At 45.1% G+C, this 576,716-nt stretch overlaps 7 protein-coding genes, 1 non-coding gene and 1 pseudogene across 38 annotated transcripts; 7 read left to right on the forward strand and 2 right to left on the reverse strand.

Annotated features, from left to right (window-relative positions):
* Window positions 1–65,180: 65,180 nt before the first annotated feature.
* Window positions 65,181–261,336, forward strand: PKNOX2 (PBX/knotted 1 homeobox 2; the record flags this gene model as incomplete). Its single annotated transcript, NM_001134095.1, is given in 12 exon segments — window positions 65,181–65,254; window positions 160,236–160,343; window positions 179,697–179,805; window positions 196,250–196,389; window positions 214,096–214,267; window positions 226,437–226,625; window positions 238,813–238,942; window positions 239,398–239,495; window positions 240,380–240,499; window positions 257,207–257,283; window positions 258,157–258,335; window positions 259,337–261,336. Coding segments are annotated over 10 exon segments (1,419 nt in total). The 3' UTR covers window positions 259,564–261,336.
* On the forward strand, window positions 107,572–107,673 carry LOC112135581 (U6 spliceosomal RNA). Its single transcript, XR_002916846.1, has one exon. It is a non-coding gene; the product is annotated as a U6 spliceosomal RNA (small nuclear RNA).
* Window positions 261,337–273,928: 12,592 nt separating the features above from the next.
* On the reverse strand, window positions 273,929–414,029 carry FEZ1 (fasciculation and elongation protein zeta 1). 12 transcript variants are annotated; one of them, XM_063728261.1, is made up of 13 exons: window positions 413,854–413,991; window positions 394,991–395,110; window positions 379,266–379,434; window positions 378,704–378,827; window positions 317,472–317,827; window positions 309,783–309,882; window positions 291,595–291,681; window positions 288,648–288,816; window positions 284,021–284,292; window positions 282,330–282,410; window positions 280,538–280,613; window positions 276,695–276,760; window positions 273,929–274,289 (listed from the first exon to the last, which is right to left on the reverse strand). In XM_063728261.1, the coding sequence occupies exons 5-13, from the start codon at window positions 317,780–317,782 to the stop codon at window positions 274,273–274,275; spliced, it is 1,179 nt and encodes a 392-aa protein (XP_063584331.1). In that variant the 5' UTR covers window positions 317,783–317,827; window positions 378,704–378,827; window positions 379,266–379,434; window positions 394,991–395,110; window positions 413,854–413,991; the 3' UTR covers window positions 273,929–274,272. The 12 variants fall into 12 exon arrangements, with proteins under 12 accessions (XP_063584331.1, XP_063584332.1, XP_054381331.1 ...); XM_063728262.1 differs by lacking the exon at window positions 379,266–379,434 and having other exon boundaries at window positions 413,854–414,029; XM_054525356.2 differs by lacking the exons at window positions 378,704–378,827; window positions 379,266–379,434 and adding an exon at window positions 275,880–276,009 and having other exon boundaries at window positions 413,854–414,009.
* LOC100432666 (putative uncharacterized protein MGC39545) lies at window positions 323,151–326,851 on the forward strand. Its single transcript, XM_003777917.4, is given in 3 exon segments — window positions 323,151–323,437; window positions 324,311–324,540; window positions 324,543–326,851. Coding segments are annotated over 3 exon segments (588 nt in total). The 3' UTR covers window positions 324,614–326,851.
* On the forward strand, window positions 390,965–406,162 carry EI24 (EI24 autophagy associated transmembrane protein). Of its 4 annotated transcripts, XM_024255375.3 has the most exons (12): window positions 390,990–391,124; window positions 391,639–391,725; window positions 393,986–394,097; window positions 396,796–396,941; window positions 397,816–397,876; window positions 399,070–399,136; window positions 399,698–399,822; window positions 400,505–400,624; window positions 401,633–401,744; window positions 402,733–402,844; window positions 403,849–403,923; window positions 405,019–406,162. In XM_024255375.3, exons 3-12 carry the CDS (start codon window positions 394,056–394,058, stop codon window positions 405,179–405,181), a joined length of 1,023 nt encoding a protein of 340 aa, XP_024111143.1. In that variant the 5' UTR covers window positions 390,990–391,124; window positions 391,639–391,725; window positions 393,986–394,055; the 3' UTR covers window positions 405,182–406,162. The 4 variants fall into 4 exon arrangements, with proteins under 4 accessions (XP_003777963.1, XP_054381336.1, XP_024111143.1 ...); XM_003777915.5 differs by lacking the exon at window positions 391,639–391,725 and having other exon boundaries at window positions 390,965–391,124; XM_054525362.2 differs by lacking the exon at window positions 402,733–402,844 and having other exon boundaries at window positions 390,991–391,124.
* LOC112135586 (U6 spliceosomal RNA) lies at window positions 396,251–396,350 on the forward strand (annotated as a pseudogene).
* Window positions 414,030–414,275: 246 nt separating the features above from the next.
* On the forward strand, window positions 414,276–442,752 carry STT3A (STT3 oligosaccharyltransferase complex catalytic subunit A). Of its 3 annotated transcripts, none has more exons than XM_063727987.1 (18): window positions 414,276–414,393; window positions 417,305–417,427; window positions 418,486–418,546; window positions 423,432–423,553; window positions 423,936–424,081; window positions 425,288–425,378; window positions 426,777–426,883; window positions 427,446–427,610; window positions 429,627–429,807; window positions 430,913–431,068; window positions 432,875–432,966; window positions 434,021–434,176; window positions 434,425–434,613; window positions 435,516–435,632; window positions 435,750–435,852; window positions 439,801–439,989; window positions 441,430–441,545; window positions 442,192–442,752. In XM_063727987.1, the coding sequence occupies exons 2-18, from the start codon at window positions 417,340–417,342 to the stop codon at window positions 442,228–442,230; spliced, it is 2,118 nt and encodes a 705-aa protein (XP_063584057.1). In that variant the 5' UTR covers window positions 414,276–414,393; window positions 417,305–417,339; the 3' UTR covers window positions 442,231–442,752.
* A 5,780-nt stretch (window positions 442,753–448,532) lies between these two features.
* On the forward strand, window positions 448,533–497,740 carry CHEK1 (checkpoint kinase 1). Of its 4 annotated transcripts, XM_054525365.2 has the most exons (14): window positions 449,305–449,445; window positions 450,207–450,290; window positions 451,064–451,287; window positions 452,665–452,729; window positions 452,824–452,893; window positions 456,573–456,761; window positions 458,845–458,949; window positions 460,876–460,971; window positions 467,142–467,250; window positions 467,444–467,621; window positions 467,865–467,996; window positions 477,243–477,344; window positions 478,728–478,850; window positions 497,410–497,740. In XM_054525365.2, exons 2-13 carry the CDS (start codon window positions 450,226–450,228, stop codon window positions 478,821–478,823), a joined length of 1,431 nt encoding a protein of 476 aa, XP_054381340.1. In that variant the 5' UTR covers window positions 449,305–449,445; window positions 450,207–450,225; the 3' UTR covers window positions 478,824–478,850; window positions 497,410–497,740. The 4 variants fall into 4 exon arrangements, with proteins under 4 accessions (XP_054381338.1, XP_024111144.1, XP_054381340.1 ...); XM_054525363.1 differs by lacking the exon at window positions 451,064–451,287 and having other exon boundaries at window positions 448,533–449,445; XM_024255377.3 differs by lacking the exon at window positions 497,410–497,740 and having other exon boundaries at window positions 478,728–480,640.
* Window positions 493,712–503,078, reverse strand: ACRV1 (acrosomal vesicle protein 1). Of its 12 annotated transcripts, none has more exons than XM_054525374.2 (5): window positions 502,268–502,593; window positions 499,722–499,790; window positions 499,260–499,511; window positions 497,844–497,963; window positions 493,712–494,096 (listed from the first exon to the last, which is right to left on the reverse strand). In XM_054525374.2, exons 1-5 carry the CDS (start codon window positions 502,317–502,319, stop codon window positions 493,972–493,974), a joined length of 618 nt encoding a protein of 205 aa, XP_054381349.1. In that variant the 5' UTR covers window positions 502,320–502,593; the 3' UTR covers window positions 493,712–493,971. The 12 variants fall into 12 exon arrangements, with proteins under 12 accessions (XP_054381349.1, XP_054381347.1, XP_054381345.1 ...); XM_054525372.1 differs by having other exon boundaries at window positions 499,260–499,556; window positions 502,268–502,440; XM_054525370.2 differs by having other exon boundaries at window positions 493,712–494,138; window positions 499,260–499,556; window positions 502,268–502,435.
* Window positions 503,079–576,716: the final 73,638 nt, after the last annotated feature.

The following is a 576,716-nucleotide window of genomic DNA, read 5'->3' on the forward strand; positions in this document are numbered from 1 at the left end:
TATTGCCTGGGCTGCATGACTCCGGTGGGTCATCTAGCTTCTGGGCCTTGGTTTCTTCATCTGTAAAGTGAAATGTATCACACACAGTTCTCACTAGGGTGAGAGGATGGGTTTGGATCAAGAACAGGCTGCGCTCTGAGTAAAGAAAATGGGAGATAGAGGCTTCTCAGCAGCAAAGTCACATTCTTTGGTGTGTTTTCTTTCCTCGCCTGGCTCCAGGGCCTTCCCCACAACTCTCAGGAGTTCTTAGGCTATAGTAAAGGGGCTGAATTCCTGCCTTGCATTATATCCTAGAATTTGAAAGGCCTGCTGTGATTCCAAAAACCATCTACACTTTACCAAGAGGGGCAATTTTGGCTGAGTTGGGGGATCCAGCCCGCTTCTTCCGAATGGTGTTACCTGGAATAGCTTTCCTGCATCAGACGAATGCAGAATCTGACTTATCAGAAATGCAGCCCCTTCTCTTTATTCCACTGGGAAGGCAAGGCCTGAGCCCTGACTGGTGTGTGTGACATCTGGTCGGCTGCGGGGGTTGGGTGCTGGTCTGGAGCTAGCCATGGCCTGAACCCCTCTTAGCAGTCTCTGCTGGCAGATCAAAGCAGATTCTGGGCCAGAAAGCCCAAGAAGTTACACCCGGCACTTACACAAAACTGTGTGCGCACTGGTAGACTCCTTCTGTTCCGGTGTCTGATTTGTAAAAGCTAGCTCTGATCCTGGAGACGTGGCTCCGGTGGAATGCTTGTCTTTAATACTCCCTAGTCTTTGGGGATTCCTTGGGGTAATTTTTCCTCCTCATTTCCTTCTCAGCCAATCACAGGCAACATCTTAGTCTCCATTTTGATTGGGGGTGGGAGATAGGGCTGGGGGTTGAGGGAGAAACAGTTGGAGGGCACAGTCTTTCTACCTGAACTCCAGCTTTTCCTCCCGTCCAGAACCCCCAGGAGAGAGGGAGAAGCAAGCCCGGGACAGCTCAGTTCATCTCACGTGGTCAAGCAGAGCTTGAGAAGAGCTTGCTGCAAATGCGTTGTCTTCAAGAGGATCTGCTGTTTGGCTTGGATGCCTCACTGCAGGCCCAGCCTGCCTGGGTTTCTAATTACAAGAAGGACGTTTCTGCTAAGACCTATCTCACTAAAAACACATCCCTGTGTGTAATAAGAAACCCTAAACCAGGCAGGATATTTTAAAACTGAAGCAATGAAGATTAGATTAAGTTTCCACCAAACAGCTTCATTCTTGTATTATTTTTGGCTGGAATGTGGAGAAAAGCAGCTGGCCCTGGGGCCCAGAGCAGACTCTGGAGAGTTCGGATAGGGCCGGGGTGGGTGGCGTAACTGTTAGTTCTCTGCTTAGTAGGAAAGTGGCCAATTTGAGTACGGCTCAGTCAAGGCAGTGGGGGTGACCAGTGGGGGAGGGGGGAGGCTGGGGTGGAGGAGGGGCCAGATCCAGATGGGCCAGAAAGCGGCCACAGAAGCAGCAGGTCACAGGGCACTGAGGCTTGTAAATCCTCCACCTCATTAGGACGTAGTCTTTTGTGTTCAACTTACATCTCTACTCACACCGCCATCCCAAACCTAGTAGAGAGGGAACAAATAGTTGTTGAGGATTCTTGGAAATAGAACCCAGTAATCTGGCATCACGGGCAGGTGTCCTGCCTTGCTGGGGAGGGGCAGCATGGCATTCACCCATTCCCTTTGTTCTTCCATTCAGCAAATATTTATAGAGCGTCTTCTATGTCCCCGGCACAGTCCTAGGCATTGAGGAGACAGCAGCAAAAACAAAGCCAAGACATTGCCATGAAGCCTGTCCTCAAGGAGCTTGCTTGCGGTGGGGGCAGTGTTGAGTATGGGCTTTACTTAGCATCAGGCAAAACTTCGTTTAGAGCCTAGCCCTGCTCTTTACCTGTCATATGGATCTAGACAAGTTGCTTAACATCTTCGATCCAGTTACCCCATTTGTAAATTGGGAAGTAAAAGCACATAGCTCATAGGACTGTTGAGGGGCATCTGTTAAGTCCCTAGCATGCTGTCTGGCACAGAGGAGAGGCTCAATCATGGTTGACTCTCCTCTGTCATGTTATGTTGGAGCTGATGATCCAGTTGGAGGATTACCCCTTTCCCTTTCCTTTTGCTTCCCCAGAACCTGGCTTGGGCCCTTTCCCAGGTCACTGGTGCCTTCAACCAGCATTGCACAAATAGCCAGTCAATGCTGTGGCCTGGTGCTGCCCGCTGTGCACAGCCCTGGCAGAGGCTGCAGTAGAAAACAGGTACACAGACCCTGAGGACACTTTGGGGATAAGGGGTGTCTGGGGTTAACGGTAGAGGGGGCACATACAACACACAGACATGAGAGATGATGGACAGAGAGATGACGTGGAAAAAGCCACCAACCAGGTGTTAACCACAGGAGGCAACAGTGGGGCAGGATGTGGAGTGACCAGGACAGAGTGGAGTCACAGGGCAGACTTCTGGGAGGAAGGGAGCCTCTGCAGAGTGTTAGAGGAGGACTGGCTGAGCGGCTGGCCAGCAGGGGAGTGCAACTTGAGCCTCCTAGGTCATGGTGCTCTGTGCTGTCCTGGGGACTGCAAGGGAGCAGCCTGGACTAGAAGAAGGAGCTCAGCCCCCTCTGCCTATCCCAGGTGGCCAGAAGTGGGCTGTCCCTGCCCCAGGAGCACCAGGTAAGGCCTCGTTGTTGGGGTCCAGTTTCCCTTACGCACTGAAGGATTTCCGAACAGACCTTTCCATGTTGGCTTCTCAATGGGTAGAACTTAGACCAATGAGTTGGTGCATGAGGCAAACAAACTCACTTCACTCCTGGTTGCAACAGGGCTTTCTTACCTAAGATCCCCTTTTTCCCTAAGCAGAGAAAGCAGAGACTATAGGCCCACATCCAGCCCTCTTCCATCTCAGGAACCATGAAGTGGTTTGATATCAGGGTGATCGGGATGGTGGAGAGAATGGGGTCGGGACTGATAGTCTGAGGATGGTGGATTCCACTGTGGCTCAGCCACTGACTGACTGTGTGACCTTCAACAAGGGACTTACCTTCTCTGGATGTCAGCGTCCTCACTTACCCAATGAGGAGCTTGAACTTGCTCTCAGAGGTCCCCTTCTACTCAAAGTTCCATGATTCTGTGTTTTCTCCCAATTGGATTGCTTCGTGGCTAGGCAATCATTAAAACCACCGCCACCGCCACAAATCCAAGCAAAGAATCATGACGACAACAGACTGCAGGGGCTTGGCCCCTGTGGTATAGAGTCTTAAGGACAGTGGGGGGCTTGGGGTTGGTTCTGACCCTTCTGATGGCCTGCCTGGGACAAATGGATGTGTCCTAGCAATAGGGGATGGCTCCATGAGGCAGCAGTTTCAATCTGAAGACTCACTGGCTTCTTCATAAAAAGCAACGTTTACTTTTCTTGTTGAGACAGCGTGGGGCTAGAGGAAGGAACACAGGCTTTGGAGTCAGATTCTGGGTTCTGACCCTGGTTCTACTACAGCTAAGCAGTGTGCACATCACTTAACCTCTCTGAGCCTCCGTTTTCTTGGCTTTATAGGTGAGGATAATAATACTACCAAGCATATTTAAGACTGCTGTGAAAACTCTGGAAGAAAACATCTGTAAGTGGTTGGCACATGGCAAGCTCATGGTGAATAAATATTAGTCTTCTCTCCTCATAAACCTCATTCTCACATGCCCTTGTGTGATCCTCTTAGCCTTGTGAAGCAGGTAAAATGGGCATTGTATCATTTTATAGGTAAGAGAAACTGGGGCTCAGAGAGTGGCTAAAGTGGCAGGTCCAGGAAGTGGGTGCAGATGTGTCTGTGTGTAACAATGGAGCACATTATTTAGGGTAGCCCAGGACTATCTTCTACGATGATGGTTCTTCCTTTAGCCTTCTGGAGACAACACAAGCCACTCCTGAGCTCTACCGATTCCTCTCCCGAGATCTTTCATAAAAGAACCAGCTAAACTCATCTCCTCCATTACTCAAATCTTTGGCAAATGCTGGGAAGAGCTACTGTTGTGAAAACCAAAGTCTAGGAGATCTGTTTTTTACTTCCACAAAGTCTTCAGTCTCAGGTGGGGCTGGGAGGGCCCGCACTAAGAGGTAGAGGTAGATTTAGGAGCAGTGGGTATCTCATGGCTATGAGTGGGGGCAGCAAAGCTGCAGTGTAGCCTTGGTCTGCCAGCCCAGGTGTAAGCTCGTCCCCTGGGTGGAAAGAATTCCCTCGGGGGCTCATGCCCGTGGTTATCAGCTCACAATCCAGACAGATGTCAAGCCCGACAGACACCAACGGGAGTTTAGCCCGTTAGTGGTAGCATCTGTCTAATTCCTATTAGGTAAGGGGAGGGCACAGTCTCTCTGGGTTCCAGCGTAGCACAGTGGGTCTGTGCTGGAGTAGTGGTGAGTGAGCCCTACCCCAGAGCTTCCCCTCACAGTCCTCAGTCCACAGTGCATTGTTAAGGAATGGACGCTCCTCTGTTCCAAGTCCTGTGCTAGGTCTGAATGTGATGTGACCCCTCCTTCTGAGGAGCTGTCCTGCCTTCCTCCCAGGAGACCTTCCTCTGTGGAGATTGTCAGTTCTATCTGCAGGTCCAGGGCAGGGAGACAGATGCCCAGAGTCGAGTGTATGCCCCGGGCCCAGGGGCGACAGGTGCTTGTTCTCATTCTCATTTCCTCCCTAAGAATCCACCTGTCAACAGGTGTGGCCTGAGCCCACTATTTAATTAGTGCCCATTAGCATGCTGTGGGGAACACTCAGTGGCCTCATCCTGTAGGAGCTACATATTTTTGATGAGGATACCAAACAAAACACACGTGAAATTGAGAACAAGCTATGTGACCTTTACTCGTCTCTGAGCTTCCCTGGATTTCAGAACTGTCATTTTATACAAGGAGCAGGTTATCCTTCACTCTCTTCAAGGCCCCTTTCGAGTCTATTCTTTGACTATATGGGCTGTACATGCGAGGTCCATCAGGCATCATGAGTTTGTAGAAGGCGATAGGACACCAGAAAACACCTAGCCCAGCAGTGGGAAGGCCTGTCTACCTCCAGGCAGGTGAGCGGGTGGGAAGATATATTGCAGAGGTAGCTGGCCTCATTTATTTGTCTGCAGGGGCTGGGAGAGTGCTTGTTGAGGGGGACCCTGCAGAGTCCCCCAGCTTCCAGGAGGGTCATGGGGACAGAAATCAGGCAGGAGAGCCTGGCAGAGTGGGAACTCAAGACCGCTGCTCCCCTGTGGCCCACATAGCGGTGGTGGAAGGAGCCCCTCTCCTGGCCCCTCTCCCACTCTGCCCCCCACCCACCGGCTCTGGGAGGAGACAACCGGTTTCATAGTAGGGCAGTGGTCTCCTGGGGCCCTCTTGACTTGTGAGACAGATTCTGGAGGAAAGCCAAGGAGATCGAAAGGATTCCTCCAGCCTTCCCTGAAGCCTGTTTCCAAGGAACCTGACTTAGTCTCCGGCACTGGCATAGCACCCCTTGAGAAGTCACCTCCATTCATGAGAGCCTCTTAGTGGCAGCAAGATGGGGGAATGCTGACTCCTGCTGACTCCTGCTGACTCCTGTTGACTCCTGCTAACTCCTGCTGACTTCTAGATTGTAGGGGGAGCCTCTTTCCAAGCTGGACATCTGGTCTCCTGGAATACTTTTCAAAGTCATTTCCACTGGGTTTGAGGAGAAGGAAGGAAGGAAAGAAGGAAGGAAGGAAGGAAAGAAGGAAGGAAGGAAGGAAGGAAAGAAGGAAGGAAAGAAGGAAAGAAGGAAGGAAGGAAGGAAGGAAGGAGAGCTTCAATGCCCAGGCAGTCCTCTACGGAGCACCACTGACTGCTGGCAGGGGTGATGGGAACTTGCCAGCATTTCTGCTGCACAGAGTCCTGGTTCTGGTGGCCCTGGCCTGGCCGTGGTGGAACTGGGCTCTGGGGAGACAGGCTGCCACAGCTAGCTTGCAGTTAAAGGCAGGAGAAGGATGTTCCCTGAGCTCTGTGATTTCTGGGTAGCTGTGCAAGACCTCCAGCATGAAGGCCACAGACGAGCGGAGGCTCCTTTGCTATGTGGTAGGCTCTGTGCTGGGCCCTGTGCTGGGGGCTGTCACCACTATTTTGTTGAGTCATTGATGTAGACCCAAGAAGAAAAGTGAGGCTCAGAGAGGGTAAGAGAATTTGCCCAAGGTCACCCAGCTATGAGTGAGGCAGGCCAGTGTAGAACAAGCAACAGGTATGGGTGTGGGCCTTGGTAGAGCCCTCTGCTCACTGTGGGACCGTCAGAGCTGGCCTCCCATCAGTCAACTGGTGGCAATAACACCTACTGTCAGGGCTATGGGGAAGATCAAGTGAGTTAATGTATGTGGATGTGTTATACATGTTGTATAAACATAAATGACAGCGCCTACACAGTGCCTTGCATGTAACATGTGGGGGAGAAAATTGGTTGGCACAGACCGTATATTTCTTATTAGTTTAAAATAGAGTATACCCACAAATTCACACGCCTTCTTGTACTCACTCACAGCGTGATGACAACCATGTTTAGGTGATTCAAAGCTGGCAGGGTGGCTTTCCGTGACTTCCTTGTGGCTGGGGCAGGCATGAGTCCCTCTGGGATTCCTGAGCACCTGGTGGTTTTGCCAATTCAAACTCGGAGTCAGCCCACCGGAATTGGGGCCTCCAAAGTGCTCGTGGTTTTTCTCAAGTAGGTTTTCCCATCTAATCCATTGTGGGAGGCTGTCAGGGGCCTGGGGTGAGAAGGGGGTTGGCCTCTGCCAGGTCCTGTTGGCTTGAAGCTGGCCTTGGCTCCCTCCTTGCTAGTCACATTCACTAGATAGATTTTTACTGAGTGTCTTCTATGTGTCAGACCCTGCGGAGGCGCTAGGGATATGACCGTGAACTAGACAGATGGGTTCCTGCCGGGAGGGCTCACAGATCATGGGAGAGGAAGACGTTCAAGTTCCGTGGGTAATTAGTTAAACCACAAGAGCCATCCACAAGTCCAGGAAGCCATGAGGGCCTCAACAGGGAGCATGACCTACTGTGGGGGTCTGGGAGGATCTTGGAGGACATCCTGGAGGAAGTGAGCTTTAAGCTAAGGCATGAAGGGAGACTTGCCATGAACTAGGTAAGAGTAGGCGCGTGAACTCTAGTCACCTTGGGCTAGCCTGGCCTGACCTCATGCTGAGTTTTGTCCCTCCTGTGGGGCCCTTCCTGGGGAGAGAGTTGACCAACCCCTTCTTCCCCAGCATCTTCTTTTCCATCCCAGGCAAGGGCAGAACAAGGTGAGAGGAAGACAGCCGGGCACCAGGAGAATGCTGCCAGGGATTCTGCTCTCATCCGAGCTTCCCTGTCGGCTGCATCACAGAGCAGGATGCAATTCCCACATCCCCTGTCCCCCTCCTCTGCCATCCTATGCTCCTTGAGGACAGGTTTTCAGGGGAGCCTTTAGAAAATGCAGGCATCCCTTCCTCATTCTTCCTACAGCCCCAGTTAGGGCCCTGGTGATACCTTAGGGCTTCCTTGCAATGTTCATGTTCACGTCTTACCCGAGTCTGATTTCTGGAAAGCCCTCATGGGCAGCAGCTGTGACAGGGGTAGAAATGATTCAGCCCATTTTGCTCAGCACCAGCCACAGAGGGACTATATTTATTACAAAAAGTCTTTGACAGATCTGGCCTCTTCCCCTACGTGGGAGAGAGTCAACTTGACAATGTCTTTTGAGGACTTGGCGCCATGACCAGGGCAGTATCTTCCCTTTGGAAAGACTGAGGAAAATTTGTGAATATTTTGCAGTCTTGTAATTTGGAGGGGGGCAACGAGGAGAGGCAGCAGGGGGAGGTTAGAGAGAGACTGATGGGCTTAAGTGACAAGGGCTATAAATCCACGGTTACATGGATGTGAAAAGGAAAGCCAGTGGCCTCCTGCCTAGGGTTTGGGCATCCTCAGAGTTAGCAAAAGTTACCTGCTTTGGGGTCAAGCAGGCAGGGGTTAAAGCCCAGCTTCTGCTGCTTGCTGGCTATGTGATCTTGGGCAACTTCTTAACCTGTCTGAGCCTTAGTTTCTTCCCTTTTGTGAAATGAGAGTAACAATGTCCCTGTGCAGGGGATTCAGTAAGGTAACAGCAAAGATCCTGCTCCAGTCCTGGCCTCAGAAGGTTCTCATATGTGTGAGTTCCTTTCCCGTCACTTCCTTCTCTCTCCCCATAGTGCTGCACGGGACCCAGGTACCCCTTCAGAGGCAGGAGGCAGGAGGCAGGAGGGAGTGCAAGCAGGAAGGCTGTGGGCTGTGGGCCTCTCTGGGGAGCACAGCTAGAACGGCTGACTAAGGATCCTGAGCTGGCTGGGACAGCAATGTCAGAGCCTGGGGAGGCTTCGCAGAAGCAGGGGAAGCAGTGCTCTGGGTGTCTTGGAAGAACCAGACAGCATAGGTGGCCTCAAGTAGGGCTGTGAAGCAGAGAATCTTTGTAATAGGAGTAGGAAGGAAGGGAGGGAGAGAGGGAGGAAATGAACATTTATGAATTGTCTACTGTGTTTTGACATTGAGTGAGGTACTTTAATGCTCATTTTTTGATTTTATAAATTTAGAAGCATAGAATCTTCAAGTCAGAACATCTCAGAACTAGAAAGGACACATGAAACAATCCATCCATCCATCCATCCATCCATCCATCCCAACCACTGTATTTTATATATGAGGAAACTGAAGCTCAGAGAAGGACAGTAATTTACCTAAGGTCACAGAGGAAATCAGTGGCAGAGGGTTAGAAACTGCCCAGGGAACGTGGTGGCTTACGCCTGTAATCCCAGCACTTTGGGAGGCCGAGGTGGGCAGATCATCTCAGGTTGGGAGATCGAGACCAGCCTGACCAACATGGAGAAATCCTGTCTCTACTAAAAATAAAAAATTAGCCAAGCATTGTGGCGCATGCCTGTAATCCCAGCTACTCGGGAGGCTGAGGCAGGAGAATCGCTTGAACCCGAGAGGTGGAGGTTGCGGTGAGCCGAGATCATGCTGTTACACTCCAGCCTGGGCAACAGAGCAAAACTGTGTCTCAAAAAAAAAAGAAGAAAGAAAGAGAGAGAGAGAAAGAAAGAGAGAGAAAGAAGGAAGGGAGGAAGGGAGGAAGGGAGGGAGGGAGGGAGGAAGGAAGGAAGGAAGAAAGGAAAGAAAGAAAGAAAGAAAGGAAAGAAAAGAAAGAAAGAAAGAAAGAAAGAAAGAGAGAAAGAGAAAGAAAGAAACTGCCCAGGGCAGGGCAGTTGGGGCAGAGCAGAAAGAGCGTAGACCTTAGAATCAAAGACTGGGCTTAACTATAGAAACACTTGCGATATGACCCAGGAAAACTTACCTCCTGAGCCTCAGTTCTCTTATCTGTAAGTTGGTACAGTAATTCTCAACTCAGGTGGCAGCCGGGACAATGAAAGGAGATAGCCCGTGTAAAGTGCACGGTGTGCTGTCGGGCTCGGATGGCGCAGGTCCTTCCCCTTCAAGCCTTGCCCTCTTCCATGTGTTCCATGGCTCTGGCCACACCCATAGAACCAACCAATGAACCCTGTGTTTGTCCCACTGTGTGTCCCCCGGGCTCAATGAACAGAAGGCCTGAGGATTTATTCATTCTTTCATTCACTTATTCTTCAAGTATTTATTAGGTATCCTGAGCATGTGCCCAGCATTATCTTGGTGTCAGGGATAGAAAGGTGAGCAAACTCAGGTGGCTTCTATCCTGGTAGGGTTCACAGTTAGATGGCGAACAGAGACGTTACTTTTAAAAATCACACGAATAAATGTGAGAATATGAGTGACATACGAGCTTTGAGGAGAAGAGCCTAACACTGTGGGAGCATTCTTCAACAGGAAGATTTTATCCGGAGAGAGCAGGGCAGGGCCTCCCTGGGGAGTGATGTTTGAGCTGAGCCTAAAGGGAGATAAGGCAAAACTGAGAAAACACGGAAGAAAAATCGCGTCCCAGGCACGGGGAACATAGAGTTGAAGGCCCCTGGCAGGGAGGAAGGGCTGTGCCTGAAAGGGCTGACGGCAGCTGGGGTGCTGGGGCAGAGTGGCAGGTCAGGCACGAGTCACTGAGCTGTGCCTCAGAGGAGCTTGCGAGAGAAGCCCTGGAGTCTGACTCTGAAGCAGGGCTGCACCTGTGGGAAGAGGTGGGTAAACCGAGTCTGAGATTCTGAAATGGAGACCAGGCCAACATTTGGCTATAGTTCTGGACAGAGAGACAGATGTTTCCAAGCCTCAGTTTTTCTGCCCCAAAATGAACATAATGACTTGCAGATCCATGATGGTGAGGGTGGAGGTAAAAATGAACACATACATTAGGTATTTTGCCCTCAGCATATATGTGAATGACATCAAATTCATTGACGTTAAAGCTTAGATGATCTGGGTTTGTAATTGAATAAAAGCCAAAGTCCTCCCCATGGCTGAATCTCCACCTCCCCAATTCATGTCCTGTCACTGTCCTGCTCACTCCAGGTACACAGGCCTTCTAGACGCCCCTGTTGTAACTGAAACAGCCATGCACGCTCCCGCCTGAGGGCCCCTGCGTGTACTGGTCCTTCTGCCGGGAACACTCTTTCCCTGGATATCTGCGTGGCTTGCTAGCTTGCTTGCTTTTTCAGGTTTTCCCTCCAATATCATCATCTCAATGAGGCTTTCCTCATTTCCCATCTAAAATGAAATCCCTTTTGTCCCCTCCCTGGCTCTCCCTTTCCATCTTTATTTTTCTTTAGAGCGATTGTTGGATTCTGTCTCTTTTTTTCCCCCTCTGCTCTAATCCGGAATAGTACTTGGCTATAGTAAAAGCCCAGGCAATGTTTGTGGAATGAATGAATGAGTGAATGAATGGGGGGAGCTGTTTCTTCGTGAAATGATGTGTCAGGTTCATTCAAAGATGCTTTTTCCCTTACTCTGAAATTGACTCATGGAATGTCAGAATTGGAAGGAACTAAGTCATTGGTCTTTGAGCAACTCTCTCATTTAACAACTGAGTAAACAGAGGCCCAGAGAGGTACTTCAGGGGCTTGTGAAAGGTCACAGAGCTTGCAGCCAGAATGAGAACCAAAGCCTCTGGGATTTACTCCAGGACTCTTCACGAAGCTTTGGCTTTTCTGCATGACACAGCTCCTGGGGAAAAAGGGGGTTTGCTCTGTGGTCTCCGGCTTCCTGGTGTTCTGCTCCTGGGGCCACATGACCTGAGGGGCTGTAATTTCACTCCAAGATCTCTGGTGCTGCTCCTTGGGCCACCTTGTGGGATGTTGGTAAAGGCAGCTATTGGCAACTGACAGGCAGACACACTTCTCTCCCAGGAGGTAAAATGAATGTTTTCTGTCAAGGTCAATCCACAGGAAACGATTATTTAGCTCTGACTTGGTGGAGTCTGCCTAAGGTGGAAAATGCAAGAAGTATCAGATTCCAGTCCTGCACTTCAGGAACTTCCAGTTTAGCTAGGGAGACAATGCTTACTAACATCGATATTAACATTAAAATAATGCTAGCAAACACTAACTGGTGCTTACCACATACCAGGCACTGTTATGAAAACTTTATGCCTATTAACTTATTCAGTTCTCACTATGACTCTATGGGGATGTTGCCATACCTCTTTCACATTTAAGTAACCTGAGGCACAGAGAGGTTTAGCAACTTGTTCAAAGCCACACGGCTAGTAAGAGGAGAAGTCAGGATTTGAACCCAGGTGGTCTCTCACCAGCACTCATCCTCTTATACATTAAGTTAAATAATAGCACAAGACAAGAATGTGAGATGCATTACAAGGCAGTAGTGTGCGGTCAAGGGAGGAGGTTACACTGCAGGCTGGAGTAGTCTGGGATGGCTTCCTGGAGGAGGTGCTGCCTGAAGGAAGCAGAATGTTTGGATAGCAGGAGAGAGGCTTTGCCCTCTTGGTTTTCCATCCTCAGGTGGAAGGGAACAGTGGTTAGGAGTGTCTGATGAGGGACTTTTGGTAGGGAGGAGTCTCCTCCCTTAATACATACATTTGGGAGCAACAGACCTGAAGAAGGTCGTTTACCAGCTGCCCAGTGAGGGCTGGGAGCAGGACTTGGCACTGGCCTGGCCTCTCTCTCCCATGGAAATAATTCCCCACAGGCTTGTGTCATGGGGGCTTTGCCTAGTTTGGGAGAGGAGTCTCTTGGTGAGCCCCTCAGGATCTAGCCTTCTTAAATGTTTGGGAGATTCAGAGAAGATCCTCTAAATGGTCTCGAAGATGCCAAGATGGCTGCTCCATCTGTAAAATGGGCCAGTAACCCCATGCTCTGGAGGTGCAATCAGCATTTCATGACTCAATGTTTTTAAGGAATCTGGTCCATTTGGCTTCAGTTACAGACGACTTTCTTTCTCTGTCCACCTCCCGCAATCCCCAGTTCAACCCAGACTGGCTACCCTCAGTCTTAGCTTAAAGCTGGGACACAGAGAGGTTTCTTTGATTGTGTGACCTGGCTCTTTGGGGCTGCGCTAGGGGACAGGCCTAAAGCTGCTCTCCTCAGCGGAGTTACTGATAATGTCCCTCAATTATGTTTGCATTCTAAAAATACATTTGCTTTCTTTTGGAGCCATAAAGCACAAAGAAGTCTCAGTTGGAGGTTGTCTAACCACCCCAGTTTGCCCAGGATTGTAACGGCTTTCACACTGAAAGTCTGTTTCTGGGGTCCCCCCAGTCCCAGGTAACCTGGGCAGGCAGTTGATTGCCCTATGAGTCGGGAGAGAGGGAGAGAATGTTGTGGAACTGAAGGCTCATGCACCCACTAAAGGCTATCCCATTGCTCCTTCTATGTGGCTGAATCCCCCAGAGATAGGCAGATAGATGTCTATGGAAGATCTACCTGAAAGGTAAAGGGTTTTGGCTTTTGACAGACCAGGGTTCAAATCTTCCATTGGCTGTGTACTATCACCTTGACTTTGGCCAAATGTCTTAACTTGAGCCTCAGTGTCCTCATTTGTAAATGTGAGGACTGTAATAACTATGTCATGGTGCTGTTTTGGGACTCGAATGGCCCAAGGCAAATAAAGTACCTGGCATATTACAGATGTTACATACAACAGGCTAAGCCATCTGAGCCATTACATTTGTTCCCAGTGTTGGGTTTGGATGGAAAGAAATAGCCTCTTTCTCCTAGGAAAGCTGGGTTGTGAAACTGGCCTCCCCAGCTCCTCCAAATTCATGGCACCTGGCCCATTTCATAGCACTGTCCTGGCCTGCCAGCAGCTACAGAGAAGGGCCTGGTGAAGGACCCTTGGATTTTTTATGGGGAGAGAGGTAAAGATAGGAGAACTGCTGTTGTCCCTGCCTTCAAGGCTGGGCTGAGGGCCAGAATCCTGGGGCTTTAAGTGTGTCTTTTTCCCCTTTCCCTGGCTTATTTGACTTTCTGGAAAATAGAAAGGCTCATTACTATTTGGAACCAATGAAACTTGCAAGAGGAACCGTGGAAAGCCTCTGGTTTAATTTGGCCTTCTCTGATATGAGGACCTTGACGCCCAGGGAGGTGGTAACTCATCCGAAGCTCCACTGCTGATCAGCACCCAGGCTTTCCCAGCCCCAAGCCCAGGGGACATCCTGGTTCAATAGGCTGGGGAAGTCCTTTAAGCTCCGAGGGACAAGGCACATGGTGGCTGTAGCATGCAATGAATCCTTCTTCTGACAGTAGCTTGCCTGCTTTGTGGATTGTTGGTGACACATATTAAATCCCTGGCCAGCTACCCTCTGCCACTTTAGCACACTCTCTGAGCCACCTCTCTCTAATGGAGGGTGAGCTATGCTCATAAGACACTGACTCTTTTTTTATTAACTTTTTTTTACATTGAGTCTTTTAAATGGTCACACTAAACTAAGAAGATAAACACCATTTCTAAAGACATTCTAAAATTCACAAAAAGAGGTGATGTTTTTCAGAGAGAATATTTTTCTGGATTAGCCACTACAGTTGACCTTACTGAGTGGAGGGCATCAGCAGATTTCACGTGCTCAATGAATGGAGTGTTCATTCAGTGCCAGTGTGGGCAGGGAACGGTTACATCCAGAGTGGAGAACATGAATGGGCTATTACTCTGAGCAAATGTGATCTGTTTCCTGTGAGGTTTCTTCTGTTGCCTGTGGACCCTCCATTTGCCTCAAATACATTTTCAATTTATTTAGCACCCACTGTGTTCTAGCCACCATGGAGGGAGATAAAAGATGACAAGATTTGGTCTCTACATGAAGGAGCAGACAGTTTGAGTGGGGAGAGAAGCATGGAAACCATGGAAAGTTTAATGATATTGAAGGAGTTAACGTCACAATACCTGAGGATGGGTCATCACAAGAGATGTTACAGGACAGAGAAGACTCATTGCCAAAACAAATGAACAACACTAATAAGAGTGATGCTTTCAGAGGAAGGACAGACTGAGTGGACTGCAAGGATAGAGGATACCTCTAGAAGAGGTAGATGGTGTGGCAGACCCTTGATACTCATTCCCCTTCAGCAGGCTTGGAATGTGGGGATGACTATCCCCATTTTCACATATGGCAAAGGCCCAAGCCACACAGCTGGTAAGTTGAGATTTGGAATCCGGACCCATCTGCATCCAAACTTTTTCCATTAGAAACCCTGTCTCCCATGAGCCAGGCTTTGAAGGTTGGGTGGGATTGAATAGATAGAGAGAGGGGAGCCGTAAACGAGAGTGTGTGTGAGGAAGATAATGAGCAAAGACCCTACTGCATGGTGTGGCATTGAGCCCACCAATGTGGAAAGAAGAAAGCAGCGTGCTCTAGGGGAGCATAGCCCGCAGCGCTGGGCTCCTTGCTGGGTAGAGGCTGGAGCCTCTGGAACCTGCCTGTGCTGACAGTCATTCCCTGCCCTCTCCTCAGAACCTCTTCTCACACCCAGGAGCCTCTGATTGCTTTCCTGGCCTTGCATCGGAGGCTGGCTAGGCTGGCATCTGTCTCCCAAGAAGACCTAGTAAATCCGTAGCGATGATAGGAATGACAGCAACACCATCCTGCATCTGTAGAATACTTTTCCATCTACACAGTCTTTACGCTTGAAACCAGAAACAAACCATGAAGAAAGACATCATGAAGGGTAGGCAAGGTCCAGGGCTCAAGGGACTTCTGCTCAACCCTCAGAGGACAGGCCAAGTACCCCAGGCAGGTTACTCACTGTTTACCATTTTGTGTATGGTACCTGGCACATAATAGGTTCTCAATAAGTAGGCATTGAGTCCCACCCTGTTCGCAGGTACCCGATTCCAGCACCTCTGCAGAAAGCAAGCAGCATCCCTGACCGTTGCCTCCTGGCATTTCTTCATTGTCCTCAGCCCTGCAGTTCTGTGCCCAGTGGCTCCGTGCCTCAGCCCGAGTAGAGGCTGTTGCAAAACCTGTGTACATTTACAATTACTGAGTTTGAGCTTGAAAGAAGTCTGGTTTCATTTGTTTGGTTGGGATCTCTGAGTTCAATTCATTTTACATAAGAAATTACATAATTAATTACACTCTACATTTTCTATTGTCCTTTTCTTGGTGGTAAAACATGCGTAACATAAAATTTGCCATTTTAACCATTTTCAAGTGTGCAATTCAGTGGCATTACATTCACACAGTTGTGCAAACTTCACCATATGTATTTCCAAAACATTTTATCACTTCAGACAGAAACTCTGTACCTATTAAGCAATAACTCTGCATTCTGCCCTGGTAACCTCTCATCCACTTTCTATCTCTATGAATTTGACTGTGTTATATATGTTTCATATAAGCAGAATCATAATTTATTTGTCCTTTTGTGTATGGTTGTTTCACTTAGCATAATGTTTTTAAGATTCATCTGTGCCATTAACATGTATCAGAATTTCATTCCTCTTTATAGATGAATAATATTTCATTGAATGTAGATCCACATTTTGTTCATCCATTCACCTGTTAATAGACATGTGGGTTGTTTCCACTTTCTGGCTATTGTGAGTAACGCTGCAACTATTGCATATCAATACTTACATTGATACGCAAGTATCATTTGAGTCCCTGTTTTCAGTTCTTTTGGACGTATACCTAGTAGAGGAATTGCTGGGTCATATTCTAAGTAATTCTATGTTTAACTTTTTGAGGAACCACCAAACTGTTTTCCACAAGAGCTGCACCATTTTACATTCCCACCAGCAATGCACAAGAATCTCAATTTTTTCACATGCTGACCAACATTTGTTATTTTCTGTTTTTTTTTTAATTGTAGCCATTATAGTATCTCATTGTGAAGATAGAATGTGAAGTGGTATCTCGTTATGGTTTTGATTTTCATTTTCCTAATGTCGAATGATGTTGAATGTCTTTTCATTATTGGACATTTGTATATCTTTTTAGGAGAAACAGCTAGTCAAATTCTATGCCCATTTTAAAATTGTGTTGTTTATGTTTTTGTTGTTGAATTGTAGGCCTTCTTTATATATTCTGGATATTAAACCCTTATCAGGGAAAATATGCAAATATTTTCTCCCATTCTGGAGGTTTCTTTTTTACTTCATGATAATGTCCTTTGGGACAGGCACAGTGGCTCATGCCTGTAATCCCAGAACTTTGAGAGGCTGAGGCGGGCAGATCACTTGAGCCCAGGAGTTTGAGACCAGTCTGGGCAACATGGTGAGACTCTGTCTCTACCAAAAAATAAAAAATTAGCTGGGCACAGTGGCATGTGCCTGTAGTCCCAGCTACTCAGGAGGTTGAGGTGGGAGGATAGATTGAGCCCAGGAGTTTAAGGCTACAATGAGCTGTGATTGCACCACTGAACTCCAGCCTGAGTGGCAGAAAGAGACCTGGTCTCAAAAAACAAACAAACAAAAACAAATAGATAATTGTTCTTTGATGCACAAAAGTTTTTAATTTTGATGAAGTCTAATTTATATATTTTTCTTTTGTTGCTTATGCTTTTGGTGACATAACTAAGAATCACTGTCAAATCCAAGGTCATGAAGATTTATCACTTTTATTTTCTCCTAAGAGTATTATAGCTTTAACTCTTATATTTAGGTTGTTGATCCATTTTGAATTATTTTTGCATGGGGTGTGGGGTAGGGGTCCAATTTTATTCTTTTGCATATGGAAATCAGTTTTCTCAGCACCATTTATTGAAGAGCTTGTTCTTTCCTCATTGAACGGACTTGCCACCCTTGCCGAAGATCAATGTGGCCATAGCTGTTTGGCTTTATTTCTGGACTCTTTACTCAATACCACCAGTCTAAATGTCCATCCCCATACCAGTATCATGTTGTTTTGATTACTGTAGATTTACAGTAAAATTTAAAGTTGGGAAGTATGAGATTTCCAACTTTGTTCCTCTTTTTCAAGATTATTTTGGCTATTCAGGGCCCCTTGCAATTCCATTCAAAGCTGAGATTAACTTTTCCATTTTTTTCAAGAGACTGTGGAATTCTGATAGGGATTTCTTTGAATCTGCATATTGTTTGTTAGATGTATTGACATCTCCATTTAAGCAATATTAAGTCTTTCTATCCATGAACGTGGTATGTCTTTTCATTTCTTTAAATCTAATTTCAGCAATGTTTTGTAGTTTTCAGTATACAAGTCTTTCATCTCCTTGGTTAAATTTATTTCTAGATTTTAAAAAATATGCTATTTTAAATAGAATTGTATTTTTAATTTTCTCTTCAGCTTGTTCATTGCTGATATATAGAAATACAAACTGTATGCTTTGCTGAATGCTTATTAGTTCTAGTAACTTTCTTGTGGATTCTTTTGGATTTTCTATATACAGGGTCATGTCATCTATGAGTAGAAACAGTTTTACTTTTTCCTTTTCAATTTGGATGCCTTTTATTTCTTTTTTTTTTTTTTTCCTAATTACTCTGGCTAGAACTTCCAGCCAATATTGAATAGCAGGTGAAAGAGGCATCCTGTCTTATTCCTGATCTTAGGAGGAAAGCTTTCTGTCTCAACACTGAGTATGATGTTAGCTGTCTACCGCCGTTTTGATGATGGGTCACTCTTAGCAGCCTGGCCAGGTGGGAATGGGGGCACCCATCTGATTTATTACCCAACAAATGGGTTTCTCCTGATGGAGAATCATATTTGGAGTCTTTCTCAGAGCAAATACCCACTAATCAGAAAATACCAATTTCATGGGAGCACTAATCACACTGTTAAAATGTCAGCTGAACTGAAACCCAAACATTTATTAAGCTCCTACTATGTTGCAGGCACTTTTATTACCTCATTTGATTCTAAAACAGCCCTTGGAGACAAGCTTTTTATTATTACCACCCCCATTTTAGAGGGGAGGAAATGAATGCTAAGAGAGTGAGGTGATTCATACAGCTGGTAAGTGTTCATAGGAAGTTAGGTGTATGTGGTAAGTTTTCTGATTTGTAAGTGGACTTGTTTTCTATCCAGTCATTCTCAAGGGGAGAAAGGACTGCACTCCTTTGTGGAGTGAGTCAGAACCTCCCTGGGGGTGGGTTGGAGGACTGGGGAAGGCTTTCTCAAAGGTACTGCACCTCTCAGCCTGTTCTGATAGATCATGTCTTCTGGAGTCTTTCACCCCATTAGAAATTCATTGCTGCAAGGATTCACTGTGACTGACAAGAGCTTGCTGAAACCTTCACAAGAGTGCCATGGTAAAAAGGTTGTGAGCCACTGCAAACGATAGCATCTTCTTTCTTTTGTGATGTTGGTGTTAACAGATGAGTCTGAGAGACAAGTAGAGTCGATTCTATCAGAAGGTTCCAAGAGGTAACTCTTTCTGAGGATTGGGAGCAAATTGTTTGCAGCTCAAGGAGAGCTTCTGGCCCAGCAACTTTTGTCCTATCCCAAACCCCTGTGCTGTTAAGAGTGGTAATCAACACTCTCAGGGAGATTAGCTTTATCAAGTAACTGCAGCCACAGGTACTTGGATAATTCATAGCCAATGGTTAGTTTCTGCCTCAAATTTCTGGGTCACTGGAGCTGTGTAAGATCCTATTCTGGACAGTGATATGAGACCCAGCTAGTGGCCTGTACATTCCTCCTCATGCGCCCACCCCTTTTTTTTTTAAAGTGTGAGCATGAGCCCGGAACAGAGTCCCCATGAAAGGACGTGGCACCCTGCAGAAAAGTCCTGAGGTTTTCTGAGTCCTGTGCTGGTGCTAATTCCCAGTGTGGACAGGACACAGCAGGAGTTGCTGCTGATGGTCTGATTGGAAGACACCTAAGCACAAAAGTCCCAATCAACTTAGGGCAAGGGAAGGCTGCGTTTTTGCTCTCTTGATATTTTGGGGTTGACTTTCCTCTTTCCTTTGTTCTCATCTGCTGCACTATGGTCAGAAAGAGAGGTATAGGTGAATTAAGTTCCCTGCTTCTTCCATCCGCTTGGAGCAGGGTTCACTGAGTTTCCTCTGCCAGTCTGGCCATTTGGTGTCACATTTATGTTTTCAGCCCACATTGGAGTTATTGGTTCATGATGAGACTTTCTGGGCTACAGATGGCCCAGGGGATAGGAACAAGCCCACCAAGAGATACTTCTATTGAAATTCTAAGTATGTGTGTATATATATATATATAACAAAACCGAGGAGAAAGGGGTAGCCCTGCCCCATCACCTTAACAATCAGTCCTCTTTAGATTAAACTCAGAAGGTCTTTGTCGTCTCAATTCAATTTAACAAATATCTGTGTAATAATTTAGATAAGATGCAGGTCTTCTCTTCAATGAAATAAACATCTGCTTGGCCACACAACTGGAGCAAACTCCTTTCGTCCTTCTTTCTCTGCACTCTATGCCACTTTCTTCCACCATCCTCCCACCTGTCCCTGTCAACTCCAAAATTTTTTCGGTCTTCTAGGCTTGAAATCTTGCAGTCCGTCTTTCCCCTCCCTCTCCTTCCTTCCCTGGTCTGTATAATAACCATACATCCCTGCTTTCCCTGGATGGTTCTGGTTTAAATCTGTTGTCCTAGTATAACTGTTAATAGCTCTCTTTTCATTCTCTTTTTTTTTGTTTTGTTTTTGAGACGGAGTCTTGCTCCGTTGCCAGGCTGGAATGCAGTGGTGTGACCTTGGCTTGCTGCAACCTCCGCCTCCTGGGTTCAAGCGATTCTCCTGCCTCAGCCTCCCAAGCAGCTGGGACTACAGATGCATGCCACCATGCCCAGCTAATTTTTTTATTTTTAGTAGAGATGGGGTTTCACCATGTTGCCCGGTATGGTCTCGATCTCTTGACCTCGTGATTGGCCCACCTCGGTTTCCCAAAGTGCTGGGATTACAAGCATGAGCCACTGCGCCTGGCCTTCTCTTTTCATTCTCAAAAGTGTCTCAATTTGGGTAATAAATAAATAAAATCTATCAGAGGCTGAGGCTGTCCTCCTATCCGTGCCCAGCATGTCACCGCCTTCCCAGTGCCACCAGCCTAGCGAGATGCTGTCACCTCTTGCTGGCTCACTGAGAGTGCCTTTTCTCTGACGTCCATACTTGTGCCACTTACCTCCGATTCATTCTGCAGATCATGGCCTGATTAATTCTCTCAAAATATGGTACTCCGCTGCTCACCCTCTTGGTTCCTTATTTATGGGATACAAATCAAACATCTTAGTCTGGCACTTAAAACCCTTTACAGCCCAGCTTCTGCTTTGGTCTCCCTCTTTTGGTTTCTCAGCATGAAGTCTCATTTCCACTCTAATTGGTTGATACTCTGTCCCCTGACCCGGCCCTGTGATGGCCACCTGTGAACATTTGCTCTCGAAGGTCCACTTACCTGGGCTCTCACTCTGGCCGTTCCCACAGATGCAAATCCATGCCTGCATCCTTCAAGCCCAGCAGGGATTCCCGTCTTTTAAATACAGCGCTCTGTGACCAGCCCATCCCTCAGCACTCCCTCCTCCTCTGAACTCCTTGGCCTAGAGCAATTATTGTCTGCACAATTCATTTGGCATCTAATCATGTACTGCCTCGTGACTTTTCGTATATTGTTTCTTGAACTAGGGCTGGAATTATTTGCTGCAATTTCACTTTTTGTTCTCATATGCCTGTCTCCACAGTGAAATTGCAGGTTCCTTGAGGACAGGAGCTGCATCTTTTTCATCTTTTCATTCTTTATGGCACCAAGTGCCTAGTAGGTATAACATAAATACTTTCCAGAAAATCTTAAGAGGTATTCATTTAGGAATCTTGGGACTGGAAAGATCCTTATAATAACATAGCTTATACTCTTATTTTGTAGATAAACAACAACAAAAAAATGAAGAGACAAGAAGTCAAGAGACTTGCCCAAAGAGACCCAGCTAATGCAGATGGCAGAGGCAGGATTCAAGCACAGATCTTGTCATTCTAAGTCCAGGACACTCTCCAGTCACCACAGGCTACTGCCTGTGTGTTGATTTTATTTTGTGAGTGGGTTGTATTCATTTTCAAGGGTGTGTAGGAATTTAGAAAGCAGAAGAAACCAAAGCGAGCAAGCCAGGAGTGTGGCACAGCCTCAGCAACGTCCAAGAGGTGCAAACTTGTGTGGCATAACTCTGGTGCTACAGCAATTAGGCCACCATGATTTCAATCTAAGAAAGTGGTGGGGGTGGCGGATCAGGGAAGACCATAGTCCCATGATTTGGGGATTGAGCAGTAGACGTCATAGTGCAGTCACCTGCCAGTGCCTCCAGCGAGCATCTCATCACTAGATTCCAGTGTTGGGAAGTTGTGGTGGGGCGTGTGTTTGGGGTGGGGTGTCTGTGTTGGGTGGGGTGTGGAGTGGAGGTGGCCAGCTCAGGAGGGCTGGACGAGGACATAGGAAATGCCTTCTCAGAGGTGGCTGGTACGTACTTGCTTTGGGTTGTGATGAAACCTGACTGCACTGGCGTTGAAAAGCGTCATGGTAATGCTGTTATATATCCCTTTCAACTTTAATAAGGTGTTGCAAAGACTACAAAAATACATATAACTAAAACCACGTTTCACCGGAAGCTTGATCTCGAATCCCTTTCTACTGCTCCAGTGTGGTGCTTCGCGCTGTCAATAGAGCTGTTAAAACACAATGGAAAGTGGGTAATTGTGCATTATATGGCTTTTGTTTTCCATGATGAAATATCAACATCTGAGCAGAGAGAGGGATTACTGTGGCACAGGGCACTGTGAAGAGACGTGAGGGGCAGGCGGGCGGAGGGCTGAGGGCAGAGTTAGAGGGAGCAGGAATCTGGCTTCTATTCCAGCAGGTCTGTCTGAGTCTCGCTTTTTATCACCATCAACGTGGGGAAATTCATACATCTCACTTATGTGAAGAGGCTCTGAGCTGGTCACCAGGGTTGGCAGAAGGCTCCGGGGTCCCGGCAGAGCCGTGCAAAGCCAGGGCAGAGCTGTGCGCTCATTCACAGGTGCTGCAGCTAAAGAATGTGTCTGAAGGCAGCTTGGGAAGATAAGGGCAAATTAAGTCAGGAAACAGGCACTGTAAATTGTTTTCTGGGGAAAGCTGGGCCAGCGTCCATCCTGTGTCCTGCTGGCGGGAATTCATAAATGATGTCCTTTAACCTGACGCTGGGGGAGCCTGACAGGAGCTGGGTCTGGTAAAGGTGGAGACCTGCAAAAGTGCCTTCTGCTTAGAGCACACTTGTTCCTCCAACAAGTGATAACAACAATGAAATAGGAACAGCCACCCTTTATCGAGTGTGGGGTAGCAGGTGCTTACATACATTTTCTTAACTCTTTCAGCAGCCCTGGAAGGGAGGTATTCGCCCATTTTCTGGATGGGGAACCCAGGCCAGGTGGCAGGACTGTCTGCCTTGTCCCCCAAGTCTCAGCCTCCGTGTTTCAGAGGCCACAGGGAGGAAAGGACATCTGGGTGGCACACAGAAAATCACTGCCAGCCAGTTTGAGGGGGCTTGGTTTTGCTTTTTTGAGGGAAAGAAATCAAAAGAAGCTGGCAGGGAAACCAGCTGTGAGCTCTCAGTGAGCGAGGGGCTGTTTGCGTGCAGGGCACACTGCCCTGAGGTGACCTGAAGGCAGTCCTGGGGTCATCTGGGACAGTCCCTCGCCTCCACACAGTTGAACCACTTGCCGGGTGGGACCCTCAGGGTCACTTCTGTCAGCTGTGCAGCATTGTGGGCTCTGCCATTGAGTTTGAGGGACGACCTGTCTCTCTAGATAGATTACATTTGGTTTGCTCAGAAGGCATTTATAGCTTTATAAAGCTCTTAAATTGGCTCTTTTCCCCCCTCAAAACATTTCTCCAAGCTTACAAGGCCAGTTTTAGAATAGCAATTACCAGCTCCAATATCCCCCAGCAAACTCATGCTGTGCTGTTGTATATAAACTGCTTGGGACATTTGTAATGCTGCCACACAGCATATCTGCGTGGCAGAAAGCCCCCTCTCTACAGAGGAATGCTGCAGAGGCCCTTTCTCGGCTCTAATTTATGGGCCACATAAAACTCTGTGAAGTTGCCCTGCATCTTTCTGAGGCAAAGTTGAGGTTTTTTACTGTTTCAAGCTGCTAATTTTTTCCATTTAAAGCGAGCCTTCTGTCCGTGCCAGTGTGCATGTGTGCATACAAGTTGGCCACTTTAATTTATGTGCCTCTTTCTCTCTGTGTAAGGCTTATAACTTACAAATGTCTGCATGAAATACAGAGCCACTCTTCCTATTACAAGAGGCATGGATGCTTTGTCCCATGCGCTGGATAACCTGGACCCCACCCTGCCTCAAACCCAGGGACAAAGTAGCCTCAGTGTAGAGAGGGGCATTGACCTAGGAACAGGAGTTGATGGGACTCACCATGTGAACCAAGGCCCAGTGTCCTCACCAGTAAGACGTGGGGCTTGATGAGAGGCAGCACGGTGGGGTGCAGGCATAGGAGGTTCAGAGCAGGGGACGAGGATTTAAGGATGGAATGGAGCACATTCCAGAAGTGCTGCCTTGGGCAAGCCATGTAAGCTTTCCAAGCCTCAGTTTCCCCATTTTCAGGATGGGGGTAGGGTTACAAATTTCTCATCACAGTGTTGTGAGTACCAAGTGTGCTAATGACTGCAGAGGCCCTTCCTCAGCTAAGACAATATCGAAGGGCTGGTTGGGAGCTATTCCAAGCTCTGAGCTGCTGGCAGGGCCCCATAGGAGGGGAATGACCAAGAGCAATGTGGTGTCTCTGGGCTTTCCAAAGTCAAACCTAGATAGCTTTGTGCAAGCCCTTCCTCCCTGGTCTCTGCTGAGCCCTGTGTGGAGAGCGGTTGCGTAGCACAGGGCAGGAGAGCTCTGCACATGCTCCTCCTTTTCCAGTAGGGCCCTCTGGGCTGGAAAGAGCTCTCGTCCCTTGCTAAGAGCAGTTGGCATCCCCTTCCCCACCCCAGGCCGGCTCCCACTGCAGCCTTTCTTGAGAGCAATAACCCTCTCCTGGTCTTTGCTGATGCTTCTCATCAGAAGATAACACAGCGAGTCTTTTCAGGGTCTCCTGAGAACCTAGAAGATATTGAGCAGGTGCTGGGGGATTCGCAGGCAAGGACGTTTGTAGCTCCCAGTTCCCCCACCCCTACCCTGCTTCACAGGAGGGTCCTCACCCTGTGTCCTCACAGCAGGACCCTTACAGCTGGGGAACTTGGCCCTCCCGCTCCCGAGTTGGGATCACACTGACTGACAGAGAGGGGCACTCAGCCTCTCCTGGGGTTTTGGTGAGACCCTCACTGCAGAGGACCCCAGAGTCCCACTCTTGCTTCAATGTCCCCTGGGCCTCATCCCTCCTCTTAAATTGCTTGCTGCTGCAGTGCTCCCACTTGGATATTTTGCCACGAATGTAAAATGCCACGAGTTAAAACAGACTCATTCAACACATTTTTAGTGATGGGAAAGATGCTGCCGTCCATTGAGCACCTACTATATGCCAGGCTGCGGGCAAGGTGCTGTGTATGCTCCAGCTAATTTAATTCTCACCACAAACCTTCCAGATAATAATAACTAACCTGTATGCAGCACTTCCAACACGCCAGTCACGACTTTGAGCTCTTTACGTAGGTCCTACCTTCCTGATGCTCTTAGGAGGCAGGCTCTATTGTTATCCTCTTTTGTATTATAGACAGGAAAACGGAGGCATGGAACACTTAAGGAACCCACCCACATCACACAACCAGGAGTTTGGGAAGATGGGATTAGCACCCAGGGAGTCTGTTTCCGTGTCTGAACTCTTAACCACCCCACAAGAAACATGGCTTCTTCAAGGAGGGCATTCATTATTACCGTGTTTTAATTGTACCCCACCTAAACTTACCTTTAGATATAAACACTGATTCTCAGCCTAGAAAGAAGCTGAGCCAGAATTTGAACCCAGGCTGGTCTGCTCCAAAGCATCTGGTCTTTCTGTTGTGCCTTTATCCTCTTGCTTACTCATTCAAGACATGTGCTTTTCCTACCCTCAGTTCATAATCTTTTAAGTAAGTAGGTGATATTATAAAACAAAGTTTTTATGAACATGAGGATAGCTCGGAGCTGGGAGGCCTGGGAAGCAGGAGGAGGGGTGAAGACTTTCAGCAGTCGGCAGTGAGTGGGGAGGCGGGGAGGTCCTGGGGACGGTCGAGGGTCCTGGTTTGGGTCGAGGCCAAAAGAGGAGAGGTTTGAGAGCTGTTCTGAAGAACCAAAAGAACCCGGTGATGGAGTAGGTATTGGAAATCTGGTTTAGGGGGAAATCTACACCCTGAAGACTCGATGAGCTGACATACTACTCATGAAAATGAGAGTGAAGTTCTCGTGGGGCAAGGGTCTCCTTTTTACAACACTGAGTTTGAGATGCCAGGGAAATGGCCAGCGGGGGAGTCCTGTCAGCAGATGGCAATGCCTGATAATTTCTCCAACTCCAACACTGGTTTTGAATGTCAGGGTTCTTCAAGTGTTTGTGCCATGGCCTCCTTGAGGATCTGATGAAATGATGAATTCTCTCCCAAGGAATACGTACACACACACACACACACACACACACACACACAATTCATTGACAATATCCCAGACACAGAAACTCCAGATTAAGGATGCTGGGTTTACAGCCTCAGGCCGGCCCCCTCCCCCACCACTTAGGTGGCCTCTGGGTCTGCCTGGGAAGGTGGGGAACCAGCATTCTGCACGGCTTGGCTCTGTCTTTAGGCACTGGGCATGGGTATCTCTGCCAAGATCCTTAAAGGGGCAACTTTTGCACACAAAGCATGGAGCTGGCAACAGTACAGGTGGGATTTCCTCTCGGATCCGGAGCCTGCAGGAGTGTCAGCATGGTCATTTTCCCAGAGCTTGTGTATTCCCATGGCACCCGAGAAGGGGCTGTGAGGTCTGTGCATCTTTTCTCTCAGTCACTGACTCTTGTGCATGCTGATTGTGTCTGGGGCTGGGCTGCTCATTTTGCTGGTTTCTCTAAGGCTCCCTGAGGCCTATAGCTTAGGATAGGGCCTGAAACAAGGCCTGAGCCTGGGACACTGTCTTCTGTTGAGCCCACTTTCTGTCCCCATACACCAGATCCCAAGTGGTCGGAAGCCTTTCCATCATGGGGGCTCCCAACATCCTCACCGAGAAGCTTCATGCTGTGTGTTGCTAACCAGGCTTTTATGGGATAAGGGTGGAAGGGCCACTGTCACAGAGAGTGATGGTATTCAGAGGCAGTGCAGGGGAGGAGGATCTGAGAGCCGTGAAGCCAAACCTGGGTCAAACTCTGCTCCAATTTCACCTGTGACCTTGGGCAAGCTGCCTCACCTCTCTGGGCCTGAATTTCCTCATCATTAGAACAAAGGCATTGGATTCAATCATGTCCAAGGTCTCATCCTTGTTAATTTTCCATGATTCTAAGTATTGTAGAGAACCACAGCTTTCTTGTAGTGGCTACAGGGAATGAAACATCCATGATGATTAGTGAAGATAAAAGGGTCCTCTCCTCCTGAGCAGAGGCCCTGGTGCTTTATACTTTGAGGAGAGGCCTTTGTAGTAGTGCCTGGTATGCAGTTATGAAGAAGGTACTTCCCTGGGATCACTGGATTTTACCCTATTGGGTAAAGCCATAAATGATGTGGCTACTTAAATTTAAATGCATTAAATGAACTCACATCAGAAAGTCAGCTCCTCAGTCTCACTAGCCACATTTCACAGGGTCAGCATCACTGCAGAGAGTGCTGCTGTCGGAGTTGGCCCCAGCTGGGACCCCTGCTTCTCTGAGGGGACAGAGATCTTGCTTAGTTGAGGTAGGTTGGTGTTTGGAGTAGTTGAGTGATGACTCTCATGGATACCTTGGTCCTGTGTAATTCATTGCATCTGAGATGGGAGGGAGCTGACATTTCTTAATGAATTCAGCCACTGTGACCCTCAGAGTCATTTAATTACTGCCCAGGCTTAGGGGGTGGCTGAGCAGTGAACCCAGAGGCTGCTGCTTGTGCCCCGGGACTGCCCACCCAGGTCCTCTCAGCCTCCCCACGAGGTCTTTGAAGCCAAGGATCAGGCCACCCCTACCCTGAGTGGGGATCTCTCTTTCTGAACTCCCACTTGCCTGGGGACCCACAGAAACCTATTATTCAGCCCAATAGCTGCCTAAGAGAGGCTCTGCCCCGGTCTTCGGTAGGAATCCTCAGCTGCCTGTCAAGGCTCTCCTGGGGCCTTAGCTGGGAGGGTCCCATTCTGGGGACCCCATAACAACACAGCTCTGCCTCAGACCCCTTCCCTGTCCCAAAGCAGAGGCAAAAAAAAAAAAAAAAAAAAAAAAACAAAAAAACCACAGCTGAGGTTCTGCCAGGGCTGCCGTAGAAGTTAGCTGGAGAGTCCCCAAGGGGAAGACACACATTCCCCAGGGTCCTGGGTACGGCTGCCGGTGCAGAGCTGGTGGGACTCCTGGAATGGCGTCCTGGTGATCTCAGGGGGGGTCATATCGGTATCTTCTCCACTCTGCCCTTCACACAGACGTGCTGCAGCCACCTCTTTGGGCCACAACTGCAGCCAGGGGTTGCAGATTAGAGGCCCTAGGGAAGCTAATGGTCACTCCCTGCAAACCACGGTAGCAGCATAATCCTTGTCCTTGCAGGACCAATGCAGGGAAGCAGCTGGGCTTTCAGGCAGCCCTCAGAGGCAAGGCCTTTGGTGGACAGAAGCTTGAAAAGGGCTGATGGTCCCTCGTCTGTGTTTCCCAGCACCACAGTCTGGGGTGGGCCTGGTAGCCCATCCTCTTGGGACTTGTTGGGGCTCTCACATCTACTGACCAGAAAAGGGAGCAGCAGAGGGATGAGTTGTGTCAGGAGCCCAGCATGGAATCCTCACATGGAGGAAGTCAAATGTTCCACCATCATTTCTATAGCTGATTTTTCTCCCCCGAAGAAGACAAGGAATTCTGTGTCTAGAAGGGTTGCTCCCATCAGCTTTTTGGATAGAAAGGCCAGAAGGCGAAGGTGGGGGTAGAGGGCGATACGACACCACACCCCTTCAATCAGTTTCAGCCGTGGATCCCCTCTTTACCTGAGGGTAAGAAGGACGGCTCTTGGGGACAATTTCTCCCTTTGAAACTTGCTTTCAGGTTCTCCTTCGATATCTTCATTCCCCTCCATGGTACTGAGGTAATTTGAGTGTCTCACTATATTTTCCTTCAGTACAAGTGAATTTGGAAGACAGGCTTTTCACAGGGTAGTAAAATAATCAGTGCAGGCTCATTCTTACGTACACTTCCTCGAGTTTCCGACCTGTGATAACAGGGGCCTGCTCTAAGACGATCGGTGGTCTCAACGCTATAGATCTGACCTATGGGCCCCTCAGACATGGATGCCCTCCTTTATTGCCACCAAGTCCTCCTCTGATTTTTTGTTCTTTTGCAGATTCTACTCCCTCGCCTGTCTCCTCATCCCCCTCCTCCTCCTCTTCCTTCTTCTTCTTCTTTTTTTTTTTTTTTTCTGAGACAGAGTATCACTCTTGTTTCCTAGGCTGAAGTGCAGTGGCACGATCTTGGCTCACTGCAACCTCCACCTCCCGGGTTTAAGCTATTCTCCTGTCTCAGCCTCCTGTGTAGCTGGGGTTACAGGTACCCACCACTATACCTGGCTAATTTTTGCATTTTTAGTGGAGACAGGGTTTCGTCATGTTGGCCAGGCTGGTCTCAAACTTCTAGCCTCAAGTGATCTGCCCTCCTTGGCCTCCCAAAGTGATGGGATTCCTGGCTTGAGCCCCCACGCCCAGCCTTCTTCCCTTTTTTTCTCCTCTTTGGTAGTTGATCTCACCTGTTGCCCCAGCCCAGCCCCAGGTGGCATGTTATTGCCCTTGTGCTCTGCTGACCAGCCCCAGTCCCTCTGAGAGCTCCCCAAGCTCCTAGACTGCTCTGAGGAGGTCAAAGAACTTCAGTGAGGGGGGAGAACGGCTGCTCCCACCATTGCCCAGGTACCCCCTTCTCGTGGCAAAACATTCCTCGGTTCTCATCTTCACTGAGGTCCAGATGCTCCTGCCAGCCCTGCACACGCATTCAGTGCTAATTAAATATATTATCCATCTGACAAAAACCAACTCAGGAAGTTAAATCAGTTATTGCAAAAGAAAACAGTGTGGCATATTTTACTCTCCCAGGTCAGCAATGTGGGCTCCTGGGCTGCTTAAGATTTCCTGGGTTGGCCAGGTGCCGTGGCTCACACCTGTAATCCCAGTATTTTAGGAGGCCAAGGCCAGTGGATCACTTGAGGTCAGGAGATCGAGACCAGCCTGGCCAACATGGTGAAACCCCGTCTCTACTAAAAATACAAGAAAATTCGCCAGATGTGGTGGCGGGTGCCTGTAATCCCAGCTACTCAGGAGGCTGAGGCAGGAGAATCGCTTGAACCCAGGAGGTGGAGGTTGCAGTGAGCTGAGATTGCGCCATTGCATGCCAGCCTGGGTGACAGAGCAAGACTCTGTCTCAAAAAAACAAAACAAACAAACAACAAAACAAAACAAAACTTACTGGGTCTCTCCTTGCTATGCGTATGGACTGGACAAGACAGAAGCAACATCCACTCATTGGATGAAACCTGGTCTTGGAGCCAGACCACCTCAGTCCATCATCCATGGCTGAGAAGCTTGGGCAGGTGTCTCCTCTCCTCTGTGATTCCACTTTCCCATCTATAGACAGTGACACCAGTGGCCTCTTAGGGCTGTCTGTGCTAAGAGCACCTTGTCTTGCCTTCAGTGTACAACGTCAGAGCCTGGCCGCTGGCCTTTCCCCCAGGTGGTAACCAGAGCAGGGACCAGAGGGCCCCACTGCCAAAGCATTTTGTTCTCCATGGTCACAGCCATTAGTCCCATGAAGAAATAAGGCAAAGGAATGAGCAGAGAGTCCCTCCCGAGGGTTAGAGGCAGGGGAGGGAGTAGAAAGGACCAGGCCAGCTTGATCTCCTCCCCCTACACCTTAACTTGTGCCTCCCCAACCTGCCCAATCTCACCGAATAGCAGCAGAATTCACCAAGTTTCTGCAGTCAAAGGCCTGTGCACTGGCCTTGACTTTGACCCTTCCCTTGTTTCCTCATAGCCCAGTGATAGGTTCTGTGAATTCCACCTGTCATGTAAGGTGTGAATCTTGGCCCGACCATGGCTCTCCATGCCCCGTGCCACCCCCTGAGCCCAAGTCTCTGCCACCGCTTGCCTGGCTCATTGCAGTGCCTCCTGCCGGTTCCCAACCTCCCCCTGGCCCTCCGTCTGTTCTCTACGCTGAAGCCACAGCCATCACCCATGCCCATGTTTCTCCTTCACCAAGGCCACCACAGTCTGCAGTCACATATTTATTTATGTGATGTGGAGTTTATTGTCTGACCCATGAGACATGCTCCAGGGGGTCAAGGGCAGGGCCTGGGTTGACCGTCACTGCATCGCCAGTGCCCTTGATGAGGAACGGTTGAGCAACTGAGTGAATGACCCAGGCAGGGCCCTTGTTTCCTCGCTGTCTCTTGCCTCTCTTCCAAAGGGACTCCCCCTCTAGACTGTGTGATCCTCATGGGCAGGGAGTCTCTGCCTTTTGTACACTGCACATCGAGGCACTTAGTAAAGCTTTGGTGAATGAATCGTAAGTCTCTGAAGTAGAGAACTTGATGGGGATCCCTTAATGCAGACCACTGTCCTCAGATTCAGCCTGAGGCCACCTTCTCTGTGCCATCATTGCTCATTTTAGCTCCTTCTCACTGGTCTCCCAGGACCTTGGTTTCCATGAACGCTTTCTGACCTGAGAGCTTAGGCTGGGGTTGAACCCAGATTGCTGTTGGTTATGGCCATTCTACCCCCAGGAGGAAGCGGGGTCTTCCTTTCCACTTTCCAGTGGGGTTTGGGAGCTAGAGGAGACATGCAGGAGCTCTGAGTGAAGCCCCCTCACTGCTGATGCCTACAGCCTTTGGCCTGATGAGCTCTTCAGAACCTCTGTGTCCTCTGGAACTGTGTCCTTCCCAGATATTGCTTTCTTCCTTGGTAGAAAAAAAAAGCAGCCTCCTTCCAAAGTTCTGGGGACTCCCAGACGATATGGAAAATGTCCACAAGGAATGGCCACAGAAGAGCAGGCAAAGCCCTGGAGAGAGAGTCAAGGCTGGCTAGAGAAGGTGCCTGGCGCTGTGTGATTTGCTGCCTGTGTCCCTCTCCAAGCTAGAGTTTCCACCTGTGAAAGGGAGATTGCGCTACCTGTGCGGCTGCCAAGCTAAGGAGTATCTGACAGATTCACTGGAAGCAGGAAGTGTGCCAGCTGGAAAATGGTGATTTTTCATCCGACACCATCAGGAAAGCCCCAGACTTCACCCCCTCCCTCTCTCCTGTTATTAATGGCCATGTGGACCGAATTCCTCAGCCTCACTTCCTTCAAGGTTTTCTTCCAGAGCCTTATCTCAGGCACTCCTGACTCCTTTTAGTTTCTTTCCTGCTGGGTAGGCATTTCCCCCAAGAGCCCAGTGAGTTTAGCATCAGCCCAGGTTGGGGAAGAATGTGGGCTCGGCTGGGAGGCTGGGGGTCGCGAGCTGCCTTGTGGCTGCTCCTTGGGGTCTGGCGGAGCCCCAGCCTCTGGCTGTGACATACAGCCCCCTTCATGAAGCCAGACAGAATTAAGCCTTTTGTTTCCTGTTTGCTAGGCCGGCTTAAAGAAAACACAGAGGGTCCGTGCGGCTGGGGCTCCCAACAAGACGGCCTTTGTATTCATTTAATTAATCAGTTAGCTGAGGGGAAGGAAAGGGGGAAAGTTCATGTTATAAATACATGTTTTTCTTTGGCTTCCCCTCCTGCAAAAGAGACGGCCTGAATGGCATCCCCAAGAGAGCCCCCCATCTCGCTGTAGACATGCTGGGATCCAGGGGCCAGCCAGGCTGCAGCTGGGACCCTCCTTGCCCCTTTGCTTGCCCTGACCCCTGCACCCCTCACCAAGGGGCCTTATCCCTGATGGCTGTGGGTCCTGGGGGAATGTTAATGCTGATGGGGTGGGCAAGGAGTGGTGACCACTGGTTTCTAGAGCCCATCCTTCCTCTTTACCTCTCCCCTCAGACCCCACAACCTCCAGGAATGAGGTGGCTGCACTGCCATGTGGGTGAAGTGTCTGTCCCCAAAGAGGTCTGGGCAGTTGGCAGGTGCACCGTGGAGAAGTCCAGGCACACAGAAGGGCTGAAACTGGCACCAAGGTGTTCAGGCCAACAGAGCGCTGAGCACTGAGCACTTGCAGGGGACACCGAGGGACATCCGGCATCCTCCATCCCACCTTCCATTGGAGCCTTCTGGAGTGCAGGGCGAGGAGCTGTGGAACGTGCTCTTAGGGCTCTGGGGAGGCTGTGGGTGGGGAGGGAGGGGTGAGTGCTCTGGGACAGATAATTTCATCACTGCTTCAGTCTCCACAGAGCATTTTTAAAGCTTTGTTTGATTATATTATTCAAACAATTATTTTCTTTCTTTGTAAAGATGGGCAAATTAACTCACTATTCTCCCACCTTTCCTCTCTACCCCCAGCTGCTAGGTATTTTTAGAGTTTAAAAACCCTTTCATTATGAGGTAAAATATTTGCAGTCCCTGAATATATGGCTCTCGGAATAGAATTTCACCGTGGTAAATTTTTCCTTATGTGCTCTTCATTTTAATTCTTATTGGAATCTCTGGTATCTGGGGACCATGGTGTTAGGCCTTCTGACTATGCTGCTCAGAAAATCCCCAGATCTAACCAAGAGGTACAGAGTTCAGGCTAGGACCTCACCTCTGGCCTCTAAATATTTATTTACATGAGACAGGGCGGAGTGCAGTGAGGTGATCATGGCTCACTGCAGCCTCAACCAGCTGGGTCCAAGCAATCCTCCCACCTCAGACTCCCGAGCAGCTGAGACCACAAGTGCACTAATTTAAATTTTTTTGGTAGAGACAAGGTCTCGCTATGTTGGCCAGGCTGGTCTTGAACTCCTGGGCTCAAGCGATCCTCCTGCCTAGCCTCCCAAGTACAGGGATTATAGGCATGAGCCACCACGCCTGACTTTGAATATTTACTTAACTTGCCTTGTCTGGACATCAGGACAATTACAAGTAGCCCCGCTTCCTTCCTGTAGCTCTCCCTTCCTTGGCCCTTCAGGGAAGGCAGCAGAGAGGGCGATGGGCAGAGCTGTGCAGTGTTCTTTGGGGACAGGACTGCAAGGCCTCAGTTTTTTCTCTCCCTCCTTGGAGGACATTCTTCCCCTCTCAACTACAGAAAGAGGTTCACAGTTTCAAACCACAAACCCAAATGCCCTCTCTCTAGGGGCTTTTGAGAGCAGAGTCAAGCCAGGCCGAGCCCTGGATAGGGTGGTATTCCACTAGCCAACCAGCAAAATGCCTGGAGTCATGGGTGCCTTGGGTCAGCAAACTGTTCAATTTAATTCACTGCATGGTGCCTGGAGAGTGTGTCCGTGTGTGCCCATGTCCCCTGAAGCAATGGGTAAAACTCAGAGCTCCAGAATCTCTGTGTCATCTCTGGGAGGGTCTTGTATTAGCTCATTCTTCCCAAGCTTCATTTCCCCAAACCATGCTTCACTTTCGCCATCTGAGTAGAGAGAAGTACAACCCTCTGTGTTCCTCTGCTCAGAGGGTGGGGCATGGTGCCCTTTGTTTGGAACTCCTGGAATTGCCTTTCCCAGAGATATGTGGAGAGGGGGGAAGGCAGGGAGAGAGGTTCGACCTAGAGAGCAAATTTCCTTCTCAGAGCTGTTTGAATCCCAGAGACACCACAGCTGGAAAGAATCCCAGTGACCAGGTGAACACGGTGAGAAGCAAAGGCGTCCTCCTTTTGGAAGAGGAAGTGTAGTTCATGGCCTGGTGGCAAGTTGGGTAGCAGGGCCTTGGTTTTGGAGTTAAGTCTCCGGGGAGAAGGGGTGATTAAAGCTGTGTTTCTCAAACGTTAAAGTACAATACAAAGGAGCCACCTGGGCACTGTGTTAAGATGCAGATTCTGAATCAGCAGGTCTGTGTGGGGCTGAGATTCTGTGTTGAACAGGCTCCTGGTGACATCGATGCTGCTGGTCCTTGGCCACACTGTGAGTGGCACATGGCTAGTGGATTTAGCAGTGCTGTGCTCGCTCAGTAAAAAGTCATCGATGGCCTGTGGCTCAAGCTCCCAGTTTAATCCCATTGTCACAGGTTGAACGACGCATCCCAGTTTGCCTGGGACTCTCCTGGTTTTATCTATGTGAGTTCTGGGGAAGTCGATGGCTCTAATTCTAGACCTCTCTTCCAAGCCTACCTGCCTTAAAGGAGCTCGCCTATCTTGTCATGGGTCCTTCCCCTGTCACATCGCTGCTATTTCAATTGTGAATTGGCCACATTCCCGGTCAGAGACAGCTCTTTGCAACATTCTAAGGTTTGCCTTCTATTGTCCTTCTCCTCCCTCTGCTGACTCCTTTTCTCCCGCTGAGATCCTCTCTCCCTCTCCTCCAGGCCCAGCTGAATCTACCCTTCCTTACCCTGCTCTGAGCTCCTGGGGTATACCTGTTCTTGGTGCTTAGCAGAGACTGTCTGGTGTGATTGGCTCTCAGAGAACACTCTACACATCTTACAAAACTAGACTGTACACTCCCAGGACGAGCGCCACATCTGATCTTTCCTTGTATCCCCGTGGTGCCTTGCGCACAGTGGTTGTTGACCCTTGGAAGGTAGGGACTCTTGCTGTTGCTACTGTAGTCCCAGAACTCAGCATCGTGTTGAGCACAGGGCTTGTGTCTCTTACATATTCATTACATGTTACTCCTAGAAAGGAGTGAGTTAGAAGATGCTTCATACATATTTTAATCATGGATCCTTTTTGAGGTCTGAGTTCTTGGCGTTTATTTCGTATCCATTCTGTGTCTATTTTGCTTATGTGTGTGGTACATAGCGGGGCTGGACATTCTTTTTAATGAAAATGTATTGTTGGGTGTGGAGTTCCTTCCGGGGAGGACGGTGGGGAGCGGGGGAGAGCTGGTGAAAGGCCAAGTCTGAACCCAGGCCCAGGTGGGCTCTTTCCCCACAACCACGTTCTTCACACAGCACATTCCTCAGTGTCTAGCAGGCCAGGCAGGCAGCTTCTTGATCATAGAGGGCAGAGGTACTTTTGGCATTTATGCATACTTTGTGACCTCTGTTTCTGAATTCATAATTGTAACTCTATATTTTATTACATCCAAGTAAAAATTGATTTCAAAGCCATCAGGTTACTCTCTTCCTGGGGTGGAGCTAGGATAAGCAGAGACTGGGTTATAACCCTTTCAGCCCAAATATTCTATCTAAGTAGCCCCTGTTTTAAAATGTGTTTCCTCCCTTCTCTCTCATGCCACGCCCTGCTGCAAACATATACTGCAGCCCAATCTCGACTTCCCCAGACTGTGTTAAATTAAATCACTGCACATTTATTGGGCACTTAAGATCTACAAGATACTTAAAAAGATGAAAATACACATGTAACGTAACCCCTAACTTCCATCTTCAAGGACTTTACCCTCTAAATGGAAAGGCAATTTATGAAAAGAAAAGTAACAATAAAAGTTAAATAATAATGAAGATTACAATGCAGGAGACATCACCTGATAGAACAGGATTAATTAATCACTGAATGAGTGGCACAGATTCTATGTGCTGAGGGAATTCCAGGAAGAGATGGCTGTGCACTGGGGCGATCTGGGATCTGAAATGACCAGGGTCTTGGTTGGGGTGGGATGGAGCTCAGCTCAGTGCATATTTATGGGGCACTCACTGTGTTCCAGGCACTGTGTCATACTCTGCAGGCACAAAGACAAAGGAGACAGAGTCTCCACCCTAGAGGAGCCTACTCTCTAGTGGGCGGGTGGGGGGGACCGAGAAGGAAACTTCAAGGGCAAGGACTGTGGGCACACAGGAGAGGGATAGTCGGCTTGGGCTGATGCTGTTCGGGAGGTTGGCAGGAACCAGCTCTGGTGCCGTCTAACCTGATTTGAGCAGAGAGTAGTTAGGTCAAAATGTAGAGGAGGGGGTGTTAAGCAGACAGATTACTCTGCACAAACGCGTGGAGGCATGAACCAGTGTGGTGTGTGTGCAAAAAGTAAGCAAGTCCGGATTCTGGTCCAAGGAGTGGCAAGAGATGAGCAGGAAAGCAGGCAGGGCCAGGTCACAGAGAGCCTCGAATGCCTTGCTAAGGAGTGTAGAGTTCTTATCTAGCCAGTGGTGTCCCCTGAAGAGGCAGCATGACATAGCGGCTGAGACGCAGCCAGGTGCCCTGCTTTGCTACTTGCGAGCTGGTGATCTTGAGCGAAAAACGTCATCTCTTGATGCCTCAATTTCCTAATCTGTTAGAAGGGCGAAATCATAGTACTTACCTCATTGAGGTGTTGTGAGGACTGAGTGAGCTAATCAGCATAACAAGCTAACAGCCGTCTTGGAGCAAAGACAGCGCTCAGTAAACTGCAGCCAGCATTTAGCATGAAGGGATTTCAGGTGAGTGACTTAGACAGGTTGTGTTTTCGAAGGATCACGTTGGCAGTATAAGAAGGCTGGATGAACATGGGCAAGACCAGGAAGCCAGTTAGAGACCTACTGCAGTACTGCAGGCAAGTGAGCCTGAGGGCCTGGGCTGAGGGGTGGTGCTGTGAGAGAGGGAGGGGCTGGGTTCCAGAACTAGGTAGAAGGAAAAATCTTCAGGTGGCGTGGGTGAGGGGGTGGGGGACTGATCTGTATGTGGGAGAGTAAGAGAAAGGAGGGACTCCAGGGAGACTTCCAAGTTTTGACCTCATTCTAGGGGGGTGGTGGTTCAACAACTGCCACAGGAAACGTAAGAGGAAAAGTAGGTCTTCTGGAAGATAGATTCTTCTTCTCTCTCTCTTTCCCTTCCACCCTTCCACCCTCCCTCCTCCCTTCCTTTCCTCCCTTGTTTTTCCTTTTTTCTTTTTCTGTCTTCTTTTCATATTGAGTTCCAACATCTATGGAACATATAGCTGGAGACGTCTAGCAGGAAATTGAATACACACATTCAAGAATATGGCTGGAGACGGAAATGTGAGCGCCATTAGCTCATGACGGGTGCATAAGCTCTCCCAGGGAGCATGTGCAGAGCGGGAGAAGCAGTGGGCAAAAGCAGAATCCAGAAGAACACAGGGTTTAAAACATGATGCGAGAGAAACCACAAGAGACACAGACAGGGTAGAAGAGTTAGGAGGAGAATCAGGAAAGGGTGGCATTACTGAACCAAAGGAGTAGAAAGCTTGGTGATGAGAATGAGAGCCAGCTGAAACAAGGACCAAAATATCCAGTAAGGGAAAGAGTAAGAGAGTATTCCTTTGCTTGTCAGCATGAAAGCTACTGGCACCTGGGGAGAGAGGTTTTAGTGGCAAGTCAGGGTGGAAGAGATTGGAGACGGGTATGGGTGGTTGGGAGGTGAGGAAGAGGTGGGAATAAGTGTGTCGGGGGCATGGCTGGCTGTGGACCTGGCTGTGCCAAATGACTCTTGAATGGAGGAGGAGTCCTCTGGTTGTCAGCCTTCAGTAAGCAAAGCTTACATGTGGTCTTTGGATTGAAAACTGCCAGGGAGACTTAATTTAGTCATCCATTTTTTTAATTCAACAAAGATTGATTGCATAACTACTATGGATTTTAAAATGCACTGAATGGAATTCTGTAATGAATGTGTCTAATAGAGGAGATAGGACAAATGTAAGTAGCTGTAATACAAAGATGAAAGGTATCTTAGGCAACATGCTATGAGTTTGGGTGAGGAAACATTACTTCTCCGTGGGGTGACCAGGGAATGATTCATGGATGAGAATCACTTTTGAGCTGGGTTTGAAGGAGGAGTAGAGTTCTAATAGGCATCAGTGGAAAACAGGCATTCCAGCAGATAGAAGGGATATGCAAAGGCCCTGAGGCAGGTAAATTTGGAGCATAGTCATGGGACCTGAAATACACTAATTTACTGGGAGTGTGGCCACAGCACAGAGGTAGATTGTAAGTTGAGCCTGGAAAGTTAGATTGGGACCATGTCTTGGGAGATTTTCTACACCAGGTGTAGGAATTTGCACTTTATTCTATAGCCCACAAGGAGCCATTGCAAGTTTTTGATATAAGGAGTAACAAGAGAAGACTTTGCACTAGAAAAAATCTTGCTGACACTAATGTGTAAGGCAGATCAGAGCAGAGAGGAGTGAGTTAGGAGACTAATGTGATGGTCTGGGAGTGAGAAGTAATGAAGGATTTAGCAAGCATGTTGGTAATGGGACAGGAGAAAGTGAATATTGAGAGACATATGTGGAAATTGGGCCAGTTAGGGCTTAAAATGTGCCTGTGTGGGAATGTGTGGGGTCTGGGTTGTTTGCAGTTTAAGGTGAGAGGTAGAAGAGAGTTTGAATGGTCATGAGGGATAAATCAATAAGAATCCCAAGATTCGTACAGCTTGGGTGGTTGGAAGAAAAGGGTACCATTAACAGAAATAGTAAAGACTCAAAGATGAGCAGGTTCAGGGAGCGAGAGGGGATGTGTGCTGCTTTCTGTGGACGTGTTGAGTGAAGGAGGGCTGTGACTGAGAAATGGCCACTTCTTGGGTGGATGGGAGTACTCGGCCACCTCAATGGCAGCCGCACTGGAGTTGTGAGGCCAGTATCCGGGTTTCAGGGTCTCAGGAGAGAACAGGCAGTGAGGAAGTGGCAGCTGTGAGCGCAAATCGCTTTTTCACAAGTTTGGTGGTGAAAGGGAAGGGAGAGATGGGAGGAATATAATTCCAGAGGGCTAAGAAAATATTTTAAAATTACATAATTCTTTAAATCCATCTTATGAATTACAAAGCACTTCAAATCTTTTGTCTTACCTAGTCCTCACGACACTTAAGGGAGTCAGGGTGGGGAGGCTTTAAATCCACTTTACAGGTGAAGAAGCCAAGTCTCTGAAATAGGCAGGGCCAAGAGGTGTCACAGGTGAGATCCTGCATGCTGGGCTAGTGTTCTTTCCACTTCAGTGTAATGCCTATGGGTCTGGGTAGACTTTGTATGTTTGTAGGTCAAGGCTGGTAGCCCAAGTAGGAGATTGAAGGTACACACACATACACATGTGTGCACACACACACTCACAATTGATGGGCATCACTATGGGATGGAGGGTCAGAGACCAGGTGGGGTCAGCTTGGGAAGGAGAAGGAGGGTTCTGCTTTTGGGGTAGTAGGAAAGAAGAGGGAAGTTAAAGATATAGCGTGCTGAGGAAGAAGGAAAGAAAATTAGGAAAACTCAGAAGGCACAGAACCAATGGCTACAGAAAACACAAATGAAAAAGTTGAACATTCATAAAGCAACATGCTAACACACAGTAATAGATGGGGCAGGCTGGAGGGGGAGGAGGATGACGACAAGGGAGGGCTGCAAGATATAGATCAGAGCCATCTTTGTTGTGGAAAAACAAAGAGGCAAAAGGGCGCCTCTCCCAAGGCCCTGAAAATAGAAACCTCAAAAGCAGGAGGGAGTCGTGTCCTGTGCAACCCTTATATCCACCCTGGTGTCATTGTTCACCCCCACCCTCAACTCCACCTGGTCTCTGCTGCAATTCTGGGCTGGTATTGCTCTTGTTTTATCGCTGGTTCCAGAAGAAAGACCAGATCAGCACATGCTCGAGGTCAGAGGTGGCCCAGGATGCATGCTGACCATCACTGGAGGTGAAGCAAGGTAGTGGTGGTGTGGGGGACTGAGCGCTGGACAGGTCATCTCTCTGGCAGCAGGAGAATGAAGCTATGCAGTAAAGGTTCTGCCAACCTCTGGCTGGAGAATAGAAGGACAGCTTCTTGTGCAGAAAGAGGATCCCACAGAGGTGACCTTTCCCTCTGAATCCTTTGATCTGGGAGTCCTGGAGAGTCCATCCCATGGGCCAGTGGTTCTTAGGAACTTATTGGCAGTCCTGAATTTTGCTCTTTGTGTTGGAGGGAGTCTGGCTAAAACCAAAGCCTCACTGACTGGAATTCCAGGAATCTGCCCTTCTCTCTTTGGGGATGTCATCTTGCCCTTTGGGGAAGGAGCCCATGCTTTTCTTGTTCTGAAGGCCAAAGCCTGCATTCAGGGCACAGGAAGGCAATGATGCCTTGAAGGTTCCTGCTCTTCCCTTTGCTGTGAGCACAAATGTGGATGCAGGTGCCGTGTTGGATGATGTGTGCACGGGGTGCAGCACAGTGAGGCCCTCCCTTCACTGCCTGTGGGAAGATGTGAAGAATGTGCTCCCTCTGAGAAAACCCCGTGGTCTTTGGTTCAGAGTTTTCAGGGTCTCTGGCTATGGCTGCATTCACTTAGGGAGGTCAACTGTTTCTGTTTGCCTGGGACTGAGGGGTTTCCTGGAACACAGGAATTTAGTGCTAAAACCTGGAAAGTTTCAGACACACCAAGACGAGTTGTCACCCTCACTGTCCCGCCTCCTACTTCTGGGAAAGTGCAGAGTTCAGGATCTTCAGATTCCACTGGGCAGAGTCTGAATTTTCTTCTGGAGTGATGTGTCCTTTACAGGGGTAAAATGGTAAACTGCACTGGGGCGTCCTGTTGTGTAGAAGTGGCTTCAGGTTCTGGGTCGAAACCTCCTTTCTATATGTGCAAGTTTGAGTGAGTTACTTTATACTTCTGGGCCTCAGTGTCCTTATCTGTAAAGTGTGAATAATAATGTTAATCTTGAAGGAAGGTTGTGTATAGAATGAATGAGACGATGCTTGTCGGTCAGGTGCCCAGCACAGTGCACAGCACGTGGAGAAGACAGTGAACATCAGTTCCCCTGATTCCTCCCTCTCCTTCCTTGCACTGGAGTGATTCTGCAGATGGAGAGGGTGAGGCTGGTGAGCAGGGATAGTTTCCTCTGGGTCAAAATGACAGTCAGAAGCAGAGACCCCTAACAGACTTCTCACTCCCAACTGCGGCTTCCTACTTTGGAGTAGGCAAGGGTTTCTCAATCTGGAACATTACCTGAAGAGAGAGAAGGATGTATTTTTATGTATTCCTTTATTTGTACAGTCATTCATTCATTCTACAAATATTTACTGAGTACCTACTATGTATCAGACGCTGTTCTGGGTGCTGGGAATACAACTGTTGACAACACATGTAAATATTCTGCCCTCATAAATTTTAGATACTGGTTGGAGACGTATAATAAACATCTATATAATATAACATAAACTAGTAATAATTACTTTGAAGGGAAAACAAAGCAGGTCTCTGGCAGAGAGCGACTGGGGCCTGTGCATTATTCTATTGGGGTGGTCAGGGAAGGCCTCTCTGAGCTGAGCCCTGGAAGAATTCGGCCTGGGTCTTCTGGGCCTGCCCTCCTGGCCCCTGCAGCTTCCAGCTCAGGCCCAGCTGCCCGGGGTGGAGCCGGCTGCTCGGGAGAGAGCTGGTGCCTGCTTTGGGCTGCAGGGGGAGGTGGGAATGCAGCTGTTTTTATCAGTTGTCCTTCCTTGGTGCTGACTCCTCTGCTGATCTGAGCTTTGGGAATGGGGGAGGAAGCCAGGCTGGAGAATCAGTATTGAGGGTCAGATTGCAGATGACAATGATATAAACAGGCTGCCCTGCCCTACTTGGAGACACACTACATGTGGGGACAAGTCACGATGTATTTGGTTTCCTATATGGCTCTATTTCTTTGGCATTGCCTTTTCCTTTAAGAAAAAAAAATACACCTCTGTTTGGATTGTATGCTAAATGATTTATGAACATTATTCTTCTCCGTTAGTTCTACCTGTAAGAGCTCCAGCCCTCGCAATCCTTTTCATGTTGATTAAGTACATTTGAAAGCAAGAGGAGACTGTCTGAAATTGCTTCACAATATAGACTCACGGCTTCTCTGGACCCAGGAGGGATTCCTCATCTTCCCTTTGAAAGCGTTCCTTTGCAGCTGGTTAAGCAGGAGATCAGTCTAGAAACATGTAACCAGTCTTATGTGTGCTGAACGAGGTAGAGGGGGAGCATTCTTTCTGGAGCTGGTAATGGTGGATTTGAGATCCTGGAAATCTCCGGGCAGGAGTGTCCTCCAGGACTAATCCTTCTGGTCCTCTCGTCCCTACCCAGGTGTGGTTGTACCTGACGTTGTACCTGATGTGGCCCTGACAGGTCAACACTGGACAGGAGAATAGGAGGGGATTCATTTTTTTTTTTTTTGAGACGGAGTCTTGCTCTGTCACCCAGGGTGGAGTGCAGTGGTACGATCATGGCTCACTGCAACCTCCACCTCCCGGGTTCAAGCGATGCTAGGAGGGGATTCTTTAAGAGCCTGTCAGAGCTCAGTGTTGCCAGGGGACTACACTGAACAGGGAGGGAAGAGAGGAGAGGGAAAAGGAACTTCACAGCTGGGCTTTTTATATCCCTGGGCTGGTAGGTGGTTCCTGTGGAGAGGAGGCAGGATCCATGATCCATAGAGCCAGCCCCCAAGCTGGAGGTTCTCTTGGCTGGTTCTACAGTTAGGATCAATGGCCTTCCCTAGTTGCTCCCACATCCTTTATTTATTTGTTTGGTGGAGATCTTGTAGGTAGATGGCAATTAAGGGTCTAGGCTCAGAACTCACTTTGACTTGGCCCAGGTCAACCTGGGAAGTAAGACTTCAACGGATTCCATGTCTACCCCATATGTAGCCTCTTGCACCACCATCTGACCCAGGGCTCTCTTCCGCAGATCTTTGGGTCAGAGATGAAATAGGACAATTTTCCCTGAACTCCTAGCCTCACCACTGAAGTTGTGTGAAGTTGTCCTCTCTCTTGGCCTCCTTGGCCCACAGGCACTCCTCTGAGATGCCTTCAGTCCCCTGTCTTTTAAATCCAGGTTCTAAAATTTTATTCTCCCCCATCTTCAAAATGCTGTCATCCTTTGTGGCGTCCCTTTGTGTCTAAGCCCCAAGTTTCTTCAAATCTGTCACCTCTCCCTGCCCTTTGTAGAGAGTGTGGAGCTCACGTCTGCATCAGACATTAGACAAACCTTGGCTCTCATCTTACCTTTGTTGTTTACCTATGGGATGGCTTTAGATCCCTGACTCTCAGTTCCCTCATCTGTTAAATGGGAATAAGACCATTTGAGGAACAAATAAGATGCTGGTTTTGAAAAATGCTTTGTAAACTGTCAGTGCTCATTGTCTCCTCAGGACAAAAGATTTTGTTGTTGTTAAATTTGAGACAGGATCTCTCACTCTGTCACCCAGACTGGAGTACAGTGCACAATCAGGGCTCACTGAAGCCTCTGCCCCCTAGGCTCAAGTGATCCTCCCACCTCAGCCTCCTGAGTAGCTGGGACTACAGGCATATGCCACCATGCCCAGCTAGTTTTTGTAATTTTTGTAGAGACAAGGCCTCCCTATGTTGCCCAGGCTAGTCTTGAACTCTTGGCCTCAAGTGATCTGCCCGCCACGGCCTCCCAAAATGCTGGGATTACAGGTGTGAGCCACTGTGCCTGGCCCAAAAGTTAAAAAAAAAAAACACTTAAAATGTGAACATTTCAAATTCTACCGCAATTCTGGCTACATGTGATCTGGGAGGGGAGTGAGATGGTGCACACAGAGGAAAAAAGCCCCAAACCACGTGTGTGGAAAGTAAAGACAAGGACTGCCTGTGCCACCCCGACCTCAGTCCTCGCAGAAGGAGGGCCAGGGAGGGGTTTCCAGCACCTACTGCATGCCAGCTGCCCGGCTTGGCCTTTTGGCTTGGCTATCTCACTTCCTCACAAAAACCTGGAGATGATGTTATCTCCATGTGGGCAAATGATAGGAATGAGACCCAAAGAGGTTATGTCACTTGCCCAAGATCACAAAGTTAGCAAATTGTATCATGGGGAATCAAACCCAGTTCTGCCTGGCCCTAATGTCCATGCTGTGCCATCCCATGTCAGGACCCGCCTCTTGGAGGGTGGCTTGGAAGAGAGCTAGGCTGTCATCTGAGTGGGCTCCATGAGCGGCCACCTCCCAGCCCCACCTACCCTTGAACCTGAAATTCTACCATTCCCAGTTTGTTCCTCTGAGCCTGCATTTCCTCTTCTGATTCACTCTTGCTCTCCCTCTTACTCCCTTTCTGTCCCCCTCTTTTGAATGCCCTACTCGGGAGAGATTGCTCTGGAGCATGGATTAGTGTTGTCAGCCCCTTTTCTTCCTGGCTAAGAGTGACAGCCAGAGTAAGAGGTCTAAATCATGTACCTGGAAGGACAGCTGATCCTGAAAAGGGAAAAAAGGAAAGGCTCCTCCACCTAAGACAAATCTTATCCCCTTCTGAGTTTTGCCTGGGCTGGCCCTACCTGGGTGCAAGTTGAGCCATACCCTGGGGCCAGCCTCTGAGGTCTGCGTCCTGCTGTCAGCACCTCCTAGTTAACATCCGCACCATCAATCGGGCAACACAGCCCCTGCCAGAGGGGTGGAGGGGATGGGGTACAGCCTCTCCATCTCCATGCCAACCCTTAGACACAGAGTCCTTCCCTCTCCACCCTCCTCTTTTTCTCTCTCTTCTCTCCCCTCCCCACCTTGATGTGGACAGCTCAGCCCCTCCAAGGCTTCTGTCCACTCCGAGAACCCCTCTCTATCCACAGTGGCTCAAAGGGCTTTTTGAGTGGGGAAGCAGGCAGCCTGTGGGCCTGGGAGGAGAGATAAAGGCGTGAGATCCCCCAAGGGCCTGTGGGGTCAGGGGCTGTGTATCTGGTGACTTCTGAATGCAAGCTCCAACAAAGAGAAATCTGTGGTGGGAGAGCCTCCGCGAAGGAAATAAAATCTCCATGAAAACAAACTTTTGTTGGAAGCTTTCTCCTCTTGTTTTGGCAGCGTTGCTAGGTCCTGGGAAGGGAAGGCCGTGTCTTCCGGAGCAGTTGGGAGGCTCTCGGATTGTCCAAATATCAGCTTGCTGCAAGAAGGCTGTTCTTCCCCCACCAGGAAGACGGGGCTTAGGAGTTAGTGCAGTAATCATTGGTTTTCTAATCAAGGCTAGAATGGCTGAAAGAAAGGCTGGGGGCCATGGAGAGGGCTCAGGACTGTGAGTTAGGAGAATCAGCACTGTGTGTGTCACAGTTCCGTGACTCAGGCCAACCTGAGATCCCTTCGTGCCTTACTTTTCTCGCCTGAAAACCAGCATAACTTGCCCAAGGTCATTCAGCTAGAAAAGCAGGAGCAGGTCCAGGACATAAACTGCTATTTCCATGCTGGGGGAGGTGGCTCATGCCTGTAATCCCAGCACTTTGGGAGGCTGAAGCGGGTGAATCACCTGAGGTCAGGAGTTCAAGACCAGCCTGACCAACACGGCGAAACCCCATCTCTACTAAAAATACAAAAATTCGCCAGGCGTAGTGGTGTGCACCAGTAATCCCAGTGACTCGGGAAGCTGAGGCAGGAGAATCACTTGAACCTGGGAGGCAGAGGTTGCAGTGAGCCAAGATCGTGCCATTGCACTCCAACCTGGGCAGCAGAGCGAGGCTCTGTCTCAAAATAAATTAACTAACTAACTATTTCCCATTACCCTCATAAGTGAAAAGCAGAGGCTGGAAGTGAAAGGGTCTTTGAAGACATCATAAGGCCCCAGGAGGACTGGATGATTATGTCTTCTTCAGGGCTAGGTGGTCACTTACAGCGCTCAGTCATTTATTCTCTGCATCTGGTTTTGCCAACATCAGAGAAGCCAGGGAATGGTTAAAGAAGGGCCTTGCAGTCCATGCTTGCTGCTGACTTGAATTGCTCAACTTCATTGCTTCTCTAGATTGATTTCAGAACACTAGGTCCTCAAAAGCTTGAAAGAATGCAGAAAATGAGGCTTACCCCAGCTGCAGAGATGTTTTTACATTAAACAACGATATCTATTTTTTACCTTGGGTCAGGTCCCATGAGATTGTCTCTTTTTGTCCTGCTCAAGGAGAAAATCCCTAGCTACAGCTGTTGTATACCAGGGCTCAGAGGATCAGAGCCATGAGTAGCCAGAGGACTAAGGCAGGGAGGGATCCGAGCTGTGGTTTCGAGTCTGTCTGCTCCTGACAGGCCACGGTATGACCCTGGGTCCCTCTCTGGGCCCCGTTTTCCTTCCTATAGACAGTGTCAGATGGGGTAAGTTGCTCTTGCTTCCACCCAGCAGGAAGAGGACAGATAAACTCAGGGCAGTCCTGGTAGAGGGGCGAGTCCTGGCAGGTGCTGAGGGGGCCTGAGAAACCCGCCTAGGAAGGCAGTGAGGCTGAGAACCCAGCCTGCCCCTTCTCCCCTCTTTCCCTTCCCACCCCTTTCCCTCTTCTTCAAAAGGGTTGCTCCTATGAGAAGGGGTATGTGTTTTCCCCTGTGCTCTGGACGTCTGTGAAAACTGAGAGACACCCGGGCAGAGGGGCCTTTCTCAGAGTTCTCTCTGCCCCAGCGCCAGGGTTTGGGAAGGCCTGTCCAGGGAAGCCCACTGCATTTCCGAAGGTACTTCCTCCCTCCTCCCTCCCTCCTCCCTCCCTCCTCCCTCCCTCCTCCCTCCCTCCTCCCTCCCTCCTCCCTCCCTCCTCCCTCCCTCCTCCCTCCCTCCTCCCTCCTCCCCTCCACCGTCCCTTCAGCAGTCTGGGCAGGTCAGTCAGGGGCTAGTAACAGAGCTGGTACCACTGAGGTCACATGGCTGGCCTGAACAGCCTGCAATGGGGAGCCTTGTTAAAGGCGTATTAATAGGTGAAGACTCCCACTGTTGACCACATGTGGAGTTCACATGGGGCATGTTCAGGCTCGGTGTGGCCAGGATGTGCATGTGAGTGAAAGTAGGCAGGAGGCCAGGCTGTGAAAGTTTCCCCATCCCCTCAAAACACACACACACACACACACACACACACAGTGTCTCTCTCTCACACACACACAAAGTCACACCCAGTCATACACACAGAGTCACACTCACACACATGCATGAACACCCACCCATGGAGTCACACACACAGGCATGTGCACACACGACCCTCCAGACAACAGCACGCTGGTGATATGAGAGAAGCCTTTTCTAGGAGCTTCTCTCTCCACTCTTCCATCCCCTCCTTTCCGACTCCTGGATCTCTCTCCCTCCACACTCTTCTCTGGACACCTTATTAGGCTTAATCAGCAGGGATCACAAGTCCTAGATTTGCCAGACCAGCTCTCACTCCATGTAGTTTGCAGGCAACACAAGACAAGGAAAAGAACTCAGGTGGGAGCCCAGTGGGGCTGGGTTCAGATCTTCACACTTCCACGTAGCCAGGATCATGGCCATGGACATTCACACTAGGCAGTTCTTAACTCCTGTAAGCCTCACTGCAAGGCCAGCTACAAATACTTCCTTGCAGAGTTGTTGTGGGGAATGTGCATGGAAACAGGTAGAAGCCACCTAGCACAGGCGGGCTAAATAGGAAGTGTCAATGCACATCGGCTCTCTCCTCTGCGTGATTGCCCCATGAATATGTTTTTGCTGTGTGGTCCCCATACTGCTGTTTGAGCTGGAAAAGAGACCCACCCTAGGGAAGTGTTTGGGGTCTACTTTGCATGGACTTTTCCTCATTTACCTAGGGGGTGGTTTTGAGCCTAGGAGGGGGAATATTACAGCTATCATTTACTGAGGAATTTCTACGTGAGATAATTATGCTCATTTCATCTTCACAATGGCCTCCTGATCCCTCCATCACAAATAAGGAAACCGAATTGCAGAGGGGTTAAGTAATTTGTCTGAATTCATGAGCTAATAAGTGGCTAGGAACCCAGCTCCTAACCTCAACTTTCTGTTGCACTAGATGATTTGCTGTAGCACTGGGGACCCTGGCATGAGCCCATGCAGAGACAGACGGCCCTGTTTGATCTGGTGATTCAACAGGTCATCTGCTTCTCCTCTTAGAGCAGGCAGATTTGGATAGTGCCTTTCTTCTAGCTGCTCTTTAAAGTGATGTGGACTTGGGTGGGAAGGCTTTGGTTCTGAGGAGCTGGATGCAGGAGGCCTGAGGGGGCATCTGTGGGAACAAACAGGATGAAAGGGAAGAGCTCCATTCAGGTTTGCAAATGCCAAGAATACCACCTCACGCTGGCCCCTGAGCTAGGTACTGGGGATGCAGAAGTGAAGAAGACCTTGTCCCTGCCTTCAAGGAACTCATGGGGAAGTGAGTGGGGTGGGGGCTCGGCCATGTGAAAACATGCATGGACACTGGGATTTGTGCAGCCATAGAGAAGACCCTGGGTGCTGCATGGCAGTGATGGGGCAGGGACAGGAACTTGTTCCAAAATTTGCTGGTAGGAGGTGGTGCCAGAATAGACTGTCCTGGGAATTAGACAGCAGAAGGAAGAAAAGGGAGCTCAGGGCAGGAGGGATAGGCTGAGCAAAAGCACGGAGGTGTGAGCAAGGCTGAGAGGTGTAGACAGGGACAGGGTGAGAGCTAAGGCACTTGGATGGTATCTTGCAGGAGATGGGGAGCTAGTGCATGTATTTAGATGGGGAGTGGCACTGTTAGGTTTATCTTTTAGAGCATTGGCCTGAGCAGCAGGGTGCATGGATTAGAGGGGACCAGACCTTTGTAAGAAGAGCAGTCAAGATGTGTATCAGTTAGAAAGCCTTAGACTGTAAGTAGCAGCAAATCCAACCCCAAAAACTTAAAGAGTGAGGCATTTAGTTTCTTATGTGTTATGAAGTTCAGTACTAGGACTGCTCTAGGGTTGGAGAAATTCAGGGGCTCCATGACATCCACAAGCACTCAGGTTCTTTCTCTGTCATCCTCTGGATCTTAGCTCTGTTTTCCAACTGGCTTTCCTCCGGGTCACAAGATGGTCGTGGCAGTTCCAGGCATCACACCCATGTCCAGGCTGTCAATCAAAAAGGGTAAAGCACGTCAACTGCAAAATTATAGGGAGCAGTGTGGGCTGCAGCCAGTGGGAGGGTGTTGGCTCTCAACCTGTTGGCATTCAAACTAAAAATTTTTAAACTACCATCAAAAATTATAAGCAGCCCGGGCATGGTGGCTCTCGCCTATAATCCCAGCACTTAGGGAGGCCAAGGCAGGCAGATCACCTGAGGTTAGGAGTTCGAGACCAGCCTGGATAACATGGTGAAACCCTGTCTTTACTAATAATACAAAAAAATTAGCTGGAGGTGGTGGCGCACACCTGTAATCTCAGCTACTTTGTAGGCTGAGGCAGGAGAATCTCTTGAACCTGGTAGGCAGAGGTTGCAGTGAGCCAAGATCACGCCATTGCATTCCAGCCTGGGCAACTCTATCTCAAAAAAAAGAGTGAAACTCTATCTCAAAAAAAAATAAAAATAAAAAATAAAATAAATAAATATATATATATATATATATATGTATATATATGCAAAGCTAAGAGAAAATGACAACCTGTGGAAAAATTTTTACAACTCATATCACAGGGCTATCCTCCCTAATATATGAAGAGCTCCTAAAAATTAACAACAACAAAAACACAACCCAATAGAAAAAATAATGGTCAAAGAATATGAATAGACTCTTCACAGAAAAGAAAATACAAATAGCTTTTAACATATGAGAGAATGTTCAACCTTGCACATAGTAAGAGAAATGCAAATTAAAACTATCCTGGGATACCATTATTCATTTATCTTTTAAATGGGCAAAAAGCCAAAAAATTTGATATTGCATTCTATTAGCAAGGCCCTGGGGAAACAGACTGTCTTACGGTGTAAATCTGCACAACTCCTTTGAAGGGCCATTTCAAATATCATCAAAATGATAAATCATATGCCTTTGACCCAACAATTTCATGTTGGGGAAATGATCCTAAAGACACTCTTGTACCTATAGGAAATGACATATGTCTAAGTACCTTCTTTGTAACATTATTTGTAATAGCAAAAGATTGGAAAGAACCCAAATATCCATCAATTGAAGACCAATTTATTAAATTATGGAATTTCCTGACAATGGAATACTATTCATTTAAAAAGAGAAATGAGAAAGTTTTCTTTGTACTGATAAAGATCTCCAAAATATGTGTAAAAAGGAAAAAAAAAATAACCCACCAAGTTTCAAAAAAAGTGTGTATATAAAGGGAAAAACAAGAATCTATATTTGTATTTGCTTGGACAGGTTGGAGACAGGAATGGGAGGGAAACATTGCAGTGTTTACCTTTCTACACTTTTTGATTTTTGAGCCATTTCCATATTACCTTTTTAAAAGCAAAACAAAACACAATACAAAACACTGTGCAAATCCCACAAAATGTCTGCGGCTGTGTTCTGCCAAGAGTGGCTGATTTCCAACCCCTGAGCTCCGAATTATAGAGTGGCAGTGGAGACAGAAGGGATAGATTTGAGAAGTCTTTTTTAGGCATGGAATCCCCAAGGTTGGGTGTGGGATTGAGGGAGAATGCAGAGGCAGCGTCAGAGATGGCTCCAGACATGGGTACCTGGTGGAAGATGGCACCATTGTGAGATGGGAAGGCCAGAGAAGCATGTTGGGGGAAAAGGAAACAATGGCAGGTCTCTGGGGCAATCGGCCCTGGGGAATCATTTCACCTCTTGAACTCAGTCTCTGCAATTCTCCTGTCACACCTTGCCTAGGATCCGACCTTGTTCTATTTCCCCATCCATCCATCCATCCATCCACCCACCGAAGCAGTATTTCTGACTACAAAAGCAGAGGGGCTGTTCCTCCAAAGTTTCAAAGGCCAGCATCTGTAGCACTAGGGACAGGGCGGAGGCCCAACCAGTAGACACAACAGCAAAATCCTACATTCGCCACTGGGTCAGTGCGTCCCAGAGAGAGGGCAGGACTTTGTGTTCTGCTCCCATTTCTGTTCTAATTCTAATCCCAGCACTTTGAGAGGCCGAGGCGGGCAAATCACAGCCTGGCCCACATGGTGAAACCCCGACTCTACTAGAAATACAAAAAATTAGCTGGATGTAGTGGCGGGTACCTGTAATCCCAGCTACTTGGGAGGCAGAGGCAGGAGAATTGCTTGAACCTGGGAGGTGGACGTTGCAGTGAGCTGAGATCGCGCCACTGCACTCCAGCCTGGGTGACAGAGTGAGACTCTGTCTAAAAAAAAAAAAAAACAAAAATTCTCACCATCTAATTGGCTCTGCAACTGCTGCAGGAGTGGACTCTGGGGCTGTGAGCCTGGCACTGGGGCATCCCAGGAGATAATGGACTAGTGTCCACCCAGGGGCACCTTGGTACTGGTGGCAGTGGGAGAGGTGGATGGGAAAGGGAAGCCAGGTGAGGGGAACTCTACGCAAAATAAGCATGAAGTGTGTGGCATCCATGTGATAAGTGCAGTGTGTTTGGGGCACATCTACCCCCTTTGGTGAGAACAGCAGTCTGCTAAGCAGCCCACCCTGCTCCAGGCTCGTCTGCAGAGTTGGGGGCCAGAATGAAAAATGGACCTGAGAGCTAACTGCAGCCACGCTGTTTAGTGTTGGAGGCGTGTAAGTCAGTATGTGAGATACAGCCACACTCTTGGTTTTAGTTGTAGCTGGAAAGGATTAGAAGACGATTAATAAGTCATATAGTGCCCTGAGTTTAAGTAACTTGTTATTATGGGCTGCATATATTTATTATGCTTCACTGAGCAACATTGGCACATTTCCTTCGACCGTCACACAATTGTATGCAATTTCTTTCAGTAGGTTTTTTTTTGTGTAAATGCACATATAAATTATTAACCTGCATTCTTCAGGGCAGATTGCTGGAATCCCTCCTCCTCCCCGACTACCCCCTGTGAGTCTCATAAAAACTTCCTGTCCCCAAAATGACAGTAGTGCCATGACCTACAGCCCACTGCCCGCCCGGGCTGTAGAAGAATCACTTGCTGTCGCCTGGTTGGGTACCTAAGGCAGAGACCTAACACAGTTAGGAAGAAATCAAATGCGCATTTTGGGGTGATTGGCTGGTGCCTGGAGAGGAACTGTTGATGAGAATCATGCCTTTCAAAGCTTCAGTGAAAATAAATCAGGGGGACAAGGAGAATTGGACCTTGAACAAAGCTGGGAACTTGTTGACCTGGAAGCCAGAAGCACTTCAGACACTGATGGCCCCAGACTGTTCCTTGTCTGAATGAGGAAGCTGAGCCCACAGAGGGGTGACAACTGTCTTGGAGCCACGGTGATGGGTCCTTCCTCATCCTGAGCCACCCCCCTTGCTCTCTTCCAGTTGGGATTTTTCTCTGGGGCTGACACGGATGCCTTTCCTTCAACCTTTCTCTGAGGTGCACTGTGGGGGATCTTCTCCACATGTTTTTTTCAGGGTTGAGGCTATGTTGTCTTTTTGTTTTTCTTGGTGGAGCAGTTTGATGTTTTTCATAATGTGATATTTTTAGTTGAACCCTGAATGATTATAGCCCCTTCTTACAAAAATTCTCACCTAAGTACCTAGGGACTGGGTTAAAGAACAGTCTGACTGGCTTGCCTCTGCTCTTTCCAGATGCCTTTTCTAACATCTGTACAATGTGTATCTGTCAAGCACCTAATGTGTAATAGGTGCTCCTGGTGTGTGTGTATGTGTGTGTGTCTGTGTGTGTTTGTGTATGTGTGTGTACGTGTGTGTATATGTATGTGTGTGTGTACGTGTGTGTATGTGTATGTACGTGTGTGTATGTGTAAGTGTGTATGTGCGTGTACGTGTGTGTAGGTGTGTGTACATGTGTGTACATGTGTGTATGTGTGTACGTGTGTGCGTGTGTGTGTATGTGTGTGTATGTTGCATCAAAAGGTGTCTCTGCTTTCATCTTGCTTTCTGCATTGTTGGGGTGACCCAGGAACTGGAGGAGTCCATGAATGTTGAGTGAATGAATGAGCCTAGTTAGGAGTCAATGCAAGCAGCTTCTGAACACACCAGACAACCTATAGGAAGAGCCCGGCAGCCTGGAAACACCACGAAGGATTCTCATCTGGGATTTTCTAGATGGCTAACGGTTTACTTCTTCAAGTACCCTGAGGATGTTGTAAATATTACAAGTGGACATCCTCCCTGTCTTCTTGAGTAAATTATCCAGAACATGATTGAGCCTCATTTAATGACACATTGGCTTGCCCTTTAGCTCTCTCCTCGGCCAACCCTCCATGCCTTGGGTTACCTTCTGGGGAAGCCCACACCCTTCCTCTTTTAGTCCTTTTTTTTTTTTTTTGAGGCTGAGTCTCACTCTGTCATCTAGGCTGGAATGCAATGGCGCAATCTTGGCTCATTGCAACCTCCGCCTCCCTGGTTTAAGTGATTCTCCTGCCTCAGCGTCCTGAGCAGCTGGGATTACAGGCACCTGCCACCACACCCAGCTAACTTTTTCTATTTTTAGTAAAGATGAGTTTTGCCATGTTGGCCAGGCTGGTGTCAAACTCCTGGACTCAAGTGATTCACCTGCCTCAGCCTCCCAAAGTGTTGGGATTACAGGCGTGAGCCACCACGCCCAGCCCTCTTTTAATACTTCTAATCAGCTGAGGCTCAAGGTACCAGGTAACTTAGTCTGTTAGTAATATATGTAAAACCAGAGTAATGAAGCCGTCAGTAAGGGCCTGAGAGTTTTCCTTTTGAACAAGGTTCATAAACTTTAATGCAAAGATTTCGTGGCATGTACTTTGACTTCCAGAAGATTAAAAAACAAAAAGCAACTGTCCTCTTTCCTCCAGTATTTTTATACTACGTTGGATCTATGAAGCTATTGAATAGCTAAATCACATGCTGGTGAGGAAGGCATTTTTGGCTTAGAAACGATGACATTGCTGCTGGGAGGCTGTGAGTGAAGGCCATAAGGGTTGGTAAAGGCATGATATCTCCTAGTTGGCTTTCAAGAGGGTCACACTGAAAGTTCTCTGATTCAGTTATTTTAAGCCACAAGAAGGCAATTTAGCGACAAGAAGGGCCTCTTGTTACTGGCGATCTTGCACATGAGTCTAGAGAAGGCAGCGGCTGCTGTGGCCTTGCTCGCACAGCTTTTCCCCTTTGCCCCTGGACGCTGCTAGCTCTTCAGTCCTCCAGAAACACAGCTGCCTTTGTGTCTTCTACTGATGGATGTGTCGGGCCGACCTCCCTGCAGCCCAACAGGGGGCTCTTCCAGCAAGTCCTGCCTCAACAGGGCCTTCCCTGGCCTCTCTGTGCCTCGGGAGTCGCCCGGGCCAGCCCATCCAGCCGGTGCTACCTGCAAGCTCTGTGGCTGGCAGGTGCCAGGTGGAGACTGTCAGCTGCTCAGGAGAGAGATTGTTCAGGGTAGTTACTGCTAGCAAGGGATCCCATTTTATCTACCTGCCATTAGAGTAATCTGTCCTCTGCTGGAGCCCCTCGGAGGAGCCACGTGCACGTGAGGCAGGCAGATGGCCGTGCAGTCAGGGCGACACTGACTCCGGGTAGGAGATCGAAGCTGCCGGCCTTGCCTGCCTGGGAGGCCGAGGCCTGTGCTGTGAACTCAGGAAATCTCCCGCCCCTCGCCTGTTTATGGTGAAATCAGGCCTCCCTCAGAAAGGCAGTTTTCCTACTCCGTTTGTTCTCAGATTGGTGTTATACCCTGGAGCCAAATTAGTGGCTAAGAACAATTGGAAACAAATGCTCTTTCAGCATCCTGCTGTGATCCCAGATCCAGGTGGGGACACCAGCCATGGCTGTCTTCTCCACTGAGCCACCCCTCCACAGAGAATCAGCATCCCAGAACCATTCAGCACAGCCAAACTCCCTCATAATCAGCCAGCCCGTACACATCTGCCTAACCTCAGTGAAACAAGCTGGAGCCTTGTTAAGTTATTTATGAAACAATATTCAGGACCGCCCCCCGGAGGCGAGTTAGGGAATAATGAATGGGAAGTGCCGTGGTGCCCTTTGGAGAGGTCTGTGGCAGGCCTGCTGGAGTGGGGACCCTCTCCCTCCCCCAGGGGCTGGGTGCTCCCTCCAATGGCCTTCGGATGGCTGCCTGGATGGCACCTTTTCTGAGATGCCAGTGACTGTTAGCTTGGCTTGGATTTGATAGTGAAATTCTTTCTACTCCCTCCAGCACTGGTCTGAGAAAGCGTGGCCTACCCCCGAAATGCCCCTGTCTGGATGTACCTGCCCCAAAGGGGAGTTAATAGAAGGTTCTGAAATGCCTGGTGGGGAGAACCCGCCCTGCAGGACCTATATATCTGCTGGATCATACTTAACTCCCTAGTCAACTGGTTGTCTGTGCCCTCATTAGACTGTGGGCTCCTTGAGGGCAGGGAACTGGAATTGTTGTTCATCATTGATCCCCAGCCTAGTGAAGGGTCTGATGCTCAGAAAACATTTTGTAAATGAATGAAGGGAATTACTGGCATGGCTTCCAATCCTGGCCTTCTCTAAATAAGTCTCCACCGCTCTCTGAACTGTTTCTTCAAATGTGAAACAAGGAGGTCAAGATAGATGATCTCTAAGAGTCTGCCCAGGTCCATCCATCTCACTTCTAGCACTGACTTCTGCACTGAGCTGCCCCAGACTCCAGCTCCCCCACCCACTGCCTCTGGGCTGGCTTACTCCTGGAGGGCACAGCCCACTTTAGCAATGTCCCCTCTGGCCTGGCGACCCTGGCTTAGTCATTATGCAGGGTTTCCAGTCTGGGGCTGGCTCTCTGGTGCCAAATACTGTCCTCTGCCTGTGCTGTTTTCCTCTGATGCATCTTCAGTCTGTCACTTTTCTCAGTCACACAGTTGAAAATTTCCTCCAAAGTAAAGTCGGATGCAAAATGAGGACTTGTTAGCACAAAGAGATGCGTGTGTTCTGCCCTGGGGTGCACCTCCTGGGTAGGCTGTGTTTCTTTTTTTCTCTGAGCTAGACCCTTCTCCACAAGGGGAATTAAAGGCCTTTTCGTTTCCAACCAAATGAGGAAAGCCCAGGGATCAACCTGTGGCCCAACCACATCCCTTCATCACACTGCCTTTGTTCAGGAAAGCAGAGGTGTGGCGTCTTGCCTCCTCCTTTCTGCCTGCTGCAGAATTTCTCTTGCTTCCTGTGAACCAACAACAGCAATATTTACTTGCACAAGACACATAATATTAACTTTTCAAAGTATGTAATTATTTCATTTCATTTTTACAATATGTCTGCGTTGCAGGCAAGGCAGGAATAGACATCTGGATTTATTTGACCCCTCCAAAGATTTATTGGTGTCTGGTCCAAGATTTCTTGAAATTTTAAGACTTTCTGGCTGAATGTGAACCTAGTGAGTGTCTTCTCCACTGATTTTTAACCTCTCAGGGGATGTGGACAGCCTTGAAATCTTGGTAAAATCTGTAAACCTCTCCCCAGAAAAACTTACACACAAATACTATTCTGGATAAAATTTCCGGGGATTTGTGGACCGCTACCACCTTAAGGTTCTTCTTGCTCTGATACAGCCACTGGGTTGAATAGATGAGGAAGTTGAGGCCCAGAGAGTTAGGGCAATGTGAACAGAGTCATAACACTATGAGGACAAGGGCTGTCTCCTAGGTCCTGTCTACACCCTTCCAACACGCCAAACCATTACTGCTGCATCACATTAGGTGCCCAAATCCTCTCATCTGTTTCTCTTCCTCATATTCCCCTCTTCTTTTAGATTTCCTGCTTATCGTTTTATTGCTGTGGATATACTCCTAGACGGTACAACTAGGAGTGTAGATACTCTCCTACACTCCTAATTGGCCCCCTCGCTTACCCTCACGAGGCCTTTTTTTTCTTTTTTTTTTTTTTTTTTTGTAAATCCTAAATCATTGTTCATTTTTCCAACATCAGCCTTCTGGAGTTGCCTTCCCTGTTGGAGGCTGGCCCAGCCGTCCCATCCTCAGGAACGTAGTCCCTCCTCCCTGGCAGCCTCTCCCCTGACTTCTCCCCGCTGGGGCTGGGAGGCTCTGGGTTCCTTGCTCTCTCTGTCAGGCCTTGGCTCCCTTATCCTCTCCTTGGACTGATGAGCTGCTCCTTCCCCTACTCCTAAAGATCTCAGGCTCTTTATTTTTTTGTTATTTTTGATAGAAATTGGGAGACATTAGTGGTGGCATATATACATATTTTTAAATTGTGGTAAAACATACATCACATAAAATTTGCCATCTTAAGCATTTTTAAGCACCCCTGATAGCTCTCAATGACACCCTGCGCTGGCTGTCCTGCAGTCACCTGGGGGAGGGAGGGAAGGGGTTGCTAGATGGTGCATGTCAGTAATTTGCCTTAGTGTTTGATGACATTAAGTATATTCGCATTGTTGTGCAACCATCACTGCCATCCATTCACAGAACGCCTTTCCTCTTGCAAAACTGAAACTCCGTACTCAGTAAGCAACAACTCCCCAGTCCCTCATCCTCCACCTCAGCCTCTGGAAATCACTAGTCTACTTTCTATCTCTGTGAGTTTGACACTCTCAGTACCTTGTACAGGTAGAACCATACAGTATTTGTCTTTTTGTGACTGGCTTATGTCACCTAGAATAGTGTCCTCGAGGTTCATCCGTGTTGTAGCATGTGTGAGAATTTCCTTGCTTCTTAAGGCTGAATCATATTCCATTGGATGTAGATGCATGCATGCCACATTGTGTCTGTCCACTCATCTGTTGATGGACACTGGGTTGCTCCCGCTTTTGGCTGCTGTGAATAAAGCTGCTATGAACACAAGTGTACAAGTATCTGCTTCAGTCACCACTTTTGCTTCCTTTGGGTATATAGTATGTAAAAAGTGGAGGCACGTTTTTAAGGTGTCTTAATTATTTTCTGCTGTCCCTGAAGTCAATATTCATTTTCTTCATTAACGCCGTTTGAGCAACTACTGACCTCACTGGGTCTGTGGCACCTGCCACAAGAGGCACTTTCTCAGAGAGCCCTAGAGGAGCCACAGAGAACAGAAGAGACTTTCTACCAGCCTTGAAAAGCTCAGGAGGCCCCCTGCTGCCTCCACTGCTGGTCCTGGCTGGAGCAAGTCTAGGTTAGACAAGGGTTAGAACCCAGCTCAGCCGTGTATCAGTGGCATGGCATGACCTTGGGTAGCATACTGCACCTCTCCCCTCCTTTACTTAAAAATCAGTTAAACAAAAAAGATACCATAGCCTTAACATTCTAGAGCAACTCAGTCCTGCACAACCTTCCACGATGACAGAAATGTGCTCTGTCTGAGCCATCCAGTATGACAGCCACTAGCTACATGTGCTGTTGAGCACTTGAAATGTGGTGAGTGAGAATGAGGACAGAATTTTACATTTCATTTCATTTTAATTAATTAGAATTTGAATTTTAAAAGTCACACGTGGCCATCGGCTACCTTATTGCACCATGCAGCTATAGAGGATGAAAACGGGTGGCAGTCATGTAGTCCATAGAAGCGGCTCAGCAAGCCCAGTGTCTGGCACATAGTAAGCACTCAATAAATGTTTGCTATTATTAGGTCTTATGTGTCTTGCTTTCCAGCCCACCACACCTGATGGCTCTCAATGACACCCCACACTGGCTGTCCCGGAGTCACCTGGGGGAGAGAGGGAAGGGGTTGCTACATGGTGCATGTCAGTAATGAGCCTTGCACTGAATGTTTCTGGTCTGCTACTTTCCCTGGAGGGTCATGTGAGCTGGAGTGGTATGTGGCCTGCTTTGCAAGTGATTAACATGGTGTAAGCAATCTGCATAGAGAGAAAAAACCCTCGGTTGGTATTCCATTATTCTATTAGAGTTTCAGAGCCAGGATTAAGTGGACATGATTTCTTCCTATGGGCCATTAATTTTGTTTTATTGCTGGTCTGATGGCCATTACCCTTTTTTGCCAATGCATTCCCCCATTAGGTTTGTACAATTAACAAAATATGTGCTGTTAGGGCTTTGATAGGAGGAATGGAATGGAAATAAAGGGAGGGGGTGCAACCGCTACATAATTGGGGGTGGGGAAATTGTCCACAATGAAGGGAAGCCTTCAGCACCTGCCTTCTGGCCACTGGCATTCCTGGGAAACTGCAGTAAGACCTTTCCCCAACTCTTTCCCAACTAGGAGTGGAGGAGTTGCCCAGGTGAGAGGGAGGGACACTTGGTGGGTCCATGGGGGAGTGGTGCTGGCATTTCCTGGTCCTCCTCCTCCAGCCTGTAGCTGAGTACAGCACAGCTGAGAACATAATGCGACACCCCCACCACCCCCACACTATCACCTTGAATCTGATACTGCTCAGCAGGCAGCATGAGTCAGCCTCTAGGTGTCTGGCCCCGTGACGGGAGAGACTTCTGGGGCAATACCTGCCTTCTCTCTATGGGGCAAACAAGAGGACATGTGCCCAGTTAAAAGGAGGCGGCTGATACTCCACATCATCCAGTGATCGACACGTGGAAATGCAGAATTGGCATGTTTAGGTCATACAATTTCTGGAGAAAAGTTAGGAATCCAGATTTCTAAATGTGAAATTTTGCAAGGTTTAGATGTTGGCAGATACAAAAACACTGAACAGGCAAGAGTCAACCTTGGGGCTGCTAGTTGGCAGCCTCTGCCAGTCAAAGGAGTTGTGGAAGGGTACTAAAGGAGACATGGACAGATGGAAGTTGTGTTTTAGGAAGATTCCCAGGGCAGGGTTGGTAGGGTGGATGCGCAAAAACAGGGTGAGGCTGGAGACGAGGAGAGTTGGGTTAATGACAATGGGATGGGTAGAAGAGCAGCGATGCTTGTGAGGGAGAATTAGTGAGTCTTGGGTCTTGGTGTTTTAGCACTACAGAGGATGTCCTTGGGGCCAGGGAGGCTTGCCTGTGAGCAGGCCCACCCTCATGCTCAAGGGTTTACCTCTGATGAGACCAAGCCACTCTGTGAGCCCACACCACCCAGTGTATGTGAGTCTTCCCATCCCAGGCTTGGAGGGTAAATTGCTTGCTTCTGCCTGATGTAGAAAGGTCATAAGTATGTCCAGTTCTTTCTCCCATATGGGATAAATATTAGGGTTAACCCACCAGTGCCAACATTCCTAAGATAACTTCATATTCATACCTATACTGACAGGTCCAGGCCCAAGAGTCGAGGCTTGGCCTGGGCAGGGCCTGAGGAGTGTCACAGAGGAACCCTTTCCAGGTCTTTGCAACTGGGTGCCCAGCACTGCCTGTGGCCCAGGAGGCTGAGGACTAGTGTGGAATTAGCATTCAGGCCCACTGGGCTTTGAGGAAAGCTGTGCAGTACCCTCAGTGCTGGATGCATAAGAGTCTCAGAGCCAACAAGTTAGCACTAGGTAATTATATCTATTTAATTACACAGCTATTGTGTCATTTAGAGCCTGCTGGTCAGGGGCCTCAGTGCCTGACTGACAACCTCATGGAACAAGTGTAAGCAACTGCAAAACATTATCAGGTGATGAGGGTGCACGGGTGGAACAGAGCAGGGACTCAGTGAGATATGGTGGGAGCTGCGGATATGCTGTTGGAGGGACGAGTGGTCCATCAGGTGTTTGCTCCTGGAATGGCCTATTTCAATCAGATTTTTCCACCAAAGTTTTGTTTCTCTTCTGAAAGCTTGGCTTATAGGCCTACAGAGGGCTTTGCAGAGGACAGGAGCATCCAGAGAGACTCTTGGTGTTCAAGAAGGAGTTGTCACAATTTGGTCCTCATCCCCAAAGTCTGGCTTGGGCAAGAATAGGAAAACTTGTCATGGGCAGCAGGATGAATGCAGAAGTCCTCAGTCTTCTGGATTTGCCTCTCTTTTTCCTATTCAGTTGCAGCCATTTTTTAATTAAGTTATTAATATGTCCTAGGCATTGCACAAATGAGATGGTACATGCACCATCTCATTTAAAGGTGCTACTGTTAGCACGCTTTTAAAGATGAGAAAATTGAGGTTCATAGAAGCTAAGTTTAGGTAAATGATGGGCCCTGGCTTAAACCTGAAACTCTTTGACTCCAGCATCTTTACTCTTAACCTCAATGATACACCGTGCTAGCAAGAGACTTAGCGCCCTCCCTGGAGGATTGGTTTGGGCAGTCTCAGAGATTGTCAGAAGGAGTTTTATTTTAAAGATCTAGTAGTTTAACTCTATCACTTTGCAGATGAGGAAACTGAGGCATACAGTGATTAAAGTTCCTTGTCCAGATCAAACAGTAAGTTAATAACAGAGTCAGGGCATGAACCCATGTCTGGCTGACCCCCCGGTCTGGTGCTCTCTGTGTCAGACCTATGGCTTTGCTAAACCCCCAGCTCATCTTCCTCTTTACCTGGGTATGTTTCATAGATGCCTGCACAGCTATCCTTGAGGATGCAGAGACAAGTTCTGTCACGCTACCTCTTATGGGAAGCTTTCTTCTATCCCTCTCCCCGCATCTTTTCCAAATAAGCATGACCATTCAACTCCCTCCTCATTTACCATTTTATAAATTCCCTCATATCTATAAATGTGAATCGCTAATCTCATTTATGATTCCATTTTATTTTCACGATGAATAAGACAAGCCTGAGTTCAAATTCTGGTTCCATTATTGCACGGCTGAAAGCCTTTGCCATGCTTATTTGCCTGCGAGGATCACAGACAGCTGGCTTTGGAAGACCCTAAAACATCAGGCACATGGATGATTCCCCAACAGGCATCCATGGGGTAGTGCCAGTCCAGGAAGACTTTCAGTTGTGCATACTGATGAGTGAAACATAAGTACAGTGTGTAGAGACTGCATGTGCATACACACACAGGTGTGTGTGTCGGGGGGTGTGTGTGTGTGTGGAGAGAGAGAGAAAATGATGCTCTGTTTCTCAAAGGATGGCTCTTTATTGTGAGATTTTTGCACCCTTTATTTTGGGGGAGATGAATTATTTCATGAAATGATGGTGAGAGAAGACACTATTAATGTTTTATCAAAATAGAAGTTTGTCAACACTATCAGCCTTCGAATGCTGTTCAACACTTTACTGATGGCTGAAACCCAAATCGGGGAAACATGCTTTGAGCAGCTTCTCACCCAGTGCAGGATTCTCCTCTCAGTGTTGGGAGTTCACTACCTTCCAAGGAAGCCTCGCTCATTTCTGGATGGTTCTCATTGCCAGAGAATTCTTTCTTATGTTGAACTGCAGATTGGCTTCCGCTAACATCTAAAGTTAGTCCTAATCCTATCCCCTAGAGCAACACAGTCCCCGTCTCACATAGTTTCTTCAAATATTTGGAGGACTACCATGTGGGAGAAGGACTGTATTGCTTTAGTCACTAGAGCAAGGACCAGTGGATAATTTTAGAAAGGGACAAGGAAGATACATCTCTAGTTTTTTCTACCATATCTTCTGCCTCATGGCCTCCTAATAATACTGAAAACAGCCACAACAGCAAAGATAGCTAACATTCAGCGAGTGCTTATTTTGTGTAAGGCAGTGTTCTAAGAACCTTTCAGTATATTAAGTCATTCATCCTCACCACCACTCTCAGAGGAGGAGTTAGCATTAGCCCTATTTCATAGATGAAAAACAGGCACGGGGGCATTAAGTAACTTGGCCATAGTCAAGCCAGAAGCGAAACCTATCCAGTGTGATTCCAGAGCCTACCCTTTGAACCACTAGATTTCTAACCTACAATTTAACCACTAGACATCTTCTCTCTCCTCTCTTTTCTATTCATCATTGTCAAAGTTCCTAAAGTATGATGCTAAAGCTACATATAGAACTAATACAAACTGGTAAGTTCAGAATGGAGGAGATCATTCAATTCTCAGTTGGATACCATATGGCTATTACTGCAACCTATGATCACATTTAGTGAGTTTGGCAACAATATCATACCCTGGGCTCATTTTGAGCTTGGATTTAAATCAAATAATCCAAGTCTTTTGTTTTTTTTTCAAACTGGGTCATCCCATTCTGTTTTTATTTTTTTTTTCAATACTTTTTTTTAATGTAAGAATGGGATTTGGTATATATATTCCTGTCAAATCTTTTCTACAAGAGTCTGTGAAAAAAAAGTGGGTTTGCATGTGGATGTAGGATATACTAATTTGACGGTTTAAAGTAATGAGATTGTGGGCATTTTTTCTTTATTTTCAAAATTATTTCATTTGCAGTTGTCATGATGTTATTGGGTAAGAAATGAAAACTGGTAAAGGAAAAATGAACTTTTAACTTTTGGCCTGTTCTTTCAGCTTGCTAAAACTTTTATAACAATCTTGAAGCTATCCCTCCAGCACAGTAGCTGCTTTTCTCAGCTTTGCATCATGTGCACCTGGAAAGTCCGCCATATCTTCTTTCAAGTCACAGGTGTCTCAGACAGACAGTCCCAGAGGGCAGGGATAGAGCATACAGCTCCATGTAATTTAATCTAGAGACTTCATGTGCCAAGTTCATATCATGCTCAGTAGTAATATGTAAGTAGTTTAGAATAATACAAGTTGGAACCCATTGCCAGCCAAGGGTTGGTTCTGAGGTGCTGGGTGTGGACTCTGGTTGGAATGATGAGAGTCCACCATTCAACACTTCAGCAGATATTTACTGAGAACCCAGCACAGGCTGGGCACTCTGCTAGGTTCTGGGGATATAAAGATGCAGAAGACATGGTCTTTTTCCTCAATGGTTTGTAGTCCAGTGGTCTGGTTCCGCCTCTGAGGCACCTCCATGAGCCATGAGCCTTGATCATGCAGGTGTAAGGAGACAGCCCCTGAGGAAATGCCTTTGCCTCGAGGAAGTCATCATGAACAAGAGAGAAAATTTGATTTCCTCAGCACATCTCACTATACCCCATGCCTGAATCTTCTAACTGAAATTCCACCTTCTTCCAAAAAAGGCTTGCTTGTCTTAATTAAAAGGAAAGTACTAAAGACAGCAGGGACATGTGAGGGTTTATATTATGTCAAGTCCTTGTTGAACAACCTTCAGTGTCTCTGTGATCCCACAGGCTAGCCTGCCCTCTATTGCCTGACACCGAAATCCCTGGATGCTCTGGCCCTACCTTGCTGAGCTGGCACTAGTCTCTCCTCTAGTGTCTTTCAGGCAGACCAGTCTCTGGGTCATCCCAGGACCCTCCATGCTCTTCTGCCTCTTGGCCCTTGCTCAGATAGCCCCCTTCTTTGGAATGCCCTCTCCCTCCCTCCCACCAGCCAATTCTTGTCTGTCCAGTCCGCCAAGATCCCATTCAAATTCCGCCTCCTCATGAAAACTCCCTTGAGTGCTGCAACTCTTGCAGACTTTGTGTCTCTGTGGAGAGAGAATAGGCATTGCTTCTGTACACTTTAGCACAACTTCATATACAGTCTGGCCTTATTGGGAGTTCTTGTATATGCGTGATCTCCCTTCCCCAGCAATGTGGAGGCAGTGCTTTTATAACAGGACAGCATATGTAGATCACAGAGCAGACAACTGATAAATATGTGTTGACTGTTTTTATTTTTACAAAATTGTTTTATCCCAGAAAGAGAATTAAAAGCAGGCAGATTTTTTTTATCTTTCCAGTCCTGCCCCATCATTCTTCTCTATGCACATTTTTCTTCCTGCCCAATTGGACTCTTCACCTTTACTTGCAAGTTCTCATCTGCAGCAAGACTTTCATATTCCTGCGGTAGACAACAGGGTCAGCGTTGTTGTTTGCTTGCCTTTTGCACCCTTCCCTGTCTAGATTGCAAAGTTGCATAGGGGCCCTTCTGCTCTGTTCCCCTGCATGGGGTCTTCCAATAGGTAGGAGGCACCAGTAAATGATTATTACCTTGGTCAGCTCAGGGCACTTGACAACCATGAGTCTTTTTTCTCCTCTGGTAGTCCTATAGGGAAGGGGAATACAAGTCCTATGAAATGGAGGCATCAAGCAGGTAGAGGAGGGCATGAACCTCTCGCTCTGCCCTGATTAGGTCTCTAAACAATAATGGTTTTGTACGAGGAGTCTCTTGCTAGGAAGCTTTCTCACTCAGCACTGCAGGCACATGGCTGCCAGCCCTGGCCTTTTTCCTGAGCCAAACCCACCTCTGGGTTTACCCCCTTCCCCACCCTGGCTTTCACTTCTGCAGCATCTTACACAGTCTATAAACATGTTTTCTTTCATTGGCAGGTGAAGTCTGGAGCAGGACTTCTGAAGCTTTCTATCCTCCATGCTGCTCACTAGAAAAGGGGCTGTGAACTGTAAGTAACTTTGATTGGCGTTTTCCATGCTGACTCAATAAGGTTAGAGGTTAAAGACCAGCTCTGAACCTGATCTTTAACAGCCATGCATTGTGCAAGAGAAACACTCAACAAAGAGCTAGTCAGAATGTAAAATACAGTGGAGCTCTAATTAGATTATGTCTGAATGTGACAAAGAGGCCCTGTAATATGACATCCTCTTTAATTAGACTATATTGATTGTTCATTAAGGTGGACTTGATGTGTTACATGTGTCATGAGTGCCGGAGAAGGAAGCCCTTGAGTCTGCAAGGCCGACCTAGACCCCAGCCACTATCGCCTGTGGGCTAAGCCTGGGAGGCAGCGAGAGGAGGAAGTGGCAACATCAGTCCTCAAACTGGGCCAAGTTTATAGCCTGCACTTGCTTTTACATCTGGTTATTTCTGGGGAGGCATGAGGGAGGAAAAAGGAAATGCTGCTGACCGCTTCCCTTCCATCAGCCCAGTAATAGCTTGACCTCTTAGGCTTATTTGCTCATATTGGTTCTCCCCACTTGGCAAAAGTCTACCAACCTGTGGGACCCGGCCTAAGTCCAGTCTCCTCCGTGGAGTCTTCCTTGGTAACGCCAGCTGGAAGCGATCTCTTCCCCTTCTGAAATTCCGCAGCATTCACACACGCTGCCCCTGCCTGTGTCCCCTGCGTCTGTCCCCACCTCTGGCTGTCACATAACCATGCCCTCTCCAGCAAGGCCGTGAGCTCCTGGGGGGTAAAGTCTGGGATTCCTACTTCTTAGTCTGCCCACTGCACACTCAGCCTAGTCGCTCTTTAGTAAGTGTCACCTGGATGACTGAGTTGCCCTGGGCAGGCATAGTTTCCCCGCGCTGCTTATGGGGCTACCTGAGGCTGAGCTGTTGCTGCCACGACTTTGATAGTACATTGGCTTCCAACCAGTCCATGGAATTATAAATGATTAACCGTTATCAGCGCACATCTTCACCTCTGTGTAAAAATAGATTGACTGTAATGAGTATTTGAATAAATCATAAGAATGGCCGCCCTGCGATCGGCTAACATCCTGCCGATGGCTGCCCGGTGAGTGAGCAGGGCGCCGGCCCTCCCGCCTAATGGCCTGCGATTCAGCGCCGGTCGCCTCTGTGATTGACGGGCCTGGGCTCCCAGGGCACCTCCTCTGCAGCCCTGCTCAGGAGCAGTCGGATCTCCAGGCTGGGGGGTTGGGGGAAGGGTACTTCCCTCCATCCTGTTCCAGGAAAGCCTGCCTAGGAGGTGGGGCGGGGGTGGGCAGAGGGGCAGACTAGAAGATAATGACCTTTGTGAGAATCGATGTCTCCTCCCATCGGAGGTTAGAGGGACCTCATAAGTCAAGTATGAGGAGCAAGCTGAGCGTGAACTTTAATGAGAGCTGAGATCGTGGGGGGAAATAGGCCTGCGCATCCCCCTGATCCCTGAGGGCAGCCAGGCACCTGGCTCTGGCCACCACACCCAGGAAAGCTCCCTGGCAGGGACACAGCATTGGGCCTACAGACAGGAAGCAGGAAATACAGATTTCTTCAGGTCCCAGGCCTCAGAAATGGAAAGATTCAAATGACCTTTCAGGGAGTGGTTTACGAGGGTGGCCTCAGGCATGGGGATCCTGCCTTTTGGAGGGAAAGGAAGAAGAGGAGAGGGGGAGGCAAGCTCAGGGTGATAGGGCCCAGTTGAGGAGGGAAGGGTCTAAAAGTCTGAAGTTTCAGAGACAAGGCCAGTGAGGGCTGGATTTGAGAGGGAAACAGCAAATATTCCAAGTTAATTCCAGTGGTGTCCCATTTCTAGGCTATGTAAAAAATCACACATAACAGAATGGCTTAACATCATTTATTCTTCAGGTCAGGAATTCAGAAAGGGCATGGTGGGGCAGCTTGTCTCTGTGCCACCAGGTGCCACCATGGAATCTTAGTGGGGGCAGCTCAAAAGCTGGATGCTGGAATCATCCAAAGGCTTGCTCCCTCATCGTTCTGGGCTTTGATGCTAGCTGTTGGCTGAGAGGTTGGCTGGACTGTCTTGGCCAGATCCATGTGACAGCTCCATGTAGCCCAAGCTTCCTCACAATATGGCGGCTTGATTCCAAGGGTGAGCATCTAAGAGACAGCAAAAGCCAAGTGGAAGCTATGTTGCCTTTTATTACCTGCCCTTCAAAGGCAAGCAGCATCATGGCCACTGCATTCTCTCAATGCAACTGGGGCAGTTGCAAAGGTCCACCTAGGTTTAAGAGAAGGGAACATAAATACCCCCGTTCTCCATCTCTCCAAGGAGTATCAACATCACATTGAAAGAACAGGATGAGGAATAGGGATGTATCTTGTTGCAGTTGTCTTTAGAGAATACAGTCTACCACAATCGGTACTCATCAAGTTAGTGGTCTGGCACAGCACAGCCTCGTCTATTTCCCAGAAAGAATAAGAGGAACCCTTCTTTGGGGGTGATTTGTTCTCCCTAGAAAGACAGGCTAAAGAACCCCCTGCCTTAGATAAATTAAACTGTCCCTTAATTCACAGAATGTTTGAGTCGAAAGGGCCCTCGGAGGCCAGGCAAGGATTCCTTCCTGGGCAGGCCATGCTGGTGTTAGTAGGTCCTGCAGCTAGCAGAAACTTCGACCTCAGAGTCCATCTCAGCAAGAGTGAGTTGAGTCTATAACCCACAGCTTCAGGTGTCAGGTCTGGAGGAGTCCTAGACTGTGAGCCAGGACTCCACAAGCCTTGAGCCCTTCATTTACATCCAGGTCTCCCTGGACCTCCATCCCCATGGACTTCTAAGCTGGGGTAGGTTTCACACAAAGATTAGGACTTAAGATGCTACAAGGGGCTGTGCTGTAGCTAGGGAATTCTGGGCAGCCCTTCCTCCCTGACCTCACGTCCCCTGCTCTCCTTCCTTCCCCTCTGCCACATAATATGTCCTGAGTGTCCTGGGTGCCTTGTTGTGACTTAAGGGGATAGAAAAAAAGCCCAAGCAACCAAAGAGTAGAAACAACCAGCCTGTATCCCCAAAGGGCTGAGAGCTGAGAATGGCTAACACCAAAGGGGAGGGGGCAGGGACAAGAGGGGTGAGTGGACTTGGTCTTGATAAAAGAGTGCTAGAGTTTGGAGGGAGAGTCTTGGATTCTTCCACTTATTGGGCACTTACCACATGCTAGGAATCATGCTAAGCACTTAGGGTGCGTTTTCTCACTGAACCCTCACACTATGTTATGGGATGCTGTTATTATCTCTATTACAGAAGAGGAGAGGAGGCTTAGAGAGCAAGAGGAATACCCTAGGAAGTAACAGAATTGAAATTCAACTGAGGACTCTCTATTCTTGAGACTTACACTATTTTCTTGTATGACACTCAGTTGACTCCTCTGTAAATGGAAATGTCTGATGGCATCATCCCCAATGCTACCATCATTTCTAAGATTCTAAATGTGCAGATAAGATTTTGGGAACTTGCTTAGATATATCTAAGTGGGCCTACTTCATGGAGTTGAGTCTAGGTGAAAGTATGGAATGATTTCCTGTTCTGTCCCCTTTTGTGAAACTTAGGTCAGGAAACTAACATTTAATTTGGGCACATGAAGGAAACAGATGGATACAAACATAAAGGTCATTTAGATTTTCAAGGCTCCAGCTTGGGAGAAGAATGTTAGATTTGAAGTACAAAGATCAGATTTGAAGCCCAGCCTTAGCACCCCTGTGATTCTGGGCACATGTCTTTGGCCTTTGGCTTCCTCATCTCTGGAATGGAAGTGGGGTTGTATATACTTCCCAGGACTGCTGTGAGGACTCACTGCGATCCAGCATGTGCAGGTACCTACAGCCATTCTTGGCACACAATAGGCACTCACTGAGGCTCCAGCCATTCACTTGACCAGTAAATAAATAAAAAGTGGAGTTGGAAAGAAAGGCTCTTCCTTTCCATCGCTTCTGACAAAGACGGTCAAGAATCTTGCCTTTAACTGTACTTCCCATAAAAGTTCACTCATAAACTATTGATATTTTAATAATACACATTAGCGTCTTGCCCTTTGACAAATGAATATTGAATGAGCAATAAAGAGGCAAAACACTAGCCAGGTATACTGCTGCAGAGAAGCTAGGATCCTGGCTGGCTGTCCAAGGGAATGCCCGCTTTCCAGAGACCTTGTAACTCACCCCTCACCCCAGTGACCCCTAAGGAAACAGCTCTCAAAAACAGCTCAGAATCCAGCCAGCCCAGCCTGGCCTGAGTAGGGTTTGTCCTCATTTTTTTATTTCAGTTGGCTGGAGGGGACTTGAAAGGGGAGAGAAAAAGTCATTAAAGAACCACTAAAAGTGTGGATGTTTTACCCCCTGTGAAACACTTTGGATCTTCCCATTACCTTTGCGAAAGGTGGAGGTTTCTTCTTCACATATTCTTTCCTCCGTAGATTGCATCTACAGACAGTCAGACAGTGTGCCCACAAGAAATCAGGCAATGAGCGTAAAAACAACAGACTCGATCCACCCCGCTTGACCGGATCTTGATGGGAACCTATGCTCGAAGGGCGTGTGCTAAGGTTTATAAGACAGAATTTCCTGCCTCTTCCAGCTTTGTAGCCAGCTCCGTGGCCCCAACCTCCAGGTTCTCATGGCCTCCATCTAGGCTGGTAGTCCTTGAGTGTGCAGAGAGCAGTGACAGGGGCTTTTCGTTGGTCCAGCTTAATTGGTGTGATTTAATGGCGTTTCTGGAGGATTCAGATTCAGGCTTTCCGAGCTGCAAATCTGCTTTCTAAATGTAGAATTTTTGTGGAGTGGTAAAAAATAATGGCTGTTCTGTGATTCCTGCCTCCTGAGCTAGGAGATTGCAATTTACATTATGCAAATAGACATTATGCAATCAAGGCACTTTAGCAGGAATCTGGTGGCAGAGAGGCCGATTGATGAGATGCCGAGGTCTGCAGCCCCAACTGGAGGCGCCCCGGAAGAGTGAGATGGAGTGGGGAGGGGGTGGACCGGGCAGGGGAGGAGGCAAAGAGTCTGTTCCCCTGGCCCAAGGAGGCCAAGTGGAGCCGGCCCAGAGATGAACGCATCGGGGAGCTGCCAAGGCGACTCTCTCAATTAATGGCTTTGTTTAATCATACCCCCTGTCCAGAAGAGTATTGTCTTACGGATAATTTCGTTTGCCTAACGAGATTTTGCTAATTAAATCTCCTTTCAGTTGGTGTGACTATGCCTGCAGGAGAGGGGGCTATTTGGAATCTTCTCCATAAACCTTTCTGGAGAGGAGCTGGGAAGGAGGGATGGGAGGGAGGAGAGAGAAGAGGTGGAAAGGGAGAGAGACCCTTTCCCGCTGCAAGCCGGGCAAGAGGCTTTGAGCAGAGTTTGGAAGCTGCAAGGTGGCTGCCACCACCCAAATAGCCTTTCTTCATCCACTGAAATGCAGTTCTAAATCCTTGTCCAGCCTGAAAGGATTTCCCTCTTTTTTCTTTCTCTGTGGTGCCTGTCACTTCCACCATTACCCATTCTCAGGTCCTTCTCAAATCCTCAGAGGGAGAGCCGGGAGGCTTATAAGGAGGTTCTGAAGGGTTTCCAAGCGCTGCTCCCAGTATCCCTGGCTGTGGGGGAGCTAGTGATGGTGTAGGATCCCCTCCTCTTGCCTTTGCAGTTAGCCAGCCAAGCTGGCTCTTCAGAGAGGAAAAATTGCTTCAAAGCTAGCCATTTCTCCAGGGATAGTTGCATGAATCAAAGAGGAAAATACCTCGTTAGACCCATTTATCATCAGAGCTAGCCAAGGAGATCCTCCTGCATCTGGAGGAGGCTAGCGCTGTGCTTGCGATAGCTGGAGCCTAATTAACGTTGCTGTGATATGCGTCCATGCCATCCCCATGCTGGACTACCTCCAGTGGTTCTTTGCTATCCACAGGTTGAAGTTCAGCTTTCTTGGCCTGGCTGACCATGGGCTTCACAGTTCAACCCCGGTCTACTTTTCTAACTTCATCTCTCACCCTGCAGCTGCTCCCCATCCCTGTAAATACAGACACTCAGATGCACAGGCACACTCCTACAGCTGATACCCCAAGTATGCCGGATCGCTCAATCTCCCCCGACAAATACTCTGTGTACTTTTATGCCTCGGTGCCTTTGCACATGCTGCTTATCTGGACTATCTTCAGCCTGGGTGGCTGTTGCTCATTTATCTCCTCTGTGACTTCCTCCTTACAGGCCTTCCCAGCCTCCTCCATCCCTATGCTGCTGCGTTCCTTTGCCTGTAGACCATCACAAGACTCAAACACAATTATTAGTCTATCTATCCATGTAAACCATTGAACCCCATTCTTCTTTCAATCCCAATACCTTGAATCGTTCCTGGTCATAACAGGCACCCTGCAAGACTGATTAAGAGAAAGGAGGGGCCTGGCGTGGTGGCTCATGCCTGTAATCCTAGCACTTTGGGAGGGCAAGGCGGGCAGATCACGAGGTCAGGAGTTCGAGACCAGACTGACCAACATGGTGAAACCCCGTCTCTACTAAAAATACGAAAATTAGCCAGGCGTGGTGGCGCATGCCTGTAATCCCAGTTACTCAGGAGGCTGAGGCAGGAGAATCGCTTGAACCCGGGAGGTGGAGGTTGCAGTGAGCTGAGATCGTGCCACTGCACTCCAGCCTGGGTGACAGAGCAAGACTTCATCAAAAAACAACAACAAAAGAAACAAACAAAAAAGAGAGAGAGAGAGAGAGAGAAAGGATGAAGGATGAATGTATGATTCAAGGTGAAGAGGGTGGAGTGATGGAGAGGCATTCTCCAGTTAAACCCCCAAGCTCCAGGATGGATGATGAAGGGTGGGGGGGATGGCGGGGGGGGAGTAGAAGACTGATTTCTCCTGACACCATGCAGAGGTAGCTGCCTATCCATTCATCACCTTCATTTCACAAGATGAGGAGGGGCACTTCATCTGTGGTTCCCCGTCTATGTGGGGGCCCTGTGCTGGGTGTGTCACGTCTCATTTCGTAGATGCTCACATGTGAGGTGGGTACTATTTTTGCAGAGGGAACTGAGGCTCGCCTGTTGTCATCGGAGGACAAGGCAGTGTTGGTCTGTAACTAGGCCCACTGGGGAACCCCAGGAGCATCTACCTGTAGGGAGATAAAAGCTCCTATACTTCCCAGTCTCCCCTCTTCCTACCCCCACCCGCCCATCCACCCAACCATCCTTACTGGAAGCTAAGCCGCTCTGGGAGTTTGCCCTACTCTCTCTCCCCACGACGCCAGGGTTCACACATGTTCTAGGATGCCTGCGTGTACCTGCCTGTGTGTGTCTGCATGTGCTGGGGGCCTGAGTGGTGCACAGGCCCTGCAGGGTGGCCTCTGGTTACTGGCTCTGGACTGCTGCCCAGCTGGTGGCGGGATATCAGGGGTGGAGGAGTGTGCATTCCATGCTGGGGATGGAGCAGCCCAGGGGAAATGGCTCAGGTCTTCCTGTGTAATGTGGAGCAGGGATGAGGGGAGGGCGGGTTGTTTGTGAGTGTGTGAGCGAGGCAGTCTTTCAGGAGAGTGGCTTTGTGTCCTTCTTGACTCCTGAGTTTTAGTGCCCTGCTTGTTCTTTGTCGGGGCACGTCTGTCCATGGCCTATCTCTTCATCTAGGCTTGCAATCATCCTAACGTCCCCATCATACTCTGCTGAGCCTGTAGTGTTTCTAGGTACACAGTAGGTGCTCAACAAATGCTCAGCGAATGCAATGCGTAAGTGAAGGATTGAACAAGTGTGCATTTTGGTGTCAGACAGACTTGGGTTCTGTTATTTACTTAGCTGGGAACTTGGGATTTAATTTTCTTATCTAGAAAGCAAGAATAATAATATTTCCTATTTTTTCTTGAAGGGCTGTTGGTGGAGGATTAAAAAAGATATGTGAATGTGTTTTATAAACTATAAAGCACTGCACAAATATAAAAGGTTATTACTATAATGGTTATCACACTTGAAGTGGTCACTGTTTTTGAAAATTAGGGATTCTGTTTTCAGGAATGTAAAATCATCTAGGCCTGATTTGAACTCTGGGACTTGTAGAGCAATGGTTATAGGAACTGATTCTAGATTCGGCCAACAGTGGGAGCTTTCAGGGCCTGGAGGCTCAGCCCAGAGGCCCTTGCCCTCTCCCCTTCCTGGTGGACTGTCCCTGGGGTGGGAAGATGAGTCTGAGAAAGTGGGCCATCTTCAGTTAAGCCACCTGTCCCCAAAGTGGGCCCATGGAAATGGTCTTCTTGAGTCTCTGCCATTGTCTGGACTTCATGTCTCCTTATCTTCGCATATGCTGTTCCCTCTGCCAAAGACGCTTTTCGTCTTTTTCTCCACTGGTCTTTTCACCTCTTGTGCCATAGTTGCTGCACTGTTTCCGCACCCAGGTTACCAAGTTTACTGCCATGAGGGAATCTATCACAGTGTACCTGGGACTTTCTTTTTTTTTTTTGAGATGGAGTCTTGCTCTGTCGCCCAGGCTGGAGTGCAGTGGTGTGATCTCAGCTCACTGCAAGCTGCGCCTCTTTGGTTCATGCCGTTCTCCTGCCTCAGCCTCCCGAGTAGCTGGGACTACAGGTGCCTGCCACCACGCCCGGCTAATTTTTTGCATTTTTAGTAGAGACGGGGTTTCACTGTGTTAGACAGGATGGTCTCGATCTCCTGACCTCGTGATCTGCCCGCCTCGGCCTCCCAAAGTGCTGGGATTACAGGCGTGAGCCACCATGCCCGGCCTGTACCTGGGACCCTTAATGCCTGCCTCCCTTACCAGTGTGCACTGCCAGGGGAGGTACTGGGCTTCACTCATCGCTGGAGCCCCAGAGCCAAGTGGATGAATGGATGGAAGGATGAAAGATGAAGGGAAGGGTTGGAGCTTGGTAAATGCACAAGATTGGAGCTTCTAAAGCACCCTGAGCTACAGGGGAAGGCAAGGAAGAAGAAGCTGCAGAGAGATCAGTACTGCCTTGCAAATCACACCCACATTTCTGAGATATTTCCCAGCCAACCTCATGCTCCAAATGTCAGCAAGGCTGATCTTCCTTGGGGTCACAGGGTCTGGGGACCCCAGTCCCCTGTAGGTGGGTGCCTGGCCCTCAGCCAGCTGGGCAGTGAGGCCTGCATGCTGGAGCTGCATCCTGAGGATGGAGAGGCATCTGCCTGTTGCCGACCTCTAGTGGTGAGCAGTTCTCCACCTGGGGATGCAGACGCTGCCTCCCCTTATCCCCAACACTTCCAGATCTGTCTCTTGGTGGGGTTGGCCCCAGCTGGCAAAGAATCTGCTATAAACCCTCCCTGGGACCTGGCTCCCTCGCCTTCCCCCTGAGTTGGAGGCATCTTGTGTCTTGCCTGCTCTGGGCCTCTCCCCACATTGCCCTCCCACTCCCAGCCCCAGGCAGCCTCAGCAAAGTGCCAGGGGGCTGGGAGGCTTTTCATTACCAAATGCACTGAACCTATTTGTGAGTGTTTTGCAACGTGTTTAATCCAAGGTGTTCCCTCAATTAAATTAGTGCAAACATCTGTGTCCCACATGCACCTCCATTTGCATTCTGTGCCATTTATTACAGCGGGAAATTGGAAGGCACCTTAGGAATACTTAGGACTGAATAAAGCTAGGTTGGGGTGGGCATCTGGGGGAGGGCAGGGTGCTTGTGAGACTGGTCTAGAAAGTGGATCCTTTTCCAGGCTGGGACTTATAAGGACCCATTTCCTGGTGCAGGAGACCACGCGGTGGGTGGTGTCTGGGCTTGAGACCACCTGGTCTCATGGGGGAGACTGGGTGAATTTAATTAATGCCGCCACTCCCCACCTGGGACCACGTACCTGCAGAGGCAGGAGAAGTTCACTGTTGCTGTTTTATATCTTTAAACCCTATTTTTAAAAAAGGGTATCAAGTGACCCATCTGGGACTCTCTCTGGGGGAGCCCTTCCATGCTGGAAGGTGTGTGTTTTATCCTGAAACTACTCAGCCTTGGTGGCTGGCTGAGCATGGCTGGCAGCTTCTCTTCCCTTATGCCATGTGATCCCCATGACTGTGAAGTGTTATACTTTAGGAGTCCTACTAATATACCAGTCTAGGAGGCATCAGAGAATAGTTTCTGCTGTGTGACAGGCCTGTGCCAAGTGCTTCACATGCACTATCTGTGGTCACCCTCCACCAGCCCTCTGAGTCAGGACGAACCAGGGACTGGAGCTCAGAAAGGCCAAGCAACACATTCATGGTTCCACTGCTAAAAAGCAGAGCCACTGGGATTCAGACCTGGGTCTGCATGACGCCAAAGACTATGTGCTTTCCACTGTACTTGGAGGTCTCTCTCAAATGAAGCAATTGGACTTGGCTTTGAATCAGGAATGGTGCTGCCTCCCCAAATCATCTGACCAGCATGCCTTGGCCCGGTTGTACAGAGGCCCTGGTCCTAGCCTGCCCCCATTAGGATGGCTTATCCTGGGACTTCTGGGGACCTATGATGGGTAAGCTCAGGCTGCTGCTGACTCACCAGGAGAAGGGGAACCCCGGCTTCTGAGGGATGGGGCAGGGAGCAAAAGGAAAAGAAGTTTGAGGAGTGAAGGAGAGGCTCATAGGTTGCTGAAGGGACCTTAATGATTACTGAGTTTCTCAGTACTGAGTGAGGAAACTGAAATTCAGGCTGGAATGGAACCTTAGGACTCCCAACTACTGGGAAAGAAGTGATGCCAAGGCCTGGGAAAGTCCCGGGGTTTTGTTTTGTTTTGTTTTTAAGGGTGAGTGCTATCTTTCTAGATGCAAAATGTAAAATAAGATTGGAGCAAGAAACCAGGGTGGAAAGGGGATAGGAGGCTACTGTGGACCCCAGACCTCAGGAAGAAGCACCTCATCAATTCCTGGGGTTCTACCTAGAGATATCCAGGGAACAGGAAGAATAGCCAGGAGGTGTCTTCACCTGTTTTGTGCTACTGTAACAGAATACCTGAGATGGGATAATTTATAGTGAACAGGAATTTATTTCTCACAGTTCTGCAGGCTGGGAAGTCCAGGATTAAGGTGCTGGCATCTGGCAGGGGACTTCTTGCTGTGTCATAACATGGCAGGAGGCATCACATGGCAGAAGGACAAAAGAAAGGGCCAGAGAGAGAGAGCAAGAGGGACTGGGACACACTCCTGCAATAACAAACCCACTCCCGTGATAAAGGTGGCACACTCATGGCCTAAACACCTCTTAAAAGCCCTGCCTTCCAATATAGTCATAATGGCAATTAAATTTCAACATGAGTTTTGGAAGAGACAGATGTTCAAACCATAGCAGGAATATTCCTGGGACACCCTACTGGTGCTCATCTCTGCCTTCCCCTTCCCCAGTTTGCCCTGTGGTCTGGGCAGGACCACAGCATCTGGAGGAAGATGGTACAATGGAGGGACATTGAATTTGAGCTCAAATGTCTGCTCTCCCACTTCCTCCCTATGACCATGTCTTAGCCTTAGTTTCTCCATCTATTAAAGAATAATAATGATCTCATCCCACAGGATTGTTGGGAATATTAAGGGAAATGTTAGGCATGCTTGACCCTAGATGGGGACTCAAGACATCACTGTGCATTTTGCTTTTTCTTCCACAGCTCCTCTCTACTTTTCCCTCTTAGGCCCTGTGCTTTGATCCTGGACATTAGGGAGGCTGTGGAGATGAGGATGGGCAATGCCTGCTTTGGCTCACCCTCCTCACTTTCCCATTCTCTCTCCTCCCTCTCTCATCAAAAGACTTTAATAAATGCATCTCAGCATGTGGCACTGCCTGGGGCTTTACAAGAATAAATTGCTTATCCCAGCCCTTACTTCCTAGAAATGACAATCTACAATAAAAACGCATTTATTAAGCACTGGCTGTGTGTAGTACCCAGTGCTAGGCACAGCAGGGTCAGCCTGAAAACGACCCCCAGGGCCTCTTGTCTCCTCCCAGACCCCAACAGTTTCTGCTTTCTTTGGAATTGGCAGATCCCAGAACCATCTGCCTTTCCCGGCAGGATTTTGGGCTTCTGTACCCCTTTGTTCCTCTCTGCTTATCCACATGAGGTCCTCTTTGCCTAGAATGCCCTCTACACCCCATATTTACCTGGTTGGAACCCAGTTTCTTGATAAGGAGTGCCTCTGTGACAACATCTGTGCTGGGCTCATCTTCCTTGAGCTCACAGTGCCCACTGAGCATCCTCCTGGGACTCTTCCTCACCCTGGGTTTCTATACTGTCTCTACCAGAGGTGCCTAGCTCTAGTGAAGGGCACTAGAGGCCAAAGTATGATGTCCTAGAGCCAGCACAGGCCCTGGGGTCATATTTTCTGCCTTGCCTGCAGGGCAGGTTATGCCCAGTCCCTGCACAGCAGAAGAGAATGCTGGGTTATTGGAATGCCTTCCCCTCTAGTTAGCCTTTTGCACTCAATAAATGCTTGTTTTGCTGGAAAACTTCAGCAGCCTCCTTCACTAGCATGCTTGAAGAGAGGTTGTCAGAGCAGCAGCCTCCCTCTCTAGTTTCCAGGGTGTTCAGTCTGAGAGCCCTTCCATGTCTCTGTTACTTGCAATTCTAGTAAGGATTTGCTCTCTCCCCACCCAGCCTCAAGATATGGAATCTCCAGAGGTGCGCAGGATAGGCAGAGAAGAATGACCCTTAATGTATTGCCCCTGTATCTTTGCCAAAGACATTTCCTTTTCCCAAAGTCTTTTTTTGCTCTCCACATGGCCAAATTCTTCCCATCCCCCTAGCTCCTATCCACCTCTTCCACAAAGTCTTCTTAAGAAGATCCTTCGGGGGAACGCAATTTTTTCCTCCCAGAGCCTCTGGCCTGAACCTCCTGCCACTGACCATCCCAGGTATGTCTGTGTCTGTCGTTTTCCCCTGTGCCATGTCAGTCCTGGGTCCGTGGCTGATGCTTCTGTAGCCCTCGCTCCGCCTGGCCTGGCTCTTGGCAAGTGCTGAATTTGCAATAGATGTTTCCCAAATGAACAAATGAACAGGACTATTTCTTGTTTGTCTCAGAGGGAGGTGTCTGGGTTTTTCTCTCATCCACTGCTTGGAGTTTTCTGCTCCAGGGTTCTAATGAACCTGAAGGCAATTTCTCACTAGTTACTGGAAACTAGATGTTATGGCCAGCAAAAGAAAAACAGGTGTTAATTTCTGCTTGGTATACTGAGCAGACTGGAATTACTTTTGCACAGCAGCTCTGTTGGGTCCCAGGACACTGATACTCTACAGGCAAAGCCTCCAAAACAGAGTAAGCAAGATGGGCCATTGGAATAAGAAAAGAAAATCTTGCGACTTTACTTATTTGTATTTTAAAAAAATCTTATTTTACTTAGATTTCTATTTTTGAAATGTGTTTTATAAGACACATCATATACTGGTAGAGTAGTGTGGCTTATATACAATGTATATACTGTAACATATAGATGTATTATATATAAGATATATATGCCATATATACAACACATACATATATGATATGTGTTATATATAATACATAGATGTATTATATGTGTTATATATAATACATAGATGTATTATATGTGTTATATATAATACATGTTATATATAACATGTTATATATACTACATGTTATATATAACATGTTATATATACACAGTATATATAACACATTTATATTACATGTTATAATATATACATTTTATACAAGCCACACTACTGTACCAGTATATGGTGTGTCCTATATGATGGGTCTCACTATGTTGCCCAGGGTGGACTTGAATTGTCCTCAAATGATCCTCCGTCCATATGACATATATAATATATATATAACGTATATTATATAACATATATAATATACGTTATATAACATATATACATGTATATATACATATGTATATATAACATACATATTATATATAACATACATAATATATATAACATATAATATATAACATACATAATATATATAACATATAATATATAACATACATAATATATAACATATATAATATATGTATATATAACCTATATATTATATATAATATATATAACACATATATACACACACACATGTTTATATGTGTGCATCTTGAGGGTGATTATAAATTTTTACTGGTAGAGTTTTGTAAACATCTGGGGATCCTATTCCCCTGGGAATCTCTGGGTCCTAGGACATGGCAAGCACTTGCAAATATGTGTGGCTGGACTCATACTGATTTAAATGGATACTATTGGATACAATGGATACTATTGGAGAATCTTTTAAAGTTTTAAAATTTGACTTTGATTTGGTCCTCAATGATTTACTTCTAAATAGTATACCTAGAGAACCATGGTGCAGCAAATAAACAAGAATAGTGAGCCCTCTGTATCCATAGGTTCCACATCCACGAATTCAATCAACAGCAGATGAAAAATATTTGGAGAAAAGGAAAATGGATGGCTGCATCTGCACTGAGCATGTGCAGACTTTTTTCTTGTCATTATTTCCTAAACAATATAGTATTACAACTATTTACACAGCATTTGCATTGTATCAGGTATTATGGGTAATCTGGAGATGATTTAAAGTATACGGGAGAATATGTGTAGGTTATATGCAAATACAACACCATTTCATATCACAGATTCGAGTGTCCATGGATTTTGGTATCCAAGTGGGATCCTGGAACAAATCCCACACAGATACCAAAAAACAACTGTATGTGCCTACTGTGTACCAGATTCTAAGATAGGAACTGGAGTGACAAAATTAAAATAAAAAATTTTTGGCTGGGCACAGTGGCTCACGCCTGTAATCCCAGCACTTTAGGAGGCCAAGGTGGGTGGATCACCTCAGGTTGGGAATTCAAGACCAGCTTGATCAACATGGTGAAACCCCCATCTCTACTAAAAATATTACCCAGGCGTGGTGGCGCATGCCTGCAAACCCAGCTACTCGGGAGGCTGAGGCAAGAGAATCGCTTGTACCTGGGAGGCAGAGGTTGCGGTGAGCAGAGATCGCACCGTTGCATTCCAGCCTGGGCAACAAGAGCAAAACTCTGTCTCAAAAAAAAAAAAAAAAAATTAGCCATGGGAGTCTCACTATGTTGCCCAGGCTAGACTTGAACTCCTAGCCTCAAATGACCCTCCCACCTCAGCCTCCTGAGTAGCTGGGACTACAGGTGCATGGCACCATGCCCAGCTTGGGGTGATAAATTTGAGGTCCTTCACCTCAAGTTATGTATATTTCTTTTTTTCAAAAACAAACAAAAATAACTAAACAAGAAATTTTTGTAATGTAAATTTTCAAACAGATTTCAAAAAAGAGAACAAGCAGTAGATCACGAACTCTATGTACTCATTACCCAGCTTCAGCAACTATCAGCCCTCCCTCTTCGGTGGGGTTCTTTGGAAACAAGTTCCAGGCCTCGTATCATCTCCTCTGCAAGAGCTCCGGTGCGCATAGCCTTTTAGAGAGAGGCAGACTTCTCAACAAATGCTGTTGTGTTGCAGGAGCTGTGACAGACCCCACTGGCAAGACCTGGGCCTAGCACTAGTCTGGAGGGATCACTACTCCCTGGGGAAAGCAGAGAGCGGTCAGGAATGATTTTTATATCAAGGGTGTCTAGGCTGAGTCACTAGGCTTAACTTCTAGGCTCCTGTGTTGAAATTTCAGAACAACAGAGGTGACCTACCAGGTAAGGACTGAATATGAGAGGAAGACACACCTATCGGAGGAGACTGCAGGCTTTCACACAACATAGATGGAGCACTTACAGCTCTCACAGTCCGCCTCCCTTATCCCACAATGGGGAAACTTAGGCTCAGAAACTGAGGCCTCCTCCCCACAGCTGCACAACTGGAGATCGGCAGAGCAGAATGGGGCTGGGCCCAGGTTCCTCCCTCTGCCTCCCCTCAGCATATGGGGGACCCCTGGCCGTGCCAGGCTGGGCTTGCCTTTTTCACACACCCAGGTTTCTGTGGCCGGGAACAGCGTAACGCTGATCGCCCAACAGGCTCTGGGCTGCGCGCGCCCCTCCGCCCCCCGGCAGCTTCTGGAGGGGGCCAGTGGCCTGTAGCCCCTGAGTCATCACGGGAGGCATGTGACTTCTTTCTTCCTGTACAAGTTGAGCACTTGCCACCCTGCTGTCTGTTTTTCCTTGCTAAGGTTCAGTTCTAATTATGTTGATTTTCTTCATCCCACCCCCTCCTGGAAGCTTATTAGGTTGAATATTTTTATTTATTATCATTTCGCCCAACTCCTGCCAGCATTTCCAATTACTCTCCCCGCTTCCTTGTAATTGTCTTTCCGTAATGGCTCTGAAACAATTGCGCTAAATGAGGTGTCTCCTGGAAGATGAGAGTCTCACTTCATTAAAGGCTAATGTATTCTCAGCTCCAGCTCTGTGGGGCTAGCTTGGAAGGAAGACATTTAAACAGCTTCTTTTATTTTATAGGGAACAACTTTTCAGCGACAAAGATGTCTGTGGGGTATATGTGTATGTGTGTGCGTTGCCTGGATTTTAATTTAAAGAAAGTTTATGAAATAGTGTAAGTCCCTTTATTGATGAGACTCTGTTCTCAGGGAGCTGAGATCTACACAGATGGGGTGCAGGGGAGCAGGAGGGGAAGGGGCAGTTGATTCTGAGGTCCGCCTGCCTTTCTGCTGGTTCCCAACCCATCCTCTCTTCCTCCATTCCTACTGGCTCAACCCCCAAATGGATTCATGCCTCCATCCTGTGTCTCTACCTCCTCATTATATGCTCAGATTCCACTGTGGTGATCGCCTCAGTGATGTTATTTTGTATCAATCAAGTTTTTTTTTTAGTTCATATATCCTGTCTCTTCATTGTTCATTCATTTGTTCTATTGTCATTCATTCAACACCTGTCCATTGCCCACTCTGTTCAGGCCTTATTCAGGTTAGAGATATGCCTTTTGGAGCTTATAGAACAGTAGCAAAGAGAGACAGCCGACAAGTAAGCAGGCACCTCTAGCACAATATGTTAAGTGTCTCCATCAGGCAAGGCCACAGCACTCGTCAAGCGGCGAGGAAGGCACCTCGTGAAACCTTGTGGGATCAGGGCTGATACCTGAAGTGGCCAGGGATTGAGTGGAAGTACTCCAGGCAGAGGGAGCTTGGTGAACCACATCCTGGTAGCCAGAGAGGGCTTGGCTGATGAGGTGAAATGCAAAATTTCCCACCTGTCAGGAGCATCATGTGGGACCAAGGCTGTGGGGAAAGCCGGGGCTAGAGACTCTGGAGAGTCTTGAAGGACTTGGAAGAATTTTAAGCAGGAGATTGATTTGGCCAGATCTGTGTTTTGGAAAGGTGGCCCCTGCTTCAATATGTGGAATAGATTGGAGGAAGGCAAAAAAAGAAAACAAGGCAAGGAGACCTTGCAGGAAGCTGTTGCCAGAGATTATGATGATCTGCCTGAAGCCAGAGGCAGTGGAGAGAGAGACCTGTGTACCTTTATGAGGTGTTTCAGATGGAGAAATGGCAGGCTCAGAAGGGGGAGTGGTGGAAGGTAGAGGAGACACCAAGGATAGGCTCTAGGTTTCTGGCTTGGGCAACTGGTGAATGTTGAGTGGTGGGGTCCTGAAAACGAGGACGAGGCATGGTACCCAATGAGAGGTCCATGTAGCTCCCCCGGGCTGCGGGATGACCAGGCACAAATCCCAGCAGACGCTGGCCACCTTGGTCACTGTCACCACAGGACCTCTACCAACCCGGCCTTTGGGTTGGAGGTGGCATCAGGGTTGCAGGTGGCATCAGCTCACTCCTTCAGGGGGTCATAGACAGCTGCATCTGTCGAGTTCTTAAAAGCACCTGGATGCTGTGAGCTGTCAGCTGAGCAGGTCACCGATTGGCTCCAACTTCTGTCCCAGGCAACAAAACTCATACCAAGGCCTTTGGCTGTTCACCAGCAGCTCCCAGGGTCAAAGGTTACCTCTTCTAAGGGAGTTGTCATTGTACAGTCAAGAATGAGTAGGAAGGCCCTTCCTGATATGTTTGGGTTGGAAGTGAAGAATTTAAGTACAACCAAAAATATCTTTATGCTTCTGAGGTATTTGCTTAGGGTCCCTGGAAGCTTGCCCGCAACACTTGTGGTGATAGCAATAAAAATCGTAATAAAACTTTTTCACATTTATCAGGGCCTACTCTTGTGCCAGATACTCTCTGAAGCACTTGCATGATAGCCTCTCAGTCCTATCATGTAGATATTATCATTTTTTCTGTCATAAAGAGGAGGAAACAGAGGCACAGGGAGAAGTACGCAGGCTACTGGGCCTCCCCTGTGGCAGTTTCCTTCTCAGAATGAAAGAAGGAAGGAGAGAGTCCTGCTGGCCAGAGCCTGTTTGGGTGTGAGTGAGGAGGAGAGGAGGGTGGCTCAGCCCTGCCCTCCGCTTGCTGTTATGCTGCTCCTCATGTGCACGTGTCCTTCAGGGTCCCGTGCAAATGCCACTGATGGTCCCAGGCAGAGCTAGGACTCCCTCCCTGGTTCCCAGACTTCATACATTTCTCAGTGATAGCACCGCTGATTTGTCATGATTCCTTGGCATGGCTGTCACCTCATTTCTACCTTGGGTTTTCCCAAGGAAGGATCCTGGCTCACTCCTCTCTATCACTGGCACCCAGCACAGAGCCTGGCACCTAGTAGGCTTTCTATGAATAAATAAAGCTATTAGGGAGGCCAGGATGCTCAGGAGGGACCCTGGAGGTCGGAGTCAAAGAGGACCCCCTGGTTCCCTTCATCACAGGAGCAGCAAGGCGTCTAGATATGCCCCAGATTGGACTCAGCTCTTCCCAGGGACCCACTTGGTAAGAAGGGGGCGGTTGTCAGGAACACAAATCTCTCTGCACTCTGGGGAAATGTGGGGGTTGGGATAAGTGCTCCTGCTGGGTGGCAGCATCGAAGGAAGCCGCGTCTGGCTGGATGTTTATCCTGATGAGGTGCTTATGTAACACCAGGCTTCCTCCAGCTCCCAGGGACTGAAGAGCGCGCACACCAAGAAACAAACAAATGGATACGTGAACCACTTGTGCCATTAGACAACTGAAGGGAAGAGGTGTACACATCTGACGTCCTCAGCAAAAATTTAGCACCAGGGCAATTTCCAAACCGCTTTTTACAAAGAAAAAAATGTCTCTTTATATATTCCAAGTGTAAAAACTCACCAATGGCTTCCATCTCCCTGAATCTCAGATGGTGCACTGATGGCCATTTGCCAGGGCTGCAAAGGGGCGATAGGGGTCCTGGAGGTTCTGCCCACCCCACCTCCCTGCCACGGGGCTGGTGCCACCTCCTCAGCAGCTCCCTCCTCACCCAGTGGGATCCGCCTGAGGGCAGCAAGGGGAGAAAAAAAGGGAACGCAGTCCCAGGTCTGAGCCAGGAGTCCTGGTCTCGAGGCCTGATCACTAAATGGCTGTGTGACCTTGGGCAAGTGGCTTACCCATTCTGAGCCTCAGTTTCACATCTGTACAATGAAGAGAACAATCAGTTCTGACCCGCCTAACTCACTGGCTTGTTTTGAATAACTGTACCCTGCACAGGTTGTGTAGGGGATCACAACTGTATTGTGACATTGCCTGTCATCCAAGCTGGGTCAAAGCTGAGCCCCAGGTGCAGGTGAGTAACATGGCGTCCCCTGCCTGCTCTAGCTAACCTTCTTTTCCTCCTGCTCCAGAGCTGAGCCCTGTTCCCGCCTCACCTTCTGTAACATTGATGACAATGTCCAGGTGAATTCTAAGTCTGAGGTCCCATGGGGCTCTTGGAAACAGCAGATGGGGATGGAAAGTGGCCTGCACACTGCCGAACAGTGGATGGTTTAGGGTAAAAAGAATCCTGGAATGGAGCTAAATGGAAAATCACTTTACGCACTTCCTAAACATGTATTAAAGATTTACCATACACCTGGCATTGTGCTAGATATTGAGGATGCAACAGTGAATGATACACAGTCCCTGTCCTTTCAGAGTTTGCTGTCTAGCAAGTATTCCAGATTAATGCCCATTTACCACCATTTTATAGATGAAAAAATAAGGCTGCCCAGGAGGGAAAGTGACTATCCTGGCCATATAGCTGGTTAGTGCCCTTAGCAGGATCAAAAATCTGCATTGTGAAGATGAAACGAGCGAATGCATACCCAGGACTCAGAGCCGTGCCTGGAACCACCCAGTGAGTGTTCTCTACGTGTCTCCATGACATCTCCAGACTCCGGGAGCATTTCTGTGATGCCTCAAGACCCCTCATTGCCCTGAGCTCTAGCCTCGCTCATATCATGAGGCTGGGCATTTAAAATGAGCCCAGCCCACGCCTGGGATGAGACTGACAAAGGCAGGACATGGATGACAGTGGGTCCTGAGGCCATTGACCCTGGCTCTTATGGGAGCAACCTGGGCATTTTGTTCTTTCATTCAACCAATGCTTATGGAGAGCTTGCCCCGTGCCAGGCACTGGGGCTACATTGCTGAATGGCACCAACAAGGCCCCAGCCCTCAAGGAATTTCTGTGTTAGTGGGGAAGGGGATTGGACAATCAACTATAAATAAACAAACTAGATATTTTCAGAATGAGACAAGAGCTGTCCAAGTCACATGCGGGGTGACGTACTAGAGAGTAACAGGGTGGTTGTTTGAAGGTGGGGGGCAAGGTGGGGGACGGGCTTTGTTCACTTCTGGAAGTCGCCCTTCCAAATGAGCAGGGTTCTGGAAAGACTCTGCCCAGCACCAACACACCAGAGTCTCCCAAGCTCAGCATTCCAAACAAAAGTAATCAATACTGAGATGGTCTCTACCCTTCCCAGCCCCTCACCCACAGCTAGAAGTCATGCATCTAGTATAGGTTACCTCAGTTTTCACCAATATCCCCTTGGAGGGCTCCGTGACCTCCCTTCATCAAAATCTGGAATCAGGAGTAAAAGAAATACAGAAAGACCAGGACTGTTCCTCTGATGCTCCTCGGGCCTGAGTTCTCCAATCTCAGGAAATGAGGGAACTTAGCCTGCTGGGCAGACGGTGGGGATGGACTCCAGGCTGAAATGTCAGGGTGAAACTTCCAGAACTGAGAAGCCACAGAAAATATTTTATTCCAGGGCAGTGGCAGGGCCTCCCCATTCCATGAACAGGGGAAGATCCAAGACAGTTTCCAAGGCACTTCAGGGCCCAACTAAACAAAGCCAGGAGCCTTCCTAGGGCATCAGACAAGCAGAGATAAAAAGGGCTTCAGGGACTGGGTTTCTGTATGTGGGTGCCCACTGAGTCTGTCTCTTCAGAAGTCTTCAGAATCAAGTGTCTTCCTTCCTCTAGGGCTGTTCCCCACCACCCTAAACCCTGGGCAGGCACCTCAGGTGAAAACCAGGAAGAAGGGAGGTTTTCCTGACCAGGTAGTACCCACTGTGTGCGTTTGGGGCTGGGGGAGGGCACCCAGACTCCATCCAGTGAGTACCTGGTGCCGCCAAGCCAGTGCTGGGGTTGCCAGGCCCCAGGTTCCCACTTATCTCTGGGGATTGGTGGTCAGCAGTGCCTCCCCCTGCCAGTCCTCATCCTTGAGCCCCTGATCCTCAGAGCTCTGTTTTTGTTCACCAACCCCCTGACTTGGCAGCCCCCTGAGAGATACTTTTTTTCCAGATAGCCACTTCCTGGTTTCTCAACAGATCAATCCTGCTGCTCTTCTCTGGCTCAGCTGCTGTAGTGGCTGCAGATTTCTTAGTAATGATCTTCCTCCAGGAGCAGGGCAGAGAGTGGCTTCTGCTTCCGCTGCAGCCGCCTCTGTCTCGGCTGCCAACATCAAAGCTTTCCTTGTGGCTTTGGTAGAATGTTGAGAATTGCGAGATAATTAAGTTGCATTTCTGTGCATTGTTTACTGTTGCTCTCAACCAATCACTATTCCATAGGGGCTACTCTGTGTAGGGTTTTTTTTTCCCTTCTTCTTTGCAGTGCTTGTTTGTACCACATTCTTCATTATGCTTCAGTTACAATTTTAATTTTACTATTATTAAATCTTCCCCAAAGCTGTATTATTCTGTGCCTCTGAGCTGGAATTCCTGATTTGGGGACTGTTTGCATCTGGGCCTGTTCACAAATGATTGTTCTTGTTTACAAAAGAACATACATTAAAACTCAGCACTAGAGGAATCCCTGCTCCTTTTCCTCCTCGCTGTCCCCGGCTGGCTTACCTGCTCGTCGGAGGTAGGGGAGAGGGGAGAGGGGAAGCAGGAGCCATCTGGTACTTTCTGAGATTGTGCTGTTGAAAGAACATCTTCATGGCCTCCAGTGGTCAAACCCGTCCCCAGTGGCCAAAGAAGCCGAGTGCAGGGGCCGGCTGGTGAGCTGGAAGCTGTTTTCAAGGCCTGCAGGATCCCAATAGGATACCTCCATGTTTATTCCGGCAATGGTTAGGAGTATGGGCTTCGGAATCGAACAAATCTGGATTTCAAATCCAACTTCTTCATTTACTAAGAATCTGACATTGGGCAGTTAGTAACTTTTCTCAGCCTCAGTTTCCCTGCTGTAAAAATGAAGAAGCAGCAGCTGACGATCCTGCCCACAGGTAAGGATGAAAAGGGATGACGTTTTAGAACAGTGCCTACCCCATGGCAAGGACTTAGTGAAGGGTAGGTAGGGTAGGTAAATTTAGGTTGCCGTTTTCATCGTCATTGTCACTCTACCATTCTGTCTCCTGTCTGTTTTGTTTGCATTTTGCTGCCCCTCTGAAGCTTGTCTGCTCACTTAGACTTCGCATGAGAGCTCAGAGGCTCAGGCCTGCCTCTGGCCTCATCACTAAGCCAGTGGCGTGGAGTAGGAAGCACTTTCCCTATGGCCTTAGTGACTGTTAATGGCAGGAATTTGTTAACCTGCCTTCCCAAGAAGGAAAAGTGGCAGGCTTCAGGGCACCTGAGCTTGCAGAAAGAATTCAGCCCTGCCCCAGTTGAAGATGGCCTTCCCTGGGGTTTTAGGACCCCAGAGCCAGCTGCCAGCCCCCTACTGCCTTATTGTCAGGCCCCAACCCTGGCAGAACCAGTGCAGCCATTCACCAAAGGTTTCTCCCGCCACACCCACCCCAGCACCCCTGCAACCTCAGCTTCCTCATAGACTTTCCTTAGCTTCTTTCTTCCTGTCACCCTGTCCCTTCAAGCACCATGCACACACTAAAACCATAACTTTTTCCCTCTCTTTCCCATTATCTCTAACCCATATACTCCGGGAAGTTTAATTTGTTCTCGGTAGTAATCACCATTAACTAGAAATTGTCTTTCTCTGTGTAAACACGTCATTAGTGAAGCTGGTTTTCTGCAGGGTCCAGATTTCATTTTTATTAAAATGAAACACTTTCAGGCACCTCACTGTGTCCAAGGAAAGAGAGTATAATTTTAACCCATTGGGTTGGCCACAGATAATTGGGCTGGCATTTGATTGGACGATTAGGGAAATATCTTCTTTGCATGCAGTATAATTTGCATTTTTTCCCACTTATATGAAGCTAAGTCATGCTTTCGTACACAGGCAGTTTTAATGAGCATTATAAATCCTAATGAATATATTTTCATGTTCATTTTATTGGCTTGTTTTTATTACTAGAGGTCTGAAAAACAGGGCCAGAGAGGGAGCTGCAGAGGAAATGGCAGGGGAGAGAAGCACTGTGGCAGCCTCCTGCCCCTTCCCCTGCTGCCGCCCTGGCTGCCAGAGGGTGGATGACTGGCAGGGTGGGGTCACCCAAGTCCTCTTTAACCCAAACCAGAAGTTGCTTTGGGTCCCCTGGGGATGCAGAGAACATGTCTCTTGCCTTGGGGCCAGAGGAGCTCCTGCTGCAGCCTCAGCCTCAGCCTCAGCTCCAACAGTGACAGAAGCCGTGAAAACAGCAAACCCTAGTTCATCATGGTCTGCCGTGGAAGAGGGAGTGAAGTATTTCTGCATAGTGTCAGACACATACTAGGATCTCAATGCAGGTTAATCACATGGAATCTGGTGGAATTCCTCTTCACAAGGAGCCAGCCACCACATCCAGAGTATTCATTCTCGGTCATGACACTGAAAGGCAATTAACAAGTGTACAGAGCTTGAATTTTTCCTGGATGATTCAGGAGGTTCTTCAAAATCCTAGGGTCTTTGCACATCATCGTGAGTATCAATTCTCGGTCCCAGAGTTTTGCTTATCTCTAAAATGAGAGGATACATTCATTCATGCATTCATTCATTCACTCATTTAAGACGCATGTTGGACACCCACTATGTTCTAGACACTGAGCCAGGACATATATAAGGTAATCCCTAAGATTCCTGCCAGCTCTGACAATTTTTTTTTACTGTGTAATAAGTGACCAATAAAGTGAGATTTTTGTTTCAGCTTGTGGCTTTGGTTCTAAAATCACTCCCCGAGTGATTTTAGAGTTGGGTCTCTTTTCATTAGGCACCCTAAGTACCTCTCTTGTACCCTGGCCCCCTTGCATATCAGCAGTACCAGGCATCCACACCAGTGAGGCCTTTTATCCCTGCTCCCCACACTGAGGCTGACCTGTGGACTTCTGCATGGCCCTTTACCTTTGCCTCCAGCTGAAGGGCATCCTTGGCATGTCTTCCTTTGGGATCCTGGGGATGGCCCACCTGCCTTGGCTTTGAAGGCCTGGTCCACACTGGGCCATGGACTCTGCTATGGGCAGGCTGGCTGGGAGTCTGCTATGGCTTCACACGTTGTCTACTTACTGACCTACTGCGTCTCACCACACAGCCTGCTTTCGGTTGACTGTCCCAACCCTTTCCTAACTCTCCCATCCCACCCCCATTCTTTTTTTTTTTTTTTTTTTTAAAGTGACAGGGCCTTGCTCTGTTGCCCAATCTGGAGTGCAGTGGCACAATCACAGCTCATTGTACCCTCCAGCTCCTGGGCTCAAGCAATCCTCCTGCCTCACCCTCCCCGACAAGGACTACAAGAACATCACCATGCCCAGCTATTTTTTGTTTGTTTGTTTTTTGTAGAGATGGGGTCTTGCTATGTTGCTCAGGCTGGTTTTGAATTCCTGGCCTCAAGTGATCCTCCCGCCTCAGCCTCCCAAAGTGCTGGGATTATAGGTGTGAGCCATGAGGCCTGGCCCAATTTTTGTTTTATGGTTTGTTTGTTTGCTTGTTTTGTGAGACGAAGTCTCGCCTGTCACCTAGGCTGGAGTGTAGTGGCATGATCTCAGCTCACTGCAATCTCCACCTCCAGGGTTCAAGCGATTCTCCTGCCTCAGCCTCCTGAGTAGCTGGGACTACAGGCACGTGCCACCATATCCAGCTAATTTTTGTATTTTCAGTAGAGATGGGGTTTTACCATGTTGGCCAGGATGGTCTCGATCTCCTGACCTCTTGATCCACCCACCTCGGCCTCCCAAAGTGCTGGGATTACAGGTGTGAGCCACCATGCCCAGCCTGTTTTATGTTTTTTTTTAAATCAGAAAGGTGTTTGATGCTCACATAGTTTGGGAGTTTTGAGGATGTTTCAGAAGTTAATTCAAGTAAAGGTGAGTTCAGTTGCCTTTGCCACCATCTCTTCAAAATGGCAGGTCAGTGCTTGGGGGTGACGTCTCCCCAGTAGCTGCAGGCTTTCATGAGTTGCATGTGGTAGGTCAGCCCTGTTTTCCTTTAAGACTACATCTTCTGCCACCCCCACCTCTCCATGCACACACACGGCTGAGGACATCTCGCCGTGGCCTTGAGGACAACTTGATGTTTTCCTGCTATACGAGAGATGTTTACTGAACAAACACCACATGCTAGATTCTGTGAGAAACAGGAGAAACTAGCAAAGAGGCCTTGTGGAGAAGTGGGAAGGAAGCTGGCCCACAGTGGAAGGCCTTGTGAATTTCTGACTTTGCTACTTTCTGCTCTGTGGCCTCGGGTAAGCATCTCACCTTCCTGGGCCACTTTTTCCCCATCTATAAAATGATAATAATAATTACCTATGGCACAGTAGGTGACAGGGGTTTAAATGAGATACTGATTGTGGTAATGACCTGGAAACTGTAAATGCTGGTCATTTTTTAGGTGGAATGTGACAAAGTTCCAAAGCGATTTCGATCATGGGTCCTGGGTTATAGCCTATTTCTTGTCTTGGAAGGGCTGGTGAGGGGGAAAAGGGATGTTTGCTGTCAGGATGGGATGTTGCTGCCTCCTGGAGTCAGATATTTATGTTATCTGTCTTTTCCAAAGAGGAGAAACAGAGAAAGGGCTCTGGCTGGAGTTCACCATTGGGATGGTTTCATAGATCTGGTTTCAACCTCACCACCACAGAAGACCATGATTGCCAAGCGAGTGCCTGCACTTTGCCTTAAGAAATGAGCTCAAGTTGAGGCAATGTGCAATTCAGGGTGCCCTGAAGCTAAGCACTGATTTGTGTCTGCTGCATGTGGTAGATCAGCCCTGTCTTCCTTTAAGACTGCAAACTTCTGGACAGGGGTCCTTGTGGAGACTTCTTCCACATGCTCCCTCCTCACCACCAAACTCACAGTGGTAGGCTCAGGGTTGGTCGTTTGTTCAAGAACTGCCTTTCAGTGACCTCACTGGCCAGAAGCAGGAGCACCAGTGATACTCTCAGCAGGGCATCTCACCCCCAAGTCAAGGCTAAGTGTCTGCAACTGACCAGCTGGTCTTGCTCAAAAGGGAGAACATGGCCAGAGGGAGCAGAGCATCAGCTCCAATGCCACTCTTTCCAATCTGCAAATACAATAGAATTAACTGGCCTGAGACACCAAATTTTTGTGAAAAAGGTGGTGTAAGTGCAAAAGCAATCTGCTGGCCCATTGCAGAGCCAGGTCTTAAATTACAGAGTGTAATGGTGTTGGCACATTCCGAACTGTTCCCTGAGTCCCTTGGCGTCTCTGGAGCCAAGGCTTCACAGACAGAGCAACTTCCCAACAGCCTAGGAGGGTGCGGGGATGCACAGCAGCCCTCCAGCCCCCTGCAACCAACTATTTTAGGGCAGCTGGAGGGGAAGAGCACTAAGAAGGGTGTTAATTCATTATGAGCCGTGTTGGGGCACTGGAGGGGAGAAGTGGGCCCACCTGCTGACAAGACGCCTTTGGTGTCAGATCCAGCTCTAGATGAGGAAGGGCTGAAGAGTAGGGGCCAGACAGTGAGACAGTGGAGGCGGTGGGGGGTTCAGCTGCATTTCCCCGTGGGCCGGAAGGAGTGATGACTCTGGAGAGGTGGGGACGAAGGTCAGAACAGACCATGAGGAATGAAAGGACGCTTGTGTTCTGGCAGCCACGCATGAGGATGGAGGACTGGTCAGGCACTCGGGGAGGGAGCGCTATCTCACCTCTCTGGCTGAGGGGGTGTTTGCTTAGCGTCCCATCACAGATTAGCCCACTTGAGTCTAGAAGTGCCACATCACGGTGGGAGGCAGGCTGGTGTGTTTGTGCTAGGCCACTCAGGGAGCTTGAGGCATTGTGGGATGGCAGGAGATGCCTCCCAGAAACCGATTTTAATGCCCGCTCCATCTTTGCCCTGCTCCCCAAGCAGCCCTCCCACCCTTCCTCCCTCCCTCTCCTTTCTGATGCAATCCTCTCTCTACCCCACAGGCTTTGTCTGTGCTGGGAGGGGCTCAGACCTAGCTGGGGGAGGGAGGTGATCTTGTCCTTTCTTTCCACTCATTCTGGGCACCTCGTCACCTCTCTCTTTTCTTTCTCTAACTTTCTCTGCCTCTCCTTACCTCTGTTTCCCTCTCCCATGCGTTCCCTCCTGCTCCCTGACTCACATTCCCTCCTTTTGCTCTCTGTGTCCCTCTTTCTATTTCTATGATCTGTTTCCTGGTGCTCCTTTTATTCAGTCATCGGCACCCCCAGCCCTCCCCGAGGTTGTGTCGGGAGTAATGCTGGTTAAATGCTGCTGTCTGCACGGGCGGGCTCTGTAGTGTGTGCTGAATTGCTGCAGGGAGGGCCAAGAGCACAGCACAGAGGGCCAGAGCCAGTGGTGTGGTTCTTCCAGACTCAGCTGGGTGCCAGCCCCAGCTCTAGCATGCTCTGGTTGTGTGACTGGGGACCAATTCCTGTTTTTCCTTGGGCCTCAGTTTCCCCAGAAATGCAATGGGGAGGACATTGCCCTACCCTTCAAGGACATGCTTTGTTTCATAAAGGAGACTTCCTCTCTCTAGAGCCAAGCTCCCCCACCCCACCCCCATCCCGCCAGGGCAGGCTCAGCCGCTCCCTTCCCCTCCGTAGCAGTGGGGGAGGCCGTATGAGGAGGAGCGGGGTGGGAGCAAATGGAGGGGATCTGTTGGCGGGCCTAGTTTAGGCAAACAGCAGGGACTGCTGGCGACGGCTCCAGCCCCCACTCCCGCGGTAACAGCTGCAGTCCAGCTGCTGGCATCCCTGCTGGGGGAGCGTGCTAAACCTCTCCGGGGTCAGCACTGTGGTATGTCGGTTTCCATAGCAACCAGCCAACGGGCCACTTTCTCAGAACAATTCCCCTACTCAGCCGGGTTCTGGACTTAGCTCAGCCCAAGGGCATGTGGCTGAGGAGCAGCGCGGGAGGGGGAGAGCTGCCGAGGGCCAGACTGGGCCCCACAGAACGTGGCTATCTCAGTCCGGTCTTCGCACGGAGGGCGTGGAGCCGAGGATGAGCCATGCAGACTCTTCCGGCGCTGGCTCTCCCTGGCCTCTGTCTGTGCCACGCCGCCCCCACCACCCGTCTACAGACTGCCCAGCTCGGCCCGGTTGGAAGAAGTGTCAGGTCTTTGTCTGAATCTGGAGAACAGCTGCCTTGGCTGGGTTCAGAGCTGGGAGGACAAAGTCCTGGAATGGCATATAAGGGGGTGCGGTGAGGGGGCTTTTCCTGGCTTCCTTCTCTGCACTCTTCCATCCAGCTCTTGCAGGACCATGGGAATCCCAGTGACGTCAGGGGATGGGGGCTAATCAGTCCTCCCCCACATTTAGAGGGTGGGAGAGGATCACCTTTCTCAAGCCCCTACAGGAGTTAACTCCCTGTATCTGAGCAAGTTGGTGCCATCCCTGACACTGTTAGGAAAAGGGAATCCTTAGAGGTGAAGATCCATTATGGGAGCTACAAAGGACCTCGATCCATTTTCTGGATAAGGAACCGGGACCAGTGGAAAATGGATTGCCTGGGGGCCAGGATGGGTAGCGGGCAGAGGGCAGCTGCTTCCCAACCCCTCTCCTCTCCTGGGCTGAGCTCACCGTATGTCCCCAGGAAACTGGATGGTGCTAGAGCTCCTTCCCCAGATCCCTTGGAATGCAGCTCAGGCTATGGTGGGCCTGGGGTCCTGGGGAGTTTGTCACTGGAAGGGATTTCATTTTCAGAAAGGAGCCATTTGCAAATTGGGAAACTGAGGTCAGGGATAGTGTCTCTTTAGGCCTAATAACTGCAGGATTGGACGTTAGGGCTGGGACTTGGCTTCCTGAGAGGTCACCTGGGTGGTCCCTGCTAAGACCTGGGAGGCACAGAGCGTTCTTGGGTGGGGTGGCGGTGTCGGGGGGCTGCCCAGCTGTCTTGATCTTCTACTCCGTGAAATTATTCCTCACTTTCAAGGGGCCTAGTTCTCCCTTCCCCACCCCCCATCCCCTGAAAAGGAGGAGACAGATGTCCTTTCTTCCACACATCACAGCTGCAGCCAGACACAATTTCTCTAAGCCCTGGGAACAGGTGTGAGGTAGTTCCAAGCCCCCTAGGGATGTGGGGGACTCGAGAAGGGGGCCAGTTTTAGAAGCTGCAGGGGTTTCCACCCTCCCCTGGCCCCATCTGTGGAATGGGAGGACTGCTCTAGGTAAGCACTTCCCAGAGTGGGCTCTGGGGGCGTAAAGAAAGTTCCAAAGCTAAGCCAGCTTGGGAAAGCCTGTGTGAACACCTTGTCTTAAAAACAGTTACAGGGCTTATGGCCGGGCACGGTGGCTCAAGAGTGTAATCCCAGCACTCTGGGAGGCCAAGGCGGGCAGATCACGAGGTCAGAAGATCGAGACCATCCTGGCTAACATGGTGAAACCCCATCTCTACTAAAAATACAAAAATTAGCCAGGCATGGTGGTGGGCACCTGTAGTCCCAGCTACTCAGGAGGCTGAGGTGGGAGTTTGCGGGGAACCCAGGAGGTGGAGCTTGCAGTGGGCCAAGATCGCACCACTGCACTCCACCCTGAGCAACAGAGCGAGACTCTCCGTCTCAAAAAAAAAAAAAAAAAAGTTACAGGGGTCATTACAAGTTTAAAGACTTTAACCTAGGGCTTCCTAAGCATGTATGACCAAGGCATGCTGATTTCCGATTCTATGAACAAACTTCCCTGGCAAACACCGGCCTCCGCAAGAGGTTCCAAGGCCTTTCCCTCTCCAAGGTTCCTCTTCAGCACCCAGGATGCTCACGCCAATTCCTGCCACACGCCTGACCCACTCCTCCTTCGGTGGACGCATCCCTGACACTGTTCTCTGCCCCATGGCCTCCGCTGCCACCTCTGCCTGCTGGCTGCTCAGTTGTGCTTTGGTCTTCTCCATCCCAGACCTTCAGAGAGCCCGAACAGAGGCAGGGGCAGTGCTGGGCTGTCACCCGGGTTTCTGAGGGGTCTAAGCCCCTCAGCTCAGCCCCCACCCCAATGGTCCCCAGAGGGTTGCGGGTCATCTGTGGCTTTTCTGCTTCACAGGGTTGGGTAATGGCTCTAGAGCAAGGAGAGAAGAAAATTCTGGCCACCAAGGATCTCATCAGGAGGATCCTGAAGGGGGAAGCTTAAAGAGGAATAGGCGTTCCTCTCCTTACCGTCTAAACTCTCAGAGTAGTCACACCTCACATTCTGCAACCCTCAAACTTCCCAAAGGCCCTGAGTGTGCATTATGCCCGCCCATCAGGAGACAGCTGTGGTGTGGTGGAAAGCATGTCAGCCATGGAGGAAACCTGGGCCCCCAGCTCCATAACTGGCCAGGTCTCTGCCCCGAGGCAGGTCACTTCACCCCTGTGCACTTACCAAATTTCTCAAAGAAAGGAATAGTTCCTTTCTCACTGGGTTCTCATCAGAGTTGAATGATATGACAAATGTGACAACGGCTGGCATGGAAGAGTAGCTCAGAAAGCATGAGCAGAGAGGAATTCACCACCCCCTCCCCCATCAGAGGTAAGGTTTCTCTGATTTTAGGAGAGACAAAACTGAGGCTCAGACAAGTTAAGTCACTTGCCCAAGGTCACACAGCCGGTCACCCCCAGTCATTTGCCTTCCCGCTTTGCTTCTTTTCCAGGAAGATGCCTCTGAGATGGGAGATGTTACACTGACTTTTGGGGGCATTTAGCAAGTGTGATGTCCTTGATTCTTGAACCTTTCATCCTCCCCACTAGTAAAACGCCTGCGAGACAGAGGCTGGAAGACAGCCCTGCTTTTTTGAAGGGGTGGGGTTATGGATGTGTGGAGGCAGGAAGGGGGTATTAATTCTTGTGAAAATAGCTTTTTAAAAATAAAAGTAGTCTTCTGCACTAAGACAATCTCATTTCAGTTTGCAAAGAGCTCTTCCCAGTAAGAAGGGAGAACGTTTTCTCCTTACCTCCTCGTTCCTGGCCACGCAGACCCTTGATAGGCCCTGCCACCAGGTCCCTCTCACTCTGCGTGTGTAGCCACAGGATGCTGAGCTGCTGTCCTTGAGCCCTTTCCTTATGGCAGCAAAACCAATCCACATGCAAGGTCTGGAGGTCAGAACAGGACTTACGGCTTCCTCCCTACTTCCCACCCAAGTTCTAAAGTCATTTTATTTAGCACAAGGAAATGAGGAAAGAACAGGGGGAAATGAGGAGAAAGAACAAGCATGCCTGTCATATGCTCCACGTTGTGCTAGGGCCTTAGGCGAGCACTGTATCTCCCTTTTGATTTTTCTGTGGGTGAGACAGGCTGTTTAGAGGCCATGGGAGGGAGGGGTTTTGTCCTTGCTATGATTGTCTGTTTCTGTCACCAGCCAAAGCATGGACCCTGATCCGTATCTCCATCTGGCTAACTCACCTTCTCTTCTGCTATCTCCTTTCCTCCCTCCATCATTTGAAAATTTCACGACCTATGAGGTTGGGAAGCATAGGTAGATGTTTGGTCAAGCTGGAACAACACTTCTACCAAACTCCTCCCCTTGTGCTCATGTGTGTATTCCCGTACTCACGTGGATCTAAGTCCTGTCCCAGGATAGTGCTCGTATCTGGAGTGAATGGAAGGGTCAGGAAAGATGTGCTTGTCCTGGCGGGTTGTAGAGAGAGGAGCTATCATTGCAGCTGCTCCTCCTGAGCTCATTCAGGTGTTCCCTCTGCCTGGCTGGGCCATCTCTTTCCTTGCCCTTTCAGTAAGAGGCTGTGGAATTATGTGAGGGAGAGGAAGAAGCTATTGCTTAGAGGGATTCTGCTCTCCAGGCCCTAAGCTGGAGTGCTTTCTAGCTCCGCTTTTCTCATTTAAAGGGATGGCCTGACTCCAGCAGGTATCTGGAAGTAAAAACAACAAACAACCCCAAACATCTCCCAGCGCCAGACTGATAGCTCAGATTTCTACCACAGGCGAGATTTCCTGCTCAGCTTTCTGATGGAGAAAGCCTGTGTGTGTGTGTATGCATGTGTGTGTGCACATGTTGTGCATGTGTGCGTGTGAGTGTGTGCCTGTGTGTGTGTGTTTTCTCCGCTGATTTACAGGCACTTTTTGGGTTGATAGATCCGTGAGGAAGAGTAGGACTGGAGTCAGGGAATTGTCTTCGATCAGAGGCCTGATGAGAACAAGGCGCTCATCAACACTATTTAGGAAGGTGTTTTGTGCAGGAATTTGTGGCAAGTGACGGGAGGATGGTAGGGTGTGAGAAGAAGGGGGAAAATGCCACAGTATCTGACAACTTAAAACTCAGGGAGTCACAGAAATGGTGGGGCTTTGAGAAAACTTTGCCAGCAACTCTCCTCTGAGGGTTTCTGGCCTGAGGTCACTGAGAATCTCAGGGAAAACAGGAGCAAGGACACAGCGGGCCCTCGTGGGAGCAGATGCAGTCCTTTGGCCCACCTGCCCCTCCCTGCTCTCATCTCGGAAAACGTCGGCCCCCAGTGCAGACAGGCCACTTGGAAACCAGGGAGTGGGGTTAAAAGCATCTCTCAACCCAATGTTCTCTTCTCCTTTCACATGCAGTATTTTGGGAACCGCGTGCTGTAGAAGCTGCATTATAACAGTGGAAACATTTTAATTAAATGGGGAGACCTTAGGTCTGTCACATGACCTGGGTGTTCTCCTGTATAAAATGAAGGCTGATAACAGCTCCTTGACCACTTCACAGGACGCTGGGGTCAAATGTGGCATGGGAAAGTGCTTTGTAAGGGAATTCAGATGTATAAGCTGTTCTTAGTAGGAGAGCAGTTTGCTCACCTGCTTAATGCTGGGGTTGGGGCAGGGCTGAAGCTGGGAGCTGGTGTTGGTGACTTCGGGAAGTTAGTTCTCCCTTGCTTCCAAGTCAATCAGTGCTGGCTTTCAGTGATATTATTGAAAGCATATAAAGCTGGTCTGGTTGGCCTTAGAATAAAAGCTTCTGAAGGGCAGGGGGGCCTGGGGCTGTGTGTGACAGAAGTCTTCTGTTTCAAGGAGACATCAGTTCAGTGGTGGTATTCTGCCTGTCCCTGTGAGATCTGGGGTCGGACAAGCACTTTAAACCCACAAGTTGGCTGCATCATCTCTGAGAATTCCGTGACCCTTTCTGGGGTGGGGGCTGAGGAGGCCAGGAAATGGCTTTGGTCCCATTAGTCATTCTGGCGCCAGCAGCCCGACAGCAATGGCTTCTCATAGGGGAGTTGGGGGAGATGCCCATGGTGGGAGGGTGCCATGGGGGTGGGGTGGAGGGTACGGAGGCTGCTGTTCTCATGCCCCTTTTTACCTAGATGCTGCCAAAGGTGGTCCCTGGAACAGTGACCACAAAGTGTCTCATGGGAGGAAGAAGGATGAAAGAGATGGGAATTCTTGTAAATTTTTAATCTGAAAAATAGAGAAAGTGTGAATTAGAATTAATGCAGGTATTAAATATTTAAACTTTCTGTACTCACTTTCATTTTTAACATATTCCTTCCTCAAAAAACCTCAATAACGCTTGTCAGATTTGTTCTCAAGATGCCCCCCTCTCTCCACCTCCCCCCAGGCCCAGCCCCAAAGTGAGACCGCAGGTATTCATCATCCTGATGGAAATGCTCATTTTATTTCTCCTACAGGAACCGTCTGATCTCTCTCTTTATATTTATGCTTTCTCTCTATGGCAGTGTAAATAATTAATGCTGTTATAAACACATCCTATGCAAAATATATATTAGAAAAAATAACTCTTTAATTTGGCATGTCATTTAATTCCATTTTGTAATCATAGCACATGGGCTACAATTAATGCCAGGGCTGAGGAATCCAGCCTGACTGCTGACACTGGCAGAGGCACGACCAAGTCTCCCAGACTGAGGCCCTCTTGGACCCTCAGCTGTTTCTTCTTTGTGTGCTTTTGGTTGATGGATGGAGATGGTGCCCACTGTCCAGGGCGAGGCTGAGAGTGAGTCTGGAAATAAAACAGGAAACTCACTTCTATCTTCAATAGAATGGGGCTAGGGTGGTCCAGGTCTCTTCAAGTGCACTTGGTAGCATTCATCCAAAAGGCTGCTGGGACATTTAGATGTAGGACATTTGGTACATCTTCATGGGGTGGGGGGTGGTTGTCCTTGGACTTTTGGGGAGTTCTCACAAGGATTGGCTTGGGGCACAGTAGCAAAGAGTTTCCTGGGAGTTGGGTTTTATGCATGCATTAATTTAACAAATATTTATTGAGTGCTTCATATGTGTCAGGCATTGTTGTGGGCACTGGAGATACAACAGTGACTAAGACAAGAAATGAACATGAGAATATCCAGTTTCTGAATATTCCACCATCGCCTCTGCTCATTGCTTTTTCCATTCAGTGGTCTTTCTGGCTATCTTAAGGAATCCATCTATCAGAGCCACTGCCCCCTCAGGTTTTAAGAACTCTTGGCTAGTATTTGAATAACTCATGTTCCTGGATTTACCAATTCCTGTGAGTTTAGCACAACCTCGCAAATAAGATTGCAACTACCACCAGCCCTCTCTCCCCTGGGAGGAATCCTGCAAACCGAATGACTGGCATTGGCATTCCTTTCTCCTGGACTCCAGGTGTGGTCTTCCCTCTGCAGGTGGGTGAATGGCTTTTTTGGGAGACTGCAGGTCCTGCCATGACATGGTGTCTTGCACTGCTGATCCTGCCTCTGTGTGTCATCTCAAGGGCCCAGAGACTTGGGGCTGAAGCCTTGGAGGTTTGAATTTCAGCTTTCATGTGGCATTTGTCAGCCTTTCCCCCTATTGAATATCTTCCGTAATTGTCCCACGCCTGGCGCCATTCAGTGTGTGTTCCCAAGCTAAAAAGCCCTCATTCACTTGTGGCTCAGGCTCTCATTAATTCCTTCATGGGGTGGAGAATAATGAGGGGACAGCTAATGCACTCGAAAAAAAATTGATTTTGTAGTTAGCAATTTGCCACTCTTTGTTTGGAAAGCCAGTGTGGACTCCTCAGCCTGTAATTCCACTGAGGAGAAAATTTAAACAATTGGCACCCAGGCCCCAGCCCACCTTCCCAGAGAGGCTCTGATGCACTCTGCATTTCATGTTTTCCAGGATAGGATGGCGGGAGGAAACTTGGAAATCATCACCAGCACCCTGCTCTTCTCCCCTGACTCAAAGCTCTTGGACCAGGGCCTGTATCAGGCATGGGCTGATTCAGGAGGTGGAGATCTGTCTGACTTGAAAGGCCTATGGGAGGAGTTTCCAGGCATCTCAGAGGCTCTTGATGGGCTGGGACCAAAGATGCTGAACCTTAGCTGCCTTGGGGGGTGACACAAGAAGTTCTGCAGGACTAAACCCTGTGACTCGACTTCTGTGTCTTTCATGGGGGCTGATGATCCTGTCTGTGGATTTGGAGGGAAGATGTTTGAATGATTTCACAGTTCCCTGCCCCACCATCCCGTCCTCTCCACTGGGATAACCATGGGACTGAATTCTACCCAGACTCTAGTATATACTCTGGCCTTCCTTCTTAGGAAGGATTTAAGGAGCTCTGAGTTAGTTTTCAAACTTTGCTACAAGTCCAGCTTGGCCATTTTGCTCTGCTTTTAGAAAATGGGCTTTCATCTTAGTAATACCAAATTTCCATGTGTACACCGTGTCAATCTGACAAGACACTCATAATCTCTTTCTGGACATCTCCATTGCTGAATGCTCCCTGAATACAGTGTTCCATGCTCTCCTTTCTTGAATACACCTTCTCCCATAATTTGCACCGGGGTTTCTTCCCTACCTCCTTCCTAAGGCAGAGTGCATATTTGGGTCAGCTCTCAGCCCCACTCCTATCTTCATTTGTTCATTCAGTATTTGCCATGCTGGCACTGTATCTCAGAGCACTCTGCTCACTTGGTTTTCAGAGGAGTCTCAGTTCCTGTGTTCCAGAAGACACTGATTTCAGTTCTGTCTAGACCTTCAATGTGTGTCCTGTCATGAAAATAGCAGAGTTGAGGGAAGGAGAGCAGCAAATTGATGACTTTGTCAAGAAAAAAAAAAAGTCCCCCAAGGTCCATAAGGAGCACCTCCTCCTTGGGCCTTGCTCCAGCTCATAGCCCAGATGTTTTTCCTGGCTCTGCTCAGCCCATGGTACCCAGAAATGATGTGACTCCATTTGGAGCCATTGATGAGCCAGACATACTGATGGGGAAGCCGCCTTTGCCTACCCCCCGTGACAGATGCATCATCGAGTCCCTTGGCTCTGTTAATAAAACCTGCCCTTGCTTTCCTAATGCCCTGTGCTTGCAGTGGCAGGGCCATAGACCTCTCAACGCTATAGTGACAAATCACAGAACACTATAAGCCCAGAGCCCCTCGGTGCCTTTTATTAAACCTGACAAACATCCAATAACCCTGGCCTCATGCCTACTCTCCTACATCATTTGATACAAATTGCATGGAGGCTTGGAGGGAAGAGTGTTTCAAATGGGAACTAGAGCTGGCGATGACAGTGTTCCTGGCTGTGGAGGGCAGTGGGGGTGTGAGGAAAGCTCTCCAGGTGTTTTTCCGTAAGTCTGTCTCAGCATGACTGATCCTGGATCCTTAGGTAATTGATTCACTGGTGGAATGTCTGGCTCTCAACGAATCGTGATAAATGGCATTTGTGAAGCCCTTTACCAATTGCTAAGCACAGGCACACATATTATCTCATTTAATGCTCACATCGACCCTGAGATGAATGCTCTTGTCCCAGTTTTACAATTGAGAGGACAGAGATGCAGAAGGTTTGACTTGTTAAGGTCACATGATTAATATGGGACAACTGGGGCCCAAGCTCAGATCTTGATTTTGTATCCCGTGTTCCTTTGACTTTCCGTTTCCTTCCGTGCTCCTCTCTCCCCTTCTCCCTACATAACATGGAGGATTTGGGCCTTGTTCTACCCAGGACCTGGAGTAAGGATTAAAGAGATGTTCTTTACGCTTTGATCGTCTTGAGTAAAGAGGGCACAGGGACAGCTCTCCCACTTCCTCCAAGAGGAACAGCCTCCTTCTTTGTGGGGTTTCCCCTTCTTTATTTTTCCCACAGACTCCCAGTGCCTTCAGCGCAGGTCCTGGTGTGAACAGGAGAGGAGCAGCAATGAATCAATGCTTTTTTGAAGCCGTTTTCCAGAAGTGAGAGAATTGACTTCTCCGCCTGCCTCACCACACCTTGTTTCAGGTAGTGACAGAAGCAGCGTTGAGCACTGACTGTTGGGTCTGGCCGAAGCGCAGGGAGAACGGCCTGCAAAGGGAGGCAGCCGAAGCCCCTACTGTCACTGCCCATCACTCAAGAGCTTAAGCAGCCAGCTTCCTGCACCAGTCTTGGGTTGAAGAAAACTTGCAGTCTGCCTGCCTAAAAGCTCGCCCAGTCTAGGGTGAGAGGCCACTTGTCAGGCCCGGAGAGACTGACTGTGCTGGTCAGGAAGGCAGCCTGTGAATGAGCACACTCCCTAGGTAGGCTCAGAGTTCAGGGATGGGTGTTTACCTTTGCAGCTCACTGTGCTTCTCGCCACTTGAAATTCTCCTAAGAACCCAGAGGAGCAGCTGAAAATATCCCAGGTTATATGAAAATGAATGAAGGCTCAGCAAACAGAGCCCAGCTTCTGAGCAAACAGCTGAAAAGGCAGGCGGCAAAACAAGAAAAGGGGAGAATGCAAAAGGAGCATGGGCAGATAGGAGAAGAGGGAAGGTGGACCGAGGGGCAGGAGGAGGCGGGTCAGAGCGAGGGCTCTGGCTTGTCTTCTGTCCTGGAGATGCCTCTGCCACCCACCTCCCTATGGGGTGAGGAAAGCAGTGCCAAGAAAAAGGTTCTCAACTTTGGGCTGGATGGAGAGACTTTTTGGGGGAAAATGCCTTGTAGTCTTGTGAGTTCTGTGGTATTTTTCTACAGTGAAGGGAAGTTGGAAGCGAAGGTAGGTCTGGGCACTTTGCCTTCCTAGGAGTTAGGAGGCCTGAGTTCCAGACCCAGCTGTCATGGTGTGACTGGGCAACACCCCATGTTTGTGAGTACAGTTTCCTTATTGGCAAAATGAGAAAGTTTGACTAGATCACGTCAGGGGGATCCTTTTAGCTCTAACATTCTATAGTTTTTGTTTTGTTTTGTTTTGTGTTTTGCTTTTACCATAACTGACAAAGACTTGGATACATATTTGACTACTGTTGAGCTGTGCTAACCACCTTTGGAAGCTTATCTTCCGAGGCACATGGACACAGATGGTCATGTGAGCAGGAACCAGCAGAATAAGAATCTTCTTGGATATTGTGAGTGAGGCCAGGCTGGGGCCAAAGACGTAGCTTCCTGCCAACAGTGGTGAAGGTAGCATCACACTGGCTCTGGAACCACAGGTTAGAGTTGGAGGACCTCATATTGATTACTTAGTGTGTATTCTGTGTCTAAAGCTGTGCTAAGTACTTTGCATTTATTCTCTCATTTACTTTTATACCAATGCTTTGAGCTAAGACTTATTATTATCCTACTTTTATGCCTGAGAGCAATAGAGTAACTTGCCCATGGTCACATAACCTAGATGTCATCCAGGCCTGAAGGATGCAGGAGGTCCACACTCCTAACCACTGCACCACACATACTTTCAGAACCTTATGGTCTCAGGGAAAGATATGATGAGCCTGAAGGGTAAGGGATGTCGAGCCCCACATCCCAGCTCCCTGAGGGGTTGTGTTCCCTCTGCAGAGCACAGAACAGAGTCCCTATATATGAATCCATTGCCTCTGCGGTGCCAGCCCTGTGCAGAGGAGCCCTGCCAGCTCATATCAGACAGCAACTCATGAAACCATGGCCTTTTGTTTGTTTTGTTTTTCACCTTTTATAAACTAGAGAACAAACTGTGCAGCAGCCATAGTGCCAAGAAGGCAGGCAAAGATGCGCGAACAAGGAACATATGGGGATGGAACATGTCGGCTGCAGCTAGGAGGACTTGACCTGAGCCTGGGGGCTGGAGCAGGCCCAGGGCAGGACGCTGGGCCATGGCCTTTGTCTACTCTCTTAGTTGCTAAGCTTCCTCATAAAATATTCTAGGACCTTGGAAGGCTGAATGACCACCTGTGAGGAATGTTGGAATAAATGGGAACTCTTGCTGTAGGTGGAAAGTCAGATCAGGGGCGGTAGGATAACACCCAATTCCAAGATGCTGCACATCCATGTGCATCTATTATGTGCTGATTATGAGCCTGGTGTGGCAGCAGGCCCAGTCCCGGGGTGCAGAGACAAGTAAGACAGCACATCTAGCCATAAATTGCTTCCTTCGGGCAGGCAGTCAACAAATGCTGGATGCCTACTGTGTGCAAGGCTTTATTGTAGGTTCAGAGAATAGTGCTGAACAAGACAAGGGTCCCTGCCATCAAGGATTTCATATTCTAAGTAGGGAGGAGGAGAATGAATAAACAAGGAAGCAACCATGGAAATAAGAAAATGTTAGGTCCTGACGAATGCTGGGAAGAAAGTAAAGCAGGCTCTGGTGGGAGAACGTCTGGGCTGGGTGTTGGGGAAGGCTCTCTAAGGATGGGGATATTTGTACTGAACCTGATGGTTGAGAAAGTGACAGCCATGGGTAGATGGGAGGGAGAGCATCTCAAGCAGAAGGAAAAGCAAAAGCCAAGTCTCTGGGGTGGACCTGAGCCAGTGTGCCTGGGGAATGAGTAGACAAGAGGGAGGATGAAGAGAAAGGAGGTCAGGGAGGCAGAGAGGGTCTTAGGAGGCCACACAAAGCCATTTGGGTCTTACCTGTCTTGGATAAGCCATGAGGACTGCAACGGGGAGAGTGAGGAGAGCTGAGTGTGCTTTAGAAAGACCACTCTGGCTGCTGAGGGAGTAAAGGGGGCTGGTGGAGGCTTTGTTGGCTTAGTCTTGGCCATAGCAGTGGAGATGGAGCAGAGTTGTGGGAGTCAGTTGTGGGAGTCAGGTTTATTGAGGACTTCTTGATGGATTGAATGTAGTTGAGGAAAGGAAGGAACCAAGACTGATTTCTAGATTTTTGGCACCTGAATGGAGAGTTTTACTTAGATGGAGGAGGCTTGGCAGAAGGGGGTGTAGGATCTAAGGGGAGAAATTAAGAGATCTGTTTTGAATATGCCAAGCTCAGGATGCCTTTGAGACACTGAAGTAGAGGTGTTGAGTAGACAGTTGAATGCAGATGTCTGGGTGTCTGAAAAGAGGTTCAGCTGGAGATGGGGATGTGAGAGACCTGCGTGTGTAAGAAGGTCCTTAAAGCAATGGGAAAAGATCACATAGGGAGAGAGAAAGGATGCAGAAAGGGAGAGTGAAGGGGATGCTCCAGTATTTTTAGGAAATGCCAACAGAAGAGGCTGAGAAGGAGTGCTTGCGAAGTATGGGAAAAACCAGAGGAGCGAAGTGTCAGGGCCTGGAGGAGAAAGGTTTTTGAGATCAGCAATTGACCTGCTGTGCCAAATGCTGCTGAGAAGTCAAAATGAGGACAAAGAATTGACCATTTACTTTGGCAAGATATGGTCCTCAGTAATCTTCGTAATTAGTCATCAGTGGAGCGGTGGGTAATAAAGCCTGACTGGGGCGGGTTGAGGAGAGAATGGAAGATGGGAAAGGAGAGACAGTGAGTACAGATGACTCCCTTGAATAGATTTACTGTGAAGGGGAGCTCCAAAAGAGGTGGAAAGTGGAGGAGGGACTTGGGTCAAGGGAGAGTTTATTTAAAGGAGGCTGATATGGAGGTATGTTTATATGCCGGTGGAAGTGACCCAGTTAAAGAGGGAGAAGAGTCCTTGAAATGGCACGGGAGAATGGGTTCAGAGCCCAGTGAAGGTATTGACCTTGGATGGGAGCCAGGACTCTTTTTCTATGGTAATTGCAGGATGGCATGGCCTGAGTATTTTAGTTCTGAGACAGACACAATAAAGGGCTTGTTGATGGGAAGATGGGGTAGTTCTCATCTTATAGAAATCTGTTTTCTGTATGAAATATACTGCAAGGTCATCAACTGAGAATGGGGTGGGGAGGGAGTGTTGGAGACCTGGGGAGAGAAGGAAGTATGAGGTTTCCCCAGAGACTGGGAAATTGAATTTTCTAGGGAAATGTGGTAGTTTTTTCTGACAGTGTTGAGTGAGATTTGTGGTCATGTTTGAAGTGAGTCTAGTCAGAAAATTTGTATCATTTTTCTCCAGTAATGTTCAGCTGCTCTGGTACAGGCCCTGAATAAGTGGGTAGGATACCAGGGCAGGAGTTCTCCTAGACTAAGACAATGCAAGGAGAGCTGCTTCAAGAAACCCAGGTGATCAGCATGGCAGTAGCTGAAGTGTTGGATGGTGGAATCAGAGCTGGGTGAAGAGGGAAGTGAACACATGCAGGGAGAGATGGAAACGGATCATAAAAAAATGTTTTTAACGAAGTAGGATTGCAGAATTGCTGGAGTAAGTAGGGGTGTCAGAGTAAGCTAGGGTGGCAATGGTCCGAAAGTGGGAAGCTGGCAATGTACATTTCGTGGGTGATTCAGTTAGTGGTGTGCCAAAGTCTAGGAAACGGCCACGTAAGTGGGGCAAAAGCTCATGGGATGCCAATCACAGCGGGAAGAAGAAACAATAATAAAGGCTCATTGAAGCTAGGAAGGACAGCCAGCTAGAGGCCAGAGTATCAGACAGGTCATCTTCATGGATTTTGGAGTCTCCAATGATGCTGGCAGAAATAATAATGGAGAAGGAGTCAGCGACCTGAGTGCTAAAGTCATCCATGAATGAGGGGGAATGTCCAGGAGGTTGGTAGACTGACAGCATTTCATACGTAGGAGGGGGCATGAGGTCTGATGACAGGTGCTTCAAGTAAGTGAGCTTGGGTTTTTGAAAGAAGAAAGAGAGATGGTTTAGAAGCTGCAGTGGGGTGCTCGCTTCAGCAGCAAAGAGACCAAAATGGATGTGACACAGAGAAAATTAGCATGGCCCTGCACAAGGATGACACACAAATTCATGAAGCATTCCATATTTTGTATAAAAATACACTTAGATAGAAGGAATAAGTTCTAGTGTTTGATAGTACAGTAGGAAAATTATAGTTAACAATAAATTATTGTATATTTCAAAATAGCTAGGAGAGAAGAATTATAGCGTTCCCAACAGAAAGGAAAGATAAATGTTTGAGGTGATGGGTATCCCAATTTTACACTGATTTGATCATTTCACATTGTGTATAGATATCAAAATCTTACACGTACCCCCCAAATATACAGCTAGTATGTATCAATGCAATTTTTTTTTAAAGAAACTAGCTGGATGTAGTTGTTCATGCCTATAATTGCAACACTTTGGGAGGCTGAGGCAGGAGGATCGCTTGAACTCAGAAATTTGAGACCAGCCTGGGCAACGTGGCAAACCCCATCTCTACAAAAATACAAAAAAAATTAGCCAGGTGTGGTGGCCCATGCCTATAGTCTCAGCTACTCAGGAGGCTGAGGTGGAAGGATCACTTGAGTCCAGGAGGTGGAGGCTGCAGTGAGTTGTGATTGCACCACTGCATGCCCACTTGGGCGACAGAGTGAGACCCTGTCTTAAAAAAAAAAAAAAAAAAACTATAGTGGGAAGCAGGGAAGACACACCCAACTCCCACTTCTGAAGTATATGAGACATAAGAGACAAAACTGTCCCCAACAGAAAGGGCTTCTGAGGAAACAGGTCCTCGCAGGGAAGTCTGGGTTTCCCTTAAAGCAAGAAAGTGAAGGAGCCAGTCAGAGAGACCAGGATCCCCAGAGGGCATGGCCAAAGGCAGTGGGAGCAGCCTGGCGCTGAGTGTCTACCCAGCAGTGCATCAGCTAGGACCCTCAGACTCCCGATGACGGCTCTGGCGAACAGGAAGTCTGATGAGCGTGGTCCTGGAGGGCACAGCAGTCTGGGACTGAGGACCTTGGGATGGCCAGGTCTTGGCTTGCGACGGAGATGCGGTGCCTTCAGTTGAAGACTGAGGGTGGGGGCCGACTTGCTGGATTAGTACAATTGATGAGTAAATATTGGGGTGGTGGACACAGACCACCCTGGAGGTGTTTGGCTGTTGGCATCCAGTAATGGCAGGTGAGAATCATATCACAGGGCATGTCAAAGTAAGAAGGGCATTTAGATATCCCTCGCCAGCTCTTATTTTTCAGATGAAGAAACTGAGGCCCAGAGAGGTGACATAACTTGTCCAAGGTCATCACGCCAATGAGTGGGATTAGAATTTATTCCGAACAGATGCAGGCATAGAGTTTGTGGATGCTGCCGGCCTAAGGCTGGGTGGAGGCACAGGAGGCTGGCGGATGTCTGTTTTCCCAGCCTGGCTGAGCCGGGAGACCACTATGGTCTAGCTGTACCTATTCTCTCCTCGTGGTCACCATGTTTGCCCCCAACAGGGGCATGTGCCTGGCTTGGTGGGACTATTGGAAACCAGAGAGCTTAGATTCCATCCCTGTCATCCCTGCGGCACCTTGGTCAAGTGCCCTGGCTCGTCTGGTTTTCACATCTCCTCTGTGCTTGTGGGCACGCCTGTGTGGCAACATGTAGGTGCCATGGCCTGTGAACTGCAGTGAGCAAGGTTGTGCCAGGACCTCTCAGAACTGGGCCGTGGTATCTCCTGGAGGGGGCTTCTGTCTGACCGAATGATTGAATCATTTACCGTGTATCTACCCTGCACTCAGCCCTGCTTCCATGAAGCTCAAAACCTAGCGGGGAACATCAGACTGGATCTGGAGACTCACAAGCTGATAAAGGAGACCCGAGAAGTATTTTAATTCACCGGCCTCACATGTCAGATGAGGAAAATGAGGCTATGGCAGCACCAGAGTGAGAGCTTTACCCCGGCTGTGAACTCTCGGTCTGAAGCCGTGTGGCTGGTATGCCTCACCTTGCCATTCAACTTGCAGTGTCTGCCCCGTGGCCCCAGCATCTGAGGGGCATCTGGTGGGCCCTGCCAGTCTTCTTCCTACAGAGCACCTCAGAAGTGGAACGCAGGGGAGTCCTGGCCCCAACTCCTAGGCCAACAGCCAGGCACCCAGTCTATGGTGGTATCTGGGGGCCCCTTTTGCCACCCAGAATAGGATGCCAGTGAACGTGGCCCCAATGAGCTGGCTCCTGCCTTTCAGCCCTTCTCTCCTTTCAGCCTGCGCAAGTGTTAAATACAGCATCAAATTAAGCAAAATTAAATACATTTCCATGCAGCATTTTTCTCTTGACTAAATCAAACAATGCAGTTGCCATAGCAACAGCCTCTTCTGAAAAGGTCACCTGCAAGAAACTGTGTTTTAGGTACAACTCAAGGAGATTATGGGGGATTAACTCATTTTATACATATATATTAAATATATATTTTTTTCCTTTAAAGGAACTGTTATGAAGAAATAATATCCAACTGAGCTGGAAGATACCCACAGAAAAAAATTTAAGTCCCCGATAAAGGATTTTTTTTCCTTTTTTTTTTTTTTAACCAGCATGCAGTGGGGTGATATCTGAAATGGCGACTCTGTTTTTACTTGGCTTTAATTAAACCTCAGTCGGGGCTGAGAAATGTGGTGAAGCGAGATAATTGCACTATTCCCAGTACAGTTTTTAAACTCCAGCTTTGATATGCACCTCGTGACAGCCTGAACCTGCACCCAGACTCCTGGGGCTTCTTGAAGCTCAGCTTATAACCACCCTTCTCAACCTGTGTGCATCTAGGGAACAGTGTTGGGGACCTTGAATGGGAAGTGTAGGCTGGGGGAGATGGGAGCCCTGCTCATCTGCCCAGGGGCAAGGAGAGGCTGCACCTTCCCTAAAAATTTCATCTCTGGCACTCAGGGGTTCTCCACTGGACTTGAGAATCCAAACCGTCAGGGAAGGATGAACACAGCCAGTCTACTCAGAAAGAGAATGGGGAGGTCTTCTCTAGCTTTTCCTGTAATTGTGAGAGGAAATGGAATATCTCCAGGAAACCCTTACTGGATTTGAGTGAAAGCGGGCAGCCTGGCGTGGGTTCCTTTGTGAGTGTCACAGGCAGGCTGAAGGGCAATGCATGTTACTGTTCCGTGCTCTCCATCAAGAACCGGTGTGGAGTTCCCCCAAGAAGGAGGCTGTAGTTTCATACATTCACAGGGCCCTACACAGTTTGTCCAGCCTGCCCAGCAATGGCACAGGTGTGGCAGGGCTCTGGCTGTCACGGTGCCAGGGTGAAGGACATCTGTGGCTGAGGTATATAAGGAGTATGTCTGCCCCCTTCCCACTCACCCCCTAGTTCTGCCTGCTTTCCAGGAGGCCAAGAGTCTGAGGGTGTCTGGGTGGAGGGTTCAGATATATGGGGAAACAGGAAACTGGTGACCTGAGTGACCGTCCTGGCTTCCCAGGCACCAGATGAACAGCTTCTCTGGAACCAAAGGTGGATCACACCCAAAGACAATCCAGAATTTGCTGGGCAGGGCTGACAGCTCTCATGTCAGGGTTTCATGAGGCTCAGCTTTGTCTGGAGCTCAGGCCACTTGCTAGGGTCATGCCTCCCCTCTGGGCCTGCAAGAGCTGGTGGCCAGCACCAGCTTAGAGCCACCTCAGGAGGAAAGAGATTGGACTCCCGGAACGTATATGCGTGATATGGCCGTGTGTAGAGCAGGCCCAGCTAACACAAATACTCTTAGAAATGTTCCTTCAGTGCTTTCCTGGTGGCTGACCTGCCATCACGTGAAATGTCTTTCCCTTTCTGTCCTCAGATCCCCAGACTCCAGGCTCTTCTCTTAATTTATCCCAGTGCTAGACAAGGTGGGCTTGTGTGGTGCAGCAAAGAGGGAGGAACTTGCATGATAGGCAGGCCTGGATTTGAATTCTGGCTGCCACTTACCCATTGATTGCCTCTCTTTCCTTATTTATCAAATGGGGATAATAATAGCTACTGTCTTAAATAAGAGGTCTTCACAGGGTTCTTCTGAAGATTGAATGAAATGACCTGAGAGAATGTAGCCGGATAACATAGGTGCTCAATGGATGTTTGCTGAATACTGTATTTCAGGAACATGACTTTTGTACAAAACAAACCATGTGTTTCCTGTAAAATCCTGCTTGCCAGCCGGGGGACAACCACAGAGCTTAAAGAAGGAACAGCAATTTCTAGCTCTAATCCCCTAATACAATCACTGGAGGTTTTCTTGAACTCTTAAGAAAAGCAAATCTACCATTATCCAGGGAAGAATTTTATTTTTAGATCAACTCAGCCCTCTGAACTCACATGAACCCTTAAAAGAAGATCCCCAAGTGCCTAGCCAAACTGGAAAGACCTAGGAAAAGACCATCGTTCCAAGTGGAGAGGGCTGACATTCGAGTTACTCAAATCCGGCTTATTTCCCTTTTAGGACAAGGTGCAGCTGCTGCTGCCATGCCAGTGCTGTTGTGGTGTCTGTCACTGAGCAGGGCTTTAGCCATGCCGCTTTTCTTCTCTGGGGTGCCACTGCTCAGCTTGTCAGATAAGATCTCCCAAGTACCCTCAGAAGACACTTGGCAAAGAAAAGCTGTCTGTCAGCTCCAAGCCAGGGAGCGTTAGTGCATAAGCTTTGGAGTCAAACAAAATTGGGTTTGAAACTGACCTCTGCCAATTTTTAGCTGCATGGCCTTGGGCTGGTTACTTCCTACTAAGAATCTTAGTTCCTGGCTGTAAAATGTGAATATTCTGTTTATCTCACAGTGTCGTTGACAGGTTTAAATGAGATAATACTCATAAAGTGTTCACCACCAGGACTGGCACGTCCCAGTCTCTCAATCTGTGGTGTCATGATTATATCGAGACCAGTGGGTGGCAGGCATCTGAGTCACCTGGAGGGCTTGTTAAAGCACAGATTGCTGGGCCCTCCCTCTGGGGTTACTGATTCAATAGGTCTGAAATGGAGCCTTGGAATTTCCATTTCAAACATGTTCCCAGGTGATGCTGCTGGTACAGGGACCACACGTTGAAAAGCATTGGTCTCTGTCATCCAATGAGGGAAATATTTGACCAAGATCCATGACATTTGAGCTTTAATAGGTATCCGGCTTTGTTTACCAAAGCTTCCAAGTGGGTGTAGAGGACCAAATTTAGACTAGTGCTGTCCGGTAAAACGTTTTGCAATGATGGAATTGTTCTATGTCTGCGCTGGCCAATTTGGTAGTCACTATTCACATGTAGCAATTGAATACTTAAAATGCATACAGCCGAAGGAATGAATTTTACATTTAAATTTCACATAGCCAGCCGGGCACGCTGGCTCATGCCTGTAATCCCAGCACTTTGGGGTGCTGAGGCGGGTGGATCGCTTGAGGTCAGGAGTTCGAGACCAGCCAGGGCAACATGGCAAAACCCCATCTCTACTAAAAATACAAAAATTAGCCGGGTGTGGTGGCATGTGCCTATAATCCCAGCTACTTGGGAGGCTGGGGCAGGAGAATTGCTTGAGCCTGGGAGGCTGAGGTTGCCATGAACTGAAATCACACCACTGTACTCCAGCCTGGGCCACAGAAGGAGACTCCTTCTCAAAAAATATATAAATAAAAAAATAAAAATAAAATAAATAAATAAATTCCATATAGCCACATGCAGCTAATGCCTACCATCAGATAGCACAGACAAGATTCTCACAGATAGGGCTTAGTGAAGGCATAACTATTAACCAGGGAAATGAATGGGTAAGCGGCTGACACCTCAAGAATGGAGATTGGGGTCAAGACAAACATTGCAGCCACCTGCCCCTTCAGTGTGTTCCCTCTACCTGAGACCTTCTCTGGAGAATTTAGGAGACAATTTGAAGCTTCCTCCTTTTCTCCTGTACTTCAATATCTAGGTATACTGCTCTCTGGAAGAGGCAGAAACAATTGAAATATATGACGCATAGGGCTTGAACATCCAAGTGGAATAAACAGTGATGGACCTCTTAGGGACAGTGGCAGGGTGAAGATGTGTCAGAGCCACGGCCTGTGTGTTTTCAGGATACAATAAAGTAAAGATGTTTGGAAGGAAGTAGAAATCAGAGAGCAGCGTGATTTGTTCTGGGTTGGAAGAGGGAAGAACAGAAGTGTCAGTTAAAAAGAAAACTTTTGACCCAAGACAAGACTAGGGACAATTTGAAAGAGGGGAACTCATTCCTCCAGGTGGTGGGGAGTGGGGAAGAAGGGAATCATGTTTGTGTCCAGGATAGAAAGGTGCTTGCTAATTCGAGGCATTTCTGAAGGTGGGAAATGAGTCAAGTATTATAATACTATTCAACAGTCACCCTGACAGTGTTTGCTCTAAAATGTCTCAACTCACACCAGTCCTACTTTGCTTGGGAAAGTGATATAACATGGCAGTTAAGATCATTGGTTCTGAGAGTCACTAAGATGTGGCTCAAAATTAGCTGTGCCACTCACAAGCTGTAGGACCTCAGGCAAATGATGTAACCTCTCTAGCCTTGGTCTCTCCATCTGTAGATGGAAATAGTAACCGAACACACCTAAAGGGTTGTTTTGAGAATTAATGAGATAGTGGATCTCAAGTGCTTCATGTAATGCCTGGCACATGGCAAGAGCTTTGTAGCAGCCATCATCTCTTATTACGATGCATACACCACTGACTTCCCTCCTAGTCTCTGCAGCAAGTACCCCCATGGGCTGTCCCATTAGGGCAGTAGGAGGGCTCTGCCTCTGGGAGCCCTTCCCTGAGAGTCTGAGAGTGTCTTATCCTGGACCCTTTGCCAAGGTAGAGGTGACCTCTCAGCCCGCTGCTCCTCAGGGGTGCGCCTTTACTTCACAACAACAACCAGGATAGATTGTGGTGCGTGTTAGTGCCAAGACACAAGAAATAGCATCGCCAGAGAACCAACTTAAGCCTGGCCTGATTTAGTACAGAGAAAATGACAGCTGCTGTGCTCGGCTGGCTTCCACCCAGCAGAAGGCTATTTTTTGCAAATAAAATGGTAAGTTGCTAATCAGAAAGATAAATTAAGAAGCATTAAGATAATGATGGTCTAATCACCGTCCACACAGAGAATTGCTAGAGTGAATATCCAGGCTACCGAGTGCTTGAGCGCATTTGGTGATTATTTGTATTATGAAGGGAATGATGAATTCCAGGCCTGGAATCAATTTAGCTTAGGAAACCCACAAGACCAGCCTCCTCAGAGAGAGGACACTAGGGACTTCTGGAGGTCATTGGGCCCCCCTGCTGTCTTCCACCCCCAGCTCTGAGCAGCCTTTCCCAAACCATTCTTGATTTCTGGCTGTTTCCCTACTGAGGTTCCCTGGCTTCTATGGGGGCACCTCTTGGTCCACCTTTTTGGGTACCTAATAAGCTTCTGCTTGCTTGGGGACTGATTGGGTGGGAGGCTTTGTTCTACCTTGAGAGCAGCAGAAAGAGCCCCATCTGGGAGCAAGTTGCCACATAGCAGAGAAGGGGATCCGGGCTTCCCTGGCCCTTTCTGTGGGCCACTGGGGAGAAATGCTGTCCCATAGCATCGTGGCGCCTAAAGCAATCAAGCCATGGAGACTTGCTCTTCTTATCCTTTAGCTGAGAACTCAAGGCTAGGGGGGTGATTTGTCCAATATCGCAGAGACAGAGCCTGAACCAGGACTCAGGCTGGTGCTCCTACGCACGGTCTGCTGCTTTGAAAAGGGCTCTGGTGCTAAACTGAGAAGGAACGTTGAGAAAACACACCCCAGATTCCCAGTTCTCTGCTGAAGCTTCATTGAGAATAAGGATATTGAAGGGTATTAGACATGAACTAGAATAAACAGAGAAGGCCCAGTTCATAGAGTCTTGACAGTTAGGTTAAAGAGTTTAGATTTGATCTAATGTCGGGATATACATCATTTAACTTCTCTTAAGCTTCAGGGTAGCCTCAGCTGTATCTTCATCTGTAAAATGGGGATAATAAATGGCCTAACCTCTAGATTTGCTATGAGGCTTAACTGAAAGCTGCATTTAAAATGCTGAGCTTCCTATCATTCCTATTACTGTGAATAAATTCAGTAACGACAGTAGTAGAGGTGACTGCAGCTAGATTCTAGGCAGTGGTGTGCTGGAGCCAGCTGGTGCCAGCTTGCAAGAGCTGATTGTTAAATTTTCAGAAATTTTGCAAGCCAATGGTTAAACACAGCCATTATTAACATTAAATTACAAAAATTTGCATTAAATAAATTCTATTAAAAACACAGGTAATAAATACTCCAAGCTCACGGCTTCCTAAGCACTTCACTACCATCCATGCCCTTGAGGCTCTTTCCATCATCTCTGTAGGGTGGAAATCCTGGGTGATGGTGTGCTGCTTTGCATCTCTTCCCTCTTCACATTCAGCAACTTCACATTGGTAGCTTGAAACTGGCCATGGTGGGAATATTATTCCAGAAAGCCAGCTGTTAAATATTTACCAGCATACTACTGGTCCTGGTGTGTAGAGCATAAGTGAGAGATAGGGCAGCGTGAAGCTGCATGAAGGACTGTAAGAAAGGCCCCAGCTCAGGGCGGAACACAGAGTGCACACTCCGTTCATGACGGAGGTACTTGTAGATGCACAGGAAGAAAGGAATTGGAAAAAAAAAAAAAAATACAGATCTGGGGCCAGGGGATGGAGGCTCACAGGTAGCCTAAAAACAGCACAGTTGTAACTAAAGGAAATAAGAGGGCTTCACAAATTTGAATTCCTGAAAACTTGCATGTCAACAAAGGTTTAAAAAATCAAATCTTATCCTAAAGGTATTAGGAAGCTCTCACTGAAAAATCCCACGGTAAATAATATTGTAGAGAAAAGAATCCTTTTGGAACATAAACACTTCCTCTCCAACAAAGTGAATTTGGGGTAAAAATGGATTTTTGCCCAATTTCTTCAAAGTAAGTTTTGCTAGCCTACCTAAGCCTATTGTGCCTGATGTGGGCACAGAGCAACCTCTGTCCACCCCCTTGGCTCTATGCCACCCCTTCGCCACCCAGTGAGGTTGCAGGGAGAAGGGGTGATGAGCCCTTCTCCCCACTGCCAGGCCTGATGTCACCTGCCGGGCCCTGCTGGCCCCCAGCTGTGTAGCGTGCTGGGCTGGGCGGAGCAATGGCCAGAGCAGTGCTTTGCAGCCTGTTCTTCCTCCCTTGCCCCAAAGTTCCTTGTGAATCTGGGCTTGGGTTCTGACTGGGAGGGACATCTGCAGCCGTAGATCTTGGCCTCTTTTTGTTTCAGGGCCTGGCATTGCCGTTTGGCCAGAGTCTCCCAGTCCTGACTTGGTCAGAATGTGCAGGGAAGAACAGCGTATGTTGTGAGTGTGCAGGCAGTGTATGGCCTTAGGTTCTTCTTGGCCTTCTAAAGAGAGAAAGCGTTGCTGATCCTTTCACCCAGGAAAACATGTGCTGCACGTGGGATCCTGCAGCTCACTTGATCCTCCAGCTTCTGAGGTCTCTGATGCCTGTGAATTTGCCGGCTGAGGAGGCCCTCTTTGTCTCTGACCTTTCTCTTCCTCAGGCATTTGCTGTTGACAGTCTGACGACATTAATCCTCATCAGGTACATATTTTATTATCCCCATTTTGTAGATGAGGCAACTGAGGCACAAAGAGGTTCCTCAGCTTGCTTAGGGTTGTGTAGCTGGTAAGTGGTAGAACTGAGGCTCAGCTCTAGAGCTGTCTGACCCCAGAGCTCGGGCTGAACCACAACACAGTGCTGTTTAGAAGGTAGCCATTGGAAAGAAAAGTAGCAACCCTTCAGGGGAGGATTCAGGTGAACCCCAGCTCCACTAGCCTGACTTAGCAACTCTGGGAAACTCATAGCAAAGACCAAGCCCCTTCACAGAGCCACAGTGGCTGCAACCTGGGGAAAGGGTGTGCTAGCAGCCAAATGCTCCAAGGCCCTTATGGAAACAGAGCCTGACTCCTCTGTCCCATGTGGCGGGGAGGAAGGGGTGTCTAGGGCCTCACCATTTCCTCTTCCGTCTTTAGCTGGGGCAGTCACTCCCTCCCAGCTCCTTCCAAAGCTTAGTCTACAGGCAGACCCTGGAGCAACACGTGGTGTTGGGCTAGTTCCCGGCTGAGTGGGTGGGGGAGGAAAGGGGCTGGAAATTCCTGAAGACTCAGTCTTCTGGGGAACAAATGAATCTTCCTCCCAGGTCTCCTCGGCAGCTGCTGAGCTGCAGAATTTATGGAAGCCCTTCACGCTTTGTGACAGACTGCTAATGAAAGAGAGGCCAGGCTTCTGCGTCTGCCTTCTTTGGTTTCTAATTTGTCCAGGGATTCTATCCCCAAGTGGGGGCAAGCGACTTGGAAGCCAGGGGGGCCGCACAGAGCCCTGCAGCCTGTCAGCAGGGCTTGGCTTGAAAGGCCCCTGCTGAGGGCCACCCAGGGGGCAGAGGGTTGCTCCCAGCTCCAAGTACCTGCCAGGGATGTGAAACATGCTCTGGGATTAATGGGAACCAGATGGGCAGGACAGCCCCTCCACCTGGCCTCCACCGGAGAAATGCTCAGCTTTCTGGCATTGTGCTGAAGCTTTTCTTAGGAGTTCTCTGAGACTGTTTTTTTTTTTTTTTTTTTTTTTTGCTCCAGGCCACATGCCCGGGAACAGAAGCCGGGAGTCCTGGACCTTTCTGTCCAAATGAAAAGATGAGGAAATTAGGAGGGGCCTTAGAGCTTGCACCATGTGAGGCTTCTCAACCCAGGCTGCGCATGAGAATCACTGGGGAGCTTTTGAAAACTGCCTGAGCCTACCCGAAATCACTACATAAAAATCACTTGGGAAGTGGTCCAGGCGTTTTCTTTTAAAAGCCTCCCAGATGTTCTGATGTGCTGCCCAGGTTGAGAACCACTGAACTCTTCTCCATCACAAACACTTCCTGATTGAGGCCGTGGTGAGCCCGAGGTCACACAGTCAGAACTGAAGACCCTGTCTCCAGCTCCCTGTGACAGCTTGTTCTCCCACACGTTCTTTCGAGTCCTCATGGCCCATCGGCCCTGCAAAGTGCCAATTAAAGATCATAGTCACCCTTTTATGTCTGCCTTTCCAATTTTCCTTGCCAATTTGAGGCCTTCCCCTCCTTGGAACCGGCAGAGGCACGTCTCCTGTAGGAAGCACTGCTGACCACCGCAGCGACTCTGGCTTCTCACGTTGTGCACCATCCCCAGCCTTGCTACTCCAAGTGTGGCCTGAGGACCAGTGGGACCCGCATCATCGGAAAGATTGTGAGAAATGCCTTAGCATGTGTCCACTCAACCCAGACCCCCTGAATCTGAATCTGCATTTTAGTGAGATCTGCAGGTGCTTTGTATGTATTGCATAGATGGAGAAGCACTGATATTTGTTGAGAAACACACACGCTCTATCAGATTCATTTGTGTAGATTCTGTCTCCACGGTAAAATTGCCTTCTTCTTGAGAAGGAGGACCATGAGTTACGTGTCTTGCACATAACATATAACAATATAGCACAGTGCAAAGCACATAGCAGGTGCCTTTTTCCATTTCATTGGCCTGAGACAGTCTCTCCCAGCTGCTGTGGTGTAGAGATCTCCAGAGGATGGGCAGTGGCAGGAAATCCTCATCCTTCAAGTGGAACCCATAGCAGACTGGGGCCCTGTTGACCAGGGGAAATCTCTTAGCTCCCAGGTGGCAGACTCAACAGTGGAATGAGACCCAAAATGGGGAGGAGATGAGCCTCCCCTCGTGACTGACTCCATGCCACGTGCTATAGTGGGATACTGCTCTCTTCCCACCTCCACCAGTGATCTAGGCAGACAATGCAACATTGTCCTTCAGTTTTCTCCAAAATGGGAATGACAGTGTCTACTCCACAAATCTTCTGAGGTCACTTTGAATTTTGGACATCTAGAAGGTATTCAGTAAATGCTTTGAATGAGGATCAAGCGAGATCACGGATGCACTTTGCTACCTCTAGCCTTATCTATATATCAGGTCATTTTCTTATTCTTCCCTTTCCAGTTTTTTGGGTAAGCAGAGACTTCACTCTCATCCCTGAGCTTTCAGGCTCTGGGTCAGATTTGACCAAACAATTGCTCCTGGAGTTGCAGCTGTAGTCTCCATGGAGGAAGAGATTGCTACTAAAAACAAACAAACAAAAAACCAAATGTTACCCAGGCCAGAGCAGGGGTATAGTCCAGCCAGGACCGATGGAAAAGGAGATAAAGGTGGGACAGAAGACTAGAGCCTTAAATCACTGTTCTAAAAAAAAATTGCTGCTCACCACTGGCATGTCACTCGGTGCTCATTAACTGTGTAAGCACCTTCACCAGAGGCCCGTGCAGCCTGGAGGCTTCATCCTTTGCCCAATAACTGTTAATCAGCCCACAGCAGCAGCATCAGCCCTGGAGGGCTGGGTCTTTCCTGGCAACCACAATCGGTTTCTATTTCATCTAAAAAAAATAAAATGGATAGGATGTTGTATTCACTCGCACCCCCAGCATGAAAGAATGGAGGATCAGAGCTCCTTCTCAGCCCCACCCCCACCTCCTGATGAAAAATTAACCAGCTGCGCTGAGTGAATGAATCCCTAAAGGGGAATGAGGTCTCTGATGTGAGCTGAACTGGGTTCTGGGAGCTCCAAAATCCTCCTGGTTGTTAATTCTCCAGCCCCTGGATCCTTGGAGCAGCTGCGGACAGGTGTCGCAGCATGCTAATTGGCCACCCCTCCCAAAGCCAGCTCTGCCCAGCTACTGCTGGAGCGGAGCCGGCCTTGGTCAGGTTTTTGATGTGATGCAAGTTCTGTATGCTTTTGGGGAAATGGAGTGGCTTGAAGCACATTTTTTGTTTACTTCTGTCTCCCTCTACTCTTCTGTGGGCTTCCTGAAGACAGAGACTGAGGGTTTTTTGCATCTGAATCAGAGTACCTTCTAGATCAGACACAGTAGTGACTATAATAAAGGAATGAATAAATGGGTGAGTGAGTCAGGGCTTGACCGTGATCCAAGAGTCTACTCCACAAGCTCGATTCAGGCCATGGGACACCATTCATTTGTTCATTCAGTCAGTCAATAAACATTCATTACGCAGCATGGTAATGAGGAGCGTGCCGTTCATTCATTTTTTAGTCTCAGTCATACATTCATTCAACAAACACTAGGTCCTGGGCCTTGTCCTAGTGTCAGGAATACAGATAAAATGCTCATTCTCTGCCCTCAGGATGCTCACAGTGTGGTGGAGAAATGGGTCAGTAACTTGAACATAACAAGATGCCTGTGATAACAGCCTTGAGAGTGGATGCCTGAGGTTCTGTGGGAGCCAGGGGAGGGCGCCCAGCTCTGCTAAGGAGACAGAGCAGGGTGTCATATGGGGGATGCAGATATGACACCTGAGCTGACCCTAGAAGGATGAGTAGGGGTTAACCAGGAGAAGCTGATGGGAGAAGGGTGTTTCTGGCAGAAGGAGCCGAGACAGATGCAAGACTACACCCCGATACCATGTCATGCCAATGGCAGAGGCAGAGCACAAAGGGGGTCTCTTCCCACTTCTTGCCCTGAGCTGCCTCATTTTTCCCAGACCCAGCTCTGGCAGGCTGGTCCTGTAGAAAGAATAGGGGACAGGGTCACAAGACTTCAATCAATTGTCATCGCTCTCTGGGCCTCACTTTCCTCGCATGTAAAGTTGGAGGCAGATGAGTAGACCCTAAGAATCAGTGCTCCCCATGCTGCAGGTATACAACGGTCCTTCTCCCAGCAGCTGGCTGGGTGCCATGGGGAGTGGTATGGAGAGCCAGTCCCACTAGACTTTATTCTAATACTCCTCAGCTTGGACTCATCCCCTTCTTTCCAGTCCAGGCCGGGCAGGCAGGCTCGAGTGTGCTATGTGAGCTCCCAGGACCAAGGTGCACAGAACTCTGTCTCCTAGAGCACAGACTGAGTCATCTTCTTAAATCTTAGGCTAGCCACTGTGCAAAACAGCTTAGTGGTTCCTCCAAATTGAAACATAGAATTACCATTTGAGCCAGCAATTTCACTCCTACATATAATTCCCAAAGAACAAAAACTAGGGACACAAACAGATATTTGTACACCCATATTCATAGCATCATTATTCATGGTAGCCAAAAGGCAAAAACACCTCAAGTACTCATCAACTGATGAATGGGTAAAGGAAATGAGGTATATCCATACAGTGGAATATTACTCAACCATCAAAAGGAATAGAGTTTTGAAATATGCTACAGCATGGATGAACCTTAAAAACATACGTTAAGTGAAAGAGAACAGACAAAAAAGGACAAATATTGTATGATTCCACTTACATGAAATATCTAGAATAGACAAATTCATAGAGAAGAAAGTAGATTAAGGTTACTAAGGGCTTGGAGGAGGTAGAGATGGGGAATTATTGATTTAAAGGGTGCAGAGTTTCTGTTTGGGATGATAGAAAGGTTTTGAGAAGAGATAGTGGTGATGATTGCATGATAGTCTGATTGTAATTATGGCACTAAATTGTACATTTAATGGTTAAAATGGCATATTTTATGTCATGGACATGTTACCACAATTTTTAAAAATCCTAGGTTAGCTTGTGCAGAAGACTCACCAATCATACTTCATCTAATAACCCCTCTCCAGTCCGCCTCCCCAGCAGGCCTTTCTCCCCGGCTTAGGTCGTCTCTCAGCATTGAGTTCTGCCAGACTGGTGTGTTTCATTTTTGTTTTTATTTCCTACATCTGCATCTGCTACCATCTGCTCTCTGGGGCTTGTGCCCCTGACAGCGATTATTTGTACACGTAAATCAGAAAGTCAGCGACAAAGCTTTAATGACAGTCTTTTTGGAGTGGCAGTGGCAGCAGCAGGAGACAAGCCAGTGCCAGCCCTCACTGGGTTCCCTCTGATGTGATGCTGGGTGGGGTGGGAGTGAGGGGGCTGACCCTATCTGGTCCAGGTTCGGGGAATTCTTTCTGGAATTAATGTTGATTCTGGGTTCTGGGGGCGCTGCCTCTGTTTCCTTCAAAGGCAATATCCATTTGTGTATCCTTGGCTCTTGCTACAAAGCTGGGTTCCTAGTGGGTGCTGCATTGAAGACTGAGGGAACGGAGCATGTCTAGCCATGTGTGGGAAGGCAGCTTTCACTCAGGAGGCTGGCCGCAGCCACCCCTTCCTTTCTCTCTTCCCTTTGCTGTTTATCGGGAACGTTGTAGTCCTAGAGAGAAGGCTGAGGTTTCGCTCAGACCATGTCCACATTGCCGTATACCTGAGAAGTGCTTGCCCTAAAAGAGAGGAAGTACCACCTTTCAAGACCGGAGGTATTCATCCGCTCTTGATGTGCATGTACGGTGTGGAAGTGGGGGTCTCGGAGAACCAGAACCCACAAAGTGGGAGACTGTGCGTGTTATTTGGCTTGGTGTTTTGCGGGGAGCGTTGCATTCAGCCTGGACCACCTAATCTTGTTCACAGGCCAACCCCGAAGGGAAAAAGCAAGATGCCGGACAGCGTGGTAGAGTGTGCTGCCATTTATGTCAAAACCACACATGCTTGTATATGCATAGAATCTCCCTGGGAGGCAGACATAAAATTATAACAGTAATTGCCTCTGGGGGTGGGGTGGACGAATGGGGGATTCAGGGTCAGAAGTAGAAATATTTACACACACACACATAAATGTACACACACACACAAATATATACATATATAATCCATACTGCTTAAATTCTGTACCATATGCTTTTAATTACTTAATCACAGAACAAATTGTAATTTTTTTAGGCAAACCCACTTATGTGGGCGGGTGGATGACTAATGGGGCAAGCGGGTGAAATGTAGCTCTCCCTACCTCTGATTTCTTTTAGTGTTTTTCAGAAGGAGTTTGGAGAAGCAGAGAGTGGCTCTCCTGTCCCTGGGGAGCTCACCACAGTGTTAGATGTTACTTGAATTTCTTTCTTGGGAAGAGATCTTCCTTTTTCAACAGTCTGTTTCCTTGTTCTTTGTCTGGCTTGACAGACACCCCAGGTCTTGCATCTGGCAGCCTTGCCATCTAACCCTCTGGGCATCTAAGTTGTTATTACTTGAGACTTTCTAGAAGATATCCCTGTTTGTTTTTTGCAAATCTTGTCTCTTTAAACTCAGGGAAGAATCAGGCCGCGTTGATGATCAGCCTCATGTGAAGTTCCTTTTTTTTGGAGTAGTTGACACACACACACTCACACACACCCACACCCACACTCACGTACTCACACACAGACACGCTCATACACACACGCTCACACACACTCACTCACACTCACACACACACTTTATCCCTGGAGAAATGGAACATCTCCCATCTCCCTCTTACTGCTTACTCAAATGTCTTCAAAATGGCTGTAGATATTACCTTTAATCTTATTTCTCCCAACATTGATTGAAGGAGGAAAAAAATCCAGAATGCTTTGGAACAATTTTGAGCAATGAAAAACTGTGTTAGGAAGGAAGTCTCAACTGAACTCTGTTGTAGACTGCCACTAATGTTATAATAATATTTTACTCAAATAACAAAACTTCCTAACATCACTATTCTATTTAACTTGTCATTTCGGACTATTATTTCCATGTTAACTACAGGAAATTAACACATTAAGCAGAAACACAAATGATTCCTGCTTGAAGTTGTTTTTGATATTCCTGTTAAGGAAGCCGTTGTTATTGTGTTTTCATTTCCACAAGTATTTAGGGGGTATCTCCTTTGGGACACCTAAAAGCCTGAGGTAAGCCCCCCATCTTATGGAGCTTGGCGAAAAGGCATGAACCAGAGCTGGAGAAGACATTCCATAGCTAGGTGGCCAGAAGAGAGGTACAGAGAGGAACCCAATTCAGCATGAAAAGAAAGGAGAAGTCAGTACTGAGTAGAGAAGGTGGGAGAAGTCGGGCTTGGAGGAGAAAGGAGACCTTGGAATTGGGTTGTAGAGCATTTAGGGAGGCGGAGGTTAGGGGACAGGGTTGGGTGGAGAGGCAGCATGGCAGAGCATTGCCAGTGAGTAGAAAACATGAGTCAGCCCTCCACAGTGGAAAGATTAGTGTGCATAGGGACACTGTGGTGAGATGGAAAAGATGTGGGCTTGGAAGTAAGAAAGGCCTGAACATCAGCCCCCAGTCTGCTCCTCACTAGCTCCACAACCTCCAGTAGTCAGGCTTATGAAGAGTCCACTTCTTCATCTGCAATAGGAACAGGTTAATATTTACTGTGCAAGGCTGTTGTGCAGATTACATGAGATGAAAAACAGCACAAACTAGACGCCAACAATTGCTAGATCCCTTCACCACCTGCCTTGCGTGGAGTATTGGGGCTTTCTGAGAGTGAAGGGTGAGGCATGACTGTGGAGAGGAGTAAACACCAGACGGAGGAACTGGAACTCTTCCTTGTTAGACATGAGTACCCACTTGGAGTTTTTGAACAGGAAAGTGAACTAGTCAGGGTCATGCTTTAGCTGGGTCAGTTTGGTGGTGGCCTTCTGGAGGGCTGGCCAGACAGTGAAGCTAGAGGCGGGTCCACAGTGTGGTGCTGCAGACATTCAGCCATGGGGCATAAAGGAACATTTCATATATACACACACATCTATGAGAGGAGGAATGAACCAAAGATGAATCTAGGGCTTGGAACCAGAGTGCTAGGACAACCGTGATGCCCCTGACGACAATGAACAAGGTAGCATGAAAAGTTGAAGGAGGGGGAAGGTATTGGCACAGCTTGAACACGAGATGACAGCTGGACGTCCAAAGAAAATGTCCAGTTGAGATCAAAGTCCTTGGGAGAGTGGTCAGCTCTAGGGATATAGATTTGAAAGTCAAGCATTCATGTGGATCAAATCCATGTATGTGCACACGTGTGTGTGTGTATGTGTCCATACACGTGTATGCCTGTGTGTTCCTGTGCATGTGTGTGTGTTCCTGTGCATATGCACCGCTCTCAGAGCCAGAGAGCAGAGTGAGGGCTCAGGAGCAGCCTTTGCTGGATTCCTGTGGTTGAAGGATGAGGGCACAGTGAACTGGAGGAAACAGTGGGAGAGGAGGGAAGCAGCAAGGAAGCTTGGGGATGTCACCAGGATAGGGTAGACCCTAGTGTCAGATGTGATCTTCAGTGAAAGAACAAGGAGGCCTGAGACAGGGTCACTGGATTTGGCAAGGAGGTGGCCTTCAAGAGGGCAGTTTCAGAACTGGGGCTCGCGTGGACTGCCCCCATCCTGACCACTCATAGCCTTTCTCATCTGTATCGTTTTGTCATCTGCTGATTTATTCCTTCATAGACGGCTATCTTCTGTCTTCCCTCCTTCTGTACCGCTGGTAGCTCACCCCCGTTCAATATGTTAAAAGCTCTTCAAGAATGTTCTTCTGTTCTCTCTGCCCCACAGCAAGTGGAAGGCAGCCTTTCCATCTCAGTAAAGGGCAAATCCATACTTCCAGTTGTTCCGGTTAAATAAGGTGGGGTCCCCCTGACTCCTCTCTTTCTCTCACACTCTCCACCCATGGTGTCTTCAGAAACCTCGCCAGACCCAGCTTATTTCCTCTTCAGTGTTTCCACCCTGGCCCCAGTCCCACTGTCTCCTGCCTGGATTATTGCAAGAGGCTCCCGGCTTCTTCCCTTCTTCCCACCCTTTTTTTTTTTCCAGTCTGTGCTCAACCCAGCAGCCAGTTTCCATTTAAAATGAAAATCAGATCATGCCACTTCTGTGCTCAAAAGCCGCCAGTGTCTTTCCCTGTCATTCAGAATGAACACTCAAAGTCTACTCCATGGTCTGCCGGCTCTACCCAATCCAGATCCCTGCCAGTTCAGCCACGTCTTCTGCTCACTCTGTTCCAGCTGCACTGGTCTCCTTGCTGTGCACTCAACACATGATCCCGCCTGGGACACTCTTCCTCCATGTGCCCACACTGGTCACCTCAAGTATCTGTTCAACTGTCATCTCATCATCAAGGTCACCTGACGACTACCTTACACAAAAGAGCGAGCCCCTCTCCCTCCCTGACTCCTGGTGCTCTTGATACTTTTAATTCTGGCTTATTGTTCTCCACGCGTGTCATCTCCATCCAGCATGCTATACATGTACTTATTTATTTATTTTTATTTTTTGAGACAGAGTCTCGCTCTGTTGCCAGGCTGGAGTGCAATGGCGCAATCTTGCCTCACTGCAACCTCCGTCTCCCGGGTTCAAGCGATTCTCTTGCCTCAGCCTCCCAAGTAGTTGGGACTACAGGCTTGCGCAACCAAGCCCAGATAATTTTTGTATTTTTAGTAGAGACGAGGTTTCACCATGTTAACCAGAATGGTCTCGATCTCTTGACCATGTGATCCACCCGCCTCGGCCTCCCAAAGTGCTGGGATTACAGGGGCGAGCCATGGCGCCCAGCCGTTTATTTATTATCTATCTCGCCCAATGAGAAGTTGTCATTGGGAATTTGTTTTGTCACAGAGAATTTGTTTTGTTCACTGCTTTAAACCCAGTGCCTACAACAATGCCTGGCATGTAGCAGGTGATGAATAAATATGAGTTAATTGAAAGAGAAAAGAAACTAACATTTACAGGACACTTACATGCTAAGTTGTGCCGTAGCATCTGCACTTATGTCATTTACTTTTCACGACAATCCATGGAGTATTATTCTTTCCATTAGACAGATGAGGAAACTAATAAATAGAGATATAAATCAATAGTTACGTATTTAAACTGAGAGTTCAGAATGGAGGCAGATAGCAGGGAGTGAGTAGATCATTTGACCTCAATTTTTTCTCATTCACTGATCCATAAAATATTTATTAACCACCTGAGTATGCCAGGCCTTCTGCTAATTTCTGGGGATCTACAATTGAATAGAAAATAATTCTTGGTCACCAGTCTAGTGGTGGCAACAGCAATTTAAACAGAAGCTTAGAGCCATGTGCTGTATACTAGAAGTAGGAACTCATTAGTCTGAGAGCATGAGTAGGAAAGTGCTTCATTCTGGAGAAGTCAGAGAAGGCTTCCTGGAGGAGGTGACATTTGAGATGACTCTTTGCAAATGAGTGCTGTGCATTTAAGGAAATTGGCTGTTCCTGGAAGGATGAAGACTAAGCTCTTGTGCTTGGTGTATGGGCCCTCCACCTTCCTCACCAGCCTCATCTATGGCCAGCCCTTCGTCATAAACACAGACTTCTCGTTACATCCTGCATGCATTATGCTATTTCCCGCCCTTGCGAATGCTGTTTCCTCTGTCTGGAACACAGTCTCTCTCCCCGCACACTATTTTTATTCCTTGAGGCTCAGCTCAGTGTCATCTCCTCCCCAGGATGAGCCTGGTGCCCATCTTTGAGCCCCACATCACCCTTCCCATAGGTAAGCTCATTGTCACATTTCCATAACTCCCTGCAAACCATAACCCTTCTGAGGATAGTCTTAATCACCTTTGTTCTTGCTGATGGGTGACATCATGAGACCTGTCATATAATGAACAAAGAACATACAACTGATGGCCCAAAGTGAGCCTGTGTTAGAGAGGAAAAGAGGACTTTCAGAGCTTGGGAAGACACAGGCACAGTGAGGGCACTGGGCAAGCAGTCAGTTGAGTAGGCCAGGCTGAATAAGCTGGAGTGAGAGCTCTGGGTCCCTCAGAAGGTGTCGTTAAGGAAACAGGCAGAGGCTGTTGGTTACCCCTGGGGCTGTGGAGGTTCAGACAGGGGTAGATGAAGGGCCTTGCATAGGATGCTCTTAAAGCTGAGCATTGGGAGACCTGGAAAAGTCAAGCGTCCCACTGAGTGACAACCTTTGTGGACCACCTTGTGTATGCATCACCAGAGATAGAGGCCCACACAGGGTACCATGGAAGTGGCACGTTTGTCACAGGTTTGCAGGAGCCTTACCTGCTCCCTCCCTGCACACCTGGGCTGGCTCACCCCTCAGCCTGGCCACCAGAGTGGAGGGCTTTCTAAAACTGGACTGAGCTCCAAAGCAACAGCCCTGACTCTGGGGTGGGTGAAGTAGGACCTCAGCCTCCCTCTGTGTTCCCTCAGCTCCCCAGGAGCATTTATTTAGCCTGAGCTGTGCACAGACAGGCCTCCAGGCCCCCAGTTCTGAGCAGGTGAAAGGCCAGCCCTTAGCACAGTACCAGGGACCAGACAAATACTTGGGATGAATTAATGAATGAATTGATGGGTGGATGAATGAATGAATGAATGAATGAATGAATGAAGCCTACACTGCAAGGCTGTAAGAAGAAGCCAAACAGTGGCCTCAGACTTTGGCTCCTGACCTCAATGTATTCCCAGGGTCTCCACAACCCATGTGGCACATTTGTAGGGCAGGCCTTCTTCGTCCCTTTCTTGTTCTTACGTGACCATTGGTTATCATGTCAGGAGTCCAAGAGATACCTGTCACCTTTCTCCAGATCATGCCCTGTGTTAGGCTATTCTTGCATTGCTATCAAGAAGTACCTAAGGCTGGGTAATTTATAAAGAAAGAAGTGTATTTGGCTCACAGTTCTGCAGGCTGTACAGGCATGGTGCCAGCATCTGCTCGGGTTTGGGGGAGGCCTCCGGGAGCTTTTACTCTTGGTGGAAGGCAAAGGGGGAGCAGGCATGTCACCTGGAAAGAGCAGGAGCAAGAGAGATCAGGGAGGTGCCACACACTTTTACACAAGAAGCTCTTGAGTGAACTACCAGAGCAAGAAACTCACTCATTCCCACGGGGAGAGCACCAAGACGTTCATGAGGAATCCACCTCCACAACCTGAACACCTCCCGCCTGGCCCCACCTCCAACACTGGGGTTACATTTCAACATGAGATTTGGAGGGGACAAACATCCAAACTAGGTCACACTCTAAACCCAGCTGTGGTCTGAGTGTGTAACTCTGGTTGCCTGCCTCCCCTCCCTGGGCACAAGACAAGGAGCCAGCTGCATGAGCCTCTCAGCTGCCTCGGTGGAGAAATGGAGAGCTGACTGAGGCCAGGGAAGGGCGGGGTGGCAGAGGAAGCTGTGTTCTGCTGGGCATCAGGAGAGGTGGGTTTGGGCACTGGCAGCACCACTACTCCTGACCTTAGACAAGCCATTAGCATCTCTGAGCCTCAACATACTTGTTGGTTAAATGGGGTTAATTATATCTGCCATGTTGGTCTCAAAGATTGTTGGGAAAAATTAAAGGATGTGTAAGTGTTTCACAAACCATGCTGGTAGATGCCTGAAGTTGTTTTCCTGGGGTCCTCCTTCTTACCCGATTTGAAGAGGGTGAGGGTTGGGGATAGGGCTGGATCCCCTCGCATCCCCCCACCGGGCTGCTGTGCTTTCCTGGGCCTTGGTTCTGGGCCAGAAGCGACCGTGGGGCTTCTCAAAAGCTGTGGAACAAACCAAAAGCAGCCTGGTATCTTCCCCATCTCGCCGTCTGTTTCTGAGACACCCTGTCTGCTGCCCCTCACAGCAGGGCTGTGCTTGATAGAAGGTGAGCCTTGGGCCTGTGGGCAGATGACTCTCCTTCTCCACAGATGGTTGGCACATGGTTAGCCCTGGCTGGTTGTCCAGGGGTGGAGTCACTGGCCTGTCAATCAGCATCCTGCACCTGTCTGGCCTTTGGGACCATGCGAGCGGTGGGAGAGGGGACCAAGGAGCTGAAATGAGGGCTCCCATCCTGATTTTGGAGTGGCATCTTTGGAGAGTCTGCTTTTGAAAGAGCAAAGGTGGCCGAACCTAAGGCTGGAGACTTCTCTTTTTCTACCTTCTTTATCTCTCTTTTGACCCCTCCCTACCAGGCAATGACCACTACTACTAATAATAATAGCAATAGCAGCTGGCAGTTTTTGAATACTATGTGCTTGGCACTGTGCTAAACACATTACATGTATTATTCTATTTAATCCTCTCTGGGGATATCATTATCCCCATTTTACAGATGAGGCCGTTGAGGCAGAGAGAGGTTAAGCAGCTTGCCACAGTTCTCCAGCTGGCAAGCAATAGAATCAAGATTTAAGCCCTGGCATTTTGGTTCCCAAGCCCAGACTCTTAATCACCATTATATGAAAAGGAGGAAAGGTGTGTGCATGCACAGAGAGAGAGAAAAAGAGAGAAAGACAGAGAGACAGAGACAGAGAGAGAAAGAGAGACAGAGACAGAGAAACAGAGAGAGACAGACAGAGAGAAAGAGAGAGAGTCGGGTGCAGGAGAGGGGAGGGAGGGAAAGTTGAAAATACCTGCTTCTGAAACTACGTATTGTTTATCCCAATAAACTCTCCCCAGATCCCAACAGGCAGGGCCCTGCATTTTTTCCTCTATAGGGAAACCTGAAAGCTAAGCTCCCAGACTCAGGAAATGCTACTTGGAGCCAGAACACACTACTTGGCATGTTGCAGGCATTTAATATTTTTTAGATGACTCAGAGGATGGATGGACAAATGAATACACTTCTGACCTAGGTGTCAGGAGAGGAGGTCTTAAGCTCTAGCGAGATTGCAGTGTGTGGCCCTGGGCAAGTCTTGTGCTCTATCCTCCATCCCCTCCTCCAGGAAATGAAAGTGCTGATAATAGGTGCTTATCTCAGCCCTAGGCCAAAATGTGCTGTACAAGTTGAGAATCTGAGATTGAAGGTGTCACTGGCTCTGCTAACTTCCAGGGCTCTGAGCTGGCTCTGGTTCAGGGAGCACTGTTTGGAGCTCAGACCAGATGCTGCCAATCCACTGCTGGGACTGCCTAGGAAAGGACTCCAGGCAGTAGGGACAGAAGGACAGACAGAAACTGTCTGGGCCCACTCTGGACACCTCAGGTGTTCGAGATCCTCCAGCCCATATGCCCCAGGGGCAACTAAAGCCAGGCTGTCCTTTGCCTTGGATAGAACTCTACCTAAAGACTCTTGGGTAGAGAAAGGCCTCCCAAGCAGGGTAGACTTCTGCTTGCAAGAAAGAGTGTAGTATCTGATTTCACTTCCCACAGCTGGCAGCATCAAATCGATATTTTTCCATGGTACAGACAGAGTAAAGAGAGAATAAAGTGTTGAATTGTTTGGCATTATCAAGGATTTCAGCTCCCCAGGACTCCTGCATAAAGAGATGGAAATTTTAGCTGCCAGAGCCAAGAAACACACACAAGTATATGAATTTGTTACATTATATCTTTCCTTCTTCCAAACAGCCCTGGAAATGTCAAAAGATCATCTATTGTTTCATTAAAAATAAAAAATAAAAAAGAACAGTTTGGGCTTGGTGGACTCAGCTTGGGCACAAGGCAGGTGGTGCCAGGCCAGTGGAGAGGAGACAGAAGTGATTTTCCAGGACAACCTTCCAGAGGCAAAGCTATCTTTCTAATTCTCCCTTTCTGGGTGTTGATTTCACAGATGTAATTTAAGCCAGGAAAAGCGTGCTCTGACACATTTGCCCAGACTCAGTCATTTTGGCCAACATTTACTAGGCACCTACTGTGTGCAAAGTTCGGGGCATGGTCCCTCTGGAGATCCCAGTGTCTGTTAGCGTGTTAGTGAGAGCATCGCTACAAGGAGTTCAGGGCCAGCGCTTGTCTGACTGGGGCTAAGAGTGGCCATGGCATCTCAGACGCAGTTCTCCAGCTGCCTGGAGAATCCAGAGCCCAGGGAGGCGCTATGCTGCCTGGAGGAGGTCCAGAGAGGCCTCACAGAGAAGGGGACATCTGGGTGGGGCCTGGAAGGATGAGGGGACTCCCACAGAGGAGGGGAGCTGCAGCATCGCAGGCAAAGAGAAGAACAGCGTGGGTGATGTAAATTGAAAGGCCACATTCAGCCTGGACCTAGAAGTTGGGCCTGGAGAGGTGGAGAGGACAGGAGCTTCCTCTCCGGCCATGCACTGACCAGCCATGATCTGACCAGCCCCTGACAAACAAGTGAGTGACTGAGGACACGTCTAGTCCACGATCTGCTATGCACACTCTCCTCTGATGCTGATGGGTACAATTTCCCACCTTCAGGCTGCACACTACCCCTCACTGCCTTTAGCCAGCTGGCCCAGCTCACCTGCTGCTGGGCTCACAGGCTTCTAGAGAGGAAGCCGGCCTCTGGCTGTCGGGAAGCTCTTGGCCAGCCCCATGTACTTGTGGGGCCATGCAGCCAAGGGGATTGAGTCAGGCCCTCCAGAGTATTGGGGGTGTTTAAAACAAGTCTGTCCCCAATTCCACCCCATTACCAGGAGTCATCAGCCCCATGTGCATCCCATACCTAACAGGGAAGCAGAGAGTAGGCCCTGCTGCCAGCCCTGAGCACCCAGTTTTGCCTCTTCTGGCTGGACACCCCTCAAAGGGAGGCGCTGTGTTCCCTCCTCCATGCCTCCTCCACCTCTTTTCCCACTACAGCCTCATAGGGCAGAGAAAAGTCAGGGAATACCTGAGCTGAGAGAATCCTTGGAGGCGGCAGAACCATCCAGTGCAGTGGTGTGCAGCTCCACCCTAGCTCACTGCTCCACATGGTGGACCATCTCATGGCTAGTCTGTTCTTCCTTTTGCTTTCTGAGAGCTTAGGGTCCCAGCAGCCCCAGCCCTCTAGAAGGCCAGAAGCCACAGTGCCTCTATTCTTCCATGTCCCCAGGAGCTCTTCTTGCTGCTCCCATGCTGGGTGCTGACAGCCAGGTGGGAAAATTCCCATCACACAGACAACTGTGTCTCCGCACCCTCCAAAACCTGACCCGCAGCTGGGACCCCAGGCCACAGAAATAAACATAACCTAAATCTCGTACTTTTGAATTTTGCTTTTCAATTTTCATAGCCTTTTCACATTTATTTTTCTTATGGCCTCCAACCACCATGAAGGGATGCAGGCAAGTGTTATGTCACCCTCACTTTTACAGATGAACAAATGGGGGTACAGGCTGAGGAATGTGCCTGGGGCCACACAGCTAATTGATGGCAGAGCCAGCACTGGGGCCAGTCTCCAAGCTTCTGGTCACAGCCCCAGCCCCCCTGCCACATTCCCAGGCAGGCCCCAGGCTTGGGAAAGGATGTGGGGTGCAGGATGGGTCTGGATATGTGGCTGGTGACCTCTCCGGTGCTGCCTGGGCCTCTCCCCCTGTGGATCAGGGAGTTCAGACTCATGGCCTTGGAGATTCCTGTCAACCCCAATGTTCCCCGGCTCCGTGACTCCATCACACTTGCCCTCCTCCTTATCAGGAAACCCACCCTTCAACATTTCTCTTTCCACTTTTGGGAAATGCTGGCAGAAATGGAGGACAAAGCTGTATCAGCATTGTAGAACTGGAGAAGGAACTGGGCTTACACAGAGGGACAGGCACTAGAAAGTGACATAAAAGAAGAGGGCACTCCCCCTTACCAATGAAGGATGTGTCGTCTAAGGGGAGAGACAGGCTGCCAGGCAGTCCTATGTAGGCTAAGAAAATAGAGGAAGGCTTATGTTTCCATGTCCATTGCAAAACCACCTCCTTCCATCAGCAAACATTCTCTTCTCTGCTTCCCCCAGCTAGATGCATGGCCGGCCTGAGCTAGGAGGCAGTTACTAGGGCTTCCTCTAGGCCAACCTCAAAAGGCTTCTTTAGGAATGCAGGGATGTTGTTGGGATCTGGATGCCACAAGGGACGTGGTTGGCAGGGACCCTCTGATACCTGCAGGGAGCTTGGCCTGATGGATCCAGGAAACACCTCAGGGCCTCCGTAGGATAGGCTGTTGGTGGGGAGGGGGCTGCTTGGAAATGGATCCACTTGGGTAGACACCAAGAAGAGATGATGTCCTGAGCTGCAGCCCCAGCCCCAGGGGCCCATCTCGCCCAGCTCTGGCCCTGAAAAGACTTTCCATTCCCCTTCCCTGGAAACCCCCTCACTTACGGGAAGCTGGGTGTTATCTTAAGGTCTATAAACGGCCTGCCTGCTTTTCCAGCTGGAGCTGTTCATTCAGAACAATTAGCATGCAGTTTGGAGCTGGATGGAACATATGGCAGAGGGGGTCCCCAGGAGCCAGCGTGTGGCAGCCTGAGAAGGAGGGGAGCAGCCTGAGAGGCACGGGAAGGGGCACGTGGGAAGGGGAGGGCTCCCAGCTTGCTGCCTGGTCCAGGTACACCTGCTTTTAATCCTGGAGGGAACAGAACCAAGGGCTGGTGTGAATTCCTTATGCATCTCAGGTCACAGATGCATTAAACGTCCCCTAAATCAGCATTTTATATCAAGAGACTTGAAAAGCCCATAAGCCCTGAGCAATGTCCTTCTCTGGAGAGCTTCAGGGCAAATACCCAGGGGTCTGCACAGGATGCGAGTGGAGGTACTGAGGAACTAATGTCTCCCTAGACACTCTTGGGCATCCATTTATTCACTAAATATTGACTGAGGGCCTACTATGTGCCAATTACTGTCCTGGGTATTAGAGATACATCTGTGAAGAAAACAAACCAAGATCCCTGCCCACGTGGAGCGTCAGACAATAAACATAATACATAAATAAACTGTTGAGTGTGTTAGCAGGAGTTAGCCTCGTGAAGTCAGCCTATGAGGTAGTATTGTGATTTCGTCCGTACACGCAAGGAAATGAAAACCAAGAGTATCTAAAAAGCACGTTCAAGCTCTCTGAGCTAGTAAGTGGTGGGATCTGGATTCGAACCATCTGGCCCAATGCCACGCACTCACCTTGTCTTGAAGATGGACAAGACACCCACCTGAGCAAGCTCCAGTTTACCACTCCAGATGATCTGGGTGGGCAGTAGAATCAGAGGCCCCAGAGCAGAAAGAGCTCTTAAGAGATTGCCACTCTGGCTTCAGCCTTTTACAGTGGAGTCACAACCTCTGGAGTTGTGTCTAGTGACGTGTGTAAGGTCACACAGCCAGGCAAACTATTATAGAACTGACACGTGGAGGCCTGACTTGCAGGCAAGGGTCCTTTCTACCCAACCACACTGACCTGCTTAGGGCTCTCAGCAAGACCACAAGTGGCTCTCTCAAAAGATCCAGCCTGCTGCAAACTCCCTGAACCCCTTCATGCTTCAGAGCATGCATACACCCTCCAGCACCCTCTACCTGCCCCAGGTCAGAGGCACTTGCAGTCTAGACAGTGGCTGGTTCTTGGGCACCCCCACCCCAGGCAGTGATCCGGCATAGCTGGAGGGGAGCCACTCAGTGCACGGCACCCACTCCAGCTCACATTTTAATGTGCTCAAAGAAATGGCTGTAAACAGGTGTCAGGTGTCTTGCAGGGTCAGGAGCTAACCAGCGCCCTGTCTGGAAGAAAAATTGCAGTAACAGCATCGAGAACGACTGCAAAGGTGGAAGGGAGGGGAGAGAAGAGGCAAACCGACCGAAGTGTGGTGGTTATGACACTTAAATTGGATCCCAGGGCAGGTAAAGAACAGAGCTATAAATCCAGCCTCCTGAAAGAATATTCCAGGGGCAGGAGACACAGGCTCACTTAAAATATGTCTGAGATGAGAACCAAAGATCGTTATTTTTGAGCAAGGATATAAAATGCTAAACACTGCCTTTATTAGTCCTTTTTAAAAGCCAGGTGTAAAACACTGCCATTCCCAAGATTGTGTTTTTCCTTTTTTTTTTTTCTTTAATGGCAGAAATTAAAATCTCCTTAAGCCATTAGCCATCCCTCCCCAAGGTGAGCCCCAAAAGCGGCTCTACCAGGGGCCTCTCCCCTCACCCAGGAGGCATGGTGGCCGTTCACCAAGTCTCTCACACCCCTTCCCCCCCTCCCTCCCCGCCACTGGCACTGAATACCCGCCCGGCGGCAGGTGGCTGAAAAGGCTGGGAAGTTTTATGGGTCTGCCCCAGTAGGCCCTGTCTCCCACCAGTTGCCAATTTGGTCAGTTGCTCCCCACTTGCAAATACCTAACGCCAAAGATATTCCACCCACTGGAGCGCCGCCAGGGCAGCCCCCCACCCCCCAGGGTGCTCACTGATGCAGGTTTAGGTGCCATTGAAGGCCATGTCTACTCCCAGGCCCGCTTCTCCTGGGCTGGCTTTTCTGTCTGCCTTCCCACTCTGTCGTTTCTTTCTTTTTTTCTTTTCTTTCCATCAAAGGCTGGTGCTACCAGAGAAAAAGTTCATAAAAATGTTATGTCCACCATAAAACCCCTAATGTGACATTCTGCATGATCCATGCATTAACATTAACATTTCCCAGACAGTTATTGTGAGATAATGGTCCCAGCTATAATTCAGCGGTAACGTTCCTTCAAGCAAATGTTATGGAGGAATAAATGACTTGCTGAGTGTGCTGCGGCAGTGGGGGTGGAGGAGAGGTGAACAGCTTGAAAATGCAGACTCCGGACCCTAGAGACCCCGGCACAGCTGTGGAGGGGTCTGGGACTCATTCTAGGTTGGACCATGGGCTCTCTGGGGACTGAGAAACCAGGCCCCACTACCCCCTCCCCCATTTTCGTTTCACACAAATTGCATCTTTCTTCCCAGGGTTGCATTTGGAGAATTTGCTGAGAGAATGGATTCAAGGCCACAGGGTTCCCGGTAGGGTTGAGAGGGTGAAGAGGAGCTTTGGCATCTTAACCAGCCTCTTCCTCCCCATTTCTCCTTCTCTGTGGGCCCAGCACATTTTACACTCACCTCTGCTACAGCACTTCTCACCTTGTCTTTTTACTATTTGTTTTTCATTTCTGTGTCCCTTGACGTACCTGTGCCCTCCTTAAGAGCAGTTTGTACGTCGTCGTCTTCTTGGTGATCTAGCACAAAGCAGATATCCATTTGTTGGAAATAAGGATGGACGAATGGACAGATGGACGGATGGACAGTTGTCTGAGTGACAACAGCAGAAAAAGTTACAGAAAGGCAAGCAGACCAGAAGATGGACAGGACTTGACATTAACAATAAAGGGAGGCCGGGTGCGGTGGCTCACACCCATAATCCCAGCACCTTGGGAGGCAGAGGCGGGTGGATCACCAGCCTGGCCAACATGGTGAAACCCTGTGTCTACTAAAAATACAAAATTAGCCAGGCGTGGTGGTGCACACCTGTAATCCCAGCTACTCAGGAGGCTGAGGCAGGAGAATTGCTTTAACCTGGGAGGTAGAGGTTGCAGTGAGCCGAGATTTCACCATTGCACTCCAGCCTGGGCAAAAAGAGTGAAACTCTGTCTCAAAAAAAACAAACTATAACAACAGCAACAAAAAAACAATAAAGGGGGACATACCCTGAAACATTTATGGAGTGAAATCATAAGTGTTCGATATGTCCCTTAGGGATCTGCCACCATATTCACTTTACTCTTTAGGAAAAAGAGGCCTAGAGACGTTGGTGAACAGGCCAGGACTAGAACTCTGGGCCACCAGTTTAATGCTCTACCAGCTGCCATCTTGCCACTAATATGCAAAGCTAATCATATATATGCAAAGAAACCCTTTTTGCCCTCAAGGAGTTTGCTCCCTAGTGGAGGAAACACATCAGCACAAATGCAACTCACCATAGGCAAGGCAGATTACAATGAGTGCTGCCATGGGAAATGTCTTCAATTTGGAAACACAAAAAGTACTGCCAAGGCTAGGGGCCTTGGAGGATGAGCAAGATCCAAAAAGGCAAACTTTGAGGGGAGGGGAGGGAAAACATTGGAGACAGAGAAGGCAGTATGGGCAAAGGCACAGAGATGACCGGAGATGAGAATTTCGCACAGATATTTAATTTGTGCAGTATCAGCTGGTGTTGAGCGTATGGTCCCGGGAGACCCTTCGCCACTGGGATGACCTTCCTTAGAATGTGCCCTATTACTGCTTCTTGCTGCCCCTTCCTGACGAGTTTCAGCTTGTGGATCATGCCCTTGGCTTATGTGTGGGCTGGGCCTGGCCAGCCTCAGCACTGCCCAGCCAGCTGCCTTGGAGCTCAGGAGGAACCACCCCCAAGAATGGCAGCACCCCCAACCCTAGGGCTTTCCTTTCCCACCTCTGCTCAGTCCTGCTCATGCTCTGGGGAAGACTCAGTGGGAGCTGCATTCCTCCAGACATGTTAGGAGAAGCACAAGAGAAGATGCTGGCTCTTTTCCAAATGCCACATGTCATGGCCACCATGATCTCCCCCAAGAGCAGCTCCCCGGAATGCAGGGCCAGATTTACTACACCAGCAAAGGAGATGGCGACCTCCACAATGTGTTCACAGGACTCGGGGGAGGCTTTGCCCCAATCAGAAGTATCTTCCCCACTCAGGAGTTTCATAATAATCTAGAGCTGGACGGGGCCGTGGAGGTCACCTGGTTTAACCTGCCATGCTGTGATGGCATCTCTGATTAGAGAGGCTTTTCTTCTCTCCTAACAACTCCTGGTGATGGCAGCTCTCCCATTCTGGGTCGGTTCTCACTAGTAGGACTCCCTCACATAAAGGGGAAATTGGTCTCTCTGTCCCTTCCACCCTCTGTCCTAGTTCAGCGCTCTCGCCTGCACAGTGTAAGACCAACCCTTTTCTGCATGGTAGTTCTTTAAATATTGAAGGGTAACAGTCATGCCCTCCAAGATCTTCTGTTCTGGAAGTATGTACCTTTCTTCAGCATCCTAGCCTTCCTCCACAGATGCACTCCATATTACCAACGTTCCTCTTATGGAGTAAACACACTCCTCCTGTGTGGTCTGAACCATTGACTCCCTCATCTGGACACCAGTCTGCAGTCATCTTGTAGTCATTCAGCCTGAGATCACAATTACCTCTTTCTTTCTTTTCTTTCTTTCTTTCTTTCTTTCTTTCTTTCTTTCTTTCTTTCTTTCTTTCTTTCTTTCTTTTCTTTCTTCTTTCTTTTTATTTCTTTCCTTCCTTCCTTCCTTCCTTCTTTCCTTCCTTCCTTCCTTCTTTCCTTCCTTCCTTCCTTCTTTCCTTCCTTCCTTCCTTCCTTCCTTCCTTCCTTCCTTCCTTCCTTCCCTCCTTCCCTCCTTCCCTCCTTCCTTCCTTCCTTGCACATCACAACACTGGTACCTACTGAATTTTCATTGCAACATTCCTTTATTTTTTTTCCCACATGACATGTTTTCAAATTCCATCTCCCTCACCCATACAGTTTGCATTTTACTCTAAGAGTACCAATTTTTTTTTTTTTTTTTTTTTTTTTTTTAGAGAAGTCTCATTCTTGTCCCCCATGCTTAAGTGCAATGGCTCGATCTCAGCTCACTGCAAACTCCACCTCCCGGGTTCAAACGATTCTCCCGCCTCTGCCTCCTAAGTAGCTGGGATTAAGGCGCCTGCCACCACGCCTGGCTAATTTTTGCATTTTTTAGTAGAGACAGGGTTTCACCATGTTGGCCAGGCTGGTATTGAACTTCTGACCTCAGGTGATCCGCCCGCCTTGGCCTCCCAAAGTGCTGAGATTACAGGCATGAGCCAGTGCGCCCGGCCTCTAACAGTACCAATTTATATTTCTCTCTACTCAACATCATCTTCTTGCTTTCAGCCTGTAATTTCTGCCTCATGAGCTCTTTCTCAATCTTAATTCTCTCTGTAAACACATTAACTATTTCTTTCAGTGTGTGGAATGATCAGCACACCTTCTATAGTGTCATGCAAATCTTTGGCAAAAATTCTCAACAGTATAAAGCTGGTTGCTTCAGCATGAAACAGCTCCTTCCAGACTGAATTCTACTAACCAACATTGATTGGAGACAATCACTCACCTAGCTAAAACCTCCTCCGGTTCTCCCATTCAAGTTACTCTTCTTCATCCTACCCAGAAGGATATCATGGAAGACTTGGTCATACTGCTTACTGAAATCAAGATATTTTTCAGAATTTTCCTTATGCCAGCCTAGGAATTCTATGTGTGTGTGTTTTTAAAGGGCAATAAAGTTAGTTTGACATGACTGTTCTTCAGTGAAGCCATTCTGGTTCTTGGTCATCTCTTCTTTCTTTCATAAATAATCCTATTAGGCCAGGCGCGGTGGCTCACACCTGTAATCCCAGCACTTTGGGAGGCTGAGGAGGGCGGATGACAAGGTCAGGAGTTCGAGACCAGCCTGACCAACATGGTGAAACCACGTCTCTACTAAAAATACAAAAATTAACCAGACATGGTGGCGTGTGCCGGTAATCCCAGCTACTCAGGAGGCTGAGGCAGGAGAATTGCTTGAACCCAGGAGGCAGAGGTTGCAGTGAGCCGAGTTCCTACCACTGCACTCCAGCCTGTGAGATAGAGCGAGACTCTGTCCCAAATAATAATAATAATATATAAATGAATAATCCTATTTAGAATTTTTCATTAACAAGTAATGCCAAACTTACTGTTACATAGCTTCCAGAACCCTGATGCTTGCCACTTTTTGAAAAGCGGGACAACTTTTGCCTATTTCCATCTCTAAAAGCTATTTGTTTTCATCAGTTCACAAACAGCTAACAGCGGTTTTGCAATCCTGTTCTTTCCATACTCCAAGATATAATTTGCCATTGTCCACAGACTTGAGTTTATTTAAAGCTATGAGATGCTAGTTTACCATCTCCTCACCTATCTCAAACTTGAACCCTTTTAAAATCATCTTTCTGGTTTGATGATTGTTGTCCTTGGAAAAAAACAAAGCCGAGTGGGAGTTCAATCGTTTGCTTTCCTTCTGTCATCCGGTAACCTCCTATGTCTGCCCCGGGATATAGCTGCCTCAATCCCTTATTTTTTTTCTTTCCATTTTGTTTCAAGTATTGCTTTTTAAGAGAACAGGGAGAGAATGTGTGTGGTATGGGGAAGTCTGGTGGGGGAAGGTGTTTTTAGACTCCAGTTCACTCTGGTCTTTGGCCTTCCTAGCACACTTCTAACAGGCCCAGCCTACTCTTTTGTGTTGCTTTTTACTCATCCATGCCTTGTTCCATCTTTTGTACATGTACTTTTAAATCATCACAGAACTCAGATTTGAAAATTCGGGCTAAGATGTGATGTCCATTATATTTCACATTCCCCATTAGAAAGACATGGGTTAGACCTTGCCCTCTTTTGCCAACACTCCTTAGAAATAGCATTAGCAAGGAAATCCAACCCCACCAATATTTTTTTGATCACCTCTTATGCCCAAGGCACAGTACTAGATACTGCGAGTGATACAAAAGGGAACAATAATTGTCCCCGCCTTAGACACCATGGAGGAGGCAGACACACAAGTTGCTATAGCCCTGGGTAGAAGGGACAAGGGTTAGAATTCTGGTGTATGCAAAGTGCTGTGAAAGCCCCCCAGAAGGAGAGCCCATGTCTGCCTGGGAAGATGCAAGAAAGAGACATGAAGGGGGGTGACATTTTAAGCAGTTGTGCGTCAGAGATGCAGAGAAGGCTATAAATTCCTTATGGAGGACACAAAGGTAAAGATGCAAGATGTGTTTGGGGAACAGCAGACAGCTTTGTATGGTGATTGTACGGTGGACTGGGGTAGAACATAGCCTCGAACACTCATGTCAAGCTTTCTATTCTACCCAGCGTCCTATCAAAGCCTTGAGCACAATGCCCTCAAATAAACTCATCAGCACCTCCTCCAAGCCTATTCTTCCTCTGTGATCCTTAAAAAAACATTTTTTTAAAATTTTTGACATCACTGTCCTCCCAGTGAATTGAATACTGAGCTTAGAATCAAAACATCTGAATTTGCTCTTGAACCCGGGAGGTGGAGGTTACAGTGAGCGAGATCACACCACTGCACTCCAGCTTGGGTGACAGAGTGAGACTCTGTCTCAAAAAAAAAAAAAAATCTGAATTTGGACCTCAGATCCAGCACTTTAGATTGGGCAAGTCCTTTAGGTTCTCTGAGCCTCTATTTTTTCATCTGTAAAATGGGAAAAACAGTGCCTAACTTTCCTCCTACAAGGGGGAGTTACAATGATTAAATGAGAGCTAGACGAGGGCACTGCTTTGTAAGGGGTGGAGTGCTGTGTGGGGATAAGAAGGATGTTCAGTATGATCGGGTCCCCAGATCTGTGCAACACACAGTAAAAAATTCTTTTGGATGAAACTGAAGTTTCCTGAAGCTCACTATCAAAAAAATGCCTGGTGGAGGGGAGGACCAGGAAGGCAAGAGGCAAAAGGAGAGTGTGGAGGCCACAGATCCAAGCCCATCTCGGTTGCGGCTGAAGCTGGCTGATTTTGAGACTCTCTTCAAAGCCATCTGAGTTCACGCTGAGCACGAGGTTCTGTGGGAAGTCACCCTGCTGTGCCCCAGGAGAGCAGGCAGGCTGTGAGGTGAATCAGGAATATTCCATAAGGTGGTGTGTGGTGTGTTGAGGCAGGAGGGCCAGGGCAGCGGGTGCTGTGGCTCTGTGGATGACTGCAGGTGCAGACCCCCCGTACCCTGCCTGCCGCCCCCCGAGTGTCACGCACGGCAGGCACTCTGAGCACAGAGACAAAACCACCCACCTCAAGGAGCTCCATGGAATGGAGGAGACGCACGTGCCCATAATGCCAATTCAGCAGGCTCAGCAGCACCATACAGGTGTGCTCAGGTGATGGGAGCACAGAGGCAGAAATTATTGTCCGCCAGAGGGGCCAGGATGCTCAAACAAGGTTTCCTAGGGAAGATACCCTGAGTTGAGCCTTAGGAATATGCCATGGCCCAAGTAGGTAAGGTAGGAAAGGGCGTTTTGAACAGATAAAACAGCATTTGCAGATGAACAGAGACATAAAGAAGGCCTTCGCTCATGTGCAGTGTGAGAGGCAGGGGGGTGGCTGTGGAGGAGGCCAAGCCCACTGGAGGCCCATGTCATGCTATCGCCTTCCACTGAGGGCAACAGGGAGCTTAGACAGCAGGGATGGGAAGCAGAGAGTATTTATGGTGCACTTAAGAAGAACTATCCGTATGTCTTTGAAAGTAGAAGGTGAAAGAAGGGAGAAAGGGGAAAGAGAAGTCGAGGGCACCCCCAGGTTTGTTTCTTGAATGTCTGCAATGGCAGTGCCATTCATCCAAACTGAGGAACGTGGAAGAAAGGAGCAGATGGAGGGTGGGCAGGAGGGAGCTGCTGGAGTCCCTCACGGGGCCTGGTGAGTTTGGGGAGGTTGCTGTGGGATATCCAGGTGACATCCTACCTCATTCAGTTCTGCATCTGAACTCTCCGGTCCCAAGTAGAATTTTCTCTTTCAACTGAATTGGGAGCACCTTGAGGGCAGAAACTAGGTCTGACTCATCTTTGTTCCCCTCAAGGAGTTCCTGGAATCCTCACAGAGCTCCTGCTGACTGTGAGCACTGCATGGACTTGCTAATGCGACTGCACTTCTTTACCCTGGTTTCCTTTTGCACTTGAAGATAAAGCTTCAAAGGACAGCATCCTGGAAAAGCACATGTACCCAGGAGGCAGACAACTCTGGCTTGAGTCCTGTCCATGCCCTTTCCTAGCTGTGATATTGAGCACATCGCAGGGCCTCCTCAAATCTATGCTGTCTAACGTGGCAGCTGGTAGCCACAAGCCATGTGTGTCTATTCAAATAAAAATAAAAATGAAATGAAATTAAACATTCAGTGACTGAGTCACACCAGGTTTGAGTCAAGTGCTCAATAGCCACATAGTGTCCATGGTGTTGGAAAATACAGACAGAGAGCATTTCCATCACCACAGAGAGTTCTATTGGAAAGCGCCGGGCTAAGATGCAACTGGATGTTAGTACTTACCACACAGGATGGAGTGCGGGCCTGTGAGTTCTGTGTGTAAAGCACTGGGCACAATGCCAGGCACACAAGAGACCCCCAGTAAGCACTGGCCATTATTATACTGAATGAATTAGAGGAAATAGCTGAGGCCCTGGGCTGCCGTAGCAGCATCCAAGACTCTCCTTGAGGATGCAGGGCTGTGGAGCCCTGTGGGTGTGCGAAGGAGATCGGCCCTGACTCTGGGGACAGTTGATGAAGGGGCTTCACCTTGCAGTTGGAGAATTTGGGGTTGGTGTCATGGCCAGCTCGTCGTCAATCACCAGAGAGAGGCACCTGGGGGATTTCAGTATCTCGGAGCACCTGCAGTGGGGTGCGACATCACTTGCTCACAATGTCACCATGGCCAGTTTGGATCTGCTCTGGGTCCTGGGCGGCAGCAGATGGGTTGGGAGCCAGGGTGGGTCAGGCAGGGGAGCCCTTGCTCAGAAGTCCATCTGCATCTTAATGTTGGGGAAGACTCAGAGCTCGCGTCCAGATGGCCTGGCAGTTTCTCTTCCTGGGAGTATGCTGCTTCCCCGCATGCTTTTGCTCCTCTGGTGTGCTCTGCATGTCAGGGGCCAAATGGGCAGGATCCATCACTGACCTGCAGTCAGTGGTGGAGGGGACAAGGCTTCGTGCTTCAGCTCCCCCAGAGCCAGGCTAGATGCCCACAGCTAGGAGCAGAGGAGGCAGTGCAGCCCCCAGCTCTGGCTGTGCTGCAGAGAGGCTTCCCCTTGACAGGGGCCATCCCAGAAACTCTCACCTCGCCTACTGCCTCCCCAGCCTTGCCCTGCCCTGCCCTGCCCCCGAGAGGACAACAAGCCTGGCAGAGATGTTCAGATGAGGATGCTCCTTGGACCCAGCCCCGGGGCAGTCCTGGCTGGACACTGGATTACCCCTGAGCAGCAGCCTCCTTAAGGGAAAAGGAGAATATTCACTTTGGGTCAGGAAAGAGAGTTGGGGAAGGGAATTTTCATGCAGCAGAAGCCCCAGGTAGGCTGGGTTCTGGCCAGAGGCTCTCACTGCTCCCCTGTGTGGCCAGCGAGTCACGCCCCTCTGGTCTTCCCAACCAGGAGCCGGACAGGTTCATCTCTAAGGCCCTCTCCTGCCCTTGGTTCTACTACAGCATGGGCTGCAGTTACCCTCTGGCTGAAGCCTGCTGGGAGGGAGACAGGAGGTTCACATGGGCCCACCCCTGCTCTCCACAGCATCCCCCTCTCCCCACCTCCTTCCTTTTCTCTTCCCTAGTAGGATAGATGGAGGCAGTGTGGAGAAATCCGAATAACTAATCAGAGTCCTCATTAACCCCCTGCCAGGATGCTCAAACATTCACTTTGCTGTTTGTGAAGCAGAAAAAAAAAACAAAAAACAAAAAAAAAAACCACCTCTCTCTGCATTAAAATTGATGCGTTATTAATCCTTGTGCTCCCAAACTGGTGGGCGGCTCTGCCTCCTGCCCGAGGCCCAGCCCATTGGGTCTGCTACCTTGGACTGCTTGGACTTTCTATTATTTATTGGCCCAGTGCAGAGAGGCCTTCTCACAGGGAGTGGGCTTGGTGCCAGCACAGAGGCAGCTGTTTTGTTTTCTCCCTGGCCTGGCCAGTGGGAGGCCTTTGCTCAACCCCACCCCAGGGTGCAGCTGCCAGGCTGCCTTGCAGGGCTGGGAGGGCTGAGTGCATGGCAGCTAATGATGTGTCTCTCACCAGATCTGAGGGCGTAGTGACCCGCTCCATGCTTCAGATGAGCCAGTCTGGGAGTGGGCAGCTTCTCAGTCCAGTGGTGGCTGAGCTAGAAAAGCCTTAGAGTTTGGCTCAAGTGCTGACTCTTTCTGCACACCCGAGACCACAGTGCCCCCATGGCTTCCCCATCGCCACCCCCTACCCAGGGCTTCAAGCTGTTCTCTGGCTCTACACTACAAGCAGGTACCCTCACATTTACACCCCCTGTGTAAGAGCAGGAATCCACAAATATTTATCTTGAGCCTGACCTTGTACCAGGAGCTGTGAGGATTCAAGGACATGTAAGGCGCGGTCTCTGTCCTCCAGGAGGCTGCACTGGAGTAGAGGCAAAGATGTCCATACATAAGAGGACACCATGACAACAGCAAGGGAAGGACGGAGGACGGACCCGGGGAGTGCAAAAGGCTCCTTTGGGGTCTCATGGAGCCCACGATGGTGTGCGAAGGACGCATGGAGGGAATGAGACCCACTGTGAACCCCTCATTCCCAGCCAATTGGTACTGACTCACCCCTCTTTAGTGGTCATCCATCCACCTGCCCCAATATGGATTTATCCGCATCTGTTGCCTGTCTTGACCTGAGAACCCCCATGGAGTGCCAGGGCCTGTGTGAACTCTCGTATGTGGCCTTCTATGCACTGGGCCCCTAAAGACAGCTTTGCATGGAGAAGAAGCTGAAAGTGCAGGGTAAGAAGAAAGAGGAATTTAATCCCTAGCTTCATCTTCAATCACCTTCACTTACTGCATTGAGAAATGATCAGAGGTAGCCTTCCCAATCTTTGACTCAGTTCCTGAGGATGATCATTCCATTACAGGCATAACCTGGGAGACGTCACAGGTTGGATTCCAGACCACCACAATAAAGACAATACGGCAGTAAAGCAAGTCACATGAATCTTTTGGTTTCCCAGGGCATGTAAAAGTTATGTTTACACTATACTGCAGTCTATTAAGTGTGGAATAGCGTTATGCCTTAAAAAACAACATACATACCTTAATTTAAAAATACTTTATTGATTAAAAAATGCTTATGATAATCCGAGCCTTCAGCGAGTCATAATTTTTTTGCTGCTGGAGGGTTTTGCCTCAGTGTTGATGACTGCTGGCTGATTAGGAGGGTAGTTGCTGAAGGCTGGGGTGGCTGTGGCAATTTCTTAAAATAAGACCACAATGAAGTTTGCTGTATTGACAGACTCATCCTCTCACAAAAGATTTCTCTGTAGCATGTGATGTTGTTTGGTAGCATTTTACCCACAGTAGAACTTTTTTCAAACTTGGAATCAATTCTCTCTAACTTTGCTGCTGCTTAATCAACCTAGTGTATGTGATATTCTGAATCCCTTGTTGTCAACAATGTGCACAGCATTTTCACCAGGAGGAGATTCCATCTCAGAAAACTGAATTCTTTGTTCATCCATAAGAAGCAATTTCTCATTCATTCAAGTTTGACCATGAGATTGCAGCAGTTCAGTCACATCTTCAGGCTCCACTTCTCATTCTAGTTCTCTTGCTATTTCCACCACACCTGCAGCTATTCCTCCCACTGAAATCTTGAACCTCTCAAAGTCATCTATGAGGCTTGAAATCGACTTCTTCTAAATCCCTGTTAATGTTGATATTTTGACCTCCTCCCATGAATCATGAATGCTCTTAGTGGCACTAGAATGGTGAATCCTTTCCAGAAAGTTTTTAATTTTCTTTTCTCAGATCCACCAGAGGAATTGCTATCTATGGCAGCAAGAGCCTTAACAAAATGTACTCTTAAATAATAAGACATGAAAGTCAAAAGTACTCCTTGATCTGCGGGCTGCAGAATGGATGTTGTGTTAGCAGGCACAAAAACTACATTAATCTTCTTGTACATCTCCATCAGAGCTCTTGGGTAATCACGTGCATTGTCAATGACTGGTAACATTTTGAAAGGAATCTTTGTTTCTGAGCAGTAGGTCTCAACATTGGGCTTAAAATATTCAGTAAACCATGCTGTAAACAGATGAGCTGTCACCGAGGCTTCGTTGTTCCATTTATAGAGTGCAGGCAGAGCAGATTTAGCATCATTCTTAAGGGTCCTAGGAGTTTTGGAATGGTAAATGAGCCCTGGCTTCAACTTAAAGTCACCAGCTGCATTGGCCAGTAATAAAAAAGTCAACCTGTCTTTTTGTGGATTTGAAGCCAGACATTCACTTCTCCTTTCTAGCTATGAAAGTCCTGGATGTCATATTCTTTCAACATAAGGCTATTTTGTCTACATTGAAAAAATGTGTTGTTTACTGTAGCCTTCATCAGTGATCTTAGCTAGGTCTTCTGGATAACTTGATGCAGCTTCATCAATGATCTTAGCTAGGTCTTCTGGATAACTTGATGCAGCTTCTATAATACATCAGCACTTGCTGCTTCACCTTGCACTTTTATGTTATAGTTTCTTTCTTTAAACCTCATAAACCAACCTCTGCTATCTTCCAACTTTTATTTTTTTATTTTTTTGGAGACAGAGTCTTGCTCTGTCACCCAGGCTGGAATACAATGGTGCAATCTCGGCTCACTGCAACTTCTGCCCCCTGGGTTCAAGCGATTATCCTGCCTCAGCCTCCTCAGTAGCTGGGAGTACAGGCACCTGCCATCATGCCTGGCTAATTTTTTTTTTTTTTTTTTTTTGTATTTTTAGTAGAGACGAGGTTTTACCATGTTGCCCAGGTTGGTCTCAAACTCCTGACCTCAGGTGATCCACCCACCTTGGCCTCCAAAAGTGCCGGGATTAGAGGTGTGAGCCACCGTGCCCTGCCCCAACTTTTCTTCTGCAGCTTTCTCACCTCTCTCAGCCTTCATAGAATTAAAGAGAGTTATGGCCTTGCTCTGGATTAGGCTTTGGCTTTAGAGAATGTTGTGTTTGGTTTGATCTTCTATCCAGACCATTCAAACTTTTTCCATGTCAGCAATAAGACTGTCTCACTCACTTCTCTATCACATGTTCACTGGAGTAGCACTTTAAACTTCTCTCAAGAACTTTTCCTTTGAATTCACAACTTGGCTGTTTGACACAAAGGCCTAACTTTTGCCCTATCTCAATGATATGGTTCGGCTCTTTGTCCCTACCCAAATCTCATTTCAAATTGTAATCCCTGCCTGTTGAGGGAGGGACCTGGTGGAGGCGATTGGATCATAGATGAGTTTCCCCCATGCTGTTCTTGTGAAAGTGAGTGAGTTTTCATGAGATCTGTTGGTTTATAAGTGTCTGGCGGTTCCCCTTACCCTTTTCTCCTGCTGTTATGTAAGACGTGCCTTGCTTCCCCTTCCCCTTCCACCATGATTGTAAGTTTCCTGAGGCCTCCCCAGTCATGCTGAATTGTGAGTTGGTTAAACCTCTTTTGTTCATAAATTACCCCGTCTCAGCCACACAACCTGCTTTGCCTGGCATGGTCTCAGTTGCAACCTGTAGTTGCTGTGTAATTAGTCATTGTGCTCTCTTTCACTCTCAAAATTACTCCAGTTTGGATGATATATTGTGGGGTCATCCTAACAATGTGCCATGGCTGTAAAGAGCTATGAGCAATTCTTTGTAGCAATTCAGGAGGCATCACAGAATAAATAATATTTGAGCTGAGTCCTTGAGGAAGAACTGTATTTCAACTATTAGAGTATGGAAAGAGGGCACCCCAGTCTTGGAAGAAGCAAAGGCCTGGAGGTATCTAAAAGTGGAATCTGTATAGGAGAGGGTGAGTATAGTTTAACTGTTACCCAGAGCAGAGATCAGAAAACTTTTTCTGTAAAATTTTGAACAGTAAATAGTTCAGGTCTTATGTTGCAACTGCAATCATCCCTCGGTACCTGTGGGGGACAGATTTCAAGACCACCCATGGATACCAAAATTCGCAGATGCTCAAGTCCCTTATATAAAATGGTGTAGTATTTGCATATAACCTACTCACATACTCCTGTATACTTTAAATCTCTAGATTACTTATAATACCTAATACAATGTAAATGCTATGTAAATAGTTGTCCTACTGTATTGTTTAGGGAATAATGACAAGAAAAATGTCTGCACATGTTCAGTACAGATTAAATTTTTTTCCCAAATATTTTCTATCCGCAGTTGGGATGTGGAACCCACAGATATGGAGGGCTGACCATGTTCAACGCTGTCATCACAGTGGGAAACAGCCATAGACAATAGTAAACAAATGGGCGTGGCTGTGTTCCAATAAAACTTTAATTACAAAAACAGGCAGCCTCAGTATTTGGCTTATGAGTTTATGTGAGTTTATGTCTTAGTCCTTTTGGGCTACTATCACAAAATACCTTAGACTGGGTAATGTATATAACACTGGAATTTATTTCCCACAGTTCTGGAGATTTGAACTCTAAGATCAAGGCATCAGCAGATTCAGTGTTTAGTGACGGCTCCTTTCTCATAGATGGGACCTTCTATGTGTCCTCACACAGAGGGCGGGCAAAAGGAGCTCACTCGAGCTTTTTTTATAAGGGCACTAATCCCATTGATGAGGGCAGAGCCCTCATAAATTAATCACTTCCCAAAAGGCCCCATCTCTTAATAGCACCACAATGGGGATCAGGTTTCCATGCAAATTTTGGAGAGGCACATTCAGACCATAGGGTTTGGTTTGCCAGCCCCTGACCTAGTGTCCCTGAAGGAGAGTCATAGGCTGGAAGTTAGGTAGGAGCCACATCATGAAAGGTCTCGAATACCTGCACTAAAGATGTGTCTTATTAAAAAAAAAAAAAAAAAAAAAAAATATATATATATATATATATATATATATATGTTTTTGAGCATAGGAATGGGTGATCTGAGGTCCTAGGGTTTATTGTCAGAGTTTAGAGGGTACTGGAGAAAAATGGGGAACAGCAGTGCAGAAAAAGGCCGAGTTTTGGGAAGCATATCCAAGTGCCGGTAGCCATCCCTCCAGACTCTCCCCTTTTGTTCTACAGCCCCCTCCACTCCCTGTCCTCTTCATCATTATGAGAGTGCTGAGGGGCCTTGTCCTCTCTTATGCAGACACAGTCACAAGGTGCTGTCCTCTGCATCTTCCATGGAGTGAAGCCCATTAATGACCACCTTCCCCGCCCCACCCAGGATGGCGCTGCTGTCGTGGGGGTTTAATCCTGATGAGCCCATTGGCTCCTGGGCAGCATCATGCCCAGAACTCCCCATAGATGATGACACCCTCACTGCTGAATCACTGTGGCAGATGCTTGGCTGCAGAGCTGGAAGGGGGAGCAGTTAGTCATCTGCCATCACCCCTGTGTCCCCCAGATCCCCCAGAGTGTGCAGGTCACCTTTCCTTTGAATATCCCAATAAATCAACTTGAGATTTCAATATTGATTATTTTTGTGACCTTAGCCGAGACAGTTAAGTCTCAGTTTTGCTTATTCTGTCTGTAAAATGGGTATATTGATACCAGCACTACCAACCTCACAAAGTTACAGTGAAGCATAAACAAAAAGTTAATGGATGGGATTGGACATGTTTTGGGTTGTATACATCATCTTGCAGATAACCCCAGTACATAAAGTCTTATTAACACTGGACCAAGGCAGAGCAAGCAGTCCCCTGATGCAGACCATGGTGGAAGGGACCATCTGGTCCTAACCTCACTTTGCAGATGGAGAATCTGAGGCCCAGAGCAGTGACGTGCTGATGCAGGAGAGTTATGGATAGAGGCCAGGTATCTTGGCTCCCAGTGCGTTTCCAGCATCCGTGAGTTTCTCGGTGCCAATTTTGTAAGTACAGGGATCCTGGGCTCTGCTTTGAGCCCAGGTCAAAATCACCATGGCTGGAAGGGAAGTCCTAAGTTTCAGATGTCCTTTCAAATCCCAACTCTTCACAAACAGCCTAGGGAGAAAGGCATTTTAAATAAAATGCTTTTTACCATCCCTTCCACTTCTGAAATTCATTTCTCAGCAGTATCTGAATAAGAATTTTACAGACATTTCATTTCCCTTCCTTGTTGCCTTCCTTTGCTGTCCTCCAGGAGCTGGTTATGACTGAAACCTCTGCAAGGCACAAGGTGTAAATCTTCCCTGAGTGGGAGCTGTGCCCCGGGGTGCAGGTCATTGGATTGGCACCATCTCCATAAGCGGTGTGGTCATCACTGGAGGAAATAGAGCCCTGAGAAGGGCAGGGAGGCACAGAGAGATTAATTTCTTCAATGTCATGCTTCCTCTGTGTTCCTTAATAACGAAAATTTACATGTGTGGGGAAAATCACAATTTCTCCTGGAAGGCATGGAAGGGAAAGTCAGAGAGAGCCTTCCGACTGTTTTGCAAGTGGGTGTGAGCCTAGGGCTCTGTATCCATCTGACTTGGAATCTTCTGGCTGCTTACTGTGTGTGGCATGACCCTGAACTGGAATCTGTGCCTTTGTTTGTCTGTGACAGTGTTTCTGGGGTTGTGTGCGTGTGTGTCTGTGTGTGTTGTCACTGCTGTCTTTGTGACTGTGTAGATCAATGTGTGTTTCTTTAAAAAAATATATATCTCATTTCCTGCATAAATTACTCCATGTAAAAGGCCATCCGGAGCTCAGTTCCTAGCATCCTTTTTCAATAAAGCAATATTATCAGAGCCTGGTCCCAAAACTAGTCCCAAGAGAGGCTTTTCCTAGATTCTTTGTCAAATGAAATGTCACCGACTCACCAAATGATGAGAAGAAGAATTCGTCTTGTTTATTTCCCAAGAGAGGCAGAACAGAAGCAGCTCACCCTCTTTATAGCTTTTCCTGGACTAGATGGGCAGGTGGACTCCACCCTTTCCCTTCACTCCTTAACCAGTTTTCTTTGGGCCAGTCACTTAACTTTCTAACCTCAGTTTTCCCTTTTTAAAAATAGGACTAATAATAACTACTTTCCAAAGTTGCTGCAAGGCTTAAATAATAAATTGGATAATATAGTTCTTCGTAAAGGAGATCAGCATGTGGTGTGTTATACACTTCACATGTCCTCTGCTGAATATATACACGTATTTACTCCTTTATCCAGCAAATACGCTGAACACCTTATATGTACAAAATACATCTTAGGCTCTGGGGAGCTCTATAGGCTTGAGATTCCATTTAGGATTATATAATCGAGTGGGGTGCCAGAGTGGTACCCAGACGATCACAATGTGGCTGGCTAAGTGTGAAGAGAACTGTGCATACGATGCTGTAAGTGGCTGGAATGGTCCTCGTGCAGCCTGTGGAGGATGCAGCAGCCCCCAGAGAGATGGATCAGGAGGGAATTGCTGAGCTGAGATGTGGCCGTGGAGATGGAAAGGAAGAAAATGTAGCTCACTCTATCTGGTGGCAGAGGCAAAAACAAACAGATTGTACCAAAATGCACTTACCTTCACCTGCTTCTGGAGAGAGCCATTGGAGCTGGGGAGCCTGCCTTGGAACCCAGAGTCATCAAGCAGGCTGGCTTGGGGAGAGAGCAAGGACTCAGAGGCTGAGGGTCTGACCACTGGGGAAAGGGATGGGAGGGGAGGAGTGAGAGAAGGAGGCTAGGCTGAGTTTGGTAAGGAAAGTAGAGACAGGCAGGGCCTTGAAGAGGTGTCCAATGCCAAAGTCTTCTGATGGGGCTGAAGGTTCCCCAAATAAGAAAATCCTGCTGGGCAAGTGAAAGGCTTTTTCTAAAGTCCCTTTCAAGTGGGCTGGTCTTAGCTGAATTAAAGCAGACATTTACTTTTCATGATGCATTCCCAATTACCAATCTCTCCCCCAGGCCCCTTTCTCCAGAAAGAAAATTTGTAACTGGCCAAACTCTGCCCAGGTCTCTTGACTGCTTCTGGCATTCCTGCTTATCCATTCTTTCCCTCATTTAATAGATGCACGTTGAGCCTGATGGTAGTGCACCTGATGGTAGTGAACCTGATGGTAGTGCTGGAAGTGCACGGTGAGGAATACAGAGTCCCTGCTCTCTGGAAACTCAGAGCTTATTGGGAGGGACACACCTAGGAACAGATAATTCAGTGACACAGCCTGGAGTTCATGGCTAAGGACTTTGGACTTTGTCTTGGAGATACGGTCCCAGGTATTAGGGGAGCAGAAAGGAAGGAATAACAGACACCCTGTATGGGGCTCAGTGGCCTGAGAGAAAATCTAACAGAGTTGAGTCTCAGAGGATGAGTAAGATTCTGCTAGATGAGATCTAAAAAAGTTATTATTGCTATCATTGTCACTAATGACAATAGTCATCATTTATGAAAGGCTTAGTCTATGTCATTGCCAAGCCCTTTGTTATCTGCTAAGCATATCACACGTCTAATGTAACACCATCAAATCCCAGGAAGCATCCTGTGAATTGGGTATTATTGTAACCATTTTACAGAAGTAGGAAAACCGTGACTTATACAGCTAGGAAAACGGAAACCTAGGATCGGAATTCAAGGTTGTCTGACTTCACCTTTCCACCCATTGTATTCTCTCTCCCACATTCACTTAGTATTACTGCAGGAAGCATGCAAAATAATACATAGTTTAGTCAACAGCTCTCAATTCAAGAACACATTGAAAATATAAAGAAATGTAATACCTTTGGCAATGAATAATAATAACTAGGTAAGCAAATCATCAACTGAGCTCGTTCAGCATTGATCTGATTTAATATTTTCTAGTAGCAGCTCCTCTTCATGTGACAGGAACAATACTTTCCATGATCTCCATGAGCACAGTACTCACCTAGGTATGTATGGAAGGAATAAGAGAAATATGAAAGTCTCACAATCAAAAGCTTATGATGACATTGAGGGGAGATTAAGATTCACGCACAAAGCAGGGGCTCACAAAATTGAGTAAGATCAAGGGTCAGTAATAGGGTGAGGAGGGCAAGAGTCTGAGTTCATTCGGCTGCAGAAAGGCAGGACTTGAGCTGGTCTTTGCAGGTTGGATGGGACCTGGACAACAGGAAAGGGAAGCGTGGCAGGTGGGCCAGGAGGGCCAGGGAGCTCACACAGGGGGTGTGCTTGGCTGTGAGGCAGTGGCAGCCTGGCCTGGCTGGAGAAAAGGTTCAGATTTGAAAGTAGTGGGGGATTAGGTAAGATTGGTAGGGTCAGGCTGATTATGAAGGGGAAGAATGGAAGCTAAGAAATCTCAATTTTGTCTTTCAGGCCCTGGCAAGCCATTATAGACTTTTGAGCAGAGGAGAAACACCATAAACAAGTCAATGAATTATTTTAGCTTCCAAAGAACCCCTCTCTTTCTAGAGGATTGGCATTGGTCTCTTTGAGATCAGCCTCAATGCTTTGGTGAAATTTGAGGCTTTCCCTGGGATGACAGTTGAGTTTAACAGCTGATCAAGCGTCATCAGAGAATGAGATCAGAGAATGTCACACTGTCAGGTCCAGCCCCTTGTTTATAGATGGCAATGATGAAAACCAATAATGATGAGGAGGAAACAGAATTCAAACCGGTGGCATATTTCATCCAACATCACAGAGCAAACGTGTGGCGAAGCTGGTGCTGGCTGCCATGCCTCCATAGCTCACCCCCACCAGCAGGGAGGTGAAGCCTGAGGATTCACAAACATCAGCTATTAGGGATTGCTGGGGTGTCCGCATAGGCAAACCACACTTTCATCACTGCACTCATGGAAGAAGAGGTCCTCGGTGGGCTCCAGAGTGAGAACAGATGATTTCTTAGGCTCTTGGGCCAACTGGGACAAAAACCTTGGTGTTTTATGCTCCTGACATAGATACCAGAGTGGGGTAACCTTCCTAGAGTGGAGAGGGGACAAGCCTTTGGTTTGGGTCTCTGACCACAGGTTCCAGAGGCTCGGTCTTCACCTATCCAACTCATCTGCAAAAAGCCTAAGCACAAGTTGGCAAAACAGGCAAAGGTGATCTGTGGGGAAGCCAGCCCATGTCCGTAGATGGGTCCAGTAGAATGAACTTGGATAGGCAGAGAGAGGCCTGTGGGAGCTACAGTGCTGGAGGTGGGGAGGTCATGAGGACAGAGGAACTTTATCTTCAATATGAAGCTCTTGCGTCCTTTCTTGTCCCCCGAACCATCCGGGCCATTGGGTCACACAGCCCCGTGTCTTCCCATCCCTCCATGTCTCTCTGACTTTCTGTCTGCATCTGTGGCTTGGCCCTGCCTGTTGTGCTGCTTATTAGCTTTCAGAGAGGAAGAGCTCTGCATGGTGACAAAAAGGAGATCGTTGGGTCCCTCTGCCTGCAATCTAGAAAGGGGCACACAGCTTGAGTGTGGAGGGCAAGAGGCGGGTTGGAGGCTGGGAGGATGGCCGCGGCCATCAGGGGTCTCCTCCTCCCTGCCATCCTGGCTCTCTGTCATGTGAGTGGTCCTCCTTGTGCTTGGTGGAATTGCTGGCAGTGACAGGAAGGAGATTACAGACTGTATTTTATGCCTTGTAGCTTTCTGTAGGCTGTTGGGAAACAAATGGAACTCGGCAGTTGTCAGTTCTGCAAAGGAGAATTCCAAGTGTATTGTAGCCCTGAAGCAGTGCCCTGTGTGGGGGCATGCTGGTGTCACCTCTGATCGTCCTTCCTCTCTCAAATGTGTGTTTTATTCCCTGAGTAGAGAACAGGGTCAGCTTCTTTCCCTAATATTGGAGTGATTCCTCTCTGAGTTGTAGCTCCTCTGTGTCATCTTGGGGTGGGGCAGCAGAGGCTCAGCTAGAGCAGAAAGACAAGGAACACGTGGCTATGGCAGGATGTTGGAGGGAGCCCTGGAACCCCAGTGCCAGGAGAGACACAATGAAAGAGACAGAAGCTGGAGGCCACACCAGGCAGGCAGGGCTTCCTCCCCTCTCCAGCCCTGACCCTGGCCCTGAGCCCTGCTCTGGCCATTGTGGGATCCGGAGGCTGACAGTCAGAAGCAGCATCACACACACATTGTAGGTGACAATTATTTCTTTACCTTCTGTTTTGCCCACTAGACTGTAAGCACCTAGAAGACAGGAAGAGAGCGGGGGAGAGAGAGAGAAAGAGAGAGAGTGAGTGAGAAAGAGAGACAGAGACAGATTGTGTGTTGTATCTTTGATGCCCAGGCCCCAGCACAAGGTAGATTCTTAATATATGGGGACTAAATTGAAGCAATTTGTACCTTCCCAGAACAGGGCAGGAGGGAGTAGTAAAAAGCTACCGAAGAACAGATCTGTCATTTGCCAAGTCAGCCTCAGACACCTGGAAAAGGCTGATGTTAGCAAAGCTTCCAGGATTGGCCCACCCCACCACTCAGGGCACAGCCGCCTCTGCCTCTCTTTCCGGGAGTGCAACATTAATTTAGCACTTACTACTGCAAGCACTCTCTTTGGATTGGTAAGAAATAGAAGGGCAAAGAGAAGCAGAGAGCTTGGGAGAACAAAATGTCTGGAGTCAGAAGACACACCACTTGCTGGCTGTTTTCTTAGGCAAGCCCTGTGCTTGACTTTCCTAAGCCTCATTTTCCACATCTACAAAATAAGAGCAACTACCTGGCAAGGGAAAGGCATCTGTCATAGGCTGCTGATAGGATGTAAATGGGTGTGACCTTCCTGCAAGTAATTTGTAAAAATTCCTTAAGATGAACACACCTTTGGACTTGGCAATTCCACATCCAAAAACTTATCCTAAGAAAATGATCAAGTCTGGAGCAAGAGTCCACTGCAAGAATAGTCATTATATGTTTGTAATAGCAAAAACTGGAAATAATCTAAACAACAAATGTGAAGAATCTGTCTGAGTAATTATAGTATACCCATAAATGGAATGCCATAATCGTTAAAATTATAATATATTTTCCTCCTACATGAAAAGGTGTTTATGATATGTTGTTAAATATAAAAGGCTATTTAGTGAACAGTATGAAAATATGATACTGCTTTTTAAAAAGAAGCATTTTACTCCAAATATTAACTGTAGCTTATATTTGTATTGTAGGATTGCTACTATCTTAACATTTTTCCTCTTATTTATCTATTTTTTACAAGAAGCATTTGCTATTTTTTAAAGGTAACAAAATCATCATATTAAAATATCTACTTTTAAAGGTTGCTTTAAGAGTTAAAGAAGATATTACACATGCAAGTACTTTGCGAACTGAAAAAGTCATACAGATTTAAGATAGGACTTCTGCCCATGAGAAGCTTATAGTTTGGAAGGAGATGAAAGATATCTAAGATAACCATAGCATGAGACAGGATGTGACTAGAGCTTTCAGAGAATGACAAGCAGCATGTTATTTGGAAGCACAGAGGAGGAAAAATTACTTCTGGCTGTGGAGACAGCAGCCAGAATGTTTGCGTGAACACTGAAGAATGGTTCAGGTAGAAATATCTGATCAGATAGAAATATAGAATCGGGCATTGAGGGGAGTGGGAAGTTGTGGACAGGTTTGGAGAATGGCAAGTGTTGTGAGTGGTTGGAGAGTAGAGAGCCACTGGTGCAGGGTGGAAGATGAGTCTAGAAAGGCAGTCGGGGCCAGCTGCTTTCTAGACAATGAGCAGATGTGTGTTGAAGGCCTTCTCTGAGCAGGAAGTCATTGTACTTCTGGAGGAGGTGGTGCCACAGCTGTAAGCCCATCACAGGTGTGAGGCACTCACGGCTGTGTCGGTAGTGCCTGGCATGGACGACACCTTGAAGAGCATAAATGAAGTCACCTGTCCTGGTAGCTCTGCCTGGAAGCAGCAGTGCAGGGGTGCGCTGTGGGGCCGAAGGTGGGAAGGAGGAGCCAATGGTGGGAAGAAGGCCAATGGCGGGGAGAAGGGCCCTTTGTAGCTTGTGCAGCTGGGGATGGAAAGTAGGGAAGATATCTTCAGCCCTGACTGGAAGAGGATGAGAAGTGGGATAGTGATGGAGGAGTGAAAAGGAGATGAGGCTTGGAGGAGGGAGGAATCAGGCATATCTCCCAGGTTTGCTGCTGGGGTGGCCACAGAACTGGGACTCGGTCACAGAGTTCACAGACAAGGTCACATGGAGGAGAAGCCTGGTGCAGGGAACAAGCTAGGAGTAACTGGACCATGATGATGCCTGTGAGCTGGTCCCCGGTCTCTTGAGCTCTTCCCAGGAGCTGCCCAGGGCAGGCAATGGCTGGTATCTCTTATTTCCTCTTGGGAGGAGCCTGGGGTACAAAGAAGGGAGGGGTTTTGTTTTAATCCAGAGAGCTTTTGTTAATGGAAATTCACAAACCACCCTGCTTATCCTTGCTTCCTTCAGCTCATCCCACCTCCCAGCACCCTTGGCTTCCTCTCTTCTGCCACCAGGAATTCAAACCTCCCTCAGGATCCTGGATGCTGTCTCTCTGCCACCCTCACCTCCCAGCAGTGCACACACACAAACACACACACACATACACACACACACCAGAAGGGAGGTGAGAAAGTATCATTGTTCAGGCAAATGTCTAAATTTCCACCACCCCACCACCACCACCCCTTGCAGCTCCCGGCCTGGGCCACGGTTTAGCTCCTCCTGTTGTCATGTCACCAGTTAATTACAGTCTTTACTGAGGTGTTTTTACAGGGAGAGTAAGATGGTGTTAACTAGGAAGGAACTGTTGATGTTAAAGATGCATTTACCTCTGGTGTAGGGCAGGCCCTCCTGGCCAGCGGTTCTCCCGATGCTGCTCTGAAAGTGCCGCCCAGGCCTCGGAGCAGCCCCCTCCCCCGACCCTGCCATCCTGGCTCCAAGCACAGCCTCACTGAAGTCCAATTAGCAACTCATCCACAAGGAGAAATTGATGGGACTGTTTGAGGAGTGTCCGGCCAGACATTATGGCCGTGCTGACCACCCAGCCCCCATTTGCCAACACCACAGTCCATTTCAAATATTGAGAAACAAAATTAATTCACTTTAATCTAAAAATAAAGATAAGTCATGCAGCCAAAGCCAGCTTGAGGCCACAGGTTGTCCTTTACTGCTAAGTGCTGCTTTAGGTCCATTCCCCTCCGACTCTTCCTCCCTGCTGCCCTGGACACCTCTCCACCCACCCTAACCCCTCAGTGTCTCTCCAGACCCCAGTCGAAGCCCACTATCATTTGGATCTGCAACTTATCCGCACGCCTGACAAATCTACCACTGTTCCCCCTTCCTCTGAGTTTCCCCACAGCCTTAATACAAGATGTCAGCTGTGGTCTTCCCAGCACTGCAGAAATCACTCACAGGCACCTGTTCACACTTGGGGGCGAGGGCCACAGGCACTCCTGGTGTCAGGAAGCCAGATGGGCAACAATAGGGCATATTCAACAGTGATCAGGGTGTGTTCAACAGGGACCAAGGCATGGCTACAGTGGCTCCATGGGCCTCAGTGACCACATTGAGAGACAGTTGAACGGCAAATACAGGAGAAATGGCTGCAAGGGAAATTACAGAATAGAGGACATCCTGGAGAGGTCTGGAGAGGGGAGAACAGAGCTCAGAAGCGCCTCTTCTCTGACTGTCCCTGCACTTCTTGCCTTCCCTGCTGAGAGCTGCTCTATGCTTTTTTGCAGGTGCTTTGGCTCTAGCAGACAGGAAGAAATTCTGGCCCAGCTGGAAGTAGAAAGAGGGGAGTGAGTCTCCTGAGGACCATCTCAGAGGCCCCCGGGATCACCCGAACAGTAAGAAATGCTCTTCTGTCCTTTAACATATAGTTACACCCCCCAAGCACGTTATCTTTTCTTCTGAAGGCCTCTAGAATGAGCTCAGAACATGAGCTGACAATTAACATGAACAACCTTCAAAGCCAATCATTGCATGATTATTCTCATGTCTTTATGTCACCTCCTTAGCTCCTTGAGGAGGAGTGCTGGGCCTTATTCCTGTCTCTTTTCATCTATTCTGTGAGCAATAAATGGTTGTTGATACTGATGGGTGGGGCCTTGCTTAGTATGATGATGATCACATTTGTACCACCCTCTGGAGCAAACATTATCACCCATGAATGACCTGGTGGTGGCAGGGCGGGGGTGTTCCTTAAAAATGCAGTTCCAGGACCCCAAAGCCAAAGCTTCTGATGCTTTGAGTCAGGATTAGGACTCAGGAACCTGCACCCCAAATCTTTTTGATGTATGGAAACTGCATTCCAGGTGTTTCTGATGAACTCTGAGAAACGGTTCTTTTGAATGTATAAAGCATTTTGAATAGAGAATCTCATTTAATCCTCTTATCAGATAGGGATTTTTAAATCCCCTTAAGTAACTTCATGATCCCACAGACGTAAGTATCAATATAGTCAGGGATTTAGAAATCCAGTTATCCAAAACAACCCTTTTCTCTTTCCAGTATGCCATGATAAGGGCTGGATCTGTTATGGTGAGATTGGGCCCCAACTCCAAAGGACCTTGCCCAGGATTGTGTAAGTTTCCCTGATGTCTTAGGGCCACCATGATCTTACAGTTCATCAGTCTCCATTTTGGCAGCAGAAATCATTGCCGAATTCCTCACAAAGCTGGTTTCCCTGGAGAGAGGGAACGAGGGAGAGTTAATCGCAAAGATGAATGTCCCTTTGCCCAGCTCCCCAAGCAGCTAGTTAGTCTATTCAGAGGACCATGTGTCTGAGGACAGACTGGCAACAATGCTCATCCTTATTCCTGTCTGGGGAGCTCTGTGTTCTAGGTACAACGAGGGGTGGGTGGCATGGGAGAGCTGTGGCTCCTCGCAGTGGAAGCTGAGGGGAGGGTATCTATGCAGGTCAAGTCTTCGCTGAGTGTGGGTTGGGCGAGGCCCGTTTCAGGGTCAAGTTGAGCCTTTTCAACATTTGGAGTCTGTGTGCAGAGTGATGTCACAAGGAGTTCACTGTAGACAGCAGCTGTGGGCAGGGCTTGAAGAAGATGGGAAGAAGGTACAAAAAGGGACAAGGGTTCTACACCTGGTGAATCCGTGTGAAGCGTGCTGATGCCCAAGTTCAGTGGCTTTCTCTGGGACTGAGAATAGAACTGAGGCTCTTCCTGCAGAACTCTCCTGTAGAGTCCTATTTCTCTGCAGGCTGAGGCTGCGGGTGCTGGAGTCCAAACAAGCCAGTCTGAGCCTGGGAGAGTGGAGGTGTTCCTGCCATCCCCTGCATGGTGGAATATGGGTAACAGGGTTGATGGACTGCTAATCCTGCTGTGAATTATGTCTTCCTGTAGAATGGAAGGCTTCCACAGATGGGGTAGAGGCAACCTCAAATATCACCCCTGACCTTTGCCCTCTCACTCCCGAGACACACACACACACACACACACTAACCACTGAACCATCTTGCCAAGTGAGTGGCAGTATGGTCTGTTCTAGGGACTAAATACAGTTGACACTATTGCTTGGATGGGTGCAACTGGCAAGGACAATTTTTGCAGCTAATGCTGGAAGTGTGGCAATCAGAGAAGCTGCCAGCTGTCTCACTTAAATTCTTAGCTCTCTCGCTCTCTTTTTTTAAAATCGTTTTGCTTACATAATCCACCCCCTTTTTATTTTCTAATTCTCTCCTTGCAAAGCTGGCACCAGAGGGGAAGGGCTGGGGTGGAGGGGGTAGCAATTACACATCGGTTTGGGGAGCATTTACATTTTGCAATTACAATTTAAAAATAAGCCTCGTTAATGATCTCCACGTGTAAACGACAAACCCTAACTGACATATATACTCTCCTGGGCCTGCCTGCCTCCCCCAGAGTCGGGGCTCAGTGGAGGCAGAGGTGCCTAGGAAGACATAGGAGGAGGCTGGGGGCCAGTGTCTGAGGGGTGGCAAGAGCAGGTCATATGCCTTTGAGGTTGGTACAGGACAGATTCGGGAGTGAAAACTTGGAAATCAAGAGTTCTGGACTCCAGCTCCTTCTCCTCCCTGCACTCACGGCTAAGTCCTAGCCCATCTTCTTCTGAGCCTGGCACTGTAGGAACTCTGCTAGGGAGAAAGGGAGCCCCAAATGCTGATATCCTCTGAGGTGGGGATTTTCAAAGTCCTGTTGGGCAAACATAAACCTTAGTTCTCAAGAGCCAGCCAGTGTACCTGGATAGTCATGGATTGGGTAAAGGAGCTGATTCCATACTCAGGGTTCAGGAAGGGAACAGCATTTGTTGTATCCCCATTTAGGAGAGATATATCTCCTCTTCTCAGTTGGTGCACACATGGTTATTGGAGTCCTCTGGTTCCTTGAGGAAACTTAGGCTTTGGAACCAGACCAACCTAGACTCCAATTCTAGCTCTGCCATTTGCTGCCTGTGAGATTTGGGGCAAGTTACGTAACTTAAGTTTTCTTTTTTTATTTTATTTTCTTTTTTTTTTTTTGAGACAGGGTCTCACTCTGTCACCCAGGCTGGAGTGCAGTGGCACAGTCTCAGCTCACTGCAACCTCTGCCTCCCAGGCCCAAGTGATCCTCCTGCCTCAGTCTCCTGAGTAGCTGGGGCAACAGGTGCACACCTCCACGCTGGACTGATTTTTGTATTTTTTTTTTTTTAAAGAGATGGTGTTTTCTCATGTTCTCCAGCCTGGTCTCTCACTCCTGAGTCCAAGTAATCTGCCTGCCTCGGCCTCCCAAAGTGCTGTGATTACAGGCATGAGCCACTGCGCCCGGACACTTAAGTTTTCTTACCATCATTGTCTTTCTGTAATTTTGGTAATCATATTTATCTCATGGGGCTTCTGTGCAGATTAAATGAGAGAATGCACAAGAATGCACCTCACACAATGTCTGGTGTATCAGAAATGCTCAGAAAATGCCAGTTCCTGTGCAAGCCCCTCCCCTTGAGCCCCAAAGCGCCGCCTTCTACTAATATTAAAACTGCTTCTTTCCCACTACCACGGACACTAGGGAAGGGCGATGTGGTCTGATTTGTGCAGGCCTCTGCTCAAAGTCAAGCCATCTGCATTCTGAGCAGCTTCTGAACGGGCCCCCTCTGAACTCCCTGTAGGATTCTCTGCAGGCCATGGTTTCAGGCTCCCAGGTCAGCCTTCAGCTTGTCTGCTGTTTCCTGACTCTGGCTGTTCACAAAGCCCAGTTCTGTCTTTTCTGGACATCATAATCCAACCGCATGACCTTTTATTGGCCACTGCCCCCTCTGGGCCCCACATGTGTTCCTTCTCTGTGAACGAGGGAGGAGGACTAGAGGCTCTCTGAGGAGTCTTTCAGGCCTGACATCCTGTAGTCCTTGGATTCTCACTCCCCTCTCTGCTTCCCTCCACGAGATATTTGTGTAGAAAGCTGTTCATCTCTTGTGCAGCTTCATCCAGGCCAGTCTTTGGACTGAGCACTTATAGTCAAGAACTTAGAGTTGTTACTTGAAATATGCACAAAATAGTTCTTATCTACTGCAAAAAGAAGTATTAATTTTAAAAAATTAGCCAGGCATGGTGATGCACACCTGTAGTTCCAGCTACTCAGGAGGCTGAGGAGGGAGGATTGCTTGAGGCCAGTAGGTCGAGGCTGCAGTGAGCTATGATTGCTCCACTGTACTCCAGCCTGGGTGACAGAGGGAGGCCTCTGTCTCTAAAAAACAAACAAGCAAGCAAATAAGAGGCACGCATCTTGTAAAGGGAAGAGGTCCCAAGCAGGCCAGATGGCCCAGGGCAGAGGACATGGAAGCGGGTGCGTGGTCAGAAAGCTCCTTGAAGGTAGGGACTACATGTTATCAGTTTCGCTGTTTATTATAACACAGTTAAATGTTATGTTTTAAATATTGTTCTAAAAACTTGCTTTTTAAACATAGGTTATATGATTGATAGCTTTCTGGGTCAAAACAAATAGATCTACTCCATTACTTTTAACTGCTGCCCAGTTTTCTACTATATAGATGTATAATTATTTATTTATTGTAGTTATTTTTTAAATTAGAAGTATGTGTGAGAGGAAAAAGCAAGCAGTGTAAAAGATACAAAATAAAAACTCTCCCTCCCTACCCTCACCTCTCCCCACAAGGCTCATGATCCAAAGTCAACCACAACAGCTTCTGGCTTTAGTTATTTCATGGCCAACATTTATCATATTAGATGATATGCTTAAGTCCTTTTTTCTCAGTTTATCTATTTATCCGTTAACTGTCTGCTATGAAAGTTGAGGAAATTAGCACACATCCTCCCCCTCCAATTTGTATTAGTTTGATAAGTTTTTATCAAATTACATTCGATATTATCTATTTTTAGTTCATAGCATTATATATACTGTATAACGTATATATACCATATATAATATATACTATATATTAATATAAGTATAAATCTTTTAAATCTTAATAATGTAAAATGATAGTCATATACTAAATAACACATACCATATAGCATTATATATACTAAAGAGATTATGAATTATGTAGTGTAGCACTACGTATTATATATAATACTAAATAATATATAATATATACTCTGTAGTATATTCTCTATATAATATAGTATATAGCATTATATATCATACATAATACTGTATACTACATGATATATAATATATAATACATGATATATAATATATAATACTATACACTATATAATATAATATATGCAGTATTTTAAAATCACATATAATAAATAGTACCTTATAATATACATTATATAATATGTAATATTATATGTTAGTATATATAATCATATGAGGTATATTATGTGCTATGTACTATAATACATATGTATGCTATGTACTATAATATATAATTATATATGATATAATATATAGGATCTATAGTATGCCATATACTTTTATACTGTATATAACATACTATATATAGTACTACATATTATATTTTGCATAATAATAAGTTATCTATGATTTTTACATTGTTAAGATTTAGAGGATTTATACTGTTATATTGCTGTAGTTTACCTCTGCATTCTATAGGTGATTATAAGATGGAAATCTGTTTAAAAGCATTAAAACCACTGTAGGCATGGCAATATTATTCATCCGCAGAACTAAGCAGTGTGAGTGGCTCGTGGAAGGGTCATTATAACGTGGCTGCTGTGGAAGAACCTTCTGAGCCCTGCGGTGCCATGACTGGTGCCCTGAGCAGCCACTCCTTCTTGTTCAGTGTCCTCCGCCTCTTCAGATTTCTTCGTTTGCTGGGCTACAACCTCTAGTTATTTTTTATATCAACGAGTGGGAAATAAACTCCTGGTTCTCATATGTCCAACACTGGCTTTGTCTTCACACTTGACTGATAATCGGACTGCGCTCAGAATCCCAGGTTCAAAACCTTTTTCTCCTAGAACTTGCTGACATGGCTGCACCATCTCCTTGTTTCCGATCTTGCAATGAGGATCTGTGGGAACGTGTGGTTCTCTCTTCTTTTCCCATTAAAGTTCTGATTTCACCACCATGTGTTGGGGCTTGAAGTTTGCTTTATGTTCTCCTTTCTTAGCACTGTGATCTTTTAAGTCTGAAGTCACCTGTCTGCTTCAGCACAGGGAAATCTCCACTTTTCTACGTCTTCATTTCTTTTCCTTTGTCGTCTGTTTTCTCCTTCTGGGACGTCCATTGCCCCACACAGTGCCCGACACAGAATAGGTGCTAAGTAAATGAGGCCTGGATTTGCTACTTGGGACCTGGGTTCTAATTAGGGCCCTATCTCCAACTTGCTGCATGGACTTGGGCAAGTTTCCTTATTTGTCTCAGGAAGAAGTCAGACCTCATGACGACTCAGGACCCTTCCACCTCTGTTGGTCGTCTGACAGTCTGCCCTAGTGTCTGGAGTTCCCACTGCTTCCAGAATTGGAGAAGAAGCGTTTATTTCCTGAGGAGTGAAGAAAAGGCTGAGATGGGTTTCACGGCAGCCGCAGCACCTGGCTTCTCACAGTGGACAGCTCCTTTGGACCCTCCATCTCCCCAGCATCCACTCTCTGTCCCCCTTGGGGGGCTCTCTGCCTGACATTCCCCATCATTCTGAAATGGGCTTCCTCACCTTCCTGTCTCCCTCTGCCCATCTCCCCTACTCCCCACACTTCCCCAGCTCACATGCACACAGCTTCTGCTAGTGAAATCATCCCTGACCATGGCAAGTGCCTCATTAAGTGAGCTCTTTTTCTCACGTTTATGAACTGCAGGACAAAGAGACGGCAGACGGCTCTTCCCAGTGCCACAAAGCACAGACTCTTACGGGAGACAGCCAGGCCCTAAACAGAGAAGAAAGCTCTGAGGGGGCTGAAGACAGCAAGGATTGTCCCCAGCCCCAGGCACACTTGTGCCCTTGGGGAGTCATCTTAGAAGAGTAGCCCCGTTTACTTCTCCTTCCCATCCCAGAGCCTGGCTCTGGGAGCAGACATCTCACATGCAGCACCCTGCCTGCTCCGATCAACCTGCTCTGGACAGAACCTCCTGATCTGGAAGTAGAGACACTTTGTTCCTTTTCCCTGGACAGGCTTGACCCTGGAAGACCCAGACTAACAAATGCTCAGATCCCAGGGGATTAGTAACTGTTCTAAGCATCCTAATTGGTCCCTGAGGGCCAGAGTCCACTGTGCAAAATTGCCTTCTTCTCCTCCTCTTCTTCCACTCCCTGGTCCTTGCCCTAGCATGAGAGATGGTGTCCATCTCACTGGAGAAAGAAGAGGGCAAAGTGAAGGCATGATCTTGAACATCGAGACTACAAAGATTCTGTGCTAAAGGCAGGACTCTTCCTCTCCACCCAGACCATAATGATAGGAAATGGGTTGCGTTGTGAAAGTCAGAATTAAGCTTCACGGCGAGTTATAGTTTTCAGACCCATTCCTAGTATTCAAAGACTCTGCTGCTAATATGAAACACTCCTCCTCTGTGTCTGAGAGCAGCTGAAAGGGCCAGCACATGACTAAAGTTTTCCCTCTTAGGAGCCAGAGAACCACAGCCCCTTTCCAAGGCTGGAGGTTGAAGAGGACGGGACCTGGCAGAGAACAGCCCCAGCCAGTGGGAGGTAGAACACAGCTCCGTCCTTGCACTTCTGTTTAATAGCTGCCTGCCTCAGAGGATGTGGGTAATAACCCTGCTGCTGGCTCACTGGCTGCCCATTCAGACTGCTGCCTGGAATCTCTCTGGGCTGAGAGAGGAAGAGAAGACTCTGAAGTGAACAGGAAGGGGCTTCTTTGGCAAGATGATAAATCTTGGACTCAGGGAGATATGACAAGAGAGGGGATGCTCCCTAACGATGGGGTCCCCTGGCTTGAAAACACTAATACTGCTCCACTGGACACGCTTTCCCAAGATACAGCCAGCTGCCTCTTAGCCTGTGCGTCATGGACAGATTTCATTCCAGAACAGGGACTTCTTTACAGCTGTGGGTGGTCCCTGGAAAGCCAAGGGTGTGTGGGGAAAGGCCAAGTGGAGACTGTCACAGAGAGCAGGCTGACTGCATGCCCCCTTCTACCCTACTTCACTCCTCCTGGGACCCAGCAGGGCCCCTCAGTCCAGTATGACAAAACAGAGACACTGACAGAATCCCAGTCAATGTGATTCAGAGCCCTGGCCCGAAAGCCGCCAAGAGCAGGGTGAGGCACAGGCAACCTGGCTTTCGTACGCGCCCCATGCGTTCCTGGAGCTCTGCTCCCAGACAGCTATGACACATTATCAGATTCCAATTATACATCGCCTTTGAGATGCAGTCTTCAGCCATATATTTCCATCATTTTGTGTTCTTTAATTTTGTTCCTTCTCCTCCTAATTGAACACACAGTCCAATGAGTCCACGATGAAGACTCAAGATTTGCCGCTTTCAGCTCGCTTAACGTTTTCCATCTTCGTCTCAGTCGTATTATGTTTATGAGACCCCTACTTCTTATCGCTGGGATCAGCACTTTCATTTTCCCATCTCCCGCTCATTTTTATAAAATAATAAGAGCAAAATGCAATGAAATATTTAACAAAATGTGTACACACACTGCTGTAGCAGGATGACAGGGCTGATGGAAGGAACTTCCCCACCATGGGAAGGCACAGAGTGTGTGTCCATTAACTGATGTACAGAAGCCCAGGCTCGGCAACACAGAAGACATTTAGTGGTGTCAGTATAATATGATGCTTGGAAAATCAGGGCATAGGAAAGTCAAAGGACAGCCAGTATTCGAGGGCCCAACTCTAAACTGGCAGCTTGGTTTTATAATCAGCCTCACCTTTTCTGCACTTCTCCAGTTTCTAGGAGTCTCAGTCCTTCCCTGCTATTTCCTGCCCTCACCCTGAGACTTCCAATTAACCCTGCAGACTCTGGGATCAGACTGTGTGTAACATCTGGAAACTTCCTCAAAGCCCCAGTTTGCTCACCCATGAATGGGAACAACCGTAATGCCGACACCATCTGGTTGTTAAGAGAAAGAGACCAGGTGATCTGTATCTGCTGTTAGTGTCATGCCTGGGGCACAGGGAGGGCTCAGTAAGTGGCAGTTGTTATTAATTCTATATTTTCATCTCACTCATATCCAAATTGGCTCCAGGAACTAACAAACTTATTCTCACTGTTGTGTAAATGGCTGCTGGGACTCAAAGGGTTATGCTTCTTGGATTGGCTTGTTTTACATTTTAAGAGCAAGCCAGGCCAGGCACGGTGGCTCATGCCTGTAATCCCAGCACTTTGGGTGGCCGAGGTGGGTGGATCACAAGGCCAGGAGTTTGAGACCAGCCTGGCCAATATGGTGAAACCCCATCTCTACTAAAAATACAAAAATTAGCCAGGCTTGGTGGCGGGCACCTGTAGTCCCAGCTACTCGGGAGACTGACGCAGGAGAATCGCTTGAACCTGGGAGGCAGAGGTTGCAGTGAGCCAAGATCATGCCACTGCACTCCAGCCTGGGTGACAGAGCAAGACTCCATCTCAAAAAAAAAAAAAAAAAGTAAGCCGGCCAGGCACAGTGACTAATGTCTGTAATCCCAGAACTTTGGGAGGCCGAGGCAGGCGGATCACATCAAGAGACCGAGACCAGCCTGGCCAACATGGTGAAACCCCATCTCTACTAAAAATACAAAAATTAGCTGAGTGTGGTGGTGCATGCCTGTAGTCCCAGCTACTTGGGAGGCTGGGGCAGGAGAATCACTTGAACCCAGGAGGCAGAGGTTGCAGTGAAACGAGATCGTGCCACTGCACTCCAGCTTGGTGACAGAGCAAGATTCCATCTCAAAAAAAAAAAAAGAAGGAAAAAAAGGAGTTAAGCCAAAGAAATTAAACTATAACCATGTGTATATATTGAGGCTCCATAAGGAGGTAGACTTTGTGGAGTCATATTGCATAGGCTGCCCCTTCTGCCCCAGTGAACATGCAAGGCAGAGCCATGATCTTGTCTGCTGGGGGAACAGGGGCCAGTGGGCAAGATGGGACATGCAGGCGAGGGGCAGATTTTCCATAACATGGAAACATGCATGATGATTGTTCCCGCCATGATTTCCCACGTGTAGTCCTGGAGTGGAAACGGAAGGAAGGCTTCATGGAACAGTAGGCTTTGGAGCCAAGTGTTGATGAAGGGAAGGGCATGGCTGTGAAACACAGAACACCTTGCTGGCAGGCAAGAAACACAGCAAAAGGCATGAGAGCATCTTAGGTTGGGCGATGGATGGAGTATATGCTGGGGTGTGAGTCTGGGTGGCCACGCCACGTCCTCTCGCATCATGGCTGTCATCTTCCCTTCCCCAGGGCTGGCTTTCCTGCAGCTCAGGAACACAAAGCCAGTGTACCCGCCCTCCTTCCAAGGGGGTGGTGAGGACCAAGGGTGGGGCAGCCTGGCTGGGCAGCCTTTCCTCCTCTGGCCGATCCCGTTGCCGCGGGCTCTATTTAGAGCTCTTGTTTCTTGTGAGCTCTGCCTGGGCCAACACGAAGGCGCAGGAAGGGCATCTCAGGAATTAGTGGCTTTCCAATGATAAATTGAGTGCACAGAGCCACTTACTTCCACAACCCTGACTCTTGACTTTTTTTTTTTTTTTTCCTAAAGGCAAGTTTTAAAAATTGGAACCAGGTATCATCTAGCCAGAGGATACAGTACAGTCCTCAGAGAGAAAAGGGGCCTGGCTGACCCTTTTAGCTCCCCTGGCCCCAGGAGAATCTGAGGTTGCACCAGGGGTGGAATGCATAGGCTTCAGGGTCCCTCGCCTCCATGCCCTCCTTCCCCCACCAGCCCCCGCTCCGGCCACCCTGCCCACACCTTACATGGTCCCCATGCCTGCTTTCCTCCTCCCCCCAGCTCCCAGGGAGCGTCAGGGCCCTCCTGACTGCCTCAGAGAAGAGAGACTTACGAAAGGGAGGGAGCCCGAGAGGGCTGCCGGAGGTGGCTGTGCGCTTTTCCACCTGGGATCCCAGCGCTGGAGCTGTTTGTCTGTCTCTGTTGAGTTGTGGGTCTCAGGGGCCCGGCCTGTGTTGTTTTCTCAGCTCGGTGCCTGAGCAGCGGCTGCTGTCAGCTCTTGACAAATAATAATAAACCTGGGAATCAGGTTTGTCGAGGGGGACTTCAGTCCCAGGTTCATTTTTAGATATGTTTCTCTGTGAGTGTGTGCAGACGAGAGCGCACATGATAGAGTCTCCAGGGGAGGGGCGGGCCGGGGCTCCCAGGTGCCCTGACACTCCACCCTAGCCACCACTGTGGAGGAGCTGGAGGGCTCTCCACTGTCCCAATCCCTGGAGCTGCTTGCGTGTTGAAAAAAAAAGGAAAATAATTGAATAAAAGGCCTCAAGCTCTCTCCTTTGCCTGGGCCTCCCCACCTCTCCAGCTCTTGTTGTTTGGCTAGAGATGGAGCGGACTGGAGAGGAAAACAAAAGGGCAGGATCCGCTCTCTAGGTTAGAAGGTTCCAAGGGGGCCACAGTCTGGGGGATGGAGTTGGCTCAGAGCACCCCAGGGCAGCAGCTGTGGCCTCCCTCCCACCTCCATTCCTGGGGGTGAACAATAGGGGGAGGGGCTCCTGGAATGGGAGAGGTACCCTAAGTAGAGCATCACTGGCAAAAGCAGGACCCAGGTGTGGTGAGTGTGAATTTTGGGGACACAGTTGTTATGGCCCTCTGGGGCAGAGCAGCACCCACTTTCCAGCAGACAAGACCTACCAGAGGTCATTGCAGCCACCCCCCTGCCTCCAGGTAGGAAAAGGCACACACCACTTCCATGAGCAGAATGCAAGGGCTGTGCTCCCTCTTCCAGCCGGCACGCTTTTTTTCTGTTTTTTGTTTTATTTTGTTTAAAGGAACCAAAGGGGGAAAAATTGCCAAGTTGTAAAGTGCTTAAAGAGGAGATGAGAATCTTCATCAAAATGCTAAAAGCTGGAGGGGAGAGTAATGTGAGAACTCTTGCCTGCTATTTATGGGATTGATTCTCAGATCAAGAAGAAGCAAGCAGTTGGATGAAAGGAATTATTGTTAAGCTCCTCGGTAGGAAGATCTAATGGACAATTGCCGCTATCAGGGGGAATTAAATTGCTGTTTCAGTTTGTAAAATATATCAGCGGCTTTCTGAAGCCAGGAAAGGTGTGACAGCGAGGCAGGGAGGGCGGTGGGGCTCCAGCACTCTCGTTCCTGGTGTGGAGAGGCGGGAGCAAGACCAGGAAGAGGGCGCAGAAGCAGGGCGGGTGTTGCTCCTCTGACTCTCCTGCTCCGTGTTGTGAAGCCCAGTTAAAAAAATAGCTGAACTGGGGACTCAAGGAGGAGAGGCTGCAGGCCTGGAACTCTGGCTTCTGTGTGAGTCAGAGCGGCATGGCCATCAGCAAAGGGCAGGACGGTGGGGCTCCTCTCTGGGAAACCTGGTCGGGCTGGAGTTCAAGGAAGGCAGGTCCTGTCCATGGAGGAGGGAGCGGCCGAGGAGGGTGATGGACCCAGTGCTGGGGCCTGTCCCCAAACACTGCTTTGTCATGCTGCTTGTGTGCCCACTAATCCTCCCCATAGTGAACCGTGGACACAGAGGGACCTGGCACCCTCTCCTCCAGGGTGGGTCTCTAATGAGGGTGGGTCTCTAATGTAAGCTTCTGCTCATCTCTAGGCTGGGGTCAGTGAGTGCATAAGTGATCTGTTGGCCTGACCACACTGGGGACATATTGTTACTCCAAATAAAGAACGAACAGTAAAATGGTCTTGGGAGTGGAAACCAGAGAGGAGGTTGAGGCCCTCGGAAGTAGGACCACAGGCCATTAGGGGGAGGCCACACTCCTTGGGATGGAAACTGGGGGTTGGGTGGGAAGGGTCTCTGGATTTTCTGGTCTCACAGAAGGCTCTTACCTTTTCCAAACCATTCACTCCATGCGGCATTTAAGGTCTGAAGGAGGATTGAGGGAGAGAGATTTGCACATCTCTTAGGGAGTCAGAAGCAGGCAGTCCTAGCCAAAGCTCATGCTGGCTTCTGCTCTGTCCCCACTCTGTTCTCTGGACACCAGCATCGTGATATTAGGGCATGACCTGGCACCACCTCCCAAGTTGGCTTCCCAGAAGGGTGGCAAATGACAATTAGTACGGAGAGCTATGGGTGGCCAAAGTGTCTGCTTGTCTTGGTTGTCATCTTTGCCTCCCCACTGAGTATTCCAAGGAGGACCTGGAAGGGCAGTAGGGAAGCAGGTGTTCTGGCTGTGACATTCTGCAAGGACTTGGGCTCTGTGCCGGGTGCAGTGTGCCCTGGGACCTGGGTCATTGTGGAGTCACGGCTTATTTTTGACCTCTTAGCTGGCCTTCAGGACACAGAGTGAACAAGGATGTGAGACCTGAGTGCAAATCCCACTCAGTTCCTCTGCACCTGTCCCTCCTTCAGTAACATAGATATGTACAACCTCCCTCCCTGGCTCCCAGGCCCCACTCCGAGCCTGACCTCATCAGACTGGAGGATCTCCATTTCCCCCCATCAGCCCAGGATCAGAAAGACAGGCAGAAAGCAGCACCCACTCAGCCCCACATTCCTGCTGCCTGAATCCTCAGGGTCCCCAGCTTCCTCTCAGCGCCCACAGCCCCTGGGGTGAAGAGGCAAGCAAGGGTGTTTGCTGTGCTATAAGGTGGGGCAGGCTCTGGGGAGCTTGCCCCTCTTCCCAAATTCCTTAGTCCTCCCCTCCAGGAGCCTCCACTTCTCCCTCTTTTTGAAACATTTCAACACGACAACTGATTTGGAGGTGACAAACCCCTGCTCACATGGTCAAGCTTCCCAGCCCACGGTGCATCCTCTCTCTCCATTCTGTCCTCCTCTGCCACCACAAATTGACCTCACCCTTGTCACTGCTCAGTTCTCGGTGCCGACTCCATCCACCAAGCCTCAGGGACCACCGAGCTCTGGCAGACACCCCTCCTCCAGCTTGTCACTTCTAGCCCTTACTGGGTTTTGCAGAGAGACCTGGTGCGTGTGTGTGTTTCTATGTGTGTGTGCTCGCATGCACCCACAAGCCTTTGCTTCTTTAGATAAATCCACAGAGTCACATGAAATCAGTGACAGGTTGACACCGTTATTTCAAGATTCATCGCTATGAGTTGCCAGCAGAGGAGACCTAGCCAACTCCGTTCTACCAGCAACACTTTTTTTTTCCAGGCATAATTTATAGCACTGGGGTGAATTTGTTTCCAAAAGATGAATATCACACTATCAGCAACAGCTGCCTCTCATTTTTATTTGTTTTTAAATTTGACTCAAAGTCCAATTCTCCATACACATCCCAAGCTGCAAATCCTAAGGCGACTGATTACATGATTTAGTAAACAGGTTATATTATGTAATGCAATTAAAGTGGGCCCTGCGACGCCACCTACAGGCCACTTCTGGGAAGGGAGCTGGGCCAGAGAAGATCATTTTGGATGCGGTGTTGGGGCTGAGGGAAAAAGAGACGGATTGCGCCAGGGTTGAGGAGGCTGCCCCAGAGGGAGATGTTGAAGCCAGCCAGGTTACTAATGCAGCTTTTCAGTCCCTCCTGCTGAGTTCACTGTGTTATTTCAGCCTCCTGCAAATCTGTCTAGACGTCAGAACCCAGGCCTGGGCAGCTGCTCACAGGGGACAGCTTGGGGGTGGGGGTGGAGGGGTAACCTGGGGGCGTCTGGGCTGAAGGGATTGACGGCTCCTGGCTTGCTGACCTCAGGGGCCTCCTTCCCACTCTCCAACTAGATGGGAGGAAGAGAAGTCGGGTGCTGGCTGGCCTTTAGAAAGAAGCTACAATCCAACCCTTTCCGTTCCATTCAACAAGCATGTGTGCAGTGCAGATCCTGGGCAAAGGCTTCCTGAATGTTCTGGGGAAATCCCTTCATTTTGCAGTCCGAGAGGGAAAGTGACTTGTACAGGCTACAGAATAAGTGGTAGATTCTACTGGATGTGGAATCCAGACTTTTTTTTTTACCCCAAGGCCGGGCTTAGATCATGGGAACTGAGAACTGAGGGGTGGCCCTGTGAATTCCCTCATCCAATCCCAAAGTTTACAGATGGGGAAATTGAGACCCAGACAGAGGATGGGACTTCCACAGCCCCTACTTGTCTCAAGGGAAGGGAAATCATGAACATGCTGCTTGTGTGTGTTGGAGGACAGACAAGAAGCATTCCTAGGGGCCCTCATGAGTGCCTCTTAGCTGCTATGGAAGGAAGGGAGGAAGGAAGGAAGGGAGGAAGGAAGAAAGGAAGGAGGGAGGGAAGAAGGGAGGGAGGGAAGAAGGCAGGGAGGGAAGAAGGGACAGGAAGGGAGGAAGGAAAGGAGGATGGAAGGGGGGAAGGAAGGGAGGAAGGAGGGGAGGAGGTCCAGGGCCAGAAGGCAGGCAGACCCAGGGCCACCCTCCCCTCCATCCCTCTCTCTGAACTCCAGCACTCTTCAGATGAATGGGGCTCTGGACCTGCAGGATTCTAGCTTCTCCAAAGAGTTCTTCTAAGGGGGTAACATCACTGAAAAGCAATTCCTGGAGAGAAGGGACTCACTTCCCCGGGGCTGAGAAAGAAACTTGACCAGAGGGAGTGGGGGGAAGGGCGTGAAGGAAGAAAACAGGACTGTCCGAGTCCAGGAGAGTGGGAGTGTCCCCTCCCGCTTGTCCTTGTGCCAGCCATGGGCCCTGTCTCCAGTTTGGGGCAGGTGGGTGGGACAGTGAGGGGCCAAGCAAGCTGGCCCTACTTTCCCTATCCCCCATCAATTTGTCTCAGCTAGGGTCAGGGGCCAGGAACAAATGCTGCCAGGCCAGCTGGCCAGAGAGTTCCCAATTAGACTTTGTGTCTCATCCTTAAGGCCCTGAGCCCCCAACCCCGGCACCCTGGCCCAATTACTGCCCAGCAGCATTAACCCCTTGGTGCCCCAGGCCGTTAATGGAATGTTAATTGGTCTAATGGGTTTCATGTCAACAAGTCCTAATGAGCTCCTTCCTAATGAGCCTGGTATTTTTTTTCTGAGCCTGTTTGTCAACACACTGGATTTGGGGCTCCAGACTGCCGACCTGGTGGTGCAGGGCTGTGGGGGGGCGTGGGTTGAGGAGGCTGAGGGAGGTGAGTGCCCAGGACTGCCCATCCCATTTCCTAAAGGGGTGTGATTTTATGACTTTGCATCCACTGACCCTGCCTCGCTGACTCCTGGGCTCTCTAAAATGGCATTTTAGTTTCTTCTGATGATATCAGAGACACAAATGATTTCTTCTTGGATATCATTGTGGGGTCGAGTGTTGCATTAGAATTTTTCCCTCCTAGATGTCATATCGTAAAGGTTTTCAGCATTGAACAAAACAAAACAAAACAAATCAAAAAGCAACCTCTTCCTGTGAGCTGTTCGCGATGGGAAATCTCTCCATGGGAGATGCTCCTCATCTGTCCTCCACTTGCAATCTTGACTGTGCCCCCTTGAATGCCCAGGTGTCTGGTGACAGAGCACTGGGGCCTCTGGACAGGGCCAAGCAGCCTCTCAGAATCCGTGACAAAATCTCCGAAGCCCGGGGCTGGGTTTGCAGGGGCTCAGGCCTGCTGCTCCCCTCCCTCTCCCAAAGAAAATGCAAAAAGGGCAGGCTTCCCCCAAAGGGCCGGGACCCCTGCTGTGGCTCAAGGAGTTCCCCCACACCCCACTGCAAAGTCCCAGCCAAGTCACTGATAAGGCGAGTCAGATCCCCAAATTCCTCTCCAGGATGGTTGCACGTGGCCCCTCAGGAATCGGGGAAGTGCATGTGTGGGTGGAGAGGTGTGAGGAAAAGAGCCAGCTTCCGGACATGGGTGCAGGGTCTCCAGCAGCTGAGCTCCCGGAGTGTCAAGTTGCCGGAGGCTTCTGTGCCTGAGCAAGCAGAGAAGGAAACTTAAGCCTCTGATGAAAAGGCCTCCTGTTCTCTTGCAGGAGGAGCCCCCAGAGGGTAATGGGGCAGTGGCCTAGTGGCCTGTGGTGACCCCAAGGAGGGGGAGGGGCCAGGGCCATCTGGGTCCTCAGAATATTGTTCCTGTGTCTTCTTTCGAGGCGGGTCTGGCCCTGCTCTGCAGCCTGGTGGGCTCAGGACTGAACAGTCTCCTCTCAGCCTCATGGGTGGTTGTCTCTGGGCACAGACTACTCTTAACCACCCCTCCTTACCCCCAGACAGGGCAGCCCTCCTGCTGCTACAAATATTTCCAGGGACAGCGCCTCTAAAATGACCCTGCCTTCCATTCACTGGACAGTGAACAAAAGAATGTGAATGAAAGGCGCCTCTCTGTAGCCTATGCCCTCCTCGTTGAGCTTCCTTTGTTTTGCCTTCATTATGACTTTCTAATCCATGGAATGAGGTTACCAAAAGACCCAAGCCCGAGGTCAAAGAGAACTAGTTGCCCCTAAGAGGGGGAGAAAGCCCTCCTTCCTGAGGCGGCTCCCACCCTGACTCTGCCCCCAGGCTCCCTCTTCTGGAGGCTGCAGGCACTACAGTGCTATGGCCCTTCACCTTCTTCCCAGCGGATGAGCATCTGTGATCACTGCTCCTGGGAAGAGATCCCACCATCCTGGCCCTTGGGCCCCATCCAAAGTTGCCTTCTCTGCCAGAGTTCCAGGGAAGGCTATGTTTAATAGGCCCCTGAAACATTCCTATTTCTTTTATTTTTGTCAGGGTCCAAAAAAGAGAAATTCCACCCACTTTAATATCTCAAAAGTCTTAATTCTGGAAGTTCCTTCTGATGTCTCAAAGATACTATATCTCCCCCCCACCTTTTTCCCTCTGCAACCCTCACTCTGCTCTTGGCTCTCTGGGATGCTGACCACCACCCAGACAAAGATCCAGCTGTGAACAGAGGCCTTGGTTCCCCTGCCTGAAGAGAAAGCCTCCCCCAAAGCCCCTTCCTGTGTCCCTTTGCAAAAGGAAATTGGATCTCAGGGACCAGCGGTGTGTGAGATGGGCGAGGCCCTGCCTGCTGTTGTGAAGATATCCTGGTGGTCCGTCTTCTGAAGGAGGCCAGGCGGGGGCGAGTGACAGACAGTGAGGCCGACGGAACTGGCCTGAAGTCGGCATTTTTAGCACCAGAGGAGACATCCCTCCCTGTGCATTCTCCACCCACCTCCACCTCTCTTCCTTCCTTTAGGACCATGACCTCCCTCTCCTAGCCATGCCTCATTCCTGTCCCATCACACTCCTTACACTGTTCTCTGCACAGAGTTGGTAGTTGGTAGACATCTATTGAGTGAAACAGGCCTTTCCAGTGCTTTTTGCAGAAGGTCAAAGCATACTTGGTACCTTGGAGACTCAGGTCAAGTCAGAGTAGATCTTACTTCCACTTCCTGAAAAAGAACCAAAAGAATCACACACACACACATACACACACACACACACACGGCCCTGGAGGCCAGCCCCTTTAGTTGACAGCAGCTCCAAAGCACTCTCAAATTCCCACAGAATTCAGGTCTGTGAACATTTTGGAAGACCCTGGGAAGGGCCAGACTGGAAGAGGATGAAGCCCTAGGTGCCTGAGGGAGAGGGGACAGAGGGTGTGAGTGCTGTGCTCACAGAGATTTCTAGACCAACAGTGCCCTCCACCCAGGAGAAGGACACGTCCTGCACTCCACAGAGGCTCTTAACAACCTCCTACCCTACAGTGGACAGCCCTGTATCAGGCAACTAGCCTGTGGCTTCTAGATCTAAATATTTCAGAGCATCTACTGTAGCACAACAGCTCTCTGGGCATTCTGTTTCCTTGGGTGGCACAGCCGGGCTGTCTCCACTTATAGCACCACATCCTAGTTCAAGAGGAAATCTTGAGGCTTCATGGGGGCAGCTCGCCTGCTTACTGGTGATGGGGAAAGGATGGGGGCAACAGTGGAGCAGACCCAGAGCTGGGAATCTGGAGGTGCTGCTTCCATCCCAGCTTCACCAACAAGTCCCACAACCCCTGCCCTCCCATACACAAGTCACCCTTGGCCTCTGTCTTCTACCAGCCAAAGAGGCAGATAGCCCATTTGGCTCTAATAGCTCTTCTGGCACCCCCACATTCCAGTGACCGTACTGAACCAAGACTGAGGAAAGTCCTCCTTAATAGGATATGCAGGCACATCTGTGGACACGCCTGTAGTCACAAGCCCGAGCCTGGGAACGTACAGAAGTAGACCGGCATTCCCTGCCTCTTTCCGTTCCCCAAGGCCTCCAGGCAGCCACCCTGGGGCTACAGTCTGAGGACGGGTCCAGGCCCCGTGTGGTGAGCCCTGGGGAGGGGCGAGCTTGGCACTTGGGAACCCTGGAGTCCCGTAGCTGGCCTGAGGCCCTCCTGCCCCTGTGCGCGCTGTGGCTGCTCCAGAAAGCCTGGGAAACAGCGGGGCCAGGAGCACCCTTATCAGGCTGGAACTCAGGGTCCTCCTGGGGAAGGAGGGGTATCCAAATGGCCTCCAGTCCCCCGGTGCTGCTACCAGGCAGGCCCCTTCCCTCTTCATGCCCCCTCCCCACACGCACAACGGGCCGGAGCTGATGCCGAACAAAGCGCCGCTGCAGGGGTACCAGTTGTTTTACATATGATTTGAATATTGTTTCTTTCAAGTCAAAATAGCACAGCAAGCCCCTCCCCACCCAGGCCTCTTCCTTAGCTCTCATTTGTTGCCCTGAAGGGCGTGCAACCCTTGCTGCATCCAGCCGGCCCAGGTGGCCCAGCGGGGGACACAGGGAGCTGCTGGGTGCCCAGGGCGGGCCTGCTCAGCAGTGTTAACGGTGCGGCCCCCTTTCTCCTGCCCACAGGTCCTCCATGTGAATCAATCCCATGATGCAACATGCCTCCCCAGCCCCCGCTCTGACGATGATGGCCACGCAGAATGTCCCGCCCCCACCCTACCAGGACAGCCCACAGGTGAGTGCGCAGGGGCCGCTGCCTCCCACCACGGGGGAGGGCGTGTGGTGGCCTTAGAGCCCCAGCTGCAGGCTGGGATACTCCAGGGGCCGACGGGCTGAGCCAGGCCTCCCGCAATCACGTCCTGGCGGCACTCCGGGCTCTTTCCCGTCAGCCTGGGGAGCGAGAGCCCTGCAAACACAGACCCCGAGGGCCGTCACCAGGTTCAGACCCCAGGACTGGAAGCTAGATTAGTGGTCACAGTCCTGTCCCCCCACCCCATCCTTCAGACAGCAGACAAGTGCAGCCAAACCCCTTTGTTGTGACTGGGGCAAAATCCACATTTGGGGAGACCCAGGTACCAGATGTGAGCGGAACCGCCCTCTGGGTGTTTGAGAAACTTCACACTCAGAGGCTTCTGAGTGCCAGGCCCCCCATTCTCGGGTCACTTGGGCCCTTTTGTCCTCCTCTGCCTGCCTATTGGGAGAATCTCTGTTCTCTTCAGAACTCTTCTGGGCTTCTACTTTTAAAAAGCCAAGATTCTTTCTGTATCCCCGCAACCCTTTCCTTCTGGTCCCCAGCTTCCATCCCTCAGCTCAGACACAGCCGCCCCTCAAGATCTTCTGCACTTCCCACCCCGATTGCCACTCCTGCAACAGGCCCCTCCTCAGCAGTGCCTTCTCGCTGTCTTCATGCTGTCTGCCCTTCTCCTCCTGGAAGCCTGCCCAGCTTGTGGGGGCTGCCCTCCTACATCCTTTAGACCAGCCGCTTTTCCTTTTTGCTTCCCCCAGGTGCTCCTCTTGTCCACCCTTGGTTCTTTGGAAACTTTGAGTTTTTTGTCTGTGCTTTCACAGAAGCCTTCATTCTCTGACCCTTCCCTTCACACTCTCCTGTCAATATAAATTCAAGAATTATTTATTGGGCACCTGTGATGTGAAATGCACCCAGCTAGAATGTCCATCCACACATTCACCCATGTGCAGCAGGTGCCCGCCAGGTGCTGTGGGCAGGCTACCATCTGCACTCCTCCAGCAGCGACTCTCTGCCCTCCTCTGCCATCCCTCATTGGCATTTTCAAACACAGTGGTTCTCGTGGGCCACACGGAAGATTTGTGCAGCATGAAAAGGGTCTTAAGATGCAGATGCCAGGCTTGTGTCCACTATGGCCCTGATGCCCCCAGCCTAGTGGGAGCATATAGTAGCTGCTTTATACATCATTGTCATCCTCCGGGAGATTACCAGATGCTGTGGGGCCTCTTTCTAGCGTACCCAGCATATGGAACACCTTTGCTCTGCCCTTGAAGGTCCAAAAGCCCTGGTCCTTCTCCAATCTCTGAGTACATGTCTACGGCCCCACTCCCACATATCAAATCATATTACTTCCCCAGCTCTCCCAGCCTAACCCCATCCTCAGCGAGCCCTCTGCTCATGCCAGTAGCTTCCATGAATAAGCCACAGGGTTGAACTTGGCCTTTACATGGCTCCTGTATTTGAAAGCTTCCAGGCATCCAACACTATGTCAAGTCCCTTCCCTCTGTAGTTTCAGCTCCCGAGACAAAGTTCAGAAGGAGACCTCAACTGATGGGAACCTTTTGCCTCCCAAGAAAGAAGTGAGAGAAGGAGAAGCTAGGGGCCAGAATAGGGGCAAGATTATCCTTCTTCAATAGCAGCAGACCCATTCCCACTCCACTCAGCCAGCACACATCGACACCCACGTATCGATTAAGTGGTGGGAACGTGGGCTCCACTTGTTTTGTGACTGGATTCTCTCTCCAGTCAGAATGGGAAACAGAGATGGAGACCCTTCCTGTATTTAGCAGGTGGTAGCTGCCAAGGCCCATACCTCCATACCCAAGACTCAAAGATAGACCAGGGCAGGGCTGAGAGGTCAGAGAACACTGTGTTGGCATGACTGATGGTGGCCGCTTCCCTCTCACCCACCCCTCCGTGTTTTGACTGCCTGGGGAGCTGGGAGAAGTTTTGTTTGGCAGGGATTAGCAGGAGAGCTGCAGCAAGGGCCTGTGTTGAATGCCAATCCAGAAGCCTAATTTAATGATCAGCATACAGCTGGATTAATAAATCCCAGCTATCAAGGGATGGATGGAGGTGGGCTGCAGCCCTAAGGTGCTCAGCCCCCCAGAAGTCACCAGTGAGCTGCTCTAGCCTTTGTGAGGAAGAAAGGAGTCTCCACTTCCATATCTAAGGTCTGAGACAGAAGCCAGACACAGGCACTGCCCGAAGGCTCTCCTCTCTGAGGATCCGCCAGAATGTCACCATTTAAAATCTTCACATTTAGAGCAAAGGAATAATTTTCCCTGGGGAAGCTGCCATCTATTTGTAACCCTGGCAATCCATGAGTGAAATATCTGATGAGAAGCATCAGTGTCCATGGTGAACTGACCAGGTCAAGGTGTCAGGGTCTTTATGGCCTTGATAAAGCCACTAGGCTATGCCCAGATTGCCATTAGCCTTCCCCAAGCTGAGCTGGTTCCCAAGGAAACTGAGCAGGATGTGGGGCTAAGGGAGAGGAGCTAGGGCAGGGGTGGAGTGGGAGGGATGGGGGAGCTGGGGGATGCCCCCAGAACAAAGGCTTCTGACTCTAGGGGGAAAGGCTGTTCTCTCCAGAGAGTGCTGGTATTTGAGGGCCTTATACCCACTCTTTCAGACTTCTAGGAGGGGCTCCCTTGTAGGAACAGCTCTTCCATGCATGCCTGGCTGCTGGCACTTTCTACAAACTTGCATTGAACCCCTAACTTCTTCCCTTTATCTTTTTGAGATATGGACCCCAGCTTCCTAGGGGGAGACTGCTGCATTTCCCTTCAGAATGCTCATATCCCCAAGAACCAGCCGCTCTCTGAGACTCCACATCTTCAGGGAAGCAGGGCCTGATGGGAACATGGGTCAGGCACACCAAGGAATCCTGTCCAAAGCAGAGCTCTCAGGAAACAAGGCCCACTCCCTCCTCATTCCTTTAGGTCTAATCTCATTACTTTTGGACCACGTATGACTTGTTTCCTCACAACCTGGGCAGCTGAGCACACCTCTCCATCACCTCTTCAGAAACCCAGTTTCTTCCACAGGCAACAAATGGACAGTCTCTGATATGAAGTCCCCCAAATGGAAAAGGAAGTGAGACGCAGAGCCCTTCCTCTGAGACCCATGCGATCATTTTAATAATGTTCCCGTTGTGCTAAGGGCTAGCAATACCGAGCATAATCTATTCAAATGCACAGGAGAATCTCACTTTGGAAAATTAGGAATCTGCATTAAAAAATTCCCAAGCCCCGGACCTTCTTTATAATAAATTAGAATTTTTTTTCAAGGCAAGTTCTTAACTTGGCAATTTCATTTTTGAAGTTTGGGGAATAAAGTTATTAAAAATGAGGGAGGCTTTTTTTTTCTTCCCATTTTAGAAGAGAAGCATTCACTGTTATGGCCTCGTGCTATTTGGGCACAAGCCAAGTGATACGATGGCTAAGTGGCTTCTAGCCCCTCAGTTCTGTTGCAGTCCATCCTGGAGAAACTTTGTGATTGCTTGTAAGGCCGCCACTCTCTGTTGATTGTGCACTGAAGGATGACTGTATGTTTAGAAAGTGCAAAAGCGGGCTGGGCACGGTGGTTCATGCCTGTAATACCAGCACTTTGGGAGGCTGAGGTGGGCAGATTGCCTGAGGTCAGGAGTTCGAGACCAGCTTGGCCAACACGGTCAAACTCTCTGTCTCTACTAAAAATACAAAAAGTAGCCAGACATGGTGACACATGCCTGTAGTACCAGCTACTTGGGAGGCTGAGGCAAGAGAATGGCTTGAACCTGGGAGGCGGAGTTTGCAGTGAGCCAAGATTGCGCCACTGCACTCCAGCCTGGGTGACAGAGTGAGACTCTATCTCAAAAAAAAAAAAAAAAGAAAGAAAGAAAGAAAGAAAGTGCAAAAGCAACAACCCAGTGGAACCCTCCCTGTGACCTACTTCCTCTTCCTGCTAAATTCTGCCAGAGTAGCAGCGCCCTCTACTGTCTTAACTACAGGACCCCAATTCCAGCATGCTGTAATTGGGTTCTTGATGCAGACCCTCACTTTATGCCCTGAAGAGGTAGGGATAAGTCATGGGGGTAGTGGAACTCTACAATGATTGCCTAATGACCACACTGTCTCTAGAGAGACCTGGATGTGAACTAGGTGTGTGATCCTCAGTTCAGTGCGTTGTGTTGATTCCAACATCACCCTGCTTCTGTTCTGTATCTCTGCCATAGTGGGCCTGGCTGTCAGCTGGACTTTCACAGCCCCCTCCTCCCACTGCCCCAGCATCCCCACTGACCCTTCCATTTGCTACTATTTCTCTCCTCTCCTGCCTTGCTTAGAATCCCAGCAAGTGTCACTCCAGCCTCTGTCCCAGAATTTTCTTGGGAACACACAACCATCCTGTCACTCCTTCTAGGCAAATACCTCTCATTCGTGTACTCTCAGAAATGTCACTCGAGACCTTCCTGTAACACCCATATGCAATATCACCCACCAAGCGAAGTTCTCACTTTTATAGCTCCATCAGCCACTCCGGGGAGCCATCCAGGTTCACTAGCAAAGGCAACCACTTCACTCCCTTCACCTTCCCACACAAAATACACTCTCACTCTCAGCACCCTCCCCACCCCGACAACTTTTCCTCAAACACAGACACATACCTACCGTTCCACAAATATCTTTGCCCTTGGCTTATTAGCAAGACAAATATTGTATCTGGTCTATTTGAGTATGTATTCAATGTTTAGTATGCTTCAGTCTGCGTGTGCCTGGCATGTCAGCTGCATGAGCATTGGACTAGAAAGCAGAAATCCTGGTAGATCCTAGTCTGACCCACTAGGCACAGCCCCTGTCGATGTGGAACTAAACTCAATGGATAGTTTAGGAACAAACTGATGGGTAGGTAGCTAGGGGCTTACGTAGCATGACTTGATGATGAGTGGCATTGAAAGGGTTTGGGAAGTTCACCAAGGATGCAGCCTCATTTTTGAACAGAGGGAGAAAAGACAGGCAGTTAGAACTCATAGTCGAGGTCCAGTTTGTGAGGCTCACTTCGGCAGGAAGTCAAGTGTTTGCTTGAGGCCCCTTTGCAAAAGCTGCGTCCCTCCTATTCCCCTCACCCCAATCCTCCAGCATCCCTCAGACTGGGGAGAATGGTGTCTGGGACTCCAGGACACGGCACTCAGAGATCTGGGGTCAAGACAACATTGTCTCACTTACCCTGCAAGAGGAAGGCTAAGGCTGGGCCAGCCACACTGAGGAAGCCGGACCTGTCTCTCTGGGCACCTTCTTTCCCTCCCTGTCCTAGCACCATCCCCACTCCAGGTGGAGCCAGGGGAAGCAGATATCCTGGGGAAGCTGGATGGGCTTTGATCAGTCATTAGGATCCCCATGCTGGTTTAATTAACTGGAGGCAAAAGGGGGTGGCTGGGGCCCCTGGCTGTGAATGGCCTCCATCCAGGCCACGCAGCTGTGACAGGCAGAAGCGGGTTCAGATGTTTTCACACTCGCTTTACATTCCTCTCATCTCTTTAAGGGCTGGAGCCCCCCGCCTTGCAGGGCCCTCTGCTCAGCTGCCTGTGAAACACATTTGCTTTGCAGCAATAGAGTTAATTCAGCAGCTTTGAAAGTTCCCCTAAGCCTTTTCTGTGATGGTGATTGATAGCTCCCTCTGCCCCTGGGGGCAACACCCCAGGGACCATATGAGGACCCACCTTCCCTTGCTTCGACTCACCAAAACAGACTCTTCTCTTTCTTTTTTCTTTTCTGCTGGGCCTTTCTTCTCTTTGTGCGCAGTGACCTCTCTCTCTGCCTGCTTGGCACACCCATGTCTTTAAGCTGAACATATCCCTGAACTCCAACTCACTCAAGACCTGGACTCTTCATTGTGTAAAAGGCAAAAACAACCTCCAGGTCCAACTGTGGGGCCTTTATGCCCATGCAGGAGATGGTGGGCTGTCAGCATGGCTTTAAAGCTTAGGAAGAAACACTCTACTGGCCTGGTCTAGGTATTTTATTTGATGAACTTACTATATTCTGATATTTACCAAAAACAGAGATTTTATTGTCTACTCCCTTGTCCCCAGGCAGAATAAACGAATGCCCTAAACAGCTACAAAAATAGTTAATGGCCCTGGGATACAAAGCCTAAAATAAATCAGGGGACAGGTGATCCAAGTCAGCAGCGGGTCTGGGGAGGACCTTACATGCTCCGCCTCCCTTTCTCGCGCCTTTGGTCTTAGTTGGTCTTCGGAAAGCTTTGGTGTCTGTGCGGCCTGGCAGGAGGCAGGTGGGTGAGTTAGGTCCCCAGGATACTTGCTGTTCTTGAAGTCTGTGATCTGAAGAGGAGGGTGGAATGACTCAACCTTGTAGAAATTCAGGAATCAGGACTCGTAATAAGAATTTGTGTAATTTATCAGCTCCACTGCTGATGAATTATACAAATTTAGGCAAGTAATTTCAGAGCTGTTTCTTTCATCCACTCATCCATTCGATAAACATTGAGTGTGACCTGTGGGCCACGCGGACATTGTGCTGTGTACTGGGGTGCAAAATCAATGGAGTTCCTGTCCTCTTGGAGCTTAGAGTCCATGTGGGGCCTTAGTTTCTGCATTCATAAAATGAGAATAACTCTGCCCTCCCTGCCTCACTAGACTGTTGAGAGTGTGGGAACAAAAAGTACAGTGGTGTTCCTCAGCCCCTTTTCACCCACACCCCAACTTCATTCTTCACTCGATCACCTGCACATTTCCAGCAGCCCAGATGGGATTGAACCTTAATTACTTTTTATTAAGAACATAATAGGCATGTCAAATAGGTTTTACCAGATATGAACACCCCCTTACACACACGCACACACAGAGATGTGCACACACAGGGATTCTGGTGTGCCCTCTGAAGGACCTGTTGGAAATCACTGGTTTGGGACTATTACAAAAGGGAAGGATCTTCCAGAGGGAAGCGATGGGATGGGCAGGGGGCCATCAGTTCCCAGGAAAATGCACAAAGCTGGGAAGTGGAGTCCACAGCTTTCCTCTTCTTAGCCTGCTGTCAGTGACAGCCCAGGAAATGCAGTTAGGGGCAGTGAATGTTCCATGAGTCACATTGTGTGAACCACCACTTACAAACCCTTTTAAAATTAATTAACTAACTGAAACCCCCATTGTACACCACTGAGTAACTCTTCTGTGGTCTGTTCTGTCCACTTGGCCTGGGATCAGAATGGAGGTGACCGAGGCCTGCTGTTCTGAGAGCCTCTTTGAGCTACATTGGACTGTCCGGCTCTGATGCCGGCCCTTCCTCTCCCTGGGCTAATTGGTTTGGGGAATATTTTGAGGGGCCTTCTTTGGCCTCTCCCAGGCTTTGGGATCCCTGAGGCCTTTAACGCATCACTCAGTCATTGCCTCCTTCGGGTCATCCTTCAGTCATTTAACACGTGGGAGTACACCGCGGGCAGGCATGGGAGCTGGGAGACCAGCCCGCTGATGAGACAGGCAAAGGGCCTGGTGTTGCCGGTGTTGGGGTCTGTTCAGATGAGGCAGGAGTCCAGTATTCCGGGGCCTGGGGAGGGAGGAGAAGCAGGAAAGGCTTCTTGGAAGAGTTGAAGCTGCAGCTGGGTGGAAGGCAGGCTGTGGGAGACATAAGGACAGTCCCCGCTGAGGCAACTGTGGGAGCAAAGGCAGGAAGGTGGACACCATCGGAAAGGCAGGAAGGTGGACACCATCGGGTGCGCTCAGGCAACCAAGGGTAGGTATGAGGCGATAGGGTAAGGGGAGGAGGGCTGTGCAGGTGACAAGGCTGCAGATCCGTGGGCAGCTTTCAGTTCCCCTAAGCTTTTTCTGTGACTGTAAGCGAAGGGTCCCTCTGCTCCAGGGGCAACACCCCAGGGACCATATTGGGACCCATCTTCCCTTGCTTTGACTCATCAAAACAGACTCTTCTTTTTTGTTTTCTTCTGGGCCTTTCTTCTCTTTGTGCACAGTGACCTCTCTCTCTGCCTGCTTGAGCCACCCATGTCTTTAAACTGGACATATCCCTGTACTCCAACAAGCCTGAGCAGGCCTAGGTCTGGAGCGCCCTGGACTCTGTGCCCCCCAGCATTGTTCATGTCCCCTGTTGCCTCCTACCTGTTACGGCCAAACTTGATGTTTACCAAGTGACCTCAAGCCCTGACCTCTTCCCAGGTCCTTGGCTTCTCTCCTGGTTGTGAGGAAACTGATCCCATACCCGGCTTGCCCCAAACTGGAGGGAGTGCCAGCCCTGCTGGGCCCGCCTGAAGCCTCAGCGGCCCCTTGAGGGCTAGGCCTGGGCAGCCCCAGGGGGCCAGAACACAAGGTTTTGGCAGCCCAAGGGGGCCCTCCTGGGGCTGGCTGGCACCTACTCTGCCATGTCAGGTGGAGGGCTCAGAAGAGGGATGTCCTCTTAGAAGGAGTGTCTGTGCTTTTTAAATATTTTTAGTAGTGATAGAGTTTCTCCGTGTTGGTCAGGCTGGTCTCGAACTCCTGACCTCAGGTGATCTGCCCGCCTCGGCCTCCCAAAGTGCTGGGATTACAGGCATGAGCCACCATGCCCGGTGTAATCCTAGCTATTCAGGAGGCTGAAGCAGGAAAATCGCTTGAATCCGGGAGGGGGAGGTTACGGTGAGCCGAGATGGTGCCATTGCACTCCAGCCTGGGCAACAAGAGCGAAACTCCATCTCAAAAAAAAAAAAGAAAAAGGAAAAAAAGGAGTGTCTGTGCTGAGAAGGTGAAGGCTTGGGTGTTCAGCGTTTTCAGAAAGAGGCCCTGTGGGAGGTGTGTGGGGGTTTAATAGTCATAACAAGCAAGACTGTATGCAGAGGAGGTGGGGTGGGGGGCATAGGAGGTGTCGGGGCACTGGGGCCGGATCTGAACAGGGGGTGAAATTTGGATTTGATTCAGAGGAGAAATCTAGCAAAAGGAAGCATTAGAATTGCTTAGAAACCAAGGTTTGCGGGGCATCTGCTGCTTGCAATGCACCCTCACATATGGTCTCACAGTAGCCCTGGGAAGAGATATTAATAGCTCCATTTTTACCTGATGGGGAAACTGAGGCTCAGAGGAACTGAGTCCTTGCCTTGGGCATGCCACTCAATTCCAAGCTGGTAACACATAATGTAACCTTCTGTGACACCAGGGGCCCCCTGTTCCTGCACTTGAATTCACACTTGCCTACCTCCCAGGGAGCTTATGCAGAATGGGTTTCTTCAGCAGGGGTGGCACCCATACTGGTAGGACCCCCAGGGCAGCCCACATGAGAGAAACAACAGCAGCCAGCTCTCAGGGTGTGGGCTGTAGGGTGTGTGGATTATATTAACAATAACTGCCATATGCTGAATAGCTACTGAGTGCCAGCTACTTTGCATATAATTGTCTCATTTAATTCTGAACACCCTGTACCTTGAGTATAATTATTCCCATTTTATAGATGAGGACCCTGGTTGAAAAAGGTTGAGTAACTTGCCCAAATCACACAGGCAGGAGAGAGCCAAATACAAAGAAGGGATTCATCCCAGCACATCGTGCTCTGTCCCATTGTCTCCAGCTCTGGGCTGGACACCAAATTCCCCCCAGTCAGTTATGTGGTCAGGAACTGTAGACTTCTCTTTTGTGGCCTGAGGATTCAGGGTCAAGGAGGTAAATCTGCAGCTAAAATGGTAGCATTCAATCGGACCTGCCCACTCCATACCAGTCATTCCTGATTCAACAGATATTTCAGATACTCTCTCTACCAGACACTGAGGCTACGACAGTAAACAGAAAAGCCCTGGTCCTGCCCTCAAGGATCCTACAGTCTAGTGAGGGAGGGAGGCGAGTGAGCAGACAGGTCACAGCGGCATGCTGAGGGCCACGCAGGCCTGGGGTAGAGGAGCCTGGCCCGGTTCCGGTTGCTCTGCCATCATCCACTGGAGGAGACAGCCATCCCCATCATGGCGGTGGGAGGTAGGAAGCACCTCGCCTATTTTTCAGATGAGGAACCTGAAACCCCAGAAGGTAAAGTTCCATCTTTAAGGCTGTAAGTGGTAAGAGTGGGATTCAAAACTAGTTCTATCTGAAACCCACGCTTCTGCTCTCCCCAACGCCAACCATCTTCTTTTTTTTTTTTTTATTTTTTTGACTTTATTTATTTATTTCTTTCATTATACTTTAAGTTCTAGGGTACATGTGCACAACGTGCAGGTTTGTTACATATGTATACATGTGCCATGTTGGTGTGCTGCACCCATTAACTCATCATTTACATTAGGTATATCTCCTAATGCTATCCCACCCCACTTCCCCCACCCCATCTTCTATGGATGCTGGAAAGACCTTGGTGTCAGCCCCACTTCTAAACCATCTGCTCCCACTTCCCATGAGCAAGAGAAGAAGTCTGAAGGGAAGTTGGCAGGAGGCAGCAGCTGAACGCATTTTGGGCCTCCGGGCTCCAGAATTCTGGCTTGAAGCCCCTGCAGGCAGGTTTCCTCTAGGCTCTTGGCCTCCAGGCTCCTCATAGCCTCGGAGAAAAGTTGACCCAGCAGTGAGCCACCTTCGATTAATAAACCAGCTGTGCCTTCCTACGTGGGTTCCACATGGGAGAACTGTTTCTGGCACGATCATTGTTGGGAGAATGATTTGAACTCGTAGGGGAGAGGTTTGTTGAGGGAGAGGAACAAACTGGGACCAGCAGTGAGGATGGGGTGGACTAGATGGAGACTTAGAACACGTGCAGAGGGGGAGTGAAGTGCATTCTAATTTGAGCCCCCTACACCTCCTGCCTCTTTTTTCACAGAGGGGGGAAAATCTTCCCATTCTCCTCTTCAAAGAAAAGTAATTAAATGCTCCAATTCATGTAGTGGGATTAGTCAGAAGGCCCTCTGTGGGCTTCTGTTTTCTCATCTGTGAAATGGAGATGACGATAACCTACTGCACAGGATTATTGTGAAACATGAAAGCCCACATGGTTTTTTTCTTTTTCTTTTTTTGTTTTTTAGAGACAGGGTCTCACTCTGTCTCCCAGGCTGGAGCACAGTGGTACGACCGTAGTTCACTGCAGCCTCGACTTTCTGGACTCAAGCAATCCTCCTGCCTCAGCCTCTAGAGTAGCTGAGACTACAGGCACACACCACCGCATCCAGCCTATTTATTTTACTTTTTGCAGAGATGGGTTCTTGTTTTGTTGTCCAGGCTGGTCTTGAACTCCTGGCTTCAAACAATCCTCCCACTTCAGCCTCCCAGAGCACTGAGATTATAGGCATAAGCCACTGCACCCAGCCCAGAAATATTTTATTAGCTTATTAGAACAAAACATGTCACTCTTCCCCTACAATTGGAAAAAGATGGTGCTTAACAGAAAAGAAGCATCTGTGGGGGCTTTGGGTGTCAGTGAGGGCAAGTAAGATGCTTCCCAGCACCCCTTGAAACACGCCAGGGAGCATCTCCTACTCATTTTCATGAGTAGAAGGCCAGACTGCCATCGTGGCTGGATCTCTCAGCCCCACCCGGATTTCACACACCTGCATATACATTTGACAACCCCCGACTCTTCCCACTCCTTTTTAGAATGGGAAAAGAAGGAACCTTCAAACCAACAATCTGGGCAGGGTTTCCTTAGCTGCAAGCTTAAGGCAGAACTGGTTCTGGCTAGATGGCAGAGAGAAGTCCAGTGGTTATAGCATCTATAGGAGGGAAATGCATGGAGGTGATGGCCCCAGGGTCTTATGCCCCAAGAAAGAACCCTAGGCCAAGAGAGGACATGGGAAGCACAGAACCCACTTCAGCCTCCCAAAGCACTGGGATTACAGGCGTGAACCACTGCACCCACCCCAGAAATATTTTATTAGCACATGTGTAGGTGCTGGCACAGTGTCACGTCTCATAGGGGCCTCCCCAGGGAATGCTGCCTCCTGCCCCATCAGTAGCCATTGTCTGGTTCTCTTGATTAATCTGCACAACCTGCAGATTGAGTATTATCTCCTGCATTTTACACATTAGGGAACCAAAGAGATCAGGAAACTTGTCCCAAAACACGTAGCTAATAATTGGCAGAAGAGCATCAAATCCAGGGCCGGATCCTCTGCTCTTTCCATTCTCTGAGGCTTTTCTGATCTCCCAGGCAGTTCTCAGGACATTGTTCAACCTTGCCTCTCCTCTGTGCCTTAGCTTCCCCTGGTTGAAAAGGGACAGTCCTCTATGCCTACACTGATGGCCTACCTGTCCCTGTCCCTAGCGGGCTGCCAAGGCAGGGTCTCCAGAGTGCTCTGAGGGCTCCTTGGAGAAAAGCTCCAAATCTGGAGTGGCCAGTTCTGAGACCAGCTGTGAATGCACCAAGTGGCCTCCTGGAGTGGGTAAGACAAGTTTCTTCCCGTGCCAGACCAAAAAGAATGGAAGAGAGCTACTTGGGGAAAAACTGAAATTAGAGGTGTGCTAGTAAATATTTAACAACTTGCTCTCTGGGAGTGGGGGTGGGGAGGGCAGGGGCAAGCCCTGATTTGCAGCATTTGCCAATTTCCGTGGTGTAAATACCCCCACCATGGCCAGTTTTAAGCTCTCAATGTGATGTCAGCCAATTTGCAAAATTTCTGAAAATTTAACAGTTGGCTTTCACAGGCCAGAACAAGGCAGTTTTTCAGCCCACTGCTTAATAGCCACGCCCTGCCCCTGGTTCACACCTGAGCCTACTCTTTAGGCTGTGCTGCCCAGTAACTTCCCCCCAAAAAACTTACTTCAAGCTATCCCCATCCTCCTGGCCCCCAAGCCCTGTGGACAGCTTCAGGTCCTCTCCCTTTGAGCTCTAGTTCTTGGGAAGTGGATGTCTCTGGCTAGAAAAAGAAACCTATTTGGAGATAAACACTCATTCTCCAAACCTGCAGGAAATGCAGAGTTTGCTGACTTGGCCCCCATGAGCTATATAAATTTGAGTCATCGTCCTCCTCAGACCAGCTCTGCTGTCTTCTTTCCACACTTCCGCTAGTCACAGCCTCTCAGCTGGGGCCTCTTGGAACACTGGCAAGTGACCACTTTTGATTTACATTTTATTCTGAGCTTCCCTCCAGGGCCTTCGCCCCACACCTTTCCCTGAAGTCCTGCCTAGGAGGGGGACTTCATCCTCCTTCATCCTTCTTCATCCCAAGAGCTCAGCTAACAGAAGCCGCTTGTGGATTCCTTCAAGGACACGAGGAAACTCACTCCTAGTGGGCAGAGCAGAGCACACTGTTCCCCCTACATGTCACCCTCAGACGAGCTGTGCAGATGTAGCTATGCCTTGCTTTATGGCAGAAGTACATTCCGGAAATCTCGTGTTTAATAATAACAACCTCTCCTCCATCTGTGAAGCGCTCTAGAGTTTCCAAAGCACTTTTACATACTACACATCGTCAAATCTGAGCCTCACACCAGCGCTGTGTGGTGGGTGGTGATTATTAAAACACCCTCATGGTGTCTGAGCCTGTCAGAGTTGGAAGGGCTTCAGATATCATGTAACCCAGCCACCCAGCTGAAGCTCCCGTCTTCTGCACGGTGGCCCAGCTGGTCAGTCCGACTCTGCTTGGCCTCCGTGGTGGCAGGAAATTCACCTGGAAAGGGAGGCAGCCCATTCCAGCCTTAAAGAGTTGGGGGATTGGAAAGGTATTATTTAGGTTGTCTCCTTGTTATAGATCAAATGCATTGCTTGTAGTTTGGCCCTTCGAGTCGTACAGAACCGATATAATCAAATCTCCTCATTCGGATATTCAAAGGGGGCTCTCATGTTTCCCCTTCTCCCCCACCCCCCAAATCTTGCCTATATATCCCACGTTCCTTCAAATATTCCTCATACAACGAAGTACCGAACCCTTTTACCATCCTGGCCGACCCTGCTTTGAATGTACTTTCATGTACTTGTTTAATCAGAGTGGTGCAAGACCAGAAGTTTCTGCGTGCTGTGAGCAATGCCTCTGTTAACGCATCCTCGGCTAGCATTAGTTTAGGTTGGATTTTTTTTTTGACAGACACTTTTGATATATTGAGCCAGCTGTCAACTAAAACACGGCTACTAAGCCATGTCTCTCCTTCCCTGCACTTCAATATTGATTTTTCTTGGCCCAAATATTAGAAGTGTTAAATTTTAACTTATTAGATGAAGAGTAATCTTATCAGATTTAGCCCCTTGCCAAAATCTGTAAAGATCTTTAGGATCCCAGTTTCACAGCATTCATAAATTTGTTGAGCATTTTTTAAGACGTTCTCTAAATCACTGATTAAAGTGCTGAATAAGAGGATAAGGAGGAAGCATGTGACACTCTTTTGGAAACCTGCCCCAAACTGACATTTATCCTTTAATTGTCATCCCTTGGGTGTAGTTTTCTAATCCATGCAATTGTCCACCAGGCTGCATCTCTCCACATTTTCTGCCAGGCTATCATGGGAAATACCTTGCTGAGGTCACTTACACCATGTTTTCCTGATCTGCAAGCTTAATGGTTATGTCAGATCCATGAACTGAGCTTTCTGATAGCAATCTCTCATCTTTGTGACTCCAGTGCCCAGCACAGTGCCTGGTACATGGCAGGGACTCAGGAAGCATCTGAAGAAATGATCAGTTGCATTAGTGAATGAAGGAATGAATCTGGCCCAGATAAGTGTGAAGATTACTGGGTTTTAGTTTTTTTCAGAATTCACTTTATTTCTCTATTTTGAAAATTGGAACAGCATTTGCTTCTACTTTCTTTCTTATGGCACCTCCTTAATACTCATGAATTTCAAAAGGTCACCAATTTGCTTACTGATGAGAAAACAGGAGCTTAGGAAAGTTAAAGAATTTGCCCAAGGTCAAAGGCTAATAGGGGAAAACGGTAGGACTCAAGCAATTGTCTTCTGGCTTCCAGGCACTATGATGCTATGTCCAGCCTTTTACCCACTGAGATTGGAAAGGCTCCCCCAGATCAGCTAACAGTGGCAAGGGTATTTCTGCCTAATAAACGACACAATCTAGGAAAGCAGGTACATTTCTTTTATAGTCTCAACCTCATTCACCACCCATCATTCATCTATACATTGATTCAACAAATATTTATTGAACACCTACTAGTGCCAGGCTATTCTGGGCCCTAGGAATACAACTGTTATAATCACTCCATGAGCTTACGTTTTAGCTGAGAGTGAAGAGAAAATCAATAAGCACATAAATACAGAATATAATCATGGTAAGGGCTATGAAGGAAAATAAAGCAAAAGGCAGAGGGGCTGTATGGTATTCCAAAGAGGTGGCATCTGAGCGGAGATCTAAATGAAGAGAAGATCTAAATGAAGACATGCAAATGTCTTAGGGATATAAGCACCAGCAATGCTTGTATTCACAGAAGTATAATACTTTTTCTTCCAGAAAGCAGGGACCTAGATTCATATGATGAACTTTACAACTATAAAATATCTGATTCTTTCAAGGCATATTCATTATTTATTCACTCACTCATTTTCTTCGCAAGTATTTTTATTAAGCGTCAAACCTTTTTACTAAGTATGTGCTAGTTGGAAGCTGGTGATGAGGGAGTGACCAAGGCCTCAGAGGAGAAGACAGATAAGTACATGAAGCCCAACACCGCATGTGGGGAGAGCTACCATCGTGCTATGGACAGGGTGATGTAAGAGAACAGTTGAGGCTTATCATCATTCACACTTTTAGAGATTTCTTTGACTGAAGGAAATAAAAAAGCATGAAATTCCATAACGATGGTTTTAAAAAAAATTTAAACCATTGAACCATTTCTTTAAACAAAACCTTAGATAGAAAATCTAATAGATAATATTAAAAGGAGTTGCTCTGGTTGGTACAAAATTGCCGGCCTCGGGACACCTTCAAAAACATGTCACAGTTTATGAAAACCCCTGCCCTAAATATTTGTTATGGCCAAGAACAAGAATCTGTTCATTGCCCACTAAAGCCGCTTATCTTGAAGTGGCCAGGTAAACCAAATTTGGAGAGCCATTCAGTCATCCGTCAAAACCACTGGGACCATTGGCTGTGGCTTGCATTAAAGGGAATAAATAAACCTGTGTCCAAACGACAGCTGATTCAGCTCCTGTTTTCCTGCTTTTCAAAGTCATCAAATCAACTGTATGATGGTCCAAATGACTCATAAGCACAATTTAAAGGGTTCATCCTATTGTTTTTTCTACTTCTGGGCAAGGGTTACCCTATTTGCACTAAGAGTCATCTCTTTTCAGAGTGTGCTGGGCATCTCCTGGTTTTGGATGGCCTGAAATTGTTTTCTAGAACATGCTCATTTGAAGAAAGCCTGCTTTTCTTCCCACTGTAGCGCACGTACGAATGGATGCTCCTTGTGTGCTCACAGTTCTCTTGGCCACATGCTCTCCTCCGGGCACAGCACATGCCAAGGCGGACCTCACACTACAGCCTGGAGACCAGCACCCTGGCCATACTAAACTACCACCTCCGCTTTCTTCTCTCTGCAGATGACGGCAACCACCCAGCCACCCTCCAAGGCCCAGGCTGTCCACATCTCTGCCCCCTCAGCTGCTGCCAGCACACCTGTGCCCAGTGCCCCCATCGACCCCCAGGCCCAGCTGGAGGCTGACAAGCGAGCTGTATACAGGTAGGAGACACTTCAGCTGTGTCTACAGCCCTCAACCAGCTTCAGGCCCAGCTCAGCTGTGAGGGATGCGAATGCAGGCCAAAGGGTGGGCTCAACAGAGATGACGGCCAATAGCTATTCTCCCTTGGCATCCTTCTCTCTCTACTCAATCCAGAAACCCCTCAGCTGGCCACAGTGACTCTAGCTTTCTGGAAATGTCTAGGGAGGGATATGGAGGCCTAGGCAGCACTTCCTATCTCAACCAGGGAGATGACCCCTAATGGGTACCAGAAACCCTCTGCTCAGCCAAACAGGCAGCTGCCTCAGGACCCTCTCCTCACCCTGTGCCCTGTTGTTGCTTTCCTTCCATCAAGCCCACCAGAGCACTGGACCTCTGACCGCACCCTCTAGGACTTGGCAGTCCACAAACTTTAGGAGGCATGAAAATCACAGGGAGAGCTTGTTAAAACACATGGTTTTGGGCTTCATCTTCAAAGAGGACAAATCAGTAGATCAAGCTATAGGAAGAGGGACATGCATTTTTTAAAGCATTCCAGGTGAATCTGATGCAGCTGGTTATTGGACCACACTTGGATTCATGGTAGTCTTTGTTTTTAAACAATAGGTATTGCGTGTGACTGTAGGTGCTGGTACTTTTCCCCAAGAAGGGAAGTTTGCTGAGGGCAGGCAGCTTGTTTCTTCTTATTCTGCATCTGCCCCACGCATCCAGGGCTGAGTCTTGAATGTTGCAGAGGGTGGGATGGGGCTCAGAGAAATGCCTGTCTCCTTGATGAACTCCCATTCTTGTACATAGTTGGGGAGGAAGATGCTGTCACCTGAGAACAGGCCTGAATGAGGCTCCTACAGGGACTTTAGTTATCATTAACCACTAAGAAGAGGTGCCCAAGTCCGCAGTCAGTATTGAGGCTGGACCCTTGCTCACATTCCCTTGTGGGAGCTGATATGTTCACATGCATCAGCAAGTGTGGCTCGCCTCTGGCTGGGCACACACTGCAGCAGGTGCGAATGCCAGTAACACGTGGAATGATTCACCCAAGACTAATGAATAGGAAGATTGATTTCTTTCTGAATTCTCCCCCACCACCCCAGTGACAGTGCCTTTATGGTAATGGTGGTAATTAGGACTGTTATTCTTATTCTCATCGGCATTATTTTTAGTTCCTCAGATAAGCCGAATGCCTCTAATACCAACAGTTGGGAGTCCAGAGCAGTGGCCTCTGATCACGGATCCTGGCACGAGGGGCCTCCCAGGCCCAGGAGAGGGACAAAACACAGCACCTGTGCCCTGCCCTGTGAAACACATAGGCCAGGCCCAGCTGCCTGCTGGTGGAGAGCTCTGGCTTGGGCCCCAAGGAACTCCAGGACCTGGTCACAGTACCTGTCAGGGAGACTCTAAGAAAGGTCAAGCTAGCCACCCCAGTGTGGGATGGGCCTCCTTCCGTCCGCCCTTCCCTCTTTACGGTCTCTTATTGAATCCTTACTATTCCTATGTGGGGGCTGTGCCAGACTCCAGCGGAAGGAGGGTCAATGTATAGGCTCTTCCCTCTGTCTCTCGAGGCACCGATAGATGTGCAAACAAGAAACCAGAGCTACGTGGTCAGAGCAACAGGGAAGGCTTCACAGAAGAGGCAATATTTGAGTTTGGTCCTAAAGGCTGAGTAAGAGACCCCACTAGGTGGAGAAATGGGGTAGGAGAGGACCTTCCAGGACCAGCCAGTGGCCAGAGAAGCTGGGAATAGGGAGATGAGGCTGCACAGCCACCTGTAATTAACCTGGGCAAGGTACAGTGGGCTTGTGCTTTTGTGGGGAGCATAAGGAGGGAAGGGAGTAATGTGGCCTCTGAAAACTGCCCGACAGCCTGATGACATATGCTTGTCATACTCTATTTGGAGCATTGGTACTCAAAATGTGGCCTGTGGACTGGCAGCATCGTATCACCTGGGAGCAGATTAGAAATGCAGGCTCTCGAGGCTCACTCAGGCCTAAGGACTCACAGTCTGCATTTTCACAAGATCCCAGGGGATTCCTATGCATACTGAAGACTCACCTCGCAGCTGCTCAGACCCCTGGGGCAGGGGCCTGTGGTGAGCAGAGACCGTGGTCTAGAAAGACCCCCAGATGAGTTGTGTAATGAACAGTTTTTGGAAACCTAGGTTTGAGTCCCACCTCCACTGTGTCCTAGCCTCTCTGAGTTTTCATGTCCCAATGGAACCTAAGCAGCAGACTTGATAAGAATCAATGAGACGGCCCATAGAGGCACCTGGCCCTGCGTCTGGCACCAAACAGAGGGTTTACTCAGTCCCACCAATGGGAACCATGGGTTCCAAAGCCCTTCTCACAATCCCAGACTCGTACCCTACCCAGGCCAACCTGCATGAGAGGTGGGTCACAGTCCCCATGGGAACCACCACATGGATGTCACTTGAAGTATGGCCTAGACCTTTCTGCAATTAACACTTCTTCCTACTCCCCTTCCCTCCTGGGCTTTATCTTCTCCCTCCGGGCTGACCATCCGCAACCCTTGGTGTTTGCCCAAAGTATGTCTGCAGCTGTCTGACCTGGAAGAGGGAATCCCAGGCAAACGCGGCTGCCCCAGCACCTCAGGACACCAAGAGGACAGCAGCACCATGCTGGCTTCCCATCTCTCCAGTCCTGCTGCTGCCTCCTGGCCCGGCAGCCCCTGGGTTGTCTCCTACAACCACACCTCACCCATTAGTACCAGCCGCCCTCTCTGCAGCCATTGCCCCGGGATGACCGGGGAGGGAGCTCAGCCTCCTGTAGGGTCGGATAATTTTAATTAGATTTGCCTGCCTGGGGCAGGCTGGCTGCTCCAAAGCACATCAGGGAGTCGGCATTTCATGTCAATAAATGTAACCAGAACCTTTCCATTCAGAGGAGTGCCCCACACCGGCTTTTGGGAGCCCCCATCATGGCCCCTGCTAGAACCACAGATGAAGGAAGGGTGGGTGTGGCCCCTCCCTGCCTAGGACCCTGCTGGGTGGCAGAGGGGCAGTGTGACAAAGGGGAGGGAGCCTGCCAGTGCCCGGGAGGTTTCATTTGTGTATGAGGATGTGTTAATGAAATGTACTGGTTCCCTTCTGATGTGGAAACTGTGGGGTGGGGGGCAGAGGGCAGCGTCTGTCTCTAATTGGATCATACCAGAGCATCATCTGGACTAATCAGCAAAGCAACCAGGGGCTCCGGCTCAGATTAATGATTGCAGTCTAATCCGAGCAGATCCCATGATTGGATGCACATCGCGGGTAATTGTGTTTGTGGCCCAGGAGCAGCACTGAGAGGGGTCCAAAGAGGGGAGGCCGGTGGAGTGAGGGACCACAGGTTTGGACCCAGCTCAGTTCTCTCCTCCCCCAGCCCCCACCTCAACCCTGGGGTTTTCTCGGTTGAACCACAACACCCACCCGCCCATGCTGGTGATGGGTCCGATGTTAGGGGCTGCCTAAATTGGGGGATTAGGTTGCCAGCGGCGCAGAGGCAGGGCCAAGAGGGTGAGGTTAATCCAGCTTTCCCTCCCCCTCCTCCCCTCCAGTCTCCTTCGTTCCCCTTTGAAGTGAGTGGGTTCCCATGGAAACCATGGTGTCCTGAGGAGCGGAAGAGGGGCAGGAGCTAGGCCTGGCCAGGTGCTGGTGGGGGAGGAGGTTGGCTTTGCGAAGACTGCTCTGCTAAGGTGTTGGCTCACTTCCCTAAGGCTGAAATCCTCTCTGAGAACCAGGGACGTGGAGGTGCTAAAGTTGTTGCCCATTATCGATAAGGAAAAGCTGGGCTGGAGGCATGAGCAGTGAGAAGACAGTGAGGGCAGTGGTGCTTTGCCTTTCCATTAAGAACCCAGAGAGTGGAGCTGCGGGTCAGGGATAGAGGGTGAGGTAGCTTGTGGACCCTGCCTGTCTCCTTTGTGGCATGACTCACAATTGAATTAACTGTGTTAGCATTTGTGTCAACCTTATTTCTGTTTCCGCCGCTATACTGTTAACTCCAGAGGACAGGGTCTGCGTCTGTCTTGCTCATTGCTTTATCCCCAGCACCTTACATGATACCTTAGAGTCAGCAGCTTAGATGAAGTAGCTACTGCATCAAAGCTTGTTGGACGGCTTCATTAATTGGTTAGGGAGCACCCCATAAATATACCATAGTTCTAGGTTGATGTGCCAGCAAATGTCTTTCGAGGCGGGGAAGGGGAGCAGCTCCGATTTGTAGCATTTGCTGATCCCTGTGATGTAAATACTCATACCATGGCCCATCTCACACCGCCCACCTGACGGCACCGAGCAGTAGGAAAGACATGAGCAGGGCGGGCTCTCGCTGGCCTCAAAGCCCAAACCCCACCTAGGGAGCCAGATTCCAGGTGCACAATCTCTAGATTTACATGCATAAGCCCATCTTACAGGCCAGTTCTTTAAAATGGTGTTGCTGATACTTCTAGCTGCACTCCTACATTCTTGGTCCTCACTGTCCTGTCTGGTCCACTCCTGGGTTCTAAATTTGAAATGTTCTCTCTTAATCAATGAACTCTTGGAACAGCACCTGGTGTGGATAGGTGTTTTATAAGTGTCTGCAGAGATGATTTTCCACCTGAATGCCAAGGCAGTCTGTCTCTTTCCATCTGCTTCAGCAGAGCCCCACCTTCACTCCAAACTTCTCCATCTTTTCCAAGTGGCTTCCAAGCCTTTCCTGGTCTATCAGCGAATGATCTCCTTCCTCGCAGCTCCAGAAACCCTGCCTCAAACCATTCTTCTGCCTCCTCTTTAGTTTCTTAGCTCTGAGAATCTTGCACTTTCCACACCATGTGTCTAGTTCTTTCTGTCAGTCTCATCTCCCACACATCACAAGCTCAGAACTTCTACCCACATGGGACCACCAGAGAGCTCATGCTCAAGTCCAGCTCTAGTTCAATAAAAGCAATGTGAGCCCTGTTTATAATGCACTTGTTTCTATCTCATGCAGACTGGATGGCAGAATCCACACTTGTGTGGGGAAGGAACAGAGCAGGACAGTAGGCAGTGTTCAGACCACTCCCTTGAGACTATCCTAAAGGTCACAGAAGTTTCCGGCATGATCCTGACAGCCCTATAGCTAGAGGTGCAAATGCAGCCAAGGCCCTGTGTTGGGCAGTGGGAAATAGAATCATGCTCTAGAAATAGACTTGGTGAGAACTAGCTTTGTCACCGTGGGCTAGCTCATCTCTCTGGGGCTCTGTTTTCTTAACTGTCAAAAAGAAAAATGATAATAGCTAGAATACAATAAGATAATAAATGGCATACAGATCAGTGTTCGGTAGACTGGGGTATTTTAAACAGAGGAGCCAGCATATGTTGCTTTGGTCCATTCAGGATGTGAAGTCTGGTACATTCGCGGGGGGCAGGATCAGGGTTACGAGCACATTCTGGTTCACACTCTGGCTCCATCACTGGACACTAAAACTTTCTGTGCCTCAGTTTCCTTATCTGTAAAATGGGGCTAAAAATAGTACCATCTCCTCATCTAGATTGTCATGAGGTTTAAATGAGATAACGCAGGTAATGTGCTTGGTAAAGAACCTGGCAGGTGGTCCACATTCTGTGCGTGTCAGCCACTGTTGGATGTATTGGTGTCAGGCAGGAGCTTGTGAGCCAGGAGGTAAATGCTGAGAGGCGGCGCAGCAAGAGGCAGGGCTGCCAAAGGTTTCCAGTCAAGTGATCTTCACTCTACAATTCAATTAATTATTAACTGAGCTCCAGCATGCGTAAGGCATTGTGGTAAATTCGGAAATGGGCCCTGTGCAGGGACAGAGGGAAAGATAGGCGTAGAAAGTAGCTGTGACATAAACTTGGCACACAGTATGGGCTCAAAAAAGTGTTTGTGGATTTGACCGCAGAGCTTCAGGCCCGCAGCGTAGCGTGGGAGAGTTGCACTGCTTTTCCCAAGGGAGGTGAGCCCCAAGAGAATGACAGCCACACTACCAATCCTGGGGCTGGGCTGGTGGATGGGGCAGGAGGAATCTCTCCAGGTTTGAGGCTAGACAGATAGGCTGGATCCTGTGTGACTGTCCTCTGTAGCAACTGCCTGGTCGGGACCCTGGGAACTGGAACTTCCTAATGAAGTGTCTTTGAGAGAACTCTTCCACCCTGTGACCAAATAGTGTTCTGGCTCCAGTGAAGCTGACCCTGGGGCTTAACCCTCTGCCTTCCCTGGCACTGGGCTTGGTCATTTCTGGAATGTGCTGGGTGAGGTGGCCTGAGAATGGTGTGGGAGACATGCAGCCATTCCAAGCAGAGAAGTTAGGACCGGATGCTTCATGCCAGGGCCTCTGGACCACTAGGTGCTGTGGGAAGATGTTCCAGGCTGTGTCCTTGGCTGGGCTTTGTGGGATGGGGGTTCTAGCAGATAGTCCCTGCTTTTTGAAGCAGCTGGGTTCACTGGCACCTGAGGTAACATCTCAGCTGCTGACTATAGTCAGGGGGGTGATCCTGTTGGAGCTATAATCTGAAAAGTGAAACCATGCTCAGATTTCCTCTGTACCAGGCAAAGCCCATTCCCTGCCCTTTCTACGGCATCATAAGGCCTCCCGCGCCAAGCCCAGCCTTGCAACTGATGCTGACAGGCCCAGAGGCTGCAGCTGTCTTGCTCAGGGAGCAGGTGTGCTCAGGAGTGGTGGATCCTGCTGCTTCCACGGCTAACCGGCCTGACCTAGGTAGAGCTCCATCATCCAGGGTCCCCGCCAAGACCAGAGATCCAGGAGTCCTGAAATCTGATGACTTTTATCCTCACAAGGTTATGTTAGGATTCAATGAGATAACCAATGCTAACAGCTGGCAGTGCTTGGCACACAGAAGGCCCTTGGTGAATGGTAGCTACATTCATGAAGAAGAACTACACCGGGTCTGTCCCCCTTACAAGAGGGAAGACAACCAGCAATTGGGCCTCCTGCTAGTGCAAATGACGTGGGGTGGGGTGGGGTGGGGTGGGAGGAGAACAGAAAGCTGGGGCCATGAAGGTTCATATGGCCAGTGGCTTCTCACCAGGCCTGAGCTAAGCCAGCTTGCCTGTCTTTTAACCATAGTGCCACTTTCTGCTTTTCCCGGGCACTGATCCATTTCACAGTTGAGTGGAAAGAACCTGAACTGAAAATTTAGTCTGCATTCTGACTCTACCATCAGGCAAATCTTTAACTTCTTTAGATAAGCTTTCCTACCCCACAGGGTAGGCATCAAACGAGGAAAGCAGAGATCTGTAAAAATGTTAAGGCCTCTCCAAACACACGCAAGTATTATTACAAGAGGAGGTTCTTTTGGAAACTCACCGGATAAAGCAGAGATTCTCTCATACAGCAACAGTCTCATGGCTCCCAGGGTAATCCTGGCAGCTCAGTTCTTGGACCCTAGGATGTGTATGACTCAAGAATAGTAGAGAAAAGGGGGAAGGCAGATGAAGTGAGTCCAGTCACTGCTCACAAGTAGTACATGGGAGAGAGGGGAGAGCACACGATTTGGAGTTTGAATACCCGGATTTTAAATCTCAACTCAGTTACTGCATAGCCTGATGCAATCATTTAACCACACAGCACATCCGTTTGCTAATGAGTGAAATGGGAATGGGAAGCCCGTTGGGGTACCAAAATGTAATAAGCACATATAAGAGCACTTTACAAAGTGCCACCCAGTGTGTGTGGGTGCGTGTTTAGTCCTTGACTATGACCAAGACAACATGGTTAGGGCTCACCTCCTCACAGCATCTCTTCCCCTTGAAGTTCTTTCTCTAGGGCGACTGGCTGAATTTCTGGTGACTTGGATGGAATCTCTGACCGCCTTTCACTAGCTGCCTAATTTCAGGAAAGACACTTGTCTTTTCTCTTTTGTTTATAACTTTTATTTTAGGTTCAGGGTGCAGGTGCAGGTTTGTTATATAGGTAAACTCGCATCACAGGGGCTGTTGCACTTCTCTTTTCACTGCCAGAGTCACCTCACCTTGTTCTGAAGGGGCTGGACGCGACATCCCCACCAGGTCTCATATATCAGGCTCTTTGTATTTTTGCCCTCGCAGAGCAGTTTTAACTTTCACTGTGTGGAGATTTCACATAGATGTGTTTAATGTGCCGGGAGGAGTGTGTGCATGCATGTGTCTGAAGGGAGGAGGGCTGAGCAGACTGCGACCTGCCTTGGGCCCCACACTTGCTGGGAATGGACCTGTCCACCCACCTGGGGGAGGAGAGCTGGGCTGGAGCCCAGGAGCCCTGACAGATGCAGTTCCAATTTAGCAACTCGAAGAAGTCCTCTCCAAGGCAACCCAGGCGAACACACCGCCCACTGGGCAGGACTAAAAATACACCCGCATGGTTTCAACGTCACACCTGAAGTAAAAATACATCCAACCAGGGGCCGCTGGCTCGCTCCCACCCCGCTCTGTTGTCTCCATCTGGTGCTTTCAAGGGGAGGAGAAGCAGAGGGCTGGACAAGCACCTTCCTCCCTTCTCCCTCCCCTCCCTCTAAGACCTCACCACCCTCTCCGCAGGCAGCCCCCAGCAGAGCCCCAAAGAAGGCAGGTCCTTTCGTAGCAACTGTGGCTAGAAGCTGCCAGATGGCAAAATCTGTTCCAAGTTCCCCTAGTATGGATGGATTCTGAGCCTGAAAGAACTTGAGGATTGTGTCTCAGAACCTTCATTCCAATAGTCATTGTTTACTCCACTCATTCATTCACTCATTCCCATTCACTGATTCGTCAAAAACGTATTGATCCTCTGCTGTGTGCCATACACTGTGCCTAACCCTTGGGAGTTCAGAGAGAGAGAAAATTCGGTCACCGACTGGAGGAGCCCACCATGCCGTGAGGAAGACAGACCTGTGCACAAACGACTGTGTTTAGTAGAGTTTAAGAAGTGTCATAAAATAAATAAAAATAAATTTCTATTGGCAGTACTTTTTCGGTTAAAAGAAAATGAGGTTCGAAGTTCTGATAAATTGTAAGATGTCTCTCCCCCTCCTCTTTCTGGGCCTCTATTTGAATTGGCATGTGGGTTTGTTTTCCCAGCCAAATGAGTCAGTGGAGATGGGAATATAAATTTATTGGAGTGGATGGTGTCAATGTTGCCCTGAATTTAAAAAGTGCCCACGCACCATTCCAAGGAAATGGAGCACGCATTAATTGATAGTTTACTAAGTGCCAGACACTCTCCATGTTTCTTCATTTAATTCTTACAGGAACCTGCATGGGAGGTGTTATCCTTGATGAAAGAGGACACTGAGGCTCCAAAAATTCAGTAACTTACCCAAAGTGTAGCTTATTTGAGACCACCCAGCTTCCCACCCTAAATTGTGAGTGAGGTCAAAGAAGAAACCCCTAGCATTTGCTGTGAGGGCTCAGAGGAGGCGATGGTTTCTCTTGCTGGAGAGACCCATGAGGGGAGCCTGCACAGAAGGCATGTTGGCCGGGATGCTGAGGTTGTTGGAGGGGACATGAAGAGACACAGGAGCAGGGAATTCAGGTGGAAGGAGCAGCGGGAAGAAAGTCATGGGCACACAAAAGCAAAGGGCAAAGATGGGCACAGGAAGGCACAGAAGTTTGCTTTCCATGGGCTGCTGAAGGAGAGTAGTGACCATTCCAGGGACCAGGGTCCGTCTGCCCTCTCCTTCCAGCCACCATCTTTCTCTGCTGAGTCCTTCTACAGGGATGTCCAATCTTTTGGCTTCTTTGGGCCACATTGGAAGAAGAATTGTCTTGAGCCACACATAAAATACGCTAATACTAACAATAGCTGATGAGCAAAAACAAACAAAACAACAACAAAATCGCAAAAGAAAAAATCTCATAATGTTTTAAGAAAGTTTACGAATTTGCGTTGGGCCACATTTAAAGCCGTTCTAGGCTCCATGCCACCCATGGGCTGCGGGCTGGACAAGCTTGGTCTAGGAGAGATACTGATGCCACCCATGGGCCGCGGGCTGGACAAGCTTGGTCTAGGAGAGATACTGATGCCACATATGGGCCGCGGGCTGGACAAGCTTGGTCTAGGAGAGATACTGATGCCACCCATGGGCCGTGGGCTGGACAAGCTTGGTCTAGGAGAGATACTGAAAAGAGGCTGAGGCCACATGATGAAGAGCCTGGAGCACCCATCTGCAAGCGCTGGCTTAATTTCACCGGCATCCAGGAGAAAATTTACTGCCCTCCCCTGAAAGGGCACTTGTTGTGGACTGTCTGCGGTGAACAGATGCCCCAGGAAGGGGTTAGGGGTCTGTTCGGGGAAGTGGTATCTAGGATATTCTCTGGTTCTGAGATCCCAGTGGTCTCTGGTCTGGGCACTAAGAAATAAAGGCTCAAAACGCCAGTCCTCAAGCAGAGTTTCTGGAAAGGTGAGCTTTTGGCAACCTGACAGCCACTGTGTGTCGGCAGGGTGTAGGTTGGTAGCCGGAGTACCACCGATCCCTGCGTGCCCCACCTCACCCCACCCCACCAACCAACAGCCTTGTGTCCTCTGAGCAGTGGGACCCTGACCAGGCCTCTGGTCCTGCTGGCCCATGCCTGAAGATATCCACCAAAAAATCTTGTTCTCCCATGCATTCCACCTCTGGATCATCCATCCTTGGCCCAACAGGAAGAGACAGAGGCTCTGTCTCCCCTGTCCCTATTGCAAGAAGCAGCGGGGGTTCAGGGATGGGGTGGGCAGTGACCCTGAGCTTCCCTCTTCCCACCCCCAAGAGGGTGAGAATGGCTGTAAGGAAGGTGTGGAGGGAGCTGGGGGGCTCCAAGGTCAGTCACAGGAAAGGAGGTGGATGGCCCAGGCAGGCAGTCACACACTTGGCTGGACCCATAATTGAGGTCTGCAGTCCTGACCAAGGTCACAAGGGAAGGGATGGCTGAGAGGCTTAGAAGGGACAGAGTGGCATGACTGTGAATCACAAAGTTTATCACCCAGAAAGAGAACTCAGCATTCACGTCGCCCCTTGCCAGTGACCACCCTCGCCCCAGCTCATGGCTGGTGCTGTTTCTGTCTGCATATCCACTCTCTGGCTCCCTTGTGTTTTGCATCTTCGCCTCTCCGAAGCTCTGTATTTTTGCATTCTTTCTAACTTCTTTTCTGTCTCTGCTTCTGTTTCCACTCCTCCCCTAAGAAGGAAGAAATGTTTTATTTTTTTAAAAAAACCCAGGTGGTCCAAAAAGAAAGAAAGACAAACGAAAAAGGACCCAACTACCTTTTTTTTTTTTTTAATCTTTTTCTTTCTTTTTTTTTTTTTTTTTTTTTTGAGACAGAGTCTCAATCTGTCGCCAAGGCTGGAGTTCAGTGGCGCAATCTCGGTTCACTGCGACCTCCACCTCCAGGGTTCAAGCAATTCTCCTGCCTCAGCCTCCCGAGTAGCTGGGATTAAAGGCACATGCCACCATGCCTGGCTAATTTTTTGTATTTTTAGTAGAGACAGGGTTTCACCATGTTGACCAGGCTGGTCTCAAAATCCTGACCTAAGGTAATCCACCCACCTCAGCCTCCCAAAGCACTGGGATTACAGGCGTGAGCCACCATGCCCAGCCAAGGACCCAGCTATCTTTTTTTGAGTCCTTTTAATAAAAAGAAATTAGCCACAGCCACATAGGGGAACTTTAAGTTATATATGAACATAAGAGTTACCAAGGAAGTTGCGGGGTCCATTCCTGAAGGCCTTTAAAAATGTTAGGGCAATCTGTCAGCCCAATTTATGTTAAGACTATCTGTCTTGAGGTGGGGAGAAATACGTGGGCTTTGTTGAATCTTACCTGCCCCATGATGCTCCCCGAAGCTTTGGTGTTGATTGAGGGGTCTCAGCCTCTCTGCTGCTAAGAGAGAGGGTGGTGCTAACCTCTGCACAGGGCTGCAGCCAACATACTGCCCTGTCTCTAATCGCCTCTCCTGGGGACAGCTGCACACACCTTGGGCCTCAAACTGGGCATTCCAGACCAGCAAATGTGGGTGATGTAAAAAACACGAAGGCAGAAATGTCAGAAGTAATTAAACCAAACGATGGCTTAAACCCCTGTAGAAATCAACACATCCGGTTTAATCACCTTCTTAAGCTAGCACAAGACTGCAATTCTGTGGAGAGGGGTTCTTTATTTCTTTGGATCGTTAACAAGAACTGCATATCTTGAGTTTGATTTTAGTTCAGATGCTCCTGGGGAGAGGTGATGAGGGTAGGGGGTGGGGGGTGGGATGGGGGACTCAGAAAAGAGAAAAGAAATAATAAAATGTTATTCGCGATCATCTCTTCTTCCCCTCTCCCTGAGCTGAGCTGTGTCTCCCTCCTGCCTGCCTCTGTCCGCACTCCTGGTGAAGGCGCCCGCCCTCCCAGCACCCAGGCGGAGGCGCAGTGCTGAATGTGCTAAATTAGGCCATTAGAGAAATTCATTTCTCTTTATTAGTCTGTGTCAAATCCTTTTTATTAGTGGCTGGAAACGACCTCTCTTCTGCAGTAAAATGTCATGCCAGTTCACTCCTTTTATTTGTTCTGCACTGACGAGGCTCAAACTCTCACTGAATTAGTGCAGAGAGATTTATTTCCTCCAAATTTTGAACGGCTTAAGAGAGATTGGGGTGGAGGGGGCGTCGGGAGGGAGGCGACATGGGGGGAGAAGAGCGAAGAAGGGTTCTGGGAGGGAGAAGGTGAGCTCTTATGGAGGTCACATGTCCTCAGCTCTTTGGATATAAAGTCTAATGACCATTCCTCACATCCCACTCATCGTCATCGACACTCGGCACTGGAGACCAAGTGTCCACATCTCTGCTTCTAGCCCATGGAGGATATGGACCCACAGTGGAAGATATCTGGACAGCGGGAAGAAGCACTCCTGAAAAACCATTTTGTAGTGGGACAAACTGAGGCTCAGGGAAGGCCAAAGTCTCTCCTCTAACTGGGAATCCTTCTCCCCACCCATCCCTGGCGAACACAGGGCCATTTGTATTGCAGGTGGCTTTGATGGCAGCTCTCATGGGCCCTGCCCTCAGGGTCGACCCTCAAGCCTGCAGCTGAGACTGCTGGGAAGAACTTTTCCAAAGTGGCTGCCAGCCTCCTCTCATGCTTTAGGGGGTGATGTTGGAGGGTAGCTTAGAAAATATAGGTCAGCTTTTAGGCAGGTACAGGCTGGGCACCTGGGGAAGGGGAGGTGACTCTCCCATAACTGTGTTGGGAACAGCTTGCGAGAAGCCCAGGACCACGCTGCAGCCACAAAACCCACAGAGTCGCTGGGAAACGGAGCCTGTCTCTCAGTGGGCAGTGCAGTGTCTCAGGGATCCCCACGCATGAGGTAGAAGGTAGTGTCTGGGTTTATCAAGTGAGCCAGGCGGATGGAGCATGGGAGCCACAGGCGCCCCACTGACCATGACCATGGATCACAGGAAAAGCCGTGGGTGATCTCAGATGCCATCTGAGCTCTGAGAGAGCACAGGGCTCTGGGATGGGGTGGGAGGAGCCAGACACTGGAGCATGGGGAGGCTGGGGTAGGAGAAGAGAGGATCTGGGGGCTGACAGTACCCTGCCCTCCAACCCTGACTGCTCAGTCCTCAGGTTGCAGAGCAGCTGGAGAGAGGATGCCAGGCCAGTACCTGTGAAGTCTGCCCTATGCTCCATGGACTCTTAGTTAACTTGGAGGGAAGGGTGGGCAGCATGTTCCTTTCTTCTGCGACAGCAGGAGCCACAGAAGACACCCCCAGATATGCCCCCACATACATACACATAGCCATTCTGGGGAGATCTGACACCTGGAAGTGAAGGAGGTTTAGAAGGCAGACCCTGGCTGTGGTTCTGCAGAGGAGGTGCATGTTCCCTGCTGTATGTAACAATGCCTCCCATCCCATCCCTGCAAGCCCAGCTCTGTCACGAGGCACCTCGTGATCTGACTCCTGCTGCCTTTTCAACTTCATCTTCCTCCACTCCCCACCTGCCTACCTGGCTCCAGACACACTCGGCTACATTTTGTTCCAGAAACATGCAAGCTCATTCCTGTCTCAAATGCTTTGCTTTTTCTCCTGCTGGAACGCCAATCCCTTAGCTCTTTGCGTGACTACGTCTCATCATCTGAGGCTTAACTTAAATGTCACCTCCACAGAGAGGCCCTCCCTGACCACTCTAAGAAAAGCTGCTCCTCCCTGCAGAAGCAAGGACAGAAGCAGAGGAGATCACCCTCCTCTCCCTACCCAAAGCCTAGTGCTAGTAGCTGGGGGACACAGTCGTGGCAGATCTCTCTTCCTTACCCCACATGTCACTCACACTGTGTACACAGAACACACCATCCCTGTACGCATACACACGTATTGCATACAAACAGCACAGAGAACATGCACACTGTGCTCACAGGACACAAAATCAGCACCCCAGTTACATACACTACCCATCTGTGCATATATACAGCATTAGCACAATACTGTGTGTGCACACAGTGAAAACACACAGGACCCCACACAACACTTGTTCTCATTGACAGCCTGCATACAACCTTGGTGCACACACATACATATGCACATACACACACACACACACACACACACACACTTTGTCCCCTCCCTCCAACTAACCAGTGAGAAAGGAATGTGCAGTGACCGCAGCTGCCACGGGGTTGGGGCGGGGGCTGCACCCCCACCACCTGGCACGATGCTGCGGATTATTAGTTCCTGGTAATTTAGTGCCCTTGTACAGAGTCGATTTGTGCCTTTCATTCCTAATTGATCTAGTGGCTGTTTAAATGGCAGCAGGCATCTGTTGAGAGTAGGGAGGTTCATAAGGCGCAATAATTCATAACACCGTCTGGAATTTGCCTTTCATGTCCCTCAGCTAAACCACTGCAGGGCTCTGCTTAAATTACAGCCACTGAGGCTTTCTTTGGTATTCCACTCAGGGCCAGGAGAATCTTGCATTAAACTGGGATCAGGTTAGATTAGACTATAATATGCTGCAGTATTAGTGGCTGCAAATGAAGACTTATACTGGAGTTTAACCCCTTCACCTGGTTTTCTCTTTGTCTTCAGCCGAATGGCTAAGCTAACGCATTGTTTTCCCTACCAGCTTCCTAGTAGATCTTTCTCAATGGATCTCCTGGCAATTTGGGGCAGCAAATAGGCCACCCTTAAATACTGACCCTTTTTTTCTGCAGACTGCACACCCAGTCTGCAGCCCTGGGGCCCAGCAGTTGGGGCATTGGCTTCCAAAACCAGGGTCGGGGAGAGAGTGTGCAGGAACAGGCTCTGCCAAGCCCAGCAGCTCCTCTGGAGCAGGAACTTCCCTCTTCCTCCCCCACCACCCCTGAGTCTGAGTAGAAAGACCCATAAAATGCGAGTGAGTGTGGATGGGGGTACGCACTTTCTGTCTTTTTGTCCAAAATTGTTAGAATTCCAAGATGGACAGGCTCCTAGGGGTTCCCCCACCCACTTACAAATACCGTATAAGCTAGATATTCAGTCCTTCTCTGTGTGCTCAGTCACGGTGCGCTGGAGGGGAGACCATGGTCTGTCTGCCTTACTTATCGTGTTCTCGGTAGGACGTGGCGGCTCACACCTGTAAACCCAGCACTTTGGGAGGCCAAGGCAGGCAGATCACTTGAGGTCACAAGTTTAGACCAGCCTGGCTAAAGTGGTGAAATCCCCTCTCTGCTAAAAAAAAAAAAAAAAAAAAGTCGGGCATGATGGCAGGCACCTGTAATCCCAGCTACTTGGGAGGCTGAGGCAAGAGGATCACTTGAACCCTGGAGGCAGAGGTTGCAGTGAGCCAAGATCATGCTACTGCACTCTGGCCTGGGTGACAAAGCAAGACTCTGCCAAAAACAAAAAAACAAAAAAAAAAGACTTACTGTTTCAGTATGGTAGCCACTAGCCACATGTAACCTCTTAAATTTAAAGTAACTAAAATTAAGTAAAATTAAAAGTTCAGAGTCCTAGTTACAGTAGCCATATTTCAAGTATCCATTGGCCTCATGGGGTTAGTGGCTGCCATATGGGGCAGTGGAGATTGCAGAGCATTCCCACCGTTGCAGAAAGTTCTGTTGCACAGCACTGGCTAGACCATCCCCTTGGGCAGAGGCATGGGGGCCAGGTCCAGGTCCAGATCCAACACACATTCCTCCTCCTTGCCCAGCAAATGGGACTACGTCAAAAACAAAAAACAAAAAACAAAAAAAAACCCTACATTGCATATTCCCAGGAGTCTGGGGAGACAGACCAGAGAGGGCTGTGCAGATGCATTTTTGGAACTGCAGTGGAAGGGAATGGGACTCTCTGGAGTCCAGTGTCAACAACCCATGCACTCACATGCATACATGCTGCAGAAATAAAGGTGCTGTGGACTTACACATGCAAATACGCCTACACACATATAACATATATATTTACCAAATACTTTTTGACATCCACATACATCTGACTAGACTTTAGACATATAGTGATAAATAAGGTGAGCTAGATTCCTGCCCTCATGTAGCTCACAGTCTAGTGAGGCAGGAAGACAATAAAACAAACAACTCGGACTATCAGTGCAGGTTTGGCAGTGGGGGAATGGGGGTCAGGAGTCAGAAAAGCTTTCAAGAGTTGCTCATCTCCAAGATAAAATCCATAGAGCCAGGCCGGGCGGTGGCTCACGCCTGTAATCCCAGCACTTTGGGAGGCCGAGACGGGCGGATCACGAGGTCAGGAGATCGAGACCATCCTGGCTAACACAGTGAAACCCCGTCTCTACTAAAAATACAAAAATTAGCCAGGCTTGGTGGCGGGTGTCTGTAGTCCCAGCTACTCAGGAGGCTCAGACAGGAGAATGGCATGAACCCAGGGAGGCAGAGCTTGCAGTGAGCTGAGTTTGCGCCACTGCACTTCAGCCTGGGCGACAGAGCGAGACTCCATCTCAAAAAAAACAAAAAGATCCATAGAGCCATTTAGATAAACACTATGGCTCACATCTAGATGTCATAGAACCCCCTGCCCCGACCACCACACATACGCTCTTCACTTATTGATTCCTTCATTCACCGAATATTTATTAAGTGTCTGCTATGAACATGCGTGCCAAGGTCTTAGGGATATCAGGATCACTAGGTCAGGTAGAGTCTTGGAGGAAAACAGTGAGCAAATGATTTGCATCACGTAGTGATGTAAATAATCGTTGCATCATTGTGTGATGACCTAACGCACTGGGCTATCTGACCTAAACTGAGTCTACCAAGACTCAGGACAGGTGGACACATCTGCCCACCACGTGTGGATGAGTCTTCAGGCTCACGTATGTCTCCTGCATTCACTTGCAAGCACACAAGTGTTTGTGCACATCTGCCACCCTTAGCTGGCTCCAGAAAGCCAAGAATGGATCTGTGACCTACCACAAATGTTCACATCCAGGACTTCTCTGGACACTCCCCACGTTTCCTTCCTAGGTTGACTCTGAGCCAGAAATGGACACCTACTTCTTGGAGGGTTTATAATCCATCATCCCTCCCCAAATATTCATGCAGTTTATCTGACCAAAGAGAAAAGGTAGGCTACCAGTGGGTAGGGACAGGAGTCTCTTAAGCCCAGAAGCTGGAAGAGTGGACCCTCCTTGCCAAGGCACAAAGTGCTGCCATCTAGATTGACCATAGGGACTGGGGATGTTATCAAGGAGTGGGACCTTGGGAGAAGTGACGGGAACGTGGGCAGGGAAGCCTGGTGGCTTCTGAGCACAGGTAGCAGCACGGTCTCTGTGTGTGCGCATGTATGAGCTCTTGATGTCCCCGCAGGCACCCTCTTTTCCCGCTCCTGACGCTGCTGTTTGAGAAATGTGAACAGGCCACCCAGGGCTCTGAGTGCATCACCTCCGCCAGCTTTGATGTGGACATCGAGAACTTTGTCCACCAACAGGAACAGGAGCACAAACCCTTCTTCAGCGATGACCCAGAACTGGACAATCTGGTAAAGACCCTCCACCCTCTACCCTGGCTAGAGTCTTCCTACCCTCTGACCCCTTTCAAAATGCCCTAGAAATGATCCTTTCATTAATTTACCAACAAAAGGTTTTGAGCGCCCACCATGAGTCATGCACTAGATGCACCAGTCTTGCAGCCAAGAACCATTTCTAAATGCCTTAAACCAAGAGTTCCATGCACAGGCTTTGCTGCCAAAGTTCTGCCCATCTATGCCCAGAGTGGCACTAGCATCTTAGCATCCACCCTTTTACAGTGCAGACAGGAGGAAAGAAGGGTCGTAGCAGCCAGAATATCAGGGGTAGCTGTTCTGAGTCCCGAAGTCCTGGCATGTTAGCAAATCTGTCTTGGGCTGTCCAGTGAGGAGCTAATAGTTGATGTGCTACTGTATGAAGGATGAAGGTAACTGATGTTGGAGCACATTAATTGAGAGAAAGACCTGGCATTGATGTGCTGAGGAGACCAGTGGAGGACCCATTCATTCTGGGGACAAGGTAGATCAGGTTCCCAAACCTAATTTGTCAACTAGAGCACAACTACAGTTTTATAAAAATACATATTTCTAGGCCACACCGCCTGGGAATTGTGATTCAGTGACTTTGGTGGGAGCCTGTGAATCTACATTTTAAAAAGTTTCCTGGGCAATTGCAATTGTCATTAGGTTTGGTAACCACTGAGCTGGGTGACATCTGAATTCTCATCTAGTTCTGGGAATTCTGCAGAGAGAGCAGTAGAGAGGTTGCTCTGTTTGTCCATTACTCTAACTAGTCATCTTGGAATTATTAACCACAATTCTTTATTTTTGTGGGTGGATTACCCAGGTTATGCACAGTGAATTTGGAAACTCTGGAAAACTCTCCCCCACAAATTGATTAATGATAGTGCTGTCCTCTTGCATTTAGAGTTTAACTGGTACCTACTTCCAAAAGGGAAACAGAATTAGAGAAGCAAATGTGGTTCCAGAAAGGAAGAAAAAGAACCTACACACACACACACACACACACACACACACTGCATCTGCAGAACAGGTGTAACTGGCTTTGGTATTCTGTGCTGTGAATTATCCACACCACTGCTTCTCTCAAGAGCTGAATATGTGACTGTATGGAGTCCAGAAGAGTTGCCAGGAGAGCCCACCCTGGCCTGAAGCTTTGTGAAGTGTCTTGATGGGTGGAGTGTTGGAAGAGCAGAGGAGGCCCTGCAGGAGGATAAGGGCTCGCTTGCTGTCGGGAGGGTCAGTGAAGGCATCTGAGATCCCCAAAGCCACCTTTTCTCATCCTGGGGCATCCCTTTCCCTGGCTGGGATTGGCAGCCCCCTTCCCAGGAGGCAGGCTGTTGTCTCTCAGGTCCCATGGGAAAGCTGCCCTGTGCAGGTGCTCCAGTTGCAGGCTGGTTTTGCGCTGCCCTGTGCTCTGGCTGATCAGAACCATCGACTGCAGTTGGGGAGCAGATCCTCACAGCCTAGACCCATGGCAGCCAGGGGGCCAGGAGGTGCGGCAGCCAGGGGGCCAGGAGGTGCCGCAGCCATTTCTGTAGGAGCTGGGATGGACCTAGGGGGTGGGGCCCACTCCCCTCATTTGGCACAAAAAGAAACCGAGGCCTAAGTTGGTAAGTAAATATCGAAAAGTAAACTGGGTAGCTAATGTGAGATAACTTATACCTTCTTAAGAGGGAGGAGTTCTGGGGGAACAAATTTCTCATGCCCTGCCCACCACCACCTGCCAGGTGAGCTCTGGAAGACCCACCAAGGACAGCCTCCCATCCTAGCTCAGCCTGGAAAACGCCCAGGTGGCCACCTCCATGCTCTCTCCTGGCCAACATGACGTAGGTTCCCCAGGGTTCTGTTCACTCAAAGAATCATATTTAGAATCAATCTAACAGAACTTGATTGAGTGTCTGCCCCGTGCCAGGCCTGACCCAGGGACGTGGATGCTGTGGAAGCTGCCCTGGTGGCCCCATACTGCCAGCATTCTCTGGTCTTCCATCTCAGGCACTGGGCTGGGAGTGTCCAGCCAGTGGAGCAATCCTTGGACATTCCATCTACTTGGGTGCACCTGATTTATCTAGTTGAGTTAGCCATGGTCAATGACTGGTTGATTGACTGGCTGATTATGTAAATGGAGATATTTGAAAGAGCGCTATCTGAGCCTCACCACTACTGTCTGTGTGATTTGGATGACTTAACTCCTTTGAAGCTCGGTTTCCTCATCTGTAGATCTAACACCTATCTCGTGTGATGGTAATACAAAATTAATGAGATGGCGCTGGGAAATGGCCTTTAAAAATGCCTGGCATCTGGAAGGTTAATCTCAAGTGCAGGGCCCCTCCGACAAGGTGCTCCAGTTCCTCAACCTCATATCCTGGCCACCAAAGAGACCGCGAGGCCGGGACCCTGAAACTTGATGTGGGGAGTCAAGCAGTGCCCCTTGCCACCCCCACCCCTGGTCCCGTGTCAGGAAGTGGGAGGTAAAGAGGCCAACCACCGGAGCCGTCATTAGAACAAGAATCATGTAGCCAGCACAGCCGAGATGCACATAATTAGAAATTAGAAAAAGGTCAGATCACGTCATTATCAGCTCAATCAGCTGCCGAGTGCCACAGCCAGTTAATTTGGCATCTGTATTTTTTACAACCCCGCACACGTAGCCCAACGGACTGTAACTCTTTATCCGGACAGATATACTGTGCAGCCGAGCAGGGACATAAAATGAGAGACCCCAAGCAAATGAGCTGAGATAATTGAGAGATTTATTTTTTATATATATGTGTGTCAGGGCGGCTTTCCTTTGCCCTTGAATATTGACTTTCATAGGGATCGTCAGGAGGGCACTTGGGTCCCCAAAAACTTTGTCCCTTGGAAGTTCCTCTCTCCCCCAGTGTCCTCAAGCCCCAGCTGGGCCCTGCTTTCTCCCAGGCCCTGTAAGCCTGTGGTCTCCAGCCCCACCAAGCCCCCCATTTGAACTCAAATCCTCCCCATCCCCAGCTGGCCGCCCCCCTGTCCCCCAAGCAAGTTGCCCTGTACCACACTCCCCTGTGTCCCACAGTCACCCAGGGCTGCCCCGAAGATCAGAGAGGTTCCAGATTGTAGATTTCAGCGGGAACCTCCCTCCCTGCATTAGCCACCTGCTCCCACAGCACCCCTACCAGAGAAGAAACAGATTCATGAACCATTAGAGGGAAAAGCCCTAGGGAGGGCCGGGAACCGTGGCTCATGCCCATAATCTCATCACTTTGGGAGGCCAAGGCGGGCAGATCACATGAGGCTAGGAGTTCGAGACCAGCCTGGCCAACGTGGCGAAACCTCGTCTCTACTAAAGATACAAAAATTAGCCAGGTGTGGTGGTACATGTCTGTAGTCACAGCTCCTCGGGAGGCTGAGGCATGAGAATTGCTTAAGCCCAGGAGGCAGAGGTTGCAGTGAGCCGAGATCATGCCACTGCACTCCAGCCTGGGCAACAAAGTGAGACTCCATCTCAAAGACAAACAAACAAACAAACAAAAAACCCTAGGGAGAAGCACGCCCTACCTCCTTTTATAGCCTGGGATATAAGTTCACAGAAGGAAGAGACTTGCCAGGACCAGAACCCAGGTCAGCTGACTCTTGATCCTCCGCTCTGCCCACAACATCACACCACCACTCCTCCTTCACTTGCAAATAAAAGTGCCCCCAACATCTCTTTCCGTGCACCCACACTCTACCTCCCCATTTCCAGAGGACGCGGGTGGCTTTCCACCCTCATAGTGGTCAAGCTGCAATGCCCCTGTCTAGCTCCCCTGGGAAAGGCCGGCTTCATCCTTCACTCCCTCCACTCCAATTCCCACAGCCGCAGGGGCTCACCAGGACGATTCCTAAGCTGGGCCCACAGATCCCCTCCTTGGGCCCACCAGCCTCTGACTGGCAGTTGGTAAAGTTTGTAAAATTTGCAAGTTTCCCAAAACCCTTTGAAAGGTAAAAGCTTTTTGTTTTATAAAATCTGATTTACGGGCCCCCGGTGCAGGGCCAAGGTTTTATATATTATGCAAGATTTCAAACCGTGGCTGTAAAACGTACGGTTTCAGTTTCATGCATGGAATTTTTTTATGTGTAAATTTTTTAACATTTATGGGGCACATTTTAATGAGACTCTGGTGTGGCTCGAGGGACAGATTACGGCTGCCTGACCGCAAAGCCAGCTCTAAAATGGGGCCCCCCAGGCCCCTGGGCCCACTCTGAAGAGGCAGGGCCAGAGGCCGGAGGCTGTGAATAGGGAGGCACGTGAAGGAATCAGGCCAGAGCTCTGGGCCCAGAGGCCTCAGGCCAGCGGCATTCAGAGACTTAGCCACTTTGGCCTTCAGTCCAGGCTCTCTTTGCCTAGACAGGAGCAGAAAACCCCACAGACACCAGGAAAGGGAAAGGAAATGGGAATCATCAACGCTAGTAATAATGAACATTTATAGAGCACTTACCAGGTGCCGGGGTACCGTTCCAACTGTTTTACATATATTATCTTATTTAATCCTCTTTCTAAACCCACAAGGCACGTGTTACTATTATCCCCATTTTAAGAGGAGGCAATTGAGGCAAGAGATGCAGTCACCATCATGCAGCTGGTCCATGGCCCAGGCAGGAATCAAATACAGTGCAAGACTCGCGCTCCAGTGACCACACCCGAAGCAGCTCAGGAGCTAATATCTTCTTCCATCTTTCTCTGGGCCAGGTCTTGTTTTTCATTTTCTTTTAGCCACATCTCATTTACCCCACAGTGCAACTCTGAGGAGTCACTATTATTATCTTATTTTCCAGGTGAGGAAACTACAGCTTAGAGATTATGTAAATTGTTCAGGGTCTCACCATAGATGGAAGACCCAAGACACCCAAGACCTAAAGCCCTGAGTGTCTTCTTTGCTGTTTAATTCTCACAAGAGCCCTATGAAGTAGTTGTTATTATCCCCATTTGACAGAGGAAGAAATCAAGGACTAAGAACCCTATAGTCAATAAATTACATAGCTGGGATTTGAACCAAGTGGCTCTAACTCTCGAAGCCCACCCTCCTTCCTCGGTACCACTTCTTTCCCAAATTCTGAGGCCATCAGGAGAGTGCCAGGTTATTGACTCCAGAATGATTTAACTTGTCTTGCATGATGGTTTCCACAAAATATTTGTTTTGTCCCCGAATCATCAGGCAGTTCTCCAATCACTGGTATTCACCTTTTTTTCATGTCCCATTTTTTGTTCTAGTGACCCCACACTTCCAAATGGTCAGGCCAGGCTGGCCTGGTCTGGAAAAATTCCTGATTAGATTTGAGCGTTGGCAGGCACAGTGACCCACAGGAAATATCATAGCACGTTAAGGAATGTGTGTTTATAAATTCCTTCTTCTGTCCGTGAGGGAGAATAGTTCCAGCTTCCCAATTTGCAAAAAGGAAGGAGAGGGTGAAAGGAATGTGCCTGCAAAACAAAGATGCCTCCCTAATTCCTGCATGGAGCTGAATGGGTTCCGTAATCTCTGAGCCTCAATTTCCTTATCTCTAGGAGAGATAATATTGCCTGTGTCCCTGTGGTGATGAGACTCAAATGAGGTAATGGAGAGAAAGCATTTTGTAAATTGTAAAGTGCTGTGTATACAAATGTTTTGAAAGGCAAGAAATTATTATTATCAAGTGGAAAGGCCACTATCCTACAAGAGAGGCAACACTGAGAGACGCATTTGATGATGGAGGGAGGACCACATTGGTATGAGCAATTGACATTTCTTGAATGGCTGCTATATGCCCAGCACATTTCCATACATGATCTTATTCAGTTTTCACAACAACTCTGAAGTGTAGGTATTATTATCATCCTAAATTTTGCAGATAAAGTTTAAACTACTTGTTCAAAATACCCAGGCAGAAAATAATCAGTGTGGGACATCAGATCACATGGCTTTATAGAAAATAAGAAACCCCATTTTTGTGTACTTTCCTGGGACTGTGAGACTTGTGTACAGTGGTAGGAGACTAAAATGTGAGGTTGCGTTTGTTTTGCTTTTTTGATGCAGACTTCTTAGCAAAAAAGGGCTGAATCATTATTTTGAAAGAGAAGGGAGGAAAAGAAGCTGAAAGATGGAGCAACACCTGGGGAGAGGAATTAAGGATGCATTCACCGCATTTGGCGGTGATGTTAAATTAAGTGGCATTGTTATTGCTCTAGAAGATTTGGAATAAATTTTCACATGACCCCGATCATTTAGAAAAATAGTTTAATAAATCAGAATTTTCTAACTTGAGACAAAAATCCAAAATTGTAAACACAGGATAGAGGATGATTTACTAAACATAAATATGGGAGCAGAAAAGACCCTGGGAGTTACTATTTTTTCACTGGCTGGACATAGAATAGCAGTAGAAAAGCCAATGGGATATCAGACATTATTAGAAGAGATTATTTTTACAACTTGCATGCATTTGGTTTACTGTGGTTTATAAAGCATGTTTACATCATTATCTCCTTTAGCCCCTTTCAAATCTTGTGAGTTAGAGATGAACATTATCCCCATTTTACACGTAAAGAGACTGACGCTCAGAGAAATCATGGAATTTGCCCAACGACACCCAATTAACAGAGAGCGGGCTCGGACTCAAATCCAGGCTGCCTGACAATGAACCCACAGTGTTCCTGCCCTGCCAGGCAGCCCCCCAACATTGATGGTGTTGCCTAATTTTCTAATATTGAACAGGTCCTACATATTCATTGCCTCAGAATACCATTATGATTTACTCTACCTCCTTAAATCTTTAAACCAATTCCATTAGCCCATAAAAAAGTAATCCTTCAGCTGCACTTTGTTAGACCAAAGGATAGGTCCACTTTTGGTCACTATGCACCAGACCTGGTTTAAACATGCTATGCGTGTATTTTATTTGAGCAAAGCTCTTCTGAGTATATTTTACTTTTGTTTTACTTACCTGTATTTTCTGATTTTATAAAGTAAGTATAAATTGGTTATATATTTAAAATAAATGAATAGATATGTGCACTTTGTGTATGTGTGAATATATGTATGTGTGTGAGAAAGAAGGAAAAAAGAAAAGGAAAGAAAGGAGGGAGGAAAGAAGGAAGGGGGGAAGGGAAAGAGAAGAAAGGTTTAAGGAATGACGATCGTTTTTGTCTAGAAAAGAGAAAGTTAGGCCGGGCACAGTGGCTCACGCCTGTAATCCCAGCACTTTGGGAGGCCAAGGCAGGCGGATCATGAGGTCAGGAGATGGAGACTATCCTGGCAAACACGGTGAAACCCCGTCTCTACTAAAAATACAAAAAAAAAAAATTAGCCGGGCATGGTGGCGGACCTGGTCCCAGCTACTTGGGAGGCTGAGGCAGGAGAATGGCGTGAACCAGGAGGTGGAGCTTGCAGTGAGTTGAGATCGCGCCACTGCACTCCAGCCTGGGTGACAGAGCAAGACTCCGTCTCAAAAAAAAAAGAGAGAGAGAAGAGAAAGTTAATTGAACAACTTGGTCAAGTCAGATGCCGGGTCCAATATGTGGCATATAGTAAGACTCAATACTTGTTGAATGAGTAAAATTAAATTAAAAAGAAGTTGTGTTGATAGAGGTCCTAGAAGTTCCTTGATGTTCTTGGTGCCTACAGAAGGCACTTTACATTAAGGCGGGAGAGATTTTGATTAAATATAAGGAAAAGCTTCTTAATCAGCAGACTGAGAGAATATGGAGATGGTCCGAGGCAATAAGGTCATCGCCCAGTGACCAGGAGAGGCTGGAGGAGAAGATGCAGCCTGTGTCCTGATGAGTTTGGACTGTGTAGCCACCTAGAGGCTGGTCCAGGTCATCGTGTGGGGTTCATTCTAACACCGTCAGGTGTGAATTGAGGGCAGAAGTCCTGGTAATGTTCAGAGAGTCAGAAAACGTAAGGGACCTGACAGTCCAGCCCTCTCCGTGTGCACATGGAGAAGCAGGCACCTGTGTGAGTGAGGTGTTCGGACCCCGGGGGGGCTGTGCCAGGAGTGAGAGATGGGAGATCAGAGCAGCTGAGGAAAGGCACATTACCAGGAAGGGTTCTGGAAATCCTAAACTGTGATGTCTTAAAAGCTATTTGGCTTCCTAGAACCCTGTATGTGCTGTCACTGAGCCACTTTCTCCCAAACCATGCACCCTTTATACTACCACTTCCTCTACCTACATAATCCTGGGAGTCCATATTGAAAGACAAGGCACACAGGTCGGGGGTGGGGCAACCTGGCTTCATATCGCTCACCAGTTGTGTGACTCTAAGCAAGGAAACGTAATATTTTTGGATTTTATTTTCTTCAAATGCAAAATATGAGCAATAATGGTACCTACTTAATGAGATGGTTGTGTGGAATAAATAAGGCCTGGAATGGGCTTAACACAGTGCCTGAGACGCAGTCTAAATAAGAAATGTTTGGGTATTATTAACAATCCCGCAACACATATGTGTTAAGTACCTTATCCTGTGCTCATTACACTGAGAGACATAGACCAAGATGTTCGTGGCCAAAGTCAAGTAGAACATTAGGCAAGAATAAATCTTTATTAAGTACTTGACTCCACTTTGGGGTCCAAATGATCCATTCTGAAGTCACCATTTTTCCTCTTTGCTTAGGATGGCTCAGTCTCCCTCAGTCTCAGCCCCACGGAGGTGGCATTTCTTAGGAGGAGACCTTGTGACTGAGCCCTGCATGATGACACACAATCGCTGCTCTCTGTCTTTGAGTGACACTTGGTCTAATTTAGTACTCCAAAAACCCTTAATTAGTTGAGCACAATCCCTGCTCATCAGACAAGCCACAAGCCCAGCCCAGGGAATGTGGGCTCCCCACTTGAAATGCCAATGAGGCTCAGAGAAGGGTGTAATGCTGGCTTCAAGCCACACTGCTCTACACACACCTCACAGTCACAATTCTCTGGGAGAGATTTCCTTCCTTGTTTCCATCCCTTTTTATATTGTCCAAACTCTCCTCTAGGCATCCAGGAGCTAGCCAAAAGCTAGGAGGGTGGGATTAAATAGAGATCCCATATATTGCTTGCGTCAACATAAATGGATCTGGAAAAGCAATAAGCATCACCCACTCCTAGCATTTTTTTCTTTTAATTTTGATATAAATGTAGATTCACATGCAGTTATAAGAACTCATACAGAGAGCTCCTGATTCACATCTTGTATAACCATAGCACAATTTCACAGCCAGGAACAATTCACCAACTGTACTCGGATTTCACCAGTTTTACATGCCCTCGTGTGTGTGTGTGTGTGTGTGTGTGTACATGTAATTAGTTCTGTGCAATTTTATCATATACTTAGATCCACATAAACATTGTTATAGCAAGGTACAGCACAGTTCCTCCCTCCCTCCTCCTCTCTACCGCTGTCAATCACTAATCTGTCTTTCTGTCTTCCATCTCTATAATTTTGTCATTTCAAAAATGTTATGTAAATGGCATTATATAGTATATAATCCTTTGAGACTGGCTTTTGTCTCTCAGGAAAATTCCCTTGCAATCTATCCACATTGTTGGGCATATCAATAGCTCATTCTTTTTTATTGCTGACTTATATTCCATGATATGGATGAATTACAGTTTCTTTATCCATTCACCCATTGAAGTACATTTGGGTTGTTTCCAATTTTTGACTATTATAAGTAAAGCTGCTTTGAACAATTTGTATACAGGTTTTTGTAAGAACACATGTTTTTATTTCTCTGGGATAAATGCCCAAGAGTACAATTGCTGGGTCATATGGTACGCTCATATTTGGTTTTGTAAGAAATTGTTATACTGTTTTCCAGAGTGGCTGTACCATTTTACACTCTTAACAGCAATGTCTGAGTGTTCTAGTCTCCAGTTCCTCACCAGCATTTGGTGTTGTCATATTTATTTCTTTTATTTTAACCATACCAATATGTGTGTAGTGATATCTCATTGTGGTTTTAATTTGCATTTCCCTAGTGACTAATGACATTGAATATCTTTTCATGTGCTTATTTGCCATCTGTATATCCTCTTCAGTGAAATGTCTAATCATGTCTTATGACCATGTTCTAATTGGGTTGCTTGTTATTTTACTGTTTTGTTTTGAGAGTTCTTTATATATCCTAGATACAAGTTCTTTGTCAGGTATTTGGTTTGCAAATATTCTCCTCCAGTATGTAGTCTTTTCCTCTTCTTCACAGGGTCTTTTGAAGAGTAAACATTTTTAATTTTGACAGGGTCCAGTTCCTCACTGGATCATCTTTTTTTTTTTTTTTTTTTTTTTTGAGACGGAGTTGCGCTCTGTCGCCCAAGCTGGAGTGCAGTGGCTCGATCTCAGCTCACTGTAAAGTCCACCTCCTGGGTTCAAGCGATTCTCCTGCCTCAGCCTCCCAAGTAGCTGGGACTTCAGGCATGCACAACCACCACTGGCTAATTTTTGTATTTTTAGTAGATATGGGGTTTCGCCATGTTGGCCAGGCTGGTCTCAAACTCCTGACCTCAAGTGATCCTCCTGTCTCAATGTCCCAAAGTGCTGGGATTACAGGCGTGAGCCACTGTGCCCAGCCTGGATCATGCTTTTGTTGTCAACTCTAAGATCTCTTTGCCTCACCCTAGATCCTGAAGATTTTTTCCTGGTTTTCTTTAAGAGGTTTATAGTTTTCTGTCTTATATTTATGTCTCTGATCCATTTTGAGTTAATCTCATCTAAGGTATGAGGTTTAAATCAAGATTCAGTGTTTTTGCATATGGATGTCTAATTGTTCTAGCACCATTTGAACAACCCCCTGTTGAAAAGCAATTTGGCAATATTTATCATAATCCACAAGAACGTTCATAGCTTTTTTTCCTGTCACTTCTGGGAATTCATCCTAAAGAAATAATGCAGAAACATTTTTTTTTGTAAGAAAACTATAAGCTTAAAAAATATTCACTGTAACATTTTTTATAAAATTGAAAAATTGGAAGTAATCTAAATACCTAACAATAGGGGACTGGTTAAGTGTGGCACACACATGAAATAATATGCAACATTTAAAAATATGTTTACTCAATAACTTTCACCCATTCAGCAAATGTTTACTCCGTATCCATATGTGTTGGTGCTGAAGATAACATGGTGAGCAAATTAGACATCATCCCTACCTTCTCAAAGCTCATAGTCTAGAAGAGAGGATAGAGAAAACAATTCTGGCACTTAGAAAAATAGATTTGCTAAACTAGAGGGAAAAAAACAGAAAATAAATTGCATGCACAAGGTTATTGAAACTATGTTAAAATATATGGGTGTGGGAAAAAATCATCATTCTTTAGGGTGATTGGATCAAAGACAGGTTTTTTTCACCCTGCTTTCCACACCTTCCATAGTCTTTTCTTTTTATGATAATAACAGCAGTAAAGAGCAAAGCTTCAATTGCAAAATAGTTTCTTCCCATGAAAAGGTTAGGAATGTCCATTTGAAGAGGCAGCAGGCTCCCGTACAGCAATCCAAAGGGCATGGAAAAGGCCACAGCAGACAGTGAGGTAGCTGGTGCCCAGCTAAGTCATGCTGGATTATTCAGTCCGTCAGCGAGTATCCACAGAGCGTCCACAAGGTAACCGGTATCCCATGAGGCACTCAGAATGCTTGTTTAAGAATAGACAGTCCCTGAGCTCTAGAGGCACTTATAATAAATTCTGATCTCCGTCTTCCCCATGCTTCCCTGGTCCTTCATACCTCACAGTGTGCTACCACGTATATGCCCTCATACAACACTCGCAACAACCCTACAAAGTTGTCAGGGAGAATCTAATTATCCCCATTTGTTAGCCACTAAGGCACAGAGAGCTTGAGCAACTTGCCCAAGCTCACACAGATACTAAATGACAGGCCGGGGGCTTGGACCTGGCCTTCCATCGCTAAGACCAGTGCTGTTCTCAGAATACCACAACTGCCTCAAGAACAGCTGTGATAACAGAGGGCTCAGAGCAAAGGAATAATTAGCAGAGAGCCATCATTAGAACTGAAGTCATGGGGATGAGAAGGCACCGCCTACCACTTCTGGGCCTTTTGGCCAAGATCAAATGTAGGAAGCATGAGCTAGGGCAGGGGGTGGGCTTCCCTCCCCTGGGGTGGTGGGGGCTGGGGGTCCAGGCAGTGAGGGGAATGGGGTGCAAACACCTGGGCTCACCTCTCCTCCCTCTCCGCAGATGGTGAAGGCAATCCAGGTCCTGAGAATCCACCTGCTGGAGCTGGAGAAAGTCAATGAACTCTGCAAGGACTTTTGTAACCGTTACATCACCTGCCTCAAAACCAAGATGCACAGCGATAACCTGCTCAGGAATGATCTAGGGGGGCCCTACTCCCCCAACCAGCCCTCCATCAACCTTCACTCACAGGTAACACACAGAGCTGGATCCCATCTCTTAAGCCAGGCTCCTAAGCCCAGCTCTGGAGCCAGGCGTGGAGGAAGGTCCCCTGGTGACCTTCATTGGGTTAGACCCACTGGGTTCCTTTGCCACGAGGGCCCTCCTCTGATGCACTCCTCTTCATATCCATCAGGCCACCCCATCCATTTTTTACACACACTCTGCCCTGCCAGGGCATTAGTATTCCCTTGAAAATGACCAGATCAGAGAGGGACAATGTCCAAAATCATTCCTGGCTTACTGGCCCAAGGTATCCCCCAGAGTGAGCACCAGGGCTAAGGAGATGGAAGGCTCTCCTGGAGGATGAGCTGGGACTGGGCTCAGACATCCCAGCCCCACAGGCTTCTTAAGAGGCTGTGGCTCACTGAGCCATCTGCATTTCTGGGAAAGGGCACTTGGGGAAAGCAGTCATTCCCTGAATCCTGCTCACCTAATGGGTGAAGCCAGCTTCCCATGGGCCTGCTGCTCCCTAATCATTCTCCAGGCACTCACACTACTCTGGCATCTCTGTCCCCCTAAGGTTCAGGGCCATGGTCAATGTCACCTCAAGCCACCCTGTTCCCAGGTTCCCCTGCCACCTCCTTCCTGAGACCTGGGAAATGCAGAAATGTTGACTACACGCTTTGGGCAAGAATGGGGTTTCCCCTCCAGGGCAGGATATTTTCCCCAAACCTACAAACCCAGAAAGCTGCCTGGCAATACCTTCCCACCCAACTCACAGGCATCTGCATAAGCCACAGGCTTGAGACTTTGTTCCCCTTCCACTGAGCCCCTGAGTCCTGGAAGACACCCGGAGGGTCCCCAAGGAGTCCTCCATAGCCTCTTCTCATTAAACAATCAGGCATGTGGATGCAGGTAAACTTTCTAGGAGTGAGTGCCGAGAGGTGCTGGAAGTAGTACCAAAGAAAGGCTGTGCCATTTTTGTCCCTAGACCCATAAGGAACCACCCATGTACTCTGTCTCCCCAGATTGGTGGAGTCAGGGGAGGGGACAGGCTGACTTCTAGAAGGCCAGCCTCGCTTTGCATATCTTGACAACAAGCACAAAAGATACACTTGGTATCACATCCAACCCACCCCAGTGGGCTCTTTGTGAGACTCGGAGTGAGTACTGCCCAGGACATAGGGCAAGAAGTTTACTTCCTCTTCCTCTCGCTTGAAATCACCAAGTCACTTTATTACAGATCTAAAAACACCCGCCCGGGCTTCTGCCTGCTAATATTCTCTTGAAATAGACTCATTCCTTCAGAGTCTTATTGTACTTTCCCTTATGATCAAAATTAGCAAGAAACTTGCATAAAAGAGGACAATAATTGCTCAACGAGCATCTCGTTTGTAATTTATTAGTTTCTATTATTGTGGGTTACCATGGTGATGCTGCGCAGTCCCGGTGATGGGAGAGATGCAAGATAGGAGCTGAGGAGGCTGTGAGGCCTCGCCAAATGGAGATGCACATTTTTATCAGTAATTTTCATGAAAATAATAAGTGAGGAGTTAATGAGATGGAAAGCCATCCTGTGGCTATTGTGAATTTTTTTTAAGTGTTGATCTAATTAGAATGCATCGGTCAGGAAAAGTAATGAGGATTTAGTGCCTCACAGAGATGTGAGGATCATATCAGAAAATTAGCACAAGTCTTTGGAAATAATCAGGTCCTTGGAGAGGCACTGGATTTCCCCTCCTGGGCCCTCCAACTCCACCTCGAGCTCTGGAGCTGGAGGTGCACAAGGGTAGTGGGGGAAGGAAGGAGGGGCAGAGGGCTTAGCAGCCACCTCAGCCCTCGCAGGGTTGGAGGTCTGAGACTGACAAGTCGGTTTGTAGAAACCAGTTGGTCACTGGAGAAGTGGGGTTTGCAGAAAAGGATAATGTGGGCTCTGGATGGTTAAGGTCTCAGAGATGCTGCCACCTGCAAAAATCAGTCCCCCTGGAGAATCCCAGCACTCAGCCTTCTGAGCTTTGAGGAAAGAGGGAAGAATTTTGATTCCTATCACTGGAAGCATCAGATCTCTGCCTGGAAGTGAAGCTGGCCCTGGGGTAGCCACTGCAGAAAGGCCATTGATCAGCTGGGAAAGAGGAATCAGACAATTGGATGGTGGGTGTGGGGGAGGGGGGGATGCAAGTGAGGCACTGAGAAAGAGAAAAGACACTAGTCAGGTATTCCTACTTGGTATTACTCAAACTTGTCCCTGCATTTTCTCCGACTGCCACCACCTGCTTTGTTCTGGCTTTGGGGGTAAATACGGTGATTACACATAGGCTGCGGCAGGAGCTTCCTAACCTGCTCTCCTGGCCATCCCCCAGCCCACCTGCACACCCACGCATCTCTTAAGCTTCTGCTGCTGGATTCATCTTTCTAGCTTTGCTCATGTCATTCGCCTGCTCAGAAACCCTGCTTGCCATGCCCCTGGGGGTGGAAGGGAGGGCTTTCACATCTGTTCACCTGACATTCAAGGCCCTCCTAGGTCTGGCTTCAGCCTTCCTGGCTGGGCCAATCTGACTGTTCGGGGTGCTGTAACCATCATTCCATGCCTGTCTGTTCGGGTGACAACTCCCCACAACCCCATCATCTCTGCACAACCAAACCCAGCTTCTTCCCCAAGGGTAGGAACAAGGCTGCTCACCCAGGAGGACTCCCTGATGCCCCATCCAGAATGGACGCTTCCTGCACTCCACTAACTGCTGGAGCTTGCTTAGCCATCGATATGGCAAAAGTCACTGTGACTTTATATTATAGATGCTTGTGTTCATCTAATTTTCCTACCCTAGATAACACTTTTTGAGCAGAGACAGTATTTTACATGTTTGAAATCACCGAATCACCTTATTATAGACCAAAAACAGCCATTCCCAGCCTCTGCCTACTGATAGTCTCTGTAAATAGACTCATCCCTTCAGAGTCCTAGTGTACTCTCCCTGTGACCCCAGCAGTGGCTACCACAAGGTCTTGTGCAAGATAGATGGCCGGGAAGTATTTATTGAAAGAAATAATGGAATTAGGGAAAGAAAGTTAGGGGGGCAGGGGCAAGGGGAAGCCAAAGGAGGAAAGGAGAAATAGGAAGAAAAATAAAGGGAAAGAAAGCCAAATATGCAGGGTCAACATTCAGGAGGGAGGCAGAGACAGGCTGAAGAATTGGAGGAAAAGAGCAACAGAGAGAGACAGGGAGGCACACAAACCCAGGAAAAGGGAGACGATACTGAGAATGACGGGGCAGAAGGACAGATGGAGAGAGGAATGGCAGCAAGAGTGAAAGCAAGTGAAAGGACAATGTATGTGGCTCAGTGCACAGCCAGGGTACGAGGAGGCGGGAAAGTCAGGAGGATGTGCTATGTGCTGCTCCTGTTGTATTACTCAAACTTGCCCCTGCATTTTCTCTGACTGCCACTGCCCGCTTTGCTCAGGCTTCAGGGGTAAATACGGTAATTACACATAGGCTATGGCAGGAGCTTCCTAACCTGCTCTCCTGCCTTCTCTGGCCATCCCTCGGCCCACCTGCACACTCACACATCTCTTAAGCCTTCCCAGGACAGGCCCCTGTTACTGTTGCACTAAGGTAGGGGCGGGGCTTCCACGGGCTCTCCCAGGAAGGAGAGGCCCAGGGCTGCTAAGAATCGGGGACCAGAGACTTTCAGTGCAGGAGGCAGGTCTTGGGTTCAAGACACAGGAGCCTGTATGGGAGAGGAGAGAGAAAAGGAGCTTGTGAGTGTGTGTGTGTGTGTGTGTGTATGTGTGTGCACACATGGGTACATGCATTCATCATGGTTCACCCTTAATCCCCCCAGCCTAAAATAGCCTCACTGAGCACCAGCCTGGCCTGGGGAGGGGTGTCTCCCCTCTGGAACATGATCCTCTGGATCAACATTCCAGCCGCCTGCCAGCTTTGTTGCAAACTGCTGGCTCATGGTTTTCCCTGTGTGCTAATCATCCAGCCTTGTGTTGCAAAGCGGGAGACATTTTTTTTTCAACTTGGTACCCCCACTCCCAGATGCTATGCCGTGTCCTCCATCCAGATCGATGGGTTGAGTGTTTTCCTGCTCGGCCTTCGATTTCTCTGTGTGAGTCTTCTCTGCTGGGCAGAGTGGAGATGGGAAGTAAGGGAGACTGTTCTACCAAGCAGGGGACTAAAGCAGACTTTCAAAGACCTGGGCCACAGCTAGATTTTCCCCCTCCCTAGGAACCCATCCTGTGCTGCAGGCACCCAATGACATCCAGGCTTCCTACTCCTCAGAGCCCGGGCTTCTTGTGGGGGCAGCATCCTCTGTAAGGAGACTGGTTCTAGACCCGACTCTGGGTTCTCCTGTCCTTCCTAGAGGGCGCAAATGGAACCATTCCACTAGAGAGACCTTAACTCCCACCTCACTCAAGTATTAGTTTGACCTGAAATTCATCCTTTTTTCTCTGTGGAGATTTAAGCCTCAACTCTATTCCAGGCAAAGTGGATTGAATCATGGTTCTCATTCAATTGCCAAGCGTTTGGGGGGCACTCACTCTATGTTCTGTGCTAGTTACTGTGAGAACAGACACAAGCCATTGTCCAAGAGGAGCTCCCAGTCTCAGGGAGAGAGAGCCATGAGTCGCAATGAGGATCTAGATAAATGATATCAGCCATGAAATGCTCAGGGTCAAGAGTACAGAGGAAAGGAGCAGCCAAAGAGATGGGGAGAGGAGCTGCAGGCAGGGATTCTGGATTGGGTGATCCACATGTGTGGCTTGAGGTTGCCCCAGTCTCTACTCAGCATCCTTCATCCTTCCTCAGAGAGGGGCCAAGTCCCAGACCCAGCCCTCACACCTTCATGGCCAGTTTGTTCCTGCTCCACAATAGGATAAACAAACCTCAGTACAGAGTGGAGAGGCCAACAGGAGGATTTTGCCCGTTGTGATTGGAGAAGTTACAGATTCATTGGCCTTGGGAGGGCTTCCTGGGGGAGGTGGCATTTCAGGCAGGCTTGGTGAGAGTTGGTAGCCTATTTGGCAACCTTTATAAAGATGAGTGTTTCCAATGTAGCGAGAAGTCTGGAAGAAGGTGAGAAACAGAGAGAGCCAATCAGAATCCCTAGAGAGGAGATGGGGTGAAGGGGGCGCATTCATTCACGCATCCTGCATCCAGTCAGGCACCTCTGGAGCCTACTGAGTTCTGGGGATATAAAAAATGGATGCGACACAGTCCCAGGTCTCAAGTGTAATGATGGAGTACCTTGAAGCCAAATGTGTGGGAGTTCTGTTTTGGGGCTGATAGTGGTGGCCGACTGCTAAAGATTTTAAAGGTAGTGGAGAACGTAGGCAACAGGGTCAGGGCTGGAGACACGCTGGAGACAAATCAATTGAGTAGTCACATCTTGTATTGGTCCAAGAAGAGCTGGCAGAAGGAGGGGAGACGGTGAACATTTATTAAGCTCCTCTCTGTCTCAAACATGGTGTGTACTAGGTGCTTTCCACAGATTATCTAATTTACTCTTCACGACAGGCTGCAAGGTACACATGATTTTCTCCATTTTACATCCAAGAAAAGAGAAGCTGAGAGAAGTGAAGACCCTGGCTCAAAGTCACACACCTAGCAAGTGCTAGAGTCCAGGATGGGCTACTCCAGAGCCCATGTTCTTCTTGCTACATGGGGATACGTTTTTGTGACACGTGGGGAGAAGAATCGGGGTCCTGGGACCTGAGTGGGGCGGGATGACCCTACCTAGCTATTGGTCAGGGGGTTAGGGACTACAGAGGAGGAAGCCAATTGCTATGAAGCAAGAATTTGGATTTGCTAGTAGACTGGAAGTAGGGAAATGAGAGGTACAAAGTTGAGGACATTCTGAGATGCTAGGCCCAGCTGCCAGATGCGACTCTGCAGCTCTGCGCCTCCCCAGCAGAATAGGAAGGGGGCTAATCAATACATCCCTACCTGGGAAGGGTGGCACTTGCCTATTGACCTCTAAGGAATTTTGGATTTTCCAGATTGGCAGGGGGCCGAAGGGGTAGGGGGCCATCACCTCAGCCAGGACCCTAGAGGTTCTGCCCAGTGGCTAAGCATCCTGAGGACAGGACCAGGGAGAAAACTGGATGGGACTAGGGTAGGGGGGCGATCTGCCCTGGAAGGATCACTACTTACATGGACAGGGGGCATCCCTAGACTGAAGTGGAATAAAATGAGCCACACTGCCTGTCACAGGCATTAAAGCTGTCTCTTCTGCCGGTTCCTCACCCCCAGCCCTGCAGCCGTGGAGCCCGGAGACCAGAGGGTGGCCTTTGCCGCCAGGCTAGTGAAACCTGAGTGCTTCTCCCGCCTGAGAAGGAATGTTCCTTAAGAGCAGCAGCTGCTGCTTGTCCCCACAGGCCAGAACTGCCTTTCCCTTGAGACCAAGGCCCCCAACAGGAGTGGAACAAGAACAGGATTAGGTGGCTTGTTTACATGTGCTTGGCTTTCCCGAGTTTGGGAATCTGGCTTTTCTTGGTCTAAGACAGGGCTCTGGCTCTGCCAGAACTGAGGGATGCTGCCGGGAAGGGGTGTCTGGGGACAGGGACAACCTCTCCACCCTCCTAAGGCACATTTGCACAGGGGCACACACACACACAACACACACACACACACACACCACACACCACGCACAGGAATACACCCACAGCCTTAGGCCAAAGTCAGACCACACATGTGTCTAGCATGACCACGCACTTAACATTGTGCTAAGCAGTTTCGGGGAATTCAGAGAAAGACCCCTCTTTCCCTCAAAAAGCCTGCTACCAAGCTGGGGAAAGAGGACGCCTGCATAAGAGAGAACCATTCTGTTGTGTCCAGTATGTAAGGCAGATGGGAGGCTTTGAAGAGTCCAGAGGACGGGCCGTGGCTGTGCCCTGGGGAGGTCAGGACAAGCTTTCCAGCAAAAAGGAGACATTCAGAACCGACCCCCACCCGCCCCCAGCCCAGGCAGGGGAGCCGCCAGCGCGGGCCTTCTGGGAGGCTTTGGTGAGTGTGGTCTGAGCCAGTGGATCAGCAGAGACCTCTAGTGGCCAGGGGGAGGATGGTAGGTGGCTGGGGCTGGCTTCACACTGCACCCCACTCTGGCCACCGACTGACTCACCGTCACTCACCCTCCCACACAATCCTTAGGAAATGGCATTGGCTCTTTTACAATCCTCAGCTGGAAGGATCTTTGCCAGGCCATCCCGTTCATTCCCCTGTTTCACAGACATCCAAGTAAGATAAAAATTCCATCTATTTCAAAACAGCTTAAACAGAAACTTTTCTGTCATTTATTGCCTTCACTCCTTCATGTCTTTGTCCCGTTCTGGTTTCTTCTAGGAATTCCTTCCTTGAGTGGAAATGAAGTCTTCCTTGAGTCTCCCAGGGAAGCTCAAGCCCTTTCCCTATTAACAACGAAGCACAGTGGCTCACAGGGACAGACAGCTCTTCCTGGGCTGACGTCAGGCCACTGTCCATTCATGTGGGCCCCTGCACTCCTCACTTCCAAAAGTCATTCCACAGCTTCTCATCATTTCTTAGTAAGGCCTTCCTTTGGAACAAGTCATCTTTCTGCTGTTCCAAATGCAATATGGAGTAAAACTCCCTGGTGATCACTGAGGTCTGTGAAGAATGAGTGGCAGCCGCAGTTCCAGGGTGTTGGAGCTGGCCCAGAGGATGGTGCTCGGGAAGCACCAGTTCTCTGCCATTCCAAACCCAAAGCCCTGCCTTGCTCTGCCCCTCCTGAGAGGCTGTTTGCTTCTGAGTCTCAATCAACAGCACACAAGGAACAGGAGTGGGGCCGCTTCCGGGGGTGCCCGTGGAGCCCAGCGTGGGTGTTGGTTTTCATCTGATTCCCAGGCTTCAGGCAGTTTCCAGAGGCTTGGGGACACCACAGCTGTGTTCCTAGTGAAACAAAACCAACAGAATTCTTGGGCTGGATAACCAGCTCTCATCCCCAGGTTCCTGGATAATTCCAGCAGGGATGTGAGGCTCTGGGTGCTGAAAAACGTAACTAGAACTGTACCAAACACTCTTCTCACCTCCATCTGGGTGCTAAGGAGCCTATAGGGGAGCAACTCTGTTTGTGTCTAGACACAGTGGCATCTACCTGGGTTTGGAGTCTGATAAGCCCTGAGGGGAAGCTGTCAAAAAGCTAATAATACTGTGTGCTTAGCCAACATGTGCTCCCCACGGGGTTTCCACTGCTGCTCTGGAAGTTCCTTCCTCAGAAAAGAGAGTCAGAGCCCCCTTGTCTCCATTCTACGGCTCTAGCGACTAAGCCTCGACTGGAAATCGCAGTCAAGTGGGGTTGTGGGGCTAGTCAGAGACGATGCTTGGGATCCTGGGACTCAACCATTGCCTGGGAACATCTCAGACAGGGAGACATGTAGCAAGGTTCGCACAACTCTGCCTGCATGGGCAACCCCAGCTGAACCCCTTCTGTTGCTAAGTAAAGAATTCAAGTGGCTTGAGGGCTTCTAGGACAGGTTTTTAAATCCCAACTGTGCGACTCACTAGTTGAGTGACCTTAGCCAAGGAAAGTGGGAAATAAATTATTGGATGGCTAAATGTGCCAGGCACTGTGCTTGCATTGGAGCCTGTCTGACCCCGAAGCACATATCCTCTCTCTGTGAGCACTCATCCTACACTCAGAGCCAGAGGCCTTAGGCTGGAGGCACAGTTATTTGACTCTGGGAAGTCACTTCCATCCTCTCTGGACCTCAATCTCTCTTCAGGCAAATAGGACAGTCTGTCCTGCTGACCCCATGGGGTGATGGTGACATTAAAATGGAATAGTGCGGTGAAAGAATGCTCTCTAATACTCAGTGTGTATGGTAAGTGGGTCGTTTTCAGACCCATCTGATCTTTGGGACCATCACAAGGAGGTTTTTAAAAATATAGATTGCTAGATGATGGGTGAGGGTCTTGATCCAGTGGCCCTGAGAATCTATGTCTATAAAAAAAAAAAGCACACTCAAGGCAGGTTTGTGAAGCAGCTCATGTTTACAGATGTAAGGGATGAATATCATTTCCCCAGACCTCCGGGAGGCCAAAATTTTGCTTCCTCTTCCCTGCCCCACCTAAAACATTGCCAGTCCCAGCCCTGCCCTTGGACTGTATCTCTGAAGGCTTTTATTTTATTCCTTCACTGATAGAATCTGGCTGCCTCTCAGCACCTTCCAGCCAAAGACCCAGGGGAGGGAGAGAAGGGTAGGAAAGAGAAGGCTCTGATCCAATGCATAAATTGCCCTTAGTTACCCAAACTGGGTAAATTGGCATGGAGGGTATCCAAGCCACAAGGTGGAGAAGCAGCCAGGGTCTGAGTAAGCAGACGAAGCATCCAGGTGGTGGCTCACCCTCTGCCTTTGGCTAGGAAACAGTGTATGTTGGTTGAATCCCAAGGGACACATCTTGTATTTATTTTACTGACTTTGCTTGTATTTTTCTAACCTTGTTGGGTACTTTTTTGGGGGTGAAGAAAGTCTGAGACAACCTTCTATGTTTGAAATTCTCAAATATCCCTACCAGAAGAGGCACAAGCTAGCAGTGATGATTCCAAACAAGGCATTGAGAAGTCACTTCCACTGGTTTTAAGGTGAATGGCATGGAGGTACCCACTCCCCCAGTAAATTTACCTTCAAGCCTGGTGTGGTGGCTCACGCCTGTAATCCCATGACTCAGGAGGCTCAGGTGGGAGGATTACATGACCCCAGAAGTTTGAGACAAGCCTGGGCAACAGAGCAAGACTCTCTACCCTGTCTCAAAAAACAAAAAAAAAGTAAATTTACCTTCCGAGTTTGCTTCAGCTTCAAATATAATATCAGCACAGTTTACATACCATGAGAATGGTAGGCTAGGATGTCGGAACAAGGAGAACTCAAACTCAGAGCAGTCTCATCGCTGAAAACTCAGGCGTTGAGGGTCCTGGTGTCACATGCACTGTATACATAAGGAGATGAGGCCCACAGAAGGATGGTGACGTGATTGCCTTTCCTCCAGTGCCCACGCTGCTTCTGGACTTCTGAGTTTTAGTTGTTTTTATCTGTTCACCTTGCCTGCAATGGCGACTGGTTGACCCACAGGATTCAAGGAGCATTTGCAGCCCAGAACCTGTGTAGGGGGCATTTGTGGGTGAAGGAGATCTGTGTTCTAGTCCTCTGGCTGCTAACCGGCTGTGTGGCCTTGGGAAGTCCCGGGCATCTCTAAACCTCAGTGCCTTATTTGTACTCCAGGGAGGGGAAGTGTGTGGCTTCCAGGGGCTCTTGCAGTTTCTAGGCTTCTGCATGGCAGACTCCATTTTAGACTGCGACTGCAGGAACAGGAAGGCCAAGAGCTCTGCTCAAAGTATAAACTTCACGGGCTAGGCGGCTCCCACGGGGCCCCAGGAAGGGGAAGCCAAGGCAAGAGCTGCCCCCTCTGTTCCCCAAGGTCACAGCTGCAGAGGTAAGCTCAGAATAGAAGCAAGGCCTCCATCGCCCCACCCACCCGGAGGAGCCAGACCAGGAGGCCCGTGCAGCAGGTGGGTAGGAGGAGGGCGTGCTTGGCTCCTCTCCTCCTGGCGCTGCTTATTTATAGGCAATACTCCTCCAGCTCTTGGGCCAGAGACAACCCAGGAGAGTAAAAAAGGCAGCTCTGGAGGAGACGCCAAGGGGGATTTAATCAGCTGAATCGAGTGAGATGTATAAATCAGTGCCGACTTCCACTTCCTGACAGGCTCTGCCAGTTTCTGTGTTGTCAGGGTCTGGGAGGAGATTCGCCATGGCCCTCCCCCGGGCTCTAACACTTTCCCTTTGTCTGTTGCTACAGGTAGGCAGTCACTGGCTCGAGGTTTCCTCCAAACACAGATTTCTGGGCTCAAAACCCTAGACTTGCCCTGGAGGCTGAAGACCCAAGCTTCTTCAAGTCCTAAAACAAAAACTGGGAAGCTGGGGCCTTCTTTCTTCCCCCATTTTGTCTATTTCCTTGACCATTTACCTGTCTCTAAATCCTTGCAGTTCGCGCCTTACGATTCCAGCATTTGAGCATGGGAATGTCGCCTAAATGGCCATTGGACCTGTTAACTGGTTCAAGCCCCATCTTCAGATGAGGAACCGTGGCTAGGAGGAGCTAAGAGACCCAGGCCGGCCACCTGAGGCTCCCAGGCTTCACTTGCTGCCTTTTTTGTCTTTTCCAAACCTAGAGACCCTAACCTCTCCCACATCCTATTCCTTCCTCACAAATTCTCTCCAAGCACCCAGCCTCCCAGTGCAGGCTCCCCAGAAAGCAGGGAGGGCTCCACAGCAAGTCCAAGGACTTCTTTACCCAGCTGTTAACTGGGAATGGTGAGAGGAGCAGAGGGCCAGGAAAACATGTCTTACCTGCCTGGGCTAATGCAAAGAAAAGCGGCAAAGGTTCCGTGCTGGTCGGCAGTGTGGGGAGAGGAGAGTCTGTTTCCAGTGGAATCCTGTGGGGAGCCTGAGGAAGAGAACAGAATCGATGCCATGAAGCTGAGGCTCATATGAGACACCCTTAGAAGAAAAGTTATGGGAAGGCTAGGGCGGCTTTCATTTGCTTATTTAACATGTATTTTAGTATCCTGAGCTAGGTGCTAAGGATACAAAGGTGAGAACTGGAGGCTGCTCTCTGTGTGCAGCCTAGCGTGACAGGCCTGTGATGGAGGCGTGTGGAGAGGAGCCGGGGGACGGGAAAGCATCAGGAGACAAGCGTGGCTGAAGGATGAGCAGGTGCCGACCAGGTGAAGCCAGTTTCTCAGACCCAGCTGACAGTGGAATCACCTGGGGAGCTTTTACTAACCCAGAGCCCATTGAATATGATGGATCTGATCAAGAAAAAATCCAGAGCCCAGGACACACTCCTGACCAATTAAACAAGACTCTCTGAGATTGGAACCCAAGATCATTACTGGAGATTTCAAAGTATAGCCACGGAGGAGACCATGGGGCTATCAGATAATTTGTGCCTTAGGTTTTCAGGGCAATGGAATGGTTAAATGGGTGACTCTTTTGTTTTTGTTTTTGTTTTTTTAATTGAGCCCTCTTATTCACTCTTTCTAGGAAACCAAGAGAATTGCCTTCTGGACCTGGGTCTGGGGAGGAGCTAGAAGGAGGGAGGGGGGCAGGCAGGAAGGGGAAAGGACAGAAGAGGACTCTGGGGCTGTAGGGTCTAAGCTCTCAGTGTCATTGTCACAAACCACGCCTCCCTCACTGCCAGGACCTCCTGCAGAATTCCCCCAATTCCATGTCTGGAGTCTCCAATAACCCCCAGGGGATTGTGGTCCCAGCCTCAGCGCTCCAGCAGGGCAACATCGCCATGACAACCGTCAACTCACAAGTCGTGTCAGGTCGGTGCAAAGACCGGGAAGGGGGATTGTGGGAATTCCCTGGGAGGAGAAAGGGTGGCCCCAAGGTGGTTCCAGGGGTGGGGGTTGTCCTCCACCGAGGGAGGGGCTCCCAGCTCAGTTTCTTGACTAAAGTTTTCTGTAAGTTTATAGATGGTTAGCACCAAGACCCAATTGTGATGGTTTAGAACAAATTTGGGTCAAAATCTCATGAGCCCCTGAGAGGACCAAGTAAGGCTGTTGTCCCTTCCCCGAAGCACCTCCCACCAGAGGCTCTGCCCTAGGCTCTAGACACCATCCCCCACCCACCCATAAAGCAGAAGAGCCATAGCTCGCTACCCAAGGGCTCCAAAGTAGAGGGTCTTTACACGTGAGTGCCAAATGAACTGGGAACCCTGCTTGCCCTCGCTCCTACCCACTCCCATGGCAGGGGACCCCAAAACTGGTTGTCTCCTCAGGTGGAGCCTTATACCAACCGGTTACCATGGTAACCTCCCAGGGTCAGGTGGTCACCCAAGCAATCCCCCAGGGAGCCATCCAGATCCAGAACACACAGGTGAGTGTGTGTAGGTGTGTGCACATGTGCATGGTGTGGGCTAGGGCACCTGTAATCGCTTCTTATCTGCCAGGCACTTTACACGAGTGACTCATTGAATCCTCATCATCCTCTAAGAGGTATCATTACCCTACTTTGCAGATAAGAAGCTGGGTCTTGGAAAGGTTTTATCAACTCCTGGGATTTTGCTGCCTCCCTCCTGGGGTTACATCAAAGGATCCTGCACTTCCTATTCCTGTCTGCAGACTGAGCTGCTGTGTCCCTCAGTGGTAGAGAGTGCACACACAAAGGAGGAGTAGAAAGATCGGAAGTCAGAGTCTGGGATCTGACATTAACTGTGGGATCTCGAATAAGTCACCTAACCTCTCTGAGCCTCAGACTTCTTATTGATAAAAGGGGGATTAATAGCAACTGCACACAGCCTAGCCAACCTACAGGGCTGCTGTGAGAATGAACCATGGCGATGGATAGGAAAGTGCTTTGCAAACTGTAAAGTACCACAGAAATGCTGATAACTACTTGACAGCTTATGGCAAATTCATATCTTCTACTGTTCTCTCTGCATGGCCCTGTTTCCTCTTTCTCTCTTTCTCTCTCTCTCTCTCTCCCTCCCTCCCTCTCCCTCCCTCTCCCTCCCTCTCCCTCCCTCTCCCCCTTCCCCATCTCTTCCTCCTTGTCCTTCTTCCCTTCTCCCATCACCCAAGCCTCACCTCCACTCTCTGAGGGGCTGGCATGGGCTGAGAGGGAAAGATGACCTCCCCAGGGCCCTAGGAATAAGCCGGGAAAGGGGCTGGCAGCCAAGCCTGCCGTCGCTATGGCAACAGGTCCCCAGCCGCTGGCCTCACAGGCTGCTGATGCTGATTTTCTCTCCACGTGCCCTGAAGGTTAACCTTGACCTCACCTCCCTCCTGGACAATGAGGATAAGAAGTCCAAGAACAAACGAGGAGTCTTGCCCAAGCATGCCACCAATATAATGCGTTCTTGGCTCTTCCAGCATCTCATGGTGAGTGTGTGTGTCTTGGGGGTGTGGAGTCACGGCATGGGGTTTGAATAACCCACCGTGTGGGTACCAGACTCTGCTGTCGGCTCCAAACCCACAGACAGAGGGCGCGGCTTCGGGGAGAGCTCTCTAATAGGAATGACATCTGGACGCCAGGCCAGGGGGGCTCAGGTGGGGCCTAAAGCTGGAGACCTTCTCTAGTACCTGCTGCTGTTGCTACTTGGAAAAAATGTGGCAACACATGGGGTAATGGGGACAAGCGAATGCTCAAGAGTCAAGTACTGGGCAGGTGTGTCACACTGTTTCATGAACAGAGAGACGGTCACTGCGGGGAGTGGGTGGTTTCTGGTCCAGAGCCCTCCCTCTGCTGCAGCCACGCTCACCATGCCCCTCTCCCATGGAAGAACGTGTTTACTCTGCCAGGACTCCTGAGTCCTCCCCACTGGGTGAGCCAAGTGCTGTGTGGTGGAGATGGGCGCCAAGGCTGGAATCCTGGCTCCTCATGTCACAGCTCAGCTCCAGGACACAGCACTATTTCTTTCATAAGATGCAGCAGCTCCTTTTATAAAATGGCACACTACCTTGGGTTACAGTGGAGTGTTAATAAAGTGCATACTGTGTGATGGTTGCTGTGTGTTTGTGTGCAGCATTAGTTGCAAAAGACAAGCCTTTGGTGGAATGTCAGGAAAGACTTCAAAATTGCAATCTCCTAACACCACTTTCAAGGGCTGTGGCAGTAAATAAAGGCCAGTGACTGTGCTGAGTGTGTATGCGCTGGTGTGTGTGTGTTCTGGGGTGGGGAGGTAGATGCTGTGACCACAGGCGGGCTTCCATTAGTCTGCAAGCTCCTGCCCTGGCATATCAGGACAGACAGACACAGATACAAGACAAATTCCAAGGGACTGAGGATCCATTGGCTGGAGAACTGTGGGAAGAACCAGGAGGAAGAGGAAATCCTTCTCCAGGGAGGAGAAAAATCAAATGAGCCATGGAAACTAATTAGTCCATCAACAGCCCTTTATCTGAAATGGGAGAGCCTTCAGAAGCCATGGAGACCAGGCCTCGGTGGTTCTCAGACTTTAGTGGCAGCAGAAGACTGACTGGGTCTTGGGGGCTCTGATTTGGAAGTGCTGGACCTTCCTGTGCACCCAAGAGACTGGAAGGATTACCTCCTAGCGAGAGATGAGAGCCGGAGCTTGGCATCTCCCCAAAAGTGTTCCCTCGCCTCTGGGGGCGTGGGGCTGCCCCGGTGGTTTGCTGAGTGAGTACATTTTGAAAGCACTGACTAGTCTGAACACCTACAGTTTCCAGATGAGAAAGCTAATTTGGAGAGGAGGGGCTGGAATGCTGGAGTTAAGGTGAGGAGAGGAGGCTGGGGGGACCCCTGTGCCTAGGTGATGAGGCCAGAGGCCCCGCAGCAGGTCCAGCCTCAGGCATCTAAGGAGCAGCTCTGATTCAGTGGCTGGAGTGCACAGGGGGAATGCTCAGGTCTCCTGCCTTTCTGGTTTTCCAAATTGCCTGAGAGCCAGGGGGCTCAGATGGACTCAGTGATGTGTGGGTCCAGTGTCCATGCCACAGCGCCCAGCCTACCTGTGGGAGGAGGGGCTCCCTAGGGAAGGACGCATCTTCTGTGCACTGACCTGGCACAACAGAAATGAAAGCACCACCCTCTCCCAACTGCTAGAGGAGCTAAATCTGGCTCCACTCATTGTGGTGGGTGACATACGATGCAGGGTCACAGGTGTGCTAGAAAGCTCATGGGCTTTTGAGGCAGCTGAACCTGGGTTCAAATCTCAGTGTTACCTTTTACCCTGCAACTTGGTCACACTAGCCTCTTAGGAAGACTGTGATGAAGTAATGAAAGATTGCCAGGACTCTGGCACACTGAATTGCTTAATTAAATGCTCCCTTTCCTTCCCCACCTCCCACTCCCATGCATTTTTGAAGACTGTTGTGAACGTACCTACAACCTCACTTCTGAAGGGGGAGAAAGGCAAGAGGAGAGAGAGGAAGCTGCAAGGCAGATTGCCCTGCCCAGGAGCCCAGGTGTCCAGGCCAGCACCTGCTCACTGACTCCCATCACCCTATCTGTAGCCTTCCCCTTCACTACTTTCCACTCCCCACCTGTAACTTACCCCTGGGAGTCGTTAGCCTGAGACTGGAGGGTCACCCATCTCTGTCCCTCCTGGTCGTGCCTGGCCTCTCACCTGGGACCTCAGTTCATGCCCCGCCCTCTCATCTCCTTCCTTGTAAGCCTCCTTGCAGAGCTCAGGATCCTGTCTTTCCACTCCACGGTCACTTCCACCCAGACTTGGGAAAGCAGAGGAAGGGGAGGTGGAGAAGAGAGGAGGTAGTAGCTGAGCACAGAGTGAGGCAGGACACAGGCTGGCATCTACAGAAAGCACCAGGGATGGGGTAGAGGACTTGCTGAAACGCATGAGGAGGGGCTTTCTGCCCACACTTTCCCACCCACCCCTGTTGCCGTCTCCAGCCTGGCAGTGTGCACAGGTGCAGGTGCCATTCATGAAGCGCTTAACATTGGCAGAGTCCTCCCTCCCACCCGTTCATCGCAGTGGCCTCTAGAGAGGCAAGGGGAGTGGCCACTGGGCCTCTAAAGTCAGAGCTCAGAACTTTGGGACTGAGGGGAAGGAAGAGAATGGGAAGTCCAGGTTGATCTAGGGAAACAAGCAGACCCAGCTGTCCTTGGCAGGCCACACCTGGGCCACACAGCCATGCACATGTGGACACACCTTCCCCAAACCTCAGCTGCTTCAGGAAAGAGGCTGTCAAGGCTCTTCATAACTAGGCACAGTAGAAAGAAGACAGGATTTGAAGCTAGACAGATTGAGGCATGAATTGAGGCTCTCCCACTAGCAGTGTGATTACCCTGATTCTATTTCTTTGAAAAAAAAAAAAAAAAAAAAAGAAGCTAATACTTATTTCCCATGGTTGTGAAAATTCAATGAGAAAACGTATATAAAGAGCCAGGCCTAGCACATAGCACTTAAGAAATAAGTTCCCTTTGAATTTTTTAAAACAATGGACCAAGAGCCAGTTTTGGAGGCTGAAGACCCAAAATTTGTGAATATTAATCAGAGGTAGATAGCTGATTTGTTGTTTTCATCTATAACACCTACTGATTTTACTATCATTTGACCCTAAGAGTAATGGACAATACTGTGACTTACCCGTTCTTTGGGTAGGTGTGTGTGCCTCTCTTGCATCTCTAACTCTGTTGTAAATTTCTCACAAATAAGGATCATACATTATATTCCTCTAGGAATTAATTCCCAAGCTTTACAGGATTCATGTATTATTATGTATTAATTATGGAGCTTTACAGGATTTATGAGGTCTTGCACCCCAAAAGAGGTTCCATGGTGACATAAGTTTGGGCCAATCTGAGTTATACAAAGTTTAGCTTTTTTTTTTTTTTTTTTTTTTGGTGGTGGGGTACAGAGTCTCACTCTGTTGCCCAGGCTGGAATGCAGTGGCACGATCTTGGCTCACTGCAACCCCCACCTCCCAGGTTCAAGTTCAAGCAATTCTCCTGCCTCAGCTTCCCGTGTAGCTGGGATTACAGGCGTCTATCACCACGCTTGGCTAAATTTTATATTTTTAATAGAGGTGGGGTGTTACCATGTTGGCCAGTCTGGTCTCAAACTCAACCTCAAGTGATCTGCCCGCCTTGGCCTGCCATAGTGTATTTTTTTTATTCCTACAGGATGAAGGGGCATGGTGAATTTGCAAGAGGGGTAAGGTTTGAAGCTTCTCCCAAACTTATGTGAACACTTTTTGTCCCCCTTGGTGTTTTCACTGTTGCTCTGAGGAACAACTCTGAGACTGTAATTCTTGAAAAACACAACTCTAGAGAGACACTGTGTCAGGCCGATAGGAGCTGCTCAGCTTTAGGAAAGAAGAGAGGAAAGGGTATGAAGTAAGGACAGACCTAAATATGCCATCGATGTTCTCACATCCAGCGCAGTTGGGACAATTAATTTGTTGTTGATTGAAAAAATTAGTTTAAAGAAGAAACAACCATTCAAAAGAGATACTATAATTTAAAAGATGGACATACCGTATACATTCATTTGCTAATCTTTTGATACAGGACTAAGGTCTTTTTCTGATTGTTAGTCATCTTCCTTGCATAAGCCTCTCCTATACTGTAACATCTATAAATTCCACCTCAATAGAAAGTGGAATTACAAATTTGACGTTTGGGAACTAATCTGTCCACGAGATCTTTCCAGATTTTTATTATGTATTCCAATCCTTTATGTTTGTCTCATCTGATCCTAACTATTCAGCATTTGTAAGCAAATTTGGGCCTCAAGACTTTTGAAAGCTTTCTACTTATCAACAGCGACTCTTTTTGCACTCATATTTCATTGGTTTACAGAAGAGTTTGTTAAATTACAGAAATTTACATACTTTATTAATAATACATAGAATTGGCATAAACCAGTCTGCATATGAGCACTGCTGACTTTCAGATAAGCAGATAGTGTGGCTAACAGACATTCTACAAAACAGCCTACTCATCTCAAGCATTCGGAGTGCTGCGGACAACAGTTCTAATGATTTACAGAAGTGGAGACAGCATTGATTAATCCACGAACTTTCCTAAATAGGAATTGGTTGTGAGAACGTCTGTAGTAAATACTGGTTGTTCCTGTTGTCTTCTTTCCCTGGGGTATAAGTTTGTATTCTTTGGTTCCCTTTGTCCTGTGTCTGGGGCTTCTTGTCATTTCTACTGTTCTGCAGCACTGGCAGCCACAGAAAAGTATTCAGATGATAGAAGCCTCCTGAGATGGAGGTGAAATCCCAGAGCCTTTTTGCTGTTAGGCTGTGGTGAGATTGCGATGGTTTCATCCATTAGCTGCTCGCCTCTGAGTCCCTGAAGAATCCAGTGACATTTTCTTGCTCTTGCATTTGGCTGAAAGAGGCCACACTCCTGCTGGAAGCAATCATCCCATAGCAGACTCAGGTCGGCCGAGAGCCCATGGCAGACAGTCCTCCTCTTGGAGGGCGGAGAGGTAGGCACTGTTCCCCGTCCCCAGCTTCTACTCCATCCCTTCTGCTCCAGATCCTGGAGTCTTCCTGACCTGCCACGTGATTCTGCTCCTTTCCATCCCAAAATATGACATCTGTCTGTGCTGCTGCCAGCCAAGCACGTGAGCAGCTTTTCAGAATATGCTCTGTGTGCGGGGAGATCCTGGAGACCAGGCCCCAGCAGGCCCTGCCATCCACCAGAGGAGCTGCTTCTGCATTAACTGCTGCAGCGTGCCGGGTTCTGCACTAAACACTTTAACGCATCATCTCATTTAACCCACACAACCACCCTAGGAGGAGGGGATACGATTCGCCTCATTTTACCAGTGACAAAACTGACACTCAAAGAAGGCAACACATTTCTCAAGGTCACATGGATGACAGGTGGCACAGAATTTGAACCTGGACCTATGCAACTGTAGGCTCTAATCTCTTACCCACCACTTTGACCCAAGAAACCACAGACATCTCTTGGCTCCCATGCAAAGTCTAGGTAAAGCAAAGGGGAACCCCAATGCTCAGCGAAGGCATGGAGCCCCATCCTGGGAGAGGTGTAGGGATTTTACATGTCCAGTCCCAGTCTTCAGACCTCACAGCGATGCTGCTTTTGACCTCTCCCCCACCCCCTTCATCACATTCAGAAGCCTGGCGTGGCATCCAGCTGCACTCTGCCATCCACCACCCCATCTTCCATTCAGCCACAAGGAGCTGAGGGCTCACTCCAGGGCCCTCCTGTGAACTTTGCTGTGGTCACAAAAGCTGAGTGCACAAAAAACACCCAGGGCCTTCTCTGTGTGACTTTTCAAATAGAAACATAATTCACGTACCATAAAATGTACCCTTTTAAACTGTGGAATTCAGTGGCTTTTAGTATCTTTAGAGAGTTGTGCAATCATCACTACCATCTAATTGCAGAATATTTTCATCACCCCAAAAAGAAAGGCTGTACCCATTAGCCATCACTCTCCAGTCCCTGGCAACCAAGAATTCACTTTCTGCCTCTATGCGTTGGCCTATTCTGGACATTTTGCATAAATGGAATTGTGGGATTCTCATGTCTAGCTTCTTTTACTTAGGACAATGTATCAGTACTCCATTCCATGTTGTGGTTGAAGAATATTCCATGGTACAGATGTACCACATTTTGTTTATTCATTTATCAGTTGATGGACTTTGGGACTGCTTTCACTTCTTGGCTCATAAGTCCTGCTGCCATGACAGGTATACTCTGCATGATTCTGTGCCTGTTGTTCTCTTAGACCCTGTCAGATGCCCAGCTATCCTTCCCCCAACCTGAGAACCTCACATGCCTGGCTCATTCTGGCTGGGGGGAGGCAGAGCGGCTGCACCCCAGCAACAGCGTGTGCACTGCACAGAGCTCCTGGACAAGGAAGGCATGCAGAGGTGAAGCCCAGCCAGTTGCCTCTGTGCCTCGGCGTTGCCTTTGGTCACTCCACATTCTTTGCATGCCTCACTACCTCCCCTGTGCAGAGCATTGTGTTAAGTCTTGAAGGGATTACGGTCAGCCCTCTGTGTCTATGGGTTCTGGATCCCTGGATTCAACCAACCTTGGATTGAAAATATATTTTTAAGTGGATGGTTGCATCTGTCCTGAACATGTATTGCCTTTTTTCTTGTCATTATTCCCTAAACAACACAGTATAATAATTATTTATGTAGCATTTACATTGTATTCGTTATTGTGAGAAATCTGGAAATGTTTTTAAATATACGGGAGGATGTTTGTAGGTTATATGCAAATACTATACCATGTTATATCAGGGACTTGAGCATCCATGAATTTTGGTGTTCACCAGGGGTCCTGGAAACAGTCCCCCACGGATACTGGAGGTTGACTGTATCTAGCTGTATCTCTGTCAAAGGCCCACCTACGGGACCATCCACACGCCTGACATAGGAATGGCAATGTTTCTTAGAAACCACGTAGCCTATGGAAAGGACATGGTTCCTGGGGCAGGACCTGGGTTGAGTTTTCACCACCCCCTCTATCTAGCTTGGCAAGCTTGGGTGATTGTTTGACCTTGTGAAGCCTCCGTTTCCCCTGCTGTAAAACAGGAGCCACAATATCCAGCTCATAGGTTGTTGTGAGAATAGAATAAGCAGATGGGCAAGAAGGTTCTTTGTCCCGATACAGGCACCGCTACTGCTACAGATGCCTCCAGTCTCACCTTGGGAGTTCCCATAATTGGCCTTGCCTTGGAAAATGCTGAGAGAAACCACAAAACTTTTGGGGAAGCTGTGGAGGAAAGCAAGAACCCCTGAAAAAAAAACAAACAAACAAGAAAATGGCTTAGGGAGACTGGCCCATTTTTGTTCCAGAATATCTTGTCTGCTGCCTTTTCCTTTAACTTCCTCATACTGTCTGAAATTCCTCTTGCATACATATTAAGGATTAACTTTTTAAGGAAATTCCACTATTAGAGACCCATTTTAAACTATCCAATCCCTGTAAAAAGCAATGACTATGAAAGGCTGTGAGGCCATCCTTTACTCACAGCTTAGTATGAATTATTTTCAAAAGCTAACTTTACTATTCCTACTCAGCTAAGATCAGCTTCATGGGAAGAATGGGGCCAGGCACAGTGGTAATCCCAGCACTTTAGGAGGCCAAGGCGGGAGGATTGCTTGAGCCTGAGAGTTCGAGACCAGCCTGAGCAACATAGCAAGACCTCATCTGTTTAAAAAAGAAAAAATTTTTTAAAAAAGGCTGGGTGCAGTGGCTCACACCTGTAATCACGCCAGCACTTTGGGAGGCTGAGGTGGGTGGATAGCCTGAGTCTAAGAGTTCAAGACCAGCCTTGGCAACATGGCAAAACCCCATCTCTACTAAAAATACAAAAAAATAGCCAGGCATGGTGGTGGGCACCTGTAGTCCCAGCTATTTGTGGGCCTGAGGTAGGAGGATCATTTGAGCCCAGGAGGTCAAGGCTGCAGTGAGCCCTGATTGTGCCACTGCACTCCAGCCTGGACAACAGAGTAAGACCCTGTTCCCCCCGCTCCCCCCCCACATTTCCCCCAAAAAAGCTGAGTTTTTTATTTAAAAAAAAAAAAAAAAAAAAGAATGGGGGCCAAGTGTGGTGGCTCACGCCTTTAATCTCAGCACTTTGGGAGGCCGAGGTGGGTGGATCATGAGGTCAGGAGATCGAGACTATCCTGGCTAACACGGTGAAACCCCACTCTACTAAAAATACAAAAAATTAGCCAGGCATGGTGGCGGGCACCTGTAGTCCCAGCTACTCGGGAGGCTGAGGCAGGAGAATGGCGTGAACCTGGGAAGTGGAGCTTGCAGTGAGCTGAGATTGCGCCACTGCACTCCAGCCTGGGTGACAGAGCAAGACTCCCATCTAAGAAAAAAAAAAAAAAAAAAGAAAAGAAAAAAAATGGGAAGAATGAAGGTTAAAACACTTTCTAACAGCATTTTGAGGAGCCAAGCCAGAATGGGGTGCCAGAGGAGAAGTTTCTAGCAATTGCTCTCAACCTCTCTAAGCCTCTCTATCTTTTGAGAATCTGATGAAAGCTTATTTAGATCATCGTGAACATAGTTTCAGGGCATTTGACCCTGAAGTCGGGGGGGGGCCAGAGGTCTGAGATTCAGCATGCTGACTGTAGGGTGACACAGAACCCAGGGGCTTGTGAGAAAAGGAACTGGGGCATCATGTCAATAGGGCACAAAAAGGAGACGCTGAAGGTTCACATGCATCAATCATGGAGTCTTCCCCAGTCTAGTTCTGACCCTGAAAGCAGAGAGCAGTCTCTTGCCTGTCCTTCCTGAAGCCCATGGACCCCTCCCCACTTGAACACATATCTTTAACCAAAGTGGCTTTTAGTACTAGCCAGGAAAACTGCCTGTTTTTAGAATAACTTCTGTCTATGAAAAGAAAACATGATCTAAGTTCCAAATAACATATCTCTTCACGAACACCCAAATTTCAGGTATGAGATGTGATTTCAGTACTAAGGGGGTTGATCGTGTAATTGGGGAAATAAATGATAGACATAAGCCAGGAGAGGTCAACCCATGATGTAATCAAGTGCTATTATACAAGCACAGACACTCAAGCGGCTCAAGAGCCAGAAGAGTGTGTCCAGGCCCTAGAATCAGGTTGCAAAAGGTTCTTTGACAATCATCTTCAGAGGGGGCAGGCAGGATGGAGAGATGTTTGTTCCAGTGACTCTAACATGAAGCATGTCATGTGAGTAGCGGCTGAGGGGTCTGGGGATATTTTGTCTGCAGAAAAGAAGACTCGGGCAGCCTGTTCCTTTATGGCAGCATGGTGTAGTGCAAGGAGCAAGGGCTTTGGAGGCAAATAGGCCTGAAGTTGGTCCAAGCTCTAATTTTACTTACTGTGTGATCTGGAACAGGTTAATGAACTTCTCTGATATTGCTTTCCTCTTTATAAAATGGAGATAGAAATGCTACCTATGATGAATAGGATTGATAATATGTTAGAAAACACAGTGCCTGGTGGGTGGCCACGTGTTCATCAGAAAAGCCTTCCTACCCATCAGAGCAAAGGGCTATGCACTGAGCGATGGTGGCTTTGCAGGCCAGCATCTCACATTTTTTATGTCAGCACGCATAGAAAATGATAGCAAACCCACTAGGCTGCTTACGCCCGGAGACCAGCTGGGGAGCCCTTGCTGCTCCAGACTCTGCAAACCACACCCGGGGCTGAGGACATTGCTGTCTGCACACTTATACCTTACTGGGGTATGCTGGCTGAAAAGGGCTGGTGTAAAGGGCTCCTGCCCTGTGGGAGAAGCTAGACACAGAGATCCTGAGAGCTCTGTGTAATCTTGAGATGTTGGTTAACAGGGTTTGGTTGGAGAAGCTGGCATTTGGGCTGGGCCTTATGAAGGATGGCTAGGCTTTAGAATTGGGTAGCAAGAGAAAAAGGAGGGGTCATTTTGGATGACAATTATCTCTTAGATAATCATCAATGCCACTATGATTCGTACTGGCCACAGGGAGTGACCCCTCGCTCCAAGTTGCTGTGGTCATCAAATCCTCTTCACCCCTTATTCTCACTCTTGAAGCCTGGAAATACTGTGGCCCCTTACCCCAGCCATGACTGTCTTCATTCTAGATGCTGTTCAGGCATCTGTGTCTGAAGGCCTTTAGTGTAAGGCTACCAGGAGGAAGGAGGTCAGGCCAGCTGGGTTCTTGGTTACATTTCTCTCTTTGTCCCAGAGAAATCTTAGACCTCAGACTCCTGCCTGTGGGGTGAGGGTGTTTTCTCCACCCATCCTTCACTGTAGGGATCTAGAGAGAAGCTGCCCTCCAACTCCCCAGGAGTGATGTCTGACTGTCGGAGGCATCCCCTGGTGTAGCGCTGTCCCAGGGTGTGTGCCCCGCTGGCAGTGAGTCCCCAGGGAAGGAAGAATTGGATTGATGCTTCTCCATCCAAGACTGAGCCTTGTCGACAACAGGCAAGTCAGCTGCAGGGCTGCATGGAGGAGCTGAAAAGGGAAGGTGTGCAGGAGACCCCTGGGTTGCACTGAGCCCCAGGACGCCCCAGAGGGCTGCAGCTCTAAGAGAGTCTACCTGAAAAATGGCTGCAGGAGATTTACAACCTCACAGCATTCCCCAAGAAGCTTAAGACCCAGGTTAGGATAAAATGTCCCCATCATAGTACACAGGGGCTGGGGCATGCGGCAAATAAAACCCGTTAGAAAAAATGAGCGTATTTGTACGCTCACAGAAGGGGCTGCTGGGAGGCTCCTGCCATCTGCCAGGAAACAACCTGTGGCTTCTTCAGAGACACAGCCACATGCGTCAGGCCACAGATTTATTTTATTTGTTATTTATTTAACAAACACTCACAGAGTACACTAAGCACGTTCTAAATAGCTTTCATATATTAACTCATTTACTGGTACTGATCAGTTTAGCTACACACACTCACATATATATATATACAGATACGTATATACGTATGTATATACACATATATACATATATACTCATTTAATTCTTATAGCAACCTTGAAGCAGGTGGAATTATCTCTCCCATTTTACAGAAGAAGAAACTAAGTAATTTGCCCAAGGTCTCACGCTGGTTAGAGACAAGACAAGGATTCAAACCTGGGCAGTCTGACTCTAGAGTCCGTGTTCTCACCTACTTCCAACAGTACTGCCTCCAAGTCTTCTTTAGAGAGGTGATCAGTGTGCCTTAATGGACTCTTAAGTACCCTCTTTTTCTCTTCCACATCCTCCCTGAATATACGTTCAACAATAATTGAAAAAGCAGCATTATTAGTGAGTAGAGCAACCTGCCTCTGGGTGGAGCTCCTGAGGGGTCCGATCACTGATGCTTTCCCCACTCACCTTTAACCTGCAGATGCCCACAGGAAATGGTGAGAAGTACCAGTTACTCCGAAGGCCCCATGTTCGTTCATTCAACAGATGCGTACTGAACACTTACTACATGCCACACATTTTTCCTTGGTGCTAGTGAGGTAGGGTTGAAAAGAAAGACATGGTCCCTTTTCTCAAAACACTTGCAGCCTGCCCCTTGGGGCGACAGGTAACTACACAGATCCAAAGCCCTTGTAGTAGGAAGAATCCTAGATAGGGCAAGCGCTCAGAGCTCATAGAAGGGGCATCCGAGAGGGCTTCACTTATCAGGGATGGGGATGGGGAGGAGGTTAAGAAGGACCCATCTTGCTGGCATTGTGAAGGATAGATTGACACAGAAACCAGAGGGAAAGAGAATAGTTTTGAGATTGCAGGAAGGTAAAGAATGGGACAGCAGTGTGTCTTCACAGTGGAAAACTACACAGTGATTAAAATGAACAGTTACAGTTAAAAAGAACCAGTGTGGATGAATGATTCCATTTACATCAGGTTCAAAAACCTGATGTCAACCAGGCCATCATGTTTAGGATGTAACACAGATAGCAAAGCTATAAAGAAAAGCAAGAAAGTGGTTACTGTAAAAGTCAAGAGATCTTTGGAGAGGTGTTTGGGGGGACAGAAGGGGGTTTGTGGGGTGCTGGTAGTATCCTATTTTTTTGACCTGGGGATGGTTACATGGGTGTTTGCTTTTCTTCATCCTTTTCTGAGTGTTCACAGTTTTAAGGGGAGCAGAGATAAAAATGAGAGCAAAAATAAAAGAACGGAAAGCCTTAGCAAGGGTAATGACTACAGAAAGAGAAGTTTCTTGGGTGACTTATTGTGCTTCTCTTTATTCTAAAAGGCTTTTTTGTTTTTCCATTTTAACATCTCTGAAATTGGGTACATCCCACCATCAGTGATCTCTTAGATGTGATGGAATGTGGTCGTTTTGGGGCCCCCACCATCCTGGCTGCCTTCCTCTGGGTCTCTGGCCCTCCTAGAGTGGAACCACCCCAGAGTGGTGGCTGGCAGCAGCCCATGGCCCCACAGCTGTCAAGAGGGAGAGGAAGGGGGAAAGCGTGTGGTGGACTCCGGTGCAGCGCTGCTGATGGCAGGAAACCTAATGGAAGCTCGCTGATACGAATCAGGCTCCATTCCCCCCTCCACCAGCACCTCAGTGTCTATTGACACTGACAGGCTGCGGCTTCCCATCTGCTGTGTCCCTTGGTGACCTGGCTCACCTCGTGGTGAGATCTACATGGCTAGGAGGTGGAAGGACAATTGCCAACGGGCTGTGCGTGAAATAAATGTCCAGGGACCTGTGAACCAGAACTGGCTTAGCTTCCTCCTGAACCAGCCCCTGGGCAGAACTCACTCTTTCAATTGAAAGATGCTTTTAGCATCAGTTTAGTCCAGAGGAGGGTTGTGTTATGGGGCTATAAAAGGAGGTATCAGAGAGATGGGAAAGAGTTGAGGTCAGATTTCAGCGGAACTTCCTGGTGGCAACTACAGTGCCATGAGACACCTACTTGGTGTAAATACCATAATTCCCTTCTCTAGAGTCCTTGAGTATTCAACTAGATGATGCCAGGAGGCTTCAGTGCATCGCGCAGAGCGAGTCAATGGAGCACACAGGCTTACCCTGCACTATCTCATTAAATCATCCCCATGGCCAAGAGGTAGTCACTGTTTTGCTATTTCCTTCTAAGGATGGAAGACATAAAACAAACAAAGGTCACTTGCGTGTGCCAAGGTCACACAGTGTTAAGGGGTGGGTCAGGACTTGATCCCATCTCTGAAGGTCCTTTACTCTCTGGCAGCACTGCCCAGTCGTGTGAGGCTCCAGCTGTCCCTGAGAAGGCTCTGTCATCTTCTAGTCTGTTCTGTACCTCTTTTTCTTTTTCTTTTTTTTTCCTTGCTTTTCATGAGCTGTGTATACTTCTTTTTCAAGGAAAGATTGTCTACTTCCAGAGAGCTACTGTTTGGGCCCTTCTCTTCCAACTCCAGGGAGTTCCCTCCAATAATGATCAGAGAGCAGCCACTGTGGCTTGATGGTTTGCCGTAATCTCATTTGATTCTTCTTCCCATCCTTGGCCCCAAGCCTGGCCAGTTGTGCTAAAAGTAGCGCTGACCCAATCGTGGTCTGTCCAGAGGCCAGGACTATTTTGACTCTGTCCTCAGGAATCATGTGGTCTGAGGAATGTACAAGCTGGACTGCTCCCATGATCACTCATGTGGTGCCAGGAATGTTCTGGCTGACACACCTGTCCCCAAAGCTGCTAAACGCTGCTACTTACCCCACAGTCCCCACAGCGTGCGTCCTGAGATACTGGTTCCAGGAGGGATAGGTGGTGAGGACTTGCACCAGGGGGTGGTTAGGGGCTTTCTATCCTCATTCATAAGAGAGCAACCAGCCAGTTTTGGGTGGCATTGCCTCTCATAGCTCCCCACTGGACTGGAGCATGTTAATCTGTGTATTTGTGACATTCACTCAGAATGGGGGCCCGACAACAGAAGCCTCCTTAGAGAGAGCAAACATTATTCTTCCAAGGAAGGCTGGAGGATTTCCTTCTCTGGAGGCCGTTAACAGTAGAAGAACTTTTCCTCCTACTGGCTTAAATATAAGTCCTAGTGCAAGGCTCCTGCCTGGAACATCATCCTCTCCTCTACTAGAATGGCTTTGCCATTCTTCAAAGTCCAACTGAAATCCCCTTCCCTAAGGACTTCCTTCTTTTGTCACCAGAGGGTTACTTAGCACAGACTTCCCATTAATAGAGAGGCTTTTTCCTCCTATTTTTCTTTCCATCTAGTCTGTGAGTTCTTAACTTCAGATACCTTTTGCTTGCCAGCACCCAGGATGCGGCAGATGCCCAACAGTTGTGGGCTGGTGAACCGGCACAGCCAGCACGGCCACTAGCTCTGCTCAAGAAACAAGTCTGCATCTCCTTATTGTGCTAGTTAATTCCTCAGTTCCCTACACAATCCTTCAACATTGGCCTCTTTGCCTGTCTGCACACTGTGCCTGGTCTGCACACCGGAAATAAACAATGTCTAATAAGATGGGGTCCCTGCCTTAGAGAAGCTCATGGCCTAGCTGGGGACACATATCTTGCCATCTAGTGGGCAAAAAGCAATCATTCAGAGGCCACAGTGACCAACATTGCCTCAGGGAGTCGGGAAGGGCCTTGCAGAGGCTGTGATCTGTGGCAGGCCCTCACAGAAGCTCAGAAAGGCACGCGAGAACAGGCAGGAGGAAGCGTGCTCCAGAGGAGGGCCAGCACGTGCGAAGGCATGGAGGCATGAAAGGCCCTTGCACCCGGGAAGCCCAAAAAATCACCATATTTTTGCTGCATTTTGTCTACAGACCGGCTGGCTATGGACAGGGAGGCTGCTTGGCTCTTCCCCACAAATAGGGAGGTTGGAGCCAGGCACTAGGGCTTAACCCCAGAAGGTGTCAGAGCTCCCACAGTCCCTGCCCCTCTGCCCCCTGGGGCCGTCTGCACTCTCTCCTCCCATCCTCCCTCCACTCCTTCCCAATTAGAATGAAGATTGGCTCCTGTAATGCTGATGTGCCTTCTTTCTTGTTAGAATCTTAATCTTGTATTAATCACAAGTCCCAGCTGCCTTGGCATGGTGGTCAAGATCAGAGGTTTGAATTAAAGCAACACGTGGTCCTGATCGCTTCGTATGGGGGATGCTGAGGCAGAGGAGAGGCTGCTCCTCCTTTTCCACTGATAATGCGAGTACCACCAAGGCTGCTGATCACAACCTTTTCCCTCAGAAAGTTTTAAGCACCTTGTAACACCCCCTGATAATAATAGTATTGGTACCTTTTATTGAGCATTTTACAAGTATAATTTCATTTATTTGTTAGATGACTTGATGATGTGTAGTTAAGTGACGTGCCTGAGATTTCACAGCTAGTCGTAATAGAGACAGATTTTGAGACCTCCCATCTCGGGGACCTTAGACAGCTCAAGCACCACTTTCTAATACCACTTCAATCAAAAGGAATGATTTTAGCCTGAGGATGCTGGATGGCTTGATCTTCTGCCATAAGAGCCCCCAAACCTCCTCTAGCTTCCAGGACAAAACTCTGACTTATTCAGACGTTCGCCACACCTTAATTGCATGCCTCCTGGGTGCCAGGCACTGGGCTGTTTCCTGAACAAGTCCTAGGGATGCATAGACTCAGCCATCATGTGGCCTCCCTCCCAGTGGGGTCAGGACTCTCTTCCCACTGCCACCCAGAGCCTTCTCATTCTTTAATGTGACATGTTCAGTCTTCCCCACCACTCTGGCCAGCACCTATTTCTCTCCTACTTCTTAGCCTCTACAGTGCTCATCACCCAAACCACAGCATCCAGTGCTGTGCTTTTGCTTTCCTTCACTCAGCAGGCATTTGTATGTCATTTGTATGTGGAAGGCACTGGGGATACATTCAGTATCCCGGTGCCGTCATGAAGCACAGTCTGAGAGAGGGAGACAGATACGTAGTCAGTGCATGGGCTGCAGCATGCGGGGGACTTGAGAGAGACACCTGCCCTGCTCTCTTTCTCACCTCCACTCAGTCCTGTAAAGTGGCATTGTGAAGCAATGGAAGAAAGACTGGACCCAAATCGGAAGACCTGAGCTGGTGCTACCATCTGAGGGACGCTGGAGGAGTCATTCCGTCTCTTCATCTGCAAAGTGGGAATAACAATACCTAACCTGCCTGCCTTTCAGAGTTTTAATGATGTGCTTTATTAAATAAAATGATGATTTTTTAATGAATAAAATGCATGAAAGCATTTTACAGGTTATAAAGCACTATACAAGTAGTACTCTTCTGTCTCCTAGCCATGCCTAGCATAAATCTGGGCACATAGTAGATATTCAGTAAATAGCAGTTAACTGAAATTGATCCATTCACCCCGCTTACCACTTTCTACGGGCGTTTGAGGCAATGCCTGCCCCTGCCTGCTGGGGGCAGCAGTGAGGATCAAGTGAGAAGGACGTGCCTTGGAAGCTGTCTGTACTGAACCATCTTGGTCTTGGGAAACCTCCCTGGGTCCCCATTGTGGGGGCTCAGCTGAGGGCTGGACAGCCCGGGATGTGGAGTCTCGGGCATGGAGCAGCCTTCCTCCAAGCCCTAGGTCCATTCTCTGTGGGGAGCAAACATGACACTTCCCCAGTTTTGGTTCCCAAACCACTCGGGCCGCCTGGCTCAGGATAGTGCCGATGGCGTGGGCACAGTCTCTCGGCGGGGCCAGATCAGCATGTGCCCAGCCCTCATTAGCCTCCACCTCTCGTTTCAGCACCCCTACCCCACGGAGGATGAGAAGAGGCAGATCGCAGCCCAGACCAACCTCACCCTCCTGCAAGTAAACAACTGGTGAGTTTGCATCACCTGCACGCCGGCTCCCAGATCCAGGGGCCACCTTCTGGGCAGGGGAATGCATAGCAGGGAAAAGAGACTCGAATGCCAGGATCTGCCTCAATCTCAGCCCAGCTACCATGCCAGTCCCCCCATTTAGGCTAGAAGCAGAAAGCAAGAATCAACACTGGCACCTGTGGCTTCATCTGCAGCTTCTCAGCGCCCTCTGCTGGGACATTGTGTCAGGCACATCCCTGGAAGCTTCTTGAGGAATAGCAAACCCACACCCACCTGAGCACCCAGCCCACCTGCACTTCAGAGAGCGACAGGATTGCCCGCATCTGTGCACTGGAGGCCAGTGGTCATCTGGTCTACCCCACCCCCATGTGAACTGAGACTAAAACTTGTTGCAAAGCTGGGAGTTGGGAGAGGGAGGAGGAGTAGCCATTCTGACCCCACAGGGATCTCGGCTTTCCCAGTCTCTGTGCCTGGCTGGGCTGTCAGGGGAGCTCAGAGAGCAAGGTCTGGCTGGATGGAAGTAGACCCCAGAGTTGAGGGCCATGATCCGAGACCTTGGCTCTCTGGAGAGAAGTCAGAGGTTAGTGCCTGTAACTACCAGGCTCTCCTCCTCTGTTCAACCTGGAAGGTCTTGAGCAGGGATTTCTGACCCCCGTGCATTCTTCCCGTAAGACTTTGCAGTTACCAAGCCCCAGGAAATTTCATGAACTTCTCAGTACCCAGGGCCCTTCTCCCTGCCGGGCTTTTACATCCGGGATGGGAACCCCGGTCTGCTCTGTGTAATGGAGTCTGAAGGCAGCTTCACCCTCCCTGCCCCCACCCCAAGGCCATGCAGGTGATGACTAACCAGGTCTCCACTTTACCTCTGGGCAGGTTCATCAATGCCCGGAGGCGCATCCTGCAGCCCATGCTTGATGCCAGCAACCCAGATCCTGCCCCCAAAGCCAAGAAGATCAAGTCCCAGCACCGGCCCACCCAAAGATTCTGGCCCAACTCCATCGCTGCGGGGGTGCTGCAGCAGCAGGGTGGTGCCCCAGGGACAAACCCCGATGGTAAGAACTGGGGCTGAGTGCACCCTAGACAAGGGCTGGGGGTGCTCCTGGAGCTTCTTCAGGTCAAGCTGTGCAAAGATTCAAGGGCTATCTCCTTACCTGGGCTCCCATCGCTGCTCTGCCACAGTGATTATCTCTCCCCAAAGCCCTAAAGAAGGGGATGTTTTTGTACATAATTTAACAGACCAGATGCACTCTCATAAAGAAAAGCGGGAGTTGGTGGTCTCGCAAGTCAGTAACTGCTCAGCAGAGCCCCCCATGTCCGCACCCATCTGAGTTCCTTAGCACCAGTCAGTATCTGCACAGCTCTTCAGGAGCCAAGGCCATCTATAAATATCAAGGCAGGCAGCTGGCTCGTGAAGAGGCCAGGAAGAGCTCTGTTTTCCCAGCCTCTCCATCACACCCTCCATATACACTTTTCTAATTGCCAGTCGCCTAGTGTACAATGAATAATTCAATGAGCCAGGCATTTTATAGCTTGGCACATGAAGACAGCTCTGTATGGGGAGTGGAGCGTAGGTGCACACGTGTATGTGTATGGTTGCACACAGGTTCCTTTGTGATGAGCCATCATCTTATGGGTTATGATGGGGAAAAAAAAAAAACAGATTTAGGGGGCTAGACCAACCTGGGAGAAAATTCCAACTCTGTCATCACTGACAATGTCATCTTGAGCTAATGACTTAACTGTCTGAGACAGAATGGGGATAATAATACCTGCCTTACAGAATTGTTAGAAAGTCAAAAGTGGCCAACACATAAAGAAAATGCGCAGTGAATGGTGGCTGGGAGTGCTGCTTCCTGAGATGGGGCAGGGAGTAGCTAACTAGTGAATGGATGGGAGACTTCATACCAGGGCATTGTCCAGCTCAGGCTTGGACAGCTCTAAAAACAAGGAGTTCACTGCTCTATGAGCCAGTCCATTAAACCCTGTCCAACACAGAGGTGCTGGCCCTGACCAGCAGCCCCTGCCTCGTCCTGACCCTTAATTTCTCTCGCAGGTTCCATCAACTTAGACAACCTGCAGTCCCTGTCCTCAGACAATGCCACCATGGCCATGCAGCAGGCTATGATGGCTGCACACGATGACTCATTGGATGGGACAGAAGAAGAGGATGAGGATGAGATGGAAGAGGAGGAGGAGGAGGAGCTGGAGGAGGAGGTCGATGAGCTGCAGACGACGAATGTCAGCGACCTGGGCTTGGAACACAGTGACTCCCTGGAGTAGTCGGGCAGCCCAGATGGCACTGATCACCGAGCAGGAGAGGAGTGTCGCCGGGAGGCCTTCAGGGTGGGGGGGAAGGGGACATGGGCAGGAAGCACTGAGGGAGTTGGGCCCTAGCTTCCCCAAATCAGTAGCTTGAAGAAAGGCAGAGGAGACACCTGTTCCTTCCCAACCACCGAGCTTCAATGAGGACCCCAGCCCCACTTCCCTGGAACTGCCGAGGACTCTGTTTGGCGGGGCCAGTCGAGCAGCCTGTATGGAAAGACAGGACTGAGATCTGGACTCACCAAATCCCTGAGGACAGATGGCACCCATGGCCCCCACCCACGGAAGGACTTGAGTTGTTTACAAGCCCTGCACTGTGAGGCAGATTGGTGCTGTTCGCAGAGTAGGCCTTTGCCCGGGGGCAGACTTAGAAGGAAGGGGAGAGACAAAGGGGGACTGAGTTTCATCCCCAGAAGGTTCTCAGCTCCTTTGACAGACATTCAAGGGCAGGAGGGAGCCCCAAAGCATAACCAGTGGCCAGAGGAGTGGGAGGGCCTGAGGCATCACATCTTGCAGATCAGAATGGGATGGAATCCACCGGGCTCCAGCTCATCCCTCCAAGGCCCTGTCTCTGCGCACAGCAACCATGGACATGGGAGAGAGGGATGGGAGCCACAGTGCCCTTCACTCTCTCCTGGAAACAAATTGTAAGCTGGTGGGCTCAACCTGTGGGAGGTTAAGAGGAGTCCCTTCTGGGTTGACTCCAGGAGCCAAGGAGATGGCAGACCCTGGGCTAGGAGCCATATCGAGGTGACTTTGAGGCCACAGCTGTCCCTAGGTGGTCACAGAACTTAGCTCCTGTAACAACAGGACAATGGTGTTTTACCCTAGATGTTCCCACCCTCAGCACTCCACGCCCTCCATAGACCTTCAGAGAAGGCGAAACCAGGTTATCTGGGAATCTTTCCACCCCGCAGGTCGCCACGGCCGTCCCTCTGCTCCCAGGCTGGCTCCATCCGCCTCCAGCTTCCTTTCTTCATTCTGTCCTTCAGGGAAGGCAGAAGAAACATTGGAAAGCATCTAGTCCAGTGGGAAGCCAGGGGTTGGAGAAGGTGCTACATCCCTCTTCCCATCAATATCCCAAATGTGGGGGAGGTCCCAGAGAATGGCACCCAAGAGCCTGTGGGAATGCCCACCCCACCCACCCCATCCACCCTGCTGTTCTAACCCTGCTGTCCACAGCCCTGGAGGAACTGGGGCTCCTGGAAAGAGGAGGAGGCTCTCCACTGTCCACCCTAACACATACCCTCCCACCCACCTTCCATACCCCCTTGGTTGGCACGCTCTCCTCTCGTTCTGTCTCACCCCATGGCTGTGAATGACAGGACAGGTCACACGTGTGTTTTCCATTGGGTTTAATTTAATGGACGTGCAGTTTCATTTGTAAATTGTGCATTAGCCATCTCCTTCAGTGGCAGGATGTGAGTGGCTACCTGGCTCAACTGGAGGGGACCCTCGGGGCCCTCTGGGGCTTCCCCTCCCCCACCTGGTTGGGGTAGAGCAAAAGGATGGTCACTCTTCCAAGGTCTCCCTGAAATGAATGTATTTCTCCCCCCAAAAGAGCTGATATTTAATGTTTTAATAGGGATTTTTGAGAAACAAATAACCTTATTTATAATCTGGGTGATCCAATCATTTTTTACTCCCTTTTGATGCCATACATAGAGGAAAGTCTAGCTTTTTTGGCGTGAGACTTTTGGAATGTGCAGTGGGATAAAATGCGTTTCCTTTTCTGGTTCGTTTTTCTTGTTAACACGCGCACAGACACACACACACACACACACACACACACACACACACACACACACACACACACCACACACACACACCCACTGTTCCACTCACCACCTGGACAGGCGTCCCCCAGCACGGACACACTGGCACACAGGTGCCCACATCTCTTCCTCTCATCCCCTCCACCTGCCTAATGTTATGCAACCTCCTTCTGATGTATCCACCAAACCAGTACTGAATGTGGCCGAGACGTTTTCAGTAAATCTGATTACCTACCGTCTGTGGTTGCTGTGGCAATCCTTTGCTCTTTTCGTGGGACCCGAGGCCAGACAAAATTTGGAGGCCTCCGTATACATACCTGACTACCCAGGGAAGGGGACAAGGTAGATGTGCGTCCTGCGTAAGCTCAGCAGCCCGGTCTGGGGAGGAAGAGCCGATTTCAGCACACTCAACTTGTGTGCGGCCAGTTGTAAGGCAGAGGTAGGGAGAGAAGGCAAGGAAGCTCTGCACTGCCCTCTCCTGACAGCTTCCCCCACTACAGCGGAAGCCATGAATCTGGTCCCTTTTGTCCACCATACTCCACCTCCCTCAAAGCCTTCTGCTTTCCCGTCTCCATTCTCGGCCTTGAATCCCAGGGGTCAGCACCATAATCCCCCAGGCAAGAAGAAACTCGGGCAGCTGATCTCCCCACAGAAGTGAGAGGCAGGCCTTCTTGTCACCTCCAGACGAGAGGGTACCTTCCTTAGCCACACTTGCTGAGAGGTCTGGGGCATCTGTTTAGAAGCAGGAGGGGAGTGCCTTGTTCACGTTCAGGAATGCTAGAGAGTTTGCACGTACTGACAGTCACCCCATGGCCAGCTGGAAGACAGGGAAGCCAGTGGTTGGTTACACAGGCAAAGTGGGCTCTGACCAGCTCTGGTAGAGTTCCCTGCATCACTGCCCTCAGGGAGCCCAACCTCCCTCCCGCTCCTCACACCTGGAGAGAGTTCTGCAAACTCAACAGAAACCCCGCCTCTCTGGGTAGAGGAAGAAAATCTTAAGAACTGCAAGATGATTGGAACCTCACCTCCAGAGCTGGGAAGACAACAGTCCTTTAAGACAGTGGTTTCTAAGGAACACACTGTTGAAAGATATGCTACCAAAAAAAAAAAAAAAAAAAAAAAATCCATGCCCAAATTAGCCTAAGATTAACGGCATATTCTATTTTGTTAGTAGAGTTTCATCATGCACATTATTATACTAAAGGCTCTGAAAAGTCCTACAGGAAAGAAACCTGTTTAACTTTGTTTCAATTGTTCCCAGATTTGCTTCACCTCCCTTTTTTCAAGTAATAGCTATTCAAGTTATACCAATATTCCACCAAACACTTTAGGGAACACTATTCTAGAGAAATTGCAGAGTAGCCTGTTCTACACTCTCCCCGCTAAGTTTTTCTATCAAGTTTTGCCAGCCAGCTTTTCAACCATGATGCCAACTGAAAGTGGGTTTCTTTTTTTTTTTTTTTTTGAGATGGCGTTTCGCTCTTGTTGCCCAGGCTGGAGTGCAATGGCACAATCTCGGCTCAATGGCACGATCTCAGCTCACCGCAACCTCTGCCTCCCGGGTTCAAGCGATTCTCCTGCCTCAGCCTTCCAAGTAGCTGGGATTACAGGCATGAATCAACACACCCTGCTAATTTTGTATTTTTAGTAGAGATGGGGGTTTCTCCATGTTGGTCAAGCTGGTCTCGAACTCCGGACCTCAGGTGATCCACCTGCCTCGGCCTCCGAAAGTGCTGGGATTACAGGCGTGAGCCACTGCACCCGGCCTTTTAAAATTATTATTATTTATTTATTTATATATTTATTTTTGAGACAGGGTTTCACTCCCATCACCCAGGCTGGAGTACCACGGCACAATTTCGGCTCACTGCAACCTCCGCCTCCCAGGCTCAAGTGATTATCCTGCCTTGGCCTCCTGAGTAGCTGGGACTAGTGACATGCACCACAAGGCCCAGCTAATTTTTTGTTTTGTTTTGTTTTTGCAGAGATGGGGTTTTGTCAAGTTGCCCAGGCTGGTCTCCAACTCCTGAGCTCAAGGGATCTGCCTGCCTCAACAGCCCAAAGTGCTGAGGTTACAGGTGTGAGCCACCACTTCCGGCTGAAAAGGGGTTTCTGAAATCACTTGAGATGTAGGTAGCTGTGTTTTTAGGAGCCAACAACCTCTCTCTGTGCATGACTCAAATGCTACCTAACCCAAGGAAAAGACACGCCATAATCCCTGTGGAAATACAAGAGATGGATGACAGGGTGAGGAGCAGGGGAAGGTTTCCTTTACCCCAAAACAGAACTCTGATATCAGGGCTCTGGCAACTCTCAGACTGACTTCTCCCCCACCCCCCGACCCATCAGGAAAGACCTTTCAAGTTCAGAGATCCTGCCCATGGGAGTTGGTGGCCAGAGCTCAACTTCCTTGACAAAGGATCCCCTCTCCTGCCTTGCATGGGGCCCCAGGAGGGCAATGACCACCACACTGCAGCCTGCTCAATTCATTCCTGATGAGTCATTCATTATCTCAGCATGCATTTATCGAGCCCCGACTCTGTCCCAGGCACTGTTTTACAAGGATACACCTGTGGCTAACAAGGACCGAGTTCCTTACTTCAGGGAGTTTACATTCTACTAGAAACAACTGAGACTGGGCCAGGTGCGGTGGCTCACACCTGTAATCCCAACACTTTGGTTGTCCAAGGTGGAAGGATCACTGAGCCCAGGATTTTAAGACCAGTCTGGGAAACATAGTGAGACCCCCTACCTGCCCGCATCTCTACTATTTTAAAATGAATACACATGAGAAAAAAGAAAAAGATTGAGACTGAAAGAGTGCTCGTAGCATCCTTGTAATGGCTATAACTATGATCTCATCCTTAACACAGAGATCTCAAACTTCTTCATTCAGAGTTGCAAAGCAGGAAGATTTCGGCTCCACTGTGAGGTTCAGGTTAAGCTCAATTTTCAGACCTGTTTTGAGCCATATATTGTTTTTTTAAAAATTGTGTGCCAACATTTAAAAGTTAGAAGGTTACACATTAAAAAATCAGATTCCTGGCTTCTCCTGAAAAATCGGGCAATCAGGCGACTTGGGACCTATATAATCCCACTTGGCCATGATTGAGTGTAGTTGAATTAACTGCTGCCCCCTAAGACACATTCTCTGTGTCATCAGGACATTTGCAGCCCTGTGGTCTCCCCAACACTGAGGCTGAGGGTTCATTGCCCATTTACTATTGGCTGTCACTATTTGGGTGGCTGGTGGCTTAGTTAAGCTTCCCCCATGCCCTTTTTTTTAACCTCCTTTCGCTGCGATATCTAAGTGGTTGTTTTTAAGAAGGGAAATATTTATCTCTACTCATTAATCCATCAAGAGTAAGAAGGGCTGGGCGCAGTGGCTCACGCCTGTAATTCCAGCACTTTGGGAGGCCAAGGTGGGTGGATCATAAGGTCAGGAGTTCGAGACCAGCCTGGCCAACATGGTGAAACCCCGTCTCTACTAAAAATACAAAAATTAGCCGGGCATAGAGGCACGCACCTGTAATCCCAGCTACTCGGGAGGCTGAGGCAGGAGAATCGCTTGAACCCGGGAGATGGAGGTTGCAGTGAGCCGAGATCATGCCATTGCACTCCAGCCTGGGTGACAGGGCAAGACTCTATCTCAAAAAAAAAAAAAAAAAAAAAAAGAGTAAGAAAACAAGATAGTCCAAGAGGGAGGGCCCTGCCTTTGGTACAAAATATTGAAGAGAATGTATTTGTTTGTGGGCATAAAGGTACTCTTACCTTTCATTGCAAAGTATACCTGTGTCTCGTATCCAGATATCTTCACTCATACATTTTCTGCCTATCTCGCCTCCCCAGGCAACAATGAGGCTAGAGGCATAAAAATCACCAGGGTTGCTTGTTATAGATACAACGTAGGTTCCACAACCGGTGTTTGCCCCAGATAGCTAGGCAAGATGCCCAAAGACTTGGAGGAGCATTGCTCTCAGAAAATAGTTTTCAATTGTCAGCCGCGCACGGTGGCTCATGCCCAGCACTTTGGGAGGCTGAGGCAGGCAGATCACTTGAGGTCAGGAGTTTGAGACCAGCCTGGCCAACATGGTGAAACCCTGTCTCTACTATAAATACAAAAATTACTCAAATGTGGTGGCACGCACCTGTAGTCCTAGCTACTCGGGAGGCTGGGGCATGAGAATCGCTTGAACTTGGGAGGCGGAGGTTGCAGTGAGCCAAGATAGCGCCACTGCACTCCAGCCTGGGCAACAGAGTGAGACTCTGTCTCAGAAATAAAAACTAAAAAAAAAAAAGAAAATAATTGTTAATTGTCTTTTGAAGCTCCTTGCTTTATAGCTGCTCCTTTAACTTCCTTTAGCCAGATACACTACCACCCTCAAGCCAGTGATTCATTCAATACAAATTCCCGGGTGCCCACTATGTGCCTGGTAACCTATGAGGGACAAAGGATGATGAATTTTGCAGAGCATCCCAGACCAAGGGACCGAGCACCGAGGACTGACAGAATGGTGATCACCTCACATGCTCCATTTCCACTTTGGCACCTTATTTCCATCCCACAGATGAGGCAGGTTTTATTATACCACTTTCCAGCGTATCTTATACTTTTTATTTCTCAGCCTCTCTCTGGGCCGATCTCATTTAGCCCCTTTGCAAATTAAATGCATCTCATTAAATCGAACCCATTTAGGACAATGCCCTTCAGGTGTGTGCATCTTAGTACATCTTTCATTTTAAGACAAGTGTTTGATTTATTTTTCATCTCATTACGCTCTTTAAAATTATGTGCATCTCATTATACTCAACGCACTGAGACAACTTATTTCTGGTATAGACATTACACCCAGTATTATCAGGCAAGAATATGATTTTTTTCATTTCATTACAAGCCTTACAATTTATGTACATCTCATTACAATCAGCCATTTAAGACAATTCCCTTCAGTTATGTGTATCTCATTATACCTTTTCATTTTCACATTTTTCTCATCTTATTATTCAAAGAATCTACTACAGGTGTGTATACCTCACATCCACCTGTTATTCCTGTGAATTTCTAGGTTCTAGAAATTCTAGGTGTTTCCACTGATGTATTGCAAAATTTTTCTTCTACCAAATTCATTTAAGGCCATCTCTGCCCATCTGTGGACCTCCCCGACCCCTTTGCACAGGAAAGAACACTGGGCTCCCCGGGATGTAGTTGAGATTCTGCCCATAACTTTCCCTTACACACAGGGACCATCTGAAACAACTTCCCTCATGTGCATATTGAGAGGATTAGAGGAGACAGCACTAGGAGCCCTTTCGGTTGATAGTCCATGAAACTAGTCTTGTGGATGACAGCTTAGCAGCTTCTCAGCCTCTCCTGGGAATGCAGCTGCTCTCCTTGGAAGCCACCCACCCTATTGGAGAAGCTGACATTGACATCATTGCCCAGCTTCCAACAGCCAGACAGCTTCACACGTCTTGCTTCCTTTTCGACTGGAGAACACTGTGACTCGTGTGGGGACACATTTTGGAAGGAGGTGAAATATTAAATAACTGCTCTGTTATGATGGAATCTTCCCCACCTCCCAACCCAATGGTGTCTTCATCTCTCCTCCAGCCCCTAACCCAGGGCTTCTCAGCTGCAGTGCACTTTAGAATTGCTAAGCAAGCTTCAGTTACAGGCGCCCAAGTTCTATTCTCCATCTACTGAATCAGAAACTCACAGGGTGGGGCACAGGTAGGTGCATTTTTAATAGCACCCCAGAGATTCTCAACCGGATTCCACAAAAGGACCGGCAGTGAGTCGCTCTGAGTGGAAAATACCTGATGCTGTCAGTATTGCTCGTCTCAGCTGAATTTGTGTCTTAACAAGAATCCAAGTCTAGAGTTTAAAAAAAAAAAAAATCATTTCTCAGCCCTGAAAAGGGTACTGTGGGCCAGTAATCCTAACTCACCCATGCCATATAGGAACCCTGCCCACGGAATACTAAATTGTCATCTCCTGGCCAGGCACAGTGGGTCACACCTGTAATCCCAGCACTTTGGGAAGCCGAGGCAGGAGGACTGCTTGAGCCCAGGAGTTTGAGACCAGCCTAGGCAACATAGTGAGACCCCCCCCCCACCATATCTACAAAAATAAAAATAAATATATATGTAGCCAGACATGGTTGCCCATGCCTGTAGTCCCAGCTACGCAGGAGGCTGAGGTGAGAGGACTGCTTGAGCCCGGGAGGCTGAGGCTGCAGTGAGCCATGATCATGCCACTGCACTCCAGCCTGGATGACAGAGAGCAAAACCCTGTCTCAAAAAAAAAAAAAAAGTCATTTCTCTTTACCTTACACTGCCCACTACCTCCCAGGGCAAAGAAGGCGAAATTGTTACACAGAGCCAACTGATCCCTCCAACTTCCACTCAGTGATCTGAGCTCTGCCTTCTGCAGACAGAGGGAATATGTAGGAACCCTCCAGACTGCATACTTGTGGTCTTCAGGGCTTACGTAATTTGTAGGAGCAGCATTTCAGGAGATCTACAGGACCTTTCTCCAACCTCTTCAACTAATCCTCATGTTCCCACCTGTCTTGCCTATCCATAAAGCACAGGAGGCTTCCCTGAGCATGTCTGCAGTGGTCTGCGTGTTTTTCTTCTGTGAACCCACCCATCTCTTTGCCAGTGGAAATAGAGTCTGTTCTCTAAGCTCAAAAATAAATGTGACTTTTCACTATCCCTCCTCCACCCCTTCCCTTGAATGAACCTGCTGAGAAGCCAGAATACACTCCCACTCTTGCCTCTTCACTTTGTCTTCTTGTCCAGATGTACCTGCAGGCCGCTAGTTCCAGAATCCGCAAGTACCAGGGCTCCCTGGGCTACCACTAAGCAGGATTTAATGAGCATAAAGGGTAGGTATAAAGCTGGTTTTAGGCCGGGCATGGTGGCTCATGCCTGTAATCCCAGCACTTTGGGAGGCCAAGGCTGGTGGATCACTTGAGGTCAGGAGTTCGAAACCAGCCTGGCCAACATGATGAAACCCCGTCTCTACTTAAAATATTTTAAAAATTAGCAGGACGTGGTAGCGAGCAGCTGTAATCCCACTTACTCAAGAGGCTGAGGCAGGAGAATCACTTGAACCCTGGAGGCGGAGGTTGCAGTGAGCCGAGATCACACCATTGCACTCCAGCCTGGGTGACAAGCGAAACTACAAAACCCCATCTCAGAAAACAGACCAAAAAAAGCTCGTTTTAGGGCAACAGGCTGTACTTGTCTTGTTTTGATTTTGTTTTCGGGTTTTTTGTGCCTGTTGAATTGAAAAACGGTCACATCCCCAAGGCTAAAGAGGCAACAGAACCAGCAGTTTCTCTATGGCTTTCAAAGTTTACTAGGAAAAAATAAAAGTCACACTTCATTGAGCACTTAGCATATATGCTAGACACTAAAGATTATTTAAAACAACTGTGGGAGAATTACTAGTATTATTAATATTAGTATTCCCATTTTTTAAATGAGGAAACCAAGGCTCAGAGGAATTAATTTTCTAAAAAATTATTTAGCTTAATATGTATCTAGAGCTGGATTTGAACTCAAGGCACAAAGCCCATGATCCTTTTAGGAGATAAGCTGCCTCCCCAATCGTTGGCTGACCCAGGCTGGCCTTTGGAGTCAAGGAGAGAGGCCCCCTCTGTCTTCAAATCCCAAGAAGTGCTTGTATCCCTGCACCTGCCTATGCCTTTCTCCTCCAAGGTCCCGGATGAAACAGCATCCAAGGATGTGGGCTTCAAACCCCAGCCTGCTTCTCCCATAGCAGAGCACCTACTCTGTCCTCCACCAGCTCCTGACTTGACCATCTGCATTTCGGGGAGAAGGAGCAGGACTCATGTCATCTGAACTTAAGAAAATCCTCTTCATACTATTCAAGTAGCTCTGCTATGGGAGGGAGTCAGGAAGCAAGTCATGAAGGAGACACTGCTGCTGGGATAAAGGAGGGGGCAGTAGCACCGCCGTTGGCACTGTTGGCGATGGTTGTGCAGATGTGTTTTGGAAATTGGTGTGTGTCAGGAAATGTTGAGTCCCAGTGACCTATCGGTGATGACAGCTGATATCCAAACCTTCTCTCCTGATCTGTGCAGCTGATTCCTTTCCTTTCTTGCTTGGAAAGCAAGGCGAGGTTCTTAGGTTCTTAGCCTTGACTGCTGAGAGTAAGGGCAAAACAGGTTGGAAGATGGAAGAAGAAAGACAAAGGGAAGGAAGTTAATCCCTGAGACACAGGCGTAGAATGGGTCCCCAGGCAAGAGTCGGGGGAGTCAACGGAGAGCACAGGACAAGCCGGAAGCCTTGGGATGTTGTCAGATCAGGCAACACTTTGGTAGGAAAAAATAAAACGACTCTGTTGAAGGAGGAGAGAGGAGGGGCAGAAGTGGAATACGCTGGACTGGAATAGAGACACCGGGCTCCTCCATAACTTGCTTCTTTGGTTCTGTGATTCATTTTCCTGTTCTCTGGGAGGCTGGGAATGGAAGAGAGTGAGAAGCAGGACACAGGGGTAGAGAAAAGAGAAAGGGAGAAAGAGAGAAACTAGATGTGCATGTGTCTCTGGGGTTTTTCAGACAAAGCTATTATCAAAATGCCAACCAGCTCCTGCCTGGCTAATTTGCATATTCCATGCTGTGCTCTTTGAAGCAGGATGAATATGCATGAGGGCTTGGGCGGGGTGCAGAGCTGCTGGGCTGTGGGCTAAGGTGGCTTATTGTTCTTTTAGAAGAAAGGCATTAGTAAGAAACCAAAGCACTTTCCCAGTGAGCAGAGTAGCCTCGGCTTCCCTTCCCCGATGAAGGGAAGAGAGCAAACCTCAGGCTCAGACAGAAACCCTAATGACCATTCTCTCATCCTCTCAAGGAAATAAATAATCAGGTGCCATCAAGAACACAAGTATCTCTTCTCCAAGAGTAGCATTTAATTACTTTCCTCTCCACGCATACTAATTACGGAGGCTGACTGGGTGATGAGAGTCACCTCTCCTGGCTTCCCTGGAAACGAGGCTGCCACTCCCCATTTCTTGCTTCTGCTGCAAAGAAAGCTGGGTGTCCTGGGGTGCTTTTTGCCTTTGACCTCTGATGAGACCCCTAAACCTCTCAGTGACCGGGCTGTGGTGGGAGCGCCTGGGACATAGTGGGTGCTCAAAAGAGGCTTGGGCATGGACTCGGTGAAGTCCATTAAGACTTGGGTTATAATTAACCCTAAGACACCTGGAGGACCAGGTCTTCTCATTAACGGTTTCCATCCCTTCTTCCCTGACCACCCGTGGAAGATAGTCATTCTCCAGACATTAGTCCAGCAAGTATGAAAAGGGTTTATTTAACTTTAAAAATCCAATTTGTCCCACAAACTTAGGGTCACAAAATGCTCCCTTTGGGTTTTCTTTCTGAAGTATCATATTGGTCTCCTGAAGTAGAGATGAAAGGATAGAGACTGTTGGAATATTCCATTTGAAAAATAGTTTTTCCCGCATGATCATTTGTTTCAATTACTCATAAATAAAGGCTGGCCTCTGATGCCATGGTGTTTTTTTGTTTTTTTTTTTTTTTTTTTTGAGATAAAGTCTTGCTCTGTCACCCACGCTGGAGTGCAGTGGCACAATCTCAGCTCATTGCAACCTCCGCCTCCTGGGTTCAAGCGATTCTCCTGCCTCAGCCTCACAAGTAGCTGGGACTACAGGCGTGCACCACTACAGCTGGTTAATTTTTGTATTTTTAGTAGAGAGGGGGTTTCACCATGTTGGCCAGGCTGGTCTCAAACTCCTGACCTCAAGTGATCTGCCCGCCTCGGCCTCCCAAAGTGCTGGGATTACAGGCCTGAGCCACCACGCCCGGCCCTATGGTGGAGTTTTCTTACCAGAACTTGACCAGACTAGGCCTAGCAAAATCCTTTAATTGATGGGAACATACCTCATTTATAGGCTGTATTTGCCAGACAGACCTCTGACCTACCTAGGAGGACTCCCTGCAGACCGTGGCTCTGATACACTTTGCGGAGTGCGGACATCCTAGACGGGACTTGAGTTTTGCAATCAAGATTGACTCGAGCCTGAAAATCAGTTAATTCTTGGGACTCTTCCCTGAGGTTTCTACAATCCAGAAAGACCAGAAGAGGGAAAAGCTGAGGGAAGACAATTGGGTTCACCTGATAATCACACTATTCACAAATTCCCTAGGTTCAGCATTGAAGAGTCAAGGATTCAGCAACTCTGAAAACCAAGCGCAGAGCTTCTCCAATCCTTGATGCAAATACAAGTTGCAGGGAGATTTAGCTTAATATGTAGTACAGCTGCATTTGAACTCAAGGCACAAAACCCAGGCTCCTTTTAAGAGAAGAGCTGCCTCCCTTTTAAAGGGAGACCTTGTTAAAATGCAAATTCTGACTCAGTAGGCCTGATGTGGGGCCTGAGATTTTGCATTTCTAACAAGCTTCTAAGTGCGGTCAGTGCTGCTGGCCTGGAAAGCACACTTTGAGTAGGAAGAACACAGGGAAGGGCAGTGCAAAACCATGAGGAATTGATTTCATATTCCCCTTAAACTCCAGATAGATGGACAAACAAGAGAGAAAGGAGGAGCCACTGTTTTCAGCCTGCCCTCCTAGCCAGAGCGTATCCCTGACACTCGAGATTTATTTTTAACTGCCAGCAGCTTTGATTAGCTTGTCTCTGCCGCTTCAGACACCTGCTGGCAGGATAAATTGGGGGAAAGGAGTGGCTGACCCAGATCTGACAAATCCAAGGCAGGAAGAAAAGCTCTCAGGAATTCGCTGCTTCCCCTTTGCTGAGGCTGGTGAAAAACCCCATCACCGGCAGAGTGCTAAACTTGCTAATGACCTCACACCACTAATGACCCTGGGCATGTTCAGCCTTAGCACCAGTGAACTGCAGAACTGAATCCATGCCCTTTTGTCACAGGACTAGTTGCCATTTCCATGCTCCTGTGGCAGCCAGGGCTCTATCTATGGAGAAGCTCTGCTCTGGGCAGATGCCTGGACTAGAGCTTTAGGCATTGCAGCAGTTTTCCTGGTGGGATAAGTCTCCGTCACCCCAAGCTAAGATTGCTAGTGTTCTGCTTCTGGAAAAGCAGAGGCCCAGCTAGGCGCGGTGACTAACACCTATAATCCCAGCACTTTGGGAAGCCAAGGAGGGCAGATCACCTGAGGTCGGGAGTTCGAGACCAGCCTGACCAACAGGTAGAAACCTCATCTCTACTAAAAATAAAAAATTAGCTGGGTGTGGTGCTGCATTCCTGTAATCCCAGCTACTCGGGAGGCTGAGGCAGGAGAATCACTTGAACGTGGGAGGCGGAGTTTGCGGCAAGCTGAGATCGCACCATTGTACTCCAGCCTGAGCAACAAGAGTCAAACTCCATCTCAAAAAAAAAGAAAAGAAAAGCAGAGGCCCAGGAAGGGAGGCAAGGCACTGGGAGTGCCTTCTGTGTCCCCTAGACAGATTCTGTGGCCTTCTGTGGAGCTGTTGATGCGATAAAGTATGGCTTTCTCTGTGGCATGCTTAGTTCAGGCAGACACTAAACTCCTGGGAATCAATGGAAGTCTCACTGGATAAGAAACCTAAATGCCAGCCTGACTCTAGCACTTCCTACACGGCCTTGGGCGAGCTACTGAACATCTCTGCTGCTTGGTTTCCTCCTCTGCAAAATCAGGATCACACTAGTACCTGTTTACATGTGGGGATGCCGTGATGTGTGCTAATGCGCGATGAAGCCAGTGCAGGCTACAACAAGTGCCCAGTACAAGTCTTTGCTTTCAGAGGAGGATATGGGAATTGGCAGGCTCAATGTCTTTCAAGCCAGAAGATGGAAGCCAACAGAATTCAGATTGTGGTGAGATCAAGCCAGCATCTGGGATACGAGGAGACCTTCGCCTGCTGGTTGGTCAAGGCTGGCAGCTGCCTGCCATCAATGCTGGAGACAGTGCGAGGAGTCAGAGCTGCTGTTCATGGAGGGCCGCGGGAAGGGCCGGGGACAGCACTGCAAAGTCAAAGGACACTGTTGCCAGGGGTCACTGGGGACAAACAGGGAGTGGTGGTCTCGTCAAGTACAGGAAACAAGTTGCAGTCCCCTACATTGGGAAAGCTCAGCAGAGCTGACTCCCCGCAGGCCCTGAGCCTCCAGGTCCCAATGGAGGGCCTGGGGAGGGTCTCTAGGGCCAGCCTGGCCATCCCACCAGGAGGTCTGCAGCTGTGTGGCTCCTCCATGAGGCCCACTTTCTATCTGCTAATTGCACACTCACCCCGGTCTCACACCCACTCTGACCAGCTCCTTTCTGCAGTCCCTGGTGCAGCTCCCTTGAATGTGGCTGAGCAGCAAAAACTGAGGTTGTGGAGGGTCTCCTTCTGCCTATACCATATGCAGCCCCACTGTGTCCCAGGATCCCACCACGACCCACAACAGGGCATGCGCCTGGTCCCTAAACACAGCACTGGCTGCCACAGGCCGGCGCTATACAGCCCGTCTCTAGAGTCTGGAGCAGAGAGCTAATGGACATCACACTCCAAAGCACATGAAGGATATTAATTAAATGAAGGTTTTATTTCAAAATTAGTCGTAGAGTATAAGCTGTTTTTGAGGGCTGGAGCCAGACTACGTAATGAGCGGTGAAAGCAGCTGCCTTCCCCTCTCCTGACACCAGCAAGGAGAAGGCACCATCACCGGCCCTGCCCCATCATGCATCCAATGATTACTAGCACTAGAAGCCAACGGCAAAGGACCCCGCGCGCTTGCTCATGTTTAATCCGGGTTAAGCTATACACGTTTAAATACATGTCGGAGGTTACGTGGTGTCATGCAGTCCCTGTGATGGAATGACTCTTGCTCAGTGACCTCCTGCAGCGAGGCTGCTCCAAAGGGCAAGGTTAGGTAGGGCAGAGCACTGCAATGAGAAGAGAGGAGGGGAGAGCGGTCAGAACACAGTTGCAGGTCGGGACCTCCGAGCCCAGGATAGCCCTAGCTGAGAGCAGTCACACCAGCTCCTGAGTGGTGATGCCCCACTTAGTGCCTAGAATAAGGGAGAGACAATGGCAGGTGGTTGCTGGCTATAATAACTAAGCGTGTAGTCTCCAGGGCCTGAGTTCAAATCCCGGATCTGGCCATTACTAAGTACATGACCTTAGGGAAATTCACTTCACCTTTCCATGCTTGTTTCTTCATCAGTACAATAGAATGCACCTGCGCCCACCCCACAGGGCTGTTGAGAGGCATGTGGCAAGGGCTTAGTAAATATTAATTACCTGTACAAATTCATTGACATTTCAGTGGATCATGAGGGGTAAAGTCTAGCCCTCAGACTACCAAATTTATATAACCTGTTTCTATAATCCTCCTTTGAGAACCTCCTTTGAGAAATGTGCTGCTCTTTTAAAATCTTTGAGTCACAAACCCTTTCTATGGTTTGTTGTGTTTTGTTGTTGTTGTTGTTGTTGTTTTGTTTTGTGTGTGTGTTTTTTTTTTTTTTTTGAGACAGGGTCTTGCTGTGTCACCCAGGCTGGAGTGCAGTGGTGTGATCACAGCCCCCACTGCAGTCTCAGCTCCTGGGTTCAAGTGATCCTCTCACCTCAGCCTCCTGAGTAGTTGGGACTACAGGCGCACACCACCACACCTGGCTGATTTTTTTTTTTTTTAATTGAGACGAGGTCTCACCATGTTGCCCAGGCTGGACAAGTTATTTTTAATGTTTACTCTAAGTTCCTCCTGCTGAAATTTAAGATTAGTCCTTCTGATCCTTATAGAAACACTATAGCTCAGTGTTTCTTAACTATAGGTCCCACAAATATGGTCCCTCTGCAACTGTACATAGTTTTGTGTGCATGCAGGACAAAAAACAATAAAATAATAGATCTAAACAGTGAGCAATCCTCAATGACTATTAACATCACAAAAGGAAAGACAATCAGACAAAATATGTCACCCCATGGAAGTCTGGAAACCTACAACAACCTATAATGTAGTGCTTATCAAAAAATCTGAAGCTGAATCTGATCAGGCTTCCAGTTCTATCAGTTCACAGGCAATAAAGAAGACAGGAGAACATATTAAATTAGACCATGGGGATGAAATTAGCAAAAATCCACAATGAGGAAATTCTATGGCACAAACAACCTAGTTTCTCCAACAAATGCATTTCAAGAAATGGAAGAGAGAAAGAAAAGGGGAACCTATATACATCAAAGCGATGTAAGAGACATATTATTATCTAATTGCAACATACTGATCTTTATTGGCCCCTGATTCAAACAAATAAACTGAAAAATACTTTATGGGAAAAACAGGGAATACTGATTGGATAGTCAGTACTAAGAAACTCTTGGCTGGGCACAGTGGCTCATGCCTGTAATCCCAGCACTTTGGGAGGCCAAGGTGAGTGGATCACCTGAAGTCAGGAGTTTGAGACCAGCCTGGCCAACATGGTGAAACCCCGTCTCTACTAAAAATACAAAAATCAGCTGAGCATGGTGGCAGGCACCTGTAATACCAGCTACTTAGGAGGCTGAGGCACTGAGGCAGGAGAATTGCTTGAATCCAGGAGGCGGAGGTTGCAGTGAGCTGAGATCGCGCCATTGCACTCCAGACTGGGTGACAGAGCGAGACTCCATCTCAAAAAAAAAAAAAAAAAAGAAACTCTTAATTATTTTTAGTTGTGAAATGGTATTGTGGCTATGTTTTCCTCAAGAGTTCCTATGTTTTAGAAATGCATACTGAAATAGTTATGAATGAAAAACTACGACAGAGATTTGCTTTAAAATAACATGGGAGGGGAGAAGTTGGGTAGAGACGTAAATGAAATAAGTCCGGCCGGGACTTAATAACTGTTGATGCCGACTCATCAGTACCTGAGAGTGTATTATGCCATTTCCTCTACTCTTGTATGTACAACCAGTTTCCATAAGACAAGGTTAAAAAGTTATGAAAGGGTGTAGTCAATTATGTCTCCAGCTTCCTTTCAAGTGCTTGAAAAGTATTAAACTATCATCAGGCTTTATTTTTCCCAACTAAATACTAAGTAGCCCAAACTGTGCAGAATTTTCACAATAAGTCCTTTGTTGGTTTGCTGCTCCAAGGAAAGTCACTCTGGTGACTCGGGGGTGATGGAATCTCCTCCTGCGGCTTCCTGGCAACACCCAAAGGGAAAACCTATTACTGCAAAGCCTCACAATTGTCCCTGATTTCCCTGGCCCCTGCCTGCTCTGCTCTGGCATGGGCAAGCTGGGAAGGTTCCCTAACTGGAGCAGGAGCTCCAGAGAACTCCTTCTGCTCCAGGAGGCCTGGGGCTGCTCTTACCTTTTAAAATGTAGTCCGTTAGCAAAGTAGGCACCTTCTCATTATCCTCCTTCATGGCAAAGAGAACTAGGAAAGGAGAGAGAGAGAGGAGCTAAGATACCATCTGGTAATGAGGCTCGCTTCTAGGGCCACATGACCCACCAGCCCAGAGTGAGAGAGAAATGATTCAGAGGAACCAGACATTTATTGACTATTGAGCAAAAGTCTAGAAGCCTCTATCAAGGGTCAGCATTCTGGGGGCAAGGGCTAAAAAACTACCTATCCAGTACTATGTTCACTACCTGGGTGACAGGTTTAGGTTCAGTCGTAACCCAGACCTTGAGCCCAGGAGTTCAAGACCAGCCTGGGCAACATGGCAGAACCTCATTTCTAATTAAAAAAAAAAAAAAAAGATAGCTGGGTGTGGTGGCACATGCCTGTAGTCCAAACTACTTGAGAGGCATCATGCAATATGCCCCTGTAACAAACCTGCACATGGTGATAGAGGAGAACAGAGCAAGAGCCACAGTGTTTGTCTCTAGGTAGTGGACCTATTGGTGACTTTCTTTTCTTTTTTCTTTTTGAGACAGGATCTCGCCCTGTCACACAGGCTGAAGTGCAGTGGCATGTTCTCAGCTCACTACAGCCTCAAACTTCTGGGTTCAAGTAATCCTCTCCCTCTCAGCCTCCCAAGTAGCTGAGACTTACAGGCACGTGCCACCACGCCCAGCTAATTTTTTTTTCTTTTTTTAAGTAAAGATGAGGTCTTGCCATGTTGCCCAGACTGGTCTTGAACTCCTGGGCTCAAGCAGTCTTCCCCACTTGGCCCCCAAAGTGACCTGTGATCATGCCACTGCACTCCAACCTGGGCAACAAAGTGAGACTCTGTCTCAAAAACAAGAAAAAGACCAGCCTGGACAACATTGCAAGACTTTGCCTCTACAAAAAAAAAAAAAAAAAAAGAGGAAGAAAAGCAAAATAAGAGAGAGCTATATGTACAAGACATAGTTATCAGTGAAGAAAGAAGGTTACAGAACATGTATTAACTTTATAATTAAATGCTAATGTTCATAGAAAAAAATCTAGAACAATAATACATGAAACTGTTAAGTGGTTATCTCTAAGTGTAAGACAATAGGGGATGTTCTTTTCTATGCTGCATTTCTGTGGGGTCTGGCTTTTCTCAATGAGCATATATTACTTTTGTAAGCCGAGAAAACACTAAAGATCAACTGGCACTGATAGCTAGGGTCAGGAGGCAGCTGCAACAGTGGGATTCCCACTTCATTTCGATATCCTTGTCCTCCTTTGATTACCTTGCCTAGTTTCAAGACAGGGTAATGAAACTTGAATCCAAGAATTAGGAGTGAGTGAGGAAGAAAATCCAATGGTGGCGTGAGTCAGTGGCCAGGTCCAGAAAAAGAGACTCAAACTGAGGCCATTGAGGGGTTGGTTTGTTTCTGTTTTATTTCTTCTGTATCTTTAGACATGTATTCATCTCAGCTTAAGTGGATTCTAGGCGGTCCTGGTTTCTTCTGGGATTTTTGGGTTTTTTTTTTTTGAGACGGAGTTTCACTCTTGTCATCCAGGCTGGGGTGCAATGGTGCGATCTTGGCTCACTGCAACCTCCGCCTCCCGGGTTCAAGCGATTCTTCTGCCTCAGCCTCCCAAGTAGCTGGGATTACAGGCATGCGCCACCACATCTGGCTAATTTTTTGTATTTTTAGTAGAGACGGGGGTTTCACCGTGTTGGCCAGGCTGGTCTCTAACTCCTGACCTCAGGTGATCCACCCACCTCAGCCTCCCAAAGTGCTGGGATTACAGGCGTGAGCCACCGTACTCGGCCTGTTTTATTTTTTTCTGCATTTTTAGACATGCTTTCATTTCAGCTTAGTTGTCAAGAATACTTTGCAGCTGAGCATAAGCAGACTAAATGCCACACCAGAAAGATCACGTAAAAATACAATAATTGCACTTGCCAATATGTATCTAAATTAATCTCCAAAATCTAAAATTTACAAGGATTGGCTAGTCGCAGGAGCTGGTCTTTGGCCTATGTACTTGGTTCAAAGAGCAGAAGAGAGAAGAGGCATTGTTCACAAATTCATATGAGGATCTGCCAAAAAAGAGAGGCTTCATAACCTATAGGAGAATTGGTATTCAGAAAAGATGGCAGTTTTTTTTCTAAAAGCAATAAAATGTTGGAACGTAGCATATCCACATGGTAGAAGAGATAGCCATAAAAAGAACATTAACAAAGTGTTAACTAATGTGACTAAAATCATGACACAAAATTTTATAGCCAGTATAATCTCAACTATATAGAAAAGATACAAAATATTATGGCTGAAAAGCACCAAAATAGTAACCATAGTGGAGTGAACAATGAGTTATTTATTTTTCTTTGTTTGCTTTTCCTTATTTCCAAAGTAGTCTAAATGATGGATATACTCTAGGTATAATTTTTTTAATGAACTTAAAAAATGTAAACAAAACCACTCAAAATAGAAAAAAAGTCTGTTTCTTAATTAAAATGAAAAGATTTCACACTGAATTCCTGAATGGGTATCTGCAACAAATTAATAGCTATTTACTTTTTTGAGCTATGATAGAATACTTTACATATATCAACCTTCATAATTTGTCCAAATTACTTTCCAAATGTAACTTGTGTGAAAACACAAACATCTATAAATGTCAGTTCATCTCTATTTTCTCCCTTAAAAAAATAACACTTCGTGCATATTTATGTAAATAAAGGAGTTTACAATGAGTTAAGGACAAGTCACTGTACTTTGATTTTAAAATTCCTGATTCTCAAGGACACAGTAGTGTCTATTGATGCAGGCATGATGTAGGCAGGATTTCTGTTTGCCAGAACCTCCTGCTTTCATTATCCAAATTGATAAAAAATGAAACGTTTGGTCACCTTCAGCACCAGGGCCTAGCAGGTATCCATCCTCCTCAGCTGAACAGAAGCTCAACTTCCCTTCCCCTGGGGTATACAGTAGCCCCGCACTGGCCCCTTCCCTCCAGAACAGGCTGCAGTGGGCGGGGCCTCGTTAGCTGTCACTCTCTGCAGGGCACGGTTGCCAAGGAAATGGAATTTCCCTCGTGATCCTCTGGGCCTGTCACCACATCTCAGCCTAGGATTTTTCTCGTCCTAAGAGGGCCAAGCTGACACTGATGGCTAACACCATGTGCCCCCCAGCCCTTGGGGGTTGTACTGTTTGATGTATATAAACAGTTACTGTCTACAAAAGGCTCTTTGTTACACACTGTTTTCCCTCGTAGTTCAGAATGTTTATTAATATTTGACAATGGAGCAAAGTGGAGGAGAGGAGGCAGTCACTTCCTGGAAGGAAAGCTAGATTCTATTTTTTCCAGTCAGCCTTACCCCACCCAAGAAACCTTGCTTCTCATTAAAAATACAGCCAGGCCCACAGACCGGGCGCCCTGCTTCAAGGGGCACAAGTGCCGACCAGGCAACCTCAAGTTGCAGGGAGAGAGAAAACAGGAAGGCAGAGGATGCCAAGCCTTGAGAACTGCAGGGGAAAACAAAAAAGTCCCCTGCACCAGCACCCCAACCTCTTTCACCAGCTCCTTTTTTTTTTTTTTTTTTTTTTTCCCAGCAGGCCTCTTCCCTTATGGGAACCAGGAGAAAGAAAAGACAGCTCTGGTTATCACTGCAGAGTATTTGAATTTTACACTGTGCAGGAGGATGTGACACAGTAATTTGGAGGGTATTTTGGCCCATCTAAACCTGCTTTGAGGAGTCTCGGGCCTGCGGCACGGAGGTACGACGTACAGGCAGGAAGGGAGAAAAAGGAGCCGCTGATCTGGCTGAGAACAAGAGGAACTCACTGTTTGTCAGCATCTGCAGGTCTTCCACTGAGGGAGGAGAGGCTTTCTTCTCGTAAGGAATGACTGTGTTCAGATACTGCAAGACAAACAGCACGCAGGAGGCTTGAGACAGAAGACATGCTTCCTCTGGGTTGAGATTTAGCCTTTCTCTAAGACACATGCTGCAAATCTGACCTTCTCTGAAACATTCATGGTCACTGGTACATCACTGTTTCAGAACTTCTTCCCCATCTTTAGGGAATGTCTCTTTAAAAGTAAGACTTTCCCACATTTCTCTCCAACCCAACTTCTAGATTCTTCCTACACTACAAACTTCTCTGTTATTTAGGAATCCTGGGGAGCTTTTTCTCCTTCAGACTGAGAGCAGAGAATATCTCCAAGGGGATTATGTTTTCTTATTCTTTGCAGTGCAATTTGAGAAGGAATTGTTTCTCTTTTGTCAAAAAGGATATGCAAGAGAACCTCAACCCCGCCCAGGGTCTCTGATGTCAGATTTGCTCCCTCTGCTGGATGTCAGGTGCTCCTACAACAAAACCAGGATCAGGGCCTAGTGGGCTGTCAAAGGAGTCTCAAGGAAGCCTGAGGTGGTGAGTGCCAGAGCTCCAGATCAAAGCTAAGAAGCTCACTTTTTTTTTTTTTTTGAGACAGAGTCTCACTCTGTCACCCAGGCTGGAGTGCAGTGGCTTGATCTCGGCTCACTGCAACCTCCACCTCCCGGGTTTAAGCGATTCTCCTGCCTCAGCCTCCCAAGTAGCTGGGATTACAGGTGCCTGCCACCACGCCTGGCTAGTTTTTGTATTTTTAGTAGAGATGGGATTTCACCATGTTGGGCAGGCTGGTCTCAAACTCCTGACTTTGGGTGATTTGTCCACCTCGGCCTCCCAAAGTGCTGGGATTACAGGCGTGAGCCACCACGCCCGGCCAGAAGCTCACATTTTAGTCTTGGCTCTGCTACTGACAGTGTGTGTGGCTTTGGAAAAATGCCTTGAATCTCCAGGCCATAGTTCTCACTACCATAAAACAAGACGACTGGGATCAATGCTGCTAAAATCTCTTCCCCTTCTCTAGACTCTCTAGAATTCTAGAGTTCTAGAATTCTGGCACTTAGAATTCAGCTACAAATATGTTTAAAACATATACACTTTCATGTACACTCATTCCACCATCTCAAACTTTCTGTTCACGTGCCAGCCATGTCTATTAGATTATACACTCCATAAGGGCAGGGGTCAGGACTTTTCACCTTTGCACCTGAGGGCCTAACAACAGAGCTTAGCACATAGCAGGCGCTTGATAAAAGTTGTGAATGCTGTCTTAATAACCAGAAATGCAAGCTATGTCACAGGGAAATTACTGAGCCAACAAAAAGCCACAGCATGGGTTAAAACCAGAGCTGGGCAGCTGCAGAGGCAGTCTTAGTGGGAATGGCTTGGCGGGTGATCCAGTGTGGTGGAAAGTTAATTAAACTCTAGGATGGGATCTATCATCAAATGGACTCCCTTTTAATGCATTTCATCCTTAAAACAACTTAATTCTTAGATCTACAAGCAGTGTTGAATTTTAAGTCTTGCCCATGTCCTAGAACACTAGAGCTCAAAAAAAAAAAAAAAAAGTTCTCCTTTTAAAAAGATATTCTCTGTTCCTCCTTAAGAGGAGAAGAAAGTGTTAGGACCCCTAACCCCCTAAATAAGTGCTGGGATAATTCTGGTGAGTCACTGTCCCCCTGCGTTGTTGGGGAGGCCAAGCTGCAGGAGTCTAGGAAGAGAGCTTGGAGCAGGGAAACTGCGCGTACCTGTTTGTCAGTTCCTGAGGAGCCAAAGGTCTGGCGGATGCCACTCTGCAGAATGTTGGAGATGCCTTCCATGCTGAAGCGCTGTGGGGGAGAGAGACAATCAAGAAGGGCAAATGCTTCTTGCTCCATCGTCACCACACCCAGGGACCTCTCAGCTACCAGGCTGTCCCAGATAACGCCCCAGGGTTCTGTGACTAGACAGTAAGTGTAAGACATTGGCTTACAGAGACAGGCCAGAATTGAAGCCTGAGCTTTGCAAGAATAAACAGTCTCAAGAAATCTTATCTTAGTAAGTCCCTCAGGGCTACAAGACCCCTCTGCATCTCCCAGTTTTCCTCCTTTTATCCTCCATCATGCAAATAGAAAAATAAAGCAGTTCAGTCAAACTTAGATGAACCATGATGCAAAGATCTTAGGGGAAAACAAAATGTTCAGCTATCAGAAAAGGCTGTCTTAAAGCAACTGTCCTGATGGGGGAAGTTTTTTTCAAAATGTGTATGCGGAGAACTAATTCCGTAGGTCTGTGATAGAGCCTAGGGAAAGGCATTTTGAAAAAGCTCCTTAGATAATTCTACTGAGCTCCCCTGATTAAGAACCATGAGTGGCCAGGCGCAGTGGCTCACACCTGTAATCCCAGCACTTTGGGAAGCCGAGGCGGGCAGATCACGAAGTGAGGAGTTTGAGACCAGCCTGACCAACATGGTGAAACCCCATCTCTACTAAAAATACAAAAATTAGCCAGGCGTGGTGGCGTGAACCTGTAATCCCGGTGACTCAGGAGGCTGAGACAGGAGAATCGCTTGAACCCGGGAAGCAGAGGTTGCAGTGAACCGAGATCACACCACTGCACTCCAGCCTGGGCAACAGAGTGAGACTCCATCTCACCAAAAAAAAAAAAAAAAAAAAAAAAGAACCATGAGAACCACGGGTTTGGGCATCTTGTCAATAGAACAATAAGGCATCTGGTGCCAGGCACGGTGGCTCACGCCCGTAATCCCAACACTTTGGGAGGCCAAGATGGGCAAATCACCTGAGGTCAGGAGTTTGAGACCAGCCTGGCCAACATGGTGAAACCCCATCTCTACTAAAAATACAAAAATAATCCGGGAGTGGTGGCATGAACCTGTAATCCCACCTACTAGGGAGGCTGAGACAGCAGAATTGCTTGAGCCCAGGAGGCGGAGGTTGCAGTGAGATGGTACCATTGCACTCCAGCCTGGGCAAAAGAGTGAGACTCTGTCTCAAAAAATAAAAATAATAATAATAATAAGGCATCTGATCATTTTCAATCACTGAAACACCTTAGCACACCCTAAAGAGACCAGTCAGGACTGGAACCTGGGACACAAGGAGGGATTTGGACCCAGAATTCCGAGGTCCATCTCAAGACTCCCAACACGAAATACCCTCACTCCACTTTCTTTAAGGTCTTGCCTACAGAGAACACAAGCCAAATTCAATTATTTCCTAATGTTTACACACTGTCTTCCTGGGTTAGACTGTGAGCCCTTTGGGGGAGTGGAGGAAACAGGGGATATCTTCCCGCTTTCTGACCCCCATCTGTCACAGTGTGCTGCTCACCACCACTGCTCAGTAAACATTGATGAGTCCCCTGCAGGGTTGGTAGGGCACTGAAACGGGCAGGGTTGGAGGTTCGAGGCACCCAGTCTTCTGCCTGGTTGTTCACCTACCTTGAGAGGCATCTGGTTTCCCTTCTCTATCCGGCTGCTCTGCAAGCTCAGCCCTTTCTCTTTCCGCCTCTTTTTCATCAGTTCTCGCTGCTCCTTCTGCTTGTTCTGAACCTCAATAAGCACCGTGATAAAGGAGTTCTTCACTTCCTTCTCAAACTCCAGCTCGTCCCGGCGGGCCAGCTGCTGCACCAGCTCCTCCGAGAAGTCGCGGATGGCACCCTCCACCTGGTCCAGCAGCTCGGTCAGCTCAGACCCAGACATGTGCCTCAGCCCTGCAGGGGAAGACCGTCTCCCGCATAACACCTGCATCCACACCAGAGCCCGCTGGGGAGGCTCCTGAGGCCACCACCAATCAAGATGGGACTGCCCCTCAGAGGAGACCCATTCCAACTCCTTAAAGATCCAAGAAAGACCTTCACAATTTAGGGGCTCGCCAGGAATGCGGGGGCCTGTGTACTGACTGCAGAAGAGAACACCCCTCTCAGGAAACAAAGGAGGAAGAAGAAACAGCCCACAAGGAAGTCTGTGGACTCTATTCTCAAAGATAGGGATGGACAGACAGATCCTTTGTTCCTTCTATTTTCTATCTGTGTCCATAAGATTCCTTGTGTGAAATGGGTCAAGAATTGGGGATGGAAAAGTGATGGGAGGGAGGTTTTTGTCATCCATACTGAAGAGCAATAGAGATGTTGGTGCTTATTCCCAAGAACTGATCAAGATATAGCATACGGCAACAACAACAAAAAAGCCGACCATCTGAGCCCCTCTTTACATCTCTAGTCCTGTGTTGCAGTGCATGTATTCAAAAATATATGAAACCTGGAAGATTAGTGACTATGCATGAAAAAATAAAGCCTAGCGGGTCAGCATATGGCAGTCAGCTACTTTCAAAGAAAAGGGAAGCTGAGACCATGGGAAACATATAACTTTAAGAAGTCTCCTAAGACTTCTTTCATTTAAAATAGATTTGGATATTTTATTCCAAATTTTTCTGTTTACATATTATATATTTTCATAGTTGAGATTATACTTGTATACAGGTCTAAATCATGCTTTAAAACTTTATACACTTTAGGCCAGGAGCGGTGGCTCATGCCTGTAATCCCAGCACATTGGAAGGCCGAGATGGGCGGATCACCTGAGGTCAGGAGTTCGAAACCAGCCTGGCCAGCATGGTGAAACCCTGCCTCTACTAAAAATACAAAATTAGCCAGGCATGGTGGTGCCTGACTATAATTCCAGCTATTCGGCAGGGTGAAGCAGGAGAACCGCTTGAACCTGAGAGGCAGAGGTTGCAGTGAGCAGAGATCACGCCACTGCACTCTAGCCTGGGCAACAAGAGCAAAACTCTATCTTAAAATAAAAATAAATAAATAAATAAAAACTGTATACCCTTTAAGCATTTTCTGATTAAAAATTCTTTTAAACACTTAAAATTTTAGGCCAGGTACAGTGGCTCACACCTGTAATCCCAGCACTTTCAGAGGCTGAGGCGGGTGGGTCACCTGAGGCCCAGAGTTCGAGACCAGCCTGGCCAACATGGTGAAACTCCATTTCTACTTAAAAAAAAAAAAAAAAATATATATATATATATATATATATATATATATATATATATACACACACACACATATATATAATTTGAAAAAATAAAATATGCTTGGGAAACATCTTTTAAAGTGTGTCTCCATCTAATAGTATCTTTTTGCGGCAGGGGAGGAAGAATTGATGGATTGATTGGTTTTTAATTTTTAATTTTTGTGGGTACATAGTGGGTGTATATGTTTATGGAGCACATGAGATGTTTCGATGCAGACGTGCAATGCATAATAATCACATCATGGAGAATGAGGTATCCACTCCCTAAGGCATTTTTCCTTTATGTCACAATCCAATTATACTTTTAGTTATTTTTAGATGTACAGCGTCTAATGGTGTCCTTCACTTTCACCTCAGAATCCATTTCCCTCTTCCTCTTTGTTTCTGCTTCGCCCGGATATTTGCTGACTTGCTTGGGCTTTCTCCTTATTCTGCTCTTTGGAGCTGGCCTCTCCCCCTTCTGTTTTTTTGCCATTTCACTCTGCATTTCAGCTGTTTTCACAAGTCTTTTGCTGAACGCGTCTATCTTTGGGACCTTTGTGTGGCTGGGAAAGGCCTGACAAGGGCAGTGGGGAATGCAGCGAGGCAGCCAAGTCCAGTTCAGCACCGAGCAGACTCTCTGCCGGCCACCTCCTGCCGCTGCTATTCAGAGCCAAAGTCTGACTTGCAGGATGCAGGCCTCCAGATTCTGCCTCTGCTTTCACCACTTCTAACCCGCGGTTGACCTTTGAACCCTGACCAACCCACCTTCTCCCTCCCCTGTTTCTAAGTTCCCATCTCCCCACGGGTGGATCAACTCCTAGAATGGGGCCCCTTCTGCAGCGTGGGCATTTGATACCCTGCAGCTGGTGAATTGTTCTGCCTTTGCTGTTACACTTTTTCATTTCATGCTTCATCCAGCCGTTTCTTGTGCACAGTCAAAATTACTATAAACCTGTGTCAGAGAGTTAAGAGGATGGCCTCTGGAGTTAACCTACCTGGCTTCAAATGTTAGCTTCACCCCTTATGACTTCTGCATGGACTAAGCACAAATACAAATTTTAAATGAGAGGCTTGATTCTCCCCGTTGAAAATAAGGGAAGAGACTTTTCCTCTCCCCCACCTCTCTTTTCTTTCAGAATTTTTTCTACCTATCCTTTTCAATCTCTCAAAGATTTAGATTAAATCTTTAAAATAAACGTATGTTACATTTACACTAAATTATTGTCGTGGCTAAATAAGCCTCTTGTCATTCTTATAATTCAGGAGGGTTTCTTCAAGGGCCTGGGGGTTACTGCTTTGAAATATAATCATCGGGCCGGGCGCAGTGGCTCATGCCTGTAATCTCAGCACTTTGGGAGGCCAAGGCAGTCGGATCACGAGGTAAAGAGTTCGAGACCACCTTGGCCAACATGGTGAAACCTCATCTCTACTAAGAATACAAAAATCAGCCAGGCGTAGTGGCACATGCCTGTAATCCCAGCTACTCGGGAGGATGAGGCAGGAGAACTGCTTGAACCTGGGAGGCGGAGGTTGCAGTGAGCAGAGATCATGCCACTGCACTCCAGCCTGGGCAACAGAGCAAGACTCTGTCTCAAAAAAAAAAAAAAAAAAAAAAAAGGAAAGAAAGAAAAGAAAAAGAAACATAATCATCTCTCATTGTTCTGAGCAGAGGAGTCTAACTCCCTTCCAGCTCCAAATTGCAAAACCTACTCAATATAATGGGTTCCATTTATCCACTTAGCTACACAAGAGTGAGACTGCTTTCTGTCTTTGCAGTCTCTTTAGAGAGTTGTCTGTGATGTGGTTCCCATCCTGGTTTAATGCTTATTCAATAATAAAATAGTTTTCTAGGCCGGGCGTGGTGGCTCACGCCTGCAATCCCAGCACTTTGGGAGGCCGAGACGGGCGGATCACCTGAGGTCAGGAGTTTGAGACCAGCCTGGCCAACATGGAGAAACCCCATCTCTACTAAAAATACAAAAATTAGCTGGGCATGGTGATGCATGCCTGTAATCCCAGCTACTCGGGAGGCTGAGGCAGGAGAATCGCGTGAAGCTGGGAGGCGGAGGCAGAGGCTGCAGTGAGCCAAGATCATGCCACTGCACTCCAGCCTGGGTGACAGAGCGAGATTCTATCTCTAAAAAATAAATAAATAAATAAAAATAGTAATAAAATAGTTTTCTTTCTCATCTGTCTTTGTGGAGAGGTTTTCTGAACAGGAAGGAAATCTCATTTCTAACCATATTTCCCTAACAGTGGCCTTGGACAAGTCATGTAACCTCTGAAAGACTCAGTTATTTTGATCCAAATGGAGCTGATGTGAAGATGAAATGAGATTAGGAATAGAAAGTCTTAGAATAAGGCCAGGCACAGTGGCTCACACTTGTAATCCCAGCACTTTGGGAGGCTGAGGCAGGCAGATCACTTGAGGCCAGGAGTTTGAGACCAGCCTTGCCAACATGGCGAAACCTCGTCTCTACAAAAATACACAAATTAGCAGGGCGTGGTGGCACGTGCCTGTAGTCCCAACTACTAAGGAGGCTGAGGCTTGAGAATCACTTCAACCTGGGAGGTGGAGGTTGCAGTGAGCTAAGACCATGCCGCTGCACTCCAGCCTGGGCGACAGACAGAGAGAGACTCTGTCTCAAAAAAAAAAAAGAAAAAAAGTCTTAGAATAAGGTCTGGCACATAGAAAGCACTTCAAAAATATGAGCTGTTACTATTACCTTTTTTATTCATTGATTTTATGGTAGCATCATTCATTGCTTTTATATAGTAGTTCAGATTTCTTCTGCTTATTCTGCCTTAGTCTTGTTCTTTGGTTAGTTTTAACATTTAAATTTTGCTCGACTACCTTATTCTTTTCTCAAAAATGCAAACTTCTCTCCTGATGCCGAGTAAGAAAGATATTGCTGACCACCTAGATCTGCAAGGCTCTGCTCTGAGGCAGTCAGAGTTCTATTAGCCATGTACAAAGCACACGGCCCAGAGCCTGGCCCCGAGCAGGTGCTTCCTCCTTGGCCAGCCCAGCGCCCAGGGCCCTCACCTTCGTAGGACCAGTTGTTGTTGAAGGTCTGTGTCAATGCCTGCATCTCCTGCAGGAGGACCGAGTCTGCCTGGGAGGAAGTTTCTCCTCCATCCTCTTCTTCCAGAACCTCCTCTTCTTCCTCAGGGTCTGGGGAGTTCTGCATCATTTCCTCAATCTCCTCAATTACCTGAAGAAGGTACACGAGAGAGTGCTAACTCTGTTCTCTGCTGGAGGGGCATTCTGGCTTGAATTTTGATCAGTTAAGGATGTTTCTAATTAGCTATCTGAAAATTTCTAAAGCAATATTGTTTTTAAATAAATACTGAATAATAAAAATAGTTCCAACCAAAGGCTTGCATACACTCTTTCTTTAATGTAAGGCACTCTTTAATGTAAAACCTCTTCCAAGAGCTCCATTTAGATAAATGACTTATTGGAAATAAGCTACTCTTTCAGGAAGCAAGGCAGAGCTGCCTGGAAGGGAACATTTACTTCAATTTGCTGAGCTATTTCTAAGTGGGAAAATATTTCATTCACCCAACTTTAACACAAAACCCAGTCCATTAGTTGTCATAATACACATGACTGTAAAAAACAGCGTGCTCCTAGAACAACACAAAATGGGGAGGAAAACAGCTATTTCTCCAGAATTCACCTAGACAAGAACTGAAGCTGCCCAGCAACAAGTGAAAATAGAGATAATGAAATAATAGAAGGATAGGTGGAGTCTAGAGAGCAGCAAGTAGATAAGAACCCCAGCTCTAATCTAGACTATTGACAGGAGCCAGCTCCCAGAAGTGGAGGGAAAATTAGATATCTGCCAAAAGGAACAAAAGTGAATTACTAGCTAGGCATGGTGTCTCATGCCTGTAATCCCAGCACTTTGGGAAGCCGAGGCAGATGGATCACTTGAGCTAGGAGTTCAAGACCAGCCTGAGCAACATGGCGAGACCCCACCTCTGCAAAAAACAGAAAAATTAGCCATTTGTGGTGACGTGTGTCTGTAGTCCACGCTACTTGGGAGGCTGAGGTGGGAGGATGGCTTGAGCCCAGGAGGCGGAGGTTGCAGTGAACTGAGATTGGGCCACTGGACTCCAGCCTGGGCAACAGAGCCAGATCCTGTTTCAAAAAAAAAAAAAAAAAAAGAAGAAGACTGCTGCTGAAAGCAAGTCTTTAGATGAGTTTTGTCACAACCTTCACCTTTGTCTGTTCTCCATGGATGGACTAAGTCCCCGAGGCCAGCATTGTAGTCTTTGAGGTGGTTTCTTCACAGTGGTAAGGGGTTTCAGGGTCTCCTCCTTTAGAATAATTTCCATTCTTATTCCCAAACCTTTTCACCTCTACTCACAAACTTAAGAAATACCCAGTCTTTGACTACTGAAAGCCATTTTACAGAATGCAACCAAATGACACAAGTCCCTGTCAGGGTCTTATGGCTGAATGTCTTTCCTCTAAGAGTAGTTATAATTGAGTTCATATCATTGAATTGTAGTTCCTCCTACAAGTCACAAGAATAGCTATTAGCCCCTATTTTTAAAAATCTGGTTCTCTTCAGTCTCCTAATCCTCACGTGTTTCAATTCCCACCTTTTTATCACAGATATGAAAAAGCACCGTTGCTGCTAAAAAGCACTTTCTGGCACTGAAGCCTGCCAGTGGAGCTTTGCAGAAAGACATTGTGGAAACTTGTGTAGTGTTTAGCTCAAAATAAGCACCCATAAATATTTGTTGACTAAAACATTGAATAAGGAATCCAGAAACTGAACATTATCCTCTCTAAGTAATAAATTATTAAAGCTATGATGCTCTCAATTGAGTGCGAAGCACTCTATCTTTTTTCACAAAGTCGAAGTGGCTCTAAGACTCCTTTCGGAAGGCGCAAAATTTTGAGTGTTCTATGAAATGTAAGAATATATCCATCACACAAAAGCCTCATCTGTCACTTCTTTTTTTGGGAAAACAGGTATTTGGGACCCTTGTTTAAGTGTCTTGACTCCAAGTACAACGAGTTTCAAAAAGAAGGCTTAGCAGGATTGTAGCTACTAAATATTATGCCTGTCTCTGGCTCCTATCAGAGACTGATCCCAACTATCCCAAGTGTCAAGAATGACATTCATGTTCACTGCAGGTGGGCAACCTGAGGCAGAAAGAGAGATGAAATCCCTTATCAAAAATACTCTGAGTTGGACAGGCACCGTGGCTCATGCCTGTAATCCCAGCACTTTGGGAGGCCAAGGCGGGTGGATTGCTTGAGTCCAGGAGTTTGAGACCAGCCTGGGCAGCATGGTAAAACCTCATCTCCACTAAAAGTACAAAAAATTAGCTGGGCATAGTGGTGCATGCCTGTAGTCCCAGCTACTTAGGGGCCTGAGGCGGGAGGATCGCTTGAGCCAAGGAGGTTGAGGCTACAGTGAACCCTGATTGTGCCACTGCACTCTGGCCTGGGTGACAAAGTGAGACCCTGTCTCAAAATGAAAAAAAAAAAAAAAAAAAAAAAAAAAGGCCAGGCACAGTGGCTCATGCCTATAATCCCAGCTCTTTGGGAGGTTGAGGTGGACAGATCACTTGAGGTTAGGAGTTTGAGACCAGCCTGGCCAACATGGTGAAACCACATCTCTACCAAAAAATGTTTTATAAAAATTAACCAGGCATGGTGGTGCATGCCTGTAGTCCCAGCTACTCAGGAGGCTGAGGCAGGAGAATCACTTGAACCCGGGAGGTGGAGGTTGCAGTGAGCCAAGATCATGCCACTGCACTCCAGCCTGGGCAACACAGCAAGACTCTGTCTCAAAAATATATATATATAAAGAAAAAAAGAAACGAAAAATACTCTGAGTCATGAGCACAGGCACCACATGACCACATATCTTTCTTCTGCCTTAAATGGATGTGGCAAGTGTGTTCTCTTGAACTTTTTCTCTATCAAAAGAACAAAAGGTCCCAATAACCTGGAGAGATACTTATACCTGATCTGCTGTGAGCAGAGGCTCCTCGTTGATACCAGAATCATTTTCACTCTTCTCATTGAACTCTTCCTCTTCTTTCTCATGGATCTGGAGAGGAGGTGGGGAGATGGAATTCTGGGTGACCATCAGCAGAAGTGGGATTGCCTCTAGTCTCGAGAATGGATGATACTGACTGGGAGGCCACTCCAGCCAGCTGCTGTCTAAACAGTGGAGCTGAAGAGGTGTCCAGAGTTTCATCCAATTCCAAACATATCTTTGCCCCATCACTAACTCCAGCATGCCAGAAATCCAGCAGCACTGAATCCAACTTGGCAGGAAAAGACAATAGGGGAGTGGCCAGCACCATTCTGACTCAAAGGGAACAGCACTGTTTTTCAACCCACAGACAGGTCATCCTGGGGTGAACAAGGCACCTTCTCCAGGTAAGTGACACTGCAACCAACTGCAGCCAAGGTGCCCTGATTTTGTTAAGGAGTTCCAACCTGGGGGGTTGTTTCCAGAATTCGTCTTACTAGGCATTTTAAGGAATAGGTTGTTCTAGTCCAAATAATGATGACTTTCAGAATTTGATGAAATGCCATCCTGTTACTGGAATCCAGGCGTGATGTCATAGCTGATGGCAGATGTAAGAAATCTGCATGGGACATGCCACTGAATAACCTGACCACATGAACTAAACAACAACAAAACTACGAAAGAGAACCCCATTTATCTCATTTGCCCTGTGTCTCTATAATTCCATAATCCCAAATAAGATTCTCAAAGTTCACAGCCATCAAAATTCTAGATGTTTAAATCTAACAAGATACTCAAAGCATATCTGGCTTAACTGACCATATCCCAAACTGCCATAGTCTAGGATTTACATTCAAGTCCCACACAAAAGTTAATCACTAAACACCTAACAAGCTGTATGTCTAGAAGTCTGATTTGAACGTCATCCAAGGGGGAGGCAGGAGGTGTCTCTAGGAAATCTCTCTGCTGAGTCACCTCTCATCCAGGAATGAATCCTCCTTGCGCTCCAGTAGCTGGCACACTGATTGGCCCCTTCCCTGGGGCTTGTATTCTGCCTTTTCTAACAGGAAACAGCTCAGCTCCAATCCAAGCAATAATGTCAGAGGTAGTCTATCCTCAGAAACTTCTCCCGTCTTCTGTGAGCTTTGCCTTGGCAGACATCCCTAACAGCACATCACCTTTTATCTCCATTTGCTTAAAACCAGGACTACATCATTAAAAAAGAAAAAAAAATTAAGCAAATATATCTCAAATGCCATCTGCACTCAGCCTAGATATGGGGTAAGACAGGGAAGTAATGGAATCATCTGAAGGGCCCGGGTACCAGATGGTGACATCTATTTCCGCTGTCAAACCCATATGCTCCTCTCTCTGCCAAGTCCACCACCTGCGGTAGCCTCGTGGTTTCCACCGCTCCCCACTATGCAGAACAAAACTCCTGGAGCTACACTTTGTTCACAACTACACTCATATGGAAGAACTTTCTTCAGGCCAGAAAATCCTGCAGTAGAAGTTAGCCCAAAATTAAGAGAACGAAGATACATTTTTTCCTCCAGACAAAAATTAGGGGAGAAAAAGGAAGAAATGTATCAATATGAACCCAGCCCAAGTTAGTGTGAGCCCAAGTTAGGCTCATCCTGGGAAACGGGGTTATTTTTCATAAGCATCTAACTGCAACTGTTAGTCTATAACCAGGATTCAGCAGGGGGTAGGGGGTGGTGGGCACTAAGTCTATGTAAAAATGGCATGTTTACATTTTCTGAAATGTGGCTGATTTTAGTGGGTTTAACTCCCTGACTATTAATGTTGCTTCTTTCAACTACACCATCTCCTCCCTCCCCAAGGTCCTCACTCCTTGGGGAGTTCCAGGAAGAAGGCAGGGAGGAAGCTTCTAGGGATAGATCCTTCTTGCTGCTCAAATGCTAATAAGCCTGGGCTGTGGCCGGAATGATGCACTAGCAGAGCTTCTCTCCCCTCCCCCTCTCAGGCACACAGCCTCCAGGTCTGAATTGTCAGGCTTGGGAAAACAGAGATGGGAAAATCAATTATAAGCTTATAAAAGGTACTGTGAGTTCCTACTATTATGGGAACCATACTCATCCCTTATTTTCCTATTTCTCAGAAGTCTGCCACTAAAAAATAAAATAAAAGGAGAGGCAGACACAAAATACTGCCACGAAAACCCTGGTTCCTTCCCTCTATGTGTGGGTTACCCCCTAATCCTTGGGTTTCCCCACCTCCATCGTGCCCCAGCCTCTTCACCTCCCTCTCCAGCATTTGATTCTGATCCTCTCACCCTTCCCACCCTCCCTAGGCCTGGTTCCCACATTTTCTGTCCATCCTGCCAGACTTTGCTCTGTTCCAACAGCATCCATCACTTCACAAGCCCTTGCCTCTTTACGGGCGCTGTTTACAGACTCCCTCCCCTCCTTGACCAGGACAGTATCTTGTGCACAAGGTGGAGAGCTGGAGGGGAAACAACGAAAGAGGAAGAAAGAAAGGTTTTTGAAAAATGACAGCCCTTGTGCATATAAATACTCTTAATCCTAGCATAAGACACTGACATAGAAATTGTGGTACAGAGTTCCTTTAGTCCCTTGTGTGGCAGTGGGGAAGCTACATGTCAAAAATAACTTCAGGCCAGGTCATTTAGGGCTAAATTTCTTTGTCAGCTAAAACTGCTAGTTGTTACCAGGTGTGGTGGCTCACACCTGTAATCCCAGCACTTTGGGAGGCCGAGATGAGAGGATTGCTTGAGTCCAGGAGTTTGAGACCAACCTGGGCAACATGGCGAGACTCCATCTCTACAAAAAACAGAAAAATTAGTCAGGCATGATGGCACACCTGTAGTCCCAACTACTCAGGAGGCTGAGGTGGGAGGATCAATTGAGCCATGGAGATGGAGGCTGCAGTGAGCCGTGATTATGCCACTGCACTCCAGCCTGGATGACAAAGTGAGATCCTGCCTAAAAAAAAAAAAACAACAACAACTTGCTAGCTGTTTGGATACTATTGAAGTGAACTATGCTCTTCCAAGAAAAGTCATTCTTCCAAATGACTTCTTCCCAGAATTGAGAAGATTTGAATCCAGAAAGGGGTCTAGCCATACCATTCAGCAAGCTGTTTCTTCCTCCTGCTTTTGGGAAGAGTGTGCCTCTAGGACTATAATATGAAAGCTTGAAACTTGAAAAGAAATGCAGAAAACCTTCCCCAAGGCCTATAACATTGCTAAATCTTGCTGCACAGTAAAGTATTCTGAATGATGATTAAAATTATGTGGAGTCCTTTATTCCAATAATGACTATTAACCAGTGTATTTCATTAAAGTGTTTCAAATGACCCCATTCATAGAAAAGGTAATTTTTACAGCATATTTAGCCCTTTGCATAATATTTTCCTCCCCTTACCACTATTGTTTGACATGAGTGGTTGCCCCCCTGACAAAAATTAAGAGAACAAAGATACATTTTTACCTTCAGACAAAAAGTAAAAAAAATAAAGAAATTCACCACAACTGTGTCCCATTTTTTTTTTTTTTTTAGACACAGGGTCTCGCTCTGTCACACAAGCTGGAATGCAGTGGCACAATCATGGCTCACTGCAGCCTCTAACTCCTTTGCTCGAGTGATCCTCCTGCCTCAGCCTCTCAAGTAGCTGGGACTACAAGCAGGTGCCACCACACCTGACTAAGATTTTTTTTTGTTTTGAAATTTTTTAGAGATAGGGGTCTCACTGTGTTGCCCAGGCTTGTCTCAAACTCCTGGCCTCAAGCAATCCTCCCACCTCAGCCTCTCGAGTGGGATTACAGGTGTGAGCCACTGTGCCTGGTAACTATGTCCCTTTTATGCTTATGAGCAACCAGGAAACATCTGCGTGGATTAAGTCAATGGCTGTGCATTCCCACAGGGAGATGCACTAGGGCATGCAGCCAACACATATTTGTTGAAAGAATTAATGAACAATTGAAAAAGAGAAGACTGAGAGCAGTACTATCATCTAGATTCAGTCCACTTCCACAGGTAACTAAGCTATTTAGTCACCTGGAAAAGAGGAAGACATGACTGGGTATGGTGTCTCATGCCTGTAATCCCAGCAATTTGGGAGGCCAGGGTGGGAGGGTCACTTGAGCCCAGCCTGGGCAACTTAGTGAAACTCTGTCTCTCTCTACAAAAAAAATGAACAAAATTAGCCAGGCATGGAGGTGCACACCTGTAGTCCCAGCTACTCAGGAGACTGAGGTGGGAGGATTGCTTGAGCCAGGGAGGTGGAGGCTGCAGTGAGCCATGACTGTTGCCACTGCACTCTAGCCTGGGTGACATAGTGAGATCCTGTCTCAAAAATATGAAAGACATAATTCACTATCCTGGACTTCCAATTTCCTCTTATCCGGACAACGACTGTCTGCTATTAAATAAAGGTTATAAGGTAAAAGGAGACTGTGTTTTACATCACAGGAATAGAATAGATTGATTAATTGAAAGCCCCAATAAAAGCAGTCAATTGTGAAAAGAATAATAATGCCTCCTACAGACATATTAACTCAAGCAAATTATTCTGACCTAAAAATGTAAATGTACATTTATTTATTCACCAAGTTCCTAGTGTAGGACCAAGCTTAGAATGAAACTCTGAGTAGAGTTCCACAGTCTCTCTTGCATCATCCACATAATAACTTTTTGTTTTTTTTTTTTTTAACAGAGTCTCACAATATCACCCAGGCTGGAGTCCAATGACATGATCAAAGTCCACTGCAGCCTCTCCTTCCTGGGCTCAGGCAATTCTTCCACCTCAGCCTCCCAAGTAGCTAGGAACATAGGTGCACACCACCACTCACGGCAAACTTTTTCATTTTTTTGTAAAGAGTGAGACCAGTACTCCCTCTTTGTCTTTACCTAGGCTGGCTTCTAACTCCTAGGCTCAAGTGATCTTCCTACTTCAGCCTCCCAAAGTGCTGTGCTTGCAGGTGTGAGCCAGCACACCCAGCCCATAACATAATTTTTAAAATGATTTCCTGTTTCCATTTCTTTATAGTAGAAGGTGGGTACACAGAAGATTGGGCACACATTTATCAGCCCTTCCTCCTCAAACCCTACTAAAATGAGAGTCAAGGGATCAAAAAAAAAATAACCCAAAAGGGACAAAGTGAACAGGAGAAAAGACAACAGCAAGAGAAATGCCAGAAAACAGACGCTGGCCCAGCAGGCTCAGCAGGGTTAAACTTGGCGAGAGGAGGCTGCCCAAGGTAAAGGGGGTCACCCAGCAGATGCTGAATGGCTTAGGAATTGCAGACCCCAAGAGGCAGCATGGTGGGGCTACGTAAGGAAGATTTGCTGGTATTCTTCATCAAGAATAGTGAGACCCAAGTGTCTTCTTCCAACCCAGATAGAAAGGGAACTGCATCCTCTCAGCTCAAAAGGACTGTAGACTTCACTCTGAGCAGGTTGAACTGGAGGCTCTGGACTCAGAGCACCAGGCCACCTAAAAGTGAGGGTGCGGGTTCTTACCGAAAACAGAGAGAGGATGTAAGACTCTACAGAATGACTCACCAGACAGACCCCTGGCCTCCTTCCCTGATTAGGCTCCAAGGACACTGGCAGCTGGTTTATTCTGTCCATCAAGCCATTGGAGGACACCTCTCTACGGATACTATAAGTCTACAAATACATGCCAACTGTCAAGATCTCTGAACAAGACGCATAAGTCCTTACTGGCACTGTGATCCCGCAGGAAACAAGCCCTGACCCCATAGCCTTCTAGGGCCTCACTTTCTTTTTTTCCAAGGGTTTCACTCTGTCACCTAGGCTGAAGGGGAGTGGCTCGATCTCAGCTCACTGCAACCTCTGCCTCCCGGGCTCAAGCAATCCTCCCACCTCAGCTTCCTGAGTAGTTGGGACTACTGGCACATGCCACCATGCCCAACTAACTTTTGTATTTTTTGTAGAGATGGGGAACTTGCCATGTTTCCTAGGCTGGTCTCAAACTCCTGAGCTCAAGCAATCCACCTGCCTCGGCCTCCTAAACTGTTGAGATTACAGGCATGAGCTATCACCAGCCATTTTTTTTTTTAATTAATGTTTTTAGAGACAGGGGCTTGCTCTGTTGCCCAGGCTGGTGTACAATGGTGTAATCATAGCTCACTGTAGCCTCAAACTCCTAAGCTCAAGCGATTCTCTAGCCTCAGCCTCCCAAGTAGCTGGGACTACAGGTGCATGCCACCAGGCCCAGCTAATGCTTTTTTTTTTTTAACTTTTTGTAGAGACAGGGTCTCACTATGTTGGCCAGGCTGGTATTGAAAATCCTGGGCTCAAGTAATCCTTCTGCCTCGGCCTCCCAAGTAGTTGGGACTACAAGTGCACTCCATCTCCTGGCTACCTTTTTGCATTTTTTTTTCTTTTTTTTTTTTTGGTAGAGTTGTAGAGATGGGGCTGGTCACAAACTCCTAGGATCAAGGGATCCTCCTGCCTTGTTCTCCCAAAGTGCTGGGATTATAGGAGTAAACCACCATGCCTGGCCATATAGCCTCACTTTTAAATATGAAAAGATGCTCAAGGATTGCCAGACATTTGAGAATAACCCCCAACATGAAAGACGAAAATGTATAGAGGAGGGAAATCAAAAGCAACAGAGAGAGCAGAAGAAACCTCTTCTAAGAAACTGCTATACCTGCCTTCAGAAGGATAACAGAGCACCTTGCTTCCTCAAAATGTGTCCTATTTATCAGAATTAATTTAAAAACTACAAAGATGTACACTTACTAAGACCAGAAAAAAATTTAAAAAACACACAAATTCTGTAAAAACTGGAAAGGGCTCTTAGAAATTAAAGGTATGATAGAAAATTTAGACTTTTCCATCGAGCTGAAGGCTGAGAAAGTCCCCTGGAGAGTGAAACAAAATAAGCAGATAGAATATGGGTGGGGAAAAATATTCAGAAGATCAGCTTCAGAAGTCCAATACTTGAATAAAAGGAATTCTAGAAAGCAAAAACAGAAGAGATGGCCCCTTTCAGCCATGACAGAGTAACTGGTAACGGACTTACCCCTCCTACCATAAACAACTACAATCTGGACAAAATCTATGAGCCAATTGTTTTCAGGCACTGGACACAGGCAGTGCAAGGCTGTGTGTTTTGAAAGAAGGGAAAAACATGAAATAAATGAGATAAATAAATGAAGGCTGAAGGAATCTGTCACCTATGGCTCTACACTAAAAGAAATGCTATAAAAAAGTATTTTGGGTTGAAAGGAAATGATAGAAAATCAGAATCTTCAGGAAAAAATAAGGAATGCCAGAAATGATAAATATCTAGGTAAATATTTTAAAAGTATCTTTTTTTCCTTCTTTTGATTTTCTTAAAAGACAACTAACTGTCTAAAGCAAAAATAATAACTTTGTGTTGTAGAGTATATAATGTAGATTGAAATAAAATATATGAGAATTATAGCACAAAAGATGGAAGGAATAGACTTTATACTGTGACAAGTGTTTTACATTTTATGTAAAGTGCACAATATTAATTCTAAATGGACTATGATAACTTAACAATGTATAGTGTAATCCCCAGAGAAACCACTAAAGAAAAATATGACGAGGTATAGATAAAAATCCAACAGAAGACATAAGATGCAAAGCTAAAGAATATTTGATTAACCCAAAAGAAGACAAAAAGTGTGGAACAGAGGAACAACACAGCAACAAAACCAGATGGGACAATCAGAAATGAAGACAATACACTTCAACACAAATTATCAATATTATGCCAAATGTCAATGGACTACACACTATGCAAATAAACTAAACACAATAATCAAGAAGCACAAATTGTCAGACTGAATATAAAAACAAGATCCAACTATATGCTACCTGCAAAAACACACTTTAAATAAAAAGACAGAGATAGGCGGAAACTAAAAGGATTGAGATAGATACACACACACACACACACACACACACTTTGCAAACAGTATGCATAAGAAAGCTTGAGTGGCTACATTCATATCAAACAAAGTAGATTTTAAGATAAGTATTACAGAGAAAGAATGACATTTCATAATGATAAAAGGGTCAACTCATCAGGGAGATGTACTCAGAGCTTCAAAATATATAAAACAAAAATCAACAGAACTAAAGAAATAGAAATAAATGCACAATAATGGTTGGAGATTTTAATAAACCTTTCTCATTAATTGATAGAATAAACAGACAAAAAAGTATCATTGGGAACACAGAGGAATTCAACAATACTATCAACCAAGTTAACCTAGTTGACATTTATAGCAGATTACAACCAACAATTGCAGAATGCGCATCATTTCCAATGGCACATATTACATTCACTAAGACGTACCATATGCTGGACCCTAAATCAGTCTGAATGTATCTTAAAAGATTTAAGTCATACAAAGTATGTTCTCTGACAAAATTAAATTAGAAATCAATTTTTAACAAGATAGCTATAAAACTTCCCAAGCACTTTGAAATTAAGCGGCAAACTTCCAAATAACCTATGGGTTAAAGAAGAAATTGCAAGAAAAAATTAGAAACTATGTTTTTAATTGAATGATGAAAACATACCCAATCAAAATATGTAGAATTCAGCTAAAACAGTGCTTAAAGGGAATTTTATAGCTTTAAGTTTTTTTAAGTTTAAAATATAATCAAATTTCCTACCTTAAGAAGCTAAAAAAATGAGGGCAAATTAAACTCCTACTAAGTAGAAGGAAGGAAGTAATAAAGCTAAGAGAGGGAATCAATAAACTAAAAAGTTAACAAACAATAAAGGAAATCAAAGAAATAAAAAGTGGTTCTCTGAAAAGATTAATAAAGGTGATAATCCCACAGACCAGCTGACAAGAGAGAGTGAGAGAGGGATGGAGGGAGAGAGAACACAAATTAACAATGTCAGGAATAAAAAAGGGAACATCACTATAAATCTTATGGACATTTTCAATAACAAAACAAAATTATAAACAAATGAATGGACAATACATTCAATGATTAAATAGATAAATTCCTTGAGAAATGTAACTTATCAAACCTGACTCAGTGAAATTGAATTTGTAACTGAAAATCTTCCACAGAGAAAACCCTAGGCCCAGATGCTTTCACTACTATAGTCTATCAAACATTCAAGGAAGAAATAATACCAATGTAATACAAATTCTTTCACAAATAGAGATAGAGAGGATAATTTCCAATTTATTTTATGACATTAGAACAAAATAAAATTTCAGAAAAAGAAATGATGCAAAAATCTTTAATAAAATATCGGCAAATCAAATCCCACATTATATAAAAAAGATAAAATATCATAACTAAGTGGGGTTTATTTTAAAATAAAATGCTCATTTAATATTTGAAAACAAATTAATGTAATTCATCACATTAACATGATAATTGATCTACATATATAAATTGGTCTGTAGATTCTACACAATCAAAGTCAAATTTCCAGCAAGATTTTTTGCAAAAATTCATCTGCTGATTCCAAGATTTATATGGAAATGTAAATAAACTAAAATAACTAAAACAAATTTGGAAAGAAAAAAAATGGACACAGTTGGAGAACTTATACTACTTTATTTCAAGACTTACCATAAAGCTACAGCAATCAATACAGTGTGGGATTGGCATAAAGATAGACACATTTTAAAATAAATTAGGGATGATAAAAAAAGATACACATATATATATATCATTGAAACAGAATAAAGAATTCGGAAGTAGATCCGCACATACATGATCAATTGATTTTCAACAAAGATGCCAAAACAATTTAATGGGGAAGGGATAAGATTTTCAATGAATGGTACTGGAATAATTGAATAGCCATATGCAGAAAAATAAACCTTGAAGCCCAGCACTGTGGAGTGCCTCGGTAGTCCCAGCAATTTGGGAGGCTGAAGCAGGTGGACGGCTTGAGCCAAGGAGCTCAAGACCAACCTGGGAAACAGCAAGACTTTATATCAAAAATTTAAAAACATGAAACCTGACCCTTATGTCACACTATATACAAAACTAATTTGAAGGCTGGGCACAGTGGCTCATACCTCTAATCCCAGCACTTTGGGAGGCCAAGATGGGTGATCACTTGAGGTCAGGAGTTCAAGACCAGTCTGGCCAAAATAGTAGAACACTGTCTCTACTAAAAATACAAAAATTAGCTGGGCATGGTTGCGGGCACCTGTAATCCCAGCTACTCAGGAGGCAGAGACAAAGAATTGCTTGAACCTGGGAGGTGGAGGCTGCAGTGAGCCAATATTGAGTCACTGCACTCCAGCCTGGGCAACAGAGAAAGACTCCATTTCAAAAAAAAAAGAAAGAAACTGATTTGAGATGGATCATAGACCTAAATACAAGAGCTAAAATTGTAAAACTTCTAGAAGAAAACTTAAGAAAAAAATCTTAGTGACCTTGGGTTTAACAAAGATTTCTTAAATACAACATAAACACAAAGTATAAAAAGGAAAATATCAATAAATTGGACTTCATCGCATTTAATTTTCCTTTTTTTTTCTTTGAGATGGAGTCTCACTCTGTTGCCCAGACTGGAGTGCAATGGTGTGATCTCAGCCTGCTGCAAACTCTGCCTCCCGGGTTCAAGCAATTCTCTTGCTTCAGCCTCCTGAGTAGCTGGGATTACAGGCATGTGCCACCATGCCAGGCTAATTTTTTTTTTTTTTTTTTTTTTTGTATTTTTAGTAGAGACAGGGTTTCACCTGTTAGCCAGCATGGTCTCAATCTCCTGACCTCGTGATCCACCCGCCACGGCCTCCCAAAGTGCTGGGATTACAGGCATGAGCTACCACGTCCGGCCTAATTTTTCTTTTTGAGAGGGGATCTCACTATGTTGCCCAGTCTGGTCTTTAACTCCTGGCCTCAAGTGATCTGCCCACCTCAGTCTCCCAAAATGCTGGGATTACAGGCATGAGCCACCACACTCAGCCTTCATCACATTTAAAAAACATTTGCTCTTCAAAAGATAATGTTAAGAAAATTAAAAGGCAACCTATAGACTAGGAGAAAATATTTGTAAAACATATATTCAACAAATAATTTTTATCTAGAATTTATAAGAAACTCTTATGGCCAAGTACAGTGGCTCATGCCTATAATCCCAGCACTTTGGGAGGCCAAGGCAGGCGGATCACAAGGTCAGGAGTTCGAGACTTGCCTGACCAACATGGTGAAACCCCGTCTCTACAAAAATACAAAAATTAGCCAGGCATGGTGGTGTGCATCTGTAATCCCAGCTACTCAGAAGGCTAAGGCAGGAGAATCACTTGAACCTGGGAGGCAGAGGTTGCAGTGAGCTGAGATTGCACCTCTGCACTCCAGCCTGGGTGACAGAGCAAGACTCCAACTCAAAGAAAAAAAGAAACCTTTACAACTCAATACTAAGAACACAAACAATGTACTAAGAAAATGCACAAAAGATTTGAAGAGGCATTTCACCAAAGAAAACATACAGGCCGGGCACAGTCACGCCTGTAATCCAAGCACTTTGGGAGGCCGAGGCAGGTGGATCACTTGAGCTCAGGAATTCAAGACCATCCTAGGCAACATGGTGAAATCTCATCTCTACTAAAAATACAAAAATTAGCTGGGTGTGGAGGTGTGCACCTGTGGTCCCAGCTACTTGGGGAGCTGAGGTAGGAAGACTGCTTGAGCCCGGGAGGTGGAGGTTGCTGTGAGCTGAGATTGAGCCACTGCCCTCCAGACTGGGCAACACAGCAAGACCCTGTCTCAAAAATACATACACACACACACACACACACATTGTAAATAATCACTTGAAAAGATGCTCAATATTCTATGTCACTAGAGAAAAGCAAATTAGAACTGAAATAAGGTATCAATTTTGTTGCTACCCATGAAGATGTCTAAATTTTAAAGATTGTCCATAACAAGTGTTAGTGAGAATATGGGACAATTACAGCTCTCAAACTGGGAAACAGTTTGGTAGTTCCTTAAAAATTTAGACATGGGAGTTAAATGATGAGAACAAATGGACACACAGAAGGGAACAATACACACTGGGCCCTACCGGAGGATGAAGGGTGGGAGGAAGGAGACGATCAGGAAAAATAACTAATGGATACTAGGTTTAATACCTGGGTGATGAAATAATCTGTACAACAAACCCCCATGACACAATTTACCTATGTAACAAACCTGCACATGTACCCCTGAACTTAAAATAAAAGCTAAAAAAAGAAGTGGAAAATACACCTACCATATGACTCAGCCATTCCACACATAGGTTTTTATCCAAGAGAAATGGAAGCATATGTTCACACAAAGACCTACAGAAGAATGTTCACAGCAGCTTCATTTGAAATATGCAAAAAGTAGAAAAGAAAACTGTTCATCTATAAGTGAATGAATAAGCCACTGGTGATATATCCATACAACAGAATACTACTCAACAATAAAAAGAAATGAACTGTTGCTATGCTTAAAAATATGGATGAATATCTAATTACACTGAGTTTAATAAGCCAGACAAAAGAAAATGTACATATTGCATGATTCCATTCATGCAAAATTCTAGAAAATGAAAACTAATCTACAGTGACAGAAAGCAGATAAGTGGTTGCCCAGAGATTGGGTGGTGAGAGAGAGGGATGATGAATATGTTGAATATCTTGATTGTGGTGATGGTTTCGCAGATATATGCAGATGTCAAAATTTACCACATTGCTCACTTTAATATGCGCAGTTCATTATATGCCAATTACCTTTCAATAAAGATATGGGGGGAAGAAACAAAATAAAATAAAATGATAATATATCATGATGAAGTTGTGTATATCTCAAGAATGCATGGTTGAGTTGACGTTTGCAAATTAATTTATGAAATTCATCACATTAATATCATAAAGGAGAAAAGCCATATAATCATCTCCACAGAGGCAGTAAACAGAAATAATAAATCTTCAGAAAAAATAATAAGAAAACGTCACAATTTAAAGTCATGAGCTTCTATGTTGAAAGGATTCACTGAGGATAACATAATGAAGGAAAAAAAAAAACTTCATTCTAAAGCACATTATTGTAAAATTTCAAATGAAAAAGGAAAAGAACATCCTAAAAGCTTCCAGAGAGAACCAAAAAAGTCATATAATAAAGGAGCAGGAATCTAAAGATGGAGAACAGAGTCAGCCAAAAAAGGACTGGGAATCAGAACAGATTTGGGGTTTCTCAACACGACCTAATGCTAGAAGAGAACAAAGCCCTCAGAATGCTAAATAATAATAATCTTATATATCCTAAAAACTATTTCCTCTGTACCCCTTTCTCAAAAATATGCTGAATAGTTTGGCTTGTTGTTGGTTTTTTTCACCAAAACTAGAAAGATTTTTAAAATATGGTAACCAGAGGACAGGAGAGGAAGACAAAAGAATCCCCAGCATGAAGGGAAGGATGTTCTCCGGACAGCAGCTGTACAGCTGATCTAGCGAATGAGCAGACCAGTTTGTAGCAGAAAGATGAAAGGTACTAACTGGGGTGTTTTCAAGAAAAAAACATAGAATTGACACAATATAGTATCTGATTTATTTAAGCATTGTGTTATTTATACTTTTTAATTTTCTGAAAAGTATGACTTTTAACATTTTAAAGACCTTTCTGGTGGGGATAGACTGTACCTTCAAGATTAGCCAATTCTGGCTGGGTGCAGTGCCTCACACCTGTAATCCCAGCATTTTGGGAGGCCAAGGCATGCGGCTCACTTGAGATCAGAAGTTCAAGACTAGTCTGGCCAACATGCAAAACCCTGTTTCTACCAAAAATAGAAAAAAAAAAAAAAAAATTAGCTGGGCGTCATGGCGCATTCCTGTAATTCCAGCTACTTGGGAGGCTGAGGCAGGAGAATTGCTTGAACCTGGGAGGTGGATGTTGCAGTGAGCTGAGATCATGCCACTGCACTCCAGCCTGGGTGACAGAGTGTGACTCCATCACCAAAAAAAAAAAAAAAAAAAAAAAAATCAGCCAATTCTTAGAGATAGCAAAGGGCTCAGCAAACCTTCTATATGCAAACTAACCAAAGCCAAGCCCTGCCCCCTCTACCTGACCTCTACATCCCAGGAGGCAGAGTCCTCTTCCTTAGCCATCCCAGGGTCAGGTACTAGGCACTAAGGACCATCCCTAGTGTTTACAGCTTGCAGAAATTACTCAAACTAGCCAGTCCTAAACTGTTTACCGCATCTTGCCATTCCTGAGGCACTGGACTGGCTCTCCCCTGGCTCCTTCTGCCTCCAGAGGACACTGGAGCTTCCCCATGTGGCCCTGCATGGTCCCACTATAAAACTGGAGCTATATGCAAAAAAAAAAAAAAAAAGTCAGCTAAAAGAAATGCAAGCAGTTGCCTCTATGGAGTAGGGAAAGACAAGAAGGCAGGGGTCTACTGTGTTGGGCGATTGTTTTGTCTTGTACTTACAGTGCATTACTTTCAAAGCATTAATTAACTTTTTAAACTATGTAGATGTGTTACTTTGATTTTAACAAAAAATGACACTCTTTGCAGTCACAATTCAATAGTTGGTACAATATTTAATTAAATTCCTTAGTGCAGTCACAAGGACAGCACAAACAGGTTTGGGAACAACTGATTCTTAAAAATGGACCACTTGGCCAGGTGTGGCGGCTCACACCTATAATCCCAGCACTTTGGGAGGCCAAGGCGGGTGGATCACCTGAGGTTGGGAGTTCAAGACCAGCCTGGGCAACATAGTGAAACCCCATCTCTATAAAAATACAAAAACTAGCTGAGCATGATGGTGCATGCCTGTAATCCCAGCTACTCAGGAAACTGAGGCAGGAGAATTGCTTGAACCTGGGAGGCGGAGGTTGCAGTGAGCCAAGATTGCGCCATTGCACTCCAGCCTGGGTAACAGAGAGAGACACCATCTTAAAAAAATTAAAAAAAAATTTCTTAAATGGACCACTTAAGTGGAGGTATGAGGGCTCACTAGAGAGAAGCCTCACAGCTGTGCACATTCAGCATGCCAAGCGCTTTTGGTCGTATATTTTACAGAAGGAATACAGAGCACTGGTTAATCTGGTAAATCATTTAAACTTAGGGCAGTTAATAGAGCTCCTACTGTAATTAATCCAGATAATAAAAGAGAATGAAATAAAACAGCCTTAATCAATCTACTTTTGCTACCCTGTCCTTTTCCCATGGGTTAGATAGAAGAAATACTACAAGGAACAGAGCTCAAGATCATCCTTCTCAGGGTCATTCAGTTTGCCCTGAAATATTAACCCTCTTGAGGGAAATCTGGAAATGAGGATAAATTAAAGCCCTTTTGAAGGGCAGGCTATCTTATATATCCTTTGGCTTAATCCACAAAATGAGTTGGAAAGGTGTCAAAAGAGATAACAAAGCAAAATCTGCCTTTTGTACCATGATGGATCTGATTTAATTTCAGTAACTAGATTTATTCCATTATTGCCTCCATCTCCTTTGCAGTTTGGTTAAGTACTAAGCACCATACCTGTAAGCATTACAAGAGATAATGCACAGCTGAGAGTTCAAAACAGGACCTGAGACACAGCCTCCTATGTCTGTGCTGAGGAGGCTTGCAGGAAATCTTAGTCTCAAAGTCATCATCTCACTTGCTCCCATCAATGGAGCCTTGAGGTTTTGAGTACCTTAGATTGCTAATTACTAGAAAAATGGAGAAGGATATATATGGCTACATTTTCAACAAATCAGTCAACTGCTGATCTCTTTGCTGTGCTATTTTGAGCAATAATCTACAAATATATTGCCGAGTAAGGGGAATCTGTTTCTTGCTCTTTTACTTGGACTCAATTCTGAAACACTTAGAAAGATTAGACCCATCCAACTCTATCACTTGCTGAGCCTGCAGGGCTGTGACAGCCCTTCCTGACGATAAATTGTCAAATTTCCTTCACAGCTGAAACTAGAAAACCAAGTGAGGCAGAAATTTGCTTTTAACATAGAGCCATTAAAAGATTTTATCTTTTGCTGTGCTCTGAATGTTTATGTCCCACCCCCCAAATTTATATGCTAAAATCCTAATGCCCAAAGTGATGGTATTAGACAGTGAGACCTTGTGGAGGTGATGATATCATGGAGGTGGGATGCCCACAAGTATCTTTCTAAAAGAGGCCCAAGGAAGCACTTTAGACCCTTCTACCATGTGGGGACACAGTGAGAAGGTGCCGTCTATGAACCAGAAAGCAGGTCCTCACCAGATACTGAATCTGCCAGTGCCTTGATCTCGGACTTCCCTGCCACCAGAGCTGTGAAAATCAGCCTCTGTTGTTTATAAATTACTTAGTCTAACGTATCCTGTTACAGCAGCCCAAACTGACTAAGAAACGATTCCATATGTAGATTCAGATAGGAGGGGCAATTTGGATCTTCTGAAAGGTCACCCCCTTTATGGCCTTTGCAAATCAACTCAAAATAAATATCATCTTTATTTTTCAGAAGCCCCTAAGCTACTTTCTTCCTTGGAGTCAGTAACTCATGGAGTGTGACTCTGGTCCAGACACATAAACGTCCCCTTGGTTGAGTTTCATAAACAATTCTAGGCCAGCATGGTGGCACACGCCTGTAATCCCAACACTTTGAGAGTCTGAGTTGGGTGGATTGCTTGAGCTCAGGAGTTTGAAACCAGCCTTGGTAACATGGCAAAATCCCATCTCTACAAAAAAATACAAAAATTAGCTGGGCATGGTGGCGTACGCCTGTAGTCCCAGCTACTCAGGGAGGGGGTGGTGGGTAAGGCTGGAGGATCACTTGAGCCCAGGAGGTCAAGGCTGTAGTGAGCTGAGACTGTGCCACTGCACTCCAGCCTAGGCGACAGAGTGAGACCCTGTCTGAAAAAAAAAGAGAGACTTCTTCCCCATTGTGTGGCCACATTGCTAATATCTGGGCCCCACCTCTGGCCATTGTCAAGTGCAAGATCCATCGGCACTTGTTCTCAGCACTGTTTTTGTGGGCCTGAACTGTTCATTTAAGATAGGAAAACCTAATTTTTTTAAACCATCATTGTTTGAACCCAAGAGAAGCCCATGACAGTTTCCTCCTCTTATTTCTGCCCTGAACTCTTCATTTAAGATGAGAAAACCTGATTTTTTTAAACCATCATTGTTTGAACCCAAGAGAAGCCATGACAGTTTCCTCCTCTTATTTCCGGCCTGAACTCTTCATTTAAGATGAGAAAACCTGATTTTTTTAAACCATCATTGTTTGAACCCAAGACAAGCCATGACAGTTTCCTCCTCTTATTTCCGGCCACTTTATTTTTCATGTTGTAGTACACAGGTTAGAAATATTGATAGCAATGGCAGGCCGGGCGCAGTGGCTCACGCCTGTAATCCCAGCACTTTGGAAGGCCAAGGCGGGCGGATCACGAGGTCAGGAGATCAAGACTATCCTGGCTAACACAGTGAAACTGCATCTCTACTAAAAATACAAAAAATTAGCCAGGCATAGTGGCATGCACCTGTAGTCCCAGCTACTCGGGATGCTGAGGCAGGAGACTCCCTTGAACCTGGGAGGCGAAGGTTGCAGTGAGCCAAGATCACGCCACTGCACTCCAGCCTGGGCAACAGAGCGAGACTCCATCTCAAAAAAAGATTAAAAAAGGAAAGTAATGGCAAAAACAAAATTACTTTTGCACCAACCTAATAGAAGTCATCTGTGTTTCTGCTTTTCTATAGATGACCATTCCTATCATTTCGGATATATTGGATGTCTTCCTTATCTTATTTTTCACCCTCCTCCACAACTCCTCCTTCCCAACAATAATTTTTTTTTAATTGAGATGGGGTCTCACTCTATCATTCAGGTTGGAGTGCAGTGGCATGATCTTGGCTCACTACAACCTCCGCCTCCTAGGCTCAAGCAGTCCTCCCACCTCAGTCTCCTGAGTAGCTGGGACCACAAGCATGCGCCACCATGCTTGGCTAATTTTTTGTATTTTGGTAGAGATGGGGGTTTCACCATGTGGCCCAGGCTGGTCTTAAATTACTGAACTCAAGCAATCACCCACCTCGGTCTCCCAAAGCTGAGATTACAGGCATGAGCCTCCATCAACAATTTTGAGGAAGACTGTTGAGTTACTGAATGTTTTTCTAACTGGATTCCACATCTTCTCAAGCCCTGCTAAACCAGGGGCCCCGGAGAGGTACCTCAGCGTCAGAGCAGTTGCCATTCAGAGCCTCGATGTTTGGATCCCTCCAGTCTTCTGAGAGTGAAGGGATGTAATTGTCTGTCAGAGCATCCCAAACCCTGTAAACAAAGAGAAGCTCTCATTAACACACATCTGTGGCCCGGCCCCGCCTGGAGGAAGGAAGAGCTGGGCCGGGAGAGGAGAGAGGCTTCTGTGTGTGCCAGGCTGAGATCATCTGCCTTCCAGCATGCAGGAGCAAAGCAGCTTAAAAACTGAATCAGAGGCACATCCAGGGGAGAAAGTGCATGGAGCTTGGCCAGGGGCTTCAGTGTGAAAGGTGTTTGCTTGAGGGAAGAGGAATTTCCTACCATTGAGATACAAATGGCAGCGTCTATAATCAAACCGCCTCTGGCTCTGAAAATAAATCTGCCCTTCATCCAAATAGCTCACGTTTCTGAATCTAAGAGATGCCCATGTTTCTTTTCCTATGGGCAGAGAGAGAGAGAGAGAGAGAGAGAAAGGGAGAGAGAGAGAGAGAAGAACACAGAGACAGAGAGATCTGGGCAGTTTTTCTGGCTGAATCTCATTAAGATCGGAATCATTATCTAGTTTATAACGGTTTCAGTTTCAGAGGCCTACAATCTAAATGATCAGGAATTCCCTCCTTGACATCTAATGTAGGTAAGGGAATAATGCCAATACAGTGAGTGCTTACTTACTACCCAGAATGTTCTATCGAACCCACGCGTTGCAAGATCCTGCCCTCTAGCAATGTAGAATCTAAATCCTGCATTGTGTCATTCCAACATCACGGACACGCTAAGGTAAATACTGTATATAAAAGAAACCAATAAATACACCTCTGTCTACACAATTTGTTTTTAGTGGGGAAAGATGGAGCTACATTTATTACATTTCTTTTTAAAATTCTGATATGTACATTATAAGAAAGGATTTCTACAATTCTTATTCCTTAACTTATTTCAGAAAGATTTCTTACAAAAAAAAAGAGGAGGGAGGTTGGGGAAAATTTCAAAGTCACAAACACACATCCGGAAGATACATAAATTATTCAACACCAAGAGATTAATGTAAATCAGTAAACAAAGCCCTTAAGATAATGACCGCCATGGAAGCCAATGGCACCTGAATTAATATTAATGAGGCCGGGCGCAATGGCTCACGCCTGAAATCCCAGCACTTTGGAAGGCCAAGATGGGCAGATCACTTGACTCCAGGAGTTCGAGATGAGACTGGCCGACATGGTGAAACCCTGTCTCTACAAAAAATACAAAAATTAACCGGGCATGGTGGCATGGGCCTGTAAGTCCCAGCTACTTGAGAGGCTTGAAGTGGGAGGATAGCCTGATCCGTGGGAAGAACCTTAGGAAGTCGAGGCTGCAGTGAGCCATGATTGTGTCACTGCCCTCCAGCCTGGGTGACAGAGCAAGATACTGTCTCAAAAAAAAAAAAAAAACCAAAAAAAAAAACCAAAACAAAAAAACTAAAATATTAGATAATGATAAAGTAGGGCTCTACGCTGCACTCTCCTTCAGGTGCCTATGCATGTCAAACACAAATGATACCTGTGAGAAAAAGATTTCAAAAATAAGCAAGTATGTATATATACACCAGGGCACAGACATTTGAAATCAGAAAGTAATGAGGGCACTATTAACTAAACAAAATGCCCATATATCACATCACATTCCTGATTTTGTTTATAACAGGAATGTGACGTGATATATGGGTGTAAAAGCAAAAAGACTTTCTTAGTGCACAATGCATATAATTGGTGATGGAACAAATAAAAGGAACCCAAGAAAACACAATGTAATGGCAGTGCTTGGGGCATCTGCTTATTCATTATTTTCCTACCATTACAAGAAAACACTTTGAAGAGAACTCATCAAGTACTCATTAGCCATCTACTCAGCAGGATTTCAGAGCAGACTTCTTAAACCATGGGTGATACCCTAATCTCCATCAGGCACTATTAAAGCTGCATTAATCCAGGCTAATTCTAAATCCAAGTGCCATTAGCATTCTAGAGCCAAGAAGCAAATAGGATTTGCTTTCTCCAAGACAAAACTCCAAGGCACCACACCCGCTGGAAAGGTCACTGTAGGACTACTCTTTACATCACTGCATTACATTCTCTGCTGCAAGAATGAACATGCATACAGGCAATGACCTTCAGATTCGTCCCTGCAGGAAGTGCCCACAGAAATGAAATTCAGCAAAGCCCAAAATAGGCAGGAGCCTTTTGTATCTCTCCCAGGCTGGAGGGGAGCTGAGAACTTTAATGAACTACACACTTTCCAATGACCTTGAGACTATTTACATCCTTAAAGTGATAAGCAGGGGCTCTCTCGGGATCATTTAGAGTGCCTGCTTTTCTCATCTGAGCCTTTGCTGGTAAGCTTTGAATTTTATCTTCTGATTCTACATTTTTAGCGACAACTCCCTAAACTTTTATCTTCTCAGGATTTCAAGCCATCCTCATTCTCTTTCATATTTTGTCCAGGTTTCCTTTTTCCTTGCTGACATACTTTTTATCCTTTGAAGTGTATAAACAAGCTTTAAGATAAAGCAGCTTTCATCTCTTTATAATCAGTTGCATACCCTTTCCATACTTATCCAGTGCCCATTTAACAATAACAATAGCAGTCAACACTTGCTGAGCACTTACTATGAGCCAGGTAGTACTCTAAACCAGATTCTAAACATGGATTAATTCATTCATTCTTCACAACAATTATACAAGGCAGATGCTAATGGGAAAAAAAATGAAACATAGTGAAGTTAATTCACTTGTCTCAGCTCATATTACCAGTAATGGTAAAAGTGGGATTTGAACTTGGGCAGCATGGCTACAGAGCCCATATTCCTAACCACTTAACAATTCCAAGTCTTTATGAATTCTGTAATTGGCATCAGTATGGGCATCAGAATAATATACCAAGTTCCTAATCATAACCTAGGAGAGCAGTTTAGAAACTGGCTCTGTGTGAAAATTAGCTGGGCATGGTGGCGCACACCTGTAATCTCAGCTACTTGGGAGGCTGAGGCAGGAGAATCGCTTGAACCTGGGAGGCGGAGGTTGCAGTGAGCCGAGATGGCGCCATTGCACTCCATCCTGGGCAACAAGAGTGAAACTCCATCTCAAAAAAAAAAAAAAAGAAACTGGCTCTGCGTGAGAAACCCATACGTACAATGATCCTGAACATTGTGTTTTCATGGATCTACAGGAGGAGGAATGGCAAAGGTAGCAGGGGTGCATGGCCACTTTCTATGTAGATCTCCAGCCCAGGGAAGGGCACAAGGAAGGCACAGGCAGATGCTGGCAGCCAGCAGCCTCAGCAACAGAGGAGCCGATGCAGCCAGGGCAGGGGGAAACAGCTTTCTGTGAGGAAGAGAAAGGGAAGGGCTGTCTATCCCATCATATATCTCATCATAAGCAGGGTTCTTGGGAGTGTGCATCGCCCCTTTTGTGAGCGCCCCTTTTGTGAGTACAGTCACTTACAGTGGACTGTAAAGTTTTACTTCCCTGAGAAGCATCCTGCTATTTACTCTTACCTTGGGGAAAGAAGACTTTGAAAGCTATCTCCTCTATCATTCATCAGAGAACTAAGATTAAACAGATTGCCTCAGTTCCTATCATTATGCTGCCATGACACCTGAGATTCAATTTGCTCTCTCCATCCCTGTATAACAGAAAAAGCTTTTTCAGGTGCATATTTTATAGCTTGGGCTTAGGTGCCTGTAGAATTGACTTAAGTATCTTTCGCCACAGAGAGCAGGGGCTTTGGGAAAGGCTGCTGGCAGAGTATGAGCAAACCCAGTGGAGGAGGGTGGAGACTGGGGGGTGTCAGGACACGTGTACAAAGAACTCCAGGGCCTGGAACTGGCAACATAGCCATCAGGGTTCTCTCAGTCCTCATGCACACGCAAACCCTTATATACCTATTTCTGACAATATGGCAGGCAGCTTAAAGGGCTTATTAGAATTCTAACTTGCTGACATTTCCCTCAAGCCTGGCTACTTCCCTTGTCTAGTGTTTTGCTGGTGTGCAGTCATGCCAATATCCACACCCAAATGTGTATTAATTTGAGTACACTTTTGCACTTTATGTTTAGAAAGTAGAAATTAGTGGCTGGGCGTGGTGGCTCACGCCTGTAATCCTAGCACTTTGGGAGGCTGAGGCAGGTGGACTGCCTGAGCTCAGGAGTTCGAGACCAGCTTGGACAGTGTGGTGAAACCCCATGTCTACTAAAATACAAAAAAACAAAAAAAAAATTAGTCTGGCGTGGCAGCGTTCGCCTGTAATCCCAGCTACTCGGGAGGCTGAGGCAGAAGAATTGCTTGAAACAAGGAAGCAGAGGTTGCAGCTGAGACGAGATCATGCCACTGCACTCCAGCTGGGCGACAGAGTGAGACTCTGTCTCAAAAAAAAAAAAAAAAGAAAGAAAGAAAGTAGAAATTATTGGCAGCACATTAATACGTTTGCTCAACTTTCTGTATGTCCTCAAATGTTTAAATAGAATCAATACTCTATCTGCTTTCTATAACCTCTAAAAAGAGAATTAAATTTTCTAAAAATCACAATTATGTGTAGTTTTCCCTAGCTGACTATTTGGTATTTACTTGTCTTCAACATGTAGTATATCTGATGACAGGCAGTTTATTGTGTGCACTTTATTTTTAACATCACCTATAACAATTCTATCTGAAGAAACAGCCATTGCATGGTTAGCCCCTCTGTCTTCAGGGTACTCGTAAGAGGGCTGATAGGGATCCCTAGTGATGTAGGAGGTAAGCTGAGGGCCGTCCATTTCCATTTTGTAGTGACCCCTAAGAGGCTCTGACCTCCAGGCCCAATCTCTTATGGCAAAGGAAGAGGGTGGTCACATATACACAAAGAAGAGATTCTGGGATATTTCTTGAATTCAAAACCAAAAAATGTGTATTCAAATCCGACTCTCCTTTAATGCCTAGAACTTCCATGCCCTGACAGATCAGAGATAAGTTGACAAATCTTAGCCAACTCCCCTCTTGGCTAAATAGTTCCAAATGTAGACTAAAGAAAGCTTCTAAGGGAATCACTACATTTGCTCTATGATTTGTGCTGTCTTTAAGGAGGCAGTTTAACAAATTATAAAGAGGGGTTAGAACTGAATGCCTAGAAAGTGTTGTGTTAATTTTTCTCTTCCCAGCTTCCTCCCTCTACACTGTCCCCAAATTATACTTTATCTCGAAGGAATTATTCAATTTTTGGTCTCTTAACTGAGGCAGTCAATGAGGCAGTCATGTCAGAAAAATCAGGCTGAGTAGGCCAATAATCCCATGTGATGGTAATTAACATTGAGTGGCCTCTTCTGATGTGCTAGAAGACAGTAAGAATCTGCTCACTGGGCCTTCATCCTTAATGAGGCAGAGGAAGGGTTTTGATGGGGGGAAATGATTTGTTGGAAGCAAAAGGAATGGGACGCATCTTGAAATGTCATTTTCAAAGCACATTCTGGGTGAGGTAAGAAATTAGGTTCTTTACAAGTCCTTAGCCTCACTTCATCAAGATTGAGCTCTGGAGGTTTCATAGATGAGGACCTACACAGTCAACCAGGGTTAAGTGACTTGCCCAAGGTCACACAGCGAGTTAGAGAGAGTACCAAAATTAGAATTCATAGTCTTTGTGTTTCTAGTTCATTGGCTGGTGCACTTGAACGAAAAATATTCTGCATAATAAACCCCCAGAGCCATTCTTTTTTGACTTATAGATGTTGAGCAGATAACAGGCTCAGAATCTAAAAAGAATCTGTTTGAAACTTAAAATTTAAACACATATCCCACAGCTATAGTACTAGTCAGCAGAATGAAATGTTCTCTGTGATCATACCTTCCAGCCAGCATTAATTAAAAAGAAAAGAAGGAAATGGTGTGGGCTTAGAAATATATTACATGTACATACACGGCTACTAGCTATTATCACTCATCTAGTTTATTCAATATTCCATATTTCATTCAAAAATATTATTTGCTCATTGCACTGTATTAGACAGTGGGGCTGTAAGAGTGAATAAGACAGATATTTGGCCCCTCTATGTGTAAAGGTAGAGTCTTATAGTAGTCATCAAATAAGCAACGCTCTCCCAAATACAGTCAGGTTCCAATCCTCTAGTACATGCCTCTTACCCCATTATTTGTGGGCCATTCTTCCCACTCAAATCCACAAAAAGAGAAACAAAAGCACAGGTGCTTCAGACTTCCCTGACCTTTGACATTTCTTGTGTGATAGCTAAGGAACAATGGATGCATACTGTATCTCTGCAGGGAACTCATGTAGACAGTAGTCCCCCCTTATCTGTGGTTTTGCTTTCGCAGGGCTCGGTTATCTGCTGTACAGTACAATGAAATATTTTGAAAGAGAGAGAGAAAGAGAGACCACATTCACATAATTTTTATTATAATATATTGTTATAATTGCTCTATTTTGCTGTGAGCTGTTGTTAGTCTCTTACTGTGCCTAACTTATAAACTGAACTTTATCATATGTATGTACATACAGGAAAAAACATTAGGGTTTGGTACTAGCAGTGGTTTCAGGCATTAACTGGGGGTCTTAAAACACATCCCCCACCATGGGCCAGGCGTGGTGACTCACGCCTGTAATCCCAACACTTTGGGAGGCCAAGGCGGGCAGATCACGAAGTCAGGAGTTCGAGACCAGCCTGGCCAACATGGTGAAACCCCATCTCTACTCAAAATACAAAAATTAGTCAGGCGTGGTGGTGCACACCTGTAGTCCCAGCTACTCAGGAGGCTGAGGCAGGAGAATCGCTTGAACCTGGGAGGTGGAGGTTGCAGTGAGCTGAAATCGTGCCATTGCACTCCAGCCTGGGCGATAGAATGAAACTCCATCTCAAAAAAACAAACAAACAAACAAACAAAAAACACATCCCCCGAGGATAGCAGGGAAACCACTGAATTTTTACTAAATGCCTAAAACATCCTTCTTTAATTTGTGTAACATATCACCCCCTTCTCTTTCTAGTCCCTCCTATAAGAGTACTTTTCTCAGATCCCTTTTCTTGACTACTATTAAGACCCTAGAAAGTAGCTAACAAGTGATACAAGGAATCTGCATACTCAAAGGCCACATCACCTAGTTTCCACCTTTACTTTGTCCAGGGTAGCCCCCTGTGCTCTCAGTTCAGTTTAGATGCTTTCTTATGTGGACATATCCTAACATCTGTAGATAACTCTCCAGGCCTGAGGGGCTGTCAAAAATTCGGGATTTTCAAAATTCTGGTGTTTCTTGAAGCAAATTAGTCCAATAACATAGATTCATCCATCATGGTTAATTAATTTTTTCTGGCCTTTATTTCTAATATCTCGCTGGATTTCCACTGATATAAAGAAAGCTTAAGATAGACAGACCCTGAAATTTACTGTGCTCCTGAAATTCCATTTTGTATCTAGGAAAACCTTCATTCCCCTAAGGTTTCAATTTAAGAAAGTTCTCCACAGGGAACTGTAAAGGGACATATATAGAGCTATGACAGCAAGTACCAGGGCACCGCTCCGCTGGCAACACGAAAATGAAAGTAATAGGCCATAAACCTATAGACAGAAACTAGCACTATGTCAAGGAGACAAGGACTACAGGGCTCTCGACTGAAGCAGGAGAGGGCAATTAAGACTTCTTACTCCTCGTCCTGAAGGGTCTCCTCCTCCTCTTGGATCTGTAACTGGTTCTTCACGGGAGCTAGGTTCTCGGTCTTGGCGTTGTAGTTCCGAAAGCAGACATTGAGCTTCTCGTCAAATTCATTCACGAGGTCCTCCATGGACTTGAAGCTGATTATTTCGGAAGAAAAATTCTCAAGCTCGGAGAGGGAGGGGTCCTCGAGATGGTGGGGAGATGAACCATAGAAACACTGGGGCTTCTCCTCCGGGTCCTCGGAGCAGGAGGGTCGAAGGTCCTCAAACTCTTCATCCAGGCTCACCAGTGGGGCCTCCATTCTTGCTCAGCAGGAGAACAACAGCGACTTTCAGGATGAGTTTATCTAAAAGAAATGAACAGCGTAATGTGAGTTTAGACCAGGCTAATCTAAATAATAGAGTTAACTTTAGAGACACACCTGCTTCCAATTCCCTACTCCAAAAAACAAGGCACTGGTTAAGTACGAAGCTCCTGGACAAGATCGTCTAGGTTTGCATTCTGTTCTGTCCTACCAGCTGTGGCCTTGGGCAAGTGAATAACTGCTCTGTGCTTCTTATTCTTCTCAAGACAGATATAATACTGCACCCACCTCAAAGGGCTGTTAGAAGACTAAAGGAGTAAACACAGGTGAGTGCTTAAAACAGTGCCTGGAAGATAATAAGTGCCAATATTGTTGAATACTTTCTGTTGGTGTTTTAGTATTATTATTTTTATTACTATTACTATTACTATTACCACAGATCCACTTCCTTAACTATGTGATCTGAAAGCTGAAAATTCTCCGTGACTTGTTTGGCAGCAAAATGTGACATGATCTAAACTCATCTGGCAACTAAATATGACCAACATGAATATAAAGCTGCTCATGGCTTTCATTTATCCCATTTTGTGTGTTTTGCTGCAGAAATATTAACTTTTTAATTACAAAGATTGCTATCTCAGATCCCACTGGATGAAATGCAGAATGTACACTCTATTACTACCTTCCAAAATCTGAAATAATCTGAATTCCAAATGCCTGGCCCCAGGGGTTTTGGATAAGGGTTTGTATACCTAGATATTACTACCCTTATCAATAAATAGTGGAAACTAATAAAACATTGGTTGGATGTGGTGGCTCATGCCTGTAATCCCAGCACTTTGGGAGGTTGAGGTGGGAGGATCATTTGAGCTCGCTCAGGAGTTCAAGACCACCCTGGGCAACATCTCTCCCATCTCTGTTTTTTATTATTTTTTTAAAAACTAATAAAACATCAATAGAGACTTTCCAATAAATGCCTGAGTTGTTTTTGTTTTGTTTTGCTTTTGAGACATAGCTTCAGTCTGTGGCCCAGGCTGGAGTGCAGTGGTGTGATCTCAGCTCACTGCAGCCTACACCTCTGGGTTCAACCAATCCTCGTGCCTTGGCCTCCCAAGTAGCTGTGTGTGCCACCACACCCAGCTAATTTTTGTATTATTAGTAGAGATGGGGTTTCACCATGTTGGCCAGGCTGGTCTCGAACTCCTGACCTCAGGTGATCTACCTGCCTCAGCCTCCCAAAGTGCTGGGATTACAGGAATGAGCCACCGTGCCCAGACAAGCACCCAAGGTTTTCCCACACATACAGCATATGCCTAGGAGCAGAGGAATAGACTAAATGATCTATTATCCTGTATCCTGTAAGAAACAGACCCAACTACCCATGTGTTCCAAAGCCATACTCCATAACCATCTTGGGCACTGCACCCTGGAACGCTGCACACACAGACCTCCCTTCAGTTCCCACCAGCTGTGGGACCTCTACCGCTCATCGGGCCATCTTCATACACTGCTTCCAACTGTGATTTATCCATCTGTGTGTACATCTGGGCCCCATTCAATTTTAACTTAAATTCCTCGAGGACACAGAAATCCTCTGGATATCTTCCCTGGCTCCAAATATACACTGCCTACCTTGTGGCCAGGCAGTCAATCAATATGTGCTCGTTGAAAAAATGATCTATCTCCCACATACAGTTTTCCATTTTCAGTTTCAGGCAGCACAAGCATTGCTGACTATCATACCCTTCTCTACATGCTCAACAGAAAGGCAACCAAGCTTTTCTCTTCGGTCTATAGGGTTATTGGTATAGTTAGGTGCTCAAATTGGAGGCACTTCCTGAGGAGAACCAGACAGCAAAATTCATGGATTTTGCCCTAGGAGTGCCCATTCTCCATCTCTACCTACAAAACTAAAACTCTAAATAAGCAAGGCAAAGGACATGCCAGGCAAGGACACTGCCAGTTTGTACCAGGATTTTGCTGGGATTAAGTTGATTACCATTGCTTTAAAACATATCTGGAGCATTTACAGTTTGCAAAAGCAACATGATAGGACCTTTGAATACAAAAATATATACAAGTAGTACCATATCTTGGAAAGAAGACAGGCTCAAGAGCCAACAGATCTGCCAATGGCTGGCTGAGTGACAAGCATCATTGGTCCTGATTTCCTCATTTGTTATAAGGAAGGTGTTGGTACAGAGTTAACATCTTTAGGAGTTATTTTTAATAAATCAATAATTTAATTAATCATTTTGATTGAAGTAATATGTTTATTTAATCCAATATATCCAAAGTGTTACCATTTCAAAATGTAATCCACAAAAAAACTAATGGGGCAGTTTTTATTCTTTTTTTATACTAAGTCCTTTGAAATCCAGTGTATATTTTCCATTTACAGTACATCTCACTTTGGACTAGCCACATTTCAAGTGCTCAACCGTCAAATGTGGCCTGTGGCTACTGCAAGGGACAACACAGCTCTAAAGCAAACACAAGTAATTGCCAGTCAGGGGTTCTTCATCTTCAGTACATAGACCCCTGCGGGCTCTTTGAAGGTAACTATATTTCAATGAAATTGGTTTCCTTTACAAGACTAAGTATTTTATTTTATGCATTTAAAAACATTATTTGGAGAAGGAGCCCACAGGCTTCTCCATACCACCAAAGGAGGTCATAGTGCAAAAAAGATTAAGAATCCCTGAGCAACAAAAAAGTGAGATTAGAAAAGATGGCAGAATGCAGTAGAGAGTAAAACAGGTTTCACAGCCCAGGGATTTGTGTTGATTAAGGCAGTACTCTGTGATGGCTAACAGCATAGGCTTTGGGTTCCTGTCCTGGTCCTGTCACTCCTAGTTGGGAGACTTTGGGCAAGTTATCAGCCTCACTGTGCCTCAATTTCATCATCTATAAAATGGAGTTTAAAACAGTGCTTCCCTTGAAGATTACTTTTTGGACTAAATGAGATCATCTTTGAAGTGTTAAGTACAATGTGCAGAATATAGAAAGCATCCAATAAATATCAATAATTCTAGAAAAATCAAAGCTGGGCATGGTGGCTCACACCTGTAATCCCAGCAACTGGAGAGGCTGAGGCAGGAGGATTGGTTGAGCCCATGAGTTTGAGGCTATAGTGAGCTATGATCACACCACTGTATGCCAGCCTGGGTGACAAAGTGAGACCCTATCTTTAAAAAAAAAAAAAAAAAAAAAAAAAAAAGTTAAAAATAATTCTAGGAAAACCAGGATAGCTTACTTACATAGAAATGTGATGTGGGGGCTGGGCACAGTGGCTCATGCCTGTAATCCCAGCACTTTGGGAGGCTGAGGTGCATGGATCACCTGAGGTCAGGAGTTCAAGACCAGCCTGGCCAACATGGCAAAACCCTGTCTCTACTAAAAATACAAAAAAAATTATGTGGGCATGGTGGCAGGTGCCTGTAATCCCAGCTACTTGGGAGGCTGAGGCAGGAGAATCGCCTGAGCCCAAGAGGCGGAGGTTGCAGTGAGCCGAGATTATGCCATTGCACTCCAACCTGGGCAACAAGAGTGAAACTCCATCTCAAAAAAAAAAAAAGAAAGAAAGAAAGATATGTGATGTGGGAGTGCTTCAAGTAAAAGAAAAATTATCCCTGCCATGATATTCTCTGTGCAATGCTTCAATATGCTTATCAAACAAGAGAACTATTGCTGAAAGAATTTTAGCATCTTTTTTACTAAGGCTTTTTTCAATTCATTTGTTCAAAGGTTCCTGGATCGTGGGTTCCATTTTACAGAGATATGAAAGCCAATCAGATAGTGTTGCAGGTATTTACACTGCCTTTAAATTTGTACTTTTCTCTGGGAATGACAGGGGAGAACCAGATGGTGACACCAGTGGGGTTTCTGATTTGAAATGACACAGTCTATATGATTAACCAGCAACAAGAGGCCAATCCAACTAGAATCTAGGACTAAGACTGAGTTTTGAGTGTTGGCAACAGGAAGAGTGTGCTGAAAGCACCTATCCTCAGCCCAGGCAGAGTGTAGAGAAAATGGATTCATCTAGAAAATTATAAAAGATGAAATGAATATCACAGCTCTAGGGTTCAGACACATGCTCATTTGAAACAGTCCATAATATAGACTGATTGTTTTTTGTCAACTCATTATCCAAGAGCCAAAGTGCTGCATGAATGACCATCTGGAGATGAAGTTAAAGTGAAAGCCAGTGCTGGGAAACTAGTCACTCAACACCCAAACTGAATCCAGCAGTTGTGGAAAGACCTCAGGCTGTGGCACAGATGAGAGTCAGGCGTTCTGACTGGCCCCACTATAGCCTCCAGGAGGGCTCTGTGGATTGGGGCTGGCAGCACTTCCTTAGATGGTGATCCTGTCTTCCTTCCTTTAGCCCACTTTCTTTCGCCCTCCTCTCTTCACGGAGTGCTTTCATCCTTCAACTAAAATGTCTGAAACAACCTTATCTTCCATCCTGGCAAGCTTGCACCATCCTCATTCATAGCTCATCTGGGAGCCTTCTTTTCCTTAAAGTAGGATTAATACAAATGATAGCTTATTCCCTTTAGACTTCCAAGATCAAAAATAAATACATACATACATGAAAATGGCAGAAAGAAGGAACCATAGGAGGATCGCCTTTTCTTTTTCTCTTTACCACAGAACAGAGCGCAGGACTATAGTTTGATTGTCCTACAATCCATTCCATTTATTTTCACTCCCAATAGATGGTGTAATTTGGGAAAGAAAAGACACGGGGCTTAACAGAGACCCAATAGGAAACGCATAAACGTTTCCCTGCAGCACAATGATGCACTCGCTGCCTCTCGGGGCTGCGGTACAAATGCTCAGTCCCTGCTTTGCTGAGCTGACCCGAGTGGAGCGGATCGGTGGAGATTTCACCACGCTAACCCCGCTGGGCCTCGGCATCTCCACACAAGCCCCATTCCATCTCCTTCTTCCCATCACTTGCTCCATAGATCAATTGATTCCGTGCCTCGTCCCCCATATCCGTCCCTAAAACCTACCCTGCACTGATCCACCTTCAGATTTCCCACTGCTCCTCCGCAGAACCCACCCAGTGTGCATGTTTGTGCACATTTTGACAGAAAAAGTATTTCGTTGCATATGGATCAGTAACCCCTTCGCGGTTCTGCTTGCTCCCCTCCCCCTCCTCCCGCTGCTCCATTCACCTCCATCTCAGATCCCCCTCCTCCCCCCAGTCCGGTGGGGTAAAGAAAGGCTCCTCCAGGCAGCACAATGGCTGGCACTCTAAGGAAGCCGGACTCATCCCGTGCAGGCCGCATACACACTCCACTGCCCTTCTGGCCAAAGAAGCCCGGACACGGGAGAGGGATGGGAGTCGGGGATGCCTAGCGGCGGGGAGGGAAGGGATAGGCAAAAGGGAAGAAGAGCGGGCTGTGATACCCCCTCGACGCCGTCAAACACTGCTCCCCGCGCTCCAGAGCCCGGGGCCCACCCGACGGCAGCGCGCCCCGCCACCGCGCGGCCGCCCCGGTCCCTTCTCCCGCCCGTCTGTAGTAAAACAATCGCTCTCCCGGCGTCTGCGGCCGCTGCCAGCGGTTCTGACACTGCAGGAATGCGCGGTCTGGGGAAGGCTCCGCACTCTGGGGAGGGGCACGAGCGGGGTCGGGGGTAAGTTTTTAGGGACCAAGATTATCTTGGGGCGTTTACGGTGACTGGACCAGATAACGGTCCCGGGACGAGGTACCGACCCACTGCCCCAGCGCGATCGGGCGGCGTTCCCTTCCTCCCCCAGCCCCCACACCTCGCCGCCTGCCTTCACACGCGCGCACACACGCGGGCACACACACGCGTACACACACACACACACACACACCAGGCCTGGCTGGAGGGCCGATGCTGAGATGATACTGGAAGTGCCCATCATCCCACATCTCCAGGGCCTAGCGCGGCGTCCCAGCTGCGCTCCCTGAAGGGCTGGGCAGGAAGGCGACGGCCTCCCGTTGTTCCTTTCCAATCCCAGGATGGGACCAGGTGAGGGGAGCTGCGGCGACCCCAGACCGTCCTGTCAGAGAATCCCGGGGCCTCCTTACCACCCCCACCAGACCCCACCCCCAGCAGTGAGTCGGGTCCTAACTAAAGTCGACCCCCGCGACGGCACCTGTGCGGGTCCTGGCGGAGGGAGGAGGATCCCGGGGCTCAGCCGGACACCCCCATCCACGGGCCGCGGGAGCGGCCGGAGCGCAGCGCAGCGCAGCGGAGAGCCAGCCAGCCAGCCAGCGAGCGCTCCCCCCGCAGCTCCGGCGGCGCCCGGCTCCGCTCCCGCCTCCACCCCACCCCCTCCCCGAGCTCGTGCCCGGGCTCCGGGGGCGCGCCCGCGCTCGGGCACCCACCCAACTGGCACGCGCGGGAGCTGGACGTCATCCCCTCGTTAACATTCATAGCCTTCCTCCGAGCACGTGGGCCTGCCTTTATTAATATGTATGCATTTCTGTTTCTCTCCTCTTTAACATTGGCCTTTCTGCTTCCCTCATGAATATTCAGAAGCTCCAAGATGAAAGCGTGCAATAACTACCAATATGGATACCTCGCAGGGCCTGACACTAGCTTCTGGATAAAATGCAGGCGATGGCTGCTGGCGGATGCCGGCAGACACACTCAAAGGCCCTCTTGGACTTTCCGAGTTTCCCATTCTCCTCTACTGGAGGCTGAGGCGGGCAGGCCCAGCGACGTCTCCCAGCCCCAACTGGGTTCGGACCTCAAGCCAAAAATGAGGGGCCGGCAGGAGAGCTTTTCTCGCCCAAAGATGCTGGGTGGAAGCCGGATCCAGCTGAAAAATCTGAGTGAGAAGGTTTCAGGCCCAGGAGGACTTGAGATAATACAGGAAAATTCAAGAGGCTGAAATGAGAAGGGTCCCTGGGGTCTTGTGAAAAATTATTAATTTATCTTGTCTACTGTGCATAGGCCTGTGCTTATAGAAGTTGTCAATAAAAAGTCTAATAATTCATGAATACACACAACTAAGAGCACAAGAACTGTAATTATCGAAGGAAGGCACTGGAAAAAGCATGTTGGCTTGGAGAACCCCAAGTACTTTTGTCTGATGGCAAAGTACCTCTGGGCTGAACTGAGGACTTCAACCTGGAAGGGGCAGGGAGCTTCTCTTTTGCTCGTTTATGCATTCATTCCACAGACATTTCAATCATGAGAAGGATGGAAACAGGAATAATGTCCCAATGAGATGAGAAGAAGCATTGGCCTATTTGCCTTTGTGGGAGCAAGAGACAGAGGATGTCTTCCTGTAAGAAATCATAAGGCCAGGCATGGTGGCTCACACCTATAATCCCAACATGTTGGAAAGCTGAGGCAGGAGGATCACTTGAGGCCAGGAGTTCAAGACCAGCCTAGGCAACATAGTGAGACCCCATCTCTATTAAACAAAAATTAGCCAGGCATGGTGGCCCATCCTGGTAGCCCCAGCTACACTGGAGGATGAGGTGGGAGGATCGCTTGAGCCCAAGAGGTTGAAGCTCCACTCCAGCCTGGGTGACAGCAAGACCTTGTCTCAAAAATAAATAAATAAATAAATAAATAAATCACAAAGAGTAGCTGGTTAAAAGATCCCTAGATCCCCTTTCTTGGGATCATGCCCAGTTTTGTGACCTGGGGTTAGTTAACTTCCTTGTGACTCATTTCCTCATGTGTAAAATGAAGAAAATAATAGTGCCTGCCGGGGGCGGTGCCTCACGCCTGTAATCCCAGCACTTTGGGAGGCCGAGGCGGGCTGATCACGAGGTCAGGAGATCAAGACCATCCTGGCTAACACAGTGAAACCCCGTCTCCACCAAAAATACAAAAAATTAGCCGGGCATGGTGGCGGGCGCCTGTAGTCCCAACTACTCGGGAGGCTGAGAATGGCGTGCACGCAGGAGGTGGAGCTTGCAGTGAGCCAAGATTGCGCCACTGCACTCCAGCCTGGGTGACAGAGCAAGACTCCGTCTCAAAAAAAAAAAGGAAAGAAAATAATAGTGCCCCACTCTGTTGTGGCCTGTTGTGGCATTCAAGGAGTGAATATAAGTAAAGTACTTCCAGATTTATTAGAAGGCACTATATGTATGTATGTGCGCATATATATATACACACACATATATATGTCCCATATATGTCTCATATGTATGTCCCATATATATGTGTGTGTGTGTGTGTGTGTATATATGTATATATGTATGTCTTAGCTAATTTGAAGCCATCTTTTGTCTAGATCTTCAGAGCATGGGACAAACAGATTTGAGAGAAGCTTGCGAAGTACTGAAAGTGATAAAGAACTTGGTCTTGAGCTGGTGACCTTGTGAGTTATCCTCTCTGTACCTCAGTTTTCTCATCTGTAAAATGGAGATGCCAATATCTGCTGTTGGATGCCAATATCTACTACAAGGTTGTTGTTATGCATATTAAGTAATATAATGCATGCAAAATGCTTAGCACAGTGCCTGGCATATAATAAGTAACCAATTAGTGGATTCTCTTGTTATTTTTGTGAGGCTATGAAGAAACTGAAAGCTGAGGACAGGTAGCCTAGGCTAGGTACCTAGGTACCTAGGATGAGAAATCCTTGAACATGAGCCCAGTTATTCTGCCAGCAAACACTTATTTTATTGTAGTAAGATATATGTAACATAAAAATTACTATTTTAACCATTTTTAAGTGTACAATTCACTGGTGTTAAACACATTCACATTGTTGTGTAACCACCACCACTATTCATCTACAGAAATTTTGTTACCCAAACAGAAACTCTGTATCCATTAAACACTAACTCCCCAGTACTCCCTTCCCCAGCCCCTGGTAACCACTATTCTAATTTTGTCTCTAAGAATTTGACTATTCTAAGTACCTCATATAAGTGTAATTATACAATATTTGTTTTTTGTATCTGACTTATTTCACTTAGCACAATGTTTTCAAGGTTCATCTATGTTGCAACAATGTCAGAATTTCTTTTCTTTTTAAGGTAAATAATATTCCATGGTATGTATATACTACATTTTGTTTATCTATTCATCTGCCCATGGACATTTGGGTTGTTTCCACCTTTTGGCTATTGTGAATAATGCTACTAATCTGTCATGGGATTAGAGTGAGAAAGAAAGAATAAACAAATAATGCTGCTATCAACATCGGTGTACAAATTCCAGCAAGCATTGGTTGCATTCCATGAGCTAGGCTAGAAGCTGGGGAGCTAAAAATGAAGGCATGCTTTCAAGAGGTTCCATGTTTAGTATGTTGATTTCCAAACTCTGCTGCTTAGAACCTGCAGTAGATTGAATAGTGTTTTCCTAAAATTTGTGTCTACTCAGAACCTCAGAATGTGAATCTTACAGATGTAATTAGTTATGATGAGGTCATACTAGATTTGGGTAGGCCCTAAATCCAATGACTGGTGTCCTTACAAGAAGAGGAGAGGAGGCTGGGTGTGGTGGCTCACGCCTGTAATCCTAGCACTTTGGGAGGTGAGTGGATCGACTGTGGTGGGGAGTTCAAGACCAGCCTGGACAACATGGCGAAACCCCATCTCTACTAAAAATTTAAAAAAAAAAAATTTGCAGGGTATGGTGTCACACACCTATAATCCCAACTACTTGGGAGGCTAAGGAAGGAGAATCGCCTGAACCCGGGAGGCGTAGGTTGCAGTGAGCTGAGATCTTGTCACTATACTCCAGCCCAGGTGACAGAGCAAGACTATGTCAAAAAAACAAAAACAAAAAACAAGAGGAGAGCATGCGCAGGAAAGGAGGCAGAGATTGGAGTAATTCAGGTACAAGCCAAATGACACCAAGGATTGCCAGGAACCACCCAAAGCTAGAATGAGGCAAGAAAAGATTCTTCCCTAGGACCTTCAGTAGGTAGCATGGCCCTGCTGACAGCTTGATTTTGGACTTCCAGCCTCTAGAAACATGAAACCATGAATTTCTATTTAAAGATCATTTGTTATGGCAGGCCTAGGAAACTAATACAAATTTTGGTAGTAGAAAGTGGGGTGCTGCTGTAACAAATACTTAAAAATGTGGAAGTGCCTTTGGAACATTGTAATGCAAAGAGGCTGGAAGAAGTTTGAGACACATGACAGAAAAAGCCTATATTGCCCCAAAGAGACTGTTGGTAGAATTACGAATATTAAGGGCAATTCTAGTGAGGCTTCAGAAACGAGAAGACTGTAGAGAAAATTTCTATGGTCATAGAGAATACATACATTATTATAACAAAATAGGAATATGAATGTTAAAGGGGATTCTGGTAAGGTCTAAGATGGAAATGAGGAACTTGTTAGAAACTGAACAAAAGACAAACTGTGTTATAGAGTGGCAGAGAACTTGGTTGAATTCTGTCCTGCTCTTGGAAGGCAAGTAGAACTTGTAAGCAATGAACTTGTATATTTAGCTGAGATTTCCAGGCAAAGTGTAGGAGATTTGGCCAGGTTTCTCCTTGCTGCTTATAGTAAAATGCAAGGAGGAATGATGGTGTGGATCCCTTTCACTCCTAAGCAGCAAGTTACACAGGAGACCAACATGGTTTCTGAGAATTTTATACCAACAGAAACACTGTCAGCCTGGAATGAAAAGGACAGAGATAAAATGAAGGACAAGTCTTAGACCTCTGAAATTCCACAGGCAGAAAATAGGCTGATGCACGTTCTTGGCAGCAAACATGGGTTATCCTTCAAGAAAAAGAAAGAATGACTCTTAGGGTGGGGCCCACTGCCCTGGATCCAGAGGATGGAGCATCGAACCATAAGGGATTTTTCTCAGGCCTTGAAACCTAATGGAACTTCTCCTGCTGTTCTACAAGCTTGCTTTGGACTAATGACCCCCCTATTTTCCTTCCATTTTCTCTCTCTTTCAAAAATTTTTTTAAATTTTTTTTGTAGAAATGGGGTCTCACTATGTTGCCCAGGCTGGTCTCAAACTCTTGGCCTCAAGGGATCCTGCCACGTCAGCCTCCCAAAGGACTAAGATTATAGGCAAGAGCCACTGTGCCCAGCCCTCATTTTCTCCCTTCTGCAAGGGGAATGTCCATCCAATGTCTGCTCTCCCACTCTATTTTGGAAACATATCATTTGATTTCTAATTTCATAGGTCCACAATGGGAGAGGAATTTTGCCCCAGAATGTATCACACCTAGAGTTTCACCCATACCTAATTTAAATGATGAGATTTGGAACTTTTAGATTTTATATTTGTAATAGATGAGATGTAGATTTAGAGCTAATGCTGGAATGGGTTAAACCTTAGGAATGTTGGGACATGACCAGGTACTGTGGCTCACGCCTCTAATCCCAGCACTGTGGAAGGCTGAGATGGGCAGATCACTTGAGGTCAGGAGTTCGAGACCAGCCTGGCCAACATGGTGAAACCCTGTCCCTACCAAAAATATAAAAAACTAGCCTGGTGTGGTGGTGTGTGCCTGTAATCCCAGCTACTCGGGAGGCTGAGGCAGGAGAATTGCTTGAACCTGGGAGGCAGAGGTTGCAGTGAGCTGAGATTGAGCCGCTGCACTCCAGCCTGGACAACAGAGCGAGACTCCTGTCTTAAAAAACAAAAACAAAAACAAAAACAGAATGTTGGGATGGGATTAATAGATTTTGCATGAGGAGTAGACATGAACTTTGGGGGAGCCACAGGGTAGGTTGTGGTGGGATAGATAATGTTTCCCAAAAACACATGTCCACCCCAAACTTCAGTATATGAGTTTATTTGGAAATAGGGCCTTTGCAGATGTAATTAGTTAAAACGAGACCATACTAGATTCAGGTGGTCTTGCAATCTAATCATTTGGTGTCATTGTTAAGGCAGTCCTAAAAAACTAGTACGGAACCCTAGAAAGAGTTAAGGATGTAGTTCAATATTCAACATACTTTAATACCTCCTGTGTACAAAGCACTGTGCCAAAATTAAGGACGCAGCAATGAAGAAAATAACTCATGCACTGGCACATGACCTAGCGTATAGTATGTGCTCAATAAGTGCTGACTGTGTGTTATTAGGGGTTTCAGGGATCCTCCTTAGAGCTGATAGAACCATTCCCACCTCCCTATCCCTTCAATCAGACTCAGTCCAGTTTTATTTTTATACATACTAAAAGTTTCTAGAGCTTTACAAAGTTTCAGCTGGGTGCAGTGGCTCATGCCTGTAATCCCTGCACGTTGGGAGGTCGAGGAGGGAGGATCACTTAAGCCCAGGAGTTTGAGACCAGCCTGAGTACCATGGTGAAACCTCATCTCTACTAAAAATTAAAAAGCAAAAATTAGCCAGGCATGGTGGTGCACTCCTGTAGTCCCAACTACTTTGGAGGCTAAGGTGGGAGGATCACTTAAACCCTCAGAGGCGGAGGTTGCAATGAGCTGAGATGGCTCCACTGCACTCCAACCTGAGACACAGAGCCAGACCCTGTATCAAAAATAAATATCTAGCTGGGTGTGGCAGCTCACCCCTATAATCTCAGCACTTTGGGAGGTCGAGGCTGGTGGATCTTCTGAGCTCAGGAGTTCGAGACTAGCATGGGCAACATGGGAAAACCTCGTCTCTACCAAAAATAAAAATAAAAAGTTAGCCAGGCATGGTGTTGCACACCTGTGGTACCAGCTACTCGAGAGGCCGAGACGGGAGGATCTTTTGAGCCTGAGAAGCGGACACTGAAGTGAGCTGAGATTGCACCACTGCACTCCAACCTGGGTGACAGAGTGAAACTCCATCTCAAAAAAATAAAAATAAATAAATAATATACACTAAGGGAAAGTGTACACATAAAAAAAGGAAGAAAAAACATCCACAGAGAAGCTGATTACTTGATAGAATGACTTAGGCATTGAAATAAAATATAGTGGACATTAAGTAAATGTTTGTCAAATGAATGAACCAAAACATGCAAAAGGAGATTTGGGCTCTGGGGTCTGAATAACTAGGTTTAAACCTTGATTCCACAGTCGTTAGCTATGTTTGTTAGTTAACTTCTCTAATATTTTCTTCTTCTGGGGTTTTTGTGAGTGTTGAACCCCTTAGATACAAGCTGAGTGCCTTGAATCTAGTTAGTGCCTGATAATGAAAAAAGCTACTACTATTTGCTAAGTAAGGAAAACTGAGGACTGGCGCCATGTAATCCCAGCACTTTGGGAGGCTGAGGCAGGAGGATTGCTTGAAGCCAGGAGTTGGAAACCAGACAGGGAAACAAAATAAGACCCCGTCTCTACCAAAAAAAAGAAAAGGAAAGAAAGAGAGAAAGAAGCCTGGACAAATAAATGAGATCTTGTCTAAAACACACACACACACACACACACACACACACACACACGAAAGAAAAACTAAGGCTGAGTCATAGCTACAAACTGCTGCTTTTTAGGGATACAGAGTAAATCATTCCAGGAATCCCATCAATACCACTCTAGGGGCTGATTTCAAGGCATTTTTATTCACTTGATAATAGAATCAAAGAACCTTAGAACATATGGAGTATTTAAAGCTCATCTAGCCTGATCACCAACCTGATGCAGAAACCAATATCCCTCCCAGACTGGGAGAATAGAAACACACCTATAGTGAAGAGAAAATTTACCTCATGGGGTCAACTAGTCCCTTTTTAAAAAATGGCTTTCAGGTCTGAAAATGGCTTTTTAAGATTAGAAATTCAGTGATAGTGTGCTATGTATTGTGGTTATTCTATTTTATCTTCCTTAGAAAGATCCTTCTTGATGAAGCCAGTTTTCCATGAGACTCTGGAGATGAGCTGCTGAGGCTTTATTGAAAACGTGTGTCAATCACAGTGCAGCAAATAAAGATGAGCTCATACCTACCAACATTTTAAGCCTACTCTGTTTTTCCATCACTGGTAGTTCTCAAACTCCAACACTTAATTCAAGCCTGTATTCATTTCCATCCTTAATATCCAGAGTTGATTAAACTTCCTGATTTGTTTCCACAAGAGAAATGGAATATTCCCCCAAGATTCAAAATCTATTCATAGCCACCCAGTCAGCAGGTAATTACTCCCTACCACATGCACTAAGAACAAGATATTACTTTCAAAGAGAATGGGCAGTAGTATAAAAATGAACAATAAATCAACTCCAAGAATAATTATAAATTTCAGAATGCTCACCTCTGTTACCTGATAAAAACACAAAATACACAAACTAGTTGACAAATAGAGTAAATGAATGAGATCACTTAAGATACTGAGAATTTCAGGCTGAGGTGGGAAGACTGCTTCAGCCTAGTAGTTTGATAGTTTGAGGCTGCAGTGTGCTATGATCTTACTTGTGAATGCCCGCTCCACTCCAGCTTGGGCAACATAGTGAGACCTTGTCTTTAAATAGGAAAGGAAGGCTTGGCGTGGGGGTCGGCGTGGAGGGGAGGCTGGGAGTAGAGGGGAATGGAGGAGAGGAGAAAGGAGTGGAGGGACAAACTGGAAATTCCCATAAGTGCACCTTGTCAAAAAGAAAAAGAGGTAGAAAGGGCCAGGGGTGGTGGCTCATGCCTGTAGTCCCAGCACTTTGGGAGGCCAAGGCAGGAGGATTGCTTCAGCCCAGGAGTTTGATACCAGCCTGGGCAACACAGTGAGACTGCATCTCTATAAAAAGTTTTTTAAAAATAAATAAAAGAAATATATATACCAAAAAAAAGAGAAAGAGGAAGGAAGAAAAGAAGGAACTGGAAATTCCCATAAGTGCAAATATGTTGACAATTGTTTTTTCTACACAAGAAGAGAATTGGATATTTCAAAAAAGGAGACCCTCTGGAATCTGGCTGTTCAATAGAAAAAAGAAAAAAGAAAGGAGAACCACAAATTTTAATAGGGATAGAAAATGAGGTCCCCACTGTGGGAAGCTTTTAGATCTACAGTGGCCCAGGAAAAACAAGCAAACAAACATATCATTAATCTTCAATTCTCTGTGGCTACCAAGTGATTCATCAGCACAGATCAGCATATGCCCTGGGTGAATGAGGGAAGGCATAGGCTATGATTGTCTCTTACCCTCTATAGGAAATAGAGCCCAGTCGACAGTGCCGTGGTGGGGGCAGAGGACAGCACTCTTGAGATGGCTCAGCTCTGTGAGCTCACTTTTAAGTTAGATTTTTATTCTTCTTAAGACCCCCCAGTTCAAGCAGGGACTTTATCTCTGCAAACCCCTGAGGACTGACTCCCACTCCCCTCTATCTCAGACTAATCTTCTCTATTTTCTGCTATCCCCAGGATACCCTGGTAATCAGAGTTGTGATTCCGAAGTGACCTTGAGGAAATAGAAATGCCAAAGAACATTAGCATTCCACTGCACCAGTCCAGCCACATAAAAATCACTTCACTACCAGCAAACCCCCAGGGCCCAGCCAGCCATGCAAATACAGCCCAGGGCCACCTCTGTCCTCTTTAAGGCCTCAACTTTGAGCCATGACTGCATTTTCAACCCTGTGAACTTGATGAGCAAAGAACCCACATTTTCCCCAAAGTCTCACTTAGCCAAGATTTATTTATTTTTATTTATTTTTATTTTTTTATTTTATTTATTTTTTTTTTTTGAGACGGAGTCTCGCTCTGTCACCCAGGCTGGAGTGCAGTGGCGGGATCTTGGCTCACTGCAAGCTCCGCCTCCCGGGTTCAAGCCATTCTCCTGCCTCAGCCTCCCGAGTAGCTGGGTCTACAGGCGCCTGCCACCAGGCCCAGCTAATTTTTTGTATTTTTAGTAGAGACGGGGTTTCACCGTGTGAGCCAGGATGGTCTCGATCTCCTGACCTCGTGATCCACCCACCTCGGCCTCCCAAAGTGCTGGGATTACAGGCGTGAGCCACCGCGCCCGGCCTAGCCAAGATTTAAACAGGCCAATCTCTTCTAGTTGTCACATTCTACGAGGTGAGAGCCTAACAACACGGAACACCAAGTCCCAAAGAAGAGGTGTGCTGAGCCAGGTTGCTCTGACAAAGATTCTTTGCTCGACCAATCTTTAGTCGGGCTCCTGAACCTTCCCCTAGGTCAATCTGTGCACTTCCTTATAAAATCCAGTTTCAGCAAGAACCATGTGAAGAAAGGTTAGCAAGAACCCTGTACCCTCAATATCTGATCAAGGTCCTCATCCTCTACCATCCCCCAGGTGATGTCTGACCACCCTGGCCTGTCTTCAGCAAAAACCCTGTTAGATTGCTTTAGCCAGAATCCCCCTTATCCCTGATGTTTCCACCTAGTAATTTTTCCTCCACTGATCCTTGTCCTGTTTTTGGCTATAAATTCCCACTTGTCCATCTATTTCAGAGTTGAGCCCAATCTCTGTCCCCTACTGCAGCATCCCATTGCAGTGGTCCCTATGCTTATTGCAGTGGTCCTCAATAAAGTTTACTTTACTGTACTTTAACAAGCATCATTGAGGCCAGGCACGGTGGCTCACGCCTGTAATCCCAGCACTTTGGGAGGCCGAGGCGGGCGGATCACGAGGTCAGGAGATCGAGACTATCCTGGCTAACATGGTGAAACCCCGTCTCTACTAAAAATACAAAAAATATTAGCCGGGCGTGGTGGCAGGCACCTGTAGTCCCAGCTACTTGGGAAGCTGAGGCAGGAGAATGGCGTGAACCTGGGAGGCGGAGCTTGCAGTGAGCCGAGATTGCGCCACTGCACTCCAGCCTGGGCGACAGACTGGGTCACAGAGCTAGACTCCATCTCAAAAAAAAAAAAAAAAAAGTATCATTGAATAATTTTTTCTTCAACAGCTCCCTTAAGAATATATAAAGGAAGAGCTGGGCACAGTGGCTCATGCCTGTAATCCCAGCACTCTGGGAGGCCGAGGTGGGTGGATCACAAGGTCAGCAGTTTGAGACCAGCCTGGCCAATATGGCGAAACCCCGTCTCTACTAAAAATACAAAAAAAAATTAGCCAGGCATGGTGGCACATGCCTGTAATCCCAGCTACTCAGGGGGCTGAGGCAGGAGAATTGCTTGAACTCGGGAGGTGGAGGTTGCAGTGAGCCAAGGTCGCGCCACTGCACTCCAGCCTGGGCAACAGAGCAAGACTCCATCTCAAAAAAAAAAAAAAAAAGAATATATAGAGGAAATGGCCAGGTGTGGTGGCTCACACCTGTAATCCCAACACTTTCAGAGGCTGAGGAGGGCAGATCACCTAGGGTCAGGAGTTTGAGACCATCCTGGCCAACATAGCGAAACCCCGTCTCTACTAAAAATACAAAAATTAGCTGGGTGTGGTGGTGGGCTCCTGTAATCTCAGCTACTCGGTAGGCTGAGACAGGAGAATCGCTTGAGCCCAAGAGGTGGAGGTTGCAGTGAACCGAGATTGCACCACTGCACTCCAGCCTGGGTGACAGAGCAAGACTCCATATCAAAACAAAAAAAAATAAAAATAAAAATAAAGACTACATAGAGGAAATGATATCCTGAAAAACTCCTGACATGGTTCGGCATTGAAACTGGGTTTTGGAAAGCTATGAGAGAAAAAAAATTCATTGTTGGATATTGATCAGATACCCAGGGGCACATGAGAAGTGAACTATGGAGTGCTTACCACTGTCTTAGAAAAGCCATTGGGCAGAGAATGAACATAAAACCAAAAGCTTTGAGAGGCTTGGCATCTATGATCAAAGTCAGCTGATTTTGTAGACTGGCAGAGTCAAATAAATCCAGATTCTTTCCAGGGTAAGAATTTGTTCTTTGGGTATAGTGGTTGGACATGAATGCAATGCAAAATGTATAAATCAAAGAAAGTTCATTCATGACCTATTAGAAAAGAAAAGATTATCCCAAAGTCTGATAGTGGCACCTTTGTTTATAGCTAAAAGAAATGAATAGAAATTATTCTTAAATCCTTTTGTAAATTTGTTTTGAACAGAAAAAAATTGATCCACATTAAGTAATCTAGGTCTCTACTACTTGCAAGACCAGAAAGAATTCCCAGTTTAGTGTTCCACATAATTGTGTGATTATGGCAGATCTAATATCTAGTGCATTAAAAGAGAGGAAAACTAAAGATAAGAGAGAAGAAGGAGAAGAATACGTGACCTTGGTAATTGGGAAAAGCTCCATAGGCTAGGAGTCAGGAGTTTTGGACTTAAGTGTCAACTTTACCATTAGCTAGCTTCGTGACCAGGGAAAATTACTTAGGTTCTCTAAACCTCAATTTCCTCTGGTATAATATAAAGAGCTTATAATAAAATCCTTTCCTGGTTATAAATTTCATGAATCTAAACTCTTTTCTTTAAAAACAGATCCCCAAACTGCCCCAATTTTGTTTAAATTGACCCCAAATTCATTCAGGTATCATAGATTGTTTTTTAATATCTTTGCCTTTGTTTTCCAATTTGTAGACTCCTATATATTTCATAGTGATATTGTGAGAATGTGAGATAAAACAATACTTAGTTGTACAAAATCCTAGATAGAAAGCAAAGAAAGTGAAATCTATGAATTAACTTCAATTCCATTTTATTCAGAAATTTTCTCTAACCAAACCTCAATTGCTACTTAGTCATAAAAATAAAAACTTCATGACTTATATCCATTGGATATTCTTTAATTTCCCATTCTAGGATGCTGGGTTTGCCAAATAAAAATATGGGACACCCTGTTAAATTTGAATTTCAGATAAGTGATGAGTAAATTTTTAAAATAAATATCACACAAATATTGCATAGGACAGATTCATACTAAAAATTACTCATTGTTTATATGTAATTCAAATATAACTTGGCATGCTGTATCTCTATTTTATCTGGTGTAGGGGTAAAGAAAATTTTTTCCTCCCCCTCTGAATGTTTGAGTCCTTAATTCTGCTGAAATAAACTGACAATAGACATATTAGCAGGAGAGAAAAAGCACACAAATTCATTAATGTGTAAGTGTGCATGGGAGCCACAAAATATGAGATTCAAAGAAGGGCCAGATGGTTGAAGCTTAAATACCCTCTTCATAGGGGAGAGGGAAGTGAGGGATGCAGGCAATTTTAGAAGAAGAAGAAATGAGTTTTTAGGAGCACTGAGTGGGCCCAAAGAGCAGACGTTAGCCTAGTACAAAACTCTGCTGGGCTTTGTGAGAAGTGTCAACAAGTTACAGGAAGTTTGGGGGCAGAACTGCACTGAAAACAAAGGCTATCTTATTATGCAGATAAAATATCTCAGATTAGCTGTTAGAAGAATAAGTAGAAGAAATAGGTGAAAAGTCTGTCAAAGGATGGTGTCCTGGGCATAGAAACTTTTACTTTTCTTTCCTTCAATACAAGTTAATCTTCTCTAGTTAATGTAAATCCCAGGAAGAGGGCCCAAGACAATTGCATTCCTTCTGGATGAACTCCCCTCAGTCAGATACGGGAATTTCTTTTCTTTTTTTTTTTTTTTTTTTGAGACAGAGTCTCACTCTGTTGCCCAAGCTGGAGTGCAGTTGCGCCATCTCAGCTCACTGCAACCTCCACCTCTCTGGTTCAAGCAGTTCTCTGCCTCAGCCTCCCAAGTAGCTGGGATTACAGGTGCCTGCAATCACACCCTGCTAATTTTTGTATTTTTAGTAGAGACAGGGTTTCACCATGTTGGCCAAACTGGTCTTGAACTCCTGACCTCGTGATCAACCTGTCTCAGCCTCCCAAAGTGCTGGGATTACAGGTGTGAGCCACCACACCCAGCCTTTTTGTTTGTTTGTCTGTTTGTTTTTGTTTTTGTTTGAGACAGAGTTTTGTTCTTGTCACCCAGGCTGGAGTGCAATGTCCCGATCTCGGCTCACTGAAACCTCCACCTCCCGGATTCAAGCAATTCTCCTGCCTCAACCTCCTGAGTAGCTGGGGTTACAGGCACCTGCGACCACACCCAGCTAATTTTTGTATTTTTAGGAGAGATGGGGTTTCACCATGTTGGCCAGGCTGGTCTCGAACTCCTGACCTCAGGTGATCCACCCATCTCAGAATCCCAAAGTGCTGGGATTACTGGTGTGAACCACCATGCCTGGACAGATAAAGGAATTTCAGAGATGACCTCTCACTGCACTTCCTAAGGGAAAAGAGGGAAGGAGAAGGTCACAGAGAGAGCTTTGTTCTAAGTCTTATTTCTAAGACCTTTCAATCTCCTTTGTTCAAAGCACTTAGCCTGCCAAAGCTTCATATTTTGGGGTATCATTTTCTGAGCCCTAGCACTGGTAACACTTTACCTATCCTTACCTTGGTGGAGATACGCAATTCCCAAATAATTTGTGTCAGTGATAATTAATTAAGTTGTGTACTATTTAGTATATATATTCTGTCTCAATAAAAAAGTTTGAAACATGGCCAGGTGCACTGGCTCATGCCTGTAATCCCAACACTTTGGGAGGCCAAGGCGGGTGTATCACTTAAGCTCAGGAATTTGACATCAGCCTGAGTGACATGGCAAAACCCCATCTCTACAAAAAGAATACAAGAATTAGCTGAGTGTGGTGGTGCACACCTGTAGTTCCAGCTACTCAGGAGGCTGAGGTGGGAGGATCACTTAAGCCTGGGAGGCAGAGGTTACAATGAGCTGAGATCACACCACCGTACTACTCCCTCCTGGGCGATAGAGTGAGACCCTGTGTTAATTTAACAAAAAAAAAAAAAAAGTTTAAAACAATGTTCCTGGCCAGGCACAGTGGCTCACGCCTGTAATCCCAGCACTTTGGGAGGCCGAGGCGGGTGGATCGCCTGAGGTCAGGAGTTTGAGACCAGCCTGGACAACAAGGTGAAATCTCATTACTAAAAATACTAAAATTAGCCAGGTATGGTGGCAGCCACCTGTAATTCCAGCTACTCGGGAAGCTGAGGCAGAGAATTGCCTGAACCCAGGAGGCAGAGGTTGCAGTGAGCCAAGATCATGCCATTGCATTCCAGCTTGGGTGACAAGAGCAAGACTCCATCTAAAAAAAAAAAAAAAAAAAAAGAATGTTTCTAAATGATATTTTAATTGTTCTTGAATAATAAGTCTGATTTTTATGTGCTGTTGTCTTTCTTCTCCCTCTCCTCCACACTTGAAGAGTATCTTCTGTGAGCATTTCAGAGTGTCACATCTGGATATCCTCTGAAACCAACTGCTCTATAGGGAGAGTGAAAATAGGAGTAAGAGGCTGGTGCAGTGGCTCATGCCTGTAATCCCAGCATTTTGGGAGGCTGAGGCAGGTGGATCACAAGGTCAGGAATTCGAACCAACCTGGCCAATATGGTGAAAACCCGTCTCTACTAAAAATATAAAAATTAGCTGGATGTGGTGGCGGCCACCTGTAGTCCCAGCTACTCAGGAAGCTAAGGCAGGAGAATCACTTGAAACCAGGAGGCAGAGTTTGCAGTGAGCCGAGATCGCCCCACTGCACTCCAGCCTGGGTGACAGAGCAAGACTCTGTCTCAAAAAAAAAAAAAAAAAAAAAAAAAAAAAAAGGAATAGGAGGAAGAAAAAGGAAGGTGTAGCCAGCAGAAAATTTCTAAAAAAGTAATTGTTGCGGGACGCAGAGGACTAGAGAGACTAGTATGGGTGAATACAAGAGGATATTTATTTTAAGGTACACAGTGGCTCAGTGGATTTACATCTAAAAAGCTGAGCCAGTGCGTACCTTAAAATAAATATCCTCCTGTATTCACCCGTACTGGTCTCTCTAGTCCTCTGTGTCCCACAACATTTCTTGGAGAGCCAGCCAGGAGGAGTGGAGATGGCAGATTTACTGTCTCCTTTGCCTGTGGGGCTGGAGCCCCAGGTCAAAGGAAACCTGTGACCCCAGGTGCCACCGGGAGAACTTCAGCCCAGAAAGGAAATCAGCTCTCCCGTGACCTGGCACCCCTAACCAGCAGCACAACGAAACTTGAGAGGCTACGGGACAATTTCAGAAACAGTGCGCTTCAGGAACCACGGTAAAGTATTGAGTCCCAAGGCAGGACCTGTCCCATAAGGACAGAAGAGGAGCCTGATCATCTCCAGGGGTGTGACTATTAATCCGACCCAGAGGGGCTAGGGGCGGCGAGAGTGGCTCAACCAATTCGGATGAAAACTCACACCCCAACTGACACAGGACGTGAGACTGGCTTGCAAAGTAGGTTAAGAAAAAGAAACTAGAGGTGGTGAGAGTGGCTCACCACTCCAGTTGGAAACACAAGAACAAAAGAGCATCAGCTGCTCTTTTATATTTCCCATTCCTTTACCTGATCATATCATGTAGGCCATGAGGCCTGATAAATCATTAAATAAAACTTGATCAATACATACACACAAAAACGTGTTCACAAATGTACATAGCAGCTTTATTCATCATAACCAAAAAAGTTGAAACAATGTTTTGGGGGTCAGAAAATATGGCATTTTGAAATGCTGAGTACTTTGAACTAAAGAAGCAGCCTCTGGCAGAGTACAATGGCTCACACCTGTAACCGTAGCATTTTGGGAGGCCAAGGTGAGAAGAAGTGTTTGAGCCCAGGAGCCTAAGACCAGCCTGGGCTACATAGTGAGATCCTGTGTCTACAAAAAAATTTAAAAATTGGCTGGACATGGTGGCACATGCCTGTGGTCCCAGCTACCTGAGGGGCTGAGGTGGGAGAATCACTTGAGCCTGGAGGGTGAAGCTGCAGTGAGCTGTAATGGTGCCACTGCACTCCAGCCTGGATGACAGAGCAAGATCCTGTCTCAGAAAAATAAACAACAACAACAACAAAAGCAAAAAAAAATTTTTTAAAGGAAGGGGCCTCAGAACCAAGGTCTCTCTGACCTTTCCCTGCTTACTATGTCTTGATTCTCTTTTTCTCCGAAAGCATAGGGAAGCACTTTCTCTGACATTTCCTTTACCTGACTAAGAGAAGTCCCTCCAGAAGAAATGAAGTGTCATGAATACACTCCCTGGAATCTATGTGATCTGTAAGAGAGGAGACTAAATGTCTCTACATCTAGGACATCATGCCCAGACAGACTTTTCACCTATGCTTCTGAGAGCTACCTAGGAGACTTCTTCTGCATAATAAGACAACCTTTGCTTGCAGTGCTCTTCCTCCCCTCACTCTCCCATAGCTTGTTGCCACCACCCTCCAGGAGTCTTTAAGCTTCTAATTCTTTTTTTTTTTTTGAGACAGGGTCTCACTCTGTTGCCCAGGTTGGGGTGCAGTGGGTGCAATTACAGCTCACTGTACTTACTGCAGCCTTGATCTCCCTGGTTCAAGTGATCTTCCCACCTCAGCCACCTGAGTAGTTGGGACGACAGCGGCATGCCACCACACCCAGCTAAGTTTTGCATTTTTGGTAGAGATAGGGTTTTGCCACATTGGCCAGGCTGATCTGGAAATACTGGGCTCAAGCCATCCTCCCACCTCAGCCTCCCAAAGTGCTAGGATTACAGGTGTGAGCCACCGTGCCAAGCTAATTTTTTCTGTAGCTCACAATGCTATTTAAGCTTCAACCATCTGGCCCTCCTTTGTGTCTCATATTTTGTGGAACTCCTATAAATATGCATGTAATAAATTTGTATGCCTTTTCTCCTGTTAATCTGTCTACTGTCAAGTTTATTCCAGAGATTATCAAGCCTTTAAAGGGTGGAAGGAAAGTTCCTTTCACTCCTACAAACCCAAAAGTCCATCAAGGGATAAATGGATAAACAAATTGTGGTATATCCATGCAATGAAATGTCATTCAGCCATAAAAAGAACAAAATACTGATACAATGCTACAACATAGATAAGCTTGAAAGCATTATGTTGAGTGAAAGATAGCAGACACAGAAAGGCACATGTTACATAATTTCATGTACATGAAATGTCTACATAGTGTCAATTGAAGAAAATGATGAGACAAGTCTCAATCATTTTAGGAGATTTATTTGCCAAAGTTAAGGACACATCTTGGAGACAGGTCTATGCCTTTCTCTGAAGATGATTTTGAGGCTCCAAATTTAAAGGGGAAAAGGTGGGATATTGAGAAGCACACAGTTTTCACATAAGCAAAAGGGACAGAGGAAAAATGTGGGGAATCTGCATTTTACATAAGATGACACAGACAAAATGGAGTAGGGGAAAAATCAGATATTCATTTGTGTCTGGCAGGCCTGCACCTGTAAAGATGACCTAACAATTTGCATTGCCATAGTGACGTTTTAACAGCTCACCGGGAATTTCCCCATATTTTGCCCACAAGGAAATTCCTGGTGAGCTGTTAAAACATCACTATGGCATGCAAATTGATAGGTTATCTTTACAGATACAGGCCTGCCAGACACAAATGCATATCTGATTTTTGACTTTTCCCTTTGGCTAAATGACTCTGGGGTCCCAGAATGTAATTTCTTTTCACAATAGAAACATAAAGTAGATTGGTGGTTGCCAGGGGCTGTGGAGAGTGACTGCTAATGTATGTGTGGTTTCTTTAGTTTGGCACGGTGTGGGGGGTGGGGGCGGGATGATGAAAATGCACTAAAATTAAATTGTGGTAGATAGTAAAAGTAAGTAGTTATGTGATTGTTGCACAACTCTGTGACTATACTAAAAGCCACTGAATTGTGTAGTTTAAAAGGGTGGATGGTTGGGCGTGGTGGCTTACGCCTGTAATCTCAGCATTTTGGGAGGCCGAGGCAGGCGGATCCCCTGAGGTCGGGAGTTCAAGACCAGCCTGACCAACATGGAGAAACCCTATCTCTACTAAAAATACAAAATTAGCTAAATGGGGTGGCACATGCCTGTAATCCCAGCTATTTGGGAGGACGAGACAGGAGAATCGCTTGAACCTGGGAGGCGGAGGTTGCAGTGAGCCAAGACTGCGCCATTGCACTCCAGCCTGGGCAACAAGAGCAAAACTCCATCTCAAAAAAAAAAAAAAAAAAGGGGTGGCTGGATGCTGTGGCTCATGCTTATAATCCCAGCACTTTGGAATGCCAAAGCAGGAAGATTGCTTAAATCCTGGAGTTCAAGACCAGACTGGCCAATATAGCAAGACTCCATCTCTACAAACAAGTTTTTTTTTTAATTAGCTGGGTAGGGTGGCACACACCTGTGGCCCCAGCTACTTGGGAGACTAAGAAGGCAGGAGGATCACTTGAGCCTAAGGGGTAGAGGCTGCAGTGAGTTATGATCACACCACTGCACTCTAGCCTGCACAGCAGAACAAGACCCTGTCTCTAAATAATAAATGAAAAGGTAAATTTTATGGTATGTGATTATATCTCAGTAAAGGAGTGATTTTTTAAAAAGTCAATTCATCTTAAACAAATAAGCAAACAAAAGCTTAGTCAGGTCTCAGGTGATGCTACAGAACTGCCCAAACAGATCCATTTCTAAAAAGCAAGCAGCGTAGTAACAAGGGCAGCCATTTATGTGCTTACTATGTAAGGAGCTTTACCTAACAATACTGTTTATTGAGCTTTTCATCTCATTTTATTTGCACAATGACCTTATAAAGTATGTATGATTACCCTTTGTTTGGGAAAATGAGAAAACAGGCTCTCAGGGATGGGATAATTTGTTCAAGGCTCACACAGCTAAGAAGGGGTAAGGCAGGAGTTCTAACCCAGAGAGCCATCTGACTCCAAAGTTCAGGATAGCCACGTTCCCACTATGTTCATCAAAAAAAACAAGAATGAGCCGGGCGCTATGGCTCACACCTGTAATCCCAGCACTTTGGGAGGCCGAAGCGAGCAGATTATCTGAGGTCAGGAGTTCGAGACCAGCCTGGCCAGCATGGTGAAACCTGTCTCTACTAAAAATACAAAAATTAGCTGGGTGTGGCAGCAGGCGCCTGTAATCCCAGCTACTCGGAGGCTGAGGCAGGAGAATCGCTTGAACCCGGGAGGCAGAGGATGCAGTGAGCCGAGACTGCACCACTGCACTCCAGCCTGGGTGACAGAGCGAGACTCCAATGCAAAAAAAAAAAAAAATGCTGACAAGGATTTTAGCTGAGTCTAAAACAAGTACTGGCAGGGCTCTGCTAACCACCCTGCTGCTCACTCCTTCTTCTGCAATAGTTATTTTTCCCTAATGGGTTTTTGTGTTGGAAGGAAGTCTTTTCTTCCACCAACTATGTTGTAGTGTGTGTTTGGGGCTTGGGGGACTGCAAATTAATTGATGATAGACAGATCCACAGGAGAAAAGACAAGGATTATTTACACATGCATGGGGGAGTACTCAGTAAAGGGTAATCCCTGGCAAAAATAGCCAGGGGTACGTGTGACCCCACCAGTTTAACAAAAGGGAATGGTGGTTAAGGCTTCAGTGGGAATGTATGGAAGATTCTATTGGGCTTTTTTATTCTGATGCTAATGTACAGTCTTCTTCCTGGCTGGAAGCTGAATTAGACCAAATCTGGGGATTCTCCCAAACCTGAAGGGGGGTTAATGGCAGTTGTATTTTGGGAGGCTCTGCTTTAGTCAGATCAGGGAAGTCCGATATGATTTATATCTGCATCTGCTGTAGCTCAAATGTTTTCAGTTTAAAATAAACTTTTTATCTTTCTGAGGGTTTCTTGGTCCCTTCATTTGTTTGTTTCTGCTTTTACTATATTCCCAGACATTCTCAACATTATTGCAAAGATTTTTTTTCTTGCTTTAGGTGCTGCTTGGAAATGTCCTTGTCCCTAGATATCTTTAATAAAAAGTTCTTGGGCTCCAGAGCCTGAAAAAGCTCTGGGTGGTATTTTGCCTGCAACCAAAGCTTGACGTCAAAATTTGCACACGTGTTGTAGGATCCTTTACTCTGTGTCTCCAGCCCCTACTCTTTTCTTGGTGTTCCTGAATTATACTTCAGAACAGAAAAATATCAATAGGTTTAGATCTTAGTTCCACATTTGGCTTCCAGCCCTGCTCTAAGGCCCACCTCAGCTGAATTAAGGAGTGAGGTTTGAACTCATCAGGGGATTCCCCTTGGGGCCAGCTGCCCTCCTTTCCTCCTTTTTCTCTCCTCTGCAGGAAGGAAGGCTGCTTCCCCCTCCCCTTCCCTATTCCTAAGGACTACTTCCCACCTCTTCCCTTCCCTCCACCCCTCAGGCTGCCTTTCTTATGGCTGCCAGGTTGCCATGCCAATAAGGTTCCCATGGTTACTAGGAAGAGCTGCTGCATTCCCACAGGCAGCTTTTATCTACCAAAAGAGAAAGGGAAACTAAATTGCTCCCAGGGAAAGAAAAAAAAAAAAAAAAAGGGAGGGGAGGGACAGAGTTGGTCTTAGCCCAGAATATCCTGCAAAAGGGATCTTGTTAACTCTGGTATCTCCAGGCTGGACCTTGAACCAAATCCTGCTGCATCTATTCAAGTTCTCCTTCCCCTAAACCTAGGGAGAGAGGCGCCTGGCACTAGTTCAAGTCCATTGTTTTGCCTAGTATGGGGTCCACATAGACACCGCATTGTGAGCATCATGTTAATACATAAATACACGAATACATCTGTGCTCTTTGTCTATTAAGGAAACTGGCAAAATGCAAGGCATGCCCTGCTGCCTCCTCAGTTGGATATCTTGTCAGAGAAACTGCTTTTCTCCTGCTGGAGTTTCTTCCTGGGTAGACTATCTTAGGCCATGCCACATTTTTTTTTTTTAATTCAGTTCATTTTTCTCAAATATAAACAAATATATGTTAGTGTAAAATTAAAAAATAAAGTAGCCGGGCATGGTGGCTCACACCGGTAATCCCAGCACTTTGGGAGGCCAAGGCAGGCGGATCATCTGAGGTCAGGAGTTTGAGACCAGCCTGGCCAACATGGTGAAACCCCGTCTCTACTAATAATACAAAAATTAGTTGGGCGTGGTGGCACATGCCTGTAATCCCAGCTACTCAGGAGGATGAGGCAGGAGAATCGCTTGAATCCAGGAGGCGGAGTTTGCAGTGAGCTGAGATCACGCCATTGCACTCCAGCCTCAGCTACAAGAGCAAAACTTTGTCTCCAAAATAAAAAATAAAATAAAATAAAATAAATAAGAAAAAAATTATTCACAATTCCAAAATCAAATTATTTATTTCTTCTTTTTAAAATATACAGTTTTTGTTGTCACTGGTTTGTCTCACATAGTTGTAGAACATCATTTTTGAAACACAGTTTCCTTTATTTGGAATTTTGTTATGTTGAACTTTCTGCTTTTATTAGCTGTCAATAAAAAATGGCAATTGGGCCAGGCACAGTGGCTCATGCCTATAATCCCAACACTTTGGGAGATCAAGGTGTTAAGGATTACTTGAGCCTGAGAGTTCAAGACAAGCCTAAGCAACATGGCAGAACCTTGTCTCTAAAAAAAAAAAAATACAAAAATTAGCTGGGCATGGTGGCACACATCTGTAGTCCCAGCTACTCAGGAGGCTGAGGTGGGAGGATTGCTTGAGCCTGGGAGGTTGAGGCTGCAGTGAGCTGTGATCACACCACTGCACTCCAGCCTGGGCGACAGAGCTAGCTAGCTCTTGTCTCCAGAAAAAAAAAAAAGCAATTTCTCAAAAAACATATAGCGTTATCATATAACCCAACCATTCCACTCCTAGGTATAAATATACCCCCCCAAAATGAAAATATACATCCACAGAAAAACGTGTACATGAATGTTTATAACAGCATTATCCATAATAATAAAAAATGGAAACAAGACAAATATCCATCAACTGATTAATAAACAAAATATGGTATAGTCATACAAAAGAATATTATTCAGCCAGAAAAAGGAATGAAGTACTGATACATGCTACAACATAGGTGAACCTTGAAAACATTATGGAAGTGAAAGAAGGCAGAAATAAGGCAGACATAGAAGACCACAGAGACAGGCTTGTTCCCTTGACTTTGACCCCCTTCATGGGTGCGAACTGGAGTGGCTCGTTTAACTCAGCCACCGCTGACCACTCCTTGTGAGAGGGAGCATGCAAGCAAGCGAGAGAACAAAGGCTGGAACCAGCCAGTCACTCCTCCCTAGCGGGAGCAGGCTCTGTACAAACCCTAGGGCAGCATCCAAGCCCCTACTCTCTCAGCATCTGAGTTCTTGTCTGGCATCCAGGAATAACCGTCAGGTCACACAAATGGATTGAAGGGTAGTGTATATGGAAGATTTTACTGGGCGATAAAGGTGGCAGTTTCCATCAGCCGCTTGCATCCCCCAGTGCTCAGCAGCTTGCATCCCCAACCACTTGCATCAGCCACTTGTGTTGCTCTGCCAGCTAGTCTTTTTATGGGCACAGGATAGGGGTGTCGCAGGCCAAAAAAGCAACATTTGGGTGGAAAAACAGGGTCAGCTGCTTCTTCTTAGGATGGAGGTTCCAGGCTTAAGAGTGGGGATTTAGCCGGGAGCCCAGCCAGTCTGTGTCAATATAATTCTATTACATAAAATTGAAACTGCCTTTGGAAAGATTATGACAGTGAGAGAAATCTAGCATGGCAGACTCCATCTTGCTTTTAGCCTCACAGACTGGCTGTTTTTGCTCATTTCTGGGCATAGACCAAGTTAACCATGGGAGGAATTTAGTTTATAGTTTAACTTGGAAGCAAGGATGATAAGAGTCTCTCCCTAAAACTAATCCCTTCCTTGTTCGGGTCTTTGTAAAACTAATGAAAGGCCACAAGATTAGGATTATGGGAGGGGCCCAAAATCTGCTGCAATGTAGGTATAGTTTCTATAATCCCTTACATCTCAGGAGTCATGTGGCCAGATGTTGAAAGATTTGTGACTTCCCCAACTGCTTCTATAGTCACTGTTGTAGAATCTTTTGAGATGTTTTTCAGACTGACACCACCTAGACTCCTGACTCATGACTCAACTGGTCCTGTGGCTCTCAACCTAATTGCTGACTCAGCACACAAAGACCATTTTCCACACCCCTATGATTGCTTCCCCAGCCAGTCATCAGCACCCATTCCCTAGCCCCCTGCCCACCAAACTATCCTTGAAAAACCATAACCTTTGAGCCTTCCAGGAAACTGGTTTGAGTAATAACTCTGTCTACCACGTGGCTAGCCTAGTGTCAGTTAAACTCTTTCTTTACTACAATACCACAGTCTCAGTGAATTGATTTTGTCTGTGTAGTAGGTAAGGTGACCCCATCAAGCAATTAAAAAATGTCCAGAATAGGCATCTATAGAGAAAGTAGTGTTTGGGCCAGGTGTGGTAGCTCACACCTTTGTAATCCCAATACTTTGAGAAGCTGAGGCTAGTGGATCACTTGAGGCCAGGAGTTTGAAACCAGCCTGGGCAGCAAAGCAAGACCTTATCTCTACAAAAAATTTTAAAAGTAGCTGGACATGATGGCATGTGCCTGGGGTCTCAGCTACTTGGGAGGCTGAGGTGAGATTTGCCTGAGCCCTGGACTTGCAGGCTGTAGTGAGGTATGATTACACCACTGCACTCCAGCCTATGCGACAGACTGAGATCATGTCTAAAAATGAAATAAAATAAAGAGAAAGTAATGTTTGCCTAGGGCTGGGGGAGTAAGATAGGAACAGGAGCGATGGCTAATGGACACAGTTTATTTTGGAGGCAAAAAACATGATCTAAAATTAGATCATTAAAGGTATTTATGCATATTTTTAAAAATAAAATAAAACTAGATCATAGTGATAATTGCACAACTCTTTGAATATGCCAAAAACCATCGAATTATACATTAAATTTTTTTTTTATTATTGTTTGTGGAAACAGGGTCTAACTATGTTACCCAGGCCAGTCTTAAACTCCTGGCCTCAAGGAATCCTTCTGCTTTCCAAAGTGCTGGGATTACAGGAGTGAACCACTGTGCCTGGCCTGAATTATACACTTTTAGTGGGTGAAATGTATAGAATGTGAATTATATCTCAACCAAGCTGTTTTGAAAAACTGAAAATAAAAAATTAAAAGGATGTATTTAGGTCTCAGCAAATTATTGAACTCTAAAGGCTCTACTAGCTTAATATGAAAAGTCAAACAAAGCCTATTAGCCTGAACTTGTAATTAACTAAGGAGAAATTCCTTTACGCCTTTTCCAATTCTTGGGCTCAGCAAATTCAGTCCAGAACCTTTATTTTTAATTCTGCCATGAATGTATTGCTTCTTTAATTTCCTGGATGTTGTCACGATAAAGGGCGGGATGAGAGAGATTGCTTTCCTAAACATTCATGGAAAGGGAAATCCCCCAACATCATGCCATTTGTCCTGGGAAAGCAATTACTTTTTGGCTTCAACTTCATCATATCTAAATGGGGACAATAATAAATATAAGTTCTAGGCCGGACGTGGTGGCTCACGCCTATAATCCCAACAGTTTGGGAGGCCAAGGTGGGCAGATCACCTGAGGTCAGGAGTTCGAGACCAGCTTGGCCAACATGGGGAAACCTCAAACCCCATCTCTACTAAAATACAAAAGTTAGCCCAGCATGGTGGCACACGCCTGTAATCCCAGCTACCTGGGAGGCTGAGGCAGGAGAATTGCTTGAACCTGGGAGGCAGAGGCTGCAGTGAACCAAGATGGCACCACTGCACTCCAGGCTGGGCAACACAGCAAGACTCTGTCTCAAAAATAAATAAATAAATTAGTTATGTTAGCATATGGAAGAAAACTTGGAATAGGCAAAAGAGACTAATTGGGTTTCTTCAGTGGAAAACAAGCCACTGTTTAGAGCAAACCTGAGATATCAGCTACATGTGGTCTCTGTCACCAGCTCCTGGCACAGAACTCTCAAAACTCTTGGCATTTCCTAAATGATAGGAATGTCTTTGGTTTTTCATAACGAGTTCCTCACTATCTGTACACTAGTTCAATTTTACCTTCTTTGAAATTTATCCTTGTCAAGAGAGAAAATTACAACAAATTTAAAGATCTCAATTAGGTTTATGCAATTCTATAATCAGACAACACATTAGTCCATAAAGTAGAATAAATGTTCCAATGAGTCGAGCAGAGGTTCACTTTATAGACAGAATAAAGGGCTGAAGAAAGCAAAAACAAAGTTCAAGGCCCAGTGCGCTGGCTCACGCTTGTAATCTCAGCACTTTGGGAGGCCAAGGCAGGTGGATCACGAGGTCAAGAGATGGAGGCCATCTTGGCCAATATGGTGAAACCCCATCACTACTAAAAATACAAAAAATTAGCTGGTCCTGGTGTCGCACGCCTGTGGTCCCAGCTACTGAGGAGGCTGAGACAGGAGAATCGCTTGAACATGGAAGGTGGAGGTTGCAGTGAGCCAAGATCACACCACTGCACTCCAGCCTGGTGACAAAGCGAGACTCTGTATAAATTTAAAAAAAAAAAAGGGCCAGGTGCGGTGGCTCATGCCTGTAACAGCGCTTTGGGAGGCCAAGGAAGGCAGATCACAAGGTCAGGATATCGAGACCATCCTCGCTAACACAGTGAAACCCCGTCTCTACTGAAAAATATAAAAAATTAGCCGCGTGTGGTGGCGGCTGCCTGTAGTCCCAGCTACTCGGGAGGCTGAGGCAGTAGAATGGCCTGAACCCAGGAGGCGGAGCTTGTAGTGAGCAGAGATTGCACCACTGCACTCCAGCCTGGGCAACAGAGTGAGACTCCGTCTCAAAAAAAAAAAATGGGGAGTGGTCATTTCAAAGTTACTTTCCTTGTAAGGCAGGGACAGTAAAAATACAAAATTAGCCAGAGTGGTGGTGCATGCCAGTAATCCCAGCTACTCGGGAGGCTGAGGCAGGAGAATCTATTGAACCCGGGAGGCGGAGGTTGAGGTGAGCTGAGATCACGCCATTGCACTCCAGTCTGGGCAACAAGAGCGAAACTCTGTCTCAAAAAAAAAAAAAAAACACAAAAAACAAAAAACAAACAAAAAACACACAGAGAACTTCATTATCATGCCCACTGAAGATGGAAACTGGAAACTGGCCTTTTGCTGGTGGTTCTCCTCCAGTATAAACTCAATAATTTGTTAAGATTTTATTTTTTTAAATGAAACTGGCCTGTTGGGAAACTAGTCTGTAATTTTTTTCTCCCGGTTTCTCGAAAGACCAAATAACAAGTCAGTTTTGGTTTGGCGAGCTTAGATGACTTCATTTTAATTTTTAGTTTGGTCTACTGGGGCCTAGTGGAGGAATTTAGTCCAAAATGATAGCCTCCTATAATTTTTGTTTAACATCTTTTAACACTATTATCGTTCTGTTTCTGGTAAAAGAAGAAGGAGCACTTCTAGACCTTGACTTTTTCCAGTGCACTGCAAACCTTCTCAGTTAAATTGAGAGGGTATACACTTATTTCAGTAAAGGTTTGAACATAGGCTCATTTTAGTTTTCAACTATGCCTCTACACATCAAAAAGCACATCAAAAGAAATTTCCCTTTCAATGTTAGATACGGATAGTAATAACTATTTACATTTACTCAGTAATTTATATATTTCAGGTACCATTTTAAATATTTTATTTGCACTATTCCTGTGAAGTGAATGCTGAGAACAGCAATCCTCTCCTCTTTCCCTCAGCCTCATCACTGAGAATCAAAACCATACTGGACTGCCTACAATAAAAAGACTCTGCTGAGCACAGAGGAGGTCTACAGGAAAAAAAAAAAAAGACTTTGCTACTTCACTGTCTTTATTAGCATTTCATACTTTTCCTGACTTGCCCAAGCAAATGGTTAGATTCTGCATTACAGGAATTTCTCAAAAGACCCATCAATTCTTCAACAGAAAGCATCAAAAAAGCATCACTAGACAGCCTGCACCTTACAATTCTTAGAATTATATTATTTTGCAATAAAAGAGAATAAAGTGCTAATACATAATATAACATGCATGGACCATGACAACATTACGCTAAGTGAAAGAAGCCAGCCACAAAGGACCATATATTGTGTGCAGAGGTGCACGCCTGTAATCCCAGCTACTTGGGAGGCTAAGGTGTGAGAATCACTTGAGCCCAGAACTTTGAGACCAACCAGAGCAAAATAGCTAGACCCTGTCTCTAATTTAAAAAAGAAAGTAGGGCCAGATGTGTTGGCTCATGCCTGTAATCCCAGCACTTTGGGAGGCTGAAGTGGGCAGATCGCCTGAGGTCAGGAGTTTGAGACCAGCCTGGCCAACATGGTGAAACCCCATCTCGACTAAAAATACAAAATAATTAGCTGGGCGTGGTGGCACACACCTGTAATCCCAGCTACTTGGGAGGCTGAGGCAGGAGAATGGCTTGAACCCAGGAAGCTGAGGTTGCAGTGAGCTGACACAGCACCATTGCACTCCAGCCTCGGCAATAAGAGTGAAACTCCGTCTCAGAAAAAAAAAAAAAAAGAAAGAAAGAAAGTAGATGGGTGGCTGCCTGGTGGTAGTGGTCGTGGGAAGGGTTTGGGTAAAGGGGGAGTGACTGCAAATGTATAGTGGGTTTCTTTTTGGTGTGAAAAATATGTTCTCAAATTTATTATAGCAATTGTTGCCCAACTCTGTGGATATACTAAAAACCACTGAATTGTATACTGTAGATGGGTGAATTTTATGGTATGTGAGTTACATCTCAAAGTTATTTTTTGAAAAAGTATTCTTTAAATCCTTCTTAAGGCCAGGCATGGTGGCTCACACTTGTAATCCCAGCACTTTGGGAGGCTGAGGCAGGTGGATCACCTGAGGTCAGGAGTTCAAGCCCAGCCTGACCAACATGGTAAAACCCCATCTCTACAAAAATACAAAAATTAGCCAGGCATGATAGCAGGTGCCTGTAATCCCAGCTACTTGGGAGGCTGAGGCAGGACAATTGCTTGAGCCCAGGAGGCAGAGGTTGCAGGGAGCTGAGATCACGCCACTGCACTCCAGCCTGGGCGACAGAGCAAGACTCTGTCTCAAAAAAAAAAAAAAAAATCCTTCTTAAAACCCTTGCCTTGCTGTTTCCACCAATCCTAGACCATTGTTTGGGACTCATAAAACAATATTCTAAAGTATGGTGCTGATATGGTTTGGCTTTGTGTCCCCACCCAAGTCTCATCTCCAAATGTAGTCTCTCCATGTGTCGAGGGAGGGACCTGATGGGAGGTGATTGGATCATGGGGGCTGTTTCCTGCGTGCTTTTCTCAGATAGTGTGTGAGTTCTCACGAGATCTGATGGTTTAAAAGTGACAGTTTCCCCTGTGCTCGCTCTCTCTCCTGCCACCATGTAAAACGTGCCTTGCTTCCCCTTTGCCTTCCACCATGATTGTAAGTTTCCTGAGGCCTCTCAGCCATGTGGAACTATGAGTCAATTGAACCTCTTTCTCTATAAATTACCCATTCTCAGGTATTTCTTTATAGCAGTGTGAAAATGGATTAACACAGGTGCTTTGGTATGTTGAGCACTTTTGAATCAAAAGAAATTAGAAGATCTTAGAAGCTGCTTCTAACCTTCTCTTGTTCCTCCAGCCCCAAGCACAGAGAGGGATTCCCTCTGGAATTTCTTTACCTGAATAAGAACATTCCAACTTTTTTTTTTTTTTTTTTTTTGAGACAGAGTCTTGCTCCATTGCCCAGGCTGGACTGCAGTGGCATGATCTCAGCTCACTGTAATCTGTGACTCCTGGGTTTAAGCACTTCTTGTGCCTCAGCCTTCCAAGTAGCTGGGACCACAGCCATGTAACTCCACACCTGGCTAATTTTTTGTATTTTTAGTAGAGACAGGGTTTTGCCATGTTTTCCAAGATGGTCTCAAACTCTTGGCCTGAAGTGATCCACCCACCTCAGCCTCCCAAAGTTCTGGGATTACAGGCATGAACCATCACCCCTGGCCTGACTGAAGAAATTTCTATCCAAAATAACTGCGATTGTTTTAAGACCTCCTATCCTAGGAATCTTATTAGATAACCAGGAAAGATTAACCACCAGAAGAAATTTCTATCCAAAAGGACTGCAATTGTTTTAAGACCTCCTAGCCTAGGAATCTCAACCAGGAAAGACTACCAGAAAAGCGAAGAGACTAAAAGTCCTCACCATACCTACACAGACTTCTCCTCTATTCTTCTGAGGACAGCTCCAAGAGCTTACCTGGGAGACATTATCTGCATAAGACAACCCTTGTTCACAGTGCAGTTCTGCCCCTCACCTTCCAAAAATTTGCCACCACCTCCCCTAGAACTCAGAGGAACTTTGTCCCAGACCATTGTCTGTTCTTTGGGCTCATTAAGTTTCACTGAAAATCATTTACCACCCCTCAAAATTATCTATACATTTCCTTTTCTTCTCCCCTGTGAAGAGGATTTGCTTTTTTCTTTCCTTCTTTTTCTATTGATTTTAATTTTTAAGTTCCAGGGTACATGTACAGGATGTACAAGTTTGTTGCATAGGTAAACGTGTGCCACGGTGGTTTGCTGCATCTATCAACCCATCACCTAGGTATTAAGCCCAGCATGCAACTTTTCTTATTTATTTATTTATTGAGACAGGGTCTTGCTGTGTAGGCTGGTCTCCATTTCCTGGGCTCAAGGGATCCTCCTGCCTCAGCCTCTCAATTAGCTGAAACTACAGGTCTATACCACTGCACACCCCTGAAGTGCTTATTTAAGCCTCAACAATCTTGTCCTTGTTTGAGTCTCATATTTTGTATGACTCCCATTCTTAAGCACATTAATAAATTTGCATGCCTTTTCTCATGTTAATCTATTGTCAGTTAATTTCAGCAGAGTCAAACTTTTGTAGGGGGAGGGAAACATTCCCTTCACTCCTACAGTTGTGTTATGATTCCTACTCAACCCTTATCAAGTACCCTGTATTGAAAGAAATGCCTTAAACCAAACTTCTAATTCTCAATAAAAAATTTTTAATATTCAGTGGCCAGTTACTAGATCAATAAATTTTGGTCTTACCTTCCCCTTCTGAGAATTCCCCAAGCTCTGTTCAGGTGGTGTTCTTCCTTACTATGGTAAACAGTAAACAGCATCGTGCTATCAACAGATCGGGCTGGTAATGTTTGGGAAATGGCTATTAGTTTTGTTTTTGGTTTTTGGGTTTTTTTGAGATGGAGTCTTGGTTTGTCACTCAGGCTGGAGTGCAGTGGTGTGATCTCGGCTCACTGCAACCTCTGCCTCCCAGGTTCAAGCAATTCTGCCTCAGCCTCCCGAGTAGCTGGGATTACAGGCATGCAACACCATGCCTGGCTCATTTTTGTATTTTTAGTAGAGATGGGGTTTCACCATGTTGGCCAGGCTGGTCTCGAACTGCTGACCTCGAGGGATCTGCCCACCTCGGCCTCCCAAAATGCTAGGATTACAGGCTTGAGCCACTATGCCTGTCTTTGTTTTTTTCTGTGTTCTGTTTTTGTTTTTGTTTTTGTTTTAAACTGTTAAAATATATATAACATAAAATTTTACCATTTTAACCAGTTTAAAGTGTATAGTTCACTGGCATTAAGTACATCACATTTTTGTACAACCAGTGCTACTATCCATCTGCAGAACTTTTCATCATCCCCAACTGAAAATCTGTAGCTATTAAACAATAACATCCCATTACTCCCTTGCCCCAGCCCTGGGGACATCAACATTGTTCTTGCTGTCTCCATGAATTTGACTATTCTAGGTACCTTATATAAAAGGAGTCATATAGGGCTGGGTGTGGTGGCTCACACCTGTAATCCCAGCACTTTGGGAGGCCAAGGCAGGCGGATCACGAGTTCAGGAGATCAAGACCATCCTGGCTAACACGGTGAAACCCCGTCTGTACTAAAAATACAAAAAATTAGCCAGGCGTGGTGGTGGGCACCTGTAGTCCCAGCTACTTGGGAGGCTGAGGCAGGAAAATGGCGTGAACCCAGGAAGGGGAGCTTGCAGTGAGCTGAGATTGCGCCACTGCACTCCAGCCTGGGTGACAGAGTGAGACTCCATCTCAAAAAAAAAAGAGTCATACAATATTTGTCCTTTTGTGTCTGGCTTCTTTCATTTAGCATAATATTTTCAAGGCTTATTCATATTGTAGCATGGATCAGAATTTCTTTTCCAATTCCTTTGAGGCTTTATGGGATATTGTGAAATATATCTTTGGTTTTTGTCCCTGTCTCCAGTTATACAACTCCTAATATCCTTGGAACCTCCAAAGACATCAGTGTCTTTATGTATACTAATGAGTTGACTGGTGACTGGCGGGCCCTGGGTAACTTCAGGATGGGAGACGGTCACTGGAAAGACCAAAGCATCATTAGAGGGTTGGGACTTTCAACCTCACCCCCAAACCTCTGGGAAGGGGTGAGGGGTTGAAGGTCAAGTTGATCACTCACGGCCAATGACTTAATCAATCATGCCTACACAATGAAGCTTCCATAAAAACCCAGAACAGCTGGCTTCGGGGAGCTTCTGGATAGCTAAATGCATGAAGGTTCCTGGAGGGTGCCATACCCAGAGAGGGCATGGAAGCACCATGTGCCTTCCCCCATAACTTACCCTATGCATCCCTTTATCTGTAACCTTTGTAATGTCTTTTATAATAAACTAGTAAATGTGTTTCCCTGAGTTCTGTGAGCTGCTTTAGCAAATAAATCAAACCCATTGAGAGGGTTTTGGGAAGCCCAATGTATTGTTGACTGGTCAGAAGCACAGGTGAAACAATATGGAGCTTACAATTGGCATCAGAAGTAGTGGGCAGTCTTGTGGGACTGAGCCCTCAATCGGTGGGATCTAATGCCATCTCCAGGTAGACAGCATCGGAATTGAATTGAATTAGAGGATACTCAGCTGGTGTCAGCAGAAGACCCTGCTTCAGAACTAATTGGTTGATTGTTGGTGGGGAGAAATCTCCATTCATTTCTTGGTGATGAGAGATCACAGAAGTCTTTTATTGTATGATGTGAGAGCAGATGTGAAAACAGCAGATGAGAAAACAGTGCTTTTTCTACAGGCTGTAATTTCTTTAATAATATTAAAGGCTTTGGGCAGGCACGGTGGCTCACATCTATAACCTCAGCACTTTGGGAGGCTGAGGCAGGAAAAATGCTTGAGGCCAGAAGTTCAAAACCAGCCTGGTCACCATAGTAAAACCCTGTCTCTACAAAAGAAAAATTTAAAAATTAGCTGGAGGTGGTGGTGCACACCTCTAGTCCCAGCTACTCAGGAGGCTGAGGTGGTGGATTGCCTAAGCCGAGGAGGTCAATGCTCCAGTGAGCCATGATTCTTCCACCGCACTCCAGCCTGTTTGACAGAGCAAGACTCTGTCTCTAAAAAAAATAATAATAATAATAAATAAAAATAAATTAAAGGCTTTAATTCCTTGAATAATATTCTATTGATGTATGTGCCACATTTCATCTCTCTATTCATTGTCAGTGGACACTTGGGTTGTTTCCACATTTTGGCTGTTGTGAATAATGCTGCTACTATGAACAGACACAAATATCTGTTTGAATTCTTACTTTCACTTTTTTTGGGTATACACCTAAAAGTAGAATTGCTGGATCATATGGTAGTTCTATGTTTAATTTTTTGAGGAAGGACCATAGTGTTTTCTACAATAGCATCTCCATTTTACCTTCCCACAAGCAATGTACATGGGTTCCAATTTCTCCACATCCACATCAATGCTTGTCATTTTCTGTTTTGTTTTTGTTGTTGTCATTGTTGTTTATCTATATAGTAGCCATCCTAATGGGAGTGAAGTGGTAACTCACTGTGGTTTCAATTTGCATTTCTCTAATAATTAGTAGTATTGAGCATCTTTTCATGTGTTTATTGGTCATTATTGAAGAAATGTCTATTTAAGTCATTTGACCGTTTTTTACTCTGGTTGTTTGTTTTTTGTTGTTAAGTTGTGAGAGTTCTTTATGTATTCTGGATAGTAACCCCTTACAAGACACATGATTTGCAAATATTTTCTCTCATTCCATAGGTTGTCTTTTCTGTTGATAGTGTCCTTTGATGCACAAGTCTTAAATTATCATGTAGTTCAATGTATCTATTTTTTTTTTTTGAGACAGTCTTGCTCTGTTGCCCAGGCTGGAGTGCAGTGGCATGATCTCGGCTCACTGCAACCTCCGCCTTCCGGGTTCACACCATTCTCCTGCTTCAGCCTCCCACGTAGCTGAGACTGCAGGTGCCCGCCACCACGACTGGCTAATTTTTTGTATTTTTTTAAATAGAGATGGGGTAATTTATCTATTTTTGTTGTTGCTGCCTATGCCTTTCGTGTCTTATCTAAAAAATTATTGTAGAATCCTATGTCATGAAGTTTTTACTTTATGTTTTCTTCTTAGAGTTTTATAGTTTGAACTCTCAAATTTAGGTGTTTTGTTCACTTTGACTTTTTTTTTTTCTTTTTGAGACAGAGTCTCATTCTGTCAACCAGGCTGGAAAGCAGTGGCACAAACTCAGCTCACTGCAACCTCCGCCTCCCTGGCTCAAGTGATCTTCCCACCTCAGCCTCAAGAGTTGCTGGGACTGCAGGTGAACACCACCATGCCTGGCTAATTTGTGTGTGTGTGTGTGTGTGTGTGTGTAGATGGAGTTTCGCCATGTTTCCCAGGATGGTCTCGAATTCCTGAGCTCAAGCCATCCACCCACCTCAGCCTGCCAAATTTCTGCGATTACAGGTGTGAGCCACTCCACCCGGCCTGACTTAATTTCTGTATATGGTGTAAAGTAGAGGTCCAGCTTCATTCTTTTGCATGTGGATATTCAGTTTTCCCAGCCTCATGTGTTGAAAAGACTGTTCTTACCCCATTGAATGGTCTTGGTACCCTGTTGAAAATCATCTGACCTTACACGCAAGGGTTTATTTTCAGACTCTATTTTATTCCATTGGTTTATATATCTGTCTTTATGCTAGTACCATGAGAAGTCACTTTTTTTTTTTTGAGATGATGTCTCGCTCTGTTGCCCAGGCTGGAGTACAGTGGCACAATCTTGGCTAATTTTTGTAGTTTTAGTAGAGACGGGGTTTCGCCATGTTGGCCAGGCTGGTCTCAAACTCCTGACCTCAGGTGATACGCCCACCTTGGCCTCCCAAAGTGCTGGGATTACAGGCATGAGCCACTGTGCCCGGCCTAATTTTTTTTCTTAAGACAGGATCTCGCTCTGTCACCCAGGCTGGAGTGCAATGGAGTGATCTCGGCTCACTGCAACCTCTGCTTCCTGGGTTCAAGCAATTCTCCTGCCTCAGCCTCCCAAGTAGCTGGGAGCACAGGCATGCACCACCACACCTGGATAATTTGTGTGTGTGTGTGTGTGTATTTTTAGTAGAGACGGTGTTTCACCATGTCGACCAGGCTGGTCTCGAACTCCTGACCTCAAATGACCCGCCTACATCCACCCGGCTTAGCCTCCCAAAGTGCTCGGATTATAGGCGTGAGACCGTGCCTGGCCTGAGAAGTCAGCTTTTAAAAGAGCTTTTTTTTTACAGATGATAAAACCAAAACAAAGACAGGTTAACTAACTTATCCAAAGATATACATATAGCCAATAATTCAGAGATTTTAACTTAGACACCAAACCACAGTTTAACTACTACAAAAGAAAATGTGCCAAGTGTTTAAGCATAGAACTTCACTTGTGCAAAGTTATGAGTAAGAATTTTACTGATATGTTTTGTTAAATGAAAGAACAAATATATAAAATAATATTTTAAATATATTTAAAATGTCAACATTATGACTTATACATTATTATTATTATTATTTTTGAGACAGAGTCTCACTCTGTCACCCAGACTGGAGTGCAGTGGTGCAATCTCAGCTTACTGCAACCTTTGCCTCCTGGGTTCAAGCAATTCTCCTGTCTCAGTCTCCCGAGTAGCTGGGACTACAGGCACATGCCACCACGCCCAGCTAATTTTTGTATTTTTTTTTTTTTTTTTTTTAGTAGAGATGGGGTTTCACCATATTGGTCTGGCTGGTCTCAAACTTCTGACCTCAGGTGATCCACCCGCGTCAGCCTCCCAAAGTGTTGGGATTACAAGAGTGAGCCACTGTGCCCAGCCGACTTATACATTTTAACTTGAATCACAGTATGCCCAAATCTATGTAATAATGATTCATATCGTAAAAAATCCCCACTCCTCACAACATTTTCAGGAAGATAGGTCTGTGTTTCCAATAATCTTCACCTTAACAGCCCATAGGCCCTTCAATTCAATCATATTTATACCTCAATTCATGATCTTTGGACTCCTCTGTTCTATTCTACTCCATCTTTTCTTTAATTTTTGAAACACAGATCTGATCTCATTCTCTGATTCAAATGTTTTAATGTGAAGGTCAGGAAATGGCTAAATTGAGCTTGCAGAAATATTTTGTTTGGCCTTCAGTTTTTCCAACATTGAAAAAATCAGGAGATTTCTTGCAAAAATCCTGATTCCTGGCCTCTCTTGAAGAATTTGGTTGTCTTGCAACATGTCCTGCGTTGCCATATGGCCACAACTACTTGCATCTCCACCCAGTTAACCTGCTCTGGGGCCTACAAACATCTGACTTTACAGATAATGCTCTAAGGGTTCCTTGGGGCCTGCAGTACTGTCAGGACAAACTGGTTCCTTAGGCAGCAATGAGATTAGTGAACTAAACGTCCACATATCAACCTGAATGATCTTCAAAACACTGCTGAGTGAAAAAAAGTAAGAAACAAACTGAGACCTATAGCATAATTTATATAAATTAAAAATATATACATATTATAAAAGAGTTCGCATTTCACGAGAAGATACTCCAATAAAATGGACATATATCACACACTTGGAACATTTTATAGTTAAGGACACAGAAAGGGAGGGGAGTATACTAGGAACCCAGAAGTGCCATTAACTCAATAAGCTGGAGCTGATATCCCCCAAAAAAGTGGGAAAAAAATAAGTTAAAAACTTTTTTTTGAGACAGAATCTTGCTCTGAATGAATAACGTATTTTTCATTTTAGACATTGTAGTTTAAGTCTCTAATTCAATTTGGACCTTTAAAAAATCTTCCAGTCCATTTAACTTGCTCATTTTTTCTCTACCTTATTAAACATATGAAATACAGTTACAGTAACTCTTTTATGCCTTTAGTTATTATATCATTTGTGTCATTTACAGATCTGTTTCCATTGATTGATTATTCTCATTATATGTTATATTTTCCTGATTTTTCCATGTCTGGTCATTTTTGGTTGAATGTAAGATGCTCTGAATGTTTTCTTGTTGGGAGGTGGATATTTTTATATTTATATACATATTCTTGAGCTTTTTTTCAGGGATACAGTTAACTTGCTTTGAAAACTTACTTTCAAGGATGGGGATGATGTTTAAACTTTGTTAGGCAGGACCAGAGCAGCCTTGATTACAGGACTAATTTTTCCCAGTCCTGAGAAAACATTCTTTTAGGAATTATTTTAAACAATATAATTTACTAATTATATATATATGTATATGTGTGTGTATGTATATGTATATGTATATGTATATGTATATGTATATGTATATGTATGCCAAGTGCAGTGGCTCATGCCTGTAATCCCAGAACTTTAGGAGGCTGAGGCAGGCAGATTGCTTGAGCCCGGGAGTACAAGACCAGCCTGGGCAACATAGTGAAGCTCTGTCTCCACAAAAAATACAAGAATTAGCTGAGTATGGTGGCCCATGCCCACAGTCTCAGCAAGTCGGGCTGCCAAGGTGGAAAACTGCTTGAGCCTGGGAGGTCAAGGCTGCAGTGAGCCATTTCACGCCACTGCACTCCAGCCTGGGTGACAGAGTAAGACCCTGTTTAAATAATTATAATTAATGTATAAAATTATTATACATAATTACAATATATATTTCCTTTCTGGCTTATGGAAATGCAAAATATTCCTAGCTCTTTGAGAAGTTTAGGAATTATTTCCTTGAATCATTTTAGTGTCTCTTCCTCAAACTAAGGTAGTTTCTTCACATGCTTACACTGATGTATACTCAACTGAAGACATGATCTTGGAGCTTCCACTCCTATCTCTGCACTCTTTCCTCTTCAGCATTCTGCCCTGCAAACTTAAGCCACCTTTGCCTCCCAAGACTCCCAATTCCATCTTGTAAATTCAGGGAGACTGCTAGGTTCCACCTGGGTTTCCACTCTCTGTGCTGTATCTTCCATACAGTAAGATGGGGCAGAAGTAGGGATAATCTCATTTGTTTCTCCCATCTCAGGGATCACTGTCCTCTATCACCTGATGTCCAATATCTGAAAACTATTATTTCATGTATGTTGTCTGGTTTTTGTAGTTGTTTCCTGTGGGAGGGTAAATCTAGTCTCTGTTACTACATCTTGGCCAGAAGAAGAAGATACCCTCATATATAATTTAATTTGATTCTCAGCATTACTCGGGGGCAGATAATATTATTACAGATGAAGATCTGAAGCTTGGAGAAATTAAATAACTTTTCCTAGAGGCTTGCACAGTATATGATGCATGGGCACTAAAACAACATAAACCAAACCAAACCAAAACGAGAAACACAAAGCCTTCCTGATGGTAAGTAAAAGGGCAAATCAAGGATGATAACAAAAATCCTTTTACTCCAAGCATTTTACCCTTTCTGAATTTATCACTGCCTCAGAGCACTGTTGGACTACCTATATAGCAAACACATGGAGGGCTGGTTTAAAGTGTTAATGTCTGTCTTCCATCCCTGATATACTAAATCAAAATCTCTGCTGCCAATCCTTAGAATCTCCATTTCTGATAAATTCCCTACCCCTTGCCTTAAGAAATAGAAAAGGCTCCACAGAACTTTTAATTTTATCTTCTCTCAAATCTCTTCAAGAATCTTCCTCTAGGTTATCATCCTGATTTCTTCAACTTTCCTTTGTTTCTGGATCTTTCCTTTTATAAAAATATTCTATTTTCTCCCAGCTTAAAAACAGACTCTTGCAAAACCAAATGTAAAATTCTAAGCCCCCCAACCAATGGAATGGACCCCTCCTCTTGCTCAAGGGCATTCCAAAGTTAACCTGAAAAACTAGTCCAGGCCATGATGGGAAGGGGGTTAAATATGCCTCATTGTACCCTCCTCCCTTTGAGATTCAGGGACAACTGACCAACATTAACATTAAAACACTGATCTTAAGACTGTCATCCTAAGACTGACATCAAACAAATTATTTGTAACAATAAGACACTAAATGCCAAATGGACTCTATTATAGCATCACATAACAGATAGCAGGCCCTGAAAGAAATTGAAGTATTTTACCCTAAAATACATTTCTTTGACACATTTTGAAATGGCCCTGTAAAGCTGTCTCTCACAGGGACATCTGCATTCTGTACAGAATCCTCTTCCTTTTCCAGGTCTTTTTCCTGATCCAGGAGAGAATTAACCAAAAGTCTGGCACCTTTTTAAGTCTGATAAGAAACATTTACAATCTATTATCTCTGAAGCCTGCTACCTGGGAGCTTCATCTGCATAAAAGGAATATTGATCTCCATGACCTTTTATCCTAACCCAGACACTTCATTCTATTGATTCCAGGTCTATAGATAAACTCTTTCAACCAATTGCCAATCAGAAAATCTTTGAATCCATCTATGACATGGAAGCTTCTTCCAACCCTATCCCCAACCCTACCACTGCTCCTGCTTCCAGTAATCCTTCTGCTCTGGACCAAACCAACGTACATCTTACATATACTGATCGATGCTGTATATGTATATGCAAGACTCCATCTCAAAAAAAAAAAGGTTAACAGGGAAATAACTTTAAATAATGACTATCACACACAGTGTTGTGAATAATCTAGATAAACTATTAAATAAATTAATCAAGTAAATGTAATGAATAAATGCTTATAAACAAACTTGTCATATAATTTAGAATCTAAGGTTATTAATTGATATTAAGGATCTGGGTAATTTCCAATCCAATTTAAAAATTACAGAAAACCTTTTTTTTTTTTTGTGATGGAGTCTTACTCTGTCGCCCAGGCTGGAGTGCAGTGGCGTGATCTCGGTTCACTGCAAGCTCCACCTCCTGGGTTCACACCATTCTCCTGCCTCAGCCTCCTGAGTAGCTGGGACTACAGGCACCCACCACCAAGCCCGGCTAATTTTTTTTTTGCATTTTTAGTAGAGACAGGGTTTCACCATGTTAGCCAGGATGGTTTTGATCTCCTGACTTCGTGATGTGCCCACTTTGGCCTCCCAAAGTGCTGGGATTATAGGCGTGAGCCACCATACCCAGCAGAAAACCTTTTTTTAATGTTCTTATAAAAGTTCAATATGTTTATTTAATTCAAAGCTTATTTAAAAGTTATGTATAAAACGAGGTAAAAGGAAGCAGGAAATAAGAGATGTAAAGAAAATTATAAATATAAAGAGGCATTTTTTGTATTTAAGGCGAAAAGGAAAGTAATTTTATATGAGAAAGAATCTTGCATAGTGAATTTTTGTTCTAAAATAAAATGACTGTGTTGTTTAAGAAAGTGAAATATTTAGGACAAACCAGAAGGTCCAAGTATGTTGTGAATGGTCTAAGTTGCAATAAGGTTAGTAAAAAGGGAACTTATAAAAGTATTATGTGATTAATTGGTTTTAATTACAGAAAATTATAATAGTTTTTTAAAATTGAACTTTGGTATTTAAAAATATGCTAATACAAAACTAAATAATTGGTTAAAACAAGATTTTATTAAAATATTGACTTATACTTAATGCAAGAGGTTTTTAATTTTTAAATTCTATAATCTGTCTCTTTGAAATTCTTCAGATTAATATGTCAAAAGTTCAGGTCTTTCTCTTTTGAAAAGGCCTTCACCTTTTGTTGGCTCTTGTAACTTTTAATTATCTAAAGTAAGAGAGGAATTGTTTTAAAAAACATGGCAATTAAATATCTTTTGGACGTGCCATTTGTATTCTGCATGCCTGTGATAGCTCTATTCTTATATATGTCATGTGGAAGTGATAGTTCGCTAATGTTAAATCAAGTTTAGCCTAAAGCTGTCTTCTTACATATTTTAAGTTTGGCCTAAGGGTTTTAATGCATCATGAACTGCTGCAAGTGGAGGTGTAAACAGACTGTACCCTAACTTGTGTCAATCACAGAGTTTCTGCCAATCAAATGTAGCCAACTGTTCAAACCATGTTCAAATAAGGCAAACACTGAGGTATAACCAATCCAGCTGTTTCTGCTCCTCACTTCCATTTTCTGTTGCTCACTTCCATTTTCTGTACATCACTTTCCTTTTTCTGTCAATAAATCTTTTTCACCATATGGCTGTGCTGGAGTCTGGGCCTACTCTGGGTCAGGAGACTGCCTAATTCACAAATTGTTTATTGTTCAATTAAACGTCTTTAAATTTAATTTGGTTGAAGTTTTTCTTTCATCAGATGGTGTCAGAAGTGGGATTGGAACTAGAGCCTCTAATGAGACCCCCAGGAGTGCTGAGTGACCAAGCAAGGTACCTGCTGGATCCATTGTGTTTGTTTCTCTCTTAGAGTAGTTGAGGATCATGGTAAGGTCTCTCTCAGATGCTGAAGCTCCACGGATTTGTTTTGAACTGAGTTTCTTTGAGCGAGTTTCTGATTCAATCTGGATTTGGAAGTTGTGACAGAAACTGGACTTGGTACAGGATCAGATTGGATCTGGAATTAATCACCTTGGATCCAGTTAGAGGCCTCTTACATCTGACTGGGTCAGAAAGAAACTGGTAGTAAATGGCAATGTTGCAGGGGATGTAAAATTTGGCTTTTGGAAATTCTTGTGGACTTTTGTGTACTACCCCTTTGTTTCATTTTCATGTGCGATTATGTAGAAAAAAAATTATTGTCTAAGTTGATCGAGGAAACCTGAGAGCAAGGCCAATATTTGAGGTAAAAATGAGATCCTTAATTTCTTTTTCTCGGTTTTTTGTTGTTGTTGTTTTGTTTTGATTTGTTTTGTTTTTTGAGACAGAGTCTCACTTCATTACCCAGGCTGGAGTGCAGTGGCATGATCTTGGCTCACTGCAACCTTCACCTCTTGGGTTCAACAGATTCTCGTGCCTCAGCCTCCCAAGTAGATGGGATTACAGGAGTGTGAAACAACACCAGGCTAATTTTTGTATTTTTAGAGGAGACGTGGATTTTGCCATGCTGGCCAGGCTGGTCTTGAACTCCTGGCTTCAAGTTATTTACCTACCTCAGCCTCCCAAAGTGCTGGGATTACAGGGATGAGCCACCACACCTGCCAAGATCCTTAATTTCTGAAGAATTGAGTTCCTTCCAGCTTAAACATGTGTAAGTATTATACCCTGGAAGCAGCGAAGTTTTACAGAAATGGCAAAATATTACTAAAGATAACTTACAGTGGAATGTTCCAAATAAACAACACTGTACTGAAATGAATTTGAAAATAAGGGCTCCCAAATTAGTCTCATCTAGGGATGCCTATTGATGTACAAAAGCTTCTTTAAAAAATCAGTATTTTTATTAAAAACTTTATGAGGCTGGGTGCAGTGATGCAGGCCTGTAATCCCAGCACTTTGGAGGCCTAGGTGGATGGATCACCTGAGGTCAGGAGTTTGAGACCAGCCTGGCCAATAGGGCGAAACCCCATCTCTACTAAAAATACAAAAGTTAGCCAAGCGTGATGGCAGGCACCTGTAGTCCCAGCTACTTGGGAGGCTGAGGCAGGAGAATCACTTGAACCCAGGGGGTGGAGGTTGCAGTAAGCCAAGTTCATGCCACTGCACTCCAACCTGGGTGACAGAGTGAGACTCCATCTCAAAAAATAAAAATAAAAATAAATGAAGACTTTATGAAAGGTAAATAAAAAGCTTAAGCAATTAATTGATTTAAAAATTTAAATATGCTAAACTTTTGGTTTAGTTACTATCCCTATCCAAAGGAAATAGATTGCAGCACCAATTGGCTGACTTTGGGTAAGTAGTGAGGTACATTTTACCTTGGTAAAGGACAGGATTGGGTTTGAGGCCCAACTTAGGAAGATTAGAGTCCCTCCTAAGATTTAGGGGGTTAGAGGTCCCTCTCAGTAAAGTCCCTCTTGGTTAAAAATGGATTTGGCACTACAGAATGTTAACCACTATTCTCTTTGAATTTAAACTGCCTTGTACTCTTTGCTGATGGCTGTGGGTGACAGGATTAGGTGTGTACAGGAACATGGGACTGCTTTAAGAGATAGCTTCACGACTGATAAGTGGCTGCCTGAACATTTGATTCAGTGTCACTGCAAGGGGTTGGCCTTTCTCTGGCCTCCCTGAGCTCCTAGTCTTCCTCACCTCAGCACAGGCAACACTTTTCTCTCTCTTTCTCCTTCCCTTTCCTCTCTTTTCTGTTACTCAGAGCGACCATCTTGCCCAGAGACCACATGTTGAAACTTCTATAATCAACTTTGAACAGATCAAAGATGACAGGGCCCAACCAGGGACAAGTTTGAGCCCTGACAGTTCAATATCTGGTGCTAAGCAGAGTGGCTAATGTCTGTTTTGTCACATGAATTTTGCTCTGACCAGAATAGAAAATGTTTATTTGGTAACCCCATGCAAGTTCTGGGCAGCATCTTGCAAAATTGAGAGGTGTTGCCTATGGTTTCATGAAATGGAAAAAAGTAAGTTTCCTTTGTAATGTGGATTGGCCCCCAGGGCTATCGTGCAGCAAGCAGGGTGGCTAGGGCTGCTCAGGGAAAGGAAACCCAGAAGCCTGACATGCTGGCAAAAGGGTAAGAATTTCTTACCAGTCAGACTTCTGGCCTCTCTCTCTCTACTCAAACTGGTTGTAGGAATGGCAAAAATCACCATATCCTCTACAAAGTTGTAATTAATGAAAAAAAGGATTCATGAGGCTAGTCTTAAGCTGTGGCAAATCTGGTGTACTTTGTGCTTTGAATTTGTCTTTCTGCATTGTTTTGTCATAAGAAATGGTATCATGTGATAGAATGCAGGCCTAGTACCCCCATAAACTTGCTGTTCAAGTTAGCCTGGTCAGTAACAAACTTTGCTGCTGGTCTCCAAAACAAACAAAAAAACTGGATGAGGTTTCCCCCTCATCTTTTTTGTCTTTAGGAGCCTGACCTTGTAACCACATGGCCATACTTTCTCTTGGTCTTTGCCATTCAGGGAACAGGAATTTTGGGGCTGGTGTCATAGTTAGCTCTAAAAATTATCTTGAAAAGTTAAAAACCATTGCAAGCTCAAAATTGACCGCTCTAGGCTCCTTGTGGGAAGAACAATGAAACCACCCAATGCTGTAGCTTAGCATCTAAGGCTTTGTCTTTTTACAGTGGCAGTCAGGGTTCAATTCCTGGCTTAGGGAATGAGTCCTTTTTGGTTTGATATCTGGTGTGAGTTTTGCCATTTATTGATTCTCTTCTTTTCCATGAACAACTTCTGACTTCCCATTCTGAATTTTCCTTTCTCTGAAAGGAAAAGGTTACCTTTGTTCAAAAGCCAGAAATATTTGCTGTTTGTTCTGGCTAGAGTTTCATAATAAGATATTTGGTTAAAAGTCAGCTTAGTTAAAAGCAGATAGTCAAGCTATAGGTATATTTAAAATGCCTTTATGGTTCTTCCTCTTCCTGATTCTTATTTTTCTGGAAAAAAATGTTTTGTTTTTTATTTTCAGTCAACCGAATTGTATTTCTCCATTTTGTCTTCTAACCACTCTTGATGCACACATGAGGAGACCTAACATAACTTCTAACAGCCTAGGACCCCTGTGGAAAAACAGAGGAGGTGCCACAGACCCTGTTATGGGAAAAACTTGATTTCCTCATGAAACCCCAGGAATTGAAAGCACATAGATTCCTCTCAAAATCTAAGGCTAAATATACTTTTGGGGATGGCAAATGGCAGTTATGGGGAAATACTCAGCTCTTTGCATGTTTCGATCAGAGAAGCATGCTCTTGGCCATGTAGAAAGTATGGAAATGTCCCCACCTCCTACTGAGAGATAAGACTCCCATGGAGCTGGGCTGATCACAAAATGGGCTGATCGGCTTTGGGTTGCTTTGCAATGAAATGCAAAGTAAAACCATTGCTCTGGCTAGGCGTGGTGGCTCACCTCTGTAATCCCAGCACTCTAGGAGACCGAGACAGGTGGATCACTTCAGACCAGGAGTTCAAGATCAACATGGTGAACATAGTGAAACCCTGTCTCTACTAAAAATACAAAAAATTAGCCAGGCGTGGTGGCGCACACCTGTAGTCTCAGCTGCTTGGGAGGCTGAGGCAGAAAAATCACTTGAACTTGGGAGGTGGAGGTTGCAGTGAGCAGAGATTGTGCCACTGCATGTCAGCCTAGGCGACAGAGTGAGACTCTGTCTCAGAATAACAACAACAACAACAAAAAACTCATTTATCTGTCTTGTTCTATAGCATTTCTCTTTTGGGGATCTAGGATCCAGTATTGTTAGGAGTAGCGAATATCCACGTTACTGGCAGCAAATCCAAACGAGTATGCAGAACCTAAATTCTTGCCTCTTCAAAAGAAAGAATTTGACTGAGGGACACAAGACAGAAAAAGAGACTGAGGCAAGTTTCAGAGCAGGAGTGGAAGTTCATGAAAAAGTTTTAGAGGAGGAAAGAAAGAAAAGTACACTTGGAAGAGACCAAAGTGGGCACTTTGGAGGTCAAGTGTTCCCTTTAACCTTGATCCTAGGACTTTATATACTGGTGAAGCAGCTACATTGTCTGGGGTACATACCCTGACAATGTACCCTGGGGTTTGTTATCACACACTAGGGAAATTTAGGACTGTGTAAACAAGGTATGAGGCCAGTTCTCCCCATGGGGCTTTTATCAGCTCTGCAGGTAGAGGTTGACTCCTTAAAGGGAAGCATACCCTTCCAGTCAAAGCCTTGATAAAATAACCAATTTTTCCAATTGTGTCCTGTCAAAAAATAAAAATGGATTCTTATTGCACCGATGCAAACAACTATATCACCATAAGTTGTTGGGCAATATAACTGCCAAACACACAGATAGTTTCCAAATTCTAGAGGAACCAGGCAGAGAGAAACAAACATGATCCAAATTTTGTTCACAGGAGTATAACTTACTCAATTATTAAAGACCATAAATAGTTCAAAATCAGTTTCCTTGATGCTGAAAAACAAAACAAGAATCAGAAATATTCTAAGCAAAAGTCAAAAAGGTTGCTTTAACTTTCTGAGTGCAGTCCATTTAGTTAATTCATTTTGCTTAATATTCGTGAACATGTCAGTTCTTTACGAGTCCTTTACATTTTTTCTCGATTCCAATGTTACAATTTTCAAAGCTATTAGAAAACTGCATTTGAGAACACTGTTAAAGTCTTATAGCTTGGGCTGGACGTGGTGGCTTACACCTGTAATCCCAGCATTTTGGGAGGATGAGGCAGGTGGATCACCTGAGATCGGGAGTTCAAGACTAGCCTGACCAATATGGAGAAACCCTGTCTCTACTAAAAGTACAAAATTAGTTGGGCGTGGTGGCGCATGCCAGTAATCCCAGCTACCTGGGAGGCTGAGGCAGGAGAATCGCTTGAACTCGGGAGGCGGAGGCTGCAGTGAGCTGAGATCGTGCCATTGCACTCCAGCCTGGGCAACAAGAGTGAAACTCTGTCTCAAAAGAAAATAAAAAAACATAATAATAAAGTCTTATAGCTTGATTATAACCCATCTTTTGAGAAGGAAAAAAGCAAGGCAACAATTGTCTCTGAATGACAAAATTTCCAGGATAGTTGCAGTTAAATACATGACTGACAAAGAAGTTTAGTTATCTCTGTGGTTTATAAAAACTTTACCCTTAATTATGATTGATAGCATACACTTAGACATTAGAATTTTAGAAATTCCATACAATTTTGGAACATATATTATTATTATTCACTAAAATATAACCTAAAGAAGATTAGACATCATTTTGGCAATCTCATGTGACTAAACATATCACATAATCCTGTTTACCACTTCTCTGGATGTTTCAGGGACCCTCTGAACCATCCAGAAAGTCAGACATCAAGAAAGACAATTTTGAAACTTGAAATTTGATTTTGGGATGCCTGTTAAACGTTAAAGGTTTAAAACACTTGACGTTATAAAATAGAATTCCAGATTTCCATAAATTATTTTACCAAAATGATGACTCAAAAGGCAAAAACCGTTCATTAGCCTTTACTATTGCACAAAAATCCTGTTCAAGGCCAAATTTTACCCTTGCATTACTTTACTAATGTTAATCCAAATTTATTTAAATGAAACCTTATAAAGGATTCCATCTAATCTTAACCAATTTGACCATAAGGTGAAATCTTTACAAATCCTTTATAACCCCTTTTGCTAAAGGGCAGATTAGTGTCTTAAGACAAACTTGCTGTGCTTTTATTTAAATGCTCAATCTATAAAAAGACTATATAATACCTTTTTGAATTTAGTTAATGTTTGCACATTTTTTGCAAGATTAATATTTACAATCTTTTCACAACTTACTTAAACCTTTAGCTGTATCATATAAAATTTAAGATAATCCCTCATCCCTGGGAAAATTTACATTTCCATGCTTTCTTATAATCTTTTACTAAAAGACACATTTTACTGTTTGTATATGCCTTGCATATAAAACTGTTTAGTGACCTTAAATACATGTTGCACTGTTAACTCTTAGCAACTTTTACTTTTGGTGAAAACTTAGTTAGTAAGCAATTTCAATCATGCACCAGGTGTGAAGCCTAGGATCCAGACAGAAGTGCAGATAAGGTCGGACTCTTCCCAGAGTCTAACTCCATGTGTTCCAGGCCTTGCCTATCTGCAAAGCAGGCAGTATACAACCTTGGAACATTTAGCAAACCTAGCATTTGACCTTATATGATTTAGACCACCTATTTGCTTTTTGATGACACCTGCATTTTATCAATAATCCCTAAGACTATTTTTATTCCTTTTTTTTTTTTTTTTTTTGAGACAGAGTCTTGCTCTGTCACCCAGACTGGAGTGCAGTGGCACCATCTCAGCTCACTACAACTTCTACCTCATTGGTTCAAGTGATTCTCCTGCCTCAGCCTCCCGAGTAGCTGAGGTTACAGGTGCCCACCACCATGCCCAACTAATTTTTGTATTTTTATTAGAGATGGGGTTTTGCCATATTGGCCAGGCTGGTCTTGAACTCCTGACCTCAGGTGATCCATCCACCTCAGCCTCCCAAAGTGCAGGGATTACAGGCTTGAGCCACTGCACCCAGCCTATTTTTATTTCTTAAAGATTAAAGTCATGTGAACTAAAAATATATTTGATTTAAGTGTTTATTTTCTTTTAAAGCCAGCTCTTTTTTACAGATATTACACACAACATATATACGCCCAGACAGAAAATATAGCACTTGCAAGATTTTTCATTTGCCAGTTTCTTAATTAGATTACTGGCTTCAGGGTGGAGCCCTTGGAGGAACAGGGCAAGGCGACATGCATTTTTAGGGTCTAATAAGCAGGCACAACTGATAGCAAAGACAGATCTCTAAAATTAAGGGATCCATTTTACACTGGATTTTGGATCCCCAAAAGGAGGGAAATACTATGAGAGAAGACAATGCAGTGCTTCTACTGTGTATTTCATTGCAAGGCAACACAAAGCCAATTGGCTTATTTTGTAATCAGCCCATCTCCCATGGGAGTCTCATCTCTTAGTTGTGGGTGGGGGATGTTTCCATATCTTTCAGGTGGCCAAGAGCATGCTTCTCTGATTTATAACTATTATTAGCCATCCCTTAAACTGTATTTCCTACCTGGTTATTACACACCAAAACTCTCTCCTAATGTGAAGTAATTTGATACCCCCAAAACTCAAAATTGTCAGATAACACAATGCAAAACACAACAGAGCCTTTGATTTTAAGAGAGAACTATGTGCTTTTAATTCCTGGGGTTTCATGAGGAAAACAGAGGTTTTTTTCCCAAAATGGGGTCTGTGGTGCCTCCTCTGTTTTTCCCTAGGAGTCCCATGCTACCAGAAGTTATTTTAGGGCCTCTCATGCATGCATTAAGAGTGGCAAGACAAAAAAAAAAAAAAAAAAAAACAGAGAAAAATAATTCGGTTGACTGAAAAGAAAAAAAACAAAACATTTTCCAAAAAAACAAGATCCAAGAAGAGAAAAACATAAAGGCCTTTTAAATCTACCTATAAATTGAATATCCACTTTTAATTAACCTGAGCACTCTTTAAGAAAATCATTTTAAATCCCTTGTTACTCGACTTTAACCATGCCAAGCAGTTAAGATGTTCAATTTTTGAACATCACAAAATGTAACCTCACAGGTGAAACCAATGAGCCTTAATTAGGTTATGACTTAACCACGAGTATAAAAGGTATTTTCAAAAGGGTGATAAGGAGCTTTTGAAATTGTCATTGCAAAATTGTGACTGAGAATGTGAAAGAGATCTGATCCAAACAGCTCCATTTTGCTTCCAGCCCCCAAGTTGTCCTTGTCCATCCCAGGCATAGGCCAAACCAACTTTGGGAGGAGCCTGGTTTACAGTTTATAGTCTGAACCAAAGATGATAACAGCCCTTTCTTAAGATATACTTCCCTCTTGCCTGGGGACCAGACCAAGAACCTAGCCAGAAGATTAGAAACCATGACCTAGGAGTCACGCAGCTGGAGGCTGCACGATTTTGACCCTCCCCAAACTGCTCTCAAGATTAGTGCTTAAGATATTTTGTAAACCCTGCCCTTGATGGATCAGCGGGACCACTCAGACTGACAAACTGGCTTATCTGATTTTGCGGCCCTCACCCAGGAATTGACTTAGTACAAGAATACAGCCACCATTGTAAAATGGCAGAGACTAAAACAAAATATTGCCATGTGGTTACAGGTCATGTTCCCAAAGACATGAAACAAGACGGAGGCTTGTAGCCTAGTTTGTTACTGACCATTTTGTTGTGCTGGCTTGAACAGCAGGCTTATGGGGTCCTGGGCCTGCATCCTAACCTAAGGTACCCTTTTTCTTTTGACAGAACCATACAGAAAGACTCACAAAGTACACCAGATTGACTACAGCTTAAGACCAACCTCACAAATCCTTTTTCATTAATTAAAACTTTACAGAGAATATAAACAATGATTCTTATTATGCTTTTTGCCAGTTTGCATAGAGAGAGAAGCCAAAAGCTTGACTGGTTAAAAAAAAAAAAAAAAACTTTTACCCTTTTGCCAGCATGTCAGGCTTCTGGGTTCCCTTCCTCCTAGCTCAACCCTAAGCCGAGCATTTTAAGGTTTGGGGAAGTCAACTTTTCCAAGGTTGGAAGAACATTGTAAAAGAACTATTTTAAACTGTGAAAGAAGGAAAGATACCATAGAAAAGTCTAGGGGATCCAATTAGGGTTCTCAAGAGGTACTGCCTCTCTTCCTATTAGGGATGGTGTTTCCCCTATTTCTTCACCTTTTCTATTGTCCCTTTTCCTTTTAGACCTACTATAGGAGACATATTGCTCATCCCCCAGATTTCTCTGCTGCCTACATAGCTGCCTGCTTCTCAGCTGTGGTTAGGGTTTGGCTTAGGAGCAGCATAACATCCCTCTATGAGAGGACAAATACCTACTTTGGAAGTCTTCTATATAACTATCAGAGTCATCAGCAAATAAAGTCTCCCTTTATTTGCTTAAGATCCTGTAATGAGAAGGGAACTTTATCAGGCCTCTGAGCCCAGGCCAGGCCATCGCATCCCCTGTGACTTGCACGTATACATCCAGATGGCCTAAAGTGACTGAAGATCCACAAAAGAAGTAAAAACAGCCTTAACTGATGACATTCCACCATTGTGATTTGTTCCTGCTCCACCCTAACTGATCAATGTACTTTGTAATCTCCCCCACCCTTAAGAAGGTACTTTGTAGTCTCCCACACCCTTAAGAAGGTTCTTTGTAATTCTCCCCACCCTTGAGAATGTACTTTGTGAGATCCACCCCTGCCCACCAGAGAACAACCCCCTTTGACTGTAATTTTCCATTACCTTCCCAAATCCTATAAAACGGCCCCACCCCTATCTCCCTTCGCTGACTCTCTTTTCGGACTCAGCCCGCCTGCACCCAGGTGAAATAAACAGCCATGTTGCTCACACAAACCCTGTTTGGTGGTCTCTTCACACGGACGCGCATGAAAAACTTGAACCCTAGTAGCATCACCTCCATTGGGCATATCCTGTAGAGGGAAGACTGAAGCTGGGGGAGTGGGAAATTTTGGAGATGGTAGAGATGGAAGAGCTGGTGGTGTGGTTGGCGGTGGCTCCAAATACGGGGGTCTGGAAGGGCTGAGACACCCAATAGCTTCCTCAGATGGTTCCCCCAGAAGTTGCTTTTTTACTTTTGGGGAATTATTCTCTTTGGGCCTGCCTGATAAGATTGCTAAAAGAGCTGTGTTGATTTTAGAATGCCTGCAAAAGGTCTAGTAAAAAGGCCATGTCCTTGTGCAAAAGAAAATGAGCCACTTTTTCTTTAAAGTCTCAGGGTGAAAGGGGTCCCAGTGCTTCAGAATGCACTCCAGGGGAGGGCAGGTTGAAGATGGTATCCATCTAGAAAAAGAAGTGAGAAAAGGGCATCCCTTTAGTCTTTCTTTTGGTGTGACCCAGGGTGGAGAGGAAGACAGTGGGGATGTCCCCTCCTGCTGTTTTCCATCCATGATTTCTGGGTCCTGGCACATGCCACCCATGGTTGCAGGTATGACCCCCCAGCCATGGAACACGAGGAACTAAGCAACTAGGGCTAGTCACGCTCACCCAAGTGGCTCTAGTCCTCTCCCTGTGATTTCCCTTTGACTACCTAGACGTATGTGACTGGCCTGGCTCCCCAAAAAATGGATCTCAAGAAAAACTACGTAATAGTTGGACAAAGCCCCTTTAATGGAAGGGGCGTGTGAGATTGAATTCTACATCCTGCTATTATGGCCCATGCTAAAGCATTTACCCTTAAAGAATGGTTCTGGTTAACTTCCAAACTTAAAATCCCCTCACTAATTAAGTACCATTCTAATTGGAGGCAGAATAGGTGCTGTAAAAGAACATAGGGACTAAATGGTCATTTTCCTGCTGAAGGGACAGTATTGAGACTAAAATTTGGCTTCAGAGTATATTTTACTCCTAGTTGTTGGAGGCAGAATTTTCCTGTTTACAGAAGCAGCATAAAGCCTGGTTTCTGGTAGAGGGGTGCACAAAGGGGAGAGAACTGGGAAGCTAGGGTGTTTCCGTGAAGGACCAACAATATGCCTCATGGAGAGGATCCCTATTCCACTAGGTAGCACTGTTGACCTTGAAACACCATGCGCTCTCTAGACTAGGGGCAGAGTGAGCTTGACATGCCATGTGCTCTCCAGACCAAGGGCAGAGAGTGACCTGGAAGTGTTATGTGCTCCCCAGACAAAGGGCAGAGAGAGACTTGGGAATACCATGTGCTCTCTAGACCGAGGGCAGAGAGAGTGATGCTCACTGTTGTGGGGGAACCTCTGTTCCTAGAAAATTACAGAGACACCTTCCCTTGAGCTGTATCCCCAGTTACTATGACATTCCCTGATCCTGCCAAACAAGATTACTTCCCTGAACTGTAAAACTTCCCACACATTGCATACACAGAGAGGATAAGCGATATGACCATTGTGGACAGGAAAGGAGGAAATTATGATAGGAAAGTTGGAGATCCTGTTGCTGACACCCCATTGGGGTGGTCAGAGGCTGGGGTCAGTCCAGAAGCCTTTAGATAACACTGAGGGGTAGCTCCAGCCAGAAGTCCTCAGTTGCTCCAGGACTTCTTCCAGCCCCACGTGATGGCTAAGTCCTCCACGAAAGGAAACTGGTTTAAACATGGCCAATATAGGCCAGGCACAGTGGCTCATGCCTGTAATCCCAGCACTTTGGGAGGCTGAGGCAGGTGGACCACCTGAGGTCAGGGGTTTGAGACCAGCCTGGCCAACATGGTGAAACCCCATCTCCAATAAAAATACAAAAATTAGCTGGGCATGGTGGCACATGCCTGTAATCCTAGCTACTTGGAAGACTAAGGCAGGAAGAATCACTTGAACCTGGGAGACGGAGGTTGCAGTGAACCGAGATTGCACCACTGCACTCCAGCCTAGGTGACAGAGCAAGACTCTGTCTCAAAAAAAAAAAGGTGGGGGGGGGGGCAATATGCCCAGCATCCTATGGATACTGGGGGATTCTCCATGTTCTCCACAGCAAGACTGTCCCCCAAGTCTTCTAAGGCTGGCAGCCACACTAATCATTTTTAAATGGCTAAAGGGGGCCCAGTATTTGGTTTGATTTAGTTCTAAAATGGAGGCTGAGAGCCTCAAAATGGAAGGACAGAGTTGGAGTCCACTCCTCTACTCACTCTTCTGATGAATGCTATACCTTGGTATCCCAGGCAAGGTCCCCATTATGAAGCAGCTACATTGTCTGGGTTATATAACCTGGGGTTCATTGTTACCTGCCAGGGAAATTTAGGACATGGACACACACAAGGAATTTAGGAACAGAGGTAGAAGAGAAAGAGAAACAGCTTCCTCTATAGAAGAAGGGGCCTTGAGTGGAAAAGACTAGCTAGCAGTCAATGTGTCGAGTTCTATAGTCCAGTTTGAGGAGGCAATTCTGATTTACCCAGGGCTCATAGATTGGTTTGATCAGGTATGACGTTTACACAGTGCATGGGGAAGGCTGTCGTCCCACCCTAATGTTTTTATGCAAATGGGCTTTCTAGTTGATTACTGCCATCTTGTCAGCTCCTTTACAGTACATGTGGCTGGAAGAGAAGGGATGAGGAAGCCGCCACCTTGAACATGTCTAGTCCTTAGTTCCTGCCTGCATTCACCCATGCAAGCTTCCATCTTGCAGGCTGCTCTTTGTTAGAAAATGATTTGGGGCTGCTTTTCATTAAAAAGAAAAGCCTTACTGAGGACTCCCATACCCATCCTATCTGCCTAAGTGATTTCTTCTTAACTACTATATCACTGGCACACTTCTAGCCTTACACCACATTCCCTTCATTCTCTTTCCTTAGGGTGAGCTGTCCACATGCACAGTGCTCTCCTTAAACTTAGGAGGTAAGCTTGCGCGGTGTGTTTAAGAAGTTGTATACCTGGCTGGGTGCGGTGGCTCACGCCTGTAATCTTAACACTTTGGGAGGCCGAGGTGGTCAGATCATGAGGTCAAGAGATCGAGACCATCCTGGCCAACATGGTGAAACCCTGTCTCTACTAAAAATAAAAAAATTAGCCGGGGGTGGTGGCATGTGCCTGTAGTCCCAGCTAAGGCAGAAGAATCACTTGAACCCGGGAGGCAGAGGTTGCAGTGAGCCGAGATCCTGCCACTGCACTCCAGCCTGGGCCACAGAGCAAGGCTCCGTCTCAAAAAAAATAAAAATAAAAGAAGTTGTACACCTGCCTTCCTGAAGATTTCCTCCCTTTTCTGGTGAAATGCCCCTAGAAGGTCATACTCCACCATTTTATCTGATAATGCAGATGCCCAAGCGCACTCCCCCAATTCCTGTTATTTTATTGGAAGCTGCTGATTACCATTATCTAGCATTTTTATCTATTGGGAAATTGTCTCTCCCTGGCCTCTGTGACCAATTCTAATTTTTAGAGAGGCAGTGTGGCAACTGCCAAACCATCACCTGATGGTCGCCTGACATTCCTGGTTGGGTGGAGGTGAGCCCTCTCCTGCCCTGCTCATGCCTGGCTAGCTACCTAATGTAACAGTATGAAAATGGGACCCTGAATTTTTTTGGGATCTGTTTTGCTTTCCAGATCCTGTTTATTAGGCCCAAGAAACTACATGTTTTCCTAGCCCTGTTCCTCAGAGAACTGCATCCTGAAGCCAGTAATCTAATTAAGAAACTTAAAAACTGGCAAATGAAAACCCTTACAACTACTGGATCTTCTTCTGTCTGTGTAGTTACGTGTGTTATGTGTGTAATGTTTATGTTTGAAGGAGCTCTTGTTAATTTGCTTAGAAATAACAAATGCTTAAATCAATTTTTTTTGTCAGAGAATTAGAAAACTAATGCCTTTTAGTTCATGTGACTTTAGTAAGCTTTGGGAAATAAAAAATTTTAAAGATTATTGGTCAAATAAAGATATTTGGTCTAAATTAGGCAGGTTAGATATTAGATTTGCTAAATTCTTTAAGGTAATAAACTGCTTCTTTAACTTTTGAAAATTGTTCAACTTACCTGCTTTGAAGCCATTAGATTCTAGGTGAGGCCTGGGGACATATGGAGTTAGCCATTCCCCCTGATTATGCTGGAAAGAGTCAGACGTTATGTGGACTTCTGTCTGGTGTCCTGGGCTCCACACCTAGTACATAATTACAATCGCTTACTTACCAGGTTTTTCACCAAAAAAAAAAAAAAAAAAAAAGAAAAATTGCTAAGAGTTAGCACTGTAACATGTAATTGAGACTTATGAAAAAAACAGTTTTACTTGGAAGGTGTGTGAGGAAAACTGAAATATGCTTTTAGTAAAAGATTACAAGAAGGCATGGGAATGTAAATTTTTGCCTAGTTTAGAGGGTTAAAGGATTGTTTTAAATTATGTAGGATAAAGCTAAAGGTTTGAGCAAGTTGTGGAAGGTTTGTGAAAAATTAATCTTGTAAAAGAAATTGTGTGTGTGAACATATAGGCTAAATTTAAACTGAACACTGGAATGAAAGCACAATAGGGTTTTCTGAGAGCATTGATCTGCTCTTTAACAATAATTCGTAAAGGGTTATAAAAGGTTTATGAGAATCTTACCTTATGGTCAGATTGATTAAGACTGAATAGCTGTCCATTCTTTGCTAACGTTTGGCCGGGCGCGGTGGCTCATACCTGTAATCCCAGCACTTTGGGAGGCCAAGGCAGGCGGATCACAAGGTCAGGAGATCGAGACCATCCTGGCTAACATAGTGAAACCCCATCTCTACTAAAAATACAAAAAGAAAAAATTAGCCAGGCGTGGTGGTAGGTGCCTGTAGTCCTAGCTATTCAGGAGGCTGAGGCAGGAGAATGGCGTGAACCTGGGAGACGGAGGTTGCAGTGAGCCGACATCATGCCACTGCACTCCAGCCTGGGCGACAGAGCGAGACTCTGTCTCAAAAAAAAAAAAAAGATTGAATAGATTTTTCTATAATGTTTTATTAAAAAATTGAGTTGACATTAATAGTACACTAATGCAAGGATGAAATTTGGCTTTCTCTCTTGAACAAGATTTTCATGTAATATTAAAGGATAACGAAAGATTTTTGTTTGCCTTTTGAATAAACTACAGGAAAAACAAGGGAAAGAGAAGAGACAGATTTTTTGGAAAGCTAAGTCTTCCCTCTACCAATTAGTAAAGGTTTTCACTTTTTTAAAATGTTTGAGTCATCATTTTGACTAAATGAATGACTTACTGTGCCCTGGAATCCTATTTTATAATATCAAGTGTTTTAAACCTTTAACATGTTTGACAGGCCTCCTGAAATCAAAGTTCATCTTCAAAATTGTCTTTCCTGACCTCTAATTCTGGAATACTACAGAGGGCCCCTGAAGCATCCAAAAGAGAGGTAAACAGGATTTTTTGACATGCTAAATTATACGGGAAGCATTTTTTTGTTTTGTTTTGAGATGGAGTTTCGCTCTTGTTGCCCAGGCTGGAATGCAGTGGCATGATCTTGGCTCACCACAACCTCCAGCTCCCGGGTTCAAGCGATTCTCTTGCCTCAGTCTCCCAGGTAGCTGGGATTACAGGCATTCACCACCACCCCCCGCCAATTTTGTATTTTTAATACAGACGGGGTTTCTCCATGTTGGTCAGGCTGTCTCAAACCCCTGACCTCAGGTGATCCATCCACCTCGGCCTCCCAAAGTGCTGGGATTACAGGTGTGAGTCACCATGCCTGGCTGGGAAGCATCGTTAAAAAGAATAATAATGGGCTGGGCACAGTGGCTCATGCCTGTATTCCCAGCACTTTGGAAGGCCGAGGCAGGTGGATCACGAGGTCAAGAGTTCAAGACCAGCCTGACCAACATGGTGAAAACCCATCTCTACTAAAAATACAAAAATTGGCTAGGCGTCGTGGTGTGTGCCTGTAATCCCAGCTACTCAGGAGGCTGAGGCAGGATAATCACATGAATCTGGGAGGCGGAGGTTGCAGTGAGCTGAGATCGTGCCATTGCACCCCAGCCTGGGCAACAGAGCGAGACTCCATCTAAAAAAGAAAGCTTAGCCTCCTTCAGGTTATATTTTAGTGAATGTTATTAATATTTGTTCCAAAATTGTATGGGATTTCTAAAATTCTAATATGTCTGAGTATATGTTATCAATCATAATTATAGTTATTATGTTAAGCTATTCTAGACTACAGAAATAACCAAATTTCCTTGTTGATTTGTCTTTTACTATGACTATTTAAAGTAATTTCCAGTCCGGGCACAGTGGCTAATGCCTATAATCTCAGCATTTTGAGAGACCAAGGCGGGCAGATCACCTGAGGCCAGGAGTTTGAGACCAGCCTGGCCAACATGGTGAAACTCTGTCTCTACCAAAATACAAAAGTTAGCTGGGTATGGTGGCAGGTGCCTGTAATCCCAGCTACTCAGGAGACTGAGGTAGGAGAATTGCTTGAACCCAGGAAGTGGAGGTTGCAGTGAGCCAAGATGATACCACTGCACTCCAGCCTGGAGAATACAGTAAGACTGTGTCTCAAAAATAAATAAATAAAAATAAAGTCATTTCCAAAGTTAATTACTTAATTCAGATGCAGCTTCTGAAAACTTCACAAGTACAGAAAAGCCTATAATATGATGTCTTTTAGGAAGTTCAAGAAAGGATGGAAAAGACCCTGAAAAGCACTTTTGAATACAGGTTTCTGACAACTTCATAATCATATCATTCAGACTGGGTGAGAATTCCTGGAACTGTAATGAAAAGACTGACTGGTTTATAAAACTGCTAACCAAAGTAGAACAAAAATTAATTGAATACCAAGAAAATGCTTTGCCAGATTTTCATGCTACATCAGCTAATACTAAAATTGTGTAGATATACAATTAACTCCATGGTCTAAGTCAAATTACTTATGATAACCCATCAGTTATTAGTGCTATGCTCCTAAATTGGAGAAACAACTGGTATTCAAGAAGACATATGTTCAATGTTAACCATGGACTCATGGAAAACCAGGATGGCTGTCTTGTCTTTCCTGAGTCCTTAAAGCTCTTGTTATTAAAAGTTCTGCATTCCATGACTCATCACGGAAAAGATAAAATGATCCAAATTAAATATATATTGGTGTGGTGACTTCTAAATTGCTAAAATAGTTTATGACTAATGTTTGATTTGTCAAACCCATATTCCTGGAAAGACGATCAAAGCTATAGGTACATTTTGCTACTTGATGGGCCATTTAAACATTTATAGAGGAATTTCATCCAATTGTCTTTTTTTCACCTTGAGACAGTCTTACTCTGTCATCCAGGCTGGACTGCAGTGGCATGATCTCAGCTCAGTGCAACCTCTGCCTCCTGGGTTCAAGCAATTCTCCTGCCTGAACCTCCTAAGTAGCTGGGATTACAGGTGCCTGCCATCATGCCTGGCTAATTTTTGTATTTTTGGTAGAGATGGGGTTTCACCATCTTCACCATTACCATGTTGGCCAGGCTGGTCTCAAACTCCTGACATCAAGTGATCCACCCACCTTGGCCTCCCAAAGTGCTGGGATTACAGGTGTGAGCCATCACACCTGGCCAATTGTCATTTTCAGTTCATGTTTTCTAGTTGCATAAAAGCTTTCCTATGCAAGAGAGCTAATGTTATGATAGTAGATTATTATGCCATAGTGTATTTTGACAAGGTAAAGAAAGCTTTTTATGGTTCACTGACTGAGTACAATCAACCCCTTCATAATCTAGAATCTGAAGATTGGATCTTCTGAGAACATCAGAGAAACACTGCCCTTGCCATCTACACTGTAGCAAAACTTTGGGACCTTGAACTTTGGGTTCACAATCTCACAACCAAGAAGGGGCCCTCTACACTCTTGGAACTGTACACCCATTGGAACCCTTAAGGAAAAGCTAACCAGGGAAGTTTCTCCTAAGAAGATAGCATCCTCGATGTGGACAGCTTTTCACAAGATCATGAATCAAGACTTCTCTACTATCATGAGATCGTAGAATATTTATCTTTGAATATTTTTTCCTTTGCTTATGCCTCTGTAGACAACAGAGGTGAAAAGCGGGTCTGTTCTGTGTACATATGGGGTATACTTTTATTTGTGAGGGATTTTGTAGCCAGCCTTATACATGGATGACCTTACATTTTGATAGATGAAAGATGAAGGCCCAATGTAGGCTGAGAAACTTTAATGATACATACATTGCCTCACAATCAGCCACAAACAGAACATTGGTTCACTCCTCTTAACCCACATCATGGGTTAAAGAGAATATTGCCAGGAGGCCTTCACTCTTCTAGAAGGACATCATTTGTTAGGTCCTTTTTTCGATGGTTTGGAGTAAAAGAGGCAATGATTAGAAATGTATCCCTCATGATAGGCTCTATAGCAGATTCTGCTGTAAAGGCCATGGTTACACAACAAACTTTAAATTCTCTTGTGAAAGTTATGCTAAATAATAGTATTGCTCTAGATTACTTACTGGCTAAACAGAAGTATCTGTGCAGCTGCTGGCACTTGTGGTCTATGGAGAAATACATCAAATGTACATTATAGAGATTCAGTTGCAGGGGATTAATTAAGAGACTGCTTAGTTACGTGAGTAGACTCTTTATCTAACTCATTCTTTGATCTATTTAGTTTTACGTGGTTTGGTTTATGGAGACCCTTGGTAAGGAGCATACTCCACACTCTTGGTGTTATCCTCCTGATAGTCATAATAGTAGTCTCCCTGGTGTGCTGTATTCTCTCAGAGATTTTAAGTGTTTGCATGCAGCCATCTCTAGAATGTCAAATGGTCTCTCTTCAACTGCAATTTCAAGAGCTGAAAGAAATGTGTGACCATGAGGACACTGTAACCTATAAATGATATGCTGAGACCGGAAACGCAAAATGATGGTACCTGAGAGCGGTGCTAAGGCCCTAAGTTTTGGTCACACCCTCACCTAAGTAAGAACCTGACTGAAAGGGGGGAATTTTAAAACAACATTATGGGAGGCCACTGTTTTGGACTGAGCTCATGAACTAGGCCCCAGTGGACCAGACCAAACCAAAATGGAGTTACTCATGCTAAATGTGACATAATCAAACTAAGACTTTAAGAAAACACAGGTTCTAGACCAGACCAGGTTTTATTTTTCTCCTATAAACAGGATGTTCAGGCATAAGGAGGTACCCTCTACTCAGTCTTTGTTCCTACCTTACAAAACCTGCTGTTCTACTGTTTCCCAGTGGGTTTTAAGACCAAATAAGTACACTTATGATGGTATTAGTGACATCAATGACTAAAGTTTTGGTCAATCTCTCAAAATTGAGAAGATGACCAAAAGTGGGGAATTGTTAAATCAAGATTAGCCTATGCATACTAAAGTATGACAAGAAGAAAAAAAAGTTTAGCCTAAAGCTGCCTCCTTATATATTTTAAGTTCAACCTAAAGGTTTCTCTGTACATCGTGAACTATAACAAGTGGAGGTGTAAACAGACCGTAGCCTACACTTGTGCCAATCACAAGGTTTTGGCCAATCAAATGTAGCCAACTGTTTGAACTGTGTTCAAATAAGGCAAACTCCAACCTATAACCAATCCAGCTGTCTGTACCTCACTTTCGTTTTTTGCATGTCACTTTCCTTTTTCTGTCCTTAAATCTTCTTCCACCATGTGGCTGCACTGAAGTCTCAGAGCCTACTCTGGCTCAGGAGGCTGCCCGATTCACAAATCATTCCTTGCTCAATTAAACTCCTTTAAATTTATTTCTGCTAAAGTTTTTCTTTTATCACTACCAAACTATATAAAAGAGCTAATCAATTGACTTAAAAGAAAAGAAATGCTTATCAGATTAGTAAAAATTAGCTCAGATACTTTTAATTCACATGATCTTGGTAATCTTTGGTAAAATTAATTTGTTAAATTTAACCTCAAAACTGTCTCCAGTAATTTAAAATGTTTAAGTCATATTATGTTAAAACCTCAATTTTTTTTTCCATAGGAAATTTGGGTTATTAAATTAAAATGGAGCATAAAAAATGTTTTTGGTGAAGTTTATAAAACACAAAGATAAGGATTTTGCAAAAAACAAAAAGCTTGTTTCTTTCTAGTTAAGAAACAATTGAAGAGTCACTTTAAGCTGAATGAAAAAGTATACAAGTAAAAGTAATGGTTAAAAAAACAATTAAGGTCTGGGCGCGGTGGCTCACACCTGTAATCTCAGCACTTTGGGAGGCTGAGGCATGCGGATCACAAGGTCAGGAGAGCGAGATCATCCTGGCTAACATGGTGAAACCCCCTCTCTACTAAAAATACAAAAAATTAGCCAGGCCTGGTGGCACACGCCTGTAGTCCCAGCTACTTGGGAGGCTGAGGCAGGAGAATCGCTTGAACCCGGGAGGCAGAGGTTGCAGTGAGCCGAGATGGCGCCACTGCACTCCAGCCTGGGCAAAAGAGCGAGACTCCGTCTCAAAAAAAAAAAAAAAAAATTAAGACAGGGAAAGAAGTTTATCTCTAAGACCTGTGGCTTCCAAGAAGATAGTCGATGTGAGTGAAAGGCAAAACCAAGTAACTATTAAAACCAGAGGATAGGCCGGGCACGGTGGCTCACATCTGTAATCCCAGCACTTTGGGAGGCCGAGGTGGGCGGATCACAAGGTCAGGAATTCAAGACTAGCCTGGCCATTATGGTGAAACCTCGTCTCTACTAAAAATACAAAAATTAGCTGGGCGTGGTGGTGGGTGCCTGTAGACCCAGCTACTTGGGAGGCTGAGGCAGGAGAATCACTTGAACCTGGGAGGTGGAGGTTGCAGTGAGCCAAGATCGTGCCACTGCACTCCAGCCTGGCGACAGAGCAAGACTCCATCTCAAAACAAAAAACAAAACAAACCCAGAGGGTATAATGTAAAGGAATGGTTCCATTTTGTAGATTGGTATCATCAGCTTCTTAAAAAATCTTTACTACAGTGAATTGTAAAAATAAACAATTTATGGACAAAATCCTTAATTTTAAATGCTACAGAATTGAAGAGCTTGTTTGGGTTAATGCAGAGCCCACAGCTCACTATTGAACAATCACTGATAAGTATATGTAATCCAAATGCACAGGAGGTTATTCCTGAAAGAATGATCAGCTAGTGGACCAGATAAATGCCACTGTAAGGTCTGTTTGCCCTGTGAAGGGGACTACCCAGCTCTCCCTATAAAATACCAAGTGAAGCACCCCAGATGAAGCAGTTATTGAATAATATGCTTCATATGTGAGCAATGACTGGCTTTATGATAACTGGGATATCCTCCCACTGAAGATGCCTATTACCCAGGTCATGGGAAATTTGGGGGTTAAGAGGTCCCCTTTTACATGAATTTTCCTCCTGCAGAATCATAGGACTGTTTGAGAAGCCTTATCAAATCTGCTGTTCCTGGCCAGGTGTGGTGGCTCATGCCTGTAATCCCAGCACTTTAGGAGGATAAGGCGGTCAGATCACTTGAGGTCAGGAGTTTCAAACAAGATGTTTGTTTACCTTGGAAATGCCCTTCGTAAGCCAAATAGCTCAAGAAAGCTGTTTATCAGGCACTGCAGAATTTAGCAGCTCCTCACATACATAGTTAGAATTAGTCCTAGGGAGAAAGAGGCTCCCTGCTTATGAGTATCTCCTCCTTGTATCCCCAGGTGGCAAGATTTTATTTTATCATGGAACTCTTTTGGGCATCATTATTTCAATTAGCACAGGGGTAGCTTCAGTTAACATTTCATAGCAAGGCAGTAAATGCACCTCAAGTGGAAATTCTCTAGTCCAGTAGTTGTCATTGGGAAGTACTTATAAGGGTTTTTTGTTTTGTTTTGTTTTTTGCCATTATCCCCAATAAACACTCCACAAAGGGCTATGAAGGGGATGATTTGTCCCAACTAGTACTCTAGCTTCTACCCGATACTACCCGATACTACACCTGTGGGCTCAGGTGATTTTACTATTTCCCATTAACATGTCCAACTAACACTTTTCAAAAGAGCAGCTTTACATGCCTTTGGTTTTATAGTACTAGGCAGGGGAAACATCCTCCAGCTAGATACAATACCCATTTTCATAAGACATTTAGGTAAAGAGATTACAACTATGTTACATAAACCCTGTTTAAACATCTTACATTTCATAATTCTATTAACCTGTACATTTTTAGGTTCTATCCCCAGATGATTTTACCTTTCCTGGCAAAAAGAGGGCTTGGATTCCCAGCAGGGAGTTGCATCTGTAAGACCCAAGAGGAATGGCAATTTTTTTTTTTTTTTTTTTTGAGACAGAGTCTCACTCTAGTGCCCAGGCTGAAGTGCAGTGGCACAATCTCAGCTCACTGCAACCTCCACCTCCCAGGTTCAAGTGATTCTCCTGCATCAGCCTCCTGAGTAGCTGGGACTACAGGTGTGCACAATCACACCAGGCTAATTTTTGTATTTTTAGAAGAGACAGGGTTTCACCATGTTGTTCAGGCTGGTCTCAAACTTCTGACCTCAGGTGATCCACCCGCCTCTGCCTCCCAAAGTGCTGGGATTACAGGCATGAGCCACCATACTGGCCAACACTTTCATTCTTTTCTTTCAGCAACCACAGGCAAAACAAAGAGCAGCACTACTTTAATAATGACAATACACAACCTAAATTTAAATGAGAAGACTTTTGTGATCCATAATGGAACACAAATATGGTAAAGGAAAGGGTGTGGAATTGGGCATTAGATAAACCTGGTTGGAGTTTTTTTTTCTTAATAGGAAGGCATGGAATTTTTTAAAAAATCAGCTACAATAGCTACTCAGGAGGCTGAGGCAAGAGGATTGCTTAGGCCCAGGAGGTCAAGGCTTCAGTGAGCCATGATCATGCCACTGCATTCCAGCCTGAGTGTCAGAGTGAGACCCTGTCTCAAAAACAAAAACAAAAAAATAGTGATAATTTTTAATTACAACGCGTAAATGGTTGTTGAAATAATAAATATAAAAGGCTTGGTATAGTAGATGCTTAATAAATCATAGTACCTCTCTCTCCTAGAAGATTCCAAGGCTGGAAGCTAGGAGATCTGGCCCCTAATGCTGCAGGATTTTTCTTGGCCTCTTTGACAAACTCATGGAAGGGGGCGCCTTGTCTACCAGGCCCACCACACTCAACCACTTGCGGGAGGGAGCACATGAGTGAGCAAGTTCAAGATCCAGCCGGCCACTCTGGGCACTGGCACAGGAGCAAGCTCTGTATGGGGCCTGCAGCCAGACCAGGCATGTCGCCTCAAGAGGAACACTGCAGTGCCCAGGTGAAGGTGTCCAAGACCCTGAAGCCTCAGAGCGGGTGTTACAGTGCTCTTTTAGTTTCATCATCCACAAACAGCAGTGTGTTAGTAGCTCTGTTGGCCCCTTGCCTTGTCATGTGGGGCAGCTGCCTTCCGCTGGTGGGGGCAAAGGACCAGTGTGACAGCCTTTCTGGGTACCTGTACTTGGTGGGTCCCAAGCTCTTGTCTGGTGTCCAAGAAGAATGAGGTCATATGGAGGATTGAAGGATGGCAGGCCAGGTGCAGTGGCTCACGCCAGTAATCCCAGCACTTTGGGAGCCTGAGGTGGGTGGATCACCTGAGGTCAGGAGTTTGAGATCAGCCTGGCCAACATGGTGAAACCCCATCTCTACTAAAAATACAAAAACTTAGCTGGGCGTGGTGGCGGGTGCCTATAATCCCAGCTACTTAGGAGACTGAGGCAGGAGAACTGCTTGAACCCAGGAGGCGCAGGTTGCAGTGAGCTGAGATTGCACCATTGCACTCCAGCCTGGGTGACAGAGCAAGACTCTGTCTCAGAAAAAAAAAAAAAAAAAAATACAAAGAAGGATGTTGAGGGCAGAGAATTTTTTTGAGTGATGAAAACAAGTCTCAGCAGTGAGGGGAGTGGGAGAAGGGACAGGAAGGGCAGGTCATCTTCCCCAAAGTCAGGCCGTTTCCCACTCTACTGACTAAGTCTGGGGTCTTTATAGGCACAGGATGGGGAGTATGTGCAGATTGGTTTGTGACTATGCAAGAAATGTTAAAGCAAAGACACCACTCAAAGGTGGGCACAACAGTGTAGAAAACCAATCAGGAAAGGGTAGGTATATGTAAAATAGGTGAAGGGTGGGGATCAATCAGAGGAAAACATGCCAGACAGGAAGACAAGTTCTCAATCTGGTCTGAGGACTTAAACTGTAGCTTGGCTTTCGAGCTTTAAACTGTTTTTGGCTTGGAGGTGGGGTTTCACTGGGGACCCGCCACTATCTGCCTAGGCATTTGGCTGTCTCCTGTCGCTATCACTAGATCTAGCATTGTTATCATTTCACTAAATCATATATCCATACAGTTAGAAAACACCTTCATATATATACCATTTATTTCAGCAGCCTGTGTTAAAGAAACTAAGGTTCGGGCCGCGCGTGGTGGCTCACACCTGTAATCCCAGCACTCTGGGAGGCCAAGGCGGGTGGATCACGAGGTCAGAAGATCAAGACCATCCTGGCTAACATGGTGAAACCCCATCTCTACTAAAAATACAAAAAATTAGCCGGGCATGGTGGTGGGCACCTGTAGTCCCAGCTACTCGGGAGGCTGAGACAGGAGAATGGTGTGAACCTGGGAGGCGGAGCTTGCAGTGAGCCAAGATAGAGAGACTCTGTCTCAAATGAAAAAAAAAAAAAAAGAAACTAAGGTTCATAGCTTAACTGGAGATCATGTCTTCTCGAAGTGCTCTGCCACAAACTTCCTCATTTGTGAAATTTGGAAAATAATATTCTCTACTTGTCCACAAATAGCATCTAATCATACATAAGCATGTGAGAGCTCTTTAAAAATGCAAGGTATTAATTATTATTGGTTTTTATTTTAAATGTGGTTATACATGTTGAGATTTAAAAGATTTCCTCCTGGCCAGGCGCAGTGGCTCACGCCTGTAATCCCAGCACTTTGGGAGGCTGTAGGTGGGTGGACCACGAGGTCAGGAGATCGAGACCATCCTGGCTAACACAGTGAAACCCCGTCTCTACTAAAAATACAAAAAAATTAGCCATGCGTGGTGGCAGGTGCCTGTAGTCCCAGCTACTCGGAAGGCTGAGGCAGGAGAATGGCGTGAACCCAGGAGGCGGAGCTTGCAGTGAGCCGAGATCGCGCCACTGCACTCCAGCCTGGGCGACAAAGACAGACTCCGTCCCAAAAAAAAAAAAAAAAAAAGATTTCCTCCCATGAACTAAGCCAGAATAAACTCATACCTACTAAATTCTTTCTAAAATCTTTTCTAAATTGACACTCTTCAGAAAGAATAGAGCTTGGAGGAAGAGCTATTATTGTAATTAATAGCACAATAATCAGTTTATCATTAAACCACTTAGGTCTCTTTGTAACAAGATTTCTAAGCTTTAGTAGATGGATTCCTTATTCTATTCTATATTGTTTTTTTTGTTTTATTTTATTTTTTGAGACAGTCTAGCTGTGTCACCCAGGCTGGAGTGCACTAGTGCGATCTCGGCTCACCGCAACCTCTGCCTCCTGAGTTGAAGTGATTCTCATTCCTTAGCCGACCGAATAGCTGGGACCACAGGCGTCTGCGTCTGCCATCATGCCCAGCTAATTTTTTGTATTTTTAGTAGAGACGGGATTTCACCATCTTGGCCAGGGTGGCCTCAAGTGATCTGCCCGCCTCAGCTTCCCAAAGTGCTGAGGTTACACGCATGAGCCACCGTGCCCAGCCACTTATTTTATTTCATTTTATTTTTTAAATTTATTATTATTATTATTTGAGACTGAGTCTTGCTCAGTCGCCCAGGCAGGAGTGCAGTGGTGTGATCTCGGCTCACTGCAACCTTCATCTCCTGAGTTCAAGTAATTCTCCTGCCTCAGCCTCCTGAGTAGCTGGGACCACAGGCATGTACCACCACACCTGGCTAATTTTTGTTTTTTTAGTAGAGATGGGGTTTCACCATGTTGTCCAGGCTGGTCTTGAACTCCTGACCTCGTGATCTGCCTGCCTTGGCCTCCCAAAGTGCTGGAATTAAAGGCATCCTGTTACTAATTTCACAGGATTTTAGAAACGCAAGCAGCGTTGTGGAGTCAATGGGGGAGGGCAAAGAACAGGAGGAGAGATCTGTGAGAACCGCATCGGGGAGGAGGCGACGGGGAGGGGTGAGGGGTCCTCTCCGCGGAGTTGGGAGCCGGGCGACACCGAACGCAGCGCGAGGCGGGACCCCGGACTGACTACATTTCCCAGTCTCCGTCGCTCCGCGCGGCCCACCCCTTCGGCTCTGGGCCCCGCCTCATCGTGCCGGCTGGTTCTTCGCGCCCGCCCGACTTCCCAGCGGCCCCGTGCGGCCCGGGCATGCCCAGTGCTGGCGCAGCGGCCCGGGCCCTGGAAGCGCCCCGGCAGAGCGGGCCGGCGGTGGGCGAGGGGCCGGGCCGGAGCCGTGGCGGGGGAGCAGCGGGTAGGTGCGGGCTCAGCCGAGCCAGGCCTCGGGGCCGCCGCGCCGCCCATTCTGAGTGGCAGGGGCCTGGAGGGCAGGCAGGGCCCGAGCATGGGTTGGTGGGGCTACCGGCGAGGACCCCTTGTGGGAAGGGGCCGGAGGGAGCGGGACGGGGCCGGGCACATTCCCGGGCGAGGCTGCCCCAGGTGCGGCGCAGCTATCTTTAGCTCACTGTGTGACCCGGAGTGTGCGTGATCCGCACCTCGTGCACAGTTGTGCCTAGGGAGACCAGTTTTCTGCCGAATTGCCTAGGAGCTGTGGGGAGATGGGCCTGAATGGACCCATGGACTCAGAGGCAGCCCGTGGAGCCCCGTGGGAAGTGAGGATGTTTACCTTCCCTGTACCTGGAGTGGGCTACGACAGCTTCCTGCTTGCCGAGACTTGGGTTTAGTGACTTAGAAATAAAAGTGTGTCTCAGCAGATGCTTATTAGCTTCTAATGAGTGTTAGGAATTTAATGGCATTTGTATTTCCAGGTTTGAGAGGTTATTTGTCCATGGGATGCTCGTGTTAAAACAAAAATCTTCATTGCAAAGCTCAAGTAAAAACAAGTCTCGACCGAGGTAACGTTAGGACACCGGGTTCTGAGGTTCACTGTAGCTGCCATTCATTTGCTGGCAGTCTGGGCAAGTCATTTAACTTCTGAGACTGGGTTCTCTCACCTGTTAAATGAACCAGATGCATCTTCATCTCTCTAGCTCAGCTGTAGGATTCCCCGTGTCATTCAGTCTGTGTGTGTGTTCTCAAATTGTGGCAGGTTATTTTTCCCCATGCCTCAGCTATTTGTCAGTAATTCACCAAATATTCCTGTAGGAAGGATGTTAGGATCTAAGTATAAAAGTGAAGTGATTTATCCTTCATAGGTCACTCTTAGGAGGTGTCCTGCCACTTGGTACATGCAGAAACCAGGTGTTAGCTGGCCAGGGATCAAATGACACAGCTGTTGTGGACTGAGACAGAATGTTTCAGGTTCCCTGTCAGTTCCCTGTGAGAAATCCAGGCCAAGTAATGGGCTTCCTTAAACCTCCAAGCTGGCTCACTTTAGTGGGGTTGTGTTGATATAGAATTTTAAGTTTTTTTCATGCTGTTGTGCCCTATTAGATGCAAGAAACCTATGAAGAAGTTTAGTACCCTTAATTTATAGATGAGCAAGTGGCAGGTTAAGGGAGTGGATCTGTGAGTCTTTACAAACTAGTGTCGTGCATATCACTGAGCCTTTGCTAGTTATCTAGCTCAGCTGCCCTCCCTTCAACCCTGAGAACATGTCTGTATGGCTGTACCTACGTGACTGGAACTCTGAGGTGTTTGTTTTTAGGAGGAAACAGTGGGAGTATTAACAGAAGTTTCTTACCCTAGAGACTTCTATCCGAAGTGAGCCTATCTGTGTAGGATTTGACCTAAGGAGCAGAGGGTATATACAGTGTTGAGCAAATTGCCTTCCTACTGCCATATCCCCTGCTCTTCCAGTTCTGAATGGCATTAGTCCAGTTGGGTCAATGAGGAGCAGTTTGGTGAAGTGGTTAAAGGTCGGGGAAAGTGTGCTTATAATTTTGAAATTTAAGGTTTGTACAAGTTGCTTGTGAAATTCTGTCTTTGTATTATGGTCATACCTCTTAAACTGAGAATACTGCAACTTGATTTAGTGAGTGTTGAGAACTTTAGAATATCAGGTTCTTAAAAAATGCCTGAAAGTGGGTTTTCTATTCATCTTAGAAGTCACCATAGATTAAATGAGACAATAGTATATTAAAAGTATTTATACACATGAACTCTCAAGTTCTTAATTTTTGAAACTAGATATCCCATTCACCTGAGAAATAAAATGGGAAAGCCTTACTGTTTTAAAGACTTTATACATATGAACTTTTTTGAGGCCTAGTTTAAAATCCACTATTTATTGCATGTTTATTAAAATTATATCTGTATATATTTAAAGTTAGAAAACAGAAAAGACCAGCCGGGCGTGGTGGCTCATGCCTGTAATCCTAGCACTTTGGGAGGCTGAGATGGATGGATCACCTGAGATCAGGAGTATGGGATCAGCCTGGCCAACATGGCGAAACCCCATCTCTACTAAAAATACACAAAATTCGCTGGGCGTGGTGGCGGGTGCCTGTAATCTCAGCTACTCGGGAGGCTGAGGCAAGAGAATCGCTTGAACCCGGGACATGGAGGTTGCAGTGAGCCAAGCCCAGTGTTGCACTCCAGCCTGGGCAACAAGAGCGAGATTCTGTCTCAAAAAATAAAATAAAATAAAATAAAAAAGACCTATTTGGAGGTTTTGGTACGCAATTTCATGTCATACCTTAAACTTTACTGTGTGCCCGAGGGCTCTGTATGACTGAAGCATGTATTTAGTAATTTTTGTAAGAACTTTTATCTTGCTCTTGTATTTTCATTCAAGTATTTGAAGGTATCCAGCAAACATAAAAATTGCTTAAGAAGATATTGAAATGTAATTATCATCCATCTCCAAACCCTCAAAAGTGCTTAGAATGTGTAGGAGGGATAGTTAGGGGCATTGGGGCTCAGAGGAGGTTACTGGTCAAGAGCACATTGTAAAAATGTAAAATGTAAAAATGAGAGGGTGTAAAATGTAAAACCCCTTGTAAAAATGAAAGGATGGTGAGTGGTTTAGACAAAAATTAGGGATTTTAGGTTTCAGCTGTACAGGAATAGCTTCACTTGATTCACTCTTAGTGCTAGAATCTACTGCTATCTTATTAGAGCTACAAGTATGTGAGGTCATCATGCGGAAATGTGCATGAAGTAACTTATCTTTAAAATAAATATTTGCCTCCATTATGTTCCATCTGTTTCCAGATCCTTCATGATGAGAGATTTGGGGACACTTCTCTCTCCTGTGTGTAGTTGATAGTTTGGTGGTGAAGAGATGGCTGACAGTGTCAAAACCTTTCTCCAGGACCTTGCCAGAGTGAGTACATCTTATTTATAGGAATTCATCTCTTGGCCTTTTTTTTTTTTTTTTTTTTTTTTTTTTTGCTGAAGGAACCATCTAGGAAATCCTTTAGGGTTTTTGGAACTTTTATCATATTTCTTGGGTTCTTTAGACACAGGTTGTTATTCTAGACCACACTACTCAAGAGATAGGTATTGTTCTACATCTTGCAGACAGTTTTGCAGGTGCTTGGAAGACCTCTTCAGTGGGTGTCTCCAGTATTGGGACCCTGGTCATCTTGGCTTCAGAGCTTTTTTTTTTTTTTTTTTAACTTTTTATTTTGGAATGTGTTTAGATTTACAGAAAAGTTAAAAGGTAGTACAGAGAGTTCCCATATGTCCTTCATCAGCTTCCCTTAATGTTAACATATAACCGTGGTACATTTGTCAACTAAGAAATGAACATTGGTTCAGTACTATCACCTAAACTAATTAATTCAGATTTAGAGAACTTTTTTTTTCTCCAATTTTTCATTTATTTAAAAATTTTTCTTTTAAAAGTAGAGATGAGGTTTTGGCATGTTGCCCAGGCTGGTCTCAAACTCCTGGGCTCAAGTGATCTGCCTGCCTTGTCCTCCCAAAGTGCCGGGATTATAGGCGTGAGCCACTGCACCCAGCCAGAACCTTTTTCCTCCCCATTCTACAAGCTGTGCATGTGAGGAGGATACTCTAGGAAAATGCCCTATAAAGATCTGGTTAGGACCCAGTCATCCAAATTACCAATAGCAGAAAAGTCTGCTACTTTTAATGTATGTCTGAAGCCTAATAATGTCCCACTTGTAACCCCCTCTTATATTTCCACTAGCATGAGAGAGGCCAATTCTTGGAGTGGGGAGGTTCTTTCTTTAGTGGAAGAGTTTAAAAGGTTACCTTTATGGCCAGGGAGGTGGCTCACACCTGTAATCTCAGCACTTTGGGAGACCAAGGAGGGAGGATTGCTTGAGTCCAGGAGTATGAAGCAGCAGTGAACTATGATGGTACCAGTGCACTCTAGCAGGGCAAGAAAGTAAAAAGGTTATTACTTTTGAGTAAAAGAGGGAGGACTGAAGGAGTATCTTAGAAGGTCTAAAAAGACTTTATGCATATGATCTACTCTTTTTTTTTTTTTTTTTTGGACAGAGTCTCACTGTGCTGCCCAGGCTGGAGTGCAGTGGTGCAATCTCGGCTCACTGCAACCTCCACTTCTTGGGTTCCAGCGATTCTCCTGCCTCAGCCTCCCAGGTAGCTGGGATTACAAGCACACACCACCATGTCTGGCTAATTTTTATATTTTTAGTAGAGACGGGGTTTCACCATGTTAGGCAGGCTGGTCTTGAACTCCTGACCTCAGGTGATCTGCCCACCTTAGCCTCCCAAAGTGCTAGGATTACAGGCATGAGCCACCGTGCCCAGCAACATGTGATCTACTTTTAACATCTTTACCTTGTTGTCTTGCCATTCATGTGCTGTAAAATTTCAACCCTCTCAGCCTGGCTAACACAGCAAATCCCCTCTCTACTAAAAATACAAAAAAAATTTAGCCAGGCATGGTGCACATGCCTATAATCCCAGCTACTCAGGAGGCTGAGGCAGGAGAATCGTTTGAACCTGGGAGGTAGAGGTTGCAATGAGCCGAGATCATGCCACCACACTCCAGCCTGGGTGACAGCGCAAGACTCTGTTTAAAAAAAAAAAAAAATTCAACCCTGTGTTGGTTCTACAGTGTGCTATTTACGTGTTTGTCTGCCCCACTGGACTGTAGATGTCTTAGAGGTGGGGATCCTATCATCCTAGCATGTACTAGGCCCTCAGCCATTTGAACTTAACTATCTTAGATAGTTGGAGTTTCCTGAGTTAAAAGCAAAATTAAGAGTAAAAATTACTCAGACAAAAAAAAATCAAAGTCACACCGTGCCAATTTATGCTCCTGTCAACAGATAATACATCAACTTGCCCATTTCTCTGTATTCCAGCTATTATTTCTAAAATTCATTTTGTCTGATAACAGTAGGCGAGAATGCTATCCATTCTTAAATCCAGCTTGGCCATTGCTTCCAGAATAACTTTTTCTGCCTTCTCATGAAGTTGAATGCCCCAGTGCTAACACTCTACTTGGGCCATACATCTGTTGTGGCACTTATTAAACTATGTGTGCTTGCTTCTGCAGCACATGTACTAAAATTGGAACAATACAGAGATTACCATGGCTCCTGTGCATGACACACAAATTCATGAAATGTTGCATATTTTAAAACTTTTTTAAAAAAACCTTTAATGTAATTTTTTGGTTTACTTGTGTGCTTTTCCTACTAAGTTATAAGCTTCTTGAGCATTTCTATATGACAATATATAGCTTATTGAAGATACTCAGTACGTGGGTGGGAGATGGATGCATGAGTGAATTCTTAGCCTTTGGGAGGCTTAGGCAGGAGGATTGCTTGAGGCCAGGAGTATGAAACCAGCCTGATCAACATGGTGAGATCTCCATCGCTACAGAAGAAAAATTTAAAAGCCAGGTGTAGTGGCGCACATCTGTATTCATAGCTCTTTGGGAGGCTGAGGCAGGAGGATCATTTGAACCCAGGAGTTGGAGGCTGCAGTGAGCTATGATTGAGTCACTGCACTGTAGCCTGGGTGACAAAGCAAGACCCTGTTTCAAATAATAATAATAATAATAATGATATCCTTTTCTATAGGGAATCAAAGACTCCATCTGGGGTATTTGTACCATCTCAAAGCTAGATGCTCGAATCCAGCAAAAGAGAGAGGAGCAGCGTCGAAGAAGGGCAAGTAGTGTCTTGGCACAGAGAAGAGCCCAGAGTATAGAGCGGAAGCAAGAGAGGTAAGGAGTGCATGCCTGATATCAAAATGTCCAAGGGAGGGAAGACCTTACATAGTGACTTGATGTTTCAGTACCATTTTATTTCTTTTGTGCTTTTTCCCAGAAAAATGTTGCAAGTGATTTCCCCCCCACAACACTGACTTAAACTAGGGTCTAACAATAATCCTTGCTAAAAATGTCATGGTGTTAAATCAGAAAGCTGAATAGAGAATCACAAAATGTTATTTGGTTTGATAGATACTTCTAGGGAAGTCTGTGTGGATTTATGTATTAATAGAAGAACCCTGGCCCCACACTTTCTCTTAATCTTTTCCAACATCAGACTTTAGAAAATAAATTATTTTTCTTTTAAAAGCTGGTTCCCCAGAAATATATATGTGTGTGTGTATATATATATATATATGTATATATATATATTTTTTTTGAGATGGAGTCTTGCCCTGTCACCAAGCTGTCACCCAAGATTGCTGTGGTGCAATCTCGGCTTACTAAAGTCTCTGCCTCCCAGGTCCAAGCAATTCTTCTGCCTCAGCGTCCCGGCTGGCTGGAAGTACAGGTGTGCACCACCACGCCTGGCTAATTTTTTGTATTCTTTAGTGGAGACAGGGTTTTCCCATGTTGTCCAGGCTGGTCTTGAACTCCTAACCTCAGTTGATTGCCTACCTCGGCCTCCCAAAGTGTTAGGATTACAGCCGTGAGCCACTGCGCTTGACCATTTTTTTAGTCTTTTCTCATTGACTGACATTAGAACATTGGGAGAACATGAGGCACTGAAAAATAGTACCCACAAAAGATAAGATATAAAATGAACTACTGAATGACAATTAGGAAATAACGTAGGCTTTATAAACTAAATACATGTGATCTTTTCCAGTGAGCCACGTATTGTCAGTAGAATTTTCCAGTGTTGTGCTTGGAATGGTGGAGTGTTCTGGGTAAGTTCTTTAAATTCCAGGTGCCTTATAAGCATCTTCAGATTGTTGCTGGGTTGATAGCTATGAACTGTTTTCTTGAAACACTGAGACAAATAGTTTTCATCTGCTGATGTACACTTAGGAATGTAACTCAGGAGTCTGTGCATCTGCAGAGATTTTATTCCCACTCAGGAAGGCACACTTATATGTGAGCAAACGTCACAGTTAGCCCTGAATATACACTTGAATTTTGTTTATAAAATGACTCATTCACAAGTATTAGAGGTAGCAGTTTCTCTTGACACTGTCTAGACATTTTAAAATGCTAAGAGCAACTATGGGGAATCAGGGGAAGGGCAGATATGGCTAGACAAGAACAAGGTTCTCCCTGCTTCTGCTTATAGTGATCAACAAGAATTAATTTGCATTGAAACCCATAGCAGAAAAGATTGCCTACCATTTACTGAGAATCCCAGTGCAGGCTTAACTGAAATTTGGGTACTTTGAAGAATGGATAAATATTTCCTTTGACTTAGAATTTAGAGTAATTCATCACATCTTAATCTAAACAATTCACAGATGTTTTCAGATGTTAGCTTTAAATTTAATTAATATGTATTCCTGTGTACTTAGTACATGCCTGTATTTTGGCCTGAATACTATTTGAAATGTTCCTGTATGCCCCCAAAAGTTTCATTGTTTTATAGGCAGTATCAAGTTTCTATCTCTCAATTGGAGTGTTGGGAAATAGAAATGGATCCAGTTTGATGCTTTTTCAGGCCCCCTGGTTTATTTTATTTATTTATTTATGTATTTATTTGAGATGGAGTCTTGCTTTGTTGCTCAGGCTGGAGTGCAGTGGCGTGATCTTGGCTCACTGCAACCTCTGCCTCCCGGGTTCAAGCGATTCTCCTGCCTCAGCCTTCCCAGTAGCTGAGATTACAGGCGTGCACCACCACACCCGACCAATTGTTGTATTTTTAGTAGAAACGGGGTTTCACCATCTTGGCCAGGCTGGTCTCAAACTCCTGACCTCAAGTGATCTGCCTGCCTCGGCCTCCCAAAGTGAACCACCGCACATGAGCCACCGCGCCCGGCCTAGGCCTCCTGATTTATAAAAGTCACTCCCATCTATAAAATCATTACACTAAAAATTGAAGCTCCTGTTTTAAAGACTGGATTTTGATGTTTGCCTTGTTGCTTCTTTCCTTTAGTTCAGTCTCCTCTTGTTTTATCGAGTATTTATTCCTGTGCTTCAGTCAGTAACAGCCCGAATTATCGGTAAGTGTATACCCTGCTCCTTGTCTGTTGGGGACAGAGTGGGAGATGATGTTTCAGTCTCCCTCAGTTTACTGAACATTTCCCTGTGTACCAGGAGCTTTCGCTGTTTATTTTCTTTTTTGTTGTTTTATTCTTTTTAAAAATTTATAGTTCGTTATTCTCCTAGAGGCCCTTTAAGAATGGGTACTTATTCTATCCATTTTATGAATGAGGAAATGCAAGTTACCAAGGTTAAACCACTAGTAAGAGGCAAAGCTGAGATTTAAACCCAGATGGTATCCTGCAAATAGTGTACTGGTAATCACTGTGGCATCTCGTTACCATCATGTAAGCAGGTTTGTGTCAAGCAGCACATATCTATGGTTTCTTTGAATTGGAATTGTGGCCAGAATGTGGTGTGTCTATTATGAATTAGACTCTTTGAGATAGGTATAGTGATGTGCTGGCAAGAACTAGAAAGATCCAGGAGGAGACAGAGAATAGTCACGAGATGGGGGTTCTGCATTTGGTCTTCTGGATTTTCATTTCTCCATTTCTAGTAACTCGTTTCCTCTTTCTTAGGTGACCCATCACTACATGGAGATGTTTGGTCATGGCTGGAATTCTTCCTCACGTCAGTTTTCAGTGCTCTTTGGGTGCTCCCCTTGTTTGTGCTTAGCAAAGTGGTGAATGCCATTTGGTTTCAGGTAGGTCCAGGGCAGAATGGAGTCTGGGTCCCGCAGCATGATTGACTGACAGGTAACAAGTTTCAGCCTGTGAAGTTAGTGGGCATGTAGGGGGACCTGTTTTTCAGCATTCATGTTTCTTGGCCAGGTAGCCAGTAGCTGATCTTTGTGTTCTTATGGAATGGAATTATTGTCTCAGCATCTCATTGGCAGGTGTCTAGTGCCTTTTCTTTCTTTCTTTTTTTTTTTTTTTTTTTTGAGACAGAGTCTCACTCTGTCGCCCAGGCTGGAGTGCACTGCAACCTCTGCCTCCGGGTTCAAGCAATTCTCCTGCCGTAGCCTTCCAAGTAGCTGGGACTACAGGCACACGCCACCATGCCTGGCTAATTTTTTTTGTATTTTTATTAGTGACAGGGTTTCACCATGTTGGCCAGGCTGGTCTCAAACTCCTGACCTCCTGATCTGCCTGCCTTGGCCTCCCAAATTGCTGGGATTATAGGCGTGAGCCACTGCATAAGGCAGCAATCCTCCTACCTTAGCCTCCTGAGTAGCTGGGACTATAGGCACATGCCATCATGCCCAGATTATTTTTAAATAAACCTTTTCTTAACTGGCAGCTCTAGTGGCAGACCAGCGGCCTTAGCTTTGGGGATGTATATCAAGGCCATTTAATTCATGTTTTGGTATACTTTCTCTGTTACAGGATATAGCTGACCTGGCATTTGAGGTATCAGGGAGGAAGCCTCACCCATTCCCTAGTGTCAGCAAAATAATTGCTGACATGCTCTTCAACCTTTTGCTGCAGGCTCTTTTCCTCATTCAGGTGAGACTGACCTTCTGGGCATATGGGCAGCTTTATTAAAAAGAAAAACTGTTTCACTAGAGGGAGCTTCACAAAGACAGAGTATTAAATATATGCTGGTGGGAGGTAATGATTTTTAAATCTTTTTGTTCCCCACAGAAGTGAGAATTTTAAAATTAGATTATAAAATTATAAGAAACATGAATTTACCTGCTTTTTTCTGCTACTCTGGTTATTCTCCAGTCCTGCCAGGTGGAAACTGTTTTTTTCTTTATATAGTTATGCCTAATTTTTTTTTTTTTTTTTTAAAGAGACAGGGTCGGCTGGGCGCGGTAGTTCATGCCTGTGATCCCAGCACTTTGGGAGGCCGAGGTGGGCGGATCACCTAAGGTCAGGCGTTTGAGACCAGCCCTGGCCAACATGGTGAAACTCCGTCTACTAAAAATACAAAAATTAGCTGTGCGTGGTGGCAACATGCTTGTAATCCCAGCTACTCAGGAGGCTGAGGCAGGAGAATCGCTTGAACCCAGGAGGCAGAGATTGTAGTGAGCCGAGGTCGCGCCATTGCACTCCAGCCTGGGCGACAAGAGCAAAACTGTCTCAAAATAAATAAATAAATAAAAAGACAGGGTCTTATTTTGTCACCTAGGCTGGAGTGCAGTGGCACAATCATACCTCACTGTAGCCTCAAACTCTGGGCTCAAGCAGTCCTCCTGTCTTAGCCTCCTGAGTAGCTGGGACTACAGGCACATGCCATCATGCTCATTTTAAAAATTTTGTTGTAGAGACAGGGTCTCAGTATGTTGCCCAGTCTGGTCTTTAACTCCTGGCCTCGAGAGATCCTCCCGCCTCATCCTCCCAAACTGTTGGGATTACAGGAATGAGTCACTGTGCCCACCCTGCACTCAGCCTTTTAGAAACTTAAGAAGCAGCTAGGAAGCTATCTCAGACAGTGATCGGAGAGTGGCAGGTGAATGGTGCTAGGTTTCCGAGGCTTTGGGATTAAGATTTTCCATATTTGTTCTTCAGGGAATGTTTGTGAGTCTCTTTCCCATCCATCTTGTCGGTCAGCTGGTTAGTCTCCTGCATATGTCCCTTCTCTACTCACTGTACTGCTTTGAATATCGTTGGTTCAATAAAGGTAAGTCCGTCTAAAGAAATCCAGAAAATGGAGGCCCAGTTTGGAAATGCTACTGCTAAGCAGACTTCTTAAACTACTCATAGTCAGGCTCTTGGCAAACAATCCTTTGAGGGAAGCAGCCTCATTGGCAAGAGGGAGCTTACCTTCGGCTTAGTGGGTTTAACTCTCAACTTTGAGGCTGGGGGATGTGGTAGTATGGCATTATCTTTTTGGTGCTTAACGTGGTATATCTCTGACTGGGTTGTAAGATGGCATAAATGAGCATGAGTTGCTCTAAATTAGAGAAATCAAATTGATGTCAGCATCTGGATCCTTTTGGGGGTGTTTTAGAAAGACCTTCAGATATTTACCAGGGTGTGTGTGGTTGAAAGAGGTTAACTGATACTTACAGGATGGCATCCTTTTGATTTGCTATCTTGCTTAGTTCCAGACTAATCCTGACAAAGGATGCTGGTGCTGAAATTCTTAATTCACTTAGCCTGTCAGCTTTGAAATTACGATTATGGAATTCTAAGAAACTTTGCATGCTTTATATCAGATCTGTACACTTCTAATTTATATGCTGTAGCTCTGTTCTAAATCTGTACCTAGGCTGGGTGCGGTGGCTCACACCTGTAATCCCAGCACTTTGGGAGGCTGAGGTGGGTGGATCGCCTGAGGTCAGGAGTTCAAGACCAGCCTGGCCAATATGGTGAAACCCTGTCTCTACTAAAAATACAAAAATCAGCCGGGCGAGGTGGCAGGTGCCTGTAATCCCAGCTACTTGGGAGGCTGAGGTGGGAGAATCGCTTGAAACTGGGAGGTGGAGGTTGCAGTGAGCTGAGATTGCACCACTGCACTCCCGCCTGGGCATCAAAGCAAGACTCCATCTCAAATAATAATAATAATAAAATCTGTACCTAAAACTCATGGTTTGTCTACCATAGTTACTTAGTCACTTGACTAAAAGGAAATATAATATCTAATTGTATTGGCTTTCTTGTTTTAGGAATTGAAATGCACCAGCGATTGTCTAACATAGAAAGGAATTGGCCTTACTACTTTGGGTTTGGTTTGCCCTTGGCTTTTCTCACAGCAATGCAGTCCTCATATATTATCAGGTAATTTGGCTAGAGGGATTTGAAGGAGACTAGTAAAAATAAAAATTCATGAAGTCAGTGCCTTTTGTTTGCTTGGTTCTGTTTTGCATTCTACATCGTCATTTGTCCATCAGGAGACCTGCAGGGTATTTCTGCATTTGTTAGCATGAAGATCTAGTCTGAATGTCCCTATATCCCATATTCTTTTTCTCTGTTGCCTCCTGGAGCAATTATTCTTTTTTTTTTTTTTTGAGACAGAGTCTCACTCTGTCACCCAGGCTGGAGTACGGTGGCGTAATCTCAGCTCACTACAACCTCCGCCTCCTGGGTTTAACTGATTCTCCTGCCTCAGCCTCCCAAGTAGCTGGGATTACAGGCGCCCACCATCACGCCTGGATAATTTTTGTGTTTTTAGTAGAGATAGGGTTTTACTGTGTTGGCCAGGCTGGTCTTAAACTCCTGACATTGAGTAATCCACCCACCTTGGCCTCCCAAAGTGCTCGGATTATAGATGTGAGCTACCATGCCCAGCCCTGCAGCAATGTTAAACATGCCCAGTGCTTAGAAAAATCTTCTGTTCTTTTTGAAAGATGTGTTTGATGGGCTGGGTGCCACAGCTCACGCCTGTAATTCCAGCACTTTGGGAGGCTGAGGTGGGCAGATCACCTGAGGTCAGGAGTTCGAGACCAGCCTGGCCAACATGGTGAAATCCCATCTCTATTGAAAATACAAAAATTAGCTGGGCGTGGTGGCACACACCTGTAATCTCAGCTACTTGGGAGGCTGAGGCAGGAGAATCGCTTGAACACAGGAGGCGGAGGTTGCAGTGAGTTGAGATCTTGCCGCTGTACTCCAGCCTGGGCAACAAGAACGCGACTCCGTCTCAAAAAAAAAAAAAGGTTTGAAATATTGAGGTTTCATCAAGCCATGTTTACACTGGAAGCAAAAGAACTTGGAGCTTCTAATTTCTTCAAAGTCATGTCTGTTATGAAGGTGACTAATTATTTCTTTTTTTTTTTAAACAGTGGCTGCCTTTTCTCTATCCTCTTTCCTTTATTCATTATCAGCGCCAATGAAGCAAAGACCCCTGGCAAAGCGTAGTAAGTATTAGCCAGTGATGAAATTTTTGCTGTGTAAAGGATTGGGGCTGTAACACCAGTTATGTCAGTGAGGCTTTAAAAAAAAAATTCTTACATTGTAGGAAAATCTTAATATAAGGTTTAATGAGAGAGAAACACTTCTGGGATATAACCCAAACTTTTCTCCATGCATATATGCACATAAGTATATATATATTTCCAAAACTGATCCCATCATACATATTCAAGTAGAGGGCTGTATGACCTGGCCACATGAGTTTATTGATAACAGTAGTAAAATATACTTTAAAATGAGTTTTTAGCAATAATAATAGCATTCTAAAAGTTTTATCACTTCAAAGAAAAGCTCAATTAATCTTTGATCAATTTTGGTTAAGTCAGTGTGGATACTTGTATTAGAGACTTAGGTCTGCTTTGGGTTTTTGTATGCTCTTGCTATATAGCAGAGCTCACTGTTTATCTTAAGAGGAATATTTGACTTTCTTTTGAAACTCTTCCTGCAACCACAGATAGCATATGATACCTTCAGACATAGCTTGAAGTCTGTACCCCGAAGTCAGCCATAGAAAAGTACTTCTCAAATCAAAGTTAATCTAAAATATAACTATTTCCTGTAAGAGCCACAATACTTCAACGCTGGTGACTGCATTACATTCATGGCAGCAGCAGGGCCCAATGCATTCTTTTTTTTTTGAGACAGAGTCTCGCTCTGTCACCCAAGCTGGAGTGCAGTGGCGTGATCTCGGCTCACTGCAACCTCCGCCTACCAGGTTCAAGCGATTCTCCTGCCTCAGCCTCCTGGGTAGCTGGGATTGCAGGCGCATGCTATCATGCCCTGCTAATTTTTTTCTCAAGTGATCCACCTGCTTCAGCCTCCCAAAGTGCTGGGATTACAGGTATAAGGCACCACGCCTGGCTCCAATGTATTCTTTAGTTACCTGTTCCATCCATGTATCTAATATCTGTATTTCCTTGATCAAGTTTCATTTGTCTTGTCTTCCCCTGTGTAGTTTTAAATTTAATGTCAAGTTGTCAAACAACGGAAATAATTCTGAGTAACTGGGGAGCTAACAAGTTGGGTTTCTTGCCTTTTAGTCTCTTCCAGTTGCGCCTCTTCTCCTTGGTGGTCTTCTTAAGCAACAGACTCTTCCACAAGACAGTCTACCTGCAGTCGGCCCTGAGCAGCTCCACTTCTGCAGAGAAGTTCCCTTCACCGCATCCGTCGCCTGCCAAACTGAAGGCTGCTGCAGGTCACTGAGTTGCCTGCCATCCAAAAGGGATGGGCGGGATTGGAAGAAGGCTGTGGCAGCTCTTTTCCCTGTTCACCTCCCCCTGCCAGGGAAGGCAGGACCCACTCTGCCAAGGGCCCTCTGCGTACTCCCTTCTCTCTGAGGAATTGAAATTTTTGTCTCTGGTGCACGTAAGGCAGAATGTTCCCTGACACCAGTGTGTGGATTTTTAACATCACCGTGAGTCTGAAAGGACCACAGGTTTTTCTGCAGCTATTTTCTAGCATTTGCCAGTCCCTGTGCCTGGACTGATTGGAACACTGTTTTTCTCCCTGTGCCATTCACCCTTCCACCTTTCCATCCTGCCTTCTACCACCCTTGGATGAATGGATTTTGTAATTCTAGCTGTTGTATTTTGTGGATTTGTTAATTTTGTTGTTTTTCTGTGAAACACATACATTGGATATGGGAGGTAAAGGAGTGTCCCAGTTGCTCCTGGTCACTCCCTTTATAGCCATTACTGTCTTGTTTCTTGTAACTCAGGTTAGGTTTTGGTCTCTCTTGCTCCACTGCAAAAAAAAAAAAAAAAAGCCTGAAGAAATGAGATAGGAGGAAAGACCTCACAGCCAGATCTGCTGGGTTTTGAGGAGTGATTTTCTTTCTTCCCCTTGAAGGGGAAAAAGCTATTTTCACTGGTACATTTAAAGTCCCCCAACTATGGGGAGGTACCAGTTCTGGACAAGTGCCACTGCAACAACACTAAACCTGAACTTTTCAATTCCGTTGGGGGTGGGAGGCAGCGGGCAGAAATTTACTGTTGGCCACTGCCAGGTCTGTTTCATATTTCAAAGGAATATTGGGTGCTGCACATAGGAACTGAAGGGGTAAATGTATTAAACCTGTGATTGGTTGTTTTCCTGTCATTTTGAGAGACTAAATGTGGGGGGCAGATGTCAAAATACTTGTACAATTTTAAAATGTCACAATTAAACGTGAGCTGGTTTCCCACAGAGTGTCTAATGGTTGAATTTGCAAATCATGATCTCGAGAAATGTATTCATGGAATATAAGACTTTGTCTTGGATAATTTAGTTACAGTTTTGAGAAATCAGCCCTGAAAAATGTTCCCTGAGACAGCTTGGATTATATGATTATAATCACATTTATATTTGATAGAAGACTCAGATTATTACTTGTTCTGAAGTCTATATTTATATCGCTACTGTATATTCATGAAGGGAGAAAGACCCTCCTAGATATTGGTGTATTGAGTATTAATCGAGGGAAGCCATTAAACATCTGGTTAACAGAGACCTTTACTATGTGCAAGACAAAATATGGAATTAAAAATTGTTGCTGGGGCCAGGCATGGTAACTGATGGCTGGGATTCCAGCACTTTGGAAGGGGCCAAGGCAGGAGGATCACTTGAGTCCAGGAGTTCGAGACCAGTCTGGGCAACATAGTAAAACCCCGTCTCTATTAACTATAAAAGAGGTTAGGCCGGGCATGGTGGCTCAGCCTGTAATCCCAGCACTTTGGGAGGCTGGGGCGGGTGGATCACCTGAGGTTAGGAGTTCAAGACCAGCCTGGCCAGCACGGTGAAATCTCGTCTCTACTAAAAATACAAAAAATTAGCCAGGCGTGGTGGCACATGCCTGTAATCCCAGCTGCTCAGAAGGCTGAGGCAGGAGAATTGCTTGAACCCAGGAGGCAGAGGTTGCAGTGAGCCGAGATCGTGCCATTGCACTCTAGCCTGGGCAAGAAGAGCAAAACTCCATCTCAAAAAAAAAAAGGTTAAAAAAAAAGGTTTAAAAAAAATTGTTGCTGGGAATTGTAAACCAAGTTTTAAGGTTTATGCGGTTGATGGAAGGAGGGTTTTTAAATGGTGGGCATCTTGGAAGTGAACACTTTCCACCTTGGGCAGAAAAAATTGTAAAAGACATGGTTTAAAGTAAGGTTTACTTCCAACATTCTCCTATGACATCTCTGGTCATTTAACAATAGTACTGCAGACTACTTCCAGATTGCTATGGGTGTGGTTTATAGAAGACTTCAGTATTTCATCAGCTTGTAAGTGATAAGTGATTGCCTTATTTAAGCTTAGTTTCTTAAAACTAAGTTTTTAAAGTAGGCTTAGTTATTTAAGCAGTCACATCTTTGCTTCCTGAAATTTATATCTGTACCATTTAGAAGCATCTCATAAACTATGGAAAAAAAGAGAAACATCTCAGTTTGGTTTAAAAGGGTGAAGTAAGCTGGGCATGGTGGCTCAGGCCTGTAATCCCAGCACTTTGGGAGGCTCGAGGCGGGTGGATCATGAGGTCAGGAATCCAAGACCAGCCTGGCCAACATGGTGAAACCCTGTCTCTACTAAAAATACAAAAATTAGCTGGGCATGGTGGTGTACACCTCTATTCCCAGCTACTCGGGAGGCTGAGGCAGGAGAATCATTTGAACCTGGGAGGTGGAGGTTGCAGTATGCCAAGATCGCACCACTGCACACCAGCCTGGGTGACAGAGTGAGACTGTTCTGGGGCGGAAAAAAAGGGTGAGGGAAGTTGAGTGGATGAAGATATGTGATTTTCATCCCCAGCACTGTGCCTGGCTGTAGAAAATGTGTAAAGGTTTAAATGACTGGAAGTGAGGACTCTCCAGAGTTTTAGTAGCATAGTTGAGCAGCCAAGCCTTTTGTATAAAGGCTAGATTAGGCATATCTGTGATAACAGAAATGTGACAATCTCAAATGAGTTATATACACAAAGCAGTGTACATTTTTCTTGCCTTTCACGAGGGTATTGTCACTGAAAGCAGTGATTAGGAAATGGGTCAAAAAGAGACTAGACTCTATTTTTGCCAAGTTCAGAATACCTGTTTGATGCAGACTAATAATTAGTAACCAAAACAAGGGAGCTCACAAAACTAAAAATGAAAATTTGGTTGAGTTTTAATCACAAAACCAGTAGGATCTGAGGAATTGTTCCCAGAAGCACTTTTCAAGGGATAGACATCACAGCTTGGACAGGTATATGTAATAGAAAACACAACCCTTTTTATTCTATCTGTAGAACTAAGTTGTCTGCTACAGCAACTCTCAAAATTAGAAAGTAGATGCTTTAGATCTGAGTATGTTAAGTCTGCTAGAAACTTAAATGACACATTCATGTACTGATGTGTTAACTGCTCTGCACTTAATAAAAGGATAGCATCTATGAGAGAAAAGGCAACTACAGTTGTCCATTCACTGTCTCCTTATTTTCCACCCACAAATATTATTTTCTGATTATAGCAGTAGTACGTTCATTCTGCTCCTTTATGTGTGTTTACCTCCATCATTGAGATTGCTCTGGTGAAGGTTATCTGTTCATCAGTAGTGGGGTGGAATAGATAGTTTAGCAGTCATCTCACCTTTTATTAACATATTCTGGGCTGGGTGCAGTGGCTCACGCCACTTTGGGAGGCCGAGGCGGGCGGATCATGGGGTCAGGAGATCGAAGCCATCCTGGCTAACATGGTGAAACCCCGTCTGTACTAAAAATACAAAAAATTAGCTGGGCGAGGTGGCACGCACCTGTGGTCCCAGCTACTCAGGAGTCTGAGGCAGGAGAATCACTTGAACCTGGGAGGCAGAGGTTGCAGTGAGCCGAGATCGCGCCACTGCACTCCAGCCTGGGCGACAGAGTGAGACTCCATCTCAAAATAAAAAAAACAAAACGATATTCTGCCTAAGTTGTATAACCTACAGCAGTTAAAAGGAAGCTGACTTCAGGTCAGTGTAATTTACACCTTCGTAACAACGAGAGCCATACACCAGTACAAATTTTGGATGGACCTAAAATGAATCTGCAGAACCACTGAAGGATCAAGTGAGGGAATTATGACTTAATCACGTAACAAGCCTTTGAGCACCTTCTCTGTCAGGTACTGAGCAAGGGACTGGGGACTCAAGGGTGAACCAGAAAGATATGATTACTGCCTTCTAGGACCTGACAGTCCAGTGAGAGAGACTGACAAGCAAATGACTATGCAAAAATTTCAAGAATTACATGATCAGCTATTTTTCCATAGGTCTCAAAGCTGGATAAAACACTGGAATTCAGGGAATCTTTGAGTAAGATAAGCAATTAGGCCATATGTCCAGCCTCTCCTTGTACTCATTCTGATTTCAAATTTAAATATTCTGTAGTGCTTTGAGACCTAGAGAAAGAAAACAATGACCATTTAATCACTTAGGTAAGTTCCTCTAATCATTCCTCTTCACGAGGAATCAACATCGGAATCAGCTCAGCAGCTTTTCCAAAACACAAATAACAACACCTGGCTCTGGAGGACATTTAAGTAATTATGGAAACAAAAGGTAATTTAAAAAATTCTAGTAACTATTTTCACAGAGATTTCAGAAGCTACTGCATCCATAAAGTAAGAACAGATTTGGCTGGGCGCGGTGGCTCACACCTGTAATCCCAGCACTTTGGGAGGCCGAGGTGGGTGGATTGCTTGAATGCAGGAGTTTGAGACCAGCCTGGGCAACATGGTGAAACCCTGTCTCTACAAAAAAATATAAAAATTAGCCGTGGTGGCTCACACCTGTGTTTTCCGCTACTCAAGGGCTGAGGCAGGAGGATCCTTTGAGCCCAGGAGGTTGAGGCTGCAGTGAGCTGAGATCATACCACTGCACTCCAGCCTGGGTGACAGATGAGACCTTGTCTCAAGGGAAAAAAAAAAAAAAGTGACACTGAAGAGGCTAAATTAGTGAAACATACAGCAAAAAGATCAAGAAAAAGTTAAGAATGGTAAAGGTATCCAAGAACCAGGAGATAAAACATTTGTCCAACAGCAACTTCAGAAAATGAGAATAGAAAAATGGAGATGAATAAAATCAAAGAACATTTCCTGAACTGATGATACAAATTGTAGTTTTCAGACTGAAAGGGCCTGCCAAATGTAAAGCAGAAAAAAATGAAAGAAGATAAAACACATAGATGAAATCTCTAAGGAAAAACAATTTATCAGAGAGGGAAATAGATTACCCATAAAGGAACGTGACTCAGATTGGCATCAGATTTCTTAAGGCACAGTGGATCACGGACAATGTAGTCACAACGCCTTGAAAGTGTGCTTTTATGTGTCTGTGTGCATACGGGGTAGGGTGGGTGGGTCCCAATTTTGTTCCTAAAATTCTAAACCCAGCCATGCTATTAAGGACAAAATACAGATTTTTCTAACACGCAAAGGCAATGTTTGCTTCCATTCAGCTTTTCTAAAACACTTACTTGAAAAAAAAATTCATCAAAAGTGAAAAATAAATCTAAGCAATAGCAAGATGTCTTATCAGATGATAATCTATGAAAAAAAAATAAAGAACGATGTCTTATTAAGACGAAACACCCAACCAAATAACATGAAACAGTGGAATCCAGAAATGCATTCAGGGGAAATCCCAGTAATACAACTTTGCACACACTTAGAAACGTGGTTTCTGGAGAGAACAGCTTCGAGAACACAGATACTATTACTCTGGTGTGCTACAGATGAGATGAAGGCATGAGTTTCGTTTAATCAATGATACACAAGAAAGGTAAACTGATACTTTAAGAAAAATCAAAAGCTCTACAAATAAGTTCTAACTTCTACATCAAAACATTCCTTTTAAGCAACTGATGAAATAGTAAAAGCATTGCTTTCTGAACCAGTTCAAAACTTTTGGACTTATAAATCAGCAGGGAGGATTATCTGATACACTATAATTCATGTATAAACTGTAGGTTTATTTTATTCTGAGACGAAGTTTCACTCTTGTTGCCTAGGCCGGAGTGCAATGGCGCAATCTCGGCTCACCGCAACCTGCGCCTCCCAGGTTCAAGAGATTCTCCTGCCTTAGCCTCCTAAGTAGCTGGAATCACACGCATGCGCCACCATGCCCAGCTAATTTTGTATTTTGAGTAGAGACGGGGTTTCTCCACATTGGTCAGGCTGGTCTTGAACTCCTGACCTCAGGTGATCTGCCAGCCTCGGTGCCCCAAAGTACTGGGATTACAGGCATGAGCCACCGTGCCCGGCCTATTTATTATTTTATTTTAGAGACAGAGTCTTTCTTGCTCTGTTGCCCAGGCTGGAGTGAAGTGGCGTGATCATAGCTCACTGCCGCCTAACTTCTGGGCTCAAGCGATCCTCCTGCCTCAGCCTCCTCAGTAGTTGGGATTACAGGCCAGCACAACCATGTCTAGCTAATTTTTAAAAATTATTTTTTGTAGACACTGCATCTCATCATGTTGCCCAGTCTGGTCTCCAACCCCTGGCCTCAAGCCATCCTCTTGCCTCAACCTCCCAAAGTGCTCGGATTACTATCTTGAACCATGACACCTGGACCTCAAGGTTTGTTTATAATAATTATAAAGATTTTTTCTATGAGTTTGTTTTCCCTTGATTTTATTCACAAATAAGCCTTTCCTCATGGACTGGTATCAAAGACTCATCCTAAAAATAGGATTAGATTTTCAAACTTTGTTCTTTTTTTTTTTTTCTTTTTTTGAGACAGAGTCTTGCTCTGTTGCCCAGGCTGGTGCGATGGATGGCGCCATCTCAGCTCACTGCAATCTCTGCCTCTCGGGTTCAAGCGATTCTCCTACCTCAGCCTCCTGAGTAGCTGGGATTATAGGCACGTGCCACCAGGCCCGGCTAATTTTTGTATATTTAGTAGAGACGGGGTTTTGCCATGTTGGTCACGCTGGTCTCGAACTCCTGACCTCGTGATCCGCCCGCCTCGGCCTCCCAAAATGCTGGGATTACAGACGTGAGTCACCGCACCCGACCCCAAACTTTGTTAATAGTACATTTTAACTTGTGAAAAGGTTTACTTAATTTCATCACTTGGAAGCTTAAATATATTCTCTTTAAGAAACATGTTTAATTTTTTTTTGTTGTTGGCAGAGTCTTGCTCTGTTGTCCAGGCTGGAGTGCAATGGCGCAATCTCAGCTCACTGCAACCTCTGCCTCCTGGGTTGAAGCAATTCTCCTGCCTCAGCCTCGTGAGTAGCTGAGATTACAGGAGCCCACTATCGCGCCCCGCCTACTTTGAAAAAACTAATAAAAACTCTAACATCTTAATATTCTCTTTTTCTTTTTTTGAGACGAGTTTCGCTCTTGCTGCCCAGACTGAAGTGCAATGGCACGATCTTGGCTCACTGCAACCTCCGACTCCTGGGTTCAAGTGATTCTCCTGCCTCAGCCTCCCAAGTAGCTGGGATTACAGGATCCCGACACCAAGCCCGGCTAATTTTTGTATTTTTAGTAGAGATGGGGTCTCACCATGTTGGTGAGGCTGTTCTCGAACTCCTGACCTCAGGTGATCCACCGCCTCAGCCTCCCAAAGTGCTGGGATTACAGGCGTGAGCCACCACGACCGGCCTTAATATTCTTAGGGTAGTACTTTAAAAAAAAAAAAAAAAACTTGAACAATCTTTCTAATTTTAATGCCCACCCCCCCGCTTTTTTTTTTTTAAAAGAGAAAATACTTTGTTTTTTTTGAGACGGAGTCTAGCTCTGTCGCCAGGCTGGAGTGCAGTGGCGCGATCTCGGCTCACTGCAACCTACGACTCCCTGGTTCAAGCGATTCTGTGTCAGCCTCCCAAGTAGCTGGGATTACCGCGCCACCACGCCCAGCTAATTTTTGTATTTTTAGTAAAGACGGGTTTCACCATGTTGGCCAGGATGGTCTCCACCTCCTGACCTCGTGATCCGCCCGCCTTGGCTTCCCAAAGTGCTGGGATTACAGGGGTGAGCCACCGCGCCCGACCAAAACTCCTATTTTGAAGAAGCATTTACTTCAAGTTCTGTTAACTCCTTCAGGCTCGGCTTCAGTTTCCTTTTGCTAACGTAAAATTACATCGAACACCTACTTACTATTCAAAACAAAACAAAAAAAGCAGATCTATTGAATCATAACGTCCTGGGGCGAGCCTGGTCATGTGAATTTTGAAAAAAATACATGTGATTCTGAAGCACTGATTTAAATAATGACCTTTCAATAAGTGGTGGCTTCCGTTCATGGGAGAATAGGAAGCTGCGTGAGTGGCAGAGGCAACAAGTTCGAAGAGCTGCGGGACGTTCCCACTCTCTGCGGTGGAGCCTTGGTTCAAAGAGGCGCGCAGGGAGTGCAAGTGCCTGAGGATAAAGGTGTATACGTGCGAGTCTGATGATGGAATTGCTGCTGAAACTGCGTCCCCTTCTCTGCCCTCAGCAAACTTATTGGGGGTCGGGGAGCGCGTGGGGTGCGAGAGAAGAGAGGCAAGTTAGGATAGGGAGAGCGGCTCTCTGGCGGGTATTTTAACAAAGGGCTGAACTGACTAAGCATGGCCGGGCTGCCTTCCCGTCTCCCGAGGAAGCCCGCTTGCTGCTGGGGAGGGCTGTGCCTCCGCGGCGGTGGCTGTCTCAGCCGGCAGTAGACACGCTTCCAGCTTAGCCCCGACAACCCCTTTAGGCCTAGGCACGCTCTTTCACAAAACCAGGGGCTGTGAACTCTGTCAAGGTTCCCAGGTCCATTGCAGTTACTACAGCACAGTAAAAGCTCGAGTCAACTATCAGGCACATCCTGCAAAAGACGAACTGTCTGGACCAGTAAGCGTTTGAGTTTTAATTGAGAATAAATAAGCAGAAAATGCTTCCCTCCTCTCCTTTCACCTTGTATTAGGTAACAATTTCTACCTTAAAAAAGACGGAGACGAGCGGCTCCGCATTCCGAGTTACTGGGACCTGGAGCCAGGGCCTATTTCAGCGTAGTTTCCGCTTCTTGTCACATGACGGGAATCAGCGGGCCGCGCCTTTCCACCGCGACTCCCCGTGGGTCCGCAAACCGACACGTCACTCCTCGGCCCTCAACCAAACTGCTTGGGGGGCGTTCTTTCCGCGCTCTTGACTCCTATGCGGCGGCCTATGACAGCTCGGCGGGAGCATACAGACCCGCCTCTAGACTGCTAAGTGATAGCTGTAATGACCAATTAACAACTGGAATCGCGGTCCGGTTTACGCCTTCGGATTTGACAGACAGTTCCGCGATCCTATCGCTCTCTCGAAGCGTCCTATTGGCCTGGAGCCAGCCAACGGGGGAGCGGTCCGGGAGGCGGACCCGGCTGCTGCCAGGGTTGGGTGCGCCGCTGAACGGATGGCTGAGGGAGCCCCGCGGATCGTTTAGGAGAGTCGGCCAGGTGGGAAAGCCGTAGAACGTAACTTGAAAATCAGCGGCAGGTGCAGTCCATGGCGTTGATGGGGCTGAACGAAGTGCAGGAGGCAAAACTCTAAATGGGGGTGGAGAGCAGAGCTTAGGGCCTTGCGGAGGAGGGGGCGTGGGGCGTGGTGTGGGGGCTTCCTGGATGGAAGGATGTGAAGGTCTGGGGAGGGAGGGTAAGGTGGGTCTTGAGGACAGAGCGTGGGAAAGACTGGGTCCTGGGACTAGTTATGGGGGGGAAGGCGCGTAGGATGCTGGGTGATGAGTGTCCCGCGCTGAGGAGTATCAGAGATGGTCAGTTCTTTGAGGGTGGGAAGAAGAGGGAGGTGGGACCCGCTGGAGGGACCGGAAGGGAGAAGAGAGTAAAAGATTGTGAGAGGGTGTGGAAACGTGTGTAGGAAGACGGGGCTGGGGAAATTGCAGTGTAGGAAACTAGAGGTAGGGTGGCAGGAGATGCCACAGCTTGCAGGGCACAGTTGAGGAGAGCAGATTGGTAAGTGTTTTAAGAAAGGTGTCTTTGCTCTTATTTGCTTGGCGGTGTGCGACAGTGACCAAAGAGCACGAGATGAAATCTCCCTTACGGCCCTGCCCTAAATGACTAGCTCGTGTACTCAGTTTTCAAGTAGAGATCCTAGCGGTCTCATTTTGGTGTGTGGCTCATATCAACGCAGTGGTGTTAAGTTTGTTCCTATTTCAGGCATTCCAGAAAACAGCTGCAAACCCTGAGAGATATGGCTGGATTGTTGACCTCCTGGAGTAGTTAGGCCTTTATTTTTAGTTGCAAAGTAAGGTTTCCCTGTGGGACTATACTTAAACACATTTCTAAAACTGCTCTTCTGGGACAGTTAATTATGGAAAACATGCTTGACTTCTCAGTGTTGGGGCTAGCATTCTATATGCCTTCCACCTAGTCCAGTGTTGTTGTTTTTCTCCTTTATTCCAATAATAGTGGGAAAAAAGATTCATGGAGGAGGATAGACAAAGGTTTGTTAAGAGATACACGAGTACAACGAGATAGGAATAAATTCTAGTGTTCTATAGGATAACTATTATCAGGAGTATAATTAACAAAAATACACAATTTATTGTATATTTTCAGATAGCTAGAAGAGTGGATTTTGAATATTCCTAAGACAAAAAAAAAAAAAAACAAGGTGATGAATCTACTAATTATTTCCTGACTTGATCATTACACATTATGTACATGTACCAAAATGTCACACTGCACTCCATAAATATGTACAATTATGTGTCAGTCAAGAAGAATAAAAGCAAAACGTCTTGAACGATGTTAGTATCCTTTGTTATAGTCGTTGTAACTTAGCCCTTGATCACCTTGTAATTTAAGAAAGTAGGGCCGGGCGTGATAGCTCATGCCTGTAATCCCAACACTTTGGGAGGCTGAGGTGGGCAGATCATGAGGTCAAGAGATCCAGACCACCCTGGCCAACATGGTGAAACCCCGCCTCTACTAAAAATACAAAAATTAGCTAGGCGTGGTGGCACACACCTGTAGTCCCAGCTTCTTAGGAGGCTGAGGCAGAAGAATCACTTGAACCCAGGGGGCGGAGGTTGCAGTGAGCCGAGATGGCACCACTGCACTCTAGCCTGGCAACAGAGCAAGACTCCGTCTCAAAAAAAAAAAAAAGATAGTGGTACTGTCTTATACAAGAATAACTAACCTATGGTAGATTAATGCTATATTGCTATATAAATAATTCATATCTGTCATGTGATTTCCATTTTGAACTGCCTACAGATAGTGTCCCTCAACATTTTAATCTACTTTTTTTTATCCCCTGACTCTTCTGCCTCAGTAGGAAAAATTCGTTTTCTTTCCCTCTAGATTATCATCTGATGCCATCAAACTGTCTCTGTGTAATTTAATCAGTCTCTTAAATCAGCATTGTCAGTTACAGAGATGCCTTGAGACAGATGATTGAAAGCGGGTATAGATCTGAGCAGTCGTTACAGTCTGATATATGGGATTGAGAGCACAGTGGATCTGTGTTTGTGTACCTCCTCCTCTTTTTGAGTGCATGATTGTACCTGCATTAGTTATCAGGTATGCTGTTAGTTGACCCGACAGCCCCATTGGGATTTGGAAAAGAAAAAAGTTTATAGCCATTCACTTGAAGTTTAAATTTAGGGCTCGAAATTGTGTTGATTCAGTCGTGACTTCTATTTTTCCTCTTAATGCCTTTCACTTCTTTTTTTTTTTTTTTTTTTTTTTTTCCTTTTTAAAGAGAGGAGGTCTGGCTCTGTTGTCCAGGGTGGAGTGCAGTGGTGTGATCCTAGCTCACTGCAGCCTCCACCTCCTGCCTCAGCCTCCTGAGTAGCTGGGACTGCAGGTGCAGACCATCAAGCCTGCATAATTTTAAACAATTTTTTGTGGAGATGGGGTTTTGCTGTATTGCTCAGATTGGTCTTGAATTCCTGGCTTTAAGCAATCCTCCCTCTTTAGCCTCCAAAATTGCTGGGGCTTGCACTTCTGGTCTCAATGTTTATTTCCTGCTTTCCCCACCCCGCCCACCCCATACAGTCCTGCCTTTTCCTGAGTGCTGTCTTTCTCCATTTTATTATTTTTCAGTATTTCCAGTCTTTCCTGTTTATTTTTTCATCTCTTCCTTGTGCTATACTATTGCTAATTGTGCTTATGTACTTGTTAGCTGAGAAGGAGTGGGAAATAGAATTATGGATGGTTTATTCTGACCACTCCATTTTAGTCTTGACACATAGACCTGACTTGTGCCTACTTCCTTGCAAGTTGATCATACTTCAGGCCAGGCTTGGATACTAGTATTAGCCTTGACCCTCTCTGGTGTTTTTGCTAGCTCCTACGTCCTTTATGATTCCCTCTCATCATAAAATATGAGAATTAAGTAAATTGAAGGTGTTCAATATCTTGTGGTCTTGACTTTTTCATTTTAGCTGATCGTTGTGTGTTGCCACCCATTCATGTCAAGATGACTAAGTTTGGATTTTTGCGATTGTCCTATGAGAAGCAGGACACACTTCTGAAGCTTCTCATTCTGTCAATGGCTGCTGTATTATGTGAGTGTGCATGTGAACCTCTCTTTCTTTGGGGATAGAAAAAAAAAGTCTAGAAAAAAATTGAAAATCGCTATCTTAAAATGCCTTGTTCTTTTTAGCAGATTGTTATGTTTTTCCATTCCTCATCAGTATAATTTTATGAAGACAAAATAAAAGGAATATAAAAGTCAGGGCTATGGGCCACATGCGGTGGCTCACGCCTGCAATCCCAGCACTTTGGGAGGCTGGGGCGGGTGGATCACTTGAGGCTGGGAGTTTGAGACCAGCCTGGCCAACATGATGAAACCCTGTCTCTACTAAAAATACAAAAACTAGTTGAGTGTGGTGGTGGATGCCTGTATTCCCAGCTACCTGGGAGGCTGAGGCACAAGAATCGCTCGAACCAGGGAGGCAGAGGTTGCAATAAGCCGAGATTGCACCACTGCACTTTAGCCTGGGCAACAGAGCAAGACTCTGTCTCCAAAAAAAAAAAAAGAGGGTTATGATCATCTTTGAAAGAATGGGAAGCATGCTGTGCCAATTCTATTTTCTCATAGGGCTGAAAGTGATATTGGGGACCCTTGGATAACTGATTTTTGTAAAAGACAATTATCTCCAATTTAGGTGCCTCCTATAGTATTTTTGAAAGTCTCTTGAGAGTTTACTCTGTATTTTAGATTTTCTGGCTCTTCATGAGTCCTAGGTATAATTTTGTTTGCCATACCTATTACTTTGCTCCAAGGTTAAGGTTAGTTATGTGTGTATGGTGGGGGAGTCAGCGTATATAAAAGATGACCATGTAAGTTGAGTTTGGTATTAGTAGGTGAATGTAATGTTGTAGGCTTTTATAATTAGTTAACTGTGACCTATGAAAGTGGAAAATGTAGATGCCATTGTCAGGGGAAAGTAAACTTCTCTTGTTTCCTTTATGTGGGGAGAGATGGATAAAGACTTTATTCAGGGATTATTTTATATTTTCTGTGACCTCTCTACTGGATAATACTGTCTTCATTATAATACTATATCTGCTGTTCTTTCATGGCACATTACCAATAGAATATTAACTCTGGTTTTTGCAGCTTTCTCCACTCGTCTCTTTGCTGTCCTGAGATTTGAAAGTGTTATCCATGAGTTTGATCCGTGAGTACCTTTGCTTGATCTGGTATTATTTCCTTTGGGAGGCATTCAGGTTCATGGGTTTCAGATTCAAATTTCAGTCAGCTCTCAGTGATAGAGATGTGCTTTCAGTACATTTAAGGGATTAAAAAAAAAAAACCTTAAACTCTTCCAAAGGAGATTATTATCTCCTTTTAAGACGTATGTATTGGAGTCCAGCACAGTGGCTCACACCTGTAATCCCAGCACTTTGGGAGGCTGAGGTGGAGGGATCACTTGAGCTCAGGAGTTCGAGACCAGCCTGGGCAACATGGTGAAACCCCATCTCTACAAAAGAAAAAATAAATAAATAAATAAATGTATGTATTGGAATTGACCAAGTAAGTCTCTGAAACTCAAAAAATGTGAGAGGCATTGCTAGTATGTCTGCCTATCACTTAAGATCTGGCTAGGCTAAGAGAATTCTGGCTGCTCAGTTTGGTAAAAGTTTGTGATGCAGATTGAAGGAAAGGGTCTTGGTGTGTATTCCAGGCTCAGAAGAGAATCACAAACGATGGACTTGAGATTCATGACATTTTGCTGTTTGTTTGTTTGTTTAGAAATTTATGTGATAGAAATTGGGCTTCTTAGTTAAATTCTAGGGCAATGAAAAAAACTCAAAGTTATCAGTTTGATTAGGAATTTTGTTCATTAGATGAAAAAGATATAGTGGAAGTCCTTAGTGGTATTAATAACTAGCATTTACTAAGCATTCATTTTGTTCCAAGCACTAATTTACAGATTATCTCTAAACCCTTTCAGCAACCCTTTGAGATGTAGGTACTATTATTCCCTTCTTAGAAATGAGGAGACTCCACTGGGCACGGTGGCTCACGCCTGTAATCCCAGCACTGTGGGAGGCCAAGGCGGGCGGATCACAAGGTCAGGAGTTCAAGACCAGCCTGGCCAACATAGTAAAACCCCATCTCTACTAAAAATACAAAAATTAGCTGGGCATGGTGGCATGTGCCCGTAATCACAGCTACTCTAGAGACTGAGGCAGGAGAATCGCTTGAACCCAGGAGGTGGAGGTTGCAGTGAGCCAAGATCGTGCCACTGCACTCCAGCCTGGGCTACAGAGCAAGGCTCCGTCTCAAAAAAAAAACGAGAAAAAGAAAAAAGAAATGAGGAGACTCAGGCTGGGAGTGGTTATCCAAAGTTGCTTATTCAGTACGTGGAGGAACCATGATTTGAATGTTGGTTTGTCTGACTCCAGAGACTGCAGTCACTGTGTTATATTGCCTAAAGTTAAGGCTTATAACAAATTTGGAGGCCAAAATCATAGGTTCTTGAAATATTATTGATATCTTAAAAATAGTATATTCAATCTTGTGGAGTATTGATTGAAAATGCCTGCATCTATTTGCAAATTTATAATTTTGTTTTGTGTAGATATTTGAAAGCATTTTGGAGGCATTACAAATAATTCTGTTTGGGGCCTCCCAAATTCAGTTTATATTTTTTCTCATGAATGAGGAGACATGTCCTTTTGTTTTTTCTTTTTTTGTTTGAGATTGGGTCTGACTGTCACCCAAGCTGAAGTGCAGTGGTGTGATCACCGCTTACTGCAGCCTTGACTTGTGGGGCCCAAGTGATCCCCCCACCTCAGTTTCCCAAGTAGCTGGGACCACAGGCATGTGCCACCATACCTAGCTAATTTTTAAAAAATTTTTTGTAGAGATAGAGTCTTCACTATGTTGCCCAGGCTGGTCTCAAACTCCTGGGCTCAAGCAATCCTCCCTCCTCAGCCTCCCAAAGTACTGGCATTACAGGCATGGGCCTCCATGCCCAGCCTCCTTTTGTTTCTTGATCCAATCTGTTACGCTTCTTTCTCAGACCCTCTGAATGAGCAAACATTGATGTTAGATAATCAGGGAATGCAAGAGCATCTGCTTTGTCATCAAGAGGTGTTAGGGACCATAAGGGACTTCACACTTCCTTTTGCAGAGGAGGAAACTGATTCCCAGAGTGGTGAACGCAGTCCAGACCTATTCCTACTAACTTATACTTCCTCTCTCACTCTGCCTCTCCTACTGGTAGGTAAAGGACACAATTCTGACACATATTGATGTCTGCAACCCTCATCTCTTCTGTTTCTGACAGTCACCAAAATAACATCAGTGACAAACAGAAGGATAGAGATTTCTGCTATCTGTTGCTTCTGTTTACTTCAGCTTTCAAAACTTGACTGACCAAGGAGGAAATAGGGTGAGAGGTGGGCAGAGAGGACGGTTAGTCATGATTATCCATAGTAATTAAACTGTCTCTAGTTTGAGACTCTTTTTGTTTATTTTTGTCTGTCTTCCTTTTTTTTTGGAAACAGGGTCTTGCTGTGTCACCCAGGCTGAAGTTCAGTGGCTCAATTATGGCTCATGCAGCCTCAACTTCCTGGGCTCAAGTGATCTTCCCACCTCAGCCGCCCGAGTAGCTGGGACTACAGGCACGCGCCACCACGCCTGGCTAATTTTTGTATTTTTTGTAGATTGGGTCTTGTCATGTTACACAGGCTGGTCTCAAACTTCTGTGCTCAAGCGATCCATCGACCTCTGCCTCCCAAAGTGCTGGGACAACAGGCATGAACTACTACGCCGGCCTCTTATTTATTTTTATTTATTATTATTATTAATTTTTTTTGAGATAGAGTTTTGCTCCTGTTGCCCAGGCTGGAGTGCAATGGCACAATCTCAGCTCACCACAACCTCTGCCTCCCGGGTTCAAGCGATTCTCTTGCCTCAGCCTCCTAACTAGCTAGGATTACAGGCATGCACCACCACGCCTGTCTAATTTTGTATTTTTAGTAGAGACGGGGTTTCTCCATGTTGGTCAGGCTGGTCTCGAACTCCCGACCTCAGGTGATCCACCTGTGTTGGCCTCCCAAAGTGCTGGGATTACAGGAGTGAGCCACCACGCCTGGCCTTATTATTATTATTATTTATTTTATTTTTTGAGACAGGGTCTTGCTCTGTCACCAGGCTGGAGTGCAATGGAATGATCAGGGCTCACTGAAACTTCAACCTCCCTGGGCTCAGGTGATCCTCTTATTTCAGCCTCCTGAGTAGCTGGGACTACAGGCGTGTGCCACTAAGTCCTGCTGATTTTTGTATTTTTTTTTTTAGAAACAGGGTCTCGCTATGTTGCCCAGGCTGATCTTGAACTCCTGAGCTCAAGTGATCCACCTGCCTTGGCCTACTAAAGTACTGGGATTACAGGTGTTAGCTACCTCACCCAGCCTTATTTCTTTTTAAATAAGAAACTTAAGGACTTACATATTTTGGGCCTAAAGAACTATCTTTCCATTTATAGCTCTTAAGCATTTTATATCAAAATTTTTCATGTTGTCTGTGTATCTGTGTATCTTTCTATATTTTTTTGAGAAAGGGTCTTGCTCTGTTGCCCAGTCTGGAGCACAGTGTTGCGATCATGGCTCACTGTAGCCTTGACCTCCTGGGCTCAAACAGTCATCCCACTTCAACCTCCTGAGTGGCTGGGACTATAGGTGTGTGCCACCATGCCTGGCTAATTTTTAAAAAATGTTTTGTAGAGGCGGAGTCTCACTGTGTTGCCCAGGCTGGTCTTGAACTGGGCTTAAGCGATCCTCTCGCCTCAGTCTTCCAAAGTGCTGGGCTTACAGGCATGAGCTGCCATGCCTGGCTGTAATCTATATTTTTATGCTACTATATAGGTGACATAAGAAGCATTTTAGATAACCACATGAGTAGACCTTGTTAAAAGTTTAAACACTAATTAAGACAGTTGTGTTATGAAGTAGGTTAAAATTTTTTCATCCTGCATATGATGGTATACCAACATCTTTAAAGATTCTCATCACTGGAAATTATTCATGTGTTTTTGTGTGCAGTATAGATTTTTAAAAATATGTTCCTGTCACTTGAAAGCCAGAATCTGACCAGGCATGGTGGCTCACGCCTGTAATCCAAGCACTTTGGGAGGCCGGGGCAGGTGGATCACCTGAGGTCAGGAGTTTGAGACCAGCCTGGCCAATATGGTGAAACCCTGCCTCTACTAAAAATACAAAAATTAGCTGGGCGTTGTGCTGAGCGCCTGTAATCCCAGTTACTTTCGGAAGGCTGAGGCAGGAGAATGGCTTGAACTCCGTAGGCAGAGGTTGCAGTGAGCCGAGACCGTGCCATTGTGCTCCAGCCTGGGCAACAAGAGCGAAACTCTGTCTCAAAAAAAAAAAAAAAAAAAAAGAAAGCCAAAATCTATTGGTGCCCACATCTCAGGGCTTTGTCTTCATGGTGCTTGAATTCTCTGACTGGTCCTAATGCCTACCACATGTCAGCTTGATGAAGTATCCCATTTGATTGCTTTGTTACAATGTTAGGCTCCAGTTTCATTTCCTTTTTATTTATTTATTTTTTTTCTGAGACGGAGTCTTGCTCTGTTGCCCAGGCTGGAGTGCAGTGGCGATCTCGGCTCACTGTAACCTCTGCCTCCCAGGTTCTAGCGATTCTCCTGCCTCAGCCTCCTGAGTAGCTGGGATTACAGGCACATACCACCATGCCCAGCTAATTTTTGTATTTTTAGTAGAGATGGGGTTTCACAATGTTCATCAGGCTGGTCTCGAACTCCTGACCTTGTGATCCACCTGCCTCGGCCTCCCAAAGTGCTGGGATTACAGGCGTGAACCACTGTACCCGGCTCATTTCCTTATGAGAAAAGCAGTGCTTTAGTTGAGACAAGCATGGAGATAGAAGTAAACAGACTTATGGTAGTGTAAAATGATTTTCATGGCATAATATTTGATGTTAAACTGATTTTTCATTGAGTAATGCTGAATTTCTCAATGATGTATCCTGAGGAGCAACATTCACCACAAATTTACAACAAAGTTTATTTCTTGCTATAGGTACTTTAATTATCGGACTACCAGGTTCCTGGCTGAGGAGGGGTTTTATAAATTCCATAACTGGTTTGATGACCGAGCCTGGTACCCTTTGGGACGAATCATTGGAGGAACAATTTACCCAGGTGAGGAGACCAGATGTGTTTTTTTTAAAAAAAAAAAAAAAAACAGAAATGTTTGTATGCTAGAGGACCAGTTTCTTTTATTTCTAATAGCTTTGTCTTGTGACACTTGTAATTTCATCCTGATTACAGGTTCCTAAAAGTGCATCTTATATAAACAGGAGTACATTTGTAGTAGAGTGGGGATGGGTGGTTTTTATACATTCTAGACTTCTGATTGAATCCTTAGGAGAGAAATTTATAGGCTTACTGCAGTTGCTATGTTAGTATTTCTGGTGATTTGTCAAGACTTACATAGTCACTTTATTGTATCTGGGATTTTCCCTTTCTTTTTCCCTTAAGTTCTGGTAAGACAACCTAATGGAGTTTCTTCTTCCTATTACAGGTTTAATGATCACCTCTGCTGCAATCTACCATGTACTCCATTTTTTCCACATCACCATCGACATTCGGAATGTCTGTGTGTTCCTGGCCCCTCTCTTCTCCTCCTTCACCACCATCGTCACGTACCACCTTACCAAAGAGCTCAAGGTGAAGGATTTGGGGTGACAGGAGGCTTGGGAATGAATGTTATTGAGCCTCTCTAATCGATGCTGGAGGGTGGGGGACAGAGCCTTAGAAAGGCAGGGAGCCAGAAGGTGAACACAGCTTTTACTGGGCCAAATTAATTGGGTTCACTCCAATCCCTTTCTGGAATATGTGTTTTTTTTATCATTAGCAACTGTTTGTCCTTATGAGAGTATAGTTGAAAGTGAAATGTAAATTGCTACATAAAGAAAAAAACATTTAAAATGCAAAATGTGAGGTTTGGATTTTGAAGTCCTCACAATGTAAGGGAGAGGAAAAAAAAACGTGAAACATTCCAAAACGGTTAGTTTTTCCTACCAGGAATGTACTCAGCAATTATTTGTTGATTTAAAATTTTTTTTTTTTATTTTAAAATTCTTAAGCCGTTTGGCTTCCGTAGTAGACTCCATAATGCTGACTCTCTTTTTCCAGGTTTCAGCATTGCTGACCTTGGCTCCCTGGGTGCTATTCTTAGTTTGTGCTGTGGTGTTAGAGAGATACCTGAGAGGTGATAAACTAGTAGGGGGTTTGGGAAGCCTGAATTTAGTTTGGAAAACTTTTTCATCCTTCTCCTTGCTGCCCTTTCCCAAATTTGACTCTTTCAACAGACAAGTCTTTACTTTTTTGGAATGTGGCTTATATCTGTTGCTCCTTTCTCCTGAGCTCAAAGGGTGCCTGGTGATATTTAAGCTTTATTGCCTAAGTTCCTGGCATCTTCAGTTTAGGTAGATTATCACTTAGCTTTCTTGGCTTTTTAACTGAAATAATAATTTTCTTCCTTTGATTGTCCTTGCATAGCTTTTAGAGGTGTGACTGGTGTTCCAATGATGTACAGATATTGTTAGGGGTAGAGACTTACAAGCTTGGCGAGATTGGTAGCCAAACAGCTCATTCTGGGACAGTATTGATGTTTGACATCTCACTTGATTTGTCTGTCCTCAGCATATGTGTTCTCAGTGTCAGGTTTGGTGTCATCATGGGGAATTGGTCATGAAGTTTTTAGCTTGCTTGTGCTGTGAGCATTTCTAGCATTTCTAACATCTCACATTTACCTTCAAAATTGTTGGACTGTTTTCTGGGCCCATTATAAACAGAATGGACTAGTGGATCCTCTATTCTTTCTCAGCATTGTATTGGTGTTAATGTCTTATTACCCTTTTTTTCTTACAGGATGCAGGGGCTGGGCTTCTTGCTGCTGCCATGATTGCTGTAGTCCCTGGATATATCTCCCGATCTGTGGCTGGCTCCTATGATAATGAAGGTAAGACTTTTAAAATGCTGAAGAAGATCATCTCACCTTATTATCCAACAGAGCTTCACAAAGTGCAGTCTATGGTTTAGCAATAATAAAAATGGTAACTGGGTGAGAAGGTTAGAAATGGGCAGGAACGGATCTTGGACAAGCTCATGTTCTCTTCCCATCATCCTTTCCAGAAAGGTAGTTGGTAACTTTTCTTACAAGTCTTTGGTTCATCTCTGCACTCATAAAATAGTTAACTGTTGTTTTAACATTATAATCATTTGCTTTATTTTCCTACATAAAGGGAATAGATGTCCTTAAAATTTTAAGGACTTATTGACTTATTTTCAATTCAACATACATTTGTTGAATGTTATTGGGAAAACATAGTATTAAGTGTTAGATAATGAATAAGATTACTTTGTGCATAATTATAAGAAATTAAAGAGATAGATAATGAATAAGGTTATATTGGCCCATCATCTATTAAGGAAGATTAAAATGGACATATAAATATAACTCCAGTGACAGGAGATAGTACTATGTGCCATGATAAAATTTTGAACAGAGTACTTCAGGAATGTAGTGAAAGGAGAGATTTGGGGCTGAGCTTGGTGGCTCACCCCACCAAGGGTGGCTCACGCCCTGTTATCCAGTACTTTCGGAGGCTGAGGTGGGTGCATCATTTGAGCTCAGGAGTTTCAGACCAGCCTGGGCAACCCTGTTACTATAAGAAATACAAAAATTAGCTGGGCACGGTAGTATGCGCCTGTAGTCCCAGCTACTCTGGAGACTGAAGTGGGAGGATTGCTTGAGCCTGGGAGGTTGAGGCTGCGGTGAGCTGTGATTGCCACTGCACTTCAGCCTAGTAATAGAGCAAGACCCTGTTTTTGTTGTTGTTGTTGTTGTTTTTATTTTTATTTTTTTAAGAGAAAAAAACAAGCAGATTCGGGAATCAAGGAAGGCTTTGTAGAAGTGGTTGAAGGTCAACTGGGTCCTGAAGTTGGGACTTCATTAGGCAGATATCAAGGAAAGGGGCAATTGGGGCATGAGTATCACATGTTAAGACGTAGAGGCAGGATGATGAATGATAGTATAAGATGTCTTTAGAACTATACTAGCAGGATGTTTAGTGCTTGGAAAGAATGATAATAATGGCCAATATTTACTTAATGTTTATTATATGCTAGGTACTCTTCTAAGTGCTTTACAGGCATTAATTATATTTGTTTTCAGAACACTTTTATGAAGTAGATACTATTACTTCTTATATGAAACTGAAACAAAAGGAAGTAAATAATTTGCCTAAAATTACACTATTACTTGGTAATAGATCCAGGCAGTCTGTTCCAGAACAGTATTCTTAATGACTATACTAGCCTGGCCTCCTGTTGAATTTTTGGTGTGTCCTTTCTGCAGGGATTGCCATCTTTTGCATGCTGCTCACCTACTACATGTGGATCAAGGCAGTAAAGACTGGTTCCATCTGTTGGGCAGCTAAGTGTGCCCTTGCTTATTTCTACATGGTAACTTTTTCTACAAGTTTTTAATTTTTAAAGTTCTCTAAATACTGTATTTCCTGTGGGTACTTATTGTTTGACCAACTTTGTTTTCTGGTAGGTTCCCCTAAATTTTTTTCTTTTCCAGTATATTTTTTCTGTTCATACTTACGTATACATGTAGACTTCCTTCATTGCTTCTACTTGCTCACATATCCCTAAATCCTCTGTATGACCTTACAGTAGATTGCATTTAGATTAATTCTGAGGCTTGAGTCCCTCTCGTTATGTGATCATGACATCAGCAACCATAAGGGAGCAGGGGATTGAGTTACAGTGATGGGTTTGAACTTTATTTTATATTTTCTTTTTAAAAATTTATTTTATTTTGTGTGACCTGTACATGTAAGGACTTGATTTTCCTGTTAAAAAAAAATCAGTTATTTGAACTCTTTAAGCCATTTGGCATAAATAAAGTTATAGTTACTATAAGTGTTCTTTAAAAAGTCACAGGTGATATCCTACAATATAGTGGTGGTGGTCTGAGGAGGCATACTCAGAGGAACTGTTTTTTTCTGTTCCATCATAGGTCTCGTCATGGGGAGGTTATGTGTTCCTGATCAACTTGATTCCTCTCCACGTCCTGGTGCTGATGCTCACAGGCCGTTTCTCTCACCGGATCTACGTGGCCTACTGCACTGTTTACTGCCTGGGCACTATACTTTCTATGCAGATCTCCTTTGTGGGCTTCCAGGTGAGCTGTACTGTTTACTGCCTGGGCACTATACTTTCTATGCAGATCTCCTTTGTGGGCTTCCAGGTGAGCTGTACAGTTTACTGCCTGGGCACTATACTTTCTGTGCAGATCTCCTTTGTGGGCTTCCAGGTGAGCTGTACTGTTTACTGCCTGGGCACTATACTTTCTGTGCAGATCTCCTTTGTGGGCTTCCAGGTGAGCTGTACTGTTTACTGCCTGGGCACTATACTTTCTATGCAGATCTCCTTTGTGGGCTTCCAGGTGAGCTGTACTGTTTACTGCCTGGGCACTATACTTTCTATGCAGATCTCCTTTGTGGGCTTCCAGGTGAGCTGTACTGTTTACTGCCTGGGCACTATACTTTCTATGCAGATCTCCTTGACTCAGTAGGGTTTTCAGCTTCTACTTTTTCTATGCAGCCCCAACTAGACTGATTTATCTTAGATTCTGTTAAGAAGAGTACGACTTATTCACAGCTTTTTTATTGAATTACTTGTGTGAATTGAAGCAACAGAATTACTGGTCATTAAAGTTTGCATCCAGGAGTGTGCTAATATTTGCTCCGTGAAGTTTGAATTTCATGGCTCTTACTTTGGCTTTACGTTTGTGGGAAGGGGAGGGATATTTAGTTGAGTTGAGTTTAGATGAGTGATCAAAGTTAAAATTTCCAGTCCTTTTAATACAGATGACCCCATGTAGTAGCAGAGATTCCTGATCTTAATGGCATCTAATTGTAAGTGCTTCAGGAAGTAAAGCACAAACCTTTAACCACATTGCTCCACAGGGTTAACAGAGAACTGTTAAATCAAAGAATAATGTGGTATGTTTGATTTCTCATGTGAAATTATCATGAAAGTGCAAACCTTATCTAGAGGTCAACAAGTATTTCTTTACTGATCACCTACTGCAGATTGTCCCCAACTTATGAAGTGTGACTTAGGATATTTTGGCTTTAGAATGGTGTGAAAGTGATCTGCATTGAGTAGAAACCGTACTTCCAGTACCCATACAAGCATTCTGTTTTTCACTTTCAGTACAGTAGTCAATAAATTACATGAGATTCTCAACACTTTATTATAAAATAGGCTTTGTGTTAGATGATTTTGCCCAACTGTAGGCTAATGTTAAATGTTCTGAGCATGTTTAAGGTAGTCTACGCTATGCTGTGATGTTCCATAGGCTAGGTGTATTAAATGCATTTTCTACTTAAGATATTTTCAACTTAAAATGGGTTTATGGGGATGTAACCCAATCATAAGTTGAAAAGCATTTGTATATGCAGTTTGCTAATCACTTGAAAATGTAAAAAGGATAAAAATACGGTCATAGTGCTTAAGGAAGTTTTGGTCTTCTTGCAGGGAAAGAAATACAGGTAGCTGTCTATATCCGATAGGCTACAGTTCTGGAAGTGTGGTTCTTGAATCATCATCACCAGCAGCAGCAGCTAGGAACTTGTTAGAAATAAATGCAAATTCTAGAGCCCCAACACAGACCTACTGAATCAGAAACTCTGGAGGTGGGGCTCAGCAATCTGTGTTTTAACACTTCTACCCGCTTGGTGATTATGATGCCCACTAACATTTGAGAACCACCAATCTAAGGCAAAGAATGATTAAGTGCTAGAAGAGGACTAATGTGATATGGAACATAGAGAGGAGTGACTGATTTCAGTTTGGCAGATTAGGAAGAGATGATATTTGAGTTGGACCTTGAATAATGAGAATTTTAGTGGATGGGAATTTGGGGAAAATTACAGTCTAGGCTAAGGATATAACCTGAGCAAAAGCCAGAGATGTGATAATGATAGTGTATCTTATGCTTTAGCGGGCTGCAAATATGCTGTAGAAAATATGGCTGGTGAATTAAACCCTTCACTAGATTGGCCCTGATTCCTTCGGGGCCTCAGAACTCATTTGACCGTTTGGTTTGAACTAGATAAGAATAATGCAGGCCTGCACTGGACTTACTCATTTTTTTTCCTTAGTATTAACATGCATATCCTTTTACCTACAGCCTGTCCTTTCATCAGAGCACATGGCAGCCTTTGGGGTCTTTGGTCTCTGCCAGATCCATGCCTTTGTGGATTATCTGCGCAGCAAGTTGAATCCACAACAATTTGAAGTTCTTTTCCGGAGCGTCATCTCTCTGGTAGGCTTTGTCCTTCTCACCGTGGGAGCTCTCCTCATGCTGACAGGTAGGGAAGGCTCACAGCTTGTTTTTTTTAAGATGGAGTTTCGCTCTTGTTGCCCAGGCTGGAGTGCAGTGGCACGATCTTGGCTCACTGCAACCTCCACCTCCCAGGTTCAAGCGATTCTCCTGCCTCAGCCTCCTGAGTAGCTGGGATTACAGGCGCCCGCCACCACACCCGGCCAATTTTGTATTTTTAGTAGAGATGGGGTTTCTCCATGTTTGTCAGGCTGGTCTCAAACTCCCGACCTCAGGTGATCCGCCCGCCTCGGCCTCCCAAATTGCTGGGATTACAGGCGTGAGCCACCGCACCCAGTCAGGCTCAGAGCTTTTACTATTAAATGCAGATGGGTACAGACATAGAATAAACTCCAAAAGACAGGGTATTTTCTGAACACAAAAGATTATTTTTTTCTTATTTCTTTTTTCATCAGAAGCATGTACAATCCCACAATTTTACATTCAATCCACTTTTCAGCCCAGTGTTTGGATTCAGCATAGCAGAAAATGTCTTGTTGGAGCTGCTCTTAATCATACCTGGTGAAAGGACTATATCCTACCTTGCGAATCTTTCTCCTTTTTCTTTCTTTTTTTTCTTTCCTATTGATCGGGTGGGAGAAGTCATTATATTGCTTACCATACCCTCCAAGGTGGCACTCATCTAATCCCATGGAAACTAAATCATGGCTGTTTAGTTGGTTGGAAAGCCAAATTTTCCTTCTTTTTCCCTACTTTGATTTCTCAGAGATGAATTTGATTTCTATTGACTAATTCAGAGCAGGACTCGAGGATATAGTTGATTTAATCTCTACAGTTGGCCTTGGTTTGACCAAATTTGGCCTAAAACCCTTTCAGGTAGCATTTCTGCCTCTATTCTTCTCTCCAAGTTTATATACAGCCTGGCTTTATTCTTCTGGCAATGCTGACAAAAGTACTCTCAGGTTTGAAAGAAAGGAAGGAGTGAAACTCTCTAAGTATTGGTGGCAATTAAGCAAAAACCTAATCCTTCTCTGTCACTGAGAATCTTATTAAAATGGGAAGTTGTGATTAATTTGGATCAGATGTTTGTTTGACTAGTGTGTGTGGAATATTTATTGCCTCTTTGCTGCTAGGAAAAATATCTCCCTGGACGGGGCGTTTCTACTCACTGCTGGATCCTTCTTATGCTAAGAACAACATCCCCATCATTGCTTCTGTGTCTGAGCATCAGCCCACAACCTGGTCCTCATACTATTTTGACCTGCAGCTCCTCGTCTTCATGTTTCCAGGTATGTGGCCTTGTGTTCTGAAATGGCCTTGTTCATAAGAACCACAATTTGATTCCAAATTTGCAAGCTACCCTCATTCGTGTTTTGTTTTTCTTTGCCTGTTTATGTTGTGTAATACAGAGGACGGCTAAGCAAATTTTCTCATGTATGAAGCTGAGCAGAAGTCAGAAGTTCAACAATTGTAGATATTGGCAAGTTCAGCCTCACAGTTTTCTGTTCATTTGTCATTTGTGTTATAAGTTAAAATTTAATCGTAATTTTTACTCCGGTTTTGTTTTGTTTTGTTTGAGTACTTCTATCGTACTCCTTCCCCTTTACCCTTGTTTTTCCTCTTGGCAGTATTGAAGTCCCATAATGAGTACTGCTGATTGTAAAGCCTCATCAATCTCTTATCTTCTGGCCAATCCAGATGTGTTTTAGAATTTACCAGTGGTAGTGGTCTTTTTCTCTTAAAAAATAACTTTTACCTTTTTTTTTTTTTTGAGATAGAGTCTTGCTCTGTTGCCTAGGCTGGAGGGCAGTGGTACAATCTCAGCTTACTGCAGCCTCTGCCTCCTGGGCTCAAGCCATCCTTCCACCTCACCCTCCTGAGTAGCTGGGACTATAGGTGCATGCCACCATGCCTGGCTAGTTTTTGTATATTTTTTGTAGAGATGCGGTTTTGCCATGTTGCCCAGGCTGGTCTTGAACTCATGGGCTCAAGCAATCTGCTCACCTTGGCCTCCCATAGTGCTGGGATTACAGGCGTGAGCCACTGTGCCTGGCCAACTTTTACTTTTTTCTTACTGTGAAAGTAATTTGTGTATTGTAAAAATATATATAAATAAATAGAAAAAGATGCTGGGCACAATGGCTCATGCCTATAATCCTAGCCAGTTAGGAGGCTGAGGTGAGAAGATCACTTAAGGTCAGGAATTTGAGATCAACCTGGGCAACACAGTGAGACCCACGTCTAAAAAAATAACAGGCCTGGAGTTGTAGTTCACATCAGTAATCCCAGCACTTTGGGAGGATGAGGTGGGAGGATTGCTTTAGGCGAGGAGTTCAAGAACAGCCTGGGCAATATAGCGAGACCCCTGTCTCTACTTAAAAAAAAAAAAAACATAATGCGTGCACACACCCATACCCACACACACACACATACACACATATAAAATAAATAAAATTAGCTGGGCATGGTAGTGTGCACCGTTAGTCCCAGCTACTTGGAAGGCTGAGGTGGAAGGATTACTTGAGCCCAGGAGTTTGAGACCAGCCTCGGTTATACAGCAAGACCCCCATCTCAAAAAAGGTAAATATTCAGGAGTTCTCACTACCCATCTCTAGCCACAGTTAACATTTTGATGTATATTTATCAAATAAGAGTGAGATCATAGTTTTTTCCCTGATTTTTTTCACTTCATAAAGAATCAAATTTCTCTGTTACTTAGTATTATTTTATAGAAATACTTAAAATGTATCATTTACTAGTTTTTTTAAGTACAGAGATGTATCAAGATGTGTAAGAAGGCAAGTAGTCCATAATCTCATGCAGCAATATTTTAATATATTCCATTTTATAAATGTACTATAATTAGCTCCTTGTTTTTGGACATTTGGGTTGTTTCTGATTTTTTTGCTACTTTAAAGTGTGCTGTAGTAAACATCTTTGCATGTTTCTATGATTGTTTTTTTAGGATAAATTCCTGGAAGTGGAATTGCTGGGTTAAATGTGTGCAATCATCCAGTCATATAATGAAGACACTTTACCTTGTAGGTTTCAACCTACAGGACTCAGCTGCTTATTTCTCCTTCCCTCTTTTGTAGTTGGCCTCTATTACTGCTTTAGCAACCTGTCTGATGCCCGGATTTTTATCATCATGTATGGTGTGACCAGCATGTACTTTTCAGCTGTAATGGTGAGGATGCCCTCAGTCTGGTAGACTTTTTCACTCTAACTCTGAGGTGCTTTTTTATCTGCCTGGCGGAATTCAGAAAGTACTGATGATTGTGCACATGCGTCCCTCTGAGCATTTGAGGGAATGAGTTGTAAGTTGTTGATCCTTTCCAGGAACGTAAGGGACACTCATACATTCTAGTTGTGGGGTCCAACTTTCTTGGATTCATAACTTTATTGTAGAAGCGTTTTTGCGCTTTGTTAGATAATATGACCCTGGGTGTCTTAAAACGGGAGGTGATATTTTTTCTTGAAGGCGTGGGAGTATTACCCAGTGCTAGATTGTTAGAGGAGGGATTTGATTTTTTTTTTTTTTTTTTTGAGACAGAGTTTCACTCTTGTTGCCCAGGCTGGAGAGCAGTGGCATGGTCTCGGCTTACTGCAACCTCCGCCTCCTGGGTTCAAGCGATTCTCCTGCCTCAGCCTCCCGAGTAGCTGGGATTACTGGCATGCACCACCACACCCAGCTAATTTTGTATTTTTAGTAGAGATGGGGTTTCTCCATGTTCGTCAGGCTGATCTTGAACTCCCGACCTCAGGTGATCCACCCACCTTGGCCTCCCAAAGTGCTGGGATTACAGGCGTGAGCCACTGAGAATACACACATTCTCTTATATACTTTAAATCATCTCTAGATTGTAATACTAATAACTAATACTAGGTAAATGGTTGTTAATACTGTATTCTTTAGGGAACAATGACAAAAAAGAGAGGAGAGATTTTATATATTGTAGTAAAATAGTGTTTCTCATACTTTTTTGGTCTCAAACCACAGTTATGAAATATATTTTATATCATTATTCAAGACACACATACATATGTACATGCATATAATTGAAACAAAGTTTAAGAAATACATACTTCTACTGCAACTGTTTCAAGTATTTTCTCTTTCACTTTTTATGGAAGTCATGTTTGATGAAAACCCCTAAATTGATGTCTTGATCTACTAATAGGCTGAAATCTGTAAATTGTGGAACACTGATTAGACTGATTATGCTTCCTGTCTCTGTTAGGTGCGTCTAATGCTAGTGTTGGCACCTGTTATGTGCATTCTCTCTGGCATTGGAGTCTCCCAGGTGCTGTCCACATACATGAAGAATCTGGACATAAGTCGTCCAGACAAGAAGAGCAAGAAGCAACAGGATTCCACCTACCCTATTAAGAATGAAGTGAGAAGCAATGTTAAGAGTAGACTTGGGAGACTCTGTGTGTGTGTGTGTGTGTGTATGTGTGTATGTGGGCAGCGGGGCCAGGGGAGGAGTAAAGTAGAGCACTGTCCTAGGTGGTCAGAATTAACTCATATAGCCTCTGACTTATTTTGATCAATCTCATCTATATGAATGTGTCTAAGAAGTTGTCCTGTGTTGTGTGAATTTAGTTTGGTTAACTACACAATTAACTCTTTTTCCTTGTTTAGGTGGCAAGTGGGATGATACTGGTCATGGCTTTCTTTCTCATCACCTACACCTTTCATTCAACCTGGGTGACCAGTGAGGCCTACTCTTCTCCATCCATTGTACTATCTGCCCGTGGTGGGGATGGCAGTAGGATCATATTTGATGACTTCCGAGAAGCATATTATTGGCTTCGTCACAATACTCCAGAGGTGAAGATTTGGGAGGGGTGGGAATTGTGGGTTAGGGGCAAAGGGGGAGACATTTGATGTTACAGTGAATCATACAGCTTTTAGATGGGTGGAAACCTTGGTGAAATTGGAACTTTGCAACTCTAGTCTTGAATGAGCCTTAAATGTGAACCTCCATTCAATTCAGGGATCTTTTGTAGTTACTCTTACTAGTAATTATCTAGACTTTGCATGGACACTTTTATTGATATGATGATTTTAACATGAGGTAGAACATCCCAGTTATAAAAGAAAAAAGTTATAGATAAATAATACATGTTCACTTTAGAAAAATCAGAAAATTGAATCAAGAAGAAAGATATAAATCTTGTGTAAAGTGATCACCTTATGATAACTGCTTTTAACATTTTAATTTATATCTTGAGAATCTGAAGTGATTTCCTTTATAATAACTATTAGGAATATCATTTCTGAGACAATTTGTTAGGAATAAAACTTTTAAGAGTCTCTTAATTCTTGTCCATTGTATCCTGTGATTTGAGTTTCCACCCCATCTTTATAATAAGTGATTTTTGCAATTCTGTTAAAAGGTTATTAAGAAAATTGTCTAATGACACTAGGCTATTGATGTGGCTACACTGCACAGTCTCCCACACCTCCTACCCCATTATGTTTGTATAAAGTGACCTGGGATGAAGTGTTGGGAATGTTGGTTTGTTATTTGTGCTGAGATTTTATAATTGTATATAAATGGAAGACCAGGTTCCAGGATTTATTTTCTGGTTTGACATGCATTACTTTGTGAAGAAATTGATTAGTTAGCCAGGTGTCACTTCTGTCAGACCAAAGATGCCTTCTCTGTTGCATTTGATTTTTAGAGACAGTGAGAAGCTTGTTATTTCCATTTCCCATTCTACTTTCAGGATGCGAAGGTCATGTCCTGGTGGGATTATGGCTATCAGATTACAGCTATGGCAAACCGAACAATTTTAGTGGACAATAACACATGGAATAATACCCATATTTCTCGAGTAGGTCAGGTAAGATAAAGGGATCTTTGAGTGTTTGGTGTACGAGGTCTAGTGGGAAATGTGTCTGCATGAGGGGATCATATGACTTGGGATTTTGCTCTGAGAATTGTACATTTGTTTTTCCAGGCAATGGCGTCCACAGAGGAAAAAGCCTATGAGATCATGAGGGAGCTTGATGTCAGCTATGTGCTGGTCATTTTTGGAGGCCTCACTGGGTATTCCTCTGATGGTAATATACTTGATTCTGTTTCTAGCCGCAGGACATAGATTCTAAGAAAACTAGATGAATATCCTAGTTTTCTGTACTTTTACTAATATGTTACTAAGATATTTTTCTTTCATGGGAAGTTCCTAAGTATTTGCAACTTGAGGTTTGGGTATTTTGATTTTTTTCTTTTTGTAACAAGAGGACATAAATGTAAACAATTCTTGTGTAGGTACAGCATGCTATATGATTGTCTAAGGCATAGAAGTAGTTCCACAACCAGTAATAAAACCAAGCTGAACATAAGGCTCATGACGATGAACTTAAGAATTAGCATTTTTTTAGTGGTTTTAAGCCATATGATCATTGACCAGCTTAGAAATGTTTTATATGGCCCAACAGCGTGTAAAAAAAGAGAACATTTTATATATATATAAAATATATATAAATAAAAGTATGTGTAAAATGGAGGTAACCATGTGCCCTAAGATTATTGGCACAAAGATTTTTAGAAGAAACATCCAAATATAGTTATCTGCCTTAAAAGTTAATGTAATGCCTGTTTATACTTTAAAAAGTTAAGCAGTTCACAGCTGGGTGTGGTGGCTCACACCTGTAATCCCAGCACTTTGGGAGGCCGAGGCGGGCGGATCACTTGAGGTCAGGAGTTCACAACCAGCCTGGGCAACATAGTGAAACCTTGTCTCTACAAAAATTAGCCAGGCGTGGTGGCACATGCCTGTAGTCTTAGTTACTCAGGAGGCTGAGGCAGGAGAATCTCTTGAACTCGGGAGGGAGAGGTTGCAGTGCGCTGAGATTGCGCCATTGGACTCCAGTCTGGGCAGCAGAGTGAAACTGTTTCAAAAAAAAAGTTAAACAGTTCTGAAGGTTTATAATAAAAAGTGATAGTTCACTGCCTGAAAATCTAAGCCCCCTTAACATCAATCCCCAGAAGCAATTATTCCTGCAGCTATTTCTTCTGGTACTTACATGCATATTTCTAAATACTGTGTGTACAGTTTCCCCTCCATATCCGTGGGTTCTGCATCTGTGGGTTCAACCAACCACAGATGGAAAATATTTGTGAAAAAAATCATAATACAACAATAAAAATCATACAAATAAAAAATACAGTATAACAACTATTTACATAGCATCTACACTGTATTAGGTAGTATAGGTAATCTAGACATGATTTAAAGTATATGGACAGATGTGCATAGGTTATATACAAATACTATACCATTTTATATAAGGGACTTGAGCATTTGTGAATTTTGATATTCTGGTGGGAGGGGATATATAAGTTAGACTTTTTATTTTTTAAAGAAGGTACTATGATAACCATTAAAAAACAATGCAGAGGCCGGGTGCGATGGCTCATGCCTGTAATCCCAGCACTTTGGGAAGACTCTTGAGGTCAGGAGTTTGAGACCAGCCTGCCCAACATGATGAAACCCCGTCTCTACTAAAAAAATACAAAAATTAGCCACGTGTGGTGGCACATACCTGTAATCTCAGCTACTTGGGAGGCTGAGGCCAGATAATCACTTGAACCCGAGCAGCAGAGGTTGCAGTGAGTTGAGATGGCGCCACTGCACTCCAGCCTGGGTGACAGAGCAAGACTCCATCTCAAAAAAAAAGAAAAAGAAAAAGAAAAATGCAAAACACTGTTACTGTCTAGATCCATGAAAACATGTATGTGAAGATCATAAAAGAAGATAGTGTAGTTGTCCCTCTGTATCCATGGAGGATTGTTTCCGGGACACCCCCACCCCTACCCCCACCCCTCACCAGGATACCAGAATTTGTGGATGCTCAAGTCCCTTATATAAAATGGTTTAGTATTTGTATATAATATACACACATTCTCTTATATACTTTAAATCATCTCTAGATTGTAATACTAATCCCTAATACTAGGTAAATGGTTGTTAATACTGTATTGTTTAGGTAACAATGACAAGAAAAAAGTCTATCCATCTTCATTACAGATGCAGTCATCTTTTTTTTGTTTTGTGAATATTTTTGATTAGAGGTTTGTTGAATTTATGGATGTCAAACCCACAGATATGGAAGGCCAACTGTTTTGTTAATTTGTTACACTGAATTTATTTTTCAAGGTCTAATTATTAATTGGGCTTTACTAATAGGAGTTCTGTAACATTTGAGAGGCATAATAAAAATAAAAAAAGTTGGGCCTGGCCCAGCTTCTTTTTTTGTAGACAACCATATCTTTTGAATAATGGGCTGTCCTTGATGCAGTTCCTATCATCATCATCATTATTGTTTTTGAGACAGAGTTTCACTTTGTCACCCAGGCTGGAGATCAGTGGCACGTTGTCTGCTCACTGCAGCCTCTGCTTCCCATGCTCAAGTGATCTTCCCACCTCAGCCTCCTGAGTAGCTGGGACTACAGGCACACACCACCATGCCCGGCCAATTTTTATACTTTTTGTAGAGATTGGGTTTTGCCACATTGCCCAGGCTGTTCTTGAACTCCTGTGCTCAAGTGATCCGCCCATCTCAGCCTCCCAAAGTGCTAGGATTACAGGTGTGAGCCATCACACCCAGCCATTCCTATTATTTTCACTCTTCCATTCATAGAGCTTATGAGGTTTTTGTTTCAGACATACTTGCCAGGCGGCTACAATACTATTGTTCTATGATAGCTGAGCTGATGTTCTGGGGGTTTATTTTTGTTCCTGTTTCTGGCACTATGATCTAGGCAAGTCTTTGTGCCTCAGTTTCTCCATTTGTAATATGAAGATAAGAATGCAGACACTGAACGAAGATAGTAATATTATTCATTGGATGTTTACCATGTGACAAACAACTTACTAAATGCTTTACATGTTGTTACTCATAATAGCCCTATTGTTGTAGATACTCATATTTTTCTAATTTGACAGATGAGAAAACTGAAGCACAGAGAGGTTAAATAACTTGCCCAAGGTCACCCAGCTAGAATTGGCAGTGCTGGAATTCAAACTTAGGCAGTTTGGATCCAGAGTCTGTTCTTAACCACCGTGATATCCCCTCGAACGCTTTGCAGTAGTGCAATAGGAATCTTATCTTTTTTTATGCATTAGAAATATTTTTATTACTAACCATCCAGTGAAACATGTAGCAACTGATTTCCCTAAAGCGTGTGCAAGCAATACAGTAAATGATGAACCCTAAAAGAGATATCATGAGTTGATGGTAGTGTCAATATTTATTAAGCATGGGAGTGTGTTTGACACAGAAATGTTGACTTCTCATATACATGCTTTGGAGGTCTATAATTTTGCAGCTGTTGGTCAAGAATGAAAACACTCATGTCTTGTCTACCTTTTTGGTAAAGCTACTACTCTTTAGATCAGTCGTGCCCACTGTCTAATAGAAATAATGGGAACCACATTATCATTTTAAACTTTATATTAGTCACATCAAACTAAGTATAAAGAAACAGGTGAAAGTAATTTTAATAATTTGATTTAACTGAATATTCATATCAAAACATTATTATTTAATTTAACATGTAACCAGTATACCCCCTTTTGGGGTTGGTTTTTTTTACTAACTTTTCAAAATCTAATGTGTATTTCATACTTACCTAGTGTGTATTTTATACTTACAGTACATCTTAATTTGGACTAGCCACATTTCAGCTGCTCAGCAGCTATATATAGCTAATTGCTGCTATATTTGATAGCCTAGCCCTAGCTAATCTATAGGACCAATTTCAGTTGTGGCTTAAGTCTGGACTAGTAGCATAGGATTTCAGGAGTATAATAATTTCTCAGAAAAGTTGTATATTTTGATGAAAAATGCTTTGCCCGTATGTTGTCCTCACTATTTTTACAAATTAGAGTTAAATGATACCAATCCCCATTAAAAAAATGTTGAGGAATTTTCTTAGAAATACTAACCTGCTTTAACTCCACCAACCTTTGTGATGCAGCAGTTCTTTTTTTTTTTTTCTCCTAGATATCAACAAGTTTCTTTGGATGGTCCGGATTGGAGGGAGCACAGATACAGGCAAACATATCAAGGAGAATGACTATTATACTCCAACTGGGGAGTTCCGTGTGGACCGTGAAGGTTCTCCAGTGCTGCTCAACTGCCTCATGTACAAGATGTGTTACTATCGCTTTGGACAGGTTTACACAGAAGCCAGTGAGTGATTTATAATAATATTAATAACAGTAGTAATAATAGTGATTACTAATACACAGTATTTTCCATATGCCAAGCACTAGTAAGTGCTTTGTGTCTGTTAACTCATTTAATCCTCACAGCAACCCAAAAGGCATATACTGATATTATTGTCATATTATCTTTATTTTTGTTGTTTGTATATTTTTTTGAGACAGGGTTTTTGCTCTGACACCCAGGCTGGAGTGCAGTGGTGCAATCATGGGTCACTGCAGCCTTGATTTCCTGGGCTGAAGGAGTCCTCCTGCTTCAGCCTCTTGAGTAGCTGGGACTAAGGTGCACACCACAATGCCTGGCTGTTTTTAAACTTGCTGTAGAGATGAGGTCTCACTATGTTGCCTGGGCTGGTCTGGAACTCCTGAGCTCAAGCAATCTTCTTGTCATGGCCTCCTGAAGTACTGGGATTACAGACCTGAGCTACTGCACCTAGCTGTTGTTATTTTTGTTTTGTTTTGAGATGAAGTCTTGTTCTGTTACCCAGGCTGGAGTGCAGTGGCATGATCTCGGCTCACTGCAACCTCCACCTCCCAGGTTCAAGCGATTCTCCTGCCTCAGCCTCCTGAGTAGCTAGAATTACAGGTGCACTCTACCATCCCCGGCTAATTTTTTTTTTTTTTTTTTGTATTTTTAGTAGAGACATTGTTTCACTATGTTGGCCAGGCTGGTCTCAAACTCCTGACCTCAAGTAATCCACCCACCTCGGCCTCCCAAAGTGCTGGGATTACAGGCATGAGTCACCACACCCAGCCTGTTATTTTATATATGAGGAAATTGAGGTACAAATAGGTTATTTAACTGCCTAGTGTCATATAACTAATGACAGAGTCAGGATTCAAACTGACAAAGACAGGCTCCAAATTCTGTGCTTTTGACCATTACTTTTTAGTGTCCTTAAGGGTATTACAGTGAAGACAGGAACAAAAGGGTAAGAAAGTGACTTTTCGTATCTTCTGATGACTACATTGAGAGTTATTTGATTAGGTTAAGTCTGTCCTTCTGACTTCAATTTCTTGGTTCTGTACTAGGGAGAATTTCTGACATGAATGCAGGTCTTTGACTTCTGGTAGGCTTTTTTCTCTGATCCATGCAAGGGTTGCTAGTGTATTAGAGGCTCTGAATGACAATCCTCAGGAATAGAGGGCCTTGGAAGTCGGCTCCCTATGTCTGTCTCATCAGAGATAAGACATTGACTGGCAAGCATCATCTTGCATAGAACTTAAGTTAGGTTAACACTTGATTTGCCCTTACTACCTCATGCCCTTTTTTGCAGGCTCTACTCTCACCAAATTGCAGGCTGAGGAATAATCATTCAGTTAGCAGATGGTTTACTGAATCCATATACTGTCTCTCTAGGAAATTAGCACTGTAGAAAGAAGTATGTTCTTTTTCATCCCTCTCTAGAGCGTCCTCCAGGCTTTGACCGTGTCCGAAATGCTGAGATTGGGAATAAAGACTTTGAGCTTGATGTCCTGGAGGAAGCGTATACCACAGAACATTGGCTGGTCAGGATATACAAGGTAAGCAGATGCCGTACGTCTCAGAAAGCAACTTTTATTTTTGCAGATTGGTTTCAGTGCTTGTAAAATGGGCCACATATTTCTCAAATAGGGAAATTTCTCATGACACCTGTGTTTGAAAAGTAGCTTGCAAACTCACTGAAAATTTTACTTTTTCTTTTAGATTGTTCTTAGAGAGTAGATGATCCCAGTCTGCCATCATTTTGGCAGTTGTTGCAGTGATACTTTTCCAGCTGGGGCTTGACTCAACCAGTTTCTGTGATTATCAGGCTCACGGGTGGGGAGAGTGCAGGAAATAGAGAAAAAGTTCATGTTTATATTTAACTACATTTTCTTCTCTCCCTGAAGAACTTAAGGTATATAGAGTCACATAAAACCACATAGGAGTATATCTCTCATATAAGAAAAGATTGAGAACCCTTAATCTATGTGGAGGGTAGATCAGTAATATTGCTCCTCACAGAGGTATTCCAAAAGGCTAAGCAGAGAGAATCTAGTCTCTAATCAGTGCTTGTGTATTCACAGCCCTAAACCAGGCTGCAGAACCCAACATAATCCTGCCCACTCTAGGTGAATCCATTTTAGTAGAAAATTTCTCCAAAGTTGATCTGATTGTAAATATTAAACTGACATCTTTATGTTGCAGGTAAAGGACCTGGATAATCGAGGCTTGTCAAGGACATAAATGTCACGTCCAGCTCTGATATGCTTCGCACTGAGCACATCACATTTAGGACGTTGAAGATTTTTTTTTTTTTTTTTTTTTTTTAAATATGCAGTTTGTAAGAACAAAACTGGATGGCATCAGAATTGTCTGGAAGTTTTGTCTTGGGCAGTATGGGCTGGGCCAAATGAAATGATTTTTATAATTCTAAACAGGTTACCAAATGAAATGTCATGGCTTTACTTTGGTCAATTAAAGGGGGGAATTTTTTTTAAAAATGTGCCTTATTTGTTTTGACTTATAACTGATTTGAGGGAGGCAAAAGCTATGCTAGGCTGCCAGAAGGACATAAGCAGACCTTGTCCATTCTCTTAGCTCCCTAAATTAGCCAAATAGAGACTTCTTTCTCAAATCAGGAAAACTATCAAAGACCAATTCAGATCCTACATTTACAGACAGTTTTGTCATACTCTTTGCATTGCAGCACCTAGTACAATTCCTTGGAAACAGCGTGACTCAATAAATTTTTATTGAATGAATAAATGTGGGACCAGAAGAGTACTAGAAGAGTGCCTTTCTGGGCTACTGTGTCTCTGTTCTCAATGTCTCTTACCCTTAGACGCACTTTGACTTTATAAATCAGCAGTTTTGAAGACTCAAGACAAACAGTGAAATTATTGGTTTATCAATGGAGAGGAAGAAACTCTTCCAGCATTACATATAGAGCTTGATGGTCAGTAGGTGTTTTTGAATCAGCTTAAATATAATCATACATACCGATTTGAAATGGAGCTTTTCAGTACTCTCACTTGCTCATGACACAGGAATGACCCTTTACTCAAAACTCTTGTGGTTATTCAAAGGTGAGCTTCTTTTTCCCTTAGTCTTAGCCTATGTGTTGCTATTGTATATTGCTAACAAGTTTAACTACCTAATTTTGAAGCTCTTTCCAAATAAGATACGAATTAAAAGGGGAAGCATTGCCAGTAACAGGTCCCTAGAGAGTAGTGCCAGCCTGCCTGCAAGAAAAGAGAGGAGAAACTTCTTAAAAAGTTTTAAGCCTGGGCAACATAAGGAGATTGTTTCTATGAAAAATAAAAATTAGCCAGGTATGGTGGTGTACACCTGTAGTCCCAGCTACTCGGGAAGATGAGATTGGAGGATCACTTGGGCCTGGGATGTTGAGGCTACAGTCAACTGTGATTGTGCCACTGTACTCCAGTCTGGGCGACAGTGAAATCTTGTCTAAACAAAAACAATTTAACTGGGAAGCACAGTGGTCCTTGAGGACATTTAATATCAGGACAAAGAACCTATGAATATATCACTGATGTATATAAACCCTAAGGCATTAATAAAAGCTAACTGTTTAGTGTTATCCATTTAAGGGAACAGGAGGAATTGCATAACTTTTAGATTAGTCATAGTGGTGCTCCTAAGGGATATGCTGTTGTATATTTGTATAGCCAGGGCACTTAGCCTTCCAAACAAATTTATATACCATGCTCTTCAACTGTGGGTGAGATTTAGCCTCAAGATTTGATTTACTATATATAAGTACATTACTTGATTTATATAAAGAATCTTTAGTGGAAGAGGTTATTCTGAATTATTTATCAATATGATTAATACCAGTTAGAAATTATTAAGGATCTTCCTTTATACTATAAATAGGATAACTTTTAACTTGTCGCTACAGTTATTGCTCTGAGGATCTTAATTACTTTCTAGGCTACATGAAGCTATCTTTTTAAAAAGTGTACTTTTCATTTTCACTGTTATTGTGCACTTAGCATAAAAAACTCAAATCTAGGCCAGGTGCAGTGGCTCATGCCTGTAGTCCCAGCACTTTGGGAGGCTGAAGCATGCGGATCACTTGAGCCCAGGAGTTCAAGACCAGCGTGGGCAACATGGCAAAATCCCATCTCTACAAAAAATACAAAAACTAGCTGGGCATGGTGGCACGTGCCTGTAGTCCCAGCTACATGGAAGGCTGAGGTGGGAAGATTCCTTGAGCCTGGGAGGCGGAGGTTGCAGTGAGCCAAGATCATGTGCACTCCAGCCTGGGAGACAGAGTGAGACACTGTCTTAAAAAAAACAAAACAAAAACTCAATTCTAAAAGGCAGTAATGCTGTTTTCTACTCCCTAGTGGCAACCACTTTAAACTCTGATTCTCACATTACTTACTTTCAGTACCATAAATAATTGCTTTATTTTTCTATGTTTGGTATTTCAATTTTAGGCATCATGTGTAGAATCTGTGGTAAGGAAACTAGAGTTAGCTTTTTCACCATCCCATTACTTCTATAGACAGACATATTCGTGCTATCTATTACAGTTTTGTTTTTTTTTTTTTTTTGAGATGGAGTCTCACTCCCTGTCGCCCAGACTGGAGTGCAGTGGCGTGATCTTGGCTCACTGCAGCCTCCACCTCCCAGTTTCAAGCGATTCTCCTTCCTCAGCCTCCCGAGTAGCTGGGATTATAGGCGTGTGCCACCACACCCAGGTCATTTTTGTATTTTTAGTAGAGATGGGGTTTTGCCATGTTGGCCAGGCTGGTCTAAAACTCCTGGCCTTAGGTGATCTGCCTGCCTTGGCCTCCCAAAGGTGCTGGGATTACAGGTGTGAGCCACTGCACCCAGCCTATAGTTCTAATAGTTATTTTTCTATTATCATGATTCTATTTATTATTTGATTTAGTTCTATTATAGTTAAAATTTAGGTTAGATCTGTATTTTGCCTTATGGCTATTCACAACTAGGCCATGTAGTTTATTTACTATTACTACTTTTCCTGCATAACTTTTTTTTTTTTTTGGAGACAGAGTTTTGCTCTTGTTGCTCAGGCTGGAGTGCAATGGTGCAATCTTCACTCACCACAACCTCCGCCTCCTGGGTTCAAGCGATTCTCCTGCCCCAGCCTCCCGAGTAGGTGGGATTACAGGCATGTACCACCACACCCAGCTAATTTTGTATTTTTAGTAGAGACAGGGTTTCTCCATGTTGGTCAGGCTAGTCTCGAACTTCCAACCTCAGGTGATCTGCCCGCCTCGGCCTCCCAAAGTGCTGGGATTACAGAAGTGAGCCACTGCACCCAGCCCACCTGCATAACTTAAGGGAGTTTTTTCATTTCTTTTTTGTACTTATCACTAATTTGTCCCCCAATTCTTCATTTGTGTCAGCTTTTAATATGTTCAGACACATGAGGCATTTTCTTACATAAAGTCTTTATGCTCTGTTTGGATTGGTTTACTCTCAAGGTTTGCTGCACACCTCTTGGGTTGATGTATCTTTTCATTGTCACATTGTGTGTTAATCTCCTGACTTCTTTCTTGATTTATCACCTTTAAGTGCCTTTCTGAGAAAATGTGTGTGAGAGATAAATTTCTTGAGAACTTTTCATGTCTCGTCATACTCCATTGATAGGTTGGCTGGGTACAGAGTTCTAGATTGCGAATGATTTTTCCTTAGGATTAGGAAGGCATTGACCCATTGTTTTCTATCTTCCTTATGTTGAGAAATGTAATGCTATTCCAATTTTTTTTTTTAAATGTATCCATTCCTTCTCACCTTCAACCCAGGCCTCTTACGATCTTCTCTTTATAATGTTTTGAAATTTTCCCAATGTTGTGTCTTTAGTGGGTCACCTATTGTGCTGAGCAGTTTGAAATTTTATGTGTGGAAAGTCAAGTTCCTCAGTTCTGGAAAATATTCTTGCATTATATATGCAAGATATTAAGAGAGGAAAGAGGATAGAAATCCCAACCCTCTTTTTCTTTCTGAAAAATAGTTATTTGGATGGTGGACTTCCTGAATTTATCTCCTAATAGTCTTATATTTACTCTTCTATTTACTTTTCTTCTCAGAGATTTCCTCAACTTTGTTTTCTAATCTATCTATTTAAAATAGCTTCCTTTTTTTCTTCTATATTTTTAATGCCCAGAGGGGTTGGATTTTTGTTGTTGTTTGACTATTCCTTTGTTTTGATGTCTTTCATATTAAAGACTTTCTCAAATTCTTGCTAGTCTGCTCCTCTTTAAGAGTGGGACCCTAGGCAGGGTGCAGTGGATCATGCCTGTAATCCCAGCACTTTGGGAGGCCGAGGCAGGCAGATCACTTGAGGCCAGGAGTTCGAGACTGGCCTGGCAACGTGGCAAAATTCTGTCTCTACTAAAAATACAAAAATTAGCCGGGTATGGGGTACACACCCTGTAATCTCAGCTACTGGGGAGGCTGAGGCATGAGAATTGCTTGAACCCAGGAGGCGGAGGTTGCAGTGAGCAGACATCATACCACTGCGCTCCAACCTGGGAGACAGAGCAAGACTCTGTCTCAAAAAAAAAAAAAAAAAGAGTGGGACCCAAAAAAGCTGATTGAAAGGTCTGTTTGTAGGGGGTGTAGATAGGGATTAATGTGAGTTTCAATCTACTGTGATCTGGCTGGGCTGTTACATTGGTAAATCCATGATACTGATTTTTAGATTTTTATCTTTTGCATAGGTAAGATTCCCTTGGGAAGGCTTGCATATTCTCTTACTCAAGGATGTAAGCCAGGCAGTCAGCTTTCTGGGAGTAGAGTAGGGAAAGAAGTTTTAACAGGTTCAACCTTCAGCGGATAAAACTTAAACTTAATCCCTCCGTTTTCAGTAAGGTGCCCAAGCTTTTAACTGTGCCTAATGGTCTCCAGTTCACATACTGTGCATTTACCCTCTTAAATCTCGTACCAGCTTTGGGGAGGGACAGTTCCTTGGTTACATAGAAAGGGAAGGGATACGGGGATCTATTTGTTTTTTATGTAGCCTTTAAACCTACCCCTTTTAGCCCCATTTTTACCTCCACCTTCAGTTACCTGGTGTCACCAGTTCAACTTGAGCTTTTTGAGAGTTCTGTGATATTAATTCTGCTTTCCATTGCTAGCTTTGGGATTCATCTTCATTACCTTTCATCTAAAGGCTTTCTGCTTTCCAAAATGTGTCTCATACTCTGTTCTTATGGGTTCTTTTAAATATTGGTATCCTTTACCATTAAAATATTTTAGTAAGCTTTCAGAAGAGAATAGAGGCTATTTCCATGTATTCTGTCTTTAACTGGTATTCTGCTGGAGTCTGTATATCTTATTTTTTTTCAGGCTAAAAAGACTCCATCAGACACAAAGGAAATTTGCAGGTCTTCCTCTTCGTATTCTTTGTTTTCAGCACACAGTGAGGAAACAAGAGAAAATGGGATAAATGATATAAAAACTTGCTTTTATTTTTATACCAGGCCCTGTGGCTCGCTTCTGTAATCCCAGCGACTTGGGATGCTGAGGTAGGAGGATCACTTGAGCTCAGGAGTTCCAGGCTGCAGTGAGCTAAGACTGCCCAATTGCACTCCAGCCTGGGTGACAGAGCAACACACCCTGTCTCCAAAAACAACAAACTGTAAAAAGATTACATGAAGCCTAATCATGATTCAAAACTATACACATAAGCATTTTAAGAGTTTTTTCCTTGATTTTTGTTCCTGACTTTGCTTCTTTAGAAGAAATGTGTGTTTTTGTTGTTGGTTGTTTGTTTTTGAGACGGAGTCTTGCTCTGTTGCCCAGAATGGAGTGCAGTGGCGCAATCTCTGCTCACTGCAGCCTCCGCCTCCTGGGTAGCTGGGATTACAGGCACTCGCCATCGTGCCCGGCTAATTTTTGTATTTTTAGTAGAGACGGGGGTTTCACCATGTTGGCCAGGCTGGTCTTGAACTGCTGACCTCAGGTGATCCATCCGCCTCAGCTTCCCAAAGTGTTGGGATTACAGGCGTGAGCCACCAGGCCCCGGCCTTGAGTAACATTTTATACTTGTTTCACTTTGCTATTATCATAATAGCCAGTTATGCTTAGTGTTTGTATGTGGCCCAGTCTTAAGGACTAAGAAAATATATATGTATATATATAAAATATATACATATAAAAAATATATGTTTTTTTCCTACAGAATCATGCTGTTGCCCAGGCTGGAGTGCAGTAGTGCTCACTAACCTCTAACTTCTGGACGCAAACGATTGTTCTGCCTAGGCCTCCCAAGTAGCTAGGGCTACAGGGACACACCACCGAGCCCGACTAATTCCTAAATTTTTTTATTTGTAGAGATGGGGTCTCCCTATGTTCCCCAGGCTGGTCCTGAACTCCTGGCTCCTGCCTCGCCTTCCCAAAGTGCTGGAATTACAGGCAGGAGCCACTGCGCCCGGCCAGTGCTGGAGAATGTAATGGAGATGATCCTGCCTATCCTTGAGTTCCAGTCTAGTTTACTGTCAGAGAATACTTATTTCCATTTTTCCTATTTTGTTCTTGAGTCTCTTTCCTCAGAATTTACTTTTCCATTTAAATGACGTACGCAGCTTTTAAATTTGCATTGTAAAATTTATTTTGGCTCTCCCCGCCTGTTTTTTGCACATTAAAAATGAAAAAGTTTGTAGAACTAAGCTAAGCAGATGGTCTTCCTGCAAAAGGACTGGGCTGGCTGAAGTAAAGCATTGTTTTGGAGCTGGTTCACAGAAAAAAGGCAAAACTGGTTATCGTGACTTCAAGCTCCAACATAAACTGCTTACTTTCTCCGGGAAACTTCCCCCGCCACACACACTGGACTGCGCGGCCAGTCCTTTCGAAGCCTCTCGCTCCCAACACGGAGTTCCTCTCATTTCTTCAGTCGGCTCTCAGCAGCTGCTGCTGGTTTCTCGGCTCCAGCACCACGGGTACCGCACTCTGAAGTTTACAAAGCACTCTACAGCACCGACTGTGATCCTCACAGTCCTGTCCGGTGGCCTCACGCAGGTGGCGGTGCAGCTTTTCAGGCCCAGAGCGGCCAGGAGCGAAGCCCGCAGACCCGCCTGGAAGGGCAGCGCGGTCGGTCGCGCGCCCCCGCGGCTTGGAGGCCGGGGCTTCGCCCAGCAGCGCTCGAGCACCGCCCAGTCGAGCCTCACACCGGATGCCACTTCATATTTGGGCCCAGAGCTCAATTCGCGCTGATGCGGTCCGCCGTCCTTAAATCTCTTCAGCCAGGATCTCTCTCCGACTGCAAAGCTACCCTGGGCGGGAGCGGCAACCTCTCCGCGTCAGTCTTTTGGACATTCAGGGGGGCAGGACACGGGAACGCGCGCTGTCTTGCTTTACGACGCGGGTGCGCGAGTTTGCGGCAGCGTGACGCCAGCAAGTTTTGGCGGGAAAAGCGCTGCATTTGGATTCCTGCAGTGGTGGGCAAAGGACAGTCCGGTGAGGAGGGGCGGCCGGTAGAGTAGGAAAGGTTTCTAAAGAAGGAGTTCGGGGTCTAGATTAGTGAGGGAGGGCACGGTGGGAGAAAGTTAGCATTGACTAGCGCAGGGGATTGGAGAGACTCCTGCGCAGGGGCGGTTTCGGAGGGTGGAGGAATGGTACCAGGAGATTCCGGTTGTGGGGGTGGGGGCAGGAGGGACTAACCCGCTGCTAGCTAAGAACCCCAAGGCAGGGTCCCAGCCCTTCCTTCCGCCTCTGGGGGCAGTTTGGCTCCGCCCTGGCCTTTGGGACGGGTGGGGCTGTGGATGGGGATGGGAATTGGAATTGAGCAATTGGGAGGAGGCGCTGCCGCAGGCGTCTTCTGCCCCATTCCGGTCCCTATATCCCCTTCCTCTCTTCCCCAGACCCCCACCTTTCCCTCCTCCTTCCCCAGACCCCCACCTCTCCCTCCTCCTTCCCCATCGTTCACCGGAAAGCATTTGTCTCCCGTCTCTTCATCACAATTAATTTCCTCTGAGGCCTGAGGAGGGCAGAATTTCAACCTTCGGTGTGCGTGGGAGTGGCGATTGTGATTTACACGACAAAATGGTCAAGTTTAGAATAGTTGTTCGTGGTTGAAAGACTTGGATAAATGTGGATGAGATATAAGGGGAAGGCAAGAACTGTTATTTTTCGTGGGGAATCCTGGGGAGAGGCGGGGCGTAGTGGCTTCACAGGTGATCTTACACTCTCCATCTTTTCTGGATTCCTGCCTTTTACAGCCGAGTGCTCGGTGGAGTCATGGCAGTTCCCTTTGTGGAAGACTGGGACTTGGTGCAAACCCTGGGAGAAGGTGCCTATGGAGAGTGAGTTCTTTTAAGCTTGCCTTCGTTTTCTGAGTGCATATTCATTGTTTCGGAGTCTTATACTCTGGTGATTTAGAAAGTAGATGTTTGAGATCCAAGGGTTTTGGCAACTGAAGTTACACAGCCTTTTGCTAGGATTAAAAATTTTTCCTTCCCTTAAAAAAAAAAAAGTTTTCTCTGTAGAGAGCTGGAAGGGACACTAAGTTATTGTTTCCGTGCCCACAAATTGCTTCTCAGGGTTTAAGCATCGTGGTTAATGAGCAAATGAGCAGACTCTGGAGATTGCCTGCCTGGTTTCAGATCCTTGCTCTATCACATACTGGTCATTGTTTTGTGATCTTAGGCATGCTTCTTAATGTCATTGTGTACCTCTCCTTCACTACCTTTAGGGTGGCAATAATCGCATCTACCCCATAGGAGCTTAGGACAGTCAGTTACACAAGCACATACAGTATGGGATTAATGCTCTTAAAAGTATATGAGTAGAACATGTATATATGTGATGTGGCTTAGAATTATCTCCATCTATTTTATGAAGCGTTTGTTAAATGACTTGTGTGACAGCATAATGACGTCTTTGGAGGGTTAGCTATTGTATTTCACATTTTAGAAAGGAGTAGTGTGTGTTGAGAACATAGCAGAAACCACTTCCTTGGTTTCTCCTTTGTGGAAAAAGTAATAGAGGTAAAATAGTTTTGGATGAGTCATGTTTAATCTTTGGAAGTTTTAGAAGAAATGGAATTCTGTAATGTTAAAACTCTTTTCCTTTTTAGAGTTCAACTTGCTGTGAATAGAGTAACTGAAGAAGCAGTCGCAGTGAAGATTGTAGATATGAAGCGTGCCGTAGACTGTCCAGAAAATATTAAGAAAGAGATCTGTATCAATAAAATGCTAAATCATGAAAATGTAGTAAAATTCTATGGTCACAGGAGAGAAGGCAATATCCAATATTTATTTCTGGAGTACTGTAGTGGAGGAGAGCTTTTTGACAGAATAGGTATGGAAGAAATTTAAGATAATTATTTTAAACAAGTTTTTAAATTTGTTTTTTAAACCTTGGGCATGCTATTTGGTCGTTGTCCTTTCAAAATTGCTCATGCAACTGTGAAATTGGAATAAATTATCTTTAAAAAATTTTCCCACCTGGTGTTAATAACATAAAAGCGTATATAGAGTCAATGAAGAAAACTTCTTTCCCAAGTTATATAAGTGATTTTGATTTAAGATTGGTGTCTTACAGAATTTAAGAGTGACAAACAAGTTTTATGGTACATCATAAATGCAATGTATCCTAAATGCAATGTATTGCCTACACAATTTTTTCTTTGTAGACGTTCTAGTTACATGAAATCATTGTATACATTTACAGATCTAAAATAGCATGCTGTTTCCTCTTGGTTTACATGAAATAATTGAGAATTTTCTAGGATTGCTTTTTGTATATTAAGTAAATTCTATGTTTGCTATTAATACTTAAACATTCTATGTAGAATCAAAGGATTGATATTTCAGAACACTGAGAAGTACGTAAAATCTGGATCTAAATTTATAATTTAAAGTTATTGTATTAAATAAGTTTATCAGTTAAAAACTGATAAAGAGGTATTAGGATCACCAGTGTGACTCAGGAGAGAGTTGAGGGTAAAAGAAATGGAGTTAATGAGAGAGATCAAAATATAAAAAGATAACTGATAAAAGAACTTTCATAATAAAACTGTGTTTCACGAAGGACCTCACAGGCATTTGTGGTTTTGTACTGAGACTATATGAAATTTAAATCTGAGCCAGGTGTGGTGGTACATGGCTGTAATCCTAGCTACTTAGGAGGCAGGAGGATTGCTTGAGCTCAAGAGTTCCAGGTTACAGTAAGTTATGATCTCAAGCCAGGGCACTCCAGCCTGGGTGAAAGAACAAGACCCTATCTCTAAAAAAAATAATAATAAAGGAAATATAATCTGTAAAATATTTAGTGAAATTGGCTTAGATTTGCCCAGACTTCCCCTTTGGCATTATATTTCAGGAATGAGAAAAATAATTAGCATAGCATTTAGAAGAAATAGGGGGGAATTTGAAGGTTACTGAATAAATCAGGGTTAGTATAAGAGGAAGCAGAGGCTTTCAAGTCATGGCTTGCATTCTCGATTTGGATATTGGTTTTCTCTTTATAATTTTTCTGTGATGACTCCTTTTGCCATCTAACAGAGGTAAATGTGAGTTAAGCCCTGTATGTGTTAGTGGACTCCTGAATCTTTTGTTGACATTTGCTTCTGTTTGCCTAAGCACATTTGTAAATGTCTGAGCTTCAAATTAAGAAGCTATGTGGTTGCTACCTGATTATATTTAGTCAATAAACTTACTTTCATATTTGTTTTAGAGCCAGACATAGGCATGCCTGAACCAGATGCTCAGAGGTTCTTCCATCAACTCATGGCGGGGGTGGTAGGTATAGTTGTCTATTTCCCTTTTACTTAAAATTAGTATGAATACATTACATTACCAAATTCTAGTGTGTTTCTCTCTGCATCCCTCTTAGGTTTATCTGCATGGTATTGGAATAACTCACAGGGATATTAAGCCAGAAAATCTTCTGTTGGATGAAAGGGGTAAGTTTAGCATTTTATCACTACTTAAAATAAAATAAAATGATTACCTAAATTATTTTAATTACCTAATTATTTTAATATAGCCATACAAGGCAAAATCAAGTCTTTTTGCATTACTGGAATTTCAAGACAAAATCTGAAAAATCAAGGAAATTTTGGAGACTTCATATATTTGGAAATCACAAGTCTCATTTTGCAATGCAAGTGCGGATCAGGTAGAGAAATCTGACCTAGGTGCAAACCTAGCTCACTATATGTATAAGAATAATTTTTTTTTTTTTGATACAGGGTCTCTCTCTTGCCCAGTCTGGGGTGCACTGTATTATCACAGTTCACTGCAGCCTTGACCTCCTAGGTGCAAGCAATCCTACCATCTCAGCTTCCCGAGTAGCTAGGACCAACCACAGGCAGGTGCCACCATGCCTGGCTAATTTTTAATTTTTTGTAGAGATGGAGTCTTCCTGTGTTGCTCAGGCTAGTCTTGAACTCCTGGACTCAAGCAGTTTACCGGCCTTAGCCTCCCAGAGTGTTGGGATTATAGACGTGAGCCACCATGCCTGGCCAAGAATAGTTTAAAATAATCCTTTAATGGATTAATAAAGGGAAGTTCCTGTGGAATACCCTGGACCTTAGTCTTGTCCTGTTCACTCTTTTTTTATGTATGACTTGGATAAATATGTAAGAAATTTAGTTATATTTTCTGAATGTCATCAAATTGAGAAGGATGGATAGTGAAAGCTTTAAGCTTACAGGGTCAGAATCAAAAAAGAAATGTCAGCTGTATGAGGCAGTAGTTTTTGTCTGGTTTAATGCTTTATTCTTAGTATTAGAATAGTGCTTAACAAATGGTCGGCTTTTTTTTTTTTTTTGAAACAGAGTCTTGCTCTGTGGCCCAGGCTGGAGTGTAGTGACATGATCTCGGCTCTCTGTAACCTCTACCTCCCTGGTTCAGGTGATTCTTGTGCCTTAGGCCCCTGAGTAGCTGGGATTACAAGCCTGAGCCACCACACCTGGCTAATTTTTATATTTTTAGTAGAGACAGGGTTTTGTCATGTTGGCCAGGCTGGTCTCGAGCTCCTGGCCTCAAGTGATCTGCCTCCCTTGGCCTCCCAGAGTGCTGGGATTATAGGCTGCACCCAGCCTATACATGCTTTTTTCTTATGTGCATATGGATTTTACTTTTTACCCCTTTAAATTGAGTTTATATAACATAAAAATCTTTATTTTTATTTAAAACTTTAAAAATTCAGGTACACAAAAATTCTTATATATAATATTATAATGAAATGTAAATATATATATATCAACCCACCTGGTTTAAAAATACAACGTTATTCGTATATAAGAATGCTCACACTGGTGATGTTTTTAATATAGCAGAAAACTAACCCAAATGTCTGTCAACAAGAAATTATGAAATGCATGGCTTTTCAAGCCATATCACAAGCAGTGACACAAGCATATCACAAGCAGTGACATGGATGAATTTCAGGTATATAATGATGTAGTGCAAAAAGAGACAGTTGCAAAAGAATTCATATGGTCTGATTCTGTTTATACAAAGTTCAAAAATATGTAAAACCTAGTATATTGTTCAAGTATGTAAACATGGAGAAAAAAACACGCAGAAAAGCAAGGATATAATAAAACCAAATTCAGAATGGTCTAAGAAAGTAGGGGAGGGAATGTATTTAAGGAAGTATTTAAAGATTTCAAAGGAAATAGAACATTGTTTTTCTAAAGTGAGTGAGTGTTTATTACATTGTTATTCTTTATATCTTGTATTAATATACAAGATGTAATTCTTTGTTTCTATTTAATATTTAGGAGTCTTTTAAAAAAAGAAATAAAATGTTACCAGTATTTAATGTCCTCCTGTTTATTTCATCACAAATATATTCTTCCTTTGTTTTTCTAAGAGCTAAACACGTTCCTAAATTTAAATTTTATTATGTGCAGTTCTCTAACATAGCTGAGTATTATGTTGCAGACATAACAAAGTCCAAGGAATATTATAGTTATCCATTAGTATTTTAAGTGATTACTAGTCATAAGTAATTTGGAACTCAATCTCAGTGGTTTGTCCAATAATGTCATATTTAACTATTGGAAAGATAATCAACTGGGTGCAGTAGCTCATGCCTGTAATCCCAACACTTTGGGAGGCTGAGGAGGGAAGATTGAGTGATCCTAGGAGTTTGAGACCAGCCTAGACAACATAGACCCTGTCTTTATGAAAAATTAAAAAAAAAAATTAGCTAGGCATAGTGGTGCACACCTGGAGTCCCAGCTACTTGGAAGGCTGAAGCAGGAGGATTGATCACTTCAGCCTAGGAGGTCAAGGCTGCAGTAAACTGTGATCACATCACTACACTCTAGTCTGGGCAGCAGAGTGAGCCACTTTCTCAAAAAAAAAAAAAAAGGGATAATCACAGTAGCTACCTCCTAAGTCAGATAGAGGTAAACATTTCATTGGTTTACATATTGTGTGAATGTACTTGATTTTTAAAGAAATCAGTCCCCTATTTTGAGACATTTGTTTCTAACTTAAAAAAATAGGACAGTGATGACTTTTATCAATTTGTGTAAAAGTCCAATATAAAAATTGCATCATGCTATAATTTTTTAATGCCATTAGCCTTTTTGTCCCACTTACGCACTATTTCATGTCAGTATGTATAGATATACCGTGTTGGTTGATTTCAAAACCTACCTCCACATTTTCCATTGTACAAATTTGGACATTTATTTACAAATAATATTGCTATGAATATTCTTATGTTTGTGAATTTGTGGGATTATTTCTATAGATATAGAATTGGGAATTGCTAGTTCAAAGAGTGAATGTTTCACAGTTCAGTATGTTTTGCCAAATTGCCCTCTGATAATAGAGGGCCTTTTCTAACTCTTAAGACTGGGTTACATTCGTTTGCTCTAAGATCCTGTAGTGCTCTATATTTTTATAACCTTCATAACAGTTTTCTATTGTCAGTCTTTACTAATTTATCTGTTACCTGCATTGGCTGGCATAGTGTCTGTCACTAAGTTACAGTAGATATTCACTAAATATAAGTTAAGTCCTGCCTGCAGTTTTTGTGTGTTGAAGATGGGAAGTTAGGGGGGAAGTTTGGTCTTCTGATTTTTTTTTTTTTTTTTTGTACAGAATTTTTCCTCTTTTTCTTAGACTCCCTACTTTGAAGAAAAAAATTACTGTGGTTTGTTGAATTTTGGTGTGTCTTCACACATTTTCTTCTGCCAACTGGGTTTGTTTGCTGCTGAGAAAGTTGTGCCTAACATATTACTGATGTTTCCTTCCTGCCTTCCACCCTACCTGATGAGGGGCCTTGCTTTACCTTCAGCTCAGGTTTAGAGTGCTCTTTTCCAGAAGGGCAGCCCCTTCTGACTTCAGCCTCTTTCTTTAATCTGGTCCAGACTGTTCTGTGTGTTGGTAATACTTCTTTTAAGTTAATAGAAGAGGTGAGGCCTACTTCTACTTTTAGCATAGATGATGATTTATTTTATTTTTTTACATTTCTTTTTGTCTATTTTGCTTATTTTAAGAGAAGTTCTACAAACCTTAAGTAACACCAGTGATTTTTTTTCAATAAAACTTAATTCCTGTAAGTATCTATTTGCAAAACATTTTTATTCAATGCCATCTTTTTTTCTTTTGGTTTAGATAACCTCAAAATCTCAGACTTTGGCTTGGCGACAGTATTTCGGTATAATAATCGTGAGCGTTTGTTGAACAAGATGTGTGGTACTTTACCATATGTTGCTCCAGAACTTCTGAAGAGAAGAGAATTTCATGCAGAACCAGTTGATGTTTGGTCCTGTGGAATAGTACTTACTGCAATGCTCGCTGGAGGTAAGAGCTATTTAATCGTGGTAAAACTCCTATAAAAAGTCAGATTAGTCATACTGAAATAAATGAAATAAACCAAGGAATTCATGTTTATATAATAGTTTTTGTTTTCTTTTTTAAGAGACAGGGTCTCACTCTTGGCCAGACTGGAGTACAGTGAGCTATTATAGCTCATTGCAGCCTCAAACTTCTAGGCTCAAGCAATCCTCTGGCCTCACTCTTCCAAGTAGCTAGGACCAGTGGTGCCTGCCACAAGACATCTGGCTAAGTTTTAAAAATGTATTGTAGAGATGGGATCTTGCTGTGTTGTCCACGCTGGTCTTAAACACCTGGTCTCAAGAAAGCTTTCTGTCTTGGCCTCCAAACTGTTAGGATTAAAGTAAAGACATGAGCCATGGTACCCAGCTTCTATAGTAGTATTTTAATAGTGTCTTGATCAGTTTGGTAACCGCTGTAACAAAGTATCATAGACTGCATAGCTTATAAACAGCAAATTTATTTCTCACAGTTCTGGAGGCTGAAAGTATGAGATTAGGGGTGCCAACCTGGTCATGTTTCAGTGAGGGCCCTCTTCCTGATTTGCAGATGGCTGTCTTGCTGTGCTCTCTCGTGATGGACAGCCAAGGGAGCAGAAGCAAGCCCTATTGTGGGTTTTTTTTTTTTTTTTTAGACCAGAGTCTTGCTCTGTCACCCAGGTTGGAGTGCAGTGATGTGATCTCAGCTCACTGCAACCTCTGCCTCCCAGGTTCTAGCAATTCTGTCCCAGGCTCCCAAGTAGCTGGGATTACAGGCATGCATCATCACACCCGGCTAATTTTTGTATTTTGAGTAGAGACAGGGTTTCACCATGTTGGCCAGACTGGTCTCAAACTCCTGACCTCAAGTGATCCCCCAACCTCAGTCTCCCAAAGTGCTGTTTTTTGGGGTTTTTTTAAAATGACCAGATGTTGTGAGATATTGTGTCTGTTTTTTGTTTTTTGTGTTTTTTTTGAGACAGGGTCTCACTCTATTGCCCAGGCTGGAGTGCAGTGGCACAATTCAAGGCTCACTGCAGCCTTGAGCTCCCAGGCTCAAGCCATCCTCCTGCCTCAGTCCCCTCAGTATCTAGGACTACAGGCGTGCACCACCACACCTGGCTAATTTTTTGTGAGTTTTTTTTCAGAGACGGTCTCTCCATGCTACCTAGGCTGGTCTTAAACTCCTGGGCTCAAGTAATCTGCCTACCTCAGCCTCCCAAAGTGCTGGGATTATATAATTAGTGCCCTATAAAGACACAATATTGTCCGGGCACACAAGCCCTTATTAGACATTAATAAGCTCTTAATAAGAGCACTAATACCATTTTTTGAGAGGTCCTATCGCCAGGACCTAATTACGTCTCAAAGGCCCCACCTCCGAATGCCATTGCATTATGAGTTAGGATATCAACATGACTTTTGAGGGGGATACAAATATTTAGCACATTGCAAATAGTAACTTATTTATAATCCCAAAGATTTTTTAAGATGAGGCATGCATAGTTATTAAGTATCACAACACTTATCTCTCCTGTGAATCATGTAAACATTTGTGAAAACAAGACTAGGGCAAGAAATGATTCATCTGTTTTTTTGTTTTTTTGTTTTTTTGTTTTGAGACAAAGTCTTGCTCTGTCGCCCAGGCTGCAGTGCAGTGGTGTGATCTTGGCTCACTGCAGCCTTGACCTCTTGGGTTCAAGTGATCCTCCCACTTTAGCCTCCTGAGGAGCCAGGACTACAGATGCACACCATTACGCCCAGCTAATTTCATTTATTTTTTGTAGAGATGGGGTCTCACTATGTTGCCCAGGCTGGTCTTGAACTCCTGGGCTCAAGCAGTCCTTCTGCCTCAGCCTCCCAAAGTGCTGTGATTACAGGCCTGAGCTGCCATGCCTGTCCTGATTCATCTATCTTTGAAGTGCCTCTGAAGTTTCCAAGTTGGGATACTTAGTGTGAAAACCATATTGAATTAATTCAAAGGAAACTTTTCATGGATTTATATTGTTATTTTTCCTTGAAATCTTTATAATAAGAACATTAAAAAAAACTGGGACTTGCTTTGTTTTTAGAATTGCCATGGGACCAACCCAGTGACAGCTGTCAGGAATATTCTGACTGGAAAGAAAAAAAAACATACCTCAACCCTTGGAAAAAAATCGATTCTGCTCCTCTAGGTAACTGAATTATCTTGAGTGAAAGAGTACTGATTTCTTGGATATGAAGTCTTGTGCTATTTGAATTTTTTCTTACTTTTTTTGTTTTAAACTTACAAATAATTCATGATCCTTGTAGATAAAATAGTAACTGTAAGTAAAAATTAAGGAAAAAATAACTCTTTAGTCCCAGAACTCTGCAATAGATTTTTAAAAATATTTTTGGGAACGTATATTCAGAGCAACTTGAATCTGTGCTCTTAGGTGGCTTTTTACTTAAAGTTTTCATATGTGCTATACTTTGTTGCAAATACACTCGTTTGTTGCTTAATTATAGGGATGCACTCTAACAAATGTTTCATTAGGTGGTTTCATCATTGTGTGAACATCATAGAGTATATTTACATAAATCTAGATAGTATAGCTTACTATAAATCTAGGCTATTTGGTATAACCTATTGATCTCAGGCTGCAAACCTGTACAGCATGTTACCATACTGAGTACTGTAAGGAATTGTAACATAATGGTATTCGTGTATCTAAATATAGAAAAAGTATAGTAAAAATACAGTATTATAATCTAATGGGACTGTCTGTTATACGTGTGGTCCATTCCTGACTGAAACATCATTAATGTGGCCCATGAGTGTGTAAAATGAATATATGTATATTATTTATATGTCTTTTTATACAAAATGAGATCACACTAATAATATTTTATAACTGTTTTTGGTTTTAGTGCTCAGCGAACATTCTTCCATGACCATAATTTTAGGTCTACATCATTGTTTTAAAGGCTGTGATAATATTCTGCCATGTGGATATGCCTTACTTTACTCTTTTAATCACTTTGTTGGAGATTTTTCTAAATTTTCACAGATACAAAAGAGGTATAAGTATCTGTGTAACTTAATCATGACACATACCCTTAAATTGCTCATTGAAATCCCCAGAAGCAAAATTGCAGGATCAAGGATGTAGTTTTTATTATTATGGCTTATTTTGTCAAATTGCTTCCCGAAAGTTCGAACCATTTCATCACAGTCTCATCAATTTACATTAAGGAAAAAAACTAACAGGCCTTTAAATAATAGTTTTTCATTTTTATTTTAAATTTAATACTAATGAAGTTGTATACCCTTTATATATGTATTAGTCTTTTGTCTATTTTGCTCATTTTTGTCAAGGATATTATTGTTTTTCTTACCACTTTGAAGCTTTTTTTTTTCCTTGATAACACATTGACCTTTGCACTTGTTACAAATACTTTTCACAATTTATCATTTATTTTCATTTTGTTTTGCTATATTGACATTCAAATCTATTATCTTGTCCTTTGTGGTCCCTGACTATAATTTCTTTGGAAAGGTCTTCTACCTCTACTATTTAAAAGTTCCCTATGTTTTCATTTAGTGTTTTTATGGCTTCATTTTTACATTTAAATCTTTGGTCCATTAGGAAATAATTTTCACATAGGAAGATACGTGAATTTTTTCTCAAGAAAATCAAGATACCTTAGGATGGTTAGTTAGATTACTGTCTCTTAAAAAGTTATTGGTAAGTAAATGTTCATTATAAAACTGTGTGAATAAGGAGGTCACGTGAGAACATGACATTGAATAATGAAATTCGGTATTGAAAATGGATAAGAGGGGTTTCTGTATCTTTGTTAATCTTGTCACACGAGGAGAAACATTTCCATCTGGCTCTTGTTCTCAGTTGCAAACAATTGAGAATCAGATCAGGGAAGACTACTCCAAGATACAGACAGCAGCACAGAAAAACTGCATGAAATTAAAGCAGTAATTTAGCAGCTTTAATTCTTTCTCTTCCCCAGAAATAATATTTAGACATAAGTAGGCTAACAGAAAATGTGTTTCTTACCGCAAGCCATAGGCTTCTCTAACATGACTCTTTCGTGAATGTTGTCTTAATGTTTGTTTTTAGCTCTGCTGCATAAAATCCTAGTTGAGAATCCATCAGCAAGAATTACCATTCCAGACATCAAAAAAGATAGATGGTACAACAAACCCCTCAAGAAAGGTAATATCCTTAAACTACAAGTTTGTTTGTTTTTCTGTGGAAGAAAAGGTATTTGCAAAGTTATTATCACAAGTCAACAACACATGATAGCTATGATCTCTGTCCTCATGGAGATTATAATGTCCAGTAGAAAAAAATACAGAAATAATTTTGTTTATTAATAATTATAAAGGGGAAAGTCAGGGGACTATAGCTAAGTGTTTGACCAAGTCTAAGGGACAGGGAAGACTTTTCTTCCTGAAGAAATTACATTAAATCTAAGATTTGAAGATTAAAGGGAAGCTAGGCAGGCAAAGTAAGGGGCAGATTTGATTCTGAACAGGGGAAGCAGTATTTGAAAAATCTTAGATTTTAGAAAGTCTGATGCTTTTGAGAAACTTGAGAGATCAGTATGGCACAAGCCGTGTCTGTTGTGTTCATCATTGTATCATCAGTGCTTTAGCACAGTATATGGTGCACCATAGGCGCTCATTAAATATTTGTTGAGTGAGTGAACAGGGAAGTGGGAGAGGAAGACAGGTTTGAGATGAGGCCAGAGAGGTCGCTAGTGGCCAATTTGTGGAAGAAGACCTTGTAAGCCATGTTAAGGATTTTGGGCTTTAACTTAAGACCACTGGGGAGACCTTTGAGAGATTTTAAGCAAGAATATGACATAGTCATATCTTTGGTTTAAAAATATTTCTCTGACTTCCTTTTTTTTTTTCCATTTTTTTTTATGAATAGGGAAAGATTCAGGGTGCTGTAGGTTTTTCTGCTAGTTGTCTAGAAGTGGGAGGATGGTGGCTTGGAATAGGTTAGGGCAATGGTATTGGAGAAATGAGATGATTCCAAAGAAATTTAAGAACTAGTATTGATAGGACTGTTAGGCTGTGAATGGGAGGAGAGAGGACAATGACTAGAGATGAATGAAAAACATTCAGAGAGTTATTAATGTTTAACTCTGTCCTCATGGGTAGAAAAGAGTTAATGTTTAAACATTCACTCTTCTTTAATACCTTTCTGCATGTTTCTTCCTCCTTGTTCTAACTTAAAGTCCAATTCTCCCCTGAGGACACTGCTTCCTCTGAAGCGGTAGGTGTTTTCTTTCCCATACCCTCATGTCCTTTGATCTGGACATGGTACAGGTGTCCTCCTTATTCTTCATTGTCACTTTCTCCCATCTTCCTGTATGTCTCTCCCCTCTAACTTTTGAACCCCAAATTAAAATTTCTGCCGTACCATCACAGTCTCCAAAATGACTCTTGATGTTATTTTCGTCATGATTCTTGGTGATTTAAATATTTGTTTGGATCATCCTCCTGGTATCCTGACTTCACTGTTTCTTGACCCTCTCTCCTATGGTGATGTTGTCTTTGAACACGCTGCACTGATCACCAGTATAATTTTTTCTGACTTCCTCCCTTAATATTCTAACTTAAACAGTACTTTGTATCTGGACTTGCAATTAATTAATTCTGTCTCTTCAGTCTCTTACCTGCTCCCTCTCTAGGTCCTTGATTTCATCTTTACCTATCTTAAATCTTTAGGTTAGTCATTATAAATGACTGCTTTGCGTTCATCATCTTCAACTTCCTTGTCCCCTTCTCTCTTCATCATACTTAGTGGGTAAAACCCAGTAAGTAGTTTCTGTGTTTAATCTAGTAGTTTTCTACGTACTGCACACTTGTACCTGCACAACAGATTGCAGCAGGAGAAAAATACCCAAAAATGTTCACTTTAAATTCAGGATTACTAATCTCAAGTAGGCCCTTAATGCTTCCTGGCATTTGGCCTTCGTTTCCCCACATCTTTCTCTGTCCTGTTCTCCTAAATCACGTTTTTATAATACTTACCTCCTTTTTTTTTTTTTTTTTTGAGACAGGGTCTTGCACTCATCTAGGCTGGAGTGCAGTGGCGCCATCTCAGCTCACTTTAACCTCTGCCTCTCAGGTTCAAGCGATTCGATTCTTGTGCCTTAGCCACCCGAGTAGCTGGGATTACAGGTGTGAACCACCACACCTGGCTAATTTTTATATTTTTAGTAGAGGTTTTGTCATGCTGGCCAGGCTGGTCTCAAACTCCTAGCCTCAAGTGATCCCCCTGCCTCGGCCTCCCAAAGTGCTGGGTTTATAGGTGTGAGCCACTGTGTCTGGTCCCTTAACTTTTATTATCTTCGTCTCCATCCTCACTCTCAGTTGTTCACTTTGCTTCCTGTGTCACTGGGAAGTGAAAGCCACAAGGAGAACTTAGGCAAGCTCCCACCACCATCTGCTCCATACTAACTGCCTCTACGCTCACGTATTCTCTTTCATCCTGTATTGCTGCGGATAAATTGCTCCAAATGTAAGCCAGGTCTTTCTCTTACCCACTCAAGGACTTTGTCTAGCAATTTTTCTCTCTCTCCTACATTATTAATTTTTCCTTCTCTACCGTATCTTTCTAATCAGCATATCTATATGCTTTTTCTCCCATTTTAAAATCAAATCATAATGGTAACAAAATTTCTCTTAACTCCACTTTTCCCTACCATTCCATCTTCTTCACAATTGAACATTCCTAAAATTGCTTCTCATTTCTAACACCTCAAAACTAGTTTTCAGTTTCATCTGTTTTGTTGCCAAAAGTCAACAGTGATTTTTAGAACATGTTGCCAAGTTCAATGTAATAGTCCACTGTGGTCAACCAAGGTCTGAAAAGATTAAATGGAAAATACCAGAAGTAAACAATTCATAGGTTTTATTTATTTATTTAATTTGAGACAGGATCTTGCTCTGTCGCCCAGACTGGAGTGCAGTGGCGTGGTCTCGGCTTACTGAAACTTCTACCTTCTGAGCTTGAATGATCCTCCCATCTCAGCTTCCTGAGTAGCTGGGACTACAGGTGTGAGCCACTATGCCCGGCTAATTTTTGTATTTTTGGTAGAGATGAGGTCTCGCCATGTTGCCTATGCTGTTCTACCAAAAATACAAAAATTAGCCAGGTGTGGTGGTTCACGCCTGTAATCCCAGCTGTTCTCAAACTCCTGGGCTTAAGCAATCCACCCACCCCGGCCTCCCAAAGTGCTGGGATTATAGGCATGAGCCATGATGCCCTGCCATAGGTTTTAAATTGTGTGCTATTCTGAGTAGCATGATAAAATCTTGTGCTGTCCTACTTCATCTCACTTGGGATGTGAATCATTCCTTTTTCCAGTGTATTCACGTTCCATGTGCTACCTGCTTGTAACTCACTTAGTAGCTGTTTTGGTTATTAGATCGAAAGAACATATATAGGGTTTGGTACCATTTGTACTTTCAGGCATCCACTTGAACATATCCCTCCGTGGATAAGGGGGATACTACTGTAGTCAGTTCTCAGACCTCTTGTTTTATCTCATCAGTATTTTATACAGTTGATCATGCCCTCCTCCTTTAAACATTTTCTTCATTTGGCTTCCAGGCACTACACTCTTCTGATTTTCGTCCTTCTCACTGGTCGCTCTTTTCAGTCTCTTTTGATGGTTTTTTTTCATCTGCTCAGCCTCCTACTATTGGAGTTCTCCAGGGCTGAATCTATGGATCTCCTTTGTTTTCTTCTCCACACTCATTCCATTAGTGATATTACTTGGTTTCATGGCTCTAAATTAAACTATATGTTGATAGTCACATTTATATCAACCTAGACCTTTCCTCTGAATTCCAAACTTACATGTCTTAACTGCCTTCTGAAATTTCACTTGAATGTTAAGAGGCATCTCAAACTTGATGAATTCCAAACTGAGTTACTGATCTTTTCCTCTCAAACTCGTTCCTTTTCAAAGTCTTTCCCATGTTGGTTAATGGCAACTGCATTATTCTTATTATGCAGATCAGAAACCTTGGAATCATCCTTCATTTTTCTCCTTCTCTTTTACTTCACATCCAGTCCACCAGGTAATTCTGTTAACTTCTATCTTTAAAAAAAAATCTTAGAATCTGATTACCTTTTTTTTTTGAGACGGAGTCTCTCTGTGTCCCCCAGGTTGGAGTGCAGTGGCACGATCTCAGCTCACTGCAAGCTCCGCCTCCCAGGTTCACGCCATTCTTCTGCCTCAGCCTCCCGAGTAGCTGGGACTACAGGCGCCCGCCAACACGCCCTTCTAATTTTTTGTATTTTTAGTAGAAACAGGGTTTCACCATGTTAGCCAAGATGGTCTCGATCTCCTGACCTCGTGTTCCGCCCGTCTCGGCCTCCCAAAGTGCTAGGATTACAGGCGTGAGCCGCCGCGCCCGGCCTGATTACCTTTTTTTTTTTTTTTTTTTTTTTACCTCTACTGCTACCCTATCATTCCAAACTACTATGATATCTTTCCAAAATGTTCTGATTTAAAAGTAAGTTAGAATATATCACTGTTCTACCCAAATCCTCCAATGCTTTAGTTCTCACCCATAGTGTAAGCTAAAATCAGTTCATGACCTGTGAGTTCTTACACAATTTTGTCCCTTACATTACCTCTCCAACCTCAATTCTGCTTTGCTCCCCCTTGGTCATATTGTTGGTCTTCTCATTGTTCTCCAAGTGCTCTAGGCACACTTCTACCTCACTGTTTTTGTAATGACTGTTCCTATGCCTGAAAATGCTTTTTCCCATGGGACTTATTTGCATGTCTTATTCTCTCACTTTCTTTGGATATTGACTTCAGTGTCATCTTTCCAATAAGCCTTTCCTGGCCATGCTATTTAAAACGGTATCCTCTTCCCTCTAACACATTTCTTAAATTTTTAAAATTTTTACTATCTTGTGGATATATGCAATCCAACACATTTCTTCATTTTATTTTCCTCCATTGTACTTACCACCATTTAGCTTATTGATTTTTAAGTGTACATGAATTTATTTTATGTTATTTTGTCTTTCCTCAGTAGAATGTAGGATTTAAGAGGTCAAGGGTTTTTTTCTATTTTGCTCACTGCTGAATACCTAATACCTAGAATAATGCCTGGCACAGAGTAGACCTAATAAAATATTTGAATGAATGGATTAATAAATAAAAAGCAGGTTTAAAAAAAAAACTTAAGCATGTTTAAGTGGTTTGGGTACAGATCCTGTAGAGAGGAAGAGGCTGACAGTCTAAGAGAAAGGGAATAAATAACAGAGGATCAAGATCCCTGAGGAGATAGAAGGGTATGGGCTCCAGAGCACGAGTAGAGAGATGAACATTAGGTAGGAGAATGGAAGGGATGAAAGGATGTATAATAATCCAAGTAACTTAGATTTAGTAGGGATAAGTTGATATAGTTTCTGTCTAATGGCTTTATTTTCTCTCTGAAATGGGAGGTAGTAGCATAGGTACTGGACGGTAGTCATGGGAATTACAGAGAAGTGTAGTTTTGACGTGATCCTTGTGGAGAAAAGGAAAGGAAACTAGAGAAACAAATATAATTATCTGGCAATATTGAGGTTTGGCTAGGGATTGTAACCATAAATTTACAGTGGCGTCATTTTCCATATAATATTCTTCTTTATAAAGCTTTTCCAAGGAATCAAAGAATGTTGGCTATAGCAGATTCATAATGTTTATTGCTATTATCGTAAATTATTTTTTATTTTAAAAAGTTCTAGTCCTTTAGCCAGGTCTGTCGTCTTCATAGAACACTGTTCTGTTACCCATAAAAGATGCCATTAAGATTGTGGCCTGGGCCAGGCGCGGCGGATCACAAGGTCAGGAGATCAACACCATCCTGGCTAACACGGTGAAACCCCGTCTCTCCTAAAAATACAAAAAAAAAAAAATTAGCTGGGCATGGTGGCAGGCACCTGTAGTCCCAGCTACTCGGGAGGCTGAGGCAGGAGAATGGCATGAACCCGGGAGACAGAGCTTGTAGTGAGCCAAGATCGGGCCACTGCACTCCAGCCTCGGTGATAGAGTGAAACTCCGTCTCAAAGAAAGAAAAAAAAAGATTGTGGTCTGAGCATACTCCACACTTTGAACATGCCTACAGATCATACTTAGGTATTGTAAAATACCTAATTTGACAAGCCTTAGTAATTTTATAACTTGGCCATATTTTTTATAAAATCATACAGGAAGACTGTTTTATATCTTAAAAGAATTTTGTGTTAAATAAATAGATTTAGACATAGTTTTACTTCTTCAAGTTGCCAGTTGGGTTAATTTAAAAACATACTTGCATAGGAGACTTGAAAGCATTTGTGTTTGTTTTCTTTTTTAGGGGCAAAAAGGCCCCGAGTCACTTCAGGTGGTGTGTCAGAGTCTCCCAGTGGATTCTCTAAGCACATTCAATCCAATTTGGACTTCTCTCCAGTAAACAGCGCTTCTAGGTAAGACTGATAAAGATTGAGTAGTTTTTGATTATAGTATTATTCCCCATGAAGAATAATACATGTATGTGTTTTTTCATAGTAATCGACATTAACATAATACTGTAAGCGTGAGAACTTTTGTGTGATATAAGAAAGGCCTGATAGATTTTATTGTATTAAATGCATGTTTCTTACTGTCTTAATGCGTCAGTGAAGAAAATGTGAAGTACTCCAGTTCTCAGCCAGAACCACGCACAGGTCTTTCCTTATGGGATACCAGTCCCTCATACATTGATAAATTGGTACAAGGGATCAGCTTTTCCCAGCCCACATGTCCTGATCATATGCTTCTGAATAGTCAGTTACTTGGCACCCCAGGATCCTCACAGGTGAGGGAATTTAATTTTTTAAATCAGTAATGGCAGCTCTTTATTTTGTATCGTCTTAAAGTCCTTTTTTAATGTGTAAATCTTAGATATGTAACTTTTAAATCACATGTATTTTTTTTGGTCAAGGAAGAAAGAGGAGGGAGGCCTTCATGCAAAATAATTTTAAGTCAGACTAAATAGCTATGATATTACTGTCTTTAGTCATAATGGATTTATTCAGTTGTCTTCTGTTTGACAATATAGAACCCTTGGCAGCGGTTGGTCAAAAGAATGACACGATTCTTTACCAAATTGGATGCAGACAAATCTTATCAATGCCTGAAAGAGACTTGTGAGAAGTTGGGCTATCAATGGAAGAAGAGTTGTATGAATCAGGTGTGTTTCGTTGATTTTCATTATACCTTTTCCTGAAGAAAAATTTAAATATTTGAGTAAAAGCTATCATTAGTATATTTTTTAAATATAGGTGGTGGCTCACACCTGTAATCCCAGCTTTTTGGGAGGCCGGGGTGGGCAGATCACCTGAGGTCAGGAGTTCGAGACCAGCCTGGCCAACATGGTGAAACCCTTTCTCTACTAAAAGTACAAAAATTTAGCTGGCCTGGTGGTGCATGGCTATAATCCCAGCTTCTCGGGAGGCTGAGGCAGGAGAATTGCTTGAACCTGGAAGACAGAAGTTGCAGTGAGCTGAGATCCTGCCAGTGCACTCCTGCCTGGCCAACAGAGTGAGACTGTCTCAAAAAAACAAACAAACATAAAAATACAAAGTAATTAGTTAATTTGAAAAAGAAACTATTTAAGTAAAATGTTCTTTACCTTAAGAAATAATATATATTTTTTTCTGTTAAGTTTTGTTTATTATTTTTTAATTTTTAATTTTTAGCCACTGTGCCTGGCCTAAGAAATAATATTTCTTAAAAGACCTTTTTATTGTTATTAAAAATAATAGGGAGCTGGAATCATTATCTTCTTAAAAACTATATATACTTAAACTGCAGACAATAACAGCTGACTGCCTACTATGAAAGACGAATACATTAGCAATCCCACAGTTTCTCCCATCTCCCTTGATTGCATCCGTCAATTTTTATTGTTTATATTATTAGAGCATAGTTATAACATTGGTATTCTAAACTGTCTTTAAGACTTTTCAAAAAAATGTTAATGAAAGACAAATAGGGGAGCTATTTATACCGAAGGAGACTAAAGAGGCCTGATAACTTAAGATCATGCATTCATGATCTTTCACTAGATCGTGTATTTGAAAAAAACTCTTACGGACATTATTGGAACAATAGGGGAAATTTGAATATGGACTGCATATTAGGTAATGTTTTTGTATCAGCGTCAGATTTCTTGGGTGTGATAATACTGTGGTTTGTAGGAGAATGCCCTTGTTCAAAGGAGAAATGTGTTGAAGCAAAGTTGAAGTGATATCTTCATTCAGCTTAAAATTTAAAAAAATAGAGGGCAAACAACTACATAAAGGCAAATAAACGCACACATATCTGGTAGATAAGGCCAATGAAGAGTATATGGTTATTTATTGTACTCTTCTTTCAGTTTTTCTGTAGATTTGAGTTTTCAACATTAAAAGTTGGGGTAACTGTTATTCTGTAGAAATCTGAGGTCAGCCCGATAATCTTCTCACTCACATGGGTGATTCACTTTTTTCAGGTAGACTCAGAGATAGAATTTGCATAACATAAGGATCATCACTTTAACCATTTTAAAATGTAAAATGCAGTGCTTTTTAGTATATTCACAAGGTTGTGCAACCATCGTCCCTAATTCCAGAACGTTGCATCACCACAGGGAACAAAACAAAACAAAACAAAAAACCTCTCTACCACCTAGAGTCACTCTTTATTCCTTTCTTCCTCCATTCCCAGCAACCTCGAATCTACTTTCTGTCTTTAGGGATTGCCTTTTTGGACATTTTATATAAATGGAATCATATAACGTAGTCCTTTGGGTCTGTCTGCTTTCATTTAGCATAATGTTTTCAAGGTTCATAGCATTTATCAGTACTTTATTCCTTTTTATGACTGAATAATATTCCATAGTGTGTATGTATTACATTTTGTTTATCCATTCATCCATTGATGGACATTTGGGTTGTTTCTACTTTTTGGTCATTATGAATAATACTGCTATGAACAATCTTGTACCAGTTTTTGTGTGACCATATGTTTTCAATTTCTTAGATACATATGGAGGAGTAGAATTGTTGGAGCATATGGTAACTCTTCATTTAACTTTTTTGAGAAACTGTGAAATGATTTTTCCAAAGCACCTGTACCATTTTACATTCCCATCAGTAATGTAAGAGGGTTCCAATTTCTCTACATCCTTGCCAACACTTACTGCCTCCCCTTTTTACTATAGCCATCCTAGTGTGTATGAAGTGTTATCTCATTTTGCTTTTGATTTTCATTTCCCTAAAGACTAATGACCTTGAGCATATTCTTATATGCTTATTGGCCATTTCTTTATAACAGTATCTGGATCTTTTGTCCATACTTTACCTGGATTGTTTTTATTGTTGAGTTGTTAGAGTTCTTTGTACATTCTGGACACTAGAACCTTGTCAGATACCTGATTTGCAAATATTTTATCCCATTCTGTGGGAGAAAATTCCCCCATTCTTTCGTTTTCTTGTTAGTGTTGTTTGATGTACACAAGTTTTAGATTTTGATGAATTCCAGTGGATCTATAATTTCTCCTTTGTTGCCTATGCTTTTAGTGTCAAATTTAAGAAACTGTTGCCTGATATAAGATTGTAAAGGTTTATACTTTATGCTTTCTTTTAGGAGTCCCAGCCTCCTAAGTAGCTGGGACTACAGTCTTAAAGTTTAGCTCTTACATTTAGGTCTTTGTCCATTTTGAGTTAATATTTGTGTATAGTATGAGGTAGGGTGCAAATTCAAATGTTTGTATGTGAATATTCAGTTTTTCCAGCACCATTTGTTGAATATATCTTTTCCTATTAGATGGTCTTGGCACCTTTGTTGAAAATAAATAGGTCATAGATGTATGGGTTTATTTCTGGACTCTCAGTTCTTTTTTTTTTTTCTTTTCTTTTTCTTCCCCCATGGACTCAGTTCTTTATTTTATGGATCTGTATGTCTATGCTATGCCACTACCACACTATTTTGATTACTGTAGCTTTATAGTGAATTTTGACATTAGAAAGTATGAGTTGTCCAAGTTTGTTCTTTTTTTCGAGGTATTTTGGTTATTTGTGGCCCCTTGTTTTTCTTTTAGGATTATCTTATTTCTGCAAGAAAAAAATTTGGAATTTTAAGAGATTACATTGAATCTGTAGATTAACTTGGGGAGTATTTCCATTTTAGTACATATTGAGTATTCCTTATTCAAGGTGCTTGGGACCAAAAGTTTTGTGGATTTTACATTTGTTTGGATTTTGGAATATTTGCATATGCATATTGAGATAACTTACAGGTGGGACTGAAGTTGAAACATGAATAATTTTATTTATGCTTCATAGATACCTTATACAGATAGCCTGAAGGTAATTTTATACAATGTTTTAAATAATTTTGTGCATAAAACAAAGTTTGTACATTGAACTATCAGAAAGCAAACTTATTGGGTATGAAATTTTCAATTTGTCGCATCATGTCAGCACCTGAAAAGTTTTGGAGTTTGGAACATTTTGGATTTCAGATTTTAGATTAAGGATGCTAAACCTCTAATAGTAACTCTTCCAATCCAATAACATGGGGCCTTTTTTTTTTTCCATTTTTTTAGGGTCTTTAATTTCTTTCAAGAATATTTTGTAGTTTTCAGTGTTCAAGTCTTGCACTTCCTAGGTTAAATGTAATCCTGTGTATTCTTTTTTTTTTATCCTGATGCTGATGTAAATGGAATTTTTTTCAATTTTATTTTCAAATTGTTCATTGCTAGTATATATGCAAATGAATTTTGTATATTGATCTTGTATCCTGAAAATTTGCTGAATTCATTAACTCCAGTAGTTTTTTTGACAAATTCTTTAGGTTTTTTAATATATTAAGATTACATTATTTGGCAGGGCGTGGTGGCTCATGCCTGTAATCCCAGCACTTTGGGAGCCTGAGGTGGGTGGATCACCTGAGGTCAGGAGTTTGAGATCAGCCTGGCCAGCATGGTGAAGCCCCATCTCTACTAAAAATACAAAAAATTAGCTGGGCGTCGTGGCAGGTGCCAGTAATCCCAGCTACTCGGGAGGCTGAGGCCAGAGAATCGCTTGAACCTGGGAAGCAGAGGTTGCAGTGAGCTGAGATTGCGCCACTGCACTACAGCCTGGGCGACACGGATCGAGACTCCGTCTCAAAAAAAAAAAAAAAAAAAAAATTACATTGTTTATCAATAGAGATACAAGAAATTGTTTTACTTTTTTTTTTTTTAAACCCAGATGCCTTTTAATTCTTTTTGTTTAGTTGTCTTGGCTAGAACTTCCAACATTATGTTGAACAGAAATACAGTCTTTGTCTTGATCTCAGGGGAAAGTTTCGAGTCTTTCAGCATTAAGTATGATGTTAGCTGTGGGGTTTTTGTTTTTATGATGGAAGAATATTGTATTTTGTCAAATGTTTTCTCTGTCTATTGAGATAATCATGTGGATTTTTTTTCCCTTTATTAATATAGTGTATTAATACCTTGAGCTCCTGTGCCCAAGTGATCCTCTCATCTCAGCCTCCTAAGTAGCTGGGACTACAGGTGTACACTACCATACCCAGCTAACTTTTTAAAAATGTTTTTGTAGAGATGCAGTCTCTCTGTGTTGACCAGGCTGGCCTTGACCTTCTGGGCTCAAGTGATCCTCCTGAGTAGTGGGTACTACAGATATGCACCACCATGCCCAGCTAAATTGACAGTTTTCATCAATCTGTTTATTTTGTCTAATGTTAGTATATCCACATCAGCTCACCAGCTATCTTGTGTATTTTCCTTTTTTTAGATGGAGTCTCACTATGTTGCCTAGGCTAGAGTGTAGTGGCTACTTACAGGCACGATCATAGTGCAATGCAGCCTCAAACTTCTGCGCTCAAGTGACCCTCCTGCCTTGGCCTCCCAAGTAGGTGGGACTGCAGGCATATACCACCGTACCCAGCCATCAGCTCTCTTTTGGTTATTGTTTCCATGGTCTTTTTTTTTTTTCCTTTTTCTTTTAACATATTTGTGTCTTTGAATCTAAAGTGCCTTAGCCGGGTGTTATGGCTCACACCTGTAATCCCAGCACTTTAGGAGGCTGAGGCAGGCAGATCACTTGAGGCCAGGAGTTTGAGACCAGCCTGGCCAACATGGTGAAACTCCTTCTCTACTAAAAATATTTTAAAAATTAGTTAGGCATTGTGGTGTGCACCTGTAATGCCAGCTACTGGGGAGGCTTTAGGTGGGAGGATAGCCTGAGCCATGGGAGATCAAGGCTGCAGTAAGCCGTGATCTGATTGCATGACTGCTCTCCAGCCTGGGTGGCTGTTAATCTTACTGAGGATCTCTTTTATGTGAGACGCTGCTGCTCTCTTGCTGCCTTGCTGCTTTTATGTTTCTCTGTTGACCACAGTTTGACTATGATGTATCTTGGTGTGGATTTCTTTGTTCATTCTATTTGGAGTTCATTGAGCTTCTTGGATATGTAAATTAATGTTTTTAATCACACTTGGGAAGTTTTTGGCCATTATTTCTTAAGATTTTTTTTGTATCTAACTCTCCTCTCCCTCTTGGACTCATTATGTTTATTGTTGGTATACTTTTCTTCTTTCTTTATGTTTCTCAGGGACAGTTTTGGTTGCTGTTTTTCCTTTATATGAGCCATACTTTGTTTCCTTATATGCTTTGTAATTTTTTGTTGAAAACTGGACATATTGTGGCAATATGTGGCAACTCTAGAAGTCAGATTTTCCCCTCTTGCCAGTGTTTGTTACTGCTTGATGTAGTTGTTTGTTTTTTTAGTGCTTTTTTTTTTTTTTTTTTTTTTTTTTTTTGAGATGGAGCTTCGCTCTTGTTGCCCAGGCTGGAGTGCAGTGGCGTGATCTTGGCTCACTGCAACCTCCACCTCCTGGGTTCAAGTGAGTCTCCTGCCTCAGCCTTCCAAGTAGCTGGGATTACAGGCACTTGCCACCATGCCCTGCTAACTTTTTGTATTTTTATTAGAGATGGGGTTTCATCATGTTGGCCAGGCTGGTCTCGAACTCCCGACCTCAGGTGATCCATCCGCCTCAGCCTCCAAAGTGCTGGGATTACAGGTGTGAGCCACTGTGCCCGGCCCTAGTGATTTTTCTGATATAATTTTTTAAAGTTGGTATTGTTTGTCATGCATGGTTGTACAGTTTCTGTCTCATTAGTTTTAGTGGTCAGCTAATGATTGGACAGATATTTCCTTAAATTCTGTGTACCAAAAACAAAAAATCTGCAGAGTGGTTCTGTATTTGTGTTGGGGCACACCTTCAATACTCAACCAAGAAGTTTACAACGTTGCTTCAGCCTTCACTGTCTGCTTGTGCAAAATACAAAGTTAGGGCACATGTAGAGCTTAGGGGCCTTCTCAGCTCTTTCCTAAGCATATGTACTGCCCTGGTCATGGGTGTGTCTTTGTAGATTCCCAGATATATTTTGGACCTTTTGGAGTCCTATTCCCCAGAAACATCTCACTCCCTAACCTCTTCTTCCAAACTTCTTGGGTAGTCTGTTTGCACCAGTTGCTTTCATTGCTTTGGGCAACAGAGACTAAAGCATTTACCTGTAAGTGTTTTCAACAAACGCTACTCAGGAGCAGCTTTAGCACAAGGTGAGTTAGAGTTACAAAGGTGAAATAAAGACAAGCCTCTTTTTTTTTGAGATGGAGTCTCGCACTGTTCCCCAGTCTGGAGTGCAATGGTGCGATCTCAGCCCACTGCAACTTCTGCCTCCTGGGTTCGAGCGATTCTCCTGCCTCAGCCTCCCAAGTAGCTGGGATTACAGGCATCTGTCACCACGCCCCACTAATTTTTGTATTTTTAGTAGAGACAGGGTTTCACCATGTTCATCAGGCTGGTCTTGAACTCCTGACCTCAGGTGATCCACCCACCTCGGCCTCCCCAAGTGTTGGGATTACAGGCATGAGCCACTGTGCCTGGCCAGGACAAGCCTTTTGATCAGGTCATTTTAGAGGGTCAGATGGGCTTAAGATTGTAAATGAGGTTTATTCTGCTCCCATCTGGACCTATACCTTAAATACGGACTGTTATTTTCAAGGCTGCTACTGAGTGAGGAGCAGGGGATGGGAACAGGGTAAGTTACAATGCCAGAAAGCTCACTGTTCTTACTGCGTTTCACTTATTTTGAATAAGTTGCTGCGAGCTTTTAGTTAGTTTACAATGTTCTGAAAAAGTTGATTCTGACAGGTTTTGGCAGGTTTTTAAAATTGCTTTTGTGGAGTAATGGACATCTGGAGTTCTTTTCTCTGCCATTTTCACTGACATCACTCCTTGATTCACTCTCTCTCAGTTCTTGAAGTATTTTCTTTGTCTTTGAAGTTTAAGAGCTTAATTCAGATGTGTTGAGTTGAATATCTTGTATTAATTTTCCCAGAACATAGTGGGTTATTTCAGTGCTGCACAGTCGTGGTAGAGTTGTGTGTTTTCATAGTTTCTTGAAGTAAGAATTATTACAAATACTTTTGTAATTTGAGCTGTGTTTTTCGGGCAAATCTGCTGATCTTGCTCGGGCTCAACTCATCCAGCTGTAGTCATTGGATGTCTTTACTGTGGCTGGTGGTCTAAAACATCCTTACTCCCATGTTTGGAGTCTTGGCACTGTCTGTTAGCTGAGACTTTCTTTCCGCATCATTCAGCTAGGCTGAGCGTCTTTACATGCCATAGGAACGTTCTAAAAGACAGAAAGTGGAAGTTGAAGGCCTCTCAAGACCTTTGCCATCTTCTAATTGCCACTCTAGCTTTTCAGCCACAAGTCAGGAAGTCAGGCCTTTTTCTTTTTCTTTTTTTTTTTTTTTTTTTTGAGACAGAGTCTCGCTATGTCGCCCAGGCTGGAGTGCAATGGCGCAATCCCGGCTCACTGCAACCTCTGCCTTCTGGGTTCAAGAGATTCTCCTGCCTCAGCCTCCCGAGTAGCTGGGATTACAGGTGCCCGCCACCACGCCCAGCTAAGTTTTTTGTATTTTTAATGGAGACAGGGTTTCACCAGGTTACCCAGGCTGGTCTCGAATCCCTGGCCTCAGGTGATCCACCCGCCTCAGCCTCCCAAAGTGCTGGGATTACAGGCGTGAGCCACCACGCCCGGCCGAGGCCTTTTTCTTTCTTATGTTTTAATAATCTTGTTTTTCCTCCCATTATGTTTTCATCTTTGATTGTTTCTTCTTTCAGTGGTATTTTGGTAAAACACAGTAAGTTTTGTTGCTATGAGTTCATATACACTCAATCCCTAGGAGCTGCACCCCTGTTGATAGATTGGGTTGGGGATACACATACCCATTGGGAGAAGAGAGACTCTGGAATGAGTGAGATTATCAGCATACTTAATATTACTCCTGTTACGGAGGTAGCCAGCAAATTTTTTTAATTTTTTTTAATTGATAGAATAATTGTAATGTATTCATGGGGTATGTAGTGATGTTTTGAGTCATATAATGTATAGTGATCAGATCAGGATAATTAGCATATTCATAATCTCAAACATTGGTCGTTTCTTTGTGATAGGAATGTTCAGTATCCTTCTAGCTATTTGAAACTCTATTATTGTTAAGTATAGTCATCCTACAGTGGTCTAGAACTTACTCCTATCTAGCTGTAATTTTGTATTCTTTCACAAATTTCTCTCTTTCCCTTCCCTCTCCCCTTGCTAGACTCTAGTATCCTCTGTTCTACCTTCTACTTCTATGAAATTAACTGTTTTTTTGTTTCTTCATATGAGTGAGAACATGCGATGTTTAATTTTCTGTTCCTGGCTTATTTCACTTTACATAATGTCCTCCAGTTCCACCCATGTTGCTGCAAATGACAGGATTTCATTCCTTTATATGGCTGAGTAGTATTTCGTTGTGTATATATGTCATATTATCCTCATCTGTTTGCTTGGATTTTTGTTTTGTTTTTTTTGAGACAGGGTCTCACTCTGTCGCCCATGCTAGAGTGCAGTGACAGAATCATAGCTCACTGCAGCTTCAACCTCCTGGGCTCAAGTGACCCTTCTGCCTTAGCCCCCTGAGTAGCGGGGCCTGTAGGCATGCACCACCATGCCCGCTAATTTTTTGGGAATTTTAGTAGAGATGAGGTGTCGATATGTTGCCCAGGCTGGTCTCAAGCGATCCTTCTGCTTTGGCCTCCCAAAGTGCTGGATTACAGGCTTGAGCCACAGTGCCTGGCCTACTCTCATCTGTTGTTGGATACCTAGGTTGATTCCATATCTTGGCTATTGTGAATAATGCTGTAGGGATGCAAATGTCTCTTCCATATAATTTCCTTTCCTTTGGATAACATCTCAGTAGTGGGATTGCTGGAACATATAGGTAGTTTTATTTGTAGTTTTTTGAGAAACTTCCATTCTGTTCTTCATAGTGGGTTTACTAGTTTATTATCTACTCACCTATGTGGCTTAACCTTATTTTTGTTGCCTTAGGTTACTGTATCAACAACTGATAGGAGAAACAATAAACTCATTTTCAAAGTGAATTTGTTAGAAATGGATGATAAAATATTGGTTGACTTCAGGCTTTCTAAGGTATTTTTATGTTTTATTGTATTCTTTCTATGGAAATATTTCTATATGAATTTTTTTAATGGCATTATGTTTGTATATATGTGGCATTTGTAAATAGGTTACTTGCTTTTTTCATTTAATATTATGAGCATGTGTTTTTGTTATCTATTTTTCCCGAACATTGTTTTTTTCAAATGACATTTTCCTTATTATAAAAGTTTTTGCCAGGCGTGGTGGCTCATGCCTGTAATCCCAGCACTTTGGGAGTCCAAGACGAGTGGATCTCGAGGTCAAGAGTTTGAGACCAGCCTGGCCAATGTATTGAAACCCCATCTTTACTAAAAATACAAAAAATTAGCCAGGCGTGGTGGCGGACGCCTGTAATCCCAGCTACTTGGGAGGCTGAGGCAGGAGAATCATTTGAACCTGGGAGGCGGAGTTTGCAGTGAGCCCAGATGGCGCCACTGCACTCCAGCCTGGGTGACAATATGAGAGACTCTGTCTCAAAAAAAAAAAAAAAAAAGTTTCTGTTTTTGTGAAAAATGTAGATAAGCAAAAAATGAGAAAATAAAAATAATTCTAAATTTTCAGTGATCACATTAATATTTTGAAGCATTTTAATATTTTTCTTAATTTATGTATTTTAATAAAAATTATGATTTGTTACAAATATTTCATTATAATTTAATGAACCTTTACGTGTTATAATAATTCTGTGATTGCTATTTTATGCATAGATTTTTTGTTCATATTTCTGATGATTTCTTTGGAAATCATTGATTCTAAGATGATAGTATTACAGCCCTTGATACATAAAACCAAAATAACATTTTTCTCTATTTTCTGAGAGATCGTATGTGGCTCTAAAGAGGGCTGGAGGGGTAGCTGCTGTGTTGGAGCATTTGCTGCAGTACTCTTTGTGTTAGAGATTTGCTGCAATACTGTTTTTCAGATGCTTGCTACAGAATTAAATTAAGATCGTAGTATAATGAAATTCTTCTCATAACTAAATCTATTGATTTTGGTCAATAGTGTTATAACAACAAGACTTCAGTTTAGTTGTATAGCTTATTGTTAGTTTCCAAACCCTCACTGCCTATGGAATGTAATGACTTAGGTCCAGATATACCAACACCTGAAACAGATAGGATGCCATGTTTATCTGCTTTCTGAGCTCAGTGCAGTAGGAACAGTGATGGGCATGAAACCACATCAGAATTATTTATGTAACAATTTTCTCTGCCAGGATATTTGGTCTTCATAAACAGACCTAAAAGAAAATTGTAGCTAGACATATCTAAGGATGTTTGTCTCTTGTTACCACTAAAAAGAGATTGCTTTTAGGGCAGAATTTTGTTTTTGTTTTTGTTTTGACATTATTTTTTGATACTATTTCTAATACAGGGTGATGGATTGGAGTTCAAGAGACACTTCCTGAAGATTAAAGGGAAGCTGATTGATATTGTGAGCAGCCAGAAGGTTTGGCTTCCTGCCACATGATCGGACCATTGGCTCTGGGGAATCCTGGTGAATATAGTGCTGCTATGTTGACATTATTCTTCCTAGAGAAGATTATCCTGTTCTGCAAACTGCAAACAGTAGTTCCTGAAGTGGTCACTTCCCTGTTTATCCAAACATCTTCCAATTTATTTTGTTTGTTCTGCATACAAATAATAGCTATATCTTAATTGTAAGCAAAACTTTGGGGAAAGGATGAATAGAATTCATTTGATTATTTCTTCATGTGTGTTTAGTATCTGAATTTGAAACTCATCTGGTGGAAACCAAGTTTCAGGGGACATGAGTTTTCCAGCTTTTATACACACGTATCTCATTTTTATCAAAACATTTTGCTTAATCCAAAAAGTACATATTTCTTCTATGTTGATTTAATTATAAGATGAACCAATAAAGACATAATTCTTGTGACTTTTGGACAGTAGATTTATCAGTCTGTGAAGCGAAGCCAGCTTCAAAACATATCGCCAAGATTTGTACTTATATTTTCAAAAGGGCCTGGCCAGTTATATAAACCTGTTTTTGAATTATAAATGATTAATTAAAATTGCAAGTAGGTGTTTTTTTCCAATGTAGTTAGTAAAATACTTGTATTTTACAGTATTGCATAAACTCCAGTGCTTAACTAACTTTACTCTAAAAATTACTGTTGAACATCTTAAATATTTTTCTATATTTTCTACTTTCATAGCCATATTTTAACCTTTTGAACTTACTGGTGACCAAGCTTTTAGGTGATAAACAATAAAAGAGGGAAGGGAAGAGTAAGGAAGCTATAAGAAAAATAGATCTGATTCTTTGTTCCTTTACCTATTAGACTTACAAAAACTTTGTTTTTCTAATAAAATTTGTATTACCTTTGGGGCATATTAAGTTGAGGCCTTGGCTCCTGCCTGTAGTCCCAGCTACTTAGGAGGGTGAGAGAGGAGGATCGCATGAACCTGGAAGTTTGAGGCTGTAGTGAGCTATGATTGCACCAGTGCACTCCGGCTTGGATGACAGAGTGAGACCCTGCCTCTAATAACAATTTTTAAAATTGTAAAACATTATAAAATTAGTTATTTTAATCTGAAGCCAAGAACATGTAGAATGTTATGATTAGAGTTTATCACATATTAATGTATACTGGCAAATTGTGTTACTGGAGAATACCCATAGGAGGAATAAATTCGAACCTGTTTTATTTATTTGAACCTATTTAGGGTATGCCTAAGAATTGAGTCAGTATAAATTCTCAAATATGGGAGAAGTTTTGTTCTTGAGAATTATGAGTCATTAGTATCTTTCAAAAACAGCTGTCACCGACTTGAACCTCTTCTGTGAGCTCTAGCCTTTTACCTACTTTTCATTTCCACTTGAATGTCTAGTAGGCATCTCATGACCAAAAACAGCTTTTGATTCCTGTTCTCCAACCTGTTCCTCTCCTAGTTTTCTCCATCTCAGAAATGTCACTTCCTCTGCAAAGTCTTTCCCTGACTTATCTAAAATAATAACCTCCTGTGTTTGCTGTGGGAATTTGTATAGAATGGTGGGAAAATTTGAAGTTTCATATTTGGATTAGCTCTGACATTTGTTTATCTGAACACTGGCAATTGCCTCAGTAAAGACACTGATAATAAGTACCTTTTAGAGTTATTTTAATCTTTAATGCTTTAATGTGCAGGAAGAGTATAGTGTCCTGTTTTGCACAGAAAGGCATTCTGTAAATACAAGTTGCCTTAATTTTCCTGTAATGTTCATTATATTGTTGTGGGAAGGTATTTACTCCTATTATTAAAAATAAAAATGTGTAAAATTTACTACCTGAAGATAACAGTTCAAATTTTGATGGAAAAATCAACCTATGCTTGTATGTGTGTGTGTGTGTGTGTGTAATGTGTACAGTGTGTGTGGTTGTTGAGATAAGCATAATTATCTAAAAATACATAAAATATGTACAGTTCAGCGTGCAGTTGTAAAGTTAACATTCACTTAACCACAACTCAGTTGTAGAAAGATCATTTACAGACCCTTAAGAACTTCCTATATGCAGTCTCCCAATCACAACCCACTTCCTTCCCCCAGAAATAATCACAAAATAGACTTTGGTGATAATCCTTTCCTTGGTGTGTTTTAGAGTGTTCTCAGCTGTTTATGCAAATAATATCATTTAGTTTATGTATTTTTAATTAATATGGTTTTTATTAATGAACTTTATATAAATTTTGCTGTATTTTTCATGTGTTGATTTTTCTTTATAGCCATGCTTTTGTGCATATTGAATTCATTGATTTTAATTTTTATATAGGATGGTATTTATGAACATCCCACTAACTATTCTGCTGCTAATTGATATTTGGATTGTGTACAGTTTGATGCTATTATAAAATTCTTCTAAGAACTTTCTTATACATGTTCATTTGTTTTGCTAGGTCGTAGAATTTAAGGTATATATCCAGAAGAGGAATAGCTGGGTATTAGGATAGAATAATGACAAACTATTTTCAAAAGTGATTGTACTAATTAGTGTTTCCATAGGAGAAAAGTGTACAGTTACTGGAAAAACAGTTTGGAATGATCTAAAGTATAAGAATGTTCATAGCAACAGAATGTGTTTCTAGTATTCCAAATTTTCACCTACAGTTGGTGTGGTCAGTATAAGTTGTTGTTTTTGTTTTTGTTATGTTTTTTTTTCCTTTGAGACAGGGCCTCACTTTGCTGCCCAGGCTGGAGAGCAGTGGTACAAACATGACTCACTGCAGCCTTAGCCTCCCAGGCACAAGCAATCCTCCTGCCTCAGCCTCCCAAGTAGCTGGGACTACAGGCACATGACACCACACCTGGCTAACTTTTGTATTTTTTGTAGAGACAGGGTCTCACCATGTTGCCCAGTCTGGTCTAGTCTGTTTTAACAAGTTGTTGCTGTGTAATGATATATGTGTGGTGTTAATTTGCTTGTTCCTAAGTTTAAATGAGGTTGAGCATTTTATGACATGCCTGTTCTAGTCTTTTGCTTATTGTTCTAATTGCCTTTTCTTAATAATTTCAGTTCTTCATATGTTCAGCATACTAGTCCTTTGTCAATTTACATGTGTTGAATATATATACTCTCCCATTCTGTGGCTTATTGTTCCATTCTTCATGGACATTTGTAATTTTAATGTCCTATTTAGACCTTTCCTCTGTCTAGTGTTTTATATTTTGTAGTAAAGGAGTCATTCACTACTCCAAGATCATGAAGATTTTCTTGTATGTAATCATGTAATCTTCTTCAAAGCTTTATGGCTTTTGCTTTTTTTTTTTTTTTTTTTTTAAGAGTCTTGTGTCTCCAAAGCTGGAGTGCAGTGGCACAGTCACAGCTCACTGCAGCCTCAACCTCCCTGGCCCAAGTGATTCTTCCACCTCAGCCTTCTGAGCTGGGACTATAGCCATGCACCACCATGCCCAGCAAATTTTTTATTTTTTTGAAGAGACCAGATTTCACTGTGTTGGCGAGGCTGGTTTCGAATCCCTGGGCTCAAGTGATCATCCTGCCTTGGCCTCCCAGAGTGCTGGGATTACAGGTGTGAGCCACCATGCCTGCCTGGCCTGTTTTTTGGCTGATTTAGGTCTATAATTCATCTGAAATTGGCTTTTGTGTAGAATGTGAGGTAGAGATTAGGTTTCATTTTTTTCCTTCATATGGCTATCCAGTTTAGCACTGGTTATTGAAAAGATCATTATTTTTTCACTAGTCTTCATTGATATCCAATCAAGTGTTCAAATGTTTTAATTATTTTTTATACTTTGTATTGAATCAGATCCAAATAAAGTTTAAACATAATAATTGATTGATGTCTCTTAAGTTGCTTTTAGTCTGTAAGTTCCCTTTTTATTCCCTTTTTTTCTCTTGCAGTTCATTGGTTGAAGAATCCAGCTGTTTTACTCTATGATTGTCTGAAGTCTAGATTTGTGGGTTTGATTGCTATGATAGTTTCAGATCTTTCTTCTATTTTCTGCATATCCTATAAATGCATTTGAGATACTAGTCCTGTGTCAATCATATGTTGCATATAGGCATTTTATAAATTTCCTAAGTACCATTTTTCTTCATGCCACAAATTTTTATGTGTACTATTTTTGTTATCCAGCTCAAATTTTTTTTCTAATATTGTTATGACTTTTTTCTATATTTTTACATTGTAGTTCTCAGGTCTTTATATGATTTATTTTTTGATCCATAAATTATTTAGAATTATGTTTCTGAATTTCCAGGCCTTTGGGAATTGTTTTTATTTAAAAATTGTTTTTATTGAGATACTCAAATACCTTAAAATTCACTTTTTAAAGTGTTGTACCCCCTTTAAAGTGCACTTCTGTGGTTTTTAGTATGTTCATAAAGTTATGCAGCCATCACCACTCTCAAATTCTAAAACAATTTCATCACTTCAGAAAGAACCTCCCTACTCATTAGCAGTCACTCCCTACTTTTTCTTCCTCCAGTCTCTGGAAAATACTAACCTACTTTTTGTCTCTATGGATTTGCTTTTTCCAGACATTTCATATAAATAGAATTGTATAATCCATGTGTGGCTTCTTTCACTTAATGGTTTCAAGATTCTCCATGTTGTAGCATGTATCAGGACTCCTTATGTCTGAATAATTTTCGTGTGTGTGTGTATTGTACATTCTGTCCATTATGTGGACATTTGAGTTCTTTTTACTTCTTGGTTATTATGAATAAGGCCGCAGTGCATATTCTTTTACAGCTTGGTGTGTCCACACATTTTCAGTTTTCTTGGGTATGTACCTAGGAGTAGAATTGCTTGATAGTGATAGTTTTTACAATTGTTGGGTACAGGCTTCTATATATCTCCATGTAATCAACTGAGTTAATGATATTCAGATCTTGTATATCCTTACTGCTTATTCAGTGAATTACTAGAGAAGCATGTTAAAATTTAATATGATTTGGATTTGTGTATTTTTACTTGTGGTTCTCATTTTTTTTTTTTTTTAAGAGACAGGGTCTCACTATATTGCCTAGGCTACACTCAAGCTCCTAGGCTCAAGCAATCTTCCTGCCTCAGTCTCCCAACTAGCTGGGACTACAGGTATGCGCCACTATGCTTGGCTAGGTTCTGTTAATTTTGCTTTATACGTTTTGGGACTATTTCCTTAGGTTATATACTGATGCATACTTGTCATATCTTCTTAGTGAATTAAACCATTTATTTATTTAGAAGTAACTTCTTTATAGGTATAATAATACTTTTGCCTTAAATATTCTTTATCTGATATTAATCTAGCCCCACTTGCTTTCTTTTGGCTAATATTTATATGATTTCCATGAGGATTTACTAAAAAAAAAAAAAAGAAAAAGAAAGAAAGAAAACGTTTGCATGGCATAACTTTTTTGAGACGGAGTTTCACTCTTGTTGCCCAGGCTGGAATGCAATGGTGCGATCTCGGCTCATCGCAACCTCCACCTCCTGGGTTCAAGCGATTCTTCTGCCTCAGCCTCCCGAGTAGATGGGATTACAGGCATGCGCCGCTATGCCTGGCTAATTTTTGTATTTTTAGTAGAGGCGGGGTTTCTCCATGTTGGTCAGGCTGGTCTCGAACTCCTGACCTCAGGTGATCTGCCCAGCTTGGCCTCCCAAAGTGCTGGGATTACAGGCATGAGCCACCGCACCTGGCCTGGCATAACTTTTTATCTTTTTACTTTTACCTTTCTAAATTGTGTAAAATGTCCCTCTTTTAATTATTTTTAAAATCCATTCCATTTGCTTTCACTGTAATTACTGATATATTTGGATTTATTTCTATCATCTTACTTTGGTTCCACTGGATTTGCATTCTTTTCTACCATTTTTTTTACCTTCTTAAAAAATTTTTTGTCTTGTTTAGTATTTTATTTTTGAGACAAGGTCTCACTCTGTCACCCAGGCTAGAGTGCAGTGGTGCCATCTCAGCTCACTGCCACCTCTGCCTCCCAGGGCAAGTGATTCTTGTGCCTCAGCCTCCCCAGTAGCTGGGATTATAGGCGTGTGCCATCATGTCTGGCTAATTTTTGTATTTTTAGTAGAGACAGGGTTTCACCATGTTGTCCAGGCTGGTCTCAAACTCTTGGCCTCAAGTTACCTGCCCGCCTTGGCCTCCTAAAGTACTGAGATTACAGGCGTGAGCCACTGCGCCCAACCTTGCTTAGTATTTTTTAAAAATCACTTTATTTATCCTCCTCTCCTAGTTTGGAATCTATATTCTTTTTTTTTTTTTTTTTTGAGGGTTACTCTAGCTATTACAATACGCATACTTGTTATTGTCTGAAGTCAGTCTCTTGTCCTCTTTCTGACAATCAAAGATCTTTACACTTTTATAATTTATATACAGTTGTTGTCTGTTTTGATCATATATATGTGTTTCTGTGTAAATATATGTACATGCATATCTTTGAAGAGATAGTAGATTTGCATGTAATTGTAAGAGTTAATACTGAGACATCCTGTTCACCTTTTACTCAGTTTTCCCCACAGATATCCGATAAAATAATATAACCAGGATATTGGCATTGATAAGGTCAAGGTAGGACATTTCCATCACCACCAGAATTCCTCATGGTGCCCTTTTATAGCCACATTCACTTCCTCCCACTTCCCGGCAACTACTAATCTTTTCTCTGTTCCTGTAATTTTGTCATTATAAGAATGGTATCTTAGCCTGTTTAGGCTTCTAGAACAAAAACACTGTAAACTGTGTGGCTTATAAACAACAAACTTCTATTTCTAACAATTCGGGAGTCTGGGAAGTCCAAGTTCAAGGTGCCAGCAGATTCAATGTCTGGTGAGGGCCTCTTCCCCATAGATGTCACCTTTTTACTGTGTCCCCACATAGTGGAAGGGGCAAGGCAGCTCTCTAGGGCCTCTTTTTTAAGGGCACTAATTCCATTCAGGAAGGTCCTGCCCCATAACCTAATCACTTCCCAAAGTCCCCACTTCCCAATACTATCACATTGGGAATTAGGTTTCAGTATATTAATTTGTGGGGAAGGGAATACGAGCATTCAGACCACAGCAGTTACATAAATAAAATCACATAGTATTGTACCTTTTGGAACTGGCTTTTTTCACTCAACATAATTCTCTGGAGACTCATCCAGGTTGTTAGCCTGTATCAAGTTCATTCCTTTTTATTGCTATGTGGTATCCATGGTATTGTTTAACCATTCACCTGTTGAAGGACATCTTTGTTATATCTACTTTTTTGCTATTGTGACTAAAGCTGCTATAAATATCTACAGGCTTTTGTGTGAATATAGTGTTTATTTCTCTGGGATAAATGTACTGGAGTGGCACTACTCAATTATATGGTAGTCATGTGTTTAGTTTTTGAAAAAACTGCCACTCATTTCCAGAATGGCTGTACCATTTTATATTCTTACCACCAATATATGAGTAATGCAGTTTCTTCACATCCTCACCAATGTTGTCACTATTTTTTATTTTAGCCATTCTGATAGGTATGTAGTAATATCTCATTGTGAGTTGAATTTGTGTTTCCCTAGTGGGTAATGATGTTGATCATCTTTTCATGTACTCATTTGTCATCTATGTATCTTTGGTGAAATATCTCTTCATGTCTTTTGTTCGTGTTCCAATTAGATTTGTTTACATTGAGTTTTTAAAGTTACTTACGTAGTCTAGATACTAGTCCTTTGTCAAATATGTCATTTGTAAATATAGTCTCCCATTCTGTTGCTTATCTTTTCATCCTGTTAACAGGGTGCTTTATAGGGCAGAAGTTTTTAATTTCAATGAAATCCAATTTACCAATTTTTTCTTATATGGATCATGTTTCTGTTGTCTATTCTAGAATAAGCGTAGATTCTGAAGATTTTTTCCAGTGTTTTTTCTTAAATTTTACTGTTTAAGACTGAAGCATTTCAAATTAATTTTCATATAGGTGTGAACCTTAGGTTGAATTTCATTTTTTTTGCCTCTGAATCTTAAGTTGTTCCACCATTTGTTGAAAAGGCTATCTTTCCTCCACTGAATTGCTTTTTAAAATTTAATATTAGAGAGCAGTTTTTATTTTTATTTGTTCATTTTTATGTATTTATTTTTCTTTTTAAGTTCCTTGTAGATTCTGGATATTAGACCTTTGTTGAATACATGGTTTGCAAATATTTTCTTCCTTTCCATAGATTGTCTCTTTACTCTGTTGATAGTTTCTTTTGCTCTGCAGAAGCTCTTTAGTTTAATTAGGTATCATTTGTTAATTTTTGTTCTCGTTGCAATTGCTTGTCAAAATGTCAAAATGGTGTTTCCTGGGTTATCTTCCAGGGTTTTTATAGTTTTAGTTTTACATTTAAGTCTTTAATCCATCTTGACTTGATTTTTGTTTGTGGTACAGGAAAGGAGTCCAGCTTCAGTCTTCTGCATATGGGTACTCAGTTATCGCAGCATCATTTATTGAGTCCTTTTTCCATTGCTTGTTTGGTTCTTTTAGTTCCTTGAGGTGCATTTTTAGGTTGTTTATTTTTTTTCTATTTTTTTATGTAAGCATTTATTGCTACAGATTTCCTTTTTAGCACTACTTTTGCTGGATCCCATGGATTTTGATGTATGTCGTGTTTCCATTTTCATTTGTTTTAAGAAATTTTTAATTTTACTTCTAATTTTTTTTTCTTTTTACTTATTGGTCTTTCAGAAGCACATTGTTTAATTTTCATGTATTTGTACAACTTCCAAAGTTCCTCTTATTATTGATTTCTAGTTTTATTCCAGTGTGGTTGGGCAATATACTTGATATGATTTTGACTTTTTTGAATTTGTTGAGACTTGTTTTGTGGCCTCTCATATGGTCTGACTTGAAAAGTGTTCCATATGTGATGACAAGAACATGTATTCTGCAATAGTTGGATGAAATGTTCTATAAATGTCTGTTAGATCTGTTTGGTCTAAAGTGTAATTTACCTCTGATGTTTCTTGGATGATCTGTTCACTGCCAGAGTGGGTTGTTGAAGGCCCCTAATATTACTATATTGCAGTCGGTCTCTTCTTTTAGATCTAGTAATATTTGCTTTATATATTTAGGTGCTATGGTGTATAATACATGTATATTTACTATTTTTATTTCTCTCGCTATATTGACCTCTTTAACAATCTATAAGGATGTTCTTTATTTCCTTTTACAGTTTTTACTTAAAGTCTATTTGATATAAATAGGTGCTATGGTGTATAATACATGTATATTTACTATTTTTATTTCTCTCGCTATATTGACCTCTTTAACAATCTATAAGGATGTTCTTTATTTCCTTTTACAGTTTTTACTTAAAGTCTGTTTGATATAAATACAGGTACTCCTGGTCTTTTTTGCTTTCTGTTTACTTGGAATATATTTTTCCAACCCTTCACTTACAGTTTATATGTATCTTCGTAAAGTGAGTTTCTTGTGGGCAAGATATAGTTGAATCTTGATTTCTTTTTTCAATCCAGCCAGCTTTTTGTTGTTGTTGTTGTTGTTTTGTTTTTGGTTTTTGGTTTTTTTTTTTTTTTTTTAAAGACAAATTTACCTTTGTCATAGATTAAAGGGTACACATGCTGGTTTATTACATGGGATAATTTCACGATGCTGAGGCTTGGGGTCCCAGTGATCCTGTCACCAAGGCAGTAAGCATAGTACCCAACATATGGTTCTTCAGTCCATTCCCCCATCTCTCTCTCTCCCTGCTATTGATCCCCACTGTCTATTGTTCTCATCTTTACATTCATGTATACTCCATGTTTAGCTTCCACTTATAAATGAGAACATGTTGTATTTGGTTTTCTCTTCTCGCATTAGGTCACTTAGTATAAAGGCCTCCTGCTCCATCCATGTTGCTGCAAAGATCATTATTTCATTCTTTTTCATGGCTGCATATTATTCCTTGTAAATGATTCCTCTCTATTGTAAATGAGATTGTGCTCTTGAATTGGTTCTCAGCTGGAACACTATTGGTTTATAAAAATGCTAGTGATTGTTGTACACTGATTTTGTCAATTCCAGGAGCCTTGTGTCAGATTCTTTAGGGTTTTTTATGTATGGACTCATATCATCAGTAAAGAGAGATAGTTTGACTTCTTTTCCTATTTGAATCTCTTTCATGTCTTTTTCTTGCCTCATTGCTCTGGCTAGGACTTCCAGTACTAAGTTTTTTGTTTTTGAGACAAAGTCTTGCTCTGTCACCCAGGCTGGAGGGCAGTGGCACGATCTCAGTCCACTGCAACCTCTGCCTCCTGGGTTCAAGCAATTCTTGTGTCTCAGCCTCCCAAGTAGCTGGAATTACAGGTGCATGCCACCACGCCCAGCTAATTTTTGTATTTTTGGTAGAGATGGGGTTTCACCATGTTGGCCAGGCTGGTCTCGATCTCCTGACCTCAAGTGATCCACCCACATCAGCCTCCCAAAAAGTGCTGGGATTACAGACATGAGCCACCACACCTGGCTGATTTTTAAGAGTTTCCAGTAAGTTTTAGTTACTATTTTCATTGTAAGGATTAGTCCAAATAATGTATCTCATCATTAAGTCTCAGTTGCTGGTATTTTTCCTCTAATTAATTCAGTATGTATTTCCTTAGAATAAAGGCCTTCTCACAGACAACCTGGTTTAGTTAACAGAAATGAGGGTATTTAACATTGATATAACACTATTGTCTAGTTCAAGGTCCGCATTCAAATTTTATCAGTACTAATAATGTCTTATTAAAAAATGTTTTTCCCCTTGCCTGTGTTCAAACCCAGATGATGCATGGTTTTCATGTCCCCTTAGTCTCCTTTCATTTGGAATAGTTCCTTGATATTTGTATTTCTTGACCTTGATATTTTAGAAAAATACAGACCAGCTATTTTGTATAATTTCCGTAAAGTTTGTTTTATCTCATGTTCTCACATTATTGGGTTCAAGTTATGCATTTTCACAAGACCACTGTAGTGATGATGTATACTCAATTATTGATGTTTGGATTTTTGCCTTTTTTTTTTTGTTTAACATTTTTATTTGACCCAGCTAATTGTTGGGGTTTTTTTTTAAATTTCATTTTAATTTCTCTTTTTTAATTAATTATTTATTTATTTTTGAGACAAGATCTGTTGTCTCAAAAACAGACCTTGTCTGTTGTCCAGGGTATAGTGCAGTAGCCAATCATAGCTCACTGCAGCCTCAAATCCCTGGGCTCAAGGAATTCTCCTGCCTTAGTCTCTGGGTAACTGGGACTATAGGCGCATGTCACCATGCCCGGATAATTTTTTAAAAAATACTTTTTAGAGAGGGGGTCTTGCTATGTTGCCCAGGCTGGTCTTGAACTTAAGGGCTTAAGCAATCCTCCCATGTCAGCCTCCCAAAGTTCTGAGATTACAGGTATAAGCCACCGTCCCCAGCCTTCATTTTATTTATTAGCTTTTTAACTGCACCTTTCTGTATTTTTTTAAATTCTTTTTTCCAAGGATTATCATATCTTATCACAGTTTAAAGTTAATATTGTACTACTTCACTTAAAAATAAGAACCTTTCAAAAGTATAGGTCCACTTATCTCCTCATTGTGCTATTATTGTCATATATATCTACTTACATTAAAAAAAAGTCTGCGCAGGCATGGCTTTTAAAATTCAGAAAAATAGTATATATGTCTTAAATTTACCCACATCTTTACTATATCTGGTACTGTTCATTTCTCCCTGTAGGTCACGGTTTCCACGTGGTATTGTTTCTCTTTAGCCTGAAGTTCTTTTAGCTTGTGTACATCTACTGGTTGTGAATTCTCTTAGCTTTGGTTTATATGAAAATGTGTTACCTTCGCTTTCAAAGGGTTATTATCTTGGAGATAACATTCTGCTGACAGTATTTTCCCTTCATTACTTTGAAGTATCTCCTCTTGTTTTCTACTCTCCATTGTTTCTGATGAGAAATCAGTCAACATTTATATCAGTGTTCCACTATATGTAATGTATCTTTTCTTTAGACCAGTTTTGAATTTTTCTCTTTGTCTTTGAATTTCAGTAATTTGCTTATTATGTGCCTAGGTATATTTCTTTCTTTTCTTTTTTCCTTTTTTTTTTTTTTTTTTTTTTTTTTTGAGATGAAGTCTCGCTCTGTCACCCAGGCTGGAGTACAGTGGTGCGATCTCGGCTCACTGCAACCTCCGCCTCCCGGGTTTAAGCGATTCTCCTGCCTCAGCCTCCCAAGTAGCTGGGATTACAGGCGCCCACCACCACGCCTGGCTAATTTTTGTATATTTTTTTAGTAGAGACGGGATTTCACCATGTTGGCCAGGCTAGTCTCGAACTGCTGACCTCGTGATCCACCCGCCTTGGCCTCCCAAAGTGCTGGGATTACAGGCATGAGCCACTGTGCCCGGCCATGTCTAGGCATATTTCTTTGTATTTATCCTCCCTTGAGTTTATTGAGCTTCCTAGATTTTATAAGTTTATGTTTTTCACCCAATTTGGCAAAATTTAGTTATTTATTTAAATGCCTTTTTCTGTCTCATCTCTTTCCTATTCTCAACTGCAATATCTTACATATTATTTGTTATGTTCCACAGTTCATTGAAGCTTTATTTTCTTTAATTCTTTTCCTGTGTTCTTCCGATTTGATAATTACTATTGATCTGTCTTCAAATTTGGTGACTAAACATGGTCTCCAATATGCTATTAAACCATGTAGGGATTTTTCTCAATTATTGCACTTCTTAGTACAATAAATAGAATAATTTCCATTGGTTCATTTTTATAGTTTCAGTATCCTTGTAAGATTCGTTGTCTGTTTATTCATATGGCAGTATTTTCCTTTACATTCTTGAATATATCTGTAATAGCTGTTTATTGCCTTTGTTCACTTTATTCCAATATCTGTGATTCATTTGGGGGTCAAGGTCTATAGACTGCTTTTTTTTCTTGGCTATCGGTCACAATTCCCTGCTTTTTCTATGTGTAGTAATTTTTTATTACATAGTAGACATAGTAAATGAGGAATTGTAGAGATTCTGGACTCTCTCTGTTCCTCTGAAGAGTATTGACTTTTGTTCTATTAGGTCTGTCTCCTTCAATCTGGACAGAAGCTAAAATCTCTGCCCTGTTTTTTCAGCTTTCAGAAGTTATTGTTTTTGAGCCTCCTGGAGTCAGTGACCAGACAAGAATATGGTCAGAGGTTATCCTCAAATTTAGGGGCTTCTCTGTGGCTGTCTTTTCGGGACTACCCCCTAATTTTGCAGCTGCTCTGCCAGTCCCAACCTATGTTCTCTGAAACCTCAAACCAGTGAGCCTATGGCTTTTTGCCAGCCTGTGATGCATGGATTGAGAAGTACCCTCCAGCATAAGCTCACAAATCTCTCTTTTTAGTGGTGACTTCTCTTCAGTTCCTTTGGAGGAGCTTTCAAATCTTTTTTTTTATGTTTTGTCCAGAACATATAATTGTTACCTGTGAGAGGGTTACTTCAAATTATTCCACTATAAATGGAAGCCAGAATTTTCCTACCCTTAAATTTTTTTTTAAGATGAGTCTCACTGTGTTGCCCAGGCTGTCTTTGAACTCCTGGGCTCAAGTGATTATCCCACCTCAGCCTCCCAAGTAGGTAGGCCTATAGACATGAGCCATCATACCCAGTTAATTTTTTAACTGTTTGTAGAGACGGGGTCTTGCTGTGTTGCCCAAGCTGGTCTCGAATGATTTTCCTGCCTCAGCCTCCCAAAGCACTGGGATTACAGGTGTGAGCCATCATGCCTGGCTCCTTAAATTTTAACAACATTTGAACTTACATTTTTCCCTCAACGCCTGTACCTAGTAGACTATTATTTATCTTCTGCCTTCAAAAAAAAAGTAATTAGTGTTGACAATGTTGGCAGGCTTTCATTTCCCTTCTGGCCAAGTTGAAAATTCATTTAGGATTTTAGTTCCTGGTTTGGGGATTTTATTTGTCTATACTATTTTATCTAGGGATATGAATATAAGTTCAAAATAATTTTCGTTCAGAAGTTTGAAGATGTTCCATTTTCTTCCAGCTTACCATTATTGCCAGTGAAGAGCTTGTTACCAGTATATTTTGGGGAAGGGGTCATGATATGTATATATGTTGAAATTTAAAATTTTATATACAGTAAAATTGACTTTACTTCTTGTTGTACTGTTCTAAGCGTTCTTAGAACCATTCTGGCTAGTTTCATTGTGGTGGAAACAGCTCAGATTTAGATCTTGCAGATTTGGTTGTGGAATCCGCCTATAGCTCTCTCTAGCTCTGTAACCTTGGTAAATTTGAACAACATGGAGTATGAATAAAGAAAACATCTCTGTGTCACATTTCCTTATTTGCAAAAAAGGATGATGCCATCTTTCCTGTCTACCCCTCTGGGCTCTTTCCTGAGGATTAGATGAGACCATGTATGTGAAAACACCTTGAAGAACATAACACTTATATGAGGGACTGTTTAGTATTTCCACTTGCCCTCCTATCCTGAATAGATGATTCAGTAACATTGTGTGTGAAAAAAGTGATTTAAGCATTATGAACTGCTGCAATATATAGCAAATAAGGAATCATTATACTATTATCATTATGTTAGTAGTGGACTACTGAAGACTAGAAACTCTCAAGAGCCAAAGAAGAGTTGAGTTTTTGTATGCCATAATAAATGGAAGAGTGTGTAGGCATGGAAAAGTGAGGGTGTCAGAAGTACCTGCAACGTTTACACCCTGTAAAAGATTAATACCTACTTTGCATTCCTCTTTGTTGTCACTGCCCTTGGAGACTCCTTTACTTTCATAAATATGGAATGCTTACAAAATGTACCCACTTTAGTGTCGGTGTGGAAGGAAGCTCATGTTGACCCTGCAACTAGACTAATGGGGAAAAAGAAAGTCTGTCTTGAGCCTGTGTGCTTTAACCATGTGAAATTTATTGAAAAAAAAAATCAGGAATATTGAGAGATAGAGTTGGAGCAGGGAAGACAGGACAGAGAAGAATGGATAAAAGCATGAATAGAAGAAGAAAGATAGGATGTTTGAGCATCCTAATGCTCAGGCAGAGGCAGATGTGGTCAGTTGTTGACTGGGGAAGGAACTAAATATAAAATGAGCCAAATAGAGTGATGGAGGCTTTTTACTGCCTGAGTCAAAACAAGCAAGGGCCCAGGCTTCTAGATCTTATTGCAGAAAGATTGATTTCGACAGCATATAATTTGCATCCTGGTTCCATGGGAGAAGAGGTTCATAGATGGGCACATGTTCTCACACCCTTGAACCATGAATTGGAGTTTTCCACCTGAAAGGAGCAGAGACAGAACCATGAATTGGAGTTTTCCACCTGAAAGGAGCGGAGACAGACTAGTGAGCAGAAAGCTTCGTCCTCCAACGTTAGCCTTTATCTGTGATGCTCAGTGTCTCCATGCAGGATGGTCAAGACCTCCACTTGTGCATTATCCCTTCTCTTTCTCTTCTATTTGCTTCCCCTGGGACCTTGCCCCCCATCAGTTGCCCACTCCTTTCTTATATTGTCAGTCTGTTTCTATGGACTCCTTTTTTGGTTTACAAGGATGCTCAGGTTACCCCAAATTTAAAATACTTTCTCTTAATCGTGTTACTCCCCTAGCACTATCCTTCCTTTCCTTACAACCTTCCCAGAGTCTGTCTATCCTCCTCACCTTGGCCCCTCACAGTCTGAATCATGACCCTACTATGCTGAAACTTCTCTCAAAGGTCATAGAGATCTACTCATCAAATTCTGCATCCTTTTCTCAGGACTTTTTTAACCTCTGTGCTTGCACATCATACTGTGGACTACACCCTCTTTCTTTTCTTTTTTTTTTTTTTTTGAGACAGTCTCACTTTGTCACCCAGGCTGGAGTGCAGTGGTGCAACCTCAGCTCACTGCAGCCTCCACCTCCCGGGTTCAAGCGATTGTCCTCCCTCAGCCTCCTGAGTAGCTGGGATTACAGGCGCACCACCACACCCAGCTAATTTTTGTAATTTTATTAGAGACGGGGTTTCACCATGTTGGTCAGGCTGGTCTCGATCTCCTGACTGTGATCCGCCCGCCTTGGCCTCCCAAAGCGCAGGGATTACAGGCGTGAGCCACTGCACCTGGCCTGAAAGTACACCCTTTCTTGATACTCTCTGCTTCTGACAAGGTCTTCCCCACTGCTCATCTACTCCTCTGGATCCAATTATTTCTGCTCTCCCAAGTTGAACTGTCACATTACCAACTGTCACATGACCAACTAACATGGTCACCTCCATGCCAATATGCTAAGGGCATCTAAAACTTACTATTCCCAAAATGAAACTCATTACCTGCCTCCCCAAACCTGCTTGTTTTTGTGAGTTTCCTTTATATACTTCCTGTACCACTCCTTCAAAACCTCTGTCATCTCTGATTCTTCCCTTTGCTTTTTCCATCCAATTTGTTGTGAAGGTCTGTCAGTTCTACTTGTAATCTAGGTTGTTTCTGTCACTCGGTTTCCATTTATCAAACATTTGGCCGGGCACAGTGGCTTACGCCTGTAATCCCAGCACTTTGGGAGGCCAAGGCAGGTGAATCACTTGAGGCCAGGAGTTCAAGACCAGCCTGGCCAAAATAGTGAAACACCGTCTTTGCTAAAAATACAGAAATTAGCCAGGCGTGGTGGCAGGCGCTTGTGATCCCAGCTACTCAGGAGGGTGAGGCAGGAGAATCGCTTGAGCCTGGGGGGCAGAGGTTGCAGTGAGCCGAGATCGCGCCACTGCACTCCAGCCTGGGTGACAGCAAGACTCCATCTCAAAAAAAAAAATTAACGGACCTAGTAAGGAACTATGCTAGACTCTGGAGAATGCAAAGATTAATAACATCATTTGATGTCAAGAGCTGAGAGAGATAAACAAAAATAGCCAATTATTACATGAAATGGAAAAACCATGTTATATGCTATGCTGGCAAATAAATGATTAATTTTGGTATTTTGATTAAGGGGGGCATAGTATCAAGGAAATTCTTAGGAAGGAAGTGATATTGAACTGAGCTATGAAGAATTGGTAGCATTTTGATGAGAAAGGAAAGAGGATAATTTCAGGCTGAAGCATAACTGGAGAAAAAAACATGAAAACATGAAACTGGTCAGGAAATGGTGACTTGCATAGCTGGAGTAAGTGTAGAGTGTAAACAGGGATGCAGAATGAGTGAAAAGACATGGGAGAGATGTTAATAAGTCTTTCCATCAGTCACTCCTATTACCTTACAATAGCCCTTTAACAGGTTCTCTTGTGTCCACTGTAACTTGCTTCTAAGGTAATCTTCCTGAAGAAGCGCTTTGACCAACCTGGATGGGCTACTGGCTCTGCCTTTTCCTAGTAACAGGTCTTTAGGCAAGCTATTTCTCTTTTCTAAATTTGTTCCCTTTCTGTTAACAGAAAAAATTCCTACTTTGTGAGGATTAAATGATGAAGGGTATTTTGAAATGTATATCATACTGTCTGGGAGCGATAAATAAAAGAAAACTGTTAAATTCAAACTCTTTTTAACTGACACTGAAGCTCTTGTATCAGCTGGCTCCAGTTAACGTTTCCAAGTTTATCTTCTATGTCTCTGCTCACCATCCTCAAAAAATTCTTTGCTCTTTTTCCTATTTACATCCTGCACTCTTCTGACTTTTGCTTTCATTCCCTGTCTCTGGAATACCCATCAATCATTGCTGTATGACTAAATCAGTATCTCTTTAATCTTGACGGCATGTCGGAATTGTCTAGGAGCCTTTAAAAAATAATGATGCCTGGATTCTATCCCCAGAGATTCTGGTTTAATTGTTTTGATGCGGCCTGAACATTAGGATTTTTTAAAGCTGCTCAGGTAATTGTAATGTGCAAACAAGATTGAGAACTACTGGCCCAAATCGTAAATGTTCCCTCAAAGCCTTTCCTGAATACCACCTTCTCCCCATTCTTCTCTGCACCTCTAATCTTTCCTTTCCCTGAACTCTCTGCACTTTATACGTGCCTTTCTTAAGACACAATTTTCTCCCTTGTGATAGTTTCTTATTTCTTACATTAGAACATAATAATCTCTTTGTACACGGTTTATATTTGAATCATCTTTCTGTAGGGGTTCATGGTATGTGTCATTAATGTTTTCCGAGTGATGGTGGATGAATGCATGCATGTAGAATTGGGAAAATGACATTTCTAGTAAGGAAGAAGAAAAACTACAAGAGGAGTCAGGCAGTGTGGTTCCTGGGATGGAAATAACCAGTATCCCTTATTTTAGGGATGAGGAACTGAGAGTAAGGGTGAAGAGGCATGGGAATGTACTCAGACAGGTCTGGTAACCTGTGAACACAGACTTGAAGACAGTTGTTTATTAGTTTATCCATTCAGTATTTACTAAATGCCTACCATATGCTCGACATTGTGCTAGGTCCCAGGAATATATAGCTATAGCTTACAGTCAACGTCTCAGTGGCTCATGGGGCAATCAACACATTGCTTTAATAGGAAGAGACAGCTAGTCTCCCGGCCTTCTCTTAGGCCTAATGGGAAGTGCATCTATCTCTTCATCAGTACCTGGAATTCTATTCTTTATTTTCTTTCTTTCTTTATTTTTTTTTTAGATGGAGTTTCACTATTGTCTCCCAGGCTGGAGTACAATGGCACAATCTCGGCTCACTGCAACCTCTGCCTCCTGGGTTCAAGCGATCCTCCTGCCTCAGCCTCCCAAGTAGCTAGGATTACAGCTGCCCACCACCACCACACCTGGCTAGTTTTTGTATTTTTAGTAGAGATGGGGTTTTACCATGTTGGCCAGGCTGATCTGGAACTCCTGACCTCAAGTGATCTGCCTGCCTTGACCTCCCAAAGTGCTGGGATTACAGGTGTGAGCCACCTTGCCCGGCAAGGGATTCTGTTCTTAGTCCTTGAAAAAATAAAATTCTGAATCTTCAAGTTCCTTGATTCTTTCCTGGGCCCCTGTCACTCCAACTGCCCCCTATCAGAAGTAAGTTGATGTGTTCTCAGGCAGAGATTGCCTCATGAAGTCCCCATATACCTTCAAAGATCTTCTTTAACATGCACTGCTGGGAATTCTGAGTGATGCAGGTTCCCTCTCCACGAAGACATCTTCCTCGATCATTCATATAAGCACATGTGTAGCAATTTAATATTGTGCCTGAAAATTTAAGATAAGCCTGATGACATTTCCTTGTGGACCAGATGTGTAGCTTTGATTCACATCTGGGAGGGGTAATGGGCAATAGGTAGCATGGATACTACACATTTATTTCTTAGTTCTTTTTGGGGATCTGAGGGCCCTGTGTCTGATAGACCTGTGCCAGACGAAATTCCTTCATTCTTCAACTCTGACCCTCATTGCTGATGAATCCCAAATTTCTCTCTGTAATATTTTTACTCCAGTCCATATCTGCATTCACTTCCTGGGCATTTATTGTTAGATGCCCTTCTGTCATGTGACACCATAGGAGCAAAACCTATGTGTGATTTTCATCTCCCTTTTGTACTCCCCATCATATTCCCACCGACAAGGCACAGACACTTGAGTCGTATTTGACTGACTAATAAGCTACGTTAGATGCTCTAACATTGCAAACCCTGTGAAGAGTGTGTCCTGCATTTTCACATTGACCTTATGGAAGGTCACTAACAGCACTATCTTTGAAATACTTCCATGTCGCCTCTTTTACTATCTCTACTGCTAATCCCCCAGTTTGGGAAGCCTAAAGAAGTGGAAAGATTGTGGGCTTTGCACAGTCCTAAGTTTGAATCCAAAGTTTGCCACTTTCTAGCCATGTGACATTGGACATATTACATTCGCCTCACTTCTTTCATCTGAAAATTTAGAATAATGATATTTAAACAATAGAGTGAAATGTGAACTATGTCTGCTAATAACTTGAGGCATCAAACTTTGGGTCTTGTTTTCTTTCCCAGAACAAACCCTTTTAATGAAGAGCCACAGACTAGCAGTTGTCCTAGGAACTCATTTCTGGATCTAAAAGAAAATAGCTTTACATTCCATGTTCAAATAAAAAGAACCACCAGCTGCACACATCTCTTTAGAGAATTTGTAAAGTTATAGCATTCTAACATGGTTTAAGAGGCAGGGTTAGCATAAAGCTAATGAAGGTAGTCTTCAGAACTCTGCACTTTCATGACCCCCTTCTAGGGAAGTCGGAAGGGCTGTGTATTCATAATTTCTTACGGAGAGTGAAGTTGGAGGGGTACTGGCATTTTGTATTTGTTTTATTTTTCTTATAGAGGGCCCTCCATATTGTTTAGCTTTCAGGCTCCCACATGCCTCTTGGTATGATTGTGAAGAGAACTAGAGAGTCTTTGAGAGAGCTGTTTGTGAGGTGTTAACAATTCTTTCTTCTGCACTCCTTCCCTAAAATTGGATTTTCCTGATGTGGTCCCCATTTCCCACCTGAAGTCAATGACTGGCACCTACCCAAACGTGGCTCGCCTGTAGATGTGCTTGAAATTGGTGCACCTGAAGCCTGTTCCCCTGAAGGCTTTTCACTCAAAGCATGCTCACCCAAAGACTGTTCACCTGAAGCGTGCTCGCCTGAAGGCTGTTCACCAGAGGCATGTTCACCCGAAGGCTGTTCATCTGAAGGCTGTTCACCTGACTCATGCTCACTCAAAGGCTGTTCTCCGGAGAGGTGTTCACCTGAAGGCTGTTCTCCTGAAGGCTGCTCACCTGCAGTATGCCCACCTTCAGCATGTTCAGTCGCAGCAGGCTCACCTGAAGCATGCTCACTCTCAGCATGTTCTCCAGAAGTGTACTCGGCCACAGTGTGCTCGCTTGAACCATGCTCACTGGAACCATGCTCACTTAAAGTGTTCAGGCCTGAAGAAGTCTCATATAAAGCCTCAGCATCAGAAGGGTTTTCAAGTGAAAAGAACTCACCTGGAAGTTGCTGAACTGAAGTTTGATGATCTATGGAGCCAGAAAGCTCATCAGGCTGACCTGATGTTCCTGGGATGGAGAAGGAACAGAAGAGAGATGGTGAAGCTGAGAGAGAGAACGGGATAAAGACTATCTTCCTATGGAGTTAGGCTAATGTTATGAGACTCCTAGGTCTCCTATGGGCCTGGATCGGGCACCTGAAGACTGCAGATGTTGGGAAGAATCAACTAAGTATCCCAAAAGGCCATGGAGGACAGAAGTGTTTAGTGAAGCAAACAGAGGCCACCTCTGGGATTGAAGGGAAGAATCTTAAGTTCCCCAATATTAAGAACTACATAGGAGAATCCACTTATCCATGTACAAAAAGCACCTGAAGGAAAATGAATGTGCCTCCCTGACAAAGTTAGCATCAGGAAGTCAATGTATCATCACTGATAGAATCAGAAGTTCACCACCAACCCTCCCTCCCATTCCTCTATGGGTGAAAGACAAGAAGAGTAGAGATAGAAGAGGGAGAGAGAAAGCAAGTAGTTTTCAATACCTGAGTATTTGTAACCTAAATTAAGGGTGGAAGAGTTAACCTTTGCACAGGGATGACAAATATGAGCCCACAAAAATTATCAGAAGGGGTTAAGCCACCTGTATTTGGTAATGTCACGTATTTTCTCACACTCAATCCCCAATCCATGTGGGTTGGGGATTCAGAGAGCAAAGTTGCTATAAGCTATTAAGATTAAAAAAAAGAGTCTAGGCATATTATATATAGATAGATAGATATATAGACACACACACATATATGAATTGTATCCTTGTGACATACCATTTACATACATTCACTTCATGGAGTTGTCCTGAGTACTTAATAAGATAAATTGTGAAGTGCACCATTGCCTAGTACTCAATTTTATTTTTCTTTTCTTCCCACCTTACACTGGGAATTACAAAACTCTTACATGGTTATTTTTTTCTGGCCAGTCTCTTCTACCTTTAATCCATCTCTTTCTTTTTTCTTTCTTTTTTTTTTTTTTTTTTTTTTTTGTTTCAAAGATAGAGTTTGTTGTTCCTCTCTGTTGCCCAGGCTGGAGTACAGTGGCACGATCTTGGCTCACTGCAACCTCCGCCTCCCGGGTTCAAGTGATTCTCCTGCCTCAGCCTCCCGAGTAGCTGGGATTACAGGTGCGTGCCACCATAGCCGGCTAATTTTTGTATTTTTAGTAGAGACGGGGGTCTCACCATGTTGGCCAGGCTGGTCTCAAACTCCTGACCTCAAGTGATCCACCCACCTCAGCCTCCCAAAGTGCTGGGATTACAGGCATGAGCCACTGTGTCTGGCCAATCCATCTCATCATTGACTGTCAGACAAATATTCCTTAAGTATATTTTAAGTGAACAGAAGCACAAAACAGATAATTTGATTATTACTCTTTGATTAAACTGAGCCACCTAGAGGAGGACAAGTAGACTACAACAACCAAGTTATTTAATTCTAGCCAAAAGCTGAGAGGAATTATTGGATCTTTGAGGCTGAGGTAGTCTAAAACCCCAGAGTACTCAAACTATAAGAATCTTGCGATAGATATATTTTCTTGGCACAGTGCAGTACTTATAATCAATGACTTTCTAAATGACTAGGGTGAGAATATGTTGATAAAGGAAAGGTAAGATTTAGTAAAGCTTTTAGGAGGTTTTTATTTTTTAAACTTAATTGCATAAATACCATCTACTTGACTGGTTTTTCAATAATTCACACAAGTTTTGATAAAGAGATGATTCTGATATAGAAAGGAGGCATGAAAAAGCATGCTAATTTCTTGATGTTATAGTTTATGTCCCGTGTCATCATGTGACTGGCACATACTATCACCTGGTGGCCGTGTATCTACATTTTTGAGTCAACTTTTGAAGGTCTAACAAAGCAAAAAGCAAAACCTCTGACAGTCAGCATTATAGAAAATACATTGTTATTTCACTAAAAGCTCAGAGCTCATGGCCTCTTTCTGCTGTAGGAGGCAGGAGGGAACACAGCACACCATGAATGGGGGATCCCGAAAGAAGAGATGATACAGAAAACCTGATTGATATAACACAGCCATGAAGAAAAGGCTTATGAAGTCTCTGGCCTGTAGCTCTGTCACGTTCTGAGATTGTTTTCTGAACACATCACATCTTCCCATCTCCCGTCTTTCCTTGGCACATTAACCACACAAGGATCCCTCACATTTAATTGGTGGGACAAACCTTCATTGGGCTTCTATAGAACCCCTAAGCCTATTTTTTCATCTCATGCAGCATCAGGTATAAATGTTGAGTGGCTAAAATAAGTAGAAACAAGACTGTGCCAAGCCAGTGGGACCCTCTGACTGTAAAGCTGTGACTAGAGAAATCAACTGGTTCAGGAGCTCTCCGAGTTGGACTTGTTTAGCTGCTCTTGATTCTGACTCAGATTGGTTTGGGTGACTGAGAGACTGGTCTTCCTTCTTCAAGGCCTGAAATATCTTAAGGGAGACCCCTTTTGTATTTACCTGAAGCCTAGATCAAACACTCACCTCTGGCCGATCCAAGCAGATAAAGACTCATTAGTAAGAGAAACATGTTCATCTGGATTTAGGAAAAGAGGGGACCCCAGTGTGGGCCACAGCTTCTTCACAGAGCTATGAAGCAAACTGCAAGCAAAAGCTCCCAGTGCTGAAGCAGAGCTTCTGGGAATTCTAGAACCTCAGAAGTAACCCATGTTTCTTCACAATGGGTTGGGCTCTGAGGTTCTTGTGTAGCCTGTTCAGGCAAGTTGGCCCTTAGCAACCCATTGCTTATTTCACTAGTGAAGACCAATGAGTATTTTCTGTGTGCAGGGTGGTGTGTTGGGGCTATCTGCCCTATCTTTAAAAAAAAAAAAAAAGAAAAGTATTACCAAAAAGCACATATTTTTTGTAATAAAGTTTAAAAGATATCTACTCTCTTTTAAAAGTGTTTTTGACAATGAGGTGTGATTGTTGATTGTTTTCTGTTTGGCTTTCTAAATCAGCCTTTCTTGGCTCTGATCTGTACCCTGGAAGGCTGACCTCTGTTGACTTTATCACCTGAATGCTAGCTGGATTTGGCTTCAGATTGGGTTTATACAGGATTGGAGGGGAGAAGAGAGAGAGAGAGGAAGAGGGAAGGGAGGAATGGGGAGAAAGAGAGAGATTGGAATATTTGTTCTTCCTATTCCCTTCCTGCCACAGTTGACACTGGCTGAGTCTACATGACAGAGCTTCTGTTGGGTGTCCTCTCTTCCCTGGCTCCAGCTCTCATCCATGCTATGCTAATATGTTTTTCTCCCCCTGCCCTCTTAGGCCTAGGGATGATAATGGTTTCCTGCTGTTACTAAAATCTGGATGCCCAAACTTTCCTCTTTTTTTTTTTTTGTTTCCTTAACTTTGCCCACTTCTGTAAATAGTCTTTTCATACAGACCTTTATCAACCATGGTTTTAGCAGGAACAGGTGGCAAACTCAAATGGGTAACTGAGGAGAGTTTACACAGATATGGGCAGAGTAAAGAGATCAAGAGACAGTAGAAAGCTGCGTTTTGAGCTGCAACTTCTCAAGGGGGTGGCCAAACTGAGAAGATGGATGCAGTGAGGCATCCACCTGATATAAAACTAGAACTTATGGGGGATTGAGTGGCAAAGATCTGGTAGCTTCCATTTCTCGTTGCTTCTCTGCTCAGCTCTCTTGAACAACTTTGTTTTATATACCACTGAATGCTAAATCTAGAATAGATGTACTTATTGTCACATTTTGAAAGGAAGGTGAGGGTTAAAGAAAGAGAGAGTGGTGGCTCTACATCAAATCCAGGCCTTTCTGTCTACCATAAGACTTACAGAGGTGGAGGACTAGCTTAATGCCAGTGCCCACTGCTTCTTACAGGCTGGGATACTTGTAGGTATGAGCAGGACGGGTCTGGGCAGTATGGTTTGCTGCCTGGGAAGATGTTCCCATAATGAGGCATTTTGGCCCTTGTTCCCGCAGAATGTGATGCTGATGTTCCTTGGACTTCTTCCCAGCAGAATGTGATAAAATCAGGGAGGCAGTTGGACAGGCTGTTTCTAAGGGCCCAAACCCCCGTGGAATGTTTCAGTTTAGCCAAGGTCTGCAAAATGGCTGGGCAGGGGCGGGGGGGGGGGGGGCAGGGAGGGTTACGAAATGGTGCAGTTTGGACTAACACTTTATCACTGTTACAATTATTTGTTTCATGTTTGTACTCCCCATTGGACTCTAAGCTTGAACGCAGAGACCCTGTCTTGACTATTGTTGTAGTCCCAGTACCTAGCAGCATGCCTGCTAAGCTTTTCCTGAAGGAAGGAATGAATGAATTACCTTTTGGGGCCTCTCTCTGCCTCATAGAGGAGAATTTATAGAGAATCATGTAAGAGAATCTATAGAAGAGAATCTGGATTAAGGTTCTGAGTCAGTTGAAGACAGCAAGATCACCAGGGATCAAAAGTTACTTGACTTGAGTCAGAGGATAAAACTAGGATTTCTGAGCCTCAGGCAGGTTCCTTTAAAGTAGAGAAAGGTATGAAAGAGCATGCTATCAATAATTATTTTCCTCCAGGATGAGTTTGGAAGAACAGCTATGAGCCTTAGGTCTGACTTTTGTTGATAGAAGCAGTGGAAATTAGTAGACGGGAAGAGGTGCTATCTATTCCACCCTAACTTAGAACATAGAAAGACAGACAGTGGGCTCTGGAGAGCTGATGCTTTCAGCTGAAAACAATTGTTTTTAAAAATTCCCTATGTAAATTTGCTTCAAAAAAACCTAAGTGAGGGGTTGTAGCAATGAACGGGGAAAGAAGATAAAATAAGACTGGACACAGTGGCTCGTGCCGATAATCCTAGCACTTTGGGAGGCTGAGGCGGGCGGATCACCTGAGGTCAGGAGTTCAAGACCAGCCTGGCCAACATGGTGAAACCCCATCTCTACTAAAAATACAAAAAAATTAGTCGGGCATGGTGGCAGGCACCTGTAATTCCAGCTACTTGGGAGGCGAAGGCAGGAGAATCGCTTGAACCTGGGAGGTGGAGGTTTCAGTGAGCTGAGACTGTGCCATTGCATTCCAGCCTGGGCAACAAGAAAGAAACTCTGTCTGGAGAAAAAAAAAAAAAAAAAAAAGATAAGATTGGTCCTGTGTGCATGATTGTTGAAGCTGTGTGATGGGTACATGGGGGTACTCTCTACTTTTGTATATGTTTGAAACTTTCTATACTGAAAATCTTCAGGGTGGAGGGCAGAAATACCTATTTGGAAAGCCTAGATAATCAATGCTTTATTTAAAATAGCTTCAGGGGGTGATGGAGAAGTCTTTTTAATATGTGTGTGCATTAAGACCTAGATAGGAGCTTAACTGCTCCCTATTATACAAGTATCCTATACCCAGGGCTGGCTTCCTGAGCAGGCACATGGGCCTACACTCAAAAGGGCCCTGGTTTCTTGCTTGGCTGTCAATCTCTGGAAATTCTTCATCACTTTCTAACAAAGGCGCCTCATTTTTGCGTTGCACTGGGTCCCACAAGTGCTGTCTCCAGTCCTGCCTAGATCTCATTTCCTAGATACTCCCCTTAGGAGTATCACTGTCTGGTATTGGAAAGCTCTGGCCTCTGAAACCAGGTTGAGGAAGCTTTCTTTTAGGAAGAGCTGGGGCACACCTAACTCCAGGCTGCTGGCTTCAAGCAGACAGTTCCTCCCCTTCTTGCACTCTTCCCTACTTGATACATATGTTCCCATATAAGTTTGTTGTGCTCTGATTTTTAGTAGAAGCCTCAGAAACATCCCTTCCAACCTCTCCCTCTACTCCTTAGATTTCCTCAGGTTTGATGTTTTGCTAGAAGGACTCACAGAACTCAGGAAAGTGCTTTACTTACATTTACCAGATTATTCTAGAGGACACAGCACAGTAACAGCCACATGAAAGAAATACATAGGAAAGGTATGTGGCGGCAGGCGGGGCGGGGAGGTGGTTGGGTGCAGAGCTTCCATGGCCTCTATGGGTGGGCCGTTCTCCCAGCACATCAGTGTGTTCACCAACCCAGATGGTCTCTGAATCCTGTTTAGAGGGTTTTATGGAGGCTTCATTACATAGGCAAAATTGATGAAATCATTGGCCATTTGTGGAGCTGAACTTCTCAACCCTTGAATCATGGGATTGGTTTCTCTGATGACCAACCCCTACCCTGAAGCTACCTAGGCCCACTTCATGAATCATCTCGTTAGCATAAAAAGACAGTTCCAAGGGTATTAGGATCCCTGTGCCAGGAACAGGAGCAAAGACCAAATAGATATTTTTATGATGTCACAAAGAAATTCCCAGGATTGCCATGAAGGAAGGCCTCAGCATGATTGCTGTGCAGCTGGCGTGGAGACAGCCCTCCCAGATAAGGGCAGGAGAATGAATGGCCCAAAGTGGAAGTCTCCAGAGAAATAATAATATATTATCTGATAGCTCTGATGACAGCCATGTAGAAATGTGTATTGAGAAGTTCTTGGAAGGTGGAGAAGCTTAGCCAGAAGCATAAAGTTAATTGAGCAAATGATAAATTAAGGTAATTATTATTTTTAGGAAAAAGAATATAAAATCATGTAATAAAAAATGTCATCCTAGTACTCATTTTATTTCACTTGTGAATACTATTTAAATATCTATCAGTCAGGGCCCACTTGCAGGACACAGGAGCTTGTCTGGTGAGTTACCTTCAGCAGAAAGGTATTAGGTTGGTGCAAAAGTAATTGCGGTTTTTGCCATTCTTTTTTTTTTTTAATGGCTGCCACCTCTATAACAATCAGGAAAGTCACCGTAGAGTGTCAGGCAGCTTCCACAGGAACTGTTGGCTTCAGGAGGGCACCACTGTATGAGCCAGGAATCAGGAGTGGGCTGCCACTAGGACTTCTAGCTGTATATGCACTCCACACATGCTAGACGGGCATTGGCAAGACATGGTGTCTTGTTCCTCTTCTCTCACTATCATAAAGCTGGTACCTGGATCTAGAATGCTGCTTCTGCAAAAACAACCAACAAAATAAAACACAAAACACCTCACAAAATTCCAACATATTCTCAAACATCGGAAAACTATAGACATAGCAGAAAGATTGTAATACCTAACCTTGTTTTAAGACTCTCCCTTAGCTACCTAACCTTGTTTCAATATGAATAGGCTCTCCCTTAGTTGAGAAAACCAGACGAACACCATTTGGCTCCTTCATTTACAAGACATTAAGGACTCCTCATCCATCCCCTTCCTCAAGGAGTTAACTTGTGTAAGCTGACTCTCGGCATATCGAAGAGTCCAATTAACTGATAAGATACTGTGGCAAGCAATGTCCTTAGTTCCCAGGAATTCGCTCAAGAGATAGCACCATAAAGCCCCGGCAGAGGCCCCCATACCTATCGCCTTGTGATAAATTTAAAGCCCCTGCACCTGGAACTGTTTGTTTTCTTGTAACCATTTGTTTTTTTAACTTTTTGCATGTTTTTACTTCTGTAGCATTGCTACAATTAAGCACCCCCTCCCCTTTCTAAACCACAGTATAAAAGAAAATCAAGCCCCTTCTTCAGGGCCGAGAGAATTTCAAGCGTTAGCTGCCTCTCGGTCCCCGGCTAATAAAGGACTCCTGAATTCGGCTCAAAGTGTGGCGTTTCTCTCTAACTCGCTCGGGTACAACAAGATGACCCTCATTTCTGCATTCTTAATTAGTGAAATTTTAATCACACTGGCAAATGTAGTTCTTGGCTTTCCAGAAAGAAGAGCTATTAGAAGAGATTGGGGAAGATGTTGAGGGCTAATGCACCAAGGCCAGAACAACATAGCCCCCATCTCAAGGCCCTCACATTTACTGCTCCTTCTGCCTGGAGTCCTTTTCCTTCAGTGGCAAAAACTCTCCTTGATCTAACTTGAATCAGGCTCTGTTGAGTCCTCTGCCCCATTAGGCCCAACCTTTGGCTTGCCTTTCTCTCTGTTTGTAAAATCCACTTTGAGCAGGAATCCTGCTAAGTCAGTGCAGTGAAAATCCCTGCCCTCGATATCTGATCACCTGAATGTCTATCACCCTGGCTTCCCTTCAGCAAGAATTCTATTGAGTCTACCAAGAATCTTAGAAGTTTCCACAGGGTAATGTCCCATCCACCGACCCCTACCCTGCTCCTTGACTATAACACCCTTTCCTTGTGTTCAGATTATAGCCCAATCACTCTCCACTGCAAGACCACACTGCATTGGTCCCTATACCTACAGTGATGGTTCCCCCTGAAACAAGTCATTGTCTTTAGCAAGTGTCCTGAATACTTGTTTTAACACCAGGTACCAGCATGTCTTCCTCTCTCAGTCTCCTTAATTTGGTTCTCTGCTGAAATATCACTTCTCAAAGAAACCCTCTTAAAAAAGCACTCCCTGCCACTGTCTATTGTCTTAGCCTCCTTCAGTTTTCTTCATTATTTTTATCATTACCTGGCAATATTTTATGTATCATTTTGATTTTTTATCTGTATGAGTGTCCTCTGTGTGTACACTACTCTGTCCCCAGAGTCTGGCATATCTTAGACACGAAATAGATGTCTGAAAGGACGACTAAGCATTGACTTACCCTGCATTGTGAATCAACTCTATGGAGAGCATGGAGGGAGGGGCAGGGGGATGTGTAACGGAGGGAAATTCTCATCTATCATTATAAGAAGCCCATCGATGGCCAGTGGCCAGGTGCGGTGGCTCATGCCTGTAATTCCAGCACTTTGGTAGCCCGAGGCAGGTGGATCACCTGAGGTCGGGAGTTCAAGACCAGCCTGACAACATGGAGAAACCCCGTCTTTACTAAAAATGCAAAAAATTAGCTGGGTGTAGTGGCGCATGCCTGTAATCCCAGCTAGTCGGGAGGCTGAGGCAGGAGAATCGCTTGAACCCTTGAGGCAGAGGTTGCAGTGATTTGAGATGGCGCCATGGCACTCCAGTCTGGGTGACAAGAGTGAAACTCCATCTCAAAAAAAAAAAAAAAAAGTCCATTTTATCAATGTCTAAGGTGAGTGAATCAGAAATAGTGATATAAACTGATTATTTCACCGAGGTAAATCTCAGAAGAATGGGCTGATTATGGCTGGGGAGTGTTGGGAATAAGCCCCCAAAATCTGGCCATAAACTGGCCCCAAAAATGGCCATAAACAAAATCTCTGCAGCACTGTGACACGTTCATGATGGCCATGACACCCACGCTGGAAGGTTGTGGGTTTACCAGGATGAGGGCAAGGAACACCTGGCCCACCCAGGGCGGAAAACCGCTTAAAGGCGTTCTTAAACCACAAACAATAGCATGAGCGATCTGTGCCTCAAGGACATGCTTCTGCTGCAGATAACTAGCCAGACCCATCCCTTTATTTTGGCCTATCCCTTTGTTTCCCATAAGGAATACTTTTAGTTAATCTAAAATCTATAGAAACAATGCTTATCACTGGCTTGCTGTCAATAAATATGTAGGTAAATCTCTGTTCGAGGCTTTCAGCTCTGAAGGCTGTGAGACCCCTGATTTCCCACTCCACACCTCTGTATTTCTGTGTGTGTGTGTCTTTGATTCCTCTAGCTCCACTGGGTTAGGGTCTCCCCGACCGAGCTGGTCTCGGCAGGGGAGGGTGACATAAACTGATTATTTCATAGAGGTAAATCCCAGAATGAGCTGATTGTGGTTGGGGAGGGTGGGTGTGGGTGTTGGGTGGAGTGGATAGGAGACTGGGGGAGGATGGCCGAGTTTCTCAATAAGCAGCAGTCCATGCATGTGTGCTGTTACTTAACCACCTGAAACTCGGAGAAATCTGGACAAGCTTCAGAGAGGAGCTCCCATTCCATTAGCCTCTCGCAGTTTATATAGCAGAAATCCCTTCCTGACCTCCACAGGCCCAGACCACTGGTCCATTCTGCATGAAATATCCCTTCCTGGAGGTTGGTGAAGCCCACATGGGCACCAGGAGGCCTCTCAAGTTTGTGCTGACTTGGAGCCAGAGCAACCAGAGAGGGAAGAGGAGAACAGAAAGAGCAACAGTTGTGTCTCATGCGCATCCCTCCATGTGTTCCAGTACTGCCCCCACTGACTGGCATGGTGCCACCAAGGAAAGGCCACCATGCAGACTTGAATTGGAACCTGCCCTGAATGTTTCTGGCTACGTGACCTTGGAAAGAGAATCACCCTCTCTGAGCCTCCGTGGCCTCATTTGTAGAATTGAGATAATACCCTTTCCATGTTTCAGACTTCTGAGGATGAAATGAGACCATGTAGGTGAACACACTCAGCATAGTGCCTGGCACGAGGCAGGCATTCACAGAGTCGCCACTGAGTATGATTTTCCTTCGCTTGAGGGTTTCAGTTTTGCTGATGTTATAATAACTGTTTAATTTACTCCTTGTTCACATGGCACTTTAGAGTTTACCCTGTGTATCAGTGATACTGCCAAGCATATATTCTCCCTATTTTACAGAGGAGATTCTGAGAAACTACATAGGATGTAATCCATTTATCTTGACTTGACATCCCATCATGCTCAGGAGTGCATGATTCTCCACGACTGGTAATAATGTGTGTTGAACACATTCCAGGGCCACGGCTCCAGGGAGAATGACCAGGGCTGAGGCTGGGAGGGAGGAGAAGTCTATGAACTCTGAGAACTTCTCCTCACAGGCCTGAGGCCAGCTCCTCACTGGGAGCCTCCTCCCACCCTAACCTGAGCACACACCTGGCCCTCACAACCTCAGAGCTCAGGGCACAGGAGCGAGTGCCATCTTCCCAGAGCACGTGGAGGCCTCCACTGCTAAAATCCTGTTCCAGCAGCAACTTCTGCCAGAGACAGTGCTGTGCAAAAAGTGATAATTTCTTCATCTTCAGCTTAACATTTTATCCCCTTTTAACAAGCAAAGAAAGGATTAGAGAGATTCAATATCCTCTCCAGGACCATACAGTGAATAAGTGGTAGATCTGAGATTCAAATACACAGACAGCTGACTTCAGAGCCTAAGGGATATTCTTGTTTAGATTTCTTTTTCAATTGTGCCTTGTGGTCTCCTAGGGACAGAAAAACATTGTAAAAGGAAGAAAAGGGAATACCTATTTACAGATAATGTTCATAGTAAGGCAGAATAGGAGTCATCATTATAAGGGAGGTTAAAATGGAAACAGGAAATATTGGAAGCAAAGGTAGGAGAAAAGAGTATCAAATATTTTATGTAAAATTGTCACGGGGATGGGACTACAGCAGTGGCTCTCCTCTGGGAGTGAATTCCCCTCCAGGGCACATTTGGCAATGTCTGGAGAGATCATCAGTTGCACAAGTTGGGGATGAGCTGCCGTTGGAGTGTACTCCTGGAGGACTGGGTATAAGGTGAGGCCCATTTGGGGAGACTCTTGAATGCCACACCGAGGAGTTGCTGTTTCATCAGGTGGACCAGGAAAGCGTTTTGAGCGGGAGAGTAAAATGATTGTAACTGTACTCTAGGACGCCATACCCAGGCAGGCATGAGCGCTGCATTGCAGCTGAGAGAGTGAAGAAGTGGTGATTACATCCAAGAACACAAAGGCCAAAAAATGGACGAGGCCGAATTCCATGGAAGAAGCTGCAGAGACATCAGGAGGAGGCAGAGGTGACGTCCTGAAAGGTTTCACTGCCAGTGCCTGTGCCACAGGATTGCCCTGAGAGACAGAAGCATGCAGAGGCAGAAGGGACACATCAGGAGGCTGCACACCACCAAGTTCAGCTCTCTGCATATGTGGAAGCTGCACTGCCACCCACCCCACCCTCTGCATCTGGCAAATATGTGGAGACAAACATTGCTAGGGAAAAATGTAGTGGGGGTTTTTGCTTGCTCCCCAATGCTTTCCAAGACAGCAGCTTCACCAAGTCATTGTGGATTCAATGTGTGATCAAATAAATTCTCTGATTCCTCCCATGGAAACCCAGTCAGGGACACCATGATAAGGATCCTGCCAGTGGCCAGGTCTGTGCACTAGCTGTGCAGAAGTGGCATGCTTGCGAGTGCACCTCAGGGAGTCACTGTCAGCTACCAGTGTCCTGACTCAGCCAGAGGCAAATGCAGAGGCTGCCTGTGCTCCAGCCACAGGTTGCAGTTCTTCACTCTTATCCTTATATCTACTAAAAATCAGAGCACAAAGAAACTTATCTAGGAGAAACTTATCTAGGAACCTATTCATCAAGTAGGGAAGAGTGCAAGAAGAGGAAGAACTGTCTGCTTGGAGCCAGCAGCCTGGACTTAGGGGTGCCCTAGCTCTTCCTAAAGGGAAACTTCCTCAACCTGGTTTCAGAAGCCAAAGTTTTCCAACACCAGATGGGAGACTGGAAAATGAGATCTAGGCAGGACTGGAGACAGTACTTGTGGGAGCCAGTGCACAGCAAAAATGAGGTGCCTTTGTTAGAAAGTGATGAAGAATTTCCAGTGATTGATAGCAGAGCATGAAATTAGGGCACTTTTGAGTGTGGGCCTGTGCACCTGCTCAGGAAGCCAGCTCTGGGTCTAGGAGATCTGTATAATAGGGAGGAGTTAAGCTACTATCTAGGCCCTAATGTGCACACATATTAAAGAGAAGACTTCTCCACCTCCCCTGAAGCCATTTAAATAAGGCATTGATCATCTAGGCTTGTTAAATAAGGATTTTTTTCTGCCCTCCACCCTCAAATTTTTCAATATCAGAAGTTTCAAACATACAAAAGTAGAGAGTACCCCCATGTACCCATCACACAGCTTCAACAACACTGCTTCAACTACATGATTGTCTTCAACAGTCATGCAGATGTGACCAATCTTATTTTATCTCCTTTCCCCTCTCCTTGCTGCAAACTCCCCTTAGGTGATTCTGAAGCAAATTTGCCTAGTGGATTTTTAATAACCATTTTTTTTTTCAGCTGAAAGCATCAGGAACCTTGCTCCACATTTTTATTTCCCACAATTTTATCTTAATGATAGTCTATCACATAAACACAAGAGAGGTGGGACCAGAGGGTTTAGAAACAATGTTTCACAGAGTGAATGACAGGGATACTTTTGCACTGGTGCTTCTGTGGGTCTCAGGATAAAATTCCCTCCAGCTGTTCTGACGTATTCACTTCAGTTTACTCTGCGAGAAGATTCAGAGGGGTTGTGAGTCACATCCAATGGTTCATAGTCAGTGAGTCTACACAAGGATCCTGAGCAGTAAAGTTCTCAGTCTTTTGCAGAAACTCCAAATAAAGATCTCCAAGATCGGGGCTTCTCCAGCTAAGCTCCCACTGCCTTCCATCCCTGCCAATCGCACAGCAAGCACACAGCCAGTGAGACGCTCCTGCACGGCGCTTTTGAGACAATGCATTCTCCATTGTCATGGTTCATGAACCCAGAAAGGGAACAAAGAGCCTATTCAAAGGTGGGGAAATTTCTTGTTTGGCTGTCTGTATAGGTTTGTTTCTCTGTGATAAATTAAGTCAGGGATAGGACGAGTGATATCTCTAGGAATTGTGTGAGTAAAGGGGTAAAGCAATTTCTACCTTTCCTTGCCCAGATTCACACAATTGTGATTCTACCAGTGGTGTGTGGACCTGGCCTTGCCAGCTTGTGAGAGCCGTCTGTGACAGTTTCAGGAATCTGATGAGCTGGTGATTGAGCATAGCAATTATTAAAAGTTAAATTACAGAAACTGACAAATAAGTTGTATTAGAAACAAAGATAATCCCTAAATCCTCATCAGTTCTTCATAATTTTGTTGCATTTTACTATTGTCTTGCTCTGAGGACTATTTAGTGCTAGTGTAACCAGGTGCTCTAAATACTAGAAAATGCTGTGCTCCTGCATGGTGCTTCTCTCCCCATCAGTGATGTCAGCCTGGTAGCTCGAAGCTGCTATTTAGACCTCAGGAGTCTGCAAATGCTACAAACCAGGACTCTCCCCATCCCCCTGCTCCCCAGAAGCCAGCTGCTGAACATTTGCCAGTGCACAACTGGACTAAACCCATGCACTTGTAACCTGGAATAAGTGGATGACCAACTTGTCTTCAAGACACTGAAACCTGTCAAACCTCTTCAGCATAGGAACTCAGATCTAACAGTTATCTGGTAAGTGCGTTTAAAATGAATTGCCACGTATTCTGTGGGGAGAAAGTGATAAGAAATGATAATTTGCACTGATGGCTGGGCCCAGTGTATGCACTGGTTCTCCTCACTGGTTACTGATTATGGATATCAGTAACTTGGTTTTTTGTTTTTTTTTTTTTTTTTTTTTTGAGACAGAGTCTCCCTCTGTTGCCCAGGCTGGAGTGCAGCGGCGCAATCTCAGCTCACTGCAAGCTCTGCCTCCCGGGTTCATGCCATTCTGCTGCCTCAGCCTCCCGAGTAGCTGGGACTACAGGCGCCCGCCACCACACCTGGCTAATTTTTTTGTATTTTTAGTAGAGACAGGGTTTCACCATGTTAGACAGGATGGTCTTGATCTCCTGACCTCATGATCCATCCACCTCGGCCTCCCAAAGTGCTGGGATTACAGGCGTGAGCCATGGCACCCAGCCCTTTTTTTTTTCTTTGAGACAGAGTCTCACTCGGTTGCCCAGGCTGGAGGGCAGTGGTGCCATCTTGGCTCCCTGCAACCTCCGCCTCCGGGATTCAAGCAATTTTTGTGCCTCAGCCTCCCAAGTAGCTGGGATTAGGTGTGTGCCACCACGCCCAGCTAATTTTTATATTTTTAGTAGAGATGGGATTTTGCCATGATGGCCAGGCTGGTCTAGAACTTCTGACCTCAAGAGATCAGCTGGACTTGGCCTCCCAAAGTGCTGGGATTACAGGCGTCAGCCACTGTGCCTGGCCAGACATCAGTAACTTTCATATGAGCCTCAGCATCACCTGGAAGCCCTGGAGTTTTGCCACCTTGTGCCAAGTCTTGCCCTGGAAGGATTCCTGAGACAGGAAGCCCAGGACAGTCCTTTCTTGGGGTACATCCACAGTCATTCCTCCTCTGAGTCTTTGGGACACAGCTAGGGAGCCAGGCTACCTTCTTGTAACTGAAGGTAGGGATGAGAAGTAGCCAACACAAGCTAAACATCTCATCAAGTTATCACAGTACGTAACTGTTCTTTCTACGTCATGTAAGAGAGAAGAGGATTGCAGAGAAGTTTTACGGAGTAACACAGGTCCTGCTGGGAGGATCCCCAAGTTATTTGCTTCCTTGTCCTGAGTAATGGGGGAAAATGTGAGGTGGACATTTCTGGAGTACCATCAAGGTATCCTAGTGGGGGGGTGGGTTAGGAGGTATGTGTGCAGGAGTTGCTGCTGGGGCTGTAGGCCATATGGTGAGGATCTGGGGAGATACTGTCCAGATTCAGAGCTGAATGAGGAGCTCATTTCTTAACGAGTCTCTGGCAGTCCTGGGCTGACTCTGCATCCAACTGGGAAGAACTAAATTAAATTACGGCTTTCTCATCACCCACCTCACCACTTTCTTAATCTTTAAAAAACAATGCAGATCATTTTTTGGTAAACATGTAAAATCTTTTTCACACTAAGGAGGTCCCTTTTAAACCATCTTTAAGAGTACCTGAGAGGGGCTTGACTGCTTTCTGATATCCCCATGTGGTGAGATGGTTTTGTCAAGCTGTACTTTTGCAATATCTACTAAGGAAGCAATTAGGTGTATTTTCTATTGTCCAGCATATTATATTAGATATCATAATATATTTCATTAAGATGATACATGCTTCCTCATCCTAAGATTCTGATGTTGTCTGCTCCACCCCCAACTCCTGCACCATGCGAAGTGTTGAGCCCTCCAGCCTAAAATGAGTCTTGTCTGTCTTTTCCACTGCAGGAAGGACTGTGAACAGGAGCTAGGGACCATCCCTGGCCTTGGGGAGCTTCGACAACTGGGCACTCTGGAAGGAGGATCAGGGAGAAGGCCCAGGGAGGGGAGAGAAAAGAATCCCCTAAGAAGGGCCCACCCCGTTCCTACCTATGCAGAGCATTCTGGGATTAGCGCTAAAAGGGAGTCCCAGGAGAACCACTTAGTAAGAAACGCACTCTTAGGAAAGCATAGAAACTTGTTTCTGCTGACACATGTCCATTCTTGTTCACAATGTGGGGCTGGTGCTTGGGACCTTCTGTGTCTAAGGGAGCCCAAGGTGGCATCTCTGGCAGCAGGGATCTTTTCCTCTGGTCGTTGGACACCAATGTGGAGGCTCTTGGGACCCATCAACACACGGGTTCAACTGGCAGAGCGACAGTCAAGTCTGCAGACCTGGGTTTGAATCTGCCATTTATCCTCTTTGCCACCTTAGCCAGACTGTCCTCTCACCAACAAAATGGACACATGGATCACCATCACATGGGCTGTGGTGACAAATCAAATGGAATAATACTGTTCAAGGGTTTTGCACTATGGCTGTCAGACAGCAAGCTCTCAACCAGTGTCATGCTGCTTTTGGATGGGCTGGGGAATAATTCTACCCTTGGAGAGTAAGTCCCCCATTTCTGTGATTTACAGCTCTTACGCTGGGTGAGAAGGTGCAGAAGGGGAGAGGGATGTTAATTGGTGAAGTCCCCTGTTTGAGTGAGAGTGGACCCAGGTTCTGGGGTTTGCCTGGGACCACGGAAGAGCCTGAAGCCAAAACTACAACACTTTTTCTCCAGATCAGTGTTGTTAAATTCCATTCATCAAGTGCATAAGGCAATCAGAATCTCTACCTAGTCTGGACTGCAGCCTGCCTGGAAGACAAACCCTAATCTGCTATTTTGGGTTTACTGCTTTCTGTAACAACAGTCTAGGTACACGTCCATCTCCATGAAATAGGAGATGTAAGTATCTGGACTCACACCCTATTCAGGGAGTGTCTCCTCGAGTGTGAAGGTCGTGGTATTGTGAGTCCCACCCCTCCGGGTCCATCAGCTTCCTTTGGCTGAGTAAGGCCGACAGGATTCTCCCAGTATGAAGCTAGGAATCACATGAGGGAAAGAGGCCATGACAGACGGAGCTTGCTGGGTAGGGCCATTGCAGGTGAGCAGAGCCCTGAGCAGGTAGGAAGCCGGGGCTGTTCTCAGGCTCTGCTGACTCCGCCTCCTGGGGAAGCACAGCCTTTTGCCCGGGCTCCCATTGGCTGCCCCTCCCAGCCTGGAGCCGTGAAGCAGGGGTTTTCAGGGCTGGGCTCTGCAGCTCTGTCCCGCCTTCTGCTGCCCCCCAGGTCCTGGGTCCTACATAGATAGGTAAGCACTTGCTGCTGCTGCTGCTGGGCCTCTCCGTGAAGTTGCGCTTCTTGCAAGGTGAGCCCCTGGGGGACTGGCGGCTCGGTCTAGGTGAGCAACCCACACAGGTGTCTGGATTATGGAGCCACGAGCAGCTGAGGAGCCAGGGCCAAGGATCTACCCTTCCCTTTGGAGAGGATCGCCACAGCCTCATCCCCCTTCATCCCCTCTTTTCTCCCCCTTTGCACCCCTCTCTCCTCTGCTTCCTCCATTTTCAGCCCCGCTGTGCTCTCTTCCGTCTTCCTCCTCTTCCCTCCTACATTTTCCTTCAGGTCCATCCGCCCCGTTCCTGCCTCAATGCTCATCTCAGACACTCCCAAATTCCTCAAGTTTTCTTGGGGAGAGCCCTAAGATTATGTGGAAGCGGGACAAGGGAGGTTCTTTGGGGGCGATGAAGACAAACAAGGAGAGTTGCTAAGGAAAAGACGGGGAGGAGAGGTCACCGGCTTCGGGAGGTGGGCGGTGGGCAGGGACGGGACCTTCCTTCCCCACAGTGCAGTCCACTCCTGGGGTGTGGGGAGATTGTGTCTGAGCCAACCCCACACCCAGGTGCACGCTGCCTCATCCCAGGTAGATGCCTAGCACAGCTCAGCTCCTTCAGCCCATGGTGGGAACCGCCTTTGTTGAGAGGCTGTATGCGGGCCATAGAGGGAGTTCTCTCTCTTGACCAGCAGCCAGACTGTATCAGCAAAGAGCTGCATTCTGCTGGGGTTACTTTCCAGCACTAAAGTATTTCCAGTGCCATCAAGTCAATACACATGGAGTTTCCGAGCATGGAGGAGGCTCCTGTGACCCTTGGGATGCTCAGCAGTGCTTTCTGAGGAAGGTCTATGAAGGTAGGTGGAGCACAAGAAGTCTCCTGGAGGTGAACCTTGCCTGATCATGAGGGTCGTGCCTCTCTCAGAAGCCCGGGGGCCAGGAGCAGAGAATGTGGGTGAGCTTTTTCCCTAAAAAGTAGAAAAAGACTCCTCTGATTCTGGCCCGAGCTGCCACCTGGTACTTTATGGGATCAATAGAACTACCAGGAGAAAGAGCTTGCTGAGGGGTCTCTGGCACCTTGGGTTGTCCTCAGGGACCTTCCAGGTAAACATACTCAGGGTTGACAGGAATTGGACCATACACATTTCACTGATAGCACTTTTGGGTCTGGAGGCCTGGGTGCGGGCGAGGTTAGGGGTTGGGGAGGATGGTCCATGAGGGGCCCACCTGTATCATCTCAGGGCAGCTGACATCCCTGTGCATCTGGAAGCCTGAGTTTCCAGGACAATGTGCTGTTTCTCCCTGTTCAGTGAACCACTGATCTTTTCACACATATTTTTTGTTTACCTCTGATACTGTTTTTCTTCCTCTCCAGACGACAGGAGTAGGCATACCAGAGCCATGGGAACCTGTGCCTTCCCATGTCCTTCTTCACACCACATGCTCGCATGGATTTTGTGTGTTGCAGTGACACATCTTTCTGTAACAGGCTTTAGAGGTGGCCCTTCCTTGGCCTGTTCTGTTTTTTGTGAGCCCTTGCCCTCCAGTGTAGCCCTCTCTGTACTCCTGTAGCCTCAGAAGACCAGGCAAGCTTTACCTGGCACTAGCCAAGCCCTCCAATTGCTCATATGCAGCTGCAGCTGTTGACCTTGCACCAGCTCCATCCACCAGACAGGTGCTGTCTCTCTCCCACCACCCTTGGTGCTCCCCCGTTCTCAGATTCTAGTGTTTTTTCCTTTTCTCCTTTCCTTTTCTCTTTATGGCTCCATCGATGGGAATATAGCAAGCTCTCCCCTTCTCCTCTCCCTCTATTCATTCCTTCATTCTTCAAGAAATATGTCCTGACTGTTAAGCCCTGTAATTAAGTGCTGATATACAGCAGTGAACATTACAGACCTGACCTCTGTCCTCCATGTACCTTCAGATGAGTGGCTCCTTTTCTGCCAGGCTGGCCAGGAAACAGTGGCTCCAGCTTCTCCTCATTATGTTCATAGAATAAGGTCTGGAAGGGGCTCTTTCACCTCCTCTCCATTTCACACACACAGATACACAGTCTTCCTTAGCCTTGCCCTCTTTCCACTATTTAGCTTTTTTCCTAATAAATACCATATGTTTTTAGGTTGGTGTTGTTTGGAATTTTTATTTCTTTTTTTTTCTTTTTTATTATACTTTAAGTTCTGGGATACATATGCAGAATGTGCAGGTTTGTTACATAAGTATACACGTGCCATGGTGGTTTGCTGCACCCATCAACCCGTCGTCTACATTAGGTATTTCTCCTATTGCTATCCCTCCCCTACCCCCCAACCCGCTGACAGGCCCCAGTATGTGATGGTCCCCTCCCTGTGTCTGTGTGTTCTCATTGTTCAACTCCCACTTATGAGTGAGAACATGTGGTGTTTGGTTTTCTGTTCCTGTGTTAGTTAGCTGAGAATGATGGTTTCCAGCTTCATCTATGTCCCTGCAAAAGACATGAACTCATTCTTTTTTATGGCTACATAGTATTCCATGGTGTATATGTAGCACCTTTTCTTTATCCAGTTTATCATTGATGGGCATTTGGGTTGGTTCCAAGTCTTTGCTATTGTGAACAGTGCTACAGTAAACATATGTGTGCATGTGTCTTTATAGAAGAATGATTTATAATCCTTTGGGTATATACCCAGTAATGGGATTGCTGGATCAAATGTTATTTCTGGTTCTAGATCCTTGAGGAATCACCACTGTCTCTTCCACAATGGTGGAACTAATTTACACTTGCACTAACAGTGTAAAAGCATTCCTATTTCTCTACCTCCTCTCCAGCATCCGTTGTTTCCTGACTTTTTAGTAAACGCCATTCTAACTAGCATGAGATGGTATCTCATTGTGGTTTTCATTTGCATTTCTGTAATGACCAGTGATGATGAGCTTTTTTGTGTGTTTGTTGGCCACGTAAATATCTTCTTTTGAGAAGTGTCTGTTCATATCCTTCACCCACTTTTTGGTGGGGTTGTTAGTTTTTTTCTTGTAAATTTGTTTAAGTTCTTTGTAGATTCTGGTTGTTAGCCCTTTGTCAGATGGATAGATTGCAAAAATTTTCTCCCATTCTATAGGTTGCCTGTTCACTCTGATGATAGTTTCTTTTGCTGTGCAGAAGCTCTTTAGATTAATTAGATCCCATTTGTCAATTTTGGCTTTTGTTGCAATTGCTTTTGGTGTTTTAGTCATGAAGTTTTTGCCCATGCCTATGTCCTGAATGGCATTGCCTAGGTTTTCTTTTAGGGTTTTTATAGTTCTAGGTCTTAGGCTTAAGTCTTTAATCCATCTTGAGTTAATTTTTGTTTAAGGTGTAAGGAAGGGTCCAGTTTCAGTTTTCTGCATATTGCTAGCCAGTTTTCCCAACACTATTTTTTAAATAGGGAATCATTTCCCCATTGCTTGTTTTTGTCAGGTTTGTCAAAGATCAGATGGTTGTAGATGTGTGGTGTCATTTCTGAGGCTTCTGTTTTGTTCCATTGGTCTATATATCTGTTTCAGTACCACTACCATGATATTTTGGTTACTGTAACCGTGTGGTATAGTTTGAAGTCAGGTAGCGTGATGCCTCCAGCTTTATTCTTTTTGCTTAGGATTGTCTTGGCTATACGGGCTCTTTTTTGGTTCCATATGAAATTTAAAGTAGTTTTTTTTGTAATTCTGTGAAGAAAGTTAATGGTAGCTTGATGGGGATAACATTGAATCTATAAATTGCTTTGGGTAGTATGGCCATTTTCACGACATTGATTCTTCCTATTCATGAGCATGGAATGTTTTTCCATTTGTTTGTGTCCTCTCTTATTTCCTTGAGCAGTGGTTTGTAGTTCTCCTTGAAGAGGTCCTTCACATCCCTTATAAGTTGTATTCCTAGGTATTTTATTCTCTTTGTAGCAATTGTGAATGGGAGTTCACTCATGATTTGGCTCTCTGTTTGTCTATTATTGACATACAGGAATGCTTGTGATTTTTGCACATTGATTTTGTATCCTGAGACTTTGCTGAAGTTGCATATCAGCTTAAGGAGATTTTGGGCTGAGATGATGGGATTTTCTAAATATACAATCATGTCATCTGCAAACGGAGACAATTTGACTTCCTCTCTTCCTATTTGAATATGCTTTATTTCTTTCTCTTGCCTGATTGCACAAAGGTGAAGGTAAAGAGGCACACTCAACAATTGTTGGTAGAATTCAACTTTTTTGGAGGACAATTTGACAATGTCTATACAAATTTAAATGTGCATAGTGTTTGACTCCATGTTTTTAAATAATTTATCCTATAGTTATAATCATACATGTCTATAAAGAATTATATACATGGATATTAATTGAAGCTTTGTTTTGTTTTAAAGGGAATATATAGCTGGTAAAGTACTTATGGTGTACTCATGCCATGGAATATTATGCAGCCAGTAAAAAGAATATGGCATATATCTATGTATAAATGCAGAACTCTCTCTAAGACATATTTTAAGTGAAAAACAGATGCAGAGCAGTGGGTATAATATGATAATATGTATCTGTTTCCTAGAACTGCTATAACTAAGTACTACAGACTGTGTGACTTGAACAGAAATTTATTTTCTCACAGTTCTGGAGGCTTGAAGCCTAAGATTAAGATAGTTTCTTTTGGGTCCTCTCTCCTCATCGTACAGATGCCGTCTCTCTGTGTCCTCAAATGGCTTTTCCTCTGTGTGCATGCCCCCGGGTAGTGTCTCCCTGTGTGTCCAAATTTCCTCTTCTCATGGGGACACTAGTCATCATTGAATCAAGGCCCAACTTAATGGCCTAATTTTAACTTAATCACTTCCTTAAAGGCCCTGTTTCTAAATACCGTCACATTCTGAGGTACTGGGGGTCAGGGCTTCAACATATAAATTTTGAGGGGACACAATTTCCATAACAATACAATTTGTGTAAAAAGTGGATACATAAACCTATATGTTGGAACACATGCATCAAATATTTTTTGAAGGATACGTAAGAAACTTGAAATACTGGTAGCTTCTAAAGAGGAAGGCTTGGGGAAAAGAGATATTTGCTTTTTAATCTATACCATTTTCTAGTTTATTTTTAAAAACCAGGTGCACATATTATCTATTTTATCTGTTTAGAATAGATAAATTGGTTAAAAAAAAAAAAGAAAAGCTGTATGCAGAAGATGTTTATTATAATATTTCTTCTATCAGCAAAAACTTGGAAACAAGCTAAATGTTCAGTGACAGGGTATATGTTTTAATCAATGTGGACACATCTATGTAAGGAGACATTAGCAACTTTAAACAGTGATTAGCATCATGTTAAAAAGCTCTGTAAAAATGATGTGGAAGTCAGTCTTTTGAACTTTTGATTAGTGGAAACCAATTCATCAGCACTAATTTTTCCTAAACTTACTGAAGGAGTCACATTTCAGAACCTCTTTGAATAGAAAGGCAGAGAAAAAAAATGGTTGAAACAGAAGAAACCCGAATCAGAATTCAGAAGGGAACAAAGGTGACAGAGAAGGAGAAATAGAGGAGTAGAAAAGAAATGGAGATGGAGAGAGAGGCAGCAAAGAGATGACAGAGGAGGTGGCAGCAGAGAGAGGAGGCCGAATGCCATGGATTCCAGCCCAGGCCCTGGGAATAGACAGGCCTGGGCTCCAACTCTGCTTCCACTGCCTACTTGACAAATTATCGATCTCTTTGACTGTCAGTTATCTGTGAATTTCTTATGATTATAGTGAATATTCACTTATTTCTTCATTCCACACACAGTGAATTCTTCCTATATCCCAGGCACTATTTTAGGTATTGGAGATTCCGCAAAAAAGCCTCAGAAAACCCAAACAAAACAAACAAACCAAGCACAAGACAAAACAAAAACCTTGTCTTCACAGGGCCGTATTATAACAGGAAGAGACAGATAATAAGCAAGTTAGTAACTGAAATGCACTTTGGAGAAAATTAAACCAGGGAGAAAGGATAAGGAATGCTGGAGAAGAAATGAAGAACTGTGATTTTTCAATTAAACATTCTGGAGAAGTGGCATTTGAGTGAGAAAAGAAGGGGAGGTGCAAGTTACAAGGAACTCTGGGGGAAGGACAGTTGCTTGTAAGGCATATAAAGCACTTAGCACATTGCCTGACCCACAAAAGTGCTCATAGAAAAAGTGATGAGAGAGGCGGGCGCGGTGCTCCTGCCTGTAATCCCAGCGCTTTAGGAGGCCTAGGCAGGCGGATGGCTTAAGCTTAGGAGTTTAAGACAAGCCTGGGCAACATGGCAAAATCCTATCTCTACAAAAAATACAAACATTAGCTGGACATGGTGGTGTGCACCTGTAGTCCCAGCACTCAGGAGGCAGAGGTGGGAAGATCACTTGAGCCCAGCAGGTTGAAGGTTCAATGAACAACTGCTCTCCAGCCTAGGGGACAGAGTGAGACCTTGTCTCAAAAAAAAAAAAAAAAAAAAAAAAAGTGATGAGTGGATCAAAGTAAGAGGAGATTGCCCAGGAATAAGTCTTATCTGTTAAATAGGCACTTGGCTTTACAGCTGTCAACAACTTGATTAGAAGATGGATAGAGAGATTATTACATTGTGTTAACAAGCTAGGTAGTTGTCTGGGAATCTGAGAAAACAAATTTAACAAATGTTACATAGAGCTACTCACTAAAATGAATTAACTTTCAGTATTTTTTTCAGCACATTTTTATCTGTGGGAGTTGTGAACAAGGGCCTTTATGACTAAGAGAGGAGCTGTTTGCGTAGCTGGGTTGGTAGGAAGAACAGAAAGAGAAACATGAAATAAACGAGCTGACTCATTTTTGCCATAGGAAGGTAGGCCTATCCCTTTGGAGGTGTAATGCCATTTTCTGCCATGGTGTCATTCAAAGGGTTATGAGGGTCCCACACTTGACTGACCTGGGCTCTCTTTGGGGATATTGAAGGAGATAGGAAGTAACCGAATAATCAATTCAATTGCTGGCTCCCTCCAAAATTAAAAATAAGACATAGAAGAGTCTATTGCAGTTATTGGTAGCATTTTACCCTCTCCTTGACCTTTAAGAGAAGAATGGGAATCTCCAGGCCTGGAGCCAAATTCGTCCCTTGGCTTTGTTGAGATGTTACTGCTTTGGTCATAGATTCTGCCTCCTATAGGTCAGATTAGCCCTCCCTAAAGACAGAAATCATTCTGATGAGCTGTGAGGGGTAGCTTTCCATTTACTAGCCCTTTCTGAAGGTCTATAAGAGGTGTCCATGTTGAGGCCGAATGAAACTCTCACAGTTTGTCTCCATACCTTTCGAATATTTACTACCAGACATCATGTGAGGGCTGGACACACAGAGCAGCAGAAGACATTCGTTGCTTTCAGTTAGGCTGCAGTCTGGTTGGGAAGTCTGACAAAACAATCTCATGACAATGCGGTCTGTGTAGGGAGAAAGGTAGGAAATGGGCACTATGGGAGCCTAGACCAGGGGCACCCAAGCCAGTCTAGGGCTTTTGGAAGGTTTGTATGAGATGATAGTTGAGCAAAATGTATGGAGATTCTTTACAGCCAACTGTGGGTAAGAGTGGAGAACGAGACATTCTAGAAAGAAGGTCCTTTAAAACCAAAGAGCCAGAGCTGGGTAGTGTATGTGGGCAGCCACACGTGGTTCAGAATTGCTGGATGGTAAAGTGAAAATCGTGAAGGAGTGGGAGGGGAGGCTGGAAAGGAGGTAGGAACAGGCTATGAGAACTTTGTGTGCCAAGTACACAAAGAATTGTATTAGTAGATACAGAGAGGAGAGAGCAGATTTACAAAATGTTTAGTAGGTTAAGTCTTGGAGATTGGTTGGATGTGGGAATGGCAGATTGAATGCCTAGATTTCTGGCTTGGAGGTAACTGGAGGCATTTAGGCTAAGAATAATTTAGTGAGGAAAAAACACTTTGCATGGGACGATGATGAATTCTGTTTTGGACATGACGGATCTAGTGAGCCAGAGGAAAATCTGGGTGGCGATGTTAGCAGGAAATTGGATAGAGCAGGAAGTTGGATAGAGAGGTCTGAGGCTCCAGAAAGACACCAGGACCATGGATGAAAGATTTGTGGCCGTCAGTCCACACGGTAGATGGTTCCATGCATTCAAAGAGCATTTGACAGCTACTGTTACGAGTTAATGGGAGTTTTGTTTATTTTTTTATTTTTTATTTTTGTGAACTGTGTGAGAAGAGCTGTGAATTGAGGAAGAAACACTAGAGAACATCAGTGTTGATGGAGTGGGTGGAGGAGACTGAGATAGAGAGTGAGAGATAGAAGGAGCAGCATCAGATTATTCCAAGAAGCAGAGTAGGGTCAAGAGAACCCTTGGAATGGATTTGAGCAATGGGACCTAGAAATGTGAGAGGAAAGAGGGTAGGATGGTGGTGGTGGTGGGTGTGCTGGCCTAGGTTGGGTCCTTGTTATTAAAAACAAACCTGGCCAGGTGCAGTGGCTCATGCCTGTAATCACAGCACTTTGGGAGGCCGAGGCGGGCAGATCACAAGGTCAAGAGTTCGAGACCATCCTGGCCAACGTGGTGAAACACCATCTCTACTAAAAATACAAGAATTAGCCAAGCGTGGTAGCACATGCCTGTAATCCCAGCTACTCAGGAGGCTGAGGCAGGAGAATTGCTTGAACCCAGGAGGTGGAGCAGTGAGCCGAGGTCACGCCACTGCACTCCAGCCTGGCGACAGAGCAAGATGCTGATTCAAAACAACAACAACAACAACAAACAAAAACAACCCCAAGAATCAAACCACCACAAGCTCAAGGAGCAGCCATTCACAGACCCAAACCCAGGTCAATCTGAGTCAAGCTGGAGATGACCCTACATAGCAGAGAAGACAGGGGCCAGGTATGACAGAGACAGGAGCAACAAGTAGCCTTTGTTTTGTTTCAAAATCATTTTCTTGACACAAAGAGAAAAATAAAATACACACATAAACATGTCACCCAAAGACAACCATTGTTAATATAAAAGCCTTTGTACTTTTTGCAAATGTGAGCATTGTGTGTATGGGTGTAAACATGTATATGTGTTTTATATACAAACGTATTCCATGAAAAGGGGCTATCCTGCAGCATGTGATTTGGAAAGATGACTCTTTCCTATGTGGCCAGGGGCCCAAGCACAGGTGGGTTGCAGGCCTTGGCTTCTGAAGCTCTGGGACTTCAGGCGACAGAGCCATTCCAGCTCCTGAACTCCAGCAATCCCTCTGTCATGAACTAAATTGTGCCACCCTCAAATTCACATGTCGAAGCCCTAACCCCTAATCTGACTGTATTTAGAGGTGGGGCTTTAGGGGATATAATTAAGGCTAAATGAGGTCATCATGGTAGGTCCCTGATCTGACAGAACCTGTGTCCTTTTAAGAAGAGGAAAGCCAGGCGTGGTGGCTCACACCTATAATCCCAGCACTTTGGGAGGCCAAGGTGGGTGGATCACCTGAAGTCAGGAGTTTAAGACCAGCCTGACTAACATGGCAAAACCCTGTCTCTACTAAAAATACAAAAATTAGCCAGGTGTGGTGGTGCGCACCTGTAATCCCAGCTACTTGGGAGGCTGAGACAGGAGAATCACTTGAACCTGGGAGGTGGAGGTTGCAGTGAGCGGAGATCGTGCCACTGCACTCCAGCCTGGGTGACAGAGCGAGACTCTGTCTCAAAAATAAATAAATAAATAAATAAATAAGTAGAAAGAAGAAGAGGAAGAGACATGAGAGCTGTCTCTTTTTTCACGAGTGCACAGAGGAGGGGCCATGTACGGACGAAGTGAGAAGGTGCCATCTACAAGCCAGGAAGGAGAGGCCTCACCAGAAACATCCCTGTCCTGTCCAGCAATTTGATCTTCAACTTCCAACCTCTGGAACTGTGAGAAAATAAATATCTGTTGTTGAAACCACTCAGTCTGGCATTTTGTTATGGCAGCTGAGCAGCCTCGTACAACTCTCCCAACCCCCTGCTCTATGATTCCCCTAGAGAAAGTGTTTGGGATGGGGAGGAACCTGCACTCCTGCTCCAGCAGTTGGCACTGGCCCCAGCCTGCAGGGCGGAGCTGCTTTCGGCACCAGCAGCATGTCTCCTGCTGGCAGGACCTGAGATTCTGCATGCAGATGGCTTTGCAGGCTCCACAGCCCAGCTTCCTGGCACCCTGACCTTATACTGACATTGGAGGAAGCAGAGACCGATATGCCACAGGGAAGTTTTTCTCTCATTGTCCTCAAGAAGTTAGATTCTGTTTCCTCACCTCTTCCAGAAACAGACAGACGTAATCGAAGGGGAAAGGTAACTCACTCCAGAGGGGATTTCTGCAAAGGAGATCCATGGAGCAACTCAATCTCTCCCCAGAATCATCCGATCATGCCTTAGTTTGCTGGGGCTGTCATAACAAAATATGATAAAGTGGGCGGCTGACACAATGGACATTTATTTTTTCACAGTCCTGGAGGCTGGAAGTCCCAGATCAAGGTACAGGCCTGGTTTATTGGTAAGGGTTCTCTTCCTGGCTTGCAGACGCTGCCTTCTCACTGTGACCTCACATGGGAGACAGAGAGAGAGAGAGAGAGAGAACGGTAGTGAGCTCTGGTGTTTGTAAGGGCACCAATTCTATCACGAGGGCCCCACCCTCATAAGCTTATCATCTTCCAAAGGCTCCTCTTCCAAGTGCCATCACACTGGGGATAGGGCTTCAACATTTGAATTTTAGGGGGACACAGCTTAGTCCATAGCAGACAGTGACCCCAGAGGAGGGAAGTGGGAGAAAAGATATGTAAAAAGCTGGTGAGGAGGGGTTCTCCTGAAGTACTTCTGTTCTTGTCCAAGATAGGGCAGGAGAGACTTGTGTGCCGATGTCAGCTGGGAAACTGAATCAATGAATGGAAGGCTGTCTAGGCTCTTGTTGGCTTCTCCTTCTAGGGACCATTTCTGACTCATCAATTTCCCATGGTCTGCTCCTATTCCTTCCTTGTATTAGGCTGTTCTTGCAGTGCTATGAAGAAATACCTGAGGTTGAATAATTTAAAAAGAGGTTTAATTGGCTCATGGCTCTGCAGGCCGTGCAAGCGTGGCACAGGCATCTGCTCTCCTTCTGGGGAGGCCTTAGAGAGCTTTTACTCATGGCAGAAGAGAAAGGGGGAGCAGGCATCTCACATGGTGAGAGCGGGAGCAAGAGAGAGCAAGGGGGGAGGTGCCACACACTTTTACACAACCAGATTTTGAGCGGACTCACTCATCACCAGGGGGATGACACTAAGCCAGTCATGAGGGATCCCGCTTCATGATCCAAACACCTCCCCAGGCCCCACCTTTAACACTAGAGATTACATTTCAATGTGAGATTTGGAGGGGACAAACATCCAAACCATATCACTCCCCAGTTACCCACATATCCAACCATACCTCACTCACCACTTGGAGAGTCTTGGCTACAACAGAGCAAGGCTGGAAATGGACAAGCTCTTCCCATGTTGCCCAAAGCGGAGGAGGATGTTGTGATGGGGGGTGTTGGGGGGGGTGTGGCTGTGTGGGGAGGGAGCTGGGCCAAAGGCTTGCAGGCTTAGATCAGGGGTCCTGGCAGCTGAGGAGGACCCCACCCTGCCCAAAGCCCTCCTCGAGAGCATATCATCAGCTTGGCTGATCTGAACCCGCTTTCATTGGTGCCATTTCCACAGGTATAATTTGGGAGTTAATGAAGAACTCCTGGTCTGGGCCATCTGTTGGCCCTTCTGTTGGCTGCAGCTTCCATTTCTATCTTGTCCTTTGGCTCTAGGCTGAGGTAGAGGCTGCTTCAAGTAGAACTCGTGGGAGATAAAAGAGCATGGCATGGGATGGGGCAGTTCTGGGGCAAGGTCTGCCCACAGGCTGAGGCAAGGCAGGGTTTTACTGTCTGTGCTGTGAGGGGAAAGAGAAGTGTTGCCTTGCCGAGGTGTATTCTTTTATGTCAGGGAGGGTGGGGCTGTAAAGAGAATGGGAGGACTCAGGAGGACAAGTTGAGAGAGGATCATTATATTCAGTTTTCATCTTCTCCCCAGTCCCAATTTTACCTGGGACTTGTCATGCTGGGGACACAAAGCTAACACTGATAAGACAAGCCACAACATGGCTAACACATATTGAGCACTTAAAAGCTATCAGCTTATTTAATCCTGGCAAAACCCTAGCAGGCAGGTTGTATGATTGTCCTCATTTGCCACATGGGGCAGTGGGTGTTTCCAGAGAAGGTAAGTGACTTGGCCAGCATCACCAGCCATAAATGTCCGAGTCAGGATTCAAGCCCAGATCTAACTAGTTACAGAGCCTGCGCTGTTATCCACCCTGCTCCACTCTAGCCCCACCTGAACTACAGGTCTGATAGGGATTGAAGGGACCTGGGAGCTTAGGGGATTCTCCTCAAGGAGAGACAGCAAGTCCCTAGTCTGGCAGGGAAGCTGAGGTGGGGGGCTCCTTGTGGTGGGAGAGGAGTTGGCTCCCATGACCTCGAGGGCTCCTGCCAGCTCTCAGAGGCTTAGAGCCCGTTATCATCTCTACATTTGCAACCATCAAGGCTCCCTCTGGTCTAGCTCATGGATTCTTGAACAGCCTGGAAGCCCCATGGTTTAGCATCAGGCAGTCCCCCTAGATCATCTAAACATGTCTCCCACCACAGATGAGGCAGAGGCTTGGGTAGTGGTGCTTGGGGGCTCTGGAGTGTGGGCAGGGGTGGAGGAAGTGAGACCCTCAGGAGCTGGGGGCTCATTCTGGGGGTGGAGGTGATGATCACCTACCTGGGACATGTGGGAAGGAATGAGTATGAACTGAGGGGAACTGTGAGGACAGCATATAAAAGACTTTGTGAAAGGTGTGTAAGGGAGGAAAGAGAGGGAGTGGAGATAGATGATTTGCCTTTTTACACACAGAATAAACTGGAATAGAAAAAAATGAAGTAATAAAAAATCTTAGCTCTTGTTTTGAGGATTGAGTCAGGATATTATATCAGGCCTTTTTTAGGCATTTTACATCAAACACTACCAACTGTTTCATAGCATTCTCATAGTAAATGAAATTACTGATGCCTCAGGAAGGCTAAATAGCTTCTAAGGAAATGTATAATAGCTGAGAGAAAGGGGGAATTTGGGAGGCAAAGCTCTCCTCAGAAGAGATTAGGATTAGGGTCAACATTTGAAAATGTCTTCAATGAAAGAGCAAAATCCCATAAACATCGGAATACTCCTTAAGGGCTGCAGACCTGACATCATTGCTCTTTTCCTTGAAGGGCTGAAGCTGGCAGCTCCAGCCAAGAGAATGAGACATCATGGCAACAAAAAGGAGAATGGGTTTCAACAGGGAGGCAGTGGTCAACCAGGATAAATGCTATTGAGGGGTCCGGACACGTAGACAGAGAGGCCACCATTGGCTTCAGTGACATGGAGTCACTGGTGAGCTTGGCTAGAGAAGTTTCAGTAGAGCAGAAGGGTGGCAGCTCAATTGGAGTAGGCTGGGCACAGCAGAGAAGGAGAGGGTGGTGAGGGCTGGTAGAGAGTAGAGAACCTTTTCAGTAAGTTCAATTGTGTGTAAAGGTGGAAAGAGAAATGGGGTAGTTGTAGCAGAGTGAGGATTAGCGTAGGTTTCTTCCACCTCCACTATCACCTCCATACCATTGAATCTTACTGCCATTGGCAGGGAGCTTGCTGAGAAGCTCTGCAAAGAGATACAGAAAAGACATAAGAGGAAGTAGAAGAATCCAGACTGCCCCTGTTTGGATAAGGCACAAGGAGCCCCTGAGAGACAGAAATCCAGAAGGTTCCACATAGACAGACAGGTCTGAGTCCAAGTGAATGGACAGATGGTGGGGATAAGGGAAGTAGACCCAGAAAACTGGAGCATTTCAGCATAAGCCCTGATGAGCAAGGCCCCCAGTCCTTGGGTTCTGAGAACTGGGGCAAGTCCCTTGCTAGGCAGCATGGCTCCCTTGCATCTGATGGCAACCTCAAGGGGACCAGCAAAGATAATGGGGGCACCCTTGGTCCACTGGCCAAAGGGCCTGGTTTGGTTCACAGAATTCCTAGGCCTGGGAGGTGGAGAAAGACCCATAGGCCAGTGTCTAAAATGAAGTGTCTGTCTATGGCCTGGGAGTAATTCCAGTTGGAGCCCTCCCATCCCACACTATTACAGCCTTTCTAAGGCTTGGTCCAAAGTTCCAGCCACCCACCTCCTCCCCTATCTTCCTGCTATCCTCAGAAGAGATGGACAAATTCCTGCTGTTATTGCTGCTGCTGCTGCTGCTGCTGCTGGTGCTGGGAGTCTTCCTTGTTTTTTGTGTGTGTTTTTGTTTGTTTGTTTTTTTGTTTGTTTTTCCTTTCCAGTGGGTGAGACCCCAGGCTGGGCAGGGGCAGAGCTGAAGGGCCAGGGGTAGATGGATGTTGAGGATCAGATCCAGGAATATGGTCAGCAATGAAGGCAGTCACAGGGACTTACGTGCTGGCTGGGCCCTGGCCCTGACCCTCTGGCCACTGGCCTCCACAAGATTGGCAGTGGTTAGGATCTGCTCAAAGTCTCTTTTTAGGGGAGTTACTGGCTAGCGGCACAATGGAGGTGGGGCCCTTTATGCTTTAGAGTTGGTGGGGCTGCAGCAATAGACAGGGACAGTAGTTCTCCCTGCCCACTGAAATGGTTGAGATGAAATGGAAGAGGGTAACAAAAGATTCATCTTCAAGTTGCATTTCAACAGCAAACACACTCATTGTACTTCAAATGCAAGTTTACCATTCCTGCATGGATATGGGTGAGTCTCAGTGAACATGGAGTCAAAAGCCTGTCTCCTAGCTCCAGGGCCAACCTTGGTGACCTGGTCAGTGCCCAGGTGTCCTTAGACTTCTTCATTCCTGTAGGCAGTCTTAACTCATCTACCATTTATGGGCCAAAGGCTTCTTTCCATTCCCTCCTCACTTCTCTGCTATTTGCTCTCACCTCGCCTCCTGTCATTATCTTACTGAAGCCTGGGGTGCTTGAATCTTCTTGAATCCTGTGCAGGGTTATTCCTATTTAATGGAGGTGGGGAGAACCTGTGTAGAAGCACCCCCTACTCCAAACATCCAAGTCCCAGTGGAAGCAATGTAGTGGAGGAATCTCAGGCACCACAGTATGTAGTGGGGAATCCTTTAGGCGCATGCTGAGCCTCTGAAATCCCTGGCTGACCCTAATCTAACCAAGATGGGTCCTAGTCCACTCAGCTGAGGGCTGGGCCTCAATGTGTGCCCTCTCAGCCTCAACCACCGTGTGACTGGCCTGCCAAAAATTTAAAAATGGCAGACAGCAGGAAGGTCAAGGGATCTGATTGCAAATTATTTCCAAGTGTACTGGGCTGGTGCTCTTTTTCTGCCCACACCTTGGGGATTTCAAAGGTCTGAGATACTAACTAGCCCTGTGCCTTCCAACATGTGCTTCTGACTACAATGTCCTCCAACCCCCTGGAAGATTTTCTTTTTACTTTAGGGCAGTTTTTTCTCTCCTTGACCACTGGTTCTTTTGTCAGTGCCTACAAACACTCTCAGTTCTTCCCTGTTCTGCTTCTGCACTTCTTTTCCATGATCCAAAGAGCCATCTGTACTCCCTGATTTGCATTTTTTAATCTCATTTGTTTTAGTTCCTCACTGACCTGGCTGCCTGTTTTCTAATCAGACCAAATCTGAAGAAGAGACAGTTTCTTAGCAAAGACAGTGAATACACTATTGGTCATCTAGAAAATGTTGGGCCAGGTAGATGGAGAAAGAGGTGGAAAGATTTGGGGTAATTTCACAGCTAAAGATGGCAGATTTGAGATCATAAATAACAACATGCACACCAAGGACATATGTGCTGCTAAAATCATGCCAGTGGGGTGATTGTCCCCTGAGCCAAGTGATGAGGAGTAGGAAAAGCATGGAATTCAAAGGAACATTAAAGTTAAAGGATAGGATGGTGCAAACACCTTTAGAACAAGGGGTGGTGTTTAGAAGGAAAACCAAAAGGAATAGTAGCCAGAATTCAAGAGCGTCAGATATTCTAAGAAGCAGTGAGGGGTTAACATTGTCCAAGGATTTAGAGGGGTCCAATCACACAAGGATGACCTTGGCCATCATTGATGACCTTGGTCAGAGTAAGTTCAGGTGAGAAGTAGAGGCAGAAGCCAGATGAGAGTGAATGAAAGAGTGAACAGAGAGGAAGTGGAGACGGCGAGTGTGGCCAGCTCTGTAAAGCAGCTGTAGGAAGAGAATGAGATGATGGTGTGGCATAGAGAGGATAGAAACGAGGACAGCTTTTTAAAGAAAACAAACAAAAAACCCCAACGATTTTGGCATGTTTTTAGGCAAGGTTAAATTTCTCTCTTATGTTTTTCTTTCCTCAAATTAACACAGAATGTCTACATCATGAATTTGGGAATCTCTACTTTTATTCATCTTTTTATTACTTTTTGCACCTTTATTTTTTCCTTTAGCTTCCCTCTCTTCATTTGTTTATCATGATTCATATTTCTCTTTTGTTTTTCATTCTTTCTCCTCTCTCTTCTTCCTCTTCACTCTCTCTCTTTTAAAACAGGGGTTAATGTCAAAATAAAGGATATTTTTATTATTTATGTTATTATTAAATCCATTTTTTAAATTCCCATTTTAATTGTATGTGCCTATAATTAGTTTATAACATTTTCTTTCTGATAAAAGCTTCAACAAGCATGTCTTTAATGCTCAGATTATTAAAATTAAATGTGTTTTAATGGACTTTTAAAACATGAGAATGAGAAAGGAGAGAAATGTAAAGCAGGTGAGTCTGTCTAGGTCAGGATGTGGTTAATTCTCCCTGTACCTACACAAAAGCACCAACCCAAACAGAAACAGTAACCAAACTCAAATTCTCCAGCTTAAATGAGGCAATTCAGTCTGGTCCTAATCAAGAGAGACAGGGAAAGACCAAAAACGATAAAGGCAGGACCAATGAGTGGAATTTGTATTGTTTTAAAATGACTTTTATAATTTCTCCAACTTCAGTTGAACAATGAGAACACATGGACACAGGGAGGGGACCGTCACACACCGGGGCCTGTCGGAGTTGGGGGGCAAGGGTAGGGAGAGCATTAGGACAAATACCTAATGCATGCATGATTTAAAACCTAGATAATGCATTGACAGGTGCTTTAAACAACCATGGCACATGTATACCTATGTAACAAACCTGCACATTCTGCACATGTATCCCAGAATTTAAGTAAAATAAAAAAATAAAAAATAATAAAAAATATAATTTCCCCAACTTCTCTGTTGAGCAAATTAAGACTTGGTCACTGTAGTGGATACATATCTTTACATATTTGTTTGAAATCAGAAAGCACAGCACCAAGAGTGAACCTGAATGTAAACTCTGGTGATGATGATGTGTCAATATAGGTTCATCAGCTGTAACAAACAGACCTCTCTGGTGCAGGATGTTAATACTGGGGGAGGCTGTGCATGTGTGGGGGCAAAGGATATATGGAAACTCTCTGTATTTTCTGCCAAATTTTTCAGGGAACCTAAAACTGCTCTAAAAAATAGAACCACATTGGTCACTGTAGACAATTTTAAAAATACATAACATTATGTATAAAAAGTTAACATAGGCCTGGCACAGTGGCTCACACCTGTAATCCTGGCAGTCTGGGAGGCCAAGGCAGGCAGATCATGAGGTCAGGAGATTGAGACCATCCTGGCTAACACAGTGAAACCCCTTCTCTACTAAAAATACAAAAAAAAAAAAAAAAAAAAACTTATTCAGGCGTGGTGGCGGGCGCCTGTGGTCCCAGCTACTTGGGAGGCTGAGGCAGGAGAATTATGTGAACCAGGGAGGTGGAGCTTTCTGTGAGCTGAGATCACACCACTGCACTCCAGCCTGGGCAACACAGCGAGACTCTGTCACAAAAAATGTTAACATAACTAGTAGCCTGTTAACTAGATAATAGATTAACCTAATAACCTACTAATGAATAAAAATATTTTGGTTTCCACACTTCCAGGCTAATTATCATGCACATAAGTGTATAACCATCTCCATCTGCCTGGGAAAGAGGGTTTTCTGGGATATAGGACCTTCAAGCCAAAGTCAGGAAAGTCCCAGGGACAACCGGGATGAGTTGGTCATCCTATTATAGTTTTATGTTGTATTCTATTTTCTAAAAAGATAATGAAAATGTAGTATTTGGCTTTTGAATGGCAATGTTTTCTTGGAGCATCAGGTACCAAGGTGTTGCTGGGATCACAAATGAGCCAGCCCAGCTCCTTGACTGCTGACCACCACTCACAGACCACTACCCACCCTGGACTCATCACCCAGGAGGAAGAGCAGAGCCACACTCAGTGCCAATAGCTTGTCCATCGTCCTCAGGAAGGAGGTCCTGGAAGCAGGCTGCCACTGCAAGGCCAGCTTTCCCAGGCTTTGGCTCTCTCCTAGCCCTGGGCAGGGGGCAAGGACCCACTGTCTGCAGAGCGGTTCTGCTATCAGCATCTTCTGACTCCCACTGCAGCAGTGTTACAGCCCCATTGCACTTTCTGCAGAGTAAACACCCTAGTTTATGAAACTTTTTTTTCTGTTTTTTTAGGGCGGTGGAAGAACCTGAGCACAGGATCTCTGAAGAGATAGTAACATGGTGTACAGGAAGAATTGATGTTTGCTGGGAACCTGACACACTCCAAGCCTGAGGTCCCTGAGCAACTTCCCGCCTCACTCCATCCCTCCTTCTCCCCTACCTGCTTACTCTCAGGTAGAGCGCAAGCCTCACACACAACGTGGGGAGAGTCCAGGCTGCAGTGCAAGGGCAGAGTAAAGGACTCCAGGCTGAAAATGCATCAAGTCGGGGAGCTCCACCTGCCTGAGGAAGAGCTCCTCCATCAGAGCACACCTCCTGCCAAACAGACATACCTGGGGACCAGGTGAGCAGGTGATGGAAGAGGATACCATGTTTCCTGTTGAAACATGAATGGTACCTATCATGGTAAATCTATTCATCACCCCATATCATAGTATTCTCTATTCAGAAGCTGTCTGGGACATGGAGAGTTATTCACTTTGTCCTGTGGCCCTGGGCTGAGACAGTGACTGCTCAGGGCAGAACAAGAGTGCGAGGAAAAGTTGAGATGGGAGATAGCCAGCCTCTGTTTTAGAACGTGACAAAGAAGGAATGAGGGACTTCATGAATGAGTGTGTGTGAATGGGAATGGAGTGGCATTGGGAGGAGCTCCTAAGAAAAGCAAAAGTTCATGAAAGAGAATGGTGCCCCATATTTAGGCTTCCTTTGATTCCCAGTTCTGATTTTAAATATGACTTTTTAAAGAGTGTTGTTAATAATAACATACAAGAATAATATGAAGAGTAGAAACAATAGTTATGGTGTCCCAGATCTGCTAAGAACCTTATGAACAATAGTCTCATATGTTTCTGATAATAGCCTTAGAATTTAAGTGTGGTTATTTTCTCTTTTTCCTTGATGAGGAAATTAAGGAGAACAATTCGGTAACTCATTGCCAGGGTTTCTTAGCCAATAAGTGCTGGCACCAGGCTTCAAACCCAGTTGCGTCAGATTCTGGAGTGCGTGCTCTGGCCAGGGCACTCCCCTTGTGAGTCTCAGCCTAGATGCATCGCTGGAAGATCTGATGGGGGTTGGAGTGGGCCTGGAAGCTTGTGGTGGTTCTGAACACCCACTGTCTCGAATGGTCAGAGGAGGCGGTTCCTGCACTGGGAGAGAGATTGTGCTTGATGATCTCTGAGTAGGCTGGCCACGTAATACACCCTGGGGACTGAGACATAATGGGGAGGAAAAGGAGCTTTACTAATCATTAAGCTTGGACAAGGCCATAGACTAAGAATAAATCTAAGATTCATCAGGCCAGAATACATGGCATTCCTCAAGGACCTCATGTCTTCATGGACCTCCCAATCTTCTTTTTTCTTGAGTAGCCTGGATGCTCTGGGATTTGGCACTGTTCAGTCCTCCTGGACCATCTACACATATCTCCCACCACAAATGAAGCAGAGGTGTGGGGTGATGGTTTTCAGGGGCTCTGGAGTGTGGGTGATGGGGAGGAAGTGAGACTGCTTAGGAGTCTGGGGCACTATTCTGGGTATGGAAGTGATGATAACCCATGTGGGAAAGGTATGAAGGTTGTAGGTTCTGGTATGAAAGAACGAATATGAACGAAAGGGAATTGTGAGGAAAATACATACAGGTGGTCTTTGTTTTGCATGTGTCCCATATGCATGAATTTAAGTTACCATGGATTAGTTAAATGACACCAGCCCCTCAATAACATAGTTCAAATTTTGGTTACCATGGTATATGTATTATGGATAGTTACATAAAGATGACTTTTGCTACTAGCTCTTCAGTCCACAAATCAACATGTAAATAATTTATGCTTATCAATCAGTTATCAATCGTGTCATTTCTTTCAAAGTCTGGCACTGTGCCTCTGTTCATTAGTTCACTCACAGACAGCAAAGCATTTAGGTGTGTTGCTTCCTTGTCTCCAGGGAACAAATTCACATGATTCAGGAACTCTTGGATAGACTGCATGATACTGACAGTGCAAAGGTAAAATGTTGGAAGCTGATCCAAACATAGAAAGAATCATAGCAATCTATTCAGGGAGTGAATAAAATACCTAGGAATCCAACTTACAAGGGATGTGAAGGACCTCTTCAAGGAGAACTACAAACCACTGCTCAATGAAACAAAAGAGGACGCAAACAAGTGGAAGAAAATTCCATCCTCATGGATAGGAAGAATTAATATTTTGAAAATGGCCATACTGCCCAAGGTAATTTATAGATTCAATGCCATCCCCATCAAGTTACCAATGACTTTTTTCACAGAATTGGAAAAAACTACTTTAAAGTTCATATGGAACCAAAAAAGAGCCCGCATTGCCAAGACAATCCTGAGCAAAAAGAACAAAGCTGGAAGCATCACGCTACCTGACATCAAACTATACTACAAGTCTATACTAACCAAAACAGCATGGTGCTGGTACCAAAACAGAGATATAAACCAATGGAACAGAATAGAGCCCTTGGAATCTGGGAGGCAGCCCCACATGATGCTCAGGGTAAATTTAATATATAAGTGGAGCTAATTTTGGTCTCTGTACATCAATTATGTTCTTATAAGATAGCGGTCATAAACTTTTCCTAGTGGAACCAAGCCCCATAAATGCATAAACCCAGGATTTTATTTTACAACAAACAGCCAGGACAGAACATATACACCAGACTAAATTGTTCCATTGGAAAGGACCCACCATGATCTTTTCCAGAGGAAACACCATTAGGATGTTCAATAAGCATAAATTTCCACTAGAAAATTTGACCAGATCCTTATTTTCTTTTTCTCAACCTCTCTTCCTATATTCTCCAGCTGATAGTATTTTTTTTTCCAAAATCACATTTTGTGCCATATTTGTTAATAACACATTCTTTAAGTCTGCAAAAATCACAGAGAGGTGTTAGTAAGTTGATGCGTCAAATAAATTTATTATTTGGCATCTGCAATAATTCGTTTGTATCCCATTTCCATTATTTTCTACACCGTCCACATCCCCTTTTCTGGCACAGTTATGATGGGGTGATGTAGGATTGGGAATCATGGGCACCCCTGCATTCCTCAGCCACTGTGTGAGAGGCATATGCTGAGCATCCTGGTGACGGGGGTAACACAGCAAAGAGAGTCAGTTTGGGGTCTGGGTACAACATGGAACCACTCGTTCATGTGCCTCACTCCAGTGCTGCAGTGCAAGCCTGTCTTCCATGCACAGGGAAGGGGAGCTCTCATGCATCACAGCTGTGCATTCAAGATGTAGATTTCAGGCAGGCTCTCTGTCTATGGGTGCGTGGGGGTTCTTGGCCCTTCCTCTCCAGGAGCTGCTTTCTGGTCCAGCAGACTATCCTGCATTTATTCACAGGTGATATCATCCTTTGCCTACTAGTACATATCCTCTGAGTGCCTGCTCTGCCCACTGAGCACGTGCTGTGCAGAATGCTCTGGTTCACTGAAGATCTGACTGTTAAGGTCTCTGCCATGAAAGGTTGTGTAAATGGAGGAGAGAAACTGCCACTCCCACCTGGATTATTTTGTCTAGCATCCAAGCTGGATAGCCCTGGTCTTGTTCCATGCTCTTCCCCTCCTTGGCTAGATTCAGGAGTGCTGAGTATCTAGAGGCTTGATTGTTTTTATCAAGCATGATGAATCAGCTAAAGACATTTTAGAGAATATCAGTAGAAAATTATAATTTAAAAAAAGTGAAAAGTATTTTGTACTCTAAGTGTCTTACCTGTCACACCCTAGTCCAGGCCCTACAGGTAGTGTGTGTGGAAATTCTGAGCCTTCCAGCCTAGTGCTAGAGCAGTAAGTGAGAGCCTCTATCTACATAAACCCAGCTTGATTCCAATACCTCTGTGTTTCAGCGACGGAAAAATGAGGGTATCAAAAGTAGCACGAATTGTTTCTTACTTTGCAAAATAATCTATCACCTGTAAGGCCTCTGTTACTTTTGTTGTTTAGATAGCATTTGCTATGTACTTGGTGTGTTTATGACAGACTGAAGACATATCTTAAGTGAGATATTGAATGGTAGTAGCAGATACAGATCCTGCTATATAGATAATACTGAATACGTATTTGCTATTATGACTACTCCCAGCATTGCCAAAACCAATTCAGTAATGGGAGGGCCATGGTCCTGACTATAAGCTCAAACACAGAGACGGTCGAAAGAAGAGTGAAAGACCTGGACTTCACCTGTGAGGAACAGGATGGGGCTTCAGGGATGTCCTTTATTCTTGGCAGCTCCAAAGGGGCTGGCTCTGTGGAAATCTTTCCTGAGCCTGGGCAGTGGTGAAACACCCACTGGCGAGTGTGTAAAAGGAAGCTTCTGCCCACAGCCTGGGAGCAGCTCAGTCCAGACTCTCCAGCCTGCTCTCATCTGCACACTGAAGCAGCCTGTCTTAGCCTTTCTGGAGCACTTAGCTGCCTGGTTCCAGCCACCCTGCTGTGTCTTTCTGACCTCCCAGACTGAGATGGACAAGTTCCTGCTCATGCTCCTGCTGCTAGGGGTTTTTCCTCTTGTGTTCTTTCAAGGTATGAGTGAGGCTCTGGGCTGGCTGGGGCAGGAGGTGAGGACAGGGGTGAAGATAGCTGGGGAGCAGGCTGAAGATGATCTGGCCAGCATGGGAGGAGGTCAACACCAAGATTCTGGGATGATCTGACCAACAAGAATTGGAGGTGTCTCTCTGCTGTCCCCACCTCAACTCCTACCAGGGCAAGAGGTCAGGCCTCTTCCTGAGGTCTCACTCACTTGGGAAAATCAAGGCTGGTGTGTGTTTCTCAACATGGGGCTTTGAGGCTGTCTGGCTGGGATTATGTGGCAGAGCCAATGATTGCTCAAGGCTTTCTGTATAGAAGCAACCTAGGGACAGTGGTCTAGTAGGTAGAAGTCACTGAAGGGCTTATCCTAAACCGATGTTTCCATATCAAATATCCTGTACAATCTTTCCATGGCAAGTTTCACTTAGATATGTTTGGATATCAGATACCTCTTTAGCAGGGTGTGGTGGGAAACCTTGTGAGAATGCCTGTCTTCCTTGAAGCCAGCACAGTCTTTATGCCTCTTTCATTTTCCAAGAGATCATCAACCTCAGAGAAGTTGTATGTAGATGCTCTGACTGTGCTCTTCACAATGGCACCACTGTCAAAGGGATACCTTTTCTTTTATTTTCAATAACATGATATCACTATACCAAATCTCCAGCTCCTTAAGGAACTAATGGACAAAATCTGATGGGAACATTTCCACCTTCTAAGATTATGCTGGGAGATGTTCTTAGGGTTATTCTTCACCCTTGAACTCCTGGGCCCTAATAGTGGCCTAGCCCACCTTGGTCTCAGCCCATTCAGCCCTGGGCACAGCCTTCATGTTTATTTTCTACAGGTGATGCCACAATGTGCATGGTGTGCAAGCTTTTTAAGAGAGGCCACTGTTTACTAGGCAAGGGCAACTGCACTGTGAACCATGGCTCTGGATGCAGAACCAGGGAGTTCTTCATTTTTGCTGAGACAGGTAATGCTGTGAGCCAGTCTGAGAGAGCCTTGCTGGGTGGTGAATGCATGTGGGGACCAGACATGGCATGGATGGGGAAGGTCTCCCCACTTTGAGGTACAAGTATTGTTTCTGGCACTAAATGTGAATGCCTGTCTTCCAGGTGGGTGGTTCTATAATCACACGGAATTGGACTGCTTAAATACATGTGTGCCTTCACATTTGTATCTTATGGACCTGAAGGTTTCAACCTTTTGCTGTAAAGATCAAGACTTCTGTAATAGAAATAAAGGACAATTAATGACCACAAGGACTGACTGACCACCACTTCCTTGGCAGTGGTGGTTTGCCCCTCACCTCTTTCTGTGCCAGGATCTCTGGTGCGCTCCCCCTCCCCACGTGCTCCTGCTGAGCCTGCAAGATCCTGGAGTGCCCTCCAAGTATCCCTCCTCACTTCTCTCCGGGCTACTGGCTCCATCCTTCTGACGCCAAACACTCTCAGTTCACCTTCTGATATTGTTTCGATGTGTGTCCCCTCTAAATCTCATGTTGAAATGTGATCCCCAGTATTGGAGATGAGGCCTGGTGAAAGGTGTTTTGGTGATGGGAGCAGATTTCTCATGAATGGCTTGATGCCCTCCTCATGGGAATGAGTGAGTTCTCACTGTATTAGTTGACATGAAAGCTGTGGTTTGAAAGAGGCTGGCACCTCCTCTCCTCTCTCTTGTTCTGTTTCTTACCATGTGGCACCCCTGCTCCCCCTTTGCCTTCTGCCATGAATAAAAGCTTTCTGAGGCCTCACCAGAAGCCAAGCAGATGCTACTGCCATGTTTGTGCAGCCAGTATAGCCATGAGGCAAAATAAACCTTTTTTCCTTATAAATTACCCCGTCTCAGGTATTCTTTATAACAATGCAAAACGGATTAACCCTCGCTTCATTCTCATCTTCATTCACATCTGCTCATCCCCAGCAGCCCTGTGTTGCTTGCATCTTCTCAGCCCTCACCATTCCTGCATTAATTTGACTGACTAACTGCCCAGTTTCCAGTACCAACAACTTAGAAGTGACTGTAGAGAGCACAGAAAGGTGATGGGCTCTATTTCATACACCAGGAGGCAGAGGGGTCAGGGGAAAACTCAGGAAAACATGTCCACTTGGCAGAGGGACAGAGAGGGCTTAACGTCCAGGAAGGTATCAAGGCCTGGGGCAGACCAGTGGGGTCATCAGCTTTAGATGCCACCTACACACCCAGAACCTACTGGTAGCCTAAGTTATGAGATGGAAAGAAGTCACCAATGAGTTGAGTGAGAACAGGAGTGGATGAATCATAGACACTAGCGACCACCCAAATACAAAGGCAGTGAAGGTCTCTCTCCAAAAGATTGTTGAGTGGTGGTCAGAGAAGTAGGAGGGGAGCCAGCATTCAGCGGCATCACTGCCTGCTTGGACAACGTGGAGTCTGGGGCACAGCCGCCTCACTGGGGAAGTGGGACAGAAGCCGCATTTCAGTGGATGAGGAAAGAGGAGTCCGGGACAGGAGGAAATGGTGAGTGAGCGCAGCTCTTCCAAAAAGTGTAGGAATAATGGAGAGAGTGGAGTCAAATTTTGTAAAGAAGAATGAGTGTAATATGTTTTTAGGCAAAAGAAGGTGTGTCTTCTCATTTTTTCACATTCCTTTAATGTAAAATTTCTCTTGTTTTGGCTATAGGAGTCTTTGTCATCATCTTATTATCTCTCTCAATGCATAGTTAAACATTTTTTCTCCCATTCTATAATTAATATATCCTGCTCATTTTGTCTATCTCTTTCTGCTTCTTTTTCTTTTCATGTCTCTGCCCTTATCCATTTTTTTCTCTGTCTTTCTTTTTGCAGTTCATTTTGCAAAAATGGAATTATTATTTGCATTTTAAAATTACTATCTGCTTCCCACTTAATATTTAAAACAAAGTAAATGGAGTATGTTATATTTCTGTTGAAAAGACTAACAAAAATAAATTTCATTCATTTTCTGTGGCTTATGTTTAAAACTTTTTCCTAACTCATTAGAAAAATAGTCTAAAAATCTACTTTTCTTTGAGAATGTCAAATTTAAATATTTTCCATAGATTTTTTTTCTCGAAATTTGAGATGAGATAGGAGATGAAAGGAAAAGCAGGTTAGATGAGGCGTTGTGAGGCATGCCCTAAGTCATAACTTTGTTAGTAAATGTTAAAATATCAGTAATAACCATGATAGTACCCATGATAAAAATCCTAATGCAAATATTCCAGCCTCAATTTATCTGGGTCTACTTATGCCTGGTCTCACCAGAAAAAACCACAGATGGATCATGGTGATGAAGGCAGGGACGAGAGGGCTTTTTATTGTTTTTTAAGTTGCCTTTTATCACCTCCCAGCCATTAGGATGGTTACTATCAAGAAGACAGAAAACAACAAGCATTGGGGAGGAGGTGGAGAGATAGGAACTCTTGTGCCCTGTTGGTGGAAATGGGAAATGGTGCAGCGGCTGTGGAAATCAGTGCAACATTTCCTCAAAAAATTAAAAATAGAATGACCATATGATCCAACAATTCTGGTTCCGGGAGTATGTCCCAAAGAATTGGAAGCAGGGTCTTGAAGAGATATTTGCACATGCATATTCACAATAGCCAAAAGAAGCCAGCAACCCAAGTGTCCACTGACAGATGGATGGATAAACAAAATGGGTTTATATATCCTGTATAATTTTATTCAGCCTTGAAAAGGAATGAAATCCTATCACATGTTGCAGCATTATGCTAAGTGGAATAAATCAGCCACAAAAAGACAAATACTTTGTGATTCTACTTATATGAGATATCTAAAGTAGTCAAACTCATAAAAACAGAAAGTATTAATAAAATGATGGTTGCTGGGGTTGGGAAAGGGCAAAAGGAGTGTTGTTTACTAGGTATAGAGTTTCAATTTTGGATGATGAAAAACTTCTGGAGATTAGCTGTACAACAATATGAATAAACACTACTGAACTGTTTATTTAAAAATGGTTACAATGGTAAATTTGATGTGTTTTTTACTACAATGAAAAATTTTAGATACTCAGGGAAAATGGCAGATAAGAGGCAGGACTAACCACTTGGATGGACACAGCAGTAGTTGGAGACCCACATTGTGAACTTTTGCTCCAAGAACCACCATAGGAACACATCAGAAAAGCTGAGAGAATTCACTGGCCCTTTGAAAGAGGTAGATTGCTGCTGCAGGCTCCGTGGGACAGCTGAGGAACTGGGACAGCTTGCTTTCTCAGCTGGGAGGCTTGTAGCCTGGGACAAGTTCTCAGACCTGCCCAGAGGCTGCCTGGAAATAAACTTAGTGCTGTTGGTGGGGCACGTTGGAAGTGAGACTGGCCTTTCAGGCTGCAGGCTGAGTGAGGCCTGTGGCTAGAGGCTTTCCCCCACTTTCCTGGTGACCTGTGTGACACAGCAGAGGCAGCTATAATCCCCCTGGAAACATAACTCCATTGATCACTCCCATACCCCACAGCAGCCATAGCAAGGCCCATCCCAGAAGAGTCTGAGCTCAAACATGCCTAACTCTGCCCCCACCTGATGGTTTTTCTGTACCCACCTGGGTAGCTGAAGACAAAGGATAGCTCTACGGGAGCTCTATGGCCCTGCCCACCACCTAAGAAACCTGAATACTTATCCAAAGGCAACCCTAGGGCAAACTTGTATCCTCCCTATGAAACTGCAGCTAATGCATTCTTGAAAGTGCCACCTTCTGGCTGGAGACCAACCAACAAAAAACCAGTGCACTTATCAAAAATACAACCAACGACCCTCACAAAGTCCACTTCACTGCCCAGCTACCTCCACTGGAGGAGGTTTCTCCATGCCTGAGAGACCTGAAGATGGATCACATCATATGACTCTTTGCAGACACTCCCCAGTACCAGCCTGGTGCCTGGTAACTCTGCTGGGTGGCTAGATCCAGAAGGGAAATAACAAACACTGCAGCTTGGCTCTCAGGAAGCCACATCCCTAGGGGAAAGGGGAGAGTACCACATCAAGAAAGTCTGAGAAACTGCCACAGCCCAGAAGAGGGTAAGGACACATGATGAGTAAAAACAATATATCACCCTGGAAGAGAAAGACGATGTTAAGTAAGACACTAATGAAATCTGAATATGGTATGGAGTGTAGTTACTAATATTAGACGAATCAAAATTGGTTCCTTTTTTGTGGACAAATAGACCATTCTAATGTAAGCTGTTAACAATAGGGGGCACTAATGGGGAGTACGAGGAAACTGAGCTATGTCTGAATTTTTTCTGTAAATTTAGATTTACTGTAAAATTAAAAGTTGTTAAAAAAAAAATTCAAAAAAATCATCAAAGAGAGATATTATGGAGGAGGGACCAAGACGGCTGAATAGGAACAGCTCTGATCTGCGGCTCCCAGTGAGACCAACGCAGAAGGCAGTTGACGTCCGCATTTCCAATTGAGGTACCCAGTTCATCTCACTGGGACTGGTTAGCCAGTGGGTCCAACACATGGAGCGCAAGCAGAAGCAGGGTAGGGCTTCGCTTCACCCAGGAAGTGCAAGGAGCTGGGGGACCTCGCTCCCCCAGCCAAGGGAAGCCATGAGGGACTGTGCTACCCAGCTAGGTTACTATGCTTTTCCCACAGTTTTTGCAATCTGCAGATCAGGGGATTCTTTCATGTGCCTACACCACCAGGGCCCTGGGTTTCAAGCACAAAACCTGGCATCTGTTCAGGCATACACTGAGCTATCTGCAGAAGTTTTTTTTTTATATATATCCCAGTGGCGCCTGGAACTCTAGCGAGACAGAACCATTTACTCCCCTGGAAAGGGGGCTGAAGCCAGGGAGCCAAGTGGTCTCACTCAGCGAGTCCCAATCCCATGGAGCCCAGCAGGCTAAGAACCACTGGCTTGAAATTCTGGCTGCCATTACAGCAGTCTGAAGTTGACCTGAGATGATTGAGCTTGGTGAGTGGGAGGAGGGTCTACCATTACTGAGGCTTGAGTAGGCGGTTTTCCCCTGACAGTGTTGAGGAGGCTGGGAGGTCTGGACTGGGAGGAATTTACCACAGCCCTGCAAAGTGGCTGTGGCCGGACTGCTTCTCTAGATTCCTCCTCACTGGGCAGGGCATCTCTGAAGGAAAGGTAACAGCCCCAGTCAGGGGCGTACAGACAAAACCCCCATTTTCCTGGGACAGAGCACCTGGGGGAAGGGGTGGCTATGGGCACAGTTAAAGCAGATTTAATCATTCCTGCCTGCTGGCTCTGAAGAGGGCAGCTGATCCTGACAAGGGGGATTGTTCCAGCACAGCACACCAGCTCTGCTAAGGGACAGGCTGCCTCCTCGGGTGGGTCCCTGACCCCCATGACCCCTGACTGGGAGAGACCTTCCAACAGGAGTCAACAGACACCTCATACAGGAGAGCTCTGGCTGGCATCAGGCTGGTGCTCCTCTGGGACAAAGCTTCCAGAGGAAGGAGCAGGCAGCAATCTTTGCTGTTCTGCAGCCTCCACTGGTGATACTCAGGTGAACAGGGTCTGGGGTGGACCTCCAGCAGACCTGCAGAAGAGGGGACTGACTGTTAGAAAAAAAACTAACAAACAGAAAGAAACAACATCAACATCAGCATAAAGGACCCCCACAAAAAAACCTCATCCAAAGGTCATCAGCTGCAAAGGTCAAAGATAGATAAATCCACAAAGATGAGGAAAAACCATTGCAAAAACGCTGAAAATTCCAAAAACCAGAAGGCCTCTTCTCCTTCAAATGATCGCAACTCCTCTCCAGCAAGGGCACAAAACTGGATGGAGAATGAGATTGACAAATTGACAGAAGTAGGCTTCAGAAGGTGGGAAATAACAAACTCTGAGCTAAAGGAGGATGTTCTAACCCAATGCAAGGAAGCTAAGAACCTTGATAAAAGGTTATAGGAACTGCTAACTAGAATAAACAGTTTAGAGAGGAACATAAGTGACCTGATGGAGCTGAAAAACACAGCACAAGAACTTCGTGAAGCATATACAAGCATCAATAGCTGAATCGATCAAGCAGAAAAAAGGATATCAGAGATCGAAGATCAATTTACTGAAATAAGGCATGAAGACAAGATTAGAGAAAAAAAGAAAAAAAGGAAGAAACAAAGCCTCCAAGAAATATGGGATTATGTAAAAAGACCAAATCTATGATTCATTGGTGTACCTGAAAGTGACAGGGAGAATGGAACCAAGTTGGAAAACATACTGCAGGATATTATCCAGGAGAACTTCCCTAACATAGCAAGATGGGCCAATATTCAAATTCAGGAAAAACAGAAAATACCACTAAGATACTCCTCAAGAAGAGCAACCCTAAGATACACAATCATCAGATTCTCCAAAGTTGAAACAAAGGAAAAATTATTAAGGGCAGCCAGAGAGAAAGGTCAGGTTACCTACAAAGGGAATCCCATCAGACTAACAGCAGATCTCTCTGCAGAAACCCTACAAGCCAGAAGAGAGTACGGGCTAATATTCAACATTTTTAAAGAAAAAAAATTTCAACCCAGAATTTCATATCTAGCCAAACTAAGCTTCATAAGTGAAGAAGAAATAAGATTTTTTGCAGACAAGCAAATGCTGAGAGATTTTGTCAGCACCAGGCCTGCTTTACAAGAGCTCCTGAAGGAAGCACTAAATATAGAAAGGAAAAACTGGTACCAGCCACTGCAAAAACACACCAAAATATAAAGACCAATGACACTATGAAGAAACTGCATAAACTAATGTGCAAAATAATCAGCTAGCATCATGATGACAGGATCAAATTCACACAAAACAATATTAACCTTAAATGTAAATGAACTAAATGCCCCAATTAAAAGACACAGACTGACAAATTGGAGAAACAGTCAAGACCCATCAGTGTGCTGTATTCAGGAGACCCATGTCACGTGCAAAGACACACATAGGCTCAAAATAAAGGGATGGAGGAATATTTACCAAGCAAATGGAAAGCAAAAAAAAAAAAAAAAAGCAGGGGTTGCAATCCTAGTCTCTGATAAAACAGATTTTAAACCAACAAAATCAAAAAAGACAAAGAAGGGCATTACATAATGGTAAAGGGATCCATGCAACAAGAAGAGCTAACTATCTAAATATATATGCACCCAATACAGGAGCACCCAGATTCATAAAGCAAGTCCTTAGAGATCTACAAAGAGACTTACACTCCCACACAATAATAGTGGGAGACTTTAACACCCCACTGTCAATATTAGACAGATCAACGAGACAGAAAATAAACAAGGATATTCAGGACTTGAACTCAGCTCTGGACCAAGTGGACCTAATAGACATCTACAGAACTCTCCACCCCAAATCAACAGAATATACATTGTTCTCAGGGCCACATAGCACTTATTCTAAAATTGACCACATCATTGGAAGTAAAACACTCCTCAGCAAATGCAAAAGAAAGGAAATCATAACAGTCTCTCAGACCACAGTGCAATCAAATTAGAACTCAGGATTAAGAAACTCACTCGAAACCGCACAACTACATGCAAATTGAACAACTTGCTCCTGAATGACTGCTGCGTAAATAACAAAATTAAGGCAGAAATAAAGAAGTTATTTGAAACCAATGAGAACAAAGAGAAAATGTACCAGAATCTCTGAGACATAGCTAAAGTAGTGTTAAGAGGAAAATTTATAGCACTAAATGCCACATCAGAAAACGGGAAATGTCTAAAATCGATGCCCTAACATCACAATGGAAAGAACTAGAGAAGCAAGAGCAAACAAATTCGAAAGCTAGCAGAAGACAAGAAATAACTAAGATCAGAGCAGAACTGAAAAAAGGTAAAGACATGAAAAACACTTCAAAAAAATCAATGAAACCAGGAGCTGAGTTTTTGAAAAGATTAACAAAATAGATTGCTAGCTAGACTGATAAAAAAGAATAGAGAGAAGAATCAAATAGACAATAAAAAATGATAAAGGGGATATCTCCACTGATCCCACAGGAATACAAACTACCATCAGAGAATACTGTAAACACCTCTATGCAAATAAACTAGAAAATCTAGAAGAAATTGATAAATTCCTGGACACATATAGCCTCCCAAGACTAAACCAGAAAGAAGTCAAATGCCTGAATAGACCAATAACAAGTTCTGAAATTGAGGCAGTAATTAATAGCCTACCAAACAAAAAAAGCACAGGAACAGATGGATTCACAGTCGAATTCTACCAGAGGTACAAAGAGGAGCTGATACCATTCCTTCTGAAACTATTCCAAACAATTGAAAAGGAGGGACTCCACCCTAACTCATGTTATGAGGCCAGCATCATCCTGATACCAAAACCTGGCAGAGACACAACAAAAAAAAGAAACTTTGAGGCCGATATTTCTGATGAACATCAATGCAAAAATCCTCAATAAAATACTGACAAACCAAATCCAGCAGCACATCAAAAAGCTTATCCACCACGATCAAGTTGGCATCAACCCTAGGATGCAAGGCTGGGTTCAACATACACAAATCAGTAAATGTCATCCACCACATAAACAGAACCAATGACAAAAAACACATGATTATCTCAGTAGGTGCATAAAAGGCCTTTGATAAAATTCAACATCCCTTCATGCTAAAAACTTGTCAATAAACTAGGTATTTATGGAACATATCTCAAAATAATGAGAGCTATTTATGACAAACCCATAGCCAATATCATACTGAATGGGCAAAAACTGGAAGCATTCCCTTTGAAAACCAGGACAAACAAGGATGCCCTCTTTCACCACTCCTATTTAACATAGTATTGGAAGTTCTGGCCATGGCAATCATGCAAGAGAAAGAAATAAACCATATTCAAATAGGAAGATAGGAGGTCAAATTGTCTTTGTTCACAGATGACATGACTGTATATTTAGAAAACCCCATCATCTCAGCCCCAAAACTCCTTAAGCTGATAAGCAACCTCAGCAAAGTCTCAGGATACAAAATCAGTGTGCAAAAGTCACAAACATTCCTTTACATCAAAAATAGACAAGCAGAGAGTCAAATCATGAGTGAACTCCCATTCACAATTGCTACAAAGAGAATAAAATCCTAGGAATACAACTTACATGGGATGTTAAGAACCTCTTCAAGGAGAACTACAAACCACTGCTCAAGAGAATAAGAGAGGACACAAACAAATAGAAAAATATTCCATGCTCATGGATTGCAAGAAAAAATATTGTGAAAATGCTCATACTGTCCTAAGTAATTTATAGATTCTGTGCTATTCCTGTCAAGCTACCATTGGCTTTCTTGGCAAAATTAGAAAAAACTACTTTAAATTTCACATGAAACCAAAAAAGAGCCCGTATAGCCAAGACAATCCTAAACGAAAAGAACAAAGCTGGTGGTATCACACTACCTGACTTCAAACTATACTACAAGGCTACAGTAACCAAAACAGCATGGTACTGGTACCAAAACAGATATATAGACCAATGGAACAGAACAAAGATTTCAGAAATAACACCACACATCTACAACCATCTGATCTTTGACAAACCTGACAAAAACAAGCAATGGGGAAAGGATTCTCTATTTAATAAATGGTGCTGGGAAAACTGGCTAGCCACATGCAGAAAACAGAAACTGGACCCCTTCCTTGCATCTTATACAAAAATTAACTCAAGATGGATTAAAGACTTAAATGTAAAACCCAAAACCATAAAAACCCTAGAAGAAAACCTAGGCAATGCCATTCAGGACACAGGCATGGATAAAGACTTCATGACTAAAACACTGAAAGCAATTGTAACAAAAGCCAATATTGACAAATGAGATCTAATCAAACTAAAAAGCTTATGCAAAGTAAAAGAAACTATCATCAGAGTGAACAGGCAACCTACATAATGGGAGAAAATTTTTGCAATCTATCCATCTGACAAAAGTCTAATATCCAGAATCTACTAGAAACTTAAAGAAATTTACAAGAAAAAACCAAACAACCTCATCAAAAAGTGGTTGAAGGATATGAACAGACACTTCTCAAAAGAAAACATTTATATGGCCAATAAACATGAAAAAAAGCTCATCATCACTGGTCATTAGAGAAATGCAAATCAAAACCACAATGAGATACCATCTCATGCCAGTTAGAATGGCGATTATTAAAAAGTCAGGAAACAACAGATGTTGGTGAGGCTGTGGAGAAATAGGAATGCTTTTACACTGTTGATGGGAGTGTAAATTAGTTCAACTATTGTGGAAGAGAGTGTGGCAATTCCCCAAGGATCTGAAACCAGAAATAACATTTGACCCAGCAATCCAATGACTGGTTATATACCCAAAGGATTATTAATCATTCTACCATAAAGACACATGCACACGTATGTTTATTGCAGCACTATTTACAATAGCAAAGACTTGGAACCAACCCAAATGCCCATCAATGATAGACTGGATAAAGAAAATGTGGCACATATACATCATGGAATACTATGCAGCCATAAAAAAGAATGAGTTCATGTCCTTTGCAGGGACATGGATGAAGCTGGAAGCCATCATTTTTAGCAAACTAACACAGGAACAGAAAACCAAACACTGCATGTTCTCACTCGTAAGTGGGAGTTAAACAATGAAAACACATGGACCCAGGGAGGGGAACATCACACACCGGGGCCTGTCGGGGGGTGGGGGCCAAGGGGAGGGAGAGTATTAGGACAGATATCTAATGAATGCAGGGCTTAAAACTTAGATGACGGTTGATAGGTGCAGCAAACCACCATGGCACATGTATACCTATGTAACAAACCTGCACGTTCTGCACATGTATCCCAGAACTTAAAGTAAAAAAAAATAAAATAAGAAGATTTTTGAAGTCTGTTACTCATATAAATAGAAATTACCTGCAAGATGTTAGCAAATAAAACGCAGCAAGATATCAAAAATAACTCATGAGCAGCTATTTTTAATAGAAGAATTAAGTAATGTTCAGTATAACAAACTATCACTATAATTAATTACATTAATACATTTACACATAGCATCTCATAATGTGAATAGTTGTTGAAAATACATTTTATTAATATTTATAATAAAAGTTTAAGTAAATTATAAGTAAATGTGACTAGAATAAAGCTATTTTAATATGAAACTGTGTTACCAAAATCCAACAGCATAAGTTTTTAAAAAATTTTTATTTTTTTGTGGTAAGAACACTTAACATGAAATCTACATTCTTTTTTTTTATTATACTTTAAGTTTTAGGGTACATGTGCACAACATGCAGGTTTGTTACATACGTATACATGTGCCATGTTGGTGTGCTGCACCCATTAACTCGTCATTTACATTAGGTATATCTCCTAATGCTATCCCTCTCCCCTCCCCCCACTCCACAACAGTCCCCGGTGTGTGATGTTCCCCTTCCTGTGTCCATGTGTTCTCATTGTTCAATTCCCGCCTATGAGTGAGAACGTGCGGTGTTTGGTTTTCTGTCCTTGCGACTGTTTGCTCAGAATGATGGTTTCCAGCTTCATCCATGTCCCTACAAAGGACATGAACTCATCATTTTTTATGGCTAGATAGTATTCTATGGTGTATATGTGCCACATTTTCTTAATCCAGTCTATCATTGTTGGACATTTGGGTTGGTTCCAAATCTTTGCTATTGTGAATAGTGCCACAATAAACATACGTGTGCATGTGTCTTTATAGCAGAATGATTTATAATCCTTTGGGTATATACCCACTAATGGGATAGCTGGGTCAAATGGTATTTCTAATTCTAGATCCCTGAGGAATTGCCACGTTGACTTCCACAATGGTAGTTTACAGTCCCATCAACAGTGTAAAAGTGTTTCTATTTCTCCACATCCTCTCCAGCACCTGTTGTTTCCTGACTTTTTAATGATTGCCATTCTAACTGGTGTGAGATGGTATCTCATTGTGGTTTTGATTTGCATTTCCCTGATGGCCAGTGATGATGAGCATTTTTTCATGTGTCTGTTGGCTGCATAAATGTCTTCTTTTGAGAAGTGTCTGTTCATATCTTTTGCCCACTTTTTGATGGGGTCGTTTGTTTTTTTCTTGTAAATTTGTTTGAGTTCATTGTAGATTTTGGATATTAGCCCTTTGTCAGATGAGTAGGTTGCAAAAATTTTCTCCCATTCTGTAGGTTGCCTGTTCACTCTGATGGTAGTTTCTTTTGCTGTGCAGAAGCTCTTTAGTTTAATTAGATCCCATTTGTCAGTTTTGGCTTTTGTTGCCATTGCTTTTGGTGTTTCAGACATGAAGTCCTTGCCCATGCCTATGTCCTGAATGGTATTGCCTAGGTTTTCTTCTAGGGTTTTTATGGTTTTAGGTCTAACATGTAAGTCTTTAATCCATCTTGAATTAATTTTTGTATAAGGTGTAAGGAAGGGATCCAGTTTCAGCTTTCTACATATGGCTAGCCAGTTTTCCCAGCACCATTTATTAAATAGGGAATCCTTTCCCCATTGCTTGTTTTTGTCAGGTTTGTCAAAGATCAGATGGTTGTAGACATGTGGCATTATTTCTGAGGGCTCTGTTCTGTTCCATTGGTCTATATCTCTGTTTTGGTACCAGTACCATGCTGTTTTGATTACTGTAGCCTTGTAGTATAGTTTGAAGTCAGGTAGCATGATGCCTCCAGTTTTGTTCTTTTGGCTTAGGATTGACTTGGCGATGTGGGCTCTTTTTTGGTTCCATATGAACTTTAAAGTAGTTTTTTCCAATTCTGTGAAGAAAGTCATTGGTGGCTTGATGGGGATGGCATTGAATCTATAAATTACCTTGGGCAGTATGGCCATTTTCATGAGCATGGAATTGTTCTTCCATTTGTTTGTATCCTCTTTTATTTCATTGAGCAGTGGTTTGTAGTTCTCCTTGAAGAGGTCCTTCACACCCCTTGTAAGTTGGATTCCTAGGTATTTTATTCTCTTTGAAGCAATTGTGAATGAGAGTTCACTCATGATTTGGCTCTCTGTTTGTCTGTTATTGGTGTATAAGAATGCTTGTGATTTTTGCACATTGATTTTGTATCCTGAGACTTTGCTGAAGTTGCTTATCAGCTTAAGGAGATTTTGGCCTGAGACGATGGGGTTTTCTAGATATACAATCATGTCATCTGCAAACAGGGACAATTTGACTTCCTCTTTTCCTAATTGAATGCCCTTTATTTCCTTCTCCTGCCTGATTGCCCTGGCCAGAACTTCCAACACTATGTTGAATAGGAGTGGTGAGAGAGGGCAACCCTGTCTTGTGCCAGTTTTCAAAGGGAATGCTTCCAGTTTCTGCCCATTCAGTATGATATTGGCTGTGGGTTTGTCATAGGTAGCTCTTATAATTTTGAGATATGTCCCATCAATACCTAATTTATTGAGAGTTTTTAGCATGAAGGGCTGTTGAATTTTGTCAAAGGCCTTTTCTGCATCTATTGAGATAATCATGTGGTTTTTGTCTTTGGTTCTGTTTATATGCTGGATTACATTTATTGATTTTCATATGTTGAACCAGCCTTGCATCCCAGGGATGAAACCAACTTGATAGTGGTGGATAAGCTTTCTGATGTGTTGCTGGATTTGGTTTGCCAGTATTTTATTGAGGATTTTTGCATCAATGTTCATCAAGGATATTGGTCTAAAATTCTCTTTTTTTGTTGTGTCTCTGCCAGGCTTTGGTATCAGAATGATGCTGGCCTCACAAAATGAGTTAGGGAGGATTCTCTCTTTTTCTACTGATTGGAATAGTTTCAGAAGGAATGGTATCAGCTCCTCCTTGTACCTCTGGTAGAATTCAGCTGTGAATCCATCTGGTCCTGGACTTTTTTTGGTTGGTAGGCTATTAATTATTGCCTCAATTTCAGAGCCTGTTATTGGTCTATTCAGAGATTCAACTTCTTCCTGGTTTAGTCTTGGGAGAGTGTATGTGTCCAGGAATTTATCCATTTCTTCTAGATTTTCTAGTTTATTTGCATAGAGGTTTTTATAGTATTCTCTGATGGTAGTTTGCATTTCTGTGGGATCAGTGGTGATATCCCCTTTGTCATTTTTTATTGCGTCTCTTTGATTCTTCTCTCTTTTCTTCTTTATTAGTCTTGCTAGTGGCCTATGAATTTTGTTGAAAAACCAGCTCCTGGATTCATCGATTTTTTGAAGCGTTTTTTGTGTCTCTATTTCCTTCAGTTCTGCTCTGATCTTAGTTATTTCTTGCCTTCTGCTAGCTTTTGAATGTGTTTGCTCTTGCTTCTCTAGTTCTTTTAATTGTGATATTAGGTGTCAATTTTAGATCTTTCCTGCTTTCTCTTGTGGGCATTTAATGCTATAAATTTCCCTCTACGCACTGCTTTGAATGTGTCCTAGAGATTCTGGTATGTTGTGTCTTTGTTCTCATTCATTTCAAAGAACATCTTTATTTCTGCCTTCATTTCATTATGTACCCAGTAGTCATTCAGGAGCAGGTTGTTCAGTTTCCATGTAGTTGAGCGGTTTTGAGTGAGTTTCTTAATCCTGAGTTCTAGTTTGATTGCACTGTGGTCTGAGAGACAGTTTGTTATAATTTCTGTTCTTTTACATTTGCTGAGGAGTGCTTTACTTCCAACTATGTGGTCAATTTTGGAATAGGTATGGTGTGGTGCTGAAAAGAATGTATATTCTGTTGATTTGGGGTGGAGAATTCTGTAGATGTCTATTATGTCCGCTTGGTGCAGAGCTAAGTTCAATTCCTGGATATCCTTGTCAACTTTCAGTCTCGTTGATCTGTCTAATGTTGACAGTGGGGTGTTAAAGTCTCCCATTATTATTGTGTGGGAGTCTAAGTCTCTTTGTAGATCACTAAGGACTTGCTTTATGAATCTGGGTGCTCCTGTATTGGGTGCATATATATTTAGGATAGTTAGTTCTTCTTGTTGAATTGATCCCTTTACCATTATGTAATGGCTTTCTTTGTCTCTTTTGATCTTTGTTGGTTTAAAGTCTGTTTTATGAGAGACTAGGATTGCAACCCCTGCCTTTTTTTGTTTTCCATTTGCTTGGTAGATCTTCCTCCATCCCTTTATTTTGAGCCTGTGTGTGCCTCTGCATGTGAGATGGGTTTCCTGAATACAACACACTGATGGGTCTTGACTCTTTATCCAATTTGCCAGTCTGTGTCTTTTAATTGGAGCATTTAGCCCATTTACATTTAAAGTTAGTATTGTTATGTGTGAATTTGATCCTGTCATTATGATATTAGCTGGTTATTTTGCTTGTTAGTTGATGCAGTTTCTTCCTAGCCTTGATGGTCTTTACAATTTGGCATGTTTTTGCAGTGGCTGGTACCAGTTGTTCCTTTCCATGTTTAGTGCTTCCTTCAGGAGCTCTTTTAGGGCAGGCCTGGTGGTGACAAAATCTCTCAGCATTTGCTTGTCTGAAAGCATTTTATTTCTCCTTCACTTATGAAGCTTAGTTTGCCTGGATATGAAATTCTGGGTTGAAAATCCTTTCCTTTAAGAATGTTGAATATTGGCGCCCGCTCTCTTCTGGCTTGTAGAGTTTCTGCCGAGAGATCAGCTGTTAGTCTGATGGGCTTCCCTTTGTGGGTAACCCGACCTTTCTCTCTGGCTGCCCTTAACATTTTTTCCTTCATTTCAACTTTGGTGAATCTTACAATTATGTGTCTTGGGGTTGCTCTTCTCGATGAGTATCTTTGTGGCATTCTCTGTATTTCCTGAATTTGAATGTTGGCCTGCCTTGCTAGATTGGGGAAGTTCTCCTGGATAATATCCTGCAGAGTGTTTTCCAACTTGGTTCCATTCTCCCCGTCACTTTCAAGTACACCAATTAGACGTAGATTTGGTCTTTTCACATAGTCCCATATTTCTTGGAGGCTTTGTTCGTTTCTTTTTATTCTTTTTTCTCTAAACTTCTCTTCATGCTTCATTTCATTCATTTCGTCTTCCATTGCTGATACGCTTTCTTCCAGTTGATCGCATCAGTTACTGAGGATTGTGCATTCGTCACGTAGTTCTCGTGCCATGGTTTTCAGCTCTATCAGGTCCTTTAAGGACTTCTCTGCATTGATTATTCTAGTTATCCATTCATCTGATTTTTTTTCAAAGTTTTTAACTTCTTTGCCATTGGTTCTAACTTCCTCCTTTGGCTTGGAGTAGTTTGATTTTCTGAAGCCTTCTTCTCTCAACTCGTCAAAGTCATTCTCCATCCAGCTTTGTTCCATTGCTGGTGAGGAGCTGTGTTCCTACGGAGGAGGAGAGGCACTCTGATTTTTAGTTTCAGGTTTTTCTGCTCTGTTTTTTCCCCATCTTTGTGGTTTTATCTACCTTTGGTCTTTGATGATGGTGACGTACAGATGGGGTTTTGGTGTGGATGTCCTTTCTGTTTGTTAGTTTTCCTTCTAACAGTCAGGACCCTCAGCTGCAGGTCTGTTGGAGTTTACTGGAGGTTGACTCCAGACTCTGTTTGCCTGGGTATCAGCAGCGGTGGCTGCAGAACAGCGGATTTTCATGAACCGCGAATGCTGCTGTCTGATCATTCCTCTGGAAGTTTTGTCTCAGAGGAGTACCTGGCCGTGGGAGGTGTCAGTCCGTCCCTACTGGGGGGTGCCTCCCAGTTAGGCTACTCGGGGGTTAGGGACCCACTTGAGGAGGCAGTCTGCCTGTTCTCAGATCTCAAGCTGCGTGCTGGGAGAACCACTACTCTCTTCAAAGCTGTCAGACAGGGACATTTAAGTCTGCAGAGGTTATTGCTGTCTTTTGTTTGTCTGTGCCCTGCCCCCAGAGGTGGAGCCTACAGAGGCAGGCAGGCCTCCTTGAGCTGTGGTGGGCTCCACCCAGTTCGAGCTTTCAGGCTGCTTTGTTTACCTACTCAAGCCTGGGCAATGGCGGGCGCCCCTCCCCCAGCCTCGCTGCCCCCTTGAAGTTTGATCACAGACTGCTGTGCTAGCAATGAGTGAGGCTCCGTGGGTGTAGGACCCTCCGAGCCAGGTGCGGGATATAATCTCCTGGTGTGCCGTTTGTTAAGCCCATTGGAAAAGTGCAGTATTAGGGTGGGAGTGACCCTATTTTCCAGGTGCTGTCTGTCACCCCTTTCTTTGGCTAGGAAAGGGAATTCCCTGACCCCTTGCGCTTCCCAGGTGAGGCGATGCCTCACCCTGCTTTGGCTCACACATTGTGCACTGCACCCACTGTCCTGCACACACTGTCCGGCACTCCCCAGTGAGATGAACCCGGTACCTAAGTTGGAAATACAGAAATCACCTGTCTTCTGCGTCACTCACGCTGGGAGCTATAGACTGGAGCTGTTCCTATTCAGCCATCTTGGCTCTGCCCCATCAGGTTGTATTCTTATTGCTAATTTTTAAGACTTCTTTGTATATTTTGGATAACAATTCTTTATCAGATGTCTTTTGCAAATACATTCTCCCAGTCCATGGCTCACCTTTTCATTCTCTTGATAATGTATCTTGCAGAGCAAAAATTTTTAATTTTAATGAAATCCAGTATATCAATTATTCTTTAATGTATTGAGCCTTTGGTCTTGTATATAAAAAGTCATTTTATATAGCCAAACCCTACATCATCTAGATTTTCTTCTATGTTATCTTCCAATATTTTATAGTATTTCATTTTATATTTAGGTCTATGATCCACTTTGAGTTAATTAGGAAGAGTGTAAGGTTTGTGTCTATTTATTTATTTATTTATTTATTTATTTATTTATTTATTCATTTATTTTGCATATGGTTGTAGAGTTGTATTCTATTTTTGACAATGCACTCAGAGTCCTTTTTAAAGTAAGCAAAAACCTATTATTCTAAAAATATCTCAAAGTGAAAATCAGTCCTAGATGATGGAAAGGCAAGGATTTAAATCTAGGCCTGCATAACTGAGTCTCAGTTTTATTCTCTTTTTCCATGCTCTGTGAATTGATTCTCTTCACATATGACTAGTTTGTTATTTAATGTATTTAGTGCTTGTGCTGCTTTCGTTATCTCAGTAGACTTTTATAGTGTTTGGTAGTTTTTCTTTTATTCCTTGGCCCTGGAGATCAAGAAAGTCATGTTAAATGTCTGTACTGTGTCCAATATTTCTTGACAGGCCTGTACCTGAGCCATGTACTCTTCACATCTCGACTCTTTTTTTAACTTTGAGGTTAGCTCTGACCTAGTATGGGTGCTCTCAGAAGTCACTCTCTGTCACAGTCCTGCATCCACAGAGGACTTTTTGTACCTAAGGAAGTGTTAATCTTTCTGAGGGGCTGACTGGGGGAAAGAAAGAAATGCTCTGTGACATTAGGTGTGCGTGGCGTTTTTCAGTACAACTTACCTAGTTACCCTCACGTGAGTGATCAGCACAGGAAATGGAGTGCTTCAGGAGGCTGGGAGAAAGGAGTCCATGGTTTCAATGTTGGAGAATAGATGTGGATAAAGAAGTCAGAGAATGCCAGCACATCCCAGAGACACTGGAGTGGCACTAGTGTGCAAAATATCTTACCTATCCCTGGGTCACTAAGTCTTCATTCTTCTAGCAAAGCGAGAAAGAGCTAGGATGAAGACATATCCTCAAGTCTGATAGTGAATATGAGTTGTGGGGAAGAGGAACTAGAAAGTCTGATCACAGAGAATCAAGGCATCAACAGCAAGATGATTAAAGTAGGGAACTGCTTTGGTGGCTCAAAGGGTCATTTTATATCCTAGCTGCTATCACCTCCAGAGGATTTAACCTTCTCTTAATATCCCATCTTCTATTCTTTAAATTTTACCATTTTTAAGACATAACTCACCCCCACATTGTTGAGAAAATCCCCCTTGGATTTCCCTGTTTGTACTGGAGTCTCTGGTGAACACAGCTTGACTCTGTAGTGATCTCATCTTGATTTATCTATAATCTTTCCCCACTCTCTGGTTAAGTGGAAAATTACTTTAGTGGAGAGAATATTTCTTTCATATCTCATGTTCAACTCCAGGCATAACTTTCCCCAGAAAGCTAGGCAGTTAGTGTGCCGTCCACAAAAATCTGTTAACTTGAGAGTACCGTTCTTGTCACCTGTAGTTGTGGCAGCCTAGAGCAATGTCCTAGGGCAGGCAGGGGGTAAATAATGGATAATGGAGGACGGATTTGAAGTGTTGCAGTGAGTGGAAAGTTTAGATTTGTTCTTTTCCCTTCCTCTCCTGTCCCTACTGGTCAATATCCTTGGCTGAGTACATTAGAAAGTGGCTGGAAGGCTGATCTTAGCAGACAATGCTCTACCACTAAGCAGCTCCAGTGCTACATCTTCTCTTACAGAATCAGCTTCAAGAATCAACTGAGGCAGAATGGAAAAACTACTGAAGCTGGTTCTCTTTCTGTTCTGCATAAAAATTGGTAAATCTGGCCAGCTGCAGTGGCTCAAGCCTGTAATCCCAGCACTTTGGGAGGCCAAGGCAGGCAGGTGACGAGGTCAGGAGATTGAGACCATCCTGGCCAACATGGTGAAACCCATCTCTACTAAAAATACAAAAAAGTAGCTGGGCATGGTGGCGCTTGCCTGTGTGAGTCCCAGCTACAGGCTGAGGTGGGGGAATCACTTGAACCCGGGAGGTGGAGGTTGCGGTGAGCCAAGATCGTGCCACTGCACTCCAGCCTGGCAACAGAGCAAGACTCTGTCTCAAAAAAAAAAGGTAAATCTTTGAGAGATGGTTTGGCAATGGTTAACTTATCGGCCTAGGCTTAATCTTGGCATATATTTAAGCAGAGCCTGTCTTTCCCCCATTCCCTTGGATTCTGTGAGCTCTAACTGTTCTCTGAGGAATGAAGTCCAGTTCCACACACAGAAGTCTGCAGCCCTGGTCATCTTGTTTCTTAAATCCTCTTACTCCTCTTGGGGCCTTCCCTAGCCCTTGGCCTTTACTGGAGATCCAATTTGATCTCTAAGCTTTATATACCCCCTAAATGATGGTTATTTGTAGAGTGAGGTTTCAGGGGCTCCTGGTCAGCTAGAACTGTCCACCTCAATCACACCTCTGAGGCTTCAGCCCAGGCTTTGATATCCATAGAAATGCTCTCTGCTCTCCATTTTATATGTAATTCCTGCAGCAAGCAAGAAAAGTAAGTTGAAGAGTGCTGAGTCTCCCTGCCTGCCAGGAAAGAATTAAGTGTCTCACCAGTTCCTCCTGCTCAGGCTGAGGTTCTAAGATGTATTAATGCCTGGAACCAAGCCCAAGGGCAGAACATTGATGGAGTTCCCAAGAGATCTCTGCTGTCTTTGGGAAGCAACAGTGATGCTTCCCTTCTTAACAGTTTTTCTTCTTGCAGCATTAGCTATATGGCACCGTGAATGTGAATTCTACAGAAACGGGAATTGTTGGAGTAAAATGCAAACCTGTGAAGTTCCTAATGATTTCTGTGTGTCTATTAAAATATATTCTTTTTTAAGTCATGGTAAGTGTGTTCATGATCGGGGCTTCTGGTGGAGTATTGTGGAAATTTTCTTTTTCAGGGCTCAAACCACCTACCTTTAAGACAGGATACTGGATGCAGGGAGTGAATCTAGATCAGAAAGAAAGGTTCTGAGCCTTGGATGGTGTCATCCTATTTTTGGGAACTCTAAAGTTGAGTCAAGGGTAGTGGGGGGCTAGTGGACTGGGACTATTCCTCACCATTGTACAGATCTCATCATGAGTCACCTGAGCCCTACCCGCAGTATTATTCCGGGTCTAAAGGCGCTTAAATCTTAGTGTCTTTACATATGTTGTTTTTTCACAATGCGTCCTGGTGGCATCTGCTCCACTTGTATAATGCTGATTAAACTTCTGTCTCAGCTTAGAGTCACCTGCCCTGAAAGCTTCCTTTGACTCTTCTGCTTATCCACATGACCCTCTCTCCCTGCACTCCCATAGGCTCCCTGCCATGTCCATCCCATAGCATCTACCGTGGTGTGTTATAATTGCCATCATTCCCTAATACCTGCTGCTTGAGAGCAGGAACTTGATGTTGCTCACCATTCTGCACTGGTACTCTTTACTGCTGAGCCTGGAACTCAGGTTTTCAGCCTGCGTTTGGTGCCTGTCTGGCTGAGAGGGAGGGGCTGCTGTGCTGTCCATCTCTAGAACTGCATCTCACTTCAAAGTGTGTAATTTCCTAGCATTAGAGAGTCCTGGGAGAAGCAGCCATGATAAGATGTGGCTTCTTCGGGGTAGCAGGGCTGCTTTATGGCATTGTGTCTTCTATGGAAGTCCTCTTTCCTTTAAAATATTCGTAGCTCATTGCAGACTTGGTTTTGAGGGAAACAAATCTGTTTCTGCTTTTCTCTTCCACAGGGAATATTCCGATGGGGATGGAGACTATGTGATGAGCTGTTGCCATAATGATGAGACTCTGACTAAAGGCATAATATGGTGGATAACCTGTTGTAAAACACAGGATTTCTGCAATTCCTTCCCAAAGCCATATGCAATTACATAGTGTGAAACTGGAGTCAAATTGTCTTGCCACCTCCTCCTTTTCCCCAGGCTTATCCCTGTTCTCCTCTTCAAGGTTTGTATTTATCCTGGACTAAAGCGTTCCTCGAGCATCACCTGGGGAAGTCAGTTCTCTTGACTTTGTCTGGCCTGTGTCCCACACAACACATTTCCTTAAGCCTGTTCCCAACCACCACCTCCAATAGTATGCATAGAACTGCTTCTGGGTTTCACAAATACCTTTGTGATGCAGAAGGAAGATGATAGCACAGACAAATGGACAAAGATGCTGTAGATTTTGAGAAAGGAAGAGAGAATTGAACCAAGGTGAAAGCAAGACATTTTTAGTACGCTTTGTTGAGATACAATTTGTAGATATGATTCACCCATTTAAAATGTACAATTCAATGGTTTTTAGTATATTCACAGAGTTATGTAACTATCACCACAATCAATTTTAGAATATTTTCTCGCTCCAGTGAAACCCTGTATTCATTAGCAGTCAGACCCCAGTTGTCTCCAAACTCTCCAGCCCTAGGAACTCACTAATTTACTTCCTGTTTCTATAGATTTACCTGTTTTGGACTCCTTATATGAATGGAATCATATAATACGTGATCTTTTGTGACTTGCTTCTTGTACTAAGCAAAATGTTTTCAAGGTTCACCCATGTCAGTGTTAGTTCCTTTTTATGGCCAAATAATATTCCATTGTATTTTATCTATGCATTGATCCATTGATAATTATTTGGGTTATATTCAGTTTGGGGCTATAATGAATAATGCTCCTGTGAACATTTTCGTAATAGTGTTTGTGTGGACATGTTTTTTTCCCTCTCTCTCTTCAGTAAATACTTAGCAGTGGAATTGCAGAGTGATACAGTGATTGTATGTTTAACATTTTGGGGAACTGCCAAACTATTTCCAAAGTGCCTGTTCCATTTTACGTTCTCCCTAACCAGACCTTTTACTCTAGTAGTTTTTTTCCCTAACTTCCCACTTCCCTTCCTTTCTACTTTGCTTTTTAGATTTTTTTTCTTTCTTTCCTTTCTTTCTTCCTTCTCTTCATCCTGCCTTGTTATCTCCCTCCCTGGCTTCCTCTCTTCTCTCCTTCTTCTCCTTTGTCCCTATTTTCTTCTCTTTAATTATCTTCCATATTCTTTTTCACCACCATTGTTCCTTATTCCTACTGAATATGTATTTTAATAAAAATTTTAGAATATCATTGGAGATCTGGAAGTAAGGCGTTGGTGAGTATAGCTGGAGAACTTAGAGGTCCACATTAAAGGGCAAGACCATTTAATGTGTATTAAGTTGACCCCCACTGGGCCCATGGAGAGGACTCTTGTGTTCATTATAAATATGTGGTCAGTGATAATGGGGCAAGACATCAATTTGGATTCATGTACTATGGTGCAGTAGTTGAGATCACAGGCTCTGGCTCAGGCTGCCTGCATTTAAGTCCAAAATGAAGCACGCATTTTCTGGGAAAGCTCTGGCAAATTAGCCTGACCGTGTGCTTAGCCTACTTATATATAAAATCAGCTTAATATAAGATACTTACCTTTGGAATGTAATGGGGTTTACATGAGATAATCCATGAGAGTGCTTAGAAGGGTGTCTGGAACCTACTGTGTGCTCGGTAAGTGCCTGCTACAGTTATTTGTGGGAACAGCGTAGTGGGAGGCTAAAATAAGATATTGCTGAGGAAGGGATAGGCTGGATGAAAAACAGAGAAAACCCATGAGTAAAAATAAACAGTGCTTATCTTAGTATGAATTTTCCTCTATGACAGACAGTGACAAAAGGATTTGAGTGCAAGGTGGCGATCCTGGGAAATTGAAGCATAAACTAATTGACTTGCCTAACTAAGGTCACACAGCTAGTGAGTGGCAGTGGTTATTTTGGAAAGAAAAAGCCTGCCTCCAGAGATCACTGGCTTAAACGTTACACTGTGCTGCCTCTCACTTTTTGGGTGAAGGGGTCAGTTATGCTCATTCATCAATTCTCTCAAGAAGCTTTGATGTATACCAAGTGCACAGTAGGCCCTGTTGGTCATTCAGAATACAGCAGCAGATGAGACATTACCTCTTTTCTCGTGAGCTGTCTCAAGGGAAAGGGACAGTCTAAAGGGAATGACATACATCAAGAAAGCAGGTGCAATCCCACATAAATGGTGCTAGATACGAGCACTTAGGGATGAGGAGCTAAAGGAGCAGCTCCCTTGAGTGGTCACACTAGGTTTCAGAAACTCAGCCATCTTACTGTAATTCACCAAATCATCCAAATAAACTTACTTAACATCTACTTTGTGCATGGCACTGAGGGGGTGCGTGTTAGTAGCTTCCCCATAGGAAAAATAATAAAGCTATATTGCATGCCTTTCTAGAGGAAGGAAGTGGCTACTCTTGCCACCTAGAAAGCAGGGTTATTCTGAATGCTCAGGTCAGTTGGGGCAGGGGCCAGAAAGAACAGTAATTTAACTGGGTTTTGAAGAAGTCAGAAGCCACAAAGCAAGAAGGAGTGAAAGAGCATTTTAAGCCTAGGAAACATGTACCAGGGCAGTAAGGCATGTTAAAGCTCCCTCACTAGATGGCAGCAGGTGGATAAGAGTCAATCAGACAGAAAAGGCAGAGGGAATCCAGAAGATGAGCCTGCTCGGTTAGGTTGGGATAAGGTCCTGAAGGACTTGGCCATGCACATCCCCTTTCCTCTCCCTCCTCTTTCTAACAATTTCTTCTCCCAACTCAAGCACAGCTCTGAAGTATTTCCCTCAGTGAATATGGATCTTCGGTGACAGATATTACGATGTTTCTCTGTAAGACATTTCACCCCTGTACTGGTGTGTGTGTTACACTTGTTTTTGATGCACCACAGTGCTCAACTGTAGCACATGGAACTACAAATACATATTGGATAACACAATGGGTAATCATTGCCCAGGAATGTGGATGTACAGGAAAGAATGGCCCCCTTAAAGCAAAGCCATTTATTCCCTCATAATGTCTCTCGATTATGAATATTGGTTTGTTAACAGGTCTTTTTTCCTGGGGAAGTGATTATGACAGTCCCTGTGGAATTTGACTGGACACCTATTGATTGCTTTCATAGGCCCCACTTCCATTCACTCTTCCCAAGAGCCCCATATGTTTCCAGGGAGGCTGAGTCCACCTCAGGTTCCACAGGTGGAGCAAGAACTAAGATATAGACAATCAGCCATCTTCTGGCCAAGAGATTTGTTTCGAGATGACTATGGGACTTAAGCTGATTAATGGAGAAAAATTCCAACATGAAGGTAGTCCCTCTTGGATGATGCTTTCTGCAGCTGCTGTAGCCATTTCACTACCGTTAAAGAATAGAGGTCAGAGGACTGCTCTTTTTCCAGGATGAAAGTGGAGCTGAGAGAATCACAGCAAAATGAAGTCCCAGAGCTCCTGGATTAACCCAGCTCTGAAGTCCTCTATCCCTTTGATTTCTAGCATTGTCAGATAAAAAAATCCCCCAAATGTTTAATCCAGAATATGATGGTTTTCTGTTATGTAAAACCATGAATTCTGTTTGATAAAGAAGTTGACTCAGAACATGTTTTAGAAAGCAGATAGTACAGTCCCTCCTCAGTATCTGGGAGACTGGTTTCAGGACACTGCATGAATACCAAAATCCACAGATGCTCAAGTCACCTACATAACCTATGCACTTCATACTTTAAATCCCCTAAATTACTTATAATACCTAATACAATGTAAATGCTATGCAAATAGTTATGATGTTTGGTTTCTTGTTTGTATTATTTTTTATTGTTGTATTGTTATTTTGTTCTGAATATTTTCCATTTGTAGTTGATTGAATCTGCAACATGACCCTACAGATACAGAGATTTGACTGTACATACCAAGGTAGCTCTTTGAAATTCCAAGAGGGGTCAATTTGAAAGCACTCTCCTATCTTCTTCTAGGCTTCTTAGATATTACATTTCATTTTATTGATTTGACTTAACATGCCTGCTTCACACTATGTAGACTGTTTTTTTCTTTATGTATATGCTATATGCAGATATCACTAAATTATCAACCTCCTATTTAATGAAGATATAATTTATTAAAATAGTATTTTTAAGAACAAGAATATTTTACCTCTTTAAAATACAATATGGAATAATAGATACCCTTCTTTGAGAAAAGAACACATGGAATTTGAAAGAATCCCTTTTTCTAAAGGGAATAATATTTTAGTAAAATGGAAACTAAAGGAAATTACTTGGAATTTAAAACACTCTGTTCATTGTTCCTTAGATGCAGGTATAAGATTACACTTCAATTTCTGAAAAATGTTAAATAATCTCAAATAGTTATAACCTCAAAATTACATTAGTAATTGTAACTACTTGTAAGTACTTGTAATTACATCATTACAAGTAAATGAAGAATATTCTTCTATGTTAAGAATAAACTAAATATACATTGAATTAATATTAAGAATCTTTGAGCCAGGTGCGATGGCTCACGCCTGTAATCCCAGCACTTTGGGAGGCCAAGGTGGGCAGATCACAAGGTCAAGAGATCAAGACCATCCTGGCCAACATGGTGAAACCACATCTCTACTAAAAATACAAAAATTAGCTGAGCATGGTGACGTGCACCTGTAGTCCCAGCTACTCAGGATGCTGAGGCAGGAGAATCGCTTGAACCCAGGAGGTGGAGGTTGCAGTGAGCCGAGATCACGCCACTGCACTCCAGCCTGGTGACAGAACGAGACTCTGTCTCAAAAAAAAAAAAGAAAAGAAAAGAAAAAAGAATCTTTGGCGAAATATGGTGCCTTTAAGTTTTACTCACAATAACTGAATAGAACTAACATATATCTCCATAGTGCTTCAAATTTTTATGGATTTCACAAGTAGCATTTCAGAAAAGATACCTATTAGTGAGATTATTAAAAAATTTTATTTATAAACCTTGGTTCATGTTGTGTTTACATTTTCCCAGGTAACAACATAGGGATAGTAAATTTTATGTGTTCTTTCTTTTAGTTTTGCTGCAACAGTCTGAATTTTTTACATGATAAGTACACTGAGCTTATATCTCATGGTTTGCTTTTTGACAAGGTACTGTTGTCACAGATATAAAATATATGATCACTTTTAGAAGAAAAACCAACAAAACTACATAAATGCCTTTACATTTATTATAAAATATTGGTTTGTAGATTTTTTTTTCTCTAATGTCATTGTCAGGTCTTGACATCAGGGTAATGCTGGCCTTGTGGAATAAGTTAGAAGGTAGATGCTCTATTTTACTTTTGAAAGATTTTGAAAAATTTGTTTCATTTCTTCCTCACATTTTTATTAAAAGACACCCTGAAGCCAGAATTTTTCTTTGTGGAAACTTTTTTTTTTTTTTTTTTTGAGACAGGGTCTCACTCTGTCGCCCAGGCTGGAGTGCAGTAGCATAATCTGGGCTCACTGCAGCCTCCACCTTCCCCATTCAAGCCATCCTTCCACCTCAGCCACCTGAGTAACTAAGACTACAGGTGTGAGCCACAATGCCTGACCAAAACATTTTTTTGTAGAGATATGAACATTTTAGAAAAATTAAGAAGATAATACATAGAGTTCCCATGTACCTTGCACTCAGCTTTCACTATTATAAACATCGTACATTAGCATAGTACATTTGTTACAATTTATGAACCAATATTGGTACATCATTATGAAATCGAGTTAATAGTGTACTTGGATGTCCTTAGTTTTTACCTGATGGCTTTATTTTTGTAGTCCAGAATCTCATCCAGGATTCTACATTAAATATAGTTGTCATGTCTCCTTAGACTTCTCTTTGCTGTGACAGCTTCTCAGACCTTACTTGTTTTTTACGATCTTAACAGTTTTGAAGAATACTTGTCAAGTATTTTGTAGGATGTCCCTCCATTGGAGTTTTCTTTTTTTCCGATTAGACTTTTTTGTTTCATGTTTTTTTTCATGATTAGGCGAGGGTTATGAGTTTGGGGGAAGAAGACCATAGAGGTAAGTGCAGCTTTCATCACGCCACGTCAAAGGTACATAATATCAACATGATTCACCACTGCTGATGTTGACCTTGATCACCTAGCTGAAGTAGTGTTTATCAGGTTTGTCCACTGTAAAAATTACTCCCCCACCCTTTCCATACTGTATTCTATGGAAGAAAATCACCATGTGCCACCCACACTTAAACAGAGAAGAGTTATGCTCCCTCTCCTTAAGCACGAATTATTTGGAATTCTACATAGGAGATTGGTCTTTTCTCCCTCACTTGTTTATTTAATAATTTATTTATTAAATATATTAGTCAAGGCTCATAAATACTTATTTTGAACACTAAATAAATAGCTTCAAGCCATGTGAAAAATGCTGAGAGACCTAAGTATAAGATGCTGAAGAATGATGCCCCCATCCAGGTCAAAGCAGCCTCAGGAACTCTGCCATGTTACTGTAATTTATTCAATTACTAACATAAACAGTTACGTAACATCCAATTTGTTCCAGATACTGCAGTGATTACACAGGAGATTGAACCTAGATCATCTAGTGGGGTAAATGCCATCAAAATGAATCATCACATATCAATAAGATTAAATGCTCAAACAGAGGAATGAAGAACCTGCTTTGGGAGCCCAGAGGATGCCACTATTCTGCTTACTTGGATTAGCTGGAGAAGGGGTCATAGAAAATTCATATTTAACTGAATATTAAAGAAGGAATAAAAACCTACCAGTCAGAGCAAAAGGGAAGGAAATGCCAAGCATGCTTTTTAACATGTGCTAAGGCGCTGACACACATGAAGGGGTAAATGTGGAGGGTAGAAGGAGTATAAGAAGATAAAGCTGCTATGAGAGATTGGAGCCAAGTGTTGGGTGATATGCTTTCTTCTTTTTTTACTTTTTTCTTCTTTATTTTCTCCAAACTTAGAGTGTACATAGAGTGTCCCATTCTATGTACACACTGAGATTGTCCTAGATTTGTGAAACTGTTAGGGTGTTGTTCAACAGAAAACTGTTTGGGCAGAATGGAGATTATCAAAGGTCATTTTAAAAATGGAGATTGTGTCTGTTACGACTTATTTCATCCAGGACAGTAACTCAAGCAGGCTACTTCTCCATTTGGAGAACTATGTAGGAGTGTGCAGTGGGCAACTCTGTAGGACCCAGGAATGGTTTCCCTTCTCTCTTCCCAGTGATGTCAGATTGATATCCAGGACCCATGTCATTCCAGGTGAGGTAAATGCAATTCCAGGTGAGGTAAATGCAATTCAGAAACAAAGACCATGGCTCAATGCATCACCACATTTTGGATTTCTAGTTTGTTTTGAGATGGGCATGTGACCCAAGCTGGACTAATCAGACTTAGTAATTGTAAACAAGCACCCCCATTTTTCTAAGAGAAAGAGAATGAGGATTTTTAATTGTTGTTTTCTTCTTTTCTCTTTTCTCCTTCTCTTTAGTTCCCCACTTCCTACTTAGCTCTTTAGAAATGCAATTATAACCTTTACCTTCCCTTCACTAGACACCCCTACAGGGTAAGTGTATCTAACCGGCTGCTTACTTAAAAGCACCAGAGGCAGAAACTTCTCCCTCCAGGAGATTGCTTCAAGAGACAATAGTCAATTTACAACCTAAAATGTTCCTGCTGTGAAACTCTCTCCTACCTGGAGAGTATCTTGAGACAACAGCCACTTTACAACCTACTTCTACCCATGATGGCACCAGATCGATCACCCAGCAGATAAGGCACCAAAGTGAGTCATGCAGACCCCCACCTGCGTGTCCCTGGCCCTGCATGCCATTCATGTCAAGTTCTCCTCTTTAAAAGCCCCTGCTTTCTGCCCCAAAACTGAAGCAGCACCCTTAAGGGAAGAATCCCATCCTTCTTTCCCTAAGCTGGATTTGGAATAAGAAGTCACTTTCTTGATACCAGACCTTGTTTAATTGGACTCTGCAACTGGCAAGTGACTGAACCTGCAATACAGTTACATTATGATTTCAGAAAATTTACAGATCTTTTGAAGTCACAGACCCAAGTGTAAGCACCACTGAATTAGGGTTAATCCCCGGGGTTTGGATGACAAATTAGGAACATGGAGAATTTCTTCCTCTGGGTGCTGTATGGTTCAGGTGTGGGACCCGGAACTGCCAAAGACATTTTGCTATGATGAAGGAAGACAAAGAGAAGTCTGAACCCATCCAGAAATAAAAACAGACCTAGAAGAATCCCAGAAAAATAGAGTCAGAGATCCTAGATTAAGCCATCCTTACAGTCCTATATCCTGTTGGACTTCTAGTGTTATTTAGCCAAAAAATTTATTGATTGTTTAAACTGGCTTTGTTTTAGTGAATGATATCTATAAAATGGCAAACTAGGAAGCTCTAAGCCCTTGTTACCTTATAGGATCATTAAAAAAACAAGCATAACATCAGAACCAACTATGTTGGGGCTCTGGAAAATAGCCAATGGTTTACAGAAACCAAGCAAATGCCCTATCAAGAAAAAAAAAATCTGGCCAGGCGTGGTGGCTCACACCTGTAATCTCAGCACTTTGGGAGGCTGAGGCAGGCAGATCACTTGAGCCCAAGAGTTTGAGAACAGCCTGGGCAACATGGTGAGACCCTGTTTCTACTAAAAATACAAAAAATTAGCTAGTCATGGTGGTGTGTGGATATTGTCCCAGCTGCTTGGGAGATTGAGGTGGAAGAATCACCTGAGCCCAGGAAGTCAAGTCTGCAGTGAGCTGTGATCATGCCACTACACTCCAGCCTGGGCAACAGAGGTGAGATGCTGTCTCAAAAAAAAAGTCTTTAAAATGGTAGAAAAACTTTGTGGCATTTTTACTCACCCTTTTCCCAGCCCTTCCCCAGCAAGGCAGCCGTCTGGGTCTTGAAGCAGCAGCAGGCCAGTTCCCAGTTTCCTCTTGAGATAGTGGGAGCAGAGAAAACCTTATTTCAAATTATCGTGTACCTTTATTCTAACTTGTCGGAGGGATACCTGAAGGACTGATGTGAGCTGTTCACATGTGTTTCACCTAGCTCAAAACTCCAGCAGGAAAAGGGGTGGGCAGTGCTTGTAAATACTGCAAGGGAGACTAAAAACCCACAGACCTGTGGGGCAAGAGATTACAGGTTGAGACATACAAAAGACTTTCTAAGGCCTGGAGGAAATGCTGCGGTATGATTCTTAGGAAAATTTGAAAATTAAGCTGACGGGTGGATCACCTGAGGTCAGGAGTTCGAGACCAGCCTGGCCAACATGGTGAAATCCCGTCTCTACTAAAAATACAAAAATTAGCTGGGCATGGTGGTGAGTGCTGGTAATCCCAGCTACTTGGGAGGCTGAGGCAGGAGAATCACTTGAACCCAGGTGGGCAGAGGTTGCACAGTGAACCGAGTTCGCGCCACTGCACTCCAGCCTGGGCAACAAGAGTAAAACTCTGTCTCCAAAAAAAAAAAAAGAAGCAGGTATGTATACAGATGAATTTCATATACACGTAACCAAGGCAAAACACACATTCAGAAAAAACTAAGAAGACCTTAAACTTTCACTTTGGGCTGACCCCTAGGCTCAGAACAAGCCGAGATAAGTGTGGAAGGAAAGGCCAGTTTCCAAGTGTGGAAAAGCCAATCTGCAAAGACTAGACGAGATGGGTGTGTGTGTGTGTGTGTGTGTGTGTATGTATGTTGGCTTTTTGTGTGTTTGTTGTTTAGCTTCTGGCATTCAAAAAAAAATCAACCAAAATATTAGCTGATCATAAGTCAAAGGAACAGAGACTTCAGTGACCACACATGGCAAGGAATAGCTTGTGGAAAATAGTTTTTAAAAATTTCAAAACAAATGGAGTACTACAGACTTATATATATGTGTTCAACAACAGATGGATGGATAAAGAAATGTGGCATGTATACATAATGAAATACTATTCAGTCATAAAAAAGGATAAAATCCTATTATTTGTGACAACATGGATGAACCTGGAGGACATCATGTCAAGTGAAATAAGCTAGACATGGAAAGGCAAACACGGCATGATCTCAGTCATATGTGGAATCTAAAATTTTTAAAAGTTGATGTAGAAGCAGAGAGTACAACAGTGGTGATTAGAGAATAAGAAGGGGAGGGTGGGAAGAGGCTGGTCAATGGGTAAAATGTTACAATTAGATAGGAATAAATTGTGGTGTTCTATGGCACAGTAGGATGACTGTGGTTAAGAGTAGGGTATTTTATATTACAAAAATATCTAGAAGACAGACTTTTGAATGTTCTTATCACAAAGAAATGACAAACGCATGAGGGGATGAATACACCACCTACCCTGATTTGATCATTATAGTACATATGTATCAAAACCTCAAATGACACCCCATGAATAAGTACAATTACAATCTGTCAATTTTTTAAAAAAAGAAAACACTGTCAGCTGGGTGCAGTGGCTCATGCCTGTAATCCCAGCACTTTGCGAGGCCGAGGCAGAGGATCATGAGGTCAAGAGATCGAGACCATTCTGGCCAACATGGTGAAACCTCATCTCTACTAAAAATACAAAAATTAGCTGGGTGTTGGCAGTGTGCGCCTGTAATCCCAGCTACTCAGGAGGCTGAGGCAGGAGAATGGTGTGAACCCAGGAGGCGGAGGTTGCAGTGAGCCGAGATCGGGCCACTGCATTCCAGCCACATGATAGAGCAAGACTCTGTCTCAAAAAAAAAAAGAAAAGAAAGAAAACACTGTCAACCAAGAATTCCACATTTGGCTAAACTGTCCTTAACAAATGAGCATGATATTAAGTCATTCCAAGATAAACAAAAATTGAAGGAGTTTGTTACCACGAGACCCACCATACAAGAAATGCTAAAAGATGTACTAAAGGTTGAAATGCAAGGATACTAGACAGCAATACAAAGCCGTCCAGTAAAGTTTAAAACATGGGCAAGCAGAAAAGTTTATCTTGTTGTAATTTTGGTTTGTAACTCCACTTTTTATTTTCTGTATTATTTTAAACACAAACGCAAAAAAATAATTATAAATCAGTGTTACTGGGCATACAGTGGATAAAGGTGTAATATGTGACATCAAGAACATAAAAGAGGCAGAGCTGTGAGAAGAGTTTTTGCAGCCAGCAGTTATAACAACCATACCTCATGCTTATTGACTCTTGTCGAATTGTATCCTCGTGTGAAACCATCACACATTCATGACTTCAGTTGAGCATCAGAGGATTTCTCTTTTCACAGAGCTAATAGTAAATTATGCGTGACTGATATTAAACATGTAATCAACACCCACTTTTGGGGAAGAGCTGTCTTGTTACTTGGCAGCCTCTAGGGAAAGGTAGTTGGGGTGAGAGGGTCAAACTCAAGCAATCCTCTTCAGAATTTGTGTTCCTTAATACTTAAGTACTACAATAACCAGAAGTGTTTCCTTCTCCCTTCCTCATCACACCTCCCCATCCTAACCAGCCCCAAGGCAGAGGATTCCCTTGCGGAAAGCCAGGCCGGTTTTGTTAGGGCACCCTATTTCTGGAACAGACACAGGCCTAGAGTATCTGGGGCCTAACAGGATTTAGGAAATAATTTGGGGGCCTTTGTCAGACCATTCTCTGCTTGGTGTCCCGTCCTTATCTGATCAACCATAAAAATAGTCTGTGATTCCCCTTGTGTGTGCTGTTATTCATTAGCGTTGTTACTATTACCCGTTTGGGGTGTTATAGATATTCCAGCACAGTCTGATCCTCTTTCCTATCCCCACCTGGACTTGAGGTTTGGCTTCCAGCCAGAACAGCAAAGCCAGATGCTTTTCCCATTGGCTCTGATTCAGGCCCTGACAGCATTTCAAAATCCCACCTCCTTTCTTCTCTATCCACAGCTCATTTCTCCCGGGCTCTCAAAAGACTGCATGAGTGGGGGTTAAGAGCGAAGGCATTTCTGGATCTTGATATTTGTTCAGGAAGGAACAGGCAGGACGTGGTCGGAAGGAGGTTTCTGCAAATCAACTGAGTATCTCAGGCAAATTTCTGTAGTGGGATGGAACTGAGTGAAGCGTTATCTTTTACTGACAAGCTATTGCAGTAGTTGTCATTACAACAGAAGAATACGTTTTTCTCCCTCCTGGCAAGGCGTATGTATTCCACACATCTCTTTGGACAGCCCAGGACTGAATACTGGTACAGGTATTCTGAAGAGAGTAGGAGAGTAACAGAGAGGCTTCAGGTTAGATCTGGAATGGGACAGGGGTTACAGCTGAGTAAGCAGCCCTTCTCTTCCTTCCCCTCCCCTCACGCAGAGGCTGAGACTTGAAGACCCTTCCGCAGAAGGAGCAGCCTTCCCCCGGGGCAACTCACCCCTACCTCCAACACATTTACAGCAAAGGAGCTGTCACAGCCATGCTCTATTAGGAAATAAGTCACTGAATATCAGAGACATGTGGGGAATCAGGAGATCACTTATTAAAACCCAATCATTGTACAGATGAGAAATTTGAACTCCGGGAAGGGAAGTAACATGTTCAAGACCATCAGCTGAGGTAAAGCCAGAGCTAGCGGCACTGGAGAATTCTGACTCCAGATGGAGTGCTTTTTTTTCCCCAGGTCGAGTCATAAAGATCAGTCTCCCATCCCTCCCCTTTCTCCTGCCCCTAACTCACCTCCAGTGAAATGTTGAATATACACCTCTTTGGTCTGGCATGCAAAGTCAGGATGTTTAGATTGACAGGAACCTGGATTCTTTCTGCATGTCTTGTCAACAAATTCACCACAGGAGGTGCAAATTATAGATCTTGTAGGTTCTGAATATTATGTCAAAACCATAGCATAAGACCAGAGGTGGCAGGTAGTCAGGGAAGAGAGGAGAAATACTGATGAAGGTATCTGGCTTGCTACCCTGGACCTTCCAGATTTCCCTACCCAGACTTCTGGGGACCTCTGAGGACACTCTCTTCTAGGTATATCCTAGCAGAACCCAGGTCTATCAGGGAATCTGGTTTTAGGTGTCATGGGACTACCAGGAAGCCCTCTGCCCTCCTCTTTACAGATGCAGCGTGTAGCTGTGTTTCTGAAGGGGACACTGTGATGGGTATTTCCTTGCTGGTAGCACTGCGCAAGTTTGTCTGAGAGAGAAGACCCAGTATCCATGGGAAAGGAAAGAAGAGGACTTGTCTTCAGAGTTATTCACCAAGACCTGAACCCTGGTTGAGAGAAAATCGTGCTATTGCTCTCCAGTTTGCACATCCATAGGCGCTCAATTATTTTTTATCACCCCTTCCCTTCAAGCGTCCCTCCTCACACCCTTCCTGTAGTTAGAGTTTGGTGGGCCGCAGCAACAGCAGGGTCCTCAGCAACAGCAAGATCCTCCATGGTGGGGAATGGCATTTGCACCAGCCACAGACTCAGGAACCTGGACCCAACAAACACTGGCCCTATAGCTCCTGCCCCTCAGGATCAGGACTTTTAGAACATCACTCCCTGATCCCATCACCCTACTCCCTTTGCCTTCCTACCGTGGGACTCACCCTCCATGGGAGACCAGCACAAAACCAGGAGAGCTCCTGGGAGCAGGAAGAACAGGAACCAGTACATATACACTGGAGAAAGCACTAGAGGGAAAGAATGAGGCAGCAGGCAATCAGCTGCAGAAAGGGCTCAGTGATGGTGCACCGAACAGGATGTGGGATGGAGGTGAAGCTGCAATTTCCTCCCTAGTTTCCTGTGAGGTGTGTCCTGGGCTATAAAAGGTGTAGTTTAGTTACTTGTATTGGGAGGTCCTGCCTAAGAGAGTGGGTGTTCTGCTTCCTTTCTCTATTCCAAAGTCAACCCAGGGCCTTGATCAAAAATTGTGTATAGAGAAGAGGTAACCCTAGCATCAAGGGAAGATGTTATAGCTTCATGTCACAGGCACACAAGTGCATGGCATACCACATGCTGTGTTGGGATTCCTGATTCAGCCACATCGTACAACACTGGGCTGATGAAGGAAGAGACCATTTAGGTGAAGACGAGGAACAAGCTCACCTCAGAGTTTCAGTATGTCTAATAAGAATGGAGTTGGAGACTACAAATTCATAAACAGGTCCAGCACCGGGGACCCAGGATGTAGCCATATCAGATTGTTCCAAGTGGTGACCAGCAATAGGATAGGGAAATCTAAAAAGAGTATATTCATCAATCCACAGCTGGGACAAGTTGAA

The sequence above is a fragment of the Pongo abelii genome, chromosome 9, assembly GCF_028885655.2.
Source record: "Pongo abelii isolate AG06213 chromosome 9, NHGRI_mPonAbe1-v2.0_pri, whole genome shotgun sequence".
Lineage (NCBI taxonomy): Eukaryota > Metazoa > Chordata > Mammalia > Primates > Hominidae > Pongo > Pongo abelii.

Coding starts and splice junctions, on each gene's coding strand:
- FEZ1 (XM_063728259.1), bottom strand. CDS start 317,782: ATGGAGGCCCCACTGGTGAGCCTGGATGAAGAGTTTGAGGACCTTCGA. Junction 288,817..291,594: donor CTCTGCTCACAGCAGATCAG/GTATAAGTATCT, acceptor TACCTTCTTCAG/GTAATTGAGGAGATTGAGGA. Junction 282,411..284,020: donor GAAACCAGATGCCTCTCAAG/GTAGGTGAACAA, acceptor TCTCCCCCACAG/CGCTTCAGCATGGAAGGCAT.
- EI24 (XM_003777915.5), top strand. CDS start 394,056: ATGGCTGACAGTGTCAAAACCTTTCTCCAGGACCTTGCCAGA. Junction 394,098..396,795: donor TTCTCCAGGACCTTGCCAGA/GTGAGTACATCT, acceptor CCTTTTCTATAG/GGAATCAAAGACTCCATCTG. Junction 400,625..401,632: donor AGGCTCTTTTCCTCATTCAG/GTGAGACTGACC, acceptor TTTGTTCTTCAG/GGAATGTTTGTGAGTCTCTT.
- STT3A (XM_063727987.1), top strand. CDS start 417,340: ATGACTAAGTTTGGATTTTTGCGATTGTCCTATGAGAAGCAGGACACA. Junction 427,611..429,626: donor TCTCCTTTGTGGGCTTCCAG/GTGAGCTGTACT, acceptor TTTTACCTACAG/CCTGTCCTTTCATCAGAGCA. Junction 441,546..442,191: donor GGCTGGTCAGGATATACAAG/GTAAGCAGATGC, acceptor TTTATGTTGCAG/GTAAAGGACCTGGATAATCG.
- CHEK1 (XM_054525363.1), top strand. CDS start 449,202: ATGCGGTCCGCCGTCCTTAAATCTCTTCAGCCAGGATCTCTCTCCGAC. Junction 450,291..452,664: donor GGAGAAGGTGCCTATGGAGA/GTGAGTTCTTTT, acceptor TATTTGTTTTAG/AGCCAGACATAGGCATGCCT. Junction 467,997..477,242: donor AGAAGAGTTGTATGAATCAG/GTGTGTTTCGTT, acceptor TTGTTGCCTTAG/GTTACTGTATCAACAACTGA.
- ACRV1 (XM_054525366.1), bottom strand. CDS start 502,319: ATGAACATGTTTCTCTTACTAATGAGTCTTTATCTGCTTGGATCGGCC. Junction 497,964..499,259: donor TACAGGCGAGCCACGTTTGG/GTAGGTGCCAGT, acceptor TTAAATTTTCAG/GCACAATATTAAATTGCTAC. Junction 494,097..497,843: donor GTTAAAGAAGATCTTTGAAG/GTATATGGGGAC, acceptor TGCTCCTTTCAG/GTGGAAAACTCCAATTCATG.